The following is a 525,891-nucleotide window of genomic DNA, read 5'->3' as shown; positions in this document are numbered from 1 at the left end:
GAGGGCCTGTCAGGCTGATTTCAGGTATTAGTGGGTTCAGACAGGAAGAGGAGGTGACTTCCCCACCCCCCCACACAGCTTCTCCTTGTGCCTTGGCCAAAGACACACACACACACACACCAGCCGTGAAGAGCTCACCCTCATTAAAGGATGCCTCATTACCAGTTTAGAAGAAAACACAGATGAACAAAGGAATTAAATGAAATTGCTTTAGCCCCATCGCCAGAGACAACCACACTGAAATACGTCACACTTGGCACGCTGGTTTGTAACTGGTTTGTAGTTTACTTTTTGCCATCCTTAAACTTTTTGTTTGTGATTCTTCTCAGAGCTTCAGAGCTCTGCTTTCTGGAGCATGCTTTCCTGCTTGGCACTGCTAGAAATGGAATCTGTGGCACAACCCACACCGCAGGTATTTAAGTCCCCACCGCCCTCTGCCCTGGAGGCCACAGTGGCTCTGAGGGTGGCCTCAACTTTCCCACCCATTGCTGGGCACTCAATTGAAAGAAGCTTGTCTCTGCCCCCTTGGAACTGGGGCCTCTTCCAAGTTAGGGTGACCCTACTGGGTCAGAGCAAGTGTCCCAGTGCTCTCCCTTCCTGGGCCCCCTCCTGCCCCCACTGTCCTGGCACTGGGTGCTTTCCTCATGTTGACCCCATCAGGCCTTCAAATACATATACATAGTGACAGTCACTTGTCCAATGAAGAAAGTGGATTACAACCCCTCCCAGGGACTGATGTGCAACCCCCAATACCTCCCAAACACACACATGCACATGTACACATGGCTTCCTCCCCATCTCAATTCAATTCAGTGGTCAGCCAGCAGCCATAGGTACCCACAACTACTGAGTCTGTGCCAGGCACTGGATACCCTCTCCTCTCCATGGGAACACCTGGCTGCAGGGAGTTAGGGCAGCAGGAGAGGGCAACTTTGGACACAGAGCCCAGCTGACCCTGACTGGCTGAATCCTGGGATCTGACTGCCCATTCAGCTGACACTGCCCCAGGTACCTGGCCATGTGCCTCGTGAGGGGATATGGAGATGGAGCAGCCCAGCCGAGGAGTGACCCCTTTGCCCTGAACCCCATGGTCTCTCACCACATCAAGGCTCCAGGGCACCCACCCCTTATCTCTTCTGCCCGCTCCCCTCCACTACCACCAAGCCTGTGTCACCAAAACTCATCCATTGATCCAGGCTTAAAATAACCCCTGGCATCTGCAGCAAGCCCTGCGGGGCGGGCAGAGGAACCGAGTTCCTGCTCCTGAAGGGCACCCGCCCCGCCCCCAGCTCCCAGCGCTGGCAGCTCCAATGTGCGGGTGTCTGAGCGTGCTTGAGTGAAAGCAAGAGTGTGCATGTCCAGGGCTAGCATGACTATGAGGGACCTCCCTACACAGTGGGTATGTGTGTGCGCACACGTGTCAGCATACATGCTCCTGTGTGCACACGGCCTTCCTCCATGTTGGGCCCTCACCTTGTGCCCAGTTCTGGCTGTGGAAGGCTGGGGGCCCTGAGAGGTGTGGACAAGATGAAAATCCTGTGCTGGGAATCAGTGTCCTCATTTTAGATGTTGGGTGACCTGTTGGGACAAATCCTAATGTGTATGATAAATTATATTGTTTGCTGAGAACAATGGCAAGGAAAATCTGTCGACCCTTTCAAGTGGAAAACTGCTTGGGGCATTCTAAAGTAGCAAAGCAGGGTGTGTATATCATACACCGGTGAAAACAATTCTTTCAGCATGGGATATGTGACCTGCCCCCATGGGTCCCTCGTGGAGAACACTTTCTAGTTTGTCCGTGTTCAGTGATAAGCAGGCATCCGCTGCCTACCTAGTTTATCTTGGTTCTCTCTTTTTTTTTTTGAGACAGAGTTTCGCTCTTGTTACCTAGGCTGGAGTGCAGTGGCGCGATCTCGGCTCACTGCAACCTCCACCTCCTGGGTTCAGGCAATTCTCCTGCCTCTGCCTCCTGAGTAGCTGGGACTACAGGCGCGCACCACCATGCCCAGCTAATTTTTGTATTTTTAGTAGAGACGGGGTTTCACCTTGTTGACCAGGATGGTCTCGATCTCTTGACCTTGTGATCCACCCGCCTCGGCCTCCTAAAGTGCTGGGATTATAGGCGTGAGCCACCGCACCCAGCCTATCTTGGTTCTATGAGAAAACACAGAACACCTGTTGGTTAATAATAATCACCTGTTCAGAGAGAATAAATACGTGGGTCAGCAGCTGCTAGAGGCTCTCAACCTGGAATGCTGTCGGCCTCTGAGGCTCTCAGCTTGGAAGGCTGTTGGTCCCCGGATAGTCCCACTTTGCTGTTCTCTCTGGGTGTCTGTTTCTTAATGCCTTCAGCATCACCTGGGTGGGGTCTCTATGGCCGAGCTGGTCTCAGTAATGCCCAGTTTGCCAGCTCTGCTGAGTCCTAAGAAAGGAGGTTTGGGATTTCCTAGAGAGAAACTTGAGACTCAGAGAGGGGAAGTGACTTGCTGTGACCAGCACACAGCCAGGAAGGGCAGGGTCTGACCTGGAACCTGCACTATGAGCCCTGAATCCACATTCTGGCCTGTTCAGCACACCCGGGAAGCACTCCTACCCCTCAACAGGGCCCTTGCCAATGCCTGACCCAGGCACACCTGCCCCCTGCCTGGACACACAGGCTAGCCTCTCTTCCTTGAATGCCCTTTCCAGCCCCACATGCCCAGCGCTTTTACATATTATTTATTTTATTTTACTTTATTGTTTTGAGATGGAGGCTCAGTCTATCACCCAGGCTGGAGTGCAATGGCACGATCTAGGCTCACTGTAATCTCCTCTTCCGAGGTTTGAGATTCTCCTGCCTCAACCTCCCCAGTAGCTGGGATTACAGGTGCCCGCCACCACACCCAGCTAATTTCCATATTTTAGTAGAGACAGGGTTTCACCATATTGGTAGGGAACTCCTGACCTCAGGTGATTCGCCTGCCTCGGCCTCCCAAAGTTCTGGGATTACAGGTGTGAGCCATCACGCCTGGCTTAATTTTTGTATTTTTAGTAGAGACAGGGTTTCACCATGTTGGCAGGGCTGGTCTCCAACTCCTGACCTCAAGTGATCAGCCCACTTAGGCCTCCCAAAGTGCTGGGATTACAGGTGGTAGCCACTGCGCCCCGCTTTTAATCCTTTACTTTGGAGTCAGGCTGACTGGGTTGGAATTCCCACTCTCCAGGTCCATTCAACGTTTCCAGGCCTCAGTTTTGTCATCTGCAAGATGGGCTGCCGGCATCTCCGCAGGGTTACAGGGAGAAGCAGTGGACCCCAGACAGGAAACAGCCAGGTACATGTGGCTTTGTGGGAGCACCCACTGAAGCCAGGCTGAGAAGACTGTGACCGCGGATGACACCCACGAGTCTCCAAGGCTTCATTCCTAAGCTAATTTCACTTCTGTTTCTTCAGTGATGGAGTTATCCAAGAAGCAAAGGTTCTTGGGGACTCTGGAGTCCCTGCTGGTGCAAATGACGGTACCAGGAGGGAGTCTGGAGGGAGGGCCCACGGCTGTCTTTTTCTCCCGCGAGGCAACTCTGACTCAGGCTCCAGCTGCCCGTGGGAGGGAGGGGGCGACCAGGCTCCTGAGGCTGGAAGCTGGGGCTTAGCTCCCTGTCCCGTTGCCCCCAACACTCTCCCCGACTTGCACCCCGCCCTGCTTCAGGGAGTCGCACTCCAGCTGTCACAGGTAGTCCCTCTGCCTGAACGCCCCCGCGGGCTCCCCCTTAAGGACCCTCCAAAGCCCTCATTGAATGTGCGAATCTGGAGCGGACACCGAGACCATAGCGCGGGAACCAAGAGAGGACCGAGCTCTGCGGAGGCCACAGCGCGTGCACGAGGATAGGTGCGCCCTCCTCGCCAGGCCCCCAGTTCCTGGAGAGCAGTTTCGTGCAGAGGAGCCCTGCACCCCCTCCCCTGCGCCTCACCCTTGAGTTAGGGCCGTGGGCCGCATTCAAGGCCCCCTGGTTCCGGATGCGCGTGAGGACACAGATTCCCGAGGGTGCAGAAGTCAAAGCCCGAAGTAGGTGCCCTAGGCCTTGGTCTCGCGCGTTATCCCGTCCCACGCGTTTTCCTGGCTCCTAGGCCTTGACCCCACCCCTTTCTAACCACCAACAGGCTTGGGGTCCTTCAGCCCCGCCTCTCTTGTTGACCTCGCCCCAGCCCCACGCCCAAATAGCCCCTGGCCGGTGGTGGCCCGGCTGACAGCAGAAGCCTCGCAGAGGCTCTCCTGCCCCAAAGTCGCTGGATTCAAGCCCGGATCCCAGATTTTCTGCAGCCTAGTGGAGGGGAGAGATGCCCAGGGTTCCTCTGGGTCCCGGGACCTCAGTAGCGTCCTTCCCCTGCCCAATGCCAACCACTGAGCGCCCCTCGGAGTCCCAGGAGGAAAGCTTAGGGGCGGGGAACTGGCATCTCTTTCCTCATGATTGTGCCCCACTCTGCCCGAGATTGGGGGCCGTCGTTTCTACTGTACCCCCATCTCCCCACTCCCAGGTCATGAGGGAAGGACCAGGCCTGCTCCCACCTCCCTGCTGGGAGCGTTCCCTGGCGGCCATGGCAGGGGCCCCTCTGTCCCTACGTGTCACATGACCTCTTCAATCACCAAGGACAGCTGGCCAATCCTCAAGTGTCCATTTTGCAGATGGGGAGAAGGTCCAGAGACCTGAGGCCCAGGTAGATGCTACCAGCTTGTAGGGGTAATGCTGTCCCTTCTGAGACGGGTAGGTGAGGGGTCAGGCCTTTCTCCCTGGCCTCACCAGCTGGGCCTCCCCAACCTCCCACACACACCCAGAGCCCCCAGCCTCTGGCTTCCAGGCAGGAAGTGAAAGGGGCCTGCAGGAAGCCCCAGGAGGAAGCGATACTTAAGCCAGTCCTGCCCCCACTGGCCAGGGCCCTGGGGACCTGGTTGGAATCTGACCCTCCTTCAGGAAAAGCTGGCCTGAAACACAGGCTCAGGGAGGGGCCTTTTCCCTTCAGTTCCCACCACAAAAAACGGTCCTTCCAGAGTCTACCTGGGATCCCTCTTACCAAAAAGAGACTGGTTGGGGAGAAAATATTTGAGTGGTGATGAAACCAAGGGGTGGGGCCTGGCATCCCTCCGGAGTCCTCCACTTCCAAGGAGGGGTCCGGGCCCATGACCTTCTGCTGGGCAGGCATGCCAGGCAGGGGCAGGAACCCAGGGTTTGCCCAGCTCCACCACCCACCTGTTGTATCTTGGGCCGGATTCCTTTACCTCACAGGGCCTCTCTTTTCGTACCTGCAAACGGAACCATATAATTCCTGCTCATGGATGTGAAATGGTCCAGATTTTCAGGAGAAAAATTGGACCCACAGGGACCTTTGAAAAGGTCAAGGCCTGGCCAGGTGCCGTGGCTCACGCCTGTAATACCAGCACTTTGGGAGGCCAAAGCAGAAGGATCACCTGAGGTCAGGAGTTGAAGACCAGCCTGGCCAACATGGCCAAACACCTTCTTTACTAAAAATAGGAAAATTAGCTGGGGGTGGTGGCCCGGGCCTGTAGTCCCAGCTACTTGGGAGGCTGAGGCAGGAGAATCGCTTGAACCCGGGAGGTAGAGGTGGCACCACTGCATTCCGGCCTGAGTAACAGAGCAAGACTCTGTCCCCACTAAAAAAAAAAAAAGTCAAGGCCTTTGGTGCAACAACTGCTGGGAATCGGACTCCTGTACAGGCCCATGTGGAAGGAAGGAGGCACTCACAGCCTCAACAGCCAAAACCAAAATGGCCAAATGCCCGGATGGAAAACCTTACCATGTTGAAAGCCTTATTGTGATTGTAAAGTCTTTAAAGAGAAACTTAACAAATATTAATATGATGGTCAAGACATGAATTTAATGTATAGAATGATTTCAATTATGTAGAAAAACACACACTGCAGGCTTGGGGTTACTGGACATGGGTCATTTCTTCCCTGACTACATCATGGGTTCCCATCCAGAACTTGCAGATTGTCTACAAAATGCATATCTTCATTTTTTTATAAAAAAATTTTAAAGCAGGGGCCAGGTGCAGTGGCTCAGGCCTGTAATCCCAGCACTTTGGGAAGCCAAGGTGGGCAGATCACAAGGTCAAGAGATCGAGGTTGCAGTGAGCTGAGATCACACCACTGCACTCCAGCCTGGAATGCAAAAAACAAAAAAAAGCACAAACACCCCACCCCCCTCCTCCAGGTGCTCTTATGAAGATCAAATGAGGTATCAATATGATGGCTCTGGGTCTCAGTCTCCTTATCTGTGAAATGCATATGAGAATTATCTAAGGCTCCCTCCTCCTGTCCTCCTCTGGGGGCCACAGGCCAGGAGGAGAACTTTGCATCCAACCCCTCATTTTTCAGAAGAAAAAACTGAGAACTCGGGAAACTTCCTATCGGCCAGAGGGTCCGGCTGGGACAGAGAGATCCCCAAGGTTTGCATGTCTGGGCCCCAGAGGGGTTTCACCCACACTCTGGGTTTTCACCTGCTGAGCTAACCCCAGATATAGCCAAAAATGGGGTAGGAGAGGGGGTGGGCAGAGGAATATGATGTGGGAGAGATGGGGTGTCCAGGAGAAGATGGGGTGGGGGAGGTGGGGTATCTAGGGAAGAAGAAGTGAGAGATGCAGTGGCCAGTAGCAGCTTGGACTCCCCGATCCTCAGATGGAGGGGGAGTGTAGAGCTGGGTCCATGTGGGCCTGACCCCACCAGCCCTCTCCCACACTTGCTTATCATTTGACCTCACCCTGTCACCTGGCTCCCTGGGGGCAGGGGCATCTGAGGTGGGTTCACGGAGCAAGTAGCCAGGCAGAGACCTGGATGTGATTGACCACTGGCCACTGTCTTCTGAGCTGGGCACAAAACGGGCACTTAGGACAGCAAGCACTGAGTCCACAGGCCTGGCAAGGGACAGGAGGGGCAGGGGTCTACAGGTGACTCCGGTGGCTGCTCAGGAGAGGCAGGCAGAAAACATCTGCTGCAGGAACAGAACGTGCCCAGGGCCCAGCAGGGAAAACGGTACTCAGAACTCCGTCTTCTGACTCCCTTCCAAAGATGCTAACCTGCAACAGCTTCGAAGGAAGCTGCCCAGGGCGGAGGCCGGGTCAGGAGGTCTAACTCTGTGCAGGAGGGCAGGCAGGGGGTGGCAGGCTGTGCACAGTGTCATCCAGGACTGGAAAGAGACGGCCTTGTCCCCAGACCCCAAAACAAGGTACATCATTGTAAGAGGAGGGAGCAGCTTTCACTGTGACGGTAGGTGACCCGGGGGCTGGCACAGAATGACCAAATGATCCCAGCACTGGGGGGGCCGGTGCTTCAGGGTAACAAGCCAGAGAGAGAAGGGAGTTCAAGGGACCTCACGTCCACCCGGTTCAAGGTCACAGGCCTGTCTTGGCCTCTGCACAAAGGAGTCTCCTCTTGGTCCCGGCAATGCCCTGTGTATGGCTGAATGTGCTGTGCCTTGGAGCAGCTGGAACCCCAAGTAGACCCTGAGAGAGCTGCCTGCCAGCATGTTCCTCAGCTCGAGTTTGGAGCCCAGCCCTGGAGGCCGCACACTTCCTCCCAAGTGCAGGTTTGTGGCTCTGGAAGCTCCCCCTGGGGTCAAAATGGCATCTTAGGTTTTGGCAGATTGGTTCAGTCTCAGGGTCGACCCTGGGATACAGCTACCTGAGAATTAGCAAAATCCAGCTCAAGCTTTTCTTCTTTGTTATTTCTTAAAATAATCTTGTACTAAAGCAAGCAAACCCATGAATTGGTTACTTTTGCCGTTTGCATCAGTTTAAAAGCAGGACGGCTCTGAGGACAGGTATTAAAGAAATACAGGCCAGGCCTGTGGCTCACGCCTATAATCCTAGCCCTTTGGGGAGGATGGCCTGGACAACATATCAAGATCCTGTCTTAAAAAAAAAAAAAATCAGCTGGGCAAGGTGGAGCACCTGTAGTTCCAGCTACTCAGGAAGCTGAAGCAGAAAGATCACTTGAGCCCAGGCTGCAATGAGCCAAGGTCCCATCACTGCACTCCATCCTGCGTGATAGAGCAAGACCCTGTCTAAAAAAAGACCAGAGCCGGGCATGGTGGCTCAAGCCTGTAATCCCAGCACTTTGGGAGGCCCTGAGGCGGGTGGATCATGAGGTCAACCTGGTCAACATGGTGAAACCCCGTCTCTATAAAAAATACAAAAATTAGCTGGGCGTGGTGGTGCACGCCTGTAATCCCAGCTACTTGGGAGGCTGAGGTAGGAGAATCACTTGAACCAGGGAGTCAGAGGTTGCAGTGAGCTGAGATCACACCACTGCACTCCAGCCTGGCAACAGAGCAAGACTCTGTCTCAAAAAAAAAACAAAAACAGCTGGGCATGGTAGCTCATGCCTGTAATCCCAGCACTTTGTGAGGCCGAGGCGGGTGGATCACGAGGTCAAGAGATTGAAACCATCCTGGTCAACATGGTGAAACCCCATCTCTACTAAAAATACAAAAAAAATTAGCTGGGCATGGTGGCGCGCGCCTGTAATCCCAGCTACTCAGGAGGCTGAGGCAGGAGAATTGCCTGAACCCAGGAGGTGGAGGTTGTGGTGAGCCGAGATCGTGGCATTGCACTCCAGCCTGGGTAACGAGCGAAACTGTCTCAAAACAAAAAACAAACAAACAAAAAAACCAACAAAAACACACCCAACTACAACAAATTAAGTATCCTCCCACTTGGTCTTTTTTTCAGATTCATTTTGGCTTAATGGTGCCTTCCCCATTTTAAAAGAGAAGTGTCTTACTCAGAGCGCCCCAACCTTTCAAAGGCACAGGAGTTGGGCTACCACCTTCAAGGGCTGTCAGAGACGGTATGGTCTGAAGCCAAAGGCCAGCACACCAAAGTCCATGCTGGCTGAATGCTGTGGTCGGTACTGTCTGTGCTTCTGCAGGATTTAGCCTGGTCCCAGAAAGAAAGCAGGTGCATGCTGGAGTGAAGAGCTGAATTTGATTTCCAAGCCCCTGGCTGGGGGTCGGGAGGAAGGCCAGGAGGCACCTCCTGCCAGCTCTCTGCTATTATTGCTCAGGGCCAGCTGTCTTGGTGGTCACCAGTTCAGTGGAGCCCAGCTCTGTGGCTGGCACAGGGACGCTGTGGCCAGGTGGGGTGGTTCCTGGGTCTTCTCCAGGAGGAGGCCAGGCAGAAGCTGTGGCATCAGTGGTTCCTGGAGACAAAATGATGAGCTTGTCCAGGGGCTCTGGGGCTGCTGGCCGAGGGGACAGAGGCTCAGTAGTGGGTCACAGACTTCCCTCCCTCCCTAGAAGCCTCCTCTGGAGGAGCAGTCCTCTGTCAAATGAAGCTCACCATAGGGCAGGGAGGGGTGGCACATGGCTGACCCTGAGTCCAGAGGCCTGGCCAGTGGGGAGTTGGCAGGGCAGGGAGTTGGGGAGCTGGGACTCAGTCTGGCAAACCCTGCAGGAACCAAGCTTCTTAGACTCCAAGAGGGCAGGACAGACTCCTCACTCAGACAGGGACCCCCTTCTCCAGACCTGTCTCTTCCTCACACTGGGGTCTGGCAGGGTAGAGCTGTTCCTGGCTCCAACCACGGGTTCAGGTGAGGGATTGTCTCGGTGCCCAGTCTGAGCTCCAAAGGGCAAACTCTTTTCCGCTCTCTGTCCTTGTCCCCCACTTAAAGCCCTTCTCTCCCCCTCTAGGGGCCATGCATCATCCCCTGGGCCGTCCCCTCGACCCCAGCCCCTGCGCCCTGCTCGGACTGATTTCCCTACACCTGGAACTCACCGGCCTCGTCTCCGTCGTCCGGGGCCTCAGACGAGGCTGCCCCGCGAAGCCGCTGCTGTCGCCGCCTCCAGCTCACCAGGCCCACCAGGACCAGCGCCAGGACCAGTACCAGGCCCAGGAGCGCGGGGGCGCCGAAGAGCAGTCTGGGCACGGGCAGCGACACCTCGCCGGCCCCCGGGCCCACCGACTCCTGAGGCTGCAGCGCCGTCCCGGGTGCAGGGCTGCTGGCTCCAGCTGCTGCGGGAGGGGACGGGGTGGGGCGAGGTTGGCCAGGGAGGGGAAGGACAGCGGGGAGGGGGGCGGTTGACAAGGGGAGGGAGAGAGAGGCCACGGCGAGGGCTACGCGGTGATCATGGGCGGGTCCAGGCCCTGCCCACAGGGTCCTCTCAGCCCTCTAAGCCCCTGGCAATCGGGGCCTCATCCTCCCCCACGGCTGCCGGCGCCACGCGCCCCGTCGGTCCCCTTTACCTGTTTTCGGTGGCGATCTGCGTAGGAGCCTACAGTCCACGCATTTACGGACCAGCAGGTCGTAGCACTCGGTCGGGACGCAGGGCGTGGGGACCGGCGCGTCCCTGCCTCGCAGGCTCCGGGGTCCTCGCCTCATGGTGCCAGTGCTGCCGCACGAGCCTTGGGGACTGAGGCTGAGTGGGGCTCCCGGGCCCTCGGGGCGGAATCGAGGGGCGGGGAGAGGGGAGCACTCCACCCTGCCCCGCCCCCGCTTGCTGGGTGGGACCACGCCCTACCGGGCCCGAGCCCCGGGCCTCTCCCACTCAGCCACTCAGCCAGCACCGCCTGGACGGGCCCTCTGCTGGGTGCTGGGATGTGGCTGGGGACAGACCAGTCTCCTCTGGGGCAGGGAGGGGGATGGGCCCTGCAGCCAGGACACACCTCTGAGTGGCTCCTCCACTCCGCCTCGCCAAGGCCGCTCCATGGCCCCGGGTGCTCCCCAGTTATCTCCACCACCCCACCTGTTTCCTCCTCTAGAGAATCCTGGTGCCATTCTGGGACAGAGCTGGTTGGGGGCATCAGACACCTGCTTTTTTTTTTTTTTTTGTAAAGGGCTCTGTTGCCCAGGCTGGAGTGCAGTGGGTGATCTTGGCTCACTACAACTTCTGCCTCCTGGGTTCAAACGATTCTCCTGCTTCAGTCTCCGGAGCAGCTGGAACTACAGGTGCACGCCACCACACCGGCTAATTTTTGTATTTTTAGAAGAGGTGAGGGTTCACCATTTTGGCCAGGCTGGTCTCGAACTCCTGACCTTAGGTGATCTGCCCACCTGGGCCTCCCAAAGTGCTGGGATTATAGGCGTGAGCCACCATGACTGGCCTGACATCAGACACTTGTATCAGGTCCAAGTAGCAGGGGGTCTGCCCTGAAAGAATCTCACATTTGTGCCGATGGGGAAAGGCAGCCTCACAGCAAGGGCACTGGCTCATGTCATCCTGGAAAGTGGGCTGGAAGGCTTCATGGAGGAGGTGATGGTGAGGTGTTTGCCAGATGGAGTGAGGTCTACAGCACAGATGAAGGTGAAGGCCAAAGGGGAGCAAAGGCTTTGGAGACCCAAACCAGAAGTCCAGGGAGTGTTGGAACTGAAGGGTTGGACTGGTGCTTTATCTAGCACATTAGGGAGCTTGGACTGTGGCTGGGGGACACAAGGGAGCCACTGGGGCTTTGAGCAGGGAGCACCCTCATAGATCTGCATATGAGCAAGGGGCCTGTGACTGCGGTGGAGGGAGGCCCGCCCACCCCAACTCCTTTCCTCCAGGGCTATGTGACCCCCTCCGCTGACCTCCATGTCTCACTTTGGGCCCCTCCTATCTCTGCTCCCCAGTGTTTGTGGTCCCCAAGTGTCTGTCACCCCTGTCTCAGACTGAGCCTCAGATACACACACAAGCCCCCTCCGCCCTCCTAGTCACATGCAACTTATTCCGCAGGGCCAGGGCTGGAGGGGCCTCTGGGAGCTCAGGGCTCAGCAGGGAGCATGGGGTTAAGTGCCATGTGTGCCACCCAGACCCTTAAGCACTCAGGGGTCGGGGGAGCACCTTGGGAAGAGAGACTCAGGGGCAAGGGAGGGAGCTTGGGGGCAGAGGGAGACCCTGAGCAGCGGCAAGGTGGAGGCAAACCCTCCAGGCAGAACGCCGCAGGGGCTAAGGCTTGGAGAAGTAAAGGGGGAGCCCGAGCTGCTCTGAGGACAGGCATGGCCACTGCCACAGGGGATGCTGGGAGGGAGGGAGCACTAGGACTGTGGGTGGGCAGGGCACCAGGCCCCAGGCCCTGTAGAGCCTGGGGGCATCTGGGTAGGAGAGAGATTCCTAGCTGTAGCTGCAAGGGCCCCTCTCTCTGGCACTGTGGCTCAGGTTCAGGGAAGGTGGCCCAGGGTAGGGGATGATGCAGTGGCTGGTCATGGAGTGAGGGGAGCAAGGTTAGCACCTGGGTTTCTGGTTTGGGAGACCCTGAAGGTTCACAAAGAACCCCAGTCAGCCAGCCCTGACTAGTGGGCACTGGCCCACCCTCTCCATCCCCTGCACACGGGCCAGCAGCTCCCACACAGGAAGGTGTAGGCGGAGGGGAGCTGTAAAGGAGAAGTGGGGCCGGGGGCAGGTGTGGGTGAGCGTGGGTGTACGGTGATGTGGGGGTGGGGGCAGGTGTGGGTGAGCGTGGGTGTAAGGTATGGAGATGGGGGGCAGGAACCTGGAGGGGAGCCAGAGCAGGAAAAGCCTCTCTGTGGTGCAGAGGAGTGGGGACAAAGCCAGAAGACTGTGCTACAACCCTTAACCCACACCCACACCCACACCTCCCCTCCTGTTGGTGCTGCTATTACCCATTAGTGAGGGCTGCAGGGGCCTGAGTCCCAGGCTACTCACTTAGCCCTTGTGCCAGCCATGTGAGCAGACTGAGGCTTGTGGGAACCCAGGAACAGGGAACCTGTTTAAAGAGAGGGTGGCCCAGTGAGGTCAGAGGGGGCCCATCTGCCCCAGGTCTGCGTTTCACAGCAGAAGCGCTGGCTGCTCTGACCCCAGCAGAGATTCGACGAGGTTGCTCTCAGGGACAGAGAGAGTGGGAGGGCTGGAACCCACTGTCAGAGTTCCAGGGTCCCTCACCTTGGCCAGAGAGAGAGGCCAGCTGCTGAGAGCAGCAGACACAAATGAGACACCCATTCATGTGACAGAAATGTTTGCTGGGTGCTTCCTATGTGCCCGTGTTGGGCAGGTGCTGGGACAAAAGGCCTGCAGGGTTCATGTCTGTGGTGTGTGCAGGTGCCTGGCCTCACAGGAACTTTTCCACTTGGGCCTCCTAAATGGGGTTGGGGGGTGGGCTGCAGCAGGCTCCGTGTCACTGCATGGATGACACAACTGTTCAGAGGAATTCGAAATCAGACCAATGTGGGAAATGTTAGTTCACCCCTTGTGTTCTTTTTTCCCCCATAGCTCTTAAGCATATTAATTTTATTTTTTTTCTTTTGAGACAGGGTGTAGTTCTGTTGCCCAGGCTGGAATTCAGTGGCCTGATCTCGGCTCACTGCAACCTCCGCCTTCTGGGTCCAAGTGATTCTCCTGCCTCAGCCTCCAGAGTATCTGGGTCTATAGGCAAGTACCATCACGCCAGGCTACTTTTTTGTATTTTTAGTAGAGACAGGGCTTCATTGTGTTAGCCAGGATGGTCTCAATCTCCTAACCTCATGATCCACCCACCTCAGCCTCCCAAAGTGCTGGGATTACAGGCATGAGCCACTGGGCCCAGCCAAGCCTATTATTGTTAACAGCTTTAAACAAATGCCAAATGTCTCAGACTGGCCATGGTCATGATGTGGTCACATTGGAGGCCATTGTTGAAGGTAGGCAAGGACCCCCGAGCCCTACAGACTGGGAATGGGGAGCTGAGGCTCCTGGAGGCATCATCTCTTCAGCTGGGCCTGGCAGCTACCTCGTCCTTGCTCCTGTAAGCTAGGAGGAAGGTGGTAGAGCTTACTTGGAGTCACACATTCATTTATCCCCCTCAGGCCACCTGGCTACGAGCAGTCCTTGGGCCCCCTGGGAAGCTTATATTCTCCATGGCCAGTGGTCCAGGCCCCAATCTGATGGTGTTTCCCATCCCTACCAAGGAGGCAGGGCTTCCTAGCAAGTGGGGGGCTCCGCAGCTTTTGCCGTCTCCTGCACTCCAGTGAACAGGGGCAGGAGCAGCCCAGCCACAGAGGGGAAGTGGTGCAGTGGGAACAAACCCAGCCTCTAAGTCCCACCAACTTGGGGTCTGTGGCCAATCTGCAATGTGACCTGGGGTGGCCCACTTCCCTCTCCAAGCCCCACCACCTGCCCCCTTTTCAGGCCTTGTGAGGCTCAGAGAGAAACAAGAGCCTGCCCCGCCCACCCTCCCAGACAGTGGCCCAGTGCCATCTGGCCAGCTGTGCTCTAGTGGGCTGGTGGGTGAGGGGGGTGCTTCTTGAGACAAAGCCCTGTTACAGTTGTCCCCCAACCCACACACACCAGGGATGCTGGGCCAGGCCTGCTGGCAGGGCTTCAGCACAAAGAAACCTTTTCCAGAAGGTTCTGCAGACTTAGCCCCTTCCCTCCAGTGTCCCCTGGGGCCAGAAGGACACAGGCAGAGTTGCTGTAAAAGGGGGTCTCACACTTGGGGGCCGAGGGAGACAATGGAGTGGAGGGCTTGAGGACAGGCAGAAGACCCAGGCAAAGATTGGTGACTGCTTCATGGAAGGGCATGCCCTGTCCTCCCCTGGCGTGAGTTCAGGGAGGAGCAGGATTGGGGTCTCCCAGGCCTCCGCCTCTGAGTTGCACTGCTCTGGCCTCATTAGGACTTTGTATTGATTTCCTGGCCATGACTGATGCCTCCCAGGTTCCAGAGGCCCACGACACTGCATCCTTTCCCATCCCCAGTGAAGGGTCATTTGTAGCACTGTCCTTGTTTGTGAAAGCTTTTTTTTTTTTTTTTGAGATGGAGTCTCGCTCTGTTGCCCAGGCTGGAGTGCAGTGGCGTGATATTACTGCAACCTTCGCCTTCAGGTGCAAGTGATTCTCCTGCCTCAGCCTCCCGAGCAGCTGGGATTACAGGCACCTACCACCACGCCAGGCTAATTTTTGCATTTTTAGTAGAGCTGGAGTTTTACCATATTGCCCAGGCTGGTCTTGAACTCCTGACCTGGAAATCTACCCACCTCAGCCTCCCAAAGTGCTGGGATTACAGACGTGAGCCACTGCACCCTGCGGAAGCTTTCAAATACAAAAGGGAAAAGGAAATCTCCACAAGGGGTGATCCTGGTGGTGTCATGAGAGGAGCTGGAGCTGGAACCCAGAGAGGCAACTTGAAGTCCTGCCGGCCCAACCCAGCCAGCAGAGCAGTCTCCACCGGAAGACCCACGACCCCATTCCCAGAACACCAAAAAGGCTGTTTCTATATGCACCCACACAAGGGGGCAAAGGTGCAGAACGGCAGTAAAGAAAGACTCTCAAGGGAAAACAGAGGCTGCCTCTGGGGACCTTGGGGAAACGCCCTTTGTCACTCACACACTTCTGTATTGTTTGCAGGCTTTTCCTGAGCAAGTGTTCTGGGTATTACTGCATAATTACAATGAAAACTGATTTTGAAGTACAGTGTGCATTCCAGGCCTCAGAGCAGTTTCACATCCAGATCTGGGGGGCTGGGGCCTCTCTGTCCCCAAGGACTGCTCCCCCATGACACTGTGCTTGTCCCATCCAGAGTGTCCTCACTTACCCCACCCTGTCCCAGGCCATCCTTCACAGTCAAGTGGACACAGACCCCCTGCAGGCCCCTCCCACCTGCTGGCTCATCTTGAGTGCCCTTGCCCCTCAAATCCTGTTTTCTCATCTGGAATATGTCCTAGTAGTACTTGCATCAGAGCCATTGTGAGGGTGTTTTCAGAATTGGGGGCACAAAAATCAAGAGACCCCCTTCTCTCTGAAGACCCCAAATTATCTTTTATTTTATTATGATTATTATTATTTTGAGATGGAGTCTCGCTCTGTCATCCAGGCTGGAGTGCAGTGGCACGACCTCAGCTCACTGCAACCTCTGCCTTCTGGGTTCAAAGAATTCTTCCTTCAGCCTCCCTAGTACCTGGGATTACAGACACCGAGCTAAATTTTTTTTTTTGAGATGGAGTCTTGCTCTTCACCCAGGATAGAGTACAGTGGCTGCAACCTCCGCCTCCCAGGTTCAAGCGATTCTCCTGCCTCAGCCTCCTGAGTAGCCGGTATTACAGCTGTGCGCCACCATGCCCCACTAATTTTTTAGTAGAGATGGGGTTTCACCATGTTGGTCAGGCTGCTCTCAAACTCCTGACCTTGTGACCCACCTGCCTTAGCCTCCCAAAGTGCTGGGATTATAGGTGTGAGCCACTGCGCCCAGCCCAAATTATCTTTTTCTAAGAGTATTCAGTGAATTAAAAGTAGAGCATGCTGGCTGGGCGCAGTGGCTCTCACCTGTAATCCCAGCACTTTGGGAGACTGAGGCGGCCAGATCACCTGAGGTCTGGTGTTCAAGACCAGCCTGACCAACATGGAGAAACCCCGTCTCTACTAAAAATACAAAATTAGCCGGGCATGGTGGTACATGCCTGTAGTCCCAGCTACTCAGGAGGCTGAGGCAGAAGACTTGCTTGAACCCAGGAGGCAAAGACTGTGGTGAGCCTGAGATTGTGCTATTGCACTCCAGCCTGGTCAACAAGAGCAAAACTACGTCTTAAAAAAAGTGGTATAGAAGTCTTTAATAGGCTGGGCATGGTGGCTGACGTCTGTAATCCCAGAACTTTGGGAGGCCAAGGTGGGAGGATCACTTGAGGTCAGGCATTCAAGACCAGCCTGGCCAACATGGTGAAACCCCATCTCTACTAAAAATAGAAAATAAAAAAAACAGCCAGGCATGGTGGTGCACACCTATAGTCCCAACTACTCGGCAGGCTAAAGCAGGAGAATGGCTGGAACCCAGGAGATGGACACTGCACTCCAGCCTGGGTGACAGAGTGAGATTCCGTCTCAAAGAAAAACAAAAAAGTCTGGGCGCGATGGCTCATACCTGTATAATCCCAGCACTTTGGGAGGCCAAGGCGGGTGGATCACGGGGTCAGGGGTTCGAGGCCAGCCTGGCCAACATGGTGAAACACCATCTCTACTAAAAATACAAAAATTAGCCAGTCATAGCGGCACAGGCCTGTAATCTCAACTACTCGGGAGGCTAAGGCAGGAGAATCACTTGAACCCGGGAGGTGGAGGTTACAGTGAGCCGAGATCATGTCACTGAACTCCAGCCTGGCAACAGAGCGAGACTCTGTCTCAACAAAAATAAATAAATAAAAATAATGGGCTTGAGGCCAGGAGTTTGAGACCAGCCTGGGCAGCAAAGCAAGACCCCATCTCTAAATATATACATAAAATAGTGGCTTCTTCATTGCCAGTCCTCAATCAGCTAAGAAGAAAGGCATCAGTAAGCCTGGTGCCATGCTACAGCTGAGAAACTGAGGCTTGCTGAGGGTGTGACCTGCCTGAGGTTATGCCACCAAACAAGCAGCCAAACCCAGCCTCTCCCATCTCCCTCCACCTCCCCTCAGTACCAAGCAGCAATTCCGGGCACACACTGATCTTCCATTACTTCCCTCGGTCGAATTGTCTCCTGGACAATGTCAATGGTCTCCAGATGGCACGAAGCAGCCCCACCCTCTGGCCACCCATCCCCCGCCTTCCAGGGACAGCAGGTCTGAGGGCACCTGCCTGCCATTTAAGTGTGGTTCAGCTCTGCTGTGAGGCAGGGGCAGGCCAGCCCCCAACTCCAGAGGGGAGGCCTGTTGGTTCCAGGGCCCCTGCCAATCTCAGCTGGGAGCTGGCGGCAGTGACAGCACTGTGTTCCCCAGTGCTTGGAAGGTTCCCAGCCCCTTGGCTGGAGAATGCAATGCCACTTCTCTTGTTAAATGGTACCAGGTGGCAAGGAAAATGTGGCACAGGGACCTGAGAGAGGTGCCCCATGCGGGCTGGGGGGCGGGGGAGGGCGTGTGGGGAAGGCCTCTTTTTGTCTCCAGCAAAAAGTGACATCCCAGAAGAGCAGGAAGGCTGCATCTACACTGCCTTCCTCCCCTGCTTGGACCCCTGACTCCATCAGCCCCCCCAAAGACTACTTTATTGCCCAGTCACACTGCAAAGCTGCCCTTTTTGGCCCAGGACAGAGGGGCTGAAGACAATGTCACTCTCTGGGAAGGCTGGCCTTCCGGGTCTCTGCTGTTACTGCCCATCCCTTCAGGGACCGATGTGAAGCTTTACCTCCAGCCTCTTCCTTCCGCCTTGGAGCCACCCCTCCTCCACCAGAGAGGCTGGCTTCCCTGACCAAGTGCCCAAGGGGCTTATCGCTGCTGGCGAAGGCCTGCTCAGGCCCAGTGCCTGCACTGTGCTGTTCTCACACTAAGGGCCTCTGCCCTTGGCCTATCCTGCCACCCTGTGCCCTCCCTCGATGCTCAGTGTCCTAGTGGTCCCATCCTGAGGCAGGAACTGTGGCTTGCTGACTGCTGCTTTCTAGGGGGCACGGGCTGTCTCCACTCTCTGTATTCCAGCTCGGGGCCTGCCCAGCAGAGATGCCCAAACCCCTTTTTCTTTTGACATAGAGCCTCGCTCTGTCACTCAGGCTGGAGTGCAGTGGTGCGATCTTGGCTCACTGTAATCACCTCCCGGGTTCAAGCCATTCTCCTGCCTTTGCCTCTTAAGTAGCTGGGATTACAGATAAGCACCACCACGCCCAGCTAATTTTGCATTTTTAGTAGAGACAGAGTTTCACCATGTTGGCCAAGCAGGTCTTCAACTCTTAACCTCAAGTGATCCGCCCGCCTTGGCCTCCCAAAGTACTGGGATTATAGGCATGAGCCATCGTGCCCAGCCTCCAAACCTTTATTCAAGGATGAGGCACAGGAAAACTGGAGGGAAGAAGCAGGGGACTGGGACTGGCTCTGCTGCTGGTTAGCCGTGTGACTGTGACAACTCCCATGACAACAGTCTGTTTCATGAACTGTGAATTGGGGAAACATGATCTACCTCATAGCTCTGCTGTGTGAGAAGAGCTCTGTGAAGCATAACGGGCCCTGCAAATGTCGGGTGACATGTGGGGCCTTGACCGGAATCTATATGACTGAGGTCCTCAGCAGAGCCCAAGGGTCTGCCAGGAAGTCAGCCAGGTGTCTACAACCCTTTACTGAGCACTAGGGGGTGGGGGGTGGGGGCTGGGCTAAGATCCGGAAAGAACCTACAAAAAGGGGCAGACAGGGCCACATCCCTGACACCTACAAGGAGTTAGGAGGTAGCCCACCCCTCAGTGAAGGGCATGGGTCCAGCTGTGATGGTGACATTCAAACAGAGAAACAGGCCTCAGGCCAGCCTCAGTGGCTCACACCTGTAATCCCAGCACTCTGGGAGGCCAAGGCGGGCAGATCACCTGAGGTCAGGAGTTGGAGACCAGACAGGCCAACGTGGCAAAACCCCATCTCTACTAAAAATACAAAAATTAGCTGGGCATAGTGGTACACACCTGTAATCCCAGCACTTTGGGAGGCTGAGGCAGGCAGATCACCTGAGGTCAGGAGTTGAAGACCAGCCTGGCCAACATGGTGAAACCCTGTCTTTACTAAAAATACAAAAATTAGCCAGGCGTGGTGGCACATGCCTGTAATCCCAGCTGTTCCGGAGGCTGAGGCAGGAGAATCGTTTGAACCAGGAAGCAGAGGCTGCAGTGATCTGAGATCACGTCACTGCACTCCAGCCTGGGAAACAGTGAGACTCCAACCCCACCAGCCAAAACAAATGTGCAGAGGCCCTGAGGTCCGAGGTGCTGCCTAGGGTTTCAAGCGGGGTCCATCCGAGGCCTGAGGGCAGGCCGTGGCACATGCAGGGTGAAGGTGGGGAGGGCACTGTCATGTTCCAAGGAGTCAGAACTTGGCTCTCTTCCTGAGGTTTCTCCTTCTAGACACTCCCTTCACCCCCAAGTTCCCACGTGCCAAGCCTGCTTCATACAGTGGCAGGAGCCTTGACCTGGCTACAGGACTTCTAGGGTCCAGTGGTGCCTCTACACATTTCTACACATTTCCAATTAGACCCAAGGAAGAAGGAAAGCAACAATCACTGCACAATCTCTCACCATCAAACCAAAAACGAGCCCTCTAGCCAGCTTCTCTCATTTCTTGCAAACTTCCAACGTGGTGCAATTCCTAATTTGTACCAGTTTGAACTCTGCAACCTCTGTCTCCCAGGTTGAAGTGATTCTCCTGCCTCAGCCTCCCGAATGGCTGGGACTACAGGCACCGACTGCCACGTCCGGCTAATTTTTGTATTTTTGTAGAGATGGGGTTTCACCATGTTGGCCAGGCTGGTCTCAAACTCCTGACCTCAAGTGATCCGCTTGCCTTGGCCTCCCAATGTGCTGGGATTACAGGTGTGAGCCGCTGCGCCAGGCCCACCCCACCCTACTCTTAATTGTTCTGAGTCAGTTTCCTCATCTGCAAAGTCAAAGAGGTGAATTAGACCAGTGATTTTTAAACTTTTTTTAGCCACAGACCTTTTGTTCAAAGGAAACCTTAAATGGAGATGTAACACGCCAGCTACTTAAAGACACAGGAATCTGCAAGAGTGAGCATGGGAGTGGGAGGGGCTGGAGTCCCAACAGCTGGGCCCTTTGCTGCTTCTGCCCAGATCTCCCTGCTAGAGCATGGGCACTGCAGGGAACTTTCCCAACCACTGAGGGCTGAGCTGGGGCCTGTCAAGCCCTCAACATCCTCAACAGAGAATGTGTATGGAGTCAGCAAGAAGCCATGGGGAGGGGAAGCCCAGGGCCAGCTGCCCTCACATATCCTCCAGGGAGGGGCCCTCAGAGCTTCTCAGCAGGGACAGCAGGTTCAGAGCCGAGACACCAGGCACATGGCCGGCGCAGACCTGCAGCATGCGCACCAGGCGCTGTGCCATGGTGGCCCGAAAGGCTTCCACCTGCGGGGAGAGCAGAGAACAGCGGTGAGACAGAACTCAGCAGCTGGCCCTGCTCCCTTACCCAGAGCAGGGCTGGGAGCAGAGACTCAGGGGCAGCTCAGGGCACCACTGCCCATCATGGCCACACCCACATTCATGCCACACCTCAGAGTAGCTTCCAACTGCTTCCGCTTCCCCAATCCTTCAAACCACCTCCCGAGACATCCAGAGCCCAACCTCCTGCTCAAGAGGAAATGAAGGCTCAGGCTGGCTAAGTCGAGTGTACTTTCTAGGGTCACACAGTGAATGTTTATTGCAGAGCTGAGCTCTGAACCAGGGCTGCTTCCAACCAATGCCTGGGCAGCAGGGGCCCCAAAGGCTCAAGACCAGGGAGCATAAGACACTCACAGGGATGGGAAGGAGGGAGGGGCAGCAGGTGGCCCTCACCATGGATAAGAAGGTGCCATCAAAAAGGAATGGCCTTACCCTAGAAGGAAATCTAGGCAAAACTATCCAGGACATAGGAGTAGGCAAGGACTTCATGAACAAAACACCAAAAGCATTGGCAACACAAGCCAAAATAGACAAATGGGACCTAATCAAACTCCACAGCTTCTGCACGGCAAAAGAAACAGTCACTAGAGTGAATCAGCAACCAACAGAATGGGAAAAAATTTTTGCAGTTTACCCATCTGAAAAAGGGCTGATATCCAGAATTTACGAAGAACTCAAACAGATTTACAAGAAAAAAACAAGCCCATTCAAAAGTGGGCAAAGGATATGAACCGACACTTTACGAAAGAAGACATATATGAGGCCAACAATCATATGAAAAAATGCTCATCGTCACTGGTCATCAGAGAGATGCAAATCAAAACCACATTGAGATACCATCTCACGCCAGTTAGAATGGCGATCATTAAAAAATCTGGAGACAACAGATGCTGGAGAGGATGTGGAGAAAAAAGAACACTTTTACACTGTTGGTGGGAGTGTAAATTAGTCCAACCATTGTGGAAGACAGTGTGGCGATTCCTCAAGGCTTTAGAAATAGAAATTCCATTTGACCCAGCAATCCCATTACTGGGTATATACCCAAAGGACTATAAATCATTCTACTATAAGGACACATGCACACGAATGTTTATTGCAGCACTGTTTACAATAGCAAAGACCTGGAATCAACCCAAATGCCCATTGATGATAGACTGGATTGGGAAAATGTGGCACATATACACCATGGAATATTATGCAGCAATCAGAAATGATGAGTTCGTGTCGTTTGTAGGGACATGGATGAATCTGGAGAACATCATTCTCAGCAAACTGACACAAGAACAGAAAATGAAACACCGCATATTCTCACTCATAGGCGGGTGATGAAAAATGAGAAAACATGGACACAGAGAGGGGAGTACTAAACACTGGTGTCTATTGGGGGGAAAAGGGGAGGGCCAGTGGGAGGGGGAGGTGGGGAGGGATAGCCTGGGGAGAAACGCCAAATGTGGGTGAAGGGGTGAAAGCAAACAGAACACACTGCCATGTGTGTACCTATGCAACTGTGGGTGAAGGGGTGAAAGCAAACAGAACACACTGCCATGTGTGTACCTATGCAACTGTATTGCATGCTCTGCACATGTACCCCAAAACCTAAAATGCAATAAAAAAATAAGGAAAAAAAAAAAAAAAAAAAAGGAATGGCCTTAGGGGAGCTGTGGGGCCAGAGAGGGAGAAGACTGCCCAAGGCCCGAGCACAGATGCTCTGGACACGTTCCTTTGAAGAACAAAGGATGCTGCTCAGTGTCTTCCCCTGGCCAACAGGCAGCCACAGGAGCATCTCACCTCTGTTTCCGCTATAGCTGGGGGCAGGCTGGGGTGTCACCACCCACTGAAACTGGAGCACTAGAGAGCAAGGCATCCTCAACTACCCTGCTCTTACTCCGACCACTTGGTATGAGACCCAGCGGCAGCGGCATGACCTCCTTGGTATGAGACCCAGCGGCAGCTTCTCAGTCCTCACCACACTGGTGCTATTGGCAGAGTCGAACACTGCTGTTTACTCCCTCCTTGAAACGCTTTTTCTGCCTGGCTCCCAGGCCCCCATGCTCACCCACGGTTCCTCCCCCACACAGGGGGCTCCCTCGCCTTTTCCCAACATCTATACGCTGGGGCTCCAGAGCTTGGTCCTTCAGTCTCTTTTCCCTCACTCAGTCCTCAGGTGACCTCCTCCAGTTCTGTGGCTTTAAAACCACCTAGTTGCTATTAACACCCAAAGTACACCTCCAGATCTTCCCTGTGAATATAACACATGTATGCAGCTGCTTACTTGATTTGTCCACCCAGGTGGCTAAGAGACCCCTTAATTTTAGCATGCCCAAAACAGAGCCCCCAAAGCCCCACAAGACCTGCTCCTCCCGCAGGTTTCCCCATCTCAGCCAAAGACAAGTCTATCCTTCCAGTAAGTGCCGAAACCTTCAAAGTCAGGGAGGACGCTTCTTTCTCTCATGCCTCATGGGTTGGCCGCAGCGCGGTCTGCTGGCTCCATCCTGGAAACACAGACCATTCCATTGTCCCCTTCCCTGGCCAGCACTGAGTCCACGCTTCACTCCCCTAGAAAGAACTTCCAGACCTGTCTATTTTTTTCCTTCAGTCTGCTCTCCTCCCAGCAGCCAGAGGGGTCCATTTAAAACTCAAGTCAGGACTGGGCACAGTGGCTCATGCTTGTAATCCCAGCACTTTGGGAGGCTGAGGTGGGCAGATCATGAGGTCAAGAGATTGAGATCATCCTGGCCAACATGGTGAAACCCCATCTCTACTAAAAATACAAAAATTGGACGGGTGCGGTGGCTCATGCCTGTAATCCCAGCACTTTGGGAGGCAAAGGCAGGCAGATCACAAGGTCAGGATATAGAGACCATCCTGGCTAACGTGGTGAAACCCCATCTCTACTAAAAATACAAAAAAATTAGCCAGGTGTGGTGGAACGCGCCTGTAGTCCCAGCTACTCGGGAGGCTGAGGCGGGAGAATCACTTGAATCCAGGAAGTGCAGGTTTCAGTAAGCTAAGGTCGCACCACTGTGTTCCGGCCTGGCAACAGAGCGAGACTCTGTCACAAAATAAAATAAAACAAAAATTAGCCAGGCATGGTGGCACACACCTGTAGTCCCAGCTACTTGGGAGGCTGAGGCAGGAGAATCACTTGAACCTGGGAGGTGGAGGTTGCAGTGAGCCAAGATTGAGCCACTGCACTCCAGCCTGGCGACAGAGCAAGACTCCATCTGGAGGAAAAAAACCCAAGGCAAGCCACATCCCTCCCTGGCCCCGAGCCCTCCAGGAGCTCTCCACCAGACCCTACTGATCCAGCCCCACTGTTCCTGATTCTTCCCCCACCCGTCCTTTGCTGCTGTGCTCTAGCCACCCAGGCCTCCCTTCAGGACCTTGAGCACACGAGGCAAGTTCCACACATGGCCCTGCACCTGCTGTTCCTCCTGCCACTGGGTATCTCCGTGGCCTGCCCTCCTACTTCCTTCAGGTCTTTATTTATTTAAAAGTCCTGTTTGCAGGGGTGCTTCCTGGTCACCCTGCCTAACTCTTGCCTGTTTACCACCACCTGACATGCCACGCCTCCACTTCCCAGTACATCATTTACCCTGTTTGTTTCCTTGACTAGAACGAAGCTGGGACTTTTTATTTTCTTGAGACACAGTCTTACTCTGTTGCCCAGGCTGGAGTGCAGTGGCACAATATTGGCTTACTGCAACCTCCGCCTCCCGGGTTTAGCCTTAGCCTCCAGAGTAGCTGGGATTACAGGCATGTGCCACCATGCCTGACTAACTTTTGTATTTTTAGTAGAGACCGAGTTTCACCATGTTGGCCAAGCTAGTCTCAAACTCCTGATCTCAGGTGATCCTCCCACTTCAGCCTCCCTGGGATTATAGGCGTGAGCCACCACGCCCAGCAGGAAACTGGGTTTTTCTTTCCTCCCAAGATGGAGTCTTGCTCTGTCCCCTAGGCTGGAGTTCGGTGGCACAATCTTGGCTCACTGCAACCTCTGCCTCCCAGGTTGAAACAATTATCCTGCCTCAGTGTTATGAGTAGCTGAGATTACAGGCACCAGCCACCATGCCCTGCTAATTTTTGTATTTTCAGTAGAGGTGGGTTTCACCATGTTGGCCAGGCTGGTCTCAAACTCCTGATCTCATTTTGCATCTGCCTCAGCCTCCCAAAGTGCTGGGATTACAGGCATGAGCCACTGCACCCAGCAATAAGCTGGATTTTTTTTTTTTTTAGACTGTTTTCTTCTGTGCTGTGTCCCTGGAACCTAGAACAGTGCTTGGCATTATAGAAACTCAGGAAGTATTTTTTGAATAAATTCACTCTAAGTTTGGTGGCCTTTGTCCCTGAAATCTATCTCTAAGCTGCTGAGGCTCAGGTTCTACAACCTGCCTCCTGCAGCAGCCTCGACCCAGCCTCCTGCCTCCGGCCAGGCCTCCTCCAATCCACGTCACTCCAGAGACGTGACCCAAAATCCCAGGTCTGATTACAATCATGACTTTGCCCATGACATCCAGGAAGAAATGACCTAATTCCACCACTAGGCTCCCAAAGCTCCTTCTGCAGCTGCGTATGTTACATGTCTGTTTATTTCATGAGATTCTGAGAGGGCAGGGCCCACATCTGACTCATTTGTGTTCCCAGGGTCCAGCATAGAGCCCTACCAGCAGACCTAGGAAATTATTTCACTGAGCCAATCACACACCTTCCTGTGTTTCCTCATCAATGAAACAGGGCCGATAATTCCTGCTACACAAAGGCCCCAAGATATATGGTAGCGCTCAAACTCAATAATGCAGGAGAGTTCGAAGAGGAAAACACCAGCATGAAGAGCGAGGCCAGTTCAAACCCTGGGCCCTTCACCTGAGGGAGGCAGGTATATGTTCCGAGCAGGCATTTCTGCAGCTCCTGCTGCTGGCTGGAACCAGGCTGGGGCCTCCTGCTTCCTGCCTAGGCCATGAGAGAACCCAGGACCTGGCCTGGCCCGCCACCTCGTGACCACAGACAGAATTGCACCACTTGTCACAAGGCAAGCAGGCACCACTGTCCCCCACCAGCACCTGAACTATGGAGCAAAGATTGTGATTCCCTTTTAGAGATGAGAAAACGAACTAACTCTTCAATATACATCTCAAAACCAATAAATAGGTTTCCAAAGGAATGGAGCAGGCCCGGTGCATAGGTGGGGCAGCGTAGGCCCTGAGACCCCTCAGTAGACCCCTGGGGGTGGTGGGGAACATGTCAACTCCTGCTGATGCCTCTTTAGCAAAAAGTCATCAGGATTTATCCTGCATAAAAAGTGGCTAAAGACCAGGCACAGTGGCTCACGCCTGTAATCCCAACACTTTGGGAGGCTAAAGTGGGAGGATCACTTGAGGCCAGGAATTTGAGACGTGTGGGGAACACAGCAAGACCTTATCTGTACATTAAAAAGTAAATAAATAAATACTTAGCTAGGTGTGGTGGTGCATGCTTGTAGTCCTAGCTACTCAGTAGGCAGAGGTGGGAGATTCACTTGAGCCCAGGAGTTTGAGTGAGCCATGACCACACCACTGCACTCCAGCCTGGGCAACAGAGCAACACCTTATTTAAAACAACAACAACAAGGCTACTTTCCTATCCCCCATGGTTAGTTTCACGTTGTGAGAAACACCAACAGAAGCTACTCAGGGCAGAACCAACACCCTACGTATCCATCCAACCGTCTACCCACCTACCCAACAGACGTCCCTATTGCCTGCTAGGTACCCTGGCTTGGGCTAGGACTAGATCAGGTCTGCAATCCAGAGAGGTAAGGGCAAATCAGGCATTCTGACTGCCAACAGACATGAGGATGCATCAGTTAATGGAGATAGATATGTGCCCGGCCACAATCTCCAGCAGGAGAGTGGACTCACAAACACACGAGATTTAGTTACAACTAAGTACGCAGAAATGCAGCGAAAGGAAAAGCAGGGCGGCACGTGCTAGAGCCTGGCGTATAAGATGCACTCCAGATGAATGTACAGCACCTCCGCTTTACATCTGTGTACCCCAAGGCTCAGGGTGACCTGCCCAGGTCACAGCCAGTGAGCAGAAATGCCAGGATCCTGTGTCTCCCTCTACTTCAGGAGCTGCCTTGCTCGGATACTCAGTGCTTCGGTAAGCATTCCCGATGTGCCCACTGTGTGCTGACCACCCCGTTTCCCGTACCCGAGTGCAGTGTTGGTCCCTGTGATTAGCATGCTCACCTCCAGGTCACAGTAGAGCAGGGGGCTTTGGTAGGTGTGGGCCAGTTTCACCACGGTGTGCCGGTGAATGCTGCAGTGGCTCTCCCGCCCAGCTGCAAAGAAGCCATAAGCACTACAGCTGCAATCTCTACCTTCCTGGATGGAATTCAGGAAGTGCTGGGCAGAGTAACTCACTTCCCCACTCTGGGGCTCAGTTTCTTTCTAGTTGCGAGGGTGACAGTCCTATTCTACTTTCTTTTCTAGGCAGTTAAGCATATCAAGTTAGACAATGAAGATAATAATAGCTCCTACCCCACCGAGTCACTCCGGAGTCAGTGAGCTAACATCTAGAAATTATCTGGCCTTCATTTGCTCACCAATGCTGCTTGAGAATTATCTGTGCCAGGTGCTCTGCTCAAGGAGCTAACTGTTCAGCAGGGAAGGCTGACAGGTGAGACATCTCATGCATGCTAGAGTGACCCCGGGGCTGAGTTTTCAGGTATATGTAGGGGTTACAAGACAAACAAAAGGAAATGTATTTGAGAGAAGCCTAGAATAACTGTGAAGAGTACAGGTGCAGCGGTTCACACCTGTAATCCCAGCACTTTGGCAGGCTGAGGCTGGTGGATCCCCTGAGGTCAGGAGCTCAAGACCAGCCTAGTCAACATGGTGAAACCCTGTCTCTACTAAAATACAAAAATTAGCCGGTCACAATGGTGGGTGCCTGTAATCCCAGCTACTCGGGAGGCTGAGATGGGAGAATTGCTGGAACCTGGGAGACAGTGGTTGCAGTGAGTGGAGATCACGCCATTGTATTCCAGCCTGGATGGCTGAGTGAGACTCTGTCTCAAAAAAAAAAAAAGAGGCCCTGAAACAGAACCTCCCCAGGTGTGAACCTCAGCTCTACCACTTTTTATCTAGGGGCCTTGGGCAAATTAACCTCAGGACTATAAAACCGAGGTAGTAATACCTACCTCAAACATTAATAGATATAAAAACAAAGCAATTACAGTGTCTGCCTCACAGTGAGAACTCAAAAGAGGCTCGCCATTATTTTCAATGTTAATATTACAAAATCTCAGGAACAGCAGGACATTTTCTGAGAATGATAAGCTGACCCAAAGAAACAGAGTAACAGGAGACCAGCCCAGAAAGCAGAGGCCCAACTGCAAAGTATTTTGTGTTTTTAGAGGAGTTTGGATTTTACTGAAAGCCACAGGCAATCACCAGGCAACTCCAAGCAACAGAACAATGATCTGCTCAGATTCACTCTTAGACAGATTCCAAAGTATGTGCTCTTTTGTTTTTTAAATTTAACTTTTAAGTTCAGGGACACATATGCAGATTTGTTTTATAGGTAAACTTCTGTCATGGGGTTTGTTGCACAGATTATTGTCACCCAGGTATGAAGCCTAGTACCCATTAGTTATTTTTCCTGATCTTCTTCCTCCTCCCACCCTCTACCCTCTGAGAGGCCCCAGTGTGTAAAATACATGTTCTTGCCATCACCCAGGCTGCCTTGGCAAGGAGTCTACCGCCCCAGCTTTCCCTCGGCTGGAGGTGGGCAGTAGCAGGTGAGGGACATACTTACCGCCTGTGGCGAGAAAACACACCTTCCCCAAGAAGAAGCTGGCATCCACATGGCGCAGGGACTCCTCTGTGTTCTGGAGGCTGTGGTGGCCAGGCCAGGGTAAGAGAACAAACCAGAGAACAAAACGCCCTTACTTCTCAGAGAAAGCAGAAGCCCTTACTTCTCGGATCCTAGAGGCCAGAGAATGACAAAAGGGTGACATTCTCTGGAGGAATACTTTGTCCTTTAATTAACTAATTAACTTTTTGAGATGCAGTTTCAGTCTTGTTGCCCAGGCTGGAATGCAATGGCACAATCTCAGCTCACCACAACCTCCGCCTTCCAGGTTCAAGTGATTCTCCTGCCTCAGCCTCCGGACTAGCTGGAATTACAAGCATGTACCACCACACCCAGCTAATTTTTATATTAATTTCTTTTTTTGAGATGGAGTTTCCCTGTCACCCAGGCCGGAATGCATTAGCGCAATCTTGGCTCCCTGCAATCTCTGCCTCTCAGGTTCAAGTGATGCTCTTGCCTCAGCCTCCCGAGTAGCTGGGATTACAGGCGCATGCACCATGCCCTGTTTTTTTTTTTTTTTTTAGATGAAGTCTCGATCTGTCACCAGGCTGAAGTACAGTGCTGCAATCTCAGCTCACTGCAACCTCCGCCTCCTGGGTTCAAGCGATTCTTGTGCCTCAGCCTCCCCAGTAGCTGGCTGGGATTACAGGCATGCGCCACCACACCCAACTAAGTTTTGTATTTTTAACAGGGACAAGGTTTCACCATATTGGCCAGGCTGGCCTTGAACTCCTGACCTCTCTCATCCTCCCCACTTCCCATCATAAGTTAGGTCACTGTCCCAGCACACTCCAGAGCCAGGCCTGAGTCCTGACTGCCCCTTCCTCCGGCTCTCACCTGTATTTGCTGTGAAGATTAATCACAAACACGATCAGGTCAATTCGGGGCCGATTCACACTGGAGGGCAAAGGGAGGGACTTTGCCAAGTGGCTGTAAAACAGGAAATTGCAGGACTCAAAATATCCATACCCACCTCACAGCGACTGTTTAAATGCTGCCGGGGTAGGGTCTGTCAAGGGCTCCCGACCTCACCCTAGCCACCCAAGGTTCTTGTGGCCATGACTCCTTGGGCCAGCACAGAGGCAGGACCGGGCCGGTCCTATTCAGATCACTCCTGTCTGATGTCCTCTGCCAGAAAGGGGATCTGTTTAGTCACCACCTCGGCAAGGGGAGGTTGGAACTTGCCAGCTATGCTGCATGCTGGGAGAAGGCCCAGGGTCAGAGGAGAGGTCGCTGGGCCTCGGGGTTTAGAAGCCAGGACTGAATCCCTCTAGGGTGAGACACGTGGGATCAGGCCACAGCCTACTTACACCTTCAGCTCGGAGGCGCAGTCCTCCTTGAGCATCGAGTCAGCCAGCTGCTGCAGAAGAGCATCCTCTATGCCCACCAGCTGCGCAGGGAGACAGAGCGACAGGTAGAGCCCTGGACACAGTATCCCCTGGGGAGGGCCTGGCCTTTCTACCCACTCCCGGGGGGATCGGGCAGCCGCGCGCAGGCGGCTCGGAGGGCATTTCCCGAGAAGCGGACCCCGCGAGGCGGCACGGGCTGGTGGCTGAGGTATGGACCCGCTGCAGGCCTGTGGGCACCACACTTTACTCCCCCTAGCTCTCCCTCCGACCGCTGGCCTCACCAGGAGTCCAGGCACCTAGATGCGGAACGAGCAACTCCAGGCGTGGAAACCCGCCAATCAGAGGCTGGAAAAGGGTCCGCTGCGCACCTATTGGTGGATGCGTCTCTCAACCTCAGAGAGTGGCTACTCCCATTGGTTCAGATCATGGCTCTCCGCCTATTCCCCGCCCCCACCACAGTGGCTCGCGCTGGCTTGGCGCTTCAGGGAGCTCAGTCGAGGTGCGGGCTGAAGCTCCGCCAAGGAGGAAGGGCCAGCAGGGGAAGCGGGGCCGCCGGCACTTACCAAAATGGTGGCCGTGTTCAGGCTGGGCAGCTTATCCAGTGGCCTCAACACCGACATCTCAGCAGCAAGGCCGACCGCCGCTCTTGCAGTGCGCGCCGACCTTTCAAACCGCTCTGAGTCCCGCCCCTAGAGCGCGGCCTGGGGGCACGTGCCTCCTTACCGGCGGGGATTCGCGGGGTGGGCGGGGCCTCCTCTTAAAGGAACCGAACAGCTGTCTCCTTTTCTGAGTAGCGTTCCAGCGTCACCCGTGGAACACCTGGTGGACAGGTCTTTTGTTCCACGCTCCACAGTAAGCAGGTTTTTAGTGATTTCTTTGTTCACTTTCGTTCGTTCATGCTCACAGTACTTTTTTTTTGAGAAGGAGTCTCCCTCTGTTCCCCAGGCTGCTGTGCAATGGCGCCATCTGGGCTCACTGCAGCCTTTGCCTCCCGGGTTCAAGCTATTCTTCTGTCTCAGCCTCCCGAGGAGCTGGGATTACAGGCGCGCGCCACCACGCCTGGCTAATTTTTGTATTTTTCATAGAGACGGGGTTTCTCTAAGTTGTCCAAGCTGGTCTCAAACTCCTGGCCTCAAGTAATCTGCCCGCCTCGGCCTCCCAAAGTGCTGGGAGTACAGGCGTGAGCCACCGTGCCTGGCCTTTTTTTTTTTTTTTTTTTTGAGACGGAGTTTAGCTTTCGTTACCCAGGCTGGAATGCAATGGCGCAATCTCGGCTCACCGCAACCTCCACCTCCTGAGTTCAGGCAATTCTCCTGCCTCAGCCTCCTGAGTAGCTGGGATTACAGGCACAAGCCACCATGCCCAGCTAATTTTTTGTATTTTTAGTAGAGACGGGGTTTCACCATGTTGACCAGGATGGTCTCGATCTCTTGACCTCGTGATCAAGAGGCCCGCCTCAGCCTCCCAAAGTGCTGGGATTACAGTCTTGAGCCACCGCGCCCGGCCTCTTTTTTTCTTTTTTAGGAGTGTCACTGTGTTGCCCAGGCTGGAGTATAGTGACACTATCATAGCTCACTACAGCTTCGAACTCCTGGGCTCAAGTAATTCCTGCCTCAGCCTCCTGAGTAGCTGGGACTCCCGGTGCACACCAGCAGGCCCTGCCAGTTGACTGCTTTAATAGTGAGTGGTAAACATGCTGTTCTTTGTCTAGTCGGAGACTTTGCCTTGTCTTTCAAGGTTCCTTGCTGCAAACCCAGCCTGAGTACAGGGTCTTGCTTTCTTGGCATACCCAGCAAGAATGTGCAGGGGCACTCAGGGCCCATAGTGAATTGGTTCTCCCAACAGCTATATAATTACCTGTTTCTTGTCTCTCCATATAGAATGTAAGAAACAAGAGGTTAGAGACTTTGTCACTGTTAAAACATGTGCTCTGAATGAAGACACCCCCCCCAAACAGGCTTTGTGTAATCAACATGACTGTTTATCCACCTGGGTGTGGGTGGGCTGAGTCCAAAAAGAGAGTCAGCAGAGGGCGGTGGGATACGAGTTGGTTTTATAGGTTTGGGGTTTGCAGTGAAAAGTTACAGAACTTACAGTTTAGGGTGGTTTTTTGCAAACTGGCATGGGGTCACAGGGTGTGGAGTCACAAGGTTGACCAAAGTCCAATGACGTTAACAATTGAGGTGGGAATAAGGAACAATAGAGAATGTCTCAAAGTTAAGTAGGTGCTCCAGGAGTTGATTATTTCTTCCTCTTTTCATGGTCTTCCAGTTACTTCAGATTTTCCAGGAACTCAAAATCTGTGCAGTCACAGAGATTGACATGATGGCAATGGTGCCATCAGTCAGCCTAAAAGACCTTACATTCCTGTCTTTTTATATTAGTAATATAAAAGGAAAAGAAGAGTCGAGGGCAGTGGAATATCAGGAAGGCCGGCACAGAGGGGTGATGGGGCGATGTTTTCAGGCATGAGCCACCACGCCCGGCCCTAAGAATGTTCTTTTTATGTAAACCAGTCTGGCATCATATATGATACCCGGATGTCAGGCACCTCAGACCATTTGCCCATTAATTGACAAAAATTGTTTAGGTCTCATAGAATAGAAAAATCTTACTTGGTTAAAAAAAAAAAAAAAAGCCCTTACAGTCACTTTGTATGTCCAGCACTCTAAAAAGTACCTGGCACATGGTAGGTAATTAATAAATTACTATTGCACTCAGCACGGGCATAGCAGGCCTTACCACTCTGTCACCTTCCATAGCCTCTCTAATGATTTCTCTGGAAGGGGGAATGGAAGATAGGAGGGTATAGGGGTTGGTACAACCAGGTGGATGGGAAGTACAGTCTGATTAATGAGGCGGAGGTCTTGGACTAGTCTGTAGAATTTGTCTGGTTTTTGGACAGCTAGGACAGGGGACTTATAAGGAGAGTTTGTAGGGATTAAAGGCCATGTCGCAATAGACAGGTGATAACAGGCTTTAGGCCTTTTAAAACCTGTTGTGGGATGGGGTGCTGGCGCTGGGCGGGCTAAGGGTGGTTATGTTTTAAGTGGGTGATGAGGGTGAGTGACTTGTAGCAATGGATGGGGAGGTGGTGTCCCACACCTTAGGGATATCTCAGCCTGGTCTTCTACCTACTTCAGATTTTCCAGGAACTCATCTGGAGTGTCTGTGTAGGTAATAGAAGTTAACATGGCGTCCATGGGGCCATCAGTCAGCCTAATAGACCTTACGGAGGTGTTTGCCTATTCCTAAATGAAGAATGTTCTTTTTTTTTTTTGAGACGGAGTTTTGCTCTTGTTACCCAGGCTGGAGGGCAATGTCGTGATCTCGGCTCACCACAACCTCCACCTCCTGGGTTCAGGCAATTCTCCTGCCTCAGCCTCCTGAGTAGCTGGGATTACAGGCATGCGCCACCATGCCCAGCTAATTTTTTGTATCTTTAGTAGAGACGGGGTTTCACCATGTTGACCAGGATGGTCTCGATCTCTTGACCTTGTGCCTGGGCCTCCCAAAGTGCTGGGATTACAGGCATGAGCCACCACGCCCGGCCCTAAGAATGTTCTTTTTATGTAAACCAGTCTGGCATCATATATGATACCCGGATGTCAGGCACCTCAGACCATTTGCCCATTAATTGACAAAAATTGTTTAGGTCTCATAGAATAGAAAAATCTTACTTGGTTAAAAAAAAAAAAAGCCCTTACAGTCACTTTGTATGTCCAGCACTCTAAAAAGTACCTGGTACATGGTAGGTAATTAATAAATTGATGATTTATTAATTTCATTCATCCATTCATTCTCAGTAGTCATTCATTTATCATTTCCTATGCCAGACCCAATGCCCCACCCTGGGAAAGACAGATGAATCAGACATTATTGATCAACTTAGTGTGATGGGGGCAGGCTAGACAATGATGACAGTGTGCTCGTTGTTGTAATATTGGGGAGAGGAGAGACACCGTCTAGCCTAAGTCCTTATTGCAGACTAAACTAATTATGTCTTGCTCAGAAAGATCAGGAAGTAAATGGCCCCATAGAGCCCCCGCCCTCAGCACAGATGGGGCTTTGATTCCTCATGGCATGGGGTGTGGAGAGGACTTCCTGAAAGTCTTTTTTGGTTTTTGGTTTTTGTTTGTTTTGTTATATTTTTTCTTTTTTCTTTTTTTTTTTTTTGAGACGGAGTTTCGCTCTTGTTACCCAGGCTGGAGTGCAATGGCATGATCTCGGCTCACCACAACCTCCGCCTTCTGGGTTCAAGCAATTCTACTGCCTCAGCCTCCTGAGTAGCTGGGATTACAGGCACACGCCACTATGCCCAGCTAATTTTTGTATTTTTAGTAGAGACAGGGTTTCACCTTGTTGACCAGGATGGTCTCGATCTCTTGACCTCGTGATCCACCTGCCTCGGCCTCCCAAAGTACTGGGATTATAGGCTTGAGCCACCACGCCTGGCCTTTGTTATATTTTTTCGAGACAGAGTTTCACTCTTGTTGCCCAGATTGGAGTGCAATGGCGTGATCTCAGCTCCCCATAACCTCCGCCTCCCAGGTTTAAGTGATTTCTCCTGCCCCAGCCTCCAGAGTAGCTGGGATTACAGGTATGCACCACCACGCGCAGCTAACTTTGTATTCTTAGTAGAGATGAGGTTTCTCCATGTTGGTCAGCCTGGTCTCGAACTCGCGACCTCAGGTGATCCGCCCACCTGGGCCTCCCAAAGTGCTGGGATTACAGGTGTGAGCCACTGCGCCTGGCCCTAAAAGTTAACTAGTCGTAGTCACTATGACAAGAAAGTAAAGCAAGCTGGATACCATGGCTCATGCCTGTAACTCAGCACTTGGGAGGCTGAGGCAGGTGGATCACCTGAGGCCAGGAGTTTCCAGCCTAGGCAATATAGTGAGACCTTGTCTCTACAAAAAAATTTTTTTAATTAGCTGAGCATGGTGGTGTGCACCTTTGGTCCCAGCTACTCAGAAGGCTGAGGTGGGAGAATCACTTGAACCCTAGAGGTAAAAGTTGCAGTGAGCCTAGACCATGCCACTGCACTCCCGCCTGGATGACAGAGTGGGGCCCTGTCTCAAAAAAAAAAAAAAAATGCTGGGCACAGTGGCTCACGCCTGTAATCCTAGCACTTTCGGAGGCCAAGGAGGGTGGATCACCCGAGGTCAGGAGTTTGAGACCAGCCTGACCAACGTGTTGAAACCCCGTCGCTACTAAAAATACAAAATTAGCCAGATGTGGTGGCATATGCTTGTAATCCCAGCTACTCAGGAGGCTGAGGCAGGAGAATCACTTGAACCTGGGAGGTGGAGGTTGCAGTGTGCTGAGATTGTGTCACTGCACCCCAGCCTTGGCAACAAGAATGAAACTCTGTCTCAAAACCAAAAAACAAACAAACAAATTAGCTGGGCATGGTGGTGGGCACCTGTAATCCCAGCTACTCGGGAGGCTGAGGCAGGAGAATCACTTAAACCTGTGTTGTAGTGAGCCGAGATCATGCCACTGCACTCCAGCCTGGGCAACAGAGCAAGACCTCATCTCAAATAATAATAATAATAATAATCTAAAGCTGACAGGGGAAGTGATGGGTGGAAGGAGGCTACTTTAGGTCAGGGAGGCCTCCCTAAGGTGACATTTGAGCAGATGCTTGAATTCAGTGAGAGAAGAGCCCGTTAGGTATGATGAAGAAAGGCCTTAGGAAGAAGGCAGTACACATGCAAAGCTCTGAATGGGAAGTACTCCTGGCACTTCCGAGGTGTAGCAAGGAGGCTGGTGGTGGTGGCAGAGGAAGTGAGGAGAGCAGGGGAGGAGGTGAGGCCATGGAGGTGAGTCAGCTCCTGGAGACTGAGGCCCTTAGAGAAGGGTGGGCTGGGAAAAGACTTTGGACTCTGGTGCGGACTTTCCAGGGGGCACTGGGCTGAGACCCATTCGGGCAGCATGTGCTGAGTGCCTGCCCTGGAGACCTGGTCCCAGAGGCGCCATTCTACCCAGGGAGTTACCAGTGGTAGCAACAAACAAGGCAGTGCAGTTAGGGTGGCCATCAGGAGCAGCAGGAGCCCTGGGGAAGGTGAGCTATGTCCCTGGGGAGCCCGTACTCCACTTCACCGGGGTCTGATCATTGGCTGAGACATGAGCAGTGAGACAGAAAGTAGCTGTGTATGGGATCCATATGTGATGAAGGGTAGGGATAGGCAGGAGACCAGATTGAGGCCTGAAGTTTCTTATATTCTAAACACCCAAGCTGGCAGGGTCATCAGGGTCCTCTGGGCCAGTGTTTTTAAAATTGGCTCCTGTGGAGCCCTAGGGAGATGACTTGGGGCGCTGTGAGAGACAGGGGGATTCTGAGTGGGTGGGGTCCAGAACCCCCGCCCCATCCCACCATTGAACGGAAGCAACCTCAGCTTTATCTCTATTATGTATTGAGCTTCCCATAAGCTTTTGTCTGAATAAGGAATCAGTGGCTAAAACAATACCCACAGGCTGGATCACGTTTTTCACAGATTGAGGTATAAGGGGCATATGTAATCAACTACACATATTTCAAGGGTACAATTTGATAAGTTTGACATATGTATATACCTAAAAAGCCACCGTCACCATTAAGACACTGAACGTATCCCAAAAACTTAACTCCTGCCTTTTGTTTTTTTTTTTTTGTTGTTTGTTTTTTTTTCTGAGACGGAGTTTCGCTTTGTTACCCAGACTGGAGTGCAATGGCACAATCTCGGCTCACCGCAACCTCCGCCTCCTGGGTTCAAGCAATTCTCCTGCCTCAGCCTCCCGTGTAGCTGGGACTACAGGCGCACACCCCCTTGCCCAGCTAATTTTTGTATTTTTAGTAGAGACGGGGTTTCACCATGTTGACCAGGATGGTCTCTATCTCTTGACCTCGTGACCCACCTGCCTTGGCCTCCCAAAGTGCTGGGATTACAGGCGTGAGCCACCGCTCCGGCCACTACTGCCTTTTTTTTTTTTTTTTTTTTGAGATGGAGTCTTGCTCTGTCGCCCAGGCTGGAGTGCAGTAGTGCGATCTCGGCTCACTGCAATCTCTACCTCCGGGGTTCAAGTGATTCTCCTGCCTCAGCCTCCCAAGTAGCTGGGATTACAGGCACCAAACCACCACACCCAGCTAATTTTTGTATTTTTAGTAGAGGTGGGGTTTCACCATGTTGGCCAGGATGGTCTTGATCTCTTGACCTCATGATCCACCCACTTCAGCCTCCCAAAATGCTGGGATCAGGAGGCTGAGGCAGGAGAATCGCTTGAACCCAGGGGGTGGAAGTTGTGGTGAGCTCAGATTGCGCCATTGCACATGAGCGAAACTCAGTCTCAAAGAAAAAAAAAAAGCTGGGATTACAGGTGTGAGCCATGGTGCCCGGCCAACCCCTTTGTAATTCTTTCCCCAACTCCTCTGCTCTTCCACCCCAAAATGTTAAAAAAACACTTTGGCCAGGTGGTGGCTCACATCTGTAATCCCAGTACTTTGGGAGGCTGAGGCAGGAGGCTAGCTTGAGGCCAGGAGTTCAAGACCAGCTTGGGCAACCTGGCAAAATCTTGTCTCTACAAAAAGTACAAAAATCAGCTGGGCATAGTGGCATGCATTTGTGGTCCCAGCTACTCGGGAGGCTGAGGTGGGAGTATCACCCGAGCCCAAGAGGCAGAGGCTGCAATGAGCCATGATCACACCACTGTGCTCCAGCCTGAGTGAAAGAGCAAGACCTTGTCTCAAAAAACAAAACAAAACAAACCCTCTTTGAACTCACAATCACCCCCCTTACCCCACATATGCTGGAAAGGACCTGTCATACTTGAAGAGCCCCTAGATGTTCCCCAGAGGTGTCTGTGGTGGGGGACCTAGGTCCTGAAGCCACCTCACCCAGAGCCTTTCCCCACTCCCCATCCCCAGGTTTCTGGGAACAGATTCTGGAGGGAGGTGGTTCCTGGAAGCCTCTTCCCCACCCTACCCCATGGGCCCCTGGGCTGCGCTCTCCTCCTGAGACAATAGCTCTCCATACATTGCAGGCACCTTGTCTATGGCACAGGCAGGTGGGGGGGATCCATGCTTGGGGAGGTGGACCCCACCCCCAAGGTCAGCCCTTGGCTTTGAATTCCAGCTTAGTCACTGAGAAGCTGAGGGTTCTGGGAGAAGGGAAAGGCCAGCAGCTTCACCTTTCTGCCTCATCCCAAAATGGGGTCTCAACACCAATTGAGCTGGGAGTACTGCAGGAAGTGATATGTGGGGCTAGCCTGGCAGATGGGAGTGCGCAGTGCCTATGCTGGCTCTACACCAGCTGGGGGTGCTGTGGGGGGAGATGAGGCAGAATGGGGAGGGGCAGCTACTTGCGAGGTCATGAAGCCAGGCTAGGGCTCTGACCCTGGCATTGCTACCTTCTTGCTGTGTATCAGTGAGTGAGAATCAAATGAGTTAATATAATCAAAGCATTGAAAACAGTATCTGGTACATAGTAAATGTTTGAGCCAATGTGTGCTCAGTCTTGGTCTTAGTTCTTTTTTCTATAACATATAATCCCCTTGGCTCTGCTCTGCTAGTCACTGATTCTGTGTCCCTACCCACTTGCTAAGGACCCAGTCTCTCCCTGCTCCCAAGTGCTCAATCCCTTAGAGTATCAGCCACGATCCTCTCCTCTCTAGGCCCACTAGGCTTGGGATGCAGCAGCCTGCTGGGTGACTTGTCCTCCCCGCATTCCCCCCGTCCTGCCGCCCTGTCATCTGCTGTACCACGTGCACAGTACCAGGGATCCAGAAGAGAAGGCTGGTTGCCAGGACAACAGAGGATAAAGCCCTTGCTCTGCCAGGCTGCTGATTGGCTGAGACAGGTCCCACCTCCTGCCATCCTGAGAGTGGGGATTAGTGGGGAGGGTCTCTGATGGGCAGGGAGAGGTCCCAGGATTCTGAGCTGGTCCAGGACTGCCCCCTCCTGGCCCACTCAGAGTTCCTGGGTGTGAGAAGCTCCATCTCCCGTGGGGAGCATTGGCCTTGCCCTATCTCTGCCTCCAGCATCCAGGGCGGCCGCAGATGGCAGTGTCTTTGGGGACAGCAGCTGCGAATGAGTCCACGGGCCAACGCTGAGCTGCTCAGGCTGAGGCGGTGTGCTCAGCACAGAGACCCCGGAACTGGCATCTGCAGGGCGTGAGGTGGGTCTTTGGGCACACAGAGGGCACCAAATGGTGCCAATGGCTTGGGAGGCTGGGAGAGGGGCTCTGCAAACTCATACTGTCTCAGGACTTTGGCTGAAATGAGGCTGTAAAATTCCATGTAGATCATCTGGCAACCTTCTCTCCACCCTGTCACTGTGCACAGGGAACCCTGAGGCCCAGAGAGGGTGAAGAAGGGGCCAAGGTCACACAGGAGGCCAGTGAGTGTGTTGATTTTCCACCTAGGCCAGTTCCCTGAGAAATCAGGAAGAAACTGAGGGATCCTCAGTCAGCCTCAGAATGCCTGGGATTTTGTGCACAGGGCTGGAGAGGTTGGGGGCCCCTGGTCTCTATTCCACAGCCCCTAGCATTGCAGCTGAAATGGCTTCTGTTCTGCCCCAGTCCCCCATTCGCATGTTTGGGGGCCTGGCTGGGCCTGGGCAGGGGGCATGAGTCACCTTGGACACAGGTCAGTCTGGAGCAGCTTCCCTGCCTGGGAGCTCCTTCCCTACCTTTGCCAGCCCTGGCAGCACCAGGCAATCCTGTACTCTCTCCGCCTCCCCAGAAAGGCAGCTGGTTAAGAGGTGCTGGGTCCTATAAGCTCCCCTGCCTTGGCTACGCTAGTCACTTTGGACAATCAGTGCACTCTTCATTTTACTCCTCCACAAATAGGGCACTTTGAGACATTGTCAGTGCCTCAGAATAGCCAGTGAGGACTTCGAGGGTAGGAGAGGGGCTCTGAATGGATGTAGGTCAGAAAGCAGCATCCCTCCCTCCCCTGGGGCCATAGCTCCCCTCACAGTCCCACCTGGGACTAGAGTCCCACCAGGGAGTAGAGAGACAAGAGGAGCAGGAGTTTGGAGACAGAAGTCAGAGGAGCTAGGGCATCTCTCCAACCTGCCTGGAGTTCTTTCCATTTATCCCCCTGCTTCAATTCCCAGAAGCAAAGTGGGCGTCTTCTCATTTCATCCTGCTCATGTGCCTTTCCCTGTCCTGGAGGGTGAAAGCCTCAGGACATCGCTGGGGTTTGGAGTCTAGCTCTGCCGCTTTCCAGTTGAGTAACCCAAGGCAAGTTAGTGAGCCTGTCTGGGCCTCAGTTTCTTCATCTGTAAAATGTGCATAGTGACACTTGCCCCATAGGTCTGTTGTGAGGTTTGTGGAAGTACTCAGATAGTGCTCTCCCTGCTGGGCAGGCAGGCTCCTCACCCCCCCCCCCCCTTTCTTATAACTAGGGAATGTTGGGGGTGGGTTCAATGGGCCTGCGTCATCCTATCCCTGGAGGAGATTATAATTTTTTTTTCCTCTTTTGAAACAGTCTCACTCTGTCACTCAGGCTGGAGTGCAGTGGTGCTATCTCGGCTCACTGCAACCTCCATCTTGCAGGCTGAAGAGATTCTTCTGCCTCAGCCTCCCAAGTAGCTGGGATTACAGGCGAATGCCACCATGCCCGGCTAATTTTTGTAATTTTAGTAGAGATGAGGTTTTGTCATGTTGGTCAGGCTGGTCTCAAACTCCTCACCTCAAGTGATCCGTCTGCCTTGGCCTCCCAAAGTGCCGGGATTACAGGCATGAGCCACCATGCCTGGCCTAAGTCTCCTTCTTAAAGGGTGAATAGGAGCTGGGTGTCCCCATGGCGTGGAGACTCTCTGTGCTTGACCAGGAGTCACCATGTGGTCTTGATCAGCCATTCACCCGCCCTTGCTGTTCTGGACGTCAGTCTCCCCATCTGTAAAAGTGATGCTTGGGCCTCTGGTTCTGTGAAGCCTGCAGGTCTCCCTCTGGGTGGGCGGGACAAGGGGCACCTCTGCTGGCCCTCACCCACCCTGTGTCTCCGCAGCCAAGGCCGCCGCAATGCCGCACTTCCTGGACTGGTTCGTGCCGGTCTACTTGGTCATCTCCGTCCTCATTCTGGTGGGCTTCGGCGCCTGCATTTACTACTTCGAGCCGGGTCTGCAGGAGGCGCACAAGTGGCGCATGCAGCGCCCCCTGGTGGACCGCGACCTCCGCAAGACGCTGATGGTGCGCGACAACCTGGCCTTCGGCGGCCCCGAGGTCTGAGCCGACTCGCGAAGGGGACCGGCGGGCAGCACCGGGTGCCTTCCCCCAGCCCGCCCAGCCCGGAGACCCCCAAGGCAGAGGGAGGCCGGCCTCTTGGCCCTCTGTGCCATCCCTCTGCAGCCTGGGACTTCCCAGCAGGGGCCCCAGGTGCTCTGGGAGGACGCAGGCAGTGGTGTTGGGGCACCCGGGTACCTGGACGAGTTGCTGCCGCCGGCCCAGGGTTTGCCCTCCGTGTCACTAGAGCCCACTCTCCCCAGCTCAGGGGCATCCTTTGCTGGACCCCAGTGCCTTTATGCTGCGCAGCACTCTGCCCCCTACTAGAGTCAGGCATGGCAATAGTTGCCTGTCCTGAGCCTCCCAAGCCCTCATTTCTTCATGGAGTACCTAGTTTCCCCACTTAGCTCCCCTGCCTCCGCTCACTGGCACCAGCGCTGCAGCTTTAGGCAGGAGGCATGGAAGCTAACCCAGGGAGAGAACCTAAGAACCTCGCTTGAAGGGATGCCAGCTTGGGCCAGCCCAGCCACACTCCACAGGGCTCAGGCTTGGAACTGGTGAGGCTGTGTGGTGGGGGCATGCAGAGGGGTAAGACCGTGGGGGAAGAGAGGGTTGGGGAGGAAAGAGAGAGAAAAAAAGTCTGGGGGGAGTGGGCAAGCGTGGGGAGGTGAGATGCATATATGTGAGAGCATGGGGGCTCCAGGCAGGGTAGGAGGTGATAGAAACAGGGTGAGCTCCATGGGCTGTGTGAGGACTATCCATATGGGTCCTAACTCCCTCCCTCTGCTGGACTTCCCTAGCCCTTCCCCCTCCCCAAGACTGAGGTAGCTGGCAGGAACCCCTGCCCTCCCTCTCCGTCCTGTGCCATACTTCTGGGGCCAAGCCCAGGTCCCTTGAGCCAGGCCCTGCCAGATGCCATGCTCACCCTGGAGCCCTCCTCCTGTGTGGAGCCTGTGTCGTCCCATTTTGGACACAGATTGGCAACCTGTCTCACCTCACCCCACCCCGCTTCGCTGGGGCTTCCATGTTAACTTATTCCCAATAATAAACCCTCCATGATGATCTCTGCAGGATTGTGTCTTTTCCTGAAAGGAGGATCATGTCTGTCAACTCACTGGGTTCTCACGAAAAATATGACAGCTCCATAGTCCGCGTTAGGGATGGGAACACCAAATCTCAGGGAAGGTAGGCTGGGGCTTCCTAAGAGCAGCAGTACTGACATTTTGGACCAAATCACTCTTGTTTGTAGAGGGCTGTGCTGCCCATTGGAGGATATTTATCACCCCTGATCTCTACCCAGTAGATGCCAGTTGCACTTGCCCCCTCTCCTGTTAGGACAATCAAAAATGTTAACTGGGCTGGGCATGGTGGCTAACGCCTGTATTCCCAGCACTTTGGGAGACCAAGGTGGGTGGATCACTTGAGGTCAGGAGTTTAAGACCAGCCTGACCAACATGAAAATGAAAAGAGTCCAATTCTTTTCAGCTGGAATGCAATGGGATGAGTTCGGCTCACTGCAACCTCTGCCTCCCAGGTTCAAGTGATTCTCCTGCCTCAGCCTCCCAAGTAGCTGAGATTACAGGCACCTGCCACCACACCCAGCTAATTTTTAAAATTTTAATGGAGATGGGGTTTCAACATGATGGCCAGGCTGGTCTCAAACTCCTAACCTCAACCGATCTGTCTGTCTTGGCCTCTCAAATTGCTGGGATTACAGGCATGAGCCACCATGCCCGGCCAAACTGCCTTAGTTTCTCAGAGAGTTAGGGGTGTGAGGCTGGGAGTAGAAGCTCTGTACAGCTCCCGTTCATCAGAAAACTTTCCCAGCCATGGTCAGAGGCAGGACTGAAAAGGGCCCAAACAGATCTAGTTAGGAGTGATCATTGCAAGGACCAGAAACCTGACTCACTTAGCTTGGACAACTAGGCCAGATACCATGAGGACACTGGGGTGTTCTGGCCCTTTAGGACAGGAAAGTAGTGGTGGACTTAGGACAACTAGAGCCAGGCATGCTGACCCTGCAGGATTCTTTCTCTTGTTAGTCACCGCTATCACGCCCTCAGCATGGAACACACAGCAGCCAACTGCTGGCAAGTTCTGTATCTCACAGCACCAGCCATGGGAATTACCAGTCCCTCGCTCTGTCCCCAGTGCAGATGTCTCAGGAGTGGGATTCCTTGTCTCATTTTAGGTCAAGTGTCCATATTAGGCCAGTCGTCCAAGGCTGAGGCAGTGTCCTGTGAGTGGTCCAGCATGGGTCATCTCAGAACAAGGCAGATCCCTTGGGACGTAGGGAGAAGAAAAGGCAGGTTTCAGGAGAAATGATGTAAACTCCCCCACCCCCAGCCTGACCTCAACGGAGTGTTTTGGAGGTAGATTAGGCTCCACTGGCTGAGCAAGGGAGGGCCTCTGTGCAATCTGGCCTACAGCCAAGTTTGATTTGTCCTACATAGTGTTTTGAAAAAATGCAAATTAGTTGCCAACATTCACCAGTCAGGAGATTTCATGCTAGACACTACTTTTCTGACTCCTCCTTAAAAATAAAAATTCTAGCCACACAGAATCTGAAGTGTAAATGAGCTTCACAGCCTAGGGAGGGAGGGTGTTGACTGTGACCCCTCCCTGGCCTTGAGGTGGCCAGTCCTCTTCTCAGGAGGGCCACCTCCATTCAAGGGCTGCAACAAGATTTCTCACCCTAGGCTGCCGACAGAGTCTGAGTCTCGGGGAGGGTGAAAGATTCTTCTAAGCCCTCTGCTCTCCAACCTGGATCCTGTCCCAGACGTCTCCCCTGGGCTCATTATATAAATGTTTATTTACACCTGTTCTTCACCTAAAAGATTCAAGAATGTTTCAGTTGAAGGAGTCACATAACATGGAAGTAAGGAGGAAATGTTTTAACTCTGACTCCTACTGTAATGCTGTTGTCTCTCAGCCTCCTGGCAGCCAGAGGGAAAGGGGAAACACAAAGAGATGGTTTTCTTTTCTGTTTTAGAAATGATCAGCTCTGTTGCCCAGGCTGATCATAGACTCCTGAGCTCAAGCAATCCTCCCACCTCCCAAGGGATTAGAGGCATAAGCCACCACACCCAGCCCATTGTTTTCTTGTTATGTGATGGAAGAGACTCACTCTTCATGAAAGACAATTTTTTTCTGTTGTTTTTTTTTTTTTTTTGACACAGTTTTGCTCTAACAAGAGCCCAGGCTGGAGTGCAATTCATGATCTCAGCTCACTGCAACCTCCACCTCCCAGGTTCAAGCGATTCTCCTGCCAGTAGCTGGTATTACAGGCACGCACCATCATGCCCAACTAATTTAGTATTTTTAGTAGAGATGAGGTTTTGTCATGTTGGTCAGACTGGTCTCGAACTCCTGACCTCAGGTAGTCCACTTGCCTTGGCCTTCCACAGTGCTGGGATTCCAGGCATGAGCCACAGCACCCAGCCTTTTTCAGGTTCTAAATATGAAAAAGAAATGTCTCAGATGGGATAGTAAAAGCAACACAGTGGAGGGGAGGGAAGGTTTCAGATGGCAGAGCCTACAGAAACAGGCCATTGCCTGTAGAGGCAGGATTTTTTTTCCATCTGCCAGGGCATGCCAGAGGACTGGGCTGGGAGCAATTCGAGGTCAGGCCATTTATTTAAATTGCATATCCTTGGGCAAGTTTCCTGAGCTCTCAGAAACACAACTGATTCGCCAAACATTTCTATGTCAGGCACGGAGAATCTCAGATGATTACATCCCACACAGATGTCCCCTGCCAGTGTCTGGCCTTGCGCTCAGCTATTGTTAGGTTCTCCGTAGAGCCCTGCTCATTTTCATATCACTCCTGCCCTACCTCCATCACTGGGTGGTGGCGAATGTTGAAGGAGACAGTGGGGAAGAAAGCACAGTATAAACGCCATGTATCATATAGCTGTCCTCTTGAACCCTGCAGAGACATGTCACATACCTAGGCCTGGCACCAAGAATGTAATGGCAAAGAAGATGTCCTTGCATCAGAAGAGCTCACAAATTGGAGGTTACAGAGGTATAAATAGACAAACTATTTATTTTTATTTTGAGATGGAGTCTCACTGTTGCTCATGCTAGAGTGCAGTGGCCGGATCTCGGCTCACTGCAACCTCTGCCTCCCGGGTTCAAGCGATTCTCCTACCTCAGCCTCCCGAGTAGCCAGGACTATAGGTGCACTGAAACCCCGTCTCTACTGAAAATACAAAAATTAGCGCGGCTAATTTTTGTATTTTCAGTAGAGACAGCGTTTTACCAAATTGGCCAGAATGGTCTTAATCTCCTGACCTCGTGATCCACCCGCCTCAGCCTCTCAAAGTGCTGGGATTACAGGCGTGAGCCACCACACTCAGCCTATTTATTTATTTTTGAGAGGGAGTCTTGTGCAGTAGTGTGATCTCAGCTCACTGCAACCTCCACCTCCCAGGTTCAAGCGATCCTCAAACCTCAGCCTCCCAAGAAGCTAGGACTACAAGCACATGTCACCATGCCCAGCTCATTTTTGTATTTTTAGTAGAGACAGGGTTTTACCATGTTGTTCAGGCTGGTCTCGAAGTCCTGACCTCAAGCAGTCTGTCCACCTAGGCCTCTGGGATTACAGGTGTGAGCCACTGTGCCAGGCCAAAAGACACATCATAAAACTACCGCAGCAAGAGAAGTACAGAACTAAAAATGGAACAGAAGTACCTAACTCTTGGGGAAGGGGGTTGTCAAGGAAGGCTTCCTGGAGATACGACTATTAATCTGGGTTCTGGAGGTGGAATAAGAGCTTCCCCTGCAAAGGGAAAAGAAGGCTGCAAGGGTTAAGCCATGGAGGCCAGAGAGAACCTAGTCCTTTTTGAGGATTGTGAGTGGTGTGGCTGAAACAGAGAATGCAAGTGAGCCAGTGGCAGGAGGGCAGGGGGACTGAGCAACCAGAAGGTGGCTATTCAAGGAAGGTTTAGACCCAGGCAGAGAACCTGATGACCTTCCCATTACCACCTCCTCCAGGAAGCCTTCCCTGGCCCCACCAGAAGCTTTCCTCATTACAACGCTAATCTTGTGTTGTGATTTTGTCCACATCGGTGGAGAGCAGTGACCACATCATCTCATCTTGGCCTGCAGCCTGCCTGGCACTGGGCAGGGCCTCCTTGAAAGCTTGCTTGTTGCAAGAATGGGGTTAGTTTCTTTGGAAGTCCTGCCAGGGGTTGCCTGTCTGCTTAGAGACCATGATTTCAGAAAGGCTTGGAAATTTCCTGGGCGTCAGGCTGTGTGCAGGTTTTTAAAATGCTTTGAGAGGTTTTGCATAGTCCTGGGAGCTTTCCCACCATCTGGGAGCTGTCAGGATGGGGAAGGGCAGGTGTGTCAGGGTTTGACCCAGAACAGGACAGGGGGCGGGAATGTGCAGGGTCCCTGAGTAGGAATGGCTGCAATGTTCGGACTCCAGGCCTGGCGAGTGGCACAGGCTCCTCATTGTTCCGCCCCCTCAGTTCTCCACACTGGCTGAGCCGGAAGGGCTTCAGAAGGCCGAGAGATCAGCTTTGGGAGAAGGGCAAAGACTTCAGGCCCCCTCAAAAGACTATGACAGTCTCAGTCAACCACCCTTATAGAGAACCCCTGGCAGACAGAGCTTTTTTCTCCCTCCCTTATAAGGTGCGAGGGGCTCAGTATTTGGAGTCTGGGGACCTGGGTGTCCAAGTACTGATTCACTGTGTGAACCTTGGCAAGTCCACTTCCTTCTATTTCTGCAGCTATAAACAGCTGGAACTGATGGGGAAGTCAGAGGAAATCATGGAGGGTACATAAAAAAGGAAATCAGAGTGCCCAGGCAACAATTTGAACGGCTCACATGGACTGAGCTCATGGACTAGCAATTCCCCATTGCATTTTTGTTTGTTGTTTTGAGATGGAGTTTCACTCTTTCACCCATGCTGCAGTGAAGTGGTGCGATCTTGGCTCACTGCAACCTCCCCACCTCGGTTCAAGCAACTCTTCTGCCTCAGCCTCCTGAGTAGTTGGGATTATAGGCACCTACCACCATGCCCAGGTAGTTTTTGTATTTTTAGTAGAGATGGGGTTTTGCCATGTTGCCTAGGCTGGTCTTGAACTCCTGACCTCAGGTCATCTGCCTGCCTCGGCCTCCCAATGTGCTAGGATTACAGGTGTGAACCACCATGCTCTGCCCCTGCTGTATTTGTGTGTGTGTGTGTGTGTGTGTGTGTGTGTGTGTGTGTGTGAGAATTTAGCTCTTGTCGCCCAGGCTGGAGTACAATGGCGTGATTTCAGCTCACTGCAACCTCCCCAAGTTCAAGTGATTCTCCTGCCTCAGTCTCCTGAGTAGCTGGGATTATAGGTGCCCACCACCATGTCCGGCTAATTTTTGTATTTTTAGTAGAGACAGGGTTTCAGCATGTTGGCCAGGCTGGCCTCGAACTCCTGACCTCAGGTGATCCACCCACCTCAACCTCCCAAAGTGCTGGGATTACAGGCGTGAGCCACCGCGCCTGGTCCTATTGCATTCTTATAGCAACCGTGCAACTGGGTCCTCACTACTGTTCACCAAAAGTTTCTGGCTCTTCCACTGTCAGCACATGGTAGGATTAAACTTTCCTGCTTCCTTGTGGCGGGTGAGGCCTTAGGACTAGTTCTGGCCAATTAGTTGTAATTAGAAGTGAGTACAGTTTGAAGCATTTAATGGCTAGCCCACAATGTGTCATTCCCTCCTTCCCTCTGCCACATGACTAGCAATGCACTAGAAGGCAGCCTGGGTCCCAGAGGGAAGAGGGCACAGAGCAAAGCCTTAGTGGACTCAAATTACTGTGGACACAAGACATGGATGAGAATCAATGTATTGTTGCAGCTGGACATGGTGGCTCAAGCCTATAGTCCCCATACTTTGGGAGGCTGATGTGGGAGGATTGCTTGAAGCCAGGAGTTAGAGACCAGCCTGGGTAACATGGCAAAACCCTGTGTCTACAAAACTTAGAGAAGTTAATCCAGGCACGGATTATAGGCTCATGCCTATAATCCTAGCACTTTGGAGGCCGAGGAAGGTGGATCACTTGAGATCAGAAGTTCGAGACCAGCCTGACCAACATAGTGAAACCCCATCTCTACTAAAAATACAAAATTAGTCAGGTATGGTGGCACATGCTTGTAATCCCAGCTACTTGGGAGGCTGAGGCAGGAGAATCACTTGAAACTGGGAGGTGAATTTGCAGTGAGCTGATATCATACCATTGCACTCCAGCCTGGGCAACAAGAACAAAACTCCATCTCCCCCCACCAAAAAAAAAAAAAGAAAAAGAAAAAGAAAAATTAGCTGGGCATGGGACTACATGCCTGTAGTCTTAGGTGACAGAGTAAGACCCTGTCTCAAAAAAAAAAAAAAAAAATCAACGTGTTAATCAGCCATTGGGATTTGGGAGTGGTTGTTACTGCAGCATAACTTAACTCATCCTGACTGATATAGTCTCTGTTTTACAGATGAAATGGGAGCTCAGGGAGACTGACTTGTTTAAAATCACATAATTGTAACAAACCCAGCCTTGAAAGACTCCTGAGCCTATGCCACTTGTCTGGGAGGCCACCACAATGGTTTCGTGGTTGAGTGGAGGCCTCTGTTCTCTGAGGCCAATTCCAGGCCTACGGATCTTTCCTTTAATGGGAAAGCACGATATGTGTAGATGGGAGATGGCCACTGTCACTTTGGTCCCCTAGAGGGCAGCTAAACCTTGGCTGGACAGGCAGCTTCCTCTAAGCAGAGTAGATGGGCAGGAGGATGCAGAGATGAACAGACTCGGGCCTTGCTCTCAAGGCCCTAATAGCCTGGCAGGGAGCAAGACAGAATTCTAGATCTTGAAGTGGAAGAGACCGACCACATGAGGGCATCTGATCCCTATTTAATTTAATTTAATGTATTTATTTATTTATTTTTCAAGACGGAGTCTCACTCTGTCACCAGGCTGGAGTGCAGTGGCGCGATCTCAGCTCGCTACAACCTCCATTTCCTGGGTTCAAGCAATTCTTCTGCCTTAGCCTCCCGAATAGCTGGGATTACAGGCGCACACCACCGTGCCGGGCTAATTTTTTGTATTTTTAGTAGAGACGGGGCTTTATTGTGTTAATGAGGATGGTCTCGATCTCCTGACCTTGTGATCCACCTGCCTCAGCCTCCTAAAGTGCGTGAGCCACTAGGCCCAGCCTGATCCCTATTTTAAAAGGCAACTGAGTCCCAGAAGCACAAGTGAATCTGGTGAATCACTGGCCAAAGTGGGGAGAGAACCCAGGGCTTCTGATTCCTGTCCAAGGCTGCTTATCTCACAGAGATCATGTAATCCAATGGGGCTGGGCCCAGAAAAAACTCCCTTGCCTCAATCTGTCCAGGCAGAGCTATGCCCTCTCCTTCCCAGCACCCTCTGTTCTTCCTTAAGTCAGGCTAGTCCTCAGGGCCTCAAACCAAGGAAGCTTCAGACAGCTCCCCTTCCCCATCCACTGGGATCCCAGCAGGTTGCCTTGGTAACCAGAGCCCAGCCAAGTTTGAGAACCTAAAGCTATAAGGGGAGAGAAAAGATAAGAAGAGGGATGGGTGCTAGGCCCACACAGTTAACATTCAATCATTCATTCATTCATTATTTCTTTCAAAGAAACTTGCTGGTCGGACATGGTGGCTCACTCCTGTAATCCCAGCACTTTGGGAGGATGAGGCGAGTGGATCACTTGAGGTCAGGAGTTTGAGACTAGCCTGGCTAACATGGTGAAACCCTATCTCTACTAAAAATACAAAAATTGGGTGTGGTGGCACACGCCTGTAATCCCAGCTACTCAGGAGGCTGAGGCAGGAGAATCCTGAGGCTTGAACCCAGGAGGCAGAGGTGGCAATGAGCCAAGATGGCGCCATGGCACTCCAGCCTGGGTGATACAGTAAGACTCTCAAGTAAAAGGAACTTACTGAAGTTGATTCTTGCCAAGCCCTGGGGCTCAGAGAAGAAGATCCAGGCCCTTCAGAATTGAGCTGTTGGCTGGGCACAGTGACTCATGACTGTAATCCCAGCACTTTGGGAGGTGGAGGCAGGAGTACTGCTTGGGCTCAGGAGTTTGAGACCAGCTGGGCATCATAGGGAGACCCACCCCCACCATCTCTACAAAAAATAAAAATTGTGGTTTCAGCTACTCTGGAGACAGAAGTGGGAAAATCACATGGTGGTACCACTGTCTTCCGGCCTGGGCAACAGAGTAAAATTCTGTTCAAGCTGGGCATCATGGCTCACAGTGTAATCCCAAAACTTTGGGTGGCCAAGGCGGGCTGATCATCTGAGGTCAGGTGTTCAAGACCAGCCTGGCCAACATGGTGAAAAAACGTGTCTCTACCAAAAATACAAGAATTAACCAGACGTGGTCGTGGGCGCCTGTAATCCCAGCTACTCGGGAGGCTGAGACAAGAAAATTGCTTGATCCCAGGAGGCAGAGGTTGCAGTGAGCTGAGACTGTGCCACTGCACTCCAGCCTGGATGACAAGAGCAAAACTCATCTCAAAAAAAAAAAAAAAAGAAAAGAAAAGAAAAAAGAAACCTTGTTCAAAAAAACTAACAATAACAACAACCAAACAAAACAGAAGTGAGCTGTCTAATATGGTAGCCACAAATTAAAATAAAATAAAGTTAAAAATCCAGTTCCTTGGCCGAGCACGGTGGCTCACGCCTATAATCCCAGCACTTTGGGAGGCCGAAGCGGGTGGATCACGAGGTCAAGAGATCGAGACCATCCTGGTCAACAAGGTGAAACCCCATCTCTACTAAAAATACAAAAATTAGCTGGGCATGGTGGTGCGCGCCTGTAGTCCCAGCTACTCGGGAGGCTGAGGCAGGAGAATTGCTTGAACCCAGAAGGCGGAGGTTGCGGCGAGCCGAGATCGTGCCATTGCACTCCAGTCTGGGTAACCAGAGCAAAACTCCATCTCAAAAAAAAAAAAAAATCCAGTTCCTGGTCACTGTAGCCATATTTTAAGTGATCGGTAGCCATCTGTGGCTAGTGGCTACTGTATTGGAGAGCACAGATATAGAACATTTCCATTATCACCAAAAGTTCTATCGCCCAGCGCAGCTCAAGAAGCTCACTCGCTAAAGAGAGAGATACACAGGAGAGCAGACCAGATAACACAGTGTTGTGTGGGTTGCAATGTCCTCCTTGGCAAAAAGCAGGTGACGAGGCGGAGATGAAAGGAGATGCCAGGAGAATGCTTAGCCCAGTTCCTGACTCAGGGTGAGTGCTCAGAGGATGTCTGCCATCACTGTAGAGGATAGTACTATAGGATCTGTTTACATACCCATCTTCCTAGCAGACCGTGAGCTCTGCCCAGCCCTGGCATGGTGCCGGGCACAGAGCAAGTGCTCAGGAAATGGTAGCTCTTATCAACACCATCATTATTGTCACCAATGCTATGACAGAGGCACCAGGGGCTGTGGGAACACAGAAGAGGGCTCCCATCCATCAGCAGGCAGGTGCTGCTAAGAGTCTGCATTGCCACAGCCAGGCTGGGTAGCTTTGTGGTCCCCTCAGGGGCAAACCTAGGAGTCTCCTTCACACCCTTAGGGGCTGGGTACAGGGTCTGGCTGGAGCAAGCTGGGGCTCAGGAAATAGTTGTTGAAGGAGCTCTAGCCTCCAGGAACTCCAGCCCACTTGAGGAAAGACCAGGTGAATGGGCAAGATGGCCTGAGGGTTGCAGAGCTGAACAGGGCCTGAAGGGCACAGAGGGAGAGCCAGAGACAGATTGGTGCTGGGACCACCAGAGTGCAGCCATATTTGGAGTACCCCTGTTTTTACTGCAGACTCACTCCCCAGGCATCAGAGTCCGTGGGAGGCAGAGCAAATTTGGGGAGGGCAGGCTGCAGGGAACCAACCCGCAGGTGGCCGTGAGTGCCAGCCTGGCTGTTACCAGCCTCCCATGGCTCTTCAGGATTCCAGAGGCTCAGAGCAGCCATTCACAGCCGCCCACTCCTAGGAAGCCAGTCCCTCCCTGTGCCAGAGCCCAGCCCAGCCCAGTCTCTGGGGATGTAGCTGGTGGGACAGTCAGCAGAGGGCTGAGCCCTGTGCCTGAGCACTGTGGCCTGGAGGCTGAGCAGGACCTGAGGAGAGGACCAGAGGGACAAGGCCCCTAAGCCGGCCACCATGACCAGTCTCTGGGTGCAAGGGAGGTGAGGAGCCTGCATGGGTCTCAGCTTCCTGGACCCACTGGATCCTTCTTGTTCTCTCATCAAGGTAGGTGTTTGTGTGGGGGGCATGGGGGGAACAGGACCAGGCAGTCCATGGAAGATGGGAGTGCAGTGAGGGGATGGGGGTTGTGTGACACCCTTGGACACCTTGTCCTCTGGCCTGCTCTCTGTGTGTGGGTGTGCACACTGAGGGGAGCTGTTTGTGGCTAAATGCAGGGCAAACATGCGTGCTCAAGTGTATTTGGTGGTGCAGGAGTGCACGGGGCTGCAGGGCAGTCTTGGGTACAAATGTATAGCTGGAGAGGGATGAGGGGCTGGGGGCACCACGGTGAGGGGTGATGCCCTCCCCATATGGTGTCCTGCCTTCCCTGTCCCTGTCCAGACCTCAAGGACCTGGCTATGTGATCACTCCCCTCCCCATGAGCCCTCTGGAACTGGCTCCTCCCACCAGCCCTGGCCTTGTCCCCCAAGCTGCAGGTCCCAGCCTGCTGTGTTAAAAAAAAAAACCCAAACCAAGTTTGTTCCAGAGGGTGAGTTACATAGAGTCCAGAGTGTCAGGGAGGAGTGGCCCATCTCCTAAGATCACAGCCAGAATCCTGAGCTTCATCTTCAACACCCCCTTGTGCCCATTCCCTACCCCAGGCAGTCTTGCCACTTCTACCCCTGTGCAATGCAGCCTCCTCCAGCCCTAGCCTGGCCCCTTCTCTCTGTTGATTGCCTCAGGGAAAGACAAACGGCCTGGATAGACCACGACTTTGCTCCTGCTCCTCCAGAGATGCAGTCGCACGGAGCTCCAGGCCCGAGAACCTCTTTCTCCCGTAGCCATGTGCTGGGGCGCCCTACCTGCCCCTCAAAACTCCCTGGAGGGGGAGCCCAGCTCACCCCTGTCCTCAGAAAGACCATCCATCTGGACACCTTCCCCCAAAGCCATATCCCACACACCTCCAACCGGCCGGGCCTTGGAGCCAGGACCCAGAGTATGCCCCCACAGGAGATGGTCACTGCTCTGGGGGCTTCCTCGAGCCCCCTGCCCACCAGCAGCCTTGTACCCAGGAAGCTCAGCTCCATCTCCTTGACGCTCCGTCAAAATAGCCAGGCACAGTCCCTGGATCACCCACTTTCTCACTGGGAAGGGTCGCCTACCCTGGGAACTCCCCATGAAGGAGGTAGGCTGTCCTTGCCAGGCTCGCCACCTGTGACCCTAGTGCCAGGGGGCAGGGCCCACTCCAAGGGCCCTGAGAACCCAGGTCTGACCAAATCCAGCAGGATACCTGCCGCGGGGAAGCCCCTGGTGAGTTCCTACCTGGCCTTACCTTTCCAATCCCGGTTAGCCCAGAGCACACCAGTCCTGGCAGAGCCAGGCTCCATGGGCCAGGGGCACCTTGCCTCAGCGACTGCCCACACGCCTACCAGAGCTTCTCCAGGAAAAGGCAAGCTCCGGGCCAGGGGGATCCCCAGACCCCGGGGGCGTCTCCAAAGGGCCACTGAGGCTGTGAATTTGACTGCTGTGGACACAAGGACAGACGCAGCCAGACATTTAGCCACAGTGGCCACCAACAGACCTAGCTTAGCCACACCAAACACATCCAGACTGGACACAGGCACAGAGTTCCCTGCTCTGGATATCAAGCTGGGCGCAGCCAGAGACTTGCCTTCGGGAGGGATAGTCAAGTCAGGCAAAGACATGAACTTGGCTACAGCAGGCACAATCAAGCCGGGCACGGCCATGAATCTGACTACAGTATGGACAACCAAGCCAGGCATGGTCATGGATTTGACAGCCTCGGACCCAGACAAGCTGGGCAAAGCCATGGCTACAAGAAGCACAGCCAAGCCAGATATGAACACAGAGGGCACAGCCATGGATTCGGCAACATCAGACCCACTCAAGCTGGACAAAATCACCACGACAGTGGGCACCACTAGGTTGGAAACAGCCATGGCTTTGGCCAGAGCAAACAGAACCAAGCTGGGCTTGGCTATGAATTCTCTTGCTTTGGACACAAGCAGGATGGGCATGGCTGTGGGTTCGGTTGGGCCAGTAAACCTAGACCCAGCCACTGGGAAGAACACACTGGGCAGTGTTAATAACCTGACCATATCAGACGTTGCTACACGCCTGGTGATGCCAAGTAGATGCAAAGGCCCAGCCCTGGACCACACTAATGCTTCCACGGATGGAGCGACAGAACCTGCCACACTGGACCTGGCCACAGAATCCAAAGGTAAATGCAGAAATTTGGTTGGGGATGGACTAGGCTGCGGGCGGGGGTGGAGGTGTACGAGCTTGGAGATGGATCTTGCTTGCATGGGTTGGGAAAGGGAGAAAGGACTCTAAGGTCAGAGTTGAATGGGTTGGAAGAAAAGGAAATAAGGTTTTAGGGCTGGACATAGGGGCTGTACTCTGAGCTGGGTTCTAACCTGCCAGTCTGAGGTCAGGCTGAGGGAGAGTATCAGAAAGAAGGTTTTGGCCCGGTGTGGTGGCTCATGCCTGTAATCCCAGCATTTTGGGAGGCCGAGATGGGAGGACTGCTTGAGCACAGGGGTTCAAGACCAGTTTGGGCAACATGGTGAGACTGTCTCTACAAAAAATAAAAAATAAGGGCCAGGGGCAGTGTCTAATGCCTGTAATCCTAGCACTTTGGGAGGCCAAGGCAGGTGGATCACTTGAGGTCAGGAGTTCAAGACCAGCCTGGCCAACATGCTGATACCCTGTCTCTACTAAAAATACAAAAATTAGCCGGGCGTGGTGGTACATGCCTGTAGTTCCAGCTACTTGGGAGGCTGAGGCAAAAGAAGCACTTGAACCTGGGAGGCGGAGGCTGCAGTGAGCCTAGATCATGCTACTGCACTCCAGCCTGGGTGACAGTGAGACTCTGTCTCAAAAAATAAGATAAAATCAAATAAAAAATTAGCAGGGCATGGTGGCATGCATTTGTAGTCCCAGCTACTGGGGAGGCTGAGGTGGGAGAAATGCTTGAACCCAGGAAGTGGAGGTCACAATGAGCCAAGATGGAGCCACTGCACTCCAGCCTGGGTGACAGAGCAAGACCCTGTCTCAAAAAAAAAAAAAAGAGAAAAAGAAAGGTTTATAGGGGTAGCCTGTGGAGGAGCAATTGGTGAATCCTCCTTTTGGCATCTCCTGGGGTTGTTTCTTTGTTCCCTGAAGAGCTGGAATAATCAGGTGATCACTAGGTGAGTCCAGCTTTAAAAGCAAGCCTCCAGCCAGGCGATGAGGCTCACGCCTGTAATCCCAGCACTTAGGGAAGCCTAGGCGGGTAGATCACGAGGTCAGGAGTTCAAGATCAGCCTGGCCAACATGGTGAAACCCCGTCGCTACTAAAAATACAAAAAATTAGCCCAGGGTGATGGCAGGCACCTGTAATTCCAGCTATTCCGGAAGCAGAGAATTGCTTGAACCTGGGAGGCAGAGGTTGCAGTGAGCCAAGATTGTGCCACTGCACTCCAGCCTGGGCAACAGAGCAAAACTCCATCTCCAAAAAAAAAAAAAAAAAAAGCAAACCTCCTATGTGAAAATACTGACTAGCACTTTAGGAAGTGGTGATTTGTTAACAGTAGTCCCTGCAGCCTCCTCTGGATGTGAGATAATGACCTCACCTGAGACTTTCCAAATCCATTTATACTCAGCCTTTTAGGAAGGTATCTGTTGCTTAAAAGGTGCCTTACCTGGAGGTCTCTTTCTTGGTCCCCCACCTCCAGCCCTTTAATCCTGAAAGGTAAGTTGGAGCCTTGTACATATGGAAGTCCTACACAGAACACTAAATAGGCCAACACAAGGGCTGGACATTCATTTGGTCTTGGAAAGCCTGTGACATGCCTAAAGTCACATCAAAGCTGGCTGGTAGCAGTAAGCTGATTGGAATCCAGGTTTTTGGAATTTCTACTTTGGGCAGCCTCATTCCCAGCATTTCAAGAGCTCAGAGTTTCTAGGTCTGGAAAGGTGCCTGGAAGGCATCCAGTCTCACAGCAGAATTGAGTCTTCAGATTGTTAGACCCCTCTCCCTGCTTCCCGCCACACTCAGTCTGGGCACCTCACCTAAGCTCTGGTCTTCACTTCTCCCTATGAGACCTCGGCTCTCCCTCCATCTGCAGCCCAGCCCTGTCTCAAGTGCCAATGTGGGCAGCTAGCAGCCTGCTAGGCTTATCTATCCTGATGTCTCCCGGGCATGTCCAGGGTAGCCCTTTTCTTCTTCTTCTTTTTTTTTTTTTTTTTTTTTGAGACAGAGTCTTGCTCTGTTGCCAGGCGCCAAGCTGGAGTGCAGTGGCACAATCTCAGCTCATGGCAACCTCCACCTCCTGGGTTCAAGCAATTCTCCTGCCTCAGCCTCCCAAGTAGCTGGGACTACAGGTGCATGCCACCACACACAGCTAATTTTTGCATTTTTAGCAGAGATGGGGTTTCGCCATGTTGGCCAGGATGGTCTCAATCTCTTGACCTGGTGATCTGACTATCTCGGCCTCCCAAAGGGCTGGGATTACAGGCTTGAGCCACCGCGCCCAGCCCGGCCGCCCTTTTCTTCGTGAACTGACTCCTGCCTCCCTGATCTCACTCTCTCAGCTACAGGCATCACCTACCTTCTATCCAGTGCCTAGAAACCCGAGTATCCTCTTTTTCCTCATCTCTCTCTTGCCATCTCATCCAATCTACTTCCCACCTTGTTGATTTACCTCCTCAGTACTCAAGTACCTGGCTGGCTGTCCCCTCTTCTCCATCCTTCTGCCCCTAGGAGTCTACCCTCCACCCACCGGCTCCACCCTTGTCCAGACACAACTGCTGCAGGGACTCACATACTGAATGGCAGCACTTTCAGCTTCATATTCGTCAGTGACTCACCATTACCTTCTCCTAAAGTCCAGTTTCCAAGGCTGCGTGCAGACTTCTCCAGCCTCTTATTTAGCTCTACATACCTGTCTGGAATTTTCTCTGCTTCAGCCACACCAAGGGCTGTGGGCTGTCCACCAGCACTAAGCAGCTCTCACCCCTGGGCCCCCTTACCTCTGCTGCCCTCCCTTAGCAGAATGCCTCTCCTTCTCCCTTCTTCCCTCCCATTTGCCTTTCCATTCCGCCCTCACCTCCTTCAAGAAGTCTTCCAAGTCCCCTCTCCCCAGGGTGCCCACCTGCCTGCACCCTCAGTCCCCTGCGTGAACCCCAGCCACTGCATTAGGACATTCGAGCTTCCTGTTTCCTCTACTAGACCCAGAACCTTCGAGGACAGGGATGGTTGTCCTCAGCCCTGTGCTTCCAGGGCCTGGCAATAAGCTGTCCATTAGTGTCCACTGAATGCATACAATTTTTTTCTAATGGACAAATTGAGGCTCAGGCAAGTTCCTGGCTGGTTCAAGGTTATTGGTTCATCATTCCGGAGAAGGGCCTGGAACCCGGGCCCCTGACTCAGGGCTCCACAGGCGCCCGCGCAACACTCCGACCCCCGCGTGACTCACGCGCGCGCACGGCCGCTCGCAGCTGCCACTGGTCCCCTGCGCCCCCCCGCCCCGCCCCACAGCAGCCTAGCGGGTAAGGGGCCCGGAGCTGACGCAGCGGGAGAGAAGGGACTGGGATGCGGGAACCTTTCCGGGCCGGGCACCTGGAGCCCGCGTGCGCGGCTCCTGGGCCTCCCGCAGCCGGGACCCGGGGCCCGTTCCCGCGTGCGGGAAGGGGAGGGGCCCTCGGCGGGGCCGGCGGGCGCGCGGTCACGTGGTGCGGGTGGCAGCGGCGGCGGCTGGTGGCGGCGACAACCGTGCGCGCGGACAGGGGCGGCGCGGCGCCGAGCGAGCCGAGGCGAGGTCCCGGGCGGGCGCGGCGGCGCGGGGCGCAGGGGCGGCGCGGCGGGGCCGCGGGCCGGGCGGGTGGGCGGAGAGAGCGGAGGGGCGAGGCCCGGCTGCAGGGGCCGCTCGGCCCGAGGGAGCCCGCGCCCCGCTCAGCCTTGCAGCCCCGCGCCGGGAGCATCTCCTTGGAGGAACGGAGACAAAGGAGGATTCATGTCCAAAGGTAGGGCGGCCGGCAGGGCCACCGGCATCCGCCAGGAGTGGGCTGCGGCCCCGGCCAGCGCGGCCAGAGGCGCTCCCGGGGGAGGGTTTCCGCGCATAGGAGCCCACGCGCGGTGACAGATGCACAGACACACGCACACACAGTGGCACCCACCTCGAGAGAGACAGTCTCGGAGAGAACAGACACAGGACGTGGGGAGACGCAGGGACCCACGGACACGCAAGCAGGGACCCAGATGCGCACAGAAAGCCCCACGCTGGAGTACACCAAGACACCCACACACACAGGCCACGCACAGGTGCCAGGGCCATGCCAGCCGTATGAGAGACCTGTGCACTGACACATACGTCCCCTCCCTCCCAGCCCCCACAGGCACACGCTGAGACAGGCACCAGCTGGTGGTCTCCAAGGGAACCCGTTGGCCTCCAGAGGACTGGGATGGGGGAAGGGGTGTCCCAGGGCCCTCCGCTCCTGCCATTGGGAAAGAACCCAGGGAGCTTTCGTGATTCCTTTTCCCAGAGCCCAGGGCTGGAGCTGGGGTGGGTTGGAATTGCCTCTGTGGGTGGTGGTGGGGTCTTGAGGCCTGCTGGGGGCTGAGGAAGATCCCCCTTCAGGGCAGAAGAAAGTGGGGGGCCTGTACTAAGCAGGTGGTATTTTGGAAAGGTCCCCTCCCCCAGCTACCACCTTCCCAACAGAGGGGTGGGGTCTCTGGGCCAGACAAAGCCAAAGCCATTCATTTGCCTGTAAAAGGAAGTGCCAGGGTCTTTGGTTAGCATGGGAATGGAGAGGCTGTTTCTGTTGGGGGGACTTGGCCACCCTGAGTCAGGTGGATGGTGCCTCTCCCTGGAGCACTGATGGGGCAGGTAGCTTCTGGCAGAGGGTGCTGGAGGCAGATCCCCCTTCTCCAGGGGCCCTGGGAGAGCCAGGAGCTGAGGGGGCCCCAAGGACCCTCTAGACAGGATGGCAGACTTGAGCTGCATCTTGCTGTGAACCCAACCTGAGCTCTTCCCCGCCCTTGGGGAGCCCCCCTCCAATCCTGGTTTCGGAGGAAGGAGGAGGTCTCAACAATTCTACCCCCTTGACTGTGGTGGAGACAATAGCCATTGCTCTCTGGGGGTCAGCTGCTCTGCATGGGGAGAAGTATCTGAGGGAAGAGAAAGGTGAGGTGCTCTGCATGGGGAGAAGCATCCAAGGGAAGAGAAAGGCAGGTCTCTGACACCTGCCTCACCCTGCAGCTCTCATTCACACATTCATTCATTCATTCATTTATTCATTCATGATCTGAATGAATGACTGAATGAGTGGTATGCTAGGTAGACTGGGGCACAGAGATCAATAAGACATGGCCCTGCCCTAAAGAAGGGTGAGAACTAGCACATAGTTGTGCCAGGTAACTCACATCCTTGCTTCTATATAACCTTCATAGCAATCCTGCAAGGTAGGTTCTATCCCTACTTTTCTCAGCAGAAAAATGAGCCTCACAAGGGTCACCCAGCCAGGATTCAAGCCTGGGTCACCTGCCCATCTGAGGTTGACATGGTGGTACCAGCAGAGCTATAGGGGCAGAGGATGGAGCTACAGAATCTAGCTCAAGAGCAGCATTCGTTGTGTGCCCCAGAGGTCTTCGTGTATTTGTCAGGCATCCTTACCAGATGGTGGGCCCTCGAGGACAACAACCTTGTCTAGGGTACATAAGTGTCCTTGGCATTTAGTCTAGGGTTTGGCTGGTATAGGCCCCCATTTGACAGCATATGAAATGGCCTGGATGGGATGGAATGAATGAATGAGTGAATGTGAAGAGTAACAGAATACCTGCAGCGGGCATAGAAGAGGGCCATCCACATCAGATAGCAAAGCAGAGGCTTTCCTGGGAGTAGCACTGGAGCTGAATGCTGGAGGAGGAGGAGGAGGAGGAGGAGGAGGAGGAGGAGGAGGAGGAGGAGGAGCAGTAGTGAGCCAGGGGTTGGAGGGGGGATGGGATCTTCCAGCAAAGCTTGTGGCACAGTGACCCGCACACATGTGCCATACTTGTGGCTGATGGATGGCTTGTTAGCACGTGACTGGCATGTCATTGGCATGTGGTGGGAAGGCTGACTTGCCAGCAGGCGCTCTGTACAGTACACACAATGGGTGCTTATAGGTGCTTGCTGGAGGACTGAAAGTGAGATCTCCAGGTCCTGGTCCTGCAGCCGGCCTGCAGTAGCCCCTAGACGCTGCTTGGGACTCTGGTAGGACCCTCTCTTGATCAGGGTCTATCTTTTGGGTGTGCTGTTTTAGGATGCTGCAGTTGATAGGCCAGAACTGAGCAGGCCATGGTGAGAACACACACTTTGTAAGAATCTTGGCAGTACCTCTCATAAGTAAATACAATACATATTTTCCAAGTCTGTAAAATGGGGATAAGACAACCCCCCCAACCATGTGGCTCTATCTCATAACACAGGTTAAGACAAAATGGGCTCAACTGCAGAGGCGTGAGGGGCAATGGAAAGGCCCAGTCTGTGTGAACAGCTGGGCAGGAAAAATGGGGCATTGGTCCCAGTGCAGGTGTGCTGAGTGGGGCCTGTGAGCCACGTGCAAGAGTGGAGGAGCAGGGCCAGGCTGCTGAGAGTCAGCTGCTGCAGGGCTGAGCCAATCTTGCTGCCGTCTGGAGCTGCCTGGCTGGCAACAGCTTCCTGGGAAGCAAGAGGGAGCCATGCCAGACCCTGGGGGGGTCCTGAGGCTTTGGCAGATTTGGCTGTGCCTGGGAATGACAGAAGAAAGAACAGTTTTCCATCGGGAGAGAGGGTCTTGCCAGTACCGGTGGAAGGACCAGGTGGAGGGTAATGAGAGCAGACTCCTGGCTGGGTTTAGGGTTGGGAAGGGAAAACTGCTGTCCTCTCTCTCTCCCGCCCATCTGCTGCTCCATCAGGCCTCCCTGTAAGGTTGAGACTCTGCAGGGTGTTAGTCATGAACCATAGGATTCTAGAACGGCAGAGCTGGAAGGTGTCCTCAAGAGTACATGGAGTCCAATAACCAGGGTTGTGTAACTAGCATCAGGGGACACCTCCCTTTAACCAGTGCTTTCACATGCATTGTTTCATTTCCCCTACAGACCTGAAAGGGACAGGGGAAAAAGGGTCTGGGACTGTAAGATATTGCTCAGTGCTTTTTTTTTTTTTTTTTCTTTTTTTGAGACAGAGTTTTGCTCTTGTTTCCCAGGCTGGAGTACAATGGCATGATCTCAGCTCACTGCAACCTCCACCTCCTGGGTTCAAGTGATTCTCCTGCCTCAGCCTCCTAAGTAGCTGGCATTAAGGGCTCCTGCCACCACACTCAGCTACTTTTTTGTGTTTTTAGTAGAGATGGAGTTTCACCGTGTTGGCCAGGCTGGTCTCGAACTCCCGACCTCAGGAGATCCACTCACCTCGGCCTCCCAAAGTGCCGGGATTACAGGCGTGAGCCACCACGCCCGGCCATTGGTCAGTGCTTCTAAGCATCACATCTCACAAATGCTCACCACAGTCTTAGTGATGATCCTACCATTTTATGGAGGAGGACAAAGGCTCTTAGTGGGGAGGTGGTCTTCCCAAGTCCACAAAGCTAACAAGCAGCAGAGCCAGGCTCTTTCCACTTCACCCCACACCCCCATTGTATAGATGGGGAAATGGAGGTGCTCTTTTCTAGAACCTACCCTGGTGGACAGTGGCCTGAGAAGGAAACCCACAGATTTCTCCTGTGTGTGAACACACCCATGATCCACTAGACCCAGGGGGATGTTGACCTTCCCCACTGGGGAGGGGCTGGTTCCTCTGCCTTCCCTTTCATCTGCCATCTACCACTCCAAGAGTACACTGTGTCGTCTTGGGCAAGTGACCGCCTCATCTGGTTCTCATCCCCTCCCTGCTGGTCCCACAGATTCAGAACAATAACTGGGAGGGTATCTGGGGCTCCTCCAGGTACAGACACCTCAACTCTGCAGTGGTGCTCATGGCACAGAGGGGACACCAAGGCTAAGAGATAGGAGTGATGGCCACTCTTCAGAGAAGGGTAGACCTGTTTGCTGCTGCTGCTTTTTTTTTTTTTTTTTTTTTGAAACAGAGTTTTACTCTTATTGCCCAGGCCGGAGTGCAATGGCTCAATCCTGGCTCACTGCAACCTCCACCTCCTGTGTTCAAGTGATTCTCCTGCCTCAGCCTCCTGAGTCACTGGGATTACAGGCACTCACCTGCCACCACACCCAGTTAATTTTTATTATTTTTAGTAGAGACTGGATTTCACCATGTTGGCCAGGCTGGTCTTGAACTCCTGACCTCAGATGATCCACCTGCCTCAGCCTCCCAAAGTGCTGGGATTACAGGAGTGAGCCACCGCACCCAGCCTCCCTGTTTGCTTCTAAAAGATGAAGCAGCCAAGGTCAGTGACTGTCAATAGATGTTAGGGCAGGATCCTAAAAAGTCTTTGCCCTTTATTCAAGGAGGGAGGCACGACTCAGGTCCGAATATCCCAGATACTTCTTAAACCAGTGGTTCTCAGGCAGAGCAGTGGTGCCTCCAGGGGACATTTGGTACTATGTAGACACATTTTGGGTTGTCACAACCTGGGGGGCTACTAAGGTCATGGATGACACTAATTATCCTGTAATGCACGTGTCAGCCTCCCATAATAAAGAATTACTCAAACGTCATTAGTGCCAAGATGGAGAAGCCCCTGGGCTAGACACAGAGATGTGGGCTTTGGAGCAGTGAGGTGCATTTGAAAGTGCTCATCAGGCCAGGTGTGGCGGCTCACGCCTGTAGTCCCTGCACTTTGAGAGGCTGAGGCGTGTAGATCACCTGAGGTCAGGAGTTTGAGAACAACCTGGCCAACACGGTGAAACCCCGTCTCTACTAAAAATACAAAAAATTAGCCAGGGATGGTGGTGGGCACCTATAATCCCAGCTACTTGGAAGGCTGAGACAGGAGAATCACTTGCACCCGGGAGGCAGAGGTTGCAGTGAGCTGAGATTGTGCCACTGCACTCCAGCCTGGGCAACAAGAGCAAAACTACATCTCAAAAAAGAAAAGTGCCCAGCAACCAGAGAACTTGGCACTGGCCCAGATTTTGCCTCTGACCTGCTCTGTGTTCTTAGGTGAGTTCTTTCTCCTCCAGGCATCAGTCTCTTCGTCTATGAAATGAGGGACCTGGACTGGATGACATTAAGATCCCTTCCATTAAGGCCCAACTTTGTATGATTCTGTAGCAAGAGAAAAATACCATGGCTTCCATGTGACCTCTGCTGTCCTCCTGTCACCCCTCTGACCCTTCCCACCTTGTCTCTGCAGGGCTCCCAGAGACCAGGACGGACACAGCCATGTCAGAGCTGGTGCCTGAGCCCAGGCCTAAGCCAGCGGTGCCTATGAAGCCCATGAGCATCAACTCCAACCTGCTGGGCTACATCGGCATTGACACCATCATCGAGCAGATGCGGAAGAAGACCATGAAGACTGGGTTCGACTTCAACATCATGGTTGTTGGTACGGAAGGCCATGGGCTGCTGCAGGCCTGCTGGCGGGCAGCACTGAGGATCCCATTTCTTTCCCCTGAATGGCTGTGATCCTGGCTCTCCTAAGATGAGCTGTTTATAGAAGGGAGAATTTCACCATGCTGATCACAAAGGCCTGACCCCCCTGCTCCCCTTGAGACTAGCTGACCCAGGGGTAGGAGCTTTGGGTGGATGTCAGCCTGGCCCCATCACCAGTTGGGTGTGCACAGGTAGCCCCATCATCACGGTGAGCCTGCTTTTGGGTTTGTGACATGAGAGAATCATCAATGTCTTTTCCTACCTCTGGGAGCTGGTGGGAGGATTGGATGAAGGGTGGTCTTATTTCTCATCTTTTGTAGTGCTTTAAAACTTTGAATTTCCAGGGATTTTGTCACTGAGGAGCATCACTGTGTCACAGAATGTAAGAGTAGGAAGGGACCTTTACCCCATCTCAGTGAGATGTCTAGTCAGTGCTGAAATAGGAATCTGGCGTCATCCTTCTGTCTTCTTCCTCCTTCGTCCTCCAATCTACTCAGACATCCAGTCTTATCCATTTTACCTGTAAACATCTCTTATGTCTGCCCACTTCTCTTCTCTCTCCTGCTGCCACCCTATACTGAGCCAGGTCTCTCACCTGGCTTGCTGTGGCCACCTGACTCTGTGCTGTCAAAGTGCTGACTTGCAGCAAGATAAGCTCAGCTCATGCTTGGGCCAGAGTATAAATCATCTGGAAAGTCTTGCTATAAAATACCTCAGCTGAGCTAAACAGTGTGCTCAATGACATGGTAGATTTCTCTCTTGAGGCCGACTTCTTATTTCGAGAACTGGTAGCAAATGATTCAGGGGCCCTGGCAGCTGGGCCGCTACGGGCCACACTCAGAGTAGCAGCAACCCTCCTGGTTCTCTGTCTCCTTTCCTTTCCAGTCCCTTGTCCACCAGTGACCAAATAATCTGTCCACCTTGCAAAACTTACCAAGTCACCCATCCTGCTTAAAACTCTGTAATAACTCTCCTTTAACCTTAGGATAAGTTTAAACTCTTAGACTATCGGGCTGCTACCGGTCCAACTCATCTAGCATTCCCATGCTAATGGGCCTAGCATGACCACTTCTCACCTACCATTCTACTCCTCACTCATAAGGGACAGTGCCCCTCCACATGCCATGCTCTTTCCTACCCTAGAGCTTTTGCATATGCTGTTCCTTCTGGCTAGAACTCATGACTCTGTTTTTTTTTTTGAGATGGAGTTTCACTCTTGTTACCTAGGCTGGTAACAATGGCGCAATCTTGGCTCACCGCAACCTCCACCTCCTGGGTTCAGGCAATTCTCCTGCCTCAGCCTCCTGAGTAGCTGGGATTACAGGCATGTGCCACCATGCCCAGCTAATTTTTTGTATTTTTAGTAGCGATGGGCTTTCACCATGTTGACCAGGATGGTCTCGATCTCTGGACCTCGTGATCCACCCGCCTTGGCCTCCCAAAGTGCTGGGATTACAGGCTTGAGCCACCGCGCCCGGCCCGAACTCATGACTCTTGAAATCCACCTTCAGGTTTCAGCTTAGTTGCATTTCTCTAGAAGTCTTCATTGGTCTCGGAGAGACTGGGTTGGATTCCCTTTGCAATGCTGTTTCCATACCCGGTGGTTACCATCTTTCATAGTGGTTATTGCAACATACTATAATTGCCTGCTTATGTTTTGGTTTCGCACACTGAACAGCTCCTTGATGGAAAGGCCGATGTGTTGTTTACCACAATACCTCCAGCTTCTAGGACAGCACTTGGTACCTAAGAATTATTAATGAATGAATGCTCTTAGAAAACATCTCGGCTGGGCGAGATGGCTCACACCTGTAATCCCAGCACTTTGAGAGGTCAAGGCGGGTGGATCACGAGGTCAAGAGATCAAGACCATCCTGGTCAACATGGTGAAACCCCGCCTCTACTAAAAATACAAAAAATTAGCCGGGCATGGTGGCGCGTGCCTGTAATCCCAACTACTCAGGAGGCTGAGGCAGGAGAATTGCCTGAACCCAGGAGGTGGAGGTTGCGGTGAGCCAAGATTGCGCCATTGCACTCCAGCCTGGGTAACAAGAGTGAAACTCCATCTCAAAAAAAAAAAAAAAAGAAAAAAGAAAATATTTCAGAGGCTGGGTGCGGCAGCTCACGCCTGTAATCCCAGCACTTTGGGAGCTGCAGGTGGATCACCTGAAGTCAGGAGTTTGGGACCAGCCTAGCCAACATGGTGAAACCCTGTCTCTACTAAAAATACAAAAAGTAGCTGGATGTGGTGGCATGTGCCTGTAGTTCCAGCTACTTAGGAGGCTGAGGCAGGAGAATCACCGGTTGCTGTGAGTGGAGATCATGCCACTGTACTCCAGCCTGGATGATGAGCGAGACTCCATCTCAAAAAAACTGAAATCTCAGAGCAAGCATGGCAAATCCAAGATCCATGAGCCACTTACTTCTCTCCCCAGTGGTGCCCATGGCAGACTGCCAGTTAGTCATGGCACACATTCAGTGCTGAGCCCAGATGTAGCCTTTTTAACATAATGATCTAGGTGGCTACTACCAGCTCATCAGCAGGAATGAGAAATGCACCTTATTTACCATCCCTGGTCTTGTCCAATTTCCTCTCTTCTTACCATCCTATCAGTAAAGAAACCAAGGTATGACTAATCCAAGGGCATTCGGGGAAAACAACGCAGGTGGGTCTGGAACTCTAAGCCTTTGTCCCCTAGCCTAGTTCTTTTTCTAATATAATCAATTACTGTCTACATGACTCTTCTGGAAGCCCAGTGAAAACGCAGATTCGGAATCAAAAGTCTCGGGTAGGGGCTGAGAGTCTGCATTCCCCACTAGTGTCTGGGCAATGCTGAGGCTGCTTTTTCTTTGCAAGTCTTTCTCGTGGGAGTCTCGTACAAGTTGAAGTTTGAGAAGCACTGCTCAGACCAGTGGATTTCTTTTATTTATTTATTTTTTTGAGACAGAGTCTTGCTCTGTTGCCCAGGCTGGAGTGCAGTTGTGCAATCCTGGCTCACCACAACCTCTACTTCCTGGGTTCAAGTGATCCTCAGTCTCCTCAGTAGCTGGGACTACAGGCATGTGCCTCCACATCCAGCTAATTTTTGTATTTTTAGTAGAGACATTTGCCATGTTGGTAAGGCTGGTCTCGAACTCCTGGCCTCAAGTGATCTGCCCACCTCAGCCTCCCAAAGTGCTGGGATTACAGGTGTGAGCCATTGTGCCCAGACTGACCAGTGGTTTTCAAATGCTCTTTCGCCATGAAACTTTTCCTTGAAATGAAATTTTCAACAGATATGCTTGTGGAAAACAGGTGAAAAGGGAGCCATGGAGAAGGAAGTGGAGGCAGAGGCTGTCTGCCCAGCCTCCTCTGCCTCTCACAGTGCCTTCTCTGGCAGGTATTTTCACAGGACACTAAGGCTTCTGGGAGCACAATCTAAAAACCACTACCTTAGAATGAAGAGTGGCTATAGAGCCAAGACATTCTTTGGGTTAAATTTTCTGGTCTTGCATTTATTAGTTATGTTGCTCTGCACATATTTTGTTAGAAGACGATTCATCTCTCTGGGACCATTTCGACTGAGGATAAAGATAGTTCTGCTTCAGGATCCACAGGGCTGATATACAGATGAATTTGACTCACAAATATGAATGTGTAATATGCACTGTGAGGCAGTGTCAGGATACAAAGTAATTCTATTAATTCTATTTATCATTTTAGTATCATTAAAACGTGAAAACCGGCCGGGCTTGGTGGCTCATGCCTGTAATCCCAGCACTTTGGGAGGCCGAGGCTGGCAGATCATGAGGTCAGAAGTACAAGAGCAGCCTGGCCATTATGGTGAGGCCGCATCCCTTCTAAACAAACAAGCAAACAAACAAAAATTATCTGGGTGTGGTGGCACAAGGCTGTAGTCCCAGCTACTCAGGAGGCTGAGGCAGAAGAATCACTTGAATCCAGGAGGCAGAGGTTGCAGTGAGCTGAAATTGCGCCACTGCACTCGAGCCTGGGTGACAGAGCAAGGCTCCATCTCAAAACAAAAACAAAGTGAAAACCTAAGCAAAAAGCTGAATCACACCAAAACAGAAAACGATGACACTACACATATGCAGAGGTTGTCTTCTTTCCCAGTGGTCCTCAGGCTCTGGGAAGAAGAGAATATGGAATCCAGTTGGTGTTTCAGGCTCTCTGCAGTAAGCAGGAAGTCATTCCCACCTGCCTGCCCTCCCTACTCAGCCTGGCCATCCCCCAGTGAGTGGTCAGACAAGGTGCTGGCCTGGATGATGGCTCTAGAATTCTGTAAGCTTATGGGGAGGTATTAGGCTCAGAAGCTGGATGCAGAGTCTCCCTATCTTCTCATTCTGCTTTGCTGTAGGCCAGAGTGGACTGGGCAAATCAACACTGGTCAACACGCTCTTCAAATCCCAAGTGAGCCGCAAGGCCTCCAGCTGGAACCGGGAGGAGAAGATCCCCAAGACGGTGGAGATCAAAGCTATCGGGCATGGTGAGGACCAGGCAGGGACCCCTATGGGCTTTGTTCAATGAGTGCCTCTGCTGCAAAGGGGAAAGAATGGGGTTTATTGAGGAATAGGACCAATGAAAGGCAACCTTAAGGAGAATAGACTTGAGCATTGCACTCTGAAGTAAAGTCCTTAGACTGCTGGTTCAGGGAACAGAGAACAGGGAGCTAGAATGGAAGGAGGTAGGACTTGAGCTGGATGGTAAAGCCAAGTAGGATTTAGACAGGTAGAAAGAGGTGAGAGGGTAGGTGCAGTGGCTCATGCCTGTGAGCCAGCACTTCAGGAGGCCAAAGTGGGAGGATCGCTTGAGGCAGGGAGTTTGAGAACATCTTGGTCAACACAGTGAAACCCTGTCTCTTTTATTTTTTTGTTTATATTGAGATGGAGTCTCGCTCTGTCACCCGGGCTGGAGTATAGTCGTGTGATTCTGGCTTACTGCAACCTCCGTCTCCCAGGTTCAAGTGATTCTTCTGCCTCAGCCTCCCAAGTAACTGGGACTACAGGCATGCACCACCATGCCCAGCTAATTTTTTTTTTTTTTTTTTTTTTTTTTACTAGAGATGGAGTTTCACCATATAGGCCAGACTGGTCTCGAACTCCTGACCTTGTGATCTCTTCAGCCACCCAAAGTGCTGGGATTACAGGCATGAGCCACCGTGCCAGGCTGAAACCCTGTCTCTTAAAAAAGAAATAGCTGGGTGTGATGGTGCACACCTGTAGTCCTAGCTATTGGGGAGGCTGAGGGGAGGGGATTGCTTGAGCCTGGGAGTTTGGGGCTACAGTGAGCTGTGATTATACCACTGCAGAGAGAGGATATTCCAGATTCCAGTTACAGGGAACAGCATGAGCCGTGATATCAAGATAGAAAAGGCCCTAAATTTGATTTTTCCAGTAACTGATCCTGAAGAACAGGCCTGGGTCTCCCTAGCTAGTAGGCTGCCAGGTACCTAGGGTCAGCTGTAGGAATGACCTCTCTGGTACATTTTCTTTTCACCCCCAGTGATAGAGGAAGGTGGTGTCAAAATGAAGCTGACCGTCATCGATACCCCGGGCTTTGGAGACCAAATCAACAATGAAAACTGGTATATGTCTGCCTCTGAGATCTTTGCCCTAAAGACTGCTGGGAAGATACTATGATGCAGATTCATTCACGTTGAGAACTATCTGCACCCTCCATGCTCTGCAATTTCTGGGGAGCTCCGCCCCTGCTAGCTAACCATCTAGGAAAGCCATCCATATGGGGGCTGAGGGGGAATCCGGCAGCAGGTATCCTAGGCCCACCAGGGAATGAGATGGATGGAAGGAGATTGCTACCGGACCATGCCTAAGCTGAGCCCTAGTCTTGTTCTTCTGACGCATCTATCTACTTTTTCCCACCCTTAGCTGGGAGCCCATTGAGAAGTACATCAATGAGCAATACGAGAAGTTCCTGAAGGAGGAGGTGAATATCGCCAGGAAGAAACGCATCCCTGACACTCGCGTCCACTGCTGCCTTTACTTCATCTCCCCCACAGGACACTCGTATGTACCAACCCCACCCCCATTGCCAGGCCTGGTCTGGTTCGCATCATCTGTGCCCATTCTGGGTTGGATGATCCATACCGTGACTCAGCTAGGGAGGGCCAGGTGAGCTGGAATACTGTTATGACCTTGGGATTCCTCAGACTTTCCATGAGGAGATCTGACTTTCTTGCGAGGAGAAGCACACACACACACACACACACACACACACAAGCTGTCCAGCATCAGCCACCAATATCTTCCCACTGGTGTCCCAGCAGCATGGCACAACTATACCAGCAGAGAGGAGTTGATATATGTGAGAAGAGGGCACTTCATTTATTCACCAAATACCTGCTTTGGACTGGAGTTGGGGGGAGCAGCAAGAAGGGTGAAATAGGGCAGGGCAGGGCTCCTGGATTGGGGCTGGTGTTTCCAGGGGTATGGGACCCAGCTATAGGCATTTGGAAGGTGCCAGCCTGGAGTGAGGCATTGTGTGTCCAGAGATAAAGTCCAACCATTGTCATGAAGTACTGTCTGATAGGCAGAATAAGACACACACAAGTGTGCTGGGAACTCTTGATTGTAAGTGACAGGTAGGCCCCATGAAGGAAGTGCTGCGAACAGGCAGAGAATGGACATTGCAGGGGGCAAGCCAGCAACCTTCCTACAGAGATGGGGGGAGGGGGCCTCAAACATTACTCAGCCCAGCTACTGGGCCAGGGTTAAGTTCTTCAGAGGATGGCACAAGCAAGGTAGGCCCCAAATTTTGTAGGAAGCAGGCAGTGATGGTGGGGGGAGGAGAGAGATGAAGCAAGACCTCTGAGCCGGGCGCGGTGGCTCACACCTATAATCCCAGCACTTTGGGAGGCCGAGGCGGGTGGATCACCAGGTCAAGAGATCGAGACCATCTTGGTCAACGAGGTGAAACCCCATCTCTACTAAAAAATGCAAAAATCAGCTGGGCATGGTGGTGCATGCCTGTAATCCCAGCTACTCAGGAGGCTGAGGCAGGAGAATTGCTTGAACCCAGAAGGCGGAGGTTGCGGTGAGCCGAGATCGTGCCATTGCACTCCAGTCTGGGTAACAACAGCGAAACTCTGTCTCAAAAAAAAAAAAAAAAAAAGAAGACCTCTGGACCAGGCTCAGGAACTCAACAGGAGGCTGGCTTTATCCCTCCTGAGGCTTCGACCCTCAGTCAGAATGAACCATCACATAGCCTGACTTAATGAGTCCCCCAGATTGCAAAATAGAGCCAAGTTGGGGTCTCAGAGCCTGAGGCAGGGTAGGGGCATAGGCTGTCAGACTGTAGGGAGGGCAAGGGCCCCAACTTGACCATGCAGGACTAACTCTGGGGGCTGGGAGGAGACCCATCAAGAAGTACTGTCCGATAGGCAGAACAAGACATACACACTGGGTGCAGTGGCTCTTGCCTGTAATCCCAGCATTTTGGGAAGCCAAGGCAGAAAGATCGCTTGAGCCCAGGAGTTCAAGCCTAGTCTAGGCAACGTGGCAAGACATTGTCTCTACAAAAATTAAAAAATTAGCCAGACATGGTGGTGTGTGCCTGTGGTGTGAGCTTCTCTGGAGGCTGAGGTGGGAGGATTGCTTGAGGCCTGGAGGTCGAGACAGCAGTGAGCCAAGGATCATACCACTGCACTCCAGCCTGGGTGACAAAGCAAGACCGTGTCTCAAAAGAAAACACACATACACACACACACAGACAAATGTCATTTTGTTGTTGTTTTGAGACAGACAAAAAAGGAAAAAAGACACACATGCGAGGACCTGTGAGTAGAGACAATAGTCCACAGATCCTCCCAGTAGAAAGAAATCCCTAAGTCAGAAAAGATGTCATGAAGGGGTGGTTTGAGGGACTTAAAGAGAGGCAGGCTCTGCATGGGAACTGGAGAAGAAAAAGACAGGTGGTGAGGTGGCTCTGCAGACAGCAAGGCAGTGGGGCTGTATGGGAGAGGAGAGCAGTAGCCTCTTGGCCTCAGCCAGATGCCCAGCCCAGTCGTCTTCTCCCGAGGGTGCCCTGGAGTGGTGGCAGTGGGTGAGCTGGGGAGGACAAGGTGGCTCTGACAATCCTGCTTTTTCTGGGCCCCAGCTTGCGACCTCTGGATCTTGAGTTCATGAAACACCTCAGCAAGGTTGTGAACATCATCCCTGTCATCGCTAAGGCTGACACCATGACCCTGGAGGAGAAGTGTGAATTCAAGCAAAGGGTGAGAAGGCCCCCATCTTCTCTTCCTGCTCCCATCCCTTCCTTTCTCTCTTCTGGGTTCAGTCCACCTCCTAGCCCTCATCATTCTGCCTTTGCCCCCTCTGTCAATCCTCCCCGTTCTCTACCCCAGCTCCTACTTAACCATTCAAGAGGCTGAGGTTGGTGGTATCTGGGGACTTTGCTGAAGAATAGATGGTGCAGCTCCTCCTGCCTTCCTCCTGCCCTCCCCACTGTGAATACCACTGAATACACATATCACTGTGAACATGAGAAATCACTCCTCAAATGTTACCCTACTTGTGGCTCACACCTGTAATCCCGGCACTTTGGGAAGCCGAGGCGGGTGGATCACGAGGTCAAGATATCGAGACCATCCTGATCAACATGGTGAAACCCCGTCTCTACTAAAAATACAAAAAAGTTAGCTGGGCACGGTGGTGCGTGCCTGTAATCCCAGCTACTCAGGAGGCTGAGGCAGGAGAATTGCCTGAACCCAGGAGGTAGAGGTTGCAGTGAGCCAAGATCACGCCTTTACACTCCAGCCTGGGTAACAAGAGCGAAACTCCTTCTCAAAAAAAAAAAAATGTTACCCTACTTGAAGGACTAGACTAATTAGTGAGTCAACTGGCCACTAGTCCTCACTGGCACCTTCTATAAGCTCAGCCCTGCGCTGCATATATAAGGTTGAGGAGGTGGGATTGGAGATAAATGAAAAGACAATTGCTACCTTTAAGAAACTTACAAGTCTGGGCGCGGTGGCTCAAGCCTGTAATCCCAGCACTTTGGGAGGCTGAGGCGGGTGGATCACCTGACATCAGGAGTTCAAGAACAGCCTGGTCAACATGGTAAAATGCCCATCTCTACTAAAATACAAAAAATTAGCTGGGTGTGGTGGCGGGCACCTGTAATTTCAGCTACTTGGGATGCTGAGGCAGGAGAATTGCTGGAACCCAGGAGGTGGAAGTTGTAGTGAGCTGAGATCACACCACCGCACTCCAGCCCAGGGGATAGAGGGAGACTCCATCTCAAAAAAAAAAAAAAAAAAGAAAGAAAGAAAGAAACTTACAATCAAATAGAACAATGAAGAGGTCCTGGATGGTTTCCTGGAGAAGGCAAGACTTAAGTCAACCTTGAAAGAGGGCAAACAGAGAGTCTTGGAGTAGGGGGAGCCTCGCCTTTCTTCCTTGCAATCAGGAATATAACATGCAGGGGTCTGAGCACTCCCCAGTGGGCTCAGCTGGGCTCTTGTGCAAATCCCAGTCTTGTGGACTTGAGATGAGCAAGCTGGTTGCGAGGCGCCTGGGACCTGAAGTTGCACCTCCTGGCCTCTTCCTCCTCTCAGGCTAAGCTGTAATTGTATCACTGGGGCTTGCATTTATTCACAATCTTATTGCAGCTCAGGGTGTCAGAGTTCAGAGATGACTGGGTTATCCAAGGCTGGATTCTGCTCTCTGACCTCAGCTCACACACACAGGTGCACACACCCCTTTTCCATTATCCTGACACTTGGCTACTTTGCTTCTTCTCCCCGCCTCCAGGTTCGCAAGGAGCTTGAAGTAAATGGCATTGAATTCTACCCACAGAAGGAATTTGATGAGGATTTGGAGGATAAGACAGAGAATGACAAAATCAGGGTGGGTGCCTGAGGCACTGCTCCTCCACAGATGCCCCCTTCGACCTCTGGGATGTGTATCATGGGCATCTGTCTTTTCCCTTTCTGTACTCTTCCCCCACCTTGCTTGACACAGACCAGAAGTGATATGGGGGGTGGGGGAGGACTCTGGCCCTGGACTGTGAACTCACAGAAGGGCTCCCTGTACCCAGAAAGCCTTCCATCCCCAGACCACACAAAAGCCTCCTTTTCCCTCACAAGGTCTGGCAGAAACAGTATGTGGGGTGATGGGAGGGGCAGTGGGCAGGAAGAGCATCGTGCTGGGGTTCAGGAGAATCTGTGCCTCAGTTTCTTCTCTGCCTCAGTTTCTTCTCTATATAATGCAGGGGTTAGACTAAGTGAGTGACTTATGGGCTTTTTCCCCCCCAAAAATTGGCTGGGCATGGTGGCTTATGCCAGTAATCCCAGTACTTTGTGAGGCCTAGATGGGAGAATCACTTGAGCCCAGGAGTTCAAGACCAGCCTGGGCAACATGGCAAAAACTTGTCTCTACAAAAACTTCAAAAATTAGCCAGGTGTGATGGCAGGTGCCTGTAGTCCCAGCTATTCCGGAAGCTGAGGTGGGAGGATTGCATGAGCCCCAGAGGTTGAGGCTGTAGTGAGCCATGATCATGCCACTGCACTCCAGCCTGGGTGACAGAGCAAGACCTTATCTTTTTTTTTGTTTTTTGAGACTGAGTCTTGCTCTGTCGCCCAGGCTGGAGTGCAGTGATGTGATCTCAGCTCACTTCAACCTCCGCCTCTCAGGTTCAAGCCATTCTCCTGCCTCAGCCTCCCTAGTAGCTGGGATTACAGATGCGTGCCACCATGTCCAGCTAATTTTTGTATTTTTTTAGTAGAGACAGGGTTTTACCATGTTTGCCAGACTAGTCTCGAACTCCTGACTTTGTGATCTGCCCGCCTTGGCTCCCAAAGTGCTGGGATTACAGGTGTGAGCCACCACACCCAGCTGAGCAAGACTGTATCTTAAAAAAAAAAAAAAAGAATAAATCTCAGAATTCCAATATACAAAACAGAATCAGAGCTGCTTTGGCTAAGTGACAGGCACAGAACCCTGCCTCCTCAGCAGCCTGTAGGGTACCTGCTGGAAACCTTAATCCTCCATGAACTTGGCTTGGAATCTATCATTCTGCATAATTTCCAAGGTCCCTCTCAATTCTAAATTCCTACAGTTCTGTGATTCTACATCAAAAGCTGGGAACTAGGCTGGGCTTTGCTCTCTCCCCTGAGATAACGTTATTCACTGTTTTGGTCTTGAGTCTCCTCCTCCATTGAGTGGATAAACTAGTAGAAGTTCCTTATCCGAAGTAGTTGAGACCAGTAGTTGGTCAATTAACTGAAAAAGTTCTCTGAGGCGAGGAAATCATTCTCTAAAATGATGTTTACAAGTGTTTTTTTTTTTTGAGACAGAGTTTCGCTCTTGCTGCCCAGGCTGGAGTGCAGTAATGCGATCTCAGCTCACTGCAGCCTCCGCCTCCTAGGTTCAAGTGATTCTCCTGCCTCAGCCTCCCAAGTAGCTGGGATTACAAGCACACACCACCACACTCAGCTAATTTTGTATTTTTTTTTTTTTTTTAGTAGAGATGGGTTTCTCCATATTGGTCAGGCTGGTCTCCAACTCCTGACCTCAGGTGATCAGCCCTCCTTGGCCTCCCAAAGTGTTGGGATTACGGGCATGAGCCACTGCACCTGGTCACAAATCTTAAATGTTTAAAAATAAATATTTTAAGAAGTTACTAAGTTAAAATAATTTAAAACATATATAAGCAGGACAATGGGCATGGAACTCAGAATCCGCTAAGGTGTGTACAATAACTCACCTGCCCAAAGCAAAACAAAACATATTCATCACATTCATTACACATTCTTTTCCTGAAGCACCAAGGCCTCTTCATTGAGGAGAAGCCCACCTTTAATGCCAAAGCAACTCACCTTTATCAAGTCTTTCTGAAACATTCAGCTTAAATTTCAGAGAATCAACTCTCTTCAGGCATCTGGCTTCAGTCTATCTAATTACAATAACAAGTACACATCAGGCAAATAGATTTGGGAACAAACAGCTGGCTCCTGATGAACAGGCATCCCACCTGGTGGAGCAGGTCTGGCTTTTGTACACCAGGAAGTAGCCTAGAGCTCTGAGAGTTCCGAGGGCCTGGGCATCTGCAGTAGTAGGTTTCACAGAGATGGTGTAAAGCATCAGTGAGTCTGCTTGGGTGGACTTGTTTAAGAGGGATTCTGTCTGTCCTTGCTAGGCCAGAGGTGTTCAAAATCAGTAAGCGTATGTAAAGCACTATGAAAAGTATGAAGTGGCTGGGTGCATTGGCTCACGCCTATATTCCTAGCACTTTGGGAGGCTGAGGCAAGTAGATCACCTGAGGTCAGGAGTTCGAGACCAGCCTGACCAACATGGTGAAACCCCATCTCTACTAAAAATATGAAAATTATCTGAGCACAGTGGTGGGTGCCTGTAATCCCAGCTACTTGAGAGGCTGAGGCAGGAGAATTGCTTGAACCCAGGAGGTGGAGGTTGCAGTGAGCTGAGAACTCCAGCCTGGGTGACAAGAGTGGAAACTCCATTTAAAAATAAAAGCCAGGTGCAGTGGCTCACACCTGTAATCCTAGCGCTTTGGGAGGCTGAGGCAGGTGGATCAACTGAGGTCAGGAGTTCCAGACCAGACTAACCAACATGGCGAAACCCTGTCTCTACTTTATAAAAATATACTCTCTATTTTATAAAAATATAAAAATTAGCAGGGCATGGTGGTGCATGCCTATAGTCCCAGCTACTCAGGAGGCTGAGGCAGGATAATCACTTGAACTCAGGAGGCAGAGGTTGCAATGAGCTGAAATTGTCCCATTGCACTCCAGCCTGGGCAACAAGAGCAAAACTCCATTTCAAAAAAAAATGTATGAAGCGCTCTGCAGCTGAAGGAGAGCTGATTCCTGAGGTTAACCAGCCGGGTAGTAGTACAATCGGGATTCGACCCAGGACTCCTGATTCTGAGTGTGGTGCTCTTTTCAATCGGCTGAGCCTTGCCCTTGCCATCAGTGGTATCTCTGAATGAGCATCAGAAGAGTGTGGTTCAAGGCCACAGGACCATAGGTCGTCCTGCTCCTGGATACCCAGGTTGTTGGAGGATGACGGTGCACATTGTCTGGTTTGTGTTTCTGCCCCGTACAGCAGGAGAGCATGCCGTTTGCTGTGGTGGGAAGTGACAAGGAGTACCAAGTGAATGGCAAGAGGGTCCTTGGCCGAAAAACTCCATGGGGGATCATCGAAGGTAATTCACTGCATCTTCTGGAAGAACTCATTGCTGATCAGTTATCCAGTCACCATTTATTAAGCATCTATAGATCAAGGCACTGTCTCAGGACACATGAAATGAATGCCAGCCAGATTCTGCCCTTAAGGAGCTTACAGTCTCATTGAGAAGATGCTTACAGGCAGGATTAACAAGAGACCAATGTAGCACCTGACTGGGTGCACTGACTTGGTGTATCAAAGGAGTTCAGAACATGGAGAGTTTAGTAAGACCTGGAAAACCTGGAGAAAGTTTTCATAGGAAGGAAGATGTGATCTGACAGACTGCTGGAGGGTTGTTCAGGTGTTGCCATTTCCATTTTATTATGAATGGATGTGACCTTGGGCGGGTCTTGATGGTTCTGAAAGTGGTCAAAGAATCACTTTAATGATTTCATTCAATATGATAACCCTATGAAGGGAGGAGGGCGCATGCTCCTGTTCTCAGAATATAAGGCACCAAAGCACCAGAGCTCAGGTTAAAAGCCTTGCCCAAAGTCACATAATTTGTTAGTGGTGAAACTTGATTTCAGACTCAGATTTTTTTTTTCTTTTTTTGAGATGGAGTCTCATTCTGTTGCCCAGGCTGGAGTGCAGTGGCACAATCTCAGCTCACTGCGACCTCTGCCTCCTGGGTTCAAGCAATTCTTCCTGCCTCAGCTTCCTGAGTAGCTGGTACCACAGGTGCGCACTATGCTTAGCTAATATTTGTATTTTTTGTAGAGACAGTTTTGACATGTTGGTCAGGCTGGTCTCAAACTCCTGACCTCAGGTGATCCACCTGCCTCAGCCTCCCAAAGTGCTGGGATTACAGGCGTGAGCCACTGCACCCAGCAATTTTATTTATATTTATTTATATTTATTTATTTATTTATTTGAGATGGAGTTTCGCTCTTGTTACCCAGGCTGGAGTGCAATGGCACGATCTCGGCTCACCGCAACCTCCGCCTCCTGGGTTCAGGCAATTCTCCTGCCTCAGCCTCCTGAGTAGCTTGGATTACAGACATGTGCCACCATGCCCAGCTAATTTTTTGTATTTTTAGTAGAGACGGGGTTTCACCATGTTGACCAGGATGGTCTTGATTTCTTGACCTCATGATCCACCCGCCTCAGCCTCCCAAAGTGCTGGGATTACAGGTGTGAGCCACTGTGCCCAGCTTTATTTTTATTTTTAACAGAGATAGGGTCTCACTGTATTACCCAGGCTGATCTTAAATTCCTGGGTTCAAGTAATTCTCCTGCCTCGGCCTCCCAAACTGCTGGGATTACAGGCATGAGCTCTGGTGCCCAGCACCATGTCTTAATCCTCATTGTGTTCCAACAGCGCTAGGCCAGTGATTTGCAGATACTAGGTATTTAGTATATGTTGAATTGGATTTATTATGTAGTGCATGACCTTTTTAAAATGGTTCAGTTGGGCCAGGCACAGTGGCCCATGCCTGTAATCCCGGCACTTTGGGAAGCTGAGGAGGGTGGATCACCTGAGGTTGGGAGTTTGAGACCAGCCTGACCAACATGGAGAAACCCTGTCTCTATTAAAATAAAAATACAAAATTAGCCGGCTATGGTGGCACATGCCTGTAGTCTCAGCTACTCAGGAGGCTGAGGCAGGAGAATTGCTTGAATCTGGGAGGCAGAGGCTGCAGTGAGCCGAGATCATGCCATTGCACTCCAGCCTGGGCAACAAGAGTGAGACTCTGTCTCAAAATAAAATAAAATAACATGGCTCAATTGTTATTTTCTCTGTGTTACTTCCAATTGGATTATAAGCTTCTTAAGAATGTGAAATGTATCTTAGGCCTTGGCCAGTTTCTTAGAATCCATGTTAGTTTTCTCTTCTGCAAAATGGTAAAAATAATAGTCCCTCTTAGTTGTTATTCCACAGCGTCTAGAAGAGTGTTGTGCCCATTGTAGCTGCTTAGTAAACATTTGTTCAATGAATCAAATCCAGTGCACCCAAGTAAGCAAACCTCTGGAAGGGTTACAGAAGAACCCATCCCATAGCTTTCTCCTAAATGCCTCCGTGACCCGAACAGAAGTTCACCTCCTGGGTGCTGCTGCATTAATGAACTGACTACCTGCTTTGCTTTGTTTTGTTTTGTTCATAGTGGAAAACCTCAACCACTGTGAGTTTGCCCTGCTTCGAGACTTTGTCATCAGGTAAGATGTCACCCCTCCCCCTGTCCAGATAGCAGGCTAAATTATTTGGGGTCAGGGTCTGTCTGTTCAGATTCACCTCTTGTGTCTCCAGGTCTCTGTGACAGAGCTTTCTGCCTCAGTTCCAGCTCCTGTTGCAAACCAGAAGGGGCTGTAGAAGCATCCTGGGAGTGGGTCCCAGTCATTGGGTCCAGTCCCTCGAAGTGATGTATGTCACCACCTCCTCTTCCTGCCCCTGATTCATCCTTTTTCTTCTCACCCTGTGTCCTCTAGGACCCACCTCCAGGACCTCAAGGAAGTGACACACAACATCCACTATGAGACTTACAGGGCCAAGCGGCTCAATGACAATGGAGGCCTCCCTCCGGTGAGCGTGGACACAGAGGGAAGCCACGACAGTAACCCATGATGACCCCTTCTCTGTGTCATCATACATACCCACTTCACACACACACATCCCAAATACCACCACCAACCACCTTCTTCCTCTCAACTCTGTCCCACAGGCCTCTCTGGTATTTGTGGAGCATCTTGTCTATGTTGTGTGTATGTGTATGTGTGTGTGTGTGAGTGTGAGTGAGGGAGAGTAAGAGCCTGTGTGTGTGCATGCAGGGGTGAGGTATTTTCACTGCCCTCCCTGGAGAGTCCCTTGCAAGTTTGGTTCCTCCATGCCTGTCCATTATCTGTCTCCTTTCCTTGTGTCCCAAAACAAAGCCCTCTGCCTCACTCAGGAGATCTGGGGGAGGTTTCATTTAAAAGTATTGGGAGCAGGTGAGCCACAGGCAACTCTTCTCTTGGAACCTGCACACAAACTGGGACTATAGAGATTCTCCAAGATAGGTGGCAGCGGAGCTAGACCTGAGTAGGGGGCAGGGAGTTCAGGACAACCCTCTCTGTAAATTGGGGGTGGTCTGGGGTTAGGATGGAGCTTCCTGGGAAAAGGAAGGCCATGAGAGGGCAGAGAAGTAGGCCAGAGCTGGGTTCTTACAGAAAGAATCAGTGCCTAAGAGTGGAGCTCCACCCTCAGTCTGTGTTGTGTTCACTGTCCCAAAGCCACCACCTGTCACCAGAGCCTACTGCTGCTGTCCACTCACATGGCCTCTGCTCCCAGGCCAGTGCCTGTCTCTGCTTCCTGCTTTGTCTTCTTTCTCCCTTCCCCTCCTTTCCTCATACATTCCTTTCTTTCCCTCTCTCCTGCCTGTCTCTGACATCTTTCACTTCCTTTTAGATGAATCTACTTTAGGTTCATTCCTATATTTAGAATTTATGCCCAGTCTGCTTCCAGAAATGACTTTAGTCTGCTTTCAAATAAAATCACAAAAGTACAGGACAGGCTGGGTGCGGTGGCTCTCGCCTGTAATCCCAGCACTTTCGGAGACAGAGGCGGGTGGATCACGAGATCAGGAGTTCGAGACCAACCTCACCAACATGGTGAAACCCCGTCTCTACTAAAAATACAAAAATTAGCTAGGCATGGTTGTGGGCACCTGTAATCCCAGCTACTCGGGAGGCTGAAGCAGAGAATTGCTTGAATCCAGGACGCAGAGGTTGCAGTGAGTCTAGGTGGCGCCACTGCACTCCAGCCTGGGCAACAGAGCGAGACTGTCTCAAAAAAAAAAAAAGTACAGGACAGTATAAACTGAGATTGCCAGAGAAACTGAGCCAAAGATAGGGAGCGGAAAGAAAGTTTCTGTAGTCAAACACCTGAACAAGCCCTGAGCTCACAGGCAGCCAACGTGAAGAGGGAAACACAGTGAGTGATGGAGTTCCCAGTGTCTGGTTAAAGGAAGCACGCATGCTGGTCAGGCGAGACAACTTTTTGTGGGGACGTTAAGTTCTATAACTAATTCTAAAGAAGTATCAGAAACAATATACATTACTTGTCTTAGTGATTTGGCTTCAGAGACAGATTTTTGACCACACCTCCCTTTTCTCCATCGACTTCTCTCCCTTTTAAGCAGGCTTCTCTGTTGTTCCATTTGCCTCAAACATGACCTCTTTCTTTTTTAGTCCCTGTCACTTTCGTGCTGAAGCTAATTACATGTATGTCTTTCTCTGCTTTTTCCTAATTCCCTCTCCTCCTGACTCCTGCAGACAGTCCCAGTGATACCCATTTTCATACACTTAGGCTTCTCTTGTCTCTCCCCGAAGCCCTGTATTTATCAATGCATATATTTCCCCTGTTTGTTGTACAAGTAAGTTACTCTTTTCCTTTAATCTGTAAGATTGATGAAATTTGGGGCCGGGGAAACAATTTAGCCTTAGGAAAGGGAAAACACCAAGTGAAACTGTTTACAATAGCCTCATACAACCTCCTGTTCCATCTCCTGGTTCAGCTGAGGTTTTTCACTGGTCCTCTATGAATCCCAGCACTTACAATCCCAGTCTTTTATCACTAAGGTGCTAGGAAAAAAACACAGACTTAAGACCCAAGATTCAATGGACCAGGGGAAAGGGGGGTGGTGTGACCTCAAACCTATGGTCTTGGTCCTTCCTGGAGGCTTATTTGCCAACCCAGCCCTCATCCTCCCCTGCTCACAAAGTTACAGGATAGGCTCCTGTCAGGATAGAACAACAGTGCTACAGCCCAGAGGTTACTACATTTCAACAGAACAGGGATCCTTGGCTGCCAGAGAAGCAGTCCTATATGGAGACCTTGGACCAGCAGGGGAAGATCTAGGGGTATGGGAGGTGGGTGTTGGAGAGGCTGAATAGGAATGGTGCCTGGCACCCCAAACCATGATCTCAGCCTCCATGGAGAAGGTCTTTTATATGTTTGCTGCCAGCTGCTGGTCTCCACACCCTCAACCGTTCTCAACCCCCCCTGCAGGGAGAAGGCCTCCTGGGCACTGTCCTTCCACCTGTGCCAGCCACCCCCTGCCCCACTGCTGAATGAAGGCCATTTCAAGCGCTGCTTCTCCCTCCATTCCTCTCAGCTGTTATTGCTGCAGGGCCAAGCCCTTTTTAGTGCTGTGCTTGTCCAGCTCACCACCACAGTCCTTCTCAGCCCTCAGTAGGTGGGAGGGGCCAGCTGCCTCTAGGACAGTTGCTTCTTCCACTTATCCAAACCACTCCTCTCCTCCCAGTGGAGTGGGATTCTGCCAGCACTGCCCTACCGCATCGTCTGTGTCAGCCGGTCCCAGGCCACCTGCAGGGCAAAAGAACTCATCAAGAGCTCCTTCTGCCCTTGCAGGCCCACCCCAGCTACTTGTAACCATCTCCAAGGGCAATGGCATTGCTCCCTACTCATTCATCTGCATGAGCTATTCTTGGCTTCCTTAAAGGGTCAAGAAAGCAATTTTTCTGCTTGCCAGATTCATTGAGATCAGCTGTGTGAGCCCCAATGTGGGACGAGGGTGTCTCCTTCATTGCTTAAAAGAATTCATGAGGGTGGGTCACTATAGATGTTGGGGAGCAAGGGCTAGGATCACTTTTTTAAAAATCACCACTTGTGGCTGGCCCAGAGTGCAGCTGTACATCCTCCCCACCTCATAACGTAGCCACTGAGAAAGAGTGGTTTTCCTAAGAAGACATTGCTGGAGTTGACTTTCCTATGTCCAAACAAACAAAAACCAAACACACACACAAACCCGCAGAAAACCACAATATGTACACTCTAAGGAAAAACTAGCACCCTTCTGTCCATTCAGCAATAAGAGGGATCTCTTCCCACCTACCCTACCTGCTCCTACACCCAACCCCTTCCCCATTAATGTGAGTAATGAATTAGCCTGGCCACAGGTGGTCACTATAGGCTAATGGAAAATACCCAAGGGAGGGCAAAGCCCCCCATCAGATGCATGAATGTTTGCGAATGTCGACTGCCACTGCCCCACACACTGTGTCTTTATAGAAGTCCCCTTTGCCCACCCCCTCCCTGTCTCCACCTGGACACAACTTGCTCAAAGGCTGGTGACTTGTGGGCCATTCAGCTACAACCAAGTCCTGATGGAGCAAGAGGCCCACGCCTAGGGGATGCAAGAACGACCCATTTCTTAAATGTTACCAGTCCCAGCCAATCTTACGGTGACATTACAGTTAAATTTCCCAAATGAAAATAAGCAAACAGACACTCAAACTGGTCCTGTAAATGTTGCTAGACTTTATGTGTTGTACAACTAAACACTGCTGTTTGAACAGTAATTGCCTGGTGTGTCTTATTGTGCTCCTTGACCAAATCAGCTGTTATGTCATCTCACCCCTGTGTGGAGGGTGAGACTGTCTTGGTAAGAATACAAGAGATGGAAACACTTTGTGAGGTTGAGGTTGGGCCTCAGTCATTTTATAACATTTTATATCCAAAATGAGTAATGGATGGGAGGTTGAGGTGGGAGGATGGCTTGAGCATGGGAGTCTGGGGTTGCAGTGAGCTGAGATCATACTACTGTGCTCCAGCCTGGGCAACAGAGCAAGACCCTGTCTCAAAAAAAAAAAAAAAATGAGTGATGGAACTATCACACCTGACCTTGAGGGATGCTGTGCAAAGCACGGCCTGTCTCTAGTGAAAATGATGCTGATTTTCATTCAGTTAACTTCCTGGCTTTCCCCATCCTTTTTCCCGAATGTGTAAGGACCACGTCTATGAAAGGAGTGGACCTGGCTAGGGTGTGGTGGCTCATGGCTGTAATCTCAGCACTTTGGGAGGCTAAGGCAGGAAGATCGCTTGAGCCCAGGAGTTCAAGACCGGCCTGCAACACAAGACCCTGTCTCAAAAGATACATATATAAAAGGAGTGGACCTATCTTACCTAGATACCTGCTTATTTTACAGTGAATAAGGATTAAAACTTAAGCACTAGCTTGTATTTTTCTTTTCTTTTTTTTTTTTTTTTGAGACAGAATCACACTCTCGCCCAGGCTGGAGTGCAATGGCATGGTCTCAGCTCACTGCAACTTCCGTCTCCTGGGTTCAAGTGATTCTCCTGCCTCAGCCTCCCAAGTAGCTGAGATTACCTGTGCCTGCCACCACGCCCAGCTAATTTTTGAATTTTTAGTAGAGATGGACTTTCACCATATTGGCCAGGCTGAGTTTCAAACTCCTGAACTCGTGATTCACCCGCCTTGGCCTCCCAAAGCAGCCATCAGGCCCGGCTTTAGCTTATATCTTTCTCAACTTAAGCCAACTCTTCCTCTCCTTAAGGTGCACACTTTTTATGGTAGCCAACAAATAACACACTTCCCTGAATATTATTTCTCGAATGTGACAACTGTAGGCAATTATGTTTTAGGCCTCAACATTCTGGAGGATGAGTGTAAGGTATGGATGAATAGTGGGAAGTGGTTTGGTAGGGACAGAGTAAGATGAAGACAAAGCAGGAGGCTGTGGGAGTGACTGAAGTAAAATGAGGGCAGAAACGAGTGTAGCATCATAACACTGAGATGGAGAGAAATGAAATGTGAGTGACAAAGCAGTTTGGTGAACATAAAATATCACAGCTAAAAGAAACCTAAGCGCTCTTCTGTTCAATTCAATGCCTTCATACAGATATATGCAAACTGGAGTCCCAAGAACATAATAATCTTTGCCCAAGGTTGTTGTAGTAAGTCTTGTATTTTGAAACAAATTTTCGGAAATCAAGATACATTTACAATTGATGGAATGTCAGTTTATTTGGCAACTTTTTTTCCCTCAGTGGTACATAAAAAACTGTTGCTTCTTATGCTTAACAGTATCTTTTTTTTTTTTTTTGAGACAGAGTTTTGCTCTTGTTACCCAGGCTGGAGTGCAATGGCGCAATCTCAGCTTACCGCAACCTCCGCCTCCTGGGTTCAAGCAATTCTCCTGTCTCAGCCTCCCGAGTAGCTGGGATTACAGGTGCGCATCACCATGCCTAGCAGCTAATTTTTGTATTTTTAGTAGAGACGGGGTTTCACCTTGTTGACCAGGATGGTCTCGATCTCTTGACCTCGTGATCCACCCACCTCAACCTCCCAAAGTGCTGGGATTATGGGCGTGAGCCACCGAACCTGGCCAACAGTATCTTAAATTTGATGAAAGACAGTAGTTAAGAAGAGGTTTACATCTCTTTGAAGATCCCTTTGATCTCTTTGAAGAACTCTGGTGCTCTGTCTGGAAGACCCTCTGATACTATTGAAGTCTATTTTTATTATTTTTATTTTTTTAAATAGGGTCTTGCTCTGCTGCCCAGGCTGAAGTGCGGTGGTTGGATCACCGCTGGCTGCCATCAGCAGCTTCCATCTCTGGGGCTCAAGCAGTCCTCCCGCCTCAGCCTCCGGAGTAGCTGGGACTACAGGTCTAAACCACCACACCCAGTTAATTTAAAAAAAAAAAAAAAAGGTAGAGATAAGGCTCACTATGTTGCCCAGGGTGGTTTTGAACCCCTGAGTTCAAGTTACCCGCCCCCCCCCCCCCCCCCGCCTGGGCCTCCCAAAGTGCTGAGATTACAGGCATGAGTCATCACGCCTGGCTTGTATCTGTGAAGTTTAAAGTAAATAAGAACATGTACAACATTTTAGTTTTCAAAGCAATCCCGGTACAACACGTCCCGCTCCATCCCCACGATCACTCTGAAGGAGGCAGGGCAGGCATGAACGATGACCCAGAGACAAAGGCGCTGTCGATCTTGGAACTGGCAGGGACTCCTCAGGGGCCTCCGGGCCTCCGCCGGTGGAAGAAAGTTCTGTGGCCCTAGGGAGGCAAGGAGTTATTCTGGACCCTTTCTGCAAAAGGCAGCGGCTTCCTGGCGGGGCGGGGAGGACGCAGGGAAATCCTTGCTTGGGTTCTCGGGTCGGCTGCCTTTAATTTTCATTCTTGACAGGACCAACCCAAGTACAAACCCGCAGGCAGGGGGCTAAGGGGACAGGTGAGGTTGGGAGGCCATTCACCTAACCTTTCGCGCTCCGTGGGCGGAGCCAATTCCCAGGTCCCGCCCCTTTCTCGGCTGGGCCCTCCACCCAGATTCCTCCCTGCCCACTGGACCCCGCCCTAATCACGTGACCCGATCACGCTCCTCCTCCTCCTCCTTGCGTCATAATCTCCGCCCTCCCTCTCAGAGCCCCGCCCCACGTCTCGCGCAGGCCCCTCACGTCTCGCGCAGGTCCCCCTCGCCCCTTTCCATCTGCGGGGCGGCGGGAGGAGGCCCGAAGTAAGATGGCGGTGAATCAGAACCATACCGAGAACCGCCGCGGGGTCCTCATCCCTAACGGTGAAAGGTGCCTGAGGGGAAGCACGGCGTGCCGTCGGAGGAGAGGATAGACATGGCGACTCACAAGCTCTCAGCGTGTCAGGGACTTTGCCGCGTTTTTTGGGGCGCGGCGCCCTTAGCTCCGCCCCCTTGGGAGTGCGCGTCCCCGGCGTCTTAAGATGGTGGAGGCCGGAACGCTTGGCTTCGCGCGTGTGAGGGGCGGGGGTGGGAATACCTCTTTTCAGGCTCAGGGCCAAGATGCGTGTCTCCTCACGGTGTGGGGGCGAGACGCATGTCTCCTCAGGGCGGCGGGCGGGGGGCCGAGATGTGTGTCTCGTTCGAAGAAAGGCTGGATCTGACTGGCAGTCTTGAGCAGCCGGGTACTCTCGGTGGCAACACAGCTGCCCTTGGGTCCCTTGTGACCTTGTCGGATGAGGACATGCCCTGGGCGTGCATCGCCCCCTACTCCCAGGAACAAGGTGTCGCGCTTTGGGGAGAGGGATGAGGAGGTGGAATACAGATCATTCTGGCAAGATCTCGAACTGTCGTGGGGCTTCTCCTTGTCCCTTGGAACTTACTGAAGTCCCGTTTCCTCCTTGCTCCAACTAGGGAGATGTCTGCCTTTTAAAACAAAAGATTGAAAAGATTGAGGCCAGGTGTGGTGGCTCGTGCTTCTAATCCCAACACTTTGGGAAGCTGAGGTGGACTCGGAGTTCGAGACAAGCCTGGGCAACATAGTGAGACCCTCATCTCTACAAAAAGTAGAAAATCAGTGGGGCATGATGGTGTGCACCTATAATCCCAGCTGTTTGGGAGGCTATGGTAGGAGGATCGCTTGAACTCAGGAGTTTGGGCTGCAGTGAGCCCAGATTGCACCACTGCACTTCAGCCTGGGTGAGAGCCAGATCCTGTTTCAAAAAAAAAGATGAGACTGAACAGATGCCTGGACAGAATAAAGCATTCTTGGTTGCATGAAGCTGTGTGGGGTTTGCACCAGTTGCTTTGCTCCTTGTGGTGCCTGCGGCTGGCCCCTGAGCACTCTACTGGAGCAGGCCCAGACAGAGAGGTGCCTGTCTCCACCTTCAAGGCATACTTGCCCACTATGGCCACGACTTCACTGCATTCCCTTCTTTATCTCTACCCCATATGCCCCTTTCCTCGTTTCCCACAGTCATCCTCAGTCTCCACGGCTGTGCAGTTCTGAACTGTGCTCCTTTCTGGGCTCTGACTGGCCCTTACTTTCCTTTTTCCCCACCCAGCGGTGGAACTCAAGCTGGATGATGTGCTTGGGGTCAGCACACCCAGGTCGATTTGAATGTAGTTGTCAGGAAGATTGAAGTAGACATTATCAAATGCTGATGTCCAGATCTTTCTTCTATCCTTCCTTCCACCAGAAAGTTTTCGTGACAGATTTATATGGGCCTTAGAGGTTGTCCTCACTTGCTTCCTACATACCTCTGCTGCTTTGTTCAATTTTGTGGGAGATAATTGCTCACCACTCTGACGGTTGTCCATGTGGGCACTTCCTGTGAGCTGTTTGAGCCCCTCTCATTCCATGCTGTGAAGCCATTTCTAATTTGGTGTTTGGGTGTCTTCTCCTTCGGCTATGGGTGTGTCTCTGCTTTGCTGCTTGTGTGTTGGAGGAAGGGAAGGAAGCATTTTTTAAACAAAAAACAAAACACAAACACTTATTTTTGTGGTCCTTTGAATTATCTTTATGGGATCCATTTTGTACTTCTGAATACTTAATATAATTTATTGAACGCTTAAATATGCCAAGTACTGTTCTTAGTTCCAAGAGCTTTTTTTTTTTTTTTCTTTTTGAGACAGAGTTTCGCTCTTGTTACCCAGGCTGGAGTACAATGACGCCATTTTGGCTCACCACAACCTCTGCTTCCTGGGTTCAGGCAATTTTGCCTCAGCCTCCTGAGTAGCTGGGATTACAGGGGCTCGCCACCATGCCCAGCTAATTTTTTTTTTTGTATTTTTAGTAGAGACGGGGTTTCACCATGTTGACCTGGATGGTCTTGATCTCTTGACCTTGTGATCCACCCGCCTTGGCCTCCCAAAGTGCTGGGATTACAGGCTTGAGCCACCGCACCTGGCAGTTCCAAGAGCTTTTTACTGTAGTTTAAACCACTCTGTCGGCCAGGCATGGTGGCTCACACTTGTAATTCCAGCACTTTGGGAGGCCAAGGCTAGTGGATTACATGAGACCAGGAGTTTGAGACCAGCCTGGCCAACATGGTGAAACCCCATCTCTACTTAAAATGCAAAAATTAGCTGGGTGTAGTGGTTCACGTCTGTAATCCCAGCAATTCGAGAGGCTGAGGCACAAGAATTACTTGAGCCTGGGAGGCAGAGGGGAGATTGAACTGAGATTGTGACACTACACTTCAGCTTGAGTGATACGGTGAGACTCTCTCAAAACAAAACAAAAAAACTCTATCTACAATCTACAGTGAAGGTCAGTACTGTTTCCCTTATTTCACAGGTGGAAAAACAAAAAAGTCATTTGCTTAAATGCATGTGAGAGAGCTTGGATTTGGATTTGATCTTAGGAACTGTGCATTAAGTACCTACTCCAGCTGTTCCTCAAAAAAGAAAAGGATTGTTTCTCTGTTTTCTTCTCACCAAAGAAGGACTTATTAGTACCCTGGTTTCCGGGATAGAAACGACTTTGCAGAACCTGAGATGGTGGTACATACCTGTAGTCCTACGTATTCGAGAGGCTGAGGTGGGAGGATCACTTGAAGCCAGGAGAGAGTTCAAGACCATACTGAGCAAAATAGTGAGACCTCATCTCACATAATAAAATTTAAAAAAGAAAACAAAAGAGGAACTTAAAAAAAAAAAAGAGGGAGAAGAGTGATTCTATGAGGAGTCCTCCAAAAGATTATGGAAAATATGGGTTGTGTAAAAACTACATGGATTCCAGATTTTTTTCCACAAAAATTAACTCATACTAACTTGTTAAAACATGCCTGCAGTGGCTCACGCCTGTAATCCCAGCTCTTTGGGAGGCCAAGGCGGGAGGATCACGAGGTCAAGAGATCGAGTCCATCCTGGCCAACATGGTGAAACCCCATCTCTCCTAAAAATACAAAAAATTAGCTGGGCGTGGTGGCATGTGCCTGTAGTCCCAGCTACTCGGGAAGCTGAAGCAGCAGAATTGCTTGAACCTGGGAGGCAGAGGTTGCAGTGAGCTGAGATCGCGCCACTGCACTCCAGCCTGGTGCCTGGTGACGGGAGCGAGACTCTCTCTCAAAAAACAAACAAACAAACAAAAAAACATGCGTGAACAGGATTTAGTTTGAGGCGCTAAGAAAGATAGGACATTAGCCGGGCACGGTGGCTCATGCCTGTAATCCCAGCACTTTGGGAGGCTGAGGTGGGCAGATCGGGAGGATGACCATGCCTTTCTCACTCAGCCAGGCGGTTTACACCTCCGCCTTCACCTTCACTTCTTTTTGCATCATTTCTTTCTTTTCTTTCTTTCTTTTTTTTTTTTTTAAGACAGAGTCTCCCTCTGTTGCCCAGGCTGGAGTACAGTGGTTTGATCTTGGCTCACTGCAACCTCTGCCTCCTGGATTTGAGGAATTCTCCTGCCTCAGCCTCCTGAGTAGCTGGGATTATAAGTGCCCACCACCATGCCCTGGTAATTTTTGTATTTTTAATAGAGATGGGATTTTGCCACACTGGCCAGGCTGGTCTTGAACCCCTGACCTTAGGTGATCTGCCCTCCTCAGCCTCCCAAAGTGTTGGGATTACAGGTGTGAGCCACCACACCTAGCCCATTTTGTATCATTTCTAATTGTCTTTTTATTTTTATTTATTTTTGTTTGTCTAATTGTCAATCAGAGGTGAAAACTTAGTGCCTCTTTTGTGTGTGTGTGTGTTTTGTTTTTTGTTTTTAGTACAAATCCAGCCCTGGATGTGTATGTTTGTGGATTTCTCGTTTCCCAGGAATATGTGTGAGCTTTTCAAAGCCTTTATACCTAAAGCATCTCACTGCTCATCCTTTCCTCTATCTTTACAATTTGTCTATTTTTTGCCCCAACTGTCATCCCTTCCTCTAGGTAGCAGCAACTAATGCATTGGCTTAGAAATGTTTTTGACAAATGCCCTCCAGTAGCCTCATCAGTCCCAGGAAAAATACAAATTAAGTATGTGCCCTTTGAGCCAATCCTTCAAGAAGCCACCAGACAAGTCAAAACAAACTACAATTTTTTCTTTTTATGAGACAGAGTCTCACTCTGTTGCCCAGGCTGGAGTGCAGTGGCGTGATCTCGGCTCACTGAAATCTCCAACTCCCTGGTTCAAGCGATTCTCATGCCTCAGCCTCCTGAGTAGCTGGGATTACAGGTACATGCCAACACACCCAGCTAATTTTTGTATTTTTAGTAGAGATGGGGTTTCACCATGTTGGCTAGGATGGTCTTGATCTCCTGACCTCGTGATCCGCCACCTCAGCCTCCCAAAGTGCTGGGATTACAGGCATGAACCACAAACTACAATTTTTTAGAGTAAGTGTGTTCTGCTCCCTCTAGTACTTGGTATCTATCGTGGGAATATAGATTGTTGTCTTCAGGCTTCTGCCAAACTGGTAGTGGGGATGATACCAGGGTAGGTTAAAATGCCATAAAGCTTACTTACCAGATTCAGCTTTTTAAAAAATACATTATTAGAAAAGAAATTTTTAAAAAAGCAAAATTTAAAAAAAGTGTTTAAGCATTTCCCTTTTGATTAGATTCTAGAGTTCTGAAAAAGTTGACTCTGACAGGTTTTCTTTTATTTATTGCTTTTATGGCTAGACTGACATTTAAAGGTTCTTACTCTACTGTTTTTTTTTTTAATCAACACTAATAGAAATACTAATATGAAGTACCTTCTTGCTCTCATAGACTCATTCATTCGTTAGTCAACAGATATTTATTAAATGTCTGATACAGGTGGCGCTCTCATAGACTCATTCATACCCAGTTAGTCAACAGATATTTATTAAATGTCTGATACAGGTGGCGCTACGAAGTCAAATATTGTGCCAAACTTGTTTAATATAGTTGCTGCCTGGGCATCCATTTTTAGGCCTGATATAAGCTGTTTGAAACCCAGTTGTATGCCATCACCTTCGGCCTACTTAAAACTTCCCCTCCCTGTGGTATAGAACACTTGTTCCTCATTCCTTTTTTTTTTTTAATCTGTCTTAGCTACTTAGAGGCAGAATAACATTGGACTGCTATTATTTTTTGCTTAAACACATTCAGAACCACTAAGATTGGTATGCCTTTTTTTTTATAGAATAAAAGAAAGAGAAAAAAAGGAGTGAAGGAGAGGAAGAAAGAGGAAGAAAAAGAGGGAGAGAGAATGGGAATATTGCTTTATTCTAAAAATGGGTATTAATAATGCTGATCAATCTTTTGTGTATTTAAACTGGAGAATGTATATTTTGTGTATTTAAAATGGAGAGCTCTATAAATATTTATTAAATTTACTTGTTCTGGATCTGAGTTCAAGCCCTGGTTGTCCTCATCAATTTTCTGTCTCATTGAGTCTAAATCTCTTTATGGGTCTTATGTATCTGGGTGTTAGGATCGTTAGCTCTTACTGTTGCATTGATCCTTTTACCACTATATCTTTGTTGCTTTGAAATCTATTTTATCAGATGCGAGAATTGCAACTCCTGCTTTTTACTTATTTATTTATTTTTGCTCTCCATTTGGTTGGTAAGTCTTTCTCCATCCCTTTGTTTTGAGTCTTTGTGTATCTTTGGATGTGAAATGGGTCTGGATGCAGCATACCATTAGGTTTTGGCTGTATCTTTTGATTGGGGGATTTAGTCAACTTAAATTTAGGGTTACTGTCATTTGATGTTAACTGGCTATTTTATCCATTTGTTTATATAAATTCTTCTTTATGTTGATGCTCTTTACTTTTTGGTATATTTTTAGAAAGGCTATTACTGGTTGTTTCTTTCTATGTATAATGCTTCTTTCAGAAGCTCTTGCAAAGCGGGCCTGGTGGTAATAAAATCTCTGAGTACTTACTTGTTCATAAAAGATTTTATTTTTCCTTTGATTGTGAAGCTTAGTTTGGCAGGATATGAAATTCTGGGCTGAAAGTTCTTTTTTTTAAGGATGTTGAATATTGGCCCCCACTCTCTTCTGGCTTTTAGGGTTTCTGCTGAGAGATCTGCTGTAAGTCTAATAGGCTTCCCTTTGTGGGTAACCTGACCTTTCTCTCTGGCTGCCCTTAGTATTTTCTCCTTCGTTTCAACCCTGGTGAATCTGACGATTATGTGCCTTGGGGTTGCTCTTCTTGAGGAATATCTTTGTGATGTTCTCTGTATTACCAGGGGTTGAATATTGTCCTGCTTTGCTAGATTGGGAAAGTTTCCCTGAATAATATCCTGAAGAGTATTTTCCAGCTTGGATTCATTCTCTCCATCACATTCAGATACACCTATCAAATGTAAATTAGGTCTTTTCACATAGTCCCATATTTCTTGGAGACTTTGCTCATTTCTTTTTATCTTTTTTCTCTATTCTTGTCTTCTTCTTTTATTTCATTAAGTTGGTCTTCGACCTCTGATATCCTTTCTTCTGCTTGATCAGTTTGGCTATTCAAACTTGTTCATATTTTGCTAAGTTCTCGTGTTATGTTTTTCAACTCCGTTATTTCATTTATATTCCTCTCTGTATTGTCTATTCTTGTTAGCATTTCGTCAAATCTTTTTTTCAAAGTTCTTAGTTTCTTTACATTGGGTTAGAACAAGTTCTTTTAACTCCCAGAAGTTTCTTATCATCCACCTTCTGAAGCCTACTTCTGTTAATGGGGCACAGTCCTTCTCCATCAGGGCTTGTTCCGTTGCTGATGAGGAACTGTAATCCCTGGTAGAGGAAGAAGGGTTCTGATTTTGGGTATTCTCAGCCTTTTTAGGCTGGTTTCTTTCCTTTGTTATAAATTTATCCATCTGTCATCTTTACAATTACCGCCTTCCTAATAAGGTTTCTGAGTGGACGTCCAGTTTATTGATTCCCAGCGCTGGAATCCGAGCAACCCACTGCGCCGGCCAAAACAGCTGCGATAAGACTGATGGTACTCTTCTGCCCGGGAATCTCTGGTCTGGCTTTCTTCTTAAGTCTATAATAAGCGGCTCTGCCTTCCCAAAGCTCCAAACATCGGTCAGAAGGGGAACCAGTCGCATTTACTCTGCATGAAGAGCTGCCACGCCAAGGCACCGGCAAAACTGCTGCGCCGGCCACAAGAGTTGCACTGGCGACCCGTGGGGCTCCTCCACTGGGAATCTTTTGGTCCATGAGTGACAAAAACTCATCTGAAAGTGTGGCGTCCTCTCGTTCTCTGCGCTTTCACTGGGAGTTACAATCCTGGGCTGTTAGCGATCAGCCATCTTGGATCCTTGGATCTTTGGATCCTTGATACTCTACTGTTTTTTTTTTGGCTAATATCCTGTATTTTTTTAGTCTTTAAAAAAAAAACAAAACACCCTTCCATTTTAATCTGTACATTGCCACCCTAGTTCCAGTTTTTGCCTTTCATCAGGACTATTTTAGGAATTCTTAAACTGACCCCTTTGATATACTAACACCCTCTCGATCATGTGACTTCCCTGTTGAGAAATCTGAAGCTCACAATTTCCCCTTGTCTACCAAATGATGTTTAAGCTGTGGTTCTGCTGTAGCTTTCCAACTTTATTTCACTGTTCCTCCTAACCTCACTCCCACGCTGTTTTGATGAAGCCACACCGCTAGGCTTCTCCCAAGTATGCAGTTTGCTTTCCATATCTGCTCCTGTACCTCCGTTAATGCTGTTTGCTCCCCATCTGGATTGTCTCCTACCATCCCCTCTGCCTACTGAACACTGCCCATCTCTCTCACTCTCTCTTGCTCTCTTTTTTCAAACAGGGTCTTACTCTGTTGCCCAGGTGGAGTGCAGTGGCTCACTGTAATCTCTGTTCCACGACTCAAGCAGTCCTCCCACCTCAGCCTCCCGAGTAGCTGGGATTACAGGCGTGTATCACCATGCTCGGATAATTTTTATATTTTAGTAGAGATGGGGTTTCACCATGTTGGGCAGGCTGGTCTCAAATTCCTGACCTTAAATGATCCGCCAGCCTCAGTCTCCCAAAGTGCTGGTGTTAGAGGTGTGAGCCACCATACCCAGCCAGAGCACTACCTATCTCTTAATTAGCTCAAATTGCACCCTTTCTGTTAGATCATTCCTAATTTCTTCAACCAAAACTAATCTCTTCCACTAAATTGCTATGACATTTTGGTACCATTTACATTATGTATATCGTATTGTTTATATTATGATCTGTATTCATGTTTTCATTCATTCTTCCAATAACTGCTTAGAACACCCACTGTTTGCTAGGGCTAGAGTATCAAAGAAGGCAGACACTGTTCCTAATGATCATTAAGGACTTACACTGGACTTATACACACACACATATATATAAAATATTACATATATTGTTATTAAGAAAGAGTTGGGGAGCTGGGTGTGGTGGCTCAGGCCTCTAGCCTTAGCACTTTGGGAGGCTAAAGCAGATCTCTTGAGCCCAGGAGTTTGTGACCAACCTGGGCAACATGGTGAAACCCCATCTCTACTGAAAACAAAAAAATACCAAGTATGGTGGTGCTTGCCTATGGTCCCAGCTACTCAGGAGGCTGCGTGTGAAGATCACCTGAGCCCAGGAGGTGGAGGTTACAGTGAGCCAAGATTATGCCAGTGTACTCTAGCCTGGGCAACAGAGTGAGACCCTGTCTCAAAAAAAAAAAAAAAGACGAAAGAGAGGTAGAGAGGGGGAGAGAGAGAGAGAGGGAGGGAGGGAAGGGAGGAGGGAGGGAAGGAAGGAAAAAAGGAAGGGAGAAAGAAGAGAGAGAGAAGAAAGAAAAAGAAAGGAAGAAGGAAGGAAGGAACCCAGCAGGATTTGATGAGTGACAATAAGATGAGTCTAAGTTTTCCAGGTTAACAGTAAGGAGAGAGCACAACAGGCTGAGGGAACAACATGTCAGAGGGGGCTGGGGCAGTCTGCTGCCTTACCTTTTTTTTACCAGTGTCAAAGAACCATTGCTATTAACATGGTGCTTTATGCTTACCACACAAGAAGTCTAAGAATGAGGCTTGGCCGGGCACGGTGGCTCACGCCTGTAATCCCAGTACTTTGAGAGGCCGAGGCGGGTGGATCATGAGGTCAAGAGATTGAGACCATCCTGGTCAACATGGTGAAAACCCATCTCTACTAAAAATACAAAAAAATTAGCTGGGCATGGTGGCACGTGCCTATAATCCCGGCTACTCAGGAGGCTGAGGCAGGAGAATTGCCTGAACCCAGGAGGCAGAGGTTGCGGTGAGCCGAGATGGCGCCATTGCACTCCAGCCTGGGTAACAAGAGCAAAATTCCGTCTCAAAAAAAAAAAGGATTAATGAGGCTGGGCGCGGTGGCTTATACCTGTAATCCCAGCACTTTGGGAGGCTGAGCCGGGTGGATTATGAGGTCAGGCGTTAAGGACCAACCTGGCCAAGATAGTGAAACCCCATCTCTACTAAAAATACAAAAATTTGCCAAGCATGGTGACAGGTGCCTGTAATCCAGGCTACTTGGTAGGCTGAGGTAGAGAATTGATTGAACCCAGGAGGCAGAGGTTGTAGTGAGCCAAGATCACGCCACTGCACTCCAGCCTGGGTGATAGAGCAAGACTCTGGCTCAGAAAAAAGAATTAATGAATACACATTGAGAATGGGAGTAGGTTTGACAAGAAAAAGAATCAAATGATAAAGAGTAAATTGTCAGAGAATAAGATCATTTGAATATTTCTTTTTATTTCAATAAAGTGTAGTAGTAATAGTAGCAGTAGCAGCAGCTAATGTTTATTGAGTGCTTACTCTGAAAAAAAAACTTAAGAACTTTATGTTTGTCATTTTATATTCATTCTGTATTGTGTGCTGTTCCTCTTTTTCTACAGTCTCTTGAAGCAGTCTCCAAATGTGGAGCTCTCCTTCCCACAGCGATCAGAAGGCTCCAATGTCTTTAGTGGTACAAAGACAGGAACATTGTTTCTCACTTCATACCGGGTAATTTCCGCTTCTGCTTTAATCTGCTGATTAACTCTACATTTGTTTTCCTTAAAAATGAAGAAAAGTTAAATACTGACTTTCCAAGTGTGTTTTTTCTTTTTCTTTTTTAACATACATGACAGCAATAATTTAAGTGAGAAAAATACTGTATATATATATATATATATATATTTTTTTTTTAATAGAGATGGGTTTCACTTTGTTGGCCAGGCTAGTCTTGAACTTCCAGACCTCAGATGATCCACCCACCTTGGCCTCCCAATCAAAGTGTTTTTAAACATTTGTCCTTTGGGATTTTCCATGCTGAAGAGTGATGGAAGAAATGATGTTTCTCAGTTAGGCCAGAATGTACCTTGTTCTTGTAAGTCTCGATCCATGGACCAATTCTGCATTCCTTTTCCAAAATTTCTTTCCTTGTTTAGGTGATTTTCATAACTTCACACTCCATCAGTGATCCTATGTTGTCTTTTATGATGCCATTTGATCTGATGAGGAACCTCACTGTTGAACAACCAGTATTCGCTGCAAACTTCATTAAGGGAAGTATTCGGGCAGCTCCAGATGGTAAGTATTCCTTCAGAAGCATGTATCTTTTTTCCTCAAAACCTTCTAGAATGTTTAAGATTCAAATTTGGCTCATGTTGAAATTCAAACAAAAGCTGCCCTGTTTTGTCAGGTAGTGCTTCCCTTGGTGTTTGTGGCAGTCTTTCTGTTGTCATCTGTGCCAGTTTCTTAGTGAGTGTGTGCCATTTCTTTCCCCAGGTGGCTGGGAAGGACAAGCTACTTTTAAATTAGTCTTCAGAAACGGAGGTGCCATTGAATTTGCCCAGTTGATGGTGAAAGCTGCCTCTGCTGGTGAGTGATGCTGATAAAAATATTAAGCACTTTGGGTTTTTTTGTTTGGGTTTTGTTGTTGCTGGTGTTCTTGTTTTGTTGTTTTTGAGAAAGGGATTTTTGTATTTTTTGTATGTCGGCTTTTCACCATGTTACCAGGCTGGTCTTGAACTCTTGAGCTCAAGTGATCCTCTGTCTTAGCCTCCCAAAGTGCTGGGATTATAGGCGTGAGCCACTGTGCCTGGCCCACTTTGGGTTTTAAGGCTTGTGGAATTAAAGTGGAGTAACTCAGCCAAGATTTGCTGGCCTCTGTGGCCAGGCAGTTGGTATTTGCACACATATTCAGTAGGCATTTTCTGGGCTTACCTACAGTTGCCAAATACCATGTTACAGGATAGGAACACAAAGATTATTCAGTCTCTTCCTGTCCTGAGGGAGCTGGCAATCTAGTGGGAGCTTACAGTCAGACACCCAAGTGACTATATCTGATAGTCTTTTGTCCATTTAAACACTGACCTCAGATATCCACTGAGCGGTCTCTTCTTTGGGTCAGGGAGCCCTTTGTTATTCTCTCTTTGGTCTGGTTTTTTACTTTTTCTTCTCTCTGGACTTGCCTTTGCTTTGCTCAGGTTTAGTCCCCATCTTATATGAGAGGGGAGTAGAGGTACTGTCAAGACTTACAGCACTGATCTAATGGGTATACTAGAGAACTCTTTCGTCTACGGCCATACCACCCTGAACGCGCCCGATCTCGTCAGATCTCGGAAGCAAAGCAGGGTTGGGCCTGGTTCGTACTTGGATGGGAGAACTCTTTGAAACTTTGACTATATATATATATATGTACGTATATATATATATATATATGTATATATATATATATATATATACGTACATATATATATATGTTGTTGTTTGTTGTTGTTGTTGAGAGGTAGCCTTGCTCTGTCACCCAGGCTGGAATGCAATGGCATGATTTTGGCTCACTGCAACCTCCACCTCCTAGGTTCAAGCCATTCTCCTGCTTCAGCCTCCTGAGTAGCTGGAATTAAAGGTGCCCGCCACCACACCCAGCTAATTTTTGTATTTTTAGTAGGGATGGGGTTTCACCATGTTGGCCAGGATGACCTCGAACTCCTGACCTCAGGTGATCCACCTGCCTCAACCTCCCAAAGTGTTGGGATTACAGGCATGAGCCACCTCACCCAGCTATGATATGTTTTTATTTAATCTAGCCTTACTTCTTATGTAAGAATGCCCCTCACTTTCTTACCTTTTATGCTCCAATCAAACTGGACTTTTTTGTACTTTATTTTCTCTCATCTCTGCGCCTTCATTCTATTTTTTTTGTGTGTCTGGAATGCTCTTCTCCTTTCTCCCTGCCACTCACCCCCAACTTCAACCTAGTTGAGACAAACATACTCTAGTAGAGACAGACATGCAGATACACTATTATATCTCATGGAATATGCTGTAATAAAGACATGGACAAAGTGCTGGGGACACACAGAGAATGGAGTAAACTTTCTAGCTTAGAAGACTTAATGGATTGGGATGCTATAAACCACGGTCAAAAATATCAGAGACAGGCTGGGCCTGGTGGCTCACACCTATAATCCCAGCACTTTGGGAGGCCGAGATGGGCGGATCACCTGAAGTCAAGAGTTTGAGTTCAGCCTGGCCAAAATGGCGAAACCCCATCACTACTAAAAATACAAAAATCAACTGGGTGTGATGGTGTGCACCTATAGTCCTAGCTACTTGGAAGGCTGAGGCAAGAGGATCACTTGATCCAAGGCAGAGGTTGCAGTGAGCCGAAATCGTGCCATGTACTCCAGCCTGGGGAACAGAGTAAGACTCTATCTCAATAAGAGGCAGTCTAAGTTGAAGAAGAAATTAGTTCAGTTTTAGACAAAACACTGGCTAACCTATATTGAAATGTTTATACTCAGCAGTGTTCAAAGCCCTTTACATGTGTCAATTTTTTTAATCCTTGCAAAAATCTTATGATGTAGGTACTATTATTATCCCCAGTCTATAGCTGGGGAAACTGAGTCAGCAGTGGTTATATAATTTCCCAAGGCTACATAGTTAGCAAGTGATACAGTTGGGATTTGAACTCTAAACCTACTTTCTCTTCTTTTTAAGTCTTTTATTATTAAAACAAATCAGATCTATGGAAAAGTTGTAAGAATATTACAGTCAGCTTCCTTCATCTAGACTTGCCCAGTGTTAGCATTTTCCTACATTTGCTCTTTATTATTCTTTTTCTGCTTTTGTTCTTGCTGAACTATTTGGGAGTAAGTCACAAAGATTATTTTCTTCATTCTTAGATATTCAAGTGTGTTTCTCCTAAGGATGCGGGTATCCTTTCATCTAACCTCAGTGTACTTATCAAATTCAGAAAATTTAACATTGATATAATATTGTTATTTAATATATAGTTTATATTCAGCTGGGCACAGTGGCTCAGGCCTCTAATCCCAGCACTCTGGGAGGCCGAGGTGGGCAGATCACTTGAGGTCAGGAGTTTGAGACCAGCCTGGCCAATGTGGTGAAACCCCATCTCTACAAAAATACAAAAAATAGCTAGGTGTGGTGGCGTGTGCCTATAGTCCCAGCTACTCGGGAGGCTGTGGCACAAGAATTGCTTGAACCCAAGAGGCAGAGGTTGCAATGAGCCAAGATCATGCCACTGTACTCCAGCCTGGACAACAAGAGCGAAACTCTGTCTCAAAAATAAAAAATAAAAAAGGGGGACCTCACACCTGTAATCCCAGCACTTTTGGAGGCCAAGGTGGGTGGATCACGAGGTCAAGAGATCGAGACCAGCCTGGCCAACATGGTGAAACCCATCTCTTCTAAATATAAAAATTAGCTGGGCATGGTGGTGAACCCCTGTGGTCCCAGCTACTCCGGAGGCTGAGGCAGGAAAATCGCTTGAACCTGGGAGTTGGAGGTTGCAGTGAGCCGAGACACCACTGCACTCCAGCCTGGCAACAGAGTGAGACTCTGTCTTGAAAAGCAAACAAACAAAATAATCTAGTTTATATTCAGATTCAAATGATTGTCCTGTTACTGTTCCTCATTCTAATAGCACTTTTTCCCCAACTCCAGGATCTAATTCCGGATCACACATTGAATTTACTTCTCTTATTTCTTCTGTCTACTTTAATCTGGAACTCAGCCTTTCTTTGTCTTTCATGAAATTGACATTTTTAAAAGAATGTAGACTTATTGTTTTGTGGAATATCCCTTCATTTGAGTTTGTCTGTGTTCTCATGATTATATTCAGGCCATGCATTTTGGCAGGAATACTATGTAAGTGATGTGTCTTTTTGAGCCTATACTCTTGACCCCTATATTGTATTAAGTGTGAGTACATGGGGAGGCCACTGGACATACAGCTTGGAGCTCCAGAGATGAGCTGTGTCTAGAGACTGATTTGGAAATTCTCAGCACACAGGTTGTCTCTGGAGTCATGTGAATGATGGGCTTCTTTAGTGATTTGAGGATAGAGTTCCTGACATTTAAGGGAAGGGAAGGGAATTAGTGATCTGCAAAGATTGAGAAGGGACTGATGAGACAAATGAGGAGGATCAAGTGAGTGTAATACACCAAAAGTCAATGGAGGAGAAAGTTACAAGAGATATGGGGTGGTCATACATATCAGCTGTTCTAGATGTGTTTGGTAAAATGAAGACTGAAAAGTGTGCATTGTTTGTGGTAATTAGAGTTTGTTTATGGTAGCAAGAGAAATTTCAGTGAAATGCTGGAGAAGAAAGGTAGTGGAAGGGCCATATTCCAGGAGGTTAAGAAGCAAAAAAAAAATTTCCAGTTACCTTTGATGATACAGGGCAAAGATAAAGAAACCAAGAAGTTCACAAGCTGTACCTAACCCACAGCTGCTTGGTAGTCCACAGTGCAGGGAGCATCTGGAAGCCTGAAATGGATTGCAGGGTATCCTGACAGACAGAGGAGTGTAGCTATGGGAAATCCAGAGACAGGGGACACTTAGAAGTCTAGTACTTCTTTGCTACAGACATCTGGGGAACTCAGGACAGTAGCATACTGAGTCTTGAATTCACTCTTATTTTTGGCCCCATAGTACTGAAGAGGGCTTTTTTTTTTAGGATTATGGGCTAAGGGTCAGGCAACTTTTGAGGTTCTTTGTACTCTAACCTAAGATCTACTTCTTGGTCTGCAATGCTAGCCAAGAAGGTTCAGCATCTCAGCAGTTGCATAGACACTTGAAAAGGGTTTAGACAACTTACATGAACTTGTCCAATGTCTGGAACTACTCTGAATCTTCTGATTATGCCATGGCTTAGATATGGGAAACCTCTTCCCCTCCTCCACCTGTCCCCACAAGAGCCAGAGCTTGTGAGATAGATGTCCTCGAGGCCCTTGGAGTTAACTGTTAATCATTCTTTATGATCTGATTCTTTGACCAGGAAAGATTCCCTTTCCCTCTGCAGAGTCGATATGTCAGGGCTCTTTGATTTATGTTTTTAACATATGTATGTAGAGTACCTATTGTGAGCCAAATTCCCAGTTGTGAGACAACTGGGAACACAACACTGAATAAGACACACATAGTCTTTATAAATTTACAGTCTAGTGAGAGTCATAAAAAGCAAAATTATAAGTAAATAAAATAGTCATTGTTGGAATTACTATAAAGGACACAGAGGGTCCTCAAGGAGGGTGATGAGGGAAGAGGGGCAACTTTAGATTTATAGTGAATTTCTTAGAATAATCCTAGCTGCTGAAACAGATAAACCCCAAATTATCAATGCTGATGACAGTAGATTACTGCTTAATAAAGACCAATTAGCAGGGGCAAGAGGAGGCTCTGTTCCACATAGTTATTCAGGGACCCAGGTTAATGGGGTCCTTGCTATTTTTCTTTTTGAGACAGAGTTTCACTCTTATTGCCCAGGCTGGAGGGCAGTGGTGCAATCTCAGCTCACTGCAACCTCCACCTCTTGGGTTCAAGCGATTCTCCTGCCTCAGCCTCTCAAGTAGCTGGGATTAAGTGTGAGTACATGGGGAGGCCACTGGACATACAGCTTGGAGCTCCAGAGATGAGCTGTGTCTAGAGACTGATTTGGACTTTCTATGTCTGCCACCATACCCAGCTAATTTTTGTATTTTTGGTAGAGACGGGGTTTCACTACGTTGGTCAGTCTGGTCTCGAACTCCTGACCTCAGGCAATCCACCTGCCTTGGCCTCCCAAAGTGCTGGGATCACAGGTGTGCGCCACTGTACCCAGCTAGTCCTTGCTGTCTTTAACACATGGCTTCCGTGGCCTCTTTGTACAGCCAGCAGAGAAGGGAATAAAGTAAAGATCTCCCTTGGGAGGCTTTTATGGGCCAGGCCTGGAAACTTGTACCTTACTTCTGGTCACACGCCATAGGCCAGAACTCAGTGTGGTAGGCTGATAATGGATCTACAGTCCCAGTCCTCAGAACCTGTGAATGTTACCTTATTTATAAAAAGGGTGTTTGTAGATGTAATTAATTTAAGGATCTTGAGATGACAAGATTACCCTATTTGGTGGCCCCAAATGCCATCACAAGTGTTCTCATAAGAAAGATGCAGGCCGGGCGCAGTGGCTCATGCCTATAATCCCAGCACTTTGGGAGGCCGAGGCGGGTGGATCACGAGGTCAAGAGATCGAGACCATCCTGGTCAACAAGGTGAAACCCCTCTCTACTAAGAATACAAAAAAATTAGCTGGGCATGGTGGTGCACGCCTGTAGTCCCAGCTACTTGGGAGGCTGAGGCAGGAGAATTGCTTGAACCCAGAAGGCGGAGGTTGTGGTGAGCCGAGATCGTGCCATTGCACTCCAGTCTGGGTAACAGAGCGAAACTCAGTCTCAAAAAAAGAAAGATGCAGAGGGAAGACAAGACAAAAGTGTTTTCTTCTGTACCACACTGCCTTATGTTGGTCTTTAATGGATATATCTTACCAATTTGGTAGAATCCTCACTTGGAAGTTTTTTCTTAATATATATTATGATAGGTGCTATGCGAGGCCTGGAATAAGCATAGGCAAATGAGATGCAATCTCTTCCCGTAAGAAACATGTGATTCAGGACAAGGGTCATATTTCTTTTCTTTTCTTTTTTTGAGACAAGGTGTTGCTCTGTTGCCCAGGTTGGAGGCTGCAGTGCAGTGGCACAAACACAACTCACTGCAGCCTCAAACTCCCAGGTTCAAGCAGTTCTCCCGCCTCAGCTTCCTGAGTAGCTGGGACCACAGACATGTACCACTCTGCCTGGCTAATTTAAAAATAATTTTTTATAGAGATAGGGTCTTGCCATGTTGCCCAGGCTGTCTTGAACTCCTAGGGTCAAGCAATCCTCCCACCTTGGCCTCTCAAAGTGTTGGGATTACAGGTGCGAGCTACTGCGCCCAGCCCATGTTTCTTTTTTAACTTGTCTCTCAAAAGCACTGTTGGAAACACATGCAAGATGGTTATTAAATACTTTGTTAATTGTTCAGTTGATACCTGCTATACCTCTGAATTCAAAGAGTTCCTATTTTGCCAAACTTGTCTTCCCAGCTGCCCGAGGATTTCCACTTAGAACTTTAAATGACTGGTTCAGCTCTATGAGAATTTATGTAATTACTGGAGAAGGGAATGTATGCGCTCCACAGATGCCTTGTTCAGGTAAGGTATGGCAGAGAGGTTCTTCCTGGAAGGTGGGGAACTGTGCCAGAGGTTCAAAGATCTATCCACTGCAGGCTTGCCTCCAGCTCCTCTACAGGAGAAGCAGCAGAGATTTAGGAGGCTCGAAAATGGTCATGTCTGTGACTGTTTCCTGACTGAAACCCAGTGGCAAACTCAGGAAGTGACTGGGGCTTTGGTTTCAGGCTTACTTTCTTTTTTTTTTTTGAGATGGAGTTTTGCTTTTGTTTCCCAAGTTGGAGTGCAATGGCGTAATCTTGGCTTACCGTAACCTCTGCCTCCAGGGTTAAAGTGATTCTCCTGCCTTAGCTTCCCAAAGCCTGTACCACCACACCTGGCTAATTTTGCATTTTTAGTAGACACAGGGTTTCTCCATGTTCGTCAGGCTGGTCTTGAACTCCTGACCTCGGGTGATCTGCCCTCACAAACAGCTGGGATTACAGGTGTGAGCCACCAAGCCCGGCCTCAGGCTTACTTTTAATGATATATTTAAACCTGGAACATACTTGAGCAACTCCTGTTAGTGGAAGGGTCACTTCCTGTTTATAGCCTGAGCAGAAAAATATGCTCTTGCCCACTTCCTCATTTCCATTTCACAAAGCATAGCCATCATGCCTGTGCCACACCCTTCAACCTCACTGAGGACTCTAGCCCCGGGCACTTTAACAGTTGTCCTGTTAAAATCCACTGCTACTGAATGGGGTTTCTGGGAAGTAATTCTCAAATGTGGTCCACTGCCTACTGGTAGGCCACAAAGGGTCTCCTAATGCTGCCAACACACCCAAAAATACGGGACTTCTCTTGAGTTCTCCTTGGAAAATGATATGCATGTCCATGGGCTTTTAGTTTTGTATGTAACTTAAAGGTTACCTACTTGAAAACTTAGGAGTTACCTTGGTTTTTAAAGGCTATTAAAATCTAATATTCAGAATCTAAAGTAAGTTTTGCTAGCATTTAACATTTTTAAAATTTGAGGTGAAACTCACATAACATATAATTAACATTTTAAAGTGTACAGTTCAGTGGTATTTAGTGTAAAATTTAGCAGGATTTGATGTATTCACAATATTATACATCCCCAAACTCTCTCTAGTTTGAAAAGTTTTTTTTGTTTTTATTTTTTCAGACAAGGTCTTACTTTGTCAAGAGGCTGTAGTGCAGTGGTACTATCATGGCTCCCTGCAGCCTCAGCCTCCTGGGCTCAAGCAATCCGCCCACCTCAGCGCCCCACAACCACAGTAGGCTAGGACCATAAGTGCAATCCACCATGCTCAGCTAATTTTTTTTTTTGCATTTTAGGTTTTGGGGTACATGTGCAGAACATGCAAGATAGTTGCATAGGTACACACGTGGCAGTGTGATTTGCTGCCTTCCTCCCCTTCACCCGCATCTGGCATTTCTCCCCATGCTATCCCTCCCCAGGTTCCCTTCCCGCTGTCCCTCCCCTTTTCCCCCCAATAGACCCCAGTGTGTAGTGCTCCCCTCCCTGTGTCCATGTGTTCTCATTGTTCATCACCCACCTATGAGGGAGAATATGCGGTATTTCATTTTCTGTTCTTGTGTCAGTTTGCTGAGAATGATGTTCTCCAGATTCATCCATGTCCCTACAAAGGACACAAACTCATCGTTTTTGATTGCTGCATAATATTCCATGGTGTATATGTGCCACATTTTCCCAGTCCAGTCTATCATCGATGGGCATTTGGGTTGGTTCCAGGTCTTTGCTATTGTAAACAGCGCTGCAATGAACATTCGTGTGCATGTGTCCTTATAGTAGAACGATTTATGGTCCTTTGGATATATACCCAGTAATGGGATTGCTGGGTCAAATGGGATTTCTATTTCTAGGTCCTTGAGGAATCGCCACACTGTCTTCCACCATGGTTGAACGAATTTACACTCCCACCAGCAGTGTAAAAGTGTTCCTATTTCTCCACATCCTCTCCAGCATCTGTTGTCTCCAGATTTTTTAATGATCGCCATTCTAACTGGCATGAGATGGTATCTCATGTAGTTTTGATTTGCATTTCTCTAATGACCAGTGATGATGAGCATTTTTTCATATATTTGTTGGCCTCATGTATGTCTTCTTTTGTAAAGTGTCTGTTCATATCCTTTGCCCATTTTTGAATGGGCTTGTTTGTTTTTTTCTTGTAAATCTGTTTGAGTTCTTTGTAAATTCTGGATATCAGCCCTTTGTCAGATGGGTAAACTGCAAAAATTTTTTCCCATTCTGTTGGTTGCCGATTCACTTGAGTGACTGTTTCTTTTGCCGTGCAGAAGCTGTGGAGTTTGATTAGGTCCCATTTGTCTATTTTGGCTTGTGTTGCCAATGCTTTTGGTGTTTTGGTCATGAAGTCCTTGCCTACACCTATATCCTGAATGGTTTTGCCTAGATTTTCTTCTAGGGTTTTTATGGTGCCAGGTCTTATGTTTAAGTCTTTAATTCGAAGAACGATCCAAGATAGCCGATCGCTAACATCCCGGGATTGCAGCTCTCAGGGAAGGCGCGGAGAACTAGAGGACGCCACACTTTCAGACAAAGTCTGGTCACTCACGGAGCAGAAGATCCCCCAGTGGTGGAAACACACGAGTCGCCAGCGCGACCCTCGTGGTCGGCGCAGCGGTTCCGCCGGCACCTGGACGCGGCAGCGCTTGGCACAGAGTAAACAGGACCGGTTCCACTTCTGACCGAGGTTTGGAGCCCCGGGAAGGCAGAGTCGCTTACTACGGAAACAAGAAGGAAGCCCGACAGGAGAATCCTGGGCAGAAAAGCACCATCAGTTTTAACGCCGCTGCTCTGGTCCTGGGAACTAACAACCTGGACGTCCACTCAAGAGACCTAATCTGAAAGTTGGTAATTTCAAAGACGACAGGAGGATAAATTTACAATGACGGGAAGAAACCAGCGTAAAAAAGCTGAGAATACTCAAAATCAGAACGCCTCTCCCTCTAAAGATGATCACAGTTCCACATCAACAATGGAACAAGGCTTGATGGAGAACGAGCGCCTCCTGATGACAGAATCACTCTTCAAGGAATGGATAATAACAAACTTCGGTGAGTTAAAGGACCATGTTGTAGCCCAATGTAAAGAAACTAGGAACTTTGAAAAAAGGTTTGATGAACTCCTATTGAGAATAGACAACTTAGAGAGGAGTATGAGTGAATTAATGGAACTGAAGAATACAATACAGGAACTCCGAGAAGTATGCACAGGTTTAAACACTCGAATTGTTCAAGCAGAAGAAGGGATATCAGAGGTCAAAGTCCAACTTAATGAAATAAAACGTGAAGAAAAGATTAGAGAAAAAAGGATAAAAAGGAATGAGCAAAGTCTCCAAGAAATGTGGGACTATGTGAAAAGACCAAATTTACGTTTGATAGGTGTACCTGAATGCGACGGAGAGAATGAATCCAAGCTGGAAAATACCCTTCAGGATATTATTCAGGAAAATTTTCCTAAACTAGCAAAGCAGGTCAACATTCAACCCCAGGTAATACAGAGAACACCACAAAGATATTCCTCAAGAAGAGCAACCCCAAGGCACATAATCGTTAGATTCACCAGGGTTGAAACGAAGGAGAGGATACTAAGGGCAGCCAGAGAGAAAGGTCAGATTACCCACAAAGGCAAGCCTATCAGACTTACAGCAGATCTCTCGGCAGAAACTCTACAGGCCAGAAGAGAGTGGGGGCCGATATTCAACATCCTCAACGAACAGAACCTTCAGCCCAGAATTTCATATCCAGCCAAACTAAGCTTCACAACTGAAGGAAAAATAAAATCTTTTATGAACAAGCAAGAACTCAGAGATTTTATTACCACCAGGCCTGCTTTACAAGAGCTTCTGAAAGAAGCATTACACACAGAAAGAAACAACCAGTATTAGCCTTTCTAAAAATACACCAAAAAGTAAAGAGCACTAACATAAAGAAGAATTTACACCAACAAATGGATAAAACAGCCAGTCAACATCAAATGGCAGTAACCCTAAATTTAAATTGACTGAATTCCCAATCAAAAGACACAGCCAAAACCCAACGGCATGTTACATCCAGACCTGTTTCACATGCAAGGATACACAAAGACTCAAAACAAAGGGATGGAGAAAGATTTACCAACCAAATGGAGAGCAAAAATAAATAATAAATAAATAAAAAGCAGAGTTGCAATTCTCGTATCGGATAAAATAGATTTTAAAGCAACAAAGATATAGTGGTAAAAGGATCAATGCAACAACAAGAGCTAACGATCCTAACACCCAGATAGGAGACTTAGATTCAATGAGACAGAAAATTAATAAGGATATCAAGGACTTGAACTCAGATCCAGAACAAGTAAACTTAATAAATATTTATAGAGCTCTCCACTTCAAATACACAAAATATACATTCTTGTCAATACCACATCACACCCACCCATTAGTTTAAATGAAACATTGATTGGCCATTATTAATACCCAATTTTTTTCAAAATAAAGCAATATTTCCATTTACTCTCCCTCTTTCTCTTCCTCTTTCTTCCTCTCCTTTACTTTTTTTTTTTTCTTCTCTCAAAAAAAAGAAATCAACTTGTAAACCTCTAGATCCAGGTTGGCAATGTCTCTTTCATTGCTTGATTTCCTTTCTTCCCTTCCCTCCCTCCCTCCCTCCCTCCCCGCTTCCTCCCTTCCTTCCTTCCTTCATCCCTTCCTTCCTCCCTACCATCCTTATTCCCTTCCTTCCTGCCTTCCTCCCCACCAAAAAAAAATAAAATAAAAAAATAAAAAAATAAGTCTTTAATTCATCTGGAATTAATTTTAGTGTAAGGTGTCAGGAAGGGGTCCAGTTTCTGCTTTCTGCACATGGCTAGCCAGTTTTCCCAACACCATTTATTAAACAGGGAATCCTTTCCCCATTGCTTGTTTTTGTCAGGTTTATCAAAGATTGTATGGTTGTAGATATGTTATGTTGCCTCCGATGCCTCTATTCTGTTCCATTGGTCTATATCTCTGTTTTGGTACCAGTACCATGCTGTTTTGATTACTGTAGCCTTGTAGTATAGTTTGAAGTCCGGTAGTGTGATGCCTCCTGCTGTGTTCTTTTTGCTTAGAATTGACTTGGCTATGCGGGCTCTCTTTTGGTTCCATATGAAGTTCAGGGTGGTTTTTTCCAGTTCTGTGAAGAAAGTCAATGGTAGCTTGATGGGGATAGCGTTGAATCTGTAAATTACTTTGGGCAGTATGGCCATTTTCACAATATTCATTCTTCCTAACCATGAACATGGAATGTTTCTCCATCTGTTTGTGTCTTCTCTTATTTCGTTGAGCAGTGGTCTATAGTTCTCCTTGAAGATGTCCCTTACATTCCTTGTTAGTTGTATTCCTAGGCATTTTATTCTCTTTGTAGCAATTGTGAATGGCAGTTTCTTCTTGATTTGGCTCTCTTTAAGTCTGTTATTGGTGTATAGGAATGCTTGTGATTTTTGCACATTGATTTTATATCCTGAGACTTTGCTGAAGTTGATTATCAGTTTCAGGAGTTTTTGGGCTGAGACAATGGGGTCTTCTAGATATACTATCAGGTCGTCTGCAAATAGAGACAATTTGGCTTCCTCCTTTCCTATTTGAATACCCTTTATTTCTTTTTCTTGCCTGATTGCTCTGGCTAGTACTATATTGAATAGGAGTGGTGAGAGAGGGCATCCTTGTGTAGTGCTAGATTTCAAAGGGAATGCTTTCAGTTTTTGCCCATTCAGTATGATATTGGCTGTTGGTTTGTCATAAATAGCTTTTATTATTTTGAGATACGTTCCATCAATACCGAGTTTATTGAGGGTTTTTAGCATAAAGGGCTGTTGAATTTTGTCAAAGGCCTTCTCTGCGTCAGTTGAGATAATCATGTGGTTTTTGTTTTTGGTTCTGTTGATGTGGTGAATTATGTTTATAGACTTGGGTATGTTGAACTAGCCTTGCATCCCCGGGATGAATCCTACTTGATCATGGTGGATAAACTTTTTGATGTGCTGTTGCAATTGGCTTGCCAATATTTTATTGAAGATTTCTGCGTCTATGTTCATCATGGATATTGGCCTGAAGTTTTCTTTTCTTGTTGAGTCTCTACCGGGTTTTGGTATCAGGATGATGTTGGTCTCATAAAATGATTTGGAAAGGATTCCCTCTTTTTGGATTATTTGGAATAGTTTCAGAAGGAATGGTAACAGTTCCTCTTTGTGTGTCTGGTAGAATTCAGCTGTGAACCCATCTGGACCTGGACTTTTTTTGTGTAGTAGGCTTTTAATTGCTTCCTCAACTTCAGACCTTGTTATTGGTCTATTTATAGTTTCAACTTCCTCCTGGTTTAGGCTTGGGAGGACACAAGTGTCCAGGAATTTATCAATTTCTTCTATGTTTACTAGTTTATGTGCATAGAGTTGTTTGTAATATTCTCTGATGATGGTTTGAATTTCTGTAGAATCTGTGGTGATTTCCCCTTTATTGTTTTTTATTGCATCTATTTGGTTATTCTCTCTTTTCTTTTTTATCAGTCTGGCTAGTGGTCTATTTTGTTGATCTTATCAAAAAACCAGCTCCTGGATTTATTGATTTTTTTGAAGGGTTTTTCGTGTCTCTATCTCCTTCAGTTCTGCTTTGATCTTAGTTATTTCTTGTCTTCTGCTAGGTTTGGAGTTTTTTTGATCTTGCTCCTCCAGCTCTTTCAATTTTGACGATAGGGTGTCAATTTTGGATCTCTCCACTCTTCTCATGTGGGCACTTATTGCTATATATTTTCCTCTAGAGACTGCTTTAAATGTGTCCCAGAGATTCTGGTATGTTGTGTCTTCGTTCTCATTGGTTTCGAAGAACTTCTTTATTTCTGCCTTCATTTCATTGTTTATCCAGTCAACATTCAAGAGCCAGTTGTTCAGTTTCCATGAAGCTGTGCTGTTCTTAGTTTCTGAATTCTGAGTTCTAACTTGATTGCACTATGGTCTGAGAGACTGTTTGTTATGATTTCAGTTGTTTTGCATTTGCTGAGGAGTGATTTACTTCCAATTATGTGGTCAATTTTAGAGTAGGTGTGATGCGGTGCTGAGAAGAATGTATATTCTGTGGATTTGGGGTGGAGAGTTCTGTAAATGTCTATCAGGTTTGCTTGTTCCAGGTCTGAGTTCAAGTCCTGGATATCCTTGTTAATTTTCTGTCTGGTTGATCTGTCTAATATTGACAGTGGAGTGTTAAAGTCTCCCACTATTATTGTGTGGGAGTTTAAGTCTCTTTGTAAGTCATTAAGAACTTGCCTTATATATCTGGGTGCTCCTGTATTGGGTCCATATATATTTAGGATCGTTAGCTCTTCTTGTATCAATCCTTTTACCATTATGTAATGTCCTTCTTTGTCTCTTTTGATCTTTGTTGCTTTAAAGTCTATTTTATCAGAGACGAGAATTGCAACTTCTGCTTTTTTTTGCTCTCCATTTGCTTGGTAAATCTTCCTCCATCCCTTTATTTTGAGCCTTTGTGTATCCTTGCATGTGAGATGGGTTTCCTGGATACAGCACACCGATGGGTTTTGGCTTTTTATCCAATTTGCCAGTCTGTGTCTTTTGATTGGTGCATTTAGCCCATTTACATTTAGGGTTAATATTGTTATGTGTGAATTTGATACTGCCATTTTGATGCTAGCTGGCTGTTTTGCCCATTAGTTGATGCAGATTCTTCATTTTGTTGATGCTCTTTAGCATTTGGTATGTTTTTGGAATGGCTGGTACTGGTTGTTCCTTTCTATGTGTAGTGCCTCTTTCAGGAGCTCTTGTAAAGCAGGCTTGGTAGTGACAAAATCTCTGAGTACTTGCTTGTTTGCAAAGGATTTTATTTTTCCTTCACTTATGAAGCTCAGTTTGGCTGGATATGAAATTCTGGGTTGAAAGTTTTTTTTTTTAAGGATGTTGAATATTGGCCCCCACTCTCTTCTGGCTTGTAGGGTTTCTGCCGAGAGATCTGCCGTGAGTCTGATGGGCTTCCCTTTGTGGGTGACCCGACCTTTCTCTCTGGCTGCCCTTAGCATTTTCTCCTTCATTTCAACCCTGGTGAATCTGATGATTATGTGCCTTGGGGTTGCTCTTCTTGCGGAATATCTTTGTGGTATTATTGGCCTGCCTTGCTAGGCTGGGGAAATTTTTCTGGATAATATCCTGAAGAGTATTTTCCAGCTTGGATTCATTCTCTTCATCACATTCAGGTACACCTATCAAACGTAGATTAGGTCTCTTCACATAGTCCCACATTTCTTGGAGACTTTGTTCATTCCTTTTTGTGCTTTTTTCTCTAATCTTGCCTTCTTGTTTTATTTCATTGAGTTGATCTTCGACTTCTGATATCCTTTCTTCTACTTGGTCAGTTTGGCTGTTGAAACTTGTGCATGCTTCACGAAGTTCTTGTGTTATGTTTTTCAGCTCCTTCAATTCTATAAAATAGAGCTCATATTCCTCTCTAAGTTGTCCATTCTTGTTATCATTTTCTCAAATCTTTTTTCAAGGTTCTTAGTTTCTTTGCATTGCATTAGAACATGTTCTTTTGTCTCATGGAAGTTTCTCATTACCCACCTTCTGAAGTCTGATACCTGTCATTTCATCACACTCATTCTCTGTCCAGCTTTGTTCCCTTGCTGGTGAGGAGTTGTGGTCCTTTGTAGGTGTTCTGGTTTCGGGTGTTTTCCTCCTTTTTGCGCTGGTTTCTTCCCATCTTTGTGGATTTATCCACCTGTTGTCTGAGTAGTTGCTGATTTTCCGATTGGGTCTCTGAGTGGATGTCCAGATTGTTGATGATGAAGTATTTCTTTTTCTTACTTTTCCTTCTAACAGTCTGGCCCCTCTGCTGTAGGACTGCTGAGGTCTACTCCAGGCCCTGCGTGCCTGGGGAACACCTGAAGCAGCTGCAGAACCGTGAGGGTTGCTACCAGTTTCTTCTTCTGCTATCTTTGTCCCTGAATGATGTCCACCAAATGTCAGTCTGATCAGTCCTTTGTGAGGTGACTCTTTGGATATACAGGGGTCAGGGAGCTGCTTGAGGAGACAGTCTGTACTTTATACTTGAGGAGACAGTCTGTCCTTTATAGGAGCTCAAGTGCTGAGCTCTGAGCTCCGTTGTTCATTCAGGGCTGCTAGGCAGGTACGGTTAAGTCTGCTGCAGCAGAACTCATAAAGCCCCTTTTTTTCCTCAGGTGCTCTGTCCCGGGGAGTTAGGGCTTTATTTATGAGTATCCGTTGCACTGTCCTGCCCAGCAAGGAGGCAGTCTAGTCACTGCCTGCCTGTAGTGGCTATGCTGAGCTGCTCTGGGCTCCACCCTGCTGCAGTGGGCTCTGCCCTGCTGTTGTGGGCTCCGCCCTGCTGCCGTGTGTAATTCCCTGTAGTCCTGTTTATATGGGTGTGGTTAGAACTGCCGTGGCGATGGTGGCCCACCTCTGTACTGGCAGACTCTCTCTGTTATGGCGGGTTGCCTTGGCAATGGCAGGCTGAGTCAGCAATGGTGGAGTACCTCGGTAGGGGTCAAGTGCCTTGGTAATGGCAGACACCCCTCCACCACCGAGCTGCACCGTCCTGGGTTCAGCTGTGCTTGCCATGAAACTCAACCCTGAGCATTTCCAATTGCTGTTTTGTTTGTTTTTGTAGGGGTGGGACCCACCGAGCCTGATCACCTGGCTCCCTGCCTCAGAGCCATTTTTTTTTTTTTAAGTTGAACGGTTGACTCTCTCCCAGGTGTTCCAGTCATCTGCTGAAAGGGTACCGGCATCTGTGTGGTTTCCCATGTGGCCACCCACTGTGCTGGCTGAAACAACATCGCTGCCTGGGAATCTCCTGGACTGGCTTTCTGTTTAAGCCCCGTTTAATCGGATGAATGTGCTAATCTGCCTTCCAAAATCTCCAACTGCTGGTTTAACAGGGCAACGAAACCAGTGTATTTTTTACGGAGTGCCGCTGCGCTGCGGCGCTGGCCCAAACAGCCATGCTGGCGGCCTGTGGGGCTCCTATACCTGGGAATCTCCTGGTCTGTGGGCAATAAAGATCCGTTTGGAGATGCGGCGTCCACTCGCCCTCTGCACTTTCACTGGGAGCTGCAATCCTGAGTTGGTCCTACAGTGCCATCTTCTCCGGACTACCGCTCAGCTAATTTTTATGTGTTTTTGTGGAGACAGGAATTTCAGAGACTCATTGTGGTTTTAATTTGCATTTTCTTAATGACTAATGATGTTAAACATCTTTTAATGTGCTTTTTGGCTTTTTGTTTACCTTCATTGGAGAAATGTCTATTCAGGTCCTTTGCCTATTTTTTTTTTTTCTTTAAATCGGATTGCTTGTCTTTTGTTGTTGAGTATAAGCATTCTTTTTTTTGGGTGGGGGAAGGAATTTCAACTAAGAACCAAAATGTTCGTCTGTTAAGACATGTAGTTTTTGAGAAGACAAATGAATACAACATTACTATGTGGGGAGTGTGAAGAGGCTAAGGTCATAAGGAAAACTTATGAGGCTTAAGAGCATATTGAAAGCATGAGCAGGTATGACAAGAATGTATCAATGATTTGGCTTGATTATTCTAAGACTGTATTGTAACATACTTAGGATTTGGCTTTGATTATTCTAAGACTGTATTCTATGTCTAAAATGTTGATAATTAAGACCTCAAATGAGAAATGTTTGGCAAAGCCAAATAAATGAGTAGCAGGTTGAAAAAAAATGCAAGAGATAGTAGTTGTCAACAGTTTTCCAAAACAATTTAGGAAGAGTCCTACCCAGCCATGCCTACCAGGTTGTGTTTGTGGGATTATTTCTGAGTCACTCTTAAGCTCATCTTTACCCTTTTCCTGAGACCCCCAGTCCCCTCACTGGGTATTCCTAGATGCCTTCTTCTTTCTTCTTTCTTCTGTCTTCTTGTCTTCTTCCCTTTTTTTTTAAGAGAGAAGAAAAGAAAAAGAAAGGAAAGAAAAAAGAGAGAAAGTAAGAAAAAAAAAAGAATGAAAGAGAGAAAGAAAGAGGAAAAGAAAGAGAGAGAACGGGAGTGTTGCTTTATTGCCCAGGCTAGAATGCAGTCTGAAAATGGGTATTGAAAACCTCTTTTATGCCAATAATTGTGCCTAGCAATGGAGACAGGAAGGAATAAGGGAGGAAAATAACAAACAAGCAGCCAACCAATATTTCATTTAAACCTGTAAAATGGTATGCAATTACCGAGGAGTGATTTACTTCCAATTATGTGGTCACTTTTAGAGTAGCTGTAATGTGGTACTGATAAGAATGTATGTTTCGTGTATTTGGGGTGGAGAGTTCTATAAATGTTTATTAAGTTTACTTTTTCTGGGTCTGAGTTCAGGTCCTGGATATCCTTGTTTGTTTTCTATCTCGTTAATCTGTCTAATATTGACAATATGATGTTAAATTCTCCCACTATTATTGTGTGGGAGTCTAAGTCTCTTTATAAGGCATTAAGAACTTGTCTTATGTATCTGGGTGCTCCTGTATTGGGTACGTATATATTTAGGATCGTTAGCTCTTCTTGTTGCATTGATCCTTTTACCATTATGTAATGTCCTTCTTTGCCTCTTTTGATCTTTGTTGCTTTAAAGTCTATTTTATCAGAGGCGAGAATTGCAACTCCTGCTTTTTATTTATTTATTTATTTATTTTTGCTCTCCATTTGGTTGGTAAATCTTCCTCCATTCCTTTGTTTTGAGTCTTTGTGTATCCTTGCATGTGAGATGGGTCTGGATGCAGCATACCAATGGGTTTTGCCTTTTTATCCAATTTGCCTGTCTTTGTCTTTTGATTGGGGGATTTAGTCGATTTAAATTTAGGATTAATAATAATGTATGTGAGTTTAATACTGCCATTTGATGCTAAGCATTCTTTATATAGTCTGGATATGAAATCCTTGTCAGATATATTATTTGCAAATTTTTTTGGTTTTCATTCACATTCTTTTTTTTTTTTTTTTTTTTTGAGAGTCTAACTCCATCACCAGGCAACAGACTGAAGTACAGTGGCAACCTTGGCTCACTACAACCTCTACCTCCCGGGTTCAAGCACTTCTCCTGCTTAGCCTTCCAAGTAGCTGGGATTACAGACATGGGCCACTACACCCAGCTAATTTTTTTGTATTTTTAGTAGAGACGGGGTTTCACTGTGTTGGCCAGGATGGTCTTGATCTCTTGACCTCGTGATCCACCCGCCTCGGCCTCCCAAAGTGCTGGGATTACGGGCATGAGCCACCGCGCCCGGACTTCATTCACATTCTTAATATTGCCTTATTTTTTTTTGAACTTAAAAAAAAAAAAAAAAGTTTGGGGTTTCACCATGTTGGTCAGGCTGGTCTTGAACTCCTGACCTCAGGTGATCTGCCCGCCTTAGCCTCCAAAGTGCTTACAGGCATGAGCCACCACACCTAGCCAATAATGACTTTTTTTTTGAGACAGAGTCACCCTGGCTGGAGGGCAGTGGCACCGTCTTGGCTCACTGCAACCTCTACCTGCCAGATTCAAGTGATTCTTGTGCCTCAGCCTCCCAAATAGCTGGGACTGCAGGTATGTGCCACCATGCACAGCTAACATTTTTTTTTTTATTAGAGATGGAGTTTCACCTTGTTGCTTAGGCTTGTCTAGAACTCCTGAGCTCAAATGACCTACCTGCCTCAGCTGGTGGGTTACAGGTGTGAACCACCGTGCCCAGGCAAAAATGACTTTTAATGCACAAGGGTTTTTAATTTTTATTTTTTCTCTTGTTGCTCATGCTTTTGATGTAAAATTTAAAATTCATTGCCAAATCCAATTTCATAAAGATTTGTCCCTATGTTTTCTTCTAAGGATTTTATAGTTTTAGCTCTTATATTAAGCTTGTCCAACCCATGGCCCAGGATGGCTTTGAATGAAGCCCAACACAAATTCAATAATGCTAAAACTATTTCCAGTTCTTAAATTACAAAGTAAATTAACAATATAAAGACATTTCTTACAATATTAAGTAAAAGAGCCAGATTTTAAAAATCATGTGGTTGATATGATCATGATTGTATAAAGAATATTCACAGAGATTCTACAAAGAAATATACCAAAATATTAAGTGTTTGGTGATGGAATTATAGATGACTTTTTCCATTCCTCTTTCTCTATTTTTCAAACGCATATTCCTCATTAAGCATGTATTACTTTTTTATAATCAAACTTTATTAAGTAAAATACATATCTGTGCACAAGTATAAGTAATGCAGTGATCTATTCATAGGGTTGTTTTCATGTTGATTTGAAATCGCTACACAACAGGAGGTGATACACCTTCAACTGGTGATAGCTGGAGGAAATAGTTGTAGCGTTATTCTGCGTGACTTCTCTTCTTGTGTCAGTTTGCTTCAGCATTATTTTTTAAGTTCTTCTTTGTCACATATTCTTTGACTACCGGTAACTGATTTTTTTTCCTTCTCATTATAATTCCCAGTTATTGTCCATGGAGCCCCACCTGCGGGATATGGAGCCCCACCTGCGGGATATGGAGCCTCACCTCCCGGATATGGAGCTCCACCTGCAGGATATGGAGCTCCACCTCCAGGATATGTAACCCTGCCTGCAGGATATGAAGCCCCGCCTGCAGGATATGAAGCCCCGCCTCCTGGATACAGAGCCCCTCCTGCAGGAGTATATGGAGCCCCACCTCCCGGATACAGACCTCCACCTGCGGGATATGGAGCCACACCTCCTGGATACAGAGCCGCACCTGCTGGATCTGGAGCCAGGCCTCACGAATCTGCAGCAGTCCAAACTCCTGAAAATGAGGCTTCTCTTCCCTCTCCCTCCTCTTCTCAGGTCCGCTCTTAAGCTTCTTAGATGTAAACATTGAAGACTCACCAAGCAGAGAGGTACCCTAAAATTGAAGTCAGGATAAGGAGGAGAACTCAGGTATGTGATTGCAGGCTTCTTGCAGGTAGTCATTCCACCCTTTGGAAGAGCAATCTTATGGGGTAAAGTGAAGCTTTACTTGTGTGCCTAGATTTTAGAAGCAGAATCAAGTCTCTTGATTAGCTGGCTAAAGTGTCATTGTAGGGCTAATTCCCAGTAGTTTGGTTGACATAGGGTTGCATTTTTAAACATACCTTGAATGTGAATGTAGAAAAAGTTTCCTGTCTTTAGATTCCCATTCAAGAAACATTTATTATGCTCCGTTTGCTAGGCACTAAGATGTGTGCTAAAAACATCATGTTGAACACTTAGTTGTTTGAAAAAGCTAAATTTCCAATAGTGAAAAAGAATATTATAAATTATGGTATATCCATAAAATGGAGTATTATACACCTGTTGAAAACTATGTCTAGAGGTAGAGAAAGCCTCTTTGAGGAGGCCAAAAACAAATAAAAACATGATAAATTTTACTGTATGAAAATTTAAAACTTCTCTTTGACAAAAGTTAAAAGGTAGGCAACAGACTAGGAGAAAGTGATTTCCAACATATATATATATAAAATTATGGTCAGAATACATGAATAATTACAAATCAATTCTCCCCAAAATGACAAAAATTTGAATTGCCAACCAACCAAGGCAATGGCATGGCCAAAAAACATTTGAAAAGGTGTTCAGCTTGACTAGTGTTAGGGAAATGCAACTTGGAATGAGAAAACATTTTTATCTCCAAAGATATACAAATATTAAAACTCTATGTGGCACTTTCACATCTTAATATATACCCCTGAGAAATACTTGCACTTGTGCACAAAGATGCATGTCAGAAGATTTCATATTATTCATTGTTTCTAACAGCACAAAATTAGAAATAACCTATATGTCTATTAACAGGAAATGTATGAATAGACTATGGTATGCCCATGCTACATATGCAGAAATTTCTAGGACTTGTTGATAATGAGAAAAGTTGTAGGAAGCCTATACTGCAGTGATTTTCAGCCTCATCGGACTGAATGTCCCATTTTATAACACATATTTATATTTTATAGCAAATGTTTATATTTGTATATTTATAACAAATATTTTGTAATGTCTCCATAACTCAATGAAGTTTGTAGATAATTGCACGTGATTCCACACCATTTCAACCAAAATTAATATAATACCATAAATATGATAGAGGAAATAAAAGGAGTTTATAGTAAAATTTTAAGTGTTTTAATATATAAATGCTCAGATTCTGCCACGTTAGAAAACATACTGAAGTAATCAAGTGTTCACTCCCGTATACATAGTCATCCTAGGTATAAAAACTAGAAATGCTAACTGATATGAATATGTTGCTTTGGTGACTAATACCATTGCCATTGGCAATGTTGTTTTCCAAAATCATGAACAACCTTTGAACATTTTCCAAATAAAACAAAGTTTAGTTTTCCTTCGATTTACACAGTGGTTGAATTCCTGAAAATTTCCGTGTATACTGAAGTCATATAAATTGAGTTAGGCTCTAGGTTCAAATGATTATAAATGTGCTTCACCTACATCACTGGCTGGAGAGCTGTTTGAAAGTCAGGAGATAGCTGGGCACTGTGGCTCACGCCTGTAATCTAGCACTTTGGGAAGCCGAGGGGGGTGGATCACCTGAGGTCAGGAGTTCAAGACCAGCCTGGCCATCATGGTGAAACCCCATCTTAAAAAAAAAAAAAAGAAAGAAAGTCAGGAGATAGACAATTCTTTGTTATGAGGTACTGCCCTGTGCCTTTCAAGATGTCTAGTGTCTTTGACTCCTCACCCATTAAATGCCAATAATGGCTGCCAGTTGTGATAACCAAAAATGCTCCCACTTATTTCCTAATTGCTCCTGGGGGTGGGGGAGGCAGTACTGTCCCTGCTGAGAATCACTATTCTAGACTATTTGAAGGTTTTCAGCACCTTCAGAGTTCACCATTCTCCCACTCTGGTGAGGGAGGCAAAGTTCCTAATTTCATTGGCCTTTCCTTATCTTACTGTAGGCTCATCAAGCCACGTAAAAGAGAGGCCTTAAAAATATATGGTAGCCAGGTGTGGTGGCACATCCCTATAATTCCAGCACTTTGGGAGGATAAAGTGGGAGAATTGCTCAAGGCTAGGAGTCGAAGACCAGCTTGGGCGATGTAGTCAGACCCTGTCTCTAGGGGAAAAAAGCCAGTGTGGTAAAGACCCAGAAGACATTTAAATCAATATATTTTCTATGCATTTTTTTTTTTTTTTTTGAGACAGAGTCTCACTCTTAACACCCAGGCTGGAGCACAGTGGTGCAATCTTGGCTCACTGCAACCTCCACCTCCTGAGTACAAGCAATTCTCATGCCTCAGCCTCCTGAGTAGCTGGGATTATAGGCATGTAACAGTATGCCCAGCTAATTTTTTTATTTTTAGTAGAGGTGGGATCTGGCCATGTTGGCCAGGCTGGTCTTGAATGCCTGGCCTCAAGTGATCTGCCCGTCTCAGCCTCCCAAAGTGCTTGGATTACAGGCATGAACCACCATGCCTGGCCAATAATGAGATTTTTTAAAGAATTTCTTCTTTTCTTTCTTCCAAACTACAGTATGTGGGCAACAGTGACAAGGGGAGTAAAAGAGGAGAGACTCACCCAACTAGAGCAGGAATAAAGTTTCCCTTGTTCAGCTTTTCAGTGTCTGCTGGAATGTGATGGTAAGTTGGGAACAGGGTGAATGGGTAAGACCTTTTTTATATAGGAAAGTTTTCCAAGTAACTGATATCTGGCAAATATTTGGGGACTAGAATTCTAAAAGAATACAAACTAGACTTCTCTTCTCCTCTCCATTTTAGTTATACTTGTACCAGGTAGAGTTGAGGTGAGGTCCAGTTACTTGAAAAGGGTAACAAGTGCAAGTTTCTTTCTTTTTTCTTTTTTTTTTTTTTTTGAGATAGAGTCTCGCTTTTGTTGCACAGGTTGGTGTGCAATGGCATGATCTCGGCTCACCACAACCTCTGCCTCCCGGGTTCAACTGATTCTCCTGCCTCAGCCTCCCAAGTAGCTGGGATTACAGGCACCCGCCACCACGCCTGGCTAATTTTTTGTATTTTTAGTAGAGACAGGGTTTCACTATGTTGGTCAGGCTAGTCCTGAACTCCTGACCTCAGGCGATCCACCCATCTCAGCCTCCCAAAGTGTTGGGATTACAAGCGTGAGCCACTGCACCTGGCCTCAAGTTTCTTGAAGATGGAATTCTGCCATGTTCCCCTGTGCAAAAGGATACCTATTTGCCTGCTCCACCAAACTGCCATACAACCGAAGACTGACTGTGTAAGGATAGGATCAAGTAGAGCCACAGTTTGGACCACGTGGTGCTGTGTGGCACACCTGCTGTTAGTTAGCTCCCACCGTCTGGTGCAGTTGTTTCCCCAAAGACTCAGTCCAGTTCATTCTATAAGAGACACTATAAGAACTTTGTGTCCTGTACATTCAAAGGGCCCTGGTTTATGCTTTGCTTAGGACAAATCCAGTCAGAATTCACCGGAGCCTTCTGTATGCTCAAAGCACTCATGTGCTGAGTTCCTCAGCTCCTCACTGACATTGAGTACTTTCTGACTTGCTCACTGCTCATGGATTCTGTTCTTCCTGTCTCTTCCCCAGCTGCAATACAGAAACTAGACTCTGTTGTCTACTGTTTCATTTCCTGTTAGAAATAAAAAGGGATAGAAATAAGAAGACCTTTTAGTCCTGGACTATCTGGTATTGGCCCCTAAAGTGAGCCTCCAAATACTCCTTTTCATGGGTAAGTGAATGCTCCCTAGCCTGCTGGAGCAGATCCTTCCTGGCTTTGCTACCCTGAGATATCAAGAGAAAAACATAAAGCTGGTGTGATTTTTCTCTTTTCTTTCTTTTTTTTTTTTTTTTTGAGATGAGTCTTGCTCTGTACCCCAGACTGGAGGGCAGTGGTGCAATCTCAGCTCACTACAATCTCTGTCCCCCAGGTTCAAACGATTCTCCTGCCTCAGCCTCCCAAGTATCTGGGATTACAGGGCCTGCCACCATGCCTGGCTAATTTTTGTGTTTTTAGTGGAGATGGGGTTTCTCTATGTTGGCTGGGCTGGTCTCAAACTCCTGACCTCAAGTGATCTGCCTGCCTTGGCCTCCCAAAGTGCGGGGATTACAGGCATGAGCCACCATGCCTGGCTGATTTTTCAATCTATAGATTAATATGTTCAAGAAATATTGCTTGGCTTTGTTTTCTTTAAATTTATTTCTGTTACCAAGAACCCCACCACCATCTGCTTTGTTGGTGGGCTCCCCACAAATCCCAGGATTATGCAAAGGTATCTAGATTTTATGTGGCACCATGATGCTGAGAAGGTCCTTCTGGTCATCAGACTGCTTCTGAAACAGCCACTATCCAGTCCTGGCAGTCCCATTAAGTCTAAAAGCTGTTTCCTTGGGACCCCAAAAGTAGGATAGGGCATAGAACCAGGATGTCAGATATCCAACTCTGTATACCATATTGCTCCTGAGAGCTGGGGAGTAGGACGCTAATGCTCACCTTATCCTTGAGAGTCTCATAATTCCTCCCCAAACTCCCAGATTCTGCCCTCTCAGCTGTGCTGTTAGTCTTCATCCCCTCTATCTCTTAAGCATCTGTCCTAATCCAAATCTCAGGATTTGGCTTTCCACAAAAGGTAATAGAAAGCCTTTGCCTTCATGTTGACTTGACTTTCCTTGTTCAGCACTTGGCTCGTTGCTTGAAAATCATGTATGTATATGTATAAAATGTAGAGGCCCAATTTACATTAATAATGTAAAAAATTATTCTGCTACACAGATTACCTCGTGTAGGAAATGAAACATACGGTATCCTTCCCAGCCTTTGACTTGAGAGTCTTCTGGAGTCTGAAGATGATGGGGCAGACAACCATGGACTGCTAGAGAATAAACTTTTTTTGAAGCTTCCTAAAAGGATTAGAAATAAAAGGTTCTGTCAAAGGGAAAGGTCTATATTGATGTTACCAGCAGTTTGATTAGATGTTTGATTTAGTAGCCAATATAAGAAATTTGTGTGAATTTTAGTAATTAGAATTTATTATAAATAATAAAACAGGGTATTAGTAATGTTATAGTATCTTTGGGATGTCACTTTTCTGGCCAGAAACGTCTGTGGCCGGGTGGTACCTCTGGCCAAGTTTTGCTTGGACCCACTGGGCTCATTGCACCCACTCAGCCTGGCAGGCTGCACTTGGCTCATGCTACTGGCCTGAGTCCCATGCCTGCCAAGGGAGACTGCATGGAGTGGTGAGGGGTGTGTATGAGGAAGTATGGGGTCTGGCTGTTAGTCAGATATGCCAGCTGCTGCAGTGGGCTGTCAGCTCCAGATACCAGTATGGGCACCTGCTTCTGCGAGGCTGCAGCTGAACTAGTCACACTGCAAACAGCTTCCAGGGAAAAGGTGGCACCCGGAAGCTTGGAGATGCCAGGAACCGTAGGGCCCCAGAGAGGGAGTAACAGTCCTGGCTCAGAGAGCTCCCAGGTTTGGGCTCCCCAAAGCTCTTCTTCTCTTTGCCCACAGCATGGTGAGCAAGGAGTCTCAGCCCTGTTTGTGTTACAGCTTTTTTAGCTTCATTTGGCGGGATCCGAGTTCTTGAATGAGGTATACAGACAAGTAGAAGGTGAGCAATAAGAATGAGATACACAGACAGGTGGAAGGTGAGCAAGATAAAGAGAAGCTTTACTGAGTGACAGTAGCTTGGAGGCCTTGGAGTGGGTAGCTTCTATCTGCAGGCAGGTCTTCCTATTGTCTCTACAGCTCTCAGAAGAGAGGAGGCCCTAGAGTGGGTAGCTCCACTGGTTGTCCCAACCAGTCCCAATGTCTTCTCAGCTCTGGCTGACCCCAGGGCTTTTATGGACCTCAGAAAAGAAGAAATTCGTACCGATTGGTCCATGCATGGCTGTGGGCATGCCCACAAAAGGTACCACAAGTTCTCACTCTGGTCCATTGGACTGGCATCCTGGTCCCCAGCCTTCAAGCTCTCCCTGGCCTGAAGGTGGGGCCTCCCCAGGGACCCATCCCCTTCTACCCAGAAACCTGTCTGCTTCCTGCCTTTCATGGTACCCAGGCTGTAGGTGCCAAGCCAAACTATCCTCAGCTCCCCTCAGCCTCCTTATTGGGCTTATTGGTGCCCAAAATCTGGAGGGGACCAAGGTGGCAGGAGGCTGGTATGTCAGCAGTGCTCCAACTTTACTCTCAGATCAGAGCAGGCACTGACAGCAGGAAGAAGAAGCTAAGCAGTGGGCGCCGGCATTTCCATGCCTACAAGGGCAAGGGGGGTCTTCCTGGGCCCCAAAGAATGCAGGGATGCTTGGGTCTGCAGCCACCATTTGGGCAGCTGCAGCTGCGCCTGGGAGGATGGGGCTCCCACCTGCTCCTCTGGTCCCTAAGAGGACAGGGATGCCTGAGTCTGCAGCCATGGCTTGGGGAGCTCCAGGGAGCTCCCACCCCAACTTGGAAGGGTTGGGTCTCCCGCTTGTCCCTGGCTCTCTTCTGCTTCATGGAGCATGCATCACTGGCCATGCCAAGCTGCTGCAGCCAGTATGATGGCAGCAGCTGTTCCACATGGCCTGCTTGTAGTATTTTGCACAATAGTCAAGATATAGAAACAACCTAAATGTCCTTCAATGGATGAACAGATAAAGAAAATATGATTATACACACACAAATACACATACAACAGAATAGTACTCAGCCTTAATTTACTACAGGCAAAAAGATAGCTTTTATCTTTTTGGCAATAGCCTAAAAGGTGTGAAGTGATACCTCATTAACATGTAGCTATTGAACACAATTGATCTTTTTTTGTCTTTTAAATTATTTTGTGATAATTTTTCTTTCTTTCTTTTTTTTTTTAAATTGAGACGGAGTTTTGCTCTTGTTACCCAGCCTGGAGTGCAGTGGCACGATCTCGGCTCACTGCAACCTCCACCTCCTGGGTTCAGGCAATTCCCCTGCCTCAGCCTCCCGAGTAGCTGGGATTACAGGCACGTGCCACCATGCCCAGCTAATGTTTTGTATTTTTAGTAGAGACGGGGTTTCACCATGTTGACCAGGATGGTCTCAATCTCTTGACCTTGTGATCCACCAGCCTCGGCCTCCCAAAGTGCTGGGATTACAGGCGTAAGCCACCACGCCCGGCCTATTTTGTGATAATTTTTCTGACATAAAAATTATATTTAAGGTTTACACTTAAATTATTTTTGTGAAACATTGTGAAATGACCATCACATTCCAACTAATTAACTTATCTATTACCTCTATATACTTAACATTTTATGCTCTTTGACCAACATCCTCCATTTCCCATTCTTCTCAGTCCCTGGCAACCACCATCCTACTTTCTGCTTCGATAGTTTGACTATGTTAGATTCCACATAAAAGGGAGATCATGCAGTACTTCTCTTTCTGTGTCTTGCCTATTTTATTTAGCATAACTTCCTCCAGCTTCATTTTGTTACAAATGACAAGATTTTCTTCTTTTTTAAAGCTGAGCAATATTCGTGTGTGTGTGTGTGTGTGTGTGTGTGTGTGTGTGTGCATGTTCATATTTTCTTTACCTGTTCATCCATTGAAGGACATTTAGGTTGTTTTCATATCTTGACTATTGTGCAAAATACTACAGTGAACATGGGAGTGCAAATAACCTTTACGATCATGTAGGATTGTTTGATCATATGTTCTATTTATAATTTTTTGGGAACTTTCCTCCTTTTCTCATAATGGCTGTATGAATTTATATCCCTAACAGCAGTGTGCAAGGGTTCTCTTTTCTCCACATTTTTGACAACATTTATTATCTTTTATTTTTTTGATAATAGCCTAAAAGGTGTGAAGTGATACCTGTTTTTTTCTTTTTTCTTACCTTTCTTTCTTTCTAAAGAAGTGAAGTGATATCTCATTGTGTTTTTGATCTGCATTTACCTGAAGATTACAGATGTTGAACACATTTTCATATGTTTATTGGCCATCTGAATTTCCTTTTTTGAGAAGTATCTATTTTGGTTCTTTGCCTATGTTTTAATCCAGTTATTTATATTTTTGGTATTGAGTTGTATGAGTTGCTTACGTATTTTGGATATTAACCCCTTATCAGATATATGGTTTCCAAACATTATTTTCCGATTCTGTGGGTTACCTTTTCCTTTTTTGGATTATTTCTTCTGCTATACAGAAGCTTTTTAGTTTGATATAATCCCACTTGTCTGTTTTTTCTTTCATTGCCTATGCTTTTGGTGTCATATTGAGAAAATTGTTGCCAAGACCAATGTCAAGGTGTTCCCAATGTTTTCTTCCAGGAATTTTGCAGTTTCAAGTTTTACGTTTAAGACTTTAATCTATTTTGAGTTAATTGTTGTGTAGTATGAGATAGAGATCAAATTTCATTTTTTTGTGTGTCTGTAGATATCCAGTTTTTCCAGTACTGTTTATTGAACGGACTATTCTTTCCCAATTGCCTGTTCTTAGCACTGTTGTCAAAGTAAGTTGTTCAGTAATCAAATGAGTTTATTTCTGGGTTCTCTGTTCTGTTCCATTTTGTCTGTGTCTGTTTTTATGCTAGCACCATACTATTTTGGTGATAGCTTTGTCAGATAATTTGAAGTCAGGAAGTGTGATGTCTTCAGCTTTTTGTTCTTGTTCAAAATTGATTTGGCTGTTCAGGGTCTTTTGTAGTTCCATATGAATTTTAGGATTGTTTTTCCATTTTTGTAAAAAGTGCAATTGAGATTTTTTTAGGGTTTGCATTGAATCTGTAGATTGCTTTAGGTAGTATGGACACTTTGACAATATTAATTCTTCCAGTCTGTGAACATGAGATGTCTTTCCACTTATTTATGTCTTTATTCCATTTATTTATATCATTTATTTTGCTGATTCCCGTAAATTCCTTAAGTATTTTATTTTTGTTGCTAAAGTAAATGTGATTGCATTCTGAATTTCCCTTTCAGATAGTTCATTTTTGGTGCATTGAGGTGCCATAGAGTTTTACATGTTAATTCTGTGTCCTGAAACTTTACTGAATTCATTTATTAGTTCTACCAGTTTGGGGAGTGTGTGTAGGGGGGGAGGGGGTCTTTTGAGTTTTCTATGTATGTGATCATGGCATGTAGAAATAATCTTACTTTCTCCTTTCTGACTTGGAAGCCCCTATTTTTCCTGCCTGATTGCTCTATGACTTCCAGTACTATGTTGAATAACAGTGATAAGAGTAAACATCCAGCCAGGCATGGTGGCTCATGCCTGTAATTCTAGCACTTTGGGAGGCCAAGGCGGGCAGATTGCCTGATCTCAGGAGTTTGAGACCAGCCTGGGCAATTCTGTGCAACGCTGTCTTTACTAAAATACAAAAGAAATTAGCCAGCCTTGGTGGTGGATGTCTGTAGTCCCAGCTACTAGGGAGGCAGAGGTAGGAGAATTGCTTGAACCTGGGAGGCAGAGATTATAGTGAGCCAAGATCTCACCATTGTACTCCAGCCTGGGTGACAGAGCAAGACTCTGTCTCTTTAAAAAAAAAAAAGTTAGCATCCTTTCCTTGTTCTGGATCTTAGAGGAAAGGCTTTCAGTCTTTCACCACTGAGCATGATGTTAGCTGTGGACATTTCAGAAGTGACCTTTATTGCATTGAGGTAAGTTTCTTCCATACTTGTTTCGTTGAGAATCTATCATAAAAGGATGTTGACTTTTGTCAAATGCTTTTTCTATGTCTATTGAGGTGATCATGATTTGTGTTTCATTCTTGTTATTGTGATTTATCACATTGGTTGATTTTCATGTTAACTGACCTTGTATCCTATGGATAAATCCCACTTGACCATGGTGTATAATCATTTTAACGTAATGTTGAATTTGGTTTGCTAGTATTTTTTTATTTATGTATGTATTTATGTAATTTTTTTTTTTTTTTTACAGTCTTGCTCTGTTGCCCAGGCTGGAGTGCAGTGGTACAATCTCAGCTCACTGCAGCCTCCACCTCCCAGGTTCAAGCAATTCTCTTGCCTCAGCCACCTGAGTAGCTGGGGTTACAGGTGCCTGCCACAATGCCCAGCTAATTTTTACATTTTGCTTTGCTAGTATTTTATTAAGAATTTTTGCATTTATGTTCATCAGTGATATTGCCTGGTAGTTTTCTGATGTTATCTTAAGCTTTGGAATCAGAGTGATGCTGACTTTACAGAATGAATTTGGGAGTATTCTGTTTTTGAATTTTTGGTAAGAAGGGCTAGCATTCTTTGAATGTTTGAAGGTAGAATTATCCTATGAAGCCATCTGGTCCTGGGCATTTCTTTGTTGGAATTTTTTTTTCTTTTTTGAGATAGGGCCTTATTCTGTTGCCTAGGTTGGAGGGCGGTGGTGTGATCATTGCTCACTGCAGCCTCAATCTCCTGTGCTCAAATGATCCTCCTGCCTCAGCTTACCATATAGCTGGGACTACAGGTGTACCCCACTGTTCCCAGATAACTTTTTTTTCCTTAGTGATGAGATCTTCCTGTGTTGCCTAGGCTGGTCTCCAACTCCTGAGCTCAAGTGATCCTCCTGGCTCAGCCTTCCAAAGTACTGTGATTGTAGGTGTGAGCCACCACACTCAGCGTGGAATGTTTTTGATTACTGATTCAACTCCTTGTTTTTTATTGATCCGCTCACACTTTGTTTCTTCTTGATTCAGTCTTGGTAGTTTGTGTGTTCCTAAGGATTTATCTATTTCTTCTAGGTTATTCCATTTATTGGCATATAAGTATTCATAATAGTCTCTTATGATCCTTTTTATTTCTGTGTCATCCATTGTAATATCTTCTATTTTATTTATTTGAATCTTCTTTAGTTAATCTAGCTAAAGCCTTCTTGATTTTATTGATCTTTTTAAAAAGCTAACTCTTAGTTTTTTCTATTTTATTTCCACTTTAATTTTTCTTCTACTAACTTTGAGTTGAGTTTGTTCCTCTTTTTCTAGTTCCTTTATTTGTACAGTTAGTTTCTATCTTTCTTTCTTTTTTTTTGAGACAAAGACTTGTTTTGTCACCCAGGCTGGAGACAGTGGCTCAACCTAAGTGCACTGCAGTCTCTGTCTCCTGGGTTCAAGCGATTCTCCTGCCTAGCCTCCAGAGTAGCTGGGACTACAGGCGGGTGCCACTATGCCTGACTAATTTTTTGTGTTTTTAGTTCAGATGGGGTTTCACCATGTTGGATAGGCTGGTTTCAAACTCTTGACTTCGAGTGATCCACCCACCTTGGCTTCCCAAAGTGCTGGGATTACAGTTGTGAGCCACTATGCCTGGCCAAAGTTAGGTTGAGATCTTTCTTGTTTTTTTTGGGGGGGGGGGAGGAAGGCAGGAAGGGAGAGAAGAAGGACGGTAGGGAGGAAGGAAGGGATGAAGGAAGGAAGGAAGGAACGGAGGAAGCGGGGAGGGAGGGAGGGAAGGAGGGAAGGGAAGGAAGGGAATCAAGCAATGAGAGAGACATTGCCAACTTGGATCTAGAGGTTTACAAGTTGATTTCTTTTTTTTTTTGAGAGAAAGAAAGAAAGAAAAAAATAATAAGTAAAGGAGAGGAAGAAAGAGGAAAAGAAAGAGGGAGAGTAAATGGAAATATTGCTTTATTTTGAAAAAAATTGGGTATTAATAATGGCCCATCAATGTTTCATTTAAACTTATGGGTAGGTGTGGTGTGGTATTGACTAAAATGTATATTTTGTGTATTTGAAGTGGAGAGCTCTATAAATATTTATTAAGTTTACTTGTTCCGGATCTGAGTTCGAGTCCTTGATATCCTTATTAATTTTCTGTCTCATTGAATCTAAGTCTCCTATCTGGGTGTTAGGATCATTAGCTCTTGTTGTTGCATTGATCCTTTTACCACTATATCTTTATTGCTTTAAAATCTATTTTATCCGATACGAGAATTGCAACTCTGCTTTTTATTTATTTATTATTTATTTTTGCTCTCCATTTGGTTGGTAAATCTTTCTCCATCCCTTTGTTTTGAGTCTTTGTGTATCCTTGCATGTGAAACAGGTCTGGATGTAACATGCCGTTGGGTTTTGGCTGTGTCTTTTGATTGGGAATTCAGTCAATTTAAATTTAGGGTTACTGCCATTTGATGTTGACTGGCTGTTTTATCCATTTGTTGGTGTAAATTCTTCTTTATGTTAGTGCTCTTTACTTTTTGGTGTATTTTTAGAAAGGCTAATACTGGTTGTTTCTTTCTGTGTGTAATGCTTCTTTCAGAAGCTCTTGTAAAGCAGGCCTGGTGGTAATAAAATCTCTGAGTTCTTGCTTGTTCATAAAAGATTTTATTTTTCCTTCAGTTGTGAAGCTTAGTTTGGCTGGATATGAAATTCTGGGCTGAAGGTTCTGTTCTTTGAGGATGTTGAATATCGGCCCCCACTCTCTTCTGGCCTGTAGAGTTTCTGCCGAGAGATCTGGTGTAAGTCTGATAGGCTTGCCTTTGTGGGTAATCTGACCTTTCTCTCTGGCTGCCCTTAGTATCCTCTCCTTCGTTTCAACCCTGGTGAATCTAACAATTATGTGCCTTGGGGTTGCTCTTCTTGAGGAACATCTTTGTGGTGTTCTCTGTATTACCTGGGGTTGAATGTTGACCTGCTTTGCTAGTTTAGGAAAATTTTCCTGAATAATATCCTGAAGGGTATTTTCCAGCTTGGATTCATTCTCTCCGTCTCATTCAGGTACACCTATCAAATGTAAATTTGGTCTTTTCACATAGTCCCACATTTCTTGGAGACTTTGCTCATTCCTTTTTATCCTTTTTTCTCTAATCTTTTCTTCACGTTTTATTTCATTAAGTTGGACTTTGACCTCTGATATCCCTTCTTCTGCTTGAACAATTCGAGTGTTTAAACCTGTGCATACTTCTCGGAGTTCCTGTATTGTATTCTTCAGTTCCATTAATTCACTCATACTCCTCTCTAAGTTGTCTATTCTCAATAGGAGTTCATCAAACCTTTTTTCAAAGTTCCTAGTTTCTTTACATTGGGCTACAACATGGTCCTTTAACTCACCGAAGTTTGTTATTATCCATTCCTTGAAGAGTGATTCTGTCATCAGGATGCGCTCGTTCTCCATCAAGCCTTGTTCCATTGTTGATGTGGAACTGTGATCATCTTTAGAGGGAGAGGCGTTCTGACTTTGAGTATTCTCAGCTTTTTTATTCTGGTTTCTTCCCATCATTGTAAATTTATCCTCCTGTCGTCTTTGAAATTACCAACTTTCAGATTAGGTCTCTTGAGTGGACGTCCAGGTTGTTAGTTCCGAGGGCCAGAGCAGCAGCATTAAAACTGTTGGTGCTTTTCTGCCCATGATTCTCCTGTCTGGCTTCCTTCTTGTGTCCGTAGTAGGTGACTCTGCCTTCCCGGGGCTCCAAACCTCGGTCAGAAGGGGAACCGGTCCCGTTTACTCTGCGCCGAGCGCTGCCACACTGAGGTGCCGTCACAGCCGCTGTGCAGGGCTCTGGTGTTGTGTTGGGGGCCCATGTGGGTCCTCCGAACCTGTTTACTTTGCTCCGAGAGCTGCCACGCCGAGGTGCCAGCAGAACACTGCGCCAGCCACAAGAGTTGCGCTGGCCACCCATGTGTTTCCTCCACTGGGGGATCTTCTGCTCTGTGAGCGACCAGAATTTGTCTGAAAGTGAGGCATCCTCTAGTTCTCCGTGCCTTCCCTGAGAGCTGCAATCCCGGGATGTTAGCGATCGGCCATCTTGGATCGTTCTCCTTTCTTGTTTTTAAACATGAGTATTTAATGCTATACATTTCCCTTATGGAACTACTTTTGCTGATTCTTGTAAATTTTACAAAGTTGTAATTTTATATTTGTTTCAAGGTATTTTAAAATTCTCTTTTGATTTTCTGTTTTATCCAATTGTTCAAGAATGTATTGTTTTTATGAATTTGTGAATTTTTCTATTTTCCTTTTGTTATTGATTTCTAGTTTATTTCTAGTTCTGGTATAGTCACTGTGGCCCAAGACTATACCAGGTATTATGTCAATCTTCTTAAATTTATTAAGACTTGTTTTGTGACTGAACATATCACCTATCCTAAAATACATTCCATGTATGCTCAAGATGAAATTGTATTCTGCTATTGGGTAGAAAGTTCTGTATGTTAGGTCCATTTGGTGTATAGTGTTATTCAAATCAGTTGTTTATTTCTTGGTTGTCTGCCTGAATGTGCTCTTCATTATTGAAAGTGGAATACTGAGTTCTACTACTATTATTATAATGTTTTTAATCTCTCTCTTCCTATCTGTCCATATTTGATTTATATATTTAAGTGCTCTGATGTTCAGTACATATATGTGTATAATTGTTATGGCTTCCTGTTGAATTGAAACATTTATCATTATGTGATGACTTTCTTTGTCCTTAGTAACAGTTTTGAACTTAAAAGTCTGTCTGATACAAGTATAGCCACCTTTGGTCTCTTGGTTATCATTTGCATGGAGTATCTTTTTCTATCCCTTTATTTTTATTCTGAGTGTACTTATAGCTAAAGTAAGCCTCTTGTAAACAGCATATTCCTGGATCTTTTTTTCCAATCCATTCCACTCTATGCCTTTTGATGGGGGGGCGGTTAATTCATTTACATTTAAAGTATTTATTGGTAGGTAAGGACTTAATATTGCCATTCTGTTCATTGTTTTCTGTTTTCCAGCTTTTTTGTTCTCTTCCTTTCTTTTCTTTTTTTGTTATTTGATGGTATTTTGTAGTGGTTTGCTTTCATTCTTCCTTTGTATCTTTTTTGTATATACTACAGGCTTTTTCTTTGTGGTTACTATGAGGCTTGTATACATTTTATTTTAGTTATTGAGATGGAGACTCGCTCTGTAACCCAGGCTGGAGTGCAGTGGCATGATCTTGGCTCACTGCAACCTCTGCCTCCCAGGTTCAAATGATTCTCATGACTCAGCCTCCTGAGTAGCTGGGACTAGAGGTGCATGCTACCACACATGGCTAATTTTTGTATTTTTAGTAAAGATGGAGTTTTACCATATTGGCCAGGCTGGTCTCGAACTCTTGATCTCAGGTGATCTGCCTCCCTTGGCATTTCAAAGTGCTAGAATTACAGTCATGAGCCACTGCACCTGGCTACATTTTCTTTTAGTTATGACTACCTATTTTAATTTAATGATAACTTTAACTGCATATAAAAACTTTACATGCATACTCCCCTCCACTATGTACTCTTCAAGTTAGAGTTTACTTCTTTTTATATTGTGAATTTTTATATCATGAATCCATTACCAAATTTTTGTGGTTATAGTTATTCTTGACACTTTTGTTTTTCAACTTTTGTATTCGTGTTATGGGTAAATTGGGTAGCACCATTACAGTGTTATATTATTTTGTATTTGACTATATATTTACCTTTGCTTGTAAGATTTATGCTTTCACATTGCTTATTAGCATGTTTTTAATTCCATTTGAAGAATTCCCTTAAGCATTTCTTGTAAGACAGGTCTACTGGTGACAAAAATCAATTTTTGTTTATGTGGGAAAGTCTTTATCTCCCTTTCATTTTAAAGGATAGCTTTGCAGGATATAGTATTCTTGGTTGCCATTTTATGTCAATATTTTGAACATGTTATCCATTCTTTCCTGGCCTGCAAAATCTCTATGGAGAAATCTGCTGTGATTCTCTTTTTTGAGACAAAGACCAAAAAAAGTTGCTTTTTTCTTGCAGCTTTCAAAATTCTTTGACTTTGACAGTTTCATTATAATGTGTCTTGGTGTAGACTTATGTCCAGCCTATTTGGGGTCCTCTGGGCTTCTTCAGTCTGGATGTCTATTTCTCCTCAAAGACTTGGAAATCTTTTTAGTTATTATTTCTTCAAATAAACTTTCTACTCCCTTCTTTTTCTTCTTCAGCTTATAACCCCATAATGTGTATATTAGTTCACTTGGTAGTGTCTCATAAATCCTATAAGCTTTCTTCACACATTTTAATTTCTTTTTTATTTTTTCGCTTCCAATTGGATAATTCAAATGACCTGTTTGTGAATTTGCAGATTCTTTCTTCTGCTTGAGTCATCTTCTGAAGTTCTGTATTGCATTTTGTAGTTCAGTCATTGTATTCTTCAGCTCCAGAATTTATTTTTAATTTTCCTATATATTTGCTGAATGTCTCATTTTGTTCTTGCTTTGTGTTGTTTTCCTGATTGGTTTCATTAAATTGTTTATCGGTCTTCTCTTGTAGTTTGTGGAATTTCTCTAAAGCAATTATTTTGAATTATTTATCAGGCAATTCATGGATATACATCTCTCTGGATTATTTACTAGAAGTTTGTGTTCTTCCTTTGGTGTTGTCATGTTTCCCTGATTCCTTGTGATCCTCCTAGCCTTGCATAGGTGTTTGCACATTTAAAGAACTAATCATTGGCTGGGTGTGGTGGCTTATCCCTGCAACCCCAGCACTTTGGAAGGCTAAGGTGGGCAAATCACTTGAACCGAGTAGTTCAAGACCAGCCTGGGCAACACAGTGAAACACTGCCTCTACCAAAAAAAAAAATAGAAAAATTAGTCATGCCTGGTGGCAAACACCTGTAGTCCCAGCTACTCAGGAAGCTAAGGTGGGAGGATCCCTTGAGCCCAGGATGCAGAGGTTGCAGTGAGCCAACATTGCAAGGAAATTTCACTGGAAAACCCTATTTTAAAAGCAATGTGAATACAGTTAACACTACTGAACTGCATGTTTAAATTTTTTTTTTTTTTTTTTTTTTGAGATGGAGTCTCACTCTGTCACCCAGGCTGAAGGTGTGAGCCACTGCGCCTGGCCTAAAAATTATTAAAAGGATAAATTTTATATTACATGATTTTTATCCATGCTGGAGTGCAGTGGCATGAACATGGCTCACTGCAGCCTTGGCCTCCTGGGTTCTAGTAATCCTCCTGCTCAGCTTCCCCAGTAGCTGGGACTGCAGTCACATACCACCACGCTTAGTGAAATTTAATTATTTGTAGAGACAAGGTCTCCCTTTGTTGCCCAGGCTAGTCTCAAACTGCTGGGCTTAAGCAATCCTTCTGCCTTGGCTTCCCAAAATGCTGGAATTAAAGGCATGAGCCATTGTACCTAGCCAAAACCAAATTTTTTATTGATCTTTTCAAAGAACTTTGGTTTTGCTGATTTTCTCTATTAATTCCTGCTATGGCTTGAATGTTCGCTCTGAAATTCATGTTGAAACTTAATCCCCAATGGGGCCGTATTGAAAAGTAAGGCCAGCTGGTCACAGTGGCGCATGCTTAATCTCAGTATTTTGAGTGGCTGAAGTGGGGGGATTCCTTGAGGGCAGGAGTTCAAAACCAGCCTAGTCACCCTAGCAAGACCTTGTCTCTACAAAGATTAAAAAAAAAAAAAGGACCAGGCACGGTGGCTCAACGCCTGTAATCCAAGTACTTTGAGAGGCCGAGGCCAGCAGATCATGAGGTCTGGAGTTCAAGACCAGCCTGGCCAACATGGTGAAACCCTGTCTCTACTAAAAATACAAAAATTAGTTGGGCACAGTGGTGGACACCTGTAATCCTAGCTACTCAGGCGGCTGAGGCAGGAGAGTCTTTTGAACCCGGGAGGCAGAGGTTGCAGAGAGCTGAAATAACGCCACTGCACTCCAGCCAGGGCAATGGCAACAGAGTGAGACTCCATCTAAAAAATTAGCCAGGCGTGATGGCACACATCTGGTGGGATAGGGACAGGGATAGATAGAAAGCATTCTAGGCACAGACATGGTGAAACAGGAGAGCAGGGCACGTTCAGGTAACTCTTCTCCAAACCAAAAAGACAACTATTGCCTCTCTGAAGCAACAGAGAAGGAAATCATCTTTTCTTTTGTTAACAACTCAAAACTCTAGCTCCAGACCAGGTGTGGTGTTAACAGTTCACAACTCTAGCTCCAGGCCAGCCGAGGCAGCTCGTGCCTGTAATCCCAAACCAAGATCGGTGGATCACTTGAGGTCAGGGGTTTAAGACCGGCCTTCCCAACATGGTAAAACCCTGTCTTAACAAAAATTAGCTGGGCATGATGGCAGTTGCCTGTAATTCCAGCTACTTGGGAGTCTGAGGCAGGAGAACCCGGGAGGTAGAGTTTGCAGTGAGCCAAGATTGTGCCACTGCACTACAGCCTGGGCAACAAAGTGAGACTCTGTCTCCAAAATAATAATAATTTAAGAATAGTAATAATTATTAAAACCTTCCAAAAAATAAAGCACCAGGCTCAGAAGAGTTCCCTGGTAAATTCAATATGTTCCAGAAAATAGGAACAGAGAGAAACACTTGCTAACTTATTCTCTGAGGCCAAAAATACATAAGTACCAAAACCATGGCCAGGCATGGTGGCTCATGCCTTGAGACTGGCCTGGCCAACAGGGCGAAACCCTATCTCTACTAAAAGTACAAAAGATAGCTTGGTGTTGTGGTGGGGGCCTGTAATCTTAGCTACTTGGGAGACTGAGGCAGGAGAATCTCTTTTGTGTTTGTTTGTTTGTTTGTTTGAGATGGAGTTTTGCTCTTGTTACCCAGGCTGGAGTGCAATGGCGCGATCTCGGCTCACTATAACCTCTGCCTCCTGGGTTAAGGCAATTATCCTGCCTCAGCCTCCCGAGTAGCTGGGATTACAGGCATGCGCTGCCATGCCCAGCTAATTTTTTGTAATTTTAGTAGAGATGGGGTTTCACCGTGTTGACCAGGATGGTCTCGATCTCTTGACCTCGTGATCCACCCGCCTCGACCTCCCAAAGTGCTGGGATTACAGGTGTGAGCCACCGTGCCCGGCAGGAGAAACTCTTGAACCCGGAAGGCAGAGGTTGCAGTGATCTGAGATCTCACTACTGCACTCCAGCCTGGGCAACAGAGCAAGACTTCATTCCCCCCACCCAAAAAAAACCCTAATGAACAAATAAATAAAAGATCTGAACAGACACCTTACTGAAGAAGATAAACAGATGGCAAACACACATATTAAAAAGTGCTGAACATCATATGTCATTAAGGAATTGCAAATTAAAACAGTTAGATACTATTACACACCTATTAGAATGGCTAAAATCCCAAATGCTGACAACACCAAATTCTGGTGAAGATGTGGAGCAACAGGAACGCTCATTCATTGCTGCTGGGACTACGAAATGATACACTCTGGGAGACAGTTGGGCAGTTTCTCACTAAACTAAATATGTTCTTACCATATGTCGCAGCAATTGTGCTCCTTGGTATTTATCCAAATAATTTGAAAATCTATGTCCATGAAAATCTGCACTCCAATATTTATAGCAGCTTTATTCGTAATTGCCCAAACCTGGAAGCAACAAAGATGTCCTTGAATAGTTGAGTGGATAAACACTGGTACATCTGTACAATGGAGTATTACTCATTTTAGTACCTTGCTTAAAAAGTAATATGCTGTCAGACCATGAAAAGATACAAAGGAACCTTAAATTCGTATTGCCAAGTGAAAGAAGCCAGTCTGAAAAGGTTATTTACTGTATGATTCAAACTCTGACATTCTGGAAAAGGCAAAACTATAGAGACAGTGAAAAGGTCAGTGATTGCCAGAAGTAGAAGAGAAGGAAGGGAGGGATGAACCAGATGGAACAAGGATTTTTAGGGCAGTGAAACTATTCTGTATAATACTGTAGCAGTGGATGTACCTCATTACACATTAGTGAAACCCCAGTGAATGTACAGCACTAAGAGTGAACCCTAATGTAAATTATGAACGGTGGCTAATAATAATGTTTCAGTATTATCAATTATAACAAATGTACCACATTAATGCAGGATGTTAACAACAGGGGAAACAGTGAGGGAAGAGAGGGTATATGGGAACTCTGCATTTTCTGCTTAATTATTCAGGAAACCTAAACCTGGTCATTAAAGGGCTTGGGTCAGGGGAGGGATGGGGAGCCTATTTAGGGAGAGAGACTGATTTCCCACAGCTTTTTGTCTGAGGACTCCCAAGCGAGGTGGCAAAAAACACCATGTAGAAAGGCCTGGGCCTGAATAACTACTTATTTAGGTGCCATTCTCAGTGCTTTCCATAAATTAGCTCACTTAATTCCTGAGCAATAATCCCATGAGGTAGGAACTATTATTATCCCCTCTAAGGGAAGTAGAATATTATATTACATTATCCCCATTATAGAGGAAGCAGAAGCACAGAGATTAAGTAGGGAGCTCAAGATTGCACAGCTGTAAGTGGAGTGAGGATTTACGTCTAGGTATTAGTTTATACAACTAAATTACCATCTTATTCTCATTTATAAACTGGTCAGTCTTTTTAATAAGGAAAATCATCTCTATTATTTTACACACCCCAAGTCAGTGCAGATGGATTTGTTTCACCCTGGAGAAGTAAAGGGTCTTTTTGGGACTCGTTTACACACAGCCTCTCTAGTGACTGTCTTGAGGAAGTTTTAAAGAACTTCTTGAAGCTCTTTAAACAGGAACCAACTTGGTTTTTTTTTTTCCTCTCTTTTTCTTTTTTTGAGATGGAGTCTGCCTCTGTCACCCAGGCTGGAGTAAAGTGGTGTGATCTCAGCTCACTGCAACCTCCAAGTGGTTCTTAGGCCTCAGCCTCCCGAGTAGGTGGGACTATAGTAACGCACCACCATGTCCAGCTAATTTTTTTTGTATTTATTAGAGACAGGGTGTGACCACGTTGGCCAGGATGGTCTTGAACTCCTGACCTCAGGTTATCCACCTACCTTGGCCTCCCAAAGTGCTGAGATTACAAGCATGAGCCACTGTGCCAGGCCTGGAACTCACTTGTATTTTTTCCTTGGAGTCCAGAAATTCTAGACTGTTGCTGGAAATAAGAGTGGCAAAATAGGTACTTTTTGACAATTCCCCCTCTAATACTTTTGTCTTTATTTTACCAATATGTCTTTGGCCTGTGCATATTTCCTTGGCAGCCCCTCCCAATGGTCACTCAGTCCTGGACATCTGGCCAGTCCCTCTTTATCTTCACTGCGATCACCCCTGCCCTAACCTCCCTGTCTCTCACCTGGGACCTGGAACAGCTAATTGTAGGCTCTCTGTATACGTGAAAGGATCCCATCAGAAGACAAAAGCCATGCATTATTTGAACAGAAAGATAGTTATGCAACCATAAGCACTATGATTCCAGAACATTTTCATTACCCAAAAAGAAACCCCATAACCATTAGCAGTCACTTCCCATTTCCTCTTTCCTCCATCCCCTGGCAACCATTTATCTACTTTTTGTCTCTGTAGGTTTACCTATCCTAGACATTTCATGTAAATGGAATAATATGTGTCCTTTGTGTCTGGCTTTCACTTAGCATAATGTTTTCAAGGTTCAACCATGTGTCAGTATGGATGTACTGTGTGCATTGCACGGAAATAACACATTTTGTTATCCATCCATCAGTTGATAGACATTGGAGTTGTTTCTACTTTTTGGCTATTATGAATAATGTGACCATTCACATGCAAGTCTTTATGTGGACATATTTTTAAATTTCTCTTAAGTGTCTACCTAATAGTAGAATTGCTGGATCATATGGTAACTCTATTTTATATTTTAAGGAATTGCCAGGCAGGTTTCTAGAGTGAGTGTTGACTAATGATCTTTAGGCATCTTTTCATGAGCTTATTAGCCGTTTGTATAACTCTTTGGAGATATGTCTATTCAAATTCTTTGCCTATTTTTAATTAAGTCATTTGTCTTTTTATTAAGTTTTATATATTCTGGATACTGGACCGTAATGAGAGTATATGATTTACAAATGCTGTCTCCCATCCTATGAGTTATCTTTTAACTTTGTTTTTTATTTTAAAGAAAAATAGAGGCCAATTGTGGTGGCTCATGCCTGTAATCCCAGTACTTTGGGAGGCTAAGGTAGGTGGATAACCTGAGGTCAGGAGTTCAAGACCAGCCTGACCAAGATGGTGAAACCTCGTCTCTACTAAAAAAAAAAATATACAAAAATTAGCTGAGCGCAGTGGCACTGCCTGTAATACCATTACTCAGGAGGCTGAGGCAGGAGAATCCCTTGAACCCAGGAGGCAGAGGTTGCAGTGAGCCAAGATTGCGCCACTGCACTCTAGCCTGGGCGACAGAGCAAGACTCCATCTCAAAAACAAAAAAAAGAAAAATGAAAAATAGAGACAAGGTCTTACTATGTTGCCCAGGCTCTTCTTGAACTCCTGGCCTCAAGTGATCCTCCCATTTCAGCCTCCCAGTGTGCTGGGATTACAGGTATGTGCGACTGTGCCTGGCCTCTTTAAACTTTCTTGATAATATACTTTGACATGGAAACATTTTTAATTTTTATCAAGTCCAACTTATCTATTTTTTTTCTTTGATTGCTTCTGATTTTATTTACTTATTTGTTTTGAGATGGAGTCTCAATCTGTCACCCTGGCTAGAGTGCAGTGGTACGATCTTGGCTTACTGCAACCTCCACCTCCAAGGTTCAAGTAATTCTCCTGCCTCAGCCTCCTGAGTATCTGGGATTACAGGCATGTGCCACCATGTCTGGATAATTTTTTTTTGTATTTTTTTATTTTTGTGATGGAGTCTCACTCTGTTGCCCAGTCTGTAGTGCAGTGTTGCAATCTCGGCTCACTGCAGTCTTCATCTCCCTGGTTTAAGCAATTCCCCTGCCACAGCCTCCCAAGTAGCTGGGATTATAGGCACATGCCACCACACCTGGCCAATTTTTTTGTATTTTTAGTAGAGATGAGGTTTCACCATGTTGGCCAGACTGTTCTTGAACTCCTGACCTCAGGCAGTCCACCCGCCTCGGCCTCCCAAAGTGCTGGGATTACAGGTGCAAGCCACTGTGTCCGCCCTTTCTTTTGTATGTATTTTTAGTAGAGGCAGAGTTTTACTATGTTGACCAGGCTAGTCTCAAACTCTTGACCTCAGGTGATCTGCCCACCTTAGCCTCCCAAAGTGCTGGGATTATAGGGGTGCGCCACCGCACCTGGCCTGTTTCTGATTTTAGTGTCTCATCTTATTTATTTATTTATTTTGAGACGGAGTTTCGCTCTTGTTGCCCAGGCTGGAGTTCAATGGCCTTATCTCGGCTCACCGCAGCCTCCACCTCCCAGGTTCAAGCAATTCTCCTGCCTCAGCCTATTACAGGCATGAGCTACCATGCCTGACTAATTTTATATTTTTAATAGGGACAGAGTTTCTCCATGTTGGTCAAGCTGATTTCGAACTCTTGACCTCAGGTGACCTGCCTGCCTCAGCCTCCCAGTGCTGGGATTACAGGCGTGAGCCACCGTGCCCCGAGATTTTAGTGTCCGACCTAAGAAACTGTTGCATAATCCAAAGTCACTAAGGTTTATGCTTTTATTCTAAGAGTTTTATACTTTTCAGTCCTACATTTAGGTATGTTAACCATTTTGAGTTAAATTCATTTTTTTTTTTCACATGTGGACTTCTAGTTGTCCCAGCACCATTTATTTAAAAGACTATTTTCTAATTGAAAGGTCTTAGTACCTTTGTTTAAAAAAAAATCAACTAACTGCCTGGGTGCAGTGGTTCATGCCTATGATCCCAGTGCTTTGGGAGGCCAAGGTAGGAGGTTTGTGTGAACCCAAGGGTTTGAGCCTGCAATGAGCTGTGTCACATCAGTACACACCAGCCTGAACAACAGAGTGAGACCTGGTGTCTAATAAAGAAAAAAACCAGTTATAGATGTATGGGTTTATTTCTGGACTCTCAACTGTATGTCTGTTGTTATGCCAGTATCATACTGTTATTACTGTGGCTTTTTGCTAAATATTAACATTGAAGGCCGGGCGCAGTGGCTCACGCCTGTAATCCCAGCACTTTGGGAGGCCAAGGCAGGTGGATCATGAGGTCAAGGGATCGAGACCATCCTGGTCAACATGGTGAAACCCCGTCTCTACTGAAAATACAAAAAATTAGCTGGGCAGGGTGGCATGTGCCTGTAATCCCAGCTACTCAGGAGGCTGAGGCAGGAGAATTGCCTGAACCCAGGAGGTGGAGGTTGCGGTGAGCCGAGATTGCGCCGTTGCACTCCAGCCTGAGTAGCAAGAGTGAAACTCTGTCTCAAAAAAAAAAATAAAGTAAAAGTGTGTGTCCTGTTTTTTTTTTTCCTTCTTTTTTTTTTTTTTTTGAGATGAAATTTCACTGTCGTTACCCAGGCTGGAATGCAGTGGTGCAGTCTCAGCTCACTGCAACTTCTGCCTCCTGGGTTCCAGTGATTCTCGTGCCTCAGCCTCCCGAGTCGCTGAAATTGCAGGTATGCGTCACCACACTTGGCAAATTGTTTTATTCTTTATCTTAGAAAGTGTCAGTACTTAACAATAAAGTATAATGTTGACTATGGGTTTTTCACAGGCGTCCTTTATTGGGCTGAGGAAATTCCTTTCTAGTTCTAGTTTGTTGGGTGTTTTTTTATGATGAAAGCATGTTGTTTTTTCAAATGATTTTTTTTTGCATCTATTGAAATGATCATATGGTTTCCTCTTTATTAACACGTTATATATTGTATTACCATTGCTTTTCATCTTTTGAACCAATCTTGAATTCTTGGTATAAATCTCACTTGGCTATGGTGTATAATCCTTTTTTATATGATGCTGTATTCCATTTTCTAGTATTTGTTCTTGAGGATTTGGTGTTTATATTCATAAGAGACATTGGCCTATAACCTCATGTTTTTCTTTTTCTGGTTTTGGTATCAGGGTAATACTGGCTTCATATGATAACTTAGAAAGTATTCCCTTCTTGTCTCCTTTCTTGGAAGAGTTCATGAAGGATTGGGCTAGTTCTTCATTATACATTGGATAAAATTCACCAGTGATGCTGTCTGTTCCTGGGCTTTTCTTTGTATAACTTTTTTGGTTGCTAAATTAATCTCTTTACTTGTAGGTCTATGCAGATTTTCTTTCCTTTCTTTCTCTCTCTTTTTTTTTTTTTTTTTTTTTTGAGACAGAGTCTTACTTTGTTGCCCTGCCTGGAGTACAGTGATGTGATTGTAGCTCACTGTAGCCTCAACCTCCTGGGCTTAAGTGATCCACCCCTCTCAGGCTCCTGAGTAGCTGAGACTACAGGCATGAGCTGCTATTCCCAGCTAATCCTATTTCTTCTTGAATCAGATTTGATAGTGTGTTCTTTTCTAGGAATTAACCTATTTCAACTAGGTTATCTGATTTGTTGGGATTGTTCATAGTATTTTCATAACCCTTTTTATTTCATAAAGTCAGCAATAATGACACATCTCTTAGTTTTCATTTTAGCAATTTGAATCACCTCTCTTTTTTTCTTGGTCAGTCTACATAAAGGTTTGTCAGGTTTTTTTTTATTCTTTTCAAAGAACTGACTTTGTTTCACTGATATTTCTCTATTTTCTATTCCTTGTTTTTGAGCTACATTATTTCTCCCTTCTGCTTGCTATGGGTTTAGTTTGCACTTTTCTTTCTAGTTTTAGATGAATGGTTAAGATGGATGTTATTGAGTTTTTTCTTCTTCTTTTTCTGAGATGGGATCTCACTCTGTCACCCAGGCTGAAGTGCAGTGGCGCAATCTCGGCTCACTGCAACCTCTACCTCCTGGGCTGAAGAGATCTTCCTACCTCAGCCTCCCGAATAGCTGAGACCACAAGCATATGCCACCATGCCTGGCTAATTTTTTGTCTTTTTGGTAGAGATAGGGTTTTATCATGTTGCCCAGGCTGTTCTCAAATTTCTGAGCTCAAGGAATCCACGTGTCTTGGCCTCCCAAATTGCTGGGATTACGGGGGTGAGCCACCATGGCCAGCCAAGATTTTTCTTCTTTTTTTCTTTTCTTTTTTTTTGCAAGGAACAAAGGTCTTTATTATTATTACTCCTTACTCTGAATATCCACCTAACAGATGGAAATTGTTATCTCCTCTCTTCTTGTTCAGTCTTTTATGGATGGGAATGTTTGGGGGAAAAGTGAGAATGGCTATATTCCTGGAGCCAAATGATGTTCAGGTAAGGGTGGCAGAAAAATTGGATAATAATTGAATGAGAGAAAAAAAGAATGTTACATGTTACATTTTACCTGGATTCTGAGTAAAGAAGGAAGTGGAACAATAATCACTACTGGGTAGTTGATACTTAAACTGATACACACAATCACAACAGTGGCAAGGAAAATGACATTTGTAATGTTATCCCTAATGACACTCAGTTCTATCCTTTATTCCTCCTCTAGGTATCCCAGAGCTGGTAGATGTGCACATCTCAATTAGATTCCTCACTTTTTTGGGGGGGCAAGAGTATCTTTTTGCATTCCTGGGGAATGTTGCCATTCTATGTGAGGGCAGGACAGCATAGTCTCCATGAGCCCATGTCCTTTCTGGCCATGTTGGACTCTGTTCAGCTGGACCTGTCCATAGCTACTATCTGTAAAATGCTGGGCATCTTCTGATTCAGTTTCAGAAATACATCTTTTTAAATTGTAGTAAAAATCATGTAATACAAAATTTATCCTTTAATAATTTTTAAGCATACAGTTCAGTAGTGTTAACTATATTCACATTGCTTTTTAAAATAGGGTTTTCCAGTGAAATTTTCTAGACAGATTATAAAAGAGCTGCAACACTTGTATTCACAGTGTTGTACAGCAGATCTCTAGAACTTCCTCATTTTGTAAAACTGAAACTACACCCACTGGACAACTAGACCTCATTTACCACTCCCTCCAGCCCCTGGAAACCATCATTCTACATTCTACTTCCTTTTTATATGACTTTGAGTACTTCAGATACTTCAGAAAAGTAGGAGCATACTTGTAAACAAATTTTAATATTAGTGGATACATGGTAGGTATATATATATATTTATAGGGTTCATGAGATTTTATTTTTTTAGATGAAGTCTCACTCTGTCACCCAGGCTGGAGTGCAGTGGCGTGATCTTGGCTCACTACAATCTCCACCTCCCAGGTTCAAGCAATTCTTATGCCTCAGCCTCCCGAGTAGCTGGGATTACAGGTGTGTACCACCACAGCCAGCTAATTTTTGTATTTGTAATAGAGATGGGCTTTCACCATGTTGTTCAGGCCAGTCTTGAACCCCTAACCTCTGGTGATCCACCCGCCTTGGCCTCCCAAAGTTGCGTGAGCCACCATGCCTGGCAAGATGTTTTGATATAAGGCATGCAATACATAACAATCACGTCATGAAAATGGGGTATCCATGCCCTCAAGCATTTATCCTTTGTGTCACAAATACTTTTTTTGTGTGAATATACTTCATTTCATCATTTTTGTTAACAGTTGAAACTCTGGGAATTCAAAATTAACATCCTTGCCCATAAGCTTCTTAACAGACACCAGAAAAAGTTTCAACCTTGCATTCTACATTGTTCTGCTGTGCTTTGTCCAAATGAACCTTTTATGAGCTGGCTGCCATCCTGTTTCATGTGGGTTTTCTTGCCCATGATTTCACTTGGGAAGACCAAGTCCTCAAGGATTGCATCATGCATAGCTGTCAGAATATGGCTCCTGGGAAGCTTTTGCTTATTTTTGGTATGGCTTTTTCAAGGTGGCTTAGTCAGAATTCTCTGAGTAGTAAAGACAACATGCTTCCCACTGAACCTTTTCTCTAAGTCACATACTAGCTGGACTTGGATTTTCTGGAAAGATTTCAGTTGAGGAACTAGAACAAAGATGATGATGGCTTTCTAACCACCAACTTCAATTTCCTTGGCTGCTGTAATATTCAGCTCCCTGAACTGAGTCTTGAGGTCTGAGTTCACTTTCTGTTCCAGAAGAGCCTGGGAAATGCCAGACTCAACCTTGTCCGGCTTCTCACCGTTGGGCTTCACAATCTTGGCACTCAAATTGAATGTGGCCTTCTTCTTGCTGAGTGCTGGCTTAGGGAGAGCCAGTTATACTGTTTTATTTTTAAATGGATCATTAAATTATTATTGACTATAGTCACATACTAGCTGTTACTCGTTCTATTTTATTGTGGCATTAGCCATCCCCACCACCCTCATACAGCCCACTACCTTTTCCAGCCGCTGGTAGCCATTCTTGTACTCTCTATCTCCGTGAGTTCAATTGTTTTCATTTTTAGATCTCACAAGTAAGTGAGAACATGCTGTATTTGTCTTTCTGTGCCTGGCTTATTTCACTTAACACAATGATGTCCAGTTCCCATCTATGTTGTTGCAAGTGACAGGGTCTCATTCTTTTTTTATGGCTGAATAGTACTCCACTCCATTGTATATAAATACCACATTTTCTTTATCCATTTGTCTGTTGATGGACATTTAGGTTGCTTCCAAATTTTGGCTATTGTGAATAGTGCTGCAGTAAACATGGGAGTACAGACATCTCTTTAATAACCTGATTTCCTTTCTTTTGGGTATATACTCAGCAGTGAGATTGCTGGATCATATGGTAGCTCTATTTTTAGTTTTTTGAAGACTTCCAAACTGTTCTCTGTAGTGGTTGTACTAATTTACATTCTCACCAACAGTGTATGAGGGTTCCCTTTTCTCTACAGCCTCACCAGCATTTGTTATTGCCTGTCTTTGTATATAAGCCATTTTAACTGGTGTCAGATTGTATCTTACTGTAGTTTTGGTTTGCATTTCTCTGATGTTGAGTGATGTTGAACACCTTTTCATATTCTTGCTTGCCATTTGTATGTCATCTTTTGAGAAATGTCTATTCAAATAGTTTGCCCATTTTTTTAATCAGATTATTAGATTTTTTTCCCTATAGAGTTGTTTGAGCTCCTTGTATATTCTGGTTATTAATCCCTTGTCAGATGGGTAGTTTGCAAATACCTTCTGCCATTCTGTGGGTTGCCTCTTTACTTCGTTGATTTTTACCTTTGCTATGTGAAGCTTTTTAGCTTGGTGTGATCCCATTTGTCCATTACTGCTTTGGTTGCCTGTGCTTGTTGGGTATTATTCCATAGTGTAATGTTTGCCCAGACTAATGGAGTTCCCTTGATGTTTTCTTGTAGTAGTTTCATAGTTTGAGGTCTTAGATTTGAATCAAACTTTTTGTAATTATTATTTACCATAATGTCCAACTCAAGGCTCATCAATGTTAAAACAGTTTCCTTTCCTTTATTATAATTTAAGAGACAGGGTCTTGTCTTGCTCTGTTGCTTAGGCTGAGTTATCATGCTTAGGCATGATTATAGTTCACTGTAACTTCAGACTCCTGAGTTCAAGTGATCCTTCTGCCTCTGTCTCCTGAGTAGCTAGGACTACAAGGCATGTGCCACCATGTCTGGCTATTTATTTATTTATTTTTTGAGACTGTCTTGCTCTGTTGCCCGAGCTGGAGTGCAGTGGTGCAGTCTTGGCTCACTGAAACCTCTGCCTCCCAGGTTCAAGCGATTCTCCTGACTCAGCCTCCCGAGTAGCTGGGACCACAGGTGCGTGCCACCATGCCCAGCTAATTTTTGTATTTTTTAGTAGAGACGGGGTTTCACCATAGTCTCGATCTCTTGACCTCGTGATCTGCTCTCCTCAGCCTCCCAAAGTGCTGAGATTACAGGCTTGAGCCACTGTGCCCGGCTGAATTTTTTGTGTTTTTAGTAGAGATGTGTCACCATATTAGCCAGGATGGTCTCAATCTCCTGACCTCATGATCTGCCCACCTTGGCCTCCCAAAGTGCTAGAATTACAGATGTGAGCCACTGTACCAGGCCAATTTTTAAATTTTTTTTGTAGAGAGTCTTGCTATGTTGCCCAGCCTATTCTCAAACTCCTATTGCCAAGCTATTCTCCCAACCCAGCCTCCCGAAAAGCTGGGATTACAGGCATGAGCCACCATGCCTGGCCTATTTCCTTTTTTAAAGCTGGATATTATTCCATTGTATGTATATACCCTGTTTTCTTTATGCATTCATCCATCAGTAGACATTTGGATTGCTTCTACCTCTTGGTTATTGTGAATAATACTGTGATGAACATGAGTGCAATTTCTTTTAAAAACAGATTTATTGAAATATTTACGTCATACAATTCACTCATTTAATATGTATAGTACAATGGTTTTTAATATATTTACAGATATGTGCAACCATCATCTGTTAGATTTTGAATATTTTCATCACCTCAAAAAGAAACCTTGTACCCACTGGCTGTTATTGCCTATCTCCTGATCCTCCCACCCAGCCCTAAGCAAACACTAATCTGCTGTCTTTATAGATTTCCTGATCCTGGACGTTCAAATGAATGAAACCTTGTCATATGTGGCCTTTTGTTGACTGGCATCTTTCACTTAGCATATTTTCAAGTCTCATTCATGTTGTAGCATATCACTACTTCACTTCTTTTCATCCCTGAATAATATCCCATTGTATGGATACAACACATTTTTAATCCATTCATCAGTTGGTAGACCTTTGGGTTGTTTCCACTTTTTGGCTATTATGAATAAAGTGGCCATAAAGATTCATGGACAATTTTTAATGTGGGTTTTTGTTTTCATTTCTCTAGGAGTGGAATTACTGGTTCATATGGTAACTGTATGTGAATCATTTGAGGAATTGCCAATTTTCCACAGCAGGTGTACCATTTTACATTCCCAACAGCAGTGTATAAGGATTCCAATTTTTCCACATCCTTTCAAACATTGATTATCTAACTTTTTAATTCTAGTTATCCTTTCAGGTGGAAAATGGTATCTCATTGTGGTTTTGACTTGCATTTCCCTAATGGCTAGCGATGTTGAGCATCTTTTCATGTGCTCATTGGCCACGTGTATATATTCCTCGGAGAAATGTCTATTTATAGATCATTTGCCTATTTTCAAATTGGGTCATTTGTTTTTTATTGAGTTGTAAGAGTTCTTTATGTATATTAGATAGAAGTTTTTTAGCTAACATATGAATTACAGATATTTTCTTCCATTTTGTGGGTTGTCTTTTTCAGTCTTCTTTTTAAATACAGGGATTTACAATTAAGAATTTCTCTCTGATCACTACATTAGCTGCATCCATAAGTTTTGGTATGTTGTGTACTCATGATCATTCATCTCATAGTAGTTTCTAATTTCCCATACAATTTCAGCTTTAACTTACTGTTTATTCAAATATGTCTGGTCTTGCTTTATATATTTGGACTCTTGTTAGGTATATTAATGTGTATAATTACATCTTTGTTGGATTGAGCTTTTCAGTGCTATGAAATCTCTTTTGGATCTAGTAAAAATGTTTGTCTTCAAGTCTTTTTCTGATATTAATATAGACCCCCAACCTTAGTACTTTGGCTACCATTCGCATGGTATATCTTTTTCCATCCTTTTACTTCCAACTTATTATGTGTCTTTGAGTCTTAAGTGTCTCTTGAATAAAGTACATTTTTAGATTGCATGTATGTTTGTGTATCTTTTAAATGCATTCTGTCAATCTGTATTTAATCTGTTTACATGTAATTGCTGATAAGGTAAGGTTTACATCTGCCATTTTACAATTTTTTTTTTTTTTTTTTTTTGAGACGGAGTTTCGCTCTTGTTACCCAGGCTGGAGTGCAATGGCGTGATCTCGGCTCACTGCAACCTCCGCCTCCTGGGTTCAAGCAATTCTCCTGCCTCAGTCTCCCAAGTAGCTGGGACTACAGGCATGCGCCACCAGGGTTGGCCAGGATGGTCTCGATCTCTTGACCTTGTGATCCACCTGCCTTGGCCTCCCAAAGTGTTGGGATTACAGGCGTGAGACACCGCACCCGGCCAAAATTCTGTCTTTTGAGGGTTATGATATGTCTAGGTATGGAGCTCTTTGCGTTTAACCTACGTGGAGTTCATGGAGTTTCTTGGATAGGTAGATTATTATTTTCCATCAAATGTGAGACATTTTCAAGCATTTCTTCCAATATTTTACCCCCTTCTCTTTGTGTATATTTGGTACATTTGGTGGAATCTCAAAAGTTTTAGAAGTTTTGCTCATTTTTCTTCATTCTTGTTTCTTTCTTTTTCTCAGAGGTTAATTTCAATGAATCTATCTTCAAGTTTGCTGATTGTGTCAAATCTATTGAACCTCTTTAGTGAATTTCTCATTTCAGTTATTGTACTTTCCAATTCCAGAATTTGTGCTTTTTTCCCCACTCCAGTTTTATCTCCTCTTTGTTATTCTCTGTTTGGACATCATTCTTATTCTTTCCTGTATTTCTTTTTTTTTTTTTTTTTTTTAATAGAAATAGGGTTTCACCATGTTGGCCAGGATGGTCTCAATCTTATGACCTCGTGATCCACCTGCCTCAGCCTCCCAAAGTGCTGAGATTACAGGCATGAGCCACCTCACCTGGCCTCTTTTTTTTTTTTTTAGATGGAGTCTCACTGTTGCCCAGGCTGGAGTCAGTGGCATGATCTCAGCTCACTGCAACCTCTGCCTCCCTAGTTGAAGTGATTCTCTTGCCTCAGCCTCCTGAGTAGCTGGGATTACAGTTGCGCACCACCACACCAGCTAATTTTTGCATTTTTAGAAGAGACTGGGTTTCACAGTATTGGCCAGGCTGGTCTCAAACTCCTGACCTTGTGATCCCCCTGCCTTGGCCTCCCAAAGTGTTGGGATTACAGGTGTGAGCCACTGCACCTGGCTCTTTCCTGTATTTCTTTAGACATGGCTTCCTTTGGCTCTTTGAAAATGTTGTTTAAAATAGCTGATTTAAAGTCTGATAATGTAAAATACCACATAACTAGCTGTTCCTACTGGAATTCAACAAAATTAATGTTTTTCAGCTGAAGCTCTCTGGGTTGCTGCAAGCTTTTGGTGAATTTCCAGAGTTCTGGGAAAGTTGATTCTGATAGTGTGTGGCAGGTTTTTCAATGCTTTTATGAAGGGAGCAAACTTTCAGTGGCTCTCACTGGACCATTTTGATTCAGACAAACTATAGAGAGATATTTTTGAGACAGCTGGCAAAAACTGAGCATAAACTCATTTTAAAATTGTTTTGTTAGATAGGAAAATTGTATTAAGGTCATGTGTGTGTGTTTGTGTGTGTGTGTGCATGTGTATGTATATATATATATATATATATATTTGTTTTATTTATTTAATTTTTGAGATGGGGTTTCACTATGTTGGTCAGACTGGTCTTGAACTGATCTCAGGTAATCCACCTGCCTTGGCCTCCCAAAGTGCTGGGATTACAGGCATGAGCCACTATACCCGGCCCATATGTATATTTTTAAAGCCCTCATCTATTAGAGATACATAGTGGTTTTTAGGGTTTTCTGAGATTTCCTTTCACATACTCTAGCTGACATATCAGAGGAGCATGTGCAGGAAGAGAGATGAAATAATGGTACAAGTTTGATGGTTGTTGGAGCTGGATGCTGGGTATAAGGAGGTTCACTCTACCATTTTACTTTTGAATTTGAAAGTTTTTATGATAAAAAGTTTTTAAAAAGAGAAAGAGCACCTTGGGTCCAAACAAGTCTGTCTTGAACTGAGAAAAAATAATTTCATTCCTAACTGGCCTTGAATAAAAGGGAATAAACACCTGGGAGATAGATGGCATGTGTGTCGAAAGAATGAAGGGTGAAGAGATAGGATCAATGAGGCACCCCCAGGACAAAAGGATAACTTAAACAGCAAGTAAAGACATGTAGCTATCTTGGGCTGAAAGGTGAGGGAATTAATTGGTGACTTTCCCACCACTCTGGTATCTAAGCTCAGACTTGTGAGTTCAGGCCCAGAGTTGGGGGCCTGAACTCACAAGTCTGAACTTAGATACCAGAGTGGTGGGAAAGCCTTCCTGGAACTGACAAGAGAAGGTGTTCCCAACTGAGACTATTCCATTTTGCTTGAACAGCACTATGAGCAAGACCCAAAGCTGGAGCTATGCACAGAGGGGTAGGCCTTCAAGGACAGAGGCCTGGGATGAGGTAGGCGTCTGTCCCGAGTTTCTCAACAGCCTCAAGACATTGACTGCGGAAATAAATTTTATCTGGTGACTCTGTACTTAACTAGTGAAGCTCCAGTTAAATGATGTAACAAAATGTGCATGTGTAAGTTTTTACACCATACCCTAAGTACAAGGATCTCAGAACCCTGAGGAGTGTGGGAGATCCACCCAGAAAATAGTCTTTGAGCAGGACAGTGCAAGGCCTGGGGCACCTACTCAGGAGGCTGAGGCAGGAGAATTGCCTGAACCCAGGATGCGGAGGTTGCGGTGAGCCGAGATCGCGCCATTGCACTCCAGCCTGGGTGACAGGAGCGAAACTCCTTCTCGGAAAAAAAAAGGGAGAACAATCCAAGATGGCCGATCGCTAACATCTCGGGATTGCAGCTCTCAGTGGAAGCGCAGAGAACTAGAGGACGCCACACTTTCAGACAAATTCTAGTCACTCATGGAGCAGAAGAACCCCCAGTGGAGGAGTCACACGGGTCGCCAGCGCGACTCTTGTGGCCGGCACAGCAGTTTCGCCGGCACCTCGGCGCAGCAGCTCTCCGAGCAGAGTAAACAGGGCTGGCTCCCCTTCCGACCGAGGTTTGGAGGACCCACACGGGTCCCCAGCATGACTCCTGAGGCCAGCGCAGCGGCTGTGACGGCACCTCAGCGCGGCAACTCTCGGCACAGAGTAAATGAGACTGGATCCCCTTCTGACCAAGGTTTGGAGCCCTGGGAAGGCAGAGTCGCCTATTACAGACACAAGAAGGAAGCCAGATAGGAGAATCCTGGGCAGAAAAGCACCATCAGTCTTAACGCCGCTGTTCTGGCCCAGGGAACTAACAACTTGGACGTCCACTCAAGAGACCTAATCTGAAAGTTGGTAATTTCAAAGACGACAGGAGGATAAATTTACAATGATGGGAAGAAACCAGCATAAAAAGGCTGAGAATACTCAAAATCAGAACGCCTCTCCCTCTAAAGATGATCACAGTTCCACATCAACAATGGAACAAGGCTTGATGGAGAACGAGCGCATCCCAATAACAGAATCATGCTTCAGGAAATGAATAATAAGAAACTTCTGTGAGTTAAAAGAACATGTTGTAGCCCAAAGTAAAGAAACTAGGAACTTTGAAAAAAGGTTTGATGAAATCCTATTGAGAATAGACAACTTAGAGAGGAATATAAGTAAATTAATGGAAGTGAAGAATACAATACAGGAACTCCGAGAAGTATGCACAGGTTTAAACACTTGAATTGTTCAAGCATAAGGATATCAGAGGTCAAAGTCCAACTTAATGAAATAAAACAAGACAAGATTAGAGAAAAAAGGATAAAAAGGAATGAGCAAAGTCTCCAAGAAATGTGGGACTATGTGAAAAGACCAAATCTACGTTTGGTAGGTGTACCTGAATGCAACGGAGAGAATGAATCCAAGCTGGAAAACACCCTTCAGGATATTATTCAGGAAAATTTTCCTGAACTAGCAAAGCAGGTCAATATTCAACCCCAGGTAATACAGAGAACACCACAAAGATATTCCTCAAGAAGAGCAACCCCAAGGCACATAATCGTTAGATTCACCAGGGTTGAAATGAAGGAGAAAATACTAAGGGCAGCCAGAGAGAAAGGTCATGTTACCCACAAAGGCAAGCCTATCAGATTTACAGCAGATCTCTCAGCAGAAACTCTGCAAGCCAGAAGAGAGTGGGGGCCGATATTCAACATCCTCAAAGAACAGAACCTTCAGCCCAGAATTTCATATCCAGCCAAACTAAGCTTCACAACTGAAGGAAAAATAAAATCTTTTATGAACAAGCAAGTACTCAGAGATTTTATTACCACCAGGCCTGCTTTACAAGAGCTTCTGAAAGAAGCATTACACACAGAAAGAAACAACCAGTATTAGCCTTTCTAAAAATATACCAAAAAGTAAAGAGCAGCAACATCATGAAGAATTTACATCAACGAATGGGTAAAACAGCCAGTTAACATCAAATGGCAGTAACCCTAAATTTAAATAGACTAAATCCCCCAATCAAAAGACACAGCCAAAACCCAACAGCATGTTACATCCAGACCTGTTTCACATGCAAGGATACACAAAGACTCAAAGGGATGGAGAAAGACTTACCAACCAAATGGAGAGCAAAAATAAATAAATAAATAAAAAGCAGGAGTTGCAATTCTCGTATCGGATAAAATAGGTTTTAAAGCAACAAAGATACAGTGGTAAAAGGATCAATGCAACAACAAGAGCTAACGATCCTAACACCCAGATACAACATAGAGACTTAGATTCAATGAGACAGAAAATTAATAAGGATATCAAGGACTCGAACTCAGATCTGGAACAAGTAAACTTAATATTTATAGAGCTCTCCACTTCAAATACACAAAATATACATTCTTATCAATACCACATCACACCTACTCATAGGTTTAAATGAAACATTGATTGGCCATTATTAATACCCATTTTTTTTTTTCAGAATAAAGCAATATTTCCGTTCACCCTCCCTCTTTCTCTTCCTCTCCTTTACTCATTTTTTTTCATTCCTTCTCTCAAAAAAAAAAAAAAATCAACTTGTAAACCTCTAGATCCAGGTTGGCAATGTCTCTCTCATGCTTGATTTCCTTCCTTCCCTTCCCTCCCTCTTTCCCTCCCCCCTTCCTCCCTTCCTTCATTCCTTCCTTCCTCCCTCCCTTCCTCCTTCCCTCCCTTCCTGCCTTCCTCCCTTCCTCCCAAAAAAAAAAAAAAAAAAAAAATGGCCGGGCACAGTGGCTCACGCCTATAATCCCAGCACTTTGGGAGGCCGAGGCGGGTGGATCACGAGGTCAAGAGATTGAGACCATCCTGGTCAACGAGGTGAAACCCCCGTCTCTACTAAAAATACAAAAATTAGCTGGGCATGGTGGTGCGCGCCTGTAGTCCCAGCTACTCGGGAGGCTGAGGCAGAAGAATTGCTTGAACCCAGAAGGCGGAGGTTGCGGTGAGCCAAGACTGCGCCATTGCACTCCAGCCTGGGTAACAAGAGCAAAACTCTGTCTCAAAAAAAAAAAAATTACTGTTACCCCTATCCTTAGGAAGAGGAACAGGAAAGCAGTTTTTAAACCACAACTCTTGGACAGGTTTATAGACACATCTGGGGAATATAAACCTCTGTAGTCAGGTTGGGAGAGAAATAATGAAGAGAGAGAAGTAGGGGTGGGAGTGGAGCCACCAGAGAGAAAAGCAGGCTGAGATGCTGGGCTAGGGGCACTCCTGGGCAAAGCACAAGCTACAGGGCCTGGGAGCATTGCTACTTGGCCTCACTGTGTTGCCACCATGCTAGGCACAGCATGGGCAGCTCCTTAGTGGCGGCAAATCTGGCATCTCTAGGAAGTATAATCTTCAGGTCACTTTGGAAAAAGAGGGGCCAGAAGATGCCATACATCTTCCATAGAGGTGAGATTTGAGTGCCTCCAAAGTCCCTAACTAAAAGTGCCCCAGGTCCATATTACAACTACTTGATTACAGCAACTTTCACAGGTTTATTGGTGACCTGAGGGAGCCAAGGTCTCCTTTTTGATCCTCACTCCCAGGTGGTATCAGCCTGCAAGGCCTTCTATGGGTAAAAAAGCCGATCACACAATTCATGGGCGTTCCTGGCAAGAGGTCAGATCTCTCTACTAATTTGAAAAATTCCAAATCCTAGTTTCAGAGTCAACAACAAGGTCAGAGGCTAGAGTTCTGATGGGCATGGGGCTCAGGAGGCTGGCGAGTTGCTCAGCAACATCTGAGGGGCTCCACAGACAAAGTAGAGGCCAGGAAGGCCACAGGAAAATTGCCCCAAGAGAAGTTTCCAAGAGGGCAGGGCATAGAACCTGGCCCTGAGATTGCACTTCGGGTACGATGGGGTCAGTCACCAAGCAGGGCCTGGGGGGGGGCAAAGAACCTGCCCATGTGCCCTGGGCATGCCAAAGTTCATGGTCTAGGCTCAGTGGTGCCACCACAGCCTGTCACATGTTCCAGCTCCTCACTGCTGGGACATCTCCAGATTCTTGATGGGATACAGGTACCACATCACTACCCCCGAAGGGTTGATGATCACTGTGAAGTTGGTTTCAGCTTGGAGGCCACTGATGATATCACCTGTGTAGACATCCTGGGCCTGCAGTGGGAAGGGATATCACCAATGCCACTATGAGAAATGGATGCACAGAGGCCCCCCCCACCCCCAGAGGATGTAGAAGGCCTCTGCCTGGACTTTGGCCCATCTGTGCTGGGCTTCCAGTATGCCCTACAGAAGTGGGAGCCCTGAATCTCCATCATGTCTCTACCAGCAAATCCAACAGATGCCCAAGCCCATGGAAAACTGTGAGAAACATGCCAGCAAGGGCTGACCTGTGGGAGGAGGAGTACAGCCCTAAAGGCTAATGGGACTTATTTATATGCAGTAGTTCTGTTCGCATAGGTTGAAAACACTGGTACAGAGCATGGCACCAGCTTCAGCTCTCAGTGCCTGCAGCTCCCCATGGGCACCTGCCAGAGGCCCTAAGCCCACGGCTCAGGGGAGGCCATGTGTGAACAACCACCTTCCCATAACACCCTCCCAGGGAGATCTGAAGCCCAGGTGGGTAGCTACAGGCAGCTGGACACTCACCTCATACATCATGGACCCACTGAAGTTCAGCTGGCCAAGGGAGGAGTGGTAGTGATAAGGCATATCGGTCCTGCGGCTGAAGAAGACTAAGGCGCTTGCCTTGTTGGACAGGGGCCGCATGTACACTTCGATAAGAGATTTTTCCTGGGCACAGAAGGTGGCTACTGGCTGGGGTCCCTTGCTCAGGCCCTACAGTTGCCTCCCTGGCCCTCCCTGAGTACTGGGTCACATAGGCTTACGGAGGATGCTACGGGCTTCCAGCACCCCAGCTTATCTAACGCTACCTGCCTGCCTTCCCTGACTCAGCAGACACTCATCAACACCTACTTGGAGCCTGGCCCCCACGCTAGCACCCTGAGACAAATGCTGCATGAGGGCCTGCCCCAGAAGCTCACAGGACAACAAGAGGGATAAATGCAGAAATGGGGAAGCAGCAACTGAGTAGTACATGAGTGCGGCCCCCAGACAGCTGCCAGTGCTGGACTGGAGTGTGCTGTCCAGTGGGAATGATGAACTCTGTTCCAGGAGGGTGGAGATTGGAGCTGGATATGAACTCCCATCCTCCAGAAGGTTCTCCAGGCCCAGCTCTACCCATCAGCCTTTCTGGCAGGGAATTGTTACTTCCTCTGGGCATCTCCAGTTCTGCAGGTGGGACTGGGATTCTGTAGTGCTGTAGGTTTATTTTTACCAGAGTCCAGGGTTTGGTAAAGAGCAAAAGCAGCCGGGCGTGGTGGCTCATGCCTGTAATCCCAGTCCTTTGCAATGCCAAGGCAGGTAGATCACCTGAGGTCAGGAGTTTGAGACTAGTCTGGCCCACATGATGAAACCCTGTCTCTACTAAAAAAAAAAAAATACAAAAAAATTAGCAGGGTGTGATGGCGCACACTTGTAATCCCAGCTACCTGGATGGCTAAGGGAGGAGAATCGCTTGAATCTGAGAGTTGGCAGTTGCAGTGAGCCGAGATGGTGCCACTGCACTCCAGCCTGGGAGACAGGGAAAAAACTCCGCCTCAAAAAAAAAAAGCGAAGGCTTTGAGGTGACACTGTTCTTGTTTATATTATGTAGCCTTGGGTTAAAGTTACTCAGACCCTTTGAAGTTTCATTTTTCTCTTTTGTGGCAAGATACCTACCTTGCTGGCCAGCCCGCAAAGGTATCTAGAACTCCCAGCACATGGTACGTACTCAATAAATAGCTGCCAATAGTAGTCATAGTAGTCTTTGGCTATAACAGCTTCTCCTGGCCAGGTTTGGTGGCTCACACCTGTAATCTCAGCACTTTGGGAGGCTGAGGCAGGTGCATCACTGAGGTCAGGAGTTCAAGACCAGACTGGCCAATGTGGTGAAATGCTGTCTCTACTAAAAATACAAAAATTAGGCCAGGCACGGTGGCTCACGCCTATAATCCCAGCACGTTGGGAGGCCAAGGCAGGTGGATCATGAGGTCGAGAGATCGAGACCATCCTGGTCAACATGGTGAAACCCCATCTCTACTAAAAATACAAAAAATTAGCTGGGCATGGTGGCGCATGCCTGTAATCCCAGCTACTTGGGAGGCTGAGGCAGGAGAATTGCCTGAACCCAGGAGGTGGAAGTTGTGGTGAGCCGAGATTGCACCATTGCACTCCAGCCTGGGTAACAAGAGCGAAACTCCATCTCAAAAAAAAAAAAATTAGCTGGGCATGCCAGCTATTCAGGAGGCTGAGGCACAAGAATTGCTTGAATCCGGCAGGTGGAGGCTGCAGTTAGCTAAGATTGTGCCACTGCACTCCAACCTGGACAACAGAGTGAGACCCTGTGTCAAAAACAAACAAAAAACTCAAGCTCCTCCTGCTCTGCAGGGAAGTCCAAGTTCTTGCAGGCTATCACGGGTGTTTAGAAGCCCTGTGCCTCACCCTTCCTGTGTGCCCTTATGTGGCTGATGCCTCTCATTCCTGACTCCCTGAGCTGTCCTGCTTGGTTCTGCTTTCACTCAGCAAGAGGATGACAGTGGGAGCAGCTCCCAGCAGAGTCCTCAACTATATGCAACCAGAAGGGGTATGCCTGGTTGCGGGTTGAGCAACTCCTGTACCCCCTCCAAGTATCTCCCCCAGGTGATGCTGTCAACCTTTCTCTCAGGGGAGCTCAGTTCCTCAGCCCTCCCCTTCCTTCCCTCCTCACCCTAGTACCTTGTGAATCCTGCGTCCCTGGATGCCTAAGGGATCCTGGTTGATTTTGATCATGAGTGGATTCTGCAGTATGTCCATATTCTGGGCGGAGATGGTACGCAGGTCTGTGGACATGAAGAGGGGGGCTGCCAGCACTGTCCACAGGGCCATCTGGGCCCGAGATTGCTCTAAGCTGAGACCAAAGTTCCCAATGAGCAGCTGGGGACAGAGAAGAGGAGTAGTCAGCTCTGATCTCCTCAAGGAGGTAGACACAGGGACCACCCCCAAACTTGTAGCCGAGGAAGAGCAGGTAGGGACTGGGGAAAGATGGCTGCATGTGGAGACCTGGTTCAGCAAACACCATTCTCCAGCTGTGTGGCCTTGGGGGACTCAAGTCACTTTCTATTGGAGCATCAGCTTTTATTTTCCATGAAGAACACAGAATCAGCAGTAGGTGGGTGGGCAGGTGGCCAGGTGCGGTGGCTCACGTTTGTAATCCCCACACTTTGGGAGGCTGAGGCAAGTGAATCACTTGAGCCCAGGAGTTAGAGACTAGCCTGGCCAACAGAGCAAAACCTCATCTCTACAGAAAATACAAAAATTACTCAGGCGTGATGGTGTGCACCTGTAATCCCAGCTACTTATTTAAGCATGAGAATCACTTGAACCGGAAATTGGAGGTTGCAATGAGCCAAGGTTGCACCACTGCATTCCAGCCTCTGCAACAGAGCAAGACTGACTCAAAAAACCACGGAGGTGATGGAGGTGGTTCAGATGATTATACAGGCTCCTGTTGTCAAAAAGCTTTTTTTTTTTTCCCCCTCTGAGACACAGTCTCACACTGTCACCCAGACTGGAGTGCAGTGGTGCAGTCTCGGCTCACTGTAACCTCCACCTCCAGGGTTCAAGCAATTCTCCTGCCTCAGCCTCCCAAGTAGCTGGGACCACAGGTACATGCCACCATGCCTGGCTAATTTTTTGTATTTTTAGTAGATACAGAGTTTCACTGTGTTAGCCAAGATGGTCTTGATCTCCTGACCTTGTGTATCCACCCACCTCAGCCTCCCAAAGTGCTGGGATTACAGGTGTTAGCCACTGCACCTGGCCAAAAAGCTTATAAACTAGGTCAAGTCAATAAATGCTCCAGGGTGACAGTGAAAGGAAACAGAACTGGACAAAGTTCCTGCACCTACCACTGGCCACAACCACCGAGAAGCTGTTAGCCACAGCTGAAGGGACCAAGGGGGACTCCTAACCCCAGGGCAAGCAATCCATAGTCAGAACACAAGCTACAGGCTTAGTGACTACAGTTTTGTGCCCATCACTGTCCCAAGCATTTTAGAGTTATTTTAACCCTCAAAACAACTCTATAAGGTAGCTACTATTATTCTTATTTCCAACTGACAAAACGGAGGCACAGAACAAATGAAGTTACTTGCCCAAGGTAAAGTGGCAGAGCTAGAGCTGGGACTCCAGAGTAGGCCAGTTCTTGCTCCTCCAGGCTGTTCCCTCTGCCTAGTTTAGCACTTGTAATTCTTATTATCATAGGATCAGTCAAGTAGTAAATGCTTGTTGACTAACAGATAACTATAAAGCTATAAATTCAAAAACAAAATGGCCCAGGGCAATGACTGAGATAAACCATAAGGGCTAGAAGGAGGACTGTGAGGGCAAGTTGTGCCTGTGGAGGACCAGGCAGGGCACTGACAAAAGGATCAGAGGCAGATGGGGGAGAGCACTCCAGGCACCGGGAATAGCAAGGTCATGATCTAACATCTTATTCCAGGGTCACTACAGACCAAGTTCTTGAGCTTTCAGAAACATCAGAATTGCCTGGGGTTGTCGGGGCGGAGGGAGATGCTTAACAGTGGGCATTCCCAGGTTCTTCCCCTGAAACTTCAAAACGTGGGGGATAGGGCCCTGGAAAACAGCTAAGTCAAGTCTAAAGCAGCCAGTTCAGGGACACATTTCAGAAGTGCTGACCTAGAACCTGGCAGTGAGCATCCAGGGAAGAAGAGAGCACAGGGCAGTAGGGAGCAGGGTCATCACGGATGGTGGGCCTAGGGACATCCCCCTCCATCCTGGTACCATGTCAGGGTCATTCCAGTGCCCAGGGCCGGCCACCGGCTGCAGTATGTCCTGGTGCTGCACAAACCAGTTCAGGATGGAGAGCACGCTCCGCCAGGAGTCCTGTATGTCATCATAGTTGCGCCAGAGGTTGCAGATGTCCACCAGCAGACTGTAATTCACCTGGACATCAAGGGGAAGGCAGAGTCCAGCACCAGAATCACACACTGCAGCCCAGAGACCCACACAGGAGTTGGGGAGACTCAGCAGGAGACTCAGAGGGTGGGGAAAAGGGAAGAGAACAGGCCCCATCATCTTGCTCAGGGTGACGAAGGCCTCTGAGACGGTGCCCTATTCTGGAGCTACCAGGGTCTCCCCTCTGTGCATGCTGGTGCTAGAAGCCTACCCTGCCCTCTGGGTCTCCTCGTCCACTGGGCACCTCCCGGGATCCTGGGCGCTATGTGCCAGCACTGATGGCTCTCCTGCCTCAGATGCCAACTCCTTCAGCCCACCTCTCAAGGGCCTCTTCTCTAAGGCCCGCCTCTCCCTCCAACACACACCTCTCTGAGCTGGCTGAGCCCACCTGCTCTTTGCAGGTACTTATATAGGTCTGTAGACACCTACAGATCAGCATGGGGGCATCTGCAGTGAGAGTAGTCCTGGCTCTGGAAGGCTACCTCCCTGAAGCCTGGCACTGAGGAGGCAAGGAGGCCTGGTTGGGGGAAGCGCCATCAGGCAAGGTGCAGAATGGCTTACCCTGGGGGGGAGGCCACCTTCATAGGCTGGCCAGCTGCAGGAGAAGGCAATCGGGCGGCCTGTGGCATTCAGGGCAGCAGCCATCTTGGGGTACCCTGGAGAAAGCCCAACCTGTTTCAGGCCTGAGGAGGCAGTCTGGGCCCTCAGCGCAAACCTCTTCCCAAAAGATGTGAGTGAGGAAACAAGCTCTGAAGAGTAGGTGCCTCCCCACGTACCCAGAGCCTCAAACACTTCCGGGGTGGGCTATGCTGCCACCCCATATATAGAGAACCTGAGAGCCACAATCCCCCTAACCCCTAGGTGAGGGGAATTGGGAAGCTCAGCCAGGTTGGCGCTGGTGGCTCTCCACAGCCACGCTCCCTGTCTTTCTGTGTGTCCCAACCACAGATGGGGGGAACAGCCTGGAGGAGCAACTCACCCAGGGCCCGTTCCTTGTCTGTGGAAAAGCAGCCATCCAGCTTAAGCATGTCCACCTTCCACTCCGAAAAGGTCTGAGCATCCTGGACCACCTTGTCCAGTGTGGTGCCTGGGTAATGCATGCAGGTAAAGTTGCCCATGTCTGCATAGATGCCCAGCTTCAGGCCCAGGGAGTGAACCTATGGGGGGTTGAGGGCACAATGGGCTCAAGCAGGACCCTCAGGGAGTCTCCTCAAGGCACATCTGACCAGGCCCCATTAAACCTTCAGTGGTTCCCACTGACCAAAGGAGAGGGCCTCAGCATGCTGGCTAGGCCTCTGCCCACAATGGCCCACCCTTCCCCCAACACATACCTCCCAGCGGCTATTTCTTGCCCCTAGGTGTTTGCTCCTGCCATCCTCTCTGCCTCCTATGCCATCTCTCTGGGTTCAGCTCAAGAACTGCCTCCTCCAGGGAACCTTTCTGGAATCCCAGGCTGAGTAAGATGCTCTTTCTGGCTCTCACTCACCACAGCCAGCAGAAAGTTGGCGTTCATTTGTTTCCCACAGTAGACTGAGATCTCAAACAAGGACTATTTAAATGAGCCCTAAGCAAGGTAGGGTGAAAGGAGCAGTCTAGCCCTGAGGCCAAGGGCAGGGCTGGGGTGCAGCTCACGTAGTCAGCCAGGAAGGGAATGCCATGAGGGAAACGCTTGGGATCTGGCATCAGGCGGCCGCTGGCATCGCGCCCACCAATCCAGCAGTCATCGATGTTGACGTATGTGTAGCCCATGTCCCGCCATCCATCCTGTGCCATCCGGTCAGCCATCTCCATGAAAAGCTGCTCACTAGTGAGGGGCAGAGGGATGGGGCAGCTCAGGGACCCAGCTCGGCCCTCACCCACACCCTGCCTTAGCTCTGATTGACTCTGGCTTATAAAAACCATGACCAAGTTGGGCGCGGTGGCTCATGCCTGTAATCACAGCACTTTGGGAGGCTGAGGTGGGCAGATCACAGTCGGGAGTTAGAGACCAGTCTGGCCAACGTGGTGAAACCCCGTCTCTAGTAAAAATACAAAGGGTGTGGTGGTGTGCAGCTATGATCCTGGCTACTCAGGAGGCTGAGGCAGAAGAATCACTTGAAACTAGGAGGGGGAGGCTGCAGGGGGCAGAGATTGCGCCATTGTACCCCATCCTGGGCAAAAGTGCAGGACTCAGTGTCAAAAAAAAAAAAAAAATGACCGGCCGGGCTTGGTAGCTCAGGCCTGTAATCCCAGCACTTTGGGAGGCCGAGGCGGGCAGATCACGAGGTCAGGAGATAGAGATCATCCTGGCCATGGTGAAACCCCATCTCTACTAAAATACCAAAAAATTAACTGGGCATGGTGGCGCACGCCTATAGCTCCAGCTACTCAGGAGGCTGAGGCAAGGCAATCACTTGAACCTGGGAGATGGAGGTTGCAGTGAGCCAAGATCATGCCACTGTACTCTAGCCTGGTGACAGAGCAAGACTTCGTCTCAAAAAACCATGACCTTGCTGAGGCCTAAGCCAGGTATCTGTGTAAATGACCACCAAGGATTGTGCCATGAGCCATAAGCAAGCTGGCTTGAAAGGAGTGGCTGGCCCAAAGCCAAACCACTGACCCAGGCCTCCCAGACAAGGGGCCTGGCCTGACCTTTTAACAGTTATCTCATGGGCTGGGTCCTCAGGAGTTTTGGCCCCAGGCCAAAAGGCAGGACTGGGTCAAGGGAATTCAGCGAGCCTGGCCTGACCTTTTAACAGTTATCTCATGGGCTGGGTCCCTGTAAGGTCTCTGCCCAGGTTGGGGCCTGACAGTCCCTATAGAGGCCCCAGGTAGGTCATGGGGCTAGGCTGGTGTTAGGCATCTGACAGTCTAAGTGACTTCTGTCTGCAGTCTTTGGGATGGAGAAGTGTGACCCTGCCTTCTTTTCTGGCTGACCCTCCACTTCCTGCCCCCAACTCTGCAGGGCCCTGGGCAAGGCTTGTCAGGTGGATGCTGACCTTACCTGATGCAGTTCTTTGGGTCCTCATCACAGTTAGTGTTGCAGCGGAAGCGTTCCCAGGCCAGCCAGCCCATGGGTGGCGTCCGCAGGAGCCCATTGTCCAGCATCAGCACCTGGGCCACATGCCCCAGCAAGAGCACTAGGGGGCCAGGGAGGAGGGGATGGTGACTGCCAGTGGCCCCCACAGCTCCAGCCCTCATCCCACCCTATCCGTATGTTGCTTAGCCCTACAGAGGCTGCCTGTCTATATATTAGGGAAACTGGTCTCTTGGGTTTAGCCATTCTTCCTGCAATGGCTGGCTCCTGCAAAGCCTTAAGTGGGAGGATGGTGCCTGGGCCAGGCAGTGGTTTGAGGTCTGGCCATCACCAGTGCTCGAATTAGCAAAACAAACACCAGAAGCTACTTCCTTACTATACCCCCGCCATCAGCTCCTCCCATCCCATATGCAGAACTTAACTATACAGATGCTCCTAGACCTACCATGGAGCTACATTCTCATAAAGTAAGTTGAAAATATCACTGGGCGCAGTGGTTCACGCCTGTAAGCCCAATACTCTGGGAAGCCGAGGCAGGTGGATCACTTGAGGTCAGGAGTTCAGTATCAGCCTGGCCAATTGGTGAAAACTTGTCTCTACTAAAAATCCAAAAACTTAGCCTGGCATGATGGTGTGCACCTACAATCCCAGCTACTCAAAAGGCTGAGGCAAGAGGATCACTTGAACCCCAGAGGTGGAGGTTGCAGTGAGCTGAGATCGTGCCACTAAATTCTAGCCTGGGCTGTGACAGCCAGACCTTGTCTCAATAATTTTTTTAAAAAAGAAAATATTATGTCAAAAATATACTTAATATGGAGGAAGCAACCTGTTGAACACCTGTGTATCGAATGAAAAAAAATATATATATACTTAATACACCTAACTTCTAACTTGCAAAACATCATAGCTGGGCCTAGCCTACCTTAAAAGTGCTGACAGGCCAGGTGCAGTGGCTCACACCTGTAATCCCCGCACTTTGGGAAGCCAAGGCAGGCGTATAACCTCAGGTCAGGAGTTCAAGGCCAGCTTGGGCCACATGGTGAAACCTCATCTTTACTAAAAGTACAAAAAATTAGCTGGACGAGGTGGCGCGTGCCTGTAATCCCAGCTACTGGGAGGCTGAGCAGTAGGATTGCTTGAACCCAGAAGAAAGTTGCAGTGAGTGGAGATTGCGTCACTGCATTCCAGCACACTGTCCAGCCTGGGTGACAGAGTGAGACTCTGTCTCAAAAAAAAAAAAAGTGCCAACAAGGCATATTAGCCTACAGCTGGGCAAAACCATCTAACACAAAGCCTATCTTATAATAAATTGTTGAATATTTCATGCAATTTACTGAATACAGAAAGTGAATGGAATGGTTGTATGGGTACTGTGGTTCCTACTGAATGTGTCAATTTCACACCACAGTAAAGTTGAAAAATCGTTTGGGACCATTGGCCAGACTCCTGGTCTCCTAAGCCCCAGTCCAGAGCTCTCTACCATAGACCCTCAAGAATCCTCAGGGAGGCTTAAGAAGTAAGCCAGCCAGGACAGACGCCCAATCAGCTCACTTTCCCCCTTTACCCCTCGGGCCTCAGTTTCCTTATCTGTAAGATGTTTCCTTATCTGTAGGAACTGTACAGGTCGTTCTCCGCACATGTTGATATCACATCAGTTAGAGCCTCTGGACTTAAGGGAGAGGAGGTGAGAAAGGAAGGGCCTCTTTGAAGGGAAACTGATTCCTGAATGGGCAAGTATCTCCTCCTCCCTTCCTGCCCAGCTCCAAGAAAAAGAAGAACCTGTCTCCGCACATAACCACATGAGGGAAGAAGGGCCAGTCAAAGCACTCCTTGCAGCACTCCCCTCGACCCTCTCAAACCACCCCAGCCGGTGTAGGTACCTGTCTTCAGCAGCATTGCTCTGGACGCAGCTTCCGAGGACCTGATCAGGTCTGCTCTGCGAGGATCAGTTGTATGTGTTGGGTTCTGGAAGCTAAGAAACGTCAGAAAAGCAGTGGGGTCACGGCTGCCTGGCTAGCCCGGCCACCCTCAACCTTGGGCGTGGGTCCTACACTCGGTCCCCACGTTGCCCGCCCTATCCCGAGCCATCACTTCCCGGAGCTTGAGTTCTTCCTTCATAAATACTAAACAATGTGTCTTGGACGTCAGACCTCACTCCTTCTGCAGTGGTGGGAGCCCCGAGCGCCCACGGGCCGCCTTCGGAGCGGCCTGGGCTCAGAAAAAGGCGGCGACTGGCTCAAGGCAGTCCAGGAAGAGCCGAGGGGTGGGGCTGGGGCCAGGCTCCGGACTCCCATCCGGGTCCAGGTTCCTGCCCTGGGCCCCCCAAAACCGCAGAGTCACCTCCTGCCGTACTTACCCTTCAGAAGTGCTCAGTCCCGCGGTCGCTACTGTCTCCAATCCCCTAACCTGAGAAGCCTGCAGCGTTCCAGTGGGGCGGGGCCTCACAAGGACAACCCTCCGCGCAACCTATCAGAATCCCCCTAGCAACGCTGTGCCCCGCCCACCACGGGCCAGCCCTCCCAGTGCCCCGCCCTCCAGGTCACCCCCTAAGCCCCGCCCCACTGGGCTCCCGCCCTGCGCGCTAGCGAGGCTGGTATTGGCAGAGCTGGTTTGGGACTGGATGTCTTCCGTGGAGCGCACCCCACGAGGCCTGTCCTTCCACCTCTGTGGGGACCACGAGGGCGAGGATCGTGCCAGGCTCACCGTGGGCACTCAGTAAGCGTCTGTGCAGTGAATACCTGCTGAGGGTTTTGTGCAGAGGAAATGAGAGACTGCCTCAAGCAAGGCCCCCGCCAGCCGCTGGGAAAATGGAAGTCGAGTATTAATATTCTACAAGGAAGGTTCGTGGGAGGCAGCAAAGCAGGCAGTCACAGCTCCCGCAAAAGCAGCCGGCTCCCCTTCCCTGCCTGAGGGTCAGGGACTGCTCATACAGGCTCAGCTATTTCTTTCTTTATTCATTCATCAGGTATTTATTGAGAAACCACTAGGTGACAAATGCTTTGTTCTAGGCATGGTCGGGGCAGAAAGGTGTGATATTTTTCCTCACTCATCCCAAGGGTCGCAGCGGACACTCCTATAAACAAAAGATAGGTTAACAAGAGAAAAGCATCGCAGATTAATTTACTCAAATGTTTTATATGACTTGAGCGCCTTCAGGAAGACCCAAATATTCAGGTAAAACTTTATGTCTCAGTTTGATGAAGAATGGACAGTCCTGGCTGGGTGCAGTGGCTCACGCCTGTAATCCCAGCACTTTGGAAGGCTGAGGCAGGAGGATCGCTTGAGGGCAGACATTTAAGAACAGCCTGGGCAGCATAGTGAGACTCCAACTCTACAAAAAAAAATTTAAAAATTAGCCAGGCAGGTGCCTGTGGTCCTAGCTACTTGAGAGGCTGAAGTGGGAGGATTGCTTGAGCCCAGGAGGTCGAGGTTGCAGTGAGCTGTGATTGTGTCACTGCACTGCAGCCTAGGCAACAGAAAAAAAAAGGAATAAGGCATGGACAACTGTGTATAAACGCGATTAGACAAAAGGCAATGGTTTAATGGTAACAGCTGAGTGTGGAAACCCAGCAAGGTCTGCCTGTTCAGATTCTTCTTGTTCTCTCTGTGTGGAATTCCCTCCTCCTGGGAAGAGGGCAAGACCCCTTCTGGAATGAGAGTCTTACGACCTAGTATTAGACAAGGTAGGTCAGAGGATTCCTTTATGGTCAGGTCCGACACAGAAAGGTGGGGGATGTTTCCAGTAATATTTGTAGTTTCTATAACTCACCTTGGGGAGGAGGAATTTTAGTTTCTATGGCCTGCCTTGCAAGAGAAAGAAAAGCAGGAGAAAGAAGGGGGGCAGGAGGTCAGAGAGAGAGACTTTGCTTCTGAGGCTCTTCCAGAGTCCTTTGGTTCAAAGTACTCAGCATGCCCAAGTGCCATATTTTTAGGCATCGCTTTCTGAGCCCCAACAGCACCTTCACTCAGATGGCCACTGGGCGTCTCAAACATAACCCAGACCAAGTACCCGCCACTTTCCACATCTCAGATAATGATAACTCTCCTAGGTGCTCAAGCCAAAACTGTGCAGTCCTGCCTGCTCTTTCCCTCACTCCCCACATCCAGCCCCTCAGCAAATCCTGTGTTCTCTACCTTCAAAAGCCATTCTAAATACCGCTGCCTCTTCCTCCCTTCTCTCGCCGCCCTCATGACATCTCGCTTGGATCCTGGCAGCAGGCTCCTCACTGGTCTTCAGCTTCCACTGACATGGATTCTGTCTACAGCAGCCGGAGTAGCAATGAAATTGCTCAGGTCCCTCCTTACAGCGCTGTCTAGACCAACAGCCCTCCCAGATTTACAGAGCCCCACCCCACTGTTAAAACACACTCTGAATGGAGAGACCCCCCAAAACAGGCTTTGTGTGAGCAACATGGCAGTTTATTCATCTGGGTGCAGGTGCGCTGAGGTTCTTAGCTCGGTCAGATCTTACATTCCTGTCTTTTTTTTTTTTTTTTTTGAGACGGAGTTTTGCTCTTGTTATCCAGGCTGGAGTGCAATGGCGCGATCTCGGCTCACCGCAACCTCCGCCTCCTGGGTTCAGGCAATTCACCTGCCTCAGCCTCCTGAGTAGCTGGGATTACAGGCACCCACCGCTATGCCCAGCTAATTTTTTTTGTATTTTTAGTAGGCACGGGGTTTCACCATGTTGACCAGGATGGTCTCGATCTCTTAACCTCGTGATCCACCCGCCTCGGCCTCCCAAAGTGCTGGGATTACAGGCATGAGCCACCGCGCCCAGCCACATTCCTGTCTTTTTATAGTAGTAATATAAAGAAAAAAGAAATGAAGAGTGGAGGGCAGTGGAATATTAGGGAGGCCGACACAGAGGGGTGATGGGGCAATGTTTTCAGGGCTTCTTCAAGCGGGATTAGGAGCGGTGTGGACACCTGAAAATGGGAAAGAATTTAAACTGCTGGGAGATCTCAGGGCAAGGGGTGATATTGTGGGGGTGTTAGAAGGATCATTTGTCATATTGACTGATTGCTTGTTGCTTGTATACAATTTTGTAGGAATTGAGAGATTAACTGGAAAACACAGGGTCCAGATAAGAGAAGGAGAAATATAGGTAGCAGAGGACTAAGGACTGGAAGAAGCCATGACTCCCAGATAGATAGAGAGTGTCCAGTCAGTCCAGCCAGCTCCAGAATAACCATCCGCCTGATTAGTGAGCTTTGGGCTCTTTTAATTTATTGATGGCCTCATATACGAGGCCGGACTGGTTTACATAAAAACAACGTTCTTCATTTAGAAATAGACAAAGACCTCCTTTTTCAGGAGTCAGTAAATCAAGAGCTCTGCAGTTTTGGAGGACAGCTGCAGCCAGGGAATTTATGTGAGCTTGAAGAAGGGATAGTGACTGAGTTAATTCTGCAGTGCTAGCAGAGAAATCCTTAGAGAGGCTATGGGAGGAGACGATTGAAGGGGTAAGGCCTGCTATGCCCGTGCTGAGTGCAGTACTAATTCCTAACCCTACAAGTAAGGGGATCAATGGAATGACTGGCTTGTGACATGTCAGGACCACAAGGGGAACCCGGAGGCTTTCGTCTCTGTTGGTAAACTGAATTTTGGGTTTAAGGAAAACTAGGGTACAAGTGCCTGTCCAGTTGGTAGGAAGACAGATGTAAGAAGAACCACAGAGGAAAAAAAAGTCCTTGGCTTAGACAGAACTGGAGCTGTAAACTGAAAAGATGAGAACGTGTTCTGGGAGGGCTGGGGTCTTGGACCCAAATTGCAAGAGAACCAGCAAGGCTGCAGCTGTTAAAGGCTATATCGGGGCTTGGTGGGTAACTGTGCAGAGGGAGAGCTTTGGTTTTCATGGCGTATGAGAAAGCCTGTGGTATTGGCCCAGGCGCGGTGGCTCACGCCTGTAATCCCAGCACTTTGGGAGGCCGAGGCGGGTGGATCACGATGTCAAGAGATCGAGACCATCCTGGTCAACATGGTGAAAGCCTGTCTCTACTAAAAATACAAAAATTAGCTGGGCATGGTGGCGTGTGCCTGTAATCCCAGCTACTCAGGAGGCTGAGGCAGGAGAATTGCCTGAACCCAGGAGGCGGAGGTTGCGGTGAGCCGAGATTGCACCATTGCACTCCAGCCTGGGTAACGAGCGAAACTCCGTCTCAAAAAAAAAAAAAGAGAAAGCCTGTGGTATCTGTAAGTAACCACTCACTTGCATGAACAAGATTGGGTATGAACAGAGAACGGGAGCCGGATTAAGAGTGAAATATGGGCTGTAATTACCTGGAGGAAAGGTGTAAACTGCAATTTAAACAGAAGCAGGGCGTGTGAAAGTAATGAGTGCGAGGATCTGAGCACAGTCAGACAGAAAATAACAGAAACCTTCTGAGTTGTGGCTTAAGTCGTAGGGGCGACTACATAAAGCTGGATAGGGCGAGGGCTGAAAGTGGCTGAGATGTGAAGAGGAAAACTGCGGAGGTTGTGAGAGCTGTAGAGGGGAAGTGGGGCATAGCCTGTGATTTCAAGAGATTCTAAGAGCATCAGGGCGGCAGCTGCTGCCGAGGGCCTGCCCAGGACTGTGAGGTTAAGTTGCTTGGATAAAAAAGCTGCAGGCCGTGGGCCTGGCTCCTGGGTAAGAATCCTGATGGCACAGCCTTTTGTTTCTGCTGGGTAGAGGGAATGGTTGAGAGGAGCTGGGGAGTGCTAAAGTAGGAGCAGTCTCTAAGGCCTTTTTTAAAGAATGGAAGGAGGAATGGGGGAAGGATTTTTCGTCTGTGGGGTCCGATAGGTTTCCTTTTGTAAGTTTATAAAGTGCTTTGGTTAGGGGGGCAAACCTGGTATTCAGAGGCGAAAGTGTCCGCTAACGCCTAGGAAGGAGAGAAGCGGCTGTTTAGTGGATGGGGTGGGGCTTGGGAAATTAACTGGATACGGTTGGCAGGGAGAGCACGTGTATACTTGTGAAGGATTATAAAAGACGGGGAAGAAATTTGGGCTTTAGAAAAAAAGCATTTTTGAGGTCAAGAACAGAACAGTGAGTTGTGGAAGGGGGAATGGAAGATAGGAGGCTATAGCGGTTGGTACAACCAGGTGGATGGGAAGTACAGTCTGATTAATGAGGCGGAGGTCTTGGACTAGTCTGTAGAATTTGTCTGGTTTTTGGACAGCTAGGACAGGGGACTTGTAGGGAGAGTCTGTAGGAATTAAGGCCATGTCGCAATAGACAGGCGATAACAGGCTTTAGGGCTTTTAAAGCCTGTTGTGGGATGGGGTGCTAGTGCTGGGCAGGGCAAGAGGGGTTAGGTTTTAAGGGGATGATGAGGGTGAGTGACTTGTAGCAAGGGATGGGGAGGTGGTGTCCCACACCCCAAGATTAAGTTAGGGGGACAAAAGGGGAGCTATTGAGGGAGGTATGGGTTCAGGGAGGAGGGTGGCAATGAGGTGTGGCTGTAGCCCAGGAGTAGTTAAGGAGGCAGACAATTTTGCTGGGATGTCTCAGCCTAACAGGGGAACTGGACAAGTGGGGATGATTAGGAAAGAACGTGGAAAGGAGTGTGGGCCTAACTGACAGCAGACTCGGGAGTCAGTCGTGAGAGGCCTGGAGGCCTTGCCGTCAATTCCCACAACAGTTATGGGGGCCAAGGAGACAGGTCCTTGCAAAGAAGGCAGGGTGGGGTGGGTGGCCCCAACGTGATTAAGTTCTGAGATGCGCTGCCTCTGGGCAGCCCCTTGCCTGTTATTGAACGCCTTGAAGGTGAGGATGATTAATTCCTGTTGTGGGGTTTGAGGGCCAGATTTTAATTTCTGTAGCTTTTACATTAAGTCGGGGGCTTATTAGGTGATAAAATGCGTATTAAGTGTTCTTTAGGGGTGAGAGTGGAAGTAAGGATGACATTTCAAGTCACTCCAGGTGAGATTATAGGACTGGGTGAAGTATTGGAGGATCTGATGAAAAGGAGCCTAGGCCAGGCGCGGTGGCTCAAGCCTATAATCCCAGCACTTTGGGAGGCCGAGGCGGGTGGATCACAAGGTCAAGAGATCGAGACCATCCTGGTCAACATGGTTAAACCCAGTCTCTACTAAAAATACAAAAAATTAGCTGGGCATGGTGGCGCGTGCCTGTAGTCCCAGCTATCCGGGAGGCTGAGGCAGGAGAATTGCCTGAACCCAGGAGGCAGAGGTTTCGGTGAGCTGAGATCGCACCATTGCACTCCAGCCTAGGTAACAAGAGCGAAACTTCGTCTCAAAAAAGAAAGAAAGAAAGAAAAGGAGCCTAACCGTTGGCTGATTTGGGAAAGATTGAATAAAGGGAAAGGAAAGTGCATCCTAACTGTGCCTTCAGCTCCAGCCTCCTCTCAAAAGGGTAATTGTTGGGCAGGGGCAGAGGAGGTAGCCACAGGACTGAACTGTAAGCTGGGCCCCGTATGAGGTGGGGAGGTGACAGGAGGGGGATAAGGAGGTGGGTTGTGGGCAGAGGAAGAGGAGGAAGGCTGGGGGTAGGGTTGGGCCTAGATTGGGGTTTGGTTCAGACAGGCAGGGAGGAGAAAGGTAGGAAGGGTTGATGGACAAGTAGGATTCTGGGTCACGGGCAGAGCAGGCGGGGCGGACGGGAGGGAGGGAAGGAGCAGCAATTTGGGAGTAATTACAGTGTAAAAAAAATGCCTGGATGTCTGACACCTTAGAGCATTTGCTCATTTGTTGACAAAAATTGTCCAGTTTCTAATAATTGATTACAACCAGTTCCAGATTTCTGTGTTCCTTCTCCACTCCCACTGCTTCACTTGACTAGCCTTAAAAAAAAAAATGGTCCAGGTCTCACAGAATAGAAACATCGAAAGTGCCTTTTTCTGATTATTTGGGTTTGAGGCCAGGCCGTGCTACAGAGACGTTTAGGTTTCAGACTGGGCGACAGTTGAAAAGGTTTTAGGTGTTTTAGGATGCAGGCTAGAGGTGAGGATTGAGGAATAGAGGGCTGAGAGCTGTTCACAGCGAAGGAGGTAAGTTTTCATGAAAGAAGTAGAGTAGAGATTAGAAGGAGCGAGCAGCTACTAGTGTTTTCAGTAGGCATCCCTGACTGATTCCTGGGCTGTAACGTGCGTGAGTGATTAAGGAAGGCATCACCACGACTGACCAGACACCAAGGAAGAGTCTTCTCTTCCCAAGTCCGTGATCAATGTCGGAGTTTTTGAGCAAGAAATAGAGACTTGTCTCCTCCGGCTCTACATGGATAAAGAGTGTCTCTTTGTCTCTACTAGAAGGAGAAAGATTTAAAGGAAAAGAGAGAGAAAGAGGGGGAGAGAGAGACTGCTTACCTGATCTGAAGGTGGCGAGAGAGCTGTTCCGCACACAAGGTGCAAGCTGCTAGGCTGGGCTGGTCTGGTCTGATGTGTTGAGGTCTCAGGAAGTCTCTTCACAGGGGGAGAGCGGGGACGGGGGCTGGTTTCCCCAAAAGTGTACCCCTGTCCCGGGTTTTCAGCACCAAATGTTAAAACGTGCACCCTAAATGAAAAGACCCCCAAACAGGCTTTATCTGAGCAACATGGCTGTTTATTCACCTGGGTGCAGGCAGACTGAGGCAGATAAGGGCGTCAGCAAAGGGCAGAGGGGTAGAAGTTGGTTTTATAGGTTTGGGGTAAACAGTGGAAAGTTGCAGAAGTAAGTTTAGGGCGTTTTGTTGCAAGCTGGGAGAGGGTCGCAGGGTGTGGAGTCACGAGGTTGGCCAAGGTCAGTTACAAAATCCAAGGCCTTGTCAGTTGAGGCGGGAATAAGAAACAACAGAAGAAGGTCTCAGGTTAACTGGGCGCCGCAGGGGTTGATCGTTTCTTCTGGGAACTCATCTGGGGTGTGCGTGCAACCAGAGATTACCCTGCCATTCATGGCGGCGAGACCTTACCACCCACCCCTGCCACTCCACCTCCCACTGCCCACCCCCTCCCACCCTCCCAGCCTCACTGACCTTCTTGCAGTCCTCAAACACAACAGGCCTCAGGGCCACTGTGCTGACCGTTTCCTCTGCCTGGGATGATCCCCCCATATTGGCATGGCTGCTCCCTCATTTCCTTCAAGTGTGTGTCCAGTGTCGCTCTTTCAGTGAGGCCCACTACCCTGACCACTCTGTCTGTAACTGCAACCTCCCAATTCCCACAATTTCCCGTCTCCCTTACCCTGCTCTGTTTCCATGCCTCTTTGTTACCTTCTAATACATTTATTATGATTTATAGTATCAATTAAATAAAATTTAGTAGGGGAGACAGACAATAAACAGGAAAACAAAAGCATGAGCATAGGAACATTTAGTCCAGTGGCGAGTGCTCTGATAAGATAAAGACAACATCCCAGGGATGGGCAGACTGCAGGCCAGGCTGCTCTACAGGGGTCCCGGAGGGCACCTCTGAGCTGAGACTCAATGCCTGACCGGAGGGGTCCTGAGGAGCCGAGCTGCAGCTCGGGGTGGGAAGGGAGAGCATTCTAGGTTGCAGGAACTGCAAGGGCAAAGGCTCTGAGGTGGGAGCCAAGTTCATGGGCAGATGTTTGAGCACACCTCAGGCTTCCAGGGCCTTCCAGAAGCTCCAGTCCCTTGGGTTTGGTTGTATATTCCTGTGACCTTCACCGCAGGCCTCCTCCTGGACCCACTAGGGCAGAGCCTTGGGGCTGCCGGTGGGTTTCAGGCTAGGGAAGTAGAAATGGGTAACTCCCAGAGGCAGAAATCAGCCCACCCGGTGGCCCGGTGGGTGGCCAGGAAAGCTTGTCTGCTCCTCAAGGGCTGTGTAGGAGCCCGCCCTTAGGACGTGCCCAGAGTGAGACCATCCCAGTTTGGATCTGCCAGGGAAGTGGGCCGGCCAGGGAGAGAGGGAAGAGGGGGCACAGAGGGGAAGACTGAGTTTTCCGGACGGTGGGCCAGGTCCGAGGCCGGCGGACCGTCTGAGGAGGTCCTCCGGGTTCGAGGCCGCTCACACCAACCAGCTCTGTGACCCTCTCGGGCCTCAGTTTCCCGCCCTCGCGGATCCCTAGGCGACCTAGCAGATCCTGGGCCTGGTGATTACTGGGCGGGGAAGGGCGGGAACTCGAGCCTCCCGGGCGGGGTCTCCCAGATTCCGCGGCCACGTTTGCGACCCAGGCGGAGGCGCGGGGCCTGAAGCCAGAATCGCTCTCCTGGGCTTCGGTGCGATCGGCAGTGGGAGGTGAGAGGGCACGGCGGGCTCCGGGAGGAGGTGGTCCCGGGGACGTGACGGGAACGGCCCCGACGCAAGGACACGGAAACCGCGGCGGCAGCCGGGGAGATCCTGACTGAGGTGTCACCCTGTTTCAGGGTCACAGTCGGGTCGGGGCGCCCCGCAGTGGCCACTGGCCCAGTGGTCCCGCGTCCCCATCCCGCCTTTCCTCCAACAAAAGAATCCAGGAAGACGCAGAGGTGGGCAGGAGGCCGGGTGTGCGGGCGGGTCTGGCCCCCCTACTGGTGGAGAGGAGGGCGCGCCCTTACCCAGGCGCGGGGAGCGGAGGGGGCATGGCGCGGGCTGCCCACCCGCTCCATGTGCCCCATTGCTGGGCCCAGGACCACCAGTGAGGCTGTTCCTTTGGCAAACATCTGTGACCGCCTCCTCCCACTTCCTGGGCCACCCTACTGGAGTGGCCTCTCTCCCCATCCCAGCTGGTTTTCCTCCATAACCCTTAGCATTACGGGTCCTTATGTTATCTCTTATTTCACTGATTATTATTTCATTAATTTTTTCTTTTTGGGATAGAGTCTTGCTCTGTCTTCCAGGCTGGAGTGCAGTAGCGCAATCTCGGCTCACTGCAACCTCCACCTCTCGGGTTCAAGCGATTCTCCTGCTTCAGCCTCCAGAGTAGCTGAGATTACAGGCACACACCACCACACCCGGCTAATTTTTTTGTATTTTTAGTAAAGACAGGGTTTCACCGTTTTAGCCAGGATGGTCTCTATCTCCTTATCTCGTGATGCGCCTGCCTCGGCCTCCCCAAAGTGCCGGGATTACAAGTGTAAGTCACCGCACCCGGCCATTATCTCATTAATTTATTAGTATTTATTCTGTGCGCCTACGGTGTTTCCTCCGTGGGAATGTAGGCTTCAGGAGGGCGGGAGACTTTGTTTTGTCCGCTGATGTCTTCCCAATAATCCAACAGATCCCTCCCGAGGGCCTTTCTGAGCCCTGCACAGTGCTGGATATTGGGGTTCTCCTGGGAAACTAGCTGAGACCCACCCTACGCATTCTGCGGCTGGGAGTAGTGCTTTAACACAAATGACGTCATTGTGGGATGAAGGAAACAAACCAGAGTTGGTGGGGTGACCTTAGGTCAAGCCACCTTGGTGGTCAGGGCCACCTTAGATATGGTGATCATGGAAGGCCTCCCAGATTAGGTGACTTCAGTTAAAGCCACAAAGAAATTGAGTGGCAAGTGCTAGAAGGGAAATGCTAGGAACCATGAGGGCACACAGAGCTCTGACCTGGACTCAGGCAAGGAGCTGAGGTCTGAAGAGTAAAGGACAAGACAAAGGGGACCCAGCCCTTTATGTTGCTCAGGGGTTCCTGGCTGGGTGGATGGGCAGGGGATTCTCAGGGTTCAGGGAAAGCTTCCTGGTGGAGGCCTTGGTTTCATTAGGCCTCGAAGGCGGAGTAGGTGGTCTCATTCTTTGGGATGAGCTGACTGGGCTTGAGAATTGTTTTGCAGGCTCCCTGGGAACCAGGTGGTCCAGGGGCTGAGCTGTGTGGCCAGACAAGAGGTCTCTGCCCTCCCCCAGGGAGCCCTGCTGGTAAGTGAGTACAGTGCTAGGGATTTGGGAGACCAAGCTCTGTGTCCCATTGGCCATGTAGTCTTGGGCAAGATCCCCCACTGCTGGACTTGGGTTTTCCATGAGTATGGACAGTTGGACTACGTGCCATTCATTAATCCAGGGACACCCACACTCAGTGGTTGTGGTTAGCTCTTCTCAGCTGTACCCTGGCTTTGTGCCACACTCTTGTTTACAGAGTAGGTCCCCACCTGTCCCTGAAGACTGCAGATTGAGAGAGAAAAATAATGTTTTATCTGTGGAATTAGAGCCCTTTATAATAATCGGGCCCAGACATATTGAAATGAAACGGCTGTCAAGTCTTAGTCCTCCCTAGAGCTAAAGAATCATCTCTTTTTATTTTTTCTTTTCTTTTCTTTTTATGTCAGACTGGTAATGTGCCCATGGTAACAAGATTCGAAGGCAGCACATCTCACACATGCACAGGAACTCCCAATCATCACCCTCATGAACTACAAAAGGTCAAGAATTACCTCTTGAAGCCACTTGCTATGTGACTCTAGAGTGATACCATGTAGCAATAAAATGCCATACACTGGACACCCTATACTTCAACAATGTATAGCCAATCACTGATCAACGTTATTTCTTTTTCTTTCTTTTTCTTCTTCTTCTTTTTTTTTTTTGTAGACAGTTTCACTCTTGTCATGCAGGCTGGAGTGCAATGGCGCAATCTTGGCTCACTGCAACCTCCACCTCCTGGGAGCAAGCGATTTTCCTGCCTCAGCCTTCCAAGTAGCTAGGTGCCCCCCACCACACCCAGCTAGTTTTTGTATTTTTAGTAGAGATGGGGTTTCACCATGTTGGCCAGGCTGGTCTCGAACTCCTGAGCTCAGGTGATCCACCTGCCTCAGCCACTCAAAGTACTGAGATTACAGGCTCGAGCTACTACACCCAGCCAATCAGTGCTATTTCTGTAAACCAAGGAGAATTCCTGCCAAATAACTCTGTTATCCCTGCCTCCTTCTGCCTATAAGAAGCTGCTTGTAAGAAAGGGTGTGCCCAATGCAGCACACCCCATGGCAACTTAGGTTTGTTCTGGGCAGTTGTCTTCACTTTGGCTCAAGTAAAATCTTGAAGTTATATTTTGTGCCTCAGCTTCTGCCTTCAGGTCAATAAGATGCAACTGCTATATGCAAATAAGAGGCCAGCACAGGCCCAGGAGGGTCATGGAAACCCTGGAGGTTTGGCCTCAGAGTTGGAGTTGAGAGGACCCCAAATTAGGGAATAGTTTAAGCACAATGGTTTCCATGGGTCTGTGATCCATTTCAGCTCAGCTGGGGTCTGTTTCTTTGGATTTTAGAAAGCCTTGCCCAGGTCCTGCCAGGACTCCTGTCTGATCCAATCTTGTCATTTTCTCCAAGTCTGCTATTGAGATTTTTTTGGTATGATCCTCACAACAACCCTTTGAGAGGAAAGGAAGGAAAGATGAGCATACTTCTCAGGAGACATTAGGGGTCTTAGGGACACAGCAAGTGAGTAGGAGTCCCAGGGCTGGGCCCAGGTCACCTCCAGAGCCAGTGCTTTTCCCCAGGGTGGCACGGAGCCACCTTCCTCTCTGATCCACTGCCACTTCTCTTGCCCCACAGTTCCCGTGGGAGCCATGAAGCTGAACGAGAGAAGTGTGGCTCACTATGCACTCAGCGACTCCCCAGCAGACCACATGGGCTTCCTGCGCACCTGGGGGAGCCCAGGGACTCCACCAACTCCCAGTGGCACTGGCCGAAGATACTGGTTTGTCCTCAAGGGCAACTTGCTGTTTTCCTTTGAGAGTCGCAAGGGCCGGGTCCCGCTGAGCCTGGTGGTGTTGGAAGGCTGCACAGTGGAACTGGCCGAGGCTCCCGTGCCCGAGGAGTTTGCCTTTGCCATCTGCTTTGATGCCCCCGGAGTGCACCCACACCTGCTTGCTGCAGAAGGGCCAGCAGCCCAGGAGGCGTGGGTGAAGGCACTGTCCCGGGCAAGCTTTGGCTACATGCGCCTGGTGGTACGAGAGTTGGAGAGCCAGTTGCAGGACGCACGCCAGAGCCTGGCTTTGCAACACCACTCATCCTGGAAGCCCACTGCCAGCTGCTGTAAGCCCCAGGCTCGTAACAACCGGTCTGTGGTCCTAGAGAATGGCCACCCCCTCTCCAAGGACTGCAGCCCTGTGGGCTTGGTTGAAGAAGCAGGCAGCAGGTGTGCAGGACTGGGGTTGGCTGAGCGGGAGCTACAGGGCCCTGCTAGCCTCCTTCTCGGCAGGGGGCAGAGTCCTGTGTCCCCTGAGACCTCCAATTTCTCTACCCTGCATGACTGGTATGGCCAGGAGATCATGAAACTGCAGCAGCATTGGCAGCAGAGGGCCCAGGGGAGACAACCAGAATGTGAGGAACAGGATAAGCCCTAAGCCCGGGCACTGTGATTCAGGAAGCCAGTGCCAGTTCTTTTCCAGGAGCTAAATGTTTACCCATTTCCAAGGTTGCATTTTGGGAGGTGACATGGGTTCTCTTCTTCCTACTATTTAGGCATTCTCCAGGTTCCAGATCTACCCGTGTGTCTGGAAGGGACTGAGGGACCATTCCTTCCATCCTTTTTATTTCCTGAGGCCCAGGGAGGAAAGGGGCTTGATCAGCTGCCACTGCGCCCGGCCGAAACTCCTGACTGCACTGGCCTGACTGCCCCACCCAGGGGATATTGATGAAATGGAGGAAGTGGGCAATGTCACCTGAGAGTGTCAGTGTCACAGGCTTTCCTCACCTTTGACCTACATGCCAGACTCTAGAGCCGTAAATTCCAACCTGGGGAGTCTCCTGTGTTTAAATCTGAGGTTGCCTGCACTATTGGCTTGAGACTTTGACATTCATCGTCAGAGAAAGTGGATTTACCATGTCATAGGAGTTTCTGGGACACAGCTCTTCCTGAGAAGGGTGGGAAGATTGGGGATGGAATCCTCACTCAGCAATTTGGGTAGGGCCCTTTGAGGCAGCAAGTCTTTGGCCAGTGAAGATAAATTTATTTGCTAAGAATTTGGGGCCCCATCCTTTCTCTCTGGCTGCCCTGTTAACAGATGGTGCTGGACCTTGCCCCAGGAAGGGCTAGTAGCTTTTTATGTCAGCAAAATGCCCTCCTGTACTCTGTCCTCAGTGGCCCTACTCTGTCCTCAGCAGCCAACTCCTGGAGCTGCCAAGTGAGGGGTTAAAGAAGAGGTGGGGAGGCAGTGTGGTTCCTGGGGAAGGTTGGTTGCTCTGGCTCAGTCCTGGGCATTCCAGGAGCTTGGACACGGGATTCCCAGTTTCCTGTGCTAAAACCTCTCCTGGCTGGGCTCCGGTAAAAGTGTTCTTGCAAGTGAAGCTGCTCAAGAAACCACCTGGGAACTCTCATAGCCCTGTTTGTCACCTAGCGTGTACTTGCCAGGACCCCTCCTTGCTACTATTCCCAGTATCCAGCCTGTGTTTTCTTTTTCTTTTTTTTGGAGACAGTTTCGTTCTGCCGCCCAGGTTGGAGTGTAGTGGGGGCAATCTCTGTTCACCGCAAGCTCCACCTCCTGGGTTCAAGCGATTCTCCTGTCTCAGCCTCCCGAGTAGCTGGGATTACATGTGTCTACCACCACGCCTGGCTAATTTTTGTATTTTTAGTAGAGACGGGGGTTTCGCCTTGTTGGCCAAGCTGGTCTCGAACTCCTGACCTCAGGTGATCCACCCATCTCGGCTTTCCAAAGTGCTAGGATTATAGGCATGAGCCACCGCACCGGCCCAAACGTGTTTATTCTATTGTTCTGGGAAGCAAAGTGCTGGGTCACCAGAGTCTGACCAGACTGACGCCTTAGGGGTGCGATGGCAGAGGCTGGGCGGAAGCCGCAGAGCCCCAGAGGAGACACCCCCTCCCCCCCACACAAAACCTACCCTCCCTAGCCTCCGCTACCCTCACTGGGGCCTTGGGCAGCACCGACCGGCACCCAACTAGGCCTTAGGCAGAGGCTCACAGCCTCCCCCAGGAGCCTGAGATGCACCCAGGGTGGGCGCCCGGCCTGTTCCCTAGCCCTGCCTGGGAGCCCCGCAGCCGCTGCACTTTGTTTTATACACAGACAGCACGGGCCTTTCTTTCTTATTGCTGCTTGGTACGCGGTTAAAACACTAGTAAAGCTTTTTCATTATTATTCATTCGGCTCCCTAGGTTTCTTTCCACAGCCGCTGAGGCCTGCTCTGGCGGCCGGGGGGGTCCCAGGTGCGGGAACCTGGACTGCTGGCTTTGCAGACGCAGCTGGGGCGGCCGCGCAGCTCTTGTAACGTCACCACGTAGGCCGGTGACAAACACCTTCCTCTGGCCGCCCCAGGAGGCGCCGGCACTACGCGAGTTGAGTGGGCTTCTCGTGTGCTCCTCAAAGTCTCGCGAGGCTTCGAGCGGCGTTCTTCCCGAGGGCGGCACCGGGGCCGGGCGGTGGGGTTCGGGTGCCCGGGCGAGGGGCGGAGCTGCGGGATGGCGTCCGGAGCGGCTCGCTGGCTAGCGTTGGCAGCCGTCAGGTCTGGGGTTTTCCGGAGCGGGCCTAGCTTGAGGAAAGGTGGCGATGCCGCCGCGGCACGGAGCGACCCAGGCCGGAGCCTCGTACCGTCGAGGTCAGTCATCGTTACCCGCAGCGGCGCCATTTTGCCCAAACCAGTCAAAGTGAGTGTCTTCCTGGAAACGGGGCGAAGGGGCTGAGGCCAATTGTGGGGAATGCGTGCGGGCGGCGCTGATTGACTGGAGCCAAGGCCAATCATAACGATTACCTTAGAGTGGAAGGCGGGCCAAAAATAAATGCGCTAAGGTGTTGCTAATTTTGACAGGTGGGTAGAAAATGGTAGGTAGACAGAAGATGGGGCAAACGCTTAGGAAGATGATCTTTTACATTAGCTTATCCTGAGAGGTATGGTGCGCTGCTCCTCTGGAGTCGAAGACTCGGCCCTGTGCATCTAGCTTAGACTGTAATCTAAATCCTGTAATCTCTGCCCTCCCTGTAATCTAGTTTAGTCCTGTAATCTCTGCCCTGCCTGTCTCCTAGTTTATGGGATGAAATATGAATTGTGAAAGGACTCTGTAAACAAGGGGTACGTGGGACGGCCCTTATCTTTTTATGAGTTGTCACCTAGTATTTAATTCATGTGATTTACAGTCCTGATAGAGGTGCAGGGAATTGTTACAATCACGGTTTTTCCAAATGAAGAATCGAGCTAGAGCTGTGAAGCCAATATCCAAGGCTTGCGCTGAGGTCGCAGCGTCCTGGTTTCTTGCTGGTACTATCCCAGCCAGGTCCTATCTTTTTCCACCATTGAACGCTATCACATGCCCTTGAGTTTTTCTATGGAAAACGGAAACAGTCCCTTATGGCAAACAAAGTTTGCTTTATGACTGCAGGGCTGTGTGGTATGGGAGTTAAAACACAAATTCTCTTAAAGCTAGTCTAGCCTATGCTAACTCACACAATTGACTGCAAGGTCCACGTTGGGAAAGAGCTGCCTTATCAGAAGGCCCAGTGACATTTTTTTAAACTCCAGGAATACAAGAGGAAATGTTCCTCAGATTTTACTGACACTCTCCCAATCTATCTAAATAGTCTTTTAGTGTAAATACATGCCCCCTTTCACACACATTAGTTTCTAAAATTTAATTTGCTTAAATCAAATTTCTCAGGCATCAGGGAAACTGTTACTTAATTAACTATAGAATATCCCTTCACTGTACATCTTTTTTTTTTTTTTAAACAGAGTTTCACTCGGGTTACCCAGACTGTAGTGCAATGGTGCGATCTCAGCTAACCACAACCTCTGCCTCCCAGGTTCAAGCAGTTCTTCTGCCTCAGCCTCCCGAGTAGCTGGGTTTAACAGGCATGCGCCACCATGCCTAGCTAATTTTGTATTTGGGGTTTCTTCATGTCAGGCTGGTCTCAAACTCCTGACCTCAGATGATCCGCCCCCCCACCTTGGCCTCCCAAAGTGCTGGGATTACAGGCGTGAGCCCCCGTGCCCAGACTTCCTTCACTGTACATCTTTCTGTCATAGGTTTTTGTGTATTTCATGTCTTCAAGTAGAGCTCACCATAGTCCAGCCCTCCTAGTACTGGCGCACCCGTCTGCCTGTAGAAATTTAAAGTAATTAGCAGGCTGTGTCCTAACTTTAGATGTCTAGGGTACCTTAGACTTTTCTTTCCAATGGACTTTTCATCCACTTTGATGGCCATGACAGTCACCTTATCTCCTTTTGTTTTTTCTTTTTCTTTAGACAGAGTCTCACTCTGTTGCCTAGGCTGGAGTGCAATGGTACAATCTTGCCTCACTGCAACCCCTGCCTCCCAGGTTCAAGCAATTCTCCTGCCTCAGCCTCCCAAGTAGCTAGGATTACAGGCATGCGCCACCACGCCGAGCTAATTTTTTTGTATTTTTAGTAGAGATGGGGTTTCTCCATGTTGTCTAGGCTGTTCTCGAGCTCCTGACCTTAGGTGATCCACCCACCTCGGCCTCCCAAAGTGCTAGGATTACAGGCCCGAGACACCCCGCCTGGCCCTCTCCTTTTCTAACAAAGATTTTAAAGTCAAGTTGCTTATGATGGGTCTGAGTTCCACAGGAGGGAGTGTCCATGAGAGGGCCGGGTCTTCTTTGGTCTTGCCAGAGGCGACTCGAGCTCACAGCCACCACTTTGACCCTCTGCAGATGTCCTTCGGCCTTCTCCGTGTGTTTTCCATCGTGATCCCCTTTCTCTATGTCGGGACGCTCATTAGCAAGAACTTTGCTGCTCTGCTTGAGGAACATGACATTTTTGTTCCAGAGGATGATGATGATGACGACTAACAAGTAAGACTTGCTTTACCCTAGATGGACCAGGAAGCAGGGTGGAGCATCTGTCTGTGATGCAGTCTGGCCTGGTAGCAGCATTTGGACATTGGGGGCAGAAGCTTTAATGAATTGACCCACTTGGCGGCTAATGTTTTTATTTTGCTTTTTCCCTTTATTGGATGAGGGTAACTTACTGACTTACACATTCACTGGGGTCTCTTCCAACTGGTTTGGGATCCTAGCCAGCCTTTTCAGTTGCCCTTGATGTATTCTCATTCAATCAAGCCACCCATTTTCTTGACAATTTAATGTGCCTTACACACATACCACCAGCAGCATCATTTCAGCAGCTCTGTATGGAAATGTAGAAACTGCAGGTCCTTCCCCGTCAGCTCTCGTTACCAAGCTCTCACCACTACATCCTGTCCGTGGGCACGACAGCCTGGTTCATGCATTGCTCACAGACTCCTCCCCTAGCAGTCCTAAGTCCTAGTCCTTCCCATTCAGCTTCCTGTGTTGACTTCCTGTGCTCTAATATGTGCTGCATGGCATCACTGTCAGAGATGAGGACACTCCTGACTCCTTACCTGGCATTCAAGGCTTGCCATGATTTGGTCGTGCCTCTTATTCCAGTCTCATCTTCCATATTTCCAGCCACCCACTGATCCCCAGTATTCACCATTTCTTGAGTTTGCACACTCATACCCACCCCCAAATATTGGCTCATTGTTCCTCCCACATGGAAGGCTCTTTCCCAGAGGCTCTTTGGGTCTTAATTCTACCCATCCTTCAGTGTCTTTGAAGTCTTCCTTCCTTTCATTTGAAAGTGACTGCTCCTTCCTCTGAGCAACCAGTACCTCTTCAAACACTCAGTATTGTGTGTCTAAAACACACTAACCAAAATTTTACTCCACTCAGCTTTTTGCTGGCAGGGGATGTTTTTTATACTTTTGGGTCCCCAGTGCCTGACCTGTGGTGAATGCCCATTTAACGTATGCATAAGTAATCAAATGTGCTCAAAGCTGCCCTTCTTCTGCCATGTTTGACAGAAGCACTTTGTGGAATTCTTTCAGTGTGTGGATGGAAAACTGCTCTGTTACCCAGTTCACTGCTGCTTTCCTTTCTTCCAGGAATTACAGAAAGCAGAAAGCACTAACTGAAGAAATGGTGATGCTCTCAGCCTGTCTGCCTTCCCTATCAGCAGGACTCAGGGAAAGCCCTCAACCTCCCAGTCTGGTGGAGCTGCCTCTGTGGTCCATGACTGTATCCCAGATCCCCAGGCTCTGGAAGGCTCCCTGAGATGTGCTGTCCACTAAGCACTGGACTAACAAGCAATCACATTATTAATATACATAATAAATGCCAGCTGTGTGTGACTGAGTGATGGCTGCAGTTTCTCAGTATGTGTAGGCTCTAGTTGGTGTGGTTCTCTCTGCTGTTGTTTATTTATGAGAGAAACATAGGCCTAGGTTATCCAGGTTTCAGTGGAGCCTGGTGAACTATTCTGGAGGCCTGGGAACTATTTTCATTGTCTACAAAAGCCCAGCAGAAACTGTCCGTTTTCCCTTAAGAAAGCTAATGGGCTACTAAAGCCTCAAGCCATTCTGTGTTCAGTGCCAGTCATGAGAGCTTTGCTTGTTTTCATACAACTACTTAAATATGACTAGAATGATCCAAAACTTGGGTTCTGTGATACTAGGATATATGTAGGTTTTCATCTGTTTCCTGGCTCATAACCATCTCCCAAAGCCTTTGTTAATAGGCTTTGGTTACAACGTTGGGCACTTCAGGCCTCAGAAAACAGCAGTTCTCTTTCTTGGACCTTCTGACCTTTCACCTGCTGCTTTTTCTCTCCAAGGCTGGCCTAGAAACTAAAAGTATAACTTTGAGTTTATATAAATTCCTTTGCCTTTCTGTCTTCGAGTTGGCCATAAAAAGAATTCTCCGACCTACCCTGTCTAGTTTAGGTCATGAGATCTCCCATTTCAGAAGGGATTCTGCCCCATACCTGGGAGGAAGAAATGTGGACAGGCCTGGTTGGACTTCCCTGCTCCATGTTAGATCATGCCTCTTTTGCCAATCCCACCTCTCCACCGTTGTCCACACTTCAGTTATGCCTATCCAATGAGGTCTCCATAAAAGGCCCAAAAGGACAGGTTGAGAGAGCTTCCGGAGAGCAGAACACTTGCTTTATCAAAGTGGCATGCCGGGAGAGGACATGGACGCTCCATGCCCCTTCCTCCGTACTTCACCCTATGCATCTTTGTCTGTATCTTTTGTGATATCCTTTATAATAAACCACTAAAGCTACCTAAGTGTTTCCCTGAGTTCTGCAAGTTGCTCTAGCAAATTAAAAAGGGAGTCATGGGAACCTCAACTTGAAGCTGGTTGGAAGTTCTGAAGGCTTGGACTTGAGAATGTTGTCTAAAGAAAGTGGAAGCAGCCAGCGTGGTGGCTCAGGCCTGTAATCCCAACACTTTGGGAGGCCGAGGTGCGTGGATCACGAGATCAGGAGATCGAGACCATCTTGGTCAACATGGCAAAACCCCGTCTCTACTAAAAATACAAAAAATTAGCTGGGCATGGTGGCGCGTGCCTGTAATCCCAGCTACTCAGGAGGCTGAGGCAGGAGAATTGCCTGAACCCAGGAGGTGGGAGGTTGCGGTGAGCTGAGATCACGCCATTGCACTCCAGCCTGGGTAACAAGAGCGAAACTCTGTCTCAAAAAAAAAAAAAAGAAAGTGGTCTTGTGGGGCTAAGCCCCCAACCTGTGGGATCTGATGCTATCTCCAGGTAGATAGTGTTGGAAGTGAACTGGAGAACAGCCAGCTGGTGTCTGCTAGACAACTACTTGCTTAGTGTGGGGAGAAACCCTCATGTTTGACCACAGAAGTCTTTTTGTTTTTTGTTTTTTGAGACAGCATTTCACTTTTGTTGCCCAGGCTGGAGTGCAATGGTGCAATCTCGGCTCACCAAAACCTCCGCCTCCCAAGTAGCTGGGATTACAGGCGTGCACCTCCACACCCAACTAATTTTGTATTTTTAGTAGAGACAGGGTTTCTGTGTTGGTCAGGCTGGTCTTGAACTCCTGACCTCAGGTGATCTGCCTGCCTCAGCCTCTCAAAGTGCTGGGATTTCAGGCGTGAGCCACTGCGCCTGGCCTAATCACAGGAGTCTTATGTGATTATTGTTGTTCAGTGAGAGAACATAGAAACACTTTTTTTTCCTCAAGTTGCTTAGGTAAAAAGATTATAAAGGGATCCCTAATGCCATAAGTTTTGGAACCATGTACAATGACTGATGCCTGTAATCTCAACACTCTGGGATGCTGAGGCAGGAGGATCACTTGAGCCCAGTAGTTCAAGACCAGTGTGAGTGCGGTGGCTCAGGCCAGCACTTTGGGAGGCCAAGGTGGATCGCTTGAGGTCAAGAGATCAAGACTAGCCTGGCCAACGTAGTAAAACCCCAACTTTACTAAAAATATAAAACTAGCTGGACATGGTCGTACACTCCTGTAATTCCAGCTACTTGGGAGGCTAAGGCAGGGAGAATTGCTTGAACTGGGAGGTGGAGGGTACAGTGAGCCAAGATTGCAGCACTGCACTTCAGCCTGGGCAACAAGAGTGAAACTCTGTCTCAAAAAAAAAAAAAAAAAGAAAAAAGGCCGGGCGTGGTGGCTCACACCTGTAATCCTAGCACTTTGGGAGGCCGAGGTGGGCAGATCACCTGAGGTCAGGAGTTTGAGACTAGCCTGGCCAACATGGAGAAACTAATCTCTTAAAAAAAAAAAAAGAAAAAAAATATATGTATGTATGTAAAGTTTCTGGGTCTTAAAAAAAATGCCTGGGCAATGGATAGACCCCATCTCTACCAAAAAAAAAGTATGGGAATCCTCAGTGATCACACCTGTAGATACCAAACTCCCTTCTCCATCATTTGGATTGCCCTGGGAAGGACGAAAGACCATCATCCAAACAAACAGATCAGTTCTTGAACCGGGGCTGATGTTGTTTATTCTCCTGCCACTAAGAGGTACCCAGAGTTTACAGAGACAGTAGGAATATTTCCATTCTCCGTATGTATACTGAACAGCTGTGCACCTAGCAGGGTGCCTGAGCAGGAAGTTAAGTTCATTTTAATGGCTGGAGCTTGTTACAAGTAGTGGAGCCAGGCCTTTGCCCATCCATTTTCTTCAGAACCCAGGGAAAACTAGCCCATCTTGTCAGCTCTAGTTTTGCACCTGTTAGTAGTGCTGCTCTCATCCCTCTCTGACAGCAAGAGCTGGCTAATTTTGGATCATCTGTGGCCTGACACTAAGGTGTCTAATCATAGGGGCTGTAGAAACAACTACATTAACAAGTCATCCAGCCTCACACCCAGTGTGACAGTTTTTGAACAGATGGCCTCCTTTCTTCCTGTTTACTGACACGCAAGGCTCTGAGAAAAAGAATTCAATCCAATTTACAGCAAACACCACATTTCCAGAAAAGGGAAAGAACAGGTGGTGTGTATACCAAGGCCCCACTTGTTCAGGCAAAAAGAGGCTGCAGAAAATTGGTTCATCAAAGGCAGTCTATCACGAAGTGACCATCATATAATGAGTTTATTTGTTCTCTAAAATAATACGAACATGCACCTTTCCACTGCATGACTTCATGGGTCATGGCCAACATAGAACTTGGATAAGAAATCCTTTGGCCTTGGCTCTTCTGTTTCATGGAAGAACCGCATGATATGTGTCCGCTGCTTCCATACGTTAATCGTTTCTTCTAGTTCCAGCTTTCCCTGAAGAGTGAGGAAAGAGGTCATCAGTCAAAGTGGTCAAGTTGAAGGCCAGGATTCTATTCACTGTTCAGCCTGGACTTGATGAGTGACCTTGAGCAAGTAACTACTCTGTCTGGGCAAAGTTCCTATGTCTGGACAATGAGGTGGTGGGGCTAAATTCTTTCTGAGACCTTTCAAAGATTCTTTAACTCTGTGGTTAACTGGTACCAGGAGGAGAAACTTAGAGGTTAACAGGTTCCTATCCCATGACTACCTAACCTGACTGGCTTAACTTATGCTTCTGCTTATCATTTCTTCTGTTACTGAATGGTTCATGCTGAAACTCCCATTGATGCTAATATGACTGGCCAGGGGGACAGAATCAGCCCCAGGATTTAACCCAATTTATACAGGACGCATACCAGCCAACTGCCTCCTCCAGCTGTAAGCTGGCATCCAGAGGAAGTGGTAACTTCCAGGGATGAGGTTCAAGAAGAGTTCAAACTTTCCTCCCTATATCTTTTTCTGGTTATAAAATGCAAGCCCCACTGGATGTTCCCTTGATCAATCTTACCTATTTAACCAGGTGATAATCTCCAAGTTCAACCATTTCTCTGAAACACAGCAATAATCACTGCTGAACCAGTAACTGCTTTCTAAACTTGGAGACAAAATGTTCATTTGGAAAGACTAGTTTTGCGGACTAGTTGGCCGATCTTTTAAACTGGTCAGGGAGGGTCAGTTACCTTAATGACCAGAAGATCAACCACTCTGGGGTCTGTGACGTGGGCATTCTTCATAAACATTTCTCTGACTTTATCTCGTCCCTGTTTCACAGTGATGTCCAGCTGGAATTGGTGCACTAGAGAGAAAAACATGATTCAGGGTAGAAATTATACGGTTAAAACATGTTTTTAAAACCTAGAGTCAGGCTGGGCGCAGTGGCTCATGCCTATAATCCCAGCACTTTGGGAGGCTGAGGCGGGTGGATCACGAGGTCAAGAGATCAAGACCATCCTGGTCAACAATGTGAAACCCCGTCTCTACTAAAAATACAAAAATTAGCTGGGCATGGTGGTGCGCGCCTGTAGTCCCAGCTACTCGGGAGGCTGAGGCAGAATTGCTTGAACTCAGAAGGTGGAGGTTGTGGTGAGCCGAGATCGTGCCATTGCACTCCAGTCTGGGTAACAACAGCAAAACTCCATCTCAAAAAAAAGCAACAAAAAAAAAAACCTGGAGTCAAAGGATATTCACTGAACACATACAGGTCGCCCACCATTCCTTCACTAAAAATTAGCCTTACCATAGTCTAGGTGACTTGTGATTCACAGCATTTGCTCTCAAGGAACTTATTTTATTTGGGGAAAAAGACCACTGAATTTGAAGAGGCAGTAAAGCATTGTTCAAGAGTTTGAACAACCTGGGTTCAAATCCCAACTCTGTTATTGTATGATCCTCTGTAAGTTAACTTTCTTGTGCCTGAGTGTATTTTTTTTTTTTAGAGACAGGGTCTTGCTCTGTTGCCAAGGCTGGAATGCAGTGGTATGATCAGAGCTCCCTTCAGCCTTGAACTCCTGGGCTCCTGTGATGCTCCTGTCTCTCAGCCCCCCAGCAAGTTGCTAGGATTACATGTGTAAGCCATTGTGCCTGGCTGAGTGGATTTATCAATGAAATGAAGACAATAACAGCACATAGAACTCTGATGGAGATTTCATGAGACAATGCAAAATGCTCACAATAGTGCCTAACACGGCATAAGCTCTCAATACACATTAGCTTTTTTTTTTAGTGAGATGGAGTCTTGCTCTGTCATCAGGCTGGAGTACAGTGGCTCCATCTCTGCTCACTGCAATCTCTGCCTCCCAGGTTCAAGCAATTCTCCTGCCTCAGCCTCCCGAGTAGCTGGGACTATAGGTGCGCGCCACCACGCCCAGCTAATTTTTGTAGTAGCATTATTTTTATATGGAAAAATCAGCAAAAGAAAACAGGATTGAAATTGATAATGTAAAATCCTAGACATGGCCTAGGCTAGTAATTACTATACAAACTTTGCGTTGAGGGAGAACTGCTAGGGGGTTACACAGGTCAGGGAGGCTTCAATCCAACAAGCAGTTAATACCACCTTAGGTTACTTGGTGGAAGCAAAGTTTATGATGTAGCTCCACTTGTCTAGGTGTTACATTCTGACTGGAGAGACAGCGAGCTAGGACAATAACCATAAAATCACAATATTCAACAACCCCTGATTACGCTCCTAAAATAATGGCAAAGAGGCAGTGACCTGGAACTTCGGATGAAGCATAAGGATGTCTTTTGAAAATTAGGTTTTAGGCTGGGTGATTACAGGTGATCACACCTGTAATCCTAGCACTTTGGGAGGCTGAGGTGAGTGGATCACCTGAGGTCAGGAGTTTAAGACCAGCCTGGAGAACATGGTGAAACCCCGTCTCTATTGAAAATACCAAAATTAGCCAGGAGTGGTGGTGCACTTCTGTAATCCCTATAAATAACAAAAATAACAACAAAAACAATGGCAGCAGCTAACATTTAATGAGAGTTAAATATGCACCAAGCCCTGTTCTAAGCGCTCTCTCTCTCTCTCTCTCTCTCTCTCTCTCTCTATATATATATATATATATATATATTTTTTTTTTTTTTTTTTTTTTTGAGACGGAGTCTCACTCTGTTGCCCAGGCTGGCATGCAGTGGCACAGACTCAGCTCTGCAACCTCTGTCTCCCAGGTTCAGGCAATTCTCCTGCCTCAACCTCCTGAGTAGCTGGGATTACAGGCACGTGCCACCACGCCCAGCTTATTTTTTGTATTTTTAGTAGAGACAGGTTTCACCATGTTGGTCAGGCTAGTCTTGAACCCCTGACCTTGTGATCTGGCTGCCTTGGCCTCCCAAAGTGCTGGGATTACAGGTGTGAACCACCATGCCGGCCAGCACTCTAGATATTTTAACTTAATACAGTAACTTTCTGAAGAAGGCACTATTATTCCCATTTTAAAGATGAGGAAACTGAGGAACAGATTAAATAACTGACCCATGGTCACACATCTGGTTTTTGAGGGCAGCACCTGGAGAAAAGTCCATGCTCCTAACCACCACATTCTACCACTTTTCACACACACACACACACACACACGCAGGGACTTGACAGCTCTGAGGAGTGCCACCATGGTCCAGCTCACTCCAAAACACCTCTTTCTCAGACTAGCATGACCAGCCATGTGAAAATACATCAAGTCAGGTGTGCAGTGGCTCATGCCTGGGGCCCAACATGGTGAAACCCTGTCTCTACTAAAAATACAAAAATTAGCTGGCCACGGTGGTGCACGCCTGTAGTCTCACCTACAGAGGCTGAGGCAGGAGAGTTGATTGAACCCAGGAGGCGGACGTTGCAGTGAGCAGAAATCGGGCCACTAGACTCCAGCCTGGGCAGCAGAGCAAGACTCCTCTCAAAAAAAATAAAACGCACCAAGTCGGCTATACACAGTGGCTCACGCCAGTAATCCCAGCATTTTGGGAGGCAGAGGCGGGTGGATCACAAGGTCTAGGGATTGAGACCATCCTGGTTAACATGGCGAAACTCCGTCTCTACAAAAAAAAAATTAGGGCCGGGCACGGTGGCTCACGCCTGTAATCCTAGCACTCTGGGAGGCCGAGGTGGGTGGATCACCTGAGGTCAGGAGTTCAAGACCAGCCTGGCCATCATGGTGGTCATGGTGAAACCCCATCTTTAAAAAAAAAATTAGCTGGCCGTGGTGGCAAACGCCTGTAGTCCCAAGCTACTCGGGAGTCTGAGGCAGGAGAACTGTATGAAGCCGGAAGATGGAGGTTGCAGTGAGCCAAGATCATGCCACTGCACTCCAACCTGGACAAGAACAAGACTTGGTCTCAAAAAACAAACGAAAAACAACAACAAACATCAAGCCAAATAAAGAAAATAACAAAATACTGACAGTCCTTGATATTTGTACTGCCCTTGACAGTTTAGACGGAATTTTCCCCAACCCTTCTTTCATCCAGTACGGTGGGCATAGAGCTGAGAGGAATACCGAGGTAGGAAAACAGCTTCTGCACTCTAGGAGCCTATACACAAATGCTTCAGACTAACAGACTGGTTCTGCCACCTGAGGGAGGGTTAGCAGGGAGCAGGGAGAATTCAAGGAATACTAGAGGCAGGTAGAGTTTGGGAAACTGGAGGGAAGTGAGGCCATTTCAGCTGGAGGGACTGGAAAAGGACTCTTGCGAAAGTCACCTCCCTTCTGTGGTTCAGTTCATTTTTCTGTGAGGGGAGTAGGAAATGGATGACAGCTGAGATCCTATGGCCACTTTGCTTATAAAACCTAACGGTGACGGGTAAGGTGGCGCAGGTCTTTAATCCCAGCACTTTGGGAGACCAAGGCGGGCAGATCGCCTGAGGTCAGGAGTTCGAGACCAGCCTGGCCAACACGATGAAACCCCGTCTCTACTAAAAATACAAAAATTAGCCCGGTGTGCTGGCACACGCCTGTGGTCCCACTCGAGAGGTCAGGCAGGATAATCTCTTGGACTCAGGAGGTGGAGGCTGCAGTGAGCAGAGATCGTGCCACTGTGCTCCAGCCTCGACGACAGAGTGAGACTCAGTTTCTTTCTCTTTTTTTTTTTTGAGACGGGGTTTCACCATGTTGGCCAGGTTGGTCTCAATCTCTTGACCTCGTGATCCGCCCGCCTCGGCCTCCCAAAGTGCTAGGATTACAGGCGTGAGCCACCGCGCCCAGCCAATGAGACTCAGTTTCAAACAAACAAACAAGAAATCTAACGGGCATCTGTAATCATACTCTGCAACTCTAGACTGTGGGTTCCAGGTACACCAGTGGCTCGGTCTGGGCCCAGGGCACACCACTTCGCCTCTCCGTGCCTCCGCTGCCTCACCTACAAAATAACTGTGTCACTGACAGTCCTCGTCCTCCCGCCCAGCGGCTCGGTAACATCTACGAGGGACAAAAGAAACCAAAGCTCCGAAGGCGTCGTACGGATGCTGGGTCTGGCCCAAGGTAGGCTCGCGTGACCCGCTTCCCCTAAAGCATCCTCAGTCGCTTCTGCTCAGTTCGGCCCGTGAGAAATCCCGGCCCGAGTGGCTACGACCTTGAGCGGCGGCCTCCGGATCCCCACGTGCGCCGCTACCTCTCACCAGTGTGCGGCACCTCCCGATACCAGGCGCGGTAGAGTTCGCGCACTCTTCGCTTGGCCTCGTTCATGTCCCGACTGAAAATGGGCTTCACAGAGGTGCTGGCGGTAGCCGCAGCTCGGCGGACGCCCATCCCCGCCATCTTGCCAAAACGTCCACTCCACAACTCCACCCCTTCGCGAGCAGCGCTTGCGGCCGGAGGACGAAAGTCTCTTGTCTTTGGCTAAGGAGAGACGCCCCGCCTCTATGCTGGGTGGGCGGGAGGATGACTGTCAGGCTCTCCGATTGGCTAGGAAGCCTCTCTCTCTCTCTTAGGTGGGCGAGTGGTGGGGCTGCGCATGCTCATCCACAGAAGCACCGCTAGGCCGTTGGGCCGCTCACCTGTCGCTCTGACGTGCCGGCGCCGCCGTAAGAAGGTAGCTGGGTCTGGCGCTGGCGCTGGGTAAGCGGAGCGGCTGCGAGGCTTCCCTCGGCGTCCGGGTGTCCAGCTTCCCACAGCGCGCCCTGGTAGCGTCCGTGGGCGCACAGGCTCGAAGAACCTCCTCGAGGCGGGCACCCGAGGTGGCGGCTGAGGCAGATAATGGCGCCTGGGCTGCGGTGGCGCTGGCCCTATCGCCTGGCAGCTTTCTCCAGGGCCAGGATATACTTATTTTTCTGTAAAGCAACTCTTCCTTAGCGCAGAAGAGGCGTCAAAGCGCTGGCGCGTCTCCAGAGCTGCTGTAACGGCAGCCCCGTCGTAGGCAGGGACATTCGCATCCCGAGCCCAGGATCGCTGAAAACCAGTCCAGAATTTGGAAGCTGGAAGGAACCTTAGAGCGTCCATTCTGGGTGTCTCTTCGCTGGCGTTTTCCCACTGACGTTATGTAAACGTCAAGAGGAGCCTAGAAGTGTAAAGGAAAAAAGGACAGCTAACCACAGGGCAGACCGTGGGCAAGATACCTTCGTGTTCTCCGCTCTCATAGGTCAGGTAGGTACCGTCAGCGTCCCCGTTTGACAGGTGAGGAAACTGAGGTGGCCCAGAGTGCAGGTCACGGGACAGATCCCCCAACCCCCACCCCAACCCGACTCCTGCCTAAGAGTCTCGGTTTTTTCTGAAGGTGCAATTGACAGGAGCCTGTGAGTACTGGGGAAGGGGCCGGGGCCAGGGCTGAGCTACCCTGCATCTAGTCCAAACTTTCCCATTTTGAAGGGTTAAAAAACTAGATGTACTTTTTACTTCCCTATTGTCTTCCAAAATGCATGTATACTCAAGTGAGCTATACAAAAGAAAGCATGTAACATGTAAATTTAAAAGCGTAATGGTAAAATGGAAGCTTTCGAACCTCAGTGCCAACTTAAGAAGCTGTAACAGTAAAGGGTTACATAAAGTGTCCTTAGATGTCCTCAGTAGCCGGCGTTCTCTAGTTCTTTAGGTACATTAACATTAACTTGTCTAAGCCTCCCAACAACCAGAGAGAGAAGTGTTGATATACCCCCCCCCTTTTTTTTTTTTTGAGACATTCTTCTCTGTTGACCAGGCCTGGAGTTCAGTGGCGCCATCTCGGCTCACCGCAACCTCAGCCTCCCAGGTTCAAGCGATTTTCCTGCCTCAGCCTCCCGAATCGCTGGGATTACAGGTGCGCACCACCATGCCCTGCTAATTTTTCTATTTTAGTAGAAACAGGTGACCTCTAGTAGAGGTAGTTTGTATTTTAGTGGAAAAGGGTGACCTCAAGTGATATGCCCGCCTCAACCTACCAAAAGGCTGGGCTTACAGGCGTGAGCCACTGCGCCCAGCCGATATAACCATTTTATAGATCAGAAAACTGAGGCACAAAAAGACTAAAAGTCGGTTTTCTGACTCTCACGACACCTATACCATGGTATACTATCTGTGTGATTCTAACCCCTCTATGCGCCTGCCTCCTTCAGAAGTACCCACTATTATAATAAATTCATTGCGTTTAACATTCCTTTTCACTGAAAAAAAAAAAAAAAAAAAAATGGGACGCAGTGGCTCACACCTGTAATCCCAGCATTTTGGGAAGCCAAGGCAGGTGGATCACCTGAGCTCAGGAGTTCCAGTCCAGTGTGGCCAACATGGTGAAACCTCATCTCTACTAAAAATACAAAAATTAGCTGGGCGTGGTGGCGGGCACCTGTAATCCCACCTACCTGGGAGGCTGAGGCAGGAGAATCACTTGAGCCTGGGAGGTGGAGGTTACAGTGAGTTGAGACTGCGCCACTGCACTCCAGTCTGGGCGACAGAGTGAGACTCTGTCTCAAAAAAAAAAAAAAAAAAAAAAAGGAAATAGTAGAAAAGATCTCTAAAACAACCCACAAACTGGGAGAAAACTTTTGCAAATCACATGTTCCATAAGAGACTTGTATCTAGGAGATATAAAACTCTTACAACTCAATAATAAAAAGACAAATAGCCAAATTAAAAAATGGGCAACGGTGACAACACCAAATGCTGGAGAGGATGTGAAGCAACAGGAACTCTTTTTACTGGTAGGAATGCAAAATGGTACAGCAACTTTGGAAGACAATTTGGCTTTCTTACAGAACTAAACATACTCCTATCATAAGATCCAGCCATTACAAGCCTTAGTGTTTACCCAAATGAGCTGAAAACTTATGTCCACACAGAAACCTGCACATGGATGTTTATAGCAGCTTTATTTGTAATTGCCAAAGCTTGAAAGCAACCAAGATGTCTTTCAGCAGGTGAATGGATAAATAAACTGTGGCATATCCAGGTATTCAGCACTAGAAAGAAACGTGCCATTAAGCTATGAAAAGGCGTGGAGAAACCTTAAATGCATTACTAAGTGAAAGAAGCCAATCTGAAAAAGCTACATGCTGTCTTATTCCAACTATATTACATTCTGGAAAAGGCAAAACTATGGAGACAGTAAAAATATCTTTGGTTGGCAGGGGCTGGGAGTGGGGAGAAATGCACAGAGAATTTTTCGGATAGTGAAATTACTCCGGATGAGTGGTGGATACATGTTATTACACATGTGTCAAATCCAGCAGGATGTATGACACCAGGAGTGAAACCTAATGTAAACTGTGGTCTATGGGGGATAATGGTGTATCAATGTAGCTTCATTGCTTATAACAAATGTAACTTCTGGTGCTTGATGTTCATGATGGGGGAGGCTATGAGTGTGTGTGGGATAGGGGAACTTTGTATTTTCTGTTCAGTTTTGCTGTGAACCCAAAACTGCTCTTAAAGATGAAATTTTTATTTTAATGGTCCAAGTATTTGAATTTTTCCGAAGAGGATATACAAATGACCGATAAATACATGAAAAGACATTCAGCATCATGAGTCATTAGGGAAATACAAATCAAAGCCATAATGAGATACCATTTTTCTCCCAGAAGAATGGCTAGAATAAGAAAGACAGACACACCCAGGCATGATGGCTCACACCTGTAATCCAGCATTTTGGGAAGCCACGGCTGGCATATCACTTGAGGTCACGAGTTAGAGACCAGTCTGGCCAACATGGGGAAACCCCATCTCTACTAAAAATAGGCAAATTTTTAGTAGAGGAGCTGGGGAGGCTGAGGCAGGAGGATTGCTTGACTTGGGAGGCGGAGGTTGCTGTGAGCTGAGATCACACCACTGCACTCCAGTCTGGGTGACAGAGTGAGACTCCATTTAAAAAAAAAAAAAAAAAATAGACACAAGTTAGTGTTGGCAAGGATGTAGAGAAATTAGAACTTTCATGCTTTGCTGGTGGGCATGTAAAATGGTGTCCGGCGGTTTCTTAAACAGTTAAATGTAGCCAGGAGTGGTGGTACACACCTGCAGGAGACTGAGGCAGAAGCATTGCTTGAGGTTAGGAGTTTGAGACCAGACTGGGCAAAATAGTGAGACTCTATTAAAAAAAAAAATTAAACGTAGACTTACTGTATGATCCAGCAATTCCACTCCTAGGTATCTACCCCAAAGAAATTTTTGTCCACACAAAGACTTGTATGCAGATGTTCATAGCAGCATTATTTACAATAGCCAAAGATTAAAAACACCCAAATGGCTATCACTTGATAAGTGGATAAACAGAATGTGGTCTATCAGCCAGGCATGCTGGCTCATTCCTGTAATTTCAGGATTGCTTGAGGCCAGGAGTTTGAGAATGGCCTGAGCAACACAGGCCACATCTCTACAAAAATTTGTTTAAAATAGCTGAGCGTGGTGATATGTGTCTATAGTTCCAGCTACTTGGGAGGCTGAAGGAGGAGGATTGCTTGAACCCAGGAGTTCAGGGCTACCATAAACTATGATCCTAGCACTGTACTCCAGTCTGCATGACAAGAAATAAAAACAAAAGACAACAAAATGTGGTGATACAAGTTGGATATTTGTCCCCTCCACAATCTCATGTCGAAATTTCATCTCTGGTGTTGGAGTTGAAGCCTGGTGGGAGGTGATTGGGTCGTGGAGGCAGATCCCTCATGAATGGCTTAGCACCGTCCCGTTGGTGATGAGTGAGTTCATGTGCAATCTGGTTGTTCAAAGGTGTGTGGCATCTCCCTCCTTACTCTCTCACTCCTGCTGTCACCATGTGACATCCCTGCTCCCCCTTTTCTTCTGCTGTGATTAGAAGCTTCCTGAGGACCTCACCAGGAGCGGATGCTGGAGCCATGCTTGCACAGCGTGCTGAACTCTGAGGCAATTAAACCTCTTTTTTTATTTTTTATTTTTTTTAAGAGTGTCTCGCTCTGTTGCCCAGACTGGAGTGCAATGGCATGATCTTGGCTCACTACAACCTCCACCTCCCCGGTTTAAGTGATTCTCCTGTCTCAGCCTCCCTAGTAGCTGGGATTACAGGTGCCCATGAGGCTCATTTTTGTATTTTTAGTAGAGATGGGGTTTCACCATGTTGGTCAGGCTGATCTCGAACAGCTGACCTCCAATGATCCACCCACCTTAGCCTCCCAAAGTGCTGGGATTACAGGCATGAGCCACCACACCCTGCCTAAACCTCTTTTCTTTGTGAATCACCCAGCCTCAGGTATTTCTAACAGTGCAAGAAGGGCCTAATACATGTGGTGTCTCCATATAATGGATACTCTTCAGCAATGAAGAACCCTGAAAAACACTAAATGAAAAAAGCTAAACACAAATAGCACATATCATATTATTCTGTTTTTGTAAAGGATTCCAGAAAAGAAAAATCTGTAGAGACAGAGGTAGATGAATGGTTATCAGATGCTGAGAGTGAAAATGGGGAGTGAATGTGAAAGGCATAAGGTTTCCTTTTTTGGGGGGATGGTGGAGACAAAGGAGTCTCACTCTGTCGCCCAGGCTAGAGTGCAGTAGTGCAATCTTGGCTCACTGCAACCTCCGCCTCCTGGGTTCAAGCAATTCTCATGCCTCAGCCTCCCAAGTAGCTGGGGTTACAGGTGTGCACCATCATGCCTGGCTAATTTTTCTATTTTTAGTAGAGACAGGGTTTCGCTATGTTGGCCAGACTGGTTTCAAACTCCTGACCTCAGGTGATTCAACTGTCTCAGCCTCCTAAAGCGCTGGTATTACAAGTGTGAGCCACTGTGCCGGGCCTCAAGGTTTCTTTTAAGGCTGACGGGAATTCTTTAAAACTAGTTTGTGGTGATGGCGTACAACTTTTAAAATATACTAAAATTCATTGAGTTGTACACTTAAAATGGGTGAATGACATATTTTATGATATGTAAATTATATCACAGTAAAGCCATTGAGAGGCGTCTCACTCTGTGACCCAGGCTGGAGTGCAGTGACACGATCTTGGCTCAGAGCAGCCTCCCCTTGAGATCCTTCCACCTCAGCCTCCCAAGTAGCTGGGACTATAGGCACATACCACCATGTCCAGCTAATTTTTTTGTATTATTTTGTAGAGACTGGGTCTCACCATGTTGCCCAGGCAGGTCTTGAACTCCTGGGATTAACTAATCTTCCCACCTCGGCCTCCCAAAGTGTTGAGATTACAGGTGTGAGCCACCTTACTCTGCCATTTCTATAATTTTAACGTCTCAAGAATATGTTATAAATGAAATCATACACTATATGACCTTTTGGCTACACTTTTTTTTTTTCACTCAGCGTCAGTTTCTTGAGATTCATCAAGCTTGTGACGTATAAATACTTTATTCCTTTTTTTTTTTAACAGTGTGATTTGTTTTAATTTCACTATATTACATTGGCATACAAGTAATTTGTACATTTAAAGCGTAGCTCTGCTGGTGTAAGACAGCACGCTGTAGTTCAAGGACCCAAGATAGGGAGATAGGTTTCCCATCACAGTAGTGAACAGAGACAAAACGCTTACTAGGCAAATTAATGTTTCACACAGAATTTGACCCGTCTATTATCTAATCCCCTCTCTATCCTGGTTGTCAGCTTTCACAATAGAATGACAAGGGAAATATAGTTTTAAAAAATGTCAGTAAACTGAAACCATCTCTACTGATTCTACCAGGAACCTACAAAAAAAGTTTTTTTTTTTTTTCCCCAAGACTAGTCAAGTGAAGAAGTGAGAATGGAGAAGGAACAAAGAAATCTACAAACTGGCTGAAATCAATTGTAAATACCACTGCACTTGAATCAGCCAGGACCAAGTTCCTTGAAAAACGCCAGAGAATTAACAATGTCAACTGGCCAAATGTGTGGAAGATGTATAGTCCCCTTTCCTATTCCCTAGAAGTACATTACTGGTACTTAAAGAGTTCACAAAAATATACTCTGAGGAATATCACAACTTTCTTGATGAAGGCACTTAGGCACATTTTCAATGAGGAAGCTGATTTAGTGAAAAAGAGTAACATGAACCATTCTCTTATCTTGAATGCCAAAATTCTGGATTTAAAATGGCATTTAGTTGCACTGCCTCTGTCAACAGGACCGACTGCATCATTCCACAGCCTGGCCATGTCAACAGGTTTCACTGCAGGTTTTCAAAAAGCAGATTCCACATCACCCATCTCCATACACACAGTCTTCAGTTGTGAATAATATTCAATTGTCACACAGCCGTTCTCTCTGCCAAATCCTGACTTCTTATATCCACCAAAGGGCAACTTCACTGGACTGACGTTATAGTTGTTAATGAAGCAGGTTCCAGCCTGAAGCTCAGCTACCGCTCTATGAGCCCGCTGGATGTCCCTGGTAAAGACGCCAGCTGCTAGTCCAAAAGTGGTATCATTGGCTCTTTCTAGAACCTCAGCTTTAGTCTCAAATGGTAAAATAGACATAACAGGCCGAAAGATCTCTTCTTTCACACAGGTCATGTCATCTCTGCAATTAGTTAATACACAAGGTCTCATGTAGTATCCATCCTTTAATTTGGGATCTTGAGGTGCATATATATCTCCAACACATAACACTTTAGCACCCTGCTCCTTTGCCACTTTAACAAACCCAAGGACTCGCTCCAGGTGTGGTCGGTTGATGAGTGGACCCATCCTTGTGTCTTCCAGAAGGGGATCTCCAGTTTTAATCCTTTGGGTCTGTTTCACCACTTCCTCTGTAAATTTATCAAGAATTTCTTTCTGCACAAATATCTTGTGCCATTACAGCAAACCTGGCCTTGTGTGAGGAAGTTGGCCATCAGCGCCCCCTTCACAGCATTGTTAATATCACAGTCTGAGAAGATGATGAGTGGAGATTTGCCTCCAAGTTCCTAGGTAACAGGTTTGACTCCTTTAGATGCCATCTCCATGATCTTCATGCCAGTGGGCACACTTCCAGTGAAGGAGACTTGGGCCACATCATGATGCTGACACAGAAACTGGCCAGTAGCAGCCCCGCCCTGCACCACATTGAAGAGCCCAGGAGGCACAGCAGCCTCAGTGTAGATTTCAGCCAGTAGCAATGCAGAAACAGGTGTAAAGGGAGAAGGTTTGAAGACCATGGCATTACCACAGGCTAACACAGGAGCTGACTTCCAAGAGGCGATCTGAAAGGGGTAGTTCCACACTCCTATTCCCACACATACCCCAAGTGGTTCTCTTGTGGTATAACCAAAGGATCCGCCTGGGAGCTGGATGTGTTCACCAGCCATGGACGCAGCCAATCCTGCAAAATACTCCAGGCACTGTCAGGCAGTGTTGATGTCCAAGCAGGCCTCAAAGATGGACTTGCTGTTGTTGATGCATTCCACAGTGGCAATTTCATCCTTCCGTTCCCTTACTATTCTGGCAGCCTCCAAAAGGATTCAGCAATGCTCCATACCAGATTTTAGACTCCATATTTTAAAAGCAGCCTTTGCACTCTGAACAGTCAAATTTACTTCCTTTTCTCCTGAACATGGGAAAGTAGCTATCCCTCAGCCGGTTGCCGGCTCGAAAGCCTTCTCCGTGCCAGAAGCATCCGCCGGCTCCACGTGGGTCCTGCCATGATAATTGAGCGGCTGCGACACAACGAAGGTGCCAGTGCTCATGGTGGCCACAGGAGACTGCAGAACACCGTGAAGAAGCGGAGAAACCCCGGCCCGACCCACTCGGAGAAACAGAAGAGCTACTTTATTCCTTTTTATATCTGAGTAGTAGTGCATGGTATGGATGCATTGCAGGTTGTTGAACCATTCACCCCTTGAAGAACATATAGGTTGTTTTGGTTTTGGCTATTTCATATCAAACTACTATAAACATTTGTGTACGGCTTTTGTGTCAACATAAGTCTTCATTTCTCTGTATAATTCCCCAAGAGTGCAGGGGGTCATATGGTTATTGTATATTTAGTTATTTAAGATACTGCCAAATTTGGCCGGGTGCAGTGGCTCCCGCCTGTAATTCTGTCACTTTGAGAGTCCAAGGTGAGCAGATCACAAGGTCAGGAGTTCAAGACCAGCCTGGCCAACATGGTGAAACCTTGTCTCTACTAAAAATACAAAAATTAGCCAGGCGTGGTGGTACATGCCTGTTATCCTGGTTATTTGGAAAGCTGAGGCAGGAGAATTGCTTGAACCCAGGAGGCGGAGGTTGCAGTGAGCTGAGATCCTACCACTGCACTCCAGCCTGGGGTGACAGAGCAAGACTCCATCTTGAGGGTGGCGGGGGGGTGGGGGAGAAGGAAAGGAACTGCCAAATTGTTTTTCAGAATAACTGTATCATTTTACATTCTCATTGGCAATTCATGAGTAATCCGGTTTCTCCACATCCTCTTCTACATTTGGTGTAACAACTTTTTACCTTTAGCCATTTGGGTAATGTAGAGGGATCTCCCATTGGAGTTTTAGTTTGCATTTCCTTAATGGCTAGTTATATTGAACATCCTTTTATAAGTTTATTTCTAGTCATTCATGTATTCTCTTTAGTGAAGTGCTTTTTTATGTCTTTTGCACATTGTTTATTTAGATTGTTTACTTTTGAGTTTTGGGAGTTCCTTATATATTCTAGATCCTTTGTCAGATAAGTAGTTTGCAAATATTTTCTCCCATTCTATGCCTTTTCATCCTCTGGACAGGGTCTTTTTTTTTTTTTTTTTTTTTTTTTTTAATGTTAAAATGTTTTAATATTTTTTTTTTGAGTCTCACTCTGTCACCCAGGCTGGAATGAAGTGGCAGGATCTCGGCTCATTGCAACCTCTGCCTCCTGGGTTTGAGTGATTCTTCTGCCTCAGCCTCCTGAGTAGCTGGGACTACAGGCACTTGCCACCACGCCTGGCAATAATTTTTTATTGTTTTTTTTAGTAGAGATGGAGTTTACCACGTGGGCCAGGCTGGTCTCGAACTCCTGACCTTGTGATCCGCCCGCCTCAGCCTCCCAAAATGCTGGAATTACAGGTGTGAGCCACCGTGCCTGGACAGAATTGGTTTTAAATAAATAGGAACATATCATTCTGTAAGGCTAGACATAATAAATTTGTTTTAAAGTGTTATGGTCATTCTTAAAAACAAAGTATCTTAAAATACTTATGTCACAAGGTATTAAATATCACATATAGGAATCGTGAGAGAAGATGTGAAATTAATAAGGACAAGCAATTTCTACAATTGTCCTTGTACTTAGAAATTATCTTTAGAACATTTAATTTTCATCTATCACCATCACTGATATATAGTCCTTGTAATTAATTGAATTTGATTCTGGGTCAATTGCAGCAGACAACATTTCTTCCATTTCCTCTTGAGAAAAAGGCTCACCTTCTTCAGTCATGTACTTGATCAATTCGTTCTTAGTAAGAAACCCACGGTTAGCTGTATCTAAAACCTCAAAGGCTCGAAGAAGGACATCTTCTGGAATGGGTCTGTATCTTCTTTCTAGTAGTATTTCTGTCATCACCGGAAGAAATTTTTCAAATCGAATGTATCCAGTGGGTTCTTCTTCCTCTATCTCTGCAATCAGATCATGCAGCTCTCCTTCACTAGGGCAGCATCCCAATGACCTGATAATTGTTCCAATCTCTCTTCCCTGTCCTTCTCGTCCGCCATCTTGCTATGGTCGCCTGGGAGATGCCTAACGACAACCTCAGCCGCGGGGTCCCGGCCGGCTTAGCGCCCCGCGGCCAACCTGGCCGGGAGGCTGGACAGGGTCTTTTCACAGAACAAAAGTGCTTAGTTTTGAGGAAATCCATTTTTTTTTTTAATTTTTCCTGTTATGGATTGTGCTTTTGGTGTCAAGACAAACAATGCTTTATGTAGCTCTAAGTCCAGAAGATTTTCTCCTTCATGGTTGATAATTTACATTTAAGTTCATGGTCTTTTATTTTTATTTTATTTATTTATTTTTTTTTGCGGGGGGGGGGCAGTCTCATTCCCTCACCCAGGCTGGAGTGCAGTGGTGTGATCTTGACTCACTGCAACCCCTGCCTCCCAAGTTCAAGCAATTCTAGTGCCTCATCCTACCAAGTAGCCAGAATTATAGGTGCACACCATCACACCCAGCTAATTTTTGTATTTTTAGTAGAGACGGGGTTTCACCATGTTGGCCAGGCCAGTCTGGAACTCCTGATCTCAAGTGATTTGCCCGCCATAGCCTCTCAAAGTGCTGGAATTAGAGGCATGAGCCACCACACCTGCTCATAATTTTTGTATATAATGTGAGAGTTAGTTCAAGGTTCATTTTCTTGCTTATGAATATCTGATTATTCCAGAACCATTTTTTAAAAAGCCATTTTCCCTCCATTGAATGCATCAGCACCTTTATTAAAAAAAAAAAAACAAAAAACAATTGGGCATATTAGTTGATGACAGATTCTTTTAGTTTTCCTTCCTTTGAGGATTTTCCAATTTCCCCCAGCATTCTTGAAGGACATTTTCGTTGGATATGGGATTCTGGTTCATAGTTCTTTTAAACACTTGAAAAATGTTGTGTCACTTCTTCCTGGCTTCTGTTGTCTCTGATGAGAAATCAGCTGTCATTCACATTTTTTTTTTTCTATGTAAGTAACGTTTTCCTCTGGCTGTTTTCAAAAAAATTTTTTTGTTTTTGTTTTCACAAGTTTGACTATAATGTGTCTTGGTATGAACTTCAGGTTTGACCTGATTGGAATTCTCTAAGCCTCTTTATTTTTATTTATTTTATTTTTTTGAGACAGAATCTCACTCTGTCACCCAGGCTGGAGCACAGTGGCAGGATATCAGCTCACTGCAACTGCTGTCTCCCAGGTTTAAGCGATTCTCCTGTCTCAGCCTCCCCAGTAGCTGGGACTACAGGCGTGCACCACCACGCCCAGCTAATTTTTGTATTTTTAGTAGAGATGGGTTTCACTATGTGGCCAGGATGGTCTCAATCTCTTGACCTTGTGATCTGCCTGCCTCGGACTCCTGAAGTGCTGGGATTACAAGCGTGAGCCACCGCACGTGGCCAGAATCTGTTGTTTTATACATTTTGCCAAATAGGAAAGTTTTCTTTAATTATTTGTTCATTTATTTGAGACAGGGTCTTGCTCTGTTACCCAGGCTGGAATAGAGTGGCACAATCCTGGCCCACTGCAACCTAGACCTTCTGGCTCAAGCGTTACTCCCACCTCAGCCCCCAGAGTAGCTGGGACCATAGCCGTGCATCACCACACTCAGTTAATTTTTGTATTTTTTTGTAGAGATGGCATCTCATTATGTTGTCCAGGCTGGTTTCAAACTCCTGGGCTCGAGAAATCCTCCTCCTCCTGCCTCCCAAAATGCTGGGATTATAGGCATGAGCTATCACACCCCACTCTGATCTTTTATTAATAGTGTCACAGGTCCCTGAGACTGTATTTACTGTTTTGTCCACCTGTCCATCTTTCCTTCCCTCCTTCCTTTCCTCACTCCCTTCATCTTTCCCTTTCTTTCTGCTTCAAAAAAAAAAAAAAGACTTCATCTCAAAGAAAAAAATAAAAAAGAAGTGATTGAGGCCAGACATTTTTTGCCTTAAGACATTTCTGGCTAGGTGTGGTGGCTCATGCCTGTAATTCTGACACTTTGGGAGGCGAAGGTGGGCAGATCACCTGAGGTCAGGACTTTGAGACCAGCCTGGCCAACATGGTGAAACCCAGTCTCTGCTAAAAATACAAAAATAACCAGTTATGCTGGCGGGCACCTGTAATCTTAGCTACTTAGGACATAGGTAGGAGAATGTCTTGAACCTGGGAGGCGGAGGTTGCAGTGAGCTGAGATTACACCATTGTACTCCAGCCCAAGTGACAAGAGTGAAACTCTGTCTCAAAAATAATAGTAATAATAAATAAAATAAATAAATTTAAGACATTTCTGAACTTAGAAGCAAAGCATTTAATATTTTACTACTGAGTATATGTTGCTAGCTACAGGTTTTTCTCAGATGCCCTTCATCAGATTGAAAATGTTTCCATGAACTCCTAGTTTGCTGGGAATTTTTTTTATTTCGGGAACAGATGTTGATTTTGTGAAATATATTTTATGCATTTATTGAGATAATCATGTAGTTTTTCTTCAGTCTGTTAACATGGTAAATTTCATTTATTGGTTTTTAAATTTGAACCATTCCTTGCATTATAATATGTAAATATAATGTTGTATATATTTACATATTATTTTCAATGTGATAAGATTTTAATACTTGGATCTGTGTTTATGAGGCCTGTCTATCTCATTTCTTACGTCTGTTAATAATTGTTACATATACTGGGAACTCCAGTGTTAAGATGCATATGTATTTGGAATTGTGATATTTTCCTGTTGGAATGATTTTTTTATCATTATATAATGTCCCTTTTTGTCTTTTTTTTTTTTTTTAGACAGAGTCTAGCACTGTTGCCCAGGCTATAGCGCAGTGGTGCAATCTCAGCTTACTGCAATCTCCACCTCCTGGGTTCAAGCAGTTCTTCTGCCTCAGCCTCCTGAGTAGCTGAGACTACAGGTGTGCACCACCACACCCTGCTAATTTTTTTGTGTTTTAGGAGAGATGGGGTTTCACCATGTTGGCCAGGATGGTCTTGATCTCCTGATCTTGTGATCTGTCCGCCTCGGCCTCCCAAAGTGCTGGGGTTACAGGCATGAGCCACTGTGCCTGGCCTTTTTTTTTTTTTCCCCATATGCCCAAAAGTTAAATTTTATTTATCCTGCTCACTGGCCCTAACTTAAAATCCTCATATCACATCAAGATTTCATGGACTGCTCTCTATCACTGCCAAAAATACATATTAGGAACAAATTAATAGAAGTTGGGTTTTAAACTGCACTTTATTTGTTACTGTAACATTCTTTTTTAACTGATCAACCATAAGCATGCAAAGTTTTCTGAATGAAACTGCTTCCACAGCCGGTTGTATAGAAATGGGTAAATTATAAAGGTGATTCAATCTGAAGTTCTCTCCATTTTTATAGCACTTCTAAGCTGTGTGTGCGACACACGCCACAGAGGTAGGAAGGACCATCTTTAATAAATTATCTTCTTAATTGCAGAGAATTTCTGAAAATCAAACTGACAAAATGCTGAACAAAGCCTTTGATGAGTCCCAAAGGACCACACATCCATCGACTCCTATTTGAAGAATTAATCCCCTGGAGTGTTCTAGCCTTTCTTTGTAGGGCACAAGATCCACCAGGGCTCTGAACAACTGCACTAAGAAGCCTTCTAACCACTTCATTTGCCAATTCTTTGAACCACCCAGTCCTGCTGGCAGAGAGGGCAGTTGTTCTGTTTCACCCACAGGGACATGCAGCAGTTGTGGAAGGAATGATTACATTCTCCCCAGACCACAACACAGTCCTCTTGTTTGTTTTCAGCTTGACATCTAAGACAGGCATCCATCACCTGGACCCTGCAGATGGCACACGTATCGCACTCCACGTCCCAGCTCCACATGGCCACCGCGTCCCACTTCTTGAGGGAGAACATCTTGTCATCTCCCGACTTGGAGCCTGAGCTCCCGGAGTGAGAGGCCAAGGCACAGGGTTCCTCGCCGTCTTCCACATTGGCCATGGCGGTGCTGCAGAGCAGATGGCGGAGACATTGGTTTGGGGAACCCGGGAGGCTATCCCTTTTTTTCTTTTTTAACTGTCACTGCTTTGAAGTCTGTTTGGGTGACATAAGAATAGCTACTCTTGCTCACTTTGGTTTCCATTTGCATGGAATATCTTTTTCTACCCCTTTACCTTAAGTTTATATGAGTCGTTATGCATTTGGCGAGTCTCTTGAAGACAGCAGATACTTGGTTGGTGAATTTCGTCCATTCTGCCATTCTGTATCTTTTAAGTGGAGCATTTAAGTCATTTACATTCAATGTTAATATTGAGATGTGAGATACTGTTTTATTCATAGTGATAGTTGCCTGAATACCTTGGGTTTTTAAAAATTATGTTATTGTTGGCCGGGCACAGTGACTCATGCCTATAATCCCAGCACTTTGGGAGGCTGAAGCAAGTGGATTATGCTGTCAAGAGATCGAGACCATCCTGGTCAACAAGGTGAAACCCTGTCTCTACTAAAAATATAAAAATTAGCTGGGCATGGTGGTGCGCGCCTGTAGTCCCAGCTACTCGGGAGGGTGAAGCAGGAGAATTGCTTGAACCCAGAAGGTGGAGGTTGCGGTGAGCTGAGATCGTGCCATTGCACTCCAGTCTGGATAACAACAGTGAAAACTCCGTCTCAAAAAAAAAAAATTGTGTTACTGTTTTATAGGCCTTGTGAGATATATACTGAAAGGAGATTCTATTTTTGTTTCAAGATTTAGAACTCTTTGGCATTTCTTGTAGTTCTGGCTTGGTAGTGGCAGATTCTCTCAGCATTTGTTTGTCTGAAAAAGACTTTATCTCTCCTTCATTTATGAAGCTTAGTTTTGCTGGATACAAAATTCTTGGTTGGCAGTCATTTTGTTTGAGGAGGCTAAAGATTGGACCCCAATCACTTCTGGCTTATAGGGTTTCTGCTGGGAAATCTGCTGTTAATCTGATAGGTTTTCCTTTATAGGTTCCCTGATGCTTTCACTTCATCCCTCTTAAGATCCTTCGCTTCATCTTGACTTTAGATAACCTGATGACTGTGTGCCTTTGTGTGCCTGACTTGTGATCTTTTTGCAATGAATTTTTTAGGTGTTCTTTGAGCTTCTTGTGTTTGGATGTCTAAATCTCTGGCAAGGCCAAGGAACTTTCCGCTGATTACTTCCTCAAATAAGCTTTCAAAACGTTTAGGTTTGTCTTCTTCCTCAGGAACACCAATTGTTTTTAGGTTTGGCTGTTTAACATAACCCCAAATTTCTTGGAGGCTTTGTTCATTTTTTTAATTTGTCTTTGTCTGGTTGAGTTACTTTAAATGCTTTGTCTTCAAGCTCTGAAGGTCTTTCTTCTACTTGTTCTAGTCAATTGTTGACACTTTCCAGTGCATTTTGTATTTCTCTAAGTGTGTCTTCCATTTCCAGAAATTGTGATTGTTTTTTCTTTATAATATCTATTTCTCTGGAGAATTTTTCATCCATAGCCTGTATTTTTTGTTGTTGTTTTTCACTTTTTGTTTTTGGTTTTTTTGAGACAGGGTCTCACTTTGTCGCCCAGATTAGAGTGCAGTGGTGCAATCTCAGCTCACTGCAATTTCTGCTTCCTGGGTTTGAGCAATCCTCCTGCCTCAGCCTCCCGAGTAGCTGGGATTACAGGTGCGTACCACCATGCCTGGCTGATTTTTGTATTTTTAGTAGAGATGGGGTTTCACTTTGTTGACCAGGCTGGTCTCAAACTCTTGACCTTAAGTGATCTGCCCACCTCAGACTTCCAAAGTGCTGGGTTTACAGGTGTGAGCCACCACCCCTGACCAATCCAAAGCCTGTATTAATTTTTAAATTTCTTTATGTTAGTTTTCACCTTTCTCTGGTATCTCCTTGAGTAGTTTAATAATCTACCTTCTGAATTCTTTATCTGGCAATTCAGAGATTTCTTCTTGATTTGGATTTATTGCTGGGGAGCTAGTATGGACTTTTCGGGGTGTTATAGAACCTTGTTTTGTGTTTTTCAGACAGTTTTGCTCTTGTTACCCAGGCTGGAGTGCAATGGCACGATCTCGGCTCACTGCAACCTCCGCCTCCTGGGTTCAGGCAATTCTCCTGCCTCAGCCTCCTGAGTAGCTGGGATTACAGGCACACGCCACCATGCCCAGCTAATTTTTTGTATTTTTGGTAGAGACGGGGTTTCACCATGTTGACCAGGATGATCTCGATCTCTTGACCTCGTGATCCACCCACCTTGGCCTCCCAAAGTGCTGGGATTACAGACTTGAGCCACCGCGCCTGGCCCAGAACTTTGTTTTATCATATTATACATTACTTTTCTGATTTCTTCTCATTTGTATAGACTATTTCAGGGGAAAAATCTGGAACTCAAGGGCTGCTGTTCAGACTCTTTTGTCCCACAGAGTGACTCCTTCATGTGATGGGCTCCCCCTTCCCCTAGGAATGGAACTTCCTGGGAGCCAGACTGCAGTGACTACCATTGCTCTTCTGGGTCCAGCCACTCAGTGGGGCTACCAGGTTCCAGGCTGTCTGGGGAATGCCTGCAAAGAGTCCTGTGATGTGATCCATCTTCACCTGCTCTGGTGGAGGTGGGAGGGGAGTAAAGTAGAGTGTAAGTGTGAGGGTCCTTGCTTTGTTTAGTGTGCTGGCTTTCTCAAATGCTGGTTGTGCTAGCAGTGAAGTTGTCACTTGGACAGACTCAGGACCTCTGGTTTGCCAGGGTGTTGCAGGCAGTGGAATTAGCTGTTATATTCTTCTTCCTTGGAACAGGGTTATTCTGTTGTGAGTTGCTATAATTCCCTGACTCGGTTGACCTCCAGCCAGGTGGTGGTGCTTTCAAGAGAGCACCAGCTGCAATCCGAGAAGGGGGATATAAGCTTGCCCTGAGTTGGCCAGGATAAGTAATTAAGGTTTTTCAGGTGATGGCCATAAAGCTCCCAAGAGTTTATGGCTTTTGGATCAGTTACCAGGACCGGTAGAGAAATACCGTCAGGTGGGGGCAGGGTTAGGCGAGTCTGAGTTCAGACTCCTTTCCAGGAATCTTTTGGTTACTGATTTCTAATTTTTAATGCCACAGTGGTTGAAGGACATACTTGAAATAAATTTAAAATCTATTGAGATTTGTTTTGTGGTCCAGAACCTGGCCTATCTTGGTGAATGTTTTATGTGTATATGAAACTGAGGCATCCATTCCTCAGTTTCAACCACCCATAGATTTGTAATTATTGTTTCATTTACAGAAATTTGGAGGAAGGTAGAAGTTACTGTCTTGAACCATAAGACGTCTGAAGTCTTCGAGGTCAAGGGGAAGCTCTATGTTTTGTTGACCTTCGATTCTCTCAGCATAATGCTTGGTCCAAAATGGAAGCTCAGCAGACACTGGTTGAATGAATGGATTGATGGATGACATTTAGTTGTTAGGCTGTGTTCTGGTTTTTGATTTAGAAAATATGCTTACTGTGTTATGCAATAAAACTGAGTTTTGGCTGGGTGCAGTGGCTTACTCCTGTAATCTCAATACTTTGGGAGGCCAAGGCGGGTGGATCACTTGAGGCCAGGAGTTTGAGACCAGCCTGGCCAACATGATGAGACCCTGTCTCTACTGAAAATACAAAAAATTCGGCATGGTAATACGTGCTTATAATCCCAGCTACTTGGGAGCCTGAGGCATGACAATCTCTTGAACCTGTGAGGCAGACGTTGCCTGGAGTGCCACTGTACGCCAGCCTGGGCAACAGATCAAGACTCTGTCTCAAAAACAAAAAGACTGAGTCTTACACGCCTTTGTGTCTCTATGGGACTTCACACAGAGCTTGGCACATTGTGGCTGCTCGGTTAGCACTGTTTGTGCTGAATTGAACCAACCAGATATGTACAAAGGAGCTGCCTCTCACTACTGGGGATTTAAAGCCACCCTGAGGCATTTGACAAGCTGTTCTGGCCAAGGTTGAAGAGGTTGTCCTGTCATAAAGCCCCCTAAGACACGATGTCACACATAGACACCACTCTCCCTGCAAAATGGGGGGCCTGTGCACTGGACTCCCAGACTTAGCTGGGCTCCAGTGCTCTTCTCGGGTTTGGTCCTAGAGCCCAAGAGGAGGTAGATAAGCTGCCTGACACTGATATGGTAAAGGATTCTCTGAAAATCACTAGCTTCATCAAGGTTGGCCTCTTTGGCCAGTAGGCCTAAAAGGCTGCACTCAATAAACCACCCAAGCAGATGAATTTTTTTTTACCCCAAGCCTACCTTTTCTGCATCCGTTCCTGCTTGGCATGTCCTTTTGCCCCTCTCCTCTCCTTTAGGACTCATTCCTCTCCTTTCCTCCTCTAAACCTCCTCCCACAAAAAAACCTGATAACTTCACTCACACCGAGTTTTAGATAACTAACAAAGCTTACTATTAAATATATTGCTAGCAGGGCTCTGAGTAAGGGACAGCAACTTTTCAAGTCTGATCAGGGCTTTAAGTGCTAGGATGAGCCACAGTCATGTAATCATTTGTTCATTTGGTTACTGAGCTCTTGCTGTGTCCCATGAGGGCAGCTACTGGGGATTTGACAGTGGATGGGCCTAAAGTGGTCTCTCAGTCAGGAGATGGTACAGTACCCTAAAAGCACTGAAGAGGGCTACCCTACGTGACCTCGGGCAGTGAGGGAAGCCTTCCCGAAAGCCATGGAGAAGCACGTTCTAGGTAGAGAACAGCATGTGCAAAGGCCTAGAAGTGAGAGTGTCTGAGGTGAAAGTTCAGAGTCTCTGTTGTCAGCAGCAGGACATGGAGCAACACTGACATTGAGATTTAGGCAGAGGGAGAGAGAGACAGACAGAGAGACAGGGGTAGTCTTGAGACATTTATGTATCTGAAAAGGTCTTAATTCATCCTTCCATAGCATTTGGCTAGGTATAGAATTCTAGATTGGAAATATTTTCTCTCAGATTTTGAAGATCCTCATTACTTATAGCTTCAAAGGTTGGTGTTAGGAAGTTTGATGAACTTTTTGTTTATAACTCTGGAAGTGTTTAGGTTCCACTCTTTGTCCTCCATGTTCTGCAATTTATTGACAACAAAATCTGGGCTGGGTCCCCTTCATCCATTGTCCTGAACACTTGGTGTTCCTTTCTCTGAGAAATTGTCTTGACAAAAAAGAAACTTACTTGAATCTCTCCCTGTCCCCTAGTCTGTTTTCTCTGCCTCTTTCAGAAACATCCAAACAACAATTTAGCTGTTGGAGCTCCTGATCTCTTCTCTCTTCTTTCTGGAGAAAAAGAAAAAAATATATATATATATATATATATTTGGATTTTCATTCCTATTATTTTCTTTTTTTTTTTAGGGTTTCACCATGTTACCCAGGCTGGTCTCGAACTCCTGAGCTCAGACAATCCACCCACCTCGGCCTCCCAAAGTGCTAGGATTACAGGCATGAGCCACCGCACCCGACTTTTATTTTCTGTTTTTAAGGCAGAGTCTCTGTTGCCCAGGCTGGAGTACAGTGGCATAATCATAGCTCACTGCAGCCTCATACTCCCAGACTCAAGTGATCCTCCCACCTCAGCCTCCCAAGCAGCTGGAACTACAGGCGTGTGCCCCCACACCTGGCTCATATTTTAATTTTTTGTAGAGACAGGGTCTTCTTATGTTGCTCAGGCTGGTCTTGAACTCCTAGACTCAAGCAGCCCTCCTGCCTTATCCTCCCAAAATGCTGGGATTACAGGCATGAGCTACTGTACCGAGACTATATTTTTATCAAGAATTAGTGGTGGTGAGTGTGCGAACATTTTATTTTAGAACCTCCTGTTCTCATTTCATGAATGTAAAGTTTTATCTTTCTGAAGATGCCAATTATAGATTTTTTTTTTTTTGAGAGTGTTTCACTCTTAATGCCCAGGCATTAAGAGTGCAGTGATGCAGTGCAGTGCACTGCATTGTACAGTGGTGCAATCTTGGCTCACTGCAACCTCCGCCTCCCAGGTTCAAGCGATTCTCCTGCCTCAGCCTCCCAAGTAGCTGGGATTACAGGCGCGCACCAAAATGCTCACCTAACTTTTGTATTTTTAGTAGAGATAGGGTTTCTCCATGTTGACCAGACTGGTCTCGAACTCTTGACCTCAGGTGATCCACCAGCCTTGGCCTCCCAAAGTGCTGGGATTATAGGTGTGAACTATCGTGCTTGGCCCAGTTAGATTTTTTAAGTTTAGGTTTTGACAGATCTCACCTCAGCCTTTCTCAGCTTCTCACGCAGCCCATAGGAGAGACTGTAAGGTCAGTGTGGGGGCTAATGAATAAATGCTACCTTGTGCCCACTCAGGTGGGTAAGGGCTAGGCACTTCTCTTCCCCTGGAGTGGGGTGGCTGTGCTGGGTACCCTTGGCAGACACGGTAAGGGGGACTGCACCTGGAGAGGGTGGGCTAGTTGCGGAAGGACTGCTCAGCACTCATAGCTGTGTGTCACCCCTCCCACTTCCCTCTGCAAAAACACAGGAGGGAGAAGAAGCCAGCCTCTGAGGTAAGGCTTCCCCTAGAAGGCCCTGGGCTGGGGCTCTCTCCTGTCGGAGGTCAGTTACACACAGGGCGGGGAGTCCTGGGGTAGTGGTGGGCCCCCTCCAGGAAACTCACAAGGTTACCACAGCCGAACTGTAAAGGAAGAACTTCCCAGAACTGTGACACCCCAGTGTGAGAACATGAGGAGGATGAGATGTTCTGAAGGTGTTGTTTTTTTTTTTTTGAGATGGAGTTTTGCTCTTGTTGCACAGGCTGGAGTGCAATGGTGCGATCTCGTCACACTGCAACATCCGCCACCCGGGTTCAAGCAGTTCTCCTGTCCAGCCCTCCCGAGCAGTTGGGATTGCAGGTATGCGCCACCACGCCTGGCTAATTTTTTTGTATTTTTAGTAGAGATGGGGTTTCTCCATGTTGGTCAGGCTGGTCTCAAACTCCTGACCTCAGGTGATCCACCCACCTCAGCCTCCCAAACTGCTGGGATTACAGGCGTGAACCACTGCACTTGGCTTCTGAGGCCTCATGACCCCCAGGGGACCTGGAGGACTGAATGATGTTGCTCTCCAAGGAGGAGGCTGCCATCTTGTCTCAGGAGGGAGAGCAGGTGAAGTCCCCATGGGAGGAAGCATCTAGCCCCATTCCTGCTGACCAGGAGGTGGCAGGGACCCCAGGCTGGGAGGTAAGGACAGCCTGGGCTTCAACTGGGACATCTCCAGCATGAGTCCAACGGAGCAGGCAGAGAGGGACTGCTGGAGGCTGGCTCAACCTCAAGACAAGCAGGCCAAGCTGCCATTTTAGGGGAATGAGGACATCTGTGCGGATCTGAGAGGAGGCAGCCATGTGTGAACAGACTGGGTCTCATCCTGGCCTCCCCTGACTTCATGTGGACAGAGCCTGTTTCCCTGTCTGCCGCACAGAACCTGGCTGATCTCATTGCTGGGTCCCTCTTCATGCCAGGAAAATAAACAGGTTCCAAAGGAATTTGCTGTGTCTCCATCTGGTAAGACTGTGGATCCAACATGCTAATCTCAGTGACTGCTAGGGTCACAGAGCCCCCAGCCCTTTCCCACCTTCCTGACCTGGGGAGGGGAGCAGCCTCTAGGAGTCAGGTGTCTTGACCTTCCCGGGAGGCTCCCTGGGTTGGCAGGAACTCCAGGCCACTCCCCTGAGCTGGCTGCATCCTGTCCTTTAACCACAGCTAACTGGCCCACCTGGGGCATCTCAGAGGGAGGGTTGCTCCCAGCAGGGGACTTAGAAGGCTGCGGTTTCTACTTTGTAGAGGCCTCTGAAGAGGACAGTAATGAGTAAAGGCCCTGGGACTGGGTCCCATGCTTGTGATCGAGCTGCTTCCAGCCTCTGACAGCCCCAAGACTCAGAACCACAAAGAAAAAGTTTCCAGTAAATCCAAGAGTTGCTGCTGCTGCAGGCTTGGCTACCGCCTTTTGGGGCCTCCATCTTGACAAACCGAGTCTGGCCTCATCCACACTCTGTGTCCCACAGCTGCAGGAACAGCACACCCTGCTACCACAGTGGACTGTCTCTGGAGTGGCCCAAGGAGGCTCTGGCCGGCCTTTGGACTCAGTGCCAGGGGACAGACCAGTGTCCCTCTTGTGCTGACAGCTGGGCTGCACCCTGGCATGAGGGCATTTACAGAAGTGCTGGCAGGAACCACTGTCAGGAAGGCTGTAGGGTTCTCTAGCAAAGGAGGCCTCAGGTGGCCTCTCGGAGTGTCTGAGTCTCTGCTCCGGGCTGTTCCCTAAAAAGGTGTGCCCAGCCCAGCCAGTTGTGGTGCTGAGGACAGACGGGGAGAGAGGTTTCTACCTTCTGTGGGGGCTTCAGCTCCAGACCAGCAAGGGCCAAAGCCCCAGAAGGCAAAGCAGAAAGACAGGACTCAGGACACCTGAAGCAGCCTTCTTACTGGCAGAAGGAAACAGAAGCCCAGGGTGGGGAGGGGCAGGCCCAGGGTCACACTGGGTAGTGGCAGGGCCAGGACTAGGGTCAGAGTCTCTAATTCTCAGCCACCCATGCCACCACCTCCTCTGTTCACCCCAGTGCCTCATGGGTCCAAGGTTGACCCTTGTTCCTAGGACAGGCCTGTTGCCCCCAGGGCTCATGCACGGCCCTGCCTGACCCAGCCACTGGGAGAATGGCCCTAGGGTCGGAGCCCAGACAAGCATCCTCCTCAAGCTCCAGCCTGGCCCCAAGTGGAAACTTGTCACTGGTCAGGCGTCTGGACAGCAGCATCCTTGAGGAGCTGGAGAGGTGGCCAGTCCCATGGTGAGGTGACGGAGGCTGAGGGTGATGGCTCAGTCCTGGGCTTCCATGGGTCCTTCCCAGTGAACGTTCTGGCAGCTGCCGACTGAACCCTGGGAAGTGACCCTGGCACAAAGCTCCCTGACTCTCCATGATTTGTCTTTTATTTTGGGGTGTCATATACTGTTGTGATGGTGCTGGTGGGACCACTGCCCCAATGTAGGGTAGACTGAGTCGGGCCTGAATTGTGGGCCTCCAGGCTGAGTACTGCCCTCTCCGCCACACCCAGGGCTGACTGACAACACCTCTAGTCAGCCCACTCTGGCCCCTTCCCTAGAAGCTGGGACAACGTACAGTTCGTGTCACCAGTCAGAGATGGGTCAGTGGGGGACGGGATTAGGGCCAAGGCCAGCTGACACATGCTCAATCTCCACACACCCCTGTCTCAAACATGGCCAGGCCAGGCGTTGGGGTAAGCAGGAATGAGGCAGGGTGGGGCTGCCCTCGGGAGGCCTCGAGGCCCATCACGGTCTGGCAGGGGACCCAGGTTGGAACTACCACATTGCTTTATTGCACACCAGGGCCCCTGGCTAGGGAGCAGGCTGAGGACTAGGTACCCTGTTCTAGCGGGGCACAGCACAAAGCTCATAAGGGGAAGGGGTCACCAGGAAAGCAAAGACACCGTGAGGGCTGGGCCGGGGCTGTCCAGCGGGCACAGAGAAGCTGAAGCGCTGTAGCAGGCAGGTGAAGAACAGGAAGAGCTCCATGCGGGCCAGGGGCTCCCCGAGGCATGCGCGGCGGCCTGTGGGTAGGGGAGGGGCCTCAGTGAGCATGGGTCCTGGGCGATACCCCTGCAAGACTCCATGGAAGGGACAGGGAGCCAGGCACCCCACAGGCACCTGCTGAGAAAGGCAGGAAGGCCTCTGGCTTCACAAAGCGGCCCTGGGCATCCAGGAAGTGTTCAGGGTGGAAGCGGAAGGGCTTCTCCCAGTTGGCCTCATCCTTCAGCACCGATGACAGGTTGGTGAAGAGCGTTGTCCCCTGGGCAGGAGATGCAGGGTGGCAGTGGGGACTGGGCTCTACGATGCTCAACTCTAGTTCTTCATCTAAGAAGCTCCTGGGCACCCACTCTGACCCCATAGCAGGTCCCAGTCACATCTCCTGGGGGTGCCCACACTGCCCCCTCTCCCTACAGGTGTGGGGTCCTCCAACATTTTGGCAGGGCCTGGTCTGTCTTCCCCACTAGACAGGCTCTTGATGGACAGGATAGCTCTGACTCTGCTGGAGACCCCACAATCAGTGTGGTGGCTTTGAGGTTCGGGAGGCCAGGGGTCCCAGACTGGGCCCACCTGGTAGTGCCCATGCTGGAGCACCCACCTGACGCTGGTGCTGGTGCTGAGCTGGGTGAGGAGGGCCCCAGGCCTACCTTAGGGATGAGGAAGCCCTGTACTTCAATGTCTCGGGATGTCATGTGGGTCACACCCAGGGGGACGATGTCCGCAAAGCGCTGCACCTCGTGAATCACAGCAGTGGTGTAGGGCATGTAAGTCTGGTCACCCATCTCTGGTCGCCGCACCCGCCCTATCACGTCGTCGATCTCCTGTTGGACACGGCCTGGGCAGACGTGTCCCCACGATGGGTCAGCACCCACTGGACTGGCCCTGAGCATCCCTTCCTGCCTCCTGTATTAGAGGAGGTCAGGCTTACAGGAGCCTGGCCAAGCCTGTGCTTGGAGCCCCAGGTGTCCCAGCTAAGCTCAGAGTACCCACCTGTACCCTTCCTCCCTCGCCCACCCCCCACCCCGTACTGGGCTCCAGCTGGGCTCACGCTGCACATCTGGGTGAAGGATCATCAGCAGGAGGCCCCAGGCCAGCGTGATGGAGGTGGTCACCATCCCGGCAGAGAACAGATCAGCTACTACTAGGTGCAGGTTTTCATCATTAAAGCTGCTCTCAGGGTTCCCCTTGGTCTGAGCAGGGCCAAGAGGGTACTCAGGAGACAAGTCAACCCAGGTGCTGCTTGCAGGGTGATGCACCAGCCCCAACTTTTGCCTGGCCACTCCTCATTGTTCTCTGGACCCTCAACCCACCATCCCTGCTCCCCACCCTGGCAGCTGCTCCCACCTTCTCCATCTCTGCCAGAAAGGCTTCAGTCAGGTCTCGGGGTGGCTGGGCTGGGTCCCAGGTCATCCTGTGCTCAGTCAGCAGCTCATCCAGCTGGGCCAGGAAAGCCTTTTGGGAGCGTAAGACCTTGCCAGCCAGCCCCGGGATGCGCAGGAGGACAGGGATGGCATTCAGCACCTGCACCAGACACAGAACAGGATCTTGATTTCTCCTGTGCTTTGCCTTCTCCTGGACCAGTCTCAGGCCCCAGCCCTCGCCAGGGAAGACCCAGGGCCTGCCTGTCCCCACCACTGACCTTCCCAAGTCCCTCCCCAAGTGCCAGCCTCCATGCTCTCTCCTTACCTTGGGCTGACAGAGGAGAAATCTAAAATCAAATTCTCCAATGTGGACAGGAGGCACAGGGTCCTTGGCCTCTCTTAGTGCCCCCTAACCTGGAACCCCTGACCCACACACACCTCTCCCACGACCCTGTCTGAGATTTCCACTCCTCCTCCAGGCCTTTCCTCTTGCAGTGGGCTCTCCTGGAATGTCCTTTCCCAAACCCCTCTGCAAACCCTGCTCCTCGGAAGCCCGCTGCAGCCCGGGCATCTCTCAGGAGCTCACCCTGCAGACGCCCCCAGTCCCTGGCTCCGTACCTCGCGTAGTAAGCCGGACTCCTCCTTCAATCCCTCCATTGTTAGGTCCAGCAGCCTGAGGAGGCAAGGGTCATTATACTCGAAGCGGCGCCGGCAGGTGAGGGACGCGATCACGTTGCTCACCGCTTTGTCCAGGAGGCCGTTGGGGCGAAAGGGGCGTCCTGGGGGCAGAAGATGTGGAGCAGCGCTCACTTTTCCTGTTCCCCACCTTCCCAGTTCCCGCCTTGCGCCCCTCTGCCCATCACGCACCGGCGTGGTCTGCGAAGGCAGCACAGAGGTAGGTGGCCTCCTCGGTCACCCACTGCTCCAGAGACTTCTTGCCCAAGCCCAAGTTGCGTAAGGTGGACACGGAGAAGCGTCTCTGCTCTCGCCAGGCAGGGCCGTAGCGCGCCAGGAACAACCCTGGGGACCAGATGGACACGTGAGCATGGGCATGAAGGCCTTGGCCCTGTACCGCCCACTCCAACCCTACGCTCCCTTTAGTCTCCCGCACTGCCTCGCCCCGTCCAGGTGGGCACAGGGTCCACTCTGCTCATCCGTCTTGCTTGCCTGCACTCCCCTGCCTGGGGCAGGGCTTGACTCCCTACTTGGCTCTGTCTACGCTGACCGCCTTTCCACTCAGGGAAGATCCCGCCGGACCGGCCCCACTCACACTGAGCCCGAAGGACATGCGCAGCCCCCCAGACACCCACTTCAACTGGGAAAGGCTCCGGCCCCGCCCACCCAGCTCCAGGTGGTTCTGGGCAGTGGCCCCGCCCACACTCTCGTACCTCCCCAGATCAGGTGGTGTCCCCGCTGTCCGCAGCCCACTCGCTGGCCTTTCTGTGTTTCACATTCACAACCCCAAGCCCTCTCGGCCCAGCTGGGGCTACGGTTACCGCCCACCCGAGTCCCGCGGAAACACAGTCTGCGTCCCCACCACCGCTTGCCTTGGGAGTGGGGCCCGAAGCCCAGCATCTCGGTGATGGGCACAGGCGGCCGATCGGCGGTGTCCTCACCGCGGGTCACCAGTGCCTCACGCACGGCCTCCAGCCCGTTGAGCACGACGACCGGTGTCCAGGCCAGCTGCAGGCTGAACACGTCCCCAAAGCGGCGCCTCAGCTGCAAAGGGAGGGTCAGGGCCTTCGTCAAGCCAGGGTCCCCCTAGACTACCAGGAGTGAGCAGGTGGAAGGAGGAGACTCAGCCTCCTGATCCTAGGGCAGGGATGGGGGTCACAACTTCTATAACGCAGGAACTCAGTTTAGATGTCACCTGGGTATGACCTTGCAAGAGTGACTGAAATTGCAGACAGGCCCCAGTTAGCATCCCATTTCACAGATGATCTTCCATACTGGTGAGCAGTGAGGCCGAGGAATGCAGAGTGCAAAAGGCTTGAACCAGGTCACTGCGTCCTCTTCATCCTTGATTTCCTGATTTAAACGTCGCTCAGGACCCTGAACCCTTTCCCGTTCCTAAGGCCTTTCCTTCTGCTGTCACCAGAGGGGACTTTGTGCTCCAGAGTCTATGCTGCCCAGCGGGCTTGCACAACCACTGCCAAGTCCAGCCCCACTTGCAGGCCCTTGCCCTACTCTTCCTTGGCATTCAGAAAATCTAATCCTTCAGGCCGTGTACAAATGCCCTCCCCCAGGAAGTCCCCCAAACCTGCTTCCCTTTTGCAGCCTGGCTTCTGGTCCAGCCTGTGGCTTCACCCACCACCCATGTTTGCTGCTGGTGGGGGATGCTCAGGACCTCTGCCGTCATCCAGGCCCTCTTCCCTCACCTGGTTGAAGCTGTTTGGTGTATTCTGGAAGTCCACATGCAGCAGGTTGCCCAGCCCGGGCAGTGGCATGGGGCCAGGTGGGTAGCGTGCAGCCCAGCGTTGGCGCCGGTGCATCAGGTCCACCAGGAGCACGAAGATGGCCACTGTCACGGCCAGGGGCACCAGTGCATCCAGCCCCATGGCTGCCTCGCTGCCCACTGAACTCCTCTGGACACCCCTGGAACCCCCACCCCACCAGGCACAGAGGACCAGGCAGGACACTCTCAGCATACCGAGTGTGTGACTGTTCCCTTATAAAGGGAGCTGATGATGGCCTCTGCCCTCTGCTGTGAGCCAACCTGCTCTGTTGAATGTGCAGCCAGTGGGTTCAGGGTCAGGCCAGGGCAGGTAGGGGCCGCACCAAAGGTCCTTGTCCCAGCTGTTTACCCAGGGTAGGGTGGTGGAGGGGACTGGTGGGAGAAGTCACTCCTCCCAACTCCTCAAGCCCTCACAGTCTTCTGGAATAACCAGGGTCTCAGAGGACCCTGCCATCTGCCTCCCTGCTAGGCTCATGTACCTTTTGTGGTCACAATACCCTCCTCCAGATCTTGCCCTTCCCTCACCCAACCTGCCGGTTCCAGAGTGGCCTTCACCACCCTTGTCTGTCACTGGCACTCACCTGGGGCCTTGGGAGTTCATGATGATCAGAGGCGCACAGACCTGGTCCCTTCACTTCACACTCCTCTCTTGACATGCACAGACGCTACACACATGCCTGATGGTGCACACACCTCTTCTACACTCCCAGACTCTCGTCCCCTTGTTCACATGTGCAGGGATATATTCACATACCCACAAATCCACCCACATGCAGACAATGCTCACATGCACACAGACTCACACTCAGAGTACATGCATTCTCACCACACACACACACACACACACACACACACACACACACACACACAGCACCAAGTACCCTGCTTCTCAGCCATGCCTGGCCTCTCCTGTCCAGAGGCTGGTCCCAGTGAGGCTGAGGCTCAAGGCTGTCACCTGGCTCCCAGCCGAGCCCACATTCCGGGGCTCCAGCCTGGCCATGGCCTCTCTCTTGCAACAGGGCTGTTCCCAGACTCCCAGTTGGTAGTCTGAAGGCCCTTGCCCCAGCCTGTGAAGACATCCTCCAGTGGCTTCCTGAGGGTCGCTGTCCTGCACTGCTTTCTGGCCTCCATGTCTCTGATTAGAAATTTGGTGGTAACATATACAAAAAATTACCTGGTTGTGGTGGCACACACCTGTAGTCCCACCTACTCAGGAGGCTGAGGCAGGAGAATCACTTGAACCCAGGAGGCGGAGGTTGTGGTGAGCCAAGATGGGGCCATTGCACTCCAGTCTGAGCAACAAGAGTAAAACTCTGTATCAAAAAAAAAAAAAAAAAAAAAATCTGGCGGTTATGTTATGGAGGATCCTTTGTTCATGATATGTGGCTTTTTTTTTTTTGACAGGGTCTCCCTCTGTTGCTCAGGCTGGAGTACAGTGGCAGGATCATGGCTCACTGCAGTCTTGACCACAAGCGGACCTCCTACCTCAGCCCCCCAAGTAGCTGAGACTACAGGTACCACCAAGCCCAGCTAATTTTTGTTCCTTTCAGGTGGAGTTTTGCTTTTGTTGCCCAGGCTGGAGTGCAGTGGCGTGATCTCGGCTCACTGCAACCTCTGCCTCCTGGGTTCAAGATTCTCCTGCCTCAGCCTCAGGAGTAGCTGGGATTACTGGGGCCCGCCACCAAGCCTGATTTCTTTTTTTTATATTTTTAATAGAGACAGGGTTCACCATGTTGGCCAGTCTGTTCTCGAACTCCTGATCTCAGGTGATCCACCCGCCTTGGCCTCCCAAAGTGCTGGGATACTAGGGGTGAGCCGTCATGCCTGGCACTCCCCCCACTTTGTTTTTTTGAAATGGAATTTTGCTCTGTCACCCAGGGTAGAGTACAATGGCACAATCTCTGGCTCCTGGATTCAGGCGATTCTCCTGCTTCAGCCTCTGGAGTAGCTGGGATTATAGGTGCCTGCCACCACACCCGGTTAATTTATCGTATTTTCAGTAGAGATGGGGTTTCACCATGTTGGCCAGGCTGGTCTTGAATTCCTGGCCTCAGGGGATCTACCCTCCTCAGCCTCCCAAAGTGCTGGCATTACACTCATGAGCCACCGTGCTCAGCCCCTGCTAATTTTTGTATTTTTTTTTTTTACAGAGACAAGGTTCTGCCAAGTTGTCCAGGCTAGTCTTGAACTCCTGGGCTCAAGTGATCCTCCCACTCAGGCCTCCCAAAGTGCTGTGATTAGGCCCGAGCCACTGAGCCTGGCCAATATGTCTCTGCTCTTTGCTGCTTTCAAAATCCTGTCTTTTGTGGGAGGGTGGCTGCCAGGCCCTGGACTTCTGCCGGATCATCCACTGAGGACGGGAGGAGTAGGTGCTGTACAGGAGGACTGAGTGGTGGCTGCTATGCTTGGAGCCCGTGCTCACCGAGCACATCGTGGCCATGGAGCTTGACCCGGGGTTGATAAGGCTGCTGGGGGTGACAGGCTTATCCATGAACAGTACTTGGCGTGGCTGCTGCAGGCTAATGTGGTCGTGGCAGAAGTGAAACAGCCATCCTTGGGTGCAGGCTATGAGCTGGGCCAGGCCATGGCCCTCCACAGCTAATCCTGTTCGTGCTCCAGCCGCAGTCTGGCAGAGTGCTGTTGGCCATGATCTGGGCAACAGCAGATGGCTCTGGGTTCCAGGTGTGGTCCTATGGACAGGGAGGGTGGAGGTCCTGTTGGATGGAAAGGCTGAGGCAGAACCTCCTGAGCAGGTTGCCTCCCCCAACCCAGCCGTTTGACCTAATCCCACATTATTAAATTCTTCTGATCCCAGACACACTAGTACCAATCCTGCCTCCTAGTCTCAAGAGCAAATTAAAAGGTACATTTAAAATTCTAAAAAAAGAGGCTGGGTGCAGTGGCCCAGGCCTATAATCCCAGCACTTTGGGAGGCCAAGGTGAGTGGATCACCTGAGGTGATGAGTTCAGGACCAGCCTGGCCAAGATGGTGAAACCCTGTCTCTACTAAAAAACAAAAATTAGCTGGGTGTGGTGGTAAGCACCCGTAATCCCAGCCACTTGAGAGGCTGAGGCAGATAAGTGCTTTAACTCGGGAGGTGGAGGGTGCAGTGAGCTGAGATCACGCCACTGCATTCCAGCCTTGGTGACAGAATGAGATTTGGTCTCAAAAAAAAAAAAAAAAAATCTGTCTTTTGACTGTGATTATGATGCATATGGCTGAAGATCTCTGAGTTTATTCTATCTGGAGTGTGTTGAGCTTCTTGGATGTACAGATTAATGTTCTTCATTGAATTTGGGAGGTTTTCAGCCATTAATTCTTCTAGCCCTTTCTCCCTGTCTTCTTTCCTGGGACTCCCGTTGCATGTATGCTGGTAAACTTGGCAGCGTCTCCAGGTCTCTGGATGTCCGTGCATTGCTCTTCATTCTTGTTCCTGTTCCTCAGAGGGGACTATCTCAGGTGGCCTCTCTCCACAGTCACCAACTCCTTCTTCCAATTGTTCTCATCTACTCTTGGGCCCCTGGGATGAATTTGCATTTCAGTTATTTTACAACTCCAGAATTTTCATTTGGTTCCTTTTTATAACTTTTTTTTTTTTTTTTTTTTTTTTAGATGGAGTCTCACTCTGTCACCAGGCTGGCTCACTGCAGTCTCCACCTCTTGGGTTCAATCGGTTCTCCTGCCTGAGCCTCCCAAACAACAAAAAAAAGCCAGAAATCCAAGAGCTGCTGCTGCTGCTATAGGCCTGGCTGCCGCCTTTTGGGGCCTCCATCTTCAGACAAACCCAGTCTGGCCTCATCCACACTCTGTGTCCCACAGCTGCAGGAACAGCACACCCTGCCACCACAGTGCATTGTCTCTGGAGTGGCCCAAGGGGACCCTGGCTGGCCTACTGACTCAGTGCCAGGGGACAGGCCAAAGTCCCTTTTGTGCTGACAGCTGGGCTGCACCCTGGCATGAGGGCATTTACAGAAATGCTGGCAGGAACCACTGTCAGGGAGGCCTCGGGTGGCTTCTCTGAGTGTCTGTGGTTCTCTGCTCCAGGCTGTCCCCTAAGAGGGTCTGCCCAGGACTCAGGTAAGCAGATGCTCGTTAGAAACCTTGAGCACTGCCTGCCCAGCCCAGCCAGTTGTGGTGCTGACAGATGTGGGGGACAGTGGTCCCTGCCCTCGGTGGGGGCTCCAGCTCCAGACCAGCAAGGGCCAAAGCCCCAGAAGGCAGAGCAGAAAGACAGGACTCAGGACACCTGAAGCAGCCTTCTCACTGGCAGAAGGAAACAGAAGCCCAGGGTGGGGAGGGGCAGGCCCAGGGTCACATGGGACAGTGGCAGAGCCAGGACTAGGGTCAGAGTCTCTAACTCTCAGCCACCCATGCCACCACCTCCTCTGTTCACCCCAGTGCCTCATGGGTCCAAGGTTGACCCTTGTTCCTAGGACAGGCCTGTTGCCCACAGGGCTCATGCATGGCCCTGCCTGACCCAGCCACCGGGAGGATGGCCCTAGGGTGGGAGCCCAGACAAGCATCATCCTCAAGCTCCAGCCTGGCCCCAAGTGGAAACTTGTCACTGGTCAGGCATCTGGACAGCAGCATCCTCGAGGACTTGGAGAGGTGGCCAGTCCCATGGTGAGGTGATGGAGGCTGAGGGTGATGGCTCAGTCCTGGGTTTCCATGGGTCCTTCCCAGGGAACGTTCTGGCAGTTGCCGACTGAACCCTGGGAAGTGACCCTGGCACAAAGCTCCCTGACTCTCCATGATTCGTCTTTTATTTTGGGGTGTTGTATACAAAGGGAGGTCACTGTTGTGATGGTGCTGGTGGGACTGCTGCCCTTGGTATTCTGGCCTGAGTTGGGCCTGAATTGTGGGCCTCCAGACTGAGGGAACCCCTGTGCAGTAAAGCGTATACTCATTAGCTTGGGGAAGGCAGGGTCTCTGTATCTTTTAGAAGAAAAACAAGACCTCAGCCAGTTCCTGGAAGATGAGCTGTGTGCTTTGGTAGTATTCTGCCTGGAAACAGTGTCTTTGAATTCCTGGAGCCTCAGCGATGCCCGACAGTCTGCTGACAATGTGATGTATGGTAGGGACCTTGGATCTCGCTGTATCAGTTTGACCTCCAGAGGGGGCAGGAGACTTGATACCTAATGTCAGCCACTCAAGTCCTCAATACATACAAGACCAACCTCGCAAAACCCCTGGCCATGAGGGCTTGGTAGAGATCCCTGACAGGCAGTGTCCTGTACATGTATCACACATTGTGGCTGGGAGAATCCAACACTGTTCATGTGATTGCACTGGAAGGCAACAGCCGGATATTTTTTTTCTTTTAGACATTCTTGCTCTTTCGCCCAGGCTAGAGCGCAGTGGTGTGATCTTGGCTCAGTGCAACCTCTGCCTCCTGGATTCAAGTGATTCTCTTGCCTCAGTCTCCCAAGTAGCTGGGTTTATAGGTGCTTGCCACAGCGCCCAGCTAATTTTTGTATTTTTATTAGAGATGGGGTTTCACCATCTTGGCCAGGCTGGTCTCGAACTCCTGATCTCAAATGATCCACCAGCCTCAGCTTGCCAAACTGCTGGGATTACAGGTGTGAGAGACCATGCCCAGCCAACAGCAGGAATTCTGTGCTGTGTCTCGGGCACCACTGACCTCTGCTGACTTCCATCTGGATCTTTTCAGTGTAATAAACCATGACAGTGAGTACAACGGCATTTCAGAATTCTGTGAGTCCTTATAGCAAATCATTGAACTGAGGGAGGGTCTTGGGGACTCCAGACACAGTTGGCTTCAGAAATGTGATTCGCTAGAATTAGCTTCTCTGAAACTTAGTGCAAGCTTAACTTGGAGAAAGGAAGGTAAAGGGGCTGATGAAGCTTTATTCCTGCAGTTACTACATCACTAGCTGCACTGTGATTGATTACAAGAGGTAAAAGTTACCTATGGAATTTAGAAATGATGGAACCAAGATTCAACAGAGTTGGCACAGCAGATGTGTAAGAAAATGTAAAGTAACAAGAAACAAGCTAAATATACAATCCCTTGGTTACTGTTGCATGCCATTAGCTACACTGAAAATAAAGGATACGCTGGGTGTGGTGGCTCACGCCCATAATCCCAGCACTTTAGGAGGCTGAGGCAAGAGGATCGCTTGAGCCCAGGAGTTTGAGACCAGCCTGGGCAACATGGCAAGACCCTGTCTCTACAGGTAATTTAAAAGTTAGCTGGGTGCAGTGACGCAGGTCTGTGGTCCAAGCTACTTAGGAGGCTGAGGTGGGGGAAATCACTTGAATCCAGGCAGCTGAGTTTGCAGTGAGCCATGATTGCAGCACTGTACTCCAGCCTGGGCCACAGGAGGCCCTGTATCCAAAAAAAAGAAAAGAAAGAAAAAAGAGAAAAGAGGGGTAGCAAAGCATTCATCCTACTCCTCACCCCCATGGGAACACCAAATTTTAACAACTATCTGCACACAGAAAAGCACTGTCACAAGTACCAAAAATCAGGTGAGCCATCACAGTACTTGGTTTTCCCTTCCTATAACAGAAAGAGGCATGGATGAGGGTGGGAGAGACAGTCCTGATTCGCTGGTGCCACCTGTCCTTCACCCCCTGGCAGACAGCATGCAGCACCAAGTCTCTGCACTTGCAGGAGGGAGAGAGCAATGACTAGGAGGTCTGACACTGAACTCAGTGCCACCCTCTCCCTGCGGAGAGCAAAGCCAAAGCCATGCTTTGCTCAGTCAGTGCCCAAACTGGAAGGGAGCATCTGGGCCAGCCCTAGCCAGACAGGAATCACCCATTCCAGGGTCCAGAACTTGAGTTTCTGGGCAAGCCTCCCCACCATGGGCCAGAGTACTTAAGGATCCTAGGGAAACTTGCAAGAGGGTCTAGGACCCAAGGACTACAGTTCCTCTGCAACTCTGAGTCCTGGGCTCGGCTCAGAGCCAGGGACTGGGGTGGCACATGACCCAGGGAGCCAGGAGCCAGGGTGGCCGAAGGAGTGCTTGCCACCCTCCCCTAGCCTCAGACTGCACAGCTGGCCAAACAATGAAAGTTATTCCTCTCTTCTGCTCGAGAGGAGTGAGGAGTAATGAGGACTTGGTCTTGCATCCTGGATACCAGCTCAACCACAGGAGGAGAGGACACCAGGCAGAGGAGTGAGACCTCCAGCCTAGGCCCTAGCTCACTGGCGTTCTAGACACACTTTGAGGCAGAAGGGAACCCAGTGTCTTGAATAAAAGGACCCAGCCCTGGTAGGATTCATCACCTATGGGGCCTGAATAACTGGGAAGGATACCCAGGTAGTACATCATGGGCCTTGGGCTCTGAGACATGCTGACTTCAGGAGTGACCCAGCACACTCCCAGCTCTGGTGGTGACGGTGAGAGAGGGAGGAGAGGGAAGAGAAAAGGGGACTTGGTCTTGCACCCTAGCTACCAGCCTGGCCACAGTGGGGCAGAGCACCAACGAGGCTCTTGGTCCCCGAGTCCAGGTCTAGGCTCTTGGACAGTGTTTCTGGACCTGCCCTAGGCCAGAGGGAAAACTACTGCCCTGCAGGGTGGGTCTCAGGCCTGGCAGCATTGACCACAAGCTGACTGAAGGGCTGTTGAGCCTTAGCGAACACCAGCGGGGGCTGCCAGAACCCCGCAGCAGGTACTGGTGGGGGTGGTGGCCACTGGAGAGGACCCCGTCTGTGGAAAGTGGAGGCAACAGCAGCTTAGCCGCAGTGGAATAGAACAAGAGGCAAACTGCTAAGGTTGCTGACAATAATCCCTGCTCCCAGACAGCATCTCTGGCCCCACCTAGGGCCTGGGGGAAAGACACAAACCTGGATGGCTTCACTACCTGGTGATCACAGAGCTCTGGGGCCTTGAGTGAACATCGGCGGTAGCCAGGTAGTGGTTCCAGCAGATCTTGGGTGAGACCCAGTGCTGTGCTGGCCTCAGGTGTGACCAGTGCAGTCCCAGTGGTGGTGGCCACAGAGGTTCCTGTATCACCACACCCCCCAGCTCCAGGTGACTCAGCACAGAGAGACTCCATTTGTTTGGGGAAAAGTAAAGGAAGAGAACAAGAGTCTCTGCCTGATAATCCAGAGAATTCTTCCAGATCCCATCCAAGACCCCCAGCGCGGTACCTCTATGAGGTTTCAAAACCACAGCACTGGCCGGGCACGGTGGCTCATGCCCGTGATCCCAGCACTTTGGGAGGCTGAGGTGAGTGGATCACCTGAGGTCAGGAGTTCAGGATCACCCGGGCCAACATGGTGAAACCCTGTCTCTACTAAAAATATAAAAAATTAGCTATGCGTGGTAGGGGGTGCCTGTAGTCCCAGCTACTTGGGAAGCTGAGGAAGGAGAATTGCTTGAACTTGGGAAGCAGAGGCTGCAGTTAGCCACTGCACTCCAGCCTAAGTGACAGAGACAGACTCTGTCTCCAAAAAAAAATAAAATTTTACACACACACACACACACACACACACACACACATATGTAAAATATATATTTATTTATTTATGGGCAAATCTATTAATAGATCATGATTAAAGTTATCAAGTCATAGGGCAAATCTATGAGTCATTGGCCTTAAAGAGGAGGTAGAGAAAGACATGGGTAGAAAGTTTATTTGAAAGGATAGTAAAAGAGAACATCCCAAACCTAGAGAAAGATATCAACATTCAGTTACAAGAAGTTTATAGAACACCAAGCATATTTAACCCAAAGAAGACTACCTCAAGGTGTCTGATAATTACAATTCCAAAGGTCAAGGATAAAGAAAGAATCCTGAAAGCACCAAGAGAAAAAACAAGTAACATACAAGGAAGCTCCAATACATGGGGGAGCCAACTTTCCAGTGGAAACCTTACAGGCCAGAAGAGAGTGGCATGACATATTTAAAGTGCCGAAGGAAGAAAACCCATTACCCTAGAATAGCATATCTGGCAAAAATTTCCTTCAGACAGGAAGGAGAAATAAAGACCTTCCCAGACAAACAAAAGCTGAGAGATTCCATCAACACCAGATGGGTCCTACAAGAAATGCTAAAGGGAGTTTTTCAATCTGTAAAAAAAGATATTAATGAGCAAGGATAAATCATCTAAAGGTACAAAACTCACTGGTAATCGTAAGCACACAGAAAAACAGTATTATAGTACTGTAATTGTGGTGTGTAAGTTACTTTTAATTAAAGTAAATGATAAACCAATCAAAAATAACTACAACTTTTCAAGATACAGACAGTACAGTAAGACATACAGAGGCTGGGCACCATGGCCCTCACCTGTAGTCCCAGCTCTTTGGGAGGCCAAGGCAGGCAGAATACCTGAGGTCAGGAATTCAAGACCAGCCTGGTCAACATGGTGAAACCCTGTCTCAGCAAAAATACAAAAAAATTAGCTGGGCATGGTGGTGGCCACCTGCTACTCAAAAAGCTGAGACAGGAGAATTGTTTGAACCTGGGAGGTAGAGTTTACAGTGAGCTGAGATCATGCCACTGCACTCCAGCTGGGCGACAGAGCAAGATTCCATCTCAAAATGCAAAAAAAAAAAACGTAAACAGAAACAACAAAAAGTTAAAAAGCGCTGAGATGAAGGTAAAGTGTCGAGTTTTCATTAGTTTTCTTTTTGCTTTATGTTTATTTATTCAATCAGTGTTAAGTTGACATCAGTTTATAATGAGTTATAAGATCATATTTGCAAGCCTCACAGTAACCTCAAATCAAAAAACACACAATATATGAGACTGTCTCAAAAAAAGAAAGAAAAGAAAAAACACAGTGGATACATAAAAAATAGAAGCAAGAAATTAAATCATACCACCAGCTAGCAGAGGAAATCACCTTCACTAAAAGCAAGACAAGAAGGAAAAAAAGAAAGAGAAGACCACAGAACAGTGAGAAAACAAGTAACAAAATGGCAGCAGTAAGTCCCTACTTGGCAATAACATTGAAATGGACTCAACTCTGCAGTACGAAGACACAGAGTGGCTGAGCGGGTGAGAAAGCAAGGCCCAGTGACATGCTGCCTATAAGAAACACACTCCACCTATAGAGATACACATAGACTTGAAAACAAAGGGACGGAAAAAGCTACTACATGCCACAGGAAACCAAAAAAGAGCAGGAGTAGCAATAGTGAGACAAAATAGATTTTAAGACAAAAAGTGTAAGAGGAGACGAAGGCCATCCAGCAACAGAATATGACAACTGTAAATCCATATGCACACACACTGGAGCACATAAAGCAAATGTTATTAGAGCTAGAGAGACAGACCTTAATGCAACAAGAGCTAGAGACTTCAGCACCCCACTTCCAGCACTGGACGGATCTCCCAGATGGAAACCCAACAAGAAAACATTAGATTTAATCTGCACTATAGGACAAATGGATATACTAGGTGTTCACAGAACCCTTCATCCAAAGTCTGCAGAATACACACTCTTCTCCTCAGCACATGGATCGTTCTCAAGGACACACGGTATGTTAGGTCACTAAGAAGCCTTAAAACATTAAAAAAGCTGAAATAGTATCAAACATCCTCTCTGACAACAACAGAGTAAAAGTAGAAATCCGCAACAAGAGGAATTCTGGAAACCATACAAACACGTAAAATTAAACAATATGCTCCTGAATGACCAGTGGTTCAGTGAGGACATTAAGAAAATTTCACTGGGCACCATAGCTCATGCCTGTAATCCCAGCACTCTGGGAGGCTGAGGCAGGCAGATCACCTGAGATCAGGAGTTCGAGCCCAGCCTGGTCAACATGGTGAAACCCCATCTCTACTAAAAATACAAAGATTAGCAGGGCATGGTGGCTGGCGCCTGTAATCCCAGCTCCTTGGGAAGCTGAGGCAGGAGAATCACTTGAACCCAGGAGGCAGATGTTGCAGTCAGCCAAGATGGCGCCACTGCACTCCAGTCCGGGCAGACAGAGCAAAACTCTGTCTCAAAAAGAAAAAAAAAAAAAAAAAAAAAAGGAAATTAAAAAAATTCCTGAAACAAATAATGATCACAGAAACAGAACATAGCAAAACCTGTGGGATACCGAGAAAACAGTACTAAGGAAGAAATTCATATCTCTAAGTCCCTACATCAAAAAAGAAGAAAAACTAAGTAAATAACCTAACAATGCATCTTAAAGAACTAGAAAAGTGGCCAGGCTCAGTGGCTCACACCTGGAATCCCAGTACTTTGGGAGGAGAATCAGAGAGATGGCTAGAGTCCAGGAGTTTGAGACCAGCCTGGGCAACATGGTGAAATCCCATCCTACCAAAATATAAAAACTAACAGAGCATGGTGGCATGTGCCTGCAGTTCCAGCTACTAGGGAAGCTGAGATGGGAGGATGGCGCCCAGGAAGTCAAAGCTGCAGTGAGCCCTGATGGCATCACTGACTCCAGCCTGGGTGACAGAGCAAGGCGAAGACGAAGACAACGACGGAGGAGGAGGGGGAGGATGCATGGTGGCTCACACCTGTAATCCCATCACTTTGGAAGGCTGATGCAGGTGGATCACGAGGTCGAGAGTTTGAGACCAGCCTGGTCAGCATGGTGAAACTCCGTCTCTACTAAAAACACAAAAATTATTAGCCAGGTATGGTGGCATGCGCCTGTAGTCCCAGTTACTTGGGAGGCTGAACCAGAAAAATTGCTTGAACCCAGGAGGCGAAGGTTGCAGTGAGCCGGGATTGCACCATTGCACTCCAGCCTGGACAACAAAGGGAGACCCTGTCTCAAAACAAAAAGAAAACACCCACACACACGCTCAACTAATGTGATCATTATGGTGTCAGAGCTAAGAGGGTGGCCTGTGTCGTAAAAAATGGGGAAGTCATTTCTTGCACAATCCAAACCAAATCACTGACTCTTGACAGGCTGCTGGGAGATATGCTAAGGCCTTGGAATGTCACGTCTGAAATAGTGTCTTTGTACATAGCTGGGGCCATTGACCATACAACACAGTTCATGCCAACAGTGTGACTGAGGGTTGGACCCTCAGGCCTGTATCTACCTGATTTGAGGGGCTCGAGACTGAGTAACTGAGGTCAGCCATGGCGGGGGGCTCGAGCCTAGGATGCCAACTCCCAGCAAGAACTCTGGACACCAAGGCTCACGTGAGCTTCCGTGGCTGGCAGCGCTCTCTGCAGTGTCACTTACTGTTGGGGGAGAATTAAGCGCTGCCTGTAGGATTCCACCAGAAACGAGAGATGCAGCCTCTGCCTGGTCATTCTGGATTCTGCCCCCTGTGCCTTTCATCTTCACTGACTTTAATCTGTACCCTTCTCTGTAATACACCATTAAAGGGAGGATAACAACTTTTTTAGGTCTGTGAGACCTTCCAGCAAATCATTGGACCTGAGGGTGGTCTGGGGTTCCCGAACACAGTCTCCCACCCTAGCCAGGGACTGGGCTGATTCCTGGCACATGCCTATCCATATCTAACCCAGCCAAGACTTATGCATGGACCTTGTCACCAAGCCAGGCAGCCAGTGATGGGTTTCTGGGGGTGACGTGGAGGTAAGCTGTCACCTGCTGAGAATCACTATGCCTGTATCTCAAGTAAAGTCAGGTGTCCAGGTTAAGAATCAATGAGGTGAGGCTGGGCGTGGTGGCTCATGCCTTTAATACCAGAATCTTGAGAGGCTGGGGCTGGTGGATCGCCTAAGATCAGGAGTTTGAAAGCAGCCTGGCCAACATGGTGAAACCTAAGCCTACTAAAACGACAAACATAAACGGGGTATGGTGGTGAATGCCTGTAATCCCAGCTACTTGGGAAGCTGAGGCACGAGAATTGCTTGAACCCAAGAGGCGGAGGTTGCAGTTAGCTGAGATGTCACCACCACGCTCCAGCCTGGATGACAGAGACAGAGTGTGTATCCAAAAAAAAAGAGAATGAGGTGGGGATGAGCACTGACATCAAGCAGGTGACAGATGACTCAACACAACCAGGGCCTTGGCAAGAGCCCAAACTGGATTCAGTAACCAAGTGGGAGCCTCTAGACTAATTTATTGTACAAGAGGCACAAGTCAGGGGCTTGATGCCCAACTCTAGCGGGGCACAGCACAAAGCTGGTAGGGGGAAGGATACACCAGAAAGCCACCGACAGGCAAGTTACTGGGCCGGGGCTGTCCGGCGGGCACAGAGAAGCTGAAGCGCTGTAGCAGGCAGGTGAAGAACAGGAAGAGCTCCATGCGGGCCAGGGGCTCCCCGAGGCATGCGCGGCGGCCTGTGGGTAGGGGAGGGGCCTCAGTGAGCATGGGTCCCGGGCGATACCCCTGCAAGACTCCACGGAAGGGATAGGGAGCCAGGCACCCCACAGGCACCTGCTGAGAAAGGCAGGAAGGCCTCTGGCTTCACAAAGCGGCCCTGGGCATCCAGGAAGTGTTCGGGGTAGAAGCAGAAAGGCTTCTTCCAGATGGCCTCATCCTTCAGCACTGATGACAGGTTGGCGAAGATCGCTGTCCCCTGGGTAGGAGAGGCAGGGAGAGAGTAAGGACTGGGATCTAGGATGCTGGGACCCCTGCCACCAAACACATGGGGGATACACATTGCCCGGCACACAGCTAGACTCTACTAGTCCTGCGCCCGAGAAGCTCCTGGGCATCCTCTCCAACCCCATAATAGGCCCCAGTCACACCTCCCAGGGGCACCCAGGCTGCCCCCTCTCCCTAAGAGCATTGGGCCCCCTGACATTCTGGCAGGTCCTGGTCTGTCTTCCCCACTAGACTGGGCTCTGGATGGACAGGCCAGCCCTGACTCTGCTCTGCACCCCCCACACAGGCTGGACAGTGTGGTGGCATTGAAGACTGGCAGCCAGGGTTCCCAGACTAGGCCCACCTGGCAGTGGCTACGCTGGGGCACCCACCAGGGGCTGATGCTGAGCTGGGTGAGGAGGGCCCCAGGCCTACCTTAGGGATGAGGAAGCCCTGTACTTCAATGTCTCGGGATGTCATGTGGGGCATATTCATGGGAACAATGTCCCCAAAGCGCTGCACCTCGTGAATCACGGCAGTGGTGTAGGGCATGCGAGTCTGGTCACCCATCTCTGGTGGCCGCGCCTGCCCTATCACGTCGTTGATCTCCTGTTGGACACGGCCTGGACAGACATGCGACCTCACAAGGGGTCAGCACCCACGGGACTGGCCCTGATGCCCTCCTTCCTGCCTCCTGTATTAGAGGAGGTCAGGCTTACAGGAGCCTGGCCAAGCCTGTGCTTGGAGCCCCAGGTGTCCCAGCTAAGCTCAGAGTACCCGTCTGTACCCTTCCTCCCTCACCTCCCCCGCACTGGGTCCCAGGTGGGCTCACGCTGCACATCTGGGTGAAGGATCATCAGCAGGAGGCCCCAGGCCAGCGTGATCGAGGTGGACACCATCCCAGCCAAGAACAGGTCAGCCACCACCATACGCAGGTTCTCATCATTGAAGCTGCTCTTGGGGTTCTCCTTGGCCTGAGCAGGACCGAGAGGGTTCTCAGGGGACCGAGGGGGAAAGTCCCCAAATGACCTCCTATTCTGCACCTGTCAGCCCAGGTGCTGCTCACCGGGTGATGCACCAGCCCCAGCTTTTGCCTGGACACTCCTCATTCCTCCTGGGATCCTCAACCCACCACCCCTGCTCCCCACCCTGGCAGCCACTCCCACCTTCTCCATCTCTGCCAGGAAGGCATCAGTCAGGTTTCGGGGTGGCTGGGCTGGGTCCCAGGTCATCCTGTGCTCGTTCAGCAGTTCATCCAACTGGGCCAGGAAAGCCTTTTGGGAGCGTAAGACCTTGCCAGCCAGCCACGGGATGCGCAGGAGGACAGGGATGGAATTCAGCACCTGCACCAGACACAGAATGGTGTCTGGATTCCTCCTATACTCTGCCTTCACCTGGACCAGTCTCAGGCCCCAGACCTCTCCAGGGAAGATCCAGGGCCTGCCTGTCCCCACCATTGACCTCCCCAAGTGCCAGCTTCCACCCTTTCTCTTTGCTCTGGGCTGGCAGAGGAGAAACCTAAAATCAAATTCTCCAATGTAAACAGGAGGCACAGGGTTCATGGCCTCTCTTGGTGGTCCCTGACCTGGGCACACCTCTCTCACGACCATGTCTGAGGTTTCCCCTCCTCCTCCAGGCCCTTCCTCTTGCAGTGGGCTCTCCTTGAATATCCTATCCTGAACCCCTCTATGCAAATTCTGCTCCTCAGAGGCCTGGCTGCAGCATCGACACCTCTGAGGAGCTTGCCCTGTGGAGTCCCCGCAGTCCCTGGCTCTGCACCTGGGGTAGGAAGCCCGACCCCTCCTTCAATCCTTCCTGCGCTAGGTCCAGCAGCCTGAGGAAGCGAGGGTCGTCATACTCGAAACGGTGCCCGCAGGTAAGGGTGGCAATTACGTTGCTCGCTGCTTTGTCCAGGAGTTCGTTGGGGCGGAAGGGGCGTCCTGGGGTCGGGAGATGAGGGTTAGGGATTGCCTTTCCTGCCCCTATGTTCCCAGTTCCCGCCTTGTACCCCTTTGCCCATCACCCACCGTCATAGTTGTTGAAGGCGAGACAGAGGCAGGCAGCTTCCTTGGTCACCCACTGCTCCAGCAACTTCTTGCCCAGCCTCAAGTTGCGCAAGGTGGACACGCAGAATCGCCTCTGCTCGCGCCACGCGAGACCATAACGAGCCATGAACACCCCTGAGGACCGGATGGACGTGTGTGTGGCCATGAAGGCCTCGGCCCCACTCTCTGCTGCCTACTTCAACCCTGCACTCCCCTTGGTCTCCGGCAGTTCCTCGCCCTGTCCAGCTGGGCACAGGGTCCACTCTTTGCTCACCCACCTTGCTCAAGTCTTGTCCCTATCTCGGCTCTGCCCACCCTGACTTTCCACTGAGGAAAGATCCCGCTGGCCCAGCCAGGTCCTCACTGAGCCGGCAGCACAGGCGCGGTCCCCGGATACCTGCCTCCAGCTGGGAAACGTACCGGCCTCGCCCAGCTGGCTCTTGTTAGGTCTAGGCCCCGTCCCCACCCACAAGCTCACACCTCCCCAGAGCAGGTGGTGTCGTGGCCCGCTGTCCCCGGCCCACTTGCTGGCCTTTCTCAGTGTCCCACGTCCACGACTGTGCGCTCTCTTGGCCCAGCTCAGGCTCCGGTCACCACCCACCCGGGTCCCATGGAAACAGTCTCTGTCCCCACCGCCGCTTGCCTTGGGAGCGCGGCCCAATGCCGAGGACCTGGTTGATGGGCGTAGGTGGGCGGTCGGCGGTGTCCTCGCCCTGGGTCACCAGCGCCTCATGCACAGCCTCCAACCCGTTGAGCACGACCACTGGAGTCCAGACCAGCTGCAGGCTGAACACATCCCCAAAGCGGCGCCGCAGCTTCAGAGGGAGAGTTAGGGCCTCTGTCAAGCCAGGGTCCCCCAGCCTGCAGGTCCTAGTTCCAAATGGGCCTTGGGCGACCCCTGGGGCTTCCAGAATGAGTAGGTGCAAGGAGCCCCAGCCTCCTGACCCTGGGGCAGGGATGGGGGTCACATCTTCTATGATGGAGGAACTCACTATGGACGCCTCATTCAGGTATGACCTTGCAAGAATCACTGAAATTGCCGACAGGCCACAGTTAGCACCCCATTTTACAGATGGTCTATGCTGGTGAGCAGTGAGGCAAGAGAACCCAAAGGTTTCTCTTGCAAAAGGTTTGAACGGTGTTACTACACCCCTTCATCCTCGATTTTCTTCCCCCCCACCCCTAGATGGAGTCTTGCTCAGTTACCCAGGCTGGAGTGCGTGGTGCCATCTCTGTTCACTGCAACCTCTGCCTCTTGGGTTCAAGCAATTCTCCTGCCTCAGCCTACTGAGTAGCTAGAATTACAGGTGCCTATCACTGCGCCTGGCTGATTTTTGTATTTTTAATAGAGATGGGGTTTCACCATGTTGGCCAGGGTCGTCTCGAACTCCTGACCTTGTGATCCACCTGCCTCGACCTCCCAAAGTGGTGTGATTATAGCTGTGAGCCATTGCGCCTCGCTGTTGATTTCTTACTTACTTACTCATTTATTTAGATGTTGTCTGGCTCTGTCACCCAGGCCGGAGTGCAATGGCAGAATCTCTGCTCACTACAACCTCCGCTTCCCAGGTTCAAGCGATTCTCCTGCTGCAGCCTCCCAAGTAGCTGAGATTACAGGTACACCACTGAGCCCAGCTAATTTTTTGTTATGTTTAGTAGAGATGGGGTTTCACCATGTTGGCCAGATTTGTCTTGAACTCCTGACCTGAGGAGATCTACCCACGTCAGCCTCCGTAAGTGCTGGGATTACAGGCCTGAGCCACCGTTTCTGGCCTTATTTTCTAATTTAAACAGTACTCAGGACCCTGACTCCTCTCCCATTCCAAGGCCCTTCCTTCTGGTGTCAGCAGAGGGGACTTTGTGCTCCAGAATCTATGCTGCCTGGTGAGCTCGAACACTCACTGCAAAGTCCAGCCCCACCTCCAGGCCCTTGCCCTACTCTTCCTTGGTGTTTGGAAAATCTAATCCTTCAGGCCGTGTACAAATGCCGTCCCCTAGAAGTCCCCCAAACCTACTTCCCCTTTGCAGCCTGGCTTCTGATGTAGCCTGCTGCTTCACTCACCACCCACGTTTGCTGTTGGTGGGGGATGCTCAGGACCTCTACCGCCCTCCAGGACCTCCTCCCTCACCTGGCTGCAGCAGTTTGGTGTATTCTGGAAATCCACATGCAGCAGGTTGCCCAGCCCGGGCAGTGGCATGGGGCCAGGCGGGTAGCGTGCAGCCCAGCGTTGGCGCCGGTGCATCAGGTCCACCAGGAGCAGGAAGATGGCCACTGTCACAGCCAGGGGCACCAGTGCATCCAGTCCCATGGCTGCCTTGCTGCCCACTGAACTCCTCTGGACACACCTGGCACCCCCACCCCACCAGGCACAGAGGACCAAGCAGGATACTCTCAGCATACCGAGTGTGTGACTGTTCCCTTATAAAGGGAGCTGATGATGGCCTTTGCCCTCTGCTGTGAGCCAAACTGCTGTGTTAACTGTGCTGCCAGTGGGTAGAGGGTCAGGCTAGGGCAGTGAGAGGCAGCCTGGCATGAGGGCTCCACCCAGGCTGGAGGTATGGGTTGTACTGGATCCTGAGCTGTGTCCTGAGAACATGGTGGGAAGGTAGCCAGTGGGCCAGTACCCCAGCATACTCAAGACCATCAGAAGTAGGAAGGTAACATAGCTGACATGCCAAGCCAGCAGTGCCATGAGGGTCATGGGGACATTGCCCCAGGCTGGAACAGAACTATCTGGGAAGGATTTCTGGAGGAGAACTTTGAGTGGCAGAGACTGAGGGGCTGCCTAGCACTGTAGGCCATGGTACTGGCAGTGGGACCAATGCACCCTTGGAATTTCTTGTGCAGGTGGCCTGAGGGGCCACAGGAGGCTGGCAGCTGGAGCCTGGGTCTTTGCAGGTCTGAATGAAGACTGGATCTGGGAACAAAAGGTAGGAGGAACAGTTTATTTAAAATTTAAAAAAAAATTACGATTTTTTTTTGTTTTAGAGACAGGGTCTTGCTCTGTTGCCTAGGCTGGAGTGCAGAGGTATAATCGTAACTCCCTACAGCCCCAAACTCCTGTGCTCAATCAAGAGAGCCTCCTCCTATTTTAGCCTCCTGAGTAGCTGGGACTACAGGTGCACACCGTTATGCCTGGCTAAATTTTTTTTGTTTTTTGTAGAGATGAGTTCTCACAATATTGCCCATGCTGGTCTTGACCTGGCTTCAAGTGATTCTTTTACCTTGGCCTCCCCAAGTGTTGGGATTAGAGGCATGAGCCATCTGGCCCAACAGTTTTGAGGCCATTCAACTGACCAGAAGAGCAAGACCCATATCCACATATCCATCTGGGGACTTCTCAGATCTGAATTGTGGCCTCCCAAACTGGCTCAGCTGAGTGTTTCTGTCCTATGTGGCAGCACTCTTCTACCTGGGACTGAGAGAGAATCAAGGCACAGGGCTGGCAGGATGGTCTGGGTGCTTGTCACATAGTGGCCCCTTTATACATTACCTGTATGTACTCTTGGCTTTTTGAGGTGTCAGGCCCTCCTGAAGCAGTCATCAGGATGTGGGTGTGATGGGCAGGGACAGGCATGCCTGTCACATGAGCAGTACCCTCCCGAATGCCCTCCTTACCTGCCAGAGGCCTGTAATTCAAGATATGGCAGCATGAGGAAAACCTTCAATAGTGATGCCTATGGCCTTTTCCAGTCACTGTGCACCTGTGGCTTCCATTGATCAGGCACTTATATGCCAGAAGCTGCTAGTCAGACTGTGTGCTCCAACTCATTAATCCTCCCACAGCCCCCTAAGGAGGCGGTTTTATGGTCCTCAAGGCATAGAGACTGAGGCTCAGAGACCACATAACGAGGTACAAGTCACTGAGTGGTGTCAGAGTCCACGTCCAAAGTGTGTGCTGAGCTACTACTGCTCTATACTGTTTGAACATCACATTCTATTCATGGTCAGTATAGAAGTTTCTGGGATTTTTTATCTTTAGGAAACACAACCAAACTGCCATTCCTGAATACTGGGACTGCTTGTGTCATGGTGAAAAATACACTGTGCCCTGGCAGGCCCTCTGGACATTGCCAAGTGACATGGTGTGAAAATACGTCAGCAAGCGGTGGACTGGGAAGCTCTGGGCTCTCGTTCTCCTAGAGTCCACAGTTAACAATGCTGAAGGAACCAAAACATCATTATGAGAATTCTAGAAACTAGTTAGGAAGCTGCAATGCCAGCTGGCACAGAGTCAGGAAGGGACTGCACTGGGAAGGGTACTCAAGTTGGAGCATTTTGCATGTTTTTGCCCTTCCCCCTGCCAGGCACAGCAATGCCATTGGGAGGGACCCTCCAATTCCCAGCTCTTCCGATAGGACAGGTTTCTATTGGGTCTGACTCAAGAGTGCTGAGTGGCAGAGCCTGTCCTCAGAGCAGCAGGGCACCTGCATTTCCACAGGTACAAGGTGGTGGGACTGCAGGCAATGGAATAGTTGTCTCTGGGTATCCTGGAGAGGACTGGTGCCAGGTAAATACCAAAATCCAAGGACGCTCAGGTTCCTTATGTAAAATGGCAGAGTATACCTATGCATATCCTCCCGTATACTTTAAATCATCTCTAGATTTATAATACCTAATACAATATAAATGCTGTGTAAATAGTTGCTATCCTGTACTGCTCTTATTTGTATTTTTAGTTGTTATACTTTTTTTTTTTCCAAAATATCTTCTATGTGTGGTTGAATTTGTAGACATGGAGCCTGTGGTATTGAGGGCTGCCTGTACTCTACGAACAGAAATGAAGGGGTCGGGTGCAGTGGCTCACTCCTATAACCTCAGCACTTTGGGAGACCAAGGTGGGCCAATCACCTGAGGTAGGGAGTTCAAGACCAGCCTGACCAACATGGAGAAACCCCACCTCTACTAAAAATACAAAATTATCTGGCATGGTGGTGCATGCCTGTAGTCCCAGCTACTTGGGAGGCTGAGGCAGGAGAATTGCTTGAACCTGGGAGGCGGAGTTTGTGGTGAGCGGAGATGATGCCATTGCACTCCAGCTTGGGCAACAAGAGTGAAACTCTGTCTCAAAAAAAAAAAACCAAATAAATAAATGAAGAATAAAATAACAAAAGGATAAAAAAAAGAAAAGCTTCAGGAGCAGGCTGGCGTGCAGGGTAAGTTTAAAGGGTAAAGAGTTTCAGTTTTATACAATGAAAAAGTTCTGGAGACCGGCTGCCTAACAATGTGAACACCCTTAACACCACTGAACACCATAACTGTTATGATGGTAAATTTTGTTTTTTAAATCACAACGTAAAAACTTTAAAAATTAAAAAAAAAAAAAAAAGGCCACTCACACACACATGAGAATAGCTCAAATCCAGTACATAGACAGCACCAAACGCTGGCAAGGATGTGGAGCATCAGGAACTCTAGTTCATTGCTGGTGGGAATACAAAATGGTACAGACATTCTGGAAAACAGTTTGGCAATTTTTTTTTTTTTTTTTTGGGACAGAGTCTCACTCTGTCACTCAGGCTAGGAATGCAGTGGCACAATCTCAGCTCACTATAAACTCTGCCTCCTGCGTTCAAGCGATCCTCTCACCTCAGTCTCTTGAGTAGCTGGGAGTGCAGGTATGAGCCACCATGCCCGGCTCCTTTTTGTAGTTGTGGTAGGGACAAGATTACACCATGTTGGCCAGGCTGGTCTCAAAATCTTGACTTCAGTGATCCAGACAGTTTGGCAATTTCTTACAAAACTAGACATACTCTTACCATACAATTCACCAGCTGTGCTCCTTGTACTTACCCAAAGGAGTTGAGACCTCATGTCCACACAAATACCTGCACAGGGACATTTACAGCAGCTATATCCGTAACTGCCAAAACTTGAAAGCAACCAAGATGTTCTTCAGCAGGTGAATGGATTAACTGTGGAACATCCAGTGGGTTTATTTATCACTAGAAAGAAACAAGCTATCAAGTCATGAAAAGACATGGTTGAACCTTAAATGCACATTACTACATTAAAGAAGCCAATCTAAAAAGGCTACCTACTACATAATCTCAACTTTATGACATTTTGGAAAAGGCAAAACTTTGGATACAGTAAAATGCTCAGTAGTTGTGAGGGACTTGAGGGAAGGAGAAGCACAGTGGGAGAGATCTCTGGGGCAGTGAAACTACTCTGGATGATAATGACCGGTCCACGTCCTTTTTTTTGAGACAGGATTTTGCTGTTGTCCAGGCTGGAGCGTGGTGGCGTGATCACAGCTCACTGTAGCCTTGACCACCTAGGCTCAAGCGATCCTCCCATCTCAGCCTCCCAAGTAGCTGAGATTACAGGTGCATACTACCATGCCTGGTTAGTTTTTGTATTTTTACGTAGAGTTGGTATTTTGCCATGTTGCCCAGGCTGTTCTCAAACTCAAGTGATTTGCCCACCTCAGCCTCCTCAAATGCTGGGATTATAGGCGTTAGCCACCACGCCCTGCCAGATCCAGGTCTTTATACATTTGTCAAAAGCCATTAAATGGCTGGGCGTGGTGGCTCACACCTGTAATCCCAGCACTTTGGGAGGCTGAGGTGGGTGGATCACCTGAGGCCAGGAGTTCAAAACCAGCCTGGCCATCATGGTGAAACCCCATTTTTTAAAAAAAAAAGCCATAAAATGACCACCACCAAGAGTGGCCCCTAGTAGAAACGATGGACTTCGGGTGATCACAATGTATCAGTTGTAACAAACATGCCACTCTGGTTGGGATGTGGACAGAGGGGGAAGCTATGCATATGTGGGGGAAGGGGTTATATGGGAACTCTCTGTACCTTCAGCTTAATCCTGCTGTGATTATAAAGCTGCTTAAAAAAAACTGATTAAGACAAGCACTGAAGGAACTAAAGGGCATGTGAGCAGTTGAGACTCAATGCAGAAGCCAGAAGCTGGAGATGGGAGGCATGTGCATAACCTTGCCACTCCCCAGGCATAGGTCATTTCTGAAGCCAATTAGACGTAGAACAATCACAAGTGCTCCACTCAAATCAGCAAATCAAAAGGGGACAAAAGAATAAAAGGCAAAGCAAAGAAGAAACGTTTGCTGTCAGGAAAATATTTTCCTCAAGATACTATTTTTCAAGTTTGTGGTTTAGCCCTTGACACCTGAAATCTATCAATTTCATTTAAACTGTGTTAATGCCAAGTCAAGATCAGAATGAGAAAAAAGCCATCATTTCTATGCAGGTCCTGCTCAGCTGCCCAAGTGTCGTCCCACGGCCGACACAGTGCGCCCACTCACACCTCCATCCTGGTAGAGTGAAATGAGAAATGGACTGCTTGATGTAGCCATTAAAACAAAATTATCTGCCATTTCTGCTGCCCCAAAATTGATGAACACAGAACTCATTTATAATCGCTTATTTCTACTTCATAACATTCCTTCCAGCATTTCTATTCTCTAAAAGTCGATTAACATTGCATTATTTTTTTATAACCCTTAATGTTGATTGGAAAATGTCCTCACATCAACCTAAGTAAATCTGACTGTGTCCATACACTGTCCGAACTTCACCTGCCCAGATGAGTGGCACAGGAGCCCAGAATTTTGTTTGTTTCCTGGCTCTGCTGCAAGGGCCACCTCATGGTCCAGAGGCTGGGAATGGACAGACCAGGTCTGATGATGGCTGCCTCTGGAGAACCAGAGCTACCCTTTGGGGGCTAGAATGGGAGAAGGAAGAGACGCATTCACTTTAAATTAAACAAAAGAAGGAAACAAGGTTAAAATGAAGTTTATTATTTTTTTGATTTTTTGATTTTTTTTGTTTTTTGTTTTTTTAAATAAAACTGTTTGTGAAACAGCTATTTTATCCCCATGGCAGAGTGACCCCTGAAAGATGCACTAACCCCTTCTTAAGGCCATAACAAGATTTTTTTGTACTTTTTTCTTTTTTTAAAACTCAGATATTTAAAAATTATACAATTTACAAAACAAAACAACACAACACAACATAAAGAATCACGTAGCATGGGGCTGCCTATCTGACAGGTCCTCTTTTACTTTACAAAAATGAAAGCAAAAAGAAAAAAGGGTTAAATGGGTGTTCCTGGTCAGCTTAACCCACACTGATCACGACAGTCCCTCCCCGTCCCTGCCCACAGCTCACAGTGCCAGCTGTGGTGGTGCAGGCCTGGGCCTCCTCCCATCCCCAAGGGTTCCTGTGGGTCAGGGAACAGCTGCCTGGAATGTGCTGAGGACAGGGGGCCCCAGAGGAGGGTCATCCTTTGACTTTGCTGCTGCTGTGTACACTTGATGGGGTCCTCACCAGCCACAGTGACCCAGGATACAGCTATGACCCTGGGCATCTACCAATTTCACCCCCAAAGAGAAAAAAATAAAAATAAAAAAATAAATAAATAGTGTTCCTGGAAATGAAAAAAAAAAAATTTATTTTGTGTTTAAACATCATTCCCCTGCTCTTGAAAACATGTATTTTCCCCCTCCCCCTAAAACCTTCCCACTTTGAGACAAATTAATGTTTGTCTGCTTTTCCAATCCTGGGTCTAGTGTTCTCTGAACTGGTGTGAGACAGGTAAAGATCAAAGCCACACACACCCCGTCCTTTATGAGATGAGGGTTTGTTCAGTTCAATTTCACATTTAAATTTCACTGTCATTGGAACAAATTTGGAGATCTTTAACTAGTTAATTTTAAAATAGAATCAAAAGGGATAGCGCACCTTTCATTTAAACAAAGTCTTTCCAGACTAAAAATAGATTTATATATATATATTTTTTATCCCTCCCTTTTAATTCCCCCCACCGTTTTCCCATCATCCCACCCCTCCCCCCTCCCCCCACATTGTCACTATGGAGATTGTGTCCATGGAAACAGCCATTCCAACATCTTGGGTCTTTCTTTCCTGTGGTGTCACCGGTTTGAGTGTGATGTGAGAACTTAGGAAGGAAGTGCTGGCATGGGCAGGCACGCGGGGCAGGGCAGGGTGTGGCTGCACGGTAGGACGATTTCCATTCCATCACGAGTGTCCACCACCTTCTCATCTCCACAGTCTCACCTGGAAGACAAGGGACAGACACTGAGGGCTAGGAGCCTCCACAGGATCCACCACCAACAGTGTCTGTTCTGTGATACCCCTGGGATGGGGCTTTCAGCAGGTATGCTGCACTCCGACCCCTCTGTAGATGTGCTGCTGCTGTAGGACACACCCGAAACCAATGCTGGAGCCAATGTGTGGCTCTGGATCTGGAATGTGATTAAAGGCAGCAATGACCTAGTGGGGGTGCTGGGGCTGGACTCTGAGGCCTCCTCAGCGCATGTCTGCCTAGTGCATAAAGGAGGCAGGACAGCAGAGAACTCCCTGACCTCAGGGGAGCTCGTGGGGCCTCACCAGCGTCAGGACCCCAGCACTGGCTGGCAAGTCTGGGTTCTCACAGAGGTGGCCTGAGGCATCCAGCGCTGACTGAAACCTAGAGTACCTGGTCAATCTGTGGAAGAATCTTCTCAAAGTCCAGCCACTTAGGACAGTTTCACAGTTGCCTCTAGTCGACACAGCTAGTTGTTTGTTTCTGAAACAAAGTCTCACTCTGTTGTCTTAGCTCCCTGTAGCCTTGAATTCCCAGGCTCAAGCAATCCTCCCACCTCAGCCTTCCAAGGCACTGGGACTACAGGTACATGCCACCATGCTCGGCTAATGACAAAGTCAGTTTTGTTTTGTTTTCAGACAGAGTCTTGCTCTGTTGCCCAGACTGGAGTGCAGTGGTGTGATCTTGGCTCACTGCAGCCTCCACCTCCCAGGTTCAAGTGATTCTTCTGCCTCAGCCAACCGAGTATCTGGGATCACAGGTGCACGACACCACACCCAGCTAATTTTTGTTTTTAGTAGAGATGTGGTTTCATTGTGTTGGCCACGCTGATCTTGATTTCCTGGCCTCAGGTGATCTGCCCACCTCAGTCTCCCAAAGTGCTGGGATTACAGGTGTAAGCCACTGCGCGCCTGGCCCATAGTCAGTTCTTGATACTTACAAACAATGTTCTTCCCATGGCCTCTAACAGGGAGGGCAGGTCTCGCTGTTTTCTGAGGCTGAGACAGAGCTGGACTATGTTAATCCTCTTGACCTCTCAGGAGCCTGGAGGCCCCTAGGTCCCTCATCCCCAGGCTGGAGGGGCTTCTCTCCTCTTCCAGCCCAGTTGCAGAAGGGGATTCTGATAGCCCACAAAGGACAGATGGTTGTACCAAAGGTCTCTGTAGAATGCTTCACGGCCATCCCATGTGAAAAGATCTCAGAGAAACAGTAGTTTCCAAGGAATCCATCAAGAAAAATTTCACCAGAAGCCAGAAGTGGTGGCAGCCTCGCCCCTCCTTCACTTGCTTTCTGCCAATCACTGTGCTCTTAAGACTCTCACTGGGACTCAACTGACTGCTTCCTCAAGCCCAATTTGGTGTCCTCCACTGACAAATAAACCCCAGGAACCCAGGTGTCACCAGCCCTTTCTGCTTCCATGAAGTTCACACATCCAGAACTGTTAAGAAGGCTGGAGCCTGGGGAAGCTAAGACTGAGCTGTTCCCATACACACACGTGCCCTTGCCCAAGGAGGTTCCTGACTACTCACCAGAAAACACCAATGAGCAGGAATACACTCCACAGAGACCATGGCACATCACCACACACAGGTAAAGGCAGGCCCTGGGAATGCAGGCCAGCAGCTGAGCTAATGGGCAGCTACCTCCAGGAACACAGAAGGGCATCATCTTGCTGGGGTTGCAGGATGCCTGTGTAAATCAAGGTCAATGCCCACACATACCCTGCCAGGCTCTGCTCATAGAGGGGACTGGGCAGGGTTTACCCTTACCAGTATATAGCAGTCTTGGGCCTGCACCCCAATCTTATTCATTACTCAGAAGAACAGGACCCCACACCAGCCCCCTCACCAAAGAATGAAGCACATATCAGCACCCAGGGTCTGCCTGGCCACTTGGCTCTGTGTGCTACTACCTGTGGGCCCCTCCCTGGGGTGTGTGGTGGCACAGGCATAAGCAGTTCTTCAGCACCTGCGGTCTGTGGCTCTGCCCTCCACAGCCTTCCCAACGGGGAGTGTTCCCAGGTCTGATGACTAGATCAGCCCTAACACATGATATCCTGAATGTACTGGGACCCTAACTTTTCAAGAATTACTTTAACAAAATTGTTCCTTCAGCAGGGAAATTAAGAAGGAAGGAAAATAAGCACTCCCTATGTGCCAAGCCCTGGGCTAGAAGCTTTACAGATACTATTTCATAGTAACATGGACCTGCCTGACCCCCAACTTCAAGAGAGCTCGAGCCCAGGAAGACGATATGTGTAGCCCAAAGCCATATGGCCAGTTAGAGGTGGGACTGTGGCCTTCCTGACTGGTAGGGGCTGCAAGTCCTAGGGCATGGGGTGTATAGCTGAGAGGAGATGGCCGTACCCCAGAGAGTGAGCCTGGGAGCAGCAGAAATGACTTGCCACTCCTGTACTGAAGATGCTGAAGACTAACAGTTCTCTTTTAAAGAACCACATCTTGCTGCTCAGCTGCCAGCATCCAGGGTTTCGTCTTGGGTTAACACCTTCCCAGGCTCCCTCACTTGTTCCTTCGCTTCCCTTCTCGCTCACACTGTCCTTTCTGCTCCTCTTCGGCCTTATCCGTGGCCTGAACCCAGGATGCTGTCCTCACGTCCTTCCACATCAGACTCCAAGCCTGCCGTTACCAACTGCAGCAAAAACTCATCATTTCAATACCACTCAACCTGGCCAGGATTCACCCAGAGCCCGTTTCCTCATTTCTTTCTTTCTTTCTTTCTTTCTTTTTTTTTTTTGGGGGGGGGGGGGAGACAGAGTCTCACTCTGTTGCCAGGCTGGAGTGCAGTGGTGTGCCTCCTGGGTTCAAGCAATTCTTTCTGCCTCAGCCTCCTGAGTAGCTGAGACTACAGGTGTGTGCCACCACACCCAGCTAATTTTTGTATTTTTAATAGAGACAAGGTTTCATAGGGTTTGGCCAGGATGGTCTCGACCGCTTGATCCACCTGCCTCAGTCTCCCAAAGTGCTGGGATTACAGGTGTGAGCCACCACACCCGGCCTTGTTTCCTCATTTCTAGAACAGATATTAATTCTGACTAGAGAGGAAGGATGTGAAGGGAAACCTAATTCAGAATCTATACTGATTTAGGACACTGATAGGATCCAAGAGTCCTTTCTTCTCTGGGATGCACTCATTCCTTTCACACAGACTCACTTGGCACTAGCATAGTTACACAATTACATCCCCTGCTCTGGGCTAGGCTTTGATGGTACAAAGATAGACATGGTCCCTGCCCTCATGGAGCTTATATTCTAATAGGTAGTAAACAAGTACATGATGTGAAATAGTGGTGATGCTAGGAAGGCTGCAAGTGAGGAAAGGGGCATTGGAGACAAGGATTTAGAAAGGTACAGTTTCTCTGAGGAACTGGCATTTAAGCTGAGACCCAAGAGATGAAGTCTGTCTTCAACATGACGATGGGGAGCCAGAGTGTTTCCAGCACAAGGTACTATGTGTTCAGAAGCCCAGAGGGAGAAAGCCTGGCTCCTGAGGAGCTGTAGGAGGCCAGGTGCCTGGAGAATCACCTGAGACTTCCACAGACCTCTGGAGGCAAGGCGAGACATCTGGACTTTATTTGGAACGTAACAAGAATCTCGGACATAGAGAAGAGACAGGACTAGAGTGAGGCCTAATGAAGACTGTGTTTGGCTGCTGAGCAGTAGCAGAGAAGCAGGCACTATAGGAGTCACACAGGCCTGAGCTGGGGTTGGCAAGGAAGGAAAGTGGATAGACTCTGGCTATCCTCTGGAGGTATAACCCCAGGACCTCCTCTGGACTAGTTTGAAAAAAGGGGGACTCGAGAATGTGACATTCATTCATACACAAATGGGCTGTGTGATGTCCAGCTCCAGGGGCAGGGGGGCCACTCCCCCTTCCCCGCCTTGCTTAGCTTCCATCCGTGGCTGTTCTGTGCAGGGTACATAGTATGCAGGATGCAGCATCAGCCCCAGTCAAGGTTATTGCTTCCCATGTGCTGGATCACAGAGCCTGTGAGGGGAACCCAGGGCCTCCTTGTTTAATTTAGGATAGGAGGAAGAGCTGGGTATAGGGGTCCCATTGTCAAAAGCCCTGCCAACCAGTGACACAAACCAACAAAACCACGACCTTGGCAAAAGGAGCCAGTGGGCAACCTTTTCCTCTCTGGCTCTCCTGGTAAGGGACAAGTACCAGGTACCTCACATGCTAGGAGGTGGAGGTGGCATGTTTTAACCCCAAGCCTTGGGTATTTTTTGCTGTAAGAGGCAGGTGCAAGGTCCAATCTGCTGCCTTGACCCCTAAGATTCTCATGAGAAACGCACAGCTAGGAATGGCAGACCAACGGGCTGAGAGAGCCAGTGTGCTATGCTGGCCTATTAGAGGCATTTCCTAACGGAATCTCAAAAGGTTGGTACTGCTATTCCCGTGTTTACAGAAGAAACTGAAACACAGAGGCATGGAGTGGTCTGACCTTGTTCACAGAGCACCTACCATACCACTCTGTCAGAACATGGCGCACCAGAAGGCGGAACACACGCACATCTACTGTCTGTTCCCTGCCTTGCCAGGGCACCCAATAATCGTGGCTCTCTGTCCCCAGCATGGGCCCCAAGATGAGCCCTCCTTTAGTTAGAGGTGTGATTCTATCCCCAAGTCATCAGGGCTTCTACCACAAATGAAGGATGGTGACCACCCTCAATGTTAGTCTGCTAAATTGGGGAACGAGGAAAAGGCATCTGTCTTGTGGGAACAGCATGTAACATTTCAGATGGACAGGACTGGATGCAGCGCGTCCACCCTCTCCATCCAAGAGGTAAATGGTTCAACCTCAATGGACTTGAGACTATCCTCCACAATGGGTAAGGCCACTTCATTACTGTGTTTTGACCCAGAATGATGAAGCTCATTGTTCTGTTCAAGAGTTGGTAGGGGCTGGGCACGGTGGCTGATGCCTGTAATCCCAGACTTTGGGAGGCTGAGGAGCGCGAATCATGAGGTCAGGAGTTCGAGACCAGCCTGGCCAACATGGTGAAACCCTGTCTTTACTACAAATACAAAAATAGCTGGATGTGGTGGTGCGCACCTCTAATCCCAGACACTCAGGAGGCTGAGGCAGGAGAATCGCTTGAACCCAGGAGATGGAGGTTGCAGTGAGGCGAGACTGCCATTGCACTCCAGCCTGGCTGACAGAGTGAGACTCTGTCTTTAAAAAAAAAAAAAAAAAAAAGAGCTGGTTGGGCACGGTGGCTCCCAACTGTAATCCCAGAACTTTGGGAGGCTGAAGTGGGCAGATCACTTGAGGTCAGGAGTTCAAGGCCAGGTTGGGCAACACAGTGAAACCCTGTCTCTATAAAAAATAGAAAACTTAGCCAGGTATGGTAGCCCACGCCTATAGCCCAGCTATGCAGGAGGCTGAGATAAGAGAATCGCTTGAACCTGGGAGATGGAGGTTGCACTGAGCTCAGATTGTGTCACTGTACTTCAGCCTGGACAACAGAGTGAGACTCCGTCTCCAAAAAAAAAAAAAGTCAAGGACTCTGTCAACCAGGAAGGCCCAAGAACGACGAGAGAAACAGGTGATGAACAAAATTCCCAAGAGATTTGTCCACCAGGCACAGGGGCCAGACTTTCTTCTCAAACACATATGCAATTTTAGGACAAAAACAAAAAACACTTAAGCTGTTTCCTTAACCAGGTCTTCTAGAATACATTCCAGAAATACTCATTGTGGTCCCCTATAGAACTTGACTATAACCATCTGGGCTGGGGCCGGCACAGGGGCATCAATGGGAAGGCACAGCAACACCCTCAAGGGTGTAGGGACATACAGGAGGGCCATGAGCAACAGTTCTTTAAAAAACTACCCAACTGCTGCCTTGCCCTGAGGGCTAATCCCAGAGAAAGGAACGGGGGCAGGTAGGCAGTGCAGTCTAGCAGGTTCTGGAAAACCAGTAGCTACTTGCTGATGGTGGCAACGTACTCAAAAGTCCCAGAGGCTTCATTTGCTCATCTGGTTCCTGTGACCCAGGAACACATTGAATGGATTCCACCTACCTCCCTGCTTTGCTGATTCCTCTACTGCCAGCCCTACTCCCTGGAAGAGGAAAGAGAAAGGCAGGCACTACACTCAATGCCCTACACTCAATGCCCTATCAAGAAGGTACTTATCAGCCCCCACCTGACTTCTCAAATGGTGCGGCAGCCGAGGGGCCTTCTCTGCAAGTCAGTAGTGGTAAAAGGGGAAGCGCACGATCCAGAAGGTGGTCAGGCACATGGTGCTGCCGGAAGGGACAGGTCTAGTGTAGCTGTGTGGGTCAAACTCCTGAGGTCAACACAGAAGTCCTCCCAGAGAAATGACCCCTCGATGGACACAGAATTCTGAGACAATTAGTCCTCCTGCCCCATCCTGTTGCAGCAAGTGCCACGAGTTACACTTTGGTTTTTCTTTTCTTTACAATCGATTTCCCTTCATGCCTCAGTGAGGCAGGGAGGGTGAAGGAGCAGTGTGGAGCCTGGAGGCCCGCAGCTTTGAGAGACCCAAGTCTTACCATCCTGTTTTCACAGATGCCTGCCGAGAGGGCCCTGACCACTGTCCCACACAAACTTGCAGCAAGCACAACTCAATCACAATAATTTCTTTCTTTTCTTTTGGGAGACAGGGTCTCACTGTGGCCCAGGCTGGAATGTACTGGCACCATCATGGGTCACTGCAGCCTCAACCTCCAGGGATCAACTGATTCTCCCGGCTTGGCCTCCCAAGTAGATGAGACTAAAGGTGCATACCACCATGCACAGCTAATTTTTTCTTAAAAATGTAGAGACAGGGTCTCACTGTTGCCCAAGCTGGTCTTGAACTCCTGGGCTCAAGCGATCCTCCTGCCTTGACCTCCCAAAATGCTGGCATTATAGGTATGAGCCACCATGCCCAGCCTCGGGATTTTTAAGAGTAAAATTAAATCAGATGCTAGAGTCTACTAAATCTTTGAGAATTTTCCTTTCCTTTGTACTTTCACAAAAAGGAATCCTTCACAGTACTGGAGAAAAAAGATTTCAAATAACAAAACTGACAGTTCTGCTGTTTTCAAAGTAAAACATACCATAAACTTTACAGAAATGCAGTAAATTAAAAAGAAGAGACCTCTGACTGGAACCCTTTCTGAGATGGGGGGAGAGAGCAGGGGCAACAGGCAAGAGATGCCCTGTCCAGAACAGAGAGACCTAAAAGCCTGCTGTTTCCTGTCCTCAGGAGCACCACTCACAAGGTCACCCCTGGCCAGCTGTACCCTGAAGGGCTGCCTTCACGAACAGTCACCCTGCGCCCCATTGGTAGTGGACAGTTTTGAAGCTCCCACTACTTTCCACAGATATTCTGGGGGAACTAAGTAACCAGTGGAAGAACACTGCATCCACCTGGTGTTGCCATCCATGGGACAAAATGCTGGCGGCACAGCCCGGAGCAGGCAGGAGGGCAGAGGCAACAAGGCCCGCTGGGAGCTGGGCAGGGTGCAGGGAGCCCAGAGGCCCCGACTCACCTGTGCTTGCTGTCCTTTCCATTCCCACGAGCACACTGCCCCCCTCACCCCCGCTCCGACTGCTCTGTGCTGAGGCTGCCTTTCGCGGTCTTGTTCTGCAATGGGGGGAGAGGGCATGGAAGGGGAGGCTGACACAGGCAAAGCCAAGAGGAGACAGATAGGTGGGAGAGGATAGAGTGGAAATCAGGGAGGGCACAGGGAGGACAGGAGGGGGCACAGGGAGGACAGGAGTGGCACACAGAAAAGGAAAGAAAAGGCAGAGTCAGTCCTGATGACAAACAGGGGACATTCAGACAGGGTTTTCTGAGGCAAAATGTGACCCTTAAAAAGGAGAGTTCTAAAAATAACATGCAAATTAAATAAAAATAAAGAGAATATAAAATCCTGTGACGGCCCCTCCCCAGAAATAATTATTTTAAAAAAGCATAAGCAAGCATCCTTCAGGAGCATTTTGAGGACAGACCTCTCTGGACAACCTCCTCCTAGTACTTTGGGCCCTACCTACTAGAGATTTAAGACTGCGTGTGACCAGTGACCACCAGGTGTCAGTGTGACCTCAGCCAGAGACACAGTGCAGCCTCTGCAGGAAACATCAGGTGGCAATGGTCTCCGTTTTGATCCTTTCTTGGGGCTCCCTCGCCATATACACCCTCCCCACACATATATGTGGTATCCACAAACAGGTAATTCACCCCTCACCTCTCACCCTTTCCTAAAGGAAGTGACCATGAGACCACCTCCTAAATAAACTGGGAAGTAGAGCTGAGGCAGCCTATCCACTGTGCATCAGGCTGCTTCTGCAGAAGCACAACCTGGAAGAGACCATGAGCTTCCCCAGAACCTTGGGGTCAGCTCGCCGTCTAGTCTGGGAACATCCCTTTACATAGGCCTCAAGGCCTAGAACCAGTCTTACCAAACAACCTGTGAACTGGGGTTCTAGTAACCTAAAGTGGAAATCAGTGGCTTGATCGAGTTTGATCTTCTCACTTCTCTTAATGAATAGATAAGCACCATCCCTCCCCCCGCCCTCCAAAATACATTTCTTCTGGCATCCTCATACCACTCAGAGTGCTGGCCCCCATGTCATGGGTCTCCGCTCAGCATCATGCCCCTCCACCTTCCCAGGGCCAGGAGCGGATTGGTAGCTGGAGGCACAGGTGGGAACAGGTGTGGGTGAGGCCCTACAACACTTGGTCCTTGGGTCTTTCAGGAGGAGCCACCCTTGATCCCATCCCCACTGGTAGCTCTTGGGGCCTCTGACTCACCTTGTGCTTAGGGCACCTCACCGAGAAATTCTCCTCATGTAGCAAACAATCTGCAAGACAGAAGGGGACAGTCAGATGGAGACTTTACAGCTGGACGTGGGTGTACTCATGCTGGCTGGGATTGACAGGGTCAGGCAGGAGGTCCCTACACTGTTACTTCTAAGGAAAACATTAGAGACAACCCAAGTGAGTATGATACCTTAACATGATGGAACATCTGTCATTTAAAAAAACATTCATGAAACAAAACTGCTTGAAAAAACCAGGATATACAAATGTATAAATGTACTAATTTTATTAAAATGTGTATATACCTTTAAAAAACAGACTAGGGGCTGGGTATGGTGGCTCACACCTGTAATCCTAGCCCTTTGGAAGCGTGAGGCAGAAGGATCACTTGAGTCTAAGAGTCAAGACCAGCTTGGGCAACACAGTGAGACCCTGTTACTATTAAAAAAGACTGAAAGACTGGGTGTGATGGCACTTGTCTATATTCCCAGCTACTTGGGAGGCTGAAGTGGGAAGACTGCTTGAACTCAGGAGTTCAAGGCTGCAGTGAGCTATGATCACATCATACTGCACTATAGCCTGGGCAAGCAAGACTGTCTTTAAAAAAAAAAAAAAAGGCCAGGCGCAGTGGCTCACACCTGTAATCCCAGCACTTTGAGAGGCTGAGGCGGGTGAATCACGAGGGCAAAAGATTGAGACCAGCCTGGTCAACATGGTGAAATCCTGTCTCTACTGAAAATATAAAAATTAGCTGGGCATGGTGGTGCGTGCCTGTAATTTCAGCTACTTGGGAGGCTGAGGCAGGAAAATCGCTTGAACCAGGGAATCAGAGGTTGCAGTGAGCTAAGATGGCACCACGGCACTCCAGCCTGGCAACAGAGCAAGACTTCGTCTCAAAAAAAAAAAAAAAAAAAAAAAAAAAGACTGAAAGGAAATCTATGAATATATAACAATCATTCTCTTTGGGTAATAAGATACAGCTGATTTAAATTTTATCTTCTCTATAGTCCCATGATATCACCAATAAATGCTATTTTAAACAACCTTGATTCTAGGCTAACCTCATTTCTCAGGCTCAAGCCAAAGCCTCCTTGTAAAAACACTTGAAAATCCGGAATCGTCTTTTCTTCTCTGTATAGAGAAAGCCCAGGTGTCTGAGACAGAAAGGTGGCCAGGCCCGAGAGCCCCACTGTCACCTTTGCCCTATAACCCATGGAGACACAGAAGCCTCCAACACAAATCACATAATCCACACTAAATGCTTCAGAGGAAGGTAAAATCCCGTGAGGATGCTTTTAATCCTTGGAGGAAAAATGATTCATTCCAACTTGTAACATGATGACAGCATCCTGGATGGCAGCAAGGACACATCTGCCTCCAGGTGAGCTGAGCTCTTACACAAGGGTAGTACACAGATCAGGGCAAGGAAGTCTAATTAATGAGTTCACTCTGCACACCACAGCTTGTAGAGACTGACAGCCAGGTCACTGGTGCAAGACGTGGTGGCAGAATGTTAATAAATATCGATAACACATTCACAGAGAGCTCCCAGGCACCATGGCAAGAGGCAGCCATGGTACTTACCCTTGTTAAATTTAAACTGAGATCCAGACTAGCAGCCTGTGTGCCCACAGATTTCAAGTGCAATAGTAATAAGCAAGGAACATACACATGAAAACTTCAGGTCCCAGTATCTTAAAACAAGTCAAAAAGACTCTTTTATATTTGGCCAGACCTGGAATATCACAGCCTTTCATTGGAGCCTGTGAATATCTAAGAGAGTGGGCAGAAGCCTTTTTTTTTTTTTGGCTTTGTGGGCCCAAGAGCTTAGCAAGTTATCACTAACCTCCAAACCCCCTCCCCTCAGCAAGCAACTAGCAAGGCAGTAAATGAAATGTGTTAATTTAAAACCCACAAGTACATAGTGTGACCAAGACTCCTGCTGCTCCAATCTGCCAGAGAGTTTATAAACAGCAGGAGCCAGACAACTGGAGCTCAGGGGACATGCTCTCTCCTTACCTGGGCTCCGGCAGCAAGCACTATGCTGGCTCAGTCTCTAGTTTGAGCCAAACAGAAACAGTACAGCACATGTTGTTATGGCCACGCTTATGCCACAGGGGTTTATACAAATGAGGATGGGACCACATGAGTGGCAAAGGGTGCTATCAGGAAGGCGCAGGTGGCTCAGTTTCCTCACAGCCATGGAACAGTGACTAGCTGTGACGGACCATTAATAAAACACGCCTAATGTTAGGAAATGAGTTCCCTCTGAGTTAGAAGCAGAAACGAATAAGACACTGTAAGTGCACGCTAAAGACAACTTGAAACTAATGCTAGATACATCTGGAAACAGAAGTCTCCTACAGCAATCTGCCCGAGACAGTGTCCATCTTTGACAAGGCCTCCCATGCAGGAACACTCTGCAGACAATGCCCCCCTCTGTTCTCATACATGTCCACAGGCCGTCTGGAACTGCAATTCAGGTTTTGGCAGGGGCCAGAACCACAGCTAGAAAGCTCAGAAACCTGGAGGGCACAGGGGAGCTTCTCTTACCAGTCCCTGCTGGGAGGGAAGAGTGAAGAGCAGTAGGTATAGTAAAACCTCTTCTGAGCACTCTGAACAGGCGACTGCACCTACATGGCCAGCCAGTCTTGGTCTCTCAGGCCCAGGCACTGTCCTACACTGTCCAGAGGGCCCAGTCAGCACTTCTGCACAGTGAAGTCAAAGTAAACAGCTTGCAAGATCATCAGCCAAGCTCAGAAAGACCCACAAGGCGGCCTAGTCAACAAGATGGCTTGCAGACACAAACATCAACACCCTGGAAGAGAAGGCCACTTTCATTTATCTCTTTAAGCTCAAAGGCAGGGCGGACTGAGCTCCTCATTACAAGCTCTGTGAAGCTTCAATAACCACATGCATCCACATGATCCCAGGTTGAGGATGGTGGGCTCAAGGAGGGAGGTGGGAAAAACAAGATCTAATATCCTTTGGATCTGTTGGGTACCAGATACACTCAAATTCACCTACACTCTACCCCAGTGCTACTGTTATTCCTTGTGTTGGCACATTGCAGGGCTTGGGACACAGGAGCCTGCCAGCCCCACCCTGCCTTGCTGAAAGGTAGGTTCAGGCTCCTGGGCCATAAGGAGGGAAATATGGGGCTCTTGGCAGTGGGACTGGCTTCTGTGATCCAGACACCTGTCCCTCCAGGAGGACCCAGACCACCAGCATTTCCTAACAACCCATCCAGGGCTCTGACTGCACTACCAAGATCAAAGTCTGCAGCAGAGATAGCAGCTTTAGATTGCTGCTGCAAAGAGAGCTGCAGAAAGTAGAATTCCCAGCTGTGTTTTTTCATGAGAGTAAAAGAAAAAACCCGCTACGTAAGGTTCTTTATGCACAGTGGAATTATTAATGAGCTACCACAGCCTGTTTTTCTCTTCTGTCTTAATTGTTGGGGCTCACTGTAATAAATGTATTAATTTTTTAAAAAAACCAGAGCTCATGCTCTTATTACCATAACTCCCACCTGGAGCCAAATCCTGTGCCTGTGACAAAAGCAGCAGCACAGAACAGCTGACCATGACGTCAGAAATGCAGGATGGACATCAGGTGGGGGAAGGCGGCAGGCGGCCCAGATCTTCATGAAACAGAGATTCTGTTTCTATGGAGACATCCCAGTAATAAAAGTTTTCTGTGAGACATCAACAGCTCTTTCAAGATCTGGGTGGTTGACAGCAAGGCAGAGCTGAAAATGTTATACTGCTCCTTACTCCATAGGGAGATTAGGGATTCTTAAATCAAGGACATATTTTAGTTATGATTAGAAAGAAAAGTCAATCAATAAACGTTGTTTCCTGGATACAAAGTTACAACATACACAGATAGTAATTTCCAAGAAGACTGTGTGGAATAATACAAACATCCATCCCCACAGAGCAGAGCAGGCCTCTGGGTCACTGTGACTTGGGTCATCAAAAAGACCACAATGACCAAGACATGGTCATCTTGTGAAGCTGCCTCTGGTCCCAGCTCTCCACATGAAGGAGCAGAGTGCACAGCAGCAGAGGCAGCAAAGCCAGAGGCCAACAGCCCTGCCCTTACTCCTCTGAACCCAGACCCCTCTGTCTCGCTGGACAGTCGGCCACCAACTTGTTAAATAGAGATGCTATCGGCTTAACTAGGTAGGCTACCAAGATGGGCCCCAAAACAGAAAATGACAGATACCATTTACTCACAAGCCCTCAGCTAATAAAGAAGGTCCTGTGCTTCTCTGCTGGTGTGCTGGGGTGGCAACCTGGTCAAGCTTCCACTAGAGGAGAGGATGTTCCAGTGCTCTATGGCCCCTTCCACAGAATCCCACCCCATACCACCTGAACGTGAATTGATGAAGGTAGCTCTAAGCCTGTGCTGTTCAGCCATTAGCCATACATGGCCACTTAAGTTAAAATTAAAAAAAAAATTAATTTCCTCTGTCCCACTAGGACTCAATGGTCACATCTGGTTTGTGGTTACCACATTGGAGAGTGCAGAGCTAAAGCGTTTCCATCACTGCAAAGCTGAGCTTTGCTGCCTGACATCTTAGAAACTGGACTAGAAGGTAGGCTATGAACCAAGAGCAGGGGCAACCTCCAGGGAGGGGCCCTTGCTGAAGTGTGCTTGGGTGGGATGTGGTACCTGCCTGTCCTGTCTGCTCACCCTAATGTATCCCTGAACACAGCCTCAGTGGGGAGACCACTTCTTACCCAGGTGCCAACTGGGAGAGTCAACACTCAAAGTATTCCCAATATAAAAGAATAAACCATAAAAAACTTAGTACTTAAAAATCCTCGGCCGGGCGCGGTGGCTCAAGCCTGTAATCCCAGCACTTTGGGAGGCCGAGGCGGGTGGATCACGAGGTCGAGATTGAGACCATTCTGGTCAACATGTTGAAACCCCGTCTCTACTCAAAATACAAAAAAATTAGCTGGGCATGGTGGCGCATGCCTGTAATCCCAGCTACTCAGGAGGCTGAGGCAGGAGAATTGCCTGAATCCAGGAGGCGGAGGTTGCGGTGAGCCGAGATCGTGCCATTGCACTCCAGCCTGGGTAACAAGAGTAAAACTCCGTCTCAAAAAAAAAAAAAAATCCTCATATGTAGCTGGGCATGATGGCACATGCCTGTATTCCCAGCTACTTGGAAGGATCGCTTGAGTCCAAGAGTCTGAGTCTAACCTGGGCAACATAGTTAGACCCTGTCACAAAAAAAAAAAAAATCACCAGCCGGGCGCAGTGGCTCACGCCTATAATCCCAGCACTTTGGGAGGCTGAGGTGGGTGGATCACGAGGTCAAGAGATCGAGACCATCCTGGTCAACAAAGGTGAAACCCCGTCTCTACTAAAAATACAAAAATTAGCTGGGCATGATGGCGTGTGCCTGTAGTCCCAGCTACTCAGGAGGCTGAGGCAGGAGAACTGCTTGAACCCAGGAGGTGGAGGTTGCGGTGAGCCGAGATCGCGCCATTGCACTCCAGACTGGGTAACAACAGCGAAACTCCATCTCAAAAAAAAAAGAAAAAAATCACCAAAAAGCCATTTTCTTCAACTAGAAACAAAAAACTTATTTGTATTACCACCCCCCACCCCCTCTTTCCTAGTCACTAGACTACAGGAAGAAAACACAACGTTCTGATGTAACTAAGGGTAATGAAAATGAGAAAAGGCAACTCGTTGGCTCTTTTAAAAACTTATTTTTATTTGAACAGACCAGTTCTCGTTATGTCATCTAAGCTGAACTTGAATTCCTGGCCTCAAGCAGTCCTCTAGCCACAGCCTCCTGAGTAGCTGGGATTACAGCTGTGAACCACCATACCTGGTTAACTGGTTAGCTCTTGAGAAGGATTTAACTGCTGTACTACCGAATATGGCAGACCATGACCCAGGGTAAATTACAGCTTAAACTCAACATGAAAACATTTGGAGGAGAAAAGAGAATGAAGAGGACGGACTAAAACCCAAACTTCCGGCACTGATATTTCAAGGCTATTTTGTTTTTGTTTTTTTTGAGACAGGGTCTCACTCTGTTGCCCAGGCTGGAGTGCAGTGGCTCATGCAGCCCCTCCTGGGCTCAGATGATCCTTCCATCTCAGCCTCCTGGGTAGCTGGGGGTACAGGCAAGAGTTACCATGCCTGGCTAATTTTTTTTATTTTTTGTAGAGATAGGGTTTTGTCATGTTGGCCAGGCTGCTCTCAAACCTCTGGGCTCAAGCACTCTTCCCATCTCAGCCTCCAAAAATGCTGGGACTACAGGTGTGAGCCACTGCACCTGACACTCTATTTCTGATTTCCTATTTTTCCTCTGATCAAACAGTGCCTTGGCATCAAGCTGCCCTTCAGTGCACATGTACGTGGGAACACACACTTTTATAAGAATCTAACTGGCAACAGCGTTGTCCTCTATACCTCTCTTGTTCTTTTTAGCTGTTTCTCCTACAGAAGCTTGGAGAGAAAAGAGGGAAGCAGGAGGTAAGGGCAAGGAGAAGGATGTGGAGGTATGGAGACATGCTGACACAAAAGTCAGGAGCTGCAGCAACTGCTGTGCTGGAAGGGTGGGCGGGCAGGATGAACTCTGAGACCTGGTCCAAGTCTGGTGGGCCCTGCTCTATGTGTGTTATGCCTCTTGCCTGTTCCCATCACGCAGTCAGCGATACCCTCTTCCCCTTCCCATCATATTCAAATCAAACCCCACCTCCTAGGGACAGTATTATCTGCCTCCATAGAAAACCCTGCTTCCCTCCTGGGGAAGCACAGAGAAGAGGGCAAGCAGATGACAAGTACCATGCTACTTGCTGCCTTCTCCCACCACTTTTCCTCAAACGTGACCACAGGCATTATGGGGGCTGCCTGGGTGTTATGGTCTTAGACACAGCTAATGCCCAGGAAATAACAAGAAGACATTATGTCAAGCACAGAAAGTTAAAAGCTGCATGTTCTCATTCATGTGGAAACTAAAAAAGCTGATCTTACAGAAGTATTAATAAAAAGTAGAACATAGGATACTAGAGGCTAGGAAGGGGAAAGGAAAGGAAAGGAAGGGGTAAGCAGAGATTTGTTAAATAATACAAAATTACATCTAGATGGGAAAATAAGTTCTAGTGTTCACTACAGAATGACAACAGTTAACGATGTATTGTATAGTTTCAAATGACCAGAAGATAACAAACGTTCCCAACATGATGTTTGAGATGTTAGATATGCTAATTACCCAGGTCTGATCATTTTATTTACACACACAACACACACACACACACACACACACACACACACGAGCACCCCATGTCTATAATTATTGTCCATTAAAAAAAGTAAAAAAGGCTGGTCACAGTGGCTCACATCTCTAATCCCAGCACTTTGGGAGACCAAGGCGGGTGGATCACCTGAGGCCAGGAGTTGGAAATCAGCCTGGTCAACATGGCAAAATCCCATCTCTAGTAAAAATAAAAACACTAGGCCGGGTGCGGTGGCTCACGCCTGTAATCCTAGCACTTTAGGAGGCCAAGGTGGGTGGATCACCTGAGGTCAGGAGTTCAAGACCAGCCTGGCCAACATGATGAAACCCCATCTTTAAAAAAAAAAAATAAATAAATAAAATAAAAAATAGAAAAAGTAGCTGGGTGTGGTCGTGTGAGCCTGTAATCCCAGCTACTCAGGAGGCTGAGGCAGAAGAATGGCTTGAACCCAGGAGGCGGAGGTTGCAGTGAGCTGAGATCATGCCATTGTACTCTGGTCTGGGCAATAAGAGCAAAACTTTGTTTCAAAAAAAAAAAAAAAAGTAAAAATCCTAATAAACTTTAACACCCACCCCGCCGCTGAAAAAGTTAACTGGGAAAACACCCACTGAAGGGACTAAAGTCTAGAAAAAGAAAGGTGATTCTCCCAGGTTATCGAAGCTCGGAGTCAAAACTCTGGTCTTCTGCACCACTCACTGGACAGCACTTCTTTAACAGAATGTCTCCCTTCTTTCAACAGTTAACACACTATCATCTCAACAAACAAAATGCAACACTCCTTGTAATACTGTGGTTTAGAGTAAGAAAGACATATTTTAGTTTTCATCCCTGATTCCTGGCACAGAGCTCCTAAAACCCATGTAAATTCCTGAGCAATTAGGGGTTCTAGGAGCATCTTTTAATATTTGGTTTTTGATCCTGGTTCCTGACATGGAGCTCCTAACCCCTTAGAATTTCCTGGATGATAAAAGCATGAGGCAACTCTTGGTGGCTCCTGGATGGGGGATAGGCACCAGAGAGACTAAGCCATGATTAAAAGCTTGGAACTTTTAGCTCTACTCACCCGACTCCAGGAAGGAGAGGAGGTGAAGACTGAGTTAATAACTGATTATGCCTACATAATGAACTACAAAAATCCATGAACTACTGGATTCAGAGAGCTTCTGGACTGCTGAGCATATGAAGGTACCTCAGGGGTGGTGCCCCTGGAGAGGGCATGCCCCTTCCCACATATCTAGCCCTATGTGTTTCTTTCATCTGGCTGTTCATCTGCATTCTTTATAATGTGTAAACACAAGTGAAGTGTTTCCCTGAGTTCCATGAGCCACGTTAAACAATCAAATCCAAGGAAGGGGTCTTGGGAACCCCAGTTTATAGCTGATCATTCGGAAACACAGGTCATATCACAGGGCTCGAGACTGGCATCTGAAGTGGGAAGTGGTCTTGTGGGACCGAGCCCTTAACCTGCATGGGCTGTACTAACTCTGCCTAGTATCGGAACTGAACTGAACTGTAGGACACCCAGTTGATGTTCAGTGGAGAACTGCCTGTGTGATGCTATCAAAGTAAAAAGACAATTCAGAGAATAGAAGAAAATATTTGCAAACCATATATCCAGAATTACAAATAACCCCTTTTTTTGTGTTTTTGTGTCTCACTGTGTTGCTCAGGCTGGAGTGCAGTGGTGTGATCTCGGCTCACCGCAACCTCCGCCTCCCGGGTTCAAGTGATTCTCCTGTCTAAGTCTCTCGAGTAGCTGGGACTACAGGCGTGTACCACCATGCCCAGCTAATTTTTTTATTTTTAGTAGAAATGGGGTTTCACTATGTTGGCCAGGCTAGTCTCGAACTCCTGACCTTATGATCTGCCCACCTCAGCCATCCAAAGTGCTAGAATTACAGCTGTGAGCCACCACGCCTGGCCTACAAATAATTCTTAAAACTTGACGATAAAAAGATAAATAACCCAATTTAACAATGGGCAAAGGATGTGAATAGCTATTTCTCCAAAGAAGATGTACAAATGGCCAATAAGCACATAAAAAAATGCTCAACATTATTAGCCATCAGGGAAATACAAATAAAAACAACAATGAAATACCATTTCTAACCCACTGGGTTGGCTACATCAAAAAAACAACACAAAACCATGAGAGCAAGCATCAGGGAGGATCTGGGGAAAGGATATCCCTCATGCACTTCCCGTGGGAATGTCAAATGGGGCAGCCACTTTGGAAAACAGTCTGGCAGTTCCTTAAAATGTTACACAGAGTTACCATATGATCCAGCAATTCTTCTCCCAGGTATACATCCAAGAGAACAGAAAACATGTTCATACAAATGCTTGTATGTGAATGCTCTATAGCAGCATTATTCATAATAGTCAAAAAGTAGAAATAACCCAAATGTACAGCACAGGAAAGTCCACAGAGATAGAAAGGATTGAGTCCAACAGAGCTTCAAGGAAAAAAAAAAAATTGTAAAAATTTATAAAAGAAAACAGAATAGTGGTTGCCAGGGACTGGAGGAAGGGGAAGGGGGTAGCAATTTTTTTTATGAACTGACAAAAAAAATGGAGAGAATCAAACTGTATGTCCTAACTCTCTGGATGCTCTGGACAGGGGTCTGTGGTCTCCTCTTACCTGCATCAATGGCACACGGGTAATGGTATCGGAAGGAGCAGCCTTTGTTGTAGCAGCCCAAGGTGGCGCCTGCCTCCTGGCAGTGGGAACATTTCTGAAAGGAAGGGAAAAGTCAGGCATGTCAGTATCCCAGATTCAGCCCTCTCCTCCGGCCCTTCCATGGTCCCCATCTGTTAGACCTCAGCATGTGTCTCTGTGGTTAGAGGAGTCTGTGGTGGCAGGATGGGCTGGTCAATTTCTAAACACTACTCACTGACCACACCATGGGAAGGGATCCAGCAATAATGTTTCAGGCCAAGCCTCACAAATGTTCTCAAATCAACAACACAACAGGGTGGGATAAGCAATCCATGTCATAAAGGACATGCCAGAGTGGGGTCCCCAGCCCTGCCTCTGGTGCTCCTCCGTCCACCCACCCACATACTCGGCTAGGCATTTCCTTGCTGCTATCATAAGTGGCCTGCAGATCTTCACTGTTTACTTCTGCTGTGAAAATCTGGGGAAGGAAAGGGTAAGGTAGTAGAGTTATATATAAACCTTTTAGAATTAAAAGTGGAATCTGGTTTCTAGTTCTTGTAAGAAGATTTTATTTTTATTTTTGATCTACTTACCCCAAATGCCCAATACAAGTATAATTCCCTTTTCAGAAAATATGGGCTCCTGTGTGCAAATGGTATTTTTATACATGCATCTTATTTTAAATGCACCAGAAAACCTGCCATGAATTTCTGGCTAAGTGAGACATTATTTTGTAATTGAGACACTCCTCCTTATATGGTCAGGTTTTCTTAAAGTGGGGCACACCTCTGTCAGCCCTGTGATGTGGCTGTTGTAAGTGCTCATCCTGTCAGGGTAAGAAATATGTCCCATCAGCAATAAACATATTCATAAAACTCAACCACATGTAACCCTACTAAAGATGCAGGCTGTTCCGGTAGCAGAGGCACAACCAGTAAGGCTAGCTGGAAGAGACAGAAACTTGTTCCTGCTTCTATGAAAAATAAGAGTGTTCCCTAAGCAATTACACTGAGCTGGCTCAGGCCCCCAACACAATATTGATGGAAAACTATGCTAACGTCAGCAACAGCAAAGCCCAAGCACTCCCCATGCTCAGACTGAATGATCTCATCTAGCTCTCTGCACTATTCCACCTGGCAAGTGCTCCTAACGCTTCACACAACACTCTTGAGACACCAGAGGGAAAATAACTTGTTTCAGGTCAGAGCTGAGATTCTGGATGACCATCCCTGGCATCCTCCAGAGACAAAAGACGTAGGGATAAGGGCTGGAAGAGATTAGTCTTTTAAAAGCTTTGCCCTGCTCTCAGAAGACCAAGGTATTTCTTGGTGCTGATAATCAGTACATGTTTATTTACCATGTGGCCTAGAATAAACCAAGGACAAATTCACAGCATTTCCGGTAGTCCTAGTCTATCTACTTTTGTCAGTGCCAGAGAGCGTCTCAGAATTCAAAAGGACTCATCAACTTGAGGAAGTGTGAGTAGTTCGTCAGTGGCCACCCTGCAGCCATGTCAGCTGCCAATTTCTTTTTTTTTTCCCGAGACAGAATCTTGCTCTGTCCCCCAGGCTGGAGTGCAATGGCACGATCTTGGCTCACTGCTACCTCTGCCTCCCGGGTTCAAGTTATTCTCCTGCCTCAGCCTCCTGAGTAGCTGGGATTACAGGTGTGCACCACCACACCTGGCTAATTTTTGTATTTTTAGTAGAGATAGGGTTTTGCCATGTTGGCCAGGCTGGTCTCAAACTCCTGACCTCATGATCTGCTCACCTCAGCCTTCCAAAGTTCTGGGATTACAGGCATGAACCACTATGCCCAGCCTCTTGCTGTCACTTTCTTACTCAGGAGGCCCTCCCCACCCTGGGGGATGAATCACAGTGAGTGGTGGCCATTTAGAAATGGGTATGTCAAGCATTTCTGGTAGGAAAACCTGCAAGAAAAAAGGCTTTTGCCAACATTTCACACCACTCTCCTTTTTCTCTTTTTTTAATTTTAAGAAAATGTCTTGCTCTGTCACCCAGGCTGTAGTGCAGTGGCATAATCATGGCTCACTGCAGCCTCTACCTCCCAGGCTCAGGTGATTCTCCCACCTCAGCCTCTTGAGTAGCTGAGACTACAGGTGTGTGCTACCACATCCAGCTAATTTAAAAAAAAAAAAAAAGTTTTTGTAGAGATGGGGTCACACTATTTTGCCTGGGCTGTTCTTGAACTCCTCAGCTCAAGCAATTCTCCCATCCCAGCCTCCAAATGTGCTAGGATTACAAGTATGAAAGTTTCACCCTCTCAAAGAGAGAGAATAGGGAGGAACAGGTAATCTTCTTGCCTGGCCTCTATGAGGACTAGACAGTGGGATCTGTAGCAGCCACTGTATCGCCACGAGGGGACAGCCCTAAAGACAAAGTCAGCCTGCTGAGGACAGAACAGTGGCAAGATGAAGAGACCTGGACCTATCATGACACTGTCAAGCACTAAATCACCAAACCCCAGGACCAGGCCACCTCTAGCCTTGTTACAACTTGGGCGCTGCTGTAGAAAGGTTAAGTATGCATGCTCTGGAACCTAATTAACTGCTTGGTAAGTGGCTCCACTTTCTAGCTATGCCTTCGTGGCCAAATTCCTAACCTTTATTCCTCAACCTGCAAATGTGGGGCTAATAATAGCACTCACCTCATAGAAATGTCATTAGGGTTAAATGCATTAATTCAGGCTTAAAACAGTGGCCAGGTCAAAGTGTTAAGTAAATGTGACCCAAGGTGACCACGTGTCAGACACATGCTAGATAATCTGCAAAGACCATCTCATGAAAAGCAACCATAGTAGGCCTCATCACCATCCCAGTTTACAGGAGGAAAGAGAAGATGTGGAGCTTAGATCTGAACAATGTCCATTTGCTTCCTACCTCAACTCCACAACCTGGCAAGCAGGGTGCCACTCCACTATGATTAATTACAACATTGCATCCAAAGGTGAAAGACACCCCCAGGGTGTATCAGGTCCTTAGAGAAAGATCCTTAAAAACACTTTAGTTCAGAGGTTTTTTGAGATGTGGTCCTCTGAACAGCAGCAGCTTTAGCAACTCAGGGATTTGTCAGAAATGCACATTTTTGCCCAGTGTTGGGATTACAGGCGTGAGCCAGCATACTTGGCAGAAATGCACACTTTTGAGCCCCACCTAAATCTGTGTTGTGAGAAGTCCTCCAGGCTATTCAGGTGTACAATGCAGTTTCGGGACCACTGGTGTAATTCAACTCCCCAGCTTTTCAGATGCGGAAAAAAGAAACCCAAAGAGACACAATGACTGACTTGAGCTAGGATTACTGGATTATTGGTTTCCTGAGAGCCATTCAGTGCTCTCTCCACTATATTTCTGTCTCCTATAGAGCAGTCAGATCTTGGGGTATGGTATGAAGAATCCTGAGAACCTGTGACCTTATATACAAAATGAACTTTGTGGATGAGATTTAAGTCAAGGACCTTGAGATAAGAAGAATATGCTAGGTTATCCAGGTGGGGCCAATTTAATCACATAGGTCCATAAAAGCAAACTACTTTGCCCAGAGGAGTTAAGAGTTGTCAGCTTCAGGGAGACTGGATGATTTGCCAGTGCGGTCATAGGTGCAATGCTACTTGCTTCGAAGACGGAAGAAGGGGCAGGATGGCAGCTGTAGAATTTTTTAAAAGGCAAGGAAGCATGTTCTTCCCTAAGACTCCAGAAAAGATCACAGCCCAGCCCACATCTTAATTCTAGTGCCCACTAAGACACTTGTGTTGAACTTTAAACCTGCAGAACTGTAAGCAGAACTGTATAACAAGTTTGTGGTAATGTGTTATAGCAATGATAGAAAACTAATACACGGGGATTTCCCGACTCTCAAGTGATTTTTCATTTTCCTCTTAGGTTCTTTTTTTCTTTTAAACGAAGTTTCTATCCTTGACCAATACAAATTAACTACTGTTTTTATGAAGTTTTCTAAAGCATTTTGCACTGGAAGAAAACATTAAATGGGGACTAACTGCAGTTATGATACATAACTGCATACAAATTAAACACTAGCAGGAGTTAGAAAGCATTGAAAACTACCCCAAAATGGCATACTGGGCACAACCAGAATGAGAAAAACAGCCTCACTGGCTTGCCTGTTGTACTCTCCAGACACTGCCCCCCATCATGTGGAGAGCAGACCTGGGCACCAATGACTCCTTTGCTGCTTGCACCAGCATCGCCTGCCAGGTGCTCCTAGCCATACTTCTTCCAGCCTGTTCCCACTCACATTAGAGTAATGTGAGTAGGAACTAGAATAATCTGCCGTGGCTAATTCTGGACCCTCTGCTGCCACGTGGATCCTAGGTCCAACAGATGGTACTGCTCCTTACAACACACTTGGAGCCTAGGAGTTCATCTTCTCTGCATCCTGAGACCCAGTCATCTGCTTCCCACCAATACAAGCCCATGAAAACACTCACATAAGCCTTCTTTAATCTGAATTATCTTTCAGGCACAATTTGAAATAAAATTATATACTTAAATCTCCTGCCATAAAAGCCCCAATCAAAAAGTGGCTCTGCTACAGATCCTGATAAGTATTTCTTTCTTTGGGAAAGCCTTTCAAATCACATTATGAACCTGTAATAAGTATCTCTGTGGCTGAGTAGGGGTTGAGTGGCAGCTGGACCCAGAAGTGGTACAAAATGCACAGAAAGCATGACCAAGGTCCAAATCTCTTGAGTGTGGCTGTTTTGGCAGCATCTCCCAGCTACATCCTTGGCTTCTGTTTTAATCCACAAAGAAAGCCTGTTCCCTTATTTCCCTTCCGACATCTTTGTGCCCATAGGTGGGCCCAGCCTGTCTGCGTTTTATAGTAAAGTTATGTTTTCCATCAGGTTAGTAGGCTTGGGATTAAAGAACTTTTTTCCTGCATTAAGAATGTCCTTCCTTGTCCTTCTGAACTTCAGCTGACAAATGGGGGATGCCATAAATTAGCCACAATCTTGAGCAGATGAATATATTTAGAATACACATAGCTTTATACAATGGACTTGTTCACTCCATCAGTGAGCAAACAAATAATGAAAAGTTCGTAGGTCTAAGATGTACCTGGGGAAGGTGGTCTTTTCTCCAGAAGACTCTCACATACACCTCTTTCTATGCCATTGTTGCTTTAAAAAAATCCAGATTCTCACCCATGAGCTATTTTACAAGGGACTTCTGTGGTAATGTGAAGGTAACCCTTGGCTAACAAAGGTAAAAACACCAAGCTGGTGCTTCTTCAGAATCATAAAGTGTAAGTTATTCTACTGAATGTGAAGGCAGTTTGACTTCCTAATGAGCTGTTCTCTGGGACTTTAAATTTGCCTTATTAATGTGTCAATCCTGATTCCACAGCACAAAACTGCTATGTCCAGCAAGCAGAAACATGGGTTGGATGAAAATTAATAAGAACTTGATTGGGCTGGTCTTTCCCTCTGACATGCAGGTTTCTCTAAAGGTTTTAAGACTGTGATCAAGGTGCCTTTTATTCTTAGTGCTCTTTCCTTTGATATGTAAGTTGCCTTAGAAATTGATGGTATCAACTCCAAAAGTATAATAATCTTTTTTTATTCATTCAACAAATTTTTATTGCATGGCTATGTGCAGAGGCTGAAATGGGGAGCCAAAGTTCACCTAGTGTCTACCCTCCAGGAGCTCACAGAATGGTCTGGGGGTAAAGCAAAATTTAAACAGTGATGTAAATACTACTTCAGGGCATATAGGAAATGTTGCCAACCTAGTTAAGGAGGTCAGAAAGGCATTCTTGAGGGAGTCATTTATTGACCTGAGTCATAAAGAATGAGTAAGAGCTACCTGGGGGAAGGGGAACAAAGTGCTATGTGGAGGGACAAGCAGGCAGGGTGTAGGGAACTGATACAGTGGAGCCAAAATCTGAGGGGGTGGGAGGCTAATGTGCAGGAAACTAGGGTCAACAATGGCTGTTGCTGGGTTAGGGATGATATGGAAGTGTTTGGGTACTGGTGGTGGAAATGCATGTAAGAGGCTGCATTTAGACAATTTGGGGGTAAAACCAACAGGACTTGATGCTGACATATGGCCAGGGGGTCTTTGAGACGTGCTGCAGTGATCTTGCCTGTGTGGCACTGTATGTCAGCACAGTGGATAGGGAACCCTCTACATGCCAGCACAGTAGGATTCTGATGAGGTGAGCACACATGTAGTACCAGCTCTAAATTCCACTTTCTCTTAGAAAGATTCCATGTACAGTACAGAATGTTTGGACTTAGAGTAAAATCTCAACTGGTTAGGAATGGGTTTAATTCCAAATGACATTTTCTGGGTAACTATTAGAAATCTTTTTACAGAACACAGGCTATCTTCCGGCTTTAATAAACAGCTCAGGATTTCGAGTAAAACTGTTTTCCACTGCCTTAGAGTTATGATTCTGTATTAAGAATATTCTTGTAAGACACGAGGAAGTGACTAGACTTTATCAAAGTGACTCCAGAACATAGCCTAAAACTTGCTTTTCAATAAAAATCCCTGCTAGCAAGCTTTTTTCCGTATCATTTTACTTCTCAAGTAGAGGACAACAACAAATCCAAAGAACCTGTTCCAGTTAGTATAACTGACAATTTCTCTATGTGCCTTCCTTGTATTCAGATGTATTCAGATTCGCCTTAACAGAAATCTTTGGTTTTTTACCTCAAATTTAGGCAGTCAAAAAGGCATGAAATAAAAAAAAGAGAAAGCTCGAGCGGAGAGGAAGTTGTCAGAGATTTTCACTGGAGTGGAGCTGTCCACTGAAGCTGTTGATTTGAGCAGCAGGGCTAAAAGAAACTAATACTTGACCCTGTCTCTCACTGGTACAGGAGCTTGGGCAAGTTAATTTCTTTTAAGTTTTGATTTTATTAACAGTACATTGGAGATAATAGTTGGGAAAAAGGGGCAAAGTGGGGGTATTTTGTTATTTAAGGACATTGATCAGGGCAAAAGAACCTGAACAGGGACAGGCGAGGTAGTCCATACCTGTTATGCCAGCACTTTGGAACGCTGAGGTAGGAGGATGGCCTGAGGCCAGGAGTTCAAGACTAGCCTGGGCAACAAAGGGAGGCCCTGTCTCTACAAAAAGTAAAATTAAATTTGCTGGGTGTCTTGACACTTGCCTCTAGTCCCAGCTATTCAGGAGGCTGAGGTAGGAGGATTGTTCAAGCCCATGAGGTCAAGGCTGCAGCCAACTATGATCATACCACTGTATTCCAGCCTGGATGACAGGGCAAGACTTTGACTGACACACACATACACACACACCCCTCTGCACATACTTCCCAAGAACACACACACACACACACACACACACACACACAACCCTGCACATACTTCCCAAGAAAACACACACACACACACACACACCCCTGCACATACTTCCCAAGAAAACACACACACACCCCTGCACATACTTCCCAACAAAACACACACACACACACACACCCCTTGCACATACTTCCCAAGAGGTGCCAGTAGCAATCCCTAGTCATTTTCTGTTACTCTCTACTCCCACGTGGAATGGATGGTCCCTTGAAACTACAAAGGCCCTCTGGGCTTGCTGCATGGCTATGGGGAGCAGCACAGATATCCAGGAGGAGCTAATGCTAACAATCTACTACTGCTGATTAAACCAAACCCAGCTATGCCGCCACACATAGCTGCTCCTTTTGTCTATTTAGAGCATATTTTTAACCACTTATTCCCCACTATCAGCTATCTACTTTTGTATGTACATTTTATTGATGATGATGTTTAATTAACATGTGAAAATACAGCAGCAGATGCTACTGATGAGTTCTACCAAGCTGCTCACAAAGAAGAAAATTCGTAACAATCACACATGGTATGAACTTCAACTGCAGGTATGGTAGGCAGATATGAGCAACTCACTATGGGTTTCTGATGCTCTATAACTCTAACTCTAATTCTCCTGGGTTTACAGCCTTCAGGTTCTGCATTCATAAATTTACAAAGGTAAAACAAAGGAGGAACAAAAAACAATTTCCCAAATAAAGTACATCCATTGGCCTCAATTTAAGTTAAATCCCATCTGCATTCTGGAAAATTAAAGCATTACTCAACAAGGCTTGGTTTAGTAATTTTTCTCTTGGACAAAACATATACATCATTTGTTATAATGTTAATACAATGTCTTATCACTCAGAAGGCCAACAAAGGCGTCAATAATGAAGTTTCTTTGTGCTAACTAAACTGGCCTTTCTTCTGAAACAGTTTGCATTATTGTTATTATTTTTTGAGATGAAGTCTTGCTCTCTCACCAGGCTGGAGCGAAATGGCACGATCGCGGCTCACTGCAACCTCCACCTTTCAAGTTCAAGCTATTCTCCTGCCTCAGCTTCCCAAGTAGCTGGGATCACAGGCACCCACCATCAGGCCTAATTTTTGTATTTTTTTAGTAGAGATAGGGTTTAACCATGTCGGCCAGGATGGTCTTGATCTCTGCATGCCTTGGCTTCCCAAAGTGCTGGGATTATAGGTGTGAGCCACTGCGCCTAGTGCATTTTATTATTATTTTTGAGATAGAGTCTCACGCTGTGGCCCAGGCTAGAGTGCACTGGCAAGATCTTGGCTCACCAAAACCTCTGCCTTCTGGGTTCAAGTGATGCTCCTGCCTTAGCCTCCCGAGTAGCTGGATTACAGGTTCACACCTCCATGCCCAGCTAATTTTTGTATATTTTCAGTAGAGACAGGATTTTGCCATGTCGGCCAGGCTGGTCTTGAACTCCTGACCTCCAGGAGTTCGAGTGATCCAGGTGACCCACTCTCCTCGACCTCCCAAAGTGCTGAGATTATAGGCATGAGCCACTGTGCTCGGCCTGCATTTTATCTTATCTGCAGTTATACATACTCCGCTAAAATAATCCTAATCAAAGCGTTTCTTTATAGCCCCAGAAGAAAATTGCAACTGTGCTGAAAACTATATATATTTTGTCTAAGGCAGTTTTTCCATATTAAAAGGGGATTGTGCCCTTTAAGAAGGAAAAAAAGGGCACAGAATGCTAGAGTCCAGGACTACGTATAAGCCATTAATTAGCACTTTTCCTTTGAATAAAAGCAGAGAACCTGAGAAAAGGCTGAACCCAGCAGGAGTAGGAGTCCTGTGGTAGCTGTGTGATGAAGAAAGAGAAGAGCTTTTTCTCTAAGTACCCGGAGAGAAATGCTTATAGACATAGTTTAAAACACTGAAATTTAAGTTGTACAAGATCTTGTACTAGCTTATTTTTATTTTACCCTTTGCTCAAACAGATTAGCTTATAAAGAGAAATGATTACATTTTATGCTGTCTGAATCTGAGAAGGCATCTTTTTAAAGAAATTACACTCCAGGGAAGTGACTCTTGGTGTAAGCCGCTTCTCTCCATGGCTCGTCCTACCCAGGAGTTGGGTCTGTGCTTCTAGAAAGCCAATTACTGGAAGCTGCTTATTCACAAGGCAGCCATACTGAAATGTTTACAGTTTCAGCAGCAGAAATGACAAACCTACTGCCACAATAGGACTCCCTTAAGATTTCAAATCTGTGAAGATCATACTGAAGCAGAAATCTCCAAAGCTGTTCCAAACACTTGGCTCTGGAGGTCTTTTTCATTTTTACTCCTCTCTTCTTACTTGCATTCGTATTACCTTCCTCTTTCCTGCCCAGATCCACTGCCCTCTCACCAATGCTCTCATCTGTCCATGTTTTCAAACAGGTATTGTCAGGCAAAGCCACTCTATTTCTGGAAGTGGCAAGTTTTTCAAAGGCAGGAGCAGCCTGACAAGAGACACACTGAAGGCACTTGATCCCAACTACTCAGGAGATAGCAGAGTCCCAGCAGAAAGGAACTTTCAAAATTGAGGATACCATGGTGTACTGAAGCTACTGCTAATGAAACTAAACTACCATAGGATCACTGGTCCTGAAATCCTAAGCCAGCTGGCTCCACCTCTCAGCCAAGCTTCAGTGGGCTCATTTAATGTGGCAATAACATGAGACATCCCCTCAAATCTTTTCAGGTCATGCTCAACCCAGGGCCTTTTCTTCCTGGAAACCTACTGGAAGGAAAAAGTATATGCACACCTAGAATGTAAACTTTGACACCCAAATCTGTAACTAGCTTATGAACCTTGAGTTTTCAGCGTTGACTTTTGCATTTCTCAAAGTGTAACTTTGGCACCTGCACCAACATGGTCCCAAGCTTGAATTAAAATATGCAGCCTGAGGACATTATCCCAGAAGAGACTGAATGGGAAGCATCCTGGGTGTTTCTTATCCTCAAGAAAGTTTAAGAACTATTGATTCAATTTATCTTCATGGATGTGGAAACTTTCTTCTACGTTTCTGTTTCAGAAGATTCCTAACTTTCTGCTCTTGCTGAGCAGGAAGATACTCTTGAGCAAGAGTCCAATCCTTACTTCAACAGAAAAGGAAAAAAGAAAAGGGGCGGGGGTGGGGAGAAGGAAACTCCAAGAGTCTCCATGAAGAAAGTTGAGATCTGGAAGTAATATAACGAAGTTTAGAAATCCTGAATAATTCTCAATACATCTCCACCTTCACCTTTTTGTTTTTTAGACAGGGTCTCACTCTGCCACTCATTCATCCAGCCAGAGTTTCAGGTTGCAGTGAGCTTTGATTATACCTCTATACTCACAGTAAAGCAATCAGAACTCACTGCAACCTCAAATGCCTGGGCTAGCGGAATCCTCTTGCCTCTACTTCCTTAGTAGCTGGGACCATAGGTGCATGCCACTGCACCTGGCTAATTTATTTTTTGTATAAGAGACAGTGTCTCACTTTGTTGCCCAAGCTGGTCTTAAACTCCTGGACTTAGGCAATCCTCCCACCTAAGCCTCCTAAAGTGATGGGATTATAGGTGTGAGCCACCATGCCCAGCCCCAAGACTTAAGTGTCTATTGTTTGTTAGGACAGATTTCATTTATCTAACAACTGGACAAGGCAGTCCAGTTATTAATCCCATTTTACAGGGTAAGAAATTAGGCTGAGGGGCTAAGTTGATGTTATAGTTTCCCAAGAAGCTAACTCTGACAGACATTTGGATGAAGGACAAAATATGACCTGTAAGATTCTATAATTATGACTCTTTGCCAACAAGGACCATTTGTTTGGTAAATTCAAGAGCCTCGGTGCTCTCCTTCGGGCCCTTGTCTCTGGGCAGCATGGTGGTCATTTAATAAAAGGTGGTTCCATCCCATGACTTCTCTTTCATGAGTGAGATTAGAAAGAAGCAACATGTAGAGGACGGGACTGGCCAGATTTTTTTTAATTGTCTGAAAATATACCAATGACTAAGGGATTTCAGAATTGCCAAGTCAAATTAAGGAAGGCAACAACTATTGTTTGCTGGTGGTCTCAGAGCTCCTTGGGGGTCCATGGGAAAGGTTAGTCTTTATGTGGCTGGATCATTTCCTGGGATTCTCTAGAGCTAATTTGGAAGATCTTAAACAGTGTTCTGGAGCTGAGCAACAAGATTTTGTTAGTATATTCACCTTAAACGGAACTTTTTTTTTTCACCCCAAAGGAGGGATGAGATGAGGTAGGTCTGCGAGAATAGAATCCTGGATCAGTAAATCAGTGAGATTCTATTGCTGGGAGATGCTGTGCTTTAATGAGGTAGGGTTTCTACAGCACTGCTGAAAGCCTTGCCCTGCCAGGAATCGAAGCTAAAATATTAGTAATTGATTCAGACAGCTATCAGCAACCATGGCTGCCTTGCATGAAGTTCCTCAGTCTCTACCAAGGAGGCTTAACACTTATCCCTGTCCTGATGCACCCTAGTGAAGGAAAAAGTTGTCACTTGGCCCACAGTGAGAGAGCTAAATACTAATGACTCTGCTTCTGCCTGGGAGAGTGTGGGGTTGGGGTTGGCAGTGGGGTAGGTGGTGTTACTGAGGAAGCCAGGCAAAGTGGCTGTTCAGAGCAGAGAACTAAGAGTGCTCTTGGTGGACTGTAAGGTTCATAGGGCATGGTGGGGCAGATTGGCAAAGCAGCAGGGTGTGGTTCTTGATATGTGCCTATCTATTTCTCCTGCCACTCATGCTTCAAACCCAAGTCACTCCAATAGTGGCAACCTTGAGTGCCACAGGAACAGGGCAGGCCTCTGAGGTCTTACTGACTCAGCCTTCCCTTTGGCTGAGTTAGGAGCAGCTTCTCCAAGCTTACAGTCCTCATGGTATCCAGACATCATGCCTCCCAGCACTTATGCAAGTGCTCAGTTAATGTAAGCTGGGGCTGCTTTTATCTGCAAAAAAACTATCTATAGGGAATTCCTTCATTCTGAAATGGTCATACTGCACTTGAATGTCTAGGAGGCATCTCAGACTTAACGTTAACAAAATACAACTCCTGAATCCCCATCAAACCTGTTCTCTTGGGAGATCCTGGAGGAAGAACAGATTTGGTGGGAATTTGGGAGTTGTTTTCTTCAACATTCAGGTTGCATTACATTCACCCAGTGGCAATTCATATTTTTGTCACAAGAGCCATACACTAAAACTCATGAACAACAAAACCTCATACAGATGCCCTCTATAATGAAGGCAGAACCTGTTCCTGGCATACTGTGCCTTACAAAGAACCACAAGAACAAGAAATTAAGAATACTGTTGGTCATCCATCTCTCATCCATTCATTTTTTTCCCCCAAAAACTATAAGGTTGCATAGAGAAATAAATAAAAGTCAATCTCACTACCAAAACATGCTTTAACATCTCCTTAATTTTTTATACATACATTAAAATTCTGACCAGCATTTTCACAAATTATATCCAATTTTACATATTTTTATTTTGAGACGGAGTTTCGCTCTTGTCACTCGGCTGGAGTGCAATGACCAGATCTCAGCTGACTGCAACCTTTGCCTCCTTGTTCAAGCGATTCTCCTGCCTCAGCCTACCGAGTAGCTGGGATTACAGGTGCCCCCCCCCACCACATCCAGCTAATTTTTGTATTTTTAGTAGGGACGAGGTTTCCCCCATGTTGACCAGGCTGGTTTCTAACTCCTGACCTCAGGTGGTCCACGTGCCTCAGCCTCCCAAAGTGCTGGGATTACACGTGTGAGCCACCACACCCGGCCCCGTATTACATACTCTTAAACATACATACTTTAAATGGCATCCAAAGGCTCACTTCCTTCCACTAAACATTACATTGCTCCCATGTGTCTCTTTAAGAAAGAACCCAGCCACAGTCACAAATTTACCCTGTACTGATCATCCTCATGCCAGGCACTAGGGTGAGCTCTGGGGTCAACTCAGCCCTTGGGGAGCCTATCCAGTGAGAAGACAATCAGGTAAGCTGGTAGTCACACCAAGAACAGTTCCATCTTAGCTGAGCACGTGCATAGTCTCTGGATACCGTTGGGTCTGTGTAACCAGCAAAGGGAAGGCTGAGTCAGTAAGGTCTCAGAGCCCTGCCCTGCCCTTGAGGTGGCACTTGGACCTGCCACTACTGGAATGACTTGGAGGATCTGACCCACGGGTGCTAAGTAGCTTAACACATAAAATCGGAATGCCTCTGGGCAGCATTTGCTTGGCGGGGGTAGGGGGGAAATGAGGTAACAGGTGAGCTGGTTTTAAATCAATGAGCTTCTCACAAACAACAGTGGATTAAAATGCCTAGGCCTGTTCTCTGAAGAGAAGGGAGACACAAAGTCTTGTGCCAGCCAACAAATGCGTTTCATTTTTGAGGGCTTCATTTCAAAGCATTAGTATATTTTTATTACTTCGATAAGGAACCCTACCTACAAACAAGCAAACAATATTTTGGTGACTGTCTTAACACTCATCCTAACAAATTACACTATTATCCTAGCAAACCAGTTTTGTATGAAAAAACAAAAGTAACTTTCAAGCAAACCAGAGGCCTCCACCTGACATCTGTCTGAAATAAGTTTTAAGGTTCATAATCACAGCTTTCAAAGTCTAGAACAACATGGGAGCCAGCCACAATGAACAAGCCTGAGACTCATTAGATGAAAATACATTTGACTAGAAATTTCCACTAGTTGCTTAGTGAAACATGTAAGAGATGAGATGCCTCCAAAGTTGAACAATGTCAGGGCAGCCAGATCCCACCGGTGGTGCCAGTCCATCAGAAGGGACCAGCACCACTTCAGATTTTAGTTCCACTGGAAATTTGTCATTCTGTTGACCTTGGTATTGTCTATCTGCCTATGTAGCAGTTCTTCAGTTCTATTTTCATAAGGCATGTTAATTGACAGCAGTATGCAGCCAATGCTTTCAGGTTAAGGGTCAGCTCTTAAGTGCATACAACCAAATCACTGCACTATTAGCAGGTTTACCTGGACAGCATCAGATAGGGCTGACTTTTCTCTTCAGTTTAATTTCCACCAATAAGTTTACAGACAGGAGCATATGTTTACTAAACCAACACATGACACAATTTTCTAAGGCTGATGCTAGCCCATATTTGCTTCCTTTAAAATCACATCGGCCGGGCACAATGGCTCATGCCTGTAATCTCAGCACTTTGGGAGGCCGAGGCATGTGAATCAGGAGGTCAGCAGTTCAAGACCAGCCTGGCCAATACAGTGAAACCCCTCTCTACTGAAAACACATAAATTAGCCCAGCGTGGTGGCATGCGCCTGTAATCCCACCTACTTGGGAGGCTGATGCAGGAGAACTGCTTCAACCTGGGAGGCAGAGGTTGCAGTGAGCCGAGATCATGCCACTGTACTCTAGCCTGGGCGAGAGCAAGACTCAGTCTTGAGGGGGGAGGGGACACAAAACAAATCCACATTAACTCAAAAGCTCACAGGAATAATATCCACCAAGGAGGCTACCTGATTTCCAGCAAAGTTAGTTTCATCCTTCAGAGTCCTCTATTGTCATCTAATTTCTAGATAAGAAACTTTTTAAGAGCTCTACTAATGCCTAATTTAGGGGCACCCCTAAAGAAAGGAGTTCCATACATCTGAATTTTCCAGAAAAGTGATTCTGGCTAGGAAAAATATGTACATAACAACAAATTGAGAATAAAATGCCAAATTAATAACTAATGGACATTAAACACAAAATTAACAGGGAACATTAATATTGCTAATAAAATGAACTAAAAGTTTAAAAAGAAGGTCCAGCGCCACTGAGGTAGTAGTAAATGCAGGCTCACCTGTCCTCATGGATGCTCATGCCTTTGTATGGCCCTTTGCTGGTTAAACCATAAGACAATGCCTATCAAAAACCATAACAAAGTTGGCCCCTTTTGACCTAGCAGTTCAATAGCTATTTTCTTTAAATAGAAAAATAATAAAGATGTTTATTGTTCCATAGAAAGCAATAAATTAGAGCTGGGCACGGTGGCTCACACCTGTAATCCCAGCACTTTGGGAGGCTGAGGTGGGTGGATCACCTGAGGTTGGGAGTTGGAGACCAGTCTGACCAACATGGAGAAACCCTGTCTCTTCTAAAGATACAAAAAATTAGCCGGGTGTGGTGGTGCATGCCTGTAATGCCAGCTACTCGGGAGGCTGAGGCAGGAGAATCGCTTGAACCCGGGAGGTGGAGGTTGCGGTGAGCCGAGATCACACCGTTGCACTCCAGCCTGGGCAACGAGCAAAACTCCATCTCAAAAAAAAAAAGGCAGTAAATTCACCTCGATAAAAGTGCAATTACATTATACTGACACTAAGACAAAAAAAAAAAAAAAAAAAAAAAAAAAAATCACAGATTAGTATGAAAATTAAAACTACAAAATTAAGTGAAACAAGCAACACAGACTTCTATCTATAGTGTGATGATGGAGATTCACGATGTCTGAATCCTGGGCAGGTTCCTCTCTGGACCTCAAATATTCTCACCTGAGTGTGATGAGACCCACCAAAAAGGGTTGGTTTGAGATTTAAATATGATAATTCATGTATAGTGCTTAGAAAGCATTCAGTACATGTTAGCAGTCATTACAGTCGCTCCTGGTATCCACGGAGGACTGGTTCCAGGACCTCTGCCAATATCAAACTCCATGATGCCCAAGTCTCTTATATAAAATAGCATGGTATTTGTATGTAGGCTAAGCACATCCTGCTGTATACTTTAAGTCATCTCGAGATTACTTATGATATCTAATATGATGTAAATAATGTTAGGCAAAGTTGTTATGCTGTATCATTTAGAGAGTAAGAAAAAAGTCTGCATATATTCAGAACAGATGAAATTTTTCCCTCCAAATATTTTCAATCTGCTGTTGATTGAATCCAAGAATGTAGAACCCATGAACATGGGGAGGGAGCTGACTGTATTACACTATTATATCTAGTTAAATCATCAGCACATGGACAAAATCTAGGAAAGAGGGAGATATGCTGGGTATCAGGATTGTGGCTGACTTCCTTTTACTAACAGTTCCATTTGTTTTACAATACGAATAATACTGTTACTTTTATGCAAATATGTAAATATTTTTCATGACTCAGGAGTACAACTGGGAATCTCGACCAGCATAATGGTACCAGCACCTCATGTAAACCCTGTGGCCACTTTATCTTTTCTTCTGCCTCTTCCCATGTTTCTTGCCACTTCCTATGGGCAGAGGGACAATTCCTACTTCAGAACCCATTTCACTGGAGAGTAAAGTGCAAGCACTCTGCCTAGCCTCAATTCCGTGCATAATGGCACTCAAGCTGCATTCTGAAACTGAGGAAATAGGGTGACACTGTGCACAACAGAGAGGTTTTCTTCAGACCAATCAAATGTTTGATACATGCTCTTTCTCAGTATAATTAAGCACAGTCTTGGCTTTCCACCACATTGTCAATATCTTGGGAAAATTATTTCAAAAGCCTAAAAAGGCCAGACGTGGTGGCTCACACCTGCAATCCCAGCACTCTGGGAGGCCGAGGTGGGTGAATTACGAGGTCAGGATTTCAAGACCAGCATGGTCAACATGGTGAAATCCCATCTCTACTAAAAATAGAAAAATTAGCCAGGCGTGGTGGGCACACCTGTAGGCCTAGCTACTCGGGAGGCTGAGGCAGGAGAGTTGCTTGAACCCGGGAGGTGGAGGTTGCAGTGAGCCGAGATTGTGCCACTGCACTCCAGTCTGGGTGAAGTGATAATGTCTCAAAAAAAGAAAAAAAAAGAAAAAAAAAGACACAGACCTCATGATTTCCTATTTTTCTCTCCACTTTCTTTCAATGTGGATTTAAAATTTTACCAGTTTACTTACATCTATTTGAAAAGGCTAAAAGAAAGCAACCAGTTTTTATTTAAAATGCTATACTAGAATCTAGTGTTGACTGATCTCAGCATGTATATTGGGCTGAACTGTCTTCCTATCTAGTATTTGTCTAGTACACATTAAATGCAAATCTAAATCTCTTTTCTTCAACCCTTCTTTCGGTTATTGTTATGTTGACGACCCCTAACTCCACCCACTGACTTGCTGAAGCTAGAAACCTCAACTTCATCCTTGACCTCTGCCTCCTCACTTACCCAAACCTGCCACATCTAGTCAATGTTTAAAATCTATCAACTTGGCGGGGCCAGATGGCTCATGCCTGTAATCCCAGCACTTTGGGAGGCTAAGGTGGGTGGATCACCTGAAGTGGGGAGTTTGAGACCAGCCTGACCAATATGCAGAAAACCCATCTCTACTAAAAATACAAAAATTAGCTGGGCGTGGTGATGCATGCTTGTAACCCCAGCTACTTGGGAGGCTGAGGTGGCAGGATGGCTTGAACCTGTGAGGTGGAGGTCACAGTGAGCGGAGATTGTGCCACTGCACTCCAGCCTGGGTGACAGAGCAGAACTCCATCTCAAAAAAAAAAATCTAACAACTTTGAATCCCAAAATGTTTCTCTGATCCATCCAATCCATCTGACTCCCACGTCTACCAGATAGTCAGTCCTTGTCAGCTCTGGCACAAATTAATCCCAGAGCAGCGTCTCAACTGATCTGCCTGCTTCTGATCTCTCCCTACTTATTTCCTGAGTTTCCTTCATAAAACACAAACTTGTACATGTGATTTACACACTTAGAAATCACTAGTGGTTTTGCACTGCCTGTAAATTAAAGGCTAAATCCTTCAAAACAACAGAGTCCTGATATGGTTTGGATCTATGTCTTCACCAAATCTCATGCTGAATTGTAGTACCCAATGCTGGAGGTAGGGCCTGGTAGGAGGTGGTTGGATCATGGGGATGCTGTTCTTGTGACAGTGAGTTCACAAGATATGTTTTTTTTTTAAAAGGGTGCAGCCCCTCCCCCCCACTCTCTCTTGCTCCTGGCTCCTGCCATGCAAGAAGCTTGCTCCCCGCTTTGCCTCCCCTCCATGATTGTAAGTTTCCTGAGGCCTCCCCAGAAGCTGAGCAGATGCCAGCACCATGCTTCCTGTACAGCTTCCGGAACTATGAGCCAATTAAACTTCTTTTCTTTATAAATTACCCAGTCTCAGGTATTTTATAGCAATGGAAGAACAGACTAATATAAGCCCTCTGGAGTTGACATATTCTTGATATATCACTGTTTTGGGGGAGGAGGTGGAATGCTACAGGGAAGTATTTGTCCTGAATCATTCTGAGGGTATACCGCACAAACTCAGAATTCTTATTTTGGGCCTTATTTTAGTGCTGACATGTTAAAAAGTTACCTTAAAAAACAACTGTAGGCCGGGCACGGTGGCTCACACCTGTAATCCTAGCACTTTGGGAGGCTGAGGTGGGCAGATCACTTGAGGTCAGGAGTTTAAGATCAGCCTGGCCAACATAGTGAAACCCCGTCTCTACTAAAAGTACAAAAATTAACCAGGCATGGTGGCAGGTGCCTATAATCCCAGCTACTCAGGAGGCTGAGGCAGGAGAATTTCATGAACCTGGGAGGTGGAGGTTGCAGTGAGCCGAGATTGTGCCACTGCACTCCAGCCTGGGCAATTAGGGCAAGACTCAGTCTCAAACAAACAAAAAAAACTATCTGTACTTCCAGGCAGACTCTTTTCTTTGGCTTTAGATAATCACTATCAAAACTTTGTCATCTCACCACACTATTAATGCTTTTACCTGACATGCAAGGTAGATTTTATTCCCTCCCTTTTGCCTCCGCTCCTTTCAGAGTGTTGATATTGGCTGATGCTATTTCATAAGACATAAATTAATGTTGCACCTGAAATACCTCACACCCTGCCACCCTTCCTCCTGCAGCAAACTTGAGTTTCCAACAAGAGTAAAAAGAAGGAGAAAATGTTTATTTTTCACACAGGACAACTCTCTTTGAAGGAGAATGAGTTCTGAACACCCCTGGGAAGATCACTAGGATGAACTATAACAGGAACTCTGAATAAGCTTGCTAATGAAAACACATCTTTACTAAAACAACTAGGGAGGACACCATCTGATGGTGGACACCAGTCTGCAGTTCGCATTTCCTCTGAAACCATCTCAACCGTTGAAATGTGCCAAATACTGCTCTAAGCACTTTCCAAAGAGTATTACATTTAATCCTTCTAACATCCCTCTTTACTGTAGGTGCTGTCGGTTTTCATACTTTGTATGATGAGGACAGTGAAGCACAGAGGTTAAGTGACTTAAGCTAGTGACCTGGCAAATAAACATCAAGTCCTTGAATTCATATGAAGCAGCGTGACTCCAGGGCTCTCTCTCAGGCCTCCCTATTACACAGCTGTTGAGCAAAATAGCAAAAGCCAGGACCTTCTGGGGCAAGTGTTTACCTCACTTGCTTTTTCCTTCTCATACGTTTTTCCAATAAATGGAATGAAACTGATCTGCAGTTGCAGGCCCTAAGGGTCCCACAAAATTGGCCTGGGGTTGGGGTGAAGAGGAAACTCCATTTTTCTGAGAGTATTGGATGAAGGAAGCCCTATCTTTTGGAAAAATCAAAGTCCTAATGCAGGACCTTGGTGCGGCAACGCATTGCTTTCTGCAGAACCACAGAAACCTTCCTGCATGAAATTCAGAAAGTTTGACATAGAGCTTCTTTAACCACACACCAGCTAAGGGGCTGAGACTGAGGCTGAGGCTGAGTCACCCTCAAAGTTCCCTGATAGCAGTTTAACTTCACATTTCAACTGGTTTTCCATTAGAGACTCAGGTATTTGTTGAATTGAAAAGGATGCCTGCTTTTACATGCTATTTGCTGTTAGCTCTTTTAACAGATTAGTAATAATTACCTTAACATCCCAGGGATGAGTAATTAATATATAACGGCTTATGTTTTGGGGCTTGTTTATCAATATTCTTGTTTATGGTCCTTTGACATTTTTTTTATTATTTTTATCTATTATTTTTGATTATTTAGAGACTGGGTTATGAAACTGGCTAATTTTTGTATTTTTGGTGGAGATAGAGTTACGCCATGTTGCCGAGGCTGGTTGCAAACTCCTGGACTCAGGTGATCTGAAATACTAGGATTTCAGGCATGAGCCACCTTGCCCAGATTTGGCATTTTCAAAGAATCATGTACTTCTTATAAACTTTACTTTAAAATCAAGTGTAATGCTGCCCACATCGTCCCCTCAACTCTAAAAAGGAAAACAAAACAAAACAAAAAAAAAATCAAGAAATAAATCATAGAAAAATTTGAGTCCTTCTATTTGTCATGATTTATTCTATAAGGTAATATATGCAATAAAATTCAAAACTGAAAATTTCATTTAATATTCCTTACAATAAGTCCAGGCGTGGTGGCTCACGCCTGTAATCCCAGCACTTTGGGAGGCTAAGGCAGGCAGATCACAAGGTCAAGAGATCGAGAACATCCTGGCCAACATGGTGAAACCTTGTCTCTACTAAAAATATAAATTTAGCTGGGTGTGGCGGCGCGTGCCTGTAATCCCAGTTACTTGGGAGGCTGAGGCAGGAGAATCGCTTGAACTCGGGAAGCAGAGGTTGCAGTGAGCTGAGATTGCACCACTGTACTCCAGCCTGCTGGTGATAGAGCAAGACAACGTCTCATTAAAAAAAAAAAAAAAAAAAAAAAGATTCCTTAGAATTATACAAAATTAGCCAGGTGTGGTGGTGCATGCCTATAACCCCAGCTACTTGGGAAGCTGAGACAGGAGAGTCACTTGAACCTGGGAGGCAGAGGCCGAGGTGAGCCAAGATCACACCATCGTACTCCAGCATGGGCAACAAGAGCAAAACTCCGTCTGAAATAAAAATATTCCCTAGAACTTGGACAAAATCCTGAAAGAAAATGAACCTTTCTCTGGAAATTTAGTGTCAACGTCATTATGTAGTGATATAAAAACATCTACTACACAGTATTAGGAAAAACAGGTAAATTAGACACAACTCTGCTATATACTGAAAGCCATGGGAACAGAAAGGGGAATAGGGTGCCACCGCCCTAACCCTGAGAGTGTGGAAGGAAGATGGGTCCCAGCAGTGGTAACAAAGAACAAGTGCTTTCAAGGAGCAGGTCGGAGGGAGATGGAGAAAGGGAGTGTGGGAATGCTAGAAAGGGCAGTGTAGCAGGTGCCCAGGAAAAACAATCAGGCAGGAGTCGGGGTGGGGGTGAGGTACTAGAGTTAGGAGCAGAGAACAGGAGTTGAAGGGAGCCTTCACCAGAATGGGGGCGAACAGTAGCCAAGTTGCCAGGCTCTGGAAATGACCACCTTCAAGAAACACAGTTGAGAATTTAGGGAGCACGTAGACTAATGGTTCTATTCTACAGTTAAACTAGAGAGAGTACCTTTCTGACTCATCCGTTGTGATGTTTTAATATGTGCTTTTCATTTTCATAATGCAATCTATTAATTTTATATTTTTAAAATGTTTTTCATCACAATTTAAAGTAAATTTAAGAAAGATGTGAGTCTGTTAGATGGGGGAAGTATTAATAATTATCTGTTATTTAAAATTGTATTAAAAATAAACCCTACATTGGCCAGGCATGGTGGCTCATGCCTGTAATCCCAGCACTTTGGGAGGCTAAGGAGGGTGGATTCCTTAAGGTCAGGAGTTCGAGGCCAGATTGGCCAAAAAGGTCAAACCTCATTTCTACTAAAAATACAAAAATTAGCTGGGCGTGGTGGCACACACCTGTAATCCCAGCTATTCGGGAGGCTGAGGTGGGAGAATCGCTTGAACACAGGAGGTAGAAGTCGTAGTGAGTCGAGATCACACCACTGTACTCCAGACTGGATGACAGAGTTAGACCCTGTCTCAAAAATTAAATAAAATTTAAAAAACTAAACCCTAAATGTAATCTTTAATATACTGATTCAAAAAGACAATCGGCTGGGCATCGTGGCTCACCCCTGTAATCCTAGCACTTTGGGAGGCTCAGGCCGGTGGGTCACATGAGATCAGGAGTTTGAGGCCAGCCTGGCCAATATGGTGAAACCTCTTCTCTACTAAAAATACACAAATTAGCCGGGTGTGGTGGTGCATGCCTGCAGTCCCAGTTAGGAGGCTGAGGCAGGAAAATCACTTAAACCCACAAGGAGGCTATAGTGAGCTGAGATTGTGTCACTGTACTCTAGTCTTGGCAAGAGAGCAAGACCTGTCACTAAATAAAAACAAAAAGAAAAAAGAAAAATTAACCTAAAACCAGTTCTTTAACATACACTGTCAGATAAAACAAAAAAGATTAAGAATTTTCCAAGGGGCTTGGAAAGATATATTTGAGAGGGGCACCTTCTATGAGAGGGGAACAAGCAAAGACTCCCCTAGTAGTAGGGTGTGCAGCCTCAAGGGATCCATGGCCACCAGATCCCCACCTTCTGCCACATCCCTGCAGGCCTTCGCATTCTTCAGTGTCTCAAAGGTGATTTGTAAATACCAAGTTATACCCATACCCATACCCATTTAGAGGCAATTTTCTCTGTAATATCATTCATGTCAGGGGTCATTGTGATTCACATACACAATTATACCAAGGCAAACAAACAGGGGTCAATGTTGGACAGAAGCTAAGGGGACTGCACTGAAATGAATGATTCACAAGTGCCACACTTGTGGGAAGGGAAAAAGGAAGGGAAGTGAAGGCCATTTTTAAATATAGAATGTTCTAATTTTCTGCAATTTTCAGAGCAGTGTGACACAGGGAGAGGAGCAATGCCTCCTGAGGACTTTCTATTATTGTATTATAACATCATGCCTGTCAAAACACCTGATAAATACATAGGCCAAAATGGATCTCTAATGAAATATATGTGGCTTTATCTCACATGATAGGATTGAGGGCATGCTCATTAAGAAAGACCAAAATTGAATATATCTGCTAAAACCTACTAAGATAAAACTAGACTGAAAGTATCCTGGACAACTGAAACATCATCTGTCAAATTAAATAAAAGGCAAGTTAGTGTAATTTTAATTTGTCCTTGAGTGCATTGAGAAAAGCAGAATAGAAGCTAGGTAAATAAAAACTAGAAACAGATCTCGTAGTCACAGTGGTACATCAGCTCAAAGAGACAAGCCTAATTTGTTTGTTATTTTAAGACAGAGTCCCACACTCAGTTGCCTAAGATGGAGTGCAGTGGTGCAATTTTGGCTCACTGCAACCTCTGGCTCAAGCCATTCTCCTGTCTCAGCCTCCTGAGTAGCTGGGCTTACAGGCGACCACCACCATGCCCGGCTAAGTATTCTTTTAGTAGAGACGGGGTTTCACCATGTTGGCCAGGCTGGTCTCAAACTCCTGATCTTATGTGACCCACCTCAGGCAATCAACTTGTCTTAGCCTCCCAAAGTGCTGGGATTACAGGTGTGAGCCACCACGGCAGCCTGAACAGTCACTTTCTGAAGACAGGTATTTCTGATTAGGTAGCTTAAAAGGCATCCCACTGTTTTACCAACCTTTCAATTAACTGTGATCTATGGTGGCTGCATCATTATAGGGAGTCTTTTATTTTGTATAAAGACGACCTGGATTGAGATGCAGGATCTAGAGATTTGCTGGGGAAGATTTAGCCTGTTTACTGATTACCAATTATTGCTACAGAATGCCTAAAAGTTTACACATAAAAATTGTGCTGAATATGTTAATAAATGTTGAAATTAAAAAAAAAAAAACACTTGTCAGAGGGTTGCATACACGTATGCACATCAAAACGTGATAAATAGGCTGGGCGCAGTGACTCACACCTATAATCCCAACACTTTGGGAGGTAAAGGCTGATGGATGATCTGAGGTCAGGAGCTCCAGACCAGCCTGGCCAACATGGTGAAACCCCACAACAAAGCTAGATTTTGTCTCAAAAAAATAACAAAAAACACCCCACCAAATACTGTGACTTTCCGAGGAAAGTTGGGAAGCAAGTAAGACAATTAATGTATTGTTTTGAGTGCTCAGATATGACTACAGAATTTTGTACTTTAGGGTCTTAAATGTTACATCCTTCTAGGATTTTGGCATTTTAAAATGTCACTGCATATAAACTTCTTAGAAGTAAATCTTCTACCTCAAACTTGGAGTTAAACAGTGATGTTAATAATGGAGAGAGAGAAGGAGGGAAAAAGAAAAGACCATAATTTTGGGGGTTGAGGGCATGGGGCAAGCTCCTTGCGTGAGTGAATTAAAATGTTCTAATTTCTATATATATTTCACATTTGATTTTTTTTTTTTTTAACTATAGTCTACGGGCACTTCCTTTTTGCCAGACGGTTATAAATAATATGGTAGACTACTAAATATACAGTTGTACATCTGATCCCTTCCCACAAAAAAGTGGATAAACTTGCAAGATAAACTCATAACAGCACCAGGAATGGGACATTGGAAATAGGAAAGATGAAGAGTAACCGATTCTGTGCACTGAAAGGAAGCAGACAGTATGATGAGTGCAGTGGAGGAGCCACTAGCCAGCGCCACTTCATGGCACAGAGCTTGGGCAGGCACAGATGCCTCAAGAAGTGGGGGTGCAATATAGGGCTGAAAAACAGAGCATTAGGCCAGAGTTTCTAAGAAGAGTTAGATCCTTAACTCAATCCAACCAGGTAACTGTCCTCATCTACCGAAAACAGGTGGGAAACTGTCCAAGTCCACACACTGAATGATGAGCCCATATTCCCATCCCCACAACCCTACCATTCCCTTCTCCACTTGGCTTTAGGATGCTGGCAGCCAACCTTGCACCTCTAGACAGGAAATCTCAAGATTCTTCTCTGGAACAAAACAAAAATTTTTTGTTTTCCTCTGGGAAAACTCAACTCAGAGAAAAGACCTATATGCTGGCAGGCTGGCTTATTGTTCTATGGAGAGGACCATAGGCAAACAAGCCTGGCCCATACTCTTAACACAGAGCTTCAAACCATTTTTAAAAACATCTTTATCTCTTAAAAATATAAATCAAGACATCTGAAGATACTCTAACAAGAAAGAGAAAATAGGAAACAAAGATTTTTCAAAATTACAAAAAAGCTAAGTGTGGTGGCTCACACCTATAAATCCAGTACTTTGGAAGGCTGACATGGGAGGATTGCTTAAGCTTAGGAGATTGAGACCAACCTGCCTGGGCAACAAAGTGACATGCACATGTCTCTACAAAAAGCAAAAAAAAAAAAAAAAAATCAGCCAGGCATACTGACATGCAACTGCGGTCCAGCTACTTGGGAGGGTCCCATGAGCCCAGTGGTTGGAGGCTGCAGTGAGCCATGATCACATCACTGCACTCCAGCCTGGGTAAGAGCGTGAAACTGTCTGAAAACAAAAACAAAAACCAAAACCACATTACAATGTATTCACAAGAAGTGAGAGAAACAATTACAGCCATAAACTAGGGTCTGATTATTCTTTTATTTTTATTTATTTTTGAGACAGTCTTGCTCTGCTGCCCAGTTGCAGTGCAGTGGCTCGATCTCAGCTCACTGTAACCTCTACCTCCCAGTTCAAGTGATTCTCCTACCTCAGGCTCCCGAGTAGTTGGGACTACAGGTATGTGCCACCATGCTCAGCTAATTTTTCTATTTTTTTTTTTTAGCAGACACGGGGTTTCACCATGTTTGGCCAGGATGGTCTCGATCTCTTGACCTCACGATCCGCCTGTCTTGGCCTCCAAAGTGCTGGGATTACAGGTATGAGCCACCATGTCCAGCTGGCTCTGACGATTCTTTAAAAATCAGTACATTCAAAGAAAAAAAAAAAGCTCTTCAAAATATCAGGAAAAAAATAAGTAAATAAAAGGTTAGAAGGCTGGGCAGTATGGCTTGTGACTCATGCCTCTAATCCTGGCACTTTGGAAGGCCAAAGTGGGAAGACTACTTGAGTCTAGCAGTTTGAGACCAGTATGGGCAACATAGTGAGACCCTGTCTCTACAAAAAATACAAAAAGTAGCTGGGCATGGTGGCACATGCCTTTAGTCCCAGCTACTAGAGAGCCCCAGAGTTCGAGGCTGCAGTGAGCTGTGATCATACCACTGCATTCCAGCTTAAGTGACAAAAACAAAACCACTAACAAACAAAAAAAGATCAGCTGTTAAAGGTGAAGAAAGCATAGATAATTCAGAACAAAAAGATAATGAGATAGAACACAGAAGAAAAAAGATAAAAACAGAGGCTGAATCAAGGATGTAAAATGCCTTATGTTAATAGGAATTATAAAAAGAGAGAGCAGAGAAAATGGAGGGAAGGAAATTTTCAGAGAACTACCACTTGACAAATTTCCTGAACTGGAAATGTCGGCATACATAAGCTCTCAGAGTAGCCAACATAATAAATGAAGAGACCTAGTCAAGACGTATCATTTTGACATCTCAAGACCCTAGGGAAAAAGAGAAGATCCTCCAACTTTCCAAGAGATAAACAGAACACACATTGAGGGATGAAAAATCAGAATGGCTCCAGTCTTCTCAACTGCAGCACTGCGAGCTAAAGGACAAACCAGGAACAATGACTTCAAGAGAGTGAGAAAAACTCACTTTCAATCTAGGATTCCACACCTAGCCAACTCTCAATTAAGCATGAGGCTAGAATAAAGTCATGCTCAGATATACAGGATCTCAACATTTTTACATTCCAATGCACCCTTTCTCACAGAACTATTAAAGGATGATGCACGCCCTTAAATGAAGGTCCACTTTAAGAATGAGGAAGGCAAGGGATTTAGAAAACAGATCATTCAACAGAGGAGAGAAAGAAATGAAGATGATGATGATCAACTGCCCCAGAATAACAGTTATAGACCTAAAGAATAAATATCCCAATTCAAAATGTGGGTTAGAAAAGATGTGAGCAAATGAACACATGAATTAGTAATCCTAAAGAAATGAAATGTTTCAGAAAGAAATATAGTATGCTTCCTAAGTATTATAGATTTGAAAAAATGAAAAATGATTTTAGAAGTCAACACAAATCTTCCAAATTACCTATTTCATTTTCTGTCCATCATTTAGGGATAGGTGGTTTAATTTGGAGGAATAATCACGTAATATATAACAAAAACATGGGAGAGAAGGAATCAAATGAAATAAAAATCCCAAGCTGGTAAGAGATTTCTTATACTCACCATCTCTCTGGCTATTTCCAGCGCTTCCTGCAGGCCATAGAGCCTGCCGCAAACCAGGTAGATTCCATTGGCCCAGAGAATACAACCCTCATGGACCCAAAATTCATTGCTGTCAAGAGGTAGTTCAGGAATTTGTAACTCCAGCTCAGGGCCACCTTCTGAAGTGGTGGGCACAGAGGGCTTCGAGTCCAAAACAGTCTTTTCACTGCTGCCCTCAGTGGCTGCTTTTTTACAAGGGAGTCCCCTGGACAGGGACCGAGGGCCTCCACCACAGTCTTCGGAGCGGTGGCGCCGCTTAAACCTGGGGTGTGCAGCCAGGCTCCTCTGCTCCTTCTGCTGCTGCTGCTGCTGCTCTTCCTCCTCCTCAGTGTCCGTCTTGGAGCCATTAGAAGCACTTTTGTGCCGTACCTTAACTTTGCTCTGCATTTCTGTGGCCCTCTTGGGAGGCGGATTCTTCGGGAGAGTGGCTGCATAATCTTGGGGATAAAAAGGTCCAAAGAGGTCACCCATGTTCCGGTAACTGGCCCACTTGCCACACAGACAGCAAACCAGGTGCCCCATAACTGAAGACTCTGTCACAACAGGTCCCTGCAGCATAAAGGACGAGGCCGGGAGCGCCTTGCTTTCAGTGCTGCTAGGTGGAGGGGTCAGTGACCTCTGACCCTTCCTACCCTTCACCAATTTGGTCTGTTCTTCTTCCTCAGCATTGATGATTGTACAAACGGCTCCAAGTTCACACTTATTTACTACATGGATGTAAGGGTAAAAAGACTTGTTCTTGGCATCAGTTTTATCCAGTGGCTGGGTGGCATACTTTAGTTTGATCTCAGGTTCTTGGGGTTCCACAATGGGAACTGCTTGTTTGGTTTTTCGCTTCCTTGGTTGGGCCCCAGGCTTCCTTCTCTCCCTCCTTTGCCTCTGTTTTTTTGGCTTTGGCTCTCCATCTGCAGAACCTTCTGGTAACTGTGGGGGCTGAGGGGGTGGAGGCGGTGGCTGCTGCTGTTTCTTTTGCTTATTCACACTACCAATGGGTCTCCCCTTCTTCTTTCCTGATGGGAAATACCCCTTTGGAGGGAAGCCCTCTTGCTTGGGTGAAATCGTCACTGTATCATTCTCTTTCTCTTCAGCCTTGGGGTTTGCCTCAGGGGCCAATATGCCCACTGGAGGTACATTCTTTGAGTCTGGAAAGATTAAAGGTGCTGTTCCACCCAGGGAACCATCTGGTCTCCCTTGGTTACTACCAGGCTTCTGTGAGGCTGTGGATGTCATGGCACCAGGGGGTTCCTTTCCGGCAGTAACTGATTCTGCATGTGTTTCTGTCTTCACTTTGTCATCCCCGCTGCCACGCCACTCTTCTGAAGACCTTGGAAGAGGTTTCTCAATGTGCAACTCCTGGTTTGCTGGACTGACTAGGTCAGAGGCCACGTCACCTTTTCTCTTCTCTATGTCAGCATCCTGAACAGCAACACTCCCACCTTCAGGAGGACCACTCTTCAAAGAGAGTATATCATCAAGAGTAACCGTGTCTCCCCCAGCCTCTGCGCTGTTCGAGGATGCGCTCCTCCTGATATTTGGGGATGTAATCTTCTGAACTATAGCTTCCAATTTCAATCCCCGTCCTTTCCGTGGGGGCAGTATTTTGGTCTTAGCAGGGCTTGTGAGAGTAACAGGAGGACAGTTTCTATTATCTGGATTTGGAAGGTCCTTGGAGGAGTCTCTCTTAGAGATGGACTTGATATCCTGACTGTGAGAAAGATGGGCATAGGAATTGAATGCTTTATCAGCGCCTTCCTTTGATGGGTGAAGGAGGCGACTTTTATCTTCAGTGTTACTGTTCTTTACATCTTGTGACTGTCTCTTACTGGGAATGGGAGAGATAAAAGAACGGACACGCCTCCTCATAATTAAGGGGTTTTGAGAAGAATGGTCTTCCTGGCCTGGAAGTCTCAGCATAACATTACTAGATTTGGATGACTGTGTAGCCTCAGCTAGTCCATGTCCATCAGTCTCATGGGGTGGCCCATACCTTTTTTGACTGGACATTCCTGGAGGACCACCGCTTTTGGCTGGAGAAGTTTGCCGAGAAAGATCCCAACAAGATTCTTGTAATTTCTGGGAGCCATGCTTTAATTCCATGCCCTTGTTAGGCAGACCATCACTAGACAATAGGCAGCGCCCAGTCTCCTGAGCACTGGGATCATGATAAGTCCCTACCGGTGGCCCATACATCATACCATCTTTGTCATTTTTCAGAGGGCTCCGTACTCTGTCAAGAAACTGCTGCTGCCTTGGACTCTTTCGTGGCCCCTCCTGCCTGTGCTGTGCTGCAGCAATTACTCCCTGAGCAGAACTGCTGCTCCAGTCTTTATACTCCTCTGGTTGCTGTTGGTACATCTGTCTCTTATAATGCAGCTGAGAATTCAAACCTGCGTTTGGGTCCCCATAAGCATGAGCCCGAGTATTTGCATGATAAGCGGAGGCCAGGCTTTCTGAGTTGGGAGAAAAGGGAGCATGTAAAGAACTCCGGTTGGCCCTCTCTGAAAAGGTCATGTGTGGATTCATGTGATGAGGGTCTCCCCCTGGGCCTCTGCTCCGCCCAGGAGACATCTTCAATTTTTCTGCAAAGTCATGATATTGAGAAGGAGACCGACCCCTCATGCCCTCTCGACCACCAACTCTGCCAGGAACCCGCCGCATTGGCGTGGGTCTGCTGTCTTGTGGGCCGTAGTCTGAAAGGGCATCATGGGTTGCTGCTCCAGGGTTGGCATTGCCACGGTAAGACTCATGCTTAATGCTAGAAGGATGGCAGTGGTCTCCAGATTTCTTGTTGAAACTAGCTTGGGATTTAGACTGTTCAAAGTCCTCCTCTTTTATCTGCCCACTCTGGGATTTCAGCTTTGTTTCCATGGACACCAAACCACCTGGAAGAATGACCGACTGACTTAAACTTGGATTGAGACGGTCATTCCTCCCAATCCTGTTGTCGGCACTCATATGTCCCAGTGAGTGAGCCCCTGGGTCCCTGACAATCTGTCTTAGTGGAGAAATATCACAGATCACTGATCTTCTTTCAGAGAGGGAACCCCCAGGTTCATGGGCTGATGATTGAGGCTCTATTTCAAACTTTCTGGGAATTGGATAGTCAGTCAAATTGATCTGTTTCATTTCAGGAGCTGTGCTGCTTGATTTCCTTTCCCAGGGGCCCCAGTGGGGATTTTCTAATAGAGACCCAATGCTTTTGTTCAGAAGGCTCCTGCTAGCTAATTCATTGGTTTGACTAACCAAGACATTGGGCCTTGCAGATCCTTCTAGGCTACCAGCCATCCCCTGATGCTCCTGAGTACTCCTAGAATATCTCCTGTCGGGGTGGTGGTGGTAACCCTGAAGTACTTCCTGCAGGAGGCTTGGAAACTTTTCATTTCTACCCTTTCGTTCCCCATGACCAGTGAAATCTCCTTTTTCTTGCCCTGAAGGAAACTGAGGAAAGCCACTGACATTTCGTGGCACAGCTGACCCGAAACTATCTTTATAACTATAGCGCAGACTTCCGGGAGATTTGCTAGGTTCAGTTCTGCTTGCAAAACCAGGGCCTGCTGCAGAGTGGCCACTCTGGCCATTTCCCTCTCCATTATGGTTGGAGTTGTTATCGCCATTCTTGTTTCCTTTGCTCCCCCCTCCTCCTGCAGGCTCTGGCTGGGGAAGTGATGCATGACTGGTTTCCTTTGCCCCACCATTGCTAGATGGCCTTTGAGTGGCTGCAGAATCATCCTCTTGGGAGCCTTTATCTTGTCCACCAGGCTTTTCTACCCGACTTGTCATGGCTTCCCGGGATACAATCACCCCAACTGTCTTCTCATTGACTTTTGGGTTCCCGTCGGATGACAATGGCATGTCCTTAGCACCTGGTGAGGAGGCCTCTTCTCTAGCTGCGGGACTAGCATTGAGTCTGGGGGGTTCATTCTGAGCACCTTGTGCCGGTGAGGAGCCAGCTTTCTCTGAGGCTCCACCTTTGTAGGTGGTGTCAGAGCTGGTGCTCTGGCCACTTAGTTGCCGCACTCTCTCACCTTGATCCTCTGAACTGCTGGAGCAGCCTCCATCTAACGATTCTGCCATAGGGGACTTCAGCTGTTCTTCAGGTTGTGAGGAGCCTTCAGAGTTTGTGCAGCTGTCTGCTTTCTTGGAAGATGAGGGCCTCTTAGAGGTCTTCTTCTGAGGAGTTAGGGCATCAGAAAGTAACATGTGCTGTACAGTGTTAGGAAGATTGGCTACTTGAGTACTCAGAGCACTCAAACTACTCAACCCAGGATCTGTCAGTCGCTTTTCTGGTACCCCTTCTAGTCCAAACCCTTTGAAGCCTGCGGCATGAGAATTAGGACTGGGCATCATTGATGGGGTTGGACTGAGTTGAGGCATTAACTGTAAAATTCTGTTTCTGGAACCCATAGGCACACTGCCTTGCCCACACTGAAGATTCTCCCCAGTCTGCATGAGAGGAGATGGGGTAGAACTACAGCTTGGAGACTGAACCACAGAGGCAGCTGGGGAAGGGTTAGAAATGGGGCTGAAGTTCTGGTGAAACTGCATGGGGGACCTCACAGGAACCTCAGGCTGGCTGTATTGCCCCACCTGGCTTTGCAGGGGCAGCTTGGTGGCAGCATTGGTATACTGCATCACATGCTGAGGAGGGTGTTGTTGCTGCTGCGGTTGCTGCTGCTGCTGCCCCTGTTGGGTCCCCTGTGGAATCTTTGCCTGTTCAAAATTTTTCATAGATTGAGGCTGATAGCTGTAATTGGATTGTGTTCCATAAGCCTGTGCATTAGAACCCACATTGTGCCCTTCATACTGAGATCCAGCATTCACACTGTAACTGCCATCATAGCTCTGTCCAGACTGGCTAAAACGCTGTGGTGAAGGGAAGGAGGAGGAGGAGGAGGAGGAAGCAGAAGACTGGTAGTGTTGGCCAAACTGACCCACTCTTAACTGGTAACCAGCAGCAGAGGATGGCAGAGTTGAGGGCCGCTGCATTGGCTGTAGATGGGATGAACTGGATGCTGGCTGGCCAGTGGCCTGCGGCAGGGGCTGATGGGACTGGTAAAGCTGTTGTCGCAACTGCTGGACTTGCTGCTGCTGCTGCTGCTGGCTGGAAGCCTGCTGTTGGTACTGAGCACTCCCTGGAGAGAAAGGCCCTGTGTAATCCTGCTGATAATGCGACACACTGCCAAGGCCAGAATGCTGTGCTTGAAACTGGCCCACATGACCCTCACTCCCATACTGATTGCCAAAGCTGCTCCCCTGAGGGGGTCCATAGCTCTGCACAGGCCCAGAAGGCCTTCGCTGAGGAGGCTGTGGGGTTCCTGTAGCCACAGGGTCTTTGTTGCCTGCCATGTAGTAAAAATCTCCAGCCTCTTTCCTGAAACCCTGGTAACCTTGATGGCCAGAGGTCTCGCTAGCCATTGCTGCTGCAGCAGCTGCTGCTCCTCGTCGTCCACCGCCACTGCTACTGCCACTGCCACCACTACTGCCACCTGCACCTCCAAAATTCTGGAACATCTGGGCCTGACGAGGGCTGAACTCCTCTATCCGGGATGAGCTGTGTACCTCCTGTGGGTAGCTTTGCTGGTTTCCGTGGTAACTGCTTTGCTCTCTAAAGGACTGCATACTGTTCAGCAGCACAGCAGCAGGCCAACAGCCCTCCTAGAAACAGAAGAAAAGAAAGAAAAACATTAGACATGCATCTCCTTGATACAAATAAAATCAAGTCACGATGATGGAGGGGATAAGATGATTCAGATGCCCAAGTGAAGCTGACTGGTTTGAATTTCTTTTCTTTTTGTGAGACAGAGTTTTGCTCTGTTGCCCAGGCTGGAGTGCAGTAGTGCGATCTCGGCTCACTGCAACCTCCCACCTTCCAGGTTGAAGCAATTCTCTTGCCTCAGCCTACGGAGGAGCTGGAACTACAGGCCTGTGTCACCATGCCCGCCAGGCTGGTCTTGAATTCCTGACCTTGTGTTCTGCCCGCCTTGGCCTCCCTAAGTGCTAGATTTACAGGTGTGAGCCACTGCACCCGGCCTTGAATTTCATCTTTGATGTTTTATCCTATCCACTTCTGAAAACACACATAGGCAGAAAAAAGGCCTGAAGAGTGAGGCAGGAATCTGCAGCAGAATGAAAAGAAATGCTCTGAGTGCATACAAATCCAATATAGCAAAAACATGTATGTCTCATATATCTAGTAATTGCCTTCATTATTAGACAAATGAGCCCCTAAACTCAACTGGATTAAAATATAGGGTTGTGTTATTACTGTCAATGAAAAATAGCAATTTGTCAATGAGTCTTTCAGTTATGGCGGGATGGGTAAGAAAAAACAAATTCTTATTTTTTTGAGACAAAGTCTCACTCTGTTGCCCAGACTGGGGTATGCAAGGGCACAGTCATAGCTCAGTGCAGCCTCAAACACCTGGCCTCTAGCGAGCCTCCTGCCTCGGCCTCCCAAAGTTTTGGGATTGTAGACATAAGCCACTACTTTCATTTCTCTGCTTTCATGTATTAGAGTAATCACTGAATTGCGGGTTTTAACACTGGCTGCTGATCGCCACTCTCTAACATGAAACAGAATTGGCCAGAGAACTTCAGCCGATGCCTTATGTCCAAATGCAGATTACTGCAGGTTTACTGTAATTGCCAACTACCTGTGATGACTGCTGACTCCAGGACACTCAGTCCGTATGGGTTCCACACAAACTTTGGAGTCAACCTCTTCTTGGCATATGACTGTTTTGAAGGCACCCCTCTCTCAACTACTCTCCCTCAATTTCCAGGTATAAAAGGGCTAGACTCAAGCCAGTGAATAGCACTATCCTTCCAGATTATTTTGGGGGGTTTCTAGTAAGTTCCAGCACCTTTACCGGCCAAGTGGTATTTTTATTTGCCACATTTTAAAAAATTCAGTTATTACTGGCCATTACTATGAAAGAAGAATTTGAAGCAATCATCTTGGAGGACAGCAAAAAACAGAGGAAAATAGGAATCCTTCAAGCCTAAGGACCCAGACTCTTTCCAAAGTTACCTGACTCAGCCACTTAATCTCTCTTAATCAATCGAGCCATTTTTTTTTTCCTTTCGCCTGGGCCTGTATCCTCAGTCAGAAATGAACAGACAAGGCCAACTTGCTCCAAACTTTAGAACCAATTATTTTAAAAAACAAGTTCCAAAACACAAAGGGACTAAAGTAAGGTACTAATAGACAGTTTAGTTACAATTGTTTATGAAGCTAGTTTTCTAGTTCCCCTGGGGGAGCTGAAAATGGAGTTGCCTGCAGCAAAGTCAATGATCCTCTTAAATGTAAGTCAGATTCATCCTCTCCAATCCCTGCAGTGGCTCCTATCTCATTCCTTGGGAAAATGGTCTGGAAGGCCCTGCTCCCATCCCACGACCTCTCTGACCTCCTTCCCTACCACTCTCTGCTCTAGCCCCATAGCCTCTCTGTTCCTGGAACAGGCCCACCACATATCTACACAGGACCTCTGTTCTCACCTGCACGTTCTTCTCCCATTGCAAGACAGCTTGCTCTCCCTCCAGTCTTTGGGCAAATGTCACTCATTCCCTGGTCATTCTATTAAAAACAGCTAGTTCTACACCTTTTCCCTGCCTCCAACTCCCTCCCCTGTTTTATCCCCTGCCTGGCCCTGTACTTACTCCAAACAGACACATACCTGCTACTTGTTTACTGTCTGTCTCCCTCCAGACTAAAATGTAAACTCCTTAAAGGGCAGAGACTGCCTATTCCTTGCTGTAATCCTCACATCGCCACACGGCAGGCTGTGTGAATGAATAAACGGTGTAAGAACTAGGCCTTAAGAGAACTGGGCTAGAACTCACATATTCAGAGATGGTGCTGTGGGAGTGGCATGAGAGAACTGTAGAAATTGAAAATAGAGTATGATCAACCTAAAAGCAGAGTTGGAGGATGCTGAAGACCTCGCATGTCAAATCCTATGGGTTCAGTTCTAAGGGAGAGACCCAGCTTGAGTCCACATGAGAAATGTTGAGGAAAGACTTCAGAAAGTAAATATGGATTAGAGCAGAAGATGGCCAGTAACTCCAAATTCTAAAAGCCTGACCCACATCTTGAAATATCTTAGGTCTAAAACAGCTAGACAAGGATCCACTTCCTTAAGTTTGAAATACTGTCATATGACCCAAAACCATCATTAAACATTCACATACAAATAATGTCACAATCTAAAGGAAATCAATTCTCATCCTAATCAAAACGCCTCTGCAACAGACAGCTGTTGCTTTGTGCCAATGAATCTGCTGGGCAGTAGGAAATAGCTGTTCAAATGGTGATGATGACATTTGACACTGTTACAGTACTTCACACACACTCACTCATTTAATCCTCACAACACTAACATGATCGTTTCACAGATGAGGAAACAGAAGCAGAGTTCACAAAGCTCCTAAGCAGCAGGGCTGAGCACAGGCCATGTTCTTAACATTACACTGCCCAGAGGGTCTTCCATACGGTCAGTAAAAGATGCCAGTTGTCCTGTGAGGTTGGCCTTGAAAGTGGGTAGCCAACCACAATAAATCTGTCCCTTCACCCCTGCCCTCTCATAAGGACCTCCATACTGTTACAACTGGCTTCTCACCTCCCCCATCATTCTTAGGACTAACAAGAGCAATTTTGTCTACATCAGTATTAATATTTTTTTCTGCCTGTGATGTGCTCCTGCTCTACTCCTCAGTGCCAGTGGCCTTCTCTAAATGATAAAACAAGGCTGAATGGGGGCTAAATTGAACAAAAACATTAAAACTGGCAGTTTAAACTAATGAAAAGCTTTCTCAAGAGATGCTATCTATAATAAACTATGTTACATGTTGTTTAATTAATCCTTCTGGAAATAAAACCAGGCTTCTGAAGATCTGAGTGTATAAACAATGTTGCCACTTGTCCCATATTCCTCGTAAATAGGAGCCACCAAGAGCTAAAGGCTACTTTAAACATCAGCACATCAGGCCTCAGGCTGCCCTATCTCCAGACAGGAAAAACAGATACAGGAAGGATTCCATCTCAGGTCTGTTCTCAGCCCTCCCCAGAAGATTTCCTGTTCTGTATTATGCCCCTTTCCCTACTGCTATGGTTCTATTTTATGGAATTAAAAGAAATTCATGGCCAAATACCTCCTGCAGTGTTCCAGTCATGCTAAATATTCTTGGTATACATGAAGCACCTGAGTACCAGAAGGTGGTTGTCCAGATTTATCTTTTTTAGGAATTCCAAGTAAACCAATTAAGAAAACCAAGTAGTATATATCAACAACAGAAAATGTAAACCTGGAGCTATAAAAGTAATAGGCTGTGTAAAGGTGGCTCACACCTGTAACACCAGTGTTTAGGGAGGCTGAGATGAGAGGATCGTTGAGGTCAGAAGTTCAAGACAGGCCTGAGTAACATGATCTCTACCAAAAAAACAAAAACAAAAAATAAAAAACAATTTTTTTTTAATGCACAGTGTGATGAGGTGTGACTACAGTCTCAGCTGCTCAGGAGGCTGAGATGGGAGGATTGCTTGAACTCAGGAGTTCGAGGTTGCAATGAGCTATAAATGTGCCAATGTGTTCCACCCTGGGTGACAGAGACCCTGTCTCTAAAACAACAAAAACTACTAACAGAGATAATTCCAATGCTATCCCATCATCTTAAAAAAAGGAAAGCATCAATGTAGTTAGTTTTAAGGCACTGTGATTAGTGATAGTAAATGCCTGAATTCCTTTGTTTAAATGAAAAATGAATACAAACAGTAGTAAGGAAAATTTGATACCCCAAAGGAGTAAGTCACCCAAGGAACTTGCATACATACTCTAAAAAAGAGGCTGGGCACAGTGGCTCACACCTGTAACTCCAGCACTTTGGGAGGCTGAGGCAAGGGGATGGCTTGGGCTTGGGAATTTGAGACCCGCCTGGGCAACATGGAGAAACCCTATCTCTATAAGAAATACAACAATTAGCCAGGCGTAGTGATGCATGCCTGCAGTCCCAGCAACTCAGGGGGTTAAGACTGGAGGATCATCTGAGCCCGGAAGGCAAAGGTTTCAGTGAGCTGAAATCCCACCACTGCTCTCCAGCCTGGTCAACAAAGCGATATTCTGTCTCAAGAAATAAATAAAAAAGATCTACCAATGTACTTCCTGTTCATACTGACTCTCCCCTTCCTGTTTTTCTCTCATATTCCTAACTTTCTAACAGTTTCAGAAGGGCTGTGGAGGTATATTAGCAAGGTCCAGAACTCTGTGCCTATACATACCAAAGTCCATATGCTGACCTCACAAACTCACTCATAACCAGCTGCAGACTTTTTATCCTCATTCTGTTGGAGGGCTGATGACCTTGCCCTCTCATAGAAAACCAACACTGGCTTTCTCTGTCCTTCTTCCTCCATGTCCAGCATCATCCCACTTCCCAATCCATTCTCTGCTTTTTTTTTTTTTTTTTGGAGAGTCTCACTCTGTTGCCCAGGCTGGAAATCAGTGGCATGATCACAGGCTCACTGCAGCCTCAAATCCCAGCTCAAGCAATCCTCGTGCCTCAGCCTCCCAAGTAGCTGGGACCACAGGCATGGGCCCCCTGGCTAATTTTAAAAAAATAATTGGGACCATAAATGGCCAATTTTTATAATTTAAAAAAAAATAGAGACAAGAGTCTCACTATGCTGCCCAGGCTGGTCTCAAACTTCTGGGTTCAAGCGATCATGCTGTTTCAACCTCCCAAAGTGCTAGAATTCAGCCACTGTACTTGGCCCAGCTAATTTTTTCATCCTCTTTCATGTCAGGTTTAACCACTGATTTTCTGCTTATTCCCCTTCTTTGCCTTTAAATTCCTCAAGATATATTGACAATGATGCATCTAGTTATAGCCCCTGTGTGGGGGATATTGTTTGCCCCCACACCCATCCTCACCCATCTCCACGCTACTCTATGCCCTAGAAGGGGCACTGGATGGACAACTAACAGGACCCACCACCCTCTGCCTTCTGGCCCAGCTTGGCTGGCAAGAGGGGCAGGGGAGGAGGAAAGTGAGACAGAGGAACTTACTCTCCTGGCTCCCACCCCCAGGTTACTGAGGCTGGCTGAGACTCTCCATCAATGGCTGCAGCTTTGTCGGGCAACATGAACATATAGCTACTTTCTCCAAGCTCCAGTAACCACTTTATTCTCTGCCCTTCAGGTCTAGAACGTAGTAGGTAACAACTTCCTGCTACTGCCAGCCCAGAAGACTTCACTTTTCCTGCCAGCTTCCCCAAACCCTGCTTACCCTTTACAAACAGTCCCTTTATTAATCTTCTGCATTTTCAACTCGGCATTGCGACCATCCTCTCTCTAAGCTCTCTTTTGCAGATCAGAAGCTTAGAACTACTGTTCCAGAATCCTTTCCTAGCATCAAGGTTGCAATGAGAAGCACAAGAGAGATTTAGAAGGTAGAACAAAAATAGAGGTTGATGATGCTCCCCGGAGGTAGATACATGGATTCATAGGGGCTTCCCTATGAACTCATTCATGACAACCACACACTATGGCACTTCAGCAGGAAATCATCGGGAACCTTCCCAATTCCAGTTCTTCCAGGGTTGGGTAAAGCCTTAATTCTTATATCAAAACCATTCATACTTGCGATAGAAAACTTCTCTTTTCCTGAATGAACCCTGAATGATACAATTAAGCACTCCTCAAAGTACCCAGTTTGAGTGTGCCATCCGTTTTCTATTGGGACCCTGACTGATAGAGTTTGTCTCATTCCTAGGATTTCAGAATAGACTATTATCACTGGGGGAATGAAAGACTTTTATTTCATGCACTATGACACAGAACAGGAACTAAAAATTCTCCCTCAACAAAACACTTAGAAATGTCAGACAAAATGTGCAGCCAAGTTTCAAGAAAGTAAGAAATGCCCACGGTTCAAAATAGGATGAGATGCCATCAAGAGAGTTGAAGGAGGTGCTGGGCTCTGAATGCCAAGGATGTGTTGGGGTCTCTAGGACTCATTAACCATACAGCAGAGAGTTTAATGACCATGCAGAATCAGAGACAAGGTCTCTGGCCCTCTAGGCAGATCAGTCACTTAAGGACTCTGGACAGTGTCACTTGTGGCTGTAATCATTTCTATAAAAATAAAAAAATATATTTATCATTAAGCAGTAACTAACTGATTTTCAATGACAAAGAAAATGTTCTTTCTCAAATGACCCAACTGCCTACTCTCAAAGAAAGCCATGGTCATCCCAAGCAAGAAGCTTTTAGAATAAGCCCAAATTAACCTTGCAGTTTGACATTGTATTCACCAGGCTACATCATGACATTACTCTTTACTGTATTTGCCCTTTCCCACTCCATCCTCATCACTATCATCTTCATCTTTCTTGCGCTAGAATAACACCTGAAACATTCTCTTTCTCAGTACCTTCTTTTCTTTACCTAACATTTTGACACCATCACACTCACCACAGGCCCTGAAAGCCCATGACATCTTCCCAACACAATTTCTGCTCCTCCCCACCCTCTCAAACAAGCCTGCTCAGCCCCCTCTGTGCCACTGGCCCACTCTCACCTTGATCTCAGTTTGGAGCCTTCTCTCACGCATCCCCAGGACCATAAATCCCTTCTTGCCATGTGAGGTCACAGAGTTTTTAAGAACCTTTTTTTTTTTGAGACTGTGTTTCACTCATCGCCCAGGTGGGAGGCAATGACATAATCTCGGCTCACTGCAACCTCCACCTCCTGGGTTCAAATGATTCTCCCGCCTCAGCCTCCCAAATAGCTGGGATTACAGGCACGCGCCACCACGCTCAGCTAATTTTTTTGTATTTTTAGTAGAGACAGGGTTTTAGCATGTAGGCCAGGCTGGTCTCGAACTCCTGACCTTGGGTAATCTGCCTGCCTAGGCCTCCCAAAGTACTGGGATTACAGGAATGAGCCACCACACCCAGCCTCTTAAGAGTTCTTAAAATGTGTCCTGCTGTATCTTAAGAACTCCTAACACACGTTATCTATGTGATTTTCTCTATAAATCTTCCCCTAGACAGATAATGTGTTGGCTTTACCTCACTTAGTAAAAACAAACCAAGTAAAGTATTTACCTTTAACCAGTATCTAAGGTATGTACTATTCATAAAATAAAAATTGCCAGCCAGCCACAGTGGCTCACATTTGTAATCCCAGCACTTTGGGAGGCTGAGGCAGGGAGACTGAGCTCAGGAGACTAGCATGGGCAATATAGGAAAACCCCATCTCTACAAAACACACACACACACACACACACACACACACACACACACACACACAAACAATTAGCTGGGTATGCTGGCTTGTGCCTGTAGCTCTCTCTAGCTACTCCAGAGGCTGAGGTATGAGGATCACTTGAGCCTGGGGAGGCAGAGGATGCAGTAAGCTGAGGTTACATGCCACTGCACTCCAGCCTGGGTGCTAGAGCAAGACCCTGTCTCAATAAATTACTTAATAAATGGCATTTATTTATTTATCTATATATGCCAGTCACTGTGTGGTTTTACCTGTATCTCAATTAATCAATGAGGGGGGAAAAACTTACGTAATTTTTTCTAAAAGTCACTCCTCTAGGACAAGTTGCAGCTGACTTTCTGTAACTCCAATTCTTTTGATTCTAGAGCCCATAACCCTTTCACTGTACCACAAATTAGGCAAATCCATGTTTTTGAAAATCCTGATACACATTTGGGTCAGATCTCTAAAAACTGTGGCTATCCCTTAGTTACTGCATGCCTAACACATATGACACACTTTACCAGCTGCTTTGCACAAATGTTAATGCATTTCATCCTCACCATGATCTAAGAAATGTTAGTAGTCCTTTTTGTAAGTGGAGACTCAAAAGTTAAACAAGCAAAATCTTCATGGTAAACAATGAGGTAAGTTATATAATGCCCACTGCAAAACTCAGTTGGTATTTCCCAATCTGTGAGCTTGGGAAGCATTTTAGAAGAGAATCTTGACGAATCTTGCTAGAAGCTGTTGACTGCTTGCATCTATGTATATCTACAATACCTGTATCATCTGTTTTATGTGCAAATATGGGATCTTCCTAAGCGTATCAGGCATAAAGATCTGCTCGATGACTTAGTATTTCATATTCTATGTCCTGTTTGCACATGGGCAGAACCTATATTTTCCTCAGTGGCTAAAAGTTACCTCAGTATTATAATAGGCCTTCAGAATAAGAGCAAGTATAATGAATGGGCTGGCTTCCTCCCTGACTTGGGAGGCCAGAAAGTCTGAAAGAAACTCAGAATTTGCAAGTCAGTTCCTTATCTAGAGAAAAGGAAATCCTCAAGAAATGCTGCATATCTAAGAAGATTGCTTTCTGGGTGTCAAAACTCCTATTAGCCATGTAAGCTATAAAAAATATCCACCTTCAATCATGATCAAATATATGCAGGCAAAAACAGAGGTCATAAATTTGTAATTATTGAATTTCCTAAAAAATTTAAAAGATGATATCCCATCTGGTTAGGTTAGGCTGAAGCTGGTACGAAAAGTAACAAAAGCAGCAAAAAGGATGATAACTCTTTGGAAAAGAAAGCTGGTAATAAAAATCAACCAAACAAAAAACAAAATACCAACATATTCACCCCAGCAATACGTATTAGAAGAAAAAACTGGCAACAATCTCTTGATTTCAAAACTGATTAAGCAAATTATGGTATATCCACTCAAGGAAATAATAATCATTATAAAGAATTGCAAAAACTCTAGCATCATAAAAGATTTCATAGTACCAGATGAAAAGAACAGCTCACATCAACTCACACCTGTGCAATGATTATAACCATCTGAAATGAGGCATTCATTTAGTCCCAGGACAAAGGGAACAATGGGGAAAACAGAAATCTTCTGGACTACCCAAAGTGGCAGAATTGTGGAAATATTTTTTCCCTTTTCATTTGTTTACATTACTTTTTGTGTAGGAAATAATCACTTTTTGGTTCTTTGAGACAGTCTCACCCTGTCACCCAGGCTGGAGTGCAGTGGCACGATCTCGGCTCACTGCAGCCTCTGCCTTCCAGGTTTAAGCAATTTTCCTGCCTCAGCCTCCCAAGTAGCTGGGATTACAGGCGCGTGCCACCATGCCTGGCTAATTTTTGTACTTTTGGTAGAGACAGCATTTTGCCATGTTGGCCAGGCTAGTCTTGAACTCTTGACTTCAAGTGATCCACCTGTCTGGGCCTCCCAAAGTTCTGGGATTACAGGCATGAACCACAGAGTCTGGCCAAAATAATCACTTTAAACTGTCATTAACCTAATTTAAAAATGACAACCCTTACACTATTCTCAACATTACCTTAGCTTTATCTGTTCCCACTGACAGCAAACTGCTGCTCTGCCCAAGGGAAAAAAATAGAGGCACGGGATCCCACAAGTCAGACAGAAGCAGGAGGGAAGGGAGGAGACTGCCAGACAGAACCTCACCATTAGGAAACCTGGCGCCAATGCTGGACACCATGGTGCCCAGCAAGTGTGCACACAAAATCACTGGCTCCAAGTTATTTTTCAGAATGAGGCCTAAAAACAGCTGAATTCCATCCCACAGTGGGCAAGTCTATTATTAGACATAATCTCAAAGAGCCAAGAGGTTGCAAGTATCCTATCCATCACATACTCTGCAACTCTGCATGGACATGCCATAAATCTGCTCCTGAACAGACCAAAGGCAACTGGGCCCTATGGTAACCTATGGTAACCACTCCATGGTTACCTCTTCCTTTCGCAGGGGCATCCCAAGATCACTTCAGATGACCACATATGTGAGTAAGATGGCCAAACAGTTCCCAGAAAGGAGGCAGGAGAAGGGTGGGAGCAGTGGCACCTCTGGGGTTAGCTAGAACTATGGAATTTTCTATAATGTTGAACCTAGGGGCTTCTGAGATGTCACTGAATATATTTTTTTATTTAACATTGTATGAATGCATAATTTCTAAACCTTCAGAGGCAAAAGGGAAGTAATCAGTCTTGCCATTTACAGGCTAAAAGGATGTTTCATTTTATAATTCATTCAAATATAATTCTGAGGCCGGGTGTGGTGTCTCACACCTGTAATCCCAGCACTTTGGGAGGCCAAGGCAGGTAGATCACCTGAGATCAAGAATTCAAGACCAGCCTGGCCAACATGGTGAAACGCTGTTTCTACTAAAAATACAGAAATTAGCCAGGCATGGTGGCGGACACCTGTAGTCCCAGCTACTCAGGAGGCTATGGCAGGAGAATCACTTGAACCTGTGAGGTGGAGGTTGCAGTGAGACAAGACCACACTACCAAACTCCAGCCTGGGTGACAGAGTGAGACTCTGTCTCTAAAAAAGAAATAATAAAACAAATATAATTCTGAATTAAAATTCAAAAGATATTAATGACCAACCCAAAGTAGAAGTGGGCAAAAGCTGTATAATGAAAATTAAAGACTTTCCTAACAATCCAAAAAAGCTCAAAACAAAATGAAACAAACAAACTAACAGAACAAACAGTATACTAGATAAAAAGGACTAGTATTATAAAGATGTTAAGTCCCCATATAAGTTTATAAAATTCTAACAGAGTCCCAGTCAAAAATCTCAATCGGGTATTAAAAAATATTTTTTAAGACTGGCATGGTGGCTAAAACCTGTAATCCCAGCACTTTGAGAGGCCGAAGCAGGTAGATCACATGAAGCCAGGAGTTCAAGACCAGCCTGGCCAATAGAGCAAAACCCCGTCTCTACTAAAAATAGAAAAATTAGGCCAGGCGCAGCGATTAACATCTGTAATCCTAGCACTCTGGGTGGCCGAGGCAGGCGGATCACAAGGTCAAGCGATCAAGACCATCCTGGCCAACATGGTGAAACCCTGTCTCTACCAAAACTACAAAAATTAGCTGGGTATGCATGGTGGCATGTGCCAGTAGTCTCAGCTACTCTGGCGGCTGAGGCAGGAGAATCAATTAAACCCTGGAGGTGGAGGCTGCAGTAGGCTGAGATCGCGCCACTGCACTCCAGCCAGGGAGACAGAGCAAGACCCTGTCTCAAAAATAAAAATAATACATTTCAAATGTACAGAAAAGTGCAAGAGTAGTTCAAAGTGCTCACACACCCTCTTCAATGAGACTCTCCCAACTGATAGTTTTACATCATTTCCTCCATTACCTTTTCCTGACTACGTTGGCGGTCTCGGGGACTCCCACAGGTCGGTAGTCCCCCGGCAGATGTGCCGGACCCCGACAGTAGTTCAAAGTGCTCACACACCCTCTTCAATGAGACTCTCCCAACTGATAGTTTTACATCATTTGCTCCATTACCTTTTCCTGACCCCTTTGAGAGCAGGCTAAAGACATGAAGCCTCCTATTGTCGCTCAATACTTTAGTGAGTTATTTCCAAAAACAAGGACACTCTTCTCCATAAGCAGCATACAAGCCTCCACATCAGGACATCAACACTGATACTAGAGTCTCAACCCAATCCACAGACTCCATTTGAATTCTGTCAACTGTCTCAACAATGTCTCTTTTTCCTTTCTGGTCTAGGAGTACAGCCCAGAGCTATGTCTCCCCAGTGTCAATCAATCTGGAATAGTTCCCTTTTCTCTTCCTGACTTCCATGTCCCTGCCAGAGTATGACTTTTCATTTTGCAGGATGACCTTCAATCTCATCTGTATTTCCTCATGACCAAATTCTGGTCATGCTTTCTCAGCAGCAATACCAGACACACAGTGGTGTGTTCTTCCCAGTGCAATGCATCAGAAGACGACTGATGGCAATTCCTCCCACAGTGATGTTTACCATATTCACCTGGTCAAGCTTATTAGAGACGTAGGTAGTGTCTTAGGCCCCACAGACCTACAGAATCAGATTCTGCATGTTAACAAGGTCACCAGCAAGTCACACATTACTGTTCATGAAGTACCAGTGAAAGGTCTTACGAAAAGTGAGAACCACAGGGGAAGTTTAAATTTTATTAGAAGCCTTTGGAGGGTTTTAAGCTATAGAGTGGCATGCTCTGGTTTCAGTTCTCAAATAGTTCCTCTGGCTGTTTTGTGGGAAACAGACCAGGGGAGAGCCAAGGACAGAGCAGTTAGTTAGCTGGTAGTCTGGTTAAAGGATGCTGGCTTTGGGCGTGGTGGCTCACGCCTGTAATCCCAGCACTTTGGGAGGCCAAGGCAGGTGGATCACAAGGTCAAGAGATCGAGACCATCCTGATCAACATCATGAAACCCCGTCTCTACTAAAAATACAAAAAATTACCTGGGCACAGTGGTGCGTGCCTGTAATCCCAGCTACTCAGAGGCTGAGGCAGAAGAAGTGCCTGAACCCAGGAGGCAGAGGTTGCGGTGAGCCGAGATCACGCCACTGCACTCCAGCCTGGGTAACAAGAGCGAAACTCCGTCTCAAAAAAAAAAAAAAAAAAAAAGGATGCTGGCTTCATGGGTGGATGTGGTACTGACAGAGGTGGTAATACATGGTCATAAAGGACACAATTTGAAGTCAGAGAAAACAGAAATTGCTAATAGACGAGAGGTGGACATGAGAGCCACAATAACAATGATAAACAGCAGCAGCCAACACTAGTTAAACACAAGCCCTGTGCCAGCCACTGCTCCATGTCTTTTCAGGTGAAAATTCATTGAACTGTCACAATCATTCTAAGAGGTACAGCTGACAACCCCACTTTATTCAAATAAAGACAACATGGTAGAGAGAGGTTTAGTAGCTGCCCAAGGCCTCAGGTCTGAGCTTAGGCAGCGGCTTGGGAGCTTGTACTCCACCAGCATCCCTTACAGAGTAACTGCAAACATGGCACCATTTATGAAGAGGAATGAGGCTGGTAAAGGGAATCAAGAGTGCTTTGCCAAACACAGCAACACGCAATTTCCACTGCACGTCCACATGGTAACGGCAGGGAGACAGACAGCTAGTGTGACTAGTTCACCAAGCAAAGGTGGGGTAGAGATAAAAATGGGAAGGTCATTAGCACAGAGGTAGTATTTTAAGCCAAAAGAGTAGATGAGATCACCCAGAACAGTTTTTCAAACTGCAGGCTGTGAAATCAATTTAGTGGGTCAGGAACAGCACTTAAAAAAAATAAATAAATAAAATAGAGCAGAATGGAAAATAAGAGTCCATGGCTCATGAAGTGTAAGAACTGTTTTGTGAAATTTTTGTTTCTGCTGTGTCTGTGTGTGCAAGATGGCGTAGTGTGTTTGTACTTGACTGGCATTTGGTATGGCTGACAAAAAGATCTAAAACCATTGGTCCAGAGACTAAGTTGGAGTAACTGATCCCTGAAATCACTCTAGCACTTAGAAGTTAGGAAAAAGGAAAATAAGCCAGAAAAGGAGAGTAAAGAAATTGCGAGGAAGGAGGAAAGGCAGTGTGGAGCCCAAGCAAATGTGACATGTTGGACATCTGACGTGCTGACGAGAGTCATGCAGTATGGCCACAAAAGAGATGTTCGTAATTATGTAATGGCAAGGTAAGCACACAGCTGTGGGAGCATGGGGGCAAGTGACCTGTTTAAGCTTAGCACAGAATAAAAAAGGGAAGAAGAAAGGTGATATTAGGATTTTGAGATCTAGGTTTAAGGGAACAACAGCAGGATATCCAGTCTGTAACTTCCATAAACAGCAAATAACCAATCATTCTTTTCTACTGTTGCTTTTAAGCATCTACTATGTGCTGGGCTGTTTACTAGACCTGGGAAAATAACTGGGACACTGTTCTATCCTGAAAAGCCTCAAACCCTACAAGAGAATAACACAACTGCAGTACAGTGAAGAAAGGGTCAGAAAACAGAGTGTGTAACAGGTTTGCTGAAGGCCATGGCAATTTTCCTTTCCAACCATACTGCTCATTATTGGCCAACCAAATCCACCACTCTACACAGATCGTGCCCTCTGACCTCTTGATTCGTGCTTGGCCTCTCCCCAAAATACTTTCCAACTCTGAGTCATTCCTCAAGGCCATTTGGCTTCCTCACTGAAGCTTTCAGGAAAACTGCTCGGCTTGGTGATCTTGCCTTCCCCAAACAGCTACAGCACTTCTCATCTATACACCATTACCTGGTGGCTGTGTCCTTATTTCCCTATTTACTAATGCTTTTTCTCCCCAGCTGAGCCATACATTGTTGAAGGCATGTAATAAACATGTCTCACATCTACAAGGTCCTCGAACAGCAGCCAGGCAAACACTTGTTGCTCTGCTACTACACTTCCCTCCAATACAACTTACATTTCAGCATCTTACTGAAAAAGATGTGATTAATTCACCCCCTGGCTATTTTAAAACCTCCACTGGCTCCCAGTTATTAGTATAGCACATGCAGACTTGTCTTCCAGGTGAGCCACGCAGCTTTCCCCTTCCCTGCCTCCCAAACACCTTAAAGTTGAGGCAACAGCAATAAAAACAGTCACATGCTACATAAAGCATTTCTGTCAATGAGAACCACATACACAACGGTGGTGCCGTTAAGAGTACAATGGAGCTGAAAAATTTCTACTGCCCGGTGACTTTGTAGCTATCATAATGCAATGTATTACCTCCTTGTTTACTGTGATGCAGCTGTAAACCTACTATACTGCCAGTGGTATAAAGCACAGCACATACAACTAGTACAGTACTTAATACTTAATAAATCATGTTACTGGTTTAAGTATCCCATCTGGAATTCTATGTTGTGTATACTATGCATTCTACTTATAAAACTAGTTAACTAAAACTGGATGTGGGAGCATGTGCCTGTATTCCTGGCTACTCAGGAAGCTGAGGCAGGAAGATTTCCTGCACCCTAGAATTCAAGTCTAGCCTGGGTAACATGGCAAGACATCTCAAAAAAATAAATAAAAAAAGTTACAGGCTGGGTGCGGTGGCTCACGCCTGTAATCCCAGCACTTTGGGAGGCCAAGGCGGGCAGATCAGGAGGTCAGGAGTTCAAGACCAGCCTGGCCAACATGGTGAAACCCTGTCTCTACACAAGATACAAAAAATTAGCCAGGTGTGATGGTACATGCCTGTAATCCCAGCTCCTTGGGAGGCTGAGGAAGGAGAAACACTTGAACCCCGGAGGTGGAGGTTGCAGTGAGGCAAGACTACGCCGTTGCACTCCAGCCTGGGTAACAAGAGCGAAACTCCATCTCAAAAAAAAAAAAAGTTAACTGTAAACAGCCACAGTCAGGGCTTGCCGGAGGTACCCAAAAGGCGGCACAGTGGCTCACGCCTGTAATCCCAGCACCTTGGGAGGCCAAGATGGGCAGATCACTTGAGACCAGGAGTTCAAGACCAGCCCCGCCAACATGGCAAAACTGTCTACTAAAAATACAAAACCCAGCTAGAACTGTTGATGTATGCCTGTAATCTCAGCTACTCAGAAGGCTGAGGCAGAGAATCGCTTTAACCTGGTAGGTGGAGGCTGCAGTGAGCTGAGATCGTGCCACTGCACTCCAGTCTGGGTGGCACAACGAGACTGTCTCAAAAAATAACCAAAGCAAACAAACAAAAGAAAGCACTGTTATCATAAGAGATGATAGCTCCATGTGTGTTACTGCCCCTGAAGACCTTTCAGTGGAAAAAGATGTGAAGCTGGAAGACAGTGATACTGATTATTCTGACCCTGTGTAGGTTTAGGCTAATGCATGTGTTTGTGACTTAGTTTTAACAAAAGTGTTTAAAGAGTAAAAATAATAATTATTATTATTTAATAAGTATCGCTGGGTGTGGTGGCTCACGTCTGTGATCCCAGCACTTTGGGAGGCTGAGGTAGGTGGATCACATGAGGTCAAAAGTTCCAGACCAGCCTGGCCAACATGCAGAAACCCAGTCCCTACTAAAAAAAAATACAGAAATTAGCCAGGTGTGGTGGCAGGTGCCTGTAGTCCCAGCTACTCAGGAGGCTGAGGCAGGAGAATCACTTGAACCCGGGACATGGAGACTGCAGTGAGCTGACATTGCACCACTGCACTCCAGCCTGGGTGACACAGCAAGAGTCTGTCTCAAATAATAATTTAAATAGAAAAAAGTTTACAGAATAAAGTGGGCAGGCCTAGTGGCTCACACCTATAATTCCAGTACTTTCGGGAGGCAGAGAAGAAAGGACTGTTTGACACCAGGAGTTTGAGACCAGCCTGGACAGCATAGCATCTACAAAAAAAAAAAAAAAAAAAAGCATAGCCAAGCATGGTGGCATGCACCTACAGTCCAAGCTACTCAGGAGGCTAAGGTGAGGATTGCTTGAGCCCAGGAGTTTGAGGTTACAGCAAGCTATGATTGTGCCACTGCACTCCAGCCTGGGCAACAAAAACCTTATCTCTAAGAGTAATTAATAATAACAATAAAGTTCACTGGTCAGGTGCAGTGGCTCATGCCTGTAATCCCAGCACTTTGGGAGATGGAGGCGGGTGGATCACAAGGTCAGGAGATCGAGACCATCCTGGCCAACACGGTATAAATCCGTCTCTACTAAAACACAAAAAACTAGCTGGGCATGGTGGCTGGTGCCTACAGTCCCGGCTACTCGGGAGGCTGAGACAGGGGAATAGCTGGGACCCAGGAGGCAGAGGTTGCAGTGAGCTCAGATTGTGCCACTGCACTCCAGCCTGGTGACAAAGTGAGATTCTGTCTCAGAAAAAAAAGTTTATAAAATAAGGATACAACGACAGAAAATATTTTGAACAGCTGCACAATATGTCTGTGGTTTAAGCTAAGTATTACTACAAAAGAGTCAAAAGATTAAAAAAAATTTTAAGTTTATATAAAGTAAAAAAGTTACAGTAATCTAAGGTTAATACTGAAACAAGGAAACTTTTAAAAATAAATTTAGTGTAGCCTAAATGTACAGTGTACATCTGTAGTGTACAGTAATGTCCTAGGCCATCATTCACTCACCACTCCCTCACTCACCCACAGCAACTTCATCTTTCATACCTTATTTTTACTGTACCTTTCCTATGTTTAGATATATTCAGACACATATACACCTACCATTGTGTTACAATTGCCTATAGCATTTGATACAGTTTAACATGTGGTACAGGTTTGTAGCCTAACAACAAAAGGCTATACGGCATAGCCTAAGTGAGCAGTTGGCTACGCCAGGCTAGGTTAGGTGTGTCTAAGTACATCCTAAGATGTTCAAACAATGACAAAAATCACTCAATGATGCACTTCTTACAACATATTCTGTTGTTAACTGAGGCATGATTGTACCAAAACAAAACAAAAAACAACCTACCACCAGTACCACCCAAGGTGTGCAGAGATGAATTAAAGAGAGACTGATATTCGTTGAACTGCTGACAACAGATGTTTTGTGGGTGGGACTACAGGGAATAGTAATGTTTTAGAAACTAGTTTGACCAACATGTTAATTTTAAAACAAGAAACAAAATTGCCTCAGCCTCCCAAGTAGCTGGGATTACAGGCATGTGCCACCACGCCCAGCTAATTTTGTATTTTTAATAGAGATGGGGTTTCACCAGGTTGGCCAGGCTGGTCTTGAACTCCTGACCTCAAGTGATCTACCTGCCTTGGTCTCCCAAAGTGCTAGGATTACCAGCCTGGCACCCAGCAGCAAAGGAAAATATTATAGCCTCATTTAATCTTACCTCTATGATGTAGTAACTAGCCAACCTCTGCAGATGAGGAAACAGGCTCAGAAAGTTTAGTAACTCTTGTAAGGTTATACAGCCAGTCAGTGAAGACAGGCTGGGACTAATACAGTATGTGCCCTAACTTCTACCATTCTTAGCAATGTTCTGTGTGTGCCCTGGCAGGCCCAGTACGCACCTTTCGCATCTTTTCCTTGTACAGCTCGTCTTTCTGCCTGAATAATACCAGCTTTGCTGATATATCACTCACCTTTCAAGTCCAGTGCAAATCCCACTTTTCCTTTACCACCTTCCTAGAACACAAACCATGATCAGCATGACCAGAGTTATCTACCTTTCCATTTCTCCTACTGCCACGCACATAGCAAGCATTGGAACACTGGGTGAAGTAAGTTGACAACATAAATTCTCTTTCTGACAAACGTAAAGGTAACAGATGAAGACCAAAAGTTTTAATCTGTGAGGAATATTCATACCAAGAAAGGGTTTCCATAATCCCTCCCCTCATTCTCTGCTCTGTCTGAACCTCACCATTCATTGAAGCATAAAGAGAGGCAGATTAATTTTCACCTCTTCCACAAAGTGGCTTTACCTAATAAATCCCACTTCTGAAGAATAAAAGCTACCAAACTTGTTATTAAAAATGTAAATAATGAGAATTAAAAGTTTTCTTTAAAGTTTTTAAAATTACTTTCAAAGCACTTAATTATAATACAAACAACATGTAAAAATACTAAAAGTTATTTTCCATATACATAAACATGGAGACACAGAACCTGTGAAACAGACACATTTAAAATTCAAAATGCTCTTAACAACTGACCACATCTGAATTTATGAGCAGAAGTTGAGTCCAAACAAAAACACACTGTAAAACAAAAGTGCTGGCTAACAACCTTAGAAAGGAAATATAGGATAGGACAAACAGATTTTAATGCGTCCTTGGCCTTCCTGAGCAAAGCAAGGAGAAATGCAGTCAACCAAAGTACTTAGACTTGGTTTTACTGGAGGTATCAACACCCTAGGTCAACCTGTCAAATGAAGCAAAAAGCAGAACCGAGTTCTATGGGTATAGTCCCCTCCAGATAAAAGCCAATGGACCTTTTTACAGCTTATGGGGTCCTCTCCGCATGGCTGGGGATGCAGGCATGAGAGGAATGTTGTCTGGGCGATTAACTCCTGTGAAATGAGCATAGGAGTTAGGAGAAGCGGAGGCGACTCCACACACACTGCACTTTCATGGTTTCCTCCAACTCACCACAACTCCAAATACCAAGAAACAATGTACTAGTACTTGGTTTTTTAAATTTCCGTAAGCTAAACGTCCTTCTGAAGATTTAGCTTCCCACTTAAAAGCCCAAACCAATATATACTTTGAAGAATTATTTCAAATATATTACAAACATCAAAATGCTAACTCCAAACTAAGGCAAAATAATTACCTCTAAGTATCCAAGAAGAGCATCAAGAATTAGCAAATTAATTCAGGGTCAGAAAACCTTAAAGAAACAAAAGGATCATTTTATTAGCATAAGAACTTTGTGCCAGGTGTGGTGGCTCATGCCTGTAATCCCAGCACTTTGGGAGGCTGAGGCGGGCAGATCACGAGGTCAGGAGTTTGAGACCAGCCTGGCCAATATGATGAAACCCCGTCTCTACTAAAAAACACAAAAATTGTCTGGGCATGGTGGCACGTGTCTATAGTCCCAGCTACTCGGGAGGCTGAGGCACCGGGAGGCAGAGGTTGCAGTGAGCCAAGATTGTGCCACTGATCTCCAGCCTGGGCAACAAAGTGAGACTCAGCCTCAAAAAAAAAAAGAACAGAACTTTGACATTGTCCGTAGCTCTAGACCTTATGTTAGGGTGCAAGCCGTAACTGTAATCAGGAGGGTGCCATGTATAAATACAACAGATACTGAGACAAAAGAAAACTACTCCTAACAGTTTGCCATCTTTCCCAAGAGATTTAAGGAATAATCATAAAATCTTCCTCCTCCTTTCTCAAATGGGGACTTCTCTGATGTAATGTATAAGGGAGAACACGTTACCCTGGGTATCAACTAGCGCACACCATTTCTGTCCTGAAACGACAGAAAGAACATTGAGTAGTAGTACTGTCTTACCTAGAGTTAAACAAATGACTTGAAGGAAGAGACCAAGAAAAATATGTTTAGAAAATCATGTAGAAATAGGATTTTATTTTAGTAAGCAAAGTAAAAAAAAAATACAATTTTATTTTGGCAAGTTACAATTGCTTCCATGATTAAATTTGTTTTCTATTGATTCTCTGGGTCATGTGTTAGAAAAAGTACTATACTTAGAATTAGGAAATCTAAATACTTCTTAGTTTTGCCATTTGTTCTGTGACTTGGGCAAGTTATTTAACCCATGTCTCACATTCTTCATCTGCAAAAATGGAGTTAACCTACCTTGCCACCTCACAGGAATGTCCCACAATTAAGTTTGCTAACAGCTAAGTATCATATAAATTAAAATTATCACTGTTAGTATTACCACCCTCATTCCCTCTCTCACGTAAAAACTTGAACCAATAATAAAACAGGCAAAAGACACCAGACACGGTGGCTCATGTCTGCAATCCTAGCACCTTGGGAGGCTAAGGTGGGCAGATCACTTGAGGTCAGGAGTTCAAAACCAGCCTGGCCAACATGGTGAAACCCTGTGGCAGGAACCTGTCATCTGACAATTGCTTGTACCCGGCAGGCAGAGGTTACAGTGAGCCGAGATCACACCACTGCACACTCCAGGGCGACAGTGAGATTCCATCTCAAAAAAAACAAAAAAAAAAAGGTAAAATACAACATGAAAAAAATGAAAAAGCTATCAAACAAACAAAAAAACAAACGTTAAAAAAACACAATAAAAGGCTGGGCGCGGTGGCTCTCGCTTATAATCCCAGCAATTCGGGAGGCCGTCTCTACTAATAATACAAAACTTAGCCAAGCGTGGTGGTACATGCCTATAATCACACCTACTCAGGAGGCTGAGGCAGAATTGCTTGAACCCGGGAGGCAGAGGTTGCAGTGAGCCAAGATGGTGCCACTGCACTCCAGCCTGGGCAACAAGAGCAAAACTGTCTCAAAAACAACAACAAGAAAAGCCACAATAAATAACTACTGACTGGTGTCACAGCACTCTGTGACAGGTAATTTTTTGTCATTCTTAATTGAGAAAGATCCCACGCCTTGGGATCTACAGTCCATTCATAGAAAGCACAGCAGGGTTAAATCCTCATCAATCCTCTAATTCACAGAGAAGAATGCCGACAGAGCACATTCTTACTGTACATGGCAAAAACTATAAGCCACAAGGCCAATCCCCCACCCTCCCCACAGAGGGACAGTGGCCTGACAGTTGGGAGCCCTACTTGGCGGCAGATGACCTCTTAAGTACAAGAGTTTTTCTTCCTTCACTGACCACTGGCATGAAATTAGCAAACGCCCCTCAGTCATTCTGAAATAAACCCATGGAGAGTCACCTGCAACCCTAAATTTTGAAAATAAAAAAGCCAAAGAGACACAAAAATGCTATGAAAAATCAGCCATAAGCATAACCTTGCAAGTATTGTGGGTTTGGTTCCAGACCATCGCAATGCAGCAAGTCACACACATTTTCTGGTTTTCCAGTGCATGTTAACTTTTATATGTTTATACTATACTAAGTGTGAAATGGCATTATGTCTAAAGACAACATACATAACTTAATTTTAAAAATACTTTATTGTTAAAAAATGCTAACAATCATCTGAGCCTTCACAGAGTACTAATCTTTTTGCTGGTAGAAGTTATGCCTCCATTTGATAGCTGCTGACTAATTAAGGTGGTGGTTGCTGAAGGCTGAGGTGGCTGTGGCAATGTCTTCAAATAACACAATGAAGTGCTACATAGACTTGCCTTTCGTAAGAGATGTTTCTACAGCATACCATGCTGCCTGATAGCATTTTGCCCAAGGTAGAACTTCTTTCATAATTGGAGTCAGTTCTCTCAAACCCTCCCGCTGCTTTATCAACTATGTTTATGTAATATTCTAAATCCTTCATTGGCATTTCAACAGTGTTCACAGCATCTTCATCAGGAATAGATTCCATCTCAATAAATCACCTTCTTTGCTCATCCATAAGAAGCAACTCCTCATCTGTTCAAGTTTTATCAGATTACCACAATCCAGTCACATCTTCAGGCTCTACTTTTGAGTTTTCTTGCTATGTCTACCACATCTGCATTTCCTGCCTACACTCAAGTCTTGAACCCCTCTCAAAGTCATCCAGGAGGGCTGGAATCGTCTTCTTCCAAACTCCTGTTCTGTACTGACCTCCTCCCATGAATCACAGATGTTCTTAACGGCATTTAGAATGGTAAATCCTTTCCAAAAGGTTTTTCAACTCACTCTGTCCAGACCCACTAGGGGAATTATCTACAGTAGCTGGAGACTTATGAAATATATTTTTTAAATAATAAAACTTGAAAGTCAAAATGATTCCTTGATCCAGGGGCTGCAGAATAGATGTTGTGTTATCAAGTATGAAACCACCACTAATCTCCTTGTACATATCCATCAGAGTCAGGTGACCAGATGTAGCACTGTCAATACGGAATAATATTTTGAAAGATACCTAATCTGAGTAGTAGGTCTCAACAGTGGGCTTAAAATATTCATTAAACCATGCTGTAAACAGATGTACTTTCGTCTAGGTTTTGCTGATCCACTGAGAGAGCATAGGCAGAGTAGATTTAATATAAATCTGTGGGTCCTAGAATTTTTTTGTAGGTAAATGAGCACTGTCATCAACTTAAAGTCACAAGCTGCATTAGCTCCTAATAAGAGAGTCAGTCTGTCTTTTGAAGCCAGGCATCCACTTTTCCTAACTATGAAAGTCCTAGATGGCATCTTCTTCTGACCTAAGGTTACATTGACAGTATGTTTAATACAGCCACCTTCATCAGTGATCTTGGCTACATCTTCTGGGTAACTTGCTGCAGCTTCTGCATTAGCAGTTGCTGCTTCGACTTGCACTTTAATGTTAAAAAAGAGATGGCTTCAAGAACTTCATGAACCAATCTGTGCTAGCTTCAAACTTTACTTCTGCAGCTTCTTAACTCTTTCAGCCTTCACAGAAGTGAAAAGAGTTAAAGTCTTGCTCTGGATTAGGCTCTGGCTTAAGGGAATGTTGTGGCTGGTTTTATTTTCCATCTGGGTCACTAAAACTTTATCTGTAACAGCAACAAGCTGTTTCGTTTTCTTATTCATGTCCTCACTGGAGTCGTACTTTTAATTTTCTTTAAGAACCTTTCCTTGCATTCATAACTTGGCTACGTGTTTGGGGCAAAAGGCCTAGTTTTCAGCCTATCTTGGTTTTTGACATGTCTTCCTCACTAAACAATCATTTCGAGCTTCTGATTTAAAGTTGGAGATGTGCTAAATACAAAATTAGCCAAGCGTGGTGGTACATGCCTATAATCCCAGCTACTCGGGAAGCTGAGGTAAGAGAATCACCTGAACCCAGGAGGTGGAGGTTTCAGTGAGTTGAGATTGCACCACTGCACTCCAGCGTGGGCAACAAGAGCGAAACTCCATCTCAAAAAATTAATTCGTTAATTAATTAGAAAGTTTACAATAAATATTGGGAGAATTACCAAAATATGACACAAAGACACAAAGCAAGCATATGCTGTTGGAAACTTGGCACCTCTACAGTTAGACTTGCTCAATGCAGAGTTGCCATAAACCTTCAATTTATAAAACAAAAAACCCCACAATACCTGCGAAGTACAATAAAGTAGAATGCAATAAAATGTATGCTTATATTTCCAAAGGCTTCTAGATGGTAACGATAATAGCTAAAATTTATCTAATGGTTACTATAAGTCTGGCAACGCTCTAAAAGCTTTAGTGATGAACTAATTTAACTAGCACGACCACCCATAAGGTAGGTACAATTATTATTTCCATTTTCTAGACAATGAAACAGAGTAAGAATAGTTATTTGCTTGAGGTCACACTGCAAAAATGTGGCAGAGCTGGGATTCAAAAATCAGGTGACCAGCTGCAAAGACCATGCTCTAGACAGTGAACCTTAAAGCATCTACCAACTAACACCACGTGGTTTACCCAACCAATTCAGGCATCTTAACAGTGTCACACAGAGATATAAACAATAATATAGTAACATGTCTCTCATCGTATTGTCACTTGTTTCAAGGTTAATGTTAGAATAACATGAGTTCGTGAAAATAAGATGTTATTTTCTGTTTGCAGTAATATGTAGTAAATAATGTGACAAAAATTAGATGCAATATATATACATCTTTCTAAGAGTAACAAAAATCTAACAAGATAATGAGGTATTACCAAATTAATGAAAATACAAAGAAAGAGGCAAGACCTGGGGGCATTTCTTGATTTGCCAGTGGAGATCCAGGAAGGGTCCAGCTCTCTCCAAGGCCCTGCAAAGGAGGTAACTTACAACCCATAACTCAGTAATGTGCTCCCCAGCCCCAGCAAACCTGTGAACTGAGGCCCCAATGGGCTGCATCCTAAGAGTAAGAATGAAGTAGAAGTAAATCAGCCCTTCCACAGACTCAGCTTCAAATCATCTGGATAGTTCAGAAAAACCTCAAATCTTCAACTTGTGTTTATTTATTTATGAGACGGAGTCTCACTCTGTTGCCCAGTCTGGAGTACAGTGGCACATTCTCAGTTCACTGCGACCTCCGTCTCCCGGTTTCATATAATTCTCCTGCCTCACCCTCCCAAGTAGCTGGGATTACAGGCACCTTCATGCCAGGCTAATTTTTGTATTTTTAGTAGAGATAGGGTTTCACCATGTTGGTCAGGCTGCTCTTGAACTCCTGACCTCAGCAATCTGCCCGCCTTGGCCTCCCAAAGTGCTGGGATTATAGGCATTAGCCACCATGCTTGGCTTTCAACTTGTATTAAAATGATCCTGTTCTGCTAGTGCCGTTAGTCACCTGGAAAAAGACATCACACCCAAAGTCTCTAATTTTTCCATAAAGAAGTTTTCAAGTACCACATCCAGCACACAAACATATGAACAAAGTACTATGAGAAAGAACCATGAACAGTCAGAGATCCAAAGGAACTCCAAATACTGGAGATATCAGGAGACTAAAAAACAACTAATTTATTAAGTTCCAGGAAATAAAAGCAATGTTTGAAAAATTTAAGAGGGAAAAGAAATCTATAAAAAACAGCAGATTTGAAAAGAATCACAATTGAAAAATACAGTAAGATATGGGTAAGAACTATCCATTGAGTTATTACTTTAAATTAAAAGCAGATTAACTGGCTGGGTGTGGTGGCTCACACCTGTAATCCCAGCACTTTGGGAGGCTGACACAAGAGGCTCACTTGAGGCCAGCAGTTCAAGACCAGCCTAGCCATCCTGATGAAACCCCATCTCTACTAAAAAATACAAAAATTGGCCAGGTGTGGGGGTACACGTCTGTGGTCCCAGCTACTCGAGAGGCTGAGGCACAAGAATTGCTTGCAACCAGGAGGTGGAGGTTGCAGTGAGCCAAGATCATGCCACTTCACTCTAGCCTGGACGACAGAGTAAGACTCTTGTCAAAAAAAAAAAAAAAAAGCAGATTAGTCAAAGAGAAGATTAATTGGAAGACACGCCAAAATAACCTACCCAGAATGAAGAACAGAAAAGAAAAACAAAACTTGTAATGGATACCATTAAAAAAAAAAGAACAAGAGTAATCACAAAAGAAAGCGTGACTAAAAGGTTGAATGTATCTCTGGTATGGCTGGACTCCTAGAATGAGAAGGGAATGGGGCCAAGGCAATAAGTGAGGAGAATTACTGGGAATTTTCCAGAGCAAATAAAAGATATCACCACAGATTCAAGAATCTTAGTGAATACATAACATATGATCTCTGGCTGGGCTTGGTGGCTCACATCTGTAATCCCAGCACTTTGGGAGTCTGAGGTGGACAGATTACCTTAAACCAGGAGTTTAAGACCAGCCTGGCCAACATGGTGAAACCAGTCTCTACTAACAAAAACAAATTAGCCAGGCATGGTGGCACCTGCCTGTAATCCCAGCTACTCGGGAGGCTGAGGCAGGAGAACTGATTGAACCCAAGAAGTGGAGGTTGCAGTCAGCCAAGATCGTGCTACTACATTCTAGCCTAGGTGACAGAGTAGGACTCTGTCCCAGAAAAACAAACAAAAAAACCATATCATCTCTATTATCTAGAATATCCTCCAAAACTGACATGAACCTCCTTCTTTAGTACCACAGTTAAACAATTATCTACGGTGGTCCTCTATGAGGGGTTATCATAGGCTATACTATACGGGCAAACTTACAACACTCTCAGCGTGAGGAGCTCAACGTCAAAGATTTTAAGAGGTATGTTCGACTGTAAACATCTCCCTACCCATTGAATATACCTTTCTCTGAAGATACATAAATGGCCAATAAGCATATGAAAAGGATGCTCAATATCATTAGTTATTAGGGAAATGTGCTATGAAAAAGGAAACAAACACAGGAACAAAATGCTAGAGAAGTATTTAAAAGGAAAATGACTTAAACTTAAATGCAATAGAACTAAAAGGCACATGTAGGAGTAACCACTGGGATACTACAGAAGAGTAGCCACAGGGATACTACAATGCTACCCAATGGCCCAGGCCTGGAAGTTACTTGAACTCTTTTCACTGTGCTAAAGCACACCCAACAATCTCACCTGAAAGTCCTCGGACTAAGAAACTCAAAGAAGGCTCTCTTCATATTACTCTCATCCCTTCCTAACAAAAGATTTTTAGAAAAGGAAAAAATTTAAATAGACAATCCTTACTTAGCTCTATTTAGGGTGACATAAATAATTCTAATGAGTACCTTTCCTTCGACTGCTTGAACCAGCATAGAGAAGCTGCTTATTAGAAGATTAGGCAAAAAGGAAGAGGAGCTCTATTACGAATTAGTTGAGGAATGAGCAGTCACTGGAGAGCAGAGAATACCCACAGCAGATCATCAGAAAACGAGTGCCTATAGTACATAGTATCCTCCAGCTATATAAAAACCAGTCTTTAAAAGGCTTAACAATCTCTGCCTTTTATTAAAGCTCTAACTGCTAAATGAATCTTCTCACCTAAGGAAGTAAAATATAACAACTTCTGCGGTTGCCCTTTCCGCAAAGCTTCTATAACATGCTACAGCCCCAGATAGGGGATCAAATAGGAGATGAACTGACTGAAAGGTAAGTCTTAACCCCAAAACCATGCTCCTGCCTGGCACAGTGACTCGTGCCTATAATCCCAGCACTCTGGGAGGCTGAATCGGGTGATCACAAGGCCAGGAGATCGAAACCATCCCAGACTACATGGTGAAACCCCGTCTTTACTAAAATACAAAAAAACTAGCTGGGCATGGTGGCGCACATCTGTAGTGCCAGCTACTCAGGAGGCTGAGGCAGGGGAATCCCTTGTACCCAGGAGGTGGAGGCTGCAGTGAATTGAGATTGTGCCACTGCACTCCAGCCTAGTGACAGAGGCTGGAGTTTGTTTATAAAACAAACAAACAAAAAAAAAAACCTGTGCTCCCAAGTTGGAGAGTTGACATGAAACAAGTGACACATATACCAATGATGAAATCGAACGAACCAGCTGGGTTCGGTGGCTCACACCTGTAATCCTAGCACTTTGGGAGGCTGGGCAGGTGGATCACTTGAGGTCAGGAATTCAGGACCAGCCTGGCCAAGGAGGCAAAATGATGAGATAAAAAACAAAAAAAATTAGCCAGGTGTGGTGGGCACCTGTAATCCCTGCTATTCCGGAGGCTGAGGCAGAAGAACCGCTTAAACCCGGGAGGCGGAGGCTGCAGTGAGCCAAGATCACACCACTGCACTCCAGTCTGGGCAACAGAGCAGGACTCTATCTCAATACATAAGTTAATTAATTAAAGGAATCTTTTCTGAAGCAGATTTCTAATGAAATTTCAGGATATGCTGTCCATTAACTGGGAGTGTTCCTGTGATTCTGGGTTTGGAAGACATTTAACTCTAAATGTCTTTTTATTTTTTTGAGATGGAGTCTCGCACTGTCGCCTAGGCTGGAGTGCAATGGTGCAATCTTGGCTCACTACAACCTCTGCCTCCTGGGTTCAAGCAATTCTCCTGCCTTAGCCTCCTGAGTAGCCGGGATTACAGGTACCCACCACCACACCCGGCTAATCTTTTGTATTTTTAGTAGAGATGGGGTTTCACTATGTTGGCCAGGCTGGTCTCCAACTCCTGATCTTGGGGTCTGCCTGCCTTGGCCTCCCAAAGTCCTGGGATGACAGGCATGAGCCACCACACACTTCCTAGATGTCTCTTTTTTTTTTTTTGGAGACAGAGTCTTACTCTGTCACCCATGCTGGAGTGCAATGGCAGTGTCTCAGCTCACTGCAACCTCTGCCTCCTAGGTTCAAGCGATTCTCCTGCCTCAGCCTCCCGAGTAGCTGGGACTATAGGCGTGTCCCACCATACCTGACTAATTTTTGTATTTTTAGTAGCTTACAAATTCTTATGCATGCTGGGACTGATTGTGAAAACTGGGTTTTTCTAGATTTGATGGGTCCTATGAGCTGTATAGGTTTCAAAGGGATCTGGGGGAAAAACAACAAATGACTAAATACACAGGCACCTAAAAATTTCAAAAATCACTTAAAATTTCTACTAGCTCTGAGATTCCACTACTGTCCAAACTCACATAAGGGTTAATATCCAAACTAATTTGTTCAAATAGTATCAGCAGAAAAGAGCTCCAAATTCCAGATGATACAAATTATATATCTAATACTTGATAAAGGTCTAGTATCCAGAATATATGCATATGAAAATATGCTCATCATTAGTTATTAGGGAAATATAAATCAAAACCACAAGATACCACTTCATACCCAATAGTTCATCTACCATTAAAAAAACAGAAAATTACAAGTGTTGGTCAGGTTGTGGAAAACTAGAATTCTCATCCATTGCTCGTGGGAATGTAAAACAGTGCAGCCACTTTGGAAAATAAGTTAGCAGTTCTTCCAAAGGTTAAACATACAATTGCCACAGAACCAGCAATTCCACCTCAGGTATGTACCCAAAAGAAATGGTAATAGAGATTCAAATTACATGTATGCCAAAGTCCCCTGTGGCACTCACTATTCAAAATAGCCAAAATGTGTAAATGACCCAAATGTCCAAGAATACATGGATAAACAAATGTGGCATAAGCTACAACATGGATAAATCTTGAAAACATTTATGCTCAGTGAAGTAAGTCAGACACAAAAGGACAAACATTGTATGATTCCATGTACATGAGATCTAGAAGAGGCAAATTCATAAAGACAGAGAAGAGGTTATAAGGGTTTGGGGATCAAGAAATAGGTAGTTATTGCTTAATGAGCAGAGAGTTTCTGGACGGGCATGGTGGCTCATGCCTGTAATGCCAGCACTTTGGGAGGCAGAGGTTGGGCAGATCACTTGAGGTCAGGATTCAAGACCTGCCTGTCCAACATGGTGAAACTCCGCCTCTACCAAAAAAAAAAAAAAAAAAAATATATATATATATATATATATATATATATATATATATATATATATATATATATATATATATATAAAAGTTAGCTGGGTGTGGTGGTGCATGCCTGTAATCCTGGCTTACTCAGGAGGCTGAGAGGCAGGAGAATCACTTGAACCCAGGAGATGGAGCAGAGATCATGCCACTGCACTTCAGCCTGGGCTCAAAAAAAAAAAAAATTATGTTGGAGTGTTGAAAATGTTTTTGGAAACAGTGGCAAATGGTTGCAGAACAACCATTTTAACATAACTTAATTGTACACTTAAAAATGGCTAAAATGGCAATTTTTATGCCACTTATATGCATACTTATTTTTTACAATAAAAAAAGAAGTTAATGTTCAGCCACTCTGAAAGATAATTTGGTAGTTTTTTGTTTTTTTCAGACGAAGTCTTGCTCTGTCCCCAGGCTGGAGTACAGTGGTACTCAGCTCACTGCAACGTCTGCCTCCTAGGTTCAAGCAATTCTCCTGCCTCAGGCTACCAAGTAGCTGGGACTGCAAGCGCAAGCCACCACACCCAGCAAATTTTTGTATTTTTAGTAGAGACAGGGTTTCACCATGTTGGCCAGGATGGTCTTGATCTCCTGACCTCATGGTCTGCTTGCCTCAGCCTCCCAGAGTGCTGGGATTACAGGTGTGAGCCAGTGCACCTGGCCAGTTTGGTAGTTTCTTACAAAATTAATATAGGTATTTACCGAAATGAGTTGAAAACTTATGTAAATACAAAACCTACACATTAACATTTACAGCAGTTTTATTTCTAAGTGCCCAAAACCACAGGCAACTGTGATGTTCTTCTGTAAGTAAATAGTGTTACTACCATACAAGGAAACATTATTAACGATAAAAAAGATATGAGGCTGGGTGCTGTGGCTCATGCCTGTAATCCCAGCACTTTGAGAGTCTGAGGCAGGCCGATCATAAGGTCAGGAGATCAAGACCATCCTGGCTAACATGGTGAAATCCTGTCTCTACTAAAAATACAAAAAATTAGCAGGGCGTGGTGGCACATGCCTGTAATCCCAGCTACTTGGGAGGCTGAGGCAAGAGAATCGCTTAAACCCAGGAGGCAGAGGTTGCAGTGAGCTGAGATCGCGCCACTGCACTCCAGCCAGGGGACAGAGCGAGACTCTGTGACAAAAAAAATATATATGAAACCAAAGTGGATGGATCACTTGAACCCAAAAGTGTGAGACCATCCTGGCCAACATGGTGAAATCCCATCTCAACTAAAACTACAAAAATTAGCCGAGAGTGGTGGCAGGTACCTGCAATCCCAGCTACACGGGAGACTGAGGCAGGAGAATCACTTGAACCTAGGAGGCAGAGGTTGCAGTGAGCTGAGATCATGCCACTGCACTTCAGCCTGGGTGACAGAGTAAGACTCTGTCTCCAAAAAAAAAAAAAAGACATTAAGGAACCTTAAATACTTACTGCTAAGTGAAAGACATGAATCTGAAGAGGGTACATGACTACATGACTTCAGCTATATAATATTTTGGAAAAAGCAAAACTGTAGAGTCAGTAGGAAGATCAATGATTACCAAAGATCTAGGGAAGAGCAGGAAGGATGAATAGGGGGAGAGCACAGGTGACTCCTGGGATTGTGAAACTATTCTGTATAATACTGTAACAGCAGATGTAAGACATTATGCATTTGTCAAAACCCATGGAATGCACAAAAAAGAATGAACTCAGATCAGGTGCTGTGGTCAGCACCTGTAATCTCACCTGAACCCAGGAGCTCAAAGTTACTGTGAGCTCTGACTGCACTACTGCACTGACAGAACAAGATGCTATCACTTAAAAAAAAAAAAAAAAAAAAAACAAAGTTGGGCGTGGTGCCTCATCCCTAATACTAGCACTTTGGGAGGTTGAGGTGGGTGGATCACTTGAGGTCAAGAGACCAGCCTGGCCAACATAGCAAAACCCAGACTCTACTGAAAATACAAAAATTAGCTGGGCATGGTTGCATATGCCTGTAGTCCCCACTACTCAGGAGACTGAGGTGGGAGAGTTGCTCAAGCCTGGGGAAGCGGCGGTTGTAGCGAGCTGAGATCGCACCACTGCACTCCAACATGGGCAACAGGTGGGAAGAGAAAATATTCAGCCACTGTGAAAAAGTGTGGTGGTTCTTCAAAAAGTTGAATACAGAATTGCCACGATCCAACAATTCCACTCCTAGGTATATACTCAAAATAAGTGAAAACAGGTATCTAAACAAATAGATGCAAACGCATTTTATAGCAGTGCTATACATAATAGCCAAAAGGGGTAAACAACCCAAATGTCCATCCACAGATGAACAAATAAACAGATTATGGTATATATATACACACAACAATATTCGGCCATAAAAAGGAACGAAGTACTCATACACAATACAATGTAGATTAATCTCAAAACACTACACATTAAGTGAAAGAAGCCAGACATGAAAGGTCACATATTCTATGATTCCATCTATATGTAACATCCAAAGTAAGCAAGTCTAGAGACAGAAGGCAGATTGGTGGTTCCAAGGGGCTGGGAGAAGCGGGGCAAGGTGAACAGCAGCTTAATGGATACTAGGTTTATTTTGGGACTAGATATAGGTCATGAGTGTACACATTGTGAATGCAGTAAATGCCACTCAACTGTTCATTTAAAAATGATTAATTTTGTCACATGAATTTCATATCAATTAAAAAAAATCTGGCCGAATACAGTGGCTCATGCCTGTAATCCAAGTACTTTGGGAGGCTGTGTTCAGGAGGATCGCTTGAGTTCAGGAGTTCAAGACCAGCCCGGGCAGCACGGTGAAACTCCATCTCTACAAAAAAAAAAACCACCAAAATTAGCTGGGTGTGGTGGCACACACCTGTAATCCCAGCTACTGGGGTTGCTGAGGCACAAGATTTGCTTCAGCCTGGAAAGCAGAAGTTACAGTGAGCTGTGATCATGCCACTGCTCTCTAGCCCAGGTGACAGAGCCAGACTCTGTCACAGGAAAAAAAAAAAAAAAAGGAAAAGAAAAATCTTTTAAAGGTCTAATTGAGATAGGACATGCAAGAGTAAGTAATTCATGACACAGCCTTCCCCTTTAGTCATCTCCCTTACTCCTTTTTATCTCTTAGTAGCTGGAACTACAGGCGCATACCACTATGCCTGGCTATTTTTACTTTCGTAGAGACGAGGTCTCACTATGCTGCCCAGAATGGTCTCCAACACCTGTGCTCAAGTGATCTTCCCATCTAGCCTCCGATTATAGGCTTGAACCACTGTTCCCAGATTTCTTTACTCCTGTCTCATTCTCATGGCTATTCATCTTGGCCCTGCAAAAAGATGAAATGTGGAAGAATAAGAGCCTATCTGAGAAGTTTCTAATGCTAAATACAAACTGTTTCTTTGAACACTGACCTACTTCTCTCTTAAGAACTGAGTGCAAGTACTAAAAACTAACCTTTCACCACCATCTTCCTAAAATATTCTTGTGATACCTTCTGCAATTCCCTTTTAAGGGAGTGAAAACAATTCATGTACTGACCCTAAGACAGCTTCCTCCTGCATGATGCCAACCTTTCTGCTCACCTGCTCAAGACCTCAATTTTGCTAAGATCACTAGCTCTTACTCTTAATGTGTTTCTAGAATTAACCAAGGTTTACTAGCACTTTTCCCTCTCTATGGCCTATTTTATTTTTAAATTATATTTATGTTTTTTGGAGAGGAGGTCTCACTATGTTGCCCAGGCTGGTCTCCAACTCCTCGTCTCAAGCAATCCTCCCACCTCAACCTTCTGAATAGCTGGAATAACAGGCATGAGCCACCAGATCCAGCTCTTTGGCGGTAATTTTTACAATGTCGTATCAATGATCTAGTTATGTTTCCTACACAATACTGTTGAACACCCTTAGGACAAGTACTAGGACTCATCCCCAAACTCTGAAAAATGGTGCTTCTCAGTCGTTTTCCCATTTGGTTTCTGTTCTTCTACTCTAAAATGCTAGACCCAATACAAAAATTTGCTTGGTCTGGTGGCACATGCCTGTAATCCCAGCTACTCGGGAGGCTGAGGCAGGAGAATTGCTTGAACCCAGGAGGTGAAGGTTTCGGTGAGCCGTGATTGCACCAATCCACTCCAGCCTAGGAAACGAGCAAAACTCCACCTCAAAAAAAAAAGGATGGAGAACAGAATAGAGAACATGGAAAGAGAGATGCCTCTGGGCACAGAGCTACAGTAGAAGATACAAGTGGGTAAACTTGGAGATAGGGCTGGAGAGGCAGGGCAGGGTCCTACCGTGGAACCCTGAATACCAAGGCAAGGTATCATAATTCAGTACACAAATGAGAAGGATATGATAAGAACTATCTTTCAGAAGATTTTCCAGCAGTAGTTGGGAAGACACTGGACCAGGGACTAGGAAAGAAGGGTTACTATTCATGAAGCTACAAGAGCTCAGGCAGGTCCAGCACCACACTCATTCAAACCATTTCCAATCTCTACTTCTACAACAGCCTTGACCTGTCTCCTACTTGACTGCTTCCTCCATATCTCAAGACACCTCTCTTCAATTCCCTCACTTAAAATCGCTGACCAGAAAGAAAAAATTAATGGGAGGCTGGGACAGAAGAATCACCTGAACCCAGGAGGCAGAGGTTGCAGTAAGCTGTGATTGCGCCACTGCATTCCAGCCTGGGCAAGAGTGCAAGACTCCATCTCAAAAACAAACAAACAAAAAAAAGTGAATATTGTGGACTGATATAACCTTCTGGTTTATAGTCTTTACAACACATATGTTGGCCCCTACTGTGTGCCAGGCTCTACTCTCTGAAACAGGGATGGAGAAGGCAGTTTCCAACCCATGGTGCTTACGTTTTGGGAAGAAACAGATGAAAGACAACAATGTCAGATAAATGCTATGAAAAAGAAAGAATGGGGCAGAAGGAGAGAGCACGTACATATGAGGGGGGGCTGCCTGAGCTCAGGTGGGCAGGGGAGGCCTGTCGATGTGGGGAGAAAGCAGGAGTCACATGGTATACATTTTTACAAAGTACACATTTTACATTAAAAGGGAGAAACAGGTTTTGAAGCCACACAGAGCTGCATGCCAGCCCTGGCTCTATCATTTAGTGGTTGAGGGACATCTTCCAAATGAATGAATCTTCATGTTTCTTTATCCCCATTTTACAGATAAAGTACTGACACTATTTAATTCTCTCAGAACAGAATCAAGTAATGAGTATCAAATACTGTGCACTGTACCTGGTACTGGATAAGGGATCTGTACATATTAACTACTGATATACTAGATCAGTGATTAAATACATATAGATGTTATTTTACTGCTATATCTAAACACTAGATTTAGCAAAAACTGTCTGAAATCAGTACCAGTCATAATCCCAAATGTCATAATCCTGAATTTTTAAAATTTTTATTATTTTTACCAGAATCAGGTGGAATAAATCCTGAATGTTAAAATTCCAAAAGACTAAAGCCCCTAAGTCTAAAAATCCCTAATGGTGAAAATCACAACCCCAAAAGAGTAAAATCCCAACTGCTGAAATCCCAAAAACCAAATTTTGGAAAGAGGGTTTGCAGAGTTTGGTTGTACACAATGTAGTTGCATCATCCTAGGTGGAACTATGACCTTGCTATTGTTATTTGGAAATTAAGTATGGTTTAAGGAGATGCCTGTGGGTACCAAGTTGCCAAGGGCAGATGCCTGGACTTAACTTTAGGTGTCAACTTGACTGGAAGAAGGAACACCTAGAAACCCGGTGAAGCACTGCATTGGGTATGTCTGTGCGGGTGTTTCCGGAGATTGGTCTGTGGGTCTGAGTGGGCAGGGAGGGCCCACAGCCCACCAACATTGAGCCCTATGTTGGTGGGCTCCATCCAATCAGCCAGGAGTCCAGAGAGTACACAAAAGGTGAATTGCTGTCTGAGAGCTGGGACAGGCTTTTCTTCTGCTGCCTTGGACATCGAACTCCAGGCTTGCCAGCCTTTGGACTCCAGGACTTAACCAGTGGCCCCCTGGGTTCTGAGGCTTTTTAACCTTGGACTGAGAGATAACGCCATTAGCTTCCCTGGTTCTGAGGCCTTTGGATTTTTGTTATACTACTAGCATCCCAGGGTCTCAGCCTGCAGATGATCTGTTGTGGGACTTCTCAGCCACCATAATTACATGAGCCAATTCCCCTAATAAATTCCCTCATATGGCCGGGCACAGTGGCTCACATCTATTATCCCAGCACTCTGGGAGGCTGAGGCAAGCGGATTATCTGAGATCAGGAGTTCGAGACCAGCCTAACATGGAGAAATCCCATCTACTAAAAATACAAAATTAGCTGGGTGTGGTGGCACATGCCTGTAATCCCAGCTACTAGGGAGGCTGAGGGAGAAGAATCACTTGAACCCTAGAGGCAGAGGTCAGTGAACAGAGACTGAGCCACTGAACTCCAGGCTGGGTGACAGAGTGAAATTCCATCGCAGAAAAAAAAAAAATCCCCTCATATATCTATATACATATCCTATTGGTTCTGTCTCCCTAGAGAACCCTGCCTAATACAGATTTGGTGCTGAGGAAGTAGAGTATCATTTCTTCTTATTTTATTCTTTATAACACAATTGAAGAGATCTGTGAAACTGTTCCTTCACAAAAAGGCTGTGATAAGTGTACAAGGCTACTTAACGGTGAAAGATTAAAGTTTAAAAGCTAATTATTACTGGTGCTGCAAAAGCAGAAAACTGCTTTCACTGCAATGGCCAGGCAATAATCAGACTTTCAAATGGACAGTATATACTTATAAAATTTGTGGATCGCAACCACTTTGCAAATAAAAGTTTATCAAGTGTTTTGAAGATCATAGAGGTGAAAATGCAGACAAAAAAATGCAAGTAATCTCCCCTGCCAAATTATTCGATGGTGTATGACTTCTGCTCTTTCACACATAGTACCAATTTGCTATCTTCACATCGTTTCTAATACTGGAGGTAAAGATTGTGTAGAGACTTTTAGAAAGTTCTACTTAATTCTATGCACTTTTTGGCAAACTAAACTCCACAGAAGTGTATTGTCAGGACACTGACTTTGTGTGTTAGCACTGGCTGTGTACAAATAAATATGGAAGCCAGGTGTGGTGGAGCATCCGGAGTCCCTGCTAGTAGGGAGGCTGAGGTAGGAGGATCACTTGAGGCCAGGAGTATGAGGCTGAAGTGCACTATGACCATGCCAGTGAATAGTGACTGCACTCTAGCATGGCCAACATAGCTAGACTATCATCTCTTTTAAAAAAAGTTGAAACTGGCTGGGCATGGTGGCTCACGCATGTATTCCCAGCACTTGCAAGGCCAAGGAGGAAGGATCACTTGCGGTCAGGAGTTCAAGACCAGCCTGGCCAACAGGTGAAACTCTACTAAAAATACAAATATTAGCTGGGCATGGTGGTGGGCACCTGTAATCCCAGTTACTTAGGAGGCTGAGGCAGGAGAATCGTCTGAATGCTGGAGGCAGAGGTTGCAGTGAGCTGAGACTGCACCACTGTACTCCAGCCTGGACAAGAACAAAACTCAATCTCAAAAAAAAAAAAAAAAAAAGCTGAAACTTCTTCAATAAATGAGATGTCCTTTTTCTACATCTGCATTTGTGAAAGATAAAATTCGACAACATCTCTGCTCTTGAGGCGACTACACATGCAGTGATGACCCATCCTGGTTTTTACTGACCTCATCAAAAGACCTAGTTTGTGCATCATGGTATTTCAGAGGACCACAGTTACAAAATGTTACACCCATGCAACTGTTGTTAGACTACTGAGTGATTACACTTGCAAAAAACATTTGTTACCATTTCATTGTATAAAGTGGTATACTAGGCCATTCCTGCATTGCTATAAAGGAATACCTGGGACTGAGTAACTTACAAGAAAAGGGATTTAATTGGCTCACAGCTCTGCAGGCTACAAAGGAATGATAATGGCATCTGTTTCTAGGAAGGCCTCAGGAAGCTTCCAATCATGGCAGAAGGCAAGGGGGTATGGAAACATCACGTAATGAGGACGGAGCAAGAGAGTGCGAGATGCCAGACATTTAATCAGCCAGATGTCACCAGAAGTCGCTCACCATCTTGAGGACAGCATCAAGGGATGGTACTAAACCATTCACTAAAAATCCACCCCCATAATTCAATTACATCCTACCAGCCTCCACTTCCAATACTGGCGACTACAATTCAACAGTAGATTTGGGCAGGGACACATATCCAAACTATATTAAGTGGCCTGTGAAGTGTTGTCGTGTTTTTGTTTCTCAAATAAATGTCCTTTAAAAAATTTAAGTAAGTGTCTTTTCTTTCTTTTTTCTTTTTAAAGACAAAATCTTGGCTCTTTGACCAGGCAGGGCCATCACAGTTCACTGCCACCTCCACCTCCCAGACTCAAGAGATCCTCACACCTCAGCCTCCCATGTAGCTGGACTACAGGTGCATGCTACCTTGCTAATTTTTGTATTTTTTGTAGAGACAGGGTTTCACCATGTTGCCCAGGCTGATCTTGAACTCTTGGGCTCAAGCAATCTGCCCATCTTGGCCTCCCAAAATACTGAGATTACAGGTGTGAAACCCTGTGCCTGGCCTAACAAGTGTCTTTTTGTGAGACAGAATCTTGCTCTGTTGCCCAGGCTGGAGTAAAGTTCTGCTCACTGCAACCTCCACCTCCCACATTCAAGCAAATCTCCCACCTCAGCCTCCCAAGCAGCGGGGACTACAGGCATAGGCCACAATGCCCAGCTAATTTTTGTATTTTTACTAGAGATGGGGTTTTGCCATGTTGGCCAGGCTGGTCTCAAACTCCTGACCTCTATCTGCCCACCTAGGCCTCCCAAAGTGCTGGGATTACAGGTGTGAGTCATGCACCTGGCCCAAATAAGTGTCTTAAATAATTTTTAAAGATTATTTTTTCTAGAATTATATTTTTAGGATTTTGATATTTTGGGATTTCAGCATTCGGGATTATGACATCAAGAACTGTGTCTTTCAGGCCGAGCACAGAGGCTCATGCCTGTAATCCCAGCACTTTGGGAGGCTGATGTGGGGGGATCACCTGAGGTCAGGAGTTAGGGACCAGCCTGGCCAACATGGGGAAACCCCGTCTCTACTAAAAATACAAAAAAAATTAGCCAGGCATGGTGGCACACACATGTAATTCCAGCTACTAGGGAGGCTGAGGTAGGAGAATCGCTTGAATCTGAGAGACAGAGGTTGCAGTGAGCCACAATCACACCACTGCACTCCAACCTGGGCGACAGGAACTCCGTCTCAAAAAAAAAAAAAGCAACTTTGTCTTTCAGAATTATGGCCTAAATCCATCTAAAACAAACACTCAAGGAATCTTTGGGAGAGCTAACTTCTACAAACATAAACTTGGGAAATACTTTATAAAATAGTCTTTAAAAATCACCTTTATCCACACATAAGACAGTTTTAAAAGCTCTTTTTTAACTAAAACACTAGATTAACAGTCTTGGCATTTTTAAACATATATAATTATTCCCATATATTAACTACTTCAACAAAAATAACTATTTTTATATAACCATATTAACTCGAATAAAAATACTGTTACAGTGAGATTTTTTTTCAAGCATTTAAGAGTCAAGTGTTTAACAAAAAATAAAACATTATGGAGGAAGTACATATTTTAATAAAAGGCTAATAAACTGAATCAGATCAATGAGAAGTGAAACTGGTTGGTTTATGAAACTAAGGCCTTCAAGTGACAGGGAGTCATAGAAGGAAAAAAAAAATCAAAACTAAGGCTTTATTCATTTATAGGTGGCAAAAGAAAAAATTTCTTATTTCCCTATTCCCTAATGATTTAATGCAAACTAATGCAGAGAGAATTCATTAGTTAGTTCACTCTTCCTTAGACACCAACAGCACCTATTAATTTGCTAATGAAATCAGACACATGACTTCTCCATGATCAATGCTGTGACTTTACATCAGTAGAGACACTACTTGAGCTGCACTGTCATTGTCATTGGGCTCCAGGAAGAGAATTTCCTAATGAATCACTAAGAAGCTTCTTCAAGAGATACAGGATAGGCCAGTATCGTATTTTAAAATTAAAAAAAAAAGTAGAGATAATGCTTGGTCTGTTGAAAAATACTTACTAAACATCTCTAAAAAGGATTACATAATTATCTCAACTACTATAATTAGATGTGAATTCCAATTATTTAGTAATACTTTCAAGGTTTACACTTTAAGTATAGGCATATGCAAAAATGAAATCATCAATGAAAGTTTTATTTATACAAAAAGATTTCTGTTGGAATGTTAAAAATCTAGTATTTTTATTTTGAAAGCAAGTTGATTTTTTTTTGAGACAGAGTCTTGCCCTGTTGTTCAGGCTGGAGTGCAATGGTGCAATCTTGGCTCACTGCGACTATCTCCTGGGTTCAAGCAATTCACCCTGCCTCTGCCTCCTGAGTAGCTGGGATTACAGGCGCGCACCACCATGCCCGGCTAACGTTTGTATTTTTTTGTAGAGATGACGTTTTTGGCATGTTAGCCAGGCTAGTCTTGAACTCCTGACCTCAGGTGATCCACCGTCTCAGCTTCCCAAAATGCTGGGATTACAGGCGTGAGCCACTGAGCCCAGCCAAGTTGATTTTTTTTAAATCCTGAAAACAGTAAACTGGCAATCCTTGAAAAGCTTAACAAAATAAGTTCAGTAAAAACAAGTAATAAATTCATTAATTCAGAAAGAATCCTGAACCATGAACCAAAGGGAAAAAAGTAACTGAAGCTTCCATGGCATATTCCTTTGAAAGCTGGTAGCAAAATTTGATTTCATTTATTGATTCACTCAGAAATATTTGCTAAGCATTAGCTACATACCAAGCACTGTTCTGGATGCTGGGAATATGATGAGGAACAGACTAGTCCTCACACAGCTGACTATTTTCCCAGGTAGATCCTAGAACAGTACTTCCTGGCTCCACTCCACTCTTTCTTTCCACAATGCAAAACTAAACTCTTCTTCTTCAAAGGGGCAACGAACTTATTCTGCACGTTTTATTCCAGCTTTTTTTCTTTCCAGCTCATTTAAATTAAACAGATTCACACAGGGTACAGGTTAAGAGCAGAGAGCCAGGGTCCTGTGGTGTCATAATATATATTGGTTTTTGTCCAGCCCTTGCTAACAAGTCTTTTGTTACAATGCTGGGTGTTTAGGCAGGTGTGTCTCACCTGACCTGCACTCATTCATCTGCCCTAAGACAGGACTCTAATCCGTTCCCACCTTTCAGATTGTGGCTCTTAAGACCCCTCCCAGAGAGGTTCCTGCCCCATACCCTGGGAGAAGACATGCTGACATCAGGAAACTTCCATAAATCCAAGAGGAGGTCCTTTCTGCTCTGAGAGCCCTCTCTATATAGAAGTCCCCTCTCTTTCTCTTCTATTCTGCCTGTTAAACCTCTGCTCCTAAAATCCTTGTGTGTGTCCATCTCCTGAATTTTCCTGGAGCACGACAACAAACCCCAGGGTATACACCCCAGACAACGTAACTGCTTCATACTGGGGGCCTCGTCCAGGGTATTGCATTCATTGAAACTGTGAATAGAGGAGCGGGCTCCAACTCTGTCATTTTATTCCGAGGCTCTCGGCCTACACTTTAGATCCTTCTCTCTATAGAGAGTGCTGTTTCTCTTCCTCTTTTCTTCTGCCTATTAAACCTCCACTCCTAAACTAAAACAACAGCAACAAAACCCCAAGAGGAAAACAAGGTTTGGGGAGCTTCTGGATGCTGAACACATGGAGGTTCCTAGAGGGCAGTGCCCCTTCCACCAAACATTGCTTTATGCATCTCTTCTACTGTATCCTTTGCAATATCCTTTATAATACACTGGTAAACCTAAGTGTTTCCTGGAGTTCTGTAAGCAAATTAATCAAACTCAAAGAGGGGGCTGTGAGAACCCCAACTAGAAGCCAACCGATCAGAAGTTCTGGAGGGCTGGACTTGTGTGACTAGTTTTTGGGAGTGTGAGGAGCAGTCTTGGTGACTGAGCCCTGGTCCTGTGTGATCTGACATTATCTCCGGGTAGTCAGTGTAAGAACTTAATTAGGAGACACCCCGATGCTGTTTACTGCTTGTTGCATAGGGAATAACCCCTCACATTTGGCCACAGAAGTCTTCTGCGTTGAGGATTGCTGTAGTATGAGAGTAGAGGAAAAACATGATTAGAGGAAGAGAGTTTTTCCCGATTCCCAATCCTGGCTCTGCTACTTAGTTGTGTGACCTTGGGCAAGTCACTCAACCTCTGTGATTCAGTTTTCTCATCTGAAAACAGAGGTAATAATGCCATCTCTTAATTTTTTTTTTTTTTTTTGTCAAGTGTTTAGAACAAGGCCTGGCCCTTGGAATATTTTACTTATATAAAAATATTCACATTCTTTATCATAAAGTTTTGGGTAAATAAAATATCCTTGCCTACCTGTTTTGGAATCAAAATGGGTTGATGCCAAAATTTCCTACAAATCCATTTTCTTTAAACCAATTGCTAAATTTTACGATCCTTCTTATGTAGACTAGGGCTTTGGCCATGAGAAAACCAGAACAGTAAGAGGCCAAGATGATCAATTCATCTGCTGTTTCTGGCCCTCCCGTCTCCTTCCCACCACCATTCCTCCTCAGTCAGAACAATGCCCCCAACCATGTAGTCACGCCTCTCTTCACAAAACTGTGTTCCATTTATGAGACTCAGGTGCCCCAGTCTCAGGTTCAAAGCTCATCACCAAGCTATTCCCACCTTGCTCTCATACTACTGGGGGGCCCACGCTCCCTTCTGACCTTCCCCTCCCTGTCTTCTCTAGGCCCTTAGACTAAGAGCCCAGGGTTTGATAGATAATATGCTACATACTTTTGAGCCTTGGTTCCCAAAAGACCTCTCTTAGGAATGCTCTTTCCCCACTCTTCCACTTGTCTCTCTCTTGACCTTCCTTCAAGGTCTACCCAAATGCCCCCTCCCTCTACAGCCTTCTCCAATATTCTTCCGTACTTGATCACAAGTAACAGCTTCTTCCCTAGTTCTCCCCAACACTCCAATTACACCACTATTATTGCCTTATCAATCCTTCACAGGGTTGATCAATATTAATTATCCATATTGGACTCTCCCACAGACCCTGAACTCTAGGGAAAAGCAAAAGTGTTTTATTTATTTTTGAATTTTTTGTGCCTAGCATGGCAACTATTTAGCAATCTTGGCTGAACAGAAATTTTTTTCTTATGTGTTTCACTCCCATAGGCTTCATTTGGCCTGTGTCCCTCATCTTTAGGGGAAGCCAACTTTGAGCACATGCACTAGCCAATGTAGCAAAGTTTTTTTTTAAGACGAGGTTTCACCATGTTGGTCAGGCTGGTCTTGAACTCCCGACCTCAGATGATCTGCCCTCCTTGGCCTCCAAAGTGCTTGGATTACAGGCGTGAGCCACTACGTCTGGCCTTTTTTTTTTTTTTAATAGCAAAGTTTTTAAAAAAAAAAAAAAAAACAGACATTTATAAATTATACAAGCTGTGACGTCCTTCATTTCAACTCTAATTTCTCCTACTGAATATGCTAGAACTTAAATCCACTTCTACAAAGATTTCAACAAGAGATGAATATTGTATTCCTGCTATATTTAAACATCTATTAGGAAAAAAAAGTAGCATTAAGTTCAATGTATAGTGTGCCTTTCCATTTACACCTGTCTAGTAATGTATAGGGACTGGTAAATCTGTTAGGTTCGTTTACACTAACTGTATGTTGCATGTATAGGAGTAATCTGGCTGGAATCTGGCAGGCATGTTCTCTATACTTCTGCCATGGAGTACTAGTTCCATTTTATTGTTCTAAAACTCTCCAGGGTCCAGGCACAGTGGCTTCTAATCCCAGCACTTTGGGAGGCCTAGACCGGAAGATTGCTTGACGCCAGGAATTCAAAATCAGCCTGGTCACATAGCAAGCACCCCCATCTCTACAAAAAATAAAATTAGCAGGGTGTGGTGGCATGTGCCTGTAGTCCCAGATACTCAGGGGGCTGAGGCAGGAAGATCATTTGAGCCCAGGAGCTCAAGGCTGCAGTGAGCCATGATCATGTCACCACACTCCAGCCTGGGTGACAGAGTAAGACTCTGTCTCAAAAATTAAAACCCTCCAGGAGAAACACCCGGCATTCCCCCCAGGGCAGGTAGTTCTCTGGGCTCTTCACCTAAACCGCTAATATTCCGTCTGATGCTGTCTGCTACAGTTTTCCTGCTTACATTTTCTCTGGATTTTTGCCCCCATTCTCTATTGACTTTACTCTTAGGAGAGCTTTGCAAGTTTTCTATAACAAATCCAAATTCAACTTTAATAGAATTATGTGAACAGGACATAAAGACAAAGATTAACAAGGCACAGTGATCACCTAAGAATATACACATTTGTGATGAAACAGACACATATTTTAACTGTAATATATAGCTAGAGATGGGGGAGGAAGCAGAGGTACTAGAGAGAAGAGGCTCAGAGGCAAAATAGTACATTCATTCTCAGCATACTGACAGGCAACAATGCAGATGATGAAGCTATAAAATAAAGCAAAACACAGCCCTGACTATAAGGACCTTAGAAATTACTGAAGCAGTGTTTGAAAATATTCTGTAAGTCTGTCTTCAGCAAAAACCTTATGCTGATACATCCAAAAGATAAGAGAGATGAGTTGCTCTGGCTGGAGTTGGGAAGAGTATGATCCTTACTTCTACCCCAGCCAGGCCGCCTATGCCCCAAAATGCCTCTGCAGACCTGAAGCAGCCCAGCATGGAAGAGATGAGCGTGCCCCTCCCCCAACACTCCCATCTTATCATGCTATTTTGATATAACACTTAGCACACTGCCACCTACCTATACAGCTCATGCTACATACATATTTTTTAATAAAATGTGAGGGCTGTGAAATGATTTACAAGTCACTGGTCTAATAAATGGGATTGGCGGAAATATATGAGAAACAGTGGAATTGCCAGACACAAGGCACAAAAAAGTTGTGTCCAAATCAGCGGAATCCAAACCTAGACAAAGCATTACAAAGTTCTGACCAGTTTCTCTAAAATCCCAGGAAGTAGAAAGCTCATCTTAACTACTTTCTTTCCCCCTACAATTATTGTTTCCTTAACTCTATCTGCTTAGCAGAGAAGTTTCTTAAAATCTTTCCTGCTTTCCCTGAAACTTCCTACTCTCCACACTCCCTCCTCCTCCCACAGCAGAGGATCTTCCAGTGCTCACAGAAGAGCAGTCCTTACATTCCTACCCCATGTGCAGCCTGTGTCCCACCCACACACCTCTGCTCTCTGGGAGAAGGATATCCTTACTAAATGCCAATCACAGGGGATCACAGCAGGTTCTGAGTTCCCAAGGAAGGTACTCAATCCAACATCCTCTCACTCTCCTGCATCTTCAACACCATATCCTGTGTTGAAGGATTCAACCCATGCTCTGGTTTCTCATATACTTACAACTTTCACTTCAGGATGGTGCAAAAGTGACAAGCGTTCAGCAGGAACCCTACTTTGAATACCCACACAACCATTCTGCTTCTCACTTTCAGTATAGTATTCAATAAATTCAACACGTTTATTATAAAATGGGCTTTGTGTTAGATGATTTCCAATTATAGGCTAATGTAGGTGTTGTAAGCACATCTAAGGCTAGGCTAGGCCACCACACTCAGGTTAGGTGTATTAAATAAATATATCTCTGACTTAGGATGAATGGGTTTATCAGGATGTAATTCCATCATACGAACTATCTATATTAAAAAGAAAACACACACACACACACATACACACATAGGCCAGGCTTGGTGGCTCACGCCTGTAATCCCAGCACCTTGGGAAGATGAGGTAGGTGGATCACAAGGTCAAGAGATCAAGACCATCTGGCCAATATGGTGAAACTCCATCTCTACTAAAAATACAAAAATTAGCTGGGTGTGGTGGCGGGCACCTGTAGTCCCACCTACTCGGGAGGCTGAGGGAGGAGAATCGCCTCACCCTGGGAGGCGGAGGTTGTAGTCAGTCAACATTGCGTTATTGCAGTCCAGCCTAGTGATACAGTGAGACTCCGTCTCAAAAAACAAACCAACAAACAAACCCATAAAAGAGTTCTTCTCTTGATCTCAGATTCTCCCTGCATCTATATTTTACTTTTCCTAACAGCCAAACTTTAGGGAGGTTTGACTCCCAATTTACCGTCTTGACTTTTCTCATCAGTACATGACAATCTAGCTTCAGTTACCACTCCCCAGAAGCCAGCCTCCTGCTCCACCCAACTGACATTTCTCAGTAATCTTGTCTACTGCCTCTGACATGAAAAGCTCTCCCCTGGATGGGCATTGTGGCTGACACCTATAATCCCAGCACTTAGGGAGGCCAAGGCGGGTCAATCACCAGGTCAGGAGACTGAGACCATCCCAGCTATCATGGTGAAACCTGGCATCTACTAAAAATACAAAAAAAAAAAAAAAAAAAATAGGTGGGTGTGGTAGCATGCACCTGTAGTCTCAACTAGTCAGGAGGCTGAGGCAGAAGAATTGTTTGAACCTGGGAGGTGGAGGCTGCAGTGAGATGAGATTGTACCACTGCACTCCAGCCTGGGCAACAGAGCCAGACTCTCTCAAACAAAAAAAGAAAAGAAAGAAAAAGAAAAACTCTTCCCTGGTTCCTGCTCTCTGGAGTTTCCTCCAGCCTGTCTGGTTGCATTCCTGATGTTCTTTAAGACCTACCATGCTCCCTTAAATGTTCACTTTTCTCAGAGTCTGTCCTGGGCCCTTGAATACTAGTCATTGTTAGCAAGAATAACGTAACTCCCTGTGGGGTGTTAAAACTACAAAACCTTTTTAGGGGCTGAGACCCAAGATAAGTCTCCATTACTGGCAGGAGATGCCCATCACTTAGGAAACAAGGAAGAAATAACGACTCTACATACTCACATTCTTTATCTACCCCTAAGGGCAATTTCATGTATGCCTAGGCTGGAGTGATGATACATATGCAAATCTCCAAGTCTTAACCTACAGCCCACTTCCTTCCTTCTCCTGAATGGCAGATCTATGCTCAAACTCATGATGTCTTACAAGCATCTCAAACTTACATTCAAAACCAAGTTCATTACTTTATATCTTATTCCAATCTTCTCTTCCTCAGTTGTTTTCTATTTCAATGAATGCAATGCCATCACCTGGTTTTGCAAAAGAGTCTTGCTTCTCCTTGGCACCTCCTCCCTCACCAAGTACACCTTCAACAGCTCTCATCCCATCACCACTATCCTCAATAACTTAACACACATCTGGCCCACTGTGTATCAAATACTGCTGCCTATATAGCAGTGAAGAGGAGAAGGAAGATAAACAAAAGGACAAGATAAATTCAAGCTGTTCATGGAGGCTCATGCCTGTAATCCCAGGAGGATTGCTTGAAGCCAGGAGTTCAAGACCAACCTGGGCAACAAAGTGAGACCCTTGTCTCTTTTTTAAAAAAAGACTTAATTAAAAAAAATTTTAAGAATAAATTTGGCCAGGCACAGTGGCTCACGCCTATAATCCCAACACTTTGTGAGGCTCAGGTGGGTGGATCACCTGAAGTCTGGAGTTTGAGACTGGCCTGGCCAACATGGAGAAACCCCATCTCTACTAAAAATACAAAATTAGCCATGCATGGTAGTACATGCCTGTAATCCCAGCTACTCTGGAGGCTGAAGCACTAGAATGGCTTGAACCTGGGAGGTGGAGATTGCAGTGAGCTGAGATGGCACCATTGCACTCCAGCCTGGGCAACGAGAGTGAAACTCTGTCTCAAAACAACAACAAAAAACAAAACCAGAACCAAAACAAAACAGATAAATTCGGACTGTGATAAAAGCTATGAACAAAACAAGGTAGTGTGATTTAATGAGGCGCTACTTTAGACAGGGAGGATCAGAGAAAATCTCTCAGAGAAGGTTACATTTAAGCTGAACCTGAACGACAAACAGAAACAAGTCACAGATTTGAGAAGCAGAGTGTTCCAGACAGAGGGTGGAGCCAAGTGTAAAAGTCCTAAGGTACAAATGAGCTTGAGGAGTTCAAGAAAGAGAGAGAAGGCCAACAAAACTGTAGCTTAGGGAGCAAGGAGGAGACCAGGTCAAACGGGTTCAGAGGGAGGCAAAGGTCGGATCGGACCCTCTGGCTACTATGAAAGCAATGAAAAACCAATGGAGCATTTCGGGAAGGCAAATGACATAATCCAATCTTAATTTTTGAGATCACTTTAGCTAGTAAATGGAAAAAATGGTTTGGAAGCAAGGCAAAAACAGAGGGTAGAAAAACCAGTCAGGAAATAATAAAACAGTTCAGACAGGAGGGGATGGTTCTTGAGATGGAAGGGAATAAATTCAGGAGATATTTATGTATATGGTTTTTGTTTTTGTTCTTTTTCAAACAGGGTCTCATTCTGTCATTCAGGCTGGAGTACAGTTGCACGATAATAGCTGGCTGATGCAGTACTCCCATCTCAGCCTCCCAAGTAGCTAAGACTACAGATGCGTATCACCATGCTCAGCTAACATAAAGAAAATTTTAGAGACAAGGTCTCACTGTGTTGCCCAGGCCTTTCTTGAACTCCTGGGCTCAAGCAATCCACCTGCTTTAGACTCCCAAAGTGCTAGGATTATAGGTGTGAGCCACCATGACTGGCTCAAACACAGGATATATTTTTAATATAACTCAAACAGAACATCCTGAGCAATTAGATGTTGAAAGTGAGGGGAAAAGGGAATCCAGAACAATTCCTGGGTTGCTTTTCGCTGTTAAGATACAGGTGATTTTTACAGTCAAATCACATACAGCATATGATTTAATCCATTTTGATGAATGCCTATCAAGACGTAAACATTACCATACTCTAAAAAGTTCCCTCACATCTTCTCCAAGTCAATCCCCTTCTATCCAAGAAGCCACACCAATCTGAAATCTAGTACACAGATAAGTTCTGCCCATTCTGGAATGTCTGTTAAGTGGGATCACCCATTATGTATGACTTTTGTTTGGCTTTTCACTGAGCATAATATTTGTGAAATTAATCCTTATTACAAACATCTGTAGTTTGTTCCTTGTTGTTTGTGGTCTTCCATTGTATGACATGCCAATTTGTTATTCACTGTCTGATGGACATCGGGACTATTTACAGTTGTGGTTATTATTTGGCTATGAACATTATTTTATAGGTCTTATTTCTGGACATTTTCATTTCTCTTCGATAAATACTTAGAAATTAAACTGCTGGGTCACAGGGAAGATGTATGTCCAACTCTCTGCAAAACTGCCAGTTTTCCAAAGTGATTGCATCATTTTCTACTCCCATCGGCAGTGCATTCAAGATCCAGTTGCCTGACTCCTACGTGTTTTGCTTAAATAACTCTTACCTATGCCACAACCAAACTTAGTCTTTCAGCTTTTCAAACACATTTTCCTCCACATTTTTTTTTTAAGACCTTTGTAGATGCACTCAGAAGGCACTTTCCTCCTTGCCCCATTCCCTTTAGAGCCTCTGACTCATTCAACAAATATCCTGAAGGATGACAAAAAGCCTAAGCTGGCCAGAGAGCTCTGGATAAAGGAAACAGTGTATAAAAAAGTTCCAGATGGTGGCTCACACCTGTAATCCCAGCACTTTCGGAGACTGAGGTGGGCAAATCACAAGGTCAAGAGTTTGAGACCAGTCTGGCCAACAGGGTGAAACTCCATCTCTACTAACAATACAAAAATTAGCCGGGCATGGTGGTGCACACCTGTAGTCCCAGCTACTAGGGAGGCTGAAGCAGGAAAATCACTTGAACCTGGGAGGCTGAGGTTGCAGTGAGCCAAGATTGGGCCACTATACTCCAGCCTGGGCGCAGAGCAAAACTCTGTCTTGAAGGAGGTGAGAAAGAGCTTGCCACCCTCCGGGAATGAAAAAAGTGAGAATGACTGGAGGGCATGAGCAAATGCAGCAGGAGAGTCAGAGAGGTAGCAAGTGGGAGCCAGATTATTCCAGGCCTTGTGAACCTTATGGAGGAGTTTGGAATCTAAGTGCTATGGGAAACCATTAAAAGATTTTAAGCAGAGTAGACACAGATGACTCTTGGCCACGCTAAGTGAAGTGGAACAGAGGCAGACAGGAGCAGAAATGAGGCGATCATCATGTTCCAGGTAAGAGGTGAAGAGGATGGTAGCAGTATAGATGAAAGCATCATCTTACAGAAATAGCACTGACAGTAACTCAGTGATAGATTAGAGGTAGAGAGTGGTGACAGAAAAGGAGAAATCTGATTTGAGAAACTGGGTAAGGCAGAGCCACTTACGGAGTAGGAGACAAATGCAGGACAAAGTTTGTAAGGAGTAAGTGTCCAGTTTTGGACTTAAGCTCAAGATACCAGTGAGATGGTCAAGCAGCTGTGTCAGCAGGAGCTGAAGGTGCTAGAACACATCTAGCTGAAGAAGTCAATGTGGGGTCATCAGCTTATGAACAATCATAAAAGGCTGGGGAGACCAGAGACCACCAAGGAAGATAGGACACTTAAAAAAACAGGGTCTGGAGGGCCGGGCATGGTGGCTCATGCCTGTAATCCCAGTACTTTGGGAGGCCGAGGTGGGCGAACTACCTGAGGTCAGGAGATTGAGACCAGTCTTACTAACATGGTGAAACCCCATTTCTATTAAAAATATAAAAAAAAAAACCAGCCATAATCCCAGTTACTCGGGAGACTAAGGCAGGGGAGCCTCCACTTGCTGCAACCTCTAGCCTCTTTGCTTGAACCAGGGAGGTGGAAGATGCAGTGAGTGGAGATCGAGCCACTGCACTCCAGCCTGGGCAGCAGAGTGAGACACCGTCTCAAAAAAAAAAAAAAAAAAAAAAAAAATACAGTCTGGAGAATGCCAATGGTCAAGCATAACTGGACGAACAACCAGAGGTGGAAAGAGACACCAAGCTCAGCAGGCTGACGAGGAAGTACATGGTCCTGCTTGCTCTGAGAACCTTCCAGTGACCTTTCAAGTCAGGGTCACACTCCTGGTACAACACCTTGTATTCCCCCTACGAGAACACTTTTGATATCCCTATTTAATTGCCCTTCTCTACTAGGCCAATATTTGAGGATGTAAAATCAACAGAATTGGCAGGGATCATCCCTGCTCTAGCCCAGTGTTTTAGTATACAGCACAACACAGACTGATGGTTTAATAGACAGCTACCATTCTGTGAGTGCCACCTGCAGGCAGTGCACTTCACCATATACTTTTCCTATTTTAGTTCCTTCCCTCAACGGCTCAGAAGATATCCCTCCATTGCACAGATTAGGGAACTACAGCTCAGGCAAAATGCCCAAAGTCACCGATAGCAAGTGACGGAGCCAGGATGAGGTACGCATCCTCCATCACACGCTCTGCTGCCTTCCCTCTATCATGTGGATTTTATTCAGCAAGAGTATTCTCTCACATCACTGCCAAAAGGATACAAAATCCGTCCCCAGGTAACTGGTCTCCCACAGCACTAAGTCAGGGAAACGCCCTGGGAAGTACCCCTGCTTGACTTCTCAAGAATCCTGTTTCTTGCCAAGCACAGTGAACATTCTCCACTATCAAAGGTAGCGCTTCATCCTTAGGGCACTTTTAAATGCAGCAGTGAAATCTGGCTTCCCTGAAACTGAGGTCTGGAGGTAAGTAACTTAAAACTGCAGGAGCCTTAACTCTTTCAATTCTAGAAACCCATTTTAGCCACATGCCAGTAGTTTCCCCTACACCTAAAAGGCCTCACTCTAAATTAACAACTAATACTGACCACGGTCAAAGAAGTTTCTCCATATCACCTATTTTGGACCAACGCATAATCAGGATGAGAGAAACCCATGGGGCCTAAGAAGCCAACACTGCACATCTTTGTGAAAATTAACAGGACTACAATCTTCTTCGTCTCTGCTTTAAAGATTGATGTGTGCTGTCTCTCCTTGATATCTTAAGACTGGAACTATATAGGCTTTTTCCCAAGTGAGTACATTAATACCCAGGAGCTTCCTTTTTCCACTCAAGAGCCACTGTCAACTAAGCTGGTAAAAGCATGGTGTAGGCTGGGTGCAGTGGCTCATGCCTATAATCCTAGCACTTTGGGAGGCCAAGTCCGGCGATCAGGAGTTCGAGATCAGCCTCACCAACATGGTGAAACTACGTCTCTATTTTTAAAAAAAAGAGCATGGTGCATAGATGGCAAGGAACAGATCCTACCCTTGATTCTGTCAGCATAAAGTCACGTAACTTTGGGTAAATTACCAGCCTCCTGACATCTTCCTGAGTTGTAAAGCCAAAGGGTTAGCTAGACAATTTCCTAGGTGTCTTCCAGCTCTCAAATTCTATAATCAGAGAGTATGAAAAGGGTGGGAGAAGGTAAGCTGGATGCCAGCTGGCTGGGAAAGAGGATGAACCCTCCTGGCAATGGTTAATTAAGCCTGTCTGATCTGCACTGTTCCCTCCCCTGCCAGAGCCTCTGCTTAAGCTATCCTTGCTTTCTCTGACATCCCCACCCCACTACCCAAATAGAGGATCCCCAACAAGGAAACATGAATACATCCATAGGTCTAGATCTGAAAGGCAGGGGGGTGGAAAAAAGAAACAGACACAACGAGAGAATGTTTCCTACACTGTCTAACACTCATCAATATTATAACACATCTCTACATTTTTTATCAGGATGATTTTTTAAAAGCAGACAAACCTCCTCTTTCTTAGCCTTTACAAGGTACCACTAATGATCTCCCTTAAGCTCTTTTGAGCCAAGTCCCTATTCACAAAGCATGAAGATATAAACAGAGGGAACACTTCAACCAGCCCACTTCTATCCTTTGGATTAACTTCTCAAGATGCTCAGGGCTAAAACAAATTATTTACTTTGTTTAACGTCATTTTCATCCAGCCCACAGACCAAGTTCAGCTGCCCCACTAGCAAAAAAGGCTTCAGAACAGGGAGTAGCTTTGTGACCACTTTAAAGTAACACCTCAGGGGGTGGGGAGTTGGGGAGAGAGCGCAGGGGGAGAAATGCCAGATATAGGTGAAGGGGAGGAAGGCAGCAAAGCACACTGCCACATGTGTACCTATGCAACCATCTTGCATGTTCTTGACATGTACCTCAAAACCTAAAATGCAATTAAAAAAAGTTAAAAAAGAAAAAAAAAAGGAAGAAAAAAGTGCTTGAATGATTTTATGACTTACACCTGGAATTTCTATTGTCTTCACTAATTGTTCCTTATTCTTCTTTATTTGCAGAAAATGCGGTTTTTGAAATAAATTTATAATAAAATGCTGCCTATATTAAAAATAAATAAACACCAAGTTATTGCACATTGTTTTCTTATTTTCTTCACAGCTATTATCACCACCTAACATTCTTACTTACTTACTGTTTACAGTCTGTCTCCAGAGTAGGTGCTTTCTTGCCCACCATTGTATTTCCCATGCTTAGAATGCCTGTAAATACTTGTTAATGAAAATTATCAAGCCCACGCACACACAGACCTTAATCCACATTCAGGAACATGATGTTCAAATGTGGAAACCATCTTCCAATGAGACTGATACCAAATGTTCCAAATGAATTTCTACCCTTTCCTATACAATGGCTTACACACACATACCACAATAGTGATATTTTCCCATGTGTGTGTGTGTGTCTGTGACTGAGCTTCACTCTTGTTGCCCAGGCTGGAGTGTAATGGTGTGACCTCAGCTCACACAACTTCTGTCTCCTGGATTCAAGTGATTCTCCTGCCTCAGCCTCCAGAGTAGCTGGGATTACAGGCATGCACCACCACGCCCAGCTAATTCTGTATTTTTAGTAGAGACTGGGTTTTTCCATGTTGTTATAGGCTGGTCTCGAACTCCCAACCTCAGGTGATCGGCCCACCTCAGCCTCCCAAAGTGCTGGGATTACAGGCATGAGCCACCGCCCCCTGGCCATAGTTTTCTTTCTTAATTCCCCACTATGAAGCACCAGATGATAAGCCACAGATATGCCAGCTAACTTATGTTACAGTTCATCTTCCTGCTGGGCCATGCATATTACCTACAAAGCAAACATCTCTAATGCAGAAAGTACTGACTGTGTGTTGCCATGAGAACCTTTTTACCCATACCACATGTACCAAGAGTATTAAAGGACTTTCAATAGCCTAATCAATAATAAAAAACTATCCAGTGCAATATACCAAAGCATGCTCTACTAACTACAAAAACCTTGATTTCAGTACACTGTATTCTTTTTTTTTTTTTTTTTTTTTTTTTGACTCTTGCTCTGTCACTCAGGCTGGAGTACAATGGCAACAACGTGGCTCACTGTACCCTCAACCTCTCAGGCTCAAATGATCCTCCCACCTCAACCTCCTAAATAGCTGGGACTACAGAGACCTACCAACCACCACATCTGGCTTTTTTATTTTTTGCAGAGGTGAGGTCTCACTGTGTTGCCCAGGCTTATTGTATTTCAAATGTATCACTTCGATACTGTTTCACTCCGATATAGTTTTATTGTTTTGCTTTATCTTGTTACTTTTTTACCTCCACAAAAAGAAAATGAGGACAGCAGATTCGAAGCTGCAGACAGAATGAATTGAGTACTAAGGTGCCCTGAACACAAAGTCCCCATGAATGGGCCCGGCACAGTGGCTCACGCCTGTAATCCCAATACTTTAGGAGGCCGAGGCGGGTGGATCACCTGAGATCAACAGTTCAAGACCAGCCTAACCAACATAGCGAAACCCTATCACTACTAAAATAAAAAAATTAGCCGAGTGTGGTGGCACACGCCTGTAATCCCAACTACTTGGGAGGCTGAGGCAGAAATGCTTGAACCCAGGAGACGGAGGTTGCAGTGAGCTGAGATCCTGCCACTGTAGTCCAGCCTGGGCAGCAGAGTGAGACTCAGTCTAAAAAGGAAAAAAAAAAATGTCTCCATGAGTAAGAAGGCTTAAGGTATACTAGGAAAAGAACTGTCTTTGCTAAATACATTTTTTGAGTCCCACCCGGTCAAACTGAGTGAGAGCAGTCACCATATAAAACGATTCTAGTGCACTGTAAACTAGTAACACAGCTAGGTAGAGAGACAACCCTTTATGTACATTACTCTTTGAGTCGATAAAAAAGTTTTCTGCTAAAGACAGAATAACAGAATTGGGTATGAAAAAAGAAATTTTTCACAGATTAAATCTCAGGTACACTGGCAAAACTGACCAAATACGGGTAGAATAAAACTTTAGGAAACTCTGGGGGGCAGGGGTGGGGGCAAAAGCATAAGCAGTCACAAAAACCGTGCTTTCTAGTGTTTCACCTGAATCTAGATTTGAGGTTCATCATAGCTTTTTTTTAAAAAATGGAGGTGGGGGGTGGCACAGCAGGAAGAGATGGATTCCAGTGCCACATTTACCACTAACTGATTTGTGCCTTGAGCAGGCAACAAACCTAGTACAGTACAGGATCTGATGCCAAGAGGAGGAAGGTTATATCTAAGCCTTGACCCTCACTAGCTCTGTCACCTCTAGGGGAAAGGAAAGATGATCTACCTCTAAGATCAGCCGGGTGGATGTTTTAAGACCATTTAAAATGCCTTGGACAGAGTCTCGCATAAAGGATTGTCTTTTATACAAATGCTAGCATTTTTTCCTACCTTTATGAAAAGTAGGTTGGACTCACCAGAAAAAGTCCACCTCTAAATAAATGTGATCATTTCAAATACATTACATTTTATTAGAGTTTTTTAAAGTTGGCTGAGTGCAGTAGCTCTCGCCTGTAATCCCAGCACTTTGGGAGGCTGAGGCAGGGGAATGACCTCCTGACCTCACCTGAGGTCAGGAGTTGTAGACAAGCCTGGCTAACATGGCGAAATCCCATCTCTACAAAAGTATAAAAAATTAGCCAGGCATGGTGGCGGGCGCCTGTAATCCCAGCTACTTGAGAGGCTGAGGTAGGGGAATCACTTGAGCCCAGGAAAAGGTTGCAGTGGGATGAGACGGTGCAACTGCACTCAAAACTGGGTGACAGAACAAGATTCTGCCTGTAAAAAAAAAAAAAAAAGCATGACACTACAAGGTTATGGAACCTAAAATCTCTGTCTCCTAATATCTAGTCGATTTGGCAACCTTCTCTCACATAAATACAAACAAATTACTTCACAGAATGAAATTTTTGTAACCATTTTTCCCTTGTAAGTTGTAAGACAAGTGTAATATACATGTAAGTGTGATAACTGCTTATAATTTGAGTAATCGGGGTTTTTTTGTTTTGGGTTTTTTGTTTTGTTTTGTTTTTTGTCTTTTTTTGAGATGAAGCCTTACTCTTGTCTCCCAGGCTGGAATGCAGTGGCATGATCTTGGCTCACTGCAACCTCCGCCTTCCAGGTTCAGATAATTCTCCTGCCTCAGCCTCCAGAGTAGCTGAAATTACAGGCACATGCCACCATGCCCGGCTCATTTTTGTATTTTTTTTTTCTTTTTAGTACAGAAGCAGATGGGGTGTTTTGCCTGTAATAGCAGATGGTGGTATGCACCTGTAATCCTACCTACTCCGGAGACTGAGGCAGGAGAATCACCTGAACACAAAAGGCAGAGGCTGCAGTGAACTGAGATCGCGACATTGCATTCCAGCCTAGGCAACACAATAATAAATAAAATAAAAAGGGATCTAACTAAATTAAATAACAAAAAGTGATCTGAGAAAGACATTTTATACCATATTGGCTATGTATCTGGCCCAGCAGCACAGTTCTAGAAATTTAAGACAAACCAATTCTGAGGTTGGTATAGAAATACCAGTCAAAAGCACGGCCTAAGGCCTTCACACACCATAAAATCAGTGAAACTAATTGGGTTCTTCAGCACCTACGGAGCATTGGCTACCAGTGAGGAGTAAGTTGGGAATGCAAATAATTAGCGTACCCTGAGGTGACAGTTAATTCCACTAGCATACCATTTCACAGGAGATATGCATTCTGCTTTGTCCCCCTACTTTGAGAATGCTGAAGCTGGGAATTTCAACAGTTAGTCAAATGCCAAATGTCCTTTGAAGAACTTTAATAAGATCCGGATCTTCCGAAATCCCCTGCACAGAAAGATCTTGGAACACCTCTGAGCCAACATACACAGACCCAATCACATGTTACCCAGACATTTTCCAAGTAAACAAATATTCTTTGAAATATTTTCTGATAACTTCTTCCACAAAGACAAAAATATATAAGGCGCATTCCACCTAGGTCAAAATAATACACGTTGTTCTGAAGCACAGAACAGCAACTGGGATTTTAAAGAAGAGTGTACCCTTACCAAGTTTATGCTCTGTGGAAGGCAGAGGCTGGAAGCTACAAGACAGGCTTTAAAAAGCCAGCTAAGGTACAGTCTGCATTTCTCAGAAGAGTTGCCTATGGCTAAAACAAAGCACAAAATGAGATACAAAAGGCAAAACCACAAACCCCTGTACTGTCTGACCTGGGAATCCTCACTAACCAGATGAGGAAATCACCAGGGTAAGTAACTTGCCCTGGGCTGCAGTTTATTTGGCGTCAAAGCCGTAAGCAGATTCCTGATCTCCTAGGTCGAAATTCAGTGTAGTTTCCCCATCCACCAAACTGCTACCCCACGGAAGATGCTGTATAAAACTCTTCACTGAGGCTGTTAACATAAGGGTCCAATTATCATTCAAAGATCAGCCCGTTAGATAATAGCTCGAAAATTCCATCCATTTTACAGCATTTACTAGAGACATCTAATCTTCGAGTGAAAAAAGCAAAAAGGAAAAGAGGGAAATCCTAATTCTGACCTGACCTAAAGGATTGAATACAGACCAGCAGACCGTACTGGTATCCGCAACCACAAAAACAGACAATAATCCCACCCACAAGCAGAGGAAGACGGCCGCCCCACGGCACCGCCCCCCAACTCACTAAATTCCACTCCCATTCCGGCGTCCTCTGGACAGTGCACCTCCCGCCGCAGCCGGTGAGGAATCGGCCCGATTGGCCACGCTCCTTCAAACCACCACTTTCCCCCGAAAAAGGGACGGGAGCCTCAGGTCCCCAAACGAGCGCTCCCTCGCCCAGAGACCCCGGCTCGCACACCCCGCCCGGCCCCTCGTGGCGGGGGAGGGGAGGCCGCCCCACACAGGAAGTGTGTCCAGCGCCAGGACCTGCGCCCAGCCCGCCGGTACCTGCCCTCCGCCCCCAACAGGCGAGAAGCTGCCGCGTCCACATGGCTTCAGGTGTTCACATGGCAGTAAACGGGCCCCTGCCCTCCGGGACGCCCCAGCGCGGCGCCCTCCAGCCCAGAGCCCGGTCCTCCGCCCCGCTGGCCTCGCCTCCAGCCCCCAGCGAAGAGGCGAGTGCGACCAATGCCCCCGGGGCTGCCAAGCGCCCTGAGGAAGGCGGCGCTGACTCCCGGACTCCGCCCGCTCACACCCGCTGCCTTTGCACCCAAGGCCGCGCGCGACCAGCAGGTACCGTCCTCTGCACCCGCAGGCGAGGACCGGCGCCCAAGCCCCGCCGGACCCCCAGGCCTGCCCGAGACACTTCAGCCCTCTGACGCCAGGCCTGGCCCGGCCCCCTGCCCGCACTCCCGGGTCGGGCCGGGCAGGAACACTCCCCTCAGCACCCCAAGCCCTTGCTCGAAGTCCAGGAGGCTCCGCACATCCAGGTCGGGTCCGGCCGGGACCTCTGCTCCCAGCTCCCCAGGCCGGACACCCCTGCCCGGCCCCAGTCCCTCAAGCCCGACCCTCTCCCTGCTCCTCAGGCCCGGAAGACGGTTACCTGCGGGAGCCCCCCGCCCCGTCCCTCGGCCTCCGCCGGGGGCGGGAGGGGAGAGAGCTGTGGCGGCGGCGGGCGGCGCTGCGCGGGGTGGGGGTGGGGGTGGCTCCGCTGCCTCCAGCTCGCGCGCCCGGGCCGGCGGCGGGGCGGGCCGGGGCCGCGGCCCCTCAAGGCTCGCTCCGGCCCGCGCGCTCCCTCCCCGGTCCGGCGCGCCTCAGGGCGGGCTCCCCTGGCGGAGGCCGCGGCCGCCTCGCAGGGGCCGAAAGCCGCTCAGCTCTGGGTTTTTTCTCTCCATTCTCCCAACACACAGGAAATAACAGAGCGTCAGGTGACGACGCGCGACCAATGGGGAGGCTCCGGGCCGCGGCGCGCGGGCGGGCGGGAGGGCGCGCGGCGGGGCGGGGCGCGCGGCGGGGGCGGGGCGCTGGGGGCGGGGCCGGCGCGCGCGTGCCCACCCGCGTGCGGCGGCGTCGAGGTCGGCGCGCACCGAGCCGGGGCCGCGGAGACCCTCATCCCGCGGCCGGGTCGCGCGGGGTTTTCGTCCGCGGCCGCTGGACGCAGCGCGCCGACCGCCCAATGCCATCTTGGCCCGCGCCTCAGGACCGTCTTGAGGGTGGCCGCGAGCCAACTTTCTGGGGAGTTGGTGGCCCGGAATCTATCTCTGTGATTTCTGGAGTTCCCTGGAGCCTCCAATGCCAGAATCGCGCCTCTCGCGGCCCAGGAAAGCCGTGGGCCAGGACCCGGCCTCTGCCTGGTCACCTGTTTAGTCAGGCCGGGCGTGGGGCGGCTTTTGCCCGCCAAGCGCCCTCTGGGCCAGGGGCAGCCCAAAACCTGGCTGGTCTCGCCTGGGTCCCTGGCAACCTCGGCCCATGGGCGCCTGGTGTCTGTGGAGGAACGACTTGGGTCCTGCCAGAGCCTCAGTTTCCACCGCCGTAAACGCGAGGAGGGAGGCGCACCTACCTCACCTGTAAAAATGGACGCTCCAGTTGCCTTCTGCTGTGGCATTAAGAAGCTGCCATGCTGGGCCGGCTGCCCCTCGGGTCCTGAATTAATTTGCAGATAAGGCAGAGGATTTGCGGTGCCAAGACCTCAGCCTTCCTTTACAAACCTGATGTGTTTCTAGAGCAAAGGAAGGGCTAGACTTTCTTCTAAAGAAAATATCAATTGTAGGGCAACCACTTTGTATCTACTAAGTTAGTGCCCCCACGGCCACCAAAAGTGACAAAGCCATTAAGACCTTGAGACGCGTTTAGAATTTGTGATCCTGACCCTGACCCTGACCTCTGACCTGGCCAAATTATCTTCCCACTTTGGACCTGTTTCCTGTGGGTGAGGAGAGTTTGGATCAGATGTCCCTAATGTTGGCTAAAATTGCCAATTCTAAATTAGGCTCCCACCTGACCTAGATGTTAGGGGAGTATGTGGCTTCCTCTCCTGAAGCAACCCAACTTGAAAGTAAATTGGGATTGGAAAAGTGCTTCCGGCAGCAGGTGGGGATTCACAGCAACCAGGTGTGGTCTGGGACTCAGATTTCCATATATTTGAGATACACAGCTCCCTCCGGCCTGGTTTTTCTTTTTGACCTTTCACTCCACCTAGCCAGAGAAGTTAATGCTTTGCCTTTTCTTAAGCTACACAAGGAGCGTCCCAGGGTCCCAAGCAGGACCTGAGGTGGTCCCAGGCCCCTTGGCAGGAGCATGTAGTTGGGGAAGGCAGTGATTTCTCCTGCCTTCCTCTGTCCAGGCTCACAAAGTGGAATCGGGCTCCAAAGCAGTTCAGGACTATTGCTGGGGACTTGATTCCCCAACACCTCCTGCATGCCAGGCTCTTCCGGGGCAGAACTGAACAAGCCACGAGGCCCTGCCCTCTGGCTGTTCCCATTGTTCTGTGAGTTTCATTTTCAAATTCTCAGGCCTCAAGACATAAGAGACCAGTGCCTGGCTTCTCCTGGGGGCAGGGCTTCAAAGGGAAAGGTGGAAGAGGTGCTCAACACAAACACATGTTTTCTAGACAAAAATAGGAGAATGCAGGTGAGCTTCCTGAAGACTGGTGTTGGGGGGCACCCTCAATTTCTTGAAGGAATTTTTGAAGAAAGGTGAATCCCTTTTCCTTAGAGTCTCCTGACCCATCAATCCTCCATTCTTTCCCTTCTTCCTTAGCTCACTTGCGTCTCAGATACATGGTCCGGGGGATGGTGACAATCCGTTGCAGAACCTCATTCAAAAGGAAAAAATATTAAGAATGTAGACAGATAACTGGAGTCCAGGCTCTTGTCGGCTCCTGCCTCTTATAACCATGCAGCCCCCTCCCTGCCCTTTCAGACCCTGCCAGAACATTGCTCTGATGATCTCCACCTGGAAACTTCCCCAGTCCTAGGACCAGGCCAGCTGACTCTTCATCCCTGAAATCCCGACACTTTCTCTTTTAGTACCATTTGGAAAAACAACGTGTATGGGCATCATAGCCAACAGGAAGATGTGGGTTTACTCGCACTGTGTGGCCTTGGACAAGTCACTTCCCCTTTGGTTTCCTCACATATAAAATGGAGAAAATATTATCTCACTGGGCCAGGACTGGTAGCTCACACCTATAATTTCAGCACTTTGGGAAGCTGAGGTGGGCGGATTGCTTGAGGCCAGGAGTTTAAGACCAACCTGGGCAACACAGTGAGGCTCCCCCACCATCTCTATTTAAAATAAAAAATAAATGTTTTAATTACATCACTCATAAGATTTCATGGGACTCTCAAGAGAGCTGCACAGGCGGGGCACAGCGGCTCAGTCCTGAAATCCCAGCACTTTGGGAGGCTAAGGTGGGTGGATCACCTGAGGTCAGGAGTTTGATACCAGCCTGGCCAATGTGGTGAAACCCCGTCTCTACTAAAAATACAAAGTTTACTTGGGCATGGTGGTAGGTTCCTATAATCCCAGCTACTTGGGAAGCTCAGAATTGCTTGAAACCGGGAGGCAGAGGTTGCAGTGAACCGAGATTGGGCCATTGCATTCCAGGCTGGGTGACAAGAGCAAAACTCCCGTCTCAAAAAAACAACAACAAAAAAAGTGCAGGGCCAGGCGCGGTGGCTCACGCCTGTAATTCCAGCAATTTGGGAGGCCGGGGTGGGCAGATCACTTAAGGTCAGGAGTTCGAGACCAGCCTGACCAACATGGAGAAACCCAAAAAAAAAAAAAAAAAAAAAAAATCAGTGCAGTACCAGGCACTGTTAACACTACTAGCTACAGTGCTATGATACAGACTCAATAGACAAATGAGTAGACTGAGGCTCAGGGAGGTTAAGTTGCTGCCCGAGATTGCACAGTGGCAGGCACTCAGTAACTGGCAGCCCCTTCCTCTGAAATCACATAAGTGTCTTCTATTGTTCTCTCATTGTCTCAAATGCATGGATCCTGTTTTTCCTACCACACTTGGAGCTCATTAAGAAAAGGACAGTAGACCAGTTGTTAGTATTTTTCCCCCTCCCTCCTAACCCAGTCCATTCAAAAATTACTCCTTGAACTGAATCAGTGTATCAATTCTAGAAACAAAATTGATCCTTTCCCTCCTCCTCTGGCTCAAATAAAGCTTTTGGAAACACTGTATCACTCCTTTTATTACAAACTCCTCTGCCCTCCTCCAGGCGCCTGGGCCACTCCAGGATTACAAATGTAGCCTTCTGCCTCTAGGTCACTGATTCCACTACCATCTGTCAGCGTGGATTGATTGAGGAGACTGGCCCTGCTCGGCAGATCAGTGACTTGTGCGAAGTGAGCCGGGTTGTCGGTGCCTTCAGAGCAGGCGGATGTCCTTCCTCTCACTTGCCAACTCTTGTGAGCAGACACAGAGCCCTCACCTTTATCCTTCACCAAGCTCTAGCTCTCCTTCTTCTTGGGAGGGACTGCCTGCTAACTCAGTCACAACAAGAGGGAGGCCTAGAATTCCTGCTCGCAAACTCAGGGCTTCATCTGCAGTCTTCCAGGAGGTAACTTACAAAAGCTGTGGGCTAACAGAGTGGGAAACTCCCCACAGCCTCCTGCTGTGCCTGTCCCCAAGCCAGGCACTGTCCCCTTGCAAAGCACAAGGATACCGAGAGTGCACAAACAGCAGAGGTGGGGAGCCTCTGTAGGCACGCCCTCATTCCACAGGAGCCCCTGCTTTTTGCAAGTCTCTGAGCCCCCATGAAGGGAGCATGGGGGCTCAGAACACTTCTTTCTGGTACAAGCTCAGGGGAGGCTCTAAAGTTATGGTGGTGGGGAGGGTTTCAAAACAGGACTGGCCAGGCACTGTGGCTCACATCTGTAATCCCAACACTTTGGGAGGCTGAGGCGGGCAGATCACGAAGTCAGGAGATCAAGACCGTTCTGGCCAACTTGGTGAAACCCCATCTCTGCTAAAAATACAAAAATTGGCCAGGCGCGGTGGCTCACGCCTATAATCCAAGCACTTTGGAGGCCAACGTGGGTGGATCACCTGAGGTCGGGAGTTCAAGACCAGCCTGACCAACATGGTGAAACTCTGTCTTTAAAATTAAAAAAATAAATTAATTAAAAAATTATAAAGAACAGGGATCTGGGAGAAAAAAAATACAAAAATTAGCTGGGCATAATGGCATGTGCCTGTAATCCCAGCTACTCAGGAGGCTGAGGAAGAAGACTAGCTTGAACCAAGGAGTTGGAGGTTGCAGTGAGCCAAAATCGTGCCACTGCACTCCAGCCTGGTGAAAGAGGGAGACTCCGTCTCAAAACAAAAAAACAGAGAACCAGGGAATACCGAGACTTAAATGTATGGGGAAGAGCCACCTCCTGTGCCCAGAAGGACTGTGCCCAGTGCAGAAGAAAAGATGAAGCTGCAGAGTTGGGCAAGGGTGGGATTCTGCAGGGCCTGGTATCACTGACATGTTTGGCATGTATTTGTCTTACAGGGTCCCACAGCATCTTCTCGGCAGGTTTGCCCCTCCACTCTGCCCTCCAGGATAGAAGTGTGGTGTCCTAATCTGGGCCTCATGCATTCATTTCTTCCTCTGGACTGTATCTGCAGGGCAGAGACACCTCTGCTTCTCTTGGGTCTCCAGCATCCTGTGCAGGGTAGGGTACCATATCCATTAAAATGATGTTAATGATATGACATAGCCGTGAGGAATCCAGGCTTACTATGAACCAGGCACTATGCAGATTTCCCTTTATTGTCCCATTTCTTAATATTTGCAGCAGCCTAATGAGATTGGTTCTGTTATCACCCCTGTTTTACAGATGGGGCCACTGAGGTGCAAAGAGTTTAAGTAACTTATCCCAAGTCACACAGCTTGGAAGCGGCTGAGCTGGTATTTGAACCCAGCTCTTCAGAGGCTGTACTCATAACCACCAAGCTTCCCAGCACTCAGCAAACACTGGAAAGTGTTTCTATGGGCGTAGACAGTCAGTGGGATTGAAAGTCTGCAGGCCAACAAGGAAAGAATGTAAGAAGACAGTGTGGGCAGCACCAGCCTCTCCCACAGTTGTATATTAAGCTTTGGACACTGGGCAGCTGGGGCAGGTCCAGGGGCATCAGTCTCTTAGACCCCACGCCTGGAAGACCACGGTCTGCCCAACAAGCAGCAGCTGCTGTGGATCAACTTAAACATTTTCCCCACAGGTAAGCAGAGAGCTAACATCTGAGGAGAGGCCAAGGAACAGGAAGCCCGTGCAGCCTGGGCGCACAGATTGCGCCCACCTGCTTGGCACTCACTGCCCCTCATGGCTGGACTCTCACTGGGGCGCGGGCCAGTCTGGTCTCAACAATGTGTGTCCTTGGGCAAATCATCCCATTTCTTCAGCTGTAAATTGGCTTGGGAGGAGCCAAGTGAGCTGCCTGCCTCGAGGGAGTCAGCGAGCTTAGCTGAGTGATCCCCATTCACTCCTCACAACAACCCTAGCAGGCAGGGATTGTCATCTTCATTGTACAGAGCAGGAAATGGGTGCACACAGAGGTGAAGACACTTGCCCAGGTCACACAGCTAGGAATAGGCTGCACTTGGAACTCGGCCTTGTGGCTCCAAAGCCGCTACAGAGTCACTCAGAGCACTACAAAGAGTTAACCTGATTATGAAATGATCTAACAGTCGCAGTGACAAAGGCATGCTCTAAGCACTTTTCCTGCAGTAACTTGCTTAATCCTTGCAACAACCCTATGAAGTGAGTCCCGTTCTCGTCTCATTTAGCAGATGAGGAAACCGAGGCACAGAGCAGCTAGGAGGGGGCAGAACTGGAATATGGAGGGCCCCTGCATCACTTTGTCATGAGATGACAATAAGGAAGTTCCTTTCCTTTGGGATTATTTCTGCCTGAAAGCTCAAGACTTTTAGCCACATCATTGTCTGGGCTCCACGGGAAGGCAGTGCCACATGCTGAGGCATGCTGGGAAAAGACTTTGTTCCATCCTGTTTTGTTGACATGCTCTTCATTTTTAAGCCTGAAACCCAAGCTTCCTGCTAAGAATTCAAACCATGGAGAAAAACGCAGCCATGATAACAGCCACTACTTCCTGAGCCTCCAGTGTTCCCTATGCTTGGGGCTCCATATATGTCACTTAACCTTAGCTTCCACAACACCAGGGCAGTCCCCATTTTCACAAGTGAAGAAATGGAAGCCCAGAGTCACTAAGAAGATGCCCGAAGGTGCACAGCTGCTAAAAGTGATGGCACTGGAATTTGTCCTCAGGTCCTCGAGAGTCCTGACTCTTGACAATCTGCTGGCTCCCCACGGAGGCGTGGAGTCTTGTTTGCTGGGCATTTGACAGAAATGTTTCTGTTCATCTTCTGCCACAGATTGGTCCTTCAGTGTTGAGATTCCTCAGCCACTTATTAATAGAAGGCACCAGGACGCAGGTGCAGGGATGCAGAGCGGGATGCTGCCTTCTCGACAGGAGAAGCCGGGAAACGTAGATGCCAATGCTCAATCCACCTGTCTCTCCCTCCAGTAATTCAGAATAGCTGCCCTGACACCAGGGTGATTGTTTTCAGGAAGTGGCCACCCTGTGTGAGGTTCCTCATCACTGCCCTGCATCTCCCTGTGAGCTCTTGGGGACAACTGCCAAATCACATGTGATTCCAGGGGAACAGAAAGCAGCAGGAGCTGTGGATTCTCCAACTCTTAACTAGTCCTCTTGACTGGAGCCACTTTGCCCTGCCCACCCATCCCTGCGGTGGATTCATTACAGTTATCCAAAGCCATTTTGACTTTTCTCTCCCTGGCTCAGAAGTCGTCAGTGGGTCCTGAGTGACTTAACATTCAGGTTTATTCCTATCAGCCTGGAATATAGTGCCCTCTGCAGCTCTACTTGCTTCTCCAAACCTCTCTCCCAGGTCTCATTCTGCCTCTCTTCCTAACTAGACAAGCTGGCTTCCTGTCCTGTGCCTGTCTGCTCCCTGCAGCAGGAATGTGCTTCCCCCTTCCCTACAGACTGAAATTATACCCTCTTTCAAGTCTTACTAAAATGCCACCTCCTCCGGAAACTCAAGTTACCTTAACACTTATTCATTCATTCATCATTGACTGAGCCCTTATAAGACAAGCATTGATCCCAAGAGTCTCTGTGGTCATGAAGCTTATGGTGCCATGGAGTAGTAGTCAGAAAAAGAATCATCACATAAATAATCATCTGGGGCCGGGCGTGGTGGCTCACACCTGTAATCCCAGCATTTTGGGAGGCCGAGGTGGGCAGATCACGAGGTCAAGAGATCAAGACCATCCTGGCCAACATGGTGAAACCCTGTCTCTAGTAAAAATACAAAAATCAGCTGGGTGTGGTGGTGGGTGCCTGTAGTCCCAGCTACTCGGGAGGCCAAGGCAGAAGAATCACTTGAACCCGGGAGGTGGAGGCTGCAGTGAGCCGAGATCACACCACTGCACTCCAGCCTGGGTGTGACAGTGAGACTCCGTCTCAAAAAAAAATCATCTGATAACCATGATACACATTAATAGGTATGGCAGGAGCACAGCAGGTGTATAATAGGGACCACAAGCCTTGGGGATCTAGGACATTTAAGCTGAGACCTGAAAGACAAATAGGAAATAACCACGTGATGAAGTTGGAGGAGAGCTCCAGGCAGAGGGCGTGGCCTGGGCAAAGGCCCTGCGGTAGGAGGGAGCAAGTAGATTTCCAGGAAGGGCACGGAGGCCTGCAGGGTAATTGAAGTGAAATGAGAAAGCTGGAGATGCAGCTGGAGCAGGACGGCACAGGCCACAGAGGCTTTGTGACTTTATCCCTGGGCAAAAGGAGGAGATGATGAAGGATTCTGAGCAGAGGACACAAGCCAATATGCATTTAGATGCAATCCTGCCCTGTGGCTGAGCCTCTTCTGAGAAGCCCAGGCCCTATGCCAAGTCACCCCGAACCACAGTCATCAGGGTTTTTGGTGTGACTTTCCATATCCCTTCTCCTAGACCAAGTTCTCAAAGGCAAGGCTGACCTCTGGTCTTCGGCTTCATCCTCACCAGCCAGGCCAGTGCCCAGCACATGGAGCTGCTCCAAAAACACAGGTGGGATGAACCAGTGACCAGGACAAGACACCAGCATCTCCCTGAGAAGGAGCAAGGCTGCCTGTGAAGCCATTCACGTTCTCTAGAAATTACAAAGTTCAAGAGTTTAGGTGAGGCCACGACTCAGGGAGCCCCTGAGAGCCAAGCTGGCATTGCATTGCTGGGTACACCCAGCCTCGGCACACAGTATGATCCTGCCCAGGCATCTGCCCGTGGCCATCTGGTAAATGACCAGAAACAGAACCAAAAGATCTGTGAGGTGCTCTTGAGGTTACAAAGCATGTTTCACAGGAGCGGTCTCATCTCATATAGGCAGTCTTCTGAGCTGTGTGGTTAGTTACTGCTTTACAGATGAGGAAATCGAGGCCCAGGAGAGACCAGGTCCTCAGCAAATCAAGACAAAACAGACTAGGACCTAACAAAAGTCGAGGCTATGGATGGCCCCCATAGGGTTAAAAGAGCTTTCTAGAAATTTCTTTGAAAACTATTGTAAAGTGAAATATTTCCTCAGGATGTCTGTCGCACCAGCAGTGGGAGCCAACACACCAATTCTCAGAGGCTGTTCCCCCTGCACAGCGCCGCTCAGCTCCCAGGCCCTGAGGCTGGCGGCTTAGCCCAGGGCACAAGAAGAGGCTGCCTGGGCTTGGTGCTGACTTACAGCGATGCTGAGGGAAGGCAAGGTTGATTCAAGAGGACTCAGAGCTCTCCCTCGAGCTGGGCATGGTGCTAAGTGCATTACGTGCATTCTCTCACAACATCCTCACAACACTATTACAATGACCATCCCCACATACAAGCGTGGACACTGAGGCTCAGAGCAATAAATAATTAGCTTGAGATACACAGCAGGTGAGTGCAGAAGCTGATCTGAACCCATGCTTTGCTATAATCCCATGCCCTGAGCGAAGGTGAGCAGAAACATGTTGAGAAGAGGGAACCAAGACTGTATCTTCCTCAGGGGCCATGACGGTACAGGGCACCCCTTGCCCTGCCCACCTGATGACCATTATTCCCATTATCAATACATCCCCCTGTGGGCAAGTGACAAGCACGTGGTAGCCACCTCTTCAGAAGTTTTGTCTCCCCAGCCTCCGCCTTGAGGGCTCTCTGGGCTTCCTTTACCCGTCCTGCCTCAGGTGGGCTCCACACCTTCTTAGTAGTAGGCGAGTGTTAAAAAGAAAGGAAGGACAGAGGCCGATGTAACCTTCAGCAAGCTCCCTAAGTCCCTGCAGCCTCAGCCTTTTCACCTGTAGAACAGGGACATTAACATCACCCCCTACTGAGGGCTGCAGGCACACAGGGTTCAGTCAGTGTCTACGCTTCTAAGTGCCTTTGCCATCGTCATTCCAGCCTCAGGGACCCCATGAGGTGGGATCATTCATTCCTTGAGCAAACAGGCTCAGGGACGTGTGGTGCTGCAGTCACCCAGCAGACGGAGCAGAGGAGCAAGGAATAAGCCACACCTGTCTGATCCTACAGCTAGTGCTGAGGGGAGGAGGAAGAGTGAATGAGCCTCTGGGGGCCTCTGTGGTAATGTGTCTCCCCAACCCCGTGGACACCACCTCAGGTGCTCCTCTCATGTGATGGGGTGTGGTGTCTACGGGTCTCGAATGCCCTCTGGGAAGCCGCTACTGGGCTGGGCCCTGTCAGTCCCCTAGCCCAGACCAGGTGAGGTACTAGCAGGGACAGGAGGATAAATGGGAAGGCTGGGCAAGAGGTCGCTCATCTGCGGGCTGAGTGCAGAGTGGGAGGGAAGAAAGCATCCTTTCTCGAAAAATCAATGGGCAGATGATACCGCCCAAGTCACTACCTACATAGAAACCTTCCAAGAAAATCAAAGCAACAAGAAAATCACAGCCCCTTAGAGCAGTGATGGACCTGAGAGGTAAACAGACCCAAGTCTGCATCACACAGTCAGGGAAATGCAGGTCCAGGATGGTGGTCATGCCTTGCTCAAGGCCCCGCAGTGTGTAGGTGGCTCTGCCACGTATGAGGGACGTCCAGCCCAAGGCAGCTCATTGACAGTGGTGGGTAGGCCTTTGTGGTCTCCATGCCTCACACTCCCACCATTCACTTCCCTCTGTTCTTGCCTTTGCTAACCAAGGGGGCTGGTTTAGCCTCATCCATTAAATACTGAATTTCTGGGCTCTTCTGTGCACACTTTTGGCTTCTAGGCTGCCCAGGCCCCTGCTCTGAGCTACATGTAGCTCAGAGTGGGGAGAGAATATTAAGTAAGCTAATACGTCATTAGGCAACTAGTACAGAGCCTGCAAAACTCACGGTAAGTGCTCCTAAGTCTCGGCTATTATTACCAGACAGGATGGCCGCCTCTATTTTACTACAGAAACTAAAGATTAGATAGATTGACTGATTAGCCCCCAGATACTAGGTGCTAGAGCCTTCACTCTGTGGGGCTGTCTTTTTTTAAGCTAACAATTATTCAGTGCCCCCTGGGAGCCAGGCTCTGGCTGACTGCTTTGTGAGAATGATCTCATGTCATCTTTACCTCAGCCACCCTGTGTATCATTATTAGCCCAGAACATAAAGACTCAGAGAGAGCAGGTAACTTTCCTGAAGCCATACAGCTAGGAAATGGCAGAGCCAAGCTTGAACCCAGGAGGTCTGGCCCCAGGACATTGGTCACCCCTCTGTGCTGTCATCTCTGTCGGGGATAGGTCTGGGGGACTAGCCGCCCCAGGTTCCCACAGGAGCCTCCAGTCATCTCAGGGTCCAAGGCTGGAGGAGCTGCTCCTAGACCCCTCACCCTTTGATCGGTGTCCAAACTGCTTCCCCAGTAATTGCGTTCCAGCTCAGAATGTGGCCTGGACTGGTCCTGAGACTCCAAATTTAAAAAAGACCCAAGTTGGTCCTTAAATTCAAATCTGGGGCCATCTGGGAATCTCAGCACAAGGCGGCCTGAAGAGGCCAGCTTTGCAAGATCCTGAAAACAGGTCCAAAGTGCTAAGACGCAAGCACATCCGGGAGGTGAGTTTGCAATGACTGTGGTGTCCGTCTGGCACCGCACAGTCTGTCGATAATCAGGTCAGGTTCTCCCTGCAGAAGTGGCTCCTCCAGTCAGCGAAACAAGGGCCCCACTTCCACTGTTGACGCCTCCTCCTACTCTTCCCTCCCAATGGCTTCAGCTACATAGCGCAACCTGCCTCTTACACCCTGGATGCACTGTTCTCCCACTTCCCTCTGATGGTACTTACACCTTCTCCTGCCTTAGCAAGGCAAATTGCTACTTACTCTTCAAGGCCTTCAAATGCCACTTCCTCTGTGAAGCCTCTCTTAATTTCCCTATCAGAATACAAAGGGGTACACAGGGAAAAGATTTCTCTGGGGAAAAACCCCCTTGGGGGGTTTGCCCAAAGAAAGTTGAGCCCATCACACCATCTAGGACATGAGGGCAGGGCAGCTGTTCTATCCTGGTGGTCCCACTTCCTGGGGGATCTGAGTCTGGGTCTGTTCCTCTGAGCTCCAGGTACAAAGCTCCTCTATGCCCAGCTCTGAGCAGGTGACAGGGGTACAGATGGGAGGCCTTAATGTCCCTGTACCCAAGGATGGTCACCCACGCTCTGTGCCCAAAGGCCTAATAGGGAGACAGACCCACCTCTGTGTGGTCAGGGCTGTGAGAGGGCACAGACGGTGGTCCAAGCACAGGACCCAAGCCCACCTGAGAGGAGGACAGGGAAGGAGGCTTCTGGGAAGAGGTGAATTGAGACCAGAAGACTTGACCAGCCAAAAAAGGCGGTGATGAGGTCAGGTGAGGGAACCAACTCTAGAAGGAGGGAGACTAGAAGGAGGGCCACAGCCTTCCCCAACCCTCTACCTATAGACAGTTCCTGCCCTGGCTTCTCAGCTTAGAACTCACAGTCCCTGCTGGGACCTGAGCCTGGCCCTGGTAAAATTCACTCCACATTCATTCTCTGGAGGCCTGCTCTAAATACACTGTCCACCTGTGTCCATGTCACTGCACCTGCCTGAGCCCTGTGGCAGCCCAGAAACTTGAGCATGACCATTTCCGGGCCCAGGGCAGGCTCAAGCTCCCTTGCCCTCATGGGCCTGTCAGAGGAGTTCAGGTCCAGGACGCTTTGCCAATAGCCCCCGGCTGCAGAGATGTTTGCCAACCTCCAGGCCAGCCAGCCAGCCAGTACTGCAGCCAGGGGAGTGCCCGGCCCTGACCTTCATTCTGCAAAGCCCCAGCCTCAGTCGCAGGTTCTCTGTTTCTGGTCACGCTTGGGAAGCAGCTGTGGGCACAAGGAGCCTTCAGAGACCTCAGGCTGCCCAGGCAAAGAGAACGATGGAATGATGACCCTGGCTGGAGGCAGAGACCTGGGGGGCGGGCACCTGGGGAGCTGGGACAGCACCTGGGGGTTGGGAGAGCTGCCCAGGCCTCCTTTGGGGTGAGCTGAGGAGGGGCTGTGGTGCCCTGGCCTGTCTGTCTCCAGCTCTTCACTGTAAAATAAATGGAAGAAGCACACGCCAGATAGAAAAAAAAGGAGGGCCAAATAAAGCCCCATGCCGCCCGCATCGGCTACCTCTGTGGGTCTGGGCCAGGGCCTCCGCCTGGGTTACTTGCTGCTGCCTTTCCCGGGAAACCACTGGTGCCAAATTTGCATTTACCACAAACAGAGACAACACAATGTCATAATCCTTCTCCTGTCATTCTCCCCTCTCTTCCTCCTCCCACCTCAGAAACACACACGCTAACACAAAATGACGGCTCCCTCGACAGCCTGAATGAGCAAAGCCCTCGATCTGCCTCTTCATTGTTGGCGTTTCTCTCGGCCCTCGCTCCGTGCCCATCGCCCAACTCGCAGCAGACCACCCACTGCCCCTCCTTTGTCCCGCATCACCGCTGACAAATGGCCTGCTGGAGGTGGAAGAACATGCCTGGAAATAGTGAGGGGGAGAGGGAGCAGCCAGCCCCCGCCCCCGCCCCCCGCCGCTCTGTACCGGTGCGCGGCTGGACCTGGACCGGAGGGGACAGGGGCGGGCACTCCGCCCCTGGGACTGTGACCCGGGGCCCTGCCCTTCACGCCCCTGCTGCTGCCGCGCTCCCCGAGCAGCCCCCTCAGGCCCCTCCTCTCCTGGCCACCCTCCTGGGCACTGCTCTGAACATCCCCCGCCTCCCCGCCCTCCATCGCTCTTTATGGCAGTTTCAAAGCTGCAGCCGCCACTCGAGCAGCTGCGGCCTTTGATGGGGACAAGGCAGTGAAGGCCGCCCGGGAGGCCCCTGCCCAGCCCTGCCCTGGCCCGGTCTGGCCCCTGGCCGTCCCCGGGGAGCCTCGGGCCAGGGCAGCGAGGCGAGGCGGAGCACCCAGCGGGCACGCCTCGCACGCCAGAGCAAACTTTCACGACCGCGGGAGAGGCACCGCGCACACCGTTACCTTTGCAGCAGCATCCTTCCCTGGCCCTTGCCCCAGACCCCCTGCCAGCCCGGCGACCACGGGGAGGAAAACAACTCCCAAGCTGAGGCGGGGGAGGAGGGGAAAAGGAAAAAAGGAGAAGAAAAACGAAAGGGGGCAGTTTCTCAGCTTTCAGCCTCCTCGTGGCTCCTCCTGCCCAAGCCGGCAAGTGAAGTCACAGGGCCGGGGCGGTGACATCAGCTGAGCCTCTGACATCACGGCCCCTGTCGATCTCACCTCTGCAGGGTGGAGATGGAGGAGCAGTGGGGAGGAGGGATGGATGGATGGAGGAGGGAGGGGAGCACCAGATCCCTACGCTGCCTTCAACTGCGGAAAGAGCGTGCCAGCGTGGAGGGGGGCAGGGGAGGGGCGGGCTCATCTGAAGAGTATGTCTTATCTCTATAGATAGGGGCGATTATGTGTCTATTTATAATTGGCCCCAGAGCGAATGGCTTTAAAGGGGCGAACGCCCACCACAGGTGAGAATCGCAGCTCACTGCTGTGCTTGGAGACTGAGGGGTAAAGGCAAGTGCGACTGTTCACAGAGCCCCTACTGTGTGCTGAGGACTTGCACCAAGCACCTTAGGTGGTGGTCATGAAGACCAGAAAGGGCTCAGAAAGGGAAGGACATCTCTGAGGCTGCAGAGCAGAAAGGTGAGCTGCGATGTGAGGCCAGCAAAGGGCTCAGAGCCTGAAGGGCTGGCTGGGCAGCTCCAGGGCTTCTTAAAGCCTTCATGGGCCACTGGAGTGAGCGCATGCTGCCCCCTACAAAGGTGGGCTTGGAAAGGGCAGGGCATGGCTGTCCTAACCAACCTTTGTCCCAAGTCCCATCTCAGGGAAGTCACAGCAAGAGGAGGCCTGGCTTGGGGTCCTGGCTGTGTTTCTCTGTGTATACCAGCAGCATTAGTTCCAAGAGGCTGAGTACCTACTTCCTGCAAGCCCAGCGCAGGCTTCACACCCCCTTTCTTACCCCATGGCAATGCCTGAGGGGTAAATACCAATGCCCCATGTCAAGATGGGGAAACCAAGGCCCAGGAAGCACTGGAACAAAACAGAGACCCAAGTGTCCAGTTCTTACCCCATGGCAATGCCTGAGGGGTAAATACCAATGCCCTGTGTCAAGATGGGGAAACCAATGCCCAGGAAGCACTGGGACAAAACAGAGACCCAAGTGTCCAGTGCCTGGACTCAGCACCACAGCCAGATCCTTGACCGGAACTTCCTACTTCATAGCTGTTCAAGCTATCCTTGGCCTGGTGGGGCCTTCCCTGACCAGTGTTCCCGCCTCTACCCTCCAGTGGGAGGCCGTGTACTTCACTCTGCCGTGCTCGCTTTGGCCCAGAGCCCCTCCAGGCCCTGCTCTGCCCACTCCATAGCATTCCTCTTCCCTTCTTCCCTGGTTCCACAGGACAAGCTGGGCTGCCGACCACTGGCTGCCCCAAACTTGGCACATGCCTGCCACTGAGCTTCTGTGCCTGGCATCTGGTTAGGGCCTACTAAGCGCCAGGTCCTGGTTATCTCATTTCATCCTTCCCATAACTAGGATGTCAGGGTTACAGGTAAGGACACAAGGCAGCTCCCACCGACTATAAAGTACTTCCATTCCTTCGGGCCCCTCCCAAATCCTGGGCTAGTGTTCCCACCTCAGTCCTTGGGACCCCCACGGAGCAATGCACCAGTCCCTACCCCAACCAAGGGCTGGGTCTATATTTAAGACCTAATATGGTACTGAATCCACACAATTCAGTAAACCCTTCTAGATAAACGGACTACTCAAAAGATTGCAACTGCAAGTGCAAGTGACAAAACCCACAACAAACCTTCATTCTGTTTCCTTTGTTTTGTTGTTGTTGTTTAATTTTTTTGTAGGGATGGGGTCTCACTATGTTGCCCAGGCTGATCTCAAACTCACAGACTCAAGTGATCCTTCTACCTCGGCCTCCCAAAGTGCTAGGATTAAAGGTGTGAGCCACTGCACCCAGTTATCTTAAACAAACATGCTCTCCTGCCTCCCGGCCTTTGCACATGCTGTTCTCTCTGCTGGAAACACCTCTCCTCCCCCTACTCCCACCAATTCCTGTGTTACATGAGGGTCTCGACTTATATGACTTCCTCTGAGAAGCCTGACCCACACCCCAAGTCCAAGTCAAATACCAATTTCTATGCTTGTCCCCCATAGCAGCTCATATGCAGTGTCCTGAAAGGCAGGAAGAAATGGTGGAAAGGGATAGGGGCTCTGAGGCCAGCTGCTCGAGTTCAAATCCTGCTCCCCAACTTGCTCACTGGGTGACCTTAGATCAACCACTGACCCCTCTGAGCCCACCCCACCCTATGTGAAGCTGACAGCCTAACAACAATGTCCCTTCCAAGGGTCTCAGCACAGTGCAGACCCTCACAAGACCCCAGCAGAACTGTACCTGCCCCTTCCCAGTGGGGCTTTGAGATCAGCCAAGGACGCAGGTCTGTCATCCTCTGCCCCTCGTCCTCTGACCCACACAGTGTGTACCAAGACCTATGCCCTGAGGAACCTAGGCAAGGCTGACTGAAATAGTCAGCTGGATTGAAGAACCGCACCTACATCAGGCTGTCTAGTTTTAAATCTTGGCTCCACCACTTCCTTCCTGTGTGACCCTGAGCAAGTTACTTCTCAGAGCCACATATGCTCCACCTGTAAAACGGGATAAGACTAAGACCTACCTTATAAGGTTGCTGTAAGATTACATGCGATAAGGGATGCAGAATGCTTAGAGCGGCATGGCCTCTCAGAAGGAGCCGGATCCCAGTTAGCAGCCAGCATAATTGCTTTATCTGATCAGGGTCTCCAAGGTATCCAGAGGACAGCACAGTCTGAGAGAGAGGGGGCATGGCAGTGGGAAGAAACAGCTTCAGGGGATCAGAGACTAGGCTTCAAATCAGCTTGCCAAGCCTCAGTTTCCTTCTTTATGCCACTGAGATTTTGAGTGGGTCATTTCAGACAAGGAGTGCCAATGTGCCTCCTAGCACCGGGCCAGGCACTTCATAGATAAGCAATATACATGTGGGTTCCCTTCAGTCCCCTTTAACCGTGGAGGACACATGTGCAAAATTATTCAATAACCTCACACACACACCCTAACATGAGTGAGGTGGGATCCCAAGCCAAGAGCAGACGACGCAGAGAAGGGCCTTGAAAGGAGTATAGCTGGGAGTTGGCATCAGGAAAGGCTTCCTGGAGGAGGAGGTATGTAAGCTGGATCAGGATGGCTGGGAGGAAGGGAGGAGGGGTCAAATGCATGGACAGGAGGGTATAGGCACCCAACCCCCAGAAGCAAAAAAGCACATTTCCACGTTGGCAACTCCCTAGGACATTTTGGGTAGAGAGGCCATATTGCCTCTATTTGGGAGCACAGGTTTTTGGGAGCATGGTGACTGAGCTGGAGGAATCAGCACCAAGCCTTTGTTTTGGGCACATTATCGTTGGGGGTGAAGGCCAACAAAGAAACCAGAACATCTGAGCTGGGAGAAGTGCTGGAATCATCTAGTCCAACCATTTCATGGATGAGCAAACTGAGGCCCAGAGAACTGAACTGAGTTACCCGAAGTCACACTGCTAACAAAGAGCAGAGCTGGGGTTCTACTCCGGGCTGTCTAGCTCTAGAATGAGGCTTTTATCCAACATACTCTGCTGCATCTCATCACAGCCAGGATCCATCCCCTCATGAATGCATGCACTCATTCAAGCAGCGCTTGTGTGAGCTCTTACTGTTCCCGGCACTGAGGAGTCAGCAGTGAAGGCACAGCCAAGCCCAAGGAGCCCCACCTGCCTCTCCCTGACCCCTGCCACCTTGCAGTATGTCCAGCTGTTTCAGGTAAATGGTTCTCCTGAAAAGCCCGGTTTCAAATTTAGCTGCCCAAGACCACAGACCATTCTACTGCTGGAAAACCACAAATCGACCCCCTTTCAAAGGCCATTGCATTACTTGCAATGGGAAAGGGGGAGTGAAGACAATTGATCCAGTATCCATTTCTGGGCATGGTGAGTTGCATGGAAGTCTAGTTTTGGCATGGGAATCCTCCCTAGCCAAAAAAAAAAAAAAAAAAAAGCCCTGCAAATCAGATTTGGAAATGTTCCACAGGGTGTGAAGTGAGTAAGAAAGTGCAATGCTGGAATTCCTTCACCACAAGAGCTTTCAGCAAGTCCAGCACCCTGGGCAAAGGGAGGCAAGCCAGACAGATGTGCTGGACACCCTTCAGAAAGCCCTCTGGAACTCCCAGAACTGGACCTTTTCCTGTTAAGAAAGCTGTCCAGACGCAGTGACTCACTCCTGCAATCCCAGCTCGCTGGGAGGCCAATGTGGATAGATCACTTGAGGCTAGGAGTTCGAGACCAGCCTGGCCAACATGGTGAAACCCCATCTCTACTAAAAATACAAAAATTAGCGGGGCATGACTGGGCACAGTGGCTCACACCTATAATCCCAACACTTTGGAAGGCCAAGGCAGGTGGATCACGAAGTCCAGACATCAAGATCATCCTGGCCAACGTGGTGAAACTCTGTCTTTACTAAAATACAAAAAATTAGTCAGGCCTGGTGGCACACACCTGTAGTCCCAGCTCTCAGGAGGCAGAGGCAGGGGAATTGCTGAACCTGGGAGGCAGAGGTTGCAGTGAGCCAAGATCGTGCCACTACACTCCAGCCTGGTGACAGGGCAAGACTCTGTCTCAACATAAAAAAACTAGCTGGGCATGGTGGTGTGTGCCTGTAGTCCTAGCTACTCAGGAGGATGAGGCAGGGGAATCACTTAAACCCAGGAGGTGTAGGTTGCAGTGAGCCAAGATCGCACCATTACACTCCAGCCTGGCAACAGAGTAAGACTCCGTCTCAAAACAAAATGAAACAAAACAAAACACAAAACAATTAGCCAGGTGTGGTGGCATGTACCTGTAGTCCAAGCTACTCATGAGATTGAGGTGGGAGAATCTCTTGAACCCAGGAGAGAGGTAGAGGTTGCAGTGAGCTGAGATCATGCCATTGCACTCCAGCCTGGGCAACAGTGACACCCTATATCAAAAAAAAAAAAAAAAGAGCTGGGCACGGTGGCTCACACCTGTAATCCCAGCACGTTGGGAGGCTGAGGCGGGCCGATCACAAAGTCAGGAGTTCGAGACCAGCCTGACCAACATGATGAAACCCCATCTCTACTAAAAATACTAAAAATTAGCCGGGTGTGGTGGTACATGCCAGTAGTTCCAGCTACTCGGGAGGCTGAGGTAGGAGAATTGCATGAACCCAGGAGGCGGAGGTTGCGGTGAGCCGAGATCGCACCATTGCACTCCAGCCTGGGCAATAAGAGTGAAACTCAGTCTCAAAAAAAAAAAAGAGTAGAGTGTCTGCTCTGTTCCTTGTCCATTACACTGTTCTTCCACCTCAAAAGGCTGGCAGAATGTTCCCATTCTACAGATAGGGAAACTGAGGCCCAGAGAAAGAAAGACTTGTCCAAGGTCAATGCAGGCCTGGCTGGCTCCAAAAACCACAATCCTCCCTCCACACCGCTACTTTGGTGCAACCCTGGGCAGGCCTCATTCCTTCTCCGTGCCTCAGTTTCCTTGCTCTTAAGTGAAGACACTGGGGAAGAAGATCAGGAAGCTTCTTTCCAGCCCTGGCAGTCAATGCTTCTATCCAACAAAGCTGCCTGGCTGGGGCTGGTGACTGGCAGGAAGGCCAGGCCAACAGATGTTCCCCGACCCACATCACCACCAGTTTCGCCTGGGCTCTACTCCTGCCTCAAGTTAGACTAGAAAGCAGCCCCAGAACAGCAGATCTTAAACAGGGCACTCGCGGTTCTCATGTGGGCCTCCACTTCAGGGAAGTGAGCTATCTTTATACCTATTTTACATACGGGGCGACCAGTACTATGCCCCGCCACCACACCTCACCGACACACTCTGGGAGGTTCCGAACCCCAGATCTGCCATTGCCCAAAGAGCAGAGACAAAGCAACAGGAACTGGTAGCTGCTGAACTCAGGTTCTCAGTCGAATTATTAACAATAATCCTTAACATCTGCACAGCACAGAGCCACGCCTGGCTGTGCAAAATGCTCACAGCCTGTTTCCTCCTCCATGAAGTGTGAAAAATTATAGTGACTTTCCCCTGAGATGGCAGGGTAGGAATTATGCATCCTGTTCTCCAGATGAAGAAACTGAGGCCCCGAAAGGTGGTGTGAAATGTCAGTGATGCTACAACTCCAGCATGGGTCGGCGACCCTGAAAGCAGGCGGCTAAAGAGAAAAACCTGAGACAGGTGTCGGAGGGGCAGAGATTCTGAACCACGCACACTTTTATCTGCTGGCAGTCCGCCAACGGTAGCAAACAAGGGATGATCTGCCCACCTGGGACCACCAGGAGCCTGCAGCCTGCCCCGGGCACAGCTGCCACCCTGGCAGACCCCCAAAGAGCCCCCCAAAGAACTGCTCCACTCCCGAGCTTTTTTCCCATTCCAAACATGCCAGAGCCCTGCGGACCCCGGAGGCTGCTACTTAGCGCCAGATTAATCACACCGAATTCTCCATCCAGATATTGCGTGCAGGCCGAACTCCCACCGCTAATCGCCGTAATATTCTCCTCGGTGTGTGCAGGAGGCCGGGGCGATGTTCCAGGAATATTAATTCTCCACAGCCGGCTCGCTCCCGCCGCACGCATGCGCCCCCTGCACCGCCAGCTGCTGCTTGGGGAGCAGAGGTCAGCCAGGGGGGCAGGGGCCCGCAGGAAACAGGGCTGGGCCCCAACCCTTGCTGGGGGCCAGGGCCAGAGGTGGGCCAGAGCCTGCAGCAAGGCCTGCTTCCTTCATCCTTTCTCTTCTGCCACTCCTGACCCCAAATACCCTGCCCTAGGATGTGCAGGAGGCTGGGGGCTCCCGGAGAAGCAGCTCAGCACAGGCTCTCTGATGTCCTCTCAACATAGCAGAGCTCCAAGGAACCAGCAGCCAGGGGCCAGCTAATCCCAGCCAAAACACCAGTGTGCACACGCATGCACATACACACAGAATGAGAATCTTTCAGAATCTTTCATCTGCTCAAAATATAAAAACGTGGGTAGCAGAGGGGACCCCAGTGAAGGGAGGCTGGGTCAGCTGTGGGTGTGACCAGGCCATGGAGCCAGCAGGCTGGGGTATATGGAAGGCTTCTGCTCCTGAACTTTGCTTAGCACCTGCAGGGGACCCTCTCCCTACAGCGTGGCCTGTTGGAGCCAAAGGCAGGCTGGGGAAAGGCTTCTGGTTTCTAGAGGGTCCTGGAGGAGAAGAAGCACATGCTCCCGAGCCCATAGGCTCTGGCTGCAGCATACACCACCCACCCTGCCCGCTTCAGCCTTGGTCGCTGGGCTAATACTAGGCCTGGGGACGAGGCTGGGATGAGGTACTGGTCTGTACTCAGAGGCAATTCAAGGGAGAGGTCAGCCTCCCAGAGCACAGGGGCCTGGGGCAGGCCTCCTGCCCATCCTGGCCCACTGACGCGCCTAGAACAGTGCTGGGAAGAGTCACGTCTTCAGGGGCTTTGCAAAGCACCCCCTTACTTTACCGTGGTAGGACCTTGAGAGGCAGCTTGAAGATGCCCATTTACAAATAAGGAAACTGAGGCTTGGAGAGGTGAAGTAAGTGGTCCAGCCAGGTCAGTCCCCAGGCTGCCAGGATTGGAACCCAGGGCCCTTTCCTCTCGATAGTGAAGCCTCACTCCATGCCCCATACCCCCATCTCTGGGACTCTATCTCCTCTTCTCTGAAAATTTTAAGGTCCTCCCAGTCCTCAAAAACTGTCCAACAAACACAAGCATTGACTGAGTGCCTCCTGTGTGCCAGGGACCCAGAAATGCACATGTTACTCAAGAAGCTCACTGTCCAGTGGGAAGGAAAATAAGTAAACTGATGACCGCAGTCCAGCCTGAGCCTCAGGGAAGGGGCCCTCCCCACAGCCTTGGGGCTAGAGAGGGTTTCTAAGAGGGTGCATTCCCTGAGAAGAGGGTAGTGTGTGGAGGGGCAGGGGGAGGGCATCTCCATAATAGGGTCTCTACCAGAGTGGACAGATGTGTGTCCTGAGCCCGCTGGAGGTCACAGGCCTCAGGGCTGCCCCTCGGCAAAGCAGCTGGACTGTCTAGACCATGAGCCCTGGAGCAGCAGCAGTGCCTCCGCTGGCACTGCCTCTGGGGGCCGTCATCTGCCAAGAGAACAGTTTTCCTGACGGTGCGTACAGCAAAGGCAGCCCCTGTGTGTGGAATGAGAGAGCAGGAAGGGTGTGGCTGAGAGGTGGACGGATGGGGTGCTGTGGATCCAGGTGGGTGCTGACCCAGCGATCTGGTCTAGCCCAGGCAGGGCAAAGGCGGGGTCCCAGGGACACAAAGTGCCTAGGAGAGGCCTCTTGAGCCAGGGTCTCCTGATACTGGTTCTGAGCATAGATATACACAAAGGCAGTCTAGCCTAAAGAAGCAAGCAGAAGGTGGCTCACACCTATAATCCCAGCACTTTGGGAGGCCGAGGTGGATGGCTCACCTGAGGTCAGGAGTTCAAGACCAGCCTGGCCAACATGGTGAAACCCCATCTCTACTAAAAAAAAAAAAATTAGCCGGGCATGGTGGCAGGCACCTGTAATCCCAGCTACTTGGGAGGCTAAGGCAGGCGAATCACTTGAACCCAGGAGATTGCACCACTGCACTCCAGCCTGGGCAACGAGAGAAACTTCGTCTCAAAAAAAAAAAAAAGCAGCAAGCAGAAGGGCTTGGGTGAGGGTGTGAGGCTCCACCCAATTCCTTTCCAGCACTGATTAAGAGCATCGAAGTTGAAACCACAGATGTGAGGGAGGCAGGTCAGGTCCCTGGCTCCATGGCCCTCGCTGACAACAGCCAGCACCTGTTTTCCCCTGCCCCTGGGGACCTGAGGTGTCTGACCTGGGCAAAAGCAAGTGCCTTTCACACACCACCCTTCAAATGAGTCCCATGAGCACTAATGGGGCCTCACTCCCATTTCTTAGATAAAAAAAAACTGAGACTTAGAGAATTAACACAGCACCCATCCATCATGCTGGGCTCTCTGCCTGTAATCTCACAGGGTACGTGTCAGGGGTCAGCACCCCTATTCGAAAGGAGAAAGTTCACTCAGGTCCCATGATAGTAGTAGACAGTACCTTACAGTTCCCAGGGTCGGACCTGGGTGTTCCATGTCCTGATCCTCTGAGGCCCCAGTTTACAAGTCAGGGCACATGCACCAGGTCAAGGAGGCCACAGAAGGAGCCCTTTCTGGCCTCATCCTGCCCTGTGGTCCCCAAGCACAGTTCTGTGCCCTGGACTCACTTGACAGGTGAGGAATCCAAGGCAGAGCTGGGACTCAGCTGGGACCCAGCAGATAAGCTGAGGATAGGGACTAACTAGGGCTCAGCCTGGCCCTCAGTGAGGTAACAACCTGTGTGTCAACTGTAGCCAAGGCAGGTTGTGAGATGCCAGAAGGGTGGCAGCAAGGTGGCCTGGAGAAATCCCAGAAGGCATCCCAGAGGAGGGGGTGTTTGAGCAGGAACCCAGAGGACAAGGAGGCCTGTTTGAGCTGCAAAGCAGCACACACCTGAGACAAAGGACCCCACAACTAGAGAGACAAGGCTCAGATGGGACTCTCAGGCCTCTCTGCTCCAGGCCAGCCCCCCAGAGCCAGCCCAGCACTAGCCCAGGCCCCGGAGAGTCTAGTGAATGGACCAGGTCTCAGCATGAGCGGCACAGTCACAGAGCTGCCATGACACTTTCACTGTCCCCAGCACTGCGTTCCAGATCCCACATCCTCCTCCCACTCTGCCCTGCCTCCAGGAGTGGCAGGGTTTGGATTTCAGGAGCTGGGCCTCATAGGCAGGGCAGAAAGGCCAGGGAGTAGGGCCCAGCTCTGGGCAAGGCAGGGCAGGACACAAAGCCTGGGGAACCAGGGGCCAGTCCCCAGCAGGAGGCCTCCTGCCCAGGCCCAAGCCCAGAAGGAGGCCAAGTGTCCTCCTTGGCACCTTCCCTGAAAGACTCAATGGTGTAGCCCCTCAAAAAGGGGGAAGGTCAGGATTGGACCCAGCTCCTCCACTCCTGGCTGACTCTGAGCAAACTGCCACCCTGCTCCAGCCTCAGTGTGCTCATCTGAAATAGAAGCTGGACACACCTGTCTTGCAAGGTTACTGCCAGGATTTAGAGTATTGTCCCAGGGTGAGTGTCAAACAAAAAGGGCAACAGTCAGCTCATTCCTAGGGCTGGGCATTGAGACAGACCCAGAGGAATAAAACTAGGTGCTTTCCGGGAGGCAGGAATTCCCATTTGGCCTCCTCTACAATGCATGATCACCTGTGGAGGGTGGTTCTCCTTCCACAAATGAGAGTCTGAGGGCAGCAGGCAAGGGGCCTCAGCCAAGGTCAAGGGGCTCCCAATCTCAGGTGTCCCTGCCTGACTCTGTAAGGAGGTGTCTTCAGGCTACGGGAACGGGAGGGTAGGGAGGAGGCCTGGGGCAATTTAACCAGTCCACTGGCCAACCCTAGCCTGTGGATGCAAGAGATTTAGTGGGCCCCAAACCCCAGCTTGAGCAAGAAAAGAACACCCACATTCTAGGCGAGGTGGCTCAGCACTTTGGGAGGCCAAGGAGGCGGATCACGAGGTCAGGAGTTTGAGACCAGCCTGACCAACATGGTGAAATCTCATCTCTACTAAAAATACAAAAATTAGCCAGGTATGGTGGTGCACGCCTGTCCCAGCTACTCAGGAGGCTGAGACAGGAGAATCACTTGAATCCAGGAGGTGGAGGTTGCAGTGAATCCAGATCGCCATTGCATTCCAGCTGGGCGACAGAGTGAGACTCCATCTCAAAACAAACAAACAAAAAAATGCCCTCAGTTCATCTCTCCATTTGAGCTCTGAGAGGGGCTTGTTTTGAAAGCCAGGAGCTGATAGAGCCCTAGGACAGGAGCCAGGAAGAGCATGGGAAGTGGGAACATCCCAACAGGACCAGCCTCCCAGTGGGGAATCTCCTGCCCCCTCCATACACCCGCCAGCCCCACTCCACTCCAGTGGAGTGCACCTGCAGTGCAGTGCGTTCACTGAGTACAAACTGCAGCACTAACTGCAGTGGCAGGCACCTGCCAATCTCAGCCCACGACCCCGCCCAGCCCCCCTCTCCCGGAGGACAGATAATTCTCTTGCTCTCCCAGCCTGACAAAATAACTAATGCTAACTCAATAAAGTCCCCCTTGAAGGTTTTTAATTACCAGACTGTGCTGAAGACTAAAGACTCCAGGAGCCGGAGGGAGGCCAGGGGAGGCTGCTGGGGGTCGGTGCAGCAGAGGCAGGGAAGTCACTGGCAGGCATTGCTCCAGGTGAGCAGGTTGGGAAAGGGCCCTCCCTCCCAACTCCGGGAGAGGGCAGGGCCAGGCTGTTGCTGTCCAGGGTGCTGGACCTGGCTGTCACAGGGATTTAGGACTCACATTTGCAACAGCGGCCACTGATGGAGGCCAGGCTAGGCTCTAGGCAGGGACTTGATGGACGTTATCTGGTTTAAGTCTCACAGCCAACCACAAAGTAGATGATGTCCCCACTCTACAGACGAGGACCATGAGGCTCAGAGGTGGGCAGTGCCTTGCTGTGGTCACACACCAGGCCTGGACTGTCCAGTTGCAGCAGCTGCAGATGCAGTGCCTGGCAGCCTGCAGGGGGGAATACACACTGGTGGTGTGGTTGGATGGAGGACCCAGGGATGGCCCTCAGATAGGGTCCAAAGTGCTTGATGGCTTTTGTGCAGTGAGGCGTGCTGGTGCTGGCTGGATCGAGGCTGCCCAAGAAACCTATGTGCTGCCTACAGGCTGCCTGGCTGGGCCTGCCCACACCACCAGCAGCTGTGGGCAAGGGACCTGAAGACCTGATGATGAACCCCCCACTGCCCCTGAGGGAGATGATGGTGTGGGGGGGGCACAGCAGGAGAAGGGGTGGTCCAGTCTGGCCTCTAAGCCTCCTAACTCCAGCCTGGGCCCTACCACTCGGACTGAGAGAAAAGACAGTAACATTTGAGGCAAAGCATACGGCTGCCCCTGAACCACAGCCACCCCAAACTCCTCTCTTGCTGCAGCCTCCCCACCCTCTGTGAGCCGGCCCTCTGTCAGCCCCGTTCACTCCACACGCCCCACAGCCGGGCCTTCCTTCTGGTCCTTCCCACCTGCCAAGGCTGCTGCTGCCTCAGGGCCTCTGCCTGGCTGCCCCTCCCTGAGATGCTCCTCCCGTATGTTTTCATACAACCAGCTCATGTCCTTCAGGCCAAAGCCCAAATGACACCTCCTTGGAGAAGCCTTCCTTGAACTCTCCACCTCAGCAGCAGAAATTTTGTGCAGTCTTCAGCCCTGACCCATACACACACGCATTCCTCCTCCAGGCAGGCTTCCCATGCAGCATGACCAGCTCCCACATGGTACAGGCAGGCCGCCCTGGTACAGGCATGGTACAGGCATGGACTCTGAAGCCAGCATGTTGGGGTCCCAATCTTGCCTTGGCCATTTTCTAGCCGTAGGTAGATCTGTTTCATCTGTACAATGGGGGTAAGAACAGTCCTTGGCCCATCTGAGTTTTGTGAGGGTTACTGAGTGGAGATGTGTCAGGACTTAGAATCCTGCCTGGCAGGCAACTGCGTGGTAGTGCAGCGTCACCATCATGACCACTACCATCACCTTCAGCAGCAGACTGGCCTCCCCCAGCCAGGCCTCAGCGAAAGGGATGCTGCGTCCTTGACCCCCAGCATAGGCCTGGACACACAAACACTCAGCAGGTACTGGCTCAGTGTCTGACCCTGTGAGACAGGCCTGGGAGTGTGAATGACTCCCACTCCCCTGGCTGTACTCTTTGCTGCTGCTTTGCAAATCTGCAATGGTGCCAACTTGGGGGGTGGTGCCGAGAGCTGGGGCAGCTGTGCCCAACTCCCCAAGGGCCGTGAGGGGCAGTTGGAGGATCTAACACTCAGCCCTGCCTGGAGTCTCCTGGCCGGGATCACAGCCCTGCGGCGTTCGAGCTGCTGCCCACCAGCCGGCCCCCTGGCATCAGGCCCGGGATGCCAGCCAGCCGGAGAGGAAGCAGCTTGGCTGGCAGCCAGCTCCCGGTGCTTGAGCTGTCAGCTGGGAGGCAGGCCAAGCAGGGCTGAGACCCCCACCCCCAAACGGGGCTCTGGCCAGGCAGCAGGACAGGGCCAAGTTTCTCCTCACCACCTGAGCCACAAGGGGGCCCTGTTGATGCCAGCCCCAAGCAGGGGTCAGGGATGTCATCGCACAGGGAGGGGAGGACCCAGGAGGCCCCGTGGCCATTTATTCAGCTTAGCTTTTCACAAATGAGGAAGCATTACAAGGAGCAGGAGGAGATTTTCAAGTCAAATAACAATAAAAACAGCAGCAACTACAGCTGACGTTCAGCAAACACTCACTCCAAGCCAGGTGCTCCACACAGTCCGGCACCAACTCTTCCAAAGGAAGGTGCTATAGTTAAACCCACTCTACAGACGTGGCAACTGAGCTCAGAGAGGGGCAGTAACCCAGGAGGAACCACACAGCAAACTGGAGAAATCAGTTTAAACTTGAGCCCCAGAACCTGCGTCCTAACCCCTGTGCACTACTGGCTGAAGCAGGCCTCAGTGCCCACACACACAATGGATGGCCTGGCTGGGCCGCCTTGGGCAAGGAGGCCACCCATCTGGAAAATGGGCATGATCAGAGAGGGCTATGCTGTAGAACTGAGCGGGGGCTGAAAAAAGAAAAACAGGCAAGGAGCTATTTCTTGTCCCCTGCCAGGCCTGGGCAGAGGACAGGTTCCCTAACTGTGTTAAGGGTTGGTCATATTCACGGAGCAGCAGGAATGAGGAGTGGGTCCTCACTCACATTAGACTGTAAATGTAAAGACAGCGGTTGGGCCTTCTTTTTACCAGCTATGAGAACTCATCAGAGCCCCTCCCAAGCTTCTCCCATCCCCCACTGCCTCCTGAGCACCCTCCAAGGGCACAGCTGGGTGAGCACCACGGCTGGGCTGGAGGGGCCAGGCACTGGGGAGGGGCAGTCCCCAGGGCCAGCCATGAAAGCCCATGATTCCCAAGCCACAAGCTTGGCCCCCAGGAGCTGCCTCTTCATGATCTCTTCTCCCCAATCCTAACCAGGCAGACTTAGGAAATACTGGCCAGAGAGAACCTTGAACCGCCCAGTTCAGACAAATGCGTGTAGACCCCTCTCTTGCTCCACAGACCACAACAGAAGAGCCCTGGTCATGTCCCCCCACCAGCTGGGGCCCATGTTGGGCAGGGACCAGCATTCTTGGCTGATGGTGAGGAGCTGAGGTCAGGGTGAGAGGGATGTGTCCAGGGTTCACAGCACGGCCCCACTCTGGCACCCATGCAGAGCAGGCATTGATGAACATGGGCTGGGTTCAGGGCTGGGCCCTGGGTGCAAAGCTGACTGCCCAGCCCAGCTGCTCACATCTGTACAAAGTGGTGGGACTTTTCAGTATCTGTCTTCTCCATCAACTTGAAGCAAACCCATCGAGAGAAGGCATGGCCACTGTCTCCATTTCTCACATGTCCAGAGGAGGCCAGTGACTTGCCCAAGGTCATATAGCTGATCAGGGCACAAATCTCAGGGCCCTGGTGTGCCTGTCACCAGAATCCCAAGCCCAGGGGAGGACCAAGCCCTCAGCCAGAGCCAAGGCTCGGCTTCCAGCAACTCATCCAGGAGCTGAGAGAGAGCAGGGGATGGTTGAGGACAGGCAGGGTTTGATGAGCAGAGGTGCTCCTGGAGAGACAGTAGGTGACGGTGGGCACATGGGCGGTTGATCCAATGGGCTGACTGTGGCTGGGATACCCACTGGGTGTGAAACATGACAGCAGCCACTGAGAAGTTATCCCAGGAAGACAGGCGTAGTGTCACCAAGGTTTTGAGGAGGAAAACAGGGCACATGCAGGGGTGGCGACTGCAGAGCCAAAGGCTTCTTGGCCATTGCTGCAGACCATGCTGTCCAGACCCCCAAAGCAGAAGCCCTGGGTCCCAGCCCTGCTGTGCAAGTCTGAGCACTTCCCTGAGCCCGGGCTCCCCATCCCTGCACTGATGGTGCTGGGGGAGGGGGCAGTGGGACAGGCCACACTCAGTCCCCTGTGGATGACTGGGCACACAGTAGGCCTACCAGCTGGTATGGTCACAAATTTGCTCTAATTTCATCTATCTCTGCATTTGCCTTTTTTTATGGGTACACCCACCCAAATGACAAATTTGATCACAGAAAGCAGAGCAGGGATGGCCAGAGCAGCAGATAGCTCCCTCCCTGCTGGGCCTTCCTCAGGACAGTCAGGAACCAGCATGTCCAATGCCTCAGACTCCAGGAGCCATCCCTACAGCTGGGGGGGGAGGACAAGAGGGCCCAGGGTAGAAAGGAGCCGGGTACTGCAGCCAGCACAGAGGAGGCAGCCACTCATGTGTCCTCAGCCTTGGAAGCTGCGCACAGACTGGAACAGGGGATAACCACAGCAGTGAATGGGGGGCTCCAAGGGTTCCCACACCCACCGCCTGCCTCCACCTCTGCTTGGAGGGGAGCTGAGACTTTGAGGGGTCCCCTGACAAATCTGGACTCAGCCCTGAAGGCTCCAGCCTTTAAAAGGTATGGGAGGATGGGGGAGGACAGGGGCAAGGGGGCAGTAGGCAGACAGCAAGAGCAACCAGCGAGAGCAGAGGACAATCCACAGGGAGAATGGTGGCAGGGAAGTGAGGTTGGGTCTGCCTGGGGGCGCAGGAACTAGGGGTCCTTCCCAGCCCCTCTCTCCACATCCAGCCTCCTGCTCTGGCACTCTCTCCATCTGCCTCTTACACACCAGTCCGCCACCCATACCCCTTCTGCCTCCCTGGGGCCAACCCCAAAGTCCTTATCTTGCTCTCCCTCCCCATAGACTCTCTCTCTCCCATCTCCCCTCCCCACTCCTAGTTAGCCTCCAATGCCCTGGGGCTTCAGTTTCCCCCAGGAAAAAAGGGCCTCAAGTCCATGTCATGGACAGAACATGCTGGCAGTGGCAAGTCACCCAGGAACCCCGTGGAACTGGAATGGAGATGGAAGAGATCACACATCCCATTGGTCACCAGTCCCTCTTGCCTTTCTGTCCCAGCCAGCAGCTCTCCAACCTCTGTACCTCTCCCCGCATGCAGGCCCCCCTGCCCCCACCCCAACACCTCAACCTCCTAGGGTGACCTGGTTGGGGTCTCACCAGGCCAGGTAAGTAATGGCAGGAGAGGAGGGCAATTAGCAGGTACCTGGAGAAGGGGCAGGAAAAGAGAATAGCAGAGGAGGAGGAAGTGGTGGGGATGGGGGGAGGGAGGAGAGAAGGGAGAAGAGGAAGTGGAGGGGAGGAAGGAGGAGGGAGAAGAGAGAAAGGGGTAGAAGGGAAGCGTGGGGGGGTGGAGGAGGAGGGGGAAAGGGAGCAGAGGAAGAAAGGAGAGGAGGGGAAGGAAGGGCGGGCAGGGGGAGGGGTGCGCTGAAATCCCCCGCAACATCAAAGCCTTCCCCAGCCGCAGAGCAGTCACGTGCGGCCGGGTTCCTTTCGTTCCTTCCCTGGGAGATGCCGCTGGGCCTGGGGCTGCTGAAGGAATTTAAAAATGAGGCAGATTGTATGGAATATTGGGGGGCTGGGGGAATGCGGCTTTATCTCAAAGCAGGGTAAGGGGAGGCAGGTTTTGAAACCTGCTCCCGCAAAGAAAGAGGAGGGCTTTGGGGCCTCTGCTGGGCGGCTGGGCAGGTGGCCAAGAGCGAGGACCACCCAGCTACTCCTGCCTGCGAGAGCTCATGGCTGGGCCAGCCCAGATATCAACAGAAGCCAGAAATCTAGATTTGTATGTGAAAGCTTCCCTATTTTAATTTTGGCTCAAATTAAAAAAAAGAAAAGAAAAGCACCACATGGGCCAAATAGAGCATGTCCTGACTAGGCCCAGGACCTCTGTCACCTCCCACTTCTGATGGTGGGCACCAACCCTCTTGTTTCCCAGGGGGCACTGAGGCCCAGGAAGGGAAAGGGCCCACGGTGAGCACTCACTCGAGGGCTGTGGGCTAAGACTTGGGGTCTCAGGATTTTCCTGTCTGAAGCCCCCTGTGGTCAGCAGCCCAAGAAAGGGCTGTGGCTGTTAGGAAAGGGAAGTGTTGGGAGGTTCGTCGCAGGGGAGGGTCTCAGAAACCCCCTTGTCCAGCCCAGGACCAACATGAGACCACTCATCACCCTGATGCTAACCCAGGCCTGCCTCTCTGCCTTCGCCTCTGCTCAGCTCATCCTCCCTACCCTTTCCTCACATTCCCTCATCCCGCTGCCAAGACCTGGGCACTATCCACTCCCCTGAGCCCCGCCTGCAGCATGTACCTTGACGGCCTCACATTCAACCATTCATTCTTCTGTTTGCTCCCTAGGGCCCTGAGTCAGCCTTAGCCCCACCTGAAGAGGCCAGAACAGGGGAGGGTGGTTAGGATGGAGAAGGGTGGCTTCCCAGGAGGAAGCGCCTGCCTCTGTGGGTGGTGGTAGGGGAGTCTCCCCAAAGGAAGGTCCTAGGGCAGAGCATGGCATCAGCATTCACCAGGTAGAGGTGTAAATGACTGCTGGGAGCCAGAGGCGAGGCTGGGAGGAGGCCGATGTACAGTCTCAGAAGTGTGGAAGTTTATCCTGAGGGTGCTAGGGAGCTGCTGGAGGTGTAAGGGCAGGAGAGAGGTCGGCTCAGACCCTCACTATGGAGCCGTCAGGACACAGCGGGGCTGGAGTCATTCATTGGTTCAACAAGTGTTTGCTGAGCACTGACTGTGCCACGCCTCAGGGAGACAGAGGAGCGCCAGACAGATGAGGTACGCACCCTGGGGAGGCAGACACTCCCACACAAACACCACCGCAGGGTGAGGAGGCTGTGGTGGGGGCTGGACAGGGTAAGGCAGGTGGCCTGGTCCCTCCAAAGGGAAATCCACCTGCAAGATGGGGACAGGAGGGGCCCCTGTTCCCATCCTAGGGGGAAGGATAGAGGCCCACAGGTGGAGAAAGCAGGGTTTTCCTAAGTCAAAGTGATTCGACAGGTGGAGCTGTTATCGAGAGTCATGCCAAAGGTGACAGAGCTCCCTGGAGTAGCTCCAGGGCAAGGGGGACCTTTGGGAGTGGCCTGGAAGCAGCGAGGGAGGGAAGGTGGGAAGCGATGCTTGTAGGGTGGGGAGCCCTAGCTTCGTCCCTTGTCCCTGGGCTCCCTGAAGGCTGTCATGGGAAACAGGGGGACTCCCTCTCTCACTGGCAGTGGCAGAACCCGAGCAGATGGGCAGCCTTCCCTTGGTAGATTTCAGTTTTCTGAGGAGGAGCACTCCAGGCGGCCACGCAGGCTGGTGTGAGCAAGACTCAGGGCCGGCAGGCCTGAATTCCAGGCTCAGGGCTCCCAACTACAGCTGGAGAACCTCAGGCAGATCCCTCAACCCCAACCCCAGAGGAAAGGCCTCTGCAGGAGCTGGAAGAGAACACCTGATGCATCTGCATGGCGCAGACTCACCTCTTAGCACAAGGCCAGAGACGGCAAAGGAGGGACAGCTAATGGGACAGGAGGGAAAGGGGCCAGTCTGGGAGAGCTGAAGGCCCTCACTGAGCAGGTGCCTTGATGCTGCCTTCAGGGCACTATCAGGTGTTGAGTCCCCTTCTCCAGATGGGAAAACTGAGACGGGGCTCCCACAGCAGAGTCAGGGCTTACAGTAGATGGCACTCAGGCTGGTGGCGGCTACAGGTGGGGGTCTCTAGGACAAAGGTGAAGGTCTTTGTGGGGAGGGGGCCCAGAGAGGGGACAGCCTTCTCTCTCAACACCAGCCATAGACAGCTAAGGGCAGGGACTGACGGTACAGAGGCAGCCTTGGTGAGGTGAGAGGCATGTTCCTCCACCCTCAAAGAGCTCCCACCCCACCCACCAGCCTCCAAGCCATGCAGGGAGGCCGGTAACCATGCCCCCTTCACAGATGAAGAAACCAAGGCCAGGAGAGGAGGCTTTGCCAACGTCACCAGCCGGTGGAGGGCACAGACAGGGACCAGCTCTTTTCATCCCTGTCCTTGCTTGGTGGGATTCCTCGATGTCTTGCATGGTGAGGCTGGGAAGGGAGGAGGAAAGAAAGAAGAACAGAAACTGGCACTGGCCGCAGCCCTGCCCTGCAGGACTTAATCAGAATCCCCACCCACTACATTCACGTCACAGACCACAGAGCACCTCCCATCCTGTAGTTCCGGAGAAATTTCTTCACCCAAATGTGTGCCCCACTTGCCTGGGCACAACTTCAGCCCTGGCACACAGCTGGGGTTTAACAAACACTGGGTGACTATTCATGGAAACCACCACCACAGCCATCTACTGTGTTTTGTTTTTTTGAGACGGAGTCTCACTCTGTTGTTACCCAGGCTGGAGTGCAGTGGCACAATCACAGCTCACTACAACCTCCGCCTCCGGGGTTCAAGCAATTCCCCTGCCTCAGCCTCCCAAGTAGCTGGGACTACAGGTGCCTGCCACCAAACCTGGCTAATTTTTGTATTTTTAGTAGAGGTGGGGTTTCAACATGTTGGTCAGGCTGGTCTCAAACTCCTGACCTCATGTGATCCACCTGCCTCAGCCTCCCAAAGAGCTGGGATTACAGGCATGAGTCACTACACCTGGCCAAGCAGCCATCTATTGGATGGCCTCTTATGCCAGGTTCTGCCACGCAACATCTTGTTTAGTCTTTAGCACCCGCACCGAGGAGCTTAGGGTTATCCAGACTATTGTGCAGAGGAGGAGACGGAGGCTCAGAGAGGTCCAGCTCAGGCCCTGGCCCCAGATCAGACAGAAACAGCTCATCCTAGCAGACCCTCCTCGTGCCGATGCAAGGCAGGGATCCAGGCACTCTGCAGTGGAGCTCATGTAACCTGCCCAACACCCTGCGGGCAGCTATTACATTGTTTTCCAGCTGAGGGCATGAGTATGCAGAGAACTAAAGTAACTTGCCCAATAAGCACATGAACTGGGAATGGATTCTGGACTGTCTGGCCCCACCTTTATCTCCTCCTGGATGCCCAGCCAGCTGAAGGAGCCAGGCTCCTACCCTCAGCTATACCCTGCCTGCACATTCAGCACATTCACTGAGGGGGCCCTTGCGAGGAGAGGAGCTGGGTCTGTGAATGGCAGGGGAGTGCTTCGCTTGGAAAAGGCTCTTGCCAAAGGGAAGAGGAAGAGGACTAGGGGGAGAAGAGGAAGCAGAGACGTGGGAGGAGGAGGGGCAGGGAGCTGGGGATGGGGAGGGAGGGTGAGGGGAATGTGGAGAGGTGGGGAGGAGGAAAAGAAAAGGAGGACTCCAAGGAAGAGATGGAAAAGGGGAAGGGGAGGGAGAAGAGAGAAACGAGAAAGAGAGTGAAGAGGGGCTGCTCTCTCCCAGGTGCCCCGCAGATCACATTCCAGTCTAGCTGGGGCCAAGGTGCCAGGGAAGATCTGTCTCACCCTCCTCCTGCAAGAACATCAAAGCTGGGTCCCAGCCAGCCCAAAGGTAGCGTCCTTTGAGGTTTGGTGGTGATGGGCCATATTTCAGGCTGATAAGAAGCAGGCTGTGCCCCACCCCCTCCCACCGGGAGATCCCCATCTGGCCTGTCTACTTAATACCCCATTAAGGGAGAAAATATACAGCCAGCAGCACCCACCCCCACCTTAGCTGCCGTTCCTCAGAAAAGATCAAAGCTGTGCTAGATTCCCGCCTAGAAATTCCATAAATAGAGCACAGATTAGGGGAGAGGCAGGTAGAGCCCAACAGGGTGGTGCCCACAGCAAGGTGGGAGGCCGGGCTGGGCGCAGGAAGGGACCCGGCTCCTGGACACATGCACAGGGTGTTGGGAGACAGCCCTGGGCATCCAGCCCCACATCCACAGCCCCTCCCCGAAGAGCCCTTCCAACTCACTGAGAGGACTCAGGACTGTCCCCTGGGCTCACAAAGCCTGTTGCATGCTGTGTACGTGCACTGCCATGCAGAGACTGCCCCCCCCGCCTGGCCCTGGGAGGTACAGGGTAACAAACAAGTCTACAGCTGTTGTGCTGGGCAGGCGCGCTGATGAACATATAACTCTCACAGCAATCCTGTGAGGTGGGCAGAATCATGTCATTCCATAGCTGGGGAAACTGAGGCACAGAGGAGTGAAGTGACCTGCCCAGGGTGGTGAAAAGCTGCAGGTTTTAGCTTCCCAGGTCCACGCCTCTATTCTCAAGTGCTAGGTCCCCGCTTTAGGGGTGCTCTTGGTGGGCTGTGAATCATGTGTCAGCTGTACAGCTAGGGGTGGGCGCTGGGCCCTGTTCCAGGCTGAAGACTGCAGTTCTGTGAGCTCCAGCTTAACCTGGCCCCAGATTCTACCAGGAACCCCGTACTCTGGGGTCTGTTTGTCTCTACAGCTTATGCCTTTTCCAAACCAGGAAACAGGCTCAGAGATTCCCAGGGAATGCACAGCCTGTCGGGCATTTGAGCACACAGCACTCTCTCTCCCTGGTCTCCCACAGGAGAGAGAAAGCAGAACCTTAATCAGATGCCCCCAGAGGCCCTCCCCAAGCAATCCTCCAGCCCTGCAAATACAACCCGAGCAAAGGTCAGACCTGAGCTCCAGCTCCAGCACTGCCTCCTGGCCCCTAAGGCTGCTGGTGAGAATCAGTTCAAGAGCTGGCCCAATCCCCTAATTCATAATAGGTGGTGACTGACTACTTCCTGTTAATGAGGACCAGCTCCCTGCCCCGCTCAGGGAATGGCACTGCCATCCACCCAGGGCCATCCCACCCCTTGACCCCCAGCATCCTTCTTGGTCCTCCTGGGACTCTCTCAACTGCGAATCTGACCAAGTCTCTCCCACACCCCAGAGGAGAGCAGATTCCTGGCCCTGAGCACCTGGCTCATCCCACAAGTGCCTGCTGTTATCTCCCGAGCAGCTGCTAAGCCAACATCTACAGGACGAATGGATGAAAGGAGGTGCTGTTCCAGGATGGGGGACCTCTTCCCAGCCACCTCCCATTCGTCCTTCCAGACTCTGGCCTCCCCTGGTCTCCACACCCCTGGCCTGTCTGACAGTGGCCCCTGGCTGGGTGTCATCAGTGTACCACCTGCCTCCCCCGTGGCTGAGAGATCCCTTGACTCCCCCGGGATCTGGCCCTCCCCCACCCCATCTCCATCCTCATACAGGCCTGACACTCAGAGCCTCTCAATGCTGGAGGGCAGGAAAAGCCCCTCAGGAGGGAGACACTAGCAGCCGTGGAGGGCAGGGGTGCTCCTGGGGGCTCGGAGACCTCTGCTCCCTTCATGATCCAGTGAAGGCTGACACTGGCTGAGCCTCCTTGCCTCCCCTCCCCACTGAGCAATGACCAAGACCTGGTGAGGCTCGGTGAGCCGATTTAAACCTAGTAAAAACCTCCTGCTTCTGCCACGGGGCACCACAGGCTATGCGGACTCACTAGCTATCGAGGCCCTGCCACCCCTGCCTCAAACTGAGGGTGTGGCTAAGCTGGAGACGGAGCCACTGCACAAGGCTGCCAGCTCCCCACCTCACAGAAAGCCTCCATTTTACAGGGAGAAATTAATGAAAGGCAGAAGCCTGGGAAATTAGGAGTTGCCACCTGCAATTCTCCTTCCAAGGAAAGTGGTGCAAGGGCTGATGAGGGCTGCAGCAGCCCTGCCAGGCTGGGCCAGCAGCTGAGGACCTCATCCACCTGCCAGGAGCAGGTGGGAAGCAAAGTGGGTAGGGGTGCTGCTAGAGGACCCCTAGGCTCAGGCAGCCTTGTCCAGGGACTTCTAAACTGGGGATGCCTCCAGCAGAAACTTCCTTCACCCTCGATTACCTCTACTTGACAGGCAGGCAGTGGGCCTCCACTGTGCCTGTGGAAACCATGGCTTACAGGGCACCCACGGGCCCACCTCCTCTAAGCTGGTAGGAGAATAAGGGAAATAGCACTAACGGGGCTTTGGCTGTGCCTGGGGCTGTGCTGGGCACCTTCACCTTGGGAGCCTCCATGCCATTGGGATGGAGCTGCCATAGGCATTTTACTGAGCAGAAAATGGAGGCTCAGGAGAGCAACACTTGTTTAAGACTGAGAGGAGCTGAGGTCAGGAGTTCAGAACCAGCCTGGACAACATGGTGAAACTCCATCTCTACTAAAAATACAAAAAATAGGCATGGTGGTGGGTGCCTGTAATCCCAGCTACTTCGGATGCTGAGGCACAAGAATAGCTTGAACCCAGGAAGCAGAGGTTGCAGTGACCTGAGATCGTGCCACTGCACTCCAGCCTGGGTGGCAGAGTGAGACTGTCTCAAAAAAAAAAAAAAAAAAAAGTGGCCAGGCGCAGTGGGTCACGTGTTTAATCTCAGCACTTTGGGAGGCCAAGGCAGGTGGATCACAAGGTTGGGAGTTCAAGACCATCCTGGCCAACATGGTAAAACCCCATCTCTATTAAAAATACAAAAATTAGCTGGGCATGGTGGTGCATGCCTGTAGTCTCAGCTACTTGGGAGGCTAAGGCAGGAGAAGCACTTGAACCTGGGAGGCAGAGTTTGTGGTGAGCCAAGATTGTACCACTGAACTCCAGCCTGGGCAACAGAGTGAGACTCCATCTCAGAAAAGGAAAAAAAGGCTGGGCACAGTGGCTCGCTCCTATAATCCCAGCACTTTGGGAGGCTGAGGCAGGCAGATCACTTGAGGTCAGGAGTTCAAGACCAGCCTGGCCAACATGGTAAAACCTCGTCTCTACTAAAAATACAAAAATTAGCTGGGCATGTGCCTGCAATCCCAGCTACTTGGGAGGCTGAGGTGAGAGAATCCCTTGAACCCAGGAGGCAGAGGCTACAGTGAGCTGAGATCACACCACTTAAAGAAAAAAAAAAAAGAGACTGAGAGGAGGGGCAGCCAGGGCCAGGCACCAACCCGAGCCATGTGGTGGCAACAGTGGGGCAACGACAGCATGGGGTTGCCCCTGAGATGCACCAAGGGAGGCAGAAGCAGAGGAGGCCCACTGCAGTAGCTACAACTGGCATCTGGCCAGCAATGCCCGTGGTCAGGTCAGGGCCAACCTCTAAAAGCATCCTTGCCCCGGAATGTGAGGGTGGAACCTTGTCTGGTCACCAATCAAGCCAAGTTCCTTCATTCCTTGCCTTTCAGCTGCACTTAGGCCCAGGGTGGCAGACAGCTGGGAAGGGTGACTTTGGAGCCACTGCCCTGATTCCCCATGCCCCACCTACTCTGACTGGAGCTAAACCATTCCTTCCTTCCAACAGCCTGCTGATCCCTAGCTCCCTCTGATCTCCGCCCTCATGGGATGTGAATTCAGACTAAGGTGTGAATGACTGATACCAGCTTCATCCCTCCTCCCCAAGGGTTTGTATATTTTGAAGCACTAAACTTGACTTCCCAACTGTGCAGATGGTGATTCACAGAGGTGAGCAGCTAAGTGAAGAGTCCCCTGGGGTGGGAATCTAGAAGCTCTGACCCAGCCCAGGCATGGAACACAGCAGAATGCAACCACAGCAGCAGAAGACAAAGCCTCCTGTGTCACTCACGCCCCACTGGCTGCACGCCTGCAGGTAATCCCCATGGCTCTCTGAGCCTTGGTCTCTTCAAACCCTCCCTTACCCCAGCTGTGTGACCCGTGTCAGGTCTCTGAGACTCTCTGAGCTCCAGCGTGGACAGCCGGCTGGGCGCCAGCCTCCTGTGATATCCTTCGGAAGACGAACTTTGAGGCACCACTATCTCCCAGCTCCCCGGCCCTGGCCATATATTATTATAATGGCCTTGGCCAATAGGGGAGCAGGCTATTAGAATGAGTTAAGACCAGATTAATCTGCTTAAAAAAATATGCCTGTTTTTTACGCTATGCATTCCCTCCTAACAGCTCAGGCTCCTTCCAGGCCATTATCTCGTTTTATCGTTAATTCAATTCCATAAACATGTATTAAGTGTCTATTATGTGTGGAGCCCTGGTCTGGTAGCTGGGGTGGGGAGAGGGGGCTGTGGGGGTAGCTGACGCCCTGGCCCCCAAGGTGCCTATAGTCAGGCGGGGGACCTACCTGACCCTCAACCCCACCACTGGGACATGAAGCAAGTGAGACAGAGTTCGCTCGAGGAGGAAAATGTTTGCCAGCCTAGAGGTTTGGGGGCGCATCCTGGAGGGGGCCCACAAACACTGGGGTGCAGATAGTAACATGTGACTCAGAGCGCTACTAGGTGCCAGGGAGTGTTTTCAGTGCTTTATAGACTCACTTAGCCCTCCCTACCCTTGGGGGCAGCCACTAATGTCATCCACATTTAAAAAATGAACAAACAGGCCAGGCGCAGTGGCTCACCCCCGTAATCCCAGAACTTTGGGAGGCCAAAGCAGGTGGATCATGAGGTGAAGAGATCGAGACCATCCTGGCTAACATGGTAAAACCCTGTCTCTAGTAAAAATGCAGAAAATTAGCTGGGCCTGGTGGCACATGCCTGTAGTCCCAGCTACTCGGGAGGCTGAGGGAAAATCGCTTGAACCCAGGAAGTGGAGGTTGCAGTGAGCCGAGATTACACCACTGTATTCCAGCCTGGGCAACAGAGAGAGACTCTGTCTCAAAAATAAAAATAAAAATGAACGAACAGAGTCTCAAGGAGTTAATGAAGGCCCCAAAGCACCCTTGGTGAAGCCATGAATCCAATCCTCCTGCCCACTTCACCCCCACTGCCCCAGGCTCCCACATTCAGCAGTTCCCTACCCATCTACAGCCGCTGCAGCCCAGCCCTGCCCACACTCCTCCGTACCGCTGCCCACAAAGTCCCCAATGCCAGCAACACCCTTGCAACTCCCCGCTTGCCCAGAAAACCTGGATTCTTCCTTCCAGTCTCAGCTCAGACTTCGTTCCTCTGAAAGCGCCTCCGAGGCTGTCCCGTCCCAGGCAGACACAGGGCATGGGGCCCCTCTACATCCTTATACCCCTTCATACCCCCCATGGAGACAGAGCAGCCCCAGTGATGGAGAGTGCAGCTTTGAAGTCTGGCTTTTCATGTCAGCTGCAACTTGTCACCTCTCTGAGCCTTGCTGTCCTCGTCTACAGAACAGGGGTGACACCAGCACCTCACAGTGTTGTGGTGAGGATATAATAAAAACACAGGGACATTGCTTGGGAAACCACTTCTATCATCACTGCCACGAGGACGCCCTGAGGTTGTGTCCACAGGGCTAACTCCACACTGCTCTTCATCTCACCTTCCCAGCTCTGTCCCTCCAGAACCTTGCACAGGGCCTGGTGTCCAGGCACTGCTGAATCAGAGGGCAGAACAGCCAACTCTGCCTGAAGCAGCCAGAAAGTTTTCCCAGAAAAGGCAGTATCTATTCAGGCTTTGAAGGATGTATAGGAGTTCATAAAGGGGCAGATGAGGAGGAAACTCTAGGCAGAGGGAATAGTTTCTGTTGGACTTCACAGGCCTTGAATGCCACGCTGAGCAGTTTGAACTTCATCCCAGGGGCAGCAGGAAATGGAAGGTTTGGGGGTTTTTTTTTTTTTTGAGACAGAGTATAGTGGCACAATCTCGGCTCACTGCAACCTCTGCCTCCCAGGTTCAGGCGTTTCTCCTGCCTCAGCCTCCCGAGTAGCTGGGACTACAGGCATGTGCCACCATGCCCAGCTAATTTTTGTATTTTTAGTAGAGACGGGGTTTGACCATGTTGACCATGCTGGCCCCTACTCCTGACCTCAGGTGATCTGCCCACCTTGGCCTCCCAAAGTGCTGAGATTACAGGCATGAGCCACCGCACCCAGCCAGGAAGTTTTTAATTAGGGCAATGACACTCACATGTTATACATTCATCAAACATTTGCTGAGGCCCTACTATGTGCCAGGTTCTGAGGATCTAGTAGAAACAAGATGTGGAAATGGTTCCCAGGGCTACGAAGCCCATTGGAGGAGACAGACAGTGAGAGACTCTCACAAACAACCCGTTGATGCCAGCTCTGTGGGGTGTTCTGCAGCGGGGGGGGGGGGGTGAGTGGTGCTAAGAGGCTGTGACAACAGGAATCCAGCCTGGGGTGCGCGGGCTCAGAGGAAGCGGTGTTTCAGCCAGGCTAGACTATGAGGCATGAAGAGAACACTCCAGGCAGAGCCCTAAGGAGGGAAGGAGCCTGGTGGAAGTGGAAGCCTGCTTGTGGAAGTGGTGGCCCGCATGGCTGTCACATGGTGGAGAAGACTGGCATGGCAATGGAGTGCAAAGAGACGGGGCCTGTGGGGTGCTTGAGCAGTGTGGATTTTAGCCTCCAGGCAATGGCTGGCCAGGCCAGCAGCCTGAACCTGGAAAGTTGCCAGAACCTGGTCACCCTGCAAATTCCTAGACAGGGAGTGACAAGCCAGCCCCAGCAGGTGTATCTGTGGTTTAAGGAGGCCACTTTGAGAGCCCAGGAGGGCCCTGCAGAGCCTGGCCCGCCCACCTGCTGGCCCTCTTTCCTCCCCAGCAGAGCAGCCACAGGCAGAATGATGAGGTGGAGGCCCCGATCTCTCTTCAGTTTAGCTCAGCTTCTGGCTGCGTCTTGGATGACACTGGCTCATCAACACCCAAGAAAATATGCTTGGAGGGTGGACCAATTTTTTTGTCCCATATTTATTACTTAGGGACCGTGCAGCTGGCCCAAGGCTGGCCTGGTGGCATCCAGGGATCACTTCCCTCGGAAGGTGCACATGTGAGTTCAGGAACGGGTGGGGGACGGGCAGTGGCCAGGCTTCCGAGTTGCAGCTCACACGCAGCCTGCCTCCCCCAAAGACCTGCACACCAGTCCTCCTACCTGCGGCAGGCTCTGGCAGGGGTCCCAGCAGGGATGGCAACTGGGATCTGGAGGCAGAAGGGAGCTGCCTGAGTGCTTCATCTTCTGGCACCAGAACTAGGTCCAAGGCCTTTCCTGGCCTGTTCTGGGGTCTGGGGGGCAGGGGCGGGAGGGGCACTGGATGGTGTCTCATAGAGTAGGTACTCCCTGTGTCTCCATTTCCTTGTAAGATAAATGAGGATGTTTTTGCCTCAGGGTGGTGTGAGGCTCAAATCGGCCTTTGGAAGTGATCATCTTTCCTAAAGTGCAAAGCTGTGCGGGCTGGGCCCTCCCTCAGCAGCTGCAAACAAGAGGGGCTGTCCTCGGTGCCCTGCAGACCCTGGGCCTGGCCCTCCCAGCTGGGAAACCTGCTGGGGGTGCCTCAGTCCCCTCCCCTGCAAAATGGGGATGAAAACATCCCGAGCTCAGGGCTGTAGGGATGAAAAGTGCAGTAACAGTACAACCCCAGGCACCCTGCAGGTACACAGAAGCTGCTACGTGTCCTCCCGACTCGATTTTCCCTGTCTCTTCCACAGACCCCTGTACCAGAGCCCTGTGTATGCGAGACAGCCCTGTTCTCCCAGGCACCTGGATTACCCAGAAGCTGGGACTTAAAAGGGTTTCCTTCCTAGAAGGGGTAGTGAGACTCTAGAGGTCTGCATTTTAGAAGAACTTAGACAGGGAACAGTTATGACAAAGGAATGAATCACAAATGGTAAAATTTCTGCCAAGAGGCAATAGGGGAAGGAGAAAGACATGGAGGATGGGCGAAGCTTCCTCCTAGGACTTTGAAATCCCTTTGTAGAGATGGGCAGTAGTGATAGGGTGTGTACTACATGGCCAACATTTCGCCAGGTGCAGGAAACAGAACAAGGGCACTCTCCAATGCCAAGAGAGGGTGGCATCATGGATGAGTGAGTAAAGAGCTGGGGGGAGTACAGCACCAAGACTGTCACTGCCACTCCTGACTGGTCCCCCAGTGGTCAGGGGGCCATAATATGCCTGGTACCAGGACAGCACACACAGACACGGCTCTGCCTTGTGTAGTCCAGCAGCTGCCGGGAATGAGATCCCCACGGATGCAGATGGTGGAAGAAATGGGTTCCCTGGCTGGACTTGACCTTATAGAGGGGGTCTGATGGAGCCAGGCCAGGTGGGGCCCAGACCGCAGAGGAATATACAAAAGGAGCTATGGAGGCAGGCCTGGGGGAATGAGGACTGGGGGAACATGGATTCTAGAATTCACACTCTCCACAAAACCACTATGGGGACCAAAGCCCAAGATGGGGACCCATGTCCACAGCCACCTCCGTTATCACCCACTCCCTGGGGTATGGAGTAGGCTGTGGGGACAAAAAGACTTGTGGCTGCCCTGGCCCGCCACCCCCCATTCCTGCTGAGCCTCAGGCTCCTCATCTGCTAGATGTGACTGGTTATCCCTTCATGAAGAGCCAGGAGCTGCAAGTCCCTGGAAGCTCATAGAGTATCTCCCTCCTCTACCCATTGTCTGAGCAGCAGGCGAAAGCATGGGGCACCCAGCCCGTGGCCCCAAGCCCATGCCCTGCATACCCAATGCCAATATCTGCAGAGCCCAAAGGACAAAGCTGGACCCTGGGGAGCCGGCTCCGGTACTGGGGGTGGCTCGCTGTTCCCTGCCTAGGAATGTTCAGGACAACCAGCTTCTTGCACTCTTCCTGGCTCAGGCTCTCCTGCCTGGCTCATACCATCACCATGCTGTGGACCCTGGACAAGCCTCCAGAATTTTCTGGGCCTCAGCTTCCCCACCTGTAGGCTCTGTCACATAATATGCCGAGAGCTTCTTCAGTGCCTGGCACTCAGTAGGCCTGCGTAAATGGAGACAGCTGCTGGGATGCAGGTGAACCCCTGGGGTGCACAGTAGGACCTCAACCAAATCCCGCTGACCCCACAGCAAGGACGAGGTGAGGTTAAAGGCCTCTGAGAGCCAGAAGTGGCCTAGACTTGCCTCGTCCAATACAGCGTCCTCTCCACGAGTCAGGAAAGGCCCTGCAGCTGTGAGCAGAGCCCTGCCCGCTGCACTCTCCACTGCCCTCTGAGCCTTCCTTCACACTGCTTCCTGGCGGACACCACGTCCTCCAGGGAGTGCCTTGATCATCTGCCAGAACGCAACTCACCTTCCTGAGCTCAAGCAGTTCTTCTGCCTCAGCCCCCGAGTAGCTGGGATTACAGGTGCACATGACCACACCAGGCTCATTTTTATATTTTTAGTAGAGATGGGGTTTCATCACGTTGGCCAGGCTGGTCTCAAACTCCTGACCTGAAGTGATCCACCCGCCTCGGACTCCCAAAGCCCTGGGGTTAGAGGCATGAGCCACTGCGCACAGCCAACAGAATTCTTTCTGTTCCATCAACACAGCAAACTTCACCCCACCTCAGGGAACCCCTTTGCCTGGGATGTTCCCACTGCCTGGGATGCTCTTTCCTAAGATGTGTTCATGACTGACTCCTTTCTGTCCTTCATTCCTCAGTGCAACGGCAAGGGCTCTGTCTGCTGTGTTCAGAGCTGAGACCTTTGTGCCTAGACAGTGCTTGTAATACGGGCTCAGCAGGGAGCCCCATTCCGCAAGCTGGGGCTGCCCTACAGGGGCCCTCATGGCCACTCCAGGGCAGGTGGAAGACATCTCCACTAACCCAAGGACCTGAAGATAAACTTGGAGGTGATGCAGTGCATGTCTGGAACTGGCCGAAATCCATCTCTTCCGGATGTGTGCTCTGGGGCAGATGCCTAATGTGAATTGCTTCTGTCATCAGGACACCCAGGGGCTTGACACGGACCAGCTGCCGCTGCGGAGGGACAGGCTGCCAGAGCGCCGATGGGCTCTCAGCGAAATTGATGGCCGTTGTCAGAAAATGATTTCCCCACGGCCACGTCGCAGGCCCTCAGAGGAGCTTGAATCCAAGGCAGCGATGCCTCCTGCGGCAGGCGGGCAGGCAGCCAGGCATGTGGGCAGGCAGCCCACACCTGACCCAGCTGCTTCCCAGAGCCAGGGAGCTGGCAATTACCAGGCAGGAAGAGGAACCTGCAGGTCCTGCACCCAGGAGGCCTGAGCCAAGGGCTGGTTGAGGGCTAGCAGGGAGCATGCCTCTCCCAGGGGGAAGGGGGTCCTGCCCCATACTGCTTCTGTCCGCTCTGTGCCCACAAGGCCAGTGCTGAGCTGGTACCCAGCAGAGGTCTGCTGAATGAAGGAAGGAAGAATGAACTCTAGATAGCTTCAGAGAGGACTCCGGAGCCACATCTGGAGAGGGGATTCACCAATGGAAAAGAAGGCTGGGGCATGGAAACTGCGATGCAGAGCCCGCCCCTCTAGCCCCTGCCCAGGGAGGATAGGAGCAGCTGAGTGGGGGGAGGTGGCAGAGCGGGAGGCCCTCTCGGCCCAGCCTCCTGGCCCAAAGTCTTCAGCTCACACCACAGCAGGATGTTTTGTTTTGTCTGTCTTTTTTTTTTGAGACGGAGTTTCGCTCTCATTACACAGGCTGGAGTACAATGGCACAATCTCGGCTCACCGAAACCTCCGCCTCCTGGGTTCAGGCAATTCTCCCGCCTCAGCCTCCTGAGTAGCTGGGATTACAGGCACGCGCTACCATGCCCAGCTAATTTTTTGATTTTTAGTAGAGATGAGGTTTCACCATGTTGATAAGGATGGTCTCGATCTCTTGACCTCGCGATCCACCACCCGCCTCGGCCTCCCAAAGTGCTGGGATTACAGGCTTGAGCCACCGCACCCAGCCAGATGTTTTTGTTTTAAACTGGCTATGCCTCCTTTAAAAGTAAGAGGTGGCAGGAAATTGGAGCTGATGACACAAAGCTAGTTTTTTCTTTTTTTTTTTTAAAAGACGGGGTTTCACCATGTTGGTCAGGCCGGTCTTGAACTCCCAACCTCAGGTGATCCACCCGCCTTGGCCTCCAAAGTGCTTGGATTACAGGCGTGAGCCACCACACCCGGCCACAAAGCTAGTTTTCACACAATTTTTCAGAAACTTGGAATCAAGGAGTGTTCTGAGGAGACCTGCGTAGGGAGGGGGGCAGACAGGAGGCTACAGACACCTCTAGAGATTTCTGTAGAACAGTCCTGCCTGACAGGGAAGGTTCTGGAACAGTTCAGTCTGTCAGCAAGCACCAGCCACCTAATGGGGGCCTGAGCCACTGAAAGATGGAGAATCCAGTGGGGGCTCACACACCATGCTGGGGGTGCAGGAGAAGCACCCAGTGGGCTCTGCCTGGGGTCCTCGCGGCAGGTGGGCTGCAGGTGAGGACAGGCTCAGAGAGGACGGACTCTCTAAAGACAGGCAGCTTGAAGCTGGGGTATCCAGGCCAGGCACACGGGATAAGAGAGGAAGCGAAGGCGGCCCAGGCAGGGGAATGGGCTGGACACGGGCAGGAAGAGCAACATCCACCTGCTTCCCTATTCACTCAACCAACATTCACTGGCTCTACTGCTGGCCATGAGGCTAACACTGAGTGACATTTCTTCACTGAAGCTGGTGGCTTCAGGAAGTGCGATGAAGGAGGGAACCCTAGGGACCAGGGAGAGGGGCACATAAGATGCCTACCAGCCTGGGACATGGCTGGTCAGAGAGGACTCCCAAGAGGAGGCATCATTAGAGTGGCAGAGGAACCAGAGGTAGCCCCAGGTGGAGGAGATAAGAAAGGCATCCAGGCAGAGGGAACAGCAGCAGCAAAGATATAAAAGACAAGGCCGGGCGAGGATCATACCTGTAATCCCAGCACTTTGAGAGGCCGAGGTGGGGGAAATCACTTGAGGTCAGGAGTTTGAGACCATCCTGGCCAACATGGTGAAACCCTATCTCTACTAAAAATACAAACAAATTACAGGCGTGCACCACACAAACCAGGGTGTGGTGGTGCACGCCTGTAATCCTGGTTACTTAGGAGGCTGAGGCAGGAGAATCACTTGAACCTGGGAGGTAGAGGTTGTAATGAGCCAGGATCGCACCACTGCACTCCAGCGTGGGTGACAGAGGAGACTGTCTCAAAAAAAAAGATATAAAGACAAGAGGCCAGGCTGGACTCAGTGACTCACCCCTGTAATCCCAGCACTTTGAGAGGCCGAGGTGGGTAGATCACGAGGTCAGAAGTTCAAGACCAGCCTGGCCAACATGGAGAAACCCTATCTCTACTGAAAGTACAAAAATTAGCCAGGCTTGGTGGCATACACCTGTGATCCCAGCTACTTGGGAGGCCGAGGCAGGAGAATCGCTTGAACCCAGGAGGCGGAGGTTGCAGTTGAGCCGAGATCGGGCCAGTGCACTCCAGCCTGGGTGACAGAATGAGACTCTGTCTCAAAAAAAAAAAAAAAAAAAAAAAAAAAGATACAAAGACAAGAGACCATATCAAGGGGCTTGGACTTTATCAGAGCACCAGGGAGCCCTGGCAGCTTCAGAGAAAGAAGGGACCCAGCCAGGTTGTAGGCCAGGAAGGTCACTAGGCACAAATGGGATAAAGACTGCAAAGTGCCTGCAGGCTTCCAGGGCCAGAGTGGTGATGAGAAGATGCTCCCAAACACCGACCCTGTGAAAATGTACATCCAAAAGAGCACGAGTGTGGGGTTCTCCATTCAGTTCAGTCCCCTGGGCCTTCAATTCACCCACGCAGCAGGGTACTTCATGTGTACTCAAGGAGAGACTGGCCCACAAGTTAATCTGTTGGAGCCGGGACGGCCAGAGAAGGGTGAGGTGGGCAAGGCTCCTCCTCCACCTGCCAGGTTCAAGCGATTCTCCTGCCTCAGCCCCACCAGTAGCTGGGACTATAGGCATGCCACCACAGCCAACTGATTTTTGTATTTTTAGTAGAGACAGGTTTTTACCATGTTGGCCAGGATGGTCTCAAGCTCCTGACCTCAGGTGATCCACCCCTCTCAGCCTCCCAGAGTGCTGGGATTACAGGCGTAAGCCACTGAACCCTGCTGGCCCACCTCTTCTTTCTGAAGCCAGGATCTGATCACATTACTTCCCTGCTCAAGCATCGTCGACAGCTCCCACTGCTCCTGGATCACAATCAAACTCTTTGGCCTCCAGCCACTCTGAAGCTGACACTGGCAGAACTTTCTGGTCTCATCGCCACCACTTTAATCCAGCCAAGCGTCGCCCTTTCCCCAAGTGCCAGACGTCTTTTCCCGCCTCTGAGCCTCTGTGCTCACCTGCTTCTCTCTTCCTGGAATGCCCATCCTTATCCCCTTTGCTGCCAAGTGGACTCTGGCCTGCTCTTAAGGCATCTCCAACAGTCCCATGTCCTTAACAGTCTTCCCAGACATCCCAAGTCCCCCAGAGAGCACTGGCGACACTATCTGTCTGCCTGCCCTGCAGACGGAGCGCAGCTCTGTGTGCTTGGCCACGTCTGACTCACCCCACCTTCCCCGACCGCCCTCGCTCGGCACACCCTCAACATTTGCTGAAATGAATAAATTATCTCATTTAGCCACAGAGCACTCCCAGCTTGAATGTCGGAGGTTCAGCCAAGAGCCCTAGCGTGGAAATCACCATGCTGAAGGTGGCAATATTTCACCTCACCCAGAAATTTACTGCAAGTTCTCAAGTCTTCCCCAGAGCGCGTGTGTGTGTGTGTGTGTGTGTGTGTGTGTGTGTGTGTGTATGGTGGGTAAGGAGGGGCGGCGCTGGGTGACGGAGCTTCAATTTAAACACAGATAACGGAAAACCTCCTCCTCCTCCTCCCAATGTGTCTGGCTCACCAAGCCCACCTAGGCCCTTCCCCAGTGTCACCTCATTAGTCACTCCCCTGGTACATGGGCAGGGAAAAATACCCCCATCTCACCAAAGTGGAAACTGAGGCTCAGAGAGGCAAAATGACAGCCCAAGCCAGCAGCCTTAGGCGGGCTCTGCTCCTGTGTCTCTGCTGGGGCTGGGTGGGAAGGGGATGTAGACTCAGTCACAGGACAGCTGGAGGGTGGGGGTTCTTTGGGTCTTTCCCACGGTCCAGCAGTGGGGAGGGTGGAGGAAGGGAGGCGAGGTGGGCACAGGATGATCCCTCCCTCACAGCGCTACAGAGAAAAATGGCAGCCTGCCAGCAAGGCCCAATTAGGTAGCCAGCTTCAAAAGCACCCATGAGCCAATAAGAGCCAGATCCCACTGGAGCCCAGGCGGGCACCCTCCTGGCTTCCTGCCGTGCACGCCTGTCCATCCCTGGCAGCCCCGCTGGCCACACTCCCAGAGCCCTGTGGGGCAGGCAGGCCCAGGCCCTGACAGGCCCCTGCACAGGGGCGTGCTTGGGGCAGCCTCTGCCTTGACCCCACCAGCATCCCCAGCCCGCTTACCTGCCAGAGGCCCTGGCCATGGCCACAGGCTCTATTGGGGCACTCCAGGCCCCGCCCTGCTCGCCAGGTCTGATTTGCATATGCTAATTAGCCGTACATCTCTTGCTCCCCTTGGAGCCAGCTTGTTTGGGGAACGGCTGGATCTGGCTATACCTGTACCATGCTGATGTCACGCCGAGCTATTTCCAGCCCAGTTGCCATGGAAACCACAAGGCCTCAGCTCCAGTTAGGAGTTCAATATATAATTTACTTACTTCCCCATCCCCCCAACCCCACCCCAAAGAGACTGGGGCGTACAGGGAACAATTGGCTAAAATATACAATAACACCCTCCACTTCTCTCTCAGCCTGTGAGAGGAGAGGGGAGGAGGAAGGAGGAGTGTGGCGCAGCGGAACAGTAAATTCATTTTGGAAGAAGGAGGAAGGGCAGGGAGGAGAGAAGAGCTTTTCTCATTAAGACGAAGAACAGAGGCTGGCACCCAGGGATGATTCCAGGGAGCAGGCATGGGCTGGGCAGGAGTCAGGAGGCGGCCGTCTGCCCAGTGAGCCCTAGCACTGCCCAGCCAAGCCTTCATCAGGGACCATGAGAGGGGGGTGACTCCAGGCCCAGCTACCAGGCTGCAGGTGACCTGGGGTTTCTGTGGAGGCCCAGAGCTTGTGAGGGCACTGCTGTCTCAGCTGGCACTGCTCTGGTACCTCCAGACACAGGGATGCCATCAGTACCTGCTGTTCATAAGCAAGTCCCAGTATAGGGGTGGGGGGCACTGCCCACCTCCATGCCTGGGTGTGCGGGGTGCTCCTGATTGACCCTGTGGCCCTCTGAGTCCTGGGGCCATGAAATCAGCCAGTGGTGGCACCTGACCAATGAGGTTCAGGTCCCTGGCACTGTGCTAACCTGAGATCTGTCCAGCTCTGTTCTACAGGCATTCTCTGGCACCTGCTCCATGCCACACCTTGTGAAGGGCACTGGGGGCATGAGAGGACTCAGACACAGCCCCACATGCAGGGAACATTCAGGCTGGCTGTGGGAGGGCAGATACAGTGCCATGGGGACACTAAGAAGGTATGTGGCCATCACAGGTAAAGTCAAGGAGGATTTCCTGGAGGAGGTGCTGGCCAGAGCTAAGGCTTGAAGGGTGAAGATTTGGCTGGGAGTCGGGAGAGGACATGCCAAGCAGCTCGCACAGCACAGCATGGGGAGGAGTACTCCTCTGGCCCCGCCCTTCTACTCCACAGGCCTGGCGACCTGGGGGCCAGGTTACCTGCTGGTGCTCTAAACTCCCCAAGTGCTCCAAGCAACCCCAGCCCCGCTCTTGCCTGGGCAGCCATGGAAGGCCAAGGGGGCTCTCACCGTGTGTGTTGGGAGACATGGGACCTCATCCCAGACTTCTCTCCCCAGACCTCCCCTGCCTCCAGAGCCTGGCCAGTGGGGCTCTGGCCAAGCCGTTTCCCTTTTGAACCTAACGGGACATTATTTGAGCCCACAGAATCAAATGAGGAAGCAGGTAGTCAATGGGCAGGGTTTTCCCTTCTACCAGAGTTGGAACTTTGCAACCATGATTCCTAACCCCCCAGAGCATCAGGATCCCCATGCCTCAGATGAAGAAACTGATGACGAACATACAACCAAATGACGTGTCAGGGCTGACTCAGCCCTTTCTCACACCCTGCAGAGGCCTGAATGAACTCTGTGGTGGAGGGGCGAGGAAGCCAGCTGGGAGTCCTGGGTTTCCCACCCCGGAGCAGGGCTGTGCTGGACCGTGTCATAGGATCGCCTCACTCCACCTGCAAGGCCTTTCCCAGAAAGTCTTCTTCCTCCCATACCAGCGCCTGAGCCCCCAGATCCCGCTCCACTGCTCTATCTAGGTTCTACCCCAAGGCTCTGCTCTGCTGCTGCCCATCCTCCCCGCAGTCCCACCACTGCCACCTCGGTTCAGGACTAAGAAGGAGCAGCACAGCAAGTCCCTGCTGTGAGGTCAGCCCCTGACCTCTCCGCCTTCTCCGATTCCATTCTCACCCCTGCTCACTCTGCTCTAGTCACACCAGCCTTCTGGCTGTTTCTTAAGCTTACCAGTCTCCTTTGAGCCTCTGGACCCTGGCAAATTCTATTCTGTCCACCTAAAATGCCCTTCCCAGAGAGCCATGGAATGCAGCAGTGAGAGTAGGCAGGATACAGCCACACAGCATGGGTCTGATGTGTTGCCACTTAGCAGATGCGGACCTTGGGTGCCATGGGTGAAATGGGCACAATGACCCTCATGACCTTGCTGTGTGGGTTCACACACAGGAGTTGGATACCAGCCCCTTCCCTCCTTCAGGTCTCTGCCTCAATGTGCCCTTCCTGCACCTCAACCCCCACTGCCAGCCCTGTGCTGGCATCACCTTCCTCTCATGGCCGTCCCAGCCCCCGGCCCCGACTATGGATTTATTGGTTCATCAAGTGAACATCCCTCTCCTCTGGCACATCCTCTCCAGGAAAACAGAGCAGTCAGTTGCATTTCTGCTGTATCTCCAAGCTGTGTACACAGCAGGTGCTTACCACATGTGTGGGGACTGATGTGAGGATGAATGCACCTGGCAGTATATAAATGAACAAAAGACATGTGACCCACAGGCCTCCCTGCAGCTCCAGAGCCATCCCAAGCTGGAAATCCCCATTTATCAGCCAAATGGCTGCATCCTCAACTTTGCCAGGGGCGGCGGAGGGGACTCAGGTACCGTGAACACCTGGCTGGCAGGAAATGCCTCTCATGAGGGACCCACGGCGGGGAGGGGGTGGGATCAAGCCCCAGTGCCAGGCATACTCACAGCTGTGTTTGTCCACAGCATGGCCACTCCCACTCCCCGACCGCCCAGTAATGTACACACAGTCTCCCAGGAAACTGCAAAAAATGAGTTAATATAACATTATGGCTGAGAATTTAAATACACAGGAGTCAGGCAACGCAGACTTACAGTTCCCCAAGCAACTGTAAAAGCTGCACAGGCAATTCAGGAGCAAGGGCTGGGAGTGGATTTAAGGCCTTCTCGGTGAGAGGCAGACATGGGGGCTGCCGTACCCTGACCTCTCAGTGATGGACAAAGGCTCCAGACAGACAGCACTTAGGGCATCAGGGAACGTCTGGTACCAGGGACAGGCAACATAGGCCATGTGGCTCATGGACACAGCCCCTCTGGGGAACACAAGGGTGGCCCCAGCAGGGACTGGAAGAGGAATCCTGCCCCACGGCCCGCTCGGTGAGCCAGGCCCCAGCTCCACTCCCATGCCTGCTTGCCAGGGCCCAGGACCCCAGATGCAGCTCAACCCTCCTGTCCACTCTTCCGCAGAGGCACGGCCCACAGGCAGCATTCCTGGGCTCCTGTCCTCTCTACAACAAAATACTCCTTTGTACAATTACCATTATAATCCCCTGCTGTGTCCACACTGCACCCCAACTCCACACTGAGGAGCTTTCAGACCTTCAACCGCACAAATTGCTGGTTCACAGGGTGCTCAGCTTCTTCATGTGAAATAGGGGAACTAGGCTGGGTACAGTGACTCATGCCTGTAATCCCAGCACTTTGGAAGGCAGAGGTGGGCAGATCACCTGAGGTCAAGAGTTTGAGACCAGCCTGGCCAACAAGGTGAAACCCTGTCTCTACTAACAATACAAAAACTAGCCAGGCATGGCGACAGGCACCTGTAATCCCAGCTACCCAGGAGGCAGAGGTTGCAGTGAGCCAAGATGGCACCACTGCATCCCAGCATGGGGGACAGAGCAAGATTCCAACTTAAAAAAAAAAAAAAATCCAAAAAAGACAAGGTCAGGTGCTTAAGCCTGTAATCCCAGCACTTTGGGAGGGTGAAGTGGGTGGATGATGAGGTCAGGAGGTCGAGACCAGCCTAGCCAACATGGTGAAACTCCATCTCTGCTAAAAATACAAAAAGTAGCCAGGTGTGGTGGCTTGAACCTGGGAGACGGAGGTTGCAGTGAGCTGAGATCATACTACTATACCACTGCACTCCAGCCTGGGGGATAGAGCAAGACTCCATCTTTTTTTTTTTTTTTTTTGAGACGGAGTCTTGCTCAGTCATCAGGCTAGAGTGCAGTGGCGAAATCTTGGCTCACTGCAACTTCTGACTCCCAGGTCCAAGCTATTCCCCTGCCTCAGCCTCCCGAGTAGCCGGGACTACAGGCGCGCACCATCACATCTGGCTAGTTTTTTGTGTTTTAGTAGAGACAGGGTTTCACCATGTTGGCCAGGCGGGTCTCAACCTCCTGATCCACCCGCCTCAGTCTCCCAAAGTGCTGGGATTACAGGCATGAGCCACTGCACCTGACCCAAATTCCATCTAAAAAAAAAAATTAAAAAAAGACAAGGCTGGGCACAGTGGCTTAAGCCTGTAATCCCAGCACTTTGGAAGGCCGAGGTGGGTGGATCATGAGGTCAGGAGTTCGAGACCAGCCTAGCCAAAATGGTGAAACCCCATCTCTACTAAAAATACAAAAAGTAGCTGGGCATGGTGGCGCACACCTGTAATCCCAGCTACTCAGGAGGCTGAGGCAGAAGAATTGCTTGAACCAGGGAAGTGGAGGTTGCAGTGAGCTGAAATCATGCCACTGCACTCCAACCTGGGCAACAGAGCGAGTCTCAAAAAAAAAAGATAATAAAAATTAAAAAGTAGGGAGACTAACACCTATCTCACAGGCCTGGGACAATGAGAGGAATTCATACATGTAAAATATTTGGAACAAGGCCCAGCATACAGCAATTGCTCAATAAATCTAAGCAGGTATTATGGCTGCTGTTATTAATATTCCTATTGTCCTTATTTTTCCTTTCTCATTCAAAAAAGAACCTGAGGAAACCCAAAACAGGCAGTGGCACTTAAGGGAGGGAGAGAGAATAAAGAATTCTTTCATTCATTCGTTTGCTCAGTAAAGATTTACTGAGGGCTTGCTGTGCGGGCCTGGAGGGGCAGCTGTGAACACTCAGAAGATATACAAGAGGACCCTGGGGAGTGAGCCCAGCACGCACCATAAGGGACTTTCAGAGGTTGGCTGCCAATCTGGCTCAGGCTTCCCGGCAGCTGTCAGAGAGAGGAGAAGGGGGTCTGCTTGAAGTCGTTAGAGCCACAGACAGGGCCCTTCCTCAAGATTACATGTCAGCAGTGAGGGCCCAGGGTCTCCCTGGGGAGGAGCTCCCATGGAGGAGGCACGGCCTGAACTGGGCTGAGAAAGTCTGGGCAGAGGAGAGGAAGGAAGTTTGTTCATTCACTGGCTCAGCTTTCCTTAGGATGGAGTCTGTGGCCAGAAGAGAGGTTCCTAACAGATCAGTGCTGAGTGACCAAATGAGTGAGTGCCTGAGGGAGTGAGCGAGTGCCTGAGGGAGTGAGCGAGTGACTGAGTGCCTGAGGGAGTGACTGAGTGCCTGAGGGAGTGAGCGAGTGCCTGAGGGAGTGAGCGAGTGCCTGAGTGCCTGAGGGAGTGACTGAGTGCCTGAGGGAGTGAGCGAGTGCCTGAGTGCCTGAGGGAGTGACTGAGTGCCTGAGGGAGTGAGCGAGTGCCTGAGTGCCTGAGGGAGTGAGCGAGTGCCTGAGTGCCTGAGCGAGTGCCTGAGTGCCTGAGGGAGTGAGCGAGTGCCTGAGCGAGTGAGCGAGTGACTGAGTGCCTGAGGGAGTGAGCGAGTGCCTGAGGGAGTGAGCGAGTGACTGAGTGCCTGAGGGAGTGACTGAGTGCCTGAGGGAGTGAGCGAGTGCCTGAGTGCCTGAGCGAGTGCCTGAGTGCCTGAGCGAGTGAGCGAGTGCCTGAGCGAGTGAGCGAGTGCCTGAGCGAGTGAGCGAGTGACTGAGTGCCTGAGGGAGTGAGCGAGTGCCTGAGGGAGTGAGCGAGTGACTGAGTGCCTGAGGGAGTGACTGAGTGCCTGAGGGAGTGAGCGAGTGCCTGAGTGCCTGAGGGAGTGACTGAGTGCCTGAGGGAGTGAGCGAGTGCCTGAGTGCCTGAGGGAGTGACTGAGTGCCTGAGGGAGTGAGCGAGTGCCTGAGTGCCTGAGGGAGTGAGCGAGTGCCTGAGTGCCTGAGCGAGTGCCTGAGTGCCTGAGCGAGTGAGCGAGTGCCTGAGCGAGTGAGCGAGTGCCTGAGCGAGTGAGCGAGTGCCTGAGTGCCTGAGGGAGTGAGCGAGTGCCTGAGGGAGTGAGCGAGTGACTGAGTGCCTGAGCGAGTGAGCGAGTGCCTGAGCGAGTGAGCGAGTGCCTGAGTGCCTGAGGGAGTGAGCGAGTGCCTGAGGGAGTGAGCGAGTGACTGAGTGCCTGAGCGAGTGAGCGAGTGCCTGAGCGAGTGAGCGAGTGCCTGAGGGAGTGAGCGAGTGCCTGAGGGAGTGAGCGAGTGACTGAGTGCCTGAGGGAGTGAGCGAGTGCCTGAGGGAGTGAGCGAGTGCCTGAGGGAGTGACTGAGTGCCTGAGGGAGTGAGCGAGTGCCTGAGGGAGTGAGCGAGTGAGCGAGTGCCTGAGGGAGTGAGCGAGTGCCTGAGGGAGTGACTGAGTGCCTGAGGGAATGAGTGAGTGCCTGAGGGAGTGACTGAGTGCCTGAGGGAATGAGTGAGTGCCTGAGGGAGTGACTGAGTGCCTGAGGGAATGAGTGAGTGCCTGAGGGAGTGACTGAGTGCCTGAGGGAGTGAGCGAGTGCCTGAGGGAGTGAGCGAGTGACTGAGTGCCTGAGGGAGTGACTGAGTGCCTGAGGGAGTGAGCGAGTGCCTGAGAGCCTGAGGGAGTGACTGAGTGCCTGAGGGAGTGAGCGAGTGCCTGAGTGCCTGAGGGAGTGACTGAGTGCCTGAGGGAGTGAGCGAGTGCCTGAGGGAGTGAGCGAGTGCCTGAGTGCCTGAGGGAGTGACTGAGTGCCTGAGGGAGTGAGCGAGTGCCTGAGGGAGTGAGCGAGTGCCTGAGGGAGTGAGCGAGTGCCTGAGGGAGTGAGCGAGTGCCTGAGGGAGTGAGCGAGTGCCTGAGGGAGTGAGCGAGTGACTGAGTGCCTGAGGGAATGAGTGAGTGCCTGAGGGAGTGACTGAGTGCCTGAGGGAGTGAGCGAGTGCCTGAGGGAGTGAGCGAGTGCCTGAGTGCCTGAGGGAGTGACTGAGTGCCTGAGGGAGTGAGCGAGTGCCTGAGGGAGTGAGCGAGTGCCTGAGTGCCTGAGGGAGTGACTGAGTGCCTGAGGGAGTGACTGAGTGCCTGAGGGAGTGAGCGAGTGCCTGAGGGAGTGAGCGAGTGCCTGAGTGCCTGAGGGAGTGACTGAGTGCCTGAGGGAGTGAGCGAGTGCCTGAGTGCCTGAGGGAGTGAGCGAGTGCCTGAGTGCCTGAGGGAGTGAGCGAGTGCCTGAGTGCCTGAGCGAGTGCCTGAGTGCCTGAGCGAGTGAGCGAGTGCCTGAGCGAGTGAGCGAGTGCCTGAGTGCCTGAGGGAGTGAGCGAGTGCCTGAGGGAGTGAGCGAGTGACTGAGTGCCTGAGCGAGTGAGCGAGTGCCTGAGCGAGTGAGCGAGTGCCTGAGGGAGTGAGCGAGTGCCTGAGGGAGTGAGCGAGTGACTGAGTGCCTGAGGGAGTGAGCGAGTGACTGAGTGCCTGAGGGAGTGAGCGAGTGCCTGAGGGAGTGAGCGAGTGACTGAGTGCCTGAGGGAGTGACTGAGTGCCTGAGGGAGTGAGCGAGTGCCTGAGTGCCTGAGGGAGTGAGCGAGTGCCTGAGTGCCTGAGGGAGTGAGCGAGTGCCTGAGTGCCTGAGGGAGTGACTGAGTGCCTGAGGGAGTGAGCGAGTGCCTGAGGGAGTGAGCGAGTGCCTGAGTGCCTGAGCGAGTGCCTGAGTGCCTGAGGGAGTGAGCGAGTGCCTGAGGGAGTGAGCGAGTGCCTGAGGGAGTGAGCGAGTGACTGAGTGCCTGAGGGAATGAGTGAGTGCCTGAGGGAGTGACTGAGTGCCTGAGGGAGTGAGCGAGTGCCTGAGTGCCTGAGGGAATGAGTGAGTGCCTGAGGGAGTGACTGAGTGCCTGAGGGAATGAGTGAGTGCCTGAGGGAGTGAGCGAGTGCCTGAGGGAGTGAGCGAGTGACTGAGTGCCTGAGGGAGTGACTGAGTGCCTGAGGGAGTGAGCGAGTGCCTGAGTGCCTGAGGGAGTGACTGAGTGCCTGAGGGAGTGAGCGAGTGCCTGAGGGAGTGAGCGAGTGCCTGAGTGCCTGAGGGAGTGACTGAGTGCCTGAGGGAGTGAGCGAGTGCCTGAGGGAGTGAGCGAGTGCCTGAGTGCCTGAGGGAGTGACTGAGTGCCTGAGGGAGTGAGCGAGTGCCTGAGGGAGTGAGCGAGTGCCTGAGTGCCTGAGCGAGTGCCTGAGTGCCTGAGCGAGTGAGCGAGTGCCTGAGCGAGTGAGCGAGTGCCTGAGGGAGTGAGCGAGTGCCTGAGTGCCTGAGGGAGTGAGCGAGTGCCTGAGGGAGTGAGCGAGTGACTGAGTGCCTGAGCGAGTGAGCGAGTGCCTGAGGGAGTGAGCGAGTGACTGAGTGCCTGAGGGAGTGAGCGAGTGCCTGAGGGAGTGAGCGAGTGCCTGAGGGAGTGAGCGAGTGCCTGAGTGCCTGAGGGAGTGACTGAGTGCCTGAGGGAGTGAGCGAGTGCCTGAGGGAGTGAGCGAGTGCCTGAGTGCCTGAGCGAGTGCCTGAGTGCCTGAGCGAGTGAGCGAGTGCCTGAGCGAGTGAGCGAGTGCCTGAGGGAGTGAGCGAGTGCCTGAGTGCCTGAGGGAGTGAGCGAGTGCCTGAGGGAGTGAGCGAGTGACTGAGTGCCTGAGCGAGTGAGCGAGTGCCTGAGGGAGTGAGCGAGTGACTGAGTGCCTGAGGGAGTGAGCGAGTGCCTGAGGGAGTGAGCGAGTGCCTGAGGGAGTGAGCGAGTGCCTGAGTGCCTGAGGGAGTGAGCGAGTGCCTGAGGGAGTGAGCGAGTGCCTGAGTGCCTGAGGGAGTGACTGAGTGCCTGAGGGAGTGAGCGAGTGCCTGAGTGCCTGAGGGAGTGACTGAGTGCCTGAGGGAGTGAGCGAGTGCCTGAGGGAGTGAGCGAGTGCCTGAGTGCCTGAGCGAGTGCCTGAGTGCCTGAGGGAGTGAGCGAGTGCCTGAGGGAGTGAGCGAGTGCCTGAGGGAGTGAGCGAGTGCCTGAGTGCCTGAGGGAATGAGTGAGTGCCTGAGGGAGTGACTGAGTGCCTGAGGGAATGAGTGAGTGCCTGAGGGAGTGACTGAGTGCCTGAGGGAGTGAGCGAGTGCCTGAGGGAGTGAGCGAGTGACTGAGTGCCTGAGGGAGTGACTGAGTGCCTGAGGGAGTGAGCGAGTGCCTGAGGGAGTGACTGAGTGCCTGAGGGAGTGAGCGAGTGCCTGAGTGCCTGAGGGAATGAGTGAGTGCCTGAGGGAGTGACTGAGTGCCTGAGGGAATGAGTGAGTGCCTGAGGGAGTGACTGAGTGCCTGAGGGAGTGAGCGAGTGCCTGAGGGAGTGAGCGAGTGACTGAGTGCCTGAGGGAGTGACTGAGTGCCTGAGGGAGTGAGCGAGTGCCTGAGTGCCTGAGGGAGTGACTGAGTGCCTGAGGGAGTGAGCGAGTGCCTGAGTGCCTGAGGGAGTGACTGAGTGCCTGAGGGAGTGAGCGAGTGCCTGAGGGAGTGAGCGAGTGCCTGAGTGCCTGAGGGAGTGACTGAGTGCCTGAGGGAGTGAGCGAGTGCCTGAGGGAGTGAGCGAGTGCCTGAGGGAGTGAGCGAGTGCCTGAGGGAGTGAGCGAGTGCCTGAGGGAGTGAGCGAGTGCCTGAGGGAATGAGTGAGTGCCTGAGGGAATGAGCGAGTACCTGAGGGAATGAATGAGTGCTTGAGTGAATGAACATGCCTTTGGCAGTTGGGAACCTCGCCATCCCCAGGCTCAGGTCTGGATCACTCACCAGGCTGTTTTCTCCCTTCCTTCCTCCCTTCCTTTCTTTCTTTCCTTTCTTTCTTTTTCTTTTTGAGTCGTAGTCTTGCACTGTCACCCGGATTGGAGTACAATGATGCAATCTCAGCTCACTGCAACCTCCACCTCCCAGATTTACAAGATTCTCCTGCCTCAGCCTCCCAAGTAGCTGGGATTACAGGCAACCACCACCATACCCAGCCAAGATTTTGTATTTTGAGTAGAGATGGGGGTTCACTATGTTGGCCAGGCTGGTCTTGAACTCCCGACCTCGTGATCCGCCTGCCTCGGCCTCCCAAAGTGCTGGGATTACAGGCGTGAGCCACCATGCCTGGCCCACCTGTCTGTTTTCTTTGGCCTCTTATTCAAAAGCCAAAGCCCTCATGGACAACCCACTCCAGAACCCAAGTTTGGAAGGGTCTGAGCCTCGTGGAAGGGTGCATGGGATGGCAGGGTGGCAGTGGCAGCCAGGGGCGGCCAGGGCCAGCATGGGGGTGCCACTCAGACAGCAGCAACTGGATTCTGAGGACACTGGAGCAGGAATGCCCTCAGAGGTCATTAGCATCACGGGGAAGCAGGCACCTGTCAGCTGAGAAAACAGGATGACAGGGGATGAGTTGGCGGTGCTACTTCTGGTCACTGAGGGGTGGCTGCTGAGAGGAGGTGGCAGCTGAGCTGAGCCATGCAGGGCTCCAAATTGAGAGCATTCCAGGCAGGGGATATAGCAAATGCAAAGGCTGGAGGCAGGAAGTGCAGGCAGGACGGAGGAGAAGCGGGAAGCAGGCCGGGAGAGCAGGTGGTGGTGGTGGGACCAGAGGTCCCCCCAAGTGCCGCCACACCTTCTTCCCAGAGGCAGAAATGCAGGAAAAGTTGAGATGCCGCAGGCACCATGGCTCACAGCACAGACCAGGAAGCCAGGGGCCTGGGTTTAAATCCCAGCTTGGAGCCCCAGTTTCCTTATCTGTAAAACGGGGATTACAACTGTACCTACTTTCCAAGGTTGTGAGGATTAAATGGGAGCGTGAGCTGTTGCCTTGGTGGTGGAGGTGGTGATGATGATAGTGATGGCGATGGTGATGGTGGTGGAGGTGGTGATGATGATAGTGATGGCGATGGTGATGGTGGTGGAGGTGGTGATGATGACAGTGATGGTGGTGGTGGAGGTGGTGATGATGATAGTGATGGCGATGGTGATGGTGGTAGAGGTGGTGATGATGACGGTGATGGTGGTGGTGGAGGTGGTGATGATGATAGTGATGGCAATGGTGATGGTGGTGGAGGTGGTGATGATGACGGTGATGGTGGTGGTGGAGGTGGTGATGATGGTGATGGTGGTGGTGGAGGTGGTGATGATGATAGTGATGGTGATGGTGGTGGTAGAGGTGGTGATGATGACGGTGATGGTGGTGGTGAAGGTGGTGATGACAGTGACAGTGATGGTGGTGGTGGAGGTGGTGATGACGGTGATGGTGATGGTGGTGGTGGAGGTGGTGATGATGACAGTGATGGTCATGGTGATGGTGGTGGAGGTGGTGATGATGACGGTGATGGTGATGGTGGTGGTGGAGGTGATGGTGATGGTGGTGGTGGAGGTGGTGATGATGGTGATGGTGGTGATGACGGTGATGGTGGTGGTGGTGGAGGTGGTGATGACGGTGATGGTGATGGTAGTGGTGGAGGTGGTGATGACGGTGATGGTGATGGTGGTGGTGGAGGTGGTGATGACGGTGATGGTGGTGGTGATGACGGTGATGGTGATGGTGGAGGTGGTGATGATGATGGTGATGGTGGTGGTGGAGGTGGTGATGATGATGGTGATGGTGATGGTGGTGGTGGAGGTGGTGATGATGGTGGTGGTGGTGGTGGAGGTGGTGATGACGGTGATGGTGATGGTGGTGGTGGAGGTGGTGATGACGGTGGTGGTGGTGGTGATGATGACGGTGATGGTGGTGGTGGAGGTGGTGATGATGATGGTGATGGTGATAGTGGTGGTGGAGGTGGTGATGACGGTGATGGTGGTGGTGGAGGTGGTGATGACGGTGATGGTGGTGGTGGTGGTGATGATGACGGTGATGGTGGTGGTGGAGGTGGTGATGATGATGATGATGGTGATGGTGATGGTGGTGGTGGAGGTGGTGATGACGGTGATGGTGATGGTGGTGGTGGAGGTGGTGATGATGATGGTGATGGTGATAGTGGTGGTGGAGGTGGTGATGACGGTGATGGTGGTGGTGGTGGAGGTGGTGATGACGGTGATGGTGGTGGTGGTGGTGGTGATGACGACGGTGATGGTGATGGTGGTGGTGGAGGTGGTGATGACGGTGGTGGTGGTGATGATGATGGTGATGGTGATGGTTATGGTGGTGGTTGTGGTGGTGATGGAGGTTGTGATGGTGATGGTAGTAGTGGTGGAGGTGGTGATGATGACAGTGATGGTGGTGGTGGTGGTGGAGGTGGTGATGATGATGATGATGGTGATGGTGGTGGTGGAGGTGGTGATGATGGTGATGGTGGTGGTGGTGGTGGTGGTGGCGGTGATGATGACAGTGACAGTGATGGTGGTGGTGATGATGGTAATGGTTATGGTGGTGGTAGTGGTGGTGATGGAGGTTGTGATGGTGATGGTAGTAGTGGTGGAGGTGGTGATGATGACGGTGATGGTGGTGGTTATTATTATTGGAAAGGAAAGGGATCAAGGGAAAGAGGGTGTGGGAGGGAGGAGAGATGAATCAACCAGCGAGGGTAAAAGGTAAACATTAATTAATTTCACTAGGCCTGATAAGAGTTGAGAGAAATGGAAGCTGGGAGACAAACAGAAGTAGCGATAGCAGAAAATAACCTCCATCATTTGGGAAAATAATCTCCACCATTTGTGAAAAAATCTCCACCATTTGAGAAAATAACCTCCATCATTTGAGAAAAAAATCTCTACCATTTGAGAAAAAATAATCTCCACTATTAGAGAAAATAATTTGCACCATTTGAGAACATAACCTCTACCATTTGAGAAAATAATCCCCTTTGAGAAAATAATCTCCACAATTTGAGAAAATAATCTCCACCATTTGAGAAAATAATCTCGGTGAAACCCCATCTCTGCTAAAAATACAAAATTTAGCCGGGCGCCATGGCAGGCGCCTGTAGTCCCACCTACTCAGGAGGCTGAGGCAGGAGAACCCTTGAACCCGGGAGGCAGAGGCTGCAGTGAGCCAAGATCATGCCACTGCATGCCAGCCTGGGAGATAGAGTGAGACTCCATCTCATAAATAAATAAATAAATAAATAAATAAAAATAATTTCCGTCATTTGAGAAAAGAATCTCCACCATTTGAGAAAAAATAATCTCCACCATTTGAGAAAATAATCTCCACCATTTGAGAAAATAATCTCCACCATTTGAGAAAATAATCTCCACCATTTGAGAAAATAATCTCCACCATTTGAGAAAATAATCTCTACCATTTGAGAAAATAATCTCCACCATTTGAGAAAATAATCTCTACCATTTGAGAAAAAATAATCTCCACCATTTGAGAAAATAATCTCTACCATTTGAGAAAAAATAATCTCCAGCATTTGAGAAAATAATCTCCACCATGTAGGAAAATAATCTCCACCATTTAAGAACATATCCTCCACCATTTGTTCTGAATCATGTGATTTGTTAATATCCTTTTACAGCCACTGTTCCAGACGATCTCCCGGCAGCCTGGGGAGAGGAATCTCAGGGTCTCCATCCTACAGGTGAGGACCCAGAGGCCCAGGGGGAATACAAGGCACAGGGGAAATATGACCTGCCTCAGGTCTGCAGACGAGGAGAGGCCAGAAGAAGAACCCAGGCTCAGATGCCAACGCAGGCCTCAGCAGCCAGGCCCCAGACCTGAGTTCTCCCCCTGGCCCCAGCCTGGTGCCTGAGGGTGTGGACTGGGTTACTCCCTCTGTCTTCCTGCCCTGCTGGGACTCAGGAAACCACTGAATGATAGGCAATGGGTGGGTGGGAGGACGCTGAGCTCTCCGCAGGCAGCCCCAGCTCCAAACGCCTCTCCATGCTCAGGCTTCCGAGCCAGCGTCCAGCGAACCAGGGCTCTGCTCCTCTGGGCCTCCTCACCACTGGGCACGAGGATACTCTATGGCACTGGAGCCACCACCTCTGGGGTCCTCTGTGCAGGGCCAGGTGAGGAAAAGTTCCTCCGCAGTAAGCCCAGGGCAGCAGCAGCCACCTACAGGCTGGCTCTGAGAGGCAACACCTCCAGGAAAAGTGCTCCTGCCTGGTGGCCCGCACTCAGCCTCTCGTCACCTCAACAGGTGGGGCCCCTGGGACCACCCTTTCCTGCCCAGTAACCCTGATTTCCTCCCCAGGAGGCAGGGCTGGCACCAGCCCTAGCAGTACTCATGTACATGGTGGCAAGTCACACAGGCTCAGGGCCCAGAGGGGAGGGCACGAGACTTCAGTCAACTCTGCCCACGTCTGTGTAGTGAGCCCTCGGGTCTAAGCATCGTGCCTGGTGTCCCAGGAAGGCAGAACAAAGGGAGGCCCCAGTCCTTGCCCTCAAGGAGCTCACAGTCAAGAACAGGGTGGAAGCTGGGCCGCACCCAAAGATGGGACCCTGAAGCTAAAAAGGACAGAGAACCATCACCTGCCGGAGCTGGAAGCCTCAGGGAAGGAGGCCTCAGGGAGCAAGGCACTGCATTTCCGTACCCCAGTTCTGCCGCTGACTCACCTGGAGCCAGCGTGCCTCTCTGAAGTCCGGTGTCTCATGTTGAAAGTGGGGATCAGGGCTCTAGGGTTGGTGGGGTTCAGAGGCACAGGCGCTGCTACCATTGCTGTCCTCAGTTGAGTAAGCTGTGGCTTCCCCCGGGCACCAGCATCTGTCTTGCTCTGGTTGTTATCATAGGACATCTGGCCTGTGCGTCACCTAAGGCCCCCTCTCAAGACCAAAACACAGGCTTCTCTGGCTGAGGGTCCCTTTGTAGAAGCCATACTCTCCTGGGGATGGCTGAACACTGACCAGTCAACGCAGAGTGTAATGGCTGAGCCCCTGCCTTGGTCTGGAATAGCTCTGTGGGACCACGCCTGCTCCCAAGTGCCCAGGAGATCACCTAAGCCCTCTGTTTCAACTGCATTGCAACCCAACCTCACCCTCTGCCCCCCACAGGGGTTGTTAAAGAGTGCTCCCCAGTAAACCTCTCCCAGGACATCCTGGAGTCTGATTCTGATGAAGCCGCCCTGTGAAAATGGCTCTTCCCACCTCGGCTGGGGCACAAGGGCCATGTACCAAATCCCTTGCAGACATGAGACACAGCACTGCCACCTGCTATGCTGCCAGCAGCACTTTGGACAGACCCTGCGACAAGCTTCCAACTCCCCGCTCTTCAGTATAGGGCAGGCACTTGTGCCCAGGAGACAGATGCCAGGATCTGGGTAAGGATGGGGGCCACCAGCAAGAGCCCTGGACTCAAAGCCTCAGGGAGCAGGTGGGAGGACACTGAGCTCTCCAGGGGCAGCCTCAGCCCTGCCATTCCTAGCCAGGCCACCTAAGGCCAGCACATCACTCCTCTGGGCCTCGGTTTCCTCATCCGTAAAACCATAACTGTGGTCTGGACAGAGCCTTTACATTGGCAAAGAGCTGCCATGTCCCTTCTCTCAGGGGCCTCCACTTTCAACCTTACTCATCTTCAACAGAAGAGCCCAGAGGGTCACAACCTGCCCGATGTCACACAGCCAGGTGACTCCAGAGCTGGAGCGCTGGCCAAAGCACCCTGCTCTGCAGTGGCCACTCAGTCACTCACTCTATCCCTTACCAAGCATTTCTGGAGTGCCTTTTCTAGTGAGGAAAGGGCAGATCTTTTTCCACAGTGTGACAGGATCTGGCAGCAGATCAGGAACGGGAAGATGAACAAATACATATTCAATGACTGTGTGCCGGGCACTTCTCCAAGAGACTCTATCCCTCTCGGCAACCATGAGGCGAGTGGTCCTATCCTCGCTTGGAGAAGAGAGGCAGAGGCACTGGGTGCTCAGAGCTGAGCTGGGGTTTACCCCAGGGCTGACTCTGGAGGCTGGCACTGATACAGAGGAGCCAAGGCAATGCCCTGGGCACAGGAGCTAAGAATGCTGCTAGATGCAACCTTTCCTGAAGACGTCCCCAGGTGGGGAGAGGCTTTGTGCTGAAGGAATAGAAGGTGGAGCGGTGGGCACCTGTCACAGCCCTCAGAAGACCCTGCTGAGGAAAGGTGTCTCTGACCTTGGACCCCCTCCCCCAACTTGCCAATGAGATAGAAGAGGAAGGTGCAAGGCACAGGCCTCTCCACCAACCTGCAGCTGGTCCCAGAGGGTGAGTGGGAACCCCAGGAAATGGGACAGGGGGCACGGCTCCCGCATTTCCTGTGTGGAACCTTTGCCAGGGCACCTCGCACGGGCACTTCACACAAGTTCCCACACTGAGTCCTCATGTGCAGGCTGATGGGACAGTGAGCCCATTTTATAGATGAGGAAACCAAGGCTCAAGATGGCACTCTCCTTACCTGAGACCGAACACAGAGGAAGAGGTGGAGCTGGGCTATGAACCCTGAGACTTCTAGGCCTGGGGCTCTGAGGACATTCCAGATTCACAGAATCCAAAAGTCCGTGTCTGACATCTCATGTGACTGATCCCAGAGGGCCCAGCTCACCAGGCACTGCACCCTTGCCCTCAGATCCTCTTGCTCAAAAAACACAGGTTGCCTTCTATGGCCTCAAATTATAGCACTCCCTACTGCAGGGCCTTTGCACAGGCTTTCTCTTAGCCTCGCACACTACTTTCTTCGTCCTCATTTAATTCCTACTTCCTTGCCATCATAGCTCTGGGCCCCCTCCTCCAGGAAGCCTCCCTGACTTCCTTCAGTCTTCACAGCCCTTGTGTCAGCTGCAATGCTACCTTCACCTCTGTGAACATCTGATTTGCCATTACTATTGTTGGGTCAAGCACCCAACAATAAAACTCAATACACCTTCTCCACCCACCCTCCAAGGCTCAGCCAGGCAGGGGGTGTGAGCTGCTCTCTATGTCGGAGAACCACACGTCTCTAGCTGTTCCACCCACATGTCCACTCCAGCCAGACTGGACACAGCCTCTGCAGGCGAGCCCTCTGGAACATCTTTTCAGCAAATGAGTGGCCGTGGCCTTCCCGTGGGGCATATTGTGGGCTTCCCTGAGGCAGGATGGGGTGGGTGCCCTCAGGGTCCAGGCATGTGGCCCCGAGGTCTAGGCCCACTGAGGGCGTGCGTGGAGGCAGCTCAGCTCTAAGGCTCCTGCAGTGCCCAGTCCCACAGGGCTCAAGCGCAGTGCCCGTCTGCAGCCCCCTGTGAACCTGTTCTGGTCCCCTGTCCAGCCCCCTTCCTACTTTCATCTCTTGGTTACAGATCCAGGCTCTAACTTCAGACTGCCCAGGATCAAATGCCAGCTCGCCCACTCCCTGGCTGTGTGGCCCTGAGCAAGTCAGTTAACCTCTCTGTGCCTCCGTTTCCTGGTCTGTAAAGTGGGGAAAGGAACCACGTCACCTCATAGTGTTGTGGGCATATTAAGGGGATCACACATGTGAAATGCTTAATCCAGGTGCTGGCACAGAGTCAGGGCCCAGCACACCTTTGGGAATGTCTGAGTTCACTTGCTCACTAAGCCCCTTTGCTAAGGCCGGCCTCAGACCCGGGAGAGGCCCCTCCAGGTCTTGGCCAGGGAAGGGCATCCCAGGTGAAACTCACAGGCTGGAACGGGACAAGCCACAAGCATCCTGGTGCTCTCCAGCCCCATGCCTCCCTGCTCACCGTGTGGGAAGCCTGAGATACCTGAACCATGCAACCCCAGACCCAGGCCAGCTGGGGTCTGCTCTGTCCACACAGGTCTCCCAGCAACTCCCAGCTCACTCTGTAGCCCTGTTTGTTAATTTCACTTCCCCATTCACTCTCTAAACCAGGACAGAGACTGGAAGGGTCTCCAAGAGCCCGGGAGAGGTGGGTGGATTTGATAAACCATTCTCTTCCAGGGCCAGACCCTCCCCGGGCAGGCGGCAGCGCAGTCACACCAAGCAGTGATAAGGAGGCAGCGGAGCAGTGGGAATTCCTCCCTTCCCGCAGCAAGGCCATAAACCATCCTCATCCCCAGCACACAGGTTGATGAGGGCTGCTTCTGTCTGCCCAGCTATGGGGGTGAGTGCCTGGCAAGTCTGGCGCCCAGCTTGAACGCATCTGTCAGGAGAATGGCCACAGGACAGATGGCTGTGTAGGACTCAGGCCTCCACACTCACCTCTCCAGGAGGAAGAGACTATGGTTATTCAGGAGCAAAGTGAGGTGAGCAGGCTCAAGGAGGAGAGAAGTGAGGCTTGAGGCTGGGAGGCCATGAATGCCAGGCCAGAACATGGGCTTTGTGCAGTGGTAACAGGGAGACATGGAGGGTGTGGGGTGGAGGGAGCAAGGAGACAGGAGGGCAGGTGGGGCTGAGATGACTATAGCAGGCACGTGGTAGACTGCCACCCAGGAGGCCATGGCAGGGATGCAGGAGGGCTGAGAGGGTGGCCTACCCAGAGAGGGTGGCAGAGAAACCGGGAAGCAGCTCAAGGCTGGCCATAGGGGAGGCCAGAGACTCTTGAGCCCACTCCCTTGCCACTTCCCCCTGAGTCTCTTTGCTCCCTCTGCCTGCCTGCCCCATCCCCAAGCAAAGCCAAATGTTCAAATGTGGCCGAGAACTGGCTGTGGACTCAATGGGAGGTGGGGGGAATATGAACTCAGCAGGCCATCAAGTTCAAAGACAGGTAGGTCCTGGCCCAGAGTAATAGGAAACCTACTCAGCCGGCCATCTAGCAGACAAAGTGGGCTGCCTATGGGCCCCTCCCCGTGGCCTCCTCCCTCAGGCAAAGGGTTTGGCCCTCAACGGGGACCCAGGCCCACTCCCACCCCATCCAAGTCCCCCTGCAGATTCTAATGCAGGCTGCGCAGATGGCCCCTGGCCAGGGCCTCTCAGGGGGCCACCAGGCAAGCTGGAGGCTGCAGAGGCCTGCAGGGCACTGCCCTCTATGCTGTGGGTCTCAATTTCCTCATCTGCAGCATGAAATAGTGATCTTTCCTCCCAGGGCCATCAGAAAGGGTCAATGACAGGGCATCACAGTGAACTTGCTGAGCATAGGGCGTGAGTAAGTCCCTCAGGCACTATTGTAGAGTGTCCCTGCCACATACCCCGCTCCCTCCCTCCCACCCCAGGGCCTTTGAACACGCTGTTCCCCCTGCCTGCAACACTATTCCCTGTGTCTCCCCCTTGCTGGTTGTTCTGAGCTCAGATGCTACATCTTCCAGGAAGCCTTCCCTAGCCCCTAGATGAGGTCACGGCCCCAGGAGTCTCCCCCAAACCCGACTGAAAACTCCATGAATGCAGAACAGGGACTGTCTTGCTCACTGCTGTGTGTTCTTACTATTTATTGAACGAATAAATCAATGCATAGATGAATAAGACATGACAACTCTTGACCTTCAGTGACAACACAGGGCCATCGGGGTGGCAGGGCCTGCCTTGTAGGCTCTTGACTCAGCCTACAGAGTCTGGGAGGTACCCAGAGGAGGCAACAGTTCAGCCTGAAATCAGAAACTTGAAGCTGCAAGTCACCAAAACCTACTTTACAGACGGAGAAACTGAGACCTAGGATCAGGGGCTGCCTGTGAGTAACCTGAGAAGCTGCCCCTCTCTGCCAAGTCCCCCACCCCTGGGTGACCCCTCTCATTCCCCTGGGGCTGCCCTAGAGCCCACCAGGGCCACCACCCCCTGTCCTGGTCATCAGCCGAGCAGGTGGCAGAGCTGCTCGGGGCTGGGGCAGCCCTGGGCAGGCGGTTGCACTGCTGAGTCGGGCAGCTGGCAGCAGCACAGCTACGAACCAGCTGTTTGGATGACAAACTGTGTTCAAGCTTCATTAGGGTAATCACGGGCTCCCCTCCCGGCAGCGCCGCGGAGCGCGACTGTCAACCTGAACTAATCAAACCCGGCCCCAGGACACCCGCCCGCCTGGCTGACAAGCCGCTAAGCCGCAAGCCACTGAGCACTGCACAGCTCCCGGCAGAGGCCCAGTCCCGCCACACACCCTGGAGACAGCTGGCCTTCCAGAGACCTACTGTGTGCTCCCTGAGATCTCATGAGCCTCGAAGGCCTTGTCAGGGAGGGACAATCACAACAGTGACTCTCATTCCGACAGCCCATGAGAGAAAGTGACTTACCAAGCCACAGAGCCATGCGGGGTTAAGTCAGGCAGAACCTAAGTCCGCCGGGGACCCCCCATCACTACCCCTGTTCTCAGTGCCTCCCAGATCCAGGCAACCTTGCCTCTTCTCGCCCTTGAGGACCAGCAGGCTGAGCTTGGAGCTTGGAGGTTGTGGTCAGACGTGTGGCCTCAGCAAGTCCCTTGACGTATCTAGGCCTGGAAGCCCTGCACCCCAAAAGTAGCCTGGGGGCTCTGGTGGTGCAGGTGTGAAAGCACTCTGCTAGGCACTGGGGAGGTGCAGACCCTGCCCTGTAGCCTGCGGCCACTATCCTATACAGCTGGGCCATCCCTGGGGAGCTGGCAGCCAAAGCCAGCCCACTTGCCTCACATCCTCAGAATCGGAACTTAGAAAGGGCAGGTCTGGTTCCTTCACTGACAACTGGGGATACTGAGGCCAAGAGAGGAGTGTCAGAGATAATGGAATGTAGTGGAAAGAGCATGGGCTTTGAGACAGATGGACATTCATTCATTCACTCATTTATCCACTCATCCACTCAACAAATACTAGCAAGATGCTATCACATGTCAGGTGCTCAGGGCTCGCTGAAGGAACAAATGACAGGAAAGAAGAGTGAAGGAACCAACGAAAGGCACCGGGGACCAGTGTGAACTCAGCAGACACCACCCCTGCCTCCTGGAGTTCACTGTCTAGGGCAAGCAGATGCGTAACAGACAATTACTGCAAATGACACGGGCACTGTGGAAAAGCGCGAACTAGCCCGATAACATGAACCAGCAAAGCCCTGCCTGTCAGAGGAGGTGATACTCCAGCTGGGCCCTGGGGGTATGAGCCCGGCAAGGAGAAGCTCGGGAGGCGGAGACAGCAAGTGCAAAGGCCCTGAGGTAGGAAGAAGCTCCAGAGTTTTGAGAACAAAAGGTCCCTCTATGTGGCTGGAGGGAAGGGGTTGGGGCAGGAGCTAGAGCAGGTGTGGCCATGGGGAGGATCTGGTCTCATTCCAAGGGTGATGGGAGCCACCAGAGGACTGTAGGCAGGGGCAGCACTCTGGGTCCTACAGGGAGAGTGAGCAGGAGAGTTCAAATCTCAGTTCAGCCAATTCCTTCCTTCCTTCTTTCCTTCTTTCTTTCGAGGCAGAGTGTCACACTGTGCCCAGAGTGCAGTGGCACAATCTCAGCTCACTGCAAACTCCACCTCCCAGGCTCCAGTGATTCTCCTGCCTCAGCCTCCCTAGTATTTAGGATTACAGGCATGTACCACCACATTCAGCCAATTTTTGCAAATTAAGTAGAGACAGGGCTTTATCATGTTGGCCAGGCTGGTCCCAAATTCCTGACCTCCAGTGATCCACCTGCCTCAGCCTCCCAAAATGCTGGGATTACCGGCATGAGCCACCACACCCAGCACAGCCAATTTCTGATACAGCAACAGCATGACAAACACGATGCTACACGAAAGGGGCCACGCTGTGCAGCTCTGTTTACATGAAGTGCAGAGATGAACAAAGCCAGCCTCTACTGTCAGATGCCAGGGGTGGGCACAGCTGCTGGCAGCAGGTGGGGGTTGACTGGGAGGAGCACAGGGGAGTCTCTGGGGGCACTAGGGATCTTCTAGGTCTCGATCTGGATGGAGGCTCCACAGCTACCTACAGCTGTACACTTAGGAAGTGTGCACATTTCTATACTAAGTTATACCTCCAAGACAAAGTAAAAACAAAAGCCTGGCTGCGTCACTCTGGCTCTCTTAATCTCTGTTTTTGCATTGGCAAATGCAGTGGCAGGAGCTGCCTCCCTGTGCAGAGGCTTTAGAGGACGGTGCACCCAGGCTGTGAGCAGTGGCAGGAGTTGCCTCCCTGTGCAGCTAGAGGACGGTGCACCCAGGCTGTGAGCAGTGGCAGGAGCTGCCTCCCTGTGCAGAGGCTTTAGAGGACGGTGCACCCAGGCTGTGAGCAGTGACAGGAGCTGCCTCCCTGTGCAGAGGCTTTAGAGGACGGTGCACCCAGGCTGTGAGCAGTGGCAGGAGCTGCCTTCCTGTGCAGAGGCTTTAGAGGACAGTGCACCCGGGCTGTGCCCACAGTGGCAGGAGCTGCCTCCCTGTGCAGAGACTTTAGAGGACGGTGCACCCAGGCTGTGAGCAGTGGCAGGAGCTGCCTCCCTGTGCAGAGGCTTTAGAGGACGGTGCACCCAGGCTGTGCCCACAGTGGCAGGAGCTGCCTCCCTGTGCAGAGGCTTTAGAGGACGGTGCACCCAGGCTGTGAGCAGTGGCAGGAGTTGCCTCCCTGTGCAGCTAGAGGACGGTGCACCCAGGCTGTGAGCAGTGGCAGGAGCTGCCTCCCTGTGCAGAGGCTTTAGAGGACGGTGCACCCAGGCTGTGAGCAGTGACAGGAGCTGCCTCCCTGTGCAGAGGCTTTAGAGGACAGTGCACCCAGGCTGTGAGCAGTGGCAGGAGCTGCCTCCCTGTGCAGAGGCTTTAGAGGACAGTGCACCCGGGCTGTGCCCACAGTGGCAGGAGCTGCCTCACTGTGCAGAGACTTTAGAGGACGGTGCATCCATGCTGTACACACAGTGGCAGGAGTTGCCTCACTGTGCAGAAGCTCTAGAGGATGGTGTGTGGCTGGGCTGTGCGCAAGCCTGGCTGACAATCACTGCACCATGAACGCGAGTCACACAGAAGCAGAAAAGCATCTGGCTCCCACCACACTTCGGCCCTCTTTGGGCTTCAGTTTCCTTATCTGTAAAGAACCAGTAGTCTCCACCTGCCTCAGAGGCAAAGGGGTAAAGGCATAAAAACCCTCGTATCAGGCCCCTGTGAGCCAGCCTGCCCCTCGCCACAAAGTGGAGAGCAATTCAGAGACCAGAACACACAGTGTGCCTACTGCTCTACACTGTAGGTACTAAGCCCGTTAACTCACTGCCCACAGCCACACACGGAGGAAGGTAACAGATGCCAGCCCTAACCCAAGCTTCCAGGTGCCCAACCTGCTCACCTACTATGTGCCAGGCCTGGCCCAGGGCTTCCCTCCAGCAGGAGCACCAACCCACCACAGTGGCTCCTCCAGGCGCCCGCTGGGATACAGGACCATAGGCAAAGCACAGTGGGAATGCAGGCCAAGGGGCGTCCCCTGCCTGGGGCTGGAGTTTAGTAGACTCCTATGGGAACAGGCTCACAAGGTCCCAGATGAGCCACCAGATGAAGCTGATTCAATATAAGGGTACCCATGATACCAGAGAGGCTGTACAGCCAGGTGCCCCTCACACCACGGGCAGCTGGAGGCAGGGAGAAGCCTAGTTCCCTGTCCAGAGCATGAACATCTCACCCTCCTCCCCAAGAACTTGAGAAATCAGACTGGTGGCAACCTCACCAACAATCTCGTAGGCTCAGCTGTCCTCATGGTCCTTGAATATCATTTTCTTTTTTTTTCTCTTCCCTAGCCTTGCAAAGTACCTTGAATATCATTTTCTTATGAGTCTGCCAACAAGCTGGGGACAGGGCCTGGTGTCAGATTCATCACTGGCTCCATTCTACAGAGGAGCACACTGAGGCTCTAGGAGGTTTGGTGCTCCAGGGCTACTCTAGTGAGGAGTCAAGAAGCAGCTGGATGGCTGGATCCCCACGGCCAGTCCACTGGGCCCAGCTCAGTCCCCGGTGCCCTGTCCACCCCATACCTGGGGGCTATTCACTCAAGCAGCCAGTTCACTCAGTCGGTCAACAAACAGCCACTGTGTGCTGCAGGCACTGTTCTGGGAGCTGGAGGCAGAGCAGGGGACAGGCTGCAGGCACGTGGTTCTGAGTCAACAACAGCCCCAGCCCTTACACACTTGGCAAATGGCAACAACGGTGTGGCAGACACACAGGTGCCTGTCCTGAGCCAGGAGCTGCACTGAGATGGTCTCATCTACTCCTCCAAGGAGCCTCACATGGGTGGCACTGTCATCCCCATCTTACAGATGAGGACGCTAAGGTTCAAGTTCAGGGCCTTGCCTGAGAATGATCTCACAGCCAAGTCTAAATGGGGGAGGATCCGACCACAGGGACTCGGGCTCCTTAGTCCTGTCTTTCTGTCCCACAGGAGTTTTAATCCTTTGTGTGAGTTGCTGCATAGGACCCTTACTCTGGACTTCAGCAATGGATGGATCTAGCAGGGCCTCGGGATGAACCAGGACCCAGGACTTCATGCCCTGTCCTGTGTCTCAGGCCCTGGCTTCCTACAGTACCCAGAGCTGTACTCCTGCTGGGGCCTGGGACTCAGCCTCACTTTGGTTCTGCCTACACTGCTGGGACCTGGGCTCGATGGGCACATCCGAGACCATTCCTGCCCCTGGGGCCCTGCCCACATCAACTCAGCCCCAGCAAAGATCCCAGTTTTGTGCTGGCCCCCACCAGGCATAAGTGGTAGTAGAAACAGACAAGAAAACAAACAGCCTCACTTGGGATGTTCTCCCCCGACACCTCCCATGGCTGGCACCTTCTCCTCCCTCTGGGAAAGGCTCCTGACCACTCTGCCTCTCTCGGCACCCCCTGCACCTCCCACTCTCTCTCTGGCACCGCTCAGCTTTTCCACACAGCTTTGCCCACAGGCCAGCACCAGCCACGCTTTCACTTGTTTGCTGTCTGTCATTCCTACTCTGCTGTGAGCTCCTCGAGGGTCAGGACCTGGTCTGCTTAATTCACAAATGCAGCCCTCCCCACCCCGCTCCAATCAGTACCACATCTGGTGCACAGTAGGGATGCAATATCCTTATTAAGTGAATACATTTGCTGAATAAATATAGACACAGTGGGGACATGTTACCCCTGACTCTGAGCAGACAACAGGGCGGGCAGAGAGCAGGGAAGTGCCCCAGGCAAGGCACAGCAGGAACAGAGGCCTGAGAGCAAGAAAGAACTGGGCTCCAGGGACCTCTAAGTGCAGCTTCCAAATGTGGCAGGAGCACAGGACGTGAGACCAGGAGGCCAGCAGGGTTGCAAGGGGGTGGCAGGGAGCCCTTCAGGGGACCAGCTCTGGGGTGGGGGTGCCCCAGCACTCAGATCATCCCCCAGCCCTGCCCAAACCAGCCTGGCCCCCAGCCCAACTTCACCCCTGAGGCCATCTGTGGTGGGCAACAGAATCTAAGGGCTAGCCATCACTCCTCCTCTGCCCACAGGCACAGGAACACAGTCCTGGCACCCACCCACAGGTGTGGGAGCCAACCTGCCACCACGCAGGCTGCAACCTGTGACCTTGGCCCCATTAGCGTGGCCTCCTCCAGCCAAGCAATCCAGCTGGTGCCAAAAAACAGAGCAGCTTGGGTGAGCTCCTCGCTGCAGAGGGCGGCACGGCTGCAGGCGGCATCACTTCCGAGATCCAGCTGGGATCTGTGGGGGAGGGGTGGTGGTGGCAAGAACTGGGTGTGTCCAGGGCAGCAAACAGCTCTCACACCCAGGCTGGACCCACCTGGTATGGCTCAGGTAGCCAGGTGGGAAAATCCACCCCAGACAGCCTGCCTCTCTCCAGGCCTCAGGCTGGGCCTCGGCTCCCACCCCTTCTCCCCTAGAATGACCTCAGCTCTGGATGCCCCCGGAGCTCTCCAGCCAGAGGTCCCCCACTCAGGCCTGCTTCAGGCATCCCTTCTCCCCAGATGGCACCTCCATGCCCCCAGGTGTCCTATCCGAGCTCCTCCCTCCCCCACTTTCCCATGCCACATGGACTCTCCCAGCTCCTGCGCCACTGCCATCTCCCTGCTTCACCTGTCTCTGCCTCCAGACCTGCTACTGAGACCCCCTAAAAGGTCCCAACCACCATTAGAATAAAATCCCAGGCCCCCCCTGGGCCCCAATGCCCTACATGGCACATTCTGGCCCCTACAACCCCCAACACACCTATCCACCATGCTCCAGACACAATAGCCTCCTTTCTGCCCCACACCCAGACATACTTCGTATAAAACTGTGCCACAGGGCCTTTGCACGGTCCTCTGCCTGGGGTGCTCTTCCCTCTGACTCCCCCAGGGCCTCAGCTCAAATGTTTCCTCTTGGAGAGGCCTCTCCAGACCATCCCAGCCAGTGGTACCCACATGTGTACCCTACCCTGATCACACAGCATGTAACTCTGCTTCCCATTGTCACATAGCTTCTTCCTTGCTCACTGTCTGTCCCCCGCATCAGCCTGGGAGTTACACATCACAGTGGCTGTGCATGAAGAGTCACTGCTGTGTCCTCAGGCCTGGCATATGGTCAGCACTCCACATATCTGTTCACTGAATGAGTATGTGGACTCCCAGTCTCCACGGTGCAGTCAGATCTGACCACGTCAGGGGCTCCTGGGCCCTGTAGATGTTGCGGCCTCACGTCCAAGGCCCCTGAGGTCCAGCCCTGGCTACTTCTCCAGCCCTGATGCTCCTCCTCTCAGATTTCCAAACCCACGCTGCCACCATCCTCTCCCTGGCACCTTCTCTGACCTGCCCAAGCCCATACCCCTAGAATGACCTCAGCTCTGGATGCCCCCAGAGCTCTCCAGCCAGAGGTCCCCCACTCAGGCCTGCTTCAGGCATCCCTTCTCCCCAGATGGCACCTCCATGCCCCCAGGTATCCTATCCGGGCTCACCCTGCCTGTTCCTCCCCCAGTCTTCAGCACTTCAGCTTCCACCCTTCCTCACCCTGGCATTCACAGCCTGGCATCAGCTTCCATTCCCCACCTCCCTGCCTGTCACTTCTGCTTACAAGCCCTGGTACCACGCCAATGTTTGGTGTCCCCCTCATCCTGTGCCTTCCTACCTCCAAGCCTCTGACCCCTGCTGTTCCCTCTGCCTGAGTGCCCTTCCCCCTGTTCTCAGCTGGATGAGCTCTTATTCGTCCTGCAAGACCCAACTCAAAAGGTCTCCTCTTTTGTAAAATCTGTTCGCTCCTTCTCCTGCATCAGTCAGGACGTTACTGGTTACAAGAGAAAGAAATACAACTCAAAATAGCTTGAGCAAAAAAGAGAACATGTTGGTTTATGTAACTAAAAATTCTAGGGGTAGCTTCAGGCATTCTGGATCTAGAGGCCCAGATGAAGTCGTCTATCCATCCACATCTGGGCTCTGCCTCCTTCCATGTGATGACCTTATCCGAGATCCTCCATCCTAAATTCAGCTGTGGAAGAGGGCGGCCGGCGGCCTCAGTCACACCCTCCAGGTTCAGCAACCACAGCTGAGTCCAAAGCCAGAATAGGGCTGGGAGGGGGCTTCAGGCCCGGCATACTCGGTCCAGAGTTGGCGTTCCAGGGAAGTCTTTGACTGGCTCAGATGGGCCATGTGCCCATTTCTCCACCAATCATTGTGGCCAGGGGGTGGGGGTACTGGGCCCCACCTGGGTCCGATGCTTACCCTGGGAAGTGAGGGCATGGGTCCCAGGAAGAAAACCCTCTGAGCCCAGGTCCTTTTCTCTATATACCTCCCTGCTTGGTCTCCACACATCCCCTGAGAACCCCCCACCGCCCTAGATGTTCACGGTTCTGCAGCACAAAAAATCCCCTCACAGCTGAGTCCCCAGTGCCTGCGCTATGACAGCCCCCAAAGAGGGCCTGAGAAACTTTTAATCTGACTGAATGGAGGTCGGCTGCACACAGAAAACTACACGTGCTGGGTGTGTAACAACGGGTTAACCATCACCCCTGGCAGGCAGCACATCTGCATTTTCACGGAGGCCTCAGGGGGACACAAAGCTTAAATGGCAGCGCAGAGAGTCGAGAGGGGGGGTGCCCAGGGGGCCCTCAGCAGAGCCCTGTCCCTCCCGGCAGCCCAGCCTGCAGGGGCCACTTGGCCAATCCTGAAGAGCTTGCTCAGGGGCTTCGAGTGGAAGGGCTGGGAAAATAATTACCAAGGAGGCCCGGGAGGGAGGCGGGGAGGCTGGCGAGAGGCTTAATGAAACTGCTAACGCATTAGTGATTCCTGCCTGCTTGGGAAAGGCGGAGGCAGACAGCCATGTTGCCAGCTCCTGCGACGGAGGCTGCCAGGCGGGACGGGCTGGGCACGGCACGAGGCGGCAACAATAGGCACCTCTTCATCATCTGCCTCTCAACACGTGACTTTCAAAGGGCAATCTTAATATATCAAAGTCCAGATGACAGTATATTTCAACACATCTCGTATTAAATTGGGCTGGAGTCCGTTCAGATGCATTATAAATAGAAAGGCTAAAATTCTGATTAAAGTCATAATCACAGAGCTCTAAGGATGCGGGTGAGCAGGGTGTCTGGTCCCATTTTTCGGATAGGAGGTCATCTACATCCAGGGAGACACGGGTGTTCCAGAAGCATCCAGCCCTTCAAAGCCCTCCTGTGAACAGCCCCTCTCCTCCCGCCCACCACGGTCTTTTCATTGTCAGAAAAGCTGTGAGGCAGTCAGATGCCATGGCCCCCCTTTAACAGGTCCCCCCAAAGAAACCAGACCAAAGTCACACAGCAAGGCCACAGGGGCAATCGCTGCCCCCAAGGCTCAGCCTCCTGGCCCGGTGCTCGTCCTCACACAAGGTGGGCACTTCCTGGTCACTGCAATCTACACTGCGGTTTTCAGTTTATACCCCACTGCAGCTCCCGGCAAGGAAACAGAGCTTAAGTGACGTGCCCGAGGCCACACAGCCGGACAGCTACAGAGCCAGGACTCGGGGCTGGGGTTCGGAATCCGAAACGATGCACTTTTTCTTCAAACATTCTGCCAGGCACAGTGGGTACCTGGTACCTCCTCGCTTGTTGAAGGAGAGATTTGGGGCCATAGAGAAGCCCATGCCCCTGAACCAGCATTCCCCGGGCAGCAAACTGCAGGGAAGGCAAGTCAGGAGTCAGGGCAGTTGATGGAGGCATAAATGACCACAAAAACGGCACTCACTCTGCACCCACTTCGAGTCGGCATGTGCTGGACAATCAGTACCGCCAGATTCCCATTGTCTGAAGGAGGACACTGAGGCTTGGGGAAACAGAACCACATGCCCTAGAAGAGTGACCCTCAGTGAGTGAGTGGCACCACCACAGTGAGAATCAACCATCCCAGGGGGTGGCCCCGACCCAATTGCTGCCCGTACCAAGCCCAGGGCAGGCACTTAGCCAGGCAGCCAGGTACTCACTGAGCCAGCGGAGGCAGACTCAGGCCAGAATCTCAGGTATCCAGTGGGCCCGTCTCCCTCCCCTACCCCAGGGCGCATGAAAGAGCTTTAGGGCGGGAAACAAGAATGGGCCTGGGGAGGGGCCTCAATCCCTGCACACTCAGCAAAGCTGCCCCTGCTCCGGACCTGGCCAACAGCTGGGTCAGGGGGTGGGGAGAGTAGGTCAGGACTGCAGTGACTAGCTGGGCCCTGTCATACTGAGACCTGGTGCCAGCAAGGTCAGTTAGGAAAGGCTGCACCTGTTCTGCCTCACTGGCCCCCGCAGAGGCTTCCAGACAGTCCTAGGTCCAGGGAGATGCCTTTCCAGGGGCCCAGCAGCTCATGCAGGCCTATCCCCATCTGTTCCCAAGTCTATTTCCCCACGGGGGCCGTTAGAGCCACATTTTAACCCTCTGTGGGTACCAGACTGCTGTGCAGGAGGTTATTCTGAATGAATGAATGAATGAGTGAGTGAATAAATAATGGGACAAACCAATCCACCCAACCTCCTCCTGCAGTCCCTTCCCGCAGTCCACTGATAGGGACCTCCACCACATGAGACTGGCCTGGCCCTCAGCCATCACCAGACAAGAAAACAGGCTGAGAGGGCCCAGGGCTTCCTGGGAGGTGGCAGCACCAGGATTCAACTCCAAGCAGATGGACTCAGCCTGGGCCTTAGCCTCAGGCGCTGCCCAGTATCCATTTCCAAAGACAAGTACACATGCACTCACCTGGCCCATCCCCCCACCTCACCCCACCCCACCCCAAGGGAACAACCATGGCCATTCCTGGGACAAGGATGTTCAGGTGCAGAGCAGTCAAGGGCCTAACCCAAGGTCACAGAGTCATCAGGACGCACAGCAAGGTCTTAAACTCAAATGGCTGCCTCCATCTCTCATCAGCTCTTCCACACGCCAAAGCTGCCTCCTTCCCCATCAACGCAATAAAGAAGGAAAGGGGAGGGGGAGGGGAAAGGGGAGGGGAAAGGAGAGGAGGGAAGCCCCCCCCACCAGCCCGCAGCAGGCGCCTTTCTGGTCAGGGAGAAAGCCTCTAATGAAGGCCCCACAGATGCCGCGGAGCTGGCGGTGTCAGCCTGGGAGCCCCGCGGAGCTGCGGGGCGCGCAGCTCTGCTCCCAATTAGCACACAGGTCCTCCATCAAAGCGCGCGCCGGCTGCCAGGAGCAGAGGCCGGAGGGACAGCCCTGCTAGCAGTGGGAGGAGGCCGTGGCTCTCTGGCAGGCCCTGGCCTCTGCTCCCTGCCTTTCTGGGGGGGATGCAAACCCCTCAGTCCCCCACACTCACTCACACCCTCTACAATCAGCCAGCTCAGGGCAGACGCCGTCACCCCGGGGGACATGCTAATGAAGATGGCCGACATTAATCTCTTCCCTCTCCCGACAGGTCAATTTATAGTTCCATGGGGAGCCCTGGCGCTTGGCCAGAGGGCCTGACATAACTCTCCCTGTTCCCAGGGAGGACATGGGGGTGGGCTAGATGGGGCAAGGGAGGCTGGGGACCCCCTGAGCACCTACTGTTACTGTCCTGGCAAATCCAGGTGGGTGAGGACCTGGGCTCCGGAACTCAAAGGCTGAGAGTCAGGGGCAGCCTGCTCAGAAGCCAAAGGCCCCCAAGGAAGCAGGAGGCTTCTGACATCTGCTCCTCATTAGCCTCAAGGGGATTCAGAGTCCTGAGTCCTGTGAGGGACCATCCACTTCTGCCAGTCTCTCCAGTGTTCATTCCTCAAAGACCCGTGAGCTGGCCACACAGGGCCTGGCCCTGCGCTTGACCCTGGGGGTACACACACCCGGGCCCCAGCTCTCCCAGTCTGGTGGGGGCGGGGGCAAGATGGAAGTGTCCTACCACATTGAGAGTAGTAATGGAAGGATTTGCCAAGAGCTGGGGGTACCCATGGGAAGAGGCCTTCACTTCACCCACCTGAGGAGGAGATGCGTGTCTGGGAGGACCACAGGGAGGAGGGGATGTAGCTGGGCCTTAAGGATAAGCAGTTCAGGAGGCTGGAAGATTTGGGGGAGGGGACATGTGGGAAAGAGACCATCTCAGGCAGGGAAGACCCAGTGCTTAGGGGCTCTAAGACCAGGAGACATCCACTTCCCTGGGGCAAGGCCGGAGAGGGGGGCAGGGGCGACCACTCAGAGGAGAGGCCCATGGAAAAATGGCTCAGGAGGTTGGCCTAGTTTAGGGTTGTGGACAGCTGAAGAGTTCGGAAGCTCAGAGCTGCATTTAAAATGACAGCTTTGGCAATGGTGTCCCAATGGACAGTCATGGACGGGGAGGAGGGGCGGGTACATCCAGGGCAGAGGGAGAATGGAGGGAGAAATGCCTGAAGGGCTGACTGGACGGACAGGCAGGTAGGGGAGGCCACAGGCCTAGTCTCCAGTTTGGGTACTGGGTGTAAGGGATGTCACAAGCCTAGGATAGGAGAAAGACTGGGGCCTAATGTTAAACTTGTGACCCTGGGAAGGTTTTAGCAGACTCCAAAGCCCAGGCCTGGGCTGGGAGATGCCAGGACCCGAATGTTGGCCCCGGTTCAAAATTCTGAGCAGCACTGGACTACCTCCTGGAGGTAGTTTATCTCATTGGGCAGAGGTGAAGCCAGGGGCTGTCCCCCTGCATACACTGGGGGAGGAGGCAGGGGCCTGCCAAGGGTGGGGTGTACAGGTAGGCAGCCCCACCATGCTGGACAGAGCCCTCAGGCTGGAAGCACGTGGGTCAGGCTGCCCCCATCTCACCCAATTCCAGACCCTTCACCTGGGCCCTGTGCCTTCCCCATTTCCTCCCGCTCCTTCAGGGCTACCTACCAGGTCTCATCTACTCCCCTCAGGCACTGTGGGGGTGTCTCATTTTCCCTAGGCTGGAGACCCAAAGTCAGGGAGCTAAGCGACTGGTTTAAAACCTCTCAGCTTCTAGGCACTAGTCAGGAAGGAACCAGGGTCCAACTGACCCCAAAGCACACACACTTAAGGAAAGGAGGAAAAAGAACAAGGCTGAAATAAAAAGCGCAAGCGCTTACAGTGGCTGCATTATGGTGGTGGGACAATGGATGATTTTTTTCTTCTTTCCTACAATGAAATATTCATAGGCTCACTCTGTGGTTGTGAGTGTCCTGGAGGGGTGAGCTACCACTGTGGAGCCAGGCAGCCCCAGGGTCAGATCCTTGCTAGCCACTTGCTAGCCCGGGACCTTGAGCGAGCCATTTGCCCACTCTTAGCCTCCGTTTTCTCATCTGTACAATGGGGACAAACACCCCCTACTTCAGAGGAACGGTCACGGCTGGCGCACAGTAGGCGCGCAATAAGTGCCAGCCTCTGAGCATCACACCCCCGCGTCCTCGCCACCTGTCTGGCCTCCAGAGGGAACTTGAGACGCCCCCACGTGCCAGACGCGGATGCTGGGCGGGCATCTGGCCCCCGGGGCTGGCGCCCACCCCCCACCCCCCGCCGCGCCCGCGCTGTCCCCTTACCCTGGCGGCCGGAGGGCCGGCATCGGTCCCGCAGGAGAGCCCGGGCAGCGGGGCCGGGCTCCGGAGCGCGGGGCGCGGGCGCGGGCAGGGCGCGCGAGGGCGCGGGCCGCGCGCTCCGGGCCGTGCGCCCCGCGGCCGCCGCGTCCTCGCCTCCAGCGCGGGCCCCGCGCGCCCCGGCCGGCCCGGGGGCAGGCCCTGCGCAGCGCCGCGCCGGGTGGGGGGCGGGCCTCGCGGGCCCTGGAGTGGCGCCCGGGCGGCGCGGGCTCCCGGCGGGCGCTGGCGGCGCCGCTGCGGTGGCCCCGCCGCTGAGTGGTGGGACGCGATTTACTGGCTGCAATTCCCGGCGCCCCTCGATGGCACTTAAGAGAGACCGGGAGGGAGCCGGGGAGAGCGGGCGGAGGGCAGGCGGGCGGAGGAGGGGCGGCGGGAGCCGTGCGCGCCGGCGGGGGAGGGGCGCGGGCGGGGGCGGGCGGGCGGGAGGTGGGGAGAAGCCCGGATGGAGGCGGCGGGCGGCCGCGGCGCGCCGGGCTGGGGTGGGGGGGGGCCCTGCCTTCAGCCCCCGCCCACCCGCGCCCAGCCCCCCACGCACGGCGCCGATGCTGGGGGTGAGGCCAGCCCCCACTCCACCGGCCCTCCCCACCCCAGGCCTTCAGAAAACCCCCACCAGCTCACCGGTCCCTCCTGCCCACCCTCCCCCCTCACCGATTCCCCCCTCTAATCGGGCTGCGCCACCCCCACCCCCATCCCCACGGCCACCAGAGATCAGAAACTCTAGGCCCACGGGCCCAATCCAGCCTGAAGCCAGGCTTGCGTGACACCATAGTATTTTTTGTTTTTATTTTGAATTAATTTCCATCGTTTAAAAATCGGGAATTTTCACTTAAAAATCCACAGATGAGCTCGGTTTGGAGAAGAGGAGGCCTGGGCAGCAGCCTCCCCCTCGTGCATTCTGCTTGCCAGCCGTCTTGACAGACACCGGCCTGCAGCTGGCCTAAGTCCCCACCAGGCCCACCTGCCTGGCCCGGGAGACAGCGAGTTCTGCCTCCAGGCCCGCCGTGCCCCAGCGCCTCTGCAGGTCCCGCTCTGGGATGACCACCTCCACCCCTCAGGCCCCTCTTCTGAGAAACTTTCTGGGACTGCCCCCCCAGTGGCCACCCAGTCCCTCTGTGCAGCCACAGCCCCCTAGGAGGCAGTGGCGCCTGCTCCACCCCGACTGAGTCCTCCCTGGCTGGCACCAAGGCCTCTGCGGCTGCGCTCTCCCCACAGGGCTGCTGCTCTCTGGCTGGATTCTCTGTCTGTCCTGGCTCTGGGCCTGGCCCACAGTAGGCGCTCAGTAAATGTTGGCTGAGCAGCAACTAAAGAAAGGCCAGGATTGGGATTCCACAAGGCAGCCTGGGCCGTAGCGGGGACAGGGCACCGGTCCCTGCAGCTGATGCTCATTTTAAAAGCCCCGAATGTTCATTCGGGATGACTCTTGCCAACCAAGGAAGCTAGTACTTTCCACCCTCATTTTTCTCCACCTTAATGTCACTGCCAAGGCTTCCAGGCCTCTGGGTCTGCTGCCCTCAGACTGGGATCAGATCCCTCAAGAAGGTGCAGTCTGCCTGGGGACTGTCCAGGAGGGCCCACAGGATCCAGCTGTGCCACCCTGGCACCTGTGAGACCACAGCCATGCCACAGGATCTGAGGGCAGCAGCTGGCCAGTGTCCCTGGGGGCAGGAGAGAGAGACAGAGTAGCTCAGACAGCCCCTCAGGGCCAACACAGCTCTACTGACTCCCCAGGCAGGGGCTGGGGTACCCCTTCATGCCGCTGCTTCCTGAGCAGAGGACAAGTGGGGAGTTGGACAAGAGCTGTCCCTTCTCAGCCACTAGACGCATCTCAGGTTTTACTAAAAATCTGTGTGACAAACCCAGCCAGACACCAGGATCCCATTTTAAAGAGAAGAAACAGGTTCAGAGAGGGTGACCTTACCAAGGTCACAAGGCTGACAGAGCACTCAGCCTCCAGGACCTTATGCACCCCCTTAAGTGTCCGTACCTTGAGGGAAAGCGAGAGCTGGTCAGGGTTAGATCCAGAGCTAAGTCCGGGAGGTGGGCCTGGTCTTTACTGCAGGAGAGGCAGGCACCTGCATCCTAGAGCTGGCTCCAGGCACATCTCCCTCCTGGAGGCTTGCACAGCCTGGGTAGATGCCCAGGACAGGTCCCACCTCCTCAACTCTCAACTACTCCCTTGCCACAGCGGCCTGGCCAGTTGCTCTCCTCAGTGACAGGGCAGGAAAGCAGGCTTAGCTCAACAGCCCGCAACCACACACGAGCTGCAGAACACCTTCCTGGACCTCAGTGTGCCCATCTGTCCTGTGGGGAAACACCTCCAGCCTCTATGGGCTTTTGTGGGGCTGGGGGTGCAAACAAGACAGCAGATAATGGGCAGGGAAGGGGGAGAGCCAGGAAGTTAACGCTCCAGCTCTGAGCTGGTCTGGGTTCACGTCCTGACTTCCCAATCACCTGTGACTTGGCTGCTCAAGGCCTCAGTTTCCTCATCTGTAAAAAGAGCAGAGGGGATTATAAGACCAACGGACTCAAGGGACTGTAGCGAGGCTGACAGGGGGTCCTGCATGGAGAACTGTCAGCACAATGTGACAATTGTAAGGCCTAAGACCTGTGACCTTGACAGTGGAGACAGGAAAAGGAGCAGCTAAACACGTGGACCCTGGAGGGCTCACATCCAGCTCCGCTGCACCAGCCTGCGTGGCATTGGGCAAGTCACCTGACCTTTCTGGCCTCAGTTGCCCTGTCTGTAGAGGGGTCTATTAATGACAGTTCTCAGCTTATCAGGTTGTGCTGGGGCTTAAATTAGATAACTCAGGTTCTGTACTTAGAACAGCACCTGGCACCAGTAATGCTCAAACAGCATTGGATTATAAAGGCAACCAGTCCCCAGCTCAAGGAGACACTCCTGCTGTCCCCAGGAAACCGCAGGCCTGATTTTTCATTCAGAAAATAATCAGACAGACCTATGTTCAAATTCTACCTCTGCCATCTGGGACCCTCTGGGCTGGCCTCAGTTTCTTCACCTGTGAAATGGGGACACAGCACCTGCCGCAGCCGCTCTCCAGCTACGTCCCTCACCCAGGTCCGTGAGTTATAGGGATTTTTGTCTGTCTTGATCCCTGCTAGACCCCCAGCATCTACAACACAGCAAAGCACATAGTAGGTGCTCAACAAATATTTGCCACTGAATAAGGATTCTCTGATGGGAATGCTTAGCTAGAAGGCTGGGATGACAGAGCCCCTGCCTGTGTGCAGCTCCCCTTGCTGGGAGACGGCCTAGCCCAGCTGTGGTCCCTTCCTTATCTCCATCTCCCCACAGCAGGGATCAGGAGGCCTGGAGTTGGTCCCCTCTGCAGCCAGGAAGCGTGTCACTTTCACTGCAGTGCAACTGGGTTTCTTGGGTGAGGGAGGGACCTGGGCAATTTTCTGGTTCACAGCTCATTCCAGAGCTGCCTGGTGACACAGACGTTCCCAGCCCCTGCAGGCCCAGGGAGGCCCTGCTCCAACGGCTCCAGCCTGGGATTCCCACCCTCGTGTCCACCCACAGGGACTGAAGGGACTTCCCGACTGAGCCTCAGGATGTCATCTGGGGGCTGGGTTCCCGTCCCCAGCCCCAGCCCCTCACGTGTGCACAGCACTCCCCCGTTACAGTTTACAAAGTGCGTTCACAGACATTATCACGTCGGCTCCTAAACGCCCCCTAAAAACCACAATAAATCTCTCGCTCTGGCTCCCGAGCCCACCGGCTGCTGCGTAATCAGTGAGCAGAGAGGCCTCAGGGCCCAGAGCCTGCCAAAGCCGATGCAGCGCCAGCAGGGGCAGAGGGGGCTCCATGTGGGCGGGTGGCAGGTGGTGGGTGGCAGGCCCAGCTGGGCCGCTGCAGGAGTGAGGAGCCTGCTGGAGGCCCAATCCTGCAAAGGCAAAATCAAAAAATGATGTCTCAACCCAGAATGTCTCCTGGAAAATTGGGCCAACAGGTCTTGAGGGGAGGCGTTGGGGATCCAGGGGCAGAGTAAACTCTGGGTAGGCGCCTGGAGGGCTCCTCAGCACTCAGGAGCATCATTGAGGGGGTGTCACTTGGAAGAAACACGGTTTACAGTCCAGCACTTGGGGCCCAGGGACAGTCGGGACAGTCAGTCCAGCTGGCTTCTCCCGCTCTGCTCCCCTTCATCCCTAGATAACAGGCCTCCACCAGTGCAGGCCCCCGGCAATGGGCTCCCTACGTGCCAGGCCTTGCGCACTTGGCTGTTCTTTTTGTCTGCAAGATCCTTGCTGCTGTGTTGAAGTCTTAATCTTCCTTAAAGGGCAGTTGAGAACTCCCTCACCTGGAGATCCCTCTCCAGCTTCTGGAAGCCACACTTGGGCCCCACAGCTGCTCCTGGGTTCCCCTCCCTCAACTGTCATGCGCCCCCTTCTCACTTTGTGAGAAGGGCAGGGCCTGTATCTTACTGCCTTTGCAATGGCCCAGAGCCCCCTGCACGCAGAAGGGGTGCCTGTGAATGACAGTGATGGCAAGCCTGAAGCCTCAGGCTTATAGGAGGAGGTGAGACCCCCACCAACAGACGACAGACGACGCCATCGCCATTCCTGCAGTTGCAGCCCAGCCACTAGCCCTGGGCAGCCCCAGAGAAAGATTCCCCCAAATGTCTGCGCCGAATCAGCCAGCCGCTGCGGTTGAGTTTTGTTTTTTCACATTTCCTTTGATTCTCAAAGTTATAGGAGCTCAACTTACAAACTGTGGAAAGTTCAGGAAAGTTTAAATAAGCAGGGCAAGGGAGGGCCTGGCGTAGCAAAGTGGTGGCTGCCCTGGCAGGCCTCCTGCCCATAGCATGCACTGTAAGCCTTGGGCTGGACCTCCAGGCCACAGAGGCTCTGATCTGTCACAGTGGGGGTTGTGGCAGTGTCATAGCAGCCATGGAGCAGGTGGCAGCTTCTCTGTGGTCACCTCTGAAAGGATCCAGCATTTCTGCTTTCCCTGGATATGAAAACCAGCTGCCAGGCCTGAGCATTGGTCAGGGGTTGGGGGTCACCATAGGCCCTGTAAAGTGTTCACCCTGCAGTGTCTGAAGCCTGATAGAGACAGAGGGAGTGGGGAAACTGGAGGTGGGAGGTGACTCATGGGGCAGATGTCCACCCTCCCAGGGGACACTGGAGCACCCCCATGAGACCCCTGAGCGCACAGCCAGAGGCCTGGGAGAGCAGAGCCCCAGCAGCCCTACAGCCTGGCTCCTTGGCCTGGTATTCCAGCTCCTTCCCCCAAGAAGGAACTTGTATCCAGAAGTATCAAGAATTCTTACAACATAACAACCAAAGGACAAATAGACCAATTTGTAAATGGGCAAAGGATTGGAATAGAATTTTTCCAAAGAAGATACACAAATGGCCAGGTGCCGTGGCTCATGCCTGTAATCCCAGCGCTTTGAGAGGCTGAGGCAGGAGGATCACCTGAGGTCAGGAGTTTGAGATCAGCCTGGTCAACATAGTGAAACCCTGTCTCTACTAAAAATACAAAAATTAGTCAGACGTGGTGGCCGGCGCCTGTAATCCCAGCTACTTAGTAGGCTGAGGCGGGAGAATCGCTTGAACCCGGGAGGCAGAGTCACAGTGATCGGGGATCACACCAGTGCCTGGGCGACAGAGTGAAACCCTGTCTAAAAAAAAAAAATGGGCCGGGCGTGGTTGCTCAAGCCTGTAATCCCAGCACTTTGGGAGGCCGAGGCAGGTGGATCACGAGGTCAAGAGATCAAGACTATCCTGGTCAACATGGTGAAACCCCATCTCTACTAAAAATACAAAAAGTTAGCTGGGCATGGTGGCGCGTGCCTGTAATCCCAGCTGCTCAGGAGGCTGAGGCAGGAGGATTGGCTGAACCGAGGAGGCGGAGCTTGCGGTGAGCCGAGATTGCGCCATTGTACTCCAGCCTGAGTAGCAAGAGCGAAACTCCGTCTCAAAAAAAAAAAAAATGCTTAACATCGTTAGTCAAAATCACAATAACATACCATTTCATACCCACTGGGGTATCAGAGAGACAGGCAACAACACGTGTTGATGACTATTTGCAGAAACTGGAATGTGTGTGCTTTGCTTCACTCCTAGGTATACACACCCAAAAGAAGGGAAAATATATGTCCACATGAAAACCTGCACACACATGATTCCAGCAGCATTTTGTGTGTGTGTGTGTGTGTGTGTGCGTGTATGTGAGATGAGTTCTGCTCTTGTGGCCCAGGCTGGAGTGCAATGGCATAATCTCCTCTCACTGCTACCTCTGCCTCCTGTGGGTTCAAGTGATTGTCCTACCTCAGCCTCCCTAGTAGCTGGTATTACAGGGATATGCCACCACGCCTGGCTAATTTTTGTATTTTTGGTGGAGATGAGGTTTCACCATGTGAACTCCTGACCTCAGGAGTTCCTGTGCCTCACCTGATGATCCACCTGTGTTGGGCTCCCAAAGTGCTGATATCATAGGTGTGGGCCACTGCACCCACCCCCAGCAGCATTATTCATGATCTCCATAGATTAGAAACAACCCACGTGTCCACTCACAGATGAATGGATAAACAGGATGTGGTATATCCACGCAGGGGAATATTATTCAGCCATAAAAAGGAGTAAATTACCTATTCATGCTACTACATGATCAATCTTTTTTTTTTTTACATGATCAATCTTAAAAAAAAACATCATGGTAAGTGAAGAAAGCCAGACACATATTGTCTTGATTCCATTCATGTGAAATGTCCAAAATTGGCAAATCCATACAGACAGAAAGTAGATTCATGGTTGCCAGAGGCTGGAGAAGAGGGGGAATTGGAGAGTGATTACTAATGGATATGGGGTTTCTTTTGGAGATTATTTAAATGTTCTGGAATTCGATAGTGGTGATGATTAAAAACCACTGAATTATATACCTTAAAAGGTGAATTGCATGGTATGTGGGTTTTATCTTAATTAATTGTTTATTTGTTTATTTAGACACAGTTTTATTCTGTCCCCCAGACTGCAGTGCAGCAGTGCGATCACAGCTCACTGCAGCCTTAAACTCTTGGGCTCAAGTGATTCCTCTCACCTCAGCCTCCTGAGCAGCTGGAACTACAGGCCTGCGCCATTACACCTGGCTAATTTTTTAAACGTTTAGTAGAGAAGAGGTTTCACTATGTTGCCCAACCCTGTCTCAAACTCCTTTGCTCAAGCAAGCCTCCTGCCTTGACCTCCCACAGTGCTGGGATTACAGGTGTGAGCCACCATGCCTGGCCAATAAAACTGTTTTTTCAAAAAAGAGCGTGCCCACGCTGCAGTCTACTCCAGAGGCCCCTGGGAGCCAGCCCTGCTCCCTGCCCAGGTTCAACCCTGGCCCCTCCCAAGCCACCTTCCCGAGACACAGTGTGGGCAGGGATGCTAGGCAGTGGGCGTGCTAATGTGGACGGGAGACACTGCTTTCTCCGCTGGGTCCAGGGGCCTCCTGTCTTGGGCCTTTTTCTCTGGCTGTTCCTTCTCCCTGAAACACTCTTTCCTTCCTCCTGCCCAGCCTCTGGAGCTCAGCTCAGCGTCCTGGTCCACAGAGGGTCATTGCCTGACCCTACACCCTTGTGACTGATTCTCAGTCCTCTCCTAGTTTCCAACCTTTGACACAATCGTGGGACAAGTGCAAAGTGGGGGCACAGTCAACGTTAGCCAAATGTGTGGAGCAGGGGCAAGTAGCACAGGGTGAGGTTGATGGTGTTGAGGAGGGGCGAGCTGTCGGGGGAGTGGACATCCACCCCACACATCAGGAAGCCATGAGGATGAGGAGGGGGCAAGCTGGATTCAGGTTCTAGAAAGATGCCTTTGGTTGTTCTGCAGGGGACGGACCTGACTGGAAGCATGAGGTCGGATAGAGGCCATGGCCTTAGTCCAGGCCTGGAGAGGCACGGCCTTGGGCAGAGGATGCACAGGCAGAGGGGAGGGGCATACTTTGGAGAAATCTGGGAGCCAAAATCAAAGTGACTTTTGGACGGCAACAATGTGAGGGAGGGGGGCCCAGGATGGCACCAGGCTCTGGTGGCTTGGAGGGCCAGGTGGGGATGGGGACATTTCTGAGGTGGGGAGCACTATAGGAGGAGCACATCAGGTGTGGCTGACTCTGAGAGCCCAGCAAGCAGTGCCACGCCCACTTACTAAGTCCATCCATGCACCCGTGACACTTCCCAGGTCCATCTCCCTTAACACCCAATTGCCGAGGGCAGGTCTCCACAGCCCCTTCCTGGCCAAAGTGCCTCCCACCGTCAAGCCGCATGCCTTTTCTCATTTGTCCTCCATGGTGCCACCAGTTAAAATCAGCACAGCTTGGTCCTTCTCCAGCTCAGAAACCTCTGATTGCTCCCTACTGATCTCTGAACAAAGTCCAGATGCTCCAACCAGGCCCATGAGACCCTCCAGGGCCAGCCTGCTTGGCTTTGCAGCCTCTCCTGCACCTGCCCCGTTCCTGAACTCGAATCTCATCCCACACACTCTTGTCTGCTCTGTGCCTTTGCTCCGGCCACACTTCCTGCCCCAGATGCCCTGCCCTTGCCCCCTTCCTCGAGGCCTCCTCAGAGCCTCCCTCATGAGCCTCAGCAGCAGGAAGTCTCCACTCCATAGTCTTCACTGGAATCCAAACCAGGGCATGTAGCCTGACCAGGAGTTTTTTCTTTTTGTTCATTTAATTAAATTTTTTTTTTAATTTTTAGAGACAGGTTCTCTCTCTGTTGTCCAGGCTGGAGTGCAGTGGTGCAGTCACAGCTCACTGCAACCTCAAACTCCTGGGTTCAAGGGATTCTCCTGCCTTAGCTTCCTGAATAGCTGGGACTACAGATGCACACCATGATGCCTGGTTACTTTTTAAATTTTTTGTAGAGACAGGCTCTCCCCATGTCACCCAGGCTGGTCCTAAACTCCTGAGCTCAGGTAATCCCCTGCCTCAGCCTCCCAAAGTGATGGCATTACAGACATGAGCCACTGTGCCGGGCCAGTTTTTTTCTGATAGGGACTTTATTTTAAATGACACAGAAATATATAACCATCATGTGGTAGTGCACACCTGTAGTCCCAGCTACTCGGGAGGCTGAGGTGGGAGGATCCCTTGAGCCCAGGAGTTTGAAGCTACAGTGAGCTGTGATTGCACCACTGCACTTCAGCCTGGGTGACAGAGTGAGACCCTGTTTCTTAAAAAAATTTTATTTAATCTTAAAAAATGACCTTAAATTGGAAATATTTTATTGTGCCCGGTTGAGAAGTTGCCCCTGGCTCAGATACACAATGTCAAAGTCCTGGAGATCCCTATCTGTCAAGTTCATGGATGTGGCCCCACGCCTGGGATCCCTTGTCTGGGTGCCAAGGTGGGGGTGGGGGGAAGGGTGAGAAGAGAGATGGGGCATGGAAGTAGGAAAGGAGGGAGGGAGGACAGGAAGGAGGGTGGGAGACATGGGGGGTTGAGTAGGTGGGTGGGGGGATGAGTGGGGGGTGGGTCATACCAACCCATGGGCCACTTTTTTTTTTTTTTTTTGAGATGGAGTCTTGCTCTGTCTCCCAGGCTGGAGTGCAGTGGCGCGATCTTGGTTCACTGCAACCTCCACCTCCTGGGTTCAAGCGATTCTCCTGCCTCAGCTTCCCAAGTAGTGAGGATTACAGGCACCCACCACAGTGCCCAGCTAACTTTTGTTTTTTTTTTTGAGACGGAGTTTCGCTCTTGTTACCCAGGCTGGAGTGCAATGGCACGATCTCGGCTCACCGCAACCTCCGCCTCCTGGGTTCAGGCAATTCTCCTGCCTCAGCCTCCTGAGAAGCTGGGATTATAGGCACGTGCCACCATGCCCAGCTAATTTTTTGTATTTCTAGTAGAGATGGGGTTTCACCATGTTGACCAGGATGGTCTCGATCTGTTGACCTCGTGATCCATCCGTGTCTGCCTCCCAAAGTGCTGGGATTACAGGTGTGAGCCACCACGCCCGGCCAATTTTTGTATTTTTGGTAGAGACAGGGTTTCACCATGTTGGCCAGGCTGGTCTCGAACTCCTGACTGGAAGTGATCCACTGGCCTTGGCTTCCCAAAGTGCTGGGATTACAGGTGTGAGCCACCGCACCCGGTTGCCCCGGGCCACATTAGACCCAGCTCCTAGTCCAGAGCTCAGAGAGGCCAGTATGGGATCCACATAGCCCCCATGAGCTGCTGGGGTGCAGAGGTCCTCAGCTCTCCAATCCATAGGGTTGCCAGGCTGGAGCCCCCTCTTGGCCATGGGTATCTGGCCATTTGGCGTCCTTGTCCTCCAGCCTCCATGAGGGCCTCAGCTGAGCCTGTAGGCCCAGCCAGCCTTCCAGGCAAATTGACCAGATCCCTCGGGAGTCATCCTTGATGCTTCTGCTCGCTCCCTCTGTCCTCCATCCAATCCATCAGCAAATCCTGTTAGATTATTTTCAGAGCCTCCTCTCTGTCTCCCTGTCCTGCCCCAGCCCCTCCCCCAGTCTATTCTCAACCCAGCAGCCAGAGGGATCCTTTTAAATGGTGCATCCAGGAGGCCTCACCATCTGGCCCCCATTTCCTCTCTGAGCTCATCTGCCACCTCCTCCCTGCCACTTTCCTGCAGCCACACTGACTCCTGCTCTTCCCAACCATGCCAGATGCACTCCCCGCTCAGGGCCTTTGTGCTCTGCCTGGAAGGAATGCTCTTCCCCCAGAGCCACCTTCTTACCTCCTCACCCACTTCCCATTTTTGCCCAGATGCCACTTTCTCAATGAGACCTTCCGTGGACATCTACTTATCATTGAAAATAACAAATGTATCCCCTTTCTACCCTTCCCTGTTTTATTTTTCTCCTTAGCACTCCTGGTCACAATATATGTTGCTCCCTTATTATATGTTTTGTCTGTTTCCATCCATTGGAATGTGATCTCCATGGGGGCAGGGGTTTTGTCTGTCTTCACCACTGTTGTATCCCCACAGAGCATGGAGCCTATAGGGCTCACATTAGATGCTCCAAAGACATGCGCAGCATGAATGAATGAGTGAATGAAAAAACAAAACTCAGCCGGCTGCATTGGCTCACCCCTGTCACCCCAGCACTTTGGGAGGCCAAGGCAGGCAGATCACAAGGTCAGGAGTTTGAGACCAGCCTGGCCAACATGGTGAAACCCCGTCTCTACTAAAAATACAAAAATTAGCTGGACATAGTGGCACATGCCTGTAATCCTGACTGCTCGGGAGGCTGAGGCAGGAGAATTATTTGAACTCGGGAGGCAGATGTTGCAGTGAGTTGAGATTGCACCATTGCATTCCAGCCTGGGTGACAGAGTGAGACTTCATCTCAAAAATATAAAAAAAATAAAATAAGAAAACATAAACAACAGAAAAAACTAACCTCTCTGAGGTCCAGGCTTGTTCCTCCTGGGCCGGCCTGCACTGCCCTGGACCCCATGTGGTCCCACCTGCTGCCTTGGCCCCCAGCTGCTCTAGACTGCTATATGCCATTTACTGCCCCTACTGAAGGCTGCCAGACAGGCACAGCCGTGGGAAGCATCCAAAGTTAAGTTGAGTTCAAGAGAAGATGATCCAGGGCTGGCCCCTCTCCACCGGGCTCAGAACCACGAACACAGCAGCTTCTCCAGCAGGCCCAGGTGCACCCCCTGCCTGGACTCCTCTGACTGCCACTCCTAGCCACCACCACGTTGTGTTTCTTCCCCCCTTTACTTCTCCACACTCATTTCTTACTTGAGCCTCAAATCCAGCCTGGCCAGATAGACAGAGTGGGCACAATAAGGTCATGGGGTCCATTGCACAAATGAAAGGAGCTGAGAAGTCTCATGGTTGGCCAAATCTTTGCCTCCTCCCCTCACCCCATTCCCCTGCCTGATGAAGTCAGATCGGGCATGCTGGCTGGCCAGGACACTGTATGGGCATGAGGAGTCCCCCAGCCCCATCCCACCCCCGTGGGTGGTGACAGCTGGGAAACTGAGGCCAAAGGCAGCCCCACTGCAGCACTGCACAGGGACCTGATGTGGGGCCGTGGATGTGGAGGAACTTGTCAGCCACAGAGGTTGTGAGTGTGTGTGGGTAGCTATTGTAGATGTGTGCATGTGCATGTGTGTTTGTGTGTGCACACTGGCATATACATGTATGTATCATAGGGCACAGGATTCCTGTAGTGACAGATCACCATGGGGTCCCCAAATCCACACTCCTCACCTCAGCAACTCCAAGGGGTGGCCTGGAGATGAGAAGGGCACCCAGGAGGGAGAAAATGGGGCTTCTGGACCATTCTACAAGGGGCATAACAGAACAGGATGTTCTAGCATATGGAACAGCAAAGTCAGCCAGATCCAGGTGCAACGCCCAACTGCTCCAGTACTCACTGCAGTTTAGGCAGGCGGCCTAGTCTTGCTAAGCCTCAATTGTTTGCTCTGCAAAATGGGCCTAATAATTCCCATGTGACAGGGTGGTCAGAATAAAACAAGGCACAGTGGCTCATGCCTGTAATCCCAGCACTTTAGGAGGCCAAAGCAGGTGGATCATCTGAGGTCCGGAGTTTGAGACCAAACTGGCCAACATGATGAAACCCTGTCTCTACTAAAAATATAAAAACTATTCGGGCGTGGTGGCATGTGCCTGTAATTCCAGCTACCCAGGAGGCTGAGGCAGGAGAATCACTTGAACCTGGGAAGCAGAGATTGCGGTGAGCTGAGATCACCCCACTGCACTCCAGCCTGAGTGACAGATAAAGACTCCGTCTCAAAAACAAATCAAAACAAGATGCAGTACACACTCAGTAAACGATCACTATTTAGTTCATTCAGCTAGAATGAGTTGTCCTTTCATTCTAGAGTCACTTAGCCATCCCTGAGCCCTGATCTGGCCTTACTATGAGCTGGGAACCAGACATGAGACCTTGCCCTCAAGGGACTGGCACGTCAGTGTGATAATGCCGACATGCGTGGATGTGTGTTCCAGCTGCCTGCCTTTCCAGGGCCGTGTGGTTTGCTTCTTTATAAGCACCTCATCGAATCCCCAAGAGAACACCACACGTAGGGGGCTGCTACCATCCTCTTGCGGATAAAGAAGCAGGCCAAGGAACTGGCTCAGGGTCATCCAGTGGACAAGGGCCAGAGCTAGGATCTAAAACAAGGCTGTCACCCCCACGCTCAGGCAGGACAGAAACCTGCACAAGGCAGGTCATTAACTGCTCAAATCAGGTGGCACCTGGGGGCTGTGGGAACACTGGGGAAGCAGCAGCTTTGAGGGGGGTTCAGGAAGGGACTCGCAGAGGACACTAGTGAGTAGGGACTTAGAGGCATGGAGGCTTGGACAGGAGAAGAGGAAGGGAGGGCCAGGTGGGGATGACAGCCCGGACAAAGGCCCAGAGCAGGGGATGGGCAGCTTAACCTAGCCCCCTCCCGCTGCCCAGATCCCAGCTCTGCTCCTTGCTGCTGCGGCTCTCGAAGGCCCTCTTAGCCTCCGGCCTTTGCCTATGCAGTTCTCTGTTCGCGTGCTGTTCCTCTTGTTCTCCTCTGCACCAGGCTCAGTGGTGGGTGACAGGGCAGGATTTGAAAACAGGCCAATGGGACTCCCCAAACAGGTGGGTGAGACTGAGGGTTGAGAGGAGTCTGCCAGGAAGAGCATGGTGAGGAGGGAGAACAGAATGTGCCAGCATGTGAGGGCAGAGTCAGGACTGTGCCTGGGTCTGTATTCCTGCCCAGCCTGGGGTCCGTCTCTCATAGTCCAGGGCTCCAAAGCCAGTGCTCTCTCCCCCATCCGGCTTGGGGGATGGCAGGATCTGGACACAGAATGCTCACTGACTTCGGAGTCCCACAGCCCTGGGTGAGAGCCCTGGCCCTCATATCACTCTAGCTAAACCCTGGCTTTCTCTCCTGTGAATGAGATTGTACTTCAGGAATGATTAAGGAAAGTCCCTGGCACAGAGTAGGTGCGTGGCAAATCCCAGTGGACTGGAACCCCGGGACAGAGCCCACTCTGCCATTTCCCAGCCAGGGAGCCAACAGGCTCTACAGGGCATGGAGGCTCTGGGCTTAGCCAGGTGGAGTTGTGATAAGAGCAGCAAGGTTACTGAGTGAGCCCTGCCTCTCCTGGGGCCAGTGTCGGTGGGGGTGAGAGCCCTGCTCTCCAGTAAGTCACTGTAGCCCTCCCAGTTACTCAAGGAGCTGGCCACAGCCCAGCCTAGCTGACAGAGGAGACAGGCGTCTGGGGCTGGGTCACCCTCAGCCTGGACACCACCTCCACAGACAAGGAGGCAGTGGGAGTCCATGGGGCTGCCCTTCTGGGGCAGGGCTATTGGAGGTGGCCCCTTCCCACTCTGCCCTGAGACCCTATTAGAGGGGACACTCAGAGGCCCAGTATGTGACAGTGGCACTTACTAGACACTTTCTTTTGGCCAGAAAGGGGCTGGGTGCTTTACAGAGTCTCTGACGCCTGGATATTAATATCCCCATTTTGGCTGGTTGCTGTGGCTCACGCCTGTAATCCCAGCACTTTGGGAAGCCGAGATGTGCAGATCACTTGAGGTCAGGAGTTCAAGACCAGCCGGGCCAATGTGGTGGGCGCCTGTAATTCCAGCTACTAGGGAGGCTGAGGCAGGAGAATCACTTGATCCCTGGAGGTGGAGGTTGCAGTGAGCTGAGATCATGCCACTGCACTCAGCCTGGGCAACGGAGTGAGACTCCTTATCCAAAAAAACAAACCAAGAAAAAAACCTGGAGAGAGGTCAAAGATACCTGGACTGCTTAGTCCAACAGCACCTCTGACCTTCATCTCCCCTTGCCCCACAGGCAGAGGTTATTTGAATTCCAGCGATGGGAAGCTCACTCCTACCGAGACCCCACCTTTGGGCATGCATGAAAGAAAACTCTTCTCAGTGGAGACTGAAATTGGCCTCCTGAAACTCCCACCCTAGGGCTGAGCACTCTGTTCCCAAAACAGCCTTCAGAGCTTGAGCACAGCAGGACACCCCAATTAGCCAGCATGCCTCTCCTGGGTAGCTCCTCTCTGAGCCTTAGCTCCCCCTGCTCTAAAACACGGTTACAACAGCCCTGCCACAAGGGATGGTTGTGAGGCTTTAGGGCTTTAATAAACCTAGAATATTCCAGGAGCGTCCTGAGTCCTCAGAGAAGCTGCAGCCAAGAGGAAAGGCTCAGAGGGCCTTCCAGGGACCCAACTCACCTTCCCCAAAGGAGGAAGTGGCCGTGATCAGGGCAGCCCATGGGAGGGACGGGGTGGGGACCACGGTGCGTGAGCCCGTGGTAAGTGGGTGTTTCACCTGCGCTCTACAGTCTCTTCCCAGACCTGGCCCTCCAAGAGGATGTGGCTCAGTCTTGCTAAAGGACAGCAGGAAGGGCCAGGGAAGCCTGGGTTCAAGTCCTTTCTCTGCAATTTACCAGCCACGTGTTAGTGTAGCTGTTGGTTAGTTACTCTCTGCTCTCAGCCTGGCGTCTGCAGCTTGGAGAAAGGTCCTGTCTCCCAGGGCTGTGGGGTTCTACAGTGTGTGAGGCCAAATCAGAGTGGTGCCTGGAGTGCAGAGCCAAGCCCGCCCCAGTCCTGGGCCCCACTGGGGACAGCCAGGCCACCCCGTCATGGTTCTCCTGCCTCTGCACTGAGGAAGGGGCTGGAGAAATGCAGCTCAGGAGAAGGGCCTCACGTCTCGGCATGTTCTTTTATTTATTTATTTTTGTTTGTGACGGAGTTTCGCTCTTGTTGCCCAGACTGGAGAGCAATGGTACAATCTTGGCTCAGTGCAATCTCTGCCTCCTGGGTTCAAGCGATGCTCCTGCCTCGGCGTCCCAAGTAGCTGGGATTACAGGCGCCTGCCATCACGCCCAGCTAATTTTGTATTTTTAGTAGACACGGGGTTTCACCACGTTGGCCAGGCTGGTCTCGAACTCCTGACCTCGGGTGATCCCCCGCCTCAGCCTCCCAAAGTGTTGGGATTATAGGCATGAGCTTCCACACCTGGCCACGTCTTGGCACGTTCTGTTCCCCCTGCTCACCGTGCTGTTCCTGGCAGACTTCTGTCTCCCCTGGAGCCCTGCAGGCTTAAGTCTCTCCCTCTTCGTGAGGCAGGGCATGGTATCCAGGAGGCCTGTATGTGATCAGGAGTCTACCGATGGGGCAACTGAGGCCCAGAGACAGGGAGCAGTGTGTCCAGCATCACACAGCTGGAGAATGAGAGCTGAGATTCCACCCCAGGCCTCTGCTGCTCCCCCTGACCCTGAAGCCCTTCCCCAGTCCAGCCCCACACACATCCCACCTTGGGGCCTTTGCCCACGCCATAATCCCGATCTGGGGTGACGGTGGGTGCCCTCTCTCTGCCCACCTGGATCTTACTGATCTTTAAGGCCCCTACTCTTGCCGTCCTCCCAACCCTGTCCTTAGCCCCTGGAGCACATCCAATGTCCACCCGAGCCCCCTCCCCATCCAATTCCTCTTCACCTTTCAGCTCACCTGGCGATGCCCCCTCCTTGGGGAAGCTCCCTCTGATTGGCTGGACCATCTCCTCTTCTGAGTCCATTCCCATAGGCCACCCACTCTACCCACTTTGTGATTTCTAGCTGAGTCTGTCTCCTTCCCCAGATGAGAGCTCTCAGGGGGCTTGCTTACACGTTGCAGAACCTGGCGCGAACCAGGTGCTTGACACCAGCTGTCCCTGCACGGCACCCATCCAGCTGTCCTTTTATTCAGCAAATGTTTACTGAGCACCTGCCCTGTGTGGGGGATGTGGGATACAGCAGTGGGAAGACAGGCAGTGCTCTGACTCAGGTGGCATTCTAGTGACACGTATGCACATGTCCAAGCCAAGGACCAGTGGCATAGGCACTACCTATGCAAAGAATGGGGGAGGGGCCGGGCACAGTGGCTCACACCTGCAATCCCAGCACCTTGAGGCTGAGGCAGGCAGATCACCTGAGGTCAGGAGTTTGAGACCAGCCTGGCCAACATGGTGAAACTCTGTCTATACTAAAAAATACAAAAATTAGCCGGGCATGGTGGCTCACACCTGTAATCCCAGTTACTCAGGAGGCTGAGGCAGGAGAATCACTTTAATCTGGGAGACGGAGGCTGTAGTGAGCTGAGATCTCACCACTGCACTCCAGCCTGGGTGACAGAAAGAGGCTCTGTCTCAAAAAAAAAAGGGGGGGTGGGGAAGATGGGGAGGGTCATAAGGGAAGGTCTCTCTGGGCAGGTCCCTTTTTTTTCTTTTTTTTTTTTTTAAAGAGACAGTGTCTTGCTCTGTCACCTAGGTTGGAGAGCAGTGGCACCATCAGAGCTCACTGCAGCCTCCATTTCCCGGGCTTAAGTAGTCCTCCCACCTCAGCCTCTAGAGTAGCTGGGTCTCTAAGCATGTACCACCAAGCCCAGCTGATTTTTATTTTGTGTAGAGAGGGGTCTTGCCATGTTGCTCAGACTGATCTCAAACTCCTGGGCTCAAGCAATCCTCCCACCTACATCTCCCAAAATGCTGGGATTACAGGCATGAGCCATGGTGCCTGGACACAGGTAACATTTGATTAGAGCACTGGAGGAAGTGAAAGTGGGAGTGATGGAAATGTCAGAGGAAAGAGTATGCTGGGGAGAGGGAGCAGCATGTGCAAAGGCCCTGGGGCAGGATCGCACACAGCACATTGGAGGAATAGCAAGATCCTCGAGCAAGTTGGGGGGCAGGAGCTGAGGTCTAAGAGGGAACAAGTTGGGGCCACTGACAGCGCCCTCTGACCCTGAATGAGTGGGAGTCATTGCAGGGCTCTGAGCAGAGGCGTGCAGGAGCTGACTAAAGTTCCAACAGGACCACGCTGCTACCATGTGAAGAATGAATTCCAGAGGGCAGGAGTCAGGGAGACCCACGAGGAGTCTGCTGTGCCTTCCAGGCAGGCAGTGCCGGTGGTGCAGTGGAGGTGGAAGGAAGGTGGATTGCTGAGATATGAGAGGAGAAGCTAAGGGTCAGGTATAATCCCAGGGCTTTTGGCCTGAGCAAGTGAAGGGAAAACAGACGTGAGATGGGGTTTGTGACTGGCTGATGTGGACCTGCCCACTGGCCATCCACGTGGAGAGGTGGCACAAGCTATTAGCTGGACAGGTCTAGGTTTTGGGAGAGAAGTCCAGGCTGGTGCGGGCACCTGCCATATGAGTCCTCACGTCCTGCACATGGTAGGTCTTCAGCAAACGCCTGCTCATCAGGCCTGCACGGGACACATTGCTGGCCACAGCCCAGCTCCCAGCTTCCAGGAGACGTGAACAAGGGGCCCAGGCCCAATCACAGAGAGCCACACCCTGAGGGGCACAGAGGGCACCACCAGCACTTCTCGGGTGGCTCTGTGGAGGGGGAGCCGGGAAGGCCTCTTGGGCGAGGTGGTGGAAATCTTGGCAGATCTGGGAAGGCTGAAAAGTAGAGGAGGAAGGCCTGAAAGTGGAGGGGGAAGGCCCAGGGGAGCCGTGGTTAAGTGGATGCTGCAGGAGCCCAACCTGGTTTCAGTCTGGGCTCTGGAACTGTGACCCAGACACTGCACCTCTGAGGTCTCCACTGCTGACAGGACACTAGCTGTCCCCCTTCATGGGTTTGTGTGGGGATCAAGTGAATTAATCCCCAGAAGCTGCACAGAACAAGAAGGCAGGTGCTCAATAAACGTCACCTGCCCGTTAGCATTGCATCCAAAGCTGCCTGGGAGGGGACAGAGCACAGGGAGAGGGGGACAGCACATGAGGCCTGGGGGGCAGGAGTCTGGGGCCCAGAAATCGAGGGGGCTTCATTCTCTTTGGGCGATCGGAGTCATGGAAAGTTGTGTGGAGAGAGTAGATGTTCCCATCCATCCTTGATTAGCCGTCACCTGTGCTTGGCTTGGTACACCTGCTCCCATCCTAGACCGGAGGGTCCTAGCCAGCAACCTGCTTCCTGGGCCCAGGGCGCACTCATACAGCTAATGCTTGGTCATTCCAGGCCTTCTGAGGCTGTTCATCCTCACAGCAGCCTCGCATGTGAGGCTGGTCCGATTATTATTGTTGTTTGACAAGTGAGGACACCAAGGCACAGTGAATGTCACACGGATCAATGTCGTCTTACAGATAGCATGTGACAGAACCAGGATGCAAGCCTGGGCTGGGGATTCAACTCCAGAATCCACACTGGCTGCTCCCAGCTATGAGAATGGCCTCGGAGCCCTTTGAGGGTGGCTGGGCATTGCGTGACACATGCAGCACTACTATTCCCCAACAGGCAGGAGGAGGGTCATCACGCCCAATTTTGGGGAAAGAAACGGAAAGGTGGTGTGACTTGCCCAGGGCCCTGCAGCTTGTCCCTGGAGCAGCCGGGTCCTCAGCCCAGGTCTGGGACTTCCTCATGCTGGGTGCTTGGCAGGCACAACACACGGAATCTTGTACTTCATTGCACCTGAGGCTACTTCCGAGGCGAATACTGAGGCCCCCTCAGTCTGGAGTTATTTCTGAGATCTTTGCTCTCTTTTGAGGAGGAAGAAAATAAATTTCCCCTCCCAGGCCTCATGTCCCAGGTCCCTTTACTTCCTTTTTTTTTTTTGGAGACCGAGTCTTGCTCTGTCGCCAAGCTGGAGTACCGTGGTGTGATCTTGGCTCACTGCAACCTCCATTTCTGGGTTCAAGCAATTCTCCTGCCTCAGCCTCCTGAGTAGCCAGGTCTACAGGCACATGCCACCACGCCCAGCTAATTTTTATATTTTTAGTAGAGACAGGGTTTCACCATGTTGGCCAGGATGGTCTCAATCTCCTGACCTCATGATCAGCCCACCTCAGCCTCCCAAAGTGCTGGGATTACGGGCATGAGACACCTCGCCCAGCCCTCCCATTTTTTTTTAAATGGATCTCGATCTTTCGCCAGGCTGGAGTGCACTGGCATGATCTCCGCTCACTAGAACCTCTCCCTCCCGCGCTTAAGCAATTCTCCTGCCTCAGCCTCCCGAATAGCTGGGATTACAGGCGTCTACCACCACTCCTGGCTATTTTTTTGTATTTTTGGTAGGGGTTTCACCATGTTGGCCAGGATAGTCTGGAATTCCTGACCTCAAGTGATCCGCCCTCCTCAGCCTCCCAAACCACTGGGACAAGAGGCACGAGCCACCACACCCAGCCCCAGGTCCCTTTACTTCTGTCCCTCTCTTGACCCTCTTCTTTTTTTCTTTCTTTTTTTTTTTTTTTTTTTGAGATGGAGTTTCGCTGTTGTTACCCAGACTGGAGTGCATTGGCTCGATCTCAGCTCACGGCAACCTCTGCCTTCTGGGTTCAAGCAATTCTCCTGCCTCAGCCTCCCAAGTAGCTGGGACTACAGGCACACACCACCATGTCCAGCTAATTTTTGTATTTTTTTTTTTTTTTTTAGTAGAGACGGGGTTTCACCTTGTTGACCAGGACTCTTGACCTCGTGATCCACCCGCCTTGGTCTCCCAAAGTGCTGGGATTATAGGCGTGAGCCACCGCGCCCAGCCAACCCTCTTCTTTCAAAGAGGTTTTTCATCCCAAGAAATGCCTGGCCCACAGGTCCTGGTCCCACCCTACTGACAGCCAGTCATCCCCTGAGCACAGCCAGGAGGCTGAAAAGCTTTACTGCATGCTCTTAAGGGCTCCCAGCCAAGAAAACCAGGAAAGGGGGATACTGTGTCTACAGACCGGTGAGGTCCAGGGTCACTCCATAAAAATGGATTCCTGGAAAAACATAAACCAGCAATTTACCCTGTGAATTTTATTGGCCCTAAAAAAAAAAGCTATCTCATTTGAATAATGAAGAGAGATAAACCATTCCTAGCTCCTCTTTTATTAGTGAATAAGGACACAAACACTCAACAGAAACGGAATGCTCACAAAGCTTCAGGTCCGATTTATTAGGCACTTTAGTTTCATAAAACTCAGCATTTCTATTAAAATAAAATGATGTCCAAAAGGTTTGCTTGTTTTTAAGAAAATTACATTTAATACAGGGCAAGACTTCATTGTGGTTTTTTTTAAACAAAGCTCAGATTCTCCTGACTTCACGCCTGTTACTATAGCTGGAGGGAAACCGATTTCAGAATCCATCCGATATGTCGGATTTCACTGTGGCATCCACTTCGTCGCTCAGCAGCCAGCCATGATGTCATAAGCCCATCAGATTTCCGGTAGGGGGAAAACGCTGGGGAATTGGAAAGAATGGATATTTCTTACCAAGGAATGCAGGGGAAGGGGCTGGGTGTGTTTGGGCGGAGAAGCCGCGTGGCTGGCGGGGGACAGGAGCAGGCTCAATGTCTGTGATATTAAATGTCAGGCAGAAACCTGAAAACCCCAGCTACCCAGATGTTTCCTCATTATCCAGGTGTCTGGCACTGAGCAGACCATCCTCCCACCTCCCAGAAGGTGCTCAGCATTTGGGTTTCGACCTCAGTCTCCGTGGAGCGCACACTGCCAGGAGCTGTACATCCTCATGGCTGCCCACCCTTGCGTTTGGGGTTTTTTTTCTGTCTTTACACGGGGATGACAGGAGTAACTAGGTCCAGATTTTTAAAAGCTGTTGAAGTAGTGATTTGAGAAGTTCAGTCCCTGGAATTAGCTTCCACGGAATATGCTATATAAGCCAAAAAGGAGGAAAAAAAAAAAAACCCTCAGCCAACACACACACACAAACATATGTGACTCTTAAGCCATAGGACTTAAAAACCCAAAACAAAACCAGCAAGTCTGAGAACCAGGGCTGGAGACCGACACTGAGCATCGCGGAGCCCTCCCCCAGGAGCACGCTTCCCCCCAAATCAGAAAGACACCGCACAGCTTTGTTCTTCCTGACAAAGCCCCTCGCTTCCAGGGAGCGACAGTTGCCAACAAAAGCACAGGGTAGAACTCATTTACACGCAGACTGGGCTGCAAGGAGCCATCAAATGCAGACATGGAAATGGTTTTGCCTGGGAGCCCTGCCTCCCTGAGACTGGCAATGGGGACCCCTGGAGCCTGGGAAGCCCCACAGGTCGCAGATGGAGCAGGGTCCTGACCTCCTGGTGGCCTGGCTAAGCATCTGCCCCATGGAGGCCACCTCCTAGGCTTGTGACATCACAGCTAATTGCCCCTGAAAATAAGCCAGGAACTGCAGGTCCCTCAGGGCTGCAACCCTGCGAGTTCACCGGGAGCCAGGAGGAGAGGGAGCTGGGGTGGGGCCATCGCCAGTTAAAACCCAATGCTCAGATAACAAGAAAGAAGTGGTTGAGGGGGACAGTATCCGCTCTGGTAGGGAGAGGGCAGGAAGACGTGGGGGTGCAGCTGGGGGCTAAAGGTGGGGTATCTGTGCTCTCATTTCCTACCACAACCCCCCAGGCTTTACAGATGAGGATATTGAAGCCAGGGGTGGCTGAATGGCCTACCCAGGGTCACCAGGCTAATTAGCAGGACAGCCAGTGTATGGGAACAGAAAACACAGGTCTGGCACTGCACAGGGCTCCCCTGAACTGACCTCATTTAATCCGTGCTGCACTCTGTGAGGGAGGGATTATCCTTAACCTCAGTTTCCAGAGGAGCCAGTGGAGGCACAGAGAGCTTAAGCAATTTGCCCAAGGTCACACAGCTCATCCTTAGCAGAACTTGGCCTGAACTTCTAGTCACCTGATTCTGAATCCTGTGTTCTTTCTGCTGGGTGGGGGAGGCAGGTGAGGTTTAACTCAGAGTTGAGTTGTGAATCTGATTTAAATACATATTTAAATGCTGCTGATCCCCACAGAACAGAAGGGAGTAAATCACTGCAAATTCATTTTTTTAAAAGCCATCCAGGCAGGAGGCTGGCTGGCTGGGGGGTGGGGGGGTGCGGGTGGGAAGGCTGCTTTATTCCATCTCTGACAGAGCCTGAATAAAGCAGGTTGACTGTCTCTCTAGCCTCGCGTGGCAGCCACTCAGAGCTTCTGAAGTGGGGAAGTGGTGGGGTGGGAGACTGGAGAGAAGCTTTGTTAGGCAGCTGTGAGGGCTTCATCTGCCCCAGGAAAGGTGCCAGGCACATGGGTCCAATGGAGCCAGGGAAGGGAGGATTCACCGCGCATAGAAACCACGACAAAAAAAAAAAAAAAAAAAGAAAGAGTCAGTTCCCCTGAGCCAAGCTCCTACTTTCTGGGTGAGGTTTCAATGAGCCATGGGTCAACTAAGCAGCAATTGCTGGCCCAGAGACCTGACTCTGGGTCAGAGTGGTGCTGCCCAGGGCCCTGCCCACCAGGATGGGGGAGGCCGGGCAGTCACTGTGGTCCTGTATCCCAGCTACCCAGGAACCCTGTCAGCCACCACCTTCTCCCAGAGCAGCATTTGAAGGAGACAAGTCTTCAAGAACTGGGACAGAAGAAAGAGCGGGCGGGCGGGTCTGAGCTCAGGTAACAGGACAAGCGCCTGAGCCGGGCCTCCCCTGGCTGGTCCAATCTCCCTCCAGCCGGCCAGCCTTGGCGCTGCAGCGGCCAGGCTGTGCCAGACCTTCTCCCTGCACAAGGCCCGCTGGTTTCTTTTACTTTGTTTCTGTGAACGGCAAATGGGGTGTGGAGCCCAGGACTTGGGCCAGGGAAGGGGAAATAAAAGTTTCTGCCATCTGGATGTTTGACCTGGCTGAGCTGCTCCTGTTTTTCTGGGGAAATCCTACCCATCTTTTATTGGCTTTGCCTAGCATCCACCCAGAAGAGATTTGAGTCCTGCCCTCGTGGCACTTACAATTGACAGGGGGAGCTAAACAGTGACCAATTAATGGCATAAAAGTGTCCAAGGAGGGGGTGGTCCCCTACTATGATGAGTCCATCATAGTGGAACTGTCAAGTCAGGGAGGTCAGGGAAGGCTTCCTGGAGGAGGCGACATTGGTGCTGGGGCCCCAGGGATGGGGAGTGTTAATTGCTCTGACTCACTGTCCCCCTTGCAGAGACCCTCTCTGATATCCTCCTAAGGTCGCCTCCCCTCCCCTCCCCTGGTCCCCTTCTCGACTGTCTGTCGTTCACCTATGTCTCTGCTCTGGTCTGGAAGCCCTGTGAGGGCAGAGGTGGGGTCTTAGTCACTGCTGAATTGCGCATGCCCGGTGCGTAGTAGGTATGCCAGACCCCCTGTGCTGGTCTGTACCAACTATTTGTGACTATTTGTTGATCAAAAGAATAAATTACATGTGCAGAAGGCCCTGTAGTGGGAGGAATCCCAGGACAGGAGGGTGTGGGAGTAGGAACGGGGGCAAAGGACCAGAGGGTGATGGGAGATGAGGCTGAACCTCCCCAAGAACTGCCCTAGAAACGTGGATATCTCCTCCAGCCAAGGGAAACACTTCCGCCCTTTCCCTGTGGCAGAGGCTGCGGTAGGGGGTTTTCCTTCCCCTAGAGGAGAAAGTGTCGCATAACTACACTGCCCCACCCGCTGCGCTCCAGGCACGAAGCAGGTGGGCACTAGCACCCCCTGCCCAGTACTCTCTGCCACCAGCTTCCCTCCTCTGCACATTCCCTCACCCAAGGCTGCCGGGCCACCGGGAGCCACAGAGAGGGAGTGGGCTCCACCCCCCAGCAGATCCGAGGGTCTCACTCAATCCAGGGCTTCCCTGCGCCCCAGCCCCAGGTCTCACGTGCACCACCCCCATGACTGGCACCCTTTCTCCTCACCGAGGCGGAGGTGGAAGGAGAAGAGGAGCCAGGACAAATGGAGTTTGAGTCCCTGGGTCTGATCACCAGCGTGGGACGGATGCCAGATTGGCCTCTCTGCCCCTCAGATTCCTCACAAGTGAGGTGGAGACCTCCCAGGCTCCCCGGAGCCAGAGACAGAGTGGGCGCTTGGTGATCCCGTCTAAAAGACTCAAAATGAGCCCCCTCTGGTCTCGCTCTGTCGCCCCAAATCCCTCTCCCACCTCAGCTGCAGCTTCTGCAGCTCCCGAGGAAGAGGGCACCCGAATTCCAGCCTCTGAGACTGGAGTCTGGAGTTCGGTCAAGGAGCTTCCGCCCTGGGGGGCGGGAGAGACCCGACAGGGGGGACCTGTCCCCACCCCAGCAGTGCGCCTCGCCCCTCGGAGGCGCGGCTCCGCCTGCACCCAGACCCTTCCTCCGCGTTAGCCGGCTCAGAGCGCTCTGAAAAACTTTCCGCGTCCGGAACCCGCCCACGTCTACACCTGCTCGCGGTACAACCGCAAGCGCGCGTCTACACGGTCTCACCTGCCTCCGGGTTGCTGGAGGGTGCCTCGGTCATGGGTCTGCGTCTCCACAGGCTCAGCAGCGACAAGTACCCGGGCCTGCCGACCTCGGCCTTGGGGATCCGTCTCGACCACCCCCGGATTCGGAGGCGCCTCGGCGGGACCGCCTGTACTGGTCTACACCGCCTCGGCAGCCCCGGGTCGCCGGAGATGCTTCGGCTCGAGGGCCGCGCCTGCACCACCCGTGGCTCTCGAGATCTTTCAGAGTGCCGACCCGGCCGAGACCCCGCGGAGCCGCTGCGCGTGGCTGGTGCCCACGGTCGCCCCCCGGTCCCGTCCGCAGCGAAGTCGCCCGGTCTGCTTACCTGGCCCGCGCCCTCACGCTCCAGTCCTGGCTGCGCCGCCGCCTCTCTCACACATTTTACGGTACCGTCGATGGCGAAAGAAAATGTTGTAAATCCCCCTGAGGCCACGTGGCTGTCCCCCCCACCCGCTCCTCCCTTTTTCTGGCCCTCAGGACAACACGGCCCCGCGGCCGGCCGTTGGCCACGGGGCTCTAGGCGAGCTAGGCTGGTGGCGGTGGGGCGTGGTCTGGGGCGGGGCCGAGGCGAGCGGGGCGTGGTCTGGGGCGGGCTGTGGAGTGGGCGGGGCCAGGGCGGGGCGCTCCTGTTCCGGCCGCCCTCCTCCTGGAAACCCCGGCCTGAGACTGGGGGCTCCTGTTCCAGCTCCTGATTGGTCGGTCGGCCGGCAATGCTGACGTCTGATTGGCTGAGACAAAGAAGGGACTCAGGACTTGAGGGTGGGGGTTTGTGGATTTCATTCCTTGCCTTTTCCCTCCGGTGGCTGCCGCTGCTCTTTCGGACCTTCCTGAAGCGGCCTTTTCCTCCCTGTTTCTATCCTCCCTATTATAACACCATCCAAGTGATAACTGCATTTCCTTGTCCTTCTCTACCAAACAGCACCTAGAGATCGGGACTCGGGGGTTCGTGCTACTCACCGTTGTCTCCCCAGGGCCTGGCACACAGTACGTGCTCGAAACGCGTTAGCATAATCAATTAGTGGAAAATATGCACACAGGTGTTTAGAGCTATCTTTAATGTTGGCAACATCCCTAGGAGATGATATTACTCTTCTCTCCCAACGATGAGGAAACTGAGGTGCAGAGAAATTCGGTCACCTGGGAATGAATGATTGAGCTGATGCCGGGACATGATTTCATCACTGGATCTCAGATCTCTACACAGCGATGCTCTGTGCAGGGTCAGAGCTCAGTTTCCTGTCTATCAAGAGCATTGTGTTAGAGCAGAAGATAGGTTATTACTGCCAGGTCCTGTGGCTCACGCCTGTAATCCCAGCACTTTGGGAGGCCAAGGTGAGAGGAGCGCTTGTGCCGAGGAGTTCGAGACCAGCCTGGGCAACATGGCGAAACCCCGTCTCTAACAAAAAAATTTTAAAAAGTTTTCTGGGCGTGGTGGCATGACCTGTGGTCCCAGCTACTTGGGAGGCTGAGGTGGGAGGATCGCTTGAGCCCAGGAGTTGGAGGCTGCAGTGTTATGATTGCACCTTTTGCCCTCCAGCCTGGGTGACCAAAAAAAAAAAGTGTTATTTCGGCCAGGGACAGTGGCTCACGCCTATAATCCCAGCACTTTGGGAAGCCAAAGTGGGTGGATCACCTGAAGTCAGGTGTTTGAGACCAGCCTGGCCAACATGGTGAAACCCTGTCTCTACTAAAAAATACAAAAATTGGCCGGGCATGGTGGCTCACGTCTGTAATTCCAGCATTTTGGGAGACTGAGGTGCGTGGATCACAAGGTCAGGAGTTCAAGAGCAGTCTGACCAACATGGTGAAACCCCGTCTCTACTAAAAATACAAAACTTAGCCAGGTGTGGTGGCATGTGCCTGTAATCCCAGCTACTCAGGAGGCTGAGTCAGGAGAATTGCTTGAACCCAGGAGGTGACAGTTGCGGTGAGCCAAGATCATGCCACTGCACCAGCCTGGGTAACAGAGTAAGATTCCGTCTCGAAAAAAAAATTAACTGAGCATGATGGGGGCATCTGTAATCCCAGCTACTCGGGAGTCTGGGGCAGGAGAATCACTTGAACCAGGGAGGCAGAGATTGTAGTGAGCTGAGATCATCCCACTGGCACTCCAGCCTGGGCGACAAGAGAGAAACTCTGTATCAAAAAAAAAAGTGTTATTTCAGTGAACATGCTTGAATATGCTATATCCAGCACTGTGCTTGGCAGTATGAATGACACAGCCTCTGCTTCCATGTTAAATTCCTGACAACCTGCTGGGCTCTTTCCCTTCCTAGGAATCCACCCTCCTCCCCATGCATACCCATAGCAGGGGAAGTTTGAAGCAGTCTGCTCAAACCAGGCTTCATTACCCACTCTGACAGTTTGGGGCATTTTCCTGTGGAAATCCTGGGGAGGATCATGAAGCAGACTGACATGCCGGATGCTGTTCTCTGAGGGGGGAGGGAATTCTTTGGACCCCCACCCAGTAGATCCTTTTGAATGAGAGATAGTGTATGAGATGGGATGGGGGAGAGGGCTTCCTCTGACAAAGGAAGGTGTAGGAGCCACTCCCAGAGTTGGGCAGGGAAGGGTTAATCAACTAGAAAAATGCAGTCTGAGATCTGTCTCCCATAGGCAGCCAGATTGAGACCCGCAGAGGAGGAGCTGGCTTGATGGTGTGGTGAATGAGTTCTTCCTGCATCTCTCTTCACGTGGCATTCTTACAGGGACATCGGTCATTAGATTTAGGTCCCATCCTAATCCCGTATGACCGTATCTTAAGATGACTACGTCTGCAAAGACCCTATATTCCCAATCAGGTTACATTCACAGGTATCAGGAGTCAGGACTTCAACATATCTTTCTGGGGGACACAATTCAACAAGGCTCAATGAGGAAAGAACATTTTGATTAGAAAAGAACAGGAAGAGCAGAGGCCCCGAGGCTGCCCAAGGTGGATGCCCCTGTTGCTGCCCCCTGTTCTCTTGGGCTTCCACAGATCCTCGTGCCTGGCAGCTGCTGAAACACAGTTGGGAGGCAGCTGACCCTCTAGACATCAGGCCGTCTCAGCTGACCCTGCCCAGCCTGGTGCCAGAAGAGGGCCCTGCCTGCCCGCCCGTCCTCCCTCTTCCTGCCTGGTTCTTACTCCCACCCACATCCCAAGATGGACAAAGACAATAGAAGCGGTTTCATAAGCAGCTGGTGATTAATTGCCAAGTCAATTAAAGAGGCAGTAATTGCACTCTGATTTCAGAGGAAGGAGTGATGTCTTGGGTAGGGGTGGGTGGTCAGCTTAGGTCTCCCTGACAAGGCAGAGCCAGAAGACAGAAAGAATTTGAAAAAGCAGGAAGAAAAAACAGGTGCACTTTTTTTTTTTTTTTTTTTTTCCTGAAACGGAGTCTCACTCTGTCTCCCAGGCTGGAGTGCAGTGGTACTATCTTGGCTCACTGCAACCTCCACCTCCTGGTTCAAGTGATTCTCCTGCCTTAGCCTCCCAAGTAGCTGGGAGTACACACGTGTGCTACCATGCCCCACCAATTTTTTAATATTTTTAATTGAAACGGGGTTTTACCATGTTGGCCAGGCTGGTCTTGAACTCATGACCTCAGGCGATCTTCCCGCCTTGGCCTCCCAAAGTGCTGGGACCACAGGCATGAGCCACTGTGCTCCTCTGAAGCACCCAATTTTTTTTTTATTGCATTTTAGGTCTTGGGGTACATGTGAAGAACATGCAAAATAGTTGGATAGGTACACATGTGGCAGTGTGATTTGCTGCCAAGCACTCACTTTTTTTCTTTTCTTTCTTTTTTTTTTTGAGATGGAATTTCGCTCGTTACCCCGGCTGGAATGCAATCTCAGCTCACCGCAACCTCCACCTCCTGGGTTCAAGCAATTCTCCTGCCTCAGCCTCCTGAGTAGCTGGGAGTACAGGCACACACCACCATGCCCAGCTAATTTTTTGTATTTTTAGTAGAGACGGGGTTTCACCATGTTGACCAGGATGGTCTCGATCTATTGACCTCATGATCCACCTGCCTTGGCCTCCCAAAGTGCTGGGATTACAGGCTTGAGCCACCACGCCTGGCCTAGCACCCACTTTTTAAAGGTGCACCTTTCAGCCAGGCAGGGTGACTCACGTCTGTAACCCCAGCACTTTGGGAGGCGAAGGCAGATGGGTTACCTGAGCTCAGAAGTTCAAGATCAGTCTGGCCAACATGGTGAAATCCCATTTCTATTATAAATACCAAAAAAAAAAAAAAAAAAAAATCAGTGGGGCTGTGTGGTATGTATGCGTTCTCTAGTAAAAATTAGCCAGGCATGGTGGGCACACCCGTAGTCCCAGCTACTGGAGAGGCTGAGGCAGGAGAATTGCTTGAATGTGGGAGGCAGTGATTCCACCAAGCCAAGATCGTACCATTGCCTTCCAGCCTGGATGACAGAGTGAGTCTCCCATCTCAAGAAAAAAAAAAAGTAGTTGCTTCAATCATAGCTGCAGTGTTTTATTTGACAGAGTCAGATGAGGGACTTAGATACTTAGGCTCATCTCTGTACTTTTCCATGTCTTTGAAATATTTCATTAACATCCACACACACACAAAAATGGCAGGGGAGAGGTTAAGTGTCTCTAAATTCTAGTTTGGGATTTATAAATGGCATCAAATACCAGTATGCCTTACTTTACACAATGGAGAGGGTCTTAAAATTCTGTGTAAATTGAATCCCATCGGCCCACCCACTACATCTGAACGCCACTGATGCTCTAGCTTCATTTCTGATTGATTTTCCCTGGCAGAGGCGCCAAATTCTTTGCTTTAAGTGTCAGGAGCTCTCTGTCAAGTAGTTAATGACCTATAAAGCACTTAAAACGTACTGGAGGAGATGCGATTTGGAGGCATCCCGCAGTGTATACTCTCTTATTGTCGGTAATCACCCCTCATTTATTTGCTCTTATTGGTTAGGAATTTGCTATCAGATTTTCCTAAAGCCGAGCCCATCAGGAATGGTCCGATTCTATGCCGGCCCAGATGGGTGCTGGGATTGGAACCTAGAAGCAGTGGGCAGTCAGTGTGGCTTCTCTCCTCACGAGCCCTGTGGCTTGGGTGCCCGGGTCGTCTCTCGGCCACACGTTCCCCAGCTCTGCCTCTTGCCAGCTGAGTGACCTTGGGCATTCAGTGCCTGTCTCCAAACCTCACTTTCCTCCACACTGCCCCAGAGCTGGTGCCTGCCCTTGGGCAACTGGAGGATGACTCTAGCCTAGTGAGGTCAGTGCTGGGGGCCAGAGAAGAGCCCCAAGGTCAGGGTGAGCACAGAGGTCATGATGGAGGCATACTCCAGAGTCAGAGGTCACAGAAAGCATCCCCCAAGGGGCACAAAACAGGGTGGGCCACTGACAGGGGTGGGGAGCAGGAGAGCCTCTCAAAGAAGGACCCCGCCTGGGAGGCGGAATAGGCTCTTCTAGGAGGCAAAGTGTCTTCATTTTCTTTCTTTTTTTTTTTTTTGAGACAGTCTTTCTCTGTTGCCCAGGCTGGAATACAATGGCACAATCGATCTTGGCTCACTGCAACCACCACCTCCTGGGTTCAAGCAATTCTCCTGCCTCAGCCTCCTGAGTAGCTGGGACCACAGGTGTGCCCACCACGCCAGGCTAATTTTTGTATTTTTAGTAAAGACAGGGTTTTGCCATGTTGGCCAGGCTGGTGTTGAACTCCTGACCTCAGGTAATTCACCTGCCTCAGCCTCCCAAAGTGCTGGGATTACAGGCATGAGCCACTGTGCCTGGCCAGTGTCTTCATTTTCTATGGCTGCTGTAACCAGTCATCACAAACCTAGTGACTTACAACAACACGTTATCCCTATTGGAGAAACCAGGAGAAAAAAGAAAGAAAATGTTTATAAACCCACAACAAAACACACCTTTATTCTCTTACAGTTCTCAAGATCAGAAATTCAGAATCAGTTTCAACAAGCAGAAACCAGGGTGTTCACAGGGCCACAATCCCTCCAGAGGTGTTGAGGAGTATCCGTTTCCTCGCCCTCTCCTGCTTCTGGGGCTCCATTTTCTGCTATGGCCTCTTCTTCCACCTTCAAAACCAGAGGCGTAGCATCTTCAGACCTCTTTCTCGGCTTCTGTCATCACACCGCCTTCTGCCTTTGGTCTGTAATCTCCCTCTTCTTCCCTCTTGTAAGGGCATTTGTGATCGTAATGATCCAGGATAATCTCCCCATCTCAAGATCCTTAACCACACCTACAGAGCCTTCGCCATATAAGGTAACATTCACAGGTTCCAGGGATTGGGATGTGGACATCTTAGTGGGGGTGAGATTCTTCAGCCTATCACAGAGGGCCACCAAGTAAAGTGGTTCGGATCGCGGATTCTGAAGCCGCTGCTGGGGCCTGAATCTCAGCTGCAGCATCTGCCAGCTAGTTGACTTTGGGTGGGTTGTTACATCTCTCTGAGGCTCAGTTTCCTCATCTGTGAAATGGGATCAATGCCTACTTATTGCCAGATAAAAACTCAATAGGCATTTAACTGTCTGACAGGTAGAGGGAGTTTCATATGTACCAGAGCCTGGACTTTGAAAGAGGCCCCCGCAGGGCCCTTCTGTAGGAGGAAGAGGGAAGGGTGGGAAAGGGGATGGGCAGGGCAGGCTGGCTGGAGGAAGAAGCCAAACCATGTCTCAGCGAAGTGTGTGTGCGCTCTGTCCTAAGCGTAATGAAAGGGGACACAGAAGGTGTTTAAGTAGGGCAATTTTTTTTGTTTATTTATTTTGTTGTGATCTATTGAAATGTAATTCACATGTCATTAATTTTACCCTTTTAAAGTGTACAATTCAAAGGTTTTTAACATATTGGCAAAGTTGCGTAACCATCACTACAGTTGCATTCCAGAACATTTCCATTACCTCATTAAAAAAAATCCCTGTACCCAAGATCCTGGTTCACTGTAACCTCTGTCTCCCGGGTTCAAGGAATTCTCCTGCCTCACCCTCCTGAGTAGCTGGGATTATAGGTGCATGCCACCACGTTTGGCTAATTTTTTTATTTTTAGTAGAGATAGGGTTTCAGCAAGTTGGCCAGGCTGGTCTTTGAACTCCTGACCTCAGGTGATCCACCCACCTTGGCCTCCCAAAGTGTTGGGATTACAGGTGTGAGCTACCGCACCTGGCCCCCATTAGCAGAGCTTCTAAAGCTCTCTGCAATCTTGAACTCCAGGCTTGAACCCAGGAAGAAGGCAGGGGTGTCTTGAGCACCACAATGACCATCTATATTTCTGGAACTGGTCACTTGGCTGTGGATCCTACCCTTATCCCTGGGACTCAGTTGCACAGACTTGTCCCAGTGGGTCAGGAAAGACAGCAGTTCTCCTGGCTCCACCCCTGTCACGTGGCATGCTGGGGTTCTTCAACCATAGGGGGCAGGAGATTGTGAAGCTGCTGAAGGAAGGTGGGTGGCATTTGATGCTGAATGCTGGCTAAGCAGCAATGGCTTATACCAGTAATCCCAGCACTTGGGAGGCCAAGATGGGAGGATTGCTTGAGCTCAGGAGTTTGAGACCCTGCTGGGCAACATGGCAAAATCCTGTCTCTATGAAAAATACAAAGAATTAGCCAGGCATGGTGGTGCACACCTGTAGTCCCAGCTACTTGGGAGGCTAAGGCAGAGGATTGCTTGAGCTCAGGAGGTTGAGGCTGCAGTGAGCTGTGATCGCACCTCTATACTCCAGCCTGGATAACAGAATGAGACCGTGTCTCAAAAACAAACAAACAAAAACAAACCGCACACACATTGAAAACAATTTTTTGGAAAACCATCCAATCAGCTAGCAAGAGAGAGAAAAGAGCTTCCCCAGTGCTCTCCACACCCCCTTGCCACCACCTCCGGCCAGGCTGGCTACTTGGGGGAGTCCCAGGCCCCAAATGGTCAGGGACATGTGGCCCAGCCTAGAGGCAGCTGAGGCAGGAGGGAGGCCATCTGGTGAGGCGACAGGTATCGGTCAGGACATTGCTGAGTCCGCTGAGGCATCCTCTGGCCGTCACAAGGGCTTCTGGGATCAATTAGCAGAACCACCCTAACAGGGCTCACGACCTCTGAAGCAGGCACATGTCCTCAGAGCCCCTCGACAGTCTTGGCACCCAGGAATCCAAGGGGGGCGGGGCCAGGAATGCCCGCCTTTCCCCTGTGCCTGGACTCGCCTCCAACAGCTGAGCACACAGCCTCCCTGGAGGCTGCTGGCCTTCCAGAGACTGCGCTTTTCATTGCCTCGCTTCTCCTGATGTTGCGGGTGTAGCAACATGTCTGTCTCAGTTTTCACATATGTATAATGGGTCACATACAAATTAAAGACCACTTCCTGGAAACCGAAAAAAGTTCTCCATTTTTCACTAAGAAACAGGTGTTGAATCACCAGCAAAGAGAGATTCCTTTATTTTTTGAGCAAATAGCTCCTAAACTGATACTGTGAGTCAGGCAAAGACAAAGAGAGACAGATGAGGTGTTTGCTCCATTTGGGAAGCTTGGGAATTCTGGGGGGAGTTGGATGTGTGTGAATTGATTCAGTTCAAGGAGGTCAAAGCAATAAGAGGATTGAAAAACTGCTTGGAGTGAGGGGGGCAGGAGGGGGCAGGAGGGGGCTCTAAGGAAGACTTCATGGTGGAGGTAGCTTTTTTTTTTAAGATGGATCTTGCTCTGTGGCTATTATCTGTGGCATGTGCCACCACACCAAGGTAATTTTTGTATTTTTAGTAGAGATGGGGTTGGTAATTTTTGTATTTTTAGTAGACATGTTGGCCAGGCTGGTCTCGAACTCCTGATCTCAGGTGATCCACCTGCCTCAGCCTCCCAAAGTGCTGGGATTGTAGGTGTGAGCCACTGTACCTGGCTGGAGGTAGCATTTGAGCAGGAATTCCTCAGGCAAAGAATAGGGTGCAGGGCCTCAGGGCAGAGAGAATGGTAGGAGCCCAGGCTTAGAGGTGGGGAGCTCAGCATCTTGGAGAACAGCAGCTATGGACAGAAGCATCAGTGGAGCTGGGGGTGACTTTGGGCCAGCAGGAGCCAATCAGAAATGAGCTGGTAGACTCTGAAGACAGGATTGTCCATTTCTTATTCCAGCCACAGCACTGGGCTTGACACATAGTTGGAACAGGACAAATGTTGTTAAAAAAATGAAGGGATGGCTGGGTTTGGTGGCTCACGCCTGTCAGCACTTTGGGAGGCTGAGGCAGCTGGATCACCTAAGGACAGGAGTTTGAGACCAGCCTGGCCAACATGGTGAAACCCTGTCTCTACTAAAAATACAAAAAATTAGCCAGGAATGGTGGCACATACCCCTAATTCCAGCTACCTGGGAAGCTGAGGCAGGAAAATTGCTTGAACCTGGGAGGCAGAGGTTGCAGTGAGCAGAGATCACACCATTGCACTCCAGCCTGGGTGATGGGAGAGAAACCCTGTCTCAAACAAATAAACAAACAAAAAGAGGCCAGGCATGGTGGCTTATATCTGTAATCCCAGGACTGTGGGAGGCCAAGGTGGACCGATTACTTGAAGTCAGGAGTTTGAGACCAGCCTGACCAATACAGTGAAACCCTGTCTCTACTAAAAATGCAAAAAAATTAGCTGAGCATGGTGGTGCGGGCCTGTAATCCCAGCTACTCAGGAGGCTGGGGGAGGAGAATTGCTTGAACCCAAGAGGTGGAGGTTGCAGTAGGTCGAGATCATGCCATTGCACTCCAGCCTGGGGCTCAAAAAAAAAAAAAAAAGAGTGAAGAAGTGGAAAGAGCCCTGAATGTGAAACTAAGAGGTTGAGTCCCAATCCTGTGGACAGTGGAAGCCACGGTGAGGTTTGGTATAGGGTGTGAGGTAGGGGTCATGTACAGGTTTGGCTCTCCCAGCACCACTTATTGAAAAGACTGTTTTTTCCCCATTAAATGATGGTGGCCCCCTTGTTGGAATGAATTGACTGCAACCATAAGGTATGGCAGGCTTTTGAGGGAGGAATGGTGTGGTCAGATCTGTGCTATAGAAAAATCAGGTGAGACTTGTTTGGATTGGGAATGGCTGGAAGGAGGAGGGGTTCGAGGGAGGCTCTTATGCGTGGACTTAATGGGTGACAGAAGGGGCATCTGGGGAGAAGAGACCTCCCTGGATCAGCCCATGGCAGGGAGCAAGGTACAGGGCTGTGTCCTGAGCCAAGGCCAGGATCTGGCCCACTTGGGCCTGGGAGCTCATTGGGGAATGGGGATGGCGCAGGCAAGGGGGAGACAGAGAAAGTGCCATCACTTCTTGGTCCCTCAAGGTCCACAAAGTGGTAAAAATAAAACCCACTCCAGCCATTCGCAAAATTCGTTCTCAGGTAATGAGAGGATTGTAAAGGCAAAACAATGCCAATTACAGCGGCATTATCCTGGATTATCGAGCTTCTAAGAGGCGGCTCACACCTCCAGGCATGCTGTGCCTGGGAATTTCCAGGGTAGACAGGATCAGAGCATTCAAGCTGCCAGGATCCAGGCCTCACAGCGGGTGTGGGCTGCTGGGAAGGCCCAACCCCTGTGTCTCTAAGGACCTGCCTACATTTCCCCAAGGAGATAGACTACTAGGAGGCAGGAGAACTCCCCCAACTTCACACACACACACACACACACACACACACACTTACTTCTGAGAAACTGGGTATGAGGAATGCGAGGCTGCCAGTCCATCACTGAAGGAAATCTGTCCTTCTATGGGCTTCCCTAGTCCTGGGGGCACCACATCTCTCAGTGGCTCTTTCTGCCTCCCCCATCCCCTCCCACATCCCCTCCCCCACCCGGCCTGGGTGATGGCAGGACCGCATACCCACCAAAGCAGCCCAGCCTTGTTCCTCCTGGGCTGTGTGACCCGGAGCCAGTCAGCTTCTCTGAGCAGTAGCTTCTGCTTCAGTAAAATAGAGAGATCACCTCTGCCCACCATCCCTGACCTATTTTCAGGATTAAATGAGATATTCTAGATAAAGAGTCCGAGGAATATAAACCAGTCCAACTTCAGGGCTGACAATTAGTGACTGTTAGAACAGTGAATTTTCCATGCCCCGGGCCCTAGGAGTCCCTTCTCATCTCCCATGGAGAAAGTTTAGCAGATGTGCGTGTACAAGGATATCCCCTGCAGCCAGCCGCTTATGTGAGGTTGAAAAACCATAAACAACTGAAAAGACCTTCAATATGGGCCTGATTACATTGGATCCATCTGTCCTGCAGGATCCTTGGCTGTAATTGGAGTCTGGCAGCTCCTGCGTTCTGTCTCCGTCTCCGTCTCCGTCTCCGGCAGATCCCACCACGTGGGGCTGCATCAACAAAGCAAGTGCAAACACCACCTACAGAATGAGTCCATCACGGCTGTGCGGAAGCTCCATCTTTCCCATGTTCACAGGTATGCGCCTAGATGCAATCAGAGCAGCAAGGAAGAGAACACTCCCAAATGACCCGGTTGGTTACTGCTGCAGAAGGGAGGAGTAGGGAGGCTGGGAGGTGGCAGGTGCATTGGGGGAATTCCACTTTGCTGCAGTTTTAATGTTTTACTGCAACATATGCCTGTGTCACCCACATATGTCACACAGACACACACAACACACACGCTAACAGCAAGTGCAGAGAGTCTGGCCTGACCCACGCTCAGTCAAGGCTGAGGCCATCATTCTGACCACAGCCTCGTGCTTAAGACTGGGGAAGCCCCTCAGGTGGGCAAATGACATCCCCTGGCATTTCGGGGAACGGAGCGATGCCACTCATCCTGGCTGGACTGAGCCACCCCTCCTGCATAAGCTGTCTGCCAAGAAAACTATTGAACTATGCAAAATCCATCTCTGAAATCCCAGAGGTGTCTTTAGAATGGAGCGTGGCCTTTAAATTAGAATGTGCTTTTAAAAAAAGAAAAAGGAAAAGCAGGTTTTGCCTGTAACTTGAGCTCAGGTTTGTGACAGTGGGTGGCCAGAGAGCACTGCCCATCCTGGCCAAGGCCACCAGGCTCAGGTCCGTAATACTGGCTGTGAAGGGAGCCCCAGCCCCACCAGGTTCTGCGGAGAACCAGCACATGTTCCCATGGAAACTCTGCTGCCAGAATCCTCTGGAAATGTTTGCTGAGGAGGGAACACCGCTTCCCGCACCCACTTCAATTTCTGGGCTGGTGGTAGATGCTGGCCACAGACTGACCTCTAAAGGAAGTCCCTGGGCCCCCTGCTAAGGTGGCACCAGACTTGCCTGGTCCCAGAGGGCAGCCAGTGGCCTCCTAGCTTGGTTCTGGGCCCCTGCCTGCAAGCACACAAGGCAAGGAGGGCTTTGGCAGGCTGGCAGAACTGAGGGGCAAGGCCCCTGCTCCAAGAGGCTGGTTTCCCAGGATGATTTTCTCAAGCAAGTGCTGACAGAGCAGGAGCCAACGGGGATGGGGGAAGATGGGGGGGATGGGGGGTTGACAAGGCTGAAACCCATGGAAGGGGTCAATTTCCTAGAGGCAGGGAGGCCTGGGGGTGCCAGATGTGGCTGAGATGTGTCTGCAGAGGGCAAGGCTGGGAAGACCTAGGAGGGCAGGCTAGGCGGGGAGATGGTAGGAAATCCCACCAGGACAGGGGGCAGTGGGCAGAGGGAAGCATCAGCTGAGACTCAGAGACCTGGGCAGGGGCCTGCAGGGGCTGCCTGGAGCTTCCCTTCCCCACCCTAAGCCTATCCTGCTCAGGACTGCTCACATCCGCCCTTCCTGGAAGGCCCTCGGCTCCCCTTCACCTGGGCCTCAGCTACTTCACTCAAGCCACCCCCACCCCCACTCTCAGCTCTTCTCCAGGCCCATTCATTCAGCTCTTGCTGAGCCAGCATCTTCCTCCGTTCACCTCTCTGCTTGCCTTGCCCCCATCCCCCAGCTCTGGGCAGCCCTGGCCTGTCCCCCTGAACCCCGCAGGCACTCCTTGCAGGTATGGCTGCAGAGCCCGGGCCCCAGCTCCCAGGGAGGCCTGCTTGCCACTTACACCCTCTGCACTGCCCCAGCAGCCTGTTTCTTCTGAAGGACGAATCTAGAAGGAAATGCTCACCCACTGAGCCTCTGCCTGAGCCAGGGAGCCAGGGAGCCAGGGAGTCCCCATTTGTCCTTTCTGAGAGACACTGAGCAGTTTTTTTTTTTTTTTTTTTGGACAGAGTCATGCTCTGTTACCCTGGCTGGCATGCAGTGGGGCCATCTCGACTCACTACAACCTCTGCTTCCCGGGTTCAAGCGATTCTCCTGCCTTAGCCTCCTGAGTAGCTGGGACTACAGGTGCCCACCATCACACCAGGCTAATTGTACTTTTAGTAGAGCTGGGGTTTCGCCATGTTGGCCAGGCTGGTCTCAAACTCCTGGCCTTAAGTGATACACCCGCCTCGCCCTCCCAAAGTGCTGAGATCACAAGCAGGAGCCACCCACCACACCTGGCCTGAGCTGTCTTGACTGTCACTAGAAACCGAGGCTCAGGTGGCCAGGGACTTGCCAAGGCCACAAGGCTATGGGGACTGGAGCAGGGATTCAAGGGAGGCCCTGGGGCCACCCAGACTGTGATGCTCTCAAAAGCAGTTTTCTTCTCTTCTCTCCTCCACCCATTCCGAGTGGAAAGCGAGCTTTCACCCCAGCAGCTCACATTCATGCCCTCTCTGTCCTCTTTCTGTTCTTCTTCCTCCCCCCACCCACTGCCCCCTGCACCTCCCACCCTGAAGTTCACTGCCACCCCTTGCCCTGAGCCAGCTCGCCTCTGCAGGCTGTCAGTCCTGGGGGCTCAGAACAGGTGTTCAGTCCTCTTTGCTGCCAGCAGAAGTTTTAGAACTTTCTTGCCCTACCCTCCCTTGGGTCAAAGCCCTCTAGGGTCCTGTCCTTCCATGCTGCTGCCTCCTCCCCCTCCCCTCCCCCTCCTCTCCTCCCCTCCCCCTCCTCCCCCTCCTCTTCCCCTTCCCCTTCCCCTCCCCCTCCTCTCTCTCCCCCTCCCCCTCCTCCTCCCCCTTCCCTCCTCTTTCTCCCAGCCTTTCTCCTTGCTCACTGAAGACCTCAGCACCCACTGCCTCCCAGCCTTGCCCTGAACCAAGCACAGCTGACCACCATGCTGGCAATGTCTACGTCCACCAGAGGGGTGATGTTCAGCCCCCAAGAACCTCCTAGGCCGCAGGGAAGAGTTGGAATTTTATTCCAAGTGAGGCAAAAACCATGCAAGGTGTGGAGCGGGCGGGGGGTGGTCCAAGGCCAGGTGTGGGTTTCATCAGGGTCTGCTGGGGGCAGGGCAGCTGCAGGAGGCCGTGTTGGTGACGCCTGGGCTAGGGCACAGTGGTAAAGCTCCCTCCAGGCTCCCCTCTCTACGCCTGAAACACACTGGAAAAGGCTGAGTCCCAGCTGGAGTGTCCAGGGTCTGGGAGCTGAGATTAGAGAGGCCCAGGAGGTAGGGGAGGCAGGCCCAGTGCGGGGGCCTCTCCTTGTCTTGCTGGCTTTGGAGTTCCTGGGGCAGCTCCCTGCACCTTGAGTAGCATGGCCCCCCATTGCCCTGACCCTCGCCCCACCTCAGGCTGGTGGAGCCAGGAGCCTGGGAAGCTGCCGTGCACACCTATCAGCTTCACCTCAAACAGGCCCCAAGTTCATTCAAACCCAGCCTCTGGGAGCAGGGGCCTTGCCGCTTGGTTCTGCCAGCCTGCTAAAGCCCTCCTCACTATGTGTGCTCACAGGCAGGTGCCCCAAACAAGCTGGGAGGCCACTGGCTGTCCTGTGGGACCAGGGAAATCTGGTGCCACCCTAGCAGAGGGTGCAGGGACTTCTGGAGGTCAGTCAGTGCCCAGTCTCTACCACCAGCCTTCCCATCCTTGCAGGGAGAGCCCTGACCTGCAGAACCGAAGGCGCCTCTGCCAGCTGGTAGCCCCGTGCTGCTTGGGGGCAGGAGCACGGCCTGTGCCTTGGGCTCCCCACCCTCCCTGGGCACATTTGGGGTTTGGGCAGCCCACAAAGTGGGGTGGGAGGATTGGCCCATTTCACAAATGAGCAAAGGTGGGTGAACTCGAGGAGGATGCGGGAGGGGAGAGAGAAAGCAGAGCCCAACAGCCCAGGAATGCCTCGGCCCAGCCACTGCCTGCCTGGGGATGGGTTTCTGGCTGCAGTGCAGGGCTGCTGTGAGGAGGAAATGAGGTGACGTGGGCACTCGGAACAGCAGGCATGGCTCAGGGCCAGGCACTGGGAGCCACTGTCCCCATGGGGCCTGAGCTTCTGCCTCAGAGGGATCCTTTGGCTGCCCATGAGGGTTCCAGCACCAAATCCCACAGCTGGACCACTTAGGACCTCAATCCACAGGGGACCAGGGCTGGGCTTACAGCAGATAAAGACAGAGCAGGAGGGCTGGATGACACCACAGGTGGTAGGCACAGGACAGGCCAGACAGAAGGGGCTTTGGGGCACTGCACCTTGGGTGGAAGGAGGGATGGCTGAGGCCGGGCTGTGGAGAAGGCCTGAGGGTAACCAAGGAGATGACACAGGTCAGTGGGAGTGGGGACCCTTAGTAGGGAGGGGGAGCTTCAGGCTATCCATTCAGCTCTTTTTTTTTTTTTTTTTTTTTTAGACAAAGTCTCGCTCTGTCGCCAGGATGGAGTACAGTGGTGCAATCTCAGCTTGCTATAATCTCTGCCTCCCAGTTTAAGCAATTCTCCTGCCTCAGCCTCCCAAGTGACTGGGGCTACAGGCATACACCATCACGCCCAGCTAATTTTTGTATTTTTAGTAAAAACGGGGTTTCACCATGTTGGCCAGGTTGGTCTTGATATCTTGACCTCGTGATCCACCTGCCTCGGCCTCCCAAAGTGCTGGGATTACAGGTGTGAGCCACCGCACCGGGCCTTTTTTTTTTTTTTTTTGAGACTGAGTTTCGCTCTTGTTACCCAGGCTGGAGTGCAATGGCACGATCTCGGCTCACCGCAACCTCTGCCTCCTGGGTTCAAGCAATTCTCCTGCCTCAGTCTCCCGAGTAGCTGAGACTACAGGCGCGCACCACCACACCCAGCTAATTTTTGTATTTTTAGTAGAGACGGGGTTTTACCTTGTTGACCAGGATGGTCATGATTTCTTGACCTCGTTATCCACCCGCCTCGGCCTCCCAAAGTGCTGGGATTATGGGCATGAGCAACTGCGCCCGGCCTTCAGCTCCTGTTTAGCCAGCACCCTCCTCCCCTCATCCGTCCCTCTGCCTTCACCCCAAACATGCCAGAATCTCCTTCCTCACTAGCTTGTACCCAAGCCCTCTCTGCTCCAGGTCCCCAGCCTGCTGTGTTCTAGACCTCTAGATCTGTCCCTGATACCAGTCTGGCCTCTGCAGGGGTTCATCGTCCTTGCCCGCCCCGCAGACCTCCCATGCCAGCCCTGTGTGGCTGCCCCATGTCTCTGGCCCAGCTGGGCAGGTGGGAGTTTGAGCGGCTGCTCCCCACACAGCCCCTGCCGGGTCCTCCCTCAGCTCAGAGGCTGCCCTGCTGGCCGAGGTGCAGGCTGGTGCCAAGAGAGCATGCTGCTCTGTCAGTGAGAGGTGGCATCCAGGAGACCCCTTGAAGACTGAGGAGCGCTTTGCCGGTTGGGCCAAGGGAGGAAGGGAGGAAGGGAGCGTCTGGCAGAAGGACCAGCCTGGGCAAAGGCCCCAAGATGTGAAACCCTTGGTGGCTGAGTCACAGAATGGGGGGAGTGGGGCCAGCCAAGGAAGAAAGGGCCTTGAATGTGAGGGTGAGATGATGGGGTGTCCCTGGGGGCCTTTCTCCCAATTCAGGGCAAGTCCTTTGGTGGCAGGGGCTGCCCGGTCCTCTGACCCAGGGCAAGCTCTGCGGGTGGTGGAGCCCACTTTAGAGGTTTTCATAGACCAGGCTAAGTTTGTCATCTTTGAATCTATGCAGTCTCTCCTGCATAGAAAAGAAGAAAGGGAGGGAGGGAGAGAAAGAGAGAAAATGCCGGTTAGGAAGGGAATGAACTTACACTCCTTTAGTTTTAGCTGGAGGGAAACAGATCACTTCCTGTGTAGCTCGGATGGAGGGCCTGCCCTCTGTCTCCAAGGCCACCTCCCAGCCTCTTCCCCCACCACGCTACCCCACTCCTGCTCTCTGCCCTCCAGCCACATGGGCCTCCCCTTCCAGCCTCAGAGCTTCCCCCACAGCTCTGTCCTCAGCCTTCTGCCCTCTGTCTGGGATGTGCCTCCTCCCATAGACTCACCTGTTCCGACTGCCTCCTATTCATCTGGTTACCGGCTCATGGTAGGGTCCCAGGACCCCCTCCCCGTCCCTGCCCTGGCTGGTCCCTCCCAGAAGACCACCCTTCACAAGAGGGCTACAAATACCGCTGTGTGTCCATGGGGTCAGTGACCTGTTCCTACAGACTGTGGTTCCCAGAGGCCAGAGACATGCCTAGTTCTCCTGACCAGCACCCCAGGGCCTGGCACAGGGTGGGCACTGCCTGAGATAGCCCAGACATCCCTTGGGGTCCCAGGCCGGGGGAAACCCTGCTTTCACTCGGGGTCAGTTGAGGGCTGAGTATAGAAAGGGCTACAAGAATAGGCAATTTAACAAATAGTGCCAGCCTGGGCCAGTAGGCCAAGTGCCAGCCTCCCTGATGGGTGCACCAAGATGCCCACGAGCTGCTGTTCTGACTGAATGACACCTCACACTTCACAGTGCTGACAGCTCTGGCGCAGATGTCACTCAACTTGGAACACATCTAACTCAGGAGCAGCTGGTATTGCAGGAAAGCATTGCTCACCCACTTTACAGATGAGCAAACAGGTTTGAGAGAAGGTATGGTTGCCTAATATGCCCGAGGCTCTGTCACGACCATGGCAGAGACCTGACCCGAAGCCCAGCTTCTAACAGCTCACACTCTAGCTCCAGACTTGAGCCAACACCGGCCTGGGGGCAGCTGGAAGCCTAACACCCCCTGTGCTTGGCCAGTGTGGACACTGTGCCCGTGGTAGTTACACTGGCTCACAGTGCGTGGGCACAGCGGGTCCCAGGCAGCTCCCTCACTGAAAATCTCCGAGGTGAGTACAGTTAGGTGGCCCAGTCTGCACACATGGAGATTCAGACACAGAGAAGTTAGTTGCCTCACCCAGGGCTGCACAGTGGCTAAGGGACGGAGCAGGAACTCAAACCCTCTAGTCCTAACCAGCAGGCCAGCTGCCACCAGGAGAAGGCTGGGATTCCACAGCAGGTGGGTCATTTCCATGTCCCATTTGCCCCCCACTTCACCCATGATGGGAGGGTCAGATGCAGTGAGAAGCCAGGCTTGTGGCCCCGAGCCTGTGTACCTTGGAGTTGGGGCTGTGCGTGGCGGTGGGTGGGCTGCCAGTCTCACTCTCGATGCAGGCATAGACCTCCGTCTCGCGGCGCTGCAGAGCCTGCAAGAGACAGGGTGCCACGATCAGGGGCAGGTGTGCAGAAGGACAGTCCCCGGCCCCAGCAGCTGGCCTCCCTGCCTGTTACACACTCTGCCATGGGAGCCCAGGGGAGGGTGGAGCCCGGCCACACCTTTGCACCTGCCACCCCATTTCCCAGAGTCACCTTGCCCCTTCCCTGCCTGTACAGGGCTGACCCCTCTCTGTTCTCTGCCACCTCCCTAAGCCCGCTTTAGGACTCCAGTAAAGCCTTGTGCTCCACCTGGCAGGTTTTATCCAGGCTTCCACCTGGCTCTCCAGAGAAAAGGCCAGGTCTCCTCCTGCTGTCCCTGCCTGTCCCTAGGCTCTCAAGGGCCTGGCAGCCAGCAGGCCTGTGCAATGACACCTGTGGCCACTGCTCCAATAGGATGCCTCCCTGAACTCTGCCTTCCCACCCCTGCTCAAAGCCCAGGCTCCTGTGAGGGTCCTCCCACCCACCCGCACCCTCTAGCTCTCCCCCTCCCCACAGCCTGTACTCAAGGATAATCAGGCACCCACTGGGGTCACACTCCCTGGTCATTGGGCCAGTACTCTTCTGGGGGACTCCAGAGTCCTGTCACTTTCCTTTCATTCCTCTCAGCCACCCCTCCCGGGCCACCTGGGCTGTAGCCATCACCCATATGCGCCTCCCTGGAGATCTCAAGCTCCTGCCATCCACTCTCTGACCACAGGCCCTCCATAGCCCAAGCCTCCTCCCAGGAAACCCAAGTGAGTGTCGAGCTCAGCTGCAGTTGGAGGCCTTGCCCCGGGCCTCATGGCTCCTGTACTGGATCATGTCAGAATCCTGCTCCCACCAGCATCTCACCAGACTGGGAACCCCTTGAGGGCAGGGACCATGCCTAGTTTGTCTCTGGGTTCCTGATCCCACAGCTGTGCTTAGCACCCAACAAGCTATCGTGAGGGGCTTCCCCGTCACTCAGGTGTCCTAGGACTCACTCACTCTTGGCCCAGCTAAGAGAGGCCTGACCAGAGACCTCAAGGGGGTAGAAAGAACCGGGGCTTTTGGCGGGGCATGGGGGCTCACACCTGTAATCCCAGCACTTTGGGAGGCCAAGGCGGGCAGATCACGAGGTCAGGAGACCATACTGTCCAACATGGTTAAACCCCATCTCTACTAAAAATACAAAACTTAGCTGGGCGTGGTGGTGCCTGCCTGTAGTCTCAGCTACTTGGGAGGCTGAGGCAGCAGAATCACTTGAACCTGGGAGGCAGAGGTTGCAGTGAGCTAAGATCACAACACTGCACTCCAGCCTGCTGACAGTGAGACTTTGTCTCAAAAAAGAACCGGGGCTTTAAAATCAGACGAGAGTAGGTTCAAATCTCAGCTCTGACTTCTGCCGGCCAAAGGCAACCCCTTAACCTCTCCATGCCTCAGTTGCCACGTCTATAAAATGGGAATAATCACATCTATTTTGCAGGTTCAACGCATGATTAAATGAGATACTGTGCACAAAGAGCCCCGCCCATAGGCAGGCAAGTAGTAGGTGCTTTATAGGCTGCTGTTGAATGGTCAAGAGATGCATGATGCCTTTCCACTCCCCTCTGGGATCACAGACCAGACAGACCCTCCCTCAGAACCTGTTGGGCTTCACAGCAGAGCCCACCAACAGCCTGAACAAGAGCAGAAGCCTTTCCTTCCTGAGTATACATGTCATGTGGATGCCGGCTGGTTGCCAAGGAGGCGGTTTCCCTGGCAACAGGCAAGCAGGGGTTGCTGAGGCAGGCTGGAGAGACAGGTGGTGCTCAGAGGCAAGAGGAGGGTAGGAGGTGGGAGGCGGGAGGCTGGAGGGGAGGAGGGAGGGAGGCAGGCGCCAAGAGGCAGCTGGGCATGAAAATCCAAGTAATAAACCATTTGGCACTTGGGAGACCCTCACTTCAAGGGCATCAGGCGTGGGGATGGCGGGATGGCCCTGGGGACCAGTTCAAGGGGTCTTTGAGCCAGAAATAGGCTGGGTCTGGGGAGAGGGGCTTTCAAACTGCCTCCTTGTAGGAAAGGGACCAGGGCTGCCCCAGGAAGAAGCCCCATTTCCAGTGGAGAGAAACTTCCAAGGCCTGCCCTGGCTTGTGTGGCCTTCATACCTGCCCGGAGCACCAGGTACCCCCGCTACCCTGGCACCCAGGATGGGAATGTTCCTCTGTGGTCCTGTGCCCTCCACCCTCCACCCACTCAGGCCCAGACCCCTGTGAGGTCTCGAGATCTGACAGTCTCTCTGAGCTAGACGTTTCTGGTCACAGAGAGAAGGGAGGGGAGCAGCCTCCTTGCCTGTGTCCCGGCAGAGGAGCAGGTCTGGGGACCCACAGGTGGTTCCCTCCCTCCTGTCCAGCTCAGCCAGGCTGCCCAGAACACATGAGCCCAGAGAGGGTGGGCGATGCAGGGCCAGAGAAGACCAGCCTGCCCTAGGACGCTGCAGGCCCCTGACCCACACAGTGGAGGAGTAGGCGAGTGGGTGAGTGGGCAAGTGGGAGAGGAGGCAGTGGTGCAGCGGGCAGGGCGGGAGCAGCTTCGGGGCTGAGGGCATGGGAGGTTGTGGAGGTGGCCACCAATTAGCAGCTGCTGAGTGAAGCCTTCAACAAGTCCTGACCTGCTGGGGTGCATCTATATGCAAGGTCTGACCTGCATCACCAGGCTGTGAAATGCAGGGTGCTGCCTTGGCAACAGGACACCCTCTGAGCCATGAACCATCCCCTCTTGGCCCTCCATTAGGTTTGTCTGCTGGGAGATTGCACAGGCCTTGGAAGGGACTGCTTGTGGGGCTGGGCTGGGGGTGGGCTGGGGCTGGGCTGAGCTGGGCTAGGGGCTTTGGGGTAGGGGCTGGGGACTGGGCTGAGCTGGGGGTTGGGGGTTGGGGGCTGGGCTGGGCTGGGGATTGGGGGCTGGGGGTTGGGGATTGGGGGTTGGGGGCTGGGCTGGGGGTTGGAGATTGGGGGTTAGGGGCTGGGCTGGGCTGGGGATTGGGGGTTAGGGGCTGGGCTGGGTTGGGGGTTAGGGGTTGGGGGCTGGGCTGGGCTGGGGATTGGGGGCTGGGGGTTGGATGTTGGGGGTTGGGGGCTGGGGGCTGGGGGCTGGGTTAAGGGTTGGGGGTTGGGGGTTGGGGGCTGGGCTGGGCTGGGGGTTGGAGGTTGGGGGTGGGGGTTGGGCTGGGGGTTGGAGGTTGGGGGCTGAGCTGTGGGCTGGACTGGGGGTTGGGGGTTGGGGGCTGAGCTGGGGGCTGGGGGCTGGGGGCTGGGCTTAGCTGGGGGTTGGGGTTTGGGGTTTGGGTGTTGGGGGCTGGGAGCTGGGCTGGGGGTTGGGGGTTGGGGGTTGGGGGCTGGGCTGGGGGCTGGGGGCTGGGGGCTGGGCTGTGGCTGTTTGTCTGGGATCCAGGCCCTCCAGGCCCTTTGCCTCCTGCTGCCAGTGGGCAATGGTGCTGACCCCAGTTGTCATCCAACTGCCAGAGGTGTGAAGTCAACGGCAAGGCCTTCCTCCAGGGAGGCTGAGGCCAGAGCTGAGGTTAGCATCCCTGGGCCTGGACCTAGTCTGAGGGTCTTGGACTTTGCCGGTGAGGGTGAGATTCGGGGGTGTTTTTCGGGAAGGAGTACACTCCTTGGAGAAGCAATTCAGCTGTAGACCAGGCACTGGCAATGGGGAGCCCCTGGAGGCCTTCCTCACCAGGCACCAGAGTTGTGTGTTAAAAAGATCCTTCCGGCTACAGCTCAGAGCAGGAGTGGGAGCAGGAGGGACTGGAGGCTGAGAGCAAGATCAAGGACACTGAGCCGGGCAGGTCTGGGACAGAGCCCCTGGGTGGGTGGGGGCTCTGAGTACTGCTGCTGGAGGAGGATGCAGACCACATCCTGACACCTCACATTTGCTACTGGGTGTCCCCCCTTCCCTGCGCCAGGCCCCGTGGAACCCCAGACACCCTGGGAGGTAAGAACAGGCTTCTGCCCAGCATAGAGCACGTGATCCCTGAGCACCTACTGTGTGCCAGGTGCCAGGCTGGTGTGGGACAAGGAGGAAGCTCCAGACTGACAATCATCTCAGTAAAAGGTGCCCATGAGGACACTGGAGGCACTCAGAGAAGGAAGACAGGGAGGCTGTGACGGGACAGGAGAGGAGGGAGGCTGCAATTTTGAAAGAAAAGTCAGGAAAAGGCTGCACTGAAAGGTCCCATGCAAGTAGAGAGCTGAAAGAATGAGGGAGCAGGCTGGGCACAGTGGCTCATGCCTGAAATCCCGGCACTCTGGGAGGCCAAGGCGGGTGGATCACAAGGTCAAGAGATTGAGACCAGCCTGGCCAACATGGTAAAACCCCGTCTCTACTAAAAATGCAAAAATTAGCTAGACATGGTGGCGGCGCCTGTAGTCCCAGCTACTAGGGAGGCTGAGGCAGGAGAATTGCTTGAACACGGGTGGTGAAGATTGAGTGGAGATCGAGCCACTGCACTTCAGCCTGGTGACAGAGTGAGACTCTGTCTCAAAAAAAAAACAAAAAAAACCCTTGCTCATCTAACCCCATCTTGGTGTCTCTGTCTCAGAGGGCCATGTTTATGGCTTAGCAGGATCACTAACTGCTGCCAGGTGGAAACAAACAGGGGTGGGGGTGGGTAGGGGGACATGGGGAGGGGAGAGGTTAAAAATAAACCAGCTTCTTGGAGACCAACTGCAGGAATCCAGGCAAGAAATGGGACTGGCTCCCACCACTGCTAGCGCTGGGGCAGTGAGAAGAGTTGGATTTTGGATACATTTTGAAGCAAGATTTGCTGACGGATCAGTTATGGGCAGTGATTGAAAGACAGATGGAGAGAACAACTTCAACATTTCCAGCGAGCAATGGGAAGGATGGAGCAGCGATGAGGAGATGGGGGGAAGAGGCACTCAGAGGGGTAAAGAATTGGAATTTGAGACCGGGCACAGTGGCTCATGCCTGTAATCCCAGCACTTTGGGAAGCTGAGGTGGGTAAATCATTTGAGATCAGGAGTTAGAGACCAGCCTGGCCAACATGTCAAAACCCCATCTCTACAAAAATTAGCCAGGTGTGGCAGTATGCACCTATAATCCCAGCTATTCAGGAGGCTGAGGCAAGAGAATCACTTGAACCTGGGAGGCGGAGGTTGCAGTGAGCTGAGATCTCGCTACTACTGCACTCCAGGCTGGGTGACAGAGGAAGACTCTGTCTCAAAAAAAAAGAAAAGAAAAATTGGAGTTTGGTTTGAGAGAGACGCCATTTAGACATTCAAGTGGGGTTGACTCTGGTGTTCAGAGATGTCTGGGCTGGAAATTTAAAGTTGGGAGTTGTCAGGATGTAGACGGTCTTCAGAACCTTGGGGCTAAATGAGGTCACCCAGTGGAGGGATGAAGATGGGGGGAGAGGGGTCGAAGGATGGGTTCCAACATTTACTTCAGTCTTTGCAGGACAGGTTTCCACTGGTTCTGGAGAAGGAACCAGTGAAAGGGACTGAGGAGGCATGGCAGCGAGGCAGGGGAAGATCAGGAGAGGGTGGAATGTTCTGGAAGCAAGTGAAGAAAGTATGTTGAGGAGGAGGGAGAGCTCAAGGGTGTCAGATGCTGCTGATTCATCAAGGGAGGTGAGGGACGAGAACTGCCCATAGGTTTAACCATGTGGAGTCAGTGAGGACTGAGAAGGAAGGTTCTGGCGAAGAGGAGGGCTGTAAGCAAACAGAGAGGAACAGAAAGGAGAGGAGAGGGTCTGAAGGTGAGAGGGACCTGACAACAGTGGAGCAACTCATCCGCCTCCGGGTTCAAGTGATTCTCCCGCCTCAGCCTCCCAAGTAGTTGGAACTACAGGCATGTGCCACCACGCCTGGCTAATTTTTTATATTTTTAGTAGAGACGGGGTTTCACCGTATTGGCCAGGCTGGTCTCGAACTCCTGACTTCATGATCCACCCGCCTCGGTCTCCCAGAGTGCTAGGATTATATAGGCTTGAGCCACCAGGAACTCTGTTCTAAGGTGCTGTGGAGAAAGGGCAGGGAGCTGGAGGGAGAGGCAGGCTCAAGGAATTTCAGACGGAAGAAGTCGCAGCATGTTTGTAAGCTGTAAACCAGGATTGCACTGTTAACCCTATTCTGTAGATCATGGAACTAAGACTCAGGAAGTTTAAGGAGCAGAACCAGTGAGCAAAAGAACTAGGCTTAGATGGGGGTTTTGGTTTTGGTGGGTCTCTCTGACTCACCCCAAATTCATGCTTTTAATCAATTTGCTCTTTTATTTTTAAATTTATTTAATTTATTTATTTATATTGAGACAGAGTCTCCCTCTGTCACCCAGGCTGGAGTGTAGTGGCATGATCTCAGCTCACTGCAACTTCTGCCTCCTGGGTTCAAGTGATTCTCCTGCCTCAGCCTCCCAAGTAGCTGAGACTACAGGCATGAACCACCACACCCAGCTAATTTTTATATTTTTAGTAGAGAAGGGGTTTCATCAAGTTGGCCAAGCTGGTCTCAAACTCCTGACCTCAGGTGATTCGCCCACCTTGGCCTCCCAAAGAATAGGTCAAATTTTTAAAAAATAAATTGAAGTAGTAGCAATAGATAATTAGAAAAGAAAGTGAAGCCGGGCTCGGTGGCTCACGCCTGTAATCCCAGCACTCTGGGAGGCCGAGGCGGGTGGATCACGAGGTCAAGAGATCGAGACCATCCTGGTCAACAAGGTGAAACCCCGTCTCTACTAAAAATACAAAAATTAGCTGGGCACGGTGGCAGGTGCCTGTAATCCCAGCTACTCAGGAGGCTGAGGCAGGAGAACCCAGGAGGCGGAGGTTGTGGTGAGCCGAGATCATGCCATTGCACTCCAGCCTGGGTAACAAGAGTGAAACTCTGTCTCAAAAAAAAAAAAGAAAGAAAAAGAAAATAACATGAAAATGGGGACAACACCTATACCCCAAAGCCTTATTAAGAAGGGTTGATAAAATATAACAGGTGTGAAGTCCTGCCATGATGCCTGGCACGTAGTAGGTACACAACAAATGGCACTTGATATCATCATCGCTGTGAGTGCCATTGTCCTCTGCCCAGGTCCAATCCCAGTGGGTAGACCCTTGTGTCAAGGGCTCAGCAAAGTCCTACGATCTCTCCGCTCCAAACTGCTTCGCAACCCTGCAAGCAGGTAGCTCTCTTCAGAGAAGTCAGGCTGAGTCCTAGCAGCTTCTAAACCCAGGCAAAAAGGGAGCTCTACTTTTCAAAAGAGCTCTTCTATTAAAAACAATCTCATAGAAGGATATTTATTCGTGTGGAAGGATGTTCATGAAAAAATTGCTATATTACTCCAATTAAAAAAGAAGGATGTGTGAGTGTGTATGGGTTTCTTTGTATATATTTATAGAAAAAAATACTGGAAAATATATTAGCCAATGTTACTAGCATTTATCCTGGAAGAAGATGGGATTAGGGTGCTGGTTATTTTCTTCTTATACATATATATATATATATATATATATATATATATTTCACATATGTGTATGCTGGGGAGAGGGAAAGTGAGAGTGAGAGGGAGAGAGAGAGAAAATATTTTCATCTAACAGTTGACACCAGAATCCCTGGTAGGGAAAATACCACCACGAGATGCTGGGAGACAGGAGAGAATATGAGGAAGGCTCTGGCCACGTGCAAAGCTGTGGCTGATGGAAATTCCCCAGGGCAGAGAGGCTGAGAGCCCTCTGAGAAATACCGTATTCCACTTGAAACTAACTGTTGGCACTGCCCCACAGGGACATTTCCTGGCCTCGATGCCACCCGCCCCATCCTCAGCAGACAAGGCGTCCTCTGTGTGGAGTTTGGTGGTGTAGTTATAGTGAGTTGATGTTGTGGGGACAGAAACTGCAGCACGTGTGAGGAGAACCCAAGTGCCCACACAGCCAGGGATCGTGCACCTGCAGAAACCGCAGGGCCCCAGAACGGCTCTGTGTCTCCCGGGCGCGGAGTGGAGATCCCACCTGGCAGTGCCAGATCTCACGGGATGGGGACCCCAGCTGGCACTGGGTGGCATTTGTTCTTCACTTGCTTTGCTTGGAGCATATGTTCCTCGTGGAGCTGAAAGGAGCATAGCAAGAAGAGTGTTCCCCGCCCTCCCAAGCCCCAGCTACTGGGCCGAGGGCCGCATGCTGGCCAGCTGGCCGGGCTGGGGCGGCCTGGCCTCCTCGTCCCCTACGCTGCAGCCACACCCACATCTCCAGGAAGATCGTTTAGGAAAATGCCTAGGACACAGCAGGGAGTGGAGCAAACAGGGTCCCAATCCGTGTCGCCGCTGTGAAGGTGACGGTGTCTGCATGTGCCAGGAGGGGAGAGAGCAAATAGTTAAAAATCACCGAGGCGTTAAGGGCGTGGGATGGCGCCTGACCTCTTCCGCTTTTTGTGATTTGTGTTGTTTGTGCAATAAAAACTGGAGGAAGTGCGGACAGTTGTTTGGTCAGATGAAGGAGCTTTCTTCACCCTCACCAACTTGTGCCCTCACTTGTTGCAGAGTGAGGGGCCGTGTCAAGGAGGGGAACAGGGCATGGGGGGCACCTGGCATTCGTATGCTTTCCAGGGGGCCTGCACATGTCATCTCTTTTCAGCTTCACAGAAATTCCACAAGGTGGGAATTGTTGTCCCTATTTTACAGATGAGGAACTTGAGGCTAGGAGAAGTCACACAGCTGGTATAAGACTGAAGCAGGGGGCCAGGCGCAGTGGCTCATGCCTGTAGTCCCAGCACTTTGGGAGGCGGAGGTGGGCGATCATGAGGTCAGGAGTTCAAGACCAGCCTGACCAACATGGTGAAACCCCGTCTCTACTAAAAATACAAAATTAGCCACGCATGGTGGCGTGCGCCTGCAATCCCAGCTACTAGAAAGGCTGAGGCAGGAGAATCGCTTGAACCCGGGAGGCACAGGTTGAGTGAGCTGAGATCGTACCACTGCAATCCAGCCTGGGCCAGCCTGGGTGACAGAGCAAGATTCTGTCTCAAAAAAAAAAAAAAGAAAGAAAGAAAGAAAAGGACTGAGCCAAGGAATCAGACCCTGCCTCAGGCCTGAGAGCAGTGGAGGGAGCCTGGGCCCTGGGACTCACTGTGTAGACGGATTCTGCAGGAGGCTGTTTGGGGCTGCTGGCAGATCTTGGAGCTGGGCACTTCCTGGTGGGGTCCTTCCGTGGAGCCTGCATCTGCCTCTGTAGGGAGAAAGGAGTCAAGGCCAGGGATGAGTGGCTCCCATCGTCCTCCCCGTGCAGACCTCACCAGGGGAAAGGATGGCAGATTGTCTTGAGGCCACACAGAGATTCATCCCTCTGTCCCTCCCACTCACCCTCTCCAGTGAAACATGGCGAATGCCTCCAAGACCTGCATCAAGCCACTCATGCACCTGGAGACACAGGAAATGGAAGAGGCCCACACGAGGTGTGGCCCCCGGACGGAGCACCTGGCTGTAGGGACGCAAGCTGCTGGGCCCAGTGCCAGTGGGGCAGGACCCAGGGACCAAGCCGGCTGTTGTGGGTGGGCCTCTAGTGGCACCAGCCAGGCCTGGTGTCCAGTCCTGCCCTGCTGTCACTCACTGGCTCAAGCCAGTTCCCCTCTCTGGGCCTTGGTTTCTTTTTTCATTTTTTTTGAGAAGGAATTTCACTCTTTTTTTTTTTTTTTTTGAGACGGAGTTTCGCTGATGTTAACCAGACTAGAGTGCAATGGCACGATCTTGGCTCACCACAACCTCCGCCTTCTGGGTTCAAGCAATTCTCCTGCCTCAGCCTCCCGAGTAGCTGGGACTACAGGTGCATGCCACCACACACAGCTAATTTTTGTATTTTTAGTAGAGACGGGGTTTCACCTTGTTGACCAGGATGGTCTCGATCTCTTGACCTCGTGATCCACCCACCTCAGCCTCCCAAAGTGCTGGGATTATAGGCGTGAGTTACCGTGCCCGGCCAGAATTTCACTCTTGTTGCCCAGTGGCCCAATCTTGGCTCACTGCAACCTCCACCTGCTAGGTTCAAGCGATTTTCCTGCCTCAGCTTCCCGAGTAGCTGGGACTGCAGGTGTGTGCCAACACGGTTGGCTAATTTTGTATTTTTAGTAGAGACAAGGCTTCGAGATGTTGGCCACGCTGGTCTTGAACTCCTGACCTCAGGTGATCCGCCCGCCTTGGTCTCCTAGTGCTGGGATTACCATGAGCCACCATGCCTGGGGGTGGGCCTTGGTTTCCTCAGCAATAACCCTCCTTTGTGAGATTGTTGCTAAGATTCAAGGAGAGCACAGGGAGCAGGTGCCCGGTGCTAAGGAGGTGGCGCTTCGGGGGTCCTTGGCCAACCAGCACACACTTGATAGCACCGGGAACCAGGCAGTGTGAGGAAGTGGGCACCGTCCCTAGCCTCCTGAAGTTTAGGGGCCCGTGAAGAGATAGAGGATGAACCCGCAGTTTTGCCAAAACATGGTATGTGGGCTGATCGCGGGTCATGGAGCCTCTGGCACACGAGGAGGAAACCAGTGCCCCACTGGGCAGAAGCAATATTGAAGGTGAAATCCTGAGGGCAAGTTCATTTAGCAAGAGAGGGAGGAGGGAGCCCCAGGAAGAGGGAACAGCAGGTGCCAAGGCCTGGTGGTCCTGAGGCACTAAGAGAAGGTCAGTGTAGGCCAGGCACGGTGGCTCACACCTGTAATCCCAGCACTTTGGGAGGCTGAGGTGGGCAAATCATGAGGTCAGAAGTTCAAGACCAGCCTGGTCAACATGGCAAAACCCCTTCTCTACTAAAACAACAAAAATTAGCCAGGCGTGGTGGCGAGTACCTGTAATCCCAGCTACTTGGGAGGCTGAGGCAGGAGAATCACTTGAACCGGGAGGCGGAGCTTGCAGTGAGCTGAGATCACACCACTGTATTCCAGCCTGGTGACGAAACAAGACCCCATCTCAAAAGAAGAGAGAGAGAGAGATAAGGTCAGTGTGGCCAGAGAGGAGAGCCTGCCTGGGAGGGGCCGGAGTGGCCGTGCAGGCTTTGTGAAGAGCACAGGAGATAACTGAGGGCTGGAAGTGGGAGCCAGGTCAGAGCTGCGCTGGAGAAAGACCCCGCTGGCTGCTGCCTGGAGCGCTAATGGTCACGGTGGAGGCTGGGCCCGGCCTGCTGGGAAGGTGAAGCCTGGGCAGGTCAGGAGGCGGTGCAGGCAGCCCTCTGGAGGCAGAGGGAGGTGGCCTGGACGTCCCCGCTCATTGCAGGCACCACACTGTCACTGCTGACAGTGGAGCCACAACTGCCTCATCTCAGGGCAGGAGCTAATTAAAAACCCTGGCCTCCTGCCAAACCCCAGCCCATTTACTGCAGGATTAGCTGTTGAGAGCTACTTAACTCTCAGGCAGAAGCCGGTGCCACCCCCAGTCACAGCATATAATGGCTTAGAGCATGGAGCCAGGTAGGACTCTGAACACCAGACCTGCCTTCTCTCATGGGCCTCTCCACAAACCTGCAGGCGAGTCTTTTCATCACCTGACAGAGAGGAGGCTCAGAGAGGGCAGGTGACTTTCGGAGGCCATGAAGCCAGGAAGTGGCAGATTTGAATCTGGATCTGTGTTTCACCAAGATACCGACGAGATGAGAGCTGGAGTTGTCACTCCTCTGCTTTGTTAGAAGGTGTAAGCCTCACAGACTCAGAGAAGTGCTGGCATCTGCGTAGCACTTGCTAGTTTACAAAGTCTGCAGGGACCTGTCCTTATTTTCATTTAATTCTCAAAACAGCCTGAGGAGGTGGGCATGGAATTGCTCATTTAACAGAGGGAACCAGGTACAGTGGCTCATAAATCCTAGCACTTTGAGAGGCCGAGGCAGGTGGATCACTTGAGGTCAGGAGTTCAAGACCAGCCTGGCCAACATAGCAAAACCTCATCTCTACTAAAATTACAAAAATTAGCTGGGTATGGTGGCTGGCATCTGTAATCCCAGCTACTCGGGAGGCTGAGACAGGAGAATTGCTTGAACCTGGGAGGCAGAGGTTGCAGTGAGCCGAGATTGCGACATTGTACTCCAGCCTGGACAAAAGGAGTGAGACTCGCAGAAACAAAACAAAACAGAGGGGGGAAACTGAGACTTGTCCATCTGGTAAAGAGCTGTCCTTGGATCAAACCCAGATGTCCTCAAATCCAGGGTCCCCTCCCCTGCTTCTTTTTTTTTTTTTTTTTTTTTTTTTTGAGACGGAGTTTCGCTCTTGTTACCCAGGCTGGAGTGCAATGGCACGATCTCGGCTCACCGCAACCTCCGCCTCCTGGGTTCAGGCAATTCTCTTGCCTCAGCCTCCTGAGTAGCTGGGATTACAGGCACGCGCCACCATGCCCAGCTAATTTTTGTATTTTTAGTAGAGATGGGGTTTCACCTTGTTGACCAGGATGGTCTTGATCTCTTGACCTCGTGATCCACCCGTCTCGGCCTCCCAAAGTGCTGGGATTATAGGCGTGAGCCACCGCGCCCGGCCACCACCTGCTTCTTGAGGGCATTGTCATAGTCAGAGGCTGTGCTCCACCCCAGGGCACCTTGGTGCCTCCTCTTGTCAGGCAGCTGGGGACCTGGTGTCTGTGTCCTCACTGAGCCGGCCGGCTTGGACACCGCCGGGGCTGAGGATGTGAGCTCACGTGCAGTGGCTCTCCTGCAAGGCTGACCTGGGCTCAGCTCTTTGGCCCTGCCGGGGCTGGAAAGCACGGTCCCTGGAGCTCAGCTGTCGGTGTCCCTCCCCGGTCCTGGGCCTGGGCTAGGCATGGAGGACCCCGTGGTGAGAGAGACCCAGGCCTAGCCTCGAGGCTCTATCAGTGAGACTGCTGGGGCTGCCAGAGAGGTGAGTGCCACTGCAGGGCCCCAGGAAGGAGCCCAGGTCTGCAGGGGACTGCAGCAGTCTCAGCGCCATCTTGCACTGTCTTCTGAAAACAGAAGAGGAATTCCTAAGCTCTCCGAGGCTGAGAAGGTGTCTGAGGCATGGCGAACAGCTTGGGGGCAGGAGTATCTAGATGTGTCAGGGATGCACAGAGGGATGGACAGTGAGACGGAAAGGAGGTGAGCCACAGGCCAGCACAGGTGGGGCCACGAGAGGCCAAATGCCACGGTGTCTACCCAGAGGGCAGTGGGGGCCAGCAGGGCAGGGAAGTGGCAGCAGTTGCATTGTATAAGCCTCCCTCTGCTGCCACAGGTGTGGGGTAGACTGCAGGTTGGGGCTGGCAAGGGGAGGAGGCAGGATCTCTAGGAAAGAGGCCTCCTGGGGGTGCTGGGGAGGCTGGGCTGGGGCAAGGGTTCCCATGGAACAGGGAGGGAGCCTTCTTGAAAACTCAGATGGGCGCCATTGCACTATGGGGGCAGGGCTGCTCTGCTCCCTGCCCACCCCTGCCCATCCCTGCCCATCATGCCCACCGAGTGCTCTGTCCTCGGGGCCAGCATTTGCCCTTTCAACTGTGGTTTTCAGATGAATCACTGATGTGGCTTCTCCCACCCTGCCCAGCTCTCTGTGGCCCAAGTCTCCTCCCCTAGTAGACAGTGGTGGGGCAGGGAGTTACCAGGCGTGGGCTGAGATCCACCTCTGAACACCAGGGCTGCTGCCATCAGCAGCTCAGGATGCCTGTCGGGCCTCAGTTTCCTCCTCTGTAAAATGGGAGCAATAATGTGGCCTTGCCTACCTCACACTCCGGCCACTTCTGACTTATCTTCCAGGTCCTCATGTGCCTTTATCCTGTCATTCCTTCCACAAGCACGCACTGCATGCCAGGCTCCCCAGCTACTGGAGGCACTCAGTTCCCCTCCACCCCGCCCCCCCCCCCCCCCCCCCCCCCCCCGGCAAGGGCTATGCTTTGGCAGGACAGACAGCATAGAGACAAGCCAGGGGCCAGGCATGGTGGTTCACACCTGTAATCCCAGCACTTTGGGAAGCTGAGGTGGGCAGATTACCAGGTCAGGAGTTTGAGGCTAGCCTGACCAATATGATGAAACCTGATCTCTACTGAAAAAATACAAAAATTAGACGGGCATAGTGGCACACGCCTGTAATCCTAGCTGTGGCTTGAACCCGGGAGGCAGAGTTTGCAGTGAGCTGAGATTTTGCCACTACACTCCAGCCTGGGCAACAGAGCGAGACTCTGTTGCAAAAAAAAAAAAAAAAAAAAAAAAAAAAGATGGAAGCCAGGGCATGGCAGCAGACACCCTTATTCCAGGAGACACTGATGGAACCCTGAGCCCTGGATGCCCAGGAAACCCTAGGGAGGGGGCTGGATCCTGGACAGACTGAGTGCAGGGCTCGCTGAGGGGTGGGTGGGAGAGAAAAGAGCGAACGCAACTCCAGGGCTTGGGCCTGAGCATCAGGAGCACATTTGCTGGGACTCAGAGGGCTTGGGGACGAGGAGCAGTGCTCTGGATGCATGAGGTGGCAGTGCCCTCAGGCCCCATACGGGGCTGTGGAGCATGGTCTGGAGCTTGGGGAGGGGTCTGAGCAGCAGATTGTGTGGAGGGAGAATGGGCCCGCAGAGCAGAGCCTTCACTGCAGCACAGGCAGAGAACGGAAGGGCTCGGAGGAAGGGCCCCGGCTGCGCCAGAGGCCAGAGGTCACCAAGACGAGGGTGACCTAGCAAAGCTGCCCGTGGGGTGGGACAAAACCAGGAGGGCAGCGGGTCCTGGAACCAAGAGGAGGAGGGTGCTGTGAGGTGGGAGGCCTGCTGTGTCCAATGCCATGAGAGGAGGAGGGTCAGCTGCAGGGAGCGCCTGCTCTGAGAAGACCACTTTGACCCTCAAACCAGCCGGAAGCCCCCAAACCTGCTCTAATGGTGGGAATCATGTCGATCACTGCCCTCCCGAGGGAGAGACCTCTCCTCGTGCTCAAAGCACCTTAGAGCCACACCGGCCCCTCTGCGCCTTCTACAACCCCATGACATGGCTCCTCTGCTTGGCATCCCCACTGGGGAAACTGAAGCCTGGGGCACCCAGCCCACACTCACAGAAATTAGTAAGCCGCAGAGCTGAAACCTGTGCTTTTAAGCCCCCTGCTGACTTCGACTTTCTTTTTTCCTGAATGGGTCAAGACAGCGTAAGAGCTGATCTACCCAGCTGACTGAGAGTTTAGCTTGCTGTACTCCCTCTGTGTTCCCAGCTCTGTACAGGGCCTGACACATACTATGTGCTCAGCTGACATCAGTTTAAGGAATGAATGAATGAATTTCTGTTTGAGAAGTAGTCTCACTCTGTCACCCAGGCTGGAGGGCAGTGGTGCAATCTCGGCTCACTGCAACCTCCGCCTCCCAGACTCAAGCAATTCCCATGCCTCAGCCTCCTGAGTAGCTGGGATTATAGACATGCAATACCCCACCCAGCTAATTTTTGTATTTTTTATAGAGATAGGATTTCCCCATGTTGGCTAGGCTGGTCTCCAGCTCCCAACCTCAGGTGATCAGCCCACCTGGGCCTCCCAAAGTACTGGGACTACAGGTGTGATCCACTGCAACTGGCCTGAATGAATGAATTTAATGACAGGTGTGAAAGAGCCCTATAAATGATAAGCCCTTCCGCAAATGATAATTGAGGGCCTACTATGTGGGGGACCCTGTGCTAGAGGCTGGGGCTGCGTGTGGCAGGGAACAGGCTGAGAGGCACCCAGCCTCACAGAGCTGGCTTTGGGGAAGAAATGGAATAAGAGATCAGGGACCTACAGATGACGAGGGCAGAGGCAAGCGGGGTGGCAGAGAAGTAGCCACGGGAGGGCCTCTCTGAGAGAAGTAGTCCGGGAGGGCCTCTCTGAGGCCCTGTCCAAGCAGGGGGACACGGGAGTGGGGTCCAGAAAGGCAAGAAGGAGATCTCCAGGAGGCACTCCAGGTGCTGGAACACAGAGAACAAGGACGGCCCACGAGGCCTCTGCTGTTGAAGGGCCTGCGGGCAGGGCTGACAGTGCCACCTGTGGGTCATCCATTCCTGGGCTCCACCCCCGTCCCTGCTGCCCCAGCCCCTCCCAGCAGCCTCCATGGGTCTTCAGTTCTTGCTCCCTCCAGCTCCCATCTTCCTGGGGGTGTGAGCTCCGTGCCCTCCCTGCCTGGCCTTTGCAGGCACTGACCCCGAGGAGGCAAAGCCATTTTTCCAGACTCGGCCCAATGGGGTTGCACACTCTGCTCCTAGTCCTCACTGTCCCAAAGCTGCCACCTGCGGTTCCGGTCCACCCTCTGCCGCTTCTAGTTTGTAGTTTCCAGCCTTGATTCATTTATCCATCACCACAGGTGCTCCCGGGTCCTCTGTGCCTGGAGGGAATGTCTTTTTCCTGGACTCTCTCCTTTCCCCATCCTGCCGAGGCCCTAAGGGGCATCCACAGTGAACCTGGAGGCTCAGGGCTGCTTCAGCAATGCAAACGCAGCAGCAGCTCTGGGCCCCGGGTTCTCTTTCCCTTCCAGCCCAGGCTCTCACTTCAACTGTCCTCCCCAGGGGCAGGGGATGTGGAGGCAGCAGGAAGCTCCTACTGTGCGTCAGGCATCCAACTGGTGCCTCAAAAGTACTCTCCTGCAGATCACCCCAGGTCAGGAGTTTGAGATCAGCCTGGCCAACATGGTGAAACCCCGTCTCTACTAAAAATACAAAATTAGCCAGGCATGGTGGTGCGCACCTGTAATCCCAGCTACCTGGGAGGCTGAGGCAGGAGGATCCCTTGAACCTGAGAGGGGGAGGTTGTAGTGAGTCGAGATCACACCATTGCACTCCAGCCTGGGCAAAAAGAGTGAAACTCCATCTCAAAAAAAAAAAAGTGCTCTCCATCCATGTTCACTTGGTGGGCATGGTCTATCTGTACCCCCATTTCCAGAGGAGAAAACTGAGGCTCAGAGAGGGCCCAAACTTGACGAGAGGGCTTGCTCCCACCCTGCTGGCACTTAGCCTAGTGATGGCACACGAGACACTTTGCAGACATTCCTGGAAGCACAGGCAGGGAGGTGAGAGGAGGAGGAGGAGGAGGAGGAAGGCAGGAGTCACTGAAGCAGGGAGGAAGCTGGGACCAGAAGTCAAGCCCATGGCTCTGAGCTTTGCCCCCTCCTTCACTGATACCCTGACCAGTCCCTACGGTCCGGTCCCTTCTTTGTAGGGCAGGAGCTGGGGTTGCTCAGCAAGCAGGGGACTCAGGGTTAAGATCTCGCCTGGCCCTGTTCTGCCGCTCACCCGCTGTGCTTCGTGTACACAGAGGGCACTTGTGTGGGCCACTCCTGCAACCCTGGGTGGGGGTCCGCAGGCAGGGAGAGTCCCTTGTCACCTGTGCCTGAAGCCCAATTTCTGTGTCCACGGCCCAGCTCCTCCCCTGGCCTCGTTTTGAGCGCCTGCGGTCTGCTCAGTGGTGAAGAAATGGAGAGATATCCTACTTGCTGTCATCATGGGAAAAGCAGGAGGGAGGGAGGGAAGATATTGAGGGCGGGAATCCCGGCTGTGCAAGAAAGGCCCAGGCTGGGCATGTGGCAGGTGCACCCCTGTGCTGGCTTGGGGAGGGAGGTGGCCTGAGTCGGCAGGTCTCCATCCTAACCCTGGGTTCACGGAAGCTGAAGGAAGCATTCCCACCCATCTTGGGTCTTCCTGGCTCAGCTGGTCCCTCTGGCTGGGCTGGAGTCAAAGCCGAGCCCAGAGCCCTCCTGGACTTCACAGTGGCACCCAGGGCCTGCGGCTCACTTCACCCTGAAGCCCATCAACAGGGCAAGGTCAAAGTAGGACCAGTCATGCCAGGGTCAGCCCCACAGGAAGGAGGGAGCCAGCATCGCAGCTGAGGCCCTGACCTAGACGCCAGCTCACAGAAGGCAGGACATGCAGCCCCTGACGCTCCCCGGGGTGAACAGGGCCAAGTTCATGCTCTTTTAGCACCTCAGAGCCTTCTTGGGAAAAGCAATGACATCTTCAGCCTAAAGACAAGGATGGGAAACTAAAGCGTGCACTCTAGTCCCAGGCCTGCCACTTGCGGTGGCTCAGGCAAGCTGTGACCTTCAGCTTCCTTGCCCGCTCTTCCAGTCCACAGCTCACCTGACACCTGCCCGCCAGGCCCAGATCCAGACACCCCCAGGCTCAGGCCCACCCCGGAGGGACCAGAGCAAACCTCTTTGCCGAGTCCCTTTGGGTCCACTCAGCCTTTTACCCACTTCACTCACCACTTCCCCGAGGCCATCCTGGTCCAGCTCCTGTCTCCTCTGCCTGGACTTTGCAGTAGCTCCTCACTGGGTGTCCCTCACCCAGCCAGAGGGTCTGTAAGAATCTGGGTCTGATCCTACCCTTGTCTCACACAGAGTAAGGGCTGAAGTCCTTTCAATACCCCTACCTGGCCGGACCTCCTTCCACCTCCTATCCCCCTACTACACCAGCCACCTCAGCCCCGCTGCAGCTCCTGGGACACCCCATGCCCGCTCCTGCCCCAGAGGACCTGCTCCCACTGTTCTCCCGCCGAACACGCCCGGCCCAGGTGTGCACCTGCCTTCCTTCATTCCAGGTGCTTCTTCGTTCCCAGGCTGAGTTCCCCCAACACATCCCATCTGAGTTAAATGACCTATTCACTGGGTGGTTCATTGTCTCACCTCAGCGGGAATATCAATTTAATAAAAACAGATTTTCTTTTCTTTTCTTACTTTCTTTTTCCTTAATTCAAAACCACAATCAGAAGAAAGTTTCTTTTTTTTCTTAGATGGAGTCTCACTTTGTCACCCAGGGGCTGGAGTGCAGTGGTTCGATCTCTGCTCACTGCAACCTCTGCCTGCTGGGTTCAAGCAATTCTCCTGCCTCAGCCTCCCGAGTAGCTGGGAGGACACGTGCACATCATCATGCCCAGCTAACTTTTGTATTTTTAGTAGAGGTGGGGTTTTGCTATGTTGGTCAGGCTAGTCTTGAACTCCTGGCCTCAAGCGATCTGCCCACCTCAACCTCCCAAAGTTGGATTACAGGCGTAAGCCATCGCACCCAGCCTCTTTTTATTTTTTGAGATGGAGTCTTGTTCTATCGCCCAGGCTGGAGTGCAGTGGCATGATTCCAGCTCATCGCAACCTCTGCCTCCCAGGTTCAAGCGATTCTCCCACCTCAGCCTCCTGAGTAGCTAGGACTACACGCACCTGCTGACGTGCTCAGCTAATTTTTGTATTTTTAGTAGAGACGGGGTTTTGCCATGTTGGCCAGGCTGGTCTCGAACTCTTGACCTCGAGTGATCCGCCCGCCTCAGCCTCCCAAAGGGCTGGGATTACAAGCTTGAGCCACCGTGCCCGGCCTCAGAAACAGAGATTTCAGGATTCCAGTTTGGTCATTGCTACGTCCAAGTGCCTAGAACAGGGCCTGGAATATTGGAGGTGTTGAGTGTTTGCTAAATGAATGAGCACATGAATTCCCATGGAAGAGAGCTCTTCTCTGGGTGTGGGTAGGGTCTCGGCCTTTGGATGCAGGGGCTGAGCCTTCTTTGACCCAGGGAGACCCCGGTGATGGTGTCATTGCCCTCCCCTCACACCCAGGGCCGTTGCTGACTCAGCAGCCCTCAGGGTTGGCCCCAAAGGTCCCTGGAGGGCGGAGCAGTAGCCTGAGTTGCTAACAGCAGCTTCTAAGGAGCCCTGACCTGTCATCTTTGCACCCCTGGGCCTGAGAAAACCCAGCAGGTACTGCATCCTTTCCCTCAGCACGCTGCCTGAGCACCCTCATGTGCTGGGCACAGAGCCCCCAGACAAGACTGCCTCAGCCTCTGGCCTCCTGGCACTTGCTGCCAGATAGGAAGGGCAGGCCTGCATTGAACAGAAATCCATAGGGCTGGGTGACAATGAGCATGGGGGGCCAGCAGAGAAACTCCCTCCCCAGGCAGGGGCCACCTGCAGTGTGAGCAGGAGCTGTCCAGGTAAGGAGCCGGACCCAGCTACCCCATCCTGTACTCCAGCCCCGACTCTGCCTCACACTTACTATTGACCCTGGGCAAATTGCAACCTCTGAGCGTCACCTTCCAGAGCTGTGAAATGGGAAGAAACCTCCCTATGCGGGAGCTTGGCTGTTAGGCAACTATGCCACCTTGCTCCCGGCTGAATAAACTCCTTCCTCCTGTATTCAGTGTCCGAGAGGTCCATTTCCCGTGGCCCCTCCTGCTACATTTTTGGTGTGTTGGCCGGGAAGCGAGTCTCGGATAGCAGACGGCAGGAAAAAGTCTCTTAGGTGGTTTGCCTAGCCCTGTGGAGCATCCGTGCGGGGGACTCCTGCTCGCTGGGGTGACGCATCCTGAGAGCGCTCCGGGGCAGGTATTTGCCTGGTGGAAAAGCCTTGCCAGAGTGGAGCAGGGAGGCCCTGCAGTGTCGATCCACTCAGTGGCTGAACACCAAGGAGGAACGAGCATTTGGGGAAGTCTGGACAACTGAATTTGGTAAGATTGACCCTGGGAAAGTAGCCCACCCCGTTTGGTGGAAGCATGGCCTGATCACCCACGGGTGCCAGATTGGCACATTGGAAGGTAGCTCTCTGTAACCTTGGAAGCTTTTGCTTATATTTTTGAATTGGAAGGAGAGCAATCGGATGTGTGTGTGTGTCTGTGTGTGTGTGTGGTTGTGTGTCTGTGTCGTCGAACAATTTGTAAAAATTAGAGACAGCCACATAAGGCTGAGTGAAGAAGCCTCTGGGCGTTGTAAAAGGATTGAAGTGAATGTAAATGGGAAAGTGCTCCATGCTGCCTCTTGCTAGGTGGGAACTGCTGTGAGTGAGCTAACACTTTCCTAAGTGTGGAAATTGTTTCTTCGAATTGTTAACATGGCTTACTCCCATAGCCATTCCACCCCTTTAGAAACCATGCCGAAAAATTTCAAGAAGGGATTTAGTGGGAATTATAAAGTAACTATGACACCAGAGAAATTAAGGGTTTTATGCAGGGAAGATTGGCCAGCATTGAGGGTAGGTTGGCCCTCACAGGGGACCCTAGACAGCCCCTTGTCTCCAGAGTAAGGCATGAGGTTATAAACGGCGAGCTAGAACACCTTGATCAATTTCCATACATAGACTCGTGATTGCAGTTAGTGTTAAACCCTTCGAAGTGGCTAAGAGAGCAGGCAGTGACTGTTTTAGTAGCCAAGGGATACGCTGTTAGAAACCACCATCCCCCTCGCTGCCGAGAAACGTGGACTCCCAAGTCCAGGCAAATTCAGTGGCAGAAACAGACAGGATTTGCATGCATGAATACTTCAGTTATTAGAAGTAGCTAACCAGGCGTTTGTAAACCAAGAGGCGGTAAGCCAGAGGGAAAATCATAGGGAAAGGGAACGTCAGGCTCAACGGAAGGCTGACTTGATAGCTGCTGCTATGAGAGGAACGCCCCCAAGAGCATGGAAAAAGGGGGGTTCCTGGAAAGCCCCACAGTCCGCCCGCCTGTGCCTGCAATGCGATCAGTGTGCATTTTGTCAAGAAATAGGGCATTGGGAAAAAAATGCCCACAGTTAATGGGAGAACAGGGTGATCCTAAGCACGAGGATCCAGATAAAAAGTGAAGGAGCTCTGTTCAATCTAATGGAAGGGCCACTGGACTAAAAGAGAGGGGGGACGGACTCATATGCCCCCAAAGAGCCCACAGTCCAGACGACAACCCTGTAACCCCCCATGGGAAAAAGAAACAGAACCAATATTGTTAGCGCTATTAAGGTGCTAAGAGGACAGATTTTCTTGTACTTAATGGACTGCCTCTGCCCCCTTCTCCAGCAAAACCTGTTGTGCAAATAGAGGGCCACTATCCCATTCAAAAAGGAAACTCCCTGCAGCTAAAAATGCCTCAGGCAGGGGTCATCCAGGCTCTCACTATCCCTTGGGAAGGAGGGCAGAGACTTCCTAGCCAGAAGCGAAGACTGATATTATCACCCAGGCCCGTGCAGGGCTTGCTTGGCTTTGCACCCAACTCATACACACAGTTGGGATTATTGCCAGCAGAATAGCTGATTCACTTAATTGGACTTAAAGAATACCTCCTTAGCATTGGACTGGCCTCAGAGGGTCAAAAACTATTTGCATTTCAATGGCAGAAACCCAGAAGCAGGTGTAACCACTCAATACACCTGGACCCAGCTTCCCAGGGGGTCAAAAACTCTCATCATCCTAGGGGAGGCATCAGCCCATGACCGCCCCCCAGAAGCTTTTTGCTTGCATGCTGCCCCCGTATGCTGATAACCTTCTATTGGGACACCCCACGGCAGTCGGGTGCGCAAACAAATGCCTTACTTCAAGTCCTCCCTGTGGAGCTATGGTGGAGGGTGTGTGGAAGGGTGTGTGGGAGGGCACCTGTGCCAGTGGCTGGTAGCCCCTTCTTCCCTTCCAGCCTCCTGGGATCAAAAAACCCGGGCAGGGATTGCCTAATCTTCGGAGCTGGAGTGGTAGGCAGGAGGTTCCTGCAGGCCCTCTCAGGTTCTCAGCGGGATCAAAAGGGGCCCCACGGCAGCGCAGAGAGTGGGCACAGGAGAGGTGCCCTCAGTCCCAGTACAAGAGGCCACCAGGGCCACCTGTTACAGATGTGGATGTGCCCTCACCAGGCAAGGACACAGCAGCTTCTCTGCTCCCCGGAGGCGCCCCAGCCCGTGGTGTGTGGGTGGAGGGCTGCGTGGCTGTGAGTGTTCATGCCTACCTTCTTCCAGAGCAGCAGGGCTGTGCCCACAACACTCAGGACGCTCAGGAGGCCGGTGAAGCCAAACAGCAGGAGCTTCTGGGGGCTCCGCGGGGGCTCTCGGTACCCTGTGTCTAGGAGGAAGGGCGGGGGAGCAGAGGGGTCAGTGACCCAGGAGAAGGCGGGGCACACCCACCTGATGTTCTCCCTCACCCAGGACCTGTTTTCGATGCTCACCTGCTGACGCACTCCACACCCCACTAGGGCCCCCGGGAACCAGGCCTCGGGCCTTCATTGTCCCCCTGGGTCCTTTTTTCTTTTCCTTTTCTTTTTTTTTCTCTCTCTTTCTCCCTCCCTCTCTCTCTCTCTCTTTGTCTTTTTGCCTTTCTTTTTTTGAGATGGAGTTTCACTCTCATTGCTCAGGCTAAAAGCAGGATCTCGGCTCACTGCAACCTCTGCCTCCCAGGTTCAAGTGATTCTCCTGCCTCAGCCTCCTGAGTAGTTGGGATTACAGGCATGTGCCACCACTCTGGGCTAATTTTTGTATTTTTAGTAGAGGTGGGGTTTCTCCATGTTGGTCAGGCTGGTCTCGAACTCCCAACCTCAGATGATCCAACTGCCTCAGCCTCCCAGAGTGCTGGGATTACGGGTGTGAGTCACTGAGCCTGGCCTCCCCTTGGTCCTTTTTATGTTCACTGCCTTGATTCTCTGTAAGGACAGGGACCACCTCATTTGCTCCCCCAGTGTGACCTGGCTCCCCTGAGGGCTGCCTGCAGGGCTGTGAGCCCGTTGTCTCCCCTCTCCGGGTCTCTTCTTCTCCCTGTGTGAGGTGGTGATAATGGGGTGGATGTGGCTAGGGCTGAAGGAGGTGGGTTTATATCGGGACAGACGGGGAGGGACGCTGCACCTGGGCTAGGTGAGGCCCAGCCCTCCCGCTGTGCCATCCTCCTGTCCCTCCTGCTGTCATCCATTCCTCCTTCCCCTTTACCCCATCCATCCATCCATCTGGCTGGCAAAAACGCATGGGGTGCCAACCATGTGCCAGGTACATGGTGATTTCCCCAGCACCACCTATAGTCAGGCACCAGCCCCTATGGGCACCATCTCCCTCATCCTCATCCAAGTCCTTGGAAGGCAGAGGACTGCCATGAAGACCAGGCCCAATCTCACATCAGGCATGCAGCGGGACAGGAGTGCAAACCCAGGCCTATGGGATTTGGAAGCCCCCAGCTCCTTCCAGGGGATCGCAGAGGTAGGTCAGAGAATCAGGGCTTCAGTGAGGGGCTCCCTCATAACTTTTGGGGTCATCACTCCTTTCAGAATGTGATGAAAACTAGCTGGTTGTGGTGACTCACACCTGTAATCCCAGCACTTTGGGAGGCCAAGGCAGGCGGATCATTGAGGTCAGGAGTTTGAGACCAGCCTGGCCAACATGTGAAACCCCATCTTTACTAAAAATACAAAAATTAGTCAGGCATGATGGTGTGTGCCTGTATTCCAGCTATTTGGGAGGCTGAGGCAGGAGAAATGCTTGAACCCGGGAGGTGGAGGTTGCAGCAGTGAGCAGAGATCGCGACACTGCACTCTAGCCTTGGTGACGCAGTGAGACTTCGTGTCAGAAAAAAAAAAAAAAAAGATGGCCAGGCGTGGTGCCTCACACCTGTAATCCCAGCACTTTGGGAGGCCGAGGCATGTGGATCACAAGGTCAAGAGATCAAGACCATCCTGGCCAACATGGTGAAACCCTGTCTCTACTAAAAATACAAAAAATTAGCCAGTCGTGGTGGTGCGTGCCTGTTGTCCCAGCTACTTGGGAGGCTGAGGCAGGAGAGTTGCTTGTAACTGGAAAACGGAGGTTGCAGTGAGCCAGGATAGCACCACTGCACTCCAGCCTAGTGATAGAGTGAGACTCTGTCTCAAAAAATAAATAAATAAAAATATCTTACCTTGGATTCAGAAAAAAAAAATACATAAATAAAAATATAAAAGAGAACGTGATAAAAACTAAAAACCTGTACCTTTAAAGGTATATTATACATGAGCCAAGTGCTCACATACACGAGGCCCCCACAAGAACATACATATACCTGGCTAGTTCTACAGAAGTCCACCACGCCGTGATGCCCGTGCACACTGAGACCAAGGGCCCGAGTGAGCTCTCTCAGGTCACCTTCCAGAGGCAGCTAGGGGCCGATCTGCAAGCCACGCCTTCCCTTTCCATACGCAGGTAGAGCCCTGGCACAGCTGCAGGCCGGGGCCCTCTGAAAAGGCTGGGTCCTGCTTTGTCAACACTGGCAGAGAAGGCAAACCATTCTCTATTTCCGTTTTTTTTTTTTAAGATGGGGGTTTCTCCACAATGGCCAGGCTGGTCTTGAACTCCTGATCTCAGGTGATCCACCCACTTCAGCCTCCCAAAATGCTAGGATTACAGGCTTGAGCCACTGCCTTTTTTTTTTTTTTTTTTTTTTTGAGATGGAGTTTCGCTTTTGTTGCCCAGGCTGGAGTGCAATGGCATGATCTTGGCTCATGGCAACCTCTGCCTCCCAGTTCAATCAATTCTCCTGCCTCAGCCTTCTGGGTAGTTGGGATTACAGGCATGCACCACCATGCTGGCTAATTTTTTTTGTATTTTTAGCCGAGACAAGGTTTCTCCATGTAGGTCAAGCTGGTCTTGAACTCCTGACCTCAGGTGATCCTCCCTCCTTGGCCTCCCAAAGTGCTGGTACTACAGACGTGAGCCACCGTGCCCGGCTTTCCTTTTTTTTTTTGAGACAGAGTTTTGCTCTTGTTGCCCAGGCTGGAGTGCAATGGTATGATCTAGGCTCACTGCAACTTCCAAATCCTGGGTTCAATCGATTCTCATGGCTTAGCCTTCCAAGTAGTTTGGACTATAGGCACCCACCACCACACCCGGCTAATTTTTGTATTTTTAGTAGAGACGGGGTTTCACCACACTGGCCAGGCTGGTCTCAAACTCCTGACCTCAGGTGATCCACCCGCCTTGGCCTCCCAAAGTGCTGGGATTACAGGCATGAGCCACCGCACTTGGCCCCATTCTCTATTTCTGATCCGGAGTCCCAAACTGCTGGTTGAAATCTCTGGGTCCTTTGCCCCCGGAAGAGCCACAGAGGAAGCCTCACCTCTGACCAGGATGAAGGTGCCATTGCCTCTTGCCATGGTGTGTGGCCAGTGGACAGAGCAGTAGTAGGTGCCGGTGGCTGATGCATCCGGCGGCACAAGGGTGACCAGGCAGTTCAGGGTGTAGGTCTGGTTCTCTATGCCCGATCCAGGGTGGCAGTCGGTTGGCTTCTCAGGGCTCCTCTGCCCATGGAGATCTTCATGAAAGTAGCTGACTGTGAAAGCCTTGAATTGGGGGGTGTACGGGTAGCTGATCCTGCAGCTGAAGGAGACAGGTGAGTTGGCCAGGGAGGCCACGATGGGCAGGCTGCTGTGGGTCACTGACTGTCCTCCTGGAGGGGAAGCAAAGGGAGAGAGTGACAGGTCACTTGAGGCTGCCTCAGTCCCACCCACTTGCAGGTTAAAACAAGGCTCGTGGGCAGGCACCGTGGCTCACGCCTGTAATCCCAGCACTTCGGGAGGCTGAGACAAGCAAATTACCTGAGGTCAGGAGTTTGAGACCAGCCTGGCCAACATGGTGAAACCCTCGTCTCTACTAATACAAAAATTAGCCAGGCATGGTGGCAGGCGCCTGTAGTCCCAGCTACTCGGGAGGCTGAGGCAGGAGAATCGCTGGAACCTGGGAAGTGGAGGTTGCAGTGAGCTGAGATCATGCCACTTCACTCCAGCCTAGGTGACAAGATCGAGCTCCATCTCAAAAAAAAAAGACAAGTTTCATGCCTCCTGTGCCCCTACCTCTGCAGCTGCAGCCCCTGCCTCTCCTGCACTTGCTGTGCGTCGGACTTGTGCCAGGCACATTACACACACCGCTCTGCCTCTCCTAATATACCCCTAGGCAACACGAGAGCCCCTGTTTTACAAAGGGGAAGAGTCTGAGGGGCAGGGAGCTGAAGCACCTAGCTCCTGATCCCTCAGCAGGTAGAGGGTGGAGCTACAACCCCATTCAGGGCTGGGAGACACCAGAGCCTGCTCTCCTAACCCCTCTCCTTCCCGAAGTCCAAGAGGCCACGTGAAATAAACGCCCAGGCCTGAGAAGAGTGAAAGCTGGTGATGGATGAGAAATAACGAAGGAAGCAAGAAAACGAAAGAAAGAAACGCAAGCGTTTCCTGGTGGTAGACAGAGAGGCAGGTCTAGCCACAGGTCTCCCGCGCCAGAGGAAGAAGGCGCACAGGTGGCAGCAGACAAACCTCTCCTGGACTCGGAAAGGATGTGTCAGGTTTTTGGTTTTTGGTTTTTTTTTTGAGACGGAGTTTCACTCTTGTTGCCCAGGCTGGAGTTCAGTGGCGCCATCTCGGCTCACCTGGGCTCACTGCAACCTCCCCTCCCAAGTAGCTGGGATTACAGGCATGCACCATCACACACGGCTAATTCTGTATTTTTAGTAGGGATGGGGTTTCTCCATGTTGGTCAGGCTGGTCTCGAACTCCTGACCTCAGGTGATCCGCCCGCCTCAGCCTCCCAAAGTGCTGCGATTACAGACATGAGCCACCGCGCCCAGCCAGTTAGGTTTTTATCTAGTATAACAGGCAACATCCTGAGAGTGGTTTTTCCAACAATGCAGACGTGCTGCACGTGGGGCCATTTCGGCTGTGATCATGATGTCAACGGACGGTGACAAGGCCAGTTTTGCAGGAGCCACCCCTCCCCCCCAATCATCAGAGGCACTTCAGGAAACAGTTTGAAAATTCGCAAAGCAGCAGCCCTCCCTGGGGGGCCTCTAACCCCTGCTGCAGGCCTCTGGGATGCTGTTTGGATCCTGGGCTGGGGTCAGCAGCCACCCCCTGCCCCAGACTTCAGCCGCTCAGGCCCCTCAGCTTCAACGCTCCCAGTCGCTCCAGGCCCCGCCTTCTCTAGCAGCTGAGCAGCAGACAGTTCTAAATTGAGGTTGGCAGCCAGCAGCCAGGAACATGCAGGCCGGTTAGTTACTTGGGAGAAGATAGTGCATTTGAGATGCTCAGAGGAGCCGCAAGATTTATTTTGTTGGGGAAAGTGAGGCGCGGGCGCTGCCTGTGGTGCGGGCCTGGAGTGAGGCCAGGCTGACTTCCCAGGTCTCTTCAGTTCAGCTCTGAGCCAGAGCTCTGGGAAGGGGGTCCCAAAGGGAGGCCAGTTCTGGAAGATGCGGGACAGACACGGAGTCGGCCCCGCGCTTCAGTTAATCCCTCAAAACTTTGGCCACGCTGATATTTTGAGCTTCCCATTGAGCCACTAAAGAGACACCCCCAGGCTGGGCAGTGTTTCATGCCTGTAATCCCAGCACTTTGGGAGGCACAGGTGGGCTGATAACCTGAGGTCAGGAGTTCAAGACCAGCCTGGCCAAACATGGTGAAACCCCATCTCTACTAAAAATACAAAAATTAGCCAGGCATGGTGGTGGGAGCCTGTAATTCCAGCTACTTGGGAAGCTGAGGCAGGAGAATGTTTGAACCTGGGAGGCACAGGTTGCAGTGAGCCCAGATTGTGCCATTGCACTCCAGCCTGGGCGACAAGAGCAAGACCCCATCTCAAAAAAAAAGATTGTACAAGACAAGAGGGGTGGGGTGAACCACAAAGGACATCGCCGCCGACACCACCCTGCAGCCCCACACAACACTCACAGGCCACTTCCCCCTCTGTGCCCCTACCTTGTGGGCCCCTCGACCTGTGACCTCCATCTCCTCACCGGGGCCTCCTGCTCCTCCTCACAGTGTAGCTAAGAGGCCACTCCAGGGGGAGGGCAGTTACACAGTCAGCACCATGAAACCTTCCTGTTTCTCCTGGGCAGGAAGACTTCAGACCAATTGTCTTTAAAAATTCTCTCTGTCCGAAGTATCCTTCTAGAAAACGATGAACTCTGCTATCGCAATTACGCCAATCTTTATAATTCCAGGGAAATCTATAAAAACAGATGGCCATGGTTCCGTATTCTTTTGGGATTTGTTATTTTAAGGTCAGAGCGTTAGGATCATGAAACGTTCAGCTCTGGCTCAGGTCTGCCACAGCGAGGAGAGGTTTCGAAGCAAGAACCTCAGACCTCTGATGAAACTGCTGTCTCTAAAAAGTGAAGAGAGGAAGCAGTCTCTGACCAGCTCCATCCGTAACAACAGCCAGGCTGGAGACATCAGGCCAAAAAACCCAGGGAGAGGAGAGGAAGCCTGCAGCTGCTGCCAAGGCCTCCAGGTTCTGGCCTTCGGATGTAGCTCACTGCCTCCCCTGCCTTCCTTTCACTGGGCGTCAGTACCCCTGAGCTGGACCCCTGCAACTGCCCAGCTCCCAGCCCATCTCCTGGCCCCGTGCCTCCCAGAGGCCCCTTCAGCGGTGCAGGCCGTAGAGGTCCAGGCCCTAGCTGGCTGCTGACTAGAGGCGGTTCCCCATGACAGCTCAGTGCTGAAGATAGGTTTCATGGCCATTTCCAAGCCCACAGATGCTTTTCAGCTGTTGTTTGCAGCACTTCCGTGGGGGTCCTGAACAGGCCACAAACGTGCCCCACGGGACTCGAGGCCAACCCTACAAGCACCCGGAACCCAGGGCCAGCCTCCCACGTGCCTCCACCAGCTTGATCAGTGGGGACAGACAAGGACGGGTCTGGGCGGGAAAGAGAAGAGGGACCTCGCCCCTCCCCCTCACACAGGACCCCAGGGGACATGGAGAACCACTTCAGCATCAGAGTTTGAAGTTTTGTCTGTTACACAGGGTTAGAGATGCGAAGAACTGGGACTCGTGTGTGACTTTCGGTGACCAGAGGACTTTGACTTGGAGGAACTAGGTTTTGCCGGGAGAAATCCTCCAACACCAAGGCGTCTAGAGGGCCCAGGACCTGCTCCCGCTGCTTTTCTGGTCATTCTCCAGGTCCCAGGGACCTGGGGCAGGTGGAGCTGGGACTGGCCCTGGGGCACAGGGAGGAAGTGTCTCAAGGAGCCCCAGGTGTTTTCTGTGCAGGGAATGCATTGGATCCCAACCTTTTAGAGAACTTAGGAGGATTCTCCATTTGCCTGCCGGTGGAGAGCAGGGGCCTGGAGGTGGCTGCAAGGAGCTCCCCTGGGGCTTGGGGAGGGCAGAGTTGGGGCACAGGGTGAGGAAGGGCGGGTGAGGACATGAACTCCCCGGCCTGCCCTGCTGGGAGGGAAGACTGCAGGGGCAGGGAGAGTTTGGCTCCTGGGGAGTTTTCTGGATAGGAGCCTCTTGAGCCTGGTGAATGTGGACGGGATGGTGCAGCGAGAGGGGAGAGGGCACCCGGGTGAGGACCATGGGGGGGCAGGGGTGGAGCAGAAGGGCAGCAGGGCCACCAGAGGCAGGGTTGCCGCAGGTGTCTGGGAGGGCCCCGCCCCAGGGCTTGGCTATTTGTTCTGAGCCTTCAGCTCCTCCCCTGTGCCTCCCCACCCCCACACAGCTGCAAGCACAGACATCTCCTCTGGGCAGCACCGTGCATCCCAGCTCAGTCTGCCCACGCTGCTGTAGCACTATACTGGAGACTGTGTTTTGGGGCGGCACACTGCCCCCATCCCTCACTTCCCTGCAGCTCCAGGGAGGTTTCTCCCACACTGTGGGGAAGCCTTGGGCCTGGCCGGAAACAGGGGCGATGAGCACGGGTGTCTGGGGAAAGCCCATGTTCTGGAGGCAACAGGCCTGGATTCAGCTCCTGGCTCTGCCACTTCAAGGCTGTGCAACCTTGGGCAGGCGGCTTAACTTCTCTGACCTCAGTGTCTCCCCGCAACACAAGGAGAGCAACAATGCCAACCTTCAGGGACTGTGGCCGGATTCACTGGACCTGGAACCCAGCTCCTTGCCAAGGGCCAGGCTGCCTTTCTCCAGGGGACGAGAATGAGGCAGGGAGTCCTCCTTGAGGATTTTCAAAGGCAAATGCCAGCTGGGTGTGGTGGCTCAAGCCTGTAACCTCAACACATGTGAGCAGATCACATGAGGTCAGGAGTTCAAGACCAGCCTAGCCAACAGGGTGAAACCCCATCTCTACTAAAAATACAAAAAATTAGCCGGGTGTAGTGGCACAAGCCTATAGTCTCAGATACTTGGGAAGGTGAGGCAGGAGAATAGCTTGAACCCAGGAGGCGGAGGTTGCAGTGAGCCGCTGTACTCCAGCCTGGGCAACAAGAGCTATCTCCGTTTCAAAAAAAAAAAAAGAGGCAAATTTGGGGGTTTGGGAAAGCTCTGGTTAAATGATACGCCCTCGGCACAGGGGACACAGGCCCTGATGGTCCAGGCGCAGCAGGACCCCCAGGGGCCTGTCCCTGACCCAGGCTGGGGCACCATCCCTGTGCCGGCTGCTGGCCTGGCACAGCTGAAGTCCCCTCTGTAGTGTGGCATTTGAGGGCTCTGGGTATGAACAGCCCTCTGCCCATAGCTTCCAGCTCCTCTTCTCCCACCCTTGTTGGAAAAGACTTTGCCAACCGCCTGAGGGTGCCTGAGTCCTTCCTTTTCCAGTCCTTCTTATGAATCTGTGGCTGCCTGAACTTGGGGTTTGAGAGGTGGGCGGAGTTACTATCCTCCCACCCCTGGCACAGGGACCCCATGCTGAGTGAGTCCCTGGTGGGATGTGCCCCCACGTGTTTGTGTGCCCACCTGGCAGCTTTCCTGTGGCTCACTGATGTTCAGGATCAGACCTGCCTGCTGCCGGTACATGCCCCCCCACCCTCCACCTCAACAGCTCCCATCTGGCCCCCTCTCCCACCCAACCGGGGCTGCCTCTGTGGCTCTGAGCCCCTAGTGATCCACAGACTCATCCCGCTCCTGCCCTGCCTGAACCGGCAGAGGCTCCCTGCTGGAGAGACCCAGGAAGGAGTCTGCAATCAGTGTACAGGGTCAAGACAAGCAATTAGAAAAAACAGAACACGAAGCATTTCATGCGTAGTAAGGGCACTGTTTGCGACCTTCTGCTTTCAGTTATATTCATACAATTGGGTTCAGACAGGGTCACGCTAAAACATGCATCTCTTAACTTTGGGCCACTGCTAAAAAAATGGAAAGTCCCTGGCCTGGAGGATCCAGTTCCTGCCTCACAGGCCCTGAACAGCCCTGCTCTCTGGCCCTCACTCGCCTGCTCCCGCGTAGATGTCGGGCTGCCACGATCCGGCGCCGTTGCCTGTGCTATCCCAGCTGCGGGGATGTCTTACCCACTCCTTCCTCTCCTGGGCTTTGGGGTCCCCCGTCGCCTGTGCTATCCCAGCTGTGGGGACGTCTTACCCACTCCTTCCTCTCCTGGGCTTTGGGGGTCCCCCGTCTGTCTCCAGGACTTGCTCGCTTCCTTCCTGAGCCACTCCTGGCTGTCTGGCTTCCTGCACAGCACAGCCTCTCAGGCATTGCTGTTATGCCATGTGATCAGAAGAGCCAATGTCCCCTGGGAATGGTGTCGCCTTTTGCAGATAACAAAACTGAGTCTCAGAGGAGGGAAGACGTTTGCCCAAACAGTGGTGGTAGACATGGGATTTTAAGCTGGGTCCCTCTGAGTCTGTAACCCCACTCCCTCTCTCTTTTTTTTTTGAGACGGAGTTTCACTCTCGTTGGCCAGGCTAGAGTACAGTGGCGTGGTCTAGGCTCCCCACAACCTCCACCTCCCGGGTTCAAACGATTCTCCTGCCTCAGCCTCCCGAATAGATGGGATTACAGGCATGCACCACCATGCCCAGCTAATTTTGTATTTGTATTTGTACAGACGGGGTTTCTCCAAGTTGGTCAGGATGGTCTCGAACTCCCGACCTCAGGTGATCCAGTCATCTCAGCCTCCCAAAGTGCTGGGATTACAGGCATGAGTCGCTGTGCCTGCCACCCCACTGTTAACCATTGTATTATACTATACTAAACTATACAACAATTTTAAAACCTCAGACTGGATGTGGTGGTCACACCTGGAATCTCAGCAATTTGGGAGGCTGAGGTGGGAGGATCTCTTGAGCCAGGGCTTTAAGACCAGCCAAGGCAATATAGCGAGACCCCGTCTCTACTAAATAAATAAATAAATTAGCCAGGTGTGATGGCATGCCTGCAGTCCTAGCTACTCAAAGATCACCTGAGCCTGGGAATTCGAGGCTGCATTGAGCTGTGATCATGCCACTGCACTCCAGCCTGGGTGACAGAGAGAAACCCTGAAAAAACAATTCATACAATTCATACAGTTGGGCCAGGATAGGCTTGTCTCAAACAGCTGACCTTGTGATCCACCCACTTTGGCCTCCCAAAGTGCTGGGATTATAGGCTTGAGCCACCATGCCCTGCCTGGAAAGAAATATACTTCTTTAAAGGGAGTCAGAAGTTCAGAGGCTGTTTCCTTAAATTTGGGTCATGTAATAGGTAGACAGGGCCAGCAACATGCAGCGGCCTGGGGACAATGCTAGTCGGAAATGGCCCTAAGCACTGGGGGACTGTTCCCTCAGCTCCAGCAGTGCCTGCGGCTCCCCAAACAGAAGTGACCCCACAAGCCCTCTACAGACTGGCCCTGTGACAGGGTGAGGTGGCTCATGCCTCTAATCCCAGCACTGTGGGAGGCTGAGGCAGGTGGATCACCTGAGATCAGGAGTTGCAGACCAGCCTGGCTAACATGATGAAACCCTGTCTCTACTAAAAATACAAAAATTAAATGGGTGTGCAGGCACGTGCCTGTGATCCCAGGTATTCAGGAGGCTGAGGCAGGAGAATTGCTTGAACCCCGAAGACAGAGGTTGCCGTGAGCCGAGGTCGAGCCACTGCACTGCAGCCTGGGCAACAAAAGTGAAACTCCGTCTCAAAAAAAAAAAAAGAAAAAAGAAAATGCTTCCATGGCTTCCTCTCACCCCCAGAATCTGCCACCCGCCATCTCCCCGGTCCCTCCCACCCTGCTCCAGCTGCCGAGGCTCCTCTCATCACAAGCCATGGGCCAGGGCTTTGGTCCTGGCTCCCCCTGCATGGAACTCAATCCCCACATGGCATCGTGAGCATTGTCAGCCAAGGGCGTGAGGGCCCAGACACGCTGATCAAAGGTATCCGTTCCGACTTAGGTCGATTTTAAAGGAAAACACTTTGATTGCCCAGCTACAGAAGACAGCAGTTCCCACGGTCTTTATTTTAGGGATGAAATTTGCCCTCCAATTTAATTCTGGCACCTCTTAGAGCTGTGCCTTTTTAAAGGCCCATCTGAAAGGCTGGAAGCCGGGCTGGCAGTTTAATCACAGAGCCCCAGCCATGTGCCTAAGCATGACTCCCAGGATGCCACAGACGAGCGGGCGGGCAGGACACAGGCATCAAATGCGAAGGCGTGTGGCTGAGTGGCTGGTGAGGGAGGGGCACGTCGCAGGCCTTGGAAGGCAACCTTTGAACAGAGACTATTTCCGAGCTTTTAGCACCGTCGGCTTTGGAATGGCGCCACTGGACAGCCTGTCACATCTTTCAGCGCCTCCAAATTACAGAGATGCATCAAGATGTGGCCATTTCTACAGCCCGTCCATGGCTCGTTTTCATGCCTCTAGACCCCCAAACCAGGGCACATGGTGGCCACTCGGGAACACAAACCAAGGGCAGAATGTCCAGGGTTTGGATCGGGAATAAGCCTCACAGGGTCTGTTGGTGTCTTTACAGCAGTGGCCTCCTTTTTGCCTGTTTGGAAAGTCCAGGCCGGGCTCTGTGGCTCACGCCTGTAATCCCAGCACTTTGGAAAGGTGAGCAGTCGGATCACCTGAGGTCAGGAGTTCGAGACAAACCTGGCCAACATGGCGAAACCCCATTTCTACTAAAAATACAAAAATTAGCTGGGCATGGTGGTGCGCGCCTGTAGTCCCAGCTACTCAGGAGGCTGAGGCAGGAGAATCGCTTGAACCCGGGAGCTAGAGTTTGCCGTGAACCAATATCATGCCTGCACTCCAGGCTGGGCTACAGAGTGAGACTCTGTCTCAAAACAAAAACAAACAGACATAAAAAGGTCTAAAGAAGATCGAGTCACTCCAACAATGGAGTATGTGGCCTGGTCATCAGGGGACTCAGCCTCTACTTTCATATTTGCCTCTCTACCCTCAATGGGGCATCGGGATGGGGTGGAAGGTGGCAATAGGGTGCCAAAAGGATGGGGGTGGGATCTGCTTCTGTCTCTGAACTGGAGTGGGCAAAGTGAAGTGAGGAAAACAGACCCCCAGGCTGCCTCCTTCAGCAGGGAGTGTGTGTCCATTCAAAGTCTCACTAAGGAAGGCCAGGTCCTGCCACCAGGAAGGGAACTGACTGATGGAGACAGAAAGAGGTGGGAGAAAGCAAGGACGTTGGGCTGCCGGAGCTAGGGGTGGTGGAGGGCACCTCAGCATGGGAGGTCTAAGGGGTCCCTGGAAAGGCAACCCCTGGGGGGTGGGCCATTACTTGTTCTTTAAATTGGAATTCTTTTTGCCTGTTTTGAAAGTCAAGGCCAGTCCACCTCCTAGTAACAAAGTGAAACACGTTCACTAGAAATTCTAGAAATGCCGAACACTTCGGGAGGCCGAGGTGGGAGGAGTACTTGAGCTTAGGAACTCAAGGCCAGCTTGGGCAGCATAGCAAGCCCCCATTTCTGGAAATCAATAAATAAATAAAAATAAAATTAGCTGGGCAAGGCGGCAGTGCCTGCAGTTCCAGCTACTCTGGAAGCTGAGGTGAGCGGGTCACTTGAGCTCAAGGGTTTGAGGCTACAGTGAGCCATGACTGCACCACCACGCTCCAGCCTGGGTGACAGTGTGAAACCCCATTCCTCTTGTCTTTTTTTTTTTTGAGATGAAGTCTCACTTTGTTGCCCAGGTTGGAGAGCAGTGGCACGATCTCAGCTCACTACAACCTTTGCCTCCTGGGTTCAAGCAATTCTCCTGCCTCAGCTTCCCGAGTAGCTGGGATTACAGGCACGTGCCACCATGCCCAGCTAATTTTCATATTTTTAGTAGAGGCAGGGTTTCACCATGTTGGCCAGGCTGGTCTTGAACTCCTGACTTCATGACCTCATCGTCTTGGCCAGGTTGCTCTCAAACTTCTGACCACTGAGGCAGTGATCCTCCTACCTCAGCCTTCCAAAGTGCTGGGATTGCAGGTGTGAGCCGCCACATGTGCTGGGACCCCATCTCTTAAAAAACAAACATACAAACAAACAAAAATTTTAGAAATGACAGCAAAATCTCAAGAAGCAAGCAGAACTTATTCAGCTGAACAGATCTGCCACGTGGACCTCACAGCTGTGAGCATTTTGCTATCTTTCTCCCCATCCCTTTAGGAAGCTGAACTTGGAAGGAAGAGAAGAGCAGGAGGCAGACAGTTGGGGGAGGGGTGTGGAGAGAGTTTCAAATGCAAGAAAGTTCTCAGGTGAAGCTTCTCAAATCCTTGAAATGGGCAGTGCACCTTGGTGGAGTTGAAAGCAAGGATTTGTGTCTTAGAGAGGGGTATAAGAGGATGCCTCAGAGAGGGGGAGCAGTTAGAACACTGCCCTGGAAACCTGGTGGAGCCTCTGAGGGTTTTTTTTTTTTTGAGACAGTCTCGCTCCGTTGCCTAGGCTGGAGTACAGTGCAATCCGGGCTCACAGCAACCTCCGCCTCCTGGATTCTAGCAATTCTCCTGTCTCAGCCTCCTGAGTAGCTGGGACTACAGGTGCATGCTGCTACACCTTGCTAATTTTTTATATTTTAGTAGAGATGGGATTTCACCATGTGGCCCAGGCTGGTCTTGAACTCCTGAGCTTTGGCAATCCACCCTCCTCGGCCTCCCAAAGGGCTGGGATTAGAGGTGTAAGCCACCACACCTGGCTAAGGGCTTTTAAATTGGGAAGTCATATGATCATGTTTGTATTTTATTTAGCTATGTATATATTTTTTTCTGAGAGTCTTGCTGTGTCACCCAGGCTGGAGTGCAGTGGTGCAATCTCAGCTCACAGCAACATCCATCTCTCAGATTCAAGCAATCCTCCTGCCTCAGCCTCCGAAGTAGCTGGGATTACATGCATGTGCCACCATGCCTGGCTTATTTTTTATATTTTTGGTAGAGAAGGGGGTTTCACCACGTTGGCCAAGCTGGTCTTGAACTCCAGACCTCAGGTGATCCACCCGCCTCGGCCTCCCAAAGTGCTGGTATTACAGGCGTGAGCCACTGCACCCAGCCTACATTTGCATTTTAGAACAAGGACAAGAGAAGTACTAGAATTCCAGTCTCCCTCAGCTCCTGAAACCCTCCCTCACATTAGTGATTCCTTCCTTGGGATCTGTTGTACTTCAGCCTCCTTTTAAAATACACACGCTTCTGGCTGTCAACACACTCCTTTCCCTGGACAACTCAGCGAGCTTACTTTTATCGTGACTCCTCTTAAATCCCTACCTCCCCCAAGATCCCTGAGCCTCCAGGCACACAATCTCTCCAGTCCTCCGTCCTCCCTCTGTCCTCCCCTCCCTCCCATCCACCTCCTCCACCCTGCCAGCTCCCCACTTCCCTCCCCGTCCCGCCTCCTCCGGCCCACCACAGGATGCTTTCAGCTGGCTGCCACTGCTGCCACCAAGGAGGTTAGCAAAGATGCTGGTGGGTCCTGAGGTTTCTGGCCTCGCCCCTAATCCTGCAGACCTTCTCTCTTTGACCTTCCCTCCTCTCACCTCCACCCGCAGGCTTCCTGAGCCTGCACCGTCTGCACTTTCCCTAGCTTTTCTCAGCCTGCCTCATAAAGTTGGATGCTTGTTCCTTGGCTCTGCCCACAGCCTTATCTGCTTCCAGTAAGCTCAGTCATGCACACATACCTCTGAGCGCCTGTGTGCTAGGGACCAGAGGTGACACCTCGGGGGAGAAGGGAGAGGGACTGGGCTTGTTTGGGGCGAGGAGGGGGCCAGAGGGGGGTACTACAGAAGAGCCTATGAGTTTGACCTTGACAGACAGCTTGGGTATCACCAGGTGGGCAAGTGAGAGGACACCCTCCAGATCCAGGGAGCAGTGTAGGAGCAAAGGCTCACGGCAGTGGGCGTGGCTGGCTTCTCCAGGGACAGGGAGTCCTCGGCCTCCAGACAGCCTCAAAGGTGGGTGTGCCATAAGGAGTAGAAGCCTAGGAAGAAAGGGCAGCCCGGGGCTCGGGAGGGTCTCATCTGGGTGCACCAGGGCTAGGGGCCTGCTGATGGCAGTGAGCCTATTTGCGGTTATGCTCTACGGCCCCCTAACCCCTGGCTCACCAGCAGCAAGCACAGATCTGGCCCAGGCCCTGGCCTTCCTCCACCCCAGCACATGCAGTGGGGTGCGTGGGGAAATCAGCCACGGTCAGCATTCTGCCTCTTCTACCTCTTCTGGGCACCCTGCACAGCCCCCAAGCCCTAGAATGAAGCCCTCAGGTGCAGCCACTCACCAAACAGACCTGCAGAAGCCAAGCACATCCACGTCCCAGCCAAGACTCTGCAGCCTTTCCTCTGTGCCTGTCTGATGCTGGACACAGCCTCAGAGAACCAGCTCAGACAAGGCCTGGCCCTCCAGGAACTCTGTTCTGGCAAAGGAGGCTTCGGGGCTCTGGCCTGATTGTGTGCAGGGACAGTGAATCACCGTTTGCCTGCAGGAGGACTGGGGAGGCCATGGTAAGCCCCTTGGCCTGCAAGGACCTGAGTCTCAGGGTGCAGAGGAGTAGGCAGGGCTGCTGGCTGGGCCCTGAGGAGCCTGGTGGGCAGGTCACCCACTACCCAGGATGGAGGGTGAGCGCTGTGCCCTCAAGCCCTGTCCCCAGGGCCAAAACTTCACAGACCCTCCTTGAGGGGTCCCAGGTGCCAGGCCCTGAGGCATCGTGGTGCTGGAAGTGCCTTTCTGCTGCTGCCTGGGAGGATACTGAGCACCAAGACAGGGGGGCTCGTGGAGGCTCAACATACTCCAGTGACTTGGCCAAAGGCTCCTAGGACCCAAATCCAGGCTGCTCAGACCTCACCAGGAGGCCAGGTGCCCTCCCTGTCAATTTCATGTCCATCTCCCTCCCCTCCCTCTCACCAGGCTCACCTGGTCCCTTTCTCTGGCTTCAGTCCCATCCAGGTCCTGTTGCCCATGTCCCCACTAGGGTACGGCCTTGCTTAGATCCACGAGGAGCAAGCAGAGGATCAGATCCTGCCTCTGGGTCCACATTTCCCCAGGATGCCTGTGTCCTCTCTCCCATTCACCACACAGGGAGGTTCTCATTACCCTACCCATGCTGGAGAGGAGCCAGGGCTCAGGGAGGGTGGAGAGGCCTGCCCCAGCCCCACCTCCTACCAGGACGACCACTCAGCGGTTCCATCTCCTCCCCCAGGCGCCCCTGCTGTGGCATCGCCGGCTCAGAGCTTAATTCATCCTTGATTGTCACCGTTTCCTGGGCAGCTGCTGGGTGCCAGCCCCGTGCTGGGAGTCAAGGATTAGAAGCCACGTGAGTCCGCACATTCCCTTTTGATTTTTTTAACCACTTAAAAATATAAAAACCATTCATAACTCACAGGCCATACGAGAGGCAGCGGGCTGGGTTTAGCCCACCGGCCGTGGTTTCAATTCTTGCTCTATCCATAGCAACAAAAACGAGCTTCAGCCACACAGTGGAGTGGATGAATCTTAACAAACATAATGCCGAATGAGAGAAGCGGGTCACAGGAGAACACATACGTATCCTTCAATTACACAAAGTTCACAAACAGGCGAAGCTAGTCTGTAGGGTTCAGGGATGTGTCCTCATGATAAAATTACGAAGAAATGCCAGTAAGTGATCGCCCTGCCAGCTGGGATGGGGGTACCTTTTGCAGTGGGGGGGGGTGCCTGAGCCACGGGGATGTTCTCATTCTTGAACTGGTGGGAGTCACCTGGGACTTCTGTTTTCTAGTGCTCACCATGCAGCACGGTGTTTTTCTATGTGGCAGTTCACAATGACAGAGGGGAAAGCAGTGAGACAGGACCCGCTGGGAGGGTGCGTGGACCCCTACCTGAGGGGCGTTTGTGATCCACCCAATGACAATCGGCATCCCTCGGCAGTGTCCAGCTTCCCCTCTGGTCAAGCTGAGCCTCTCCCAGCCTTCCTGGCCCCGCACCTCCCACTCTGCCCCCACTCCTCGCAGCCTTCCCAGCACTCCCCTACCTGTCCCACCTGCCTCTGCCTCTGCCTCGAAAACACTTTGTTGGGGTTAGACAAAGATGAAAAACGGAGGCTCTTCCGTACAGAGGTCCAGAGCGGCAGGAAGGGAGACAGGAGGTCTCAGCCTGGAGCAGGCAGGGGCTCCTGAACATCTTTTATTTTATTATTATTATTATTGTTATTTTGAGACGGAGTCCGCTCTGTCACCCAGGCTGGAGTGCACTGGTGTGATCTCAGCTCACTGCAACCTCCACCTCCCGGGTTAAAGCGATTCTCCTGCTTCAGCCTCCCGAGTAGCTGAGATAACAGGCACGCACCACCACGCCCAGCTAATTTTTGTATTTTTAGTATAGACAGGGTTGCACCAGGTTGGCCAGGCTAGTCTCAAACTCCTGACCTCAAGTGATCCACTGGCCTTGGCCTCCCAAAGTGCTGGGATTACAGGCATGAGCCACCGCTCCCAGCCTGAAACATCTTTTTTTTTTTTTTTTGGAGACAGGGTCTCACTCTGCTGCCCAGGCTGGAGTGCAGTGGTGCAATCTCAGCTTGCTGCAACCTCTCACCAATGCAATCCAGCCCAGCCACTGAGTTCAAGCGATTCTCCTGCCTCAGCCTCCTGAGTAGCTGGGATTACAGGTGCCCACCACTACACCCAGCTAATTTTTGTATTTTTAGTAGAGACGTGGTTTCACCAGGTTGGCCAGGCTGGTCTCAAACTTCTGACCTCAGGTGATCCACCGTCTTGGCCTCCCAAAGTGCTGGGATTACAGGCATGAGCCACCGCCCCTGGCCTGGAACATCTTTTAAGCAACAAAGAGCACGATGACACCTGGGTCCAGAGAAAACCTGTCTGGAACTTCCGCCGAGGCTCACGGTCCCACCAGGCTGAGAGTGGGGCCTGTGGCTTGTTCACCTCTGGGTTCCCCCACTCCAGGTGCCTAGAACGGGTCCTTCTCAATGGATATTTGAGAGATAAATACAGCCCAGAGTTCTGAAAAGGCCACAGAGAGAGAGGGGACTGACATTTGCAGAGGACACTAAGGTGCAGAGAGTTTAAGTCATTGTCTGAGGTCCCACAGCTGTCACCAGAAGAAGGCAGACCTGGGACTCAGGTCTGTCCAGCCTCAAAGGGAGGACGGAGGCCCACGGAAGCCGGGCTGCAGCTGCTTCCAGAAAAGCCAAGCCCCCAACAATTCCCCTCTTGGGGACACCACCAGTGGCTGCGTTTGAGAAAAGCAGACTTTGCAGAGGGATCAAAAAGCCAGAGGGCAGGCCCAAGTCCTGACTCAACTGGGCGGAGGAGGATGGCTGGGAGCAGGAGCGGCACCCTGGATGAGCTGGAGGCCCTGGGCTCATCAATCTCAAGTCTCCACGGCTCTGGCGAGGCTGGCAGGTGGCTGACGTTCACTGAGCTCTAATGACATGCTGGGCTCTCAGTCCTCAGGATGTGCCATGAAGTGGGCAGCGCTATCACATCCATTTAGCAGGAGGCATAGTGATATGAGTGATCCGCCCAGGGCGCCTGGGTGAGTAGCAGAGCTCAAATTCAAACTGGGCCAGGCTCAGAGGCTCACGCCTGCAATATCAGCACTTTGGGAGGCTGAGGAGGGCGGATCACCTGAGGTCAGGAGTTTGATACCAGCCTGGACAACATTGTTGAGTCTCTGTAGCCACAAAAATATTCAAAAGGTAGCTGAGTATGGTGGTGCATGCCTGTGGTTTCAGTTGCTGGGGAGGCTGAGGTGGGAGGATCACTTGAGCAAGGGAGGCAGAGGTTGCAGTGAGCTGAGATTGTGCCACTGTACTCCAGCCTTGGAGCAGAGGACCCTACCACAAAAAGATAAAAACAGGCCAGGCATGGTGGCTCACACCTGTAATCACAGCACTTTGGGAGGCTGAGGCAAACAGACCACCTGGGTTCAGGAGTTCAAGACCAGCCTGGCCAACATAGTAAAACCCTGCTGCTCCAAGGGACTCTAGGACACCATAGGGTGTTTTCACCTCTTGTGAAAGAACAGTTTCTCTTTCGTATAAAGTTTGTTGCAATACCGGGTGGGAGGGGGTGGTGCTGGGAATCTGGTTTTGTTTGTAGTTGATACTGTTACAAAAGAGCTTTTCCTCAGCAACACCCGGCAAAGCCTCTTCCACCGCTCGGGTTACCAGGGTGCTCTGGGTGTCTTCTGGGGAGGACAAACCACACAAAAGGAAAGGATGGGAATTGGGGAGAAATTAAATTAAAAATGACAGTGAGCTGAGACACATCGACACCTACAGGCTGCTTTTCCCAGGTCTGGCCGTATTTGCACCAACTGTCTGTGGTGTGGGCTGGGGGGCGGGGGCACAGGATTAAAGGATGTGGTGTCCTAGGGCTCTGGCTCCAGCCTGGGGAGGTTCACACAGGTCAGCCCTTGCCTCCCCAGGGCAAGTTTCTGGGGAAGAACATTCTTTGCAAAGGTAAGGGGAGCCCCTGAGCCCACTGGCTGAGGGGCCCAGCTTGGGGCTGAGGCTGACCTGGGGCTGAGCCTGGCCTCTACTTACCAGCTAGGCCTTGTTATAAAAGGGGGTTTAATAGGGGAATGACGCAGCAGTAGAGCAATCTGTGTCAGGCATAAGTACCTCTTCCCTCCTCATCTGTGTGTGTGCTCATTGTTGTTCCACCTGTGAGCCACACTCTTTTTTTTTGTTTTTTTGAGACCAAGCCTCGCTCTGTCTCCCAGGCTGGAGTGCAGTGGCACGATCTCGGCTTACTGCAATCTCTGCCTCTGGGTTCAAGTGATTCTCCTGCCTCAGTTTACCGAGTAGCTGGGATTACAGGCGTGTGCCACCATGCCCAGCTAAATTTTTTTTTGTTTTTTAGTAAGATGGGATTTCATCATGTTGGTCAGGCTGGTCTTGAACTCCTGACCTCGTGATCCACCTGCCTCAGCCTCCAAAGTGCTGGGATTACAGGCGTGAGCCACTGCGCCCGGCCGAGCTGCACCCTCACTGAGGAAATTTATATTCGAGTGCTACTTCTTTCGTGGTACCGAAAATTTTACTTATAACAGCCTTGAGCAAATGAACTGGCCTCCCTGGGCTTCCTTTTCCCTGCCCTTAAAATGGTGCAGGTGAGGACAATCGTGGCCCCAAGGGGTGCTGTGAGGGTGGCCAGTGCCTGCCCTGATAAGGGCCCCAGAAAGGCTAATTCCTGGTAGTGAGAGGGGGTGCAGCAGGACAGATGGGGCAGCTCCTGGAAGCCTCATCAACTCTAAGAGAATAGAAGGAAAAGCAGCTGGTCTCCACAGTGGAGACCACCCTTTGGCCAGAGGGAGGGTTGGCTGCTGCCCTGCCAAGGAGGGGCAGAGAGAATCTGGCAGAACTCACTGAGCCCTGGTGCTGGCATCCCTGGAATGGGAGCCTCCTGGCCCTTCCCTGGCCTGATGAACTGGCCCTGAGGCCACCTACCCCACAGCCTGGCTTGGATTCTGGCCATCCGCTTCCAAGAGAGCCTGGGACCAGGAAAGGAGCGCCGCTGGCGCAGAAAGACACACAGAAAGGCTCACATCCTGAAACACTCAGCCTCTACTTTATTTCAGGAACTGGGAGGTGCGACCCTTTCTAGTGACTGACAGTTCTGTGCCTCTGGGCACAGCTCCTGGTTGCTGGCCCTGGTATCCCCCTCTCTCCCTGGCCAACACTGGCAACAACCCCCAAGGGCGGCCCCGCCTCTTGCTAGATTCAATGCAGGCTCCACCGCATCAGCCGCATCATGAGATGGGGGAGCTCTCCTTCCCCACTGCCCGAGCTCCTGACCCCAGCCACACAGCGCCCACCCTCCTTGTTTAAGGGCCAGGAGGCCAGACTGAGGGGGGGGAACGGGGAGGGAGCTGTCACAGTGGCAAGGGGGAGAGCGCTGTCCCCCGCCCCTTTAAAAGCCACCTTGGCGAGGCATTAGCTAAACATCTTCTCAGTCCCTGAAGGCTTCCCCTGTGAAGTCTGCAGCGTTCAAATGACAACCAGCAAATCCCCAGAGACAGGTCCCTGGGAATTAGCAGCGCGGGGCTGGATGAAAGCCGCTCTGATGTTCTGGAGCGAGAGAGTAGAGAGGAGAAGGATGGATGCTATACCTGCCAGTTGCAGGGTCCGGGGCAACAGCAGCAGGCCAAGGAGGAGCTGGGGGGCCATGGGGGGCCCGGGAGGGCGTGCGGAGCTGGGCAGTGCCCACCACATCGGAGGCTGGCTCTCCATCCAGGGGCCTGCCTGTCCAAGGCGACTCTAGTTCACAGGAGGGGACAGCTGGTGGTTGGCGCTGACAGCTTCCCCTTTGCTTTCCCCACAAAGCTCCTCCCTGGCAGCCCAGCCTTCCGCTCAGAAGCAAAGCGGGAACAGCCCAGTAGGAGTGACCGCCAGATGAGGAACCTGGCACTGAGAGTGGTCCAGGCCAGACGGCCTGAAGAAGAGCTGGGGGTGGGGACCCAGTCCAAGCCCCAGGGGGCTTCACCCCTTCTCGGGCTCTTTCCAGCTGGTGCCCTGTCCAGGAGACACTGGTGGCCATGCAGAGGGGTCATGGGATTTCCATGAGTAACATCAGGCCCTGGTTTAGCCTCTCACTTCTGATACACTTTTTTTTTTGAGACGCAGTCTCACTCTGTCACCAGACTGGAGTGCAGTGGCGTGATCTCGGCTCACTGCAACTTCCACCTCCCGGGTTCAAGCGATTCTCCTACCTCAGCCTCAGCTGGGATTGATTACAGGCACATGCCACCATGCCC

General features: G+C 49.7%; 14 protein-coding genes, 2 long non-coding RNA genes, 1 other non-coding gene and 3 pseudogenes across 46 annotated transcripts; 8 read left to right on the top strand and 12 right to left on the bottom strand.

Annotated features, from left to right (window-relative positions):
• Positions 1 to 5,846: 5,846 nt before the first annotated feature.
• TNFRSF13C (TNF receptor superfamily member 13C) lies at positions 5,847 to 10,400 on the bottom strand. 3 transcript variants are annotated; one of them, XM_035266062.3, is made up of 3 exons: positions 10,232 to 10,400; positions 9,764 to 10,000; positions 5,847 to 9,230 (listed from the first exon to the last, which is right to left on the bottom strand). In XM_035266062.3, exons 1-3 carry the CDS (start codon positions 10,365 to 10,367, stop codon positions 9,043 to 9,045), a joined length of 561 nt encoding a protein of 186 aa, XP_035121953.2. In that variant the 5' UTR covers positions 10,368 to 10,400; the 3' UTR covers positions 5,847 to 9,042. The 3 variants fall into 3 exon arrangements, with proteins under 3 accessions (XP_035121953.2, XP_008989110.3, XP_008989112.3); XM_008990862.5 differs by having other exon boundaries at positions 5,847 to 9,227; XM_008990864.5 differs by having other exon boundaries at positions 5,847 to 9,188.
• A 557-nt stretch (positions 10,401 to 10,957) lies between these two features.
• CENPM (centromere protein M) lies at positions 10,958 to 30,677 on the bottom strand. Of its 8 annotated transcripts, none has more exons than XR_004731430.3 (7): positions 30,545 to 30,677; positions 29,943 to 30,022; positions 29,470 to 29,562; positions 28,576 to 28,655; positions 27,006 to 27,097; positions 23,127 to 23,267; positions 20,289 to 20,742 (listed from the first exon to the last, which is right to left on the bottom strand). XR_004731430.3 is itself a non-coding variant. In XM_078334170.1 (7 exons), exons 3-7 carry the CDS (start codon positions 29,975 to 29,977, stop codon positions 20,602 to 20,604), a joined length of 441 nt encoding a protein of 146 aa, XP_078190296.1. In that variant the 5' UTR covers positions 29,978 to 30,022; positions 30,263 to 30,349; positions 30,545 to 30,677; the 3' UTR covers positions 20,289 to 20,601. The 8 variants fall into 8 exon arrangements, 7 of the variants coding, with proteins under 7 accessions (XP_035121951.1, XP_078190296.1, XP_002763948.1 ...); XM_078334170.1 differs by lacking the exon at positions 23,127 to 23,267 and adding an exon at positions 30,263 to 30,349; XM_078334183.1 differs by lacking the exon at positions 20,289 to 20,742 and adding an exon at positions 30,263 to 30,349 and having other exon boundaries at positions 23,060 to 23,267.
• Positions 30,678 to 38,851: 8,174 nt separating this feature from the next.
• On the top strand, positions 38,852 to 42,258 carry SMIM45 (small integral membrane protein 45). Its single transcript, XM_054245002.2, has 2 exons — positions 38,852 to 39,136; positions 40,974 to 42,258. Exon 2 carries the CDS (start codon positions 40,988 to 40,990, stop codon positions 41,192 to 41,194), a length of 207 nt encoding a protein of 68 aa, XP_054100977.1. The 5' UTR covers positions 38,852 to 39,136; positions 40,974 to 40,987; the 3' UTR covers positions 41,195 to 42,258.
• Positions 42,259 to 58,157: 15,899 nt separating this feature from the next.
• SEPTIN3 (septin 3) lies at positions 58,158 to 83,442 on the top strand. Of its 6 annotated transcripts, none has more exons than XR_013520904.1 (12): positions 58,158 to 58,396; positions 63,701 to 63,892; positions 68,298 to 68,426; positions 69,443 to 69,524; positions 69,826 to 69,963; positions 72,053 to 72,170; positions 73,708 to 73,803; positions 77,026 to 77,122; positions 77,704 to 77,826; positions 79,251 to 79,302; positions 79,573 to 79,666; positions 82,130 to 83,442. XR_013520904.1 is itself a non-coding variant. In XM_035266058.3 (11 exons), the coding sequence occupies exons 1-11, from the start codon at positions 58,387 to 58,389 to the stop codon at positions 82,193 to 82,195; spliced, it is 1,074 nt and encodes a 357-aa protein (XP_035121949.1). In that variant the 5' UTR covers positions 58,158 to 58,386; the 3' UTR covers positions 82,196 to 83,442. The 6 variants fall into 6 exon arrangements, 2 of the variants coding, with proteins under 2 accessions (XP_035121949.1, XP_035121948.1); XR_013520902.1 differs by having other exon boundaries at positions 77,023 to 77,122; XR_013520903.1 differs by lacking the exon at positions 82,130 to 83,442 and having other exon boundaries at positions 79,573 to 80,762.
• Positions 83,443 to 86,332: 2,890 nt separating this feature from the next.
• WBP2NL (WBP2 N-terminal like) lies at positions 86,333 to 122,992 on the top strand. Of its 5 annotated transcripts, none has more exons than XM_078334140.1 (9): positions 86,333 to 86,471; positions 96,436 to 96,544; positions 96,970 to 97,111; positions 97,310 to 97,402; positions 103,951 to 104,058; positions 117,540 to 117,997; positions 120,590 to 120,696; positions 121,643 to 121,784; positions 122,826 to 122,992. In XM_078334140.1, the coding sequence occupies exons 1-6, from the start codon at positions 86,410 to 86,412 to the stop codon at positions 117,914 to 117,916; spliced, it is 891 nt and encodes a 296-aa protein (XP_078190266.1). In that variant the 5' UTR covers positions 86,333 to 86,409; the 3' UTR covers positions 117,917 to 117,997; positions 120,590 to 120,696; positions 121,643 to 121,784; positions 122,826 to 122,992. The 5 variants fall into 5 exon arrangements, with proteins under 5 accessions (XP_078190266.1, XP_078190268.1, XP_078190270.1 ...); XM_078334142.1 differs by lacking the exon at positions 121,643 to 121,784 and adding an exon at positions 91,745 to 91,839; XM_078334144.1 differs by lacking the exon at positions 121,643 to 121,784 and having other exon boundaries at positions 86,333 to 86,404.
• A 4,615-nt stretch (positions 122,993 to 127,607) lies between these two features.
• PHETA2 (PH domain containing endocytic trafficking adaptor 2) lies at positions 127,608 to 179,289 on the top strand. Of its 4 annotated transcripts, XM_017969245.4 has the most exons (3): positions 175,039 to 175,130; positions 176,638 to 176,719; positions 178,348 to 179,289. In XM_017969245.4, exon 3 carries the CDS (start codon positions 178,362 to 178,364, stop codon positions 179,139 to 179,141), a length of 780 nt encoding a protein of 259 aa, XP_017824734.1. In that variant the 5' UTR covers positions 175,039 to 175,130; positions 176,638 to 176,719; positions 178,348 to 178,361; the 3' UTR covers positions 179,142 to 179,289. The 4 variants fall into 4 exon arrangements, with proteins under 4 accessions (XP_035121921.1, XP_017824734.1, XP_017824735.1 ...); XM_035266030.3 differs by lacking the exons at positions 175,039 to 175,130; positions 176,638 to 176,719 and adding an exon at positions 127,608 to 127,672; XM_017969246.4 differs by lacking the exon at positions 176,638 to 176,719.
• NAGA (alpha-N-acetylgalactosaminidase) lies at positions 154,234 to 166,342 on the bottom strand. 2 transcript variants are annotated; one of them, XM_035266006.3, is made up of 10 exons: positions 166,310 to 166,342; positions 165,834 to 165,925; positions 163,921 to 164,056; positions 162,570 to 162,741; positions 161,917 to 162,094; positions 161,499 to 161,593; positions 160,764 to 160,925; positions 158,697 to 158,894; positions 156,531 to 156,674; positions 154,234 to 156,038 (listed from the first exon to the last, which is right to left on the bottom strand). In XM_035266006.3, exons 2-10 carry the CDS (start codon positions 165,847 to 165,849, stop codon positions 155,904 to 155,906), a joined length of 1,236 nt encoding a protein of 411 aa, XP_035121897.2. In that variant the 5' UTR covers positions 165,850 to 165,925; positions 166,310 to 166,342; the 3' UTR covers positions 154,234 to 155,903. The 2 variants fall into 2 exon arrangements, with proteins under 2 accessions (XP_035121897.2, XP_078190233.1); XM_078334107.1 differs by having other exon boundaries at positions 165,834 to 165,918.
• LOC118148481 (small nucleolar RNA U13) lies at positions 177,121 to 177,222 on the bottom strand. The gene has a single exon (XR_004735305.1). It is a non-coding gene; the product is annotated as a small nucleolar RNA U13 (small nucleolar RNA).
• A 1,850-nt stretch (positions 179,290 to 181,139) lies between the features above and the next one.
• SMDT1 (single-pass membrane protein with aspartate rich tail 1) lies at positions 181,140 to 185,849 on the top strand. The gene is made up of 3 exons (XM_002763898.6): positions 181,140 to 181,396; positions 183,417 to 183,557; positions 184,670 to 185,849. The coding sequence occupies exons 1-2, from the start codon at positions 181,211 to 181,213 to the stop codon at positions 183,552 to 183,554; spliced, it is 324 nt and encodes a 107-aa protein (XP_002763944.1). The 5' UTR covers positions 181,140 to 181,210; the 3' UTR covers positions 183,555 to 183,557; positions 184,670 to 185,849.
• A 2,274-nt stretch (positions 185,850 to 188,123) lies between these two features.
• Positions 188,124 to 193,649, bottom strand: NDUFA6 (NADH:ubiquinone oxidoreductase subunit A6). The gene is made up of 3 exons (XM_008990851.5): positions 193,483 to 193,649; positions 189,050 to 189,165; positions 188,124 to 188,324 (listed from the first exon to the last, which is right to left on the bottom strand). The coding sequence occupies exons 1-3, from the start codon at positions 193,619 to 193,621 to the stop codon at positions 188,193 to 188,195; spliced, it is 387 nt and encodes a 128-aa protein (XP_008989099.1). The 5' UTR covers positions 193,622 to 193,649; the 3' UTR covers positions 188,124 to 188,192.
• Positions 193,650 to 193,823: 174 nt separating this feature from the next.
• LOC103790837 (uncharacterized) lies at positions 193,824 to 215,329 on the top strand. Its single transcript, XR_013520970.1, has 4 exons — positions 193,824 to 194,446; positions 213,184 to 214,112; positions 214,603 to 214,700; positions 214,838 to 215,329. It is a non-coding gene; the product is annotated as an uncharacterized LOC103790837 (long non-coding RNA).
• LOC100397276 (4-trimethylaminobutyraldehyde dehydrogenase pseudogene) lies at positions 200,261 to 201,777 on the bottom strand (annotated as a pseudogene).
• Positions 207,380 to 207,845, bottom strand: LOC103790838 (RING-box protein 2 pseudogene; annotated as a pseudogene). The gene has a single exon (XR_013520963.1). The product of XR_013520963.1 is annotated as an RING-box protein 2 pseudogene (transcript).
• Positions 215,330 to 217,151: 1,822 nt separating the features above from the next.
• Positions 217,152 to 221,347, bottom strand: CYP2D6 (cytochrome P450 family 2 subfamily D member 6). The gene is made up of 9 exons (NM_001204438.1): positions 221,120 to 221,347; positions 220,289 to 220,460; positions 219,609 to 219,761; positions 219,360 to 219,520; positions 218,725 to 218,901; positions 218,429 to 218,570; positions 218,028 to 218,215; positions 217,501 to 217,642; positions 217,152 to 217,403 (listed from the first exon to the last, which is right to left on the bottom strand). The coding sequence occupies exons 1-9, from the start codon at positions 221,297 to 221,299 to the stop codon at positions 217,225 to 217,227; spliced, it is 1,494 nt and encodes a 497-aa protein (NP_001191367.1). The 5' UTR covers positions 221,300 to 221,347; the 3' UTR covers positions 217,152 to 217,224.
• A 1,251-nt stretch (positions 221,348 to 222,598) lies between these two features.
• LOC144577338 (uncharacterized) lies at positions 222,599 to 226,898 on the top strand. The gene is made up of 2 exons (XR_013520971.1): positions 222,599 to 222,710; positions 224,810 to 226,898. It is a non-coding gene; the product is annotated as an uncharacterized LOC144577338 (long non-coding RNA).
• A 7,256-nt stretch (positions 226,899 to 234,154) lies between these two features.
• On the bottom strand, positions 234,155 to 239,098 carry LOC100415600 (cytochrome P450 2D6). Its single transcript, XM_002763891.7, has 9 exons — positions 238,829 to 239,098; positions 237,343 to 237,514; positions 236,682 to 236,834; positions 236,434 to 236,594; positions 235,821 to 235,997; positions 235,487 to 235,628; positions 235,090 to 235,277; positions 234,505 to 234,646; positions 234,155 to 234,407 (listed from the first exon to the last, which is right to left on the bottom strand). The coding sequence occupies exons 1-9, from the start codon at positions 239,096 to 239,098 to the stop codon at positions 234,229 to 234,231; spliced, it is 1,584 nt and encodes a 527-aa protein (XP_002763937.2). The 3' UTR covers positions 234,155 to 234,228.
• A 5,352-nt stretch (positions 239,099 to 244,450) lies between these two features.
• TCF20 (transcription factor 20) lies at positions 244,451 to 438,076 on the bottom strand. 6 transcript variants are annotated; one of them, XM_035265956.3, is made up of 5 exons: positions 356,104 to 356,418; positions 291,973 to 297,666; positions 264,488 to 264,581; positions 254,570 to 254,619; positions 244,451 to 245,750 (listed from the first exon to the last, which is right to left on the bottom strand). In XM_035265956.3, the coding sequence occupies exons 2-5, from the start codon at positions 297,628 to 297,630 to the stop codon at positions 245,733 to 245,735; spliced, it is 5,820 nt and encodes a 1,939-aa protein (XP_035121847.2). In that variant the 5' UTR covers positions 297,631 to 297,666; positions 356,104 to 356,418; the 3' UTR covers positions 244,451 to 245,732. The 6 variants fall into 6 exon arrangements, with proteins under 6 accessions (XP_035121847.2, XP_035121822.2, XP_035121830.2 ...); XM_035265931.3 differs by lacking the exons at positions 244,451 to 245,750; positions 356,104 to 356,418 and adding exons at positions 253,305 to 253,432; positions 437,894 to 438,076; XM_035265939.3 differs by lacking the exons at positions 244,451 to 245,750; positions 356,104 to 356,418 and adding exons at positions 253,305 to 253,432; positions 405,172 to 405,326.
• On the top strand, positions 355,258 to 356,417 carry LOC118151401 (uncharacterized; annotated as a pseudogene).
• Positions 438,077 to 458,774: 20,698 nt separating the features above from the next.
• LOC118145832 (uncharacterized) lies at positions 458,775 to 465,518 on the bottom strand. The gene is made up of 3 exons (XM_054257829.2): positions 465,453 to 465,518; positions 463,084 to 463,948; positions 458,775 to 459,088 (listed from the first exon to the last, which is right to left on the bottom strand). Exons 1-3 carry the CDS (start codon positions 465,516 to 465,518, stop codon positions 458,961 to 458,963), a joined length of 1,059 nt encoding a protein of 352 aa, XP_054113804.2. The 3' UTR covers positions 458,775 to 458,960.
• An 11,714-nt stretch (positions 465,519 to 477,232) lies between these two features.
• NFAM1 (NFAT activating protein with ITAM motif 1) lies at positions 477,233 to 525,424 on the bottom strand. 2 transcript variants are annotated; one of them, XM_054239055.2, is made up of 6 exons: positions 525,247 to 525,424; positions 507,146 to 507,475; positions 504,027 to 504,139; positions 490,541 to 490,639; positions 481,371 to 481,460; positions 477,233 to 479,976 (listed from the first exon to the last, which is right to left on the bottom strand). In XM_054239055.2, exons 1-6 carry the CDS (start codon positions 525,365 to 525,367, stop codon positions 479,920 to 479,922), a joined length of 810 nt encoding a protein of 269 aa, XP_054095030.2. In that variant the 5' UTR covers positions 525,368 to 525,424; the 3' UTR covers positions 477,233 to 479,919. The 2 variants fall into 2 exon arrangements, with proteins under 2 accessions (XP_054095030.2, XP_054095029.2); XM_054239054.2 differs by lacking the exon at positions 525,247 to 525,424 and adding an exon at positions 513,249 to 513,451.
• Between the last annotated feature and the right edge of the window lie 467 nt (positions 525,425 to 525,891).

The sequence above is a fragment of the Callithrix jacchus genome, chromosome 1 (genome assembly GCF_049354715.1).
Source record: "Callithrix jacchus isolate 240 chromosome 1, calJac240_pri, whole genome shotgun sequence".
NCBI lineage: Eukaryota > Metazoa > Chordata > Mammalia > Primates > Cebidae > Callithrix > Callithrix jacchus.
Note: the sequence above shows the minus strand (reverse complement) of the source record. Positions and strands in the feature narration are given on the sequence as shown.

What these genes read in the sequence shown, in the direction of transcription:
- TCF20 (XM_035265931.3), bottom strand. Translation starts at nt 297,630, where the DNA reads ATGCAGTCCTTTAGAGAGCAAAGCAGTTACCACGGAAACCAGCAAAGC. An exon ending in TGGAAATAGCCAGAGAGATG is followed by an intron (nt 264,582 to 291,972) that starts GTGAGTATAAGA and finishes CCTTCCTTTCAG; the next exon opens with AAATGTTCCCACTGCCAGGA. An exon ending in CCCGTGTGCCATTGATGCAG is followed by an intron (nt 254,620 to 264,487) that starts GTAAGAGGAGAC and finishes TCTGTCTTGCAG; the next exon opens with ATTGTTTGCTACATGAGGAG.
- WBP2NL (XM_078334133.1), top strand. Translation starts at nt 86,410, where the DNA reads ATGGCGGTGAATCAGAACCATACCGAGAACCGCCGCGGGGTCCTCATC. An exon ending in TGTTTCTCACTTCATACCGG is followed by an intron (nt 96,545 to 96,969) that starts GTAATTTCCGCT and finishes TTCCTTGTTTAG; the next exon opens with GTGATTTTCATAACTTCACA. An exon ending in TATTCGGGCAGCTCCAGATG is followed by an intron (nt 97,112 to 97,309) that starts GTAAGTATTCCT and finishes TTCTTTCCCCAG; the next exon opens with GTGGCTGGGAAGGACAAGCT.
- SEPTIN3 (XM_035266057.3), top strand. An exon ending in GATCAAAGCTATCGGGCATG is followed by an intron (nt 68,427 to 69,442) that starts GTGAGGACCAGG and finishes TTTCACCCCCAG; the next exon opens with TGATAGAGGAAGGTGGTGTC. An exon ending in TCCATGGGGGATCATCGAAG is followed by an intron (nt 77,123 to 79,250) that starts GTAATTCACTGC and finishes TTTTGTTCATAG; the next exon opens with TGGAAAACCTCAACCACTGT.
- SMDT1 (XM_002763898.6), top strand. Translation starts at nt 181,211, where the DNA reads ATGGCGTCCGGAGCGGCTCGCTGGCTAGCGTTGGCAGCCGTCAGGTCT. An exon ending in TTTTGCCCAAACCAGTCAAA is followed by an intron (nt 181,397 to 183,416) that starts GTGAGTGTCTTC and finishes GACCCTCTGCAG; the next exon opens with ATGTCCTTCGGCCTTCTCCG.
- LOC100415600 (XM_002763891.7), bottom strand. Translation starts at nt 239,098, where the DNA reads ATGCTGAGAGTATCCTGCTTGGTCCTCTGTGCCTGGTGGGGTGGGGGT. An exon ending in CACCAAACTGCTGCAGCCAG is followed by an intron (nt 237,515 to 238,828) that starts GTGAGGGAGGAG and finishes CTCCCTCTGAAG; the next exon opens with CTGCGGCGCCGCTTTGGGGA. An exon ending in CCTTCACCCAGATGTGCAGC is followed by an intron (nt 235,278 to 235,486) that starts GTGAGCCCACCT and finishes ATGTCTGTCCAG; the next exon opens with GCCGTGTCCAACAGGAGATC.
- CENPM (XM_002763902.7), bottom strand. Translation starts at nt 30,601, where the DNA reads ATGTCGGTGTTGAGGCCACTGGATAAGCTGCCCAGCCTGAACACGGCC. An exon ending in TGAACACGGCCACCATTTTG is followed by an intron (nt 30,023 to 30,544) that starts GTAAGTGCCGGC and finishes CTCCCTGCGCAG; the next exon opens with CTGGTGGGCATAGAGGATGC. An exon ending in AATCTTCACAGCAAATACAG is followed by an intron (nt 28,656 to 29,469) that starts GTGAGAGCCGGA and finishes TGGCCACCACAG; the next exon opens with CCTCCAGAACACAGAGGAGT.
- NAGA (XM_035266006.3), bottom strand. An exon ending in AGGGACGCAGGATTCACAAG is followed by an intron (nt 156,675 to 158,696) that starts GTACTAGGGTGA and finishes TTCTGTGCCCAG; the next exon opens with GAAAAATCTCTTATCGAAGT. An exon ending in GTGGGTCCATGATGTATGAG is followed by an intron (nt 156,039 to 156,530) that starts GTGAGTGTCCAG and finishes TTCCCACTGCAG; the next exon opens with GCCCAGGATGTCTACACAGG.
- CYP2D6 (NM_001204438.1), bottom strand. Translation starts at nt 221,299, where the DNA reads ATGGGGCTGGATGCACTGGTGCCCCTGGCCGTGACAGTGGCCATCTTC. An exon ending in AGGGCTTCCTCATCCCTAAG is followed by an intron (nt 217,643 to 218,027) that starts GTAGGCCTGGGG and finishes TCTCCTGCCCAG; the next exon opens with GGGACAACGCTCTTCACCAA. An exon ending in CTTCCTGCCTTTCTCAGCAG is followed by an intron (nt 217,404 to 217,500) that starts GTGCCTGTGGGG and finishes CCCTACCCACAG; the next exon opens with GCCGCCGCGCATGCCTCGGG.
- LOC118145832 (XM_054257829.2), bottom strand. Translation starts at nt 465,518, where the DNA reads ATGTCAGTCTGCTTCATGATCCTCCCCAGGATTTCCACAGGAAAATGC. An exon ending in GCCCCAAACTGTCAGAGTGG is followed by an intron (nt 463,949 to 465,452) that starts GTAATGAAGCCT and finishes GGATAGAAACAG; the next exon opens with GGAGGAAAAGGCCGCTTCAG. An exon ending in CTCCAGCAACCCGGAGGCAG is followed by an intron (nt 459,089 to 463,083) that starts GTGAGACCGTGT and finishes CCAATTCCCCAG; the next exon opens with CGTTTTCCCCCTACCGGAAA.
- NFAM1 (XM_054239054.2), bottom strand. Translation starts at nt 513,435, where the DNA reads ATGCCTGAGAGGCTGTGCTGTGCAGGAAGCCAGACAGCCAGGAGTGGC. An exon ending in CCCAGGAGAGGAAGGAGTGG is followed by an intron (nt 507,476 to 513,248) that starts GTAAGACATCCC and finishes CTTCCCCTCCAG; the next exon opens with GAGGACAGTCAGTGACCCAC. An exon ending in CGCACAGCCCCAACTCCAAG is followed by an intron (nt 479,977 to 481,370) that starts GTACACAGGCTC and finishes TTTTCTATGCAG; the next exon opens with GAGAGACTGCATAGATTCAA.
- SMIM45 (XM_054245002.2), top strand. Translation starts at nt 40,988, where the DNA reads ATGCCGCACTTCCTGGACTGGTTCGTGCCGGTCTACTTGGTCATCTCC.
- TNFRSF13C (XM_035266062.3), bottom strand. Translation starts at nt 10,367, where the DNA reads ATGAGGCGAGGACCCCGGAGCCTGCGAGGCAGGGACGCGCCGGTCCCC. An exon ending in CAGATCGCCACCGAAAACAG is followed by an intron (nt 10,001 to 10,231) that starts GTAAAGGGGACC and finishes CCCCTCCCGCAG; the next exon opens with CAGCTGGAGCCAGCAGCCCT. An exon ending in GGACGACGGAGACGAGGCCG is followed by an intron (nt 9,231 to 9,763) that starts GTGAGTTCCAGG and finishes CCCCTCGGCCAG; the next exon opens with CAGCCCCAGAGCCCCTGGAC.
- NDUFA6 (XM_008990851.5), bottom strand. Translation starts at nt 193,621, where the DNA reads ATGGCGGGGATGGGCGTCCGCCGAGCTGCGGCTACCGCCAGCACCTCT. An exon ending in TCGGGAGGTGCCGCACACTG is followed by an intron (nt 189,166 to 193,482) that starts GTGAGAGGTAGC and finishes TTTTCTCTCTAG; the next exon opens with TGCACCAATTCCAGCTGGAC. An exon ending in TTGATCTTCTGGTCATTAAG is followed by an intron (nt 188,325 to 189,049) that starts GTAACTGACCCT and finishes CTCACTCTTCAG; the next exon opens with GGAAAGCTGGAACTAGAAGA.
- PHETA2 (XM_035266030.3), top strand. Translation starts at nt 178,362, where the DNA reads ATGAAGCTGAACGAGAGAAGTGTGGCTCACTATGCACTCAGCGACTCC.